At 50.6% G+C, this 576716-nt stretch overlaps 2 protein-coding genes across 13 annotated transcripts in view; one reads left to right on the top strand and one right to left on the bottom strand.

Annotated features, from left to right (window-relative positions):
• Positions 1-17411: 17411 nt before the first annotated feature.
• On the bottom strand, positions 17412-347380 carry RNF220 (ring finger protein 220). Of its 7 annotated transcripts, none has more exons than XM_043552504.1 (16): positions 347162-347361; positions 340001-340740; positions 211771-211845; positions 138256-138385; positions 114865-114910; positions 99731-99826; positions 89154-89196; positions 79074-79117; positions 77827-77959; positions 57133-57229; positions 55756-55842; positions 53804-53859; positions 51420-51498; positions 34806-34914; positions 33362-33436; positions 17412-20967 (listed from the first exon to the last, which is right to left on the bottom strand). In XM_043552504.1, the coding sequence occupies exons 2-16, from the start codon at positions 340623-340625 to the stop codon at positions 20896-20898; spliced, it is 1767 nt and encodes a 588-aa protein (XP_043408439.1). In that variant the 5' UTR covers positions 340626-340740; positions 347162-347361; the 3' UTR covers positions 17412-20895. The 7 variants fall into 7 exon arrangements, with proteins under 7 accessions (XP_043408439.1, XP_043408436.1, XP_043408438.1 ...); XM_043552501.1 differs by having other exon boundaries at positions 78996-79117; positions 347162-347342; XM_043552503.1 differs by lacking the exon at positions 347162-347361 and adding an exon at positions 347140-347159.
• Positions 347381-388470: 41090 nt separating this feature from the next.
• ERI3 (ERI1 exoribonuclease family member 3) overlaps positions 388471-576716 on the top strand; it is a 232906-nt gene continuing 44660 nt past the window's right edge. Inside the window, exons 1-7 of one of the 6 annotated variants that reach the window (XM_037907025.2) lie at positions 388471-388561; positions 399497-399771; positions 424313-424429; positions 439025-439084; positions 443952-444043; positions 469387-469459; positions 541798-541897. In XM_037907025.2, coding sequence (XP_037762953.1) covers positions 399520-399771; positions 424313-424429; positions 439025-439084; positions 443952-444043; positions 469387-469459; positions 541798-541897 — 694 coding nt within the window. In that variant the 5' untranslated portion in view covers positions 388471-388561; positions 399497-399519. The other 5 variants (XM_037907026.2, XM_043553170.1, XM_043553171.1 and 2 more) reach the window with 5 other exon arrangements.

The raw sequence follows: 576716 nt of genomic DNA on the forward strand, positions 1-576716 counted from the left end.
TTGGCTTTAACTAATCAGGAATAACTTCCCACAGTCGGGCATCCACCCTACTTTGTTTATGCTGGTTTAAGGTATTTCCCTTTTGAATCAGTGCGTCCACACAGTGCTGCACTATTTCAGAATAAACGCACAGTATTCTGAGCAGATAGACCGAAACTGGGGATAGTGGAGACACCAGGATTCTGCACCCAGAGAGAATTTTATCTCCAACAAACAAATCCCAAAACACGCAGCAGCTCAGAGGTTCCTAGGTTCCTAGTGCAATATTAGGCTGGAGTCACCAGAGGGTGCTACAAATCCTAGTTTGACAAGCTCTGGAGCTTGGGGGGCGGGGGGAGGGGTCTGTTCTGTGCCTCAATGAGGTGGCTGTGTTCAGAAGTTGTTGCAGTAAATTTGGCTCCCTTCCTGAGTCTCCCTGGTGAGAATCATTTCACAGGTGCAGAGCTGCTGACCAGAGCAAATCACCACAGTAGTGAGGGTCTCTGCAAAGACACAACAGGTGGGACATGTGAACGTATTTAGGTGCCCAAGTCCCATTGAGATCCCTGGGAGTTAGGTGCCTAAATACTTTTGTGAATCTCCCAAGGAGAGATGGGAATGACTTAGGATGGCAGAGGGTCTAGATTGGTACACAGGGGTGATTGTATGAAAGGGAACATGTCAATTGCATATCAGGAAGAACTTATTTGCAGGTGTCTCCTGCACTGATCGTGTGCTGTACTGGGCTGGGCGCTATCACTTCAGGGAATGAGTGGGAACCTCATCGCCTAGCCCTGGAGTCTGCGCTATGGGGAGTCCTGCACTAGCCCAGGGGAGGGGCTGGGCTGTAGAGACCCTCACCCTGGCACATAACAGGTGGTCTCCTTCTCTGTATGTGTCAGTAAGGATTTGTCACTGCGTGGGTGCTTGTGTCCGTGTGTGTGTGTCCGTGACGCTGTATGTGTGCCGGCCTGCTTGCAGCGATGCAAGTGAGTGTGTGTGTGTGGCTGTGCAGGTCTGGATGTGTGCAGGCTTTTGTGGGCGTGTGTGTGTGTGGAAGGCACACAGGAGTTCCAAGCTCATGTGGGGGCCCAGAAAACACATAGCTGCAGACCCCTCCCTGGTGATGTTTTGAGATTCTCTAATGATCAAAGGTATTTTCAGTTTCATTTAAATAAACAGTAAATGTCTAGCCCAGGCCTGGAATAGCAGAGGAGCCCTGACCTGTGGGGACAGAGCTGTGTGTATGGGGGAGGGCCCAGGCAGGGCTGGGGGTGGGCCTGCGGGTGGGGATTGAGCCCTGGGAAGGCCAGGCCTGGAATAGCAGGGAGGCTGCAGGCTAGGACAAGACGCATCTAAACAGTAAACATTGGCCATACACCTCAGCGGACCATAGCAAACCGGAAGGGCTGAGGTTCCCCATGTCCCCAAAGTCCTGCCATGTGCTGGGACGGGGAGAGGAGATGCCATCATGCCTCAGCACCTCCACAGCCTCTGACCTCCTCCTTTGATTAACGAGCTGACAATAGCGTATTGATAAGGAATTAACCTTGAGCCCTGGCTGCCTGAGTGTCAATAGACCAGGAGCCAAGTACATGCATTGGATTGGAAATCTGTGTTTAGCCTCTCGGTGCCTCTGTGCACGTTGATGCGTGAACCCATGAGGCCAGGGTCTGGGGGCCAAGGGTTGGGGGACGGGACGAATTCCAGTCTGGCGTGATGTGAATGGGAATGAAGTCCTTCTCTCCTGTCCACCCAGCCGCCAGGGAGCTCCACAGACCCTGCCCAGGTACCCCCCCCCACCCCCCCAAGGGGCTGGCTTGAGACATAGGGCTCCTTACCCGCCGGAGGGTAGCCATGTTCTGTGATTATAAAGCAGCTTCTGCCCCGGCAAATCCCCACGTGGATACAAGCAAATACAACAGGGCCTGGCTTCACCCACCACTGAAGTGCAGCCACCTCTGAGGGTGAGACGCAGCAGCAGGTTAACAGTTGTGCAGAGACGCTGCCTGACATTTCAGAGCAGGCGGTGGTGACTCCTGTTCTCAGCTAGACGTGCAGAGGGATTTAGGAAGGCTGAAGGCAGTGCCTGGGGCATGGGGGATCTCTCGCCTGGGCTGAGCTTCGGGGTCTGCAGTGAGCAGGCTCCTCGGGGCTGCCTCACTCTGCAGGGTGTCAGAGGCTGGCTGGGGGTCAGACTTTTGGGTACGTCATGTACACTTTGTAGCTGGTTTCACCCCTCCCCACTCAGGGATCAGCAGTATTCCTTATGAAGCGCGAAGACTCTCCCCCATTTTAACCCCACATTCAAAACCTCAGCCCATCAGCCAATAAGAGCGACATGGGGCGCCCTTTGGAGCCAGGCTGTGCTGTCCCTGAATCAGCCAGAGGGGTCGCTGTGGAGTACACTGGACTGAGCTCACCCTGCAGAGCACCAAGGGTGGGCCAGGGAGCTGGTCCCTTTGTCCCATCAGCTCCAGCACAAGCCCTCAGAGGTTCCCCCACAGAAGCCTCCTTCCGGTCCACGGGTGGCGGCGTTGTGTGTGCGTGGGCCGTGTGTCTGCATGGGTGGGTGCTGTGGGGGGGTGCACGGGGTGGGTTTATACGTGGTGTGTAGATGTGTGGGTGTGGGGTTGTGTGCATGCTGGCTGGGGGATGTATGTGTGTGCTGTGCGGGTATCTGAGTGCTGAGCTCTGATGGTTGGTTATTGTTTATAGTATGGTAGGGCCTCCAGGCCCCCACGGGGGGTGGGTCTCTGTCTGCTGGGCACTGTATGAAGGTACAACCTCACACAAGCCTCGCCGTTTGCTCCAGTGCTTGTTCTGCGAGACGGGCGCTGGGCCCCATCCAGCCTGTGACTCCACTTGGAGGCTGGTTTGTTTAATTAAGTGTTTTGCCTAATGGGACTGCCTTATTTCCATAACAAACTGGCGGGCTGTCGGCTGCCCAGCTCCCTCATTCATTACTGTTAATTAGATATGGATCCCCCAGAAGGCGGCGCGGGGTGATGGACGAGCCCCCTGACACACACTACTACACATTAGCATTTTCTCAATACATTCAATACATCACTGCCCTCCACTTTTTAAAGATATTTTAAATAAAATATCAGCAGCCCATTGGGGAGAGTCCTGCCCGCAGACGGGCCCCACGGCCCTCCCTTGCCCTGGAAGCAGTTGGCCCCTCAGATTGCCTCCCTTTGCAGCCCTTCCCCTGCCTGCTCTTTTCAGACCTCTCCCCATGCTCCCTTTCTTTCTGATCTCTCCTTCCTGCTTTGGAGTAACTCCCAGCGGGTAAAGCGGCGCCGCACTGGGTTCCTCTGGCCACAAGACTCAGGGCCTCACCCCTGCGCCTCACGCCTGCCTTGGAAGGATCTACCTCTGTGGGGCAGAGGAGAGCTCAGGCTTGAGACCCCCCTTGATTCTTGCTCTCTGCTGAGGGGCCTCCAAGGGGGACCTTCCTCCCATCAGGAGCTGGACTGAGAACCCATCAACTCGTTTCAGGTGGCAGCACCTTCCAGTGACTGCCGACCCGTGCCAGATGCCAGCAGATGGCCTGGAGGTTTCCCTTGCTCCCTCTGTAATTTCCTCAGGTCACACTGGCCCCTGCCAATTCCCGCACCCCACGGGGAAGTGGGGCCTGCTCTCTCCAGATAAAAACACAGAGCCATTTATAAGCCCAGACCAGAGGCAAGAAGGAAGGTTGCACCCACAAGCCCAGTGCTACCAGCGAACCCCAGCTGATGCCCAGAGCAGCTGACAGGTCAGCCAAGGCAGACAAGTCACTTGATGAACCACTGGAAGAAAGATGGGCAGACACCACAGTGATGGGGCTATTTAGTGTTTCTTAAAGCCCCAGCTCCTAGAGTCCTGTGATGATGTGAGAATCTCAGCTTGCGTTTTTTTGAAAAGTGAGTTTCTAACCCTCCTAGTTGTGGGGAAAAGCTTGAAAACATGACACAAATGACACCTCTGCCAACAGCCCAGAAATCAGGCAATAAAGAAAATGACCCAGCGTTTATTATTTTATGTGTGTCTCAAACCAATCTCATCAATTTGAGTGGGCCTGGCTCCTGATTTCTGTGTGCTTGGGGGGATGGCAATTCTGCAGGAGAACAACTTGAAAAGAATGGACTGGACTCCAGCAGACTGGCTGGAAGGGCAGGGGAACCTTTCACAATCACGTGAAGCAAAATGCTACTGACAGAGACCAGCAGAGGAGCTAAGGGGGAACAACTCAGAGCCATGATGGCCTTAGCTCTCCTTTGTTGAGTCCCTTCCCCAGTATCCCTTCAAGCCCCCTTGGTTAGCAAAATGGAAAGGATTCGAACTGCCCTAGTCTGCTCCTCAGCTCTCTGGCCATTTGCTTTTTGCCCAGAGGCCTGGTTTCCCTTCCTGTTTCTAGCCTGCTGCACTGTCTAGTTTGTGCGTGCCAGCCGCATGCTGCTGCAAACACCACAGAGGAAAGTTTGAACAGGAACAAACAATAAAATTAATAAAACCAGTCTATTTTAAATTAAATAAAAAGATCCTGAAAATGTGTCTATTCATATTGCACTGGGTGTGTGTCTGCCCTCTACTGGATAGAGTCAGACCAATCATTTGTGTGTCATAAGCCCTGTACTGCAAAGAGCAACTGAAGATTCTCCTTGCCCCCAGGGCCTGTGTTTTTGGAACAGGCCGATCAGCATTCTTGTCCCTGCTGTCTGGGAAGTTCTGAGTGGGCACAGACTTCAACATAGCCACAGCTGAGACATCCCAGTTGGCTATGGGTTTGTGACAATACTGCTCATTCACACTGCAAGTGACAGAAAGCAGCGCCCTTCACATGGCTGGTCAGTGGCCCCTTGTGTGACATGAGTTGAAGGTCTCAGCCCAGTTCCCAGGTGTCCTCCTCATGCTGCGGCTCCTGTCCCTGCTCCGTGGAGAATGACAGAGCAATCTGGCTAAGGTATTTCATGACCCCCAGTACCATGGCCACTGAGCACATTTACCCTCACACCCCCCGGAGAGGCAGGCCAGGGCTGCTAGCCCCTTTGGACAGATGGGGACCTGAGGCACCGAGAGGCTAAGTGACCACCCCAAGGTCACACAGAGAGTCTGTGACTGAGCAGGGAATTGACCCCAGAGCCCCTGAGTCCCAGGTTGGTGCCCTACCCCCTGGGCTACCCTGGGCATTTCCAGGCTCTCAGTCCATCTCCTCTGAACACTCCCCACACTCAGTTACGGAGCACCGCGTTCTCTGCTCCCAGGTCTGGGCCTGCCCAGCCAGCTTGTTCTGCCACTGCCTCTTCTTCCCAAGGACACAGCCCGGCGACCACACCCTCACCTGCGCAATCACGGCTCCCCTCTGCCTCTCCATTACGCCTGCCAGACAGGGCTGGGCAGATGCTTGGCAAACAGCGAGGCAATGCCCAGGCTCCCCTCTGCCCCTCCATTACGCCTGCCAGACAGGGCTGGGCAGGTGCTTGGCAAACAGCGAGGCAATGCCCCGGCTCCCCTCTGCCCCTCCATTACACCTGCCAGACAGGGCTGCGCAGGTGCTTGGCAAACAGCGAGGCAATGCCACGGCTCCCCTCTGCCCCTCCATTACGCCTGCCAGACAGGGCTGGGCAGGTGCTTGGCAAACAGCGAGGCAATGCCCCGGCTCCCCTCTGCCCCTCCATTACACCTGCCAGACAGGGCTGGGCAGGTGCTTGGCAAACAGCGAGGCAATGCCCCGGCTCCCCTCTGCCCCTCCATTACACCTGCCAGACAGGGCTGGGCAGGTGCTTGGCAAACAGTGAGTCAATGCCACGGCTCCCCTCCGAGGTGGGTTTCGCAGCAGGGGAAGTCGAGGCACAGAGTGGTTAAAGTGACTTGCTCAAGGGCACCCAGCAAGTCAGCGTCAGGGCTGGGAATAGAACCCAGGAGTCCCAGCTTCCACTCCCTCTTGCCCTCCTGGAGCCGGGAACAGGACCCAGGAGTCCTGCTTCCCAATCCCACCCTACACTTACCACTGGATCTCACAGAGAGCCCCCACCTGTCAGGTAAGGAACAGGCACATTCAGGGCTTGACTCCTGGTGTGAACAGAGCCTCCAGCCAGCAGCCAACTCCCCCACTAGGCCAGGGAGCCAGGGACGGGGAGGTGAAGCCGGATCCCAGCGTGGGGGGCAGTGCTGTGCCTACTGGCTGGCATAGGCTAGGCCAGGGCAGAGCTCGGCCTCTGGCTTTCCCCCAGCTGCCGTGGCCCAGACAGGGGCTGCTTCAGCGGCAGCAGAGAACAGGGCGAGTGTTGGGGGGGGGACGGGGGGGGGGCTCGATCGACCCGTCTGCCCAATGTTTGTAAACTAGCAACTCTGGCGCCACCTGCATCCGCCCAAGTCAGCAGAGCCGGTGACCTCCAGCCCCTGCGGCCCAGCCTGCTCCCCACGGCCCTGGCACTTAGCCCCGGGGCGGGGGGTAACTCTACACCAGGGCCTGTGGGCTCCTAATGCAGGCGTATAGATCTGTTTGGGCTGCACCCTGCCCCCCCGTCCCCCCGCCGGGCAAGGGGAAAAATGACAAAATAATGCAGCTGCTCTGACTTCATTACCAGGGCGTTTAACGAACCTGACACCCCATCCTTTGCCCTCCCCGGGCCGTATCGACGGGGTCAAAGGGCAGCCGGGACACGCACATGCTGGTCAATGATAATTGCGTTCTGGGCTCTCGGCTGGGAGCGGGACTCGCGAGGGAGCCAACGCAGCGCCGTTGCTGTGGTGTGCAGCCAGTGACGGCGAGGCTGGCCAGGCCCGGGCGCCCACGCCTGGGGGGTGGATGGTGCCGGCTGGGCCGTGGTCAGGACAGGGACTCGCCCACGCCACGGGACAAAGGCTACTGGCTGGAGCAAGGGCCAGCGGCGATGCTGCATTAGCAGCTGGATTCCTCCAGGCTGGGAGGTGCCACCCCACGTCCATCATCCCCCTGGGGGATCCCTGGTGCTTCCACCTGCATGGCCAGCCTTGCTGACCCCCTCACAGTGCCCCGTGCCCATGGCGCGAGGGACGAGCCGGCTCAGAGGCAGGAACGAGGCGTCAGGCTGAGAAGCAAGGGGGAGCCGATTGGCCTGCTGGGGCTCACGCTGCCTGGGGACCCCACTCCTCAGGGCCGCGGGGACGCCTGCAAACTGAACGCTGCCGTGCTGCTGGGGATTGAGCACATGGGTTGTGGCTGCCATCTTCAGGTGCCCAGCTACCCCTCCCACTGGGACCTGGGGTGCTCACCTCCCTCTGATCCCACCCTGTGGGGTGCCTACCTCCCCCCACTGGGACTTATGGGTTCACCTCCCTCTGATCCCGCCCCCCCCCTGGGGTGCCCCCCCCCACTGGGACATGGGGTGCTCACCTCTCTCCAATCCCACCTGTGGGGTGCCCCCCACTGGCACTTGGGGTGCCCCACCAACTGGGACTTGGGGTGGCCACCTCCCTCCAATCCCTCCCTCGGGGTGCCCACCTCTCCTGTCCTGGATGCTCCTGAAGACTCAGCCGGTTGGCTCAGTAGCACTTAGGTCTGCCTTCGCTGCTGGTGTCACCCTAGATCCAGCCCCACCCGCTCCTGGGAACAGGTTCCTGTGTGTGGGTGCACTGTGACCCCCCCAACACACATACACACTTGGTGGTGCAGGCTGGCATGGCTCCAGCAGGGGGTGCCCCCCAGCGCAGGCTGACTCTGGCCAGGTCACGCAATGCCACAGGTCAGAGGTTCAAGTACAAGTGAGAGAGGTTCCCTCAGCAGCTGGTTTACTAGCTCCAGTGCCCAGCGGATTGGGGGTGCCCCCCGGGCGTCTCGGAGCTAGTGGGCCCGAGGGAGAGCACAGCACCCCCGTGGGGCGTCTCAGAGCTTTGAGCGTCTTCCCTGGAGTCGGAGTGAGAATGTTTTCAGCCAGACGTGTCGCTCAGAGCAGGGCTCAGTTGCAGGGCTGGGACCCCAGGAACCATGACAGAGCAGAGGTCACGCCGAGCCCTTTCCTGCCCAGCCCCAGTTAGCAGTTCCTGGCCCTTTGTCTGGTTGGAGGCCTCGCCGGCGTGGCTCCTGGTCATCGACTGGAAAATCCGGCCTCCAGGCATCTGCACCAGTGACCATGCTCAGCCTCACCACAACCCTCCCCTGCTTCAGTGCAACGCCAGGCTTGCCCCCCAGCTAGCGGCTTGCTGCTCACCGTCGCCCTCTGGAGGCCAGTCCTGCCTGGGGCAGAAACGCCTCCCTGCAGACACGTCTTGCTCCTTTCGCTGCATGTCAGTGGCACGCGTGGGTCTGTGGCCCAGGGCCGCGTGGAGCGCCGAGGAGGGCTGCCAGCGACGCCTAGAGCCAGGGCTCATTGTCTAGTGACAAGTCTGGCTGAGAACATTAGCAGGCCTGAGAGCCACGTCCAGCCACCCTGAGCTAGTGAGATGGTCGCTATAATGGGGTGGGGGGGAGCTGCAGAGGCGTGCCGGGGACCTCCTGGCATTGGCACAGTGGGAGGGGAAGGGATAGGGATAGGGATAGGGATAGGGATAGGGATAGGGATTTATTTTCTAGGCTTCAGGTTATGCTGCTCTTCCTGCAGCTGTGCAGTATGTCCCAAGCGGCCTATGAGCTGGCATTGCTACTCCCCTGTCCCGCCCTTCTCCCCCTGGCAACTTCCCTTGCCCCCCAACCCTGGCCATCCCTCCTCCGCCCCCCCACCCCCACGTCCTGGGGTGTTGTGTCATATCAGCAACTGCTCCAGGGACAGCAGCTGAAGCCACCATCACGCTGTCCTTAGTAACTCAGCGTGGTGATTGCAGGGGACTGGGAGGCAGGACTCCTGGGTTCTTTCCCATGCTTGGCGGGACGGGGGCGGGGAGGGCTGCTGTCTGCAATCAGTGCAGGGACTCAGAGCTCTAATCCTGACTCTGACACAGACACCCCCTCCCTCTCTGTGCCTCAGTTTCTCTGCCAGTAAAGGACACAGACAGGGCAGATGGATTCTGTGCAGTTTCTACCGGAGACGGGACTGGCTCAGTCTTGCTGGGCTCCGAGCAGTTACTGAGCGAGATGTGCCAAATTCTGGGGCGGACGCCCCTCTCCCCGAGCCACTGAAAGGCGACATGAGAGCGCCGTACATGCCTCAGACAAATAACAACACAACAGCCGGTCCCCCATCCCCCCCCTCCCCCGCTTGCTTCTGTGCCATTGTCAGTAACCCGCTCCCACCAGCAGGGGTCAGCAACCCCCCACCCAGAACCCCCTGCCCCCGGCATTCACCCTGCGGCCTCCCTCCCCCCGCCGTGCAGCCCGCGCCCGTGCACATCGAGGGGCACCCAGGCGCCTCCTCCCGCCCCAGCATGCTCTGGTCCCCGAGCGCACGTGGGCGAAAGTGGGGTCCCGCTGCTCAGGGAGGAGTCCGGACTCCTGGGTTCCGTTCCCCAGCCGGCCACTTGCCTGTCCCGCTTCGCGCGTAAGCTCTTTGGGGGCGAGGCTCGGCTTCGTGTTCTGTTTGTACAGCGCCGAGGCGCCGGGGGCTCCGAGCCCCTGCCCTGCTGCGGGCAGCCAGCGCTGTGCTGGCCACGCACCGGACCCACCCAGGGACTTGTGGCTCCCTGCCCGCAGCTGTGAAATGGGGACAATGAGCCCCACACATCTCTCGGCAGCGGGCTGTGAAGAGCCTTCCCGGTTCACACGGCGCTGTGGGACCCCGCCACGGCCCGCGAGTGCGAATTCTCCAAGCGGGCGCCGGCCCAGGGCAATGCCGTCTCCGCTCGCCCGGCGGCCGGCTCTCCAGCCCGCTGGGACGGGGAGGAAAAGAACCGCAGGGCTCCCGCTCGGCGCGGCGCGGCGCAGGGGGGCCACGGCCCGCCAGCCAGAGGGACCTGCGATCGCCCTTGAGCCTGCGAAGGTGAACGAGCCCCAGGGGCTCTTGTTATGGCTCGAGACAGGTGTTAGGACACGGCACTAGGTCTTCGAGATACCACTGTCCCCCCCCGGGTCTCGGGCACCGCGGGGGCTCGGCTTATCCCCTCCTGGCCGGCGAGGGGTCGGGCCAGGAATGAGCCTGGCCCCGCTGGGCTGCGGGGCGCAGCGCTGCCGCCTCCCCGCGCCGCCGTGCGCTCCGCCTGCCCCGGAGCTCTACCGCCCCCCGGGCTCTATCGCCCCCCCCGCCGGGCTCTATCGCCCCCCCCCCCCCGGCCTCTATCGCCCCCCCCCCCCCCGGCTCTATCGCCCCCGCGTGCGAACGGCTGGTCCTGAGGCCTGAGCAGCGGCCCGGGGCGCGTGTCCAGCCCAGCCCCGCCCGCGCCCCGCTCAGGCTCCTCTCTCCGCACGCCGCCGCCCCAGGCCCCGTCTCAGCGCTCCCTCGGGCCGGGCACAGGCCTCAGCCGCTCTGCGGGTCCGGCCCGCCGCGCCCCGGTCGTTACGGCACCTGCCGCGCCCCGAGCCGCAGGGCGAGCGCGGGCTGCCCTGCGTGGGACGCGGCGGGAAGGGGGCAGCCCTTTGGGTGCCCTCCAGGCCGCTCCTCAGCACAGGAAATCGGAGCCGGCTCAGCGGCCCCCTCGCTTGGGAGCAGCCGGGCCGGGCCGGGCCGGGCCAAGCGTCAGCGCCCAGGTGCTGAGACGCAGCTGCCTGGATGTGGGGTCGGGAGCCGGGGGGGCTCCAGCTCCTTGGGGGAACTGTAGGGAGGGGGCTGCTGTTCCCAGGGGAGAGACCCGGCCCTCGCCTCCCTTTGAGTCGAATGGGAGCCTCCGATGGAGGCAGCCTGGTCCAGCTTAGCGGGGAGGGATAGCTCGGGGGTTTGAGCTAAACCCAGGGCTGTGAGTTCAATCCCCGAGGGGGCCGTTTAGGGATCTGGGGCAAGAATTGGGGTTTGGCCCTGCTTTGAGCAGGGGGTGGGACTAGATACCTCCTGAGGTCCCTTCCAGCCCTGAGATTCTAGCGCGAGTCAGGACAGCTGGGTTCCATGCCCTAGGCTCTCCTGCAGCGTGACCTGGGGCAAATCCCCTCCCTTTGCCACTTCGTGTCTGTCTAGAGTGAAGCTCTTTGGGGCAGGGACTGTCTCCTGGGGCCCTGATCTGAGCTGGGGCGGCAACTGCCATGTTCCTAAAGGCACAGAGCACACCACGAGGCGGCTGAGCCAGCTCCGGGACTTGCCTTTGCTTAGGACCGGGCCAGTGTACTGCGGCTGGAAGCTCAGGTCTGCGGTGTCTCCGGACGAGCCGAAAGCCAGAGTGGCCTCTCGCTGCACCGAGCGCCCCTTGTGTGGTGACGTCCCAGCACAGGGCACGGTATCAAAGGGAAACCCTGTTACCCTGCCTGGGAAATGCTGGGCCCACCTAACAGGAGTCACGTTAACCTGCGTTAGGCCAAGCACCCCCTCCCCCGGCTCGCCCTCTGTATTGATCAGGCTCGCAAAGGTGCTCCGGCCACGCAGCATGGCACTAGGATCCGTGCCGCCGCTTGGCTCGTTCACCTCCCTCGTAGCAACAAATAAATAAATAAAGGAGCAGCTTGGAAGGCTGAGGCAATTAGGAGTTTTAAAATCTTGTTTACTTGCAAAATAAAGTGCCCAGTTCATTGCTTGCCACGGGAGACGCGGTCGCCCCTTCGATACTTATGTCTGGGGTGGGAGCGCCGGGCGCGCTGCATATTTACGATCTGGCTAGTCAGCGGCTGGGTTTTAGATCAGTGTGCGAGGATCCTGGTAGCAGCTGCCTGCCTGCATGAGGCGGGAATGAGAACGCTGGCGGTTGTGCGATAGGCCACTGCAGGTTCCTGCACGGAGCAGGGCCCGGGCAGACGCAGGTACGGCTCTACGGTCTCCTGCCGACACCAGCCTGGGCACAGTGGCTGACAGGCCCTGCTAGGGTGCATGTCCCTGCCACCGGAGGGCAGGGCACCTGCCAACTGTGCCAAGCACGTCTCTTCTTGCAGGACGTTGCAGTGTACGCTCTCCTGGAGAATGGGCTCCAAAGGGGAAGCAGTTCAGCTCCCACTTCACCTGGTCTTGTATGTCGTAACAGGTGCCCAGAGGCTATGGTGATGGGCACCCTGGAAATGCAAATAGATAGCCAGCTCGTCTGCGTGTCAGCAAAGGTGGCTGCCCCGTGTCACCTGGGGCTCTGGTCCCTGCACTGACTCCTCACCAAATGTAGAGTTCCAGCCCATGGTCCCGGTTATTCCACTGCCACGGCATTCTAGCAGAGCAGTGTTCCACCAGGATGGTGACACTGGCAACCAGGATTGGGGCGACAGGAGCGTCAAGCTGGGGGGTTGACTTTGGAACTCACTGCCACAAGAGAGAAGTGACCACAGGCCTCACTGCATGCAGAACAAGCCGTAAAACTCAGCTCTGAGACCTAGCTTCCCCTTGTGTGAACAAGATCTGTGTACACACAGCATGGATACTAATCTGTCAGAGCGCTGTGACCCCACGAGCATCCCAGTGCCAGAAGGCAAGGGGCTCCCTGGTACCTAGCAATGCAGCTGGCCTCACCAGCTCAGTGTAACCCAGCTCCCTGGTGTATGTAAAAGGTTCCATGTAAGGTATCATATGTGAACTGGTAACACTGGGCATTAATATTACATGGCATATGTACAGATGACATATAAAATTATAAAGATGTATGTCGGGTACTAGCCCATAGGGGAAACCGGGGGGTGGGAGGGCCCTCACCTTCTGGCCAGTGGGCCCCAGTGGCTACAGTCCATAAAGCTGGGCCATGGAGCCCAGTATCTATAGCCTTGGGCAGCATTGCCCAATATTCCCAGTATGGGACAGTTGAACCTAATCTCGTGGGTGGTCACCCCACACTGTAATAGGTGTGGGAAGGGGTAGGGGGACCCGGGCCTCCCTACTCCATCAGGTCCCGACCCAGGGCCCTGTAAACCTGATTTCAGGTTCCAGTTCCGATCTCATTAAACACGTTCCCTGGGCTGCTTCTGACCGCGCACTCCAGGTCTGGCAGTTCCTCTTGGGGTGGCGACTGCCAGCCTCCCTCTGTCCCCATGGGCTCCCGGTCTGCTCAGCCTCTGCAGCTGGGGGCTCTGGCAGTTTCCTGGCAGGGGCTGGTACTGTGTGTCTGCTCTCCTCCCCAGTCAGCCCAGACTCACCTGACCTGCATCCTTTTATACCCTGCTTCCAGCTGGAGCATGGCTAGCAGGGGTGGGGGGCATGGCCTCCTGAGCCCACAGCCAGGGCGTAACCCTTGCTGACCCAGTGCGGGGTTGATACACCCTGTCACAATGTGCCAGAAATATGTTCTTAAACAATGTGTTTGGCAGGTAGGGCTTAAAGCAACCCCTAGACAAAGGAATGTGGTTCCACCTGCTTGAATGTGTCTCCAGTGTAAACGGAGCAAGGAGAGACAATGGAAGTACATGTACATAAAACGTGAAACAAAGCCACCGAACTAGCATGTGGAGGGAGACAGATACCTAACCAACACAAACCAGGGCGGAGCCTGCCAAAATTAACATGGTGGCACCTCCCTGATGGACACAGCAAGCTGAGCCCACCCCGGCTGCCTGACTCTGAAAACAAAAAGAAACATTGAGGCTATCAGCAGCCAGCAAAAGCAACTTTGGCAGCCTTCAGCTGTGGTGCCAATGAAGCCCAGGGCTTCGGGCTCTGTGCTGGAGCCTGGCGAAGGCCTGACCTTTCTCTTTGAGGGCCGACACCGTCAACGACACCGTCAACGCTCGCTCGCATCCAGTGAAACATACACAGCCGCAAACCGGTTCTCTCTCCCTCTCAGGTATCTTGGAAATCCGCTGCCATGCAGTGGCCAGGCAGCATGGCCGGCACCAGCCCCAAAGCCCACGACAGCAGTGGCCGTATTTAGGAACCGGACCACGCTTACCTGCTCACATGCTACGGACCTGATCCTGTGAGGTGCTGAGGTGGCTCTTGAGGGCACCCAGCATTTAACACGCTCCCCAGGTGTTTGCAAAGTTAACTCAGTCAGCCTCCCGTCAGCACAGCCATGTTGAAAACACGTGTTTCTCTCCCCCTTATTCTTTCCAGCATGTAGTTTAATAGCAATAATGAGTAGTCTAGCCTGGCTGTGTCACCACTGCCCTCTACTGCCTGGAATCAGACCTGATTGATTCTGTGTGTCCTATGCCCCATACTGCTACCAGTTCACAGTGCCGTGTCTTCAGTCTGCCTGCGAGGCGGGGCTTCTGCTGCTGGCTCTGACATGCTGTCACCACTATTGCTGTGATGTTGCCGGTGACCATAAGGTGCTGCGGGGTGACTGGTGCAGTCTAGGTTACACTTCATGTTGTTACTACACAAGCCATGCAAGGGGCTGAGCGAATGTTATGCCAAGACTCCCCACCATTGGGTTTCTAAGCATTTGCATCCCTAACCCTAACAGTCAACTTGGTTTTCTAATATGCCAGTTTTTGATCATGTTCTCTGTACTCTGTCCTGTTGCCCCAGCCCAGTGGCTTCAAGCAACCCTACAACAACCAACCAGCATGTGCTGCTCTGTGTTGGTGAACGATCAGCCACTCAAACCAGGGGCAGGGTGGGAGCGATCTTCGGCATGGCAAAATCCCAGCTTCGGGGGGGGTATTATTAACAGTGTGAAATTTACCAATGTGATTTAATTCCCTCGCTAACAGCCTTTCAGCATGCGGAGAAACGACAGGGTTCAGGCCTGCATGTTCTCTCTTTGGCAGGCTGAGTTCTTCCTACTCGTGTCCCCCCCGTCCCCAATCGCTCCAAACTAACCAACAAGGCAGCTTTATTTTCTCTCTCCTTTTGTTCCTTGCATAGTGACATAAGTCTCCCCATGACATGGGGCCATTCTTCATCCCCACAGGACATGATTGATCTCGGCCGATTACCATTTTCCATTTATCTGTGCAGGAGTTAACCTCGTTTTCTTGGTAACCGCATTAGACATTTCATGAATCCTGACTTCTCGGGGAGTTTCTGGGAACGGGTGGGGAGCACAGGGAGGGATTAGATTCCAGGGGAAGGGGGCGGGGAGGAAGAGAGCTAATTGGCAGGAATTGACAACAGGATGAAAGGATCAGATTGGTGCCATGGCAGCTCTTCCCAGAAACCACCCTGCTGAGAAATCCCATGTTCACATTAGCTGCCTCCCAGCACCGCCCCTGCAGTTCTGGGCTAGGGGGACCACATGCCCACCCTGCCTCTGCCAGCCTTTCACTCCCAGGTTAGAAGGTGGGCGACAGCCCAGAATGCAGGGTTCTGTTTTCCTGATGAGTGGTAACAATCCTGCGACGTTTTAAACCACATTCCATTGGCAACCTAAGTTTAGTCCCTGCGGTTTGGTGTCGCGGCCCCAGAGTGGGCGTGGACCCCCAGCACCGTTGGCACCAAAACCAGAGAGCCGGGCGCTAGCCTGGTACTCCTGAGACCTGGGTGCGGCACCCTATTGGGCCACAGGCGCTGGGTATGTCGCTTAGGCCCACAAACGCCTGCTGATTTCAATGGAACGGGGAAGCTGGCCTTGGCCTCCCTGTGCCTCATTCCCCAGCTATACCCCAGGGAGAAGAGCTGTGTTCTTACCCCAGGAATGTGCTGAGGATAAATGTGTTAGAGCACGCAAGGCACTCAGATATTACAGTAACGAGGCTACATAAATACCTTAGGTAGCCCTCTATAGCATGAGCTAAAAGGAGCACGCTATCTGCTAGCACTAGTAGACCATCACCCCTGCATGAGGTATCTACTGGAAAGGGGACAGTGCACGTTACAAGCGTGATCTATTTGCGACCCACCCAAAAAATGACAGCTGGTTTGTGGTTAAAGTGCAATTCTGTCTCAAGCCAGCCTGGCCACCTGGGGATCAGGTCATTCATATGCATACAGAACTCCGAGCCCCTCCAGGGCCATGATCCAGGTTTATCACAAAACGTCGTGGCCTCAGGCTGGCGCATGAGCGCCGGAAAATGAGGCCGACTCGTCCACGTTTCAGTGTTCGCTTTTTGGCACCTCACTCAAAGGTCATATCTGAAACTTTTCAGTGGTGATAATAAAAGCGTTGAGAAAAGTCTGAGATGGCTCAGGAGAAAGGGGCAGGTCTCCCGGGAGATGCTGTCTAATCTCAGGTAGGTCAGGGATTGTATTTTCTCATGGGCGCCCAGCACCTAGCAGAACAGGGTCAGATCCGGTCGCCTAGTCACTCCTCCCGTACTAGAAATAAAAGGTCAGTGCTTGGGCTGGGCAAAACCTGGACCTTAACTTTCACAATGACACGGATTTTCTTACATACCGCCAAAGCTCTCCCTACGCCTGCTCCAGTTCTTCATTACTGGGTCTGGAGGGTCTGGGCATCTGCACACAGTAGATTTTGCTGTGGGAAGTTCCATTAGCACAAGCTAGGTAAGTTACCTGGAGCACAGAACATTGTTAAGGAAAAGATCACAACTGGACTAAATATGCGTCTCTTCTGCATGGGGGGCATTGTTTGGAGTGAGAATTTATTACAGTCCCCTTTGACAAGCTGGGAAATCTTAACCATTAAAAAGCAATTTTTCCAATCTGAAACTTGCACATGGGAGCACACACACGCACGCACGGCAAATCAGGGAATCTGGACTCAAGAACTAAAGAAGTAGTTTAAAAAAAAGATCAATGAAGTAGTCAAGCAAAGAGCAACTGCCAACTCCACTCGCAGGATATGAATATATAATGTGGATTTTGCGCTGTTTGCAAATCTAAGGGGAACCGGTGCGTTGTGCGCTGGGATGAGCTCAGAAGGAAAAATGCCCACTTCGTAGTATGTGCAGATACATCCAGGCCCTCTGCATCAAGGAACGGATGTATGTGGGGAACAGATATTTAACAACAGGCTCTTCCATCTAGCAGAGACAGGTCTCACATGATCCAGTGGCACGAAGCTGAAACCAGACAAATTCAGACTGGAAATCAGGCGTACGGTTTTGATGGAGAAAACGACTGGAGCAATTCACCAGGGCTGGGGTGGATTCTCCATCACTGACAACTTTTAAATCAAGGTTGGATCTGCTCTGGGAATTATTTTGAGGCTGGTCTGCGCTCTACAAGAGGTCAGACGAGCTCATCACAATGGTTCCTCCTGGCCTGGGAATCTATCAGTGTCTGACAGGTTTGGATGGGAAGCTGTCTGCTTATGATCATCTCCGTTCTGATTAGTCCAGAAAAGAGACAGGACGTGGCTGGAGAAGTGTCTATCTCCCATTGTACTGCTGACACCCATTGTCTCCCACCAAGGTCACCTCCCATTCCAATTGAGGAATGGCCACCTCGAGACTCTGCAGTATATTGCTAACATCCCACAACTTGCGCGTGCCTGGGCCTAGGCGCAACAGCTGTCTCAGTGCTCAAAGCCCTCGGCCACAGGCCAATACCGGGTGCAGGAGCAAAGGTGCATCACAGTCACATCCCCACCCGCTCCAGAGAGCCAAGACGGAGAGAGGGAAGGAAGGCGAGACCGGGAAGATTTATACTCGTTTAATTAATGTCAAATGTAGTTTACAAACGGGAATGACAAGTACCTTTTTATATAATATACATTGACACACAATCATTGACACAACTGGAATATCACCTTGTGCAATTGGGATTCTTTGGGCAAAGAGAGTTAATTTCTTTTTTTGTTTTTTTTTTTGTTTAAGCTCATTGTGGAAGAGGAGAAAGCGATTGTTGGTTACAAAACGCGGCTGGCTCCTGAGAAGGCCAGAATGAGACTCTTCTCTCTCCATTCTCCCCTCAGATCCCCACCCTTCTTAAAAACAGGGACGGCTTTACATTAAAAAAAAACATTACTGGTTACATATGGTTTTACAGATACGTACACAGCACATTGCTGCTCCACAACACACGAGAGAGAGCCTGGCTCTCAGTGCCTCCTTGCAAGGCAGAGCTCGGGCACTGGGGAACCTGCCCTCCCCACTTCCCCATTCCCAACTGCCTTTAAAAAAAAAATCACTGCGCATTCTCCAGTTCCATTCACAGAGAGATCCCAGCTCTAGTACCAAGGGCACCCGCAGCTAGTGCTGGGCAAGGCGGCCCCCCCTTGCAGAGTTTATTATTCCAATTTAAAAACCAACCCTGCCGACTGCCTTTCCCAGGGCTTAAGTGCTCCAGGCAGGGCTACGTCCCAGCAGAAGGAACGGCGTTCCAAGGCTTAACTGCACGTGCAGCCCCTCCCGCTGCTCTCACGGGCCTGTCTCTGCAGGGGAGAAACTTCCAAACTTGGAACCTTAGAAGAGTTTTCTCTCGCAGTCACAGATTCTTCCCCATCTCCCAAAGACCGCCCAAGAAGGTACATGTGTGCAGCATGTTAGCTACCAGGGAATGGCCACGGACGCCCGGGATAGACTCACAGGGGCAACAACTGTACCATAGGTAAAGGTTGCTGCCTTGAGAGCGTAAGGACCCAGGAAGCTCAAAGTTAAGGGATATCATCTTTGTTGGAGGGCGGGGGGAGGGGAAGAGATATAATTCCATCAGGAGACAGATTTATTTTGTGCAACAGGGTCCTTTAGAAATCAAACAGCAAGACGCTGACCAAAATGGCAGCTCCCAGGAGAAGACATCAGACACTCAGGCAGGGAAGTTGCGATAGAAATATCACCACTGAGAAAAGCTGCCTCCTCAAATATTCTGTTACTGCAAAACACAAACCATCTCTGCAGTGCTGGGGAGGAGTCCGGAGACCCTCTTGATGTCAGCACACCCTATAGTGGCCAGGTGGCCAACACCAAGAAATCCAGCAAGTAGGAGTTACCTTGGCTTCCAAAAGGCCTTCAAATGACCCCTGAGGTGCAATATTCCTGTGCCTAGCTTATTCTGGTCTCTCACCTGGGTTCATGAAGCGAGACAGCTAGTGAGGGGGGCTGCCTGGTGAACAACAACACAAGGTTAACTTCACCAACTTCCCTCCTCCCACATTTCAACACTGGGCTACTGTCCTGCAAGGTCACCACCCTGGCAACAACAGCCACCAGTGAGAACCTTTAAACAACGTTCACGCAGCCTTGCAAAATTCAAGTGGCTCGAGAGGCGTACGTTGCTTTTTGGTAGGTAAAATCGTATTCATTTCTTTGTTCCCAAGGTAATAGGGGAGCAGATGGCAACCCTCAGCTGGTGACAGCTGTGTGCGGCTGTGGACCTGGAAGCTAAGGACAATTGAGAGCTGCTATAGGTGCTGCTGTGGAAGAAGCTAGGAGAAATCTCCTGGGATAAGGTCACTGGGGATCTCTGGCACTGACTGGAAGTATCTGAATCTTTGCTCATCTTAGTCAGTTCGGTGAGGCTGGGCTCTCCTTGCCAACTCAGTGGCCTGAGAGAGGGGCCCTAGCAACACCCTTTACTTAGATGCGGAAGTTACTTTGCATTGTTTTAAGAGGAATGTGCACCATGTCCTAGGAACCCCGGCCCAGGCAGGCTCTGGAAGAGATCGGCGATCTACAGCAACCTTCCACTGTAGCAAAGAGCTCATACCAGAAAGTCAGTGCAATTCTGAGGCCTCTCCCAGCCAGTACTGGCAAAGCGGTAGAACAAGACAGCAGGATGGACGGAGATGGTAAAAAAAGGCAGCACAGCAGCCTCCCCAGAGAACACCTCTAGCAAGAGTCTTCCTTCCCTGCACTGTAGTCACCCCCTACTACTCAGCCTGCAACGGTCTCAGCCAGAAGGGAGAGAACCTTGGACCCGAGCCTGTGCCATGGCCCCACCTCTCCTGTGGGCATAGGAGGTGCTCTGGAGCAGAGAGAACACCCTGGGCCATTGGGCAGTGAATTCCTTTCCAGTGGGAACAAAACAAGTCAGTGGCACGTTTTTGCTTGGACAGGGGCATGGCCTTTGGTTTTCGTGGGCAATGGTTGGGTTAACTGAAGCTTTGGGGTGCAGATTCCCAGCCACTGGAGACAGCTGCACTTGGCCAGGTTCATTCCTGTCTCCCAGCTAATCTCAACTCCTGCCCGTGCCCCAGATGGAAAAGAGGTGAAAGCACCTGAGCCAGACCTTTCCAGCTGCCCCCCGATGAGAAACGAAACGCCGCTGGCTTTCTGTGGGATAATGATTCTATGCGAAACAGCCCCATCAGCTACGACTAATGACAAAACCCATCTCCCCTACTCCCCATAAGTCTTGTAAGTTATGGGTGCTGCAACAGCCATTACTAAAAAGCTGTTAACTTCATATCTGACTGAGGAAATATACACCACAGAACATTAAACCATTTACATTATAGATATGTAGATATATACTTTTTTTAAACTAATGACTTTAATGCCAAAGCTTTGCAGAACCAAGAAAAATATGGATTTAATGTTCTCTGCTCATTTTTTTCTTCTTTAAAAAAAATACAACCAAAAAAAAGGGCAACTTATTAGTATGTAATGTTTGTGTCTATCCCATTTATACACAACATTGTAAACATATATAATCTATATTACATGTGCTTCATTTTCTGCCTGTGTGTTTTTTCTTTAAACCTTTTTTAATCACTAGAACACCACCAAAAAAAACCAACCAACCAACCAAAAAACAAACCCAAAAAACAAACAAAAACAAACAAAAAAAAAAAACAACCCAACCAACCAAACTGAACAAAGAACACAAGTTACAGGTTATTTAACATCTTTCTGTCAAGGGTCCCTTCCCAGTCGTCTGGGGTTGGAGGCGTGAACAGCACAGTCCAAAGGAAGGGCTCACAAGCCATCCGCAATGCAAAGCCAGCTCTGGGGAGAGGGGAACACTGGTTTTAAAAAAGGGTTTGGTTTTGCCCACAGTAGAGTGGCCAAAGGAGGTCCCAAAACGAGAGACACGGAAGCCGAGGCTTCCCCGCGGCTCCTTTATCCTCGAGTCCATGTCTGGAGTCTATTGGTTTTAAACGTCTTTTTTTATCATCGTTTTCCCCCCTCGGTGTGATGAGCTGATCCGGTAGCTGTGTCCCGCCCTCCAGCTGTGTCCTTCATAAGTAGATGCGCCTGAGGTCTCCGGGAGACGTGATGGTGTTACACTGGGGGCAGAGCTTCTTAGCACCCTGCAGCCAGCGGAGGAACAGAAAGAGAAATGTCAGCTAGGCGGACGCAGGACAACGGCGCGAGTTTCCCCTCGGCTGTGATGCTGGGGATGACAATATGGAAGCAGGAAAGGCCAAGGCCTCCCAATACCCAGGACCCCTGCCATGAAGGAAACAGGACAGAGGGGGGATGCCCTCTGAGCAGCAGGTATGAGCCCTCTGAGGGGAATCAGGCACCCCCTTCCCCAACACAATCCCTGCTAACACGGTATGCACCTAGGAGGCCCCCAGCCACAGGCTCAAGGGAGAGGAGAATCCAGCCCGAGTGCATCTCATTCATGCTTTGACTCATCAGGGGCATTCATTCTGCATCCTTCTAACCCCCTGCCCACATGCCAGCTCTTCTCGAGAGTTCCCATCCACAAATGCTGCTTGGGCAGCACCAGCTCCGAGGAAACAGCCAGGAGGCTTGGAGCTGGATTAGCGCTCGGCAGAAAACTGAAATTCAGTGCAACAGTTAGCCGATTCTCCTCCATCCCCTTCTTTACAGCACCAACTTTGGCTCCAACTGTCCCTCTCCATCCTTCCCACTCGACCGAGCTGTGCGCTGGCCCCTGGGTGTCAGATGTAGCCCACCCTGGGTGTGGCTCTGTCTTCACTGACCGCTGGCCCAGTGAGGGGAATATCAATTGCTTAGAGCCTTTGTGCCGATGGAGCAGTAGAGGTGCATGCTTTTAGCACCAGAGGTCCTGGGTCTGACCCCCACGTCTGCCAACCCAGCACGGGGTGTTGTGTTACACAGAATGACGCTCTCACGGCCGCTGTGGCATTCACTGAACAGGACGACAGGGAGTGTGGGGAAAGACACTGTTCCTAAGGCTTCAGTGCTGCTCCTCTAAGCAGCAGGAGCAGCATGGGGAGTGCCAGCCCCAGGGAGCGTTCTTACTTTTCCCCTGACCCTTTAGAAGCCCCTTCATGGGATAGGGAGGGGATGGAGTGGCTGTCTGCAGCTTGCAACCTCCCTTGGGCTGCAGATAGCGTCCCTAGGTCAGGGCTGCTCCAAGAAGAGTTAATGCAGCCTCCACCATCGCTCCCCACCTGCTGTGCAATGCTCCTGTGGATGCTGTTACACCTGGGCGGTGGGGGGCCAGCTCAGCATCATGGAGCCCCCAATGCCCTGCGGGGCTGGAAGTTCTCTCCCTGACACGGTGGCTCGGGGGCCTTTGGAGGCTGCACTCTTGCTTCCTAGGAGCCACCCAGCAAGGAAGATCGAGGCAATGTGGGGGTTCAGCTAGCTGCATTCCAGGGCCTCTCAAACCCCATGTTCAGAGCACAACACAATCCAAGTCTCGGAGCCCCAGAACTATACAGATCGAGGTCCTGTTCAAACGCCTCAGCCTGCCTCGGGCAGCCGATGGGAACAGGAATTCCAAGCCCTCTGCCCCACGCTACAGAGGTGTCTGTATCTGCTGCCACGGTGAACTGAAACAAGCAAACTCCAAACCCCGGCGAGGTAACAGAAGGATGACACCAGCACTGCATGAAATGAAACAATGGCTGGTGCGCCATCTGTCATGGATCCTGACAGGTAGAGGGTGTTAATAAGCCTCAGAATCGGGGTCAACCTAAGCTGCTCATCATTAGATTGGCAGGTGTGACAGACAGCTGACGAGAAAAACGACAAAGATGGCTCTGCGGCTACTGATCCTCCGCTCCACGCAAGCAGGGCGGAAGTGCCGCCGCAGGCCTGGAAATCAGCCGTGCTGGCTTGGAACCCTAACAGATGGCCTCAGAACACAACCTCCTGACTCCTGCGTCAAAGCAGCAAGCACAGGCTCCGTCTGAGCGCCCCGACTCTTCTGCTTGCTGCTGTCAACCTGCTTCCCAGCCGTTCCTTTCCAGCCCAACTCCCCAGACAGCATGCCCGGCCACAGGCCCTGTGGAATCCGACAGGCACCCAGGGCTGTACAAAGCGGGGAATGCCAGCCGGCTGCTACGGCTCGCCCAGACTGACCCAGAGGAGGCAGATTCTCTCGGGAGGAAGAGCAGTGCTCCCAAGAGGGGCTTGTTTTGACCTCTGCAGCCAAGGCAGAAAGTGGGCGTTAGAGCAGTGTGCTCAGCAGGTTTGCAGGATCTGGGCTCAGTGGAAGGGCAGGTTCGGATCTGGCCATGCAGCTCTGATGACAAGAGAAGAGCTGGATGCTCTCTCTGACGCTACAATTAGCATCAGCTCTGCTCTGCGCAACGAGCACCCACGGGGCAGGGAAACCTCAAACCCAAGTAGGAGACTCCTCTGACTTCCAGGACAAATTCAGGCTATGTCTACACTGGGTTGGTAGCCACTAGTGCAACCCGCTTAGTGAGGACAAATTACATCAGCGCAGAGGAATTTGGATCCTCGCAGCTTACCCCAGCGTTGAACAGGTGTGAGGTGTGTCTGCCCTAGGGGCTTGTACCTGTGCCACTAAGAACTCAGTGCAGACAAGGCCAAGTCAATTCTCCTCGCCCTCCTGGTGCAAGCTGCCGCTGAGAGGCCTCCGACCACTGAGTCGCCTTGGTTTCTGCAGCGTAGGGGTAGCCGCGCTGGCCCCAGTACACTAGAGAGACACGAGGGGGGGAGGGGGGGGATACCGATCTCTCTCCCCAGCAGAAGTTGGTCCAATAAAAGATATTACCTCACCCGCTTGCCTCCTCGTTTTCTGCCATTTGTGACCTTCGGAAGGATCGGGTGTCAAGGGGTCATTTCAGAGGGGCTGAACTCTCACCGGGCCTCACGTGGGAGATGGAAATGCTTGGTGCCTCGAAGTCAGATCTAAAGCGTCACCAAAGCCCCGCCCCCCCAACCTGCCTTGGAGGCAAATAAAGCCACTAAAAACCCTCAAATCACTTGGAGCACAGGATACACTGTGCCCTTGTGGCTGGGCCGTAGACTGGGAGTCAGGAGACCTGGGTTCTAGTCCTAGGTCTGCAGCGATCTCAGGCAAGTCATTTCCCCTCTCTCAGCCTCTGCTTCCCACCCTTTGTCTTGTCTCTGTAGATTTTAAGCGCTTCAGGGCAGGGCCTGTCTCTCATTATGCCTGTGGAGTGCCTGGCACAAGGGGGTCCACAGTGCAAGTACCTTTACAGAGCCAATCTGCTCTCTAGGCACTGCGACCAACACCACACTCTGGCGGGTAGGCTTAAAAATCAGTACATGCACTCTAAGATGCCCAGGTTACAATCCAGCCATTTGCGTCTCTCTCAGGACCTGCGCTCTGGATCCCAGAGCTGCCAAGAAGAGCCCACTCTTGGGCTGAATGCTCGCCTACAAAGCAGGTCCCTGTTCTTGGGGGTCATGGCAGGTTGATATGAAGAGGAAGAGTGACCAATTTTTAAAGCTATTCTCTGTCATTTCAGGCTGGGGCCTGTCGCACTGCTGCTGAGATTCAGACATCTGGGGGCCCACACTGTGTGCATCAATACAATGTATTTCAATTCACATCTGACAGAACCACTGGCATGGCCGTGCAGATTCTCTGCTCATGCAGGGGCTTCCTGCAGCCTCATGGCTGCCGGGCTCCCCACTGTCACAGGAGGGCAGGGTGTATGGTCTCTGGAGGTGCCAGAGGAGCAGAGAGGTTTGCGCACAGCAATCAGCGTTACACGGGGTGGTGGTTGGCAAGTTCTCAACTCCTGCCTGCAATGTGCCCCAGCAAGCAAAAGTGAGCATGCTAAGGACTCCAGATGTGGCTAGCTCCTGCACATCTGTCTCGACCCTTTCCTTCCCAGGAGCAGCTCATTAAGGAAGAGGCAATGAAATATTTGTCCAATCGCACCCCACCGCTGATTACACAAGGGAAGCGGATTCTTTCTGCAGCTCCCACCCCCTGGAATGGCCTGGTGCTGTCACTCTGAGGGGCGGGGGGAGAAAGCAGGGGAGAGAGGACAGTGCTCCACAGACACTAGGTGTTCTCATGCAGTGCTGAAGAGAGCCTCCACCGACACGCCCTGCAGCCTCACCGCAGCCAATGGGGCTGCCTGGCTGTAGCCAAATGCAGCCAGGGGAAGAACTTTAATGGACCTTCTCCTGCTCAGTTCGCCCCATTAGAGAGAGACCCCATTGCCTCTCTGCATGTGTCCCGAGAGATGGGGACCAGCACACCCTCCTGGAATACAGAGACAGGCCCCAGCGAGAGGCGGATTTCAAACTGGCAGGCTTCTCTGGAGTGACAGAGCATTGTCTGAGCAACACGTACACATAAAACTCCTAGGAAAGGGGATGAACAGCTGGGGGCCCCACCTGAGAAAGGCAAGGGAAATCCTTTCCATCAAGTGCACCTCGAATAACGGAGAAATTCCCACCACGCAGCCATACCCAGCCCTCACGGGGTCAACCCGGTTCACTGAACTCCAGAGCTCGTTGAGAATAAAGACAAGGAGGGAAAAAGCAATTAAAACCCAAGATCACTTTGCTGCTCCAGCCTGAGCACAGAGAAGTCTCCCAGCTCCCCGCTCTTCTCTGGGATAACTGCACTAACTAGAGATCAGACAACTGAATGCTGGGAGCTTGAGAGTGACAGGGAAAATATTCCCGTCTGAAATCACTCTGTGTATCGCGTGCGTGCATTTCAGCTCTCTCCACACACTGGACCCAGTATGCAGAGGGCCCAAAGTGCCTGGAAGTAGAACTCATCCTTCAGGCAGTGCCATTGCACTACTTGATGCCCACCAGAACACGGGACAGGGCAAGGGCTAGGAGTCTCTAAGAATTATCTGGGGACAGTTCTCTGGCCAGAATGGATCACAGTGGCCCCTCCTGGGGTTGGAATCTATGAATCTGTCCTTTCTCTATTTAGAAAAAGTATCTCAAACTCAATACCCTGCAAACTTAGGGGGGTTGATTTGAATCGCTGGCTCCACACAGGCCCCTCGGTTCTATTTCCTTGGGGGTTCGTGCCTTCTGCTTCCAGTGCAGATGGGATCTTGTGGGAACTGCCCTCCACGCACGAAATTTCAAGAATTTCATGAAGACAACTCTCAGCCACATAAGATGGCAGAAATCCAACCACAGGTGGTGTCTACCATTTTGACAGTCTCTTATTCAAAGATCTAGCCCTGATTAGCCCTTGATCTGAAACTTACTCTGGATCGGAACAGAGCCTCAAAGTGACGCAAACCAGAGAAATGGGAATAGCTGTTCCAGCGGCCCAAGGAAGGCTCAGACCACAGACATGAGAATCCAGCCCTTCCAGGCAGGGTTAGTATTTCTCTTGTTCTCTCTTCAGGAACGTTCCTGCGTCAAGGCACATAGGTACAGACTACGTTGCTCCAGAGTCCAAACCAGCAAGCTGGGTCCCACCAAGAGAAACACCCTGGTGTGGATAATTTTATGGTGGGGGAGAATGTTGTTTCGCTGAGCTTGGATAGGACAGCGTGCTCTGGCTCACAGGGTGGGGCGTGCCGGAGCATGAACAATGCCATCTTAACTACCTTCTGCAGCTTAGACTTTAAGCAGGCTGGCTGCACACACCCAGCTGGAAGGCCCAGGGTCTCTGGGTCCCCCTAGTATCTATGTTTAGTGTTGAACAGTCCAGGGAAAAATAATGACTTTAGTCTCCTGGGAAGAGCTTATTTTTTTTTAAGCTGATGTCCCTGCACACATCAGCATGTGCGCTACATTCACAACCCCATGTTCTAAGCATGGAGTTGTATTTTAAGCACTAAAATCACTTACAACCTTGTTCCTTGCATTTGACCACATTTTTGGTGGTGTATAGTATTTATTACTATAGGCAATTAAGCTATTCTCACACACACATGCCCTGGCACAGGGACAATGAAAAAGTATTTGTTCCCCCCTTCTCACCTGCCAGCTGGGGTTACTAAACTTTTCCCTTGAAATAAAAATGGTGTGGAATAATAAGTCACACCTGTCGGCTGTTCCCCCCACCCCGTCCTTCTGCTCCTTTCATCATTGCTCCATGGAAAAGCCTTGATGTGTTATAGCAGCGTGTGCTGCAGAAAAGCATCTCAGCTTTTCCCTTATAAACCTCAGTTTTCAGTGGTTTATAAAACTCTGCTGCAAGAAGTTTGCTCCGGGGCTGAAACACGGTAGAGAAAAGGGGTTGGGATTAGGACGGGATTTATTTTTTCCCTCCCGTCTTAATTAAAATTTGGCAAGTGATTGATCCACAATATGGGCTAATCACTTCGGGTAGTCTGAAAAATAAATTAACAAGAGCTGCGATGTTGAGAAGTTGTTAAGGCTCACTTGGTGCCAGGAAGGACTGGAGCTTTTTGTCTTAAAGCTACCTCTTAAAAAAAGAATTACACTACATTTGTTTTCAACCAGATAAGGCAGGAAACTTGAAGTTAGGGCTTAAGCTGTTCCTGCTATCCTGTTAGTCTGTGAACAGTGATCAGTTTCCAAACAGAATGCACTACCCAGACACAAAGGAGATGAAGGCAAATACGACTTACATAGCCACCCACAGCATTCAAAGCACCTCACCAAAGCTCAGAGAGAGAGCTGCAGGGAGACACCCAATGTTATGAAGAGAGCCACTGCCAGAGGTGGGAACAGAACCCAGGTTCCCCTGCTTCTGAACTAGAGTGAGTGAGTGAGTGAGTGAGTGAGTGAGTGAGTGAGTGGCAGTAGGGTATGCATGGTGCTTTGCAGACAAATATAAAGCTAGGTCCATGCCCCGAAGAGGATGGAAGAGGGGAGAGTTGCTACCCCATGAGGCTTCAGGAAAAATCCACAAAGGACGTGGCACAAGCCAGTGAAAGGCAGGAATGAGTTATAGTTTTCTGACTGTTACACCAGCTTTGCAAATAGCCACCCGCAATACATGTATTTTGGGACACACACTAGTTACCTGAGGAAGGTTACAAGGCTCAGTATTAACTAGTACCATCTACAAGAAAAATATGTATTAAATCTGAGAACATGGTTCTTCTGACAGATCTGTTCAGAAGGCACTGTTAAGGCGAGTTCCAGGAATCTAAAGATTTTTTAAAAGCTCATTTTTGGTCTTGCAGTGCCATCATTTACTTACATTCAAATATGCCTTAGTCTGAGAATTGCTAACCAGATGAGTGAATGAACATGCAAAGGAGCTGCTGGGTCTAGATGCACAGAACCCAGGATAAAAACGCTCTCCCATTCTGAATTACAACACAGCTACACCTCACACAGGGCTCATGTGCTGAGAGACAGAGAGTGGTCTTGGAGCTGTAACTCATGTGAATGATAACTGGTAATCATTTAACACCACCTAATTAGATGCTGAAAAGCCACAACCGAGGAAGGAGGGGATGGTTAAAGGGGGGAAGCGAAGGCAGCACTAAAGAAAGAAAGAGGAAGTTGATAGTAATGAATATAAATCAGATGTTAGAAATTGTAGAAAATTGATAAGGGAAGCAAAGAGACACTAAGAGAAATCTATGGCCAGCAGAATTAAGGACAATAAGGAGTTTTAAAAATATATTAGGAACAATAAGAACAAAAGAAACATTAAGAACAAAAAGAATCCTGACAATGGGACTGGTCCATCAATAGATGGAAATATTAGAATTATCAATAATAATGCAGAAAAGGCAGAAGTATTTAATAAATATTTCAGACCTATATTTGGGGAAAAAACAGATGATATAGTCTCATCTTATGGTGATGATAACACTCTTTCCATTCCACTAGTATCTCTGGAGGTGTTAAACAGAAGCTACTAAAGTTAAACATTTTATTATCAGCAGCTCCAAGTAATTTACAGCCAAGAGTTTTAGAAGAGCTGGCTGAGGAGCTCACTAGACTGTTAATGCTGATTTTCAGTAAGTGTTGGAGCACTCAGGAAGTTCCAGAAAGCTAATGTTGTTCCAATTTTTAAAAAGGGTAAATGGGCTGACCCAGGTAATTAATCCTGGGCAAGAAAATGGAGCAGCTTATATGGAACTCAATTAATACAGAACTAAAGGAGAGTACCGTCATTAATGCAAATCAACATGGGTTTATGGAAAATAGATCCTGTCGAATTAACTTGATTTTTTTTTGATGAGATTACAAGTTTGGCTGATAAAGGTAATAATATTGATGTAATATACTTAGACTTCTGTAAGGCGTTTGACTTGATGCTGCATGACATTTTGATTAAAAAACTAGAATGACATAAAATTAACATGGCACACATTGCATGGATTAAAAGCAAACTGATAGCTCTCAAAAATGAAACTCTGAAAAAGATTTGAGGGTCATGGTGGATAATCAGCTGAACATGAACTCTCAGTGTGACGCTGTGGCCAAAAGGTCTGATGCAATTGTGAGATGCATAAAAAGGGGAATCTCGAGTAGGAGCAGAGAGGTTATTTTATCTCTTTATTGGGCACTGGTGTGACCGCTGCCGGAACGCTGTGTCTAGTGCTGGTACCCACAATTCAAGAAGGATGTTGATAAATTGGAGAGGGTTCAGAGAAGAGCCTTGAGAATGATTAATAGATTAGACAACCTGCCTTCTAGTGATAGACTCCAGGAGCTCAGTCTAGTTAGCTTAACAAAGAGAAGGTTAAGGGATGACATGATCACCGTTTATAAGTACCTACATGTGGAACAAATATTTAATACTGGGCTCTTCAATCTAGCAGAGGAAGGTCTAACATGATCCAATGGCTGGAAGTTGAAGCCAGACAAATTCAGACTGGAAATCAGGTGTAAAATTTTTACCAGCGAGGGTAATTAACCACTGGAACAATTTACCAAGGGTCATGGTGGATTCTCGATCACTGACAATTTTTAACTCAAGTTTGAATGTCTTTCTAAAAGATCTGCTTGAGGAATTCTTTTGTGAAGTTCTCTGGCCTGTGCTACACAGGAGGTCTCATCTGGCTTTAGAATATAGGAATACTTTACTTGGAAATTCTCGGGCTAGGATTTGCAAGATCCTGGACAGGCTTCCAGTGTGACTTTGGGAAAAATCACTTAATGTTTGTACCTTGGTTTTCCTGTCTGTAAACTGGGGACAACGATACCTCTTCCTTCCCTGACTTGTGAGTGTTGCAGTTCAAACACTGCAGTGATGAGCCCCAGAGAAAAGCCTATAAGTAAAAACTAGCCCACAAATATGGTCTGAAAAAACAAAACAAAAACTGCAGACAAATTAAGCCTGTAAAGGTTAGTCTGATTACACCGGAAACCCAAGCAGGACCACACTGGCCCTAGGATATGGACATGTGCTTCCCACATCACTGTCCCTCTCCCATGTACTCAAAACCATACAGTGGCCTGACAGCCGAGAAAACTCAGACCCAGGCGCATGCCAATTGCTGACTCTTGGGCCCCGGTTGATTGGTTATGTGCAGGCAGTGGGGTGAACAGTTAAGATGGTCACTTGTTTAAAGTGCTCTGACCGTTCATGTATGCACAGATGGTTTCTCCCCAACTCAGAGAGGCCTCTGCAAAGCAGCATCTAGCCTGGCATCTCCCATTAGCGTTAAGAGGCACTGACCAAATCCTTCAGTTTCTCACACTCAGGATGCACCCGTAAAGTACAGCTCTATTCTGGTGAGTAAGTAGGAAGGGCCCTTCTTACTCACCAGGCCTGCATCCTGTGTGTATGCAATCAGATCTGCTGGCTTGAATCACTAATGCAAGCTAACACAGCAATGGGACGGAGAGGGGGAGTTTGCGCTGGCTCAGGTCTCATTCACAGAACTGTTAGCTACGTTCCAAATGCAGAACATTTGTGTCCATGACGACTCTCCAACCCCGGGAGAGTCTGTGGGATCAGCTGGTAGAAAGCCATACCCAGGTTTTCACTTATAAACTCAGCAGATCTGATCTGGAGTCAGGCACACACACAGCATGAAGCCCCATGATGCCATTTTCAAAGTGCCTCTTTTTCAGAGCAGCACCTATTAAGGGCCCAATCCTGAGGGCTGCCCTGGACACAAATGGAAGTCAATGGGTGCTCAGCCCTAGGACAGTCTGGCTCTAGAAAATCTTCAGACCCTATAAGTTTTTAAAATTATTTCACCCTCCCTGCTCCATGGGGACCGATGTGGCCAGCAAGTGCCCTCCTGCGAGACGTTTGAAGCTTTGTCTCCCACTTTGATCCCTTGTTTCTAAGGCCTTAATATATATAACATAAGAAAATGTAATCTAACATTAGGTCTCAGCTGTGCATATAAAAACACAGGCATAGAAAATCTGGACTTTTCACTAAGGGGGATGGCAGATCTCCAGACAGTTCAGAAGCGGCCGGAAGCCCAACACAACTCACCCCCCCATAACTCCTATTAACTCCAACAAATTGTTTATTGCACAACAGAAGAAAAATGTTGCCCCTCTCCCCCCATCAAATCTTTCCATGTGTGCTGCACGCGTAGGCTATTTCTGCTTTCCCTGCCACCCCCACGGGGAGCTGGCTTTATACCCAGGGAAAGGTAACAGCCGCAATTATTACACACACTATCCCACAGCTCCTCGCTTGTTAAAGAAAACAAGAGTCTCTTTTGTGCCCGAAATAAAAGGAGATACCTTAATTAGAACAGTGCAGGTTGGTGAGTATTAAACACTGAGCCCAGCTGCTGTATGCCATTAAATTCATAAAAAAAAAGGGGGTGGGGGAGGGCAGTCTTAACGAGATTACACACATTGACTTTGATCAAGACACAAAAGCACCAAGGCGTTCCAGGGTTTTTATTGCTGTCTTCGGGCTACATTTTAATGGTTACATTAGAAACATGAGAATGCAGGCTGGGAGATTTGGGAGAAGGGAGAGAGCCCGAGCTTGCCTCGTGAAAGGACCAGGCTTAATCAACTGCGGGCTGCAGGAAGAGGGTAGGGCTGGGGAACAGATGAGCAGCCACTTATTAATTGCTTCCCCCACACAAGTGCCAGCACCTAACCCTACGTCCTGCTGGAATATTCCCTTCCCTCCTGCCTGGTGAGAGCCAGGCTCTGGGCGTGGCCAATACACAGCAAACCCAGTCCCCATTTACCCCACCACACAGCAGTGTGGGGAGGGAGGGGTGAGATCAAATTTAAACACTCCTCTCCTTGGAAAAGTGAACGTTAACCCCTTAATTCCAGGAGCACAATCTTCTAGGGATTCAGTCTTATTGCAGGCCGCAGGATGCTGTGAAGCTGTCAGTGGAACAAAGGGGCTTGACAGAAATTGAAGAGTGCCTGAGCCTCTGAAGGGCTCACAATAGGAGCTGCTGGCCTAAAAGACCATCTTGGGATGGCGGGGAGCAGAGGGGTGAAGGAAACGGAGGAACAAAATCCAACATGGAATAGAAATGCTCTATTCTCCGTTTGCAGCCAGCACTGAAGAATTGGATTATACCTAGGATCAGCGGTGCATACCCTCATCTGAGCACCTTACTGCTACGTAGCTGTGCACGAGTCTTTTGCAATGTGCTGCTAAATGCCTAAAAAAGCCTGTGTAATCTAAGTAGTGACGGGGTGTAGCTGAATAGCTAGAAAATACAGCCCCGGGACAGTCGAGTTACTGAGGTTACTATTGATACCCAGTGCTGCAGGCATTTCACCATCCCAGTAACTTTTCTCAGCCAAAATATTTAACAGGCAGTATCTAAAGGCCCATCGCCAGGTTAGCTGGAGCTCCAAATTTACAGTGTGTTCTGTAAAAATAAGACGTCACAGGACCTAACGGCAGCAGCTTTTAGAAGAGTGCTAGTCCCCGTACATCATTTGCCACCCAACCCTGTAGCATCCTGCTAATGCCGGAGCATCACAAAGTGAAAGTGACTAGCTCAAATCTCCATTGCCCAGGCTGAGTGAAATGAGAGTTACGGTCAACATCAGCAGGGGATAATAAAAGTCAGGGTTAGGAAAGGAAAGGGCATCACTTTAACAAAATATTAATTTCAACGCAACCGTGTCCCTTTGAAACTAACAAAAATGCAAATTCTGGGGGCACTGGGCCACCTCTTCTACACTTCCAATAGTGCCCAATTTTCCAGACAATCAACCACACTAGTTAAAAACTGCATGATGCTGTTTCAATTAGTCAGAAGAGGAGAAGGAAACAGCACCGATGGGTGCTGCACAGGCCAATGGATCCCAGCTAAGTGGCTCTAAACTGGGGTCCAAGCTGCAGCTACACAGTGCATGAAACTCCTTTGGAAGTCAATAGGAATTCCACACGCGGCACTGTTCCAGCACTCAGCCCTCCCATCAGTGAGTAAAGAGCGAGCAGGACCACTCTTCAGGGAGGGTAACTCAAGCCCAGCTCCGCCCAATGAAATCAAACCGGAAGGACCTAAATCTGACCGGTGTGTTTAATAAAAGTTTGGGCACCCCACATACGCAGAACCCCACTGAGCCCATTTCCTATTAAGCAAGAACCTGCAATGTAAGTACATGTCTGGGGAGAGGGAGAAGTCTACGAGTCAATGAGAAAGCAGCCGAGTGCCTCACCAGAGTCCGCAGCCAGCATTCTTCACAGTGCACATGCCAGCACTGAATGGAAGTCAGGGGCATTGTGTAAGAGTCCTGAAGAGAAAAAGCGAAGACATTCTCGTCACATAAAAGGCTGGCCGATTCCCAGCCTACAACTATGTCACCAGGGTATTCGCTTTGGGGAGGGGGCAGGAGAAGAGGGCAGTTACCCAGAGTAAACGCTTCCCATTCCTCCCATCTTAATAAGAACACAGCTCAGGAGTTGCTCCATATAGAGTGAGCCAGATGTGATGCATCAGACAGAAACAAAGCACAGAAATCAGGCAAACTCTCACTGACTTCAGGACTGAGTGAAAACTAAGCAGGGATCTAAACTTTAGCTCAAGAGTAACAGAGGTGGAAAGTCTCCTGTAGGCTATTTCTTTGCCTGACAGAAGTCCATAACCCACCTGGTGGTGACATGGCTCAGCCTGGTTAGCTAGAGCGGTACGTCTACACTGCAAGTTTATAGCCCCGTGAGTCTGAGTCAGTAGACCTGGGCCAGCCACGGTTATTCCATGGGTCTTTTATAGTAGGGAAGTTGTGCCCACGTACCATTATTCCAATGGAAAGGTCACCAGATTGTGCAAGAGCAGAGATAAGGGATAAGATTAACTCTCATCACAGCTGCCCACTCTGCTGGAATAGCTTAACTAGCTACCAAGAATACTGTAGTCATTTCAGCAGCACCTATTCGTGCACTAGTCTTTTCAAGTGATTTATTAATGAGGGCAGGAATCAACAACAGACCGCACGTCAGGCCTAGAATCAGAGATGGGAGTCTGCCTGATCCATCTTGCACCAGCCGTTTCACTGGCAACTCCATCCAAGCAACATTTTCTTCTTCTATTGACCCATGGGACAAACAGAGCTCGGAAATAAAACCAGACGAGAGAGGCAAAAAGCTGCAGGCTCTGAGCCATTAGAGGGAGCTGCAGCCCTTCTTTAGGGAAGCCAAAGCGACAACACACACAAAACTAACAGGACACAGGCAACTTTTAAATGCATAGGCAAAATTCTTGCCTTCAAGCCACATGGAGGGTCTCAAATCAGGCATTCTCCTCTCCTTAGGCATGTGCAACTCTGCACATACAGGAAGAGGAGAACGCAGGCACTTGGGAGTCTGCATGGTCAATTTGAAAGGCGAATGCTGTCCCATGAAGTTAGAAATTTCTGCTCCTAACACAGACTGCTACAAACACCAATGAAATGATATAACTGATACACACACACACAAACACCTGGAAAGAAACTTGCAACGCATTTAGCCAGAAAAAGGAAGAGATTTTTTCCTTGTGTAGGGACAGGGATGGATTCACCTTACCAAACTAGTAGGATTCACCCCTTTCCCCACCTCAGCAAAGACAAGTCAAAGGTACCGAGACGTTTTCTGATTCATTGCCACAACTGGAGTGCTACTCACCATGCAAATGAGACATTTATAGCGGTCTCCACGGGAAAGCTGCCTTTCTAACTCCCGGACACGAGCCTTTAACGCTTCAAATGTTGTCACTGCAGAGTCTTCTGTAATTCTGCAAGAGATGATGAAAGTCAGGGCTACTTGGTAATGCTTTACAAAAGTTAAATTCACGGTCCTTTTGGTAGGTGCAGAAGATGCAATGACAAGGTCCAAAGAAACAAATTCAGCATATGCAAAGGACTATTTGAAATGGAGGGTTTTTAAGAAGCCCATGGTTTGCATTCTTTATGCCAGAAGCTCTGGCAAACACACTGGCATGTAAAGCCTCTGCAGAGATCTGAAAAAGAGAAGGATTTTGGGTAGGTAACATTATACAGAACGTGTTTAAGCAGAAACTAAATGGTGGAAACAGGAGTCATGCCCCTTTACTCCCTTCTTTCCCTATCACTGCAAGAGGCCCCAGGTCAATGCCATCCCAGCAAAGCTCAAAGTGCTGCTCTAGAGCTGGGAAGGTGTGTTTCTCTCAAGAGCAAAAAGTAGTCATATCACATGGTGGTGACAGCACTCTTTCCTTTCCACTAGTACCTAAGGAGGATGTTAAATAGAAGCTATTAACATAGACATTTTGAAATAAGCAGTCCAGATAACTTGCATCCAAGAGTTTTAAAAGAGCTGGCTCAGAAGACAGCTAATGCTGATTTTCAATATATCTTGGAATACTGGAGAAGTTCCAGAAGACTGGAAGAAAGCTAATGATGTGCCAATATTTAAAAAGGGTAAACGGACTGACCTGGGTAATTATAGGCCTGTCAGTCTGACATCGATCCTGAGCAAGATAATGGAGCGGGTCATAAAGAACTTGATTAATAAAAAATTAAAGGACTTGACTAGAGGTGATAATTAATTCCAATCAATGTGGATTTATGGAAAAGAGGTCCTGCCAAATTAACTGGATACCTTTTTTTGATGAGATTACAAGTTTGGTTGGTAAAGGTAATAGTGTTGATGTAATATATTTAGACTTCTGTACAGCATTTGACCTGGTGCTACATGACATTTTGATTAAAAAACTATAGAGATATTTAACAGGGCACATGTTAAATGGATTAAAAGCTGGCTAACTGATAGATCTCAAAATGTAATTGTAAATGGGGAATCATCATCCAGCAGGTGTGTTTCCAGTGAAGTCCTGCAGGGATCAGTTCTTGGCCCTACACTATTTAACATTTTTATCAATGATCTGGAAGAAAACATAGAATCATCCCTGATAAAGTTTGCAGATGACACAACAATTGGGGGAAATGGTAAATAACGAAGAGGACAGTTTACTAATACAGAGCAATCTGAATACCTTGGTAAACTGGGCACAAGCAAACTGTAAATTTTAATATGGCTAAATGTAAATATATACTTCTAGGAACAAAGACTGTAGGCCATGCTTACAAGATGGGGGACTCTATTCCAGGAAGCAGTGACTCTGAAAAAAGATTTGGGGGTCATGGTGGATAATCAGCTGAACATGAGCTCCCAGTGTGACGTTGTGTCCGAAAGGGATAATGCGATCCTGGGATGCATAAACAGGGGAATCTCGAGGAGGAGGAGTAGAGAGATTATTTTACCTCTGTATTTGGCACTGGTGGAATAGTGTGTCCAGTTCTGGTACCACAATTGAAAAAGGAGGTTGATAAATTGGAGAGGGTTCACAGAAGAGCCCAGAGGATGATTAAAGGATTAGAAAAACCTGACTTCCAACGATAGAACCAAGGAGCTCAGTCTATTTAGCTTAACAAGGAGAAGGTTAAGGGGTGACTTGATTACAGTCTCTAAGTACCTATATGGGGAACATATTTGATAATGGGCTCTTCTACCTAGCAGAGAAATGCATGACCCGATGCTACAGCAGCAAGTTGAAGCGAGACAAATTCAGACCGGAAATAAGGAATAAATGTTTAACCATGACAGCAAGTAACCACTAGAACAATGTCCCAGCTGTCGGGGCGGATTCTCCATCACTGTCAATGTTTAAAATCAAGTTTGGGTGTTTTTCTAGGAGTTATTCGGGGAAGTTCTATGGCCTGTCTTATGCAGGACGTCAGATTAGATTCTCAGGGGTTCTCAAACTTCTGACAACAAAAATTATTACATGACCCCAGGAGGGGGGGAGTAAAGCCTGAGCCCACCCGAGCCCTGCCACCCCAGGTGGCGGGGCCGGGGCCAAAGCCTGAGCCCCCCTGCCCCTAGCAGGGAGCCTGTAACCTGAGCCCTGTCAATCAGGGCTGAAGGGGCTCAGGCTTTGACTTTGGCCCTGGGCCGAGCAAGTCTTAAACCAGCCCTGGAGACCCCATTAAAACGGGATTTGTGACCCACTCTGGGGTTCCGACCCACAGTTTGAGAACCCCTGGGCTAGGTGATCATAATGGTCTCTTCTGGCCTTGGAATGTATGAATCTAAAAACAGGCGCACTGCCGCTGCTGGGATACTGGCCCTGGTAGCTCGGGACATGAATGCCACACGTTGCACCAGGACAGACAGGATGCAACAGGTTTCTGATAAATGAAGTCTCTCTTTTCAGATTACTGTCACTGAAAAGGAGAGGGGACGGAGCGGAAAGCCAAAGCTGCAGACACCATATCAAGGAGCTAGATCTAAAAGCAGCTTTGCAAGCCCTGCTTGCCCATTTGCCTGGGGTCATTTTTGACAGGCAGCAATATATTGTCACACAGGCTCTGTCATGAGGACAGGCAAGGACGTGTTCATGATTCCGCCAGGCGGACAGAAAGAGTTAGTTGGCAACTGAGAAACAGGCAGACGGCAACAGCAACACTGAGAAAATGGGATGGAAGATGAGAGCTTCTGAGAAGGGTGGAGAGGAAGAGGAGAAACACAGGCCTTTCCACTGTTAGACATAACTAAGCTCCTTTTACTTTCCTCTTAAAACCTTTTACAAGATATTGCAGTGGGGCTGTGGATAGAAAAGGAGCTCACTGCTGAGGAACAGTGGAGCAGTTTATAATTCATTCTAAGTTAATTTCAGGTCAAATCTATGCAGCTTCCACGTCAGAAGAATGGCAAGAAAAACCGACAATCTGAGAACGTAGAATTTATTCTATGTAGTCTAGTAACACCGGTATCAGAAGCTAGTCCCTGTCCCAAAGCACTTATTTAGCAAATTGTGAGCTAACAGGTGGACACAGCAAGTGGTTTGGGGCAGGGGCCATCGAAACCACCATGACTGGGATAGTAAGCAGCAGTCCCAGAACACCCATGTACTTGTTGCTTTGTGTATTAGTAATCACCATCTCTAGTCAAGGCTCTGGAAACATAACTTAGATGGCCATCTTTCTGTTGACTCTTTATAAGCAGAATGGAATCTAGCTAGTTTCTCCCACTGCCACGTTGGCTGGGCAGAGCCAACACGATGAAAAACCCTGGGTGTGGCAGGAAAGCAAGCAGCTAGGAATTACAGTGGAAATGGATCTGGGCAGTAAAGGAGCTTCAGAGTCACTTTTCTGAGCAAAACCAGAGCTCAAGAGTGTGCAGATGGAAGGGGTACTGCAGGCCTATGTGGGGTTAGGAACAATCAGTACAGAGCATTCTTTGGACACAATCCGTGCAGAGCTCTCACAGCTCCAATTCTAGCCTGCAATGCAGGACGGGCCACCAATGTTAAGGCTGCCAAGAGCCTTCTCACTTGCCCACCTGACCTGGGCACTGCTGCACTTGAATGCTGAAGGATACGGCGAGACGACGTTGGAGGTGAATTCTCCCCTCTATCTCATGGAAGGCATGAGGAGATTTCTGATGGCATTTGAGCTCTGCCAGAAACCAGATCCTCTCCAGGTAACCAAGCAGAGGTGGGTGACAGGGAAAACTTCAGTGCTAATCGAACTCTTCCACGTTCACATTAAAAGAGAGAGTGTTTCTCTCTCAGTCCCAGCCCAACCAGAGTCAGAGTTTGAAAGGGAAATTTACCAGTGCAACAACTGGAGGGGATAGCAAATGGCTTGTTTAAAGAAGTTGAAAAGGCTGATCCCATCAGCCAATTTTGGAAAGTCGCTGAGATAATTGCGCCTGTCCAGTAATAAATGAATGAAAGCAGAAAAGGACGCTGAATAGAGAGAGAAGCAATAGCACTCAGAACCCGCCTGATACAATGGCCAATCAATAGGAGGGCTGCAGATCAGGGCGCTAGTTAGGTGGAAAATTACCGCACGGCTGTGTGCGTCACGCTGGAAGGATCCTGGACAATCAATGTGGGAGCTATCGATTTAGTTATTATCACTTCATATGCTCCAGACATTGTTAAATATACATTTATTAACAAGGCTGGGGTGCATTTGGTAGAGAGGGAGTTTTAACAAGTGCAACCTCTCCTAGCTCTGATCAAAGCTCAGCCACTAGAGCCTTTAACCTCCCGATTCCTCCCCGTCAAGCTCTACATCAGAACAAACCCTAAGGATCTAGTCAGTGGATAAGACCCCGCCCCATCTCGTGACTCGAGAGAGAGTATTTGGCCATAAGTGCCCATCTCGCGGTTGCGATTTTGGGAAAGCCTCCTGGAGCAGCAGAAACAAAGGACCCGAGGCTCAGAGTCCAAACAAAATGAGAGCTACTCACACTGCTGCTTCCAGAGAAAGGGAGGAAATGAGGTCCACGGGAGAACCTTAATACATAGGAAACTGAAGCTTCTTCCAAGGAGGGTAAAGAGAGGAGTCACTTCCCATGTGCCTGGCTCCAGCAGTGGCCACGCCCCTCAGAACACCGGCTGTTCAACTGACGTATTTTACCATCAACCAGCTGCATGTATCCTAAAGCTAAGCATCACTCAACAGCAATTCTTCCTGCAACAGGCAAGCTGGGAACTCCATCAGACACCTCCCACCCCTTACACTTGTTTGTCTGGAGCAGGCTGGGAGTGGCTTGTGCAGTGCTTAAGAAGCAAGTAATACCAGGGATAGGGAGTCAGGCACTGAAGAGGCACTGCTGGGTGAAAGCAGGTCATGTACAATTGTCCTGCTGGCCACCGAAAGCAGAATAACGAGCAGACAGTGCACGGCACGGGAGGTCAGGACTCCTAGGCTCCAGCCACAGCTCTATTGCTGTGTGACACTGGGAGAGTCATCAGACCCTTCGGCGTGCCAGTTCTAAAATTTCACCCACATGGACAACCAGGCTCCCCAACTTTGGTAAACTACTTAGAGATCTAGGACGTACTATTGCAACTGAGGCTGTGAGGGCATGCTGTCTAGGTACGGCCTCTGGCACCAGCATTTCACCTCGTCATCACTACATCACTGCCCGCTGCTTTGCTGCCACGTCTCCCTTTGCCTCTCCCAGTGGTAGGGATTCAGCACACGCTTGTCTCTTGCATCCTGTAGCCAATAAAGGCCAGGAGCACCATACAGCTGGCTCACTCAGTTTCAAGATAGAGGGTCCTATGCTCACAATGTTTACAGGTGCACAGTATCTGCCCTTTGGCTGGAGAACCACAGCAGTGTGACCTGTAGCAGGGGAAAGAGGCACCTAAAGCTTCGTTGAAGATGAAGCTTTGACCAAAGCCATTCATGGTCTAGTCACTGGATTTTGTGGTCAACCAGACAGCCATGCAGCCATCCACGGCCGAGGCAGCTGTGTCTGTTGCAAGACAGGAAGGAGTTTTACGAAACTGGGGATACAGAATTTGGGAGAGTACCTAAAAATAGCATCAGAAGTATATTTCTGGAGCTTGTTCACAGAAGTTTTCTTTCTACACTGAAAAAGACACACTCCTCCCCACTACTATTTAGCAAACCCCAACTGAACACCTGCTCTGTTCAGGTACTGGATAGCAGAAGGACATGGATGCACTACGCAAGAGAAAATGATCCGTATGTAAGTCAATTAGCACCATTACTCAGTTATCATGGGTTAGGAGAGTCAAGTCGTCCCCCCCGCCCCGGACCCCCAACCCGCCCTCCACATCCCGTGGTCATTTGTAAAACGTTTGCATGCATGCGATCTTTGTTTCTTCAAATTAAACCAAGCAATTCCCACCTGACGTCCCAGTGGGCAATCACAAGCAATTCCGTTAATTAAATTATCTCTGATTCTGCAGCCCTGGAATCTCTCAATATACCGAGGATTGAGTTCTCGACAAAATACTTGACCAAAAGAAAAAATAATGCTGATGTCAGCGTGACTCACTTCTGTTAACCCTTCGCAACAGGTTACGACAGACTGCCCTTTGGGAAAAGCGGCAAGAGATGTCAGATCAAGATGAGCTCAGAAATCAGAGCTGTGTGTAGGGGGAAAAGTCTTCATCCCTGCAGGATGCCTACTGCAGCCGTTCTGCAGGGATTCACTGCACAGGACAGTTACACATAACAGGCAGAGAAGAATGCCATTGCATGCAATTCCCTGTGTATTCAGAAGCCAGGGTGTGATGCAAACCACAACAACATGAGGGACAGGGAAGCCTTCGGCATGGCAGGCTCTGAAAGGGCTCCACCTCCCTTGGATTTCACTGAAGGAACTCTGTCATCAAGCACTCTCCATAAAACATCCCTCTGGTTTGTTTATTTCAGCTGGGTATAAATTTTCCCTTCTTCATAAATAGTCACACTGTACAGAACATTCCATAAATTTTTACAGCTCCGGTTTGTATGTACCTTGTACAAACATTTAGCGCTGATTAAATGCACCACCAATAAAATTTCATGAGCTACTTTTGACACTTGATATTCTGACCTTCCTTCTCTTCCTTACACATTTATTTGTGTTTTCATTGAGGGCAGGTGGGAGAATTTACCGTACTTCAAACAAACTCATGGGCAATTGTTTTTAAATAGACTATTCATTCTTCTCCTCAAGAAGCTGATAGGGACAGAAAACACGCTCCATTTTCTCTCGCTAAGGGCAGGGGTCTCGTCACTAGCCTACAATGGAATAATTTTTGGGGAAGGGAATGGATTTGATTGAATAGAATCATGATGCAACCAACAAAACAATGCAAATCCACAAGCACATAGTTGTGACCGACCTTCCTTGCCGCAACCCCTTCTTTCCTACCGCTCAATTTACATCTGAACTAGCCTGCAAGTTCTGCGGAGCATAGACGGTGTTTTATTAGTCCATAAAGCCCCTGCATCGCTCTGGTGCTGTGTAAATAGTAAGGGAGGGACTTATTCAGAATCCAGGAATGGCACAGTGTGATGAGGTAGCTTTGCCTCTCGCTCCCATCCCATGTCAGTCTCAATACCAGCCACAGTCCTGCACCATCTAAAGGTCACAGCCTACTTCATCTTCTGAACCGTGAAGTTCGGTTCTTGGGGACCAAAGAGTAAAAAACATTTTAGCTGACAGGCTAGCCTGTCACCTGCATTCACCTTTGTCTGCGCTCTCACCAGTAAAGGCCCTGATCCTGCAATCCAATCCATTTGGGCAGACCCATGCGGAGTCCTGCTGAAGTCTCTGGCGCTCTGCACAGGCACTCTTGTGGACAGGACTGCGGGATTGGAGCCAAAGGTAAAACAGCGTGTGACCAACAGCCAGGCAAAAAGGAACCTTCTACATTCATAAATACTTTTTTATCCAGAGGGCTTTAAAAGGGGGCAAATGTGATACAACCACACAGTTTAAGAGCCTCAGGACTTTGCAGGAATTCCAGTGTCAGACATCTGTGGCAGACTGACTACTTGCAACCCAGAAGGTGTGGGCTACCAGTGGGGCAGATAAACTGGGCTTTTATTTCACTGGATGAGCAGCCGAGACAGAAAGGGCCAGATCCTTAGCAGGTATAAATCTGCCTGTCACTGAGAATGCCAGTGTGCAAGTGACTCTTCTGGCAAGATGTCAATATTTTAGAAGCTAGCTTCCCCATTACCAAACTAAAAATCTCATTTATTGGGTTTGTTTATAAACTAGCCTCCCTTAAAAAGGCTGATTTATAATCCCGTAAAGGACTGTCACATATATTGGCACAGAGGCTAATTTATTGTCCTCTAGGGAAAAGAAAAAAAAAAAGAAAAAAAAGAAGCCCTCTTGCCTTGATTAATGTATGTTTTTGTATTGTAAGATATTAAAGAATGCTGCTTCACCTGTAATTATAGAGGAAAGTTTATTTTGGCGAAGTGCCCTGGCTCCTGGTTGCCAAGTTATGAATAATACAATGTTCCATCTTCTAATTTCCGTGTTCTAAGTTGTGGATTCGGAGTGGGGTGCATGCAAGGGCACACACATGTTGGGCCAAGGCTCTAGGAGTCACGAGTGCCTCTATTTTATACTTGCTTGCACAACTTGTTAATACCAGCAGCTGCTTGCCAAGCTTGGAGTTCGCTTCCGACTAATTTCATCTTGATGCAAACCAAAAACATGGTCTCTTTTCTCCCCGCAGAGGAATTATTTCTCTTACACTTGCATGCACCATCGCAATATCACTGAGGGGGGCTTACCATCGCGGGGAGGCATTCTAAGCTGCATTTAGTTGGGACCTGGGTATAGATTCCCCAAACAATTAAACTTCGGAAGAATTAATTATGCTTTCACACTCCCCCTGCACACAGAGCCCAACAACATCTTTACAGAAGCAGGGAGTAAATTCAGGCGCTGGCTGATTTCTTTGGCCTGCATTTCATCAGGACACGTGCCCAGCCCCAGTCGAAACGGAACCAGATGGCACTACTGAACATTCAGAATGCAAGGAGCCTCTGAGTCGGCATGTTTAGAGGTGTCTGTAGGGCTACATAGTATCCACTGGCCACCGAGAGTGATTTAAACAGGAGGTTAGAGAAACGCTGAGCCTACGCCAAAATTCTAAGTACGCCATTTGAGTGATTACGGTTCTACATGAAATCTGGGAGATAGACTCCAGGGGTCATCCTTATTCAGATTTACAGACTACGTCCCCTGTTCCAAAGAGAAAATAAATGCAATCGCATTGCTTTACCGAAGAAGCTGCGGCGATCAAAGAAAGGTCTTACCCCAGAAGACTATTTTGATGCAGCAAGATTCTCTATCGAAGCAGCAGTGGCCATTTTAGGAAGTGATTTTCTAGGCAAAATTCCCAAATATGGATAATTTTATATCTGAGACTTTAATATGTCAGGTCGCCTTTCAAATGCATTACCCATACTGGTGCTGCTAAAAGTATTTCTAGCAGGGTTCACGCACGGGCTCCCTGTTGCAACACAGGGGAAGCCTCCAAGGACAGCCTGTGCCGTTTGAAAATGCAGCTCTCCTCTTTAACGCGGCACCGTGGCACACGGAGACAACAGGTTGCCGCAGACAGTATTCCATCTTGTTCTAAGGGGATATCTAACACCGGAGCTGGAGCAGGAACTTCCAGCCTGGGTAGACAGATGCGCGCTAGCTCGGATTGAGCTAAAATACCTTACAAATAGCAGTGTTGCTGCGATGGTGTGAGCCGTGGGATGAGCCAGCTGCCCTGAGCACGCAGCTAGTGTTTCTGACAGGATTGCGCTTGGCATAGCTGCCCTGTCGCACTGTCCAGACATGCCTATTTCTAGTGCACTAACATGTGGGTATATCTGCCAGAGCTGGAAATTGCACCACCAGCTCCAGTGTAGACACACCCTAAGGATGAACCTATCTGGATTACAACGGGGCACGTCATGCAGAGATCTGTAGTCTAAACAGGCCGCGCTTCTATATTAGAGAACGAAGGTGGCCGTAATCTACAATCTTCCAGGCTGCTACAGTAGCATCGTGAATTCAAAGAGCTCTGCAGCTTTCTCAGGGCTTTAGCCTCTAGTTGATACATTTTGCAGAACTGCCAATTAATGATAATTGATTGGGAGTTACCAGGGCATCACGATAACATCTCCCCAAGGTAGTTTCCTGGAATCACACAGCCTGCCCTGGAACGTTTACACTTAGGCTATTGAATGTCTCCTTGTGTGCTGAATGAATGGACCAGAATTGGTGGCATTTCAGCTAGCCAGCCAGCTCCCTTGCTGTGACAGAAGCCTGCATAAAGCCACTGAAGGGGCCAATTGTATTTACATTAGGTTTCCTTATATTGCATTTTAACCAAGTGTTAGGCAAAAAGAAACCAGAAACCATCAGAAAGAGACAAAGCTGAAGAGCAATAATGGTCCACCCATAGGGCCATTTCCCCCTCTGCTCCAACCACTCACTTCCCATTTGGGTTAATCTAGATTGTACCAGTCATAAATGTACTAGATGGTAAACTCCCTGGCTCAGGGACTCTCTTTATGAGTCTGTCCAGTGCCCAGCATAATGGAGAGCATGACCGTGACCTCTGAATGCTACCATGGTAGCCGTTAAACAGCTTAGAGGGCCAGAAATCCATATTCTAAGCCCCTTATTTTCTGGAGTTAGTACACACAAAACTAAAGCACTATTTTATATAGTGGCCACATAAAAAATTGTTACATAACAGGTAAGCACAGCCAGGTCTGCTAATGAAGCAGAGCCTAGCTGACAATGTACTGCCCAGGACAGGGTGTTTGGTCACACCCTGCTGAAGCCTCCATCCTCCAGTGAGCTGAATGAATATGGGCACATTCTGATCAAACTCAGAATTCAGCCTATGATTAATAATAATTCTTATTTATTATTTGTATTACTGCGGCGCCTAGGCCCTACTGTGTGTGAGGCACCACACAAACCCTCACTAAGAAGGCAGTCCTGCCCCATCAAGCTTACAGTCTAGGAGAAAACATTCAATCAAATCCTTGAAATACTGCAAACAATGCAATGGGGTCAAGAGGCCCTCATCAGAGGCATCATTAAGTGCAAAAGGCTGATTTTAGGGCCAACTCTCTCTGACAAGCTGCTCACACATCCAAGGGCAGAATTAAACTGCAAGAAGGCAGCTGTTTGTGTTTTATAAGCTAAAGTTTCTCTTACCTATGGAATAACCCCAATATTTCACAGGGAATCATCATCCATCTAACTGAAATACCCTCTAACGGCCCATCAGCCTCATATCCCTTTTGAAATAGCACAGCTGAGCACTTGCTGGGCCACGATTTATTTTTTACCTTCTCAGACATCTTGCTAACTCTATAGCTCAACAGTGACAGTCGAATTTCACACTGTGATAGCCCCCCATCGATTTCTCACTCTCGAGAAGCAACTCCGCAAATTAAAGTTAACAGCATTTCTGAAACTTTAAAAAAAAAGAGGAGAGAGACGTGAAGGGCAAAGATGCCTGAACTGCACCTCTGACACAAAACATCCTTCCTTGATTAGTTGTGGCAGGAGGCATACAAGTGTCCCAGAGCCAGGCACTGGACTCAGTGGAAAATGCATCTCTGGCCCCGGACTTACAGCCTGAGGCCTTTAGGATCTAAAGCATTATATAGTTCCTCCACTATGGGCAGCTGCAGAACATGTGTATACAGAGGAGGTGTAACCAGGGACGCAGATTCCCCATGTTCCTGGGTGCATCTAGAGTAAAGGGAGATACCAGGCTCACTGACAGCTCTGAGTTCCCTTGGTTAGCTTGCCTTGCTGAGTTTTATACCCCACCAGGCTGCAGACGAATTGCTAACTGAGACTAACCAGGATTTAGATAGAGCTAGGTTGGCATGGTGATGATTTTGTTTTAAACTATTACCTGTACAGGCAATTTCTCTTCATAGCTCGAAGACAAGGGGCTACGTTAAGAATCTCAGCCCGGCTCTCTCCTCCCTGGCAAAATCATTCTGAACTTCAGCCCCACGGGATACGCTAACACAGATTAACGACCCTACATGAACCCTGAAACCTATTCACCAGCCTTTCTGAAGAGCAACGTTACACAGTGGCAGACGTTCTGTGCACTTATTACGTACTGGCGATGGCATTTCAAGGGAGAACCAGAACCTTTAAAAAATCCACACGTAACCCCCCTCTGCCCAGTGACTGCAGGATTCAGCCGCAGCCCATCCCCACGCTGGTCACTGCTCTTGTTTTTGTCTTAACTTGGGTTTCAATCCTGCATTTGGCTCAGTGCAGGCAAATCCCTGGGGAACCAACCGCAGCACCAGGCCCTCTGAAGGTACATTCTTCCAGGCAGGGACCTTTTCTGTAGAGCCCCATGTGCACTATAGCACCAGCTCAGTATTACTGTTACTTTTCTCTATCTGCTTTTTTGCATTGGCATCCAAAACCCATTAATGGTTCGACATCTACGGAGCTGGGGCTGGGAGAGATTATCCTGATGTGTGAATTCATGGCATCTTCTCTCCAGTCCCCTTCAACATGCTGATTTAAGCGTAGATCTGTCTTTTTAGGCCAGCGATAATCTTCCGACTTCACACCCTCCCTGCTCCCATCTCCAGTGCCATGCCTGAGCAGGAGAGAAGCCCCCTGAAGAGGGCCATTGCTATTTCACATGCTGCTCTCAGCGATTAGACTCTTCAGGCCACACCAAGCCAACCCGGCACCTTCGTTTGCTTCAATTCCACTAGTTTTGCCAGGGCCGCCGAGCTCCCCCTGGAATCGGTGTTTTTTTAAAGCTGCTTCAGAAAGGTCGGGGGGGGGGGCGGGGAAGAGCAATGAAAAGAAAACAAACGCCATGGCTTTTCTTCTCTAAACCCCTCTCCTAAACACAACAAGCAGCTCGTCCAGCGAAGCATGATGAGCATGAAGTGTTATATAAAGAAGATAATTATAAAGGGATTTAATGCTTGGTGGGCTTAAATCGCAAGGTTTATAGCAAAGGTAGCGCACTTGCTTAAACAGCCTGGTGCTCTGGTTTGCTATTATGCGAGCAGCACTGATGGTGCTAACTGGAATCCAAAACAAGATTTGTTTTATGAAAAAAAGAGCACAGCCCCTTCCCAGCATGGATGGCAGCTCGAGTCCCACCTCCTTCCAGTTCTGTTCCATCCCTGATTAATGATGTTGTCTGCCTGATTTATGACCCACCCCAACAGATTAGAGTTTCCCCCTTCAACCTCCCCTCCGCTTCCCCCCCGCAAAAGGCACAGCCACACTCCGCTGGAAATATTAGAGAATTATTAAATAAACATTCATACGTCATGTCTCTTCCCATACTGAGCTCATCGCAGTCAACACTCGGCAGCCTGGGCCTGTTTGCTTTCATGCTGACACCAAACAGCTGGAGTGATTCATGGAGAGGCTGGCTACAATGTTTCATGTCATATATCATGCTAGCAGCGCTCCCTGCCCTGACTGAGATAAACTGATCAACCACAACGGACTGGAATGAATTTATGACAACACAAAATTGAGGAAAACAAATGGGAGGTGACCCAGTGGGCCACTAACCCAGACTCTTTCGCTGGCCTGCAATCTAGTTTGGTGGCAGAAAGCAAAATTGAACATTGGCACTCTGAATTAAGATGTTGGCTTTTAACCCCTGGGAACCTTGATTTCAAAATGGCGCCAGGTTACTTGGGTAACGTCTTGGGAGGGAGGGGGAAGGGAGAAAAGAGGTCACAGCTTCTGCAGCTCACAGCTAGTCCTGACACACAACTACGAGTCCCAGCAGAGCATCTCCACTAGTGGAGGAGACCGGGCATATGTCTGAACGGTTACAGGAATCGATTACTCTCTCCAAGCCCAATGCAAAGCCCTGTCTCCAGTCCAACCAGAGGTGCGTTTCATTTGCTGAGGACTTAAGCCACCCTTCTCCCTGCCCTATCCCCCTTTACTAATCCTTTAGAACTAAACAGCCTTGCTTCAGAAAGTTAATGGAGTCAAGATTGGAAAGTTCCACTAGATCCCGATGCTCCGAGCGTATTAGTCCCCAGACCAACCCTAGTTCCATCTTGTCAACCAGTGGCTACCATCTGCCGTTCAAACACAGATGATGCAAGGGGCTAGGTCACTGGTAAGGGAAACAATGGAGACCTGTCATGGTACATGGAGGTGGGGAAATCAGTGTGGACTTTCCTTGCATCTCTAGGCTTGTCAATTTGCTTGCAAGAGTGTCTTCTAAGGAAGCCTGAAGTGCAAATTCCATTAACTTTCAACCAAAGTACATCAGCGGCACGCCAAAACAAGGACAGTGTACTGTATCGTATTAGCTAATTAAAAAAATACTCTCCATGCCTAGACTTATTTTTGGAATGGGGGGAAGGAATGTCATTCTTATAACAGTAGGATCAATACATGGAATCACTACTAACTCTATTACCCATTGTTCGAAATGGAGAGCACAGCTGACACAGGTGATAAACCATGTGCTTCTAAACTTTTTAAAATGCTAATCAGATGCTACATGGAGCTTAACACACCAATCAATAACACCCAGATTTAAAAGCAAAAATTAAAGTTATGAACAACGGAGCAAAGTGCTTCGGCCTAGAACTTGCTGCAAGCGCCATCCCAAACAAGAAAAATGAAACCAATTTAGCTCCAGATTAAGAAACAGGAACTGGAGATGAATCAATTTAGCCTGTTGGGCTGGGTCACCATATATCATGGCTCCTCAGCGGAGTGGGAAGCAGCCAGACAGTATGAAACACCTCCTCCCCCGCTTTCTGTAGGATTCTAGGTCTGATCGCTGTTATCAATTAATTTAACTCAAACCCCCCCTACACAGGCAAACATGCAGAGCATCCAGGCTCCTTAAACAGCAGGACAGAAACTATATCACACACACACATCTCACAGGGGAAAAAAGGGAAGGTGGGAATCCATCTCCAACACCATCTTACTGTCTGATCCTGACGGAAATAAAGGCCTTTAAATAAAAGCACCTCAGCTCTCCTCGTTCCTTTAAACGAGGAATTTCTTGGGAAGAGTTAATAAGCCAGTAAAGCTTTACCTGTAATTTCTAAGGAGTTTTGCCTGCCTTCCAGCAGCTCCAGCAGGACTGAGAGTTGAACTGGGGCAGGGTTATGACGGAACAGGACAGATGCACATATTTCACAATGTAGTTATTCTACGTGTTGTCTGGAAAGTGCTTGGGGATCCTTCAAAAAACTCTAGACCAAGCTTTAATAACCTGATCAAGGAGGTAAGGTCAATTTGTCACTTGAGCTCAAGTGTTCTGGAAAGGGTCAAATCCTTTTAGCTTTTCAGCAGGAGTGGATTTGGGAGGGTAGAGTCGCTGACTCTAAGGAGAGCTTAGGAGGCCCTATGGAAGGATGGGCAACAAACCAAACGAGGGGGAGACAGAGGCCAATGGATTATTGCTAAGGGATTCAACACCTCTGACACAAAACACAAGAGTAGCTACTTTGAAGCTAGGTCTCCTGTTGCAGTGTTGTCAAATCCCAAAATTCTATGGTCTTGGTTTCAACCCACTGATTGAGAAGCATGAAAAGATCAGATCTACATAGAGTATGAGCAGTGTGGACCACCCATGTCTGGGACCCATGGGTAGAGAGGTTTTAAAACAGAAAAAAAAAAGGTCCCAAGACCAGAGGTCGGGGCAGCAGAGAATTACCTCAGCTAACACCTAACCATGCACTAATGCTTCTTAAAGCTTTAGCTGTTAGAAGTCTCCAGTCTGTAGGGGACACAGAACCTGAAGTCAGGCCTGGGCAGGTCGATGAGGAGAAGGAACTGGATTTCAAACGAATCTGAGATAAAGTTATTTGGAATCTGCAAGCACAGAGATTTTCCCCACTGCTTCGGTCTCATTCAGAGCCGTTTTATTCCTTGCCTGATCAGTGTTGATTTTGGGCAATAATTGACTTTCTCTTTAAAAAGGGAATTAAAATGATCCACAGCAGCAGTGGAGGATCTTGAGAGTACTAAGCTGGGATTTCCAGAGGCCCTCACACGGCCAGGTGCCCAACAGCCAGGGTTTCCCCACAAGCCTTTAGGAAGAGGGTGGGAAGGGGCAAGCCACTCTGAGGTGGGGGGGGAGAAGGCATCCCCAAAAGAGAGAAATCTGAAACAAACAGTGCCAAGGGCATGACATGGCTCCGTCCTAGGCCACGCGTACGTGCATCCTGTGGCTGGAAGTAGCTGGAGAAGGAGACGATCATCACACAGCTTAAATGCTGGGTTGCAGGCTCCTGAATCAGGGGCAGAAGGCTGCAGATGAAACATGCTCAGATCCTGGGAAATGGAGGCTCAGGGTGTCTCCTAGTAGTGACCCTCTCTGGCTCACACAAGGACCAATGCTGACTGGCTCCATGGCGAAGAGTATTCAGCCTTTGTCCTCAAATGGCAGCCTTTGGGCTGGTGCGAGTCCTTCCCATGGATAGAAGGAGGATGGAATAAGTAGGTACCAAGGCAGGGTCTGAGCGGGCAAGGAGAGAGAGCATAGGGGCTTCCTTTAGGAGAGGGATTCTGAAGAACACAGGGAGCTTACCAATAAAGCACACAGCCATCCCCGCTCCATACCACATGCCTGCTGGAGATCACTGCACTGAGCGCCAAGACACAGAGGTGGGGTGTTTCCTTTGTGGACGAGGAATTGCTACGGAGCATGAAAAACAGAAGGCCTCACCCCATGATGGTGGAATCCCCAGTTATCAGCCACTTCAGACAGTGGGAGCTAAGAGCGGAGATAATGCAATGCTGATGTTTGGGACGGAAGTAGCTTATTTCAGGGATAACTGCTTTAGTGGTCAAGGGTCCAAAATATGCCAGTGCGTGCCTCTTTGAGTTACCCTGACGCTCAGAGAGCTGGGGGCAGTTGCTTCACTTCCACAGAATGGGCAGGACTGTACGCTTTATACTCACTTTTCGATGTCGCTGTTCTTACAGGTCTTTTGCAGAGCCTCCTGTTTACTGCTCTCCCCGTTACTCGTCGAGGGCATTTCTGTGGAGGGAAGGTACAGGGCATTAATAAAAGGAAAGAGTCTAAATGTGTAACAGGTGCAGGAGCAAAGGACCCAGGAGTCACTTTCCCAGAACCAACACTGCCTGACTGTTCCTGGCTGTCTGAAAGGCCTAAGATCCAAGAGGGAAAATGAAAATTCCACCCTTGCCTCGCTTCCAACGGATGGCCCCATGGCGTTTGCTGGTTGTACCAGCTAAGATTTATTTCAGAAAAGGTTTGCTACATGTAGACCGGGTTTCTAGCAAGGCAGGACTGGATGAAATTCCCCCCACAAGAGGAAAAAAAAATAAAAAGCCAAGATTTTCCAGTGACTGAGGGATTTTGGGCACAGAGCCAGAGATGCCTTAAAGAGTCCTGACTGAAATTGCTGAGCACCTGCCCTCTGCAAATCTGGCTCCTACAAGGTATCTTAAACGGGACACTCAAAGTCAGTAGCCACTTCTGAAAATCTTGGCCAAAGAGTCTACACAGAGCAGCTTGTGATGTGTTTGGGTGACAAGTACTATAGAAACGCAAGCGAATACCAAGCACTAGTGCTGTTGCTTCTTCACCAACCCTCCGATACAGCTACTGAAGGAGAGCTGATTTATTTAATTCACTGTCTGTGGTAAGTACTCCAATTTCCCTTATCTAAGGCAGTTTATTCTCTCTTCTCTTAGGAAGCTATGTGGGTGCTGTGTCACATACAGGGAAGTGATTAAGAACGGAGAATATTTAATACACTTATTTATCATGCCCTTGGTGAGACCATATTTCCTCACCCTTCTCTTCCCCTTCCCAGGTCCAAGCCCCACACTGGTTTGGTACCGTGCAGTTGCCCAAGCCCCTGGTTGTGGACTCTTATGAACAGAGGCCTGGGCGTCAGGTGCCCAGCATTCTATTCCCAGTTCTGCTACTGCGCTCCCTGGGCGACCGAGGGCAAGTCTCCTAATACCCCTCTCCCTCAATTCCCTCTTCCGGAAAGCAGGGATGACAGCACTTACCCAGTGTTGTGATGTGCTTGGGGCTCTACAGCGGGAACGTGTCCAGTTTTATTACTGGGGGGCTGCTCACACTTCCCACTAGTTTGTTATTGTAGGGCTGGGTATGTGCCAGGGGGCCACTGGCATTTAAAAATAAAACCACCCCCGATGGGTTTAAAAAACCCCCAAAGATACCCAAATGAGTATCAACGTAAATCACAGCTCAAACCATTTTCTTTGTCGCAGATCATTCTTGTGGGCAGCCTCCACCACGTATCCTCAGCTGGGACAGAAGCCAGGACCTTCCATGCTAAAAGCACAGGCCTCTGCTACTTGGGCTAACGGAAGAATTCCCCGGTAACAGCAAGAGGAGGCACTATTCTCTTACGCTGCCACCAGAGGTGACATTATTAATCTCCTTTGTCCTTTTAAAAATGGGAAGGCAACAAAAAAGGGCAGCATTAACATGTGTCTGGGTCAAGCCACCAGCAACCGAACAGCGGCACAGGGGAGTGAAGCTCTGACAGCTGCTTAAGTGAATGGAGGAGGATGACCCAAGGCAGTGTGGTTTCTGCTGGGGAGGGAGAACTTCCATTACCATGTCCATTATTGCACAGACACTTCCTGACCAGCTGGGCAGGCTCCTCAGATACCATGCTACTAGACACTCCTACCACAGAGGCCAGTGCCCCCAGGACACCACCCTCACTATTGGACTGCTGGCCAGAAAACTCCCTATTCTCTACAGATGTGATTCCAGTCTGACCCTCAGTGCCAAGAGACAAGATATGGCTCCCAACACAAGAGACCCACTAGTTACCAACTGGCATCCTGTGTCACCAGGCCAAGCAGTCACCAGCTGGTTTGTTCCTTTAATTCAGACGCTATTTTATGGCATCATTCAGCTCAACAGGAAGTTGGTGCGGCCTAATGGTCAGAACCCAGGAGTGGGAGCCCAAAATGCCAGAGTTCTAATCCTGTCTCTGACTGACTCTCTTCAAGGCTTTGGGCACGTCTCCACCTTGGGGTCAGCCCCTCAAAGGCCCATGATGAGGAATATGTGTGGGGACCTCTGAGATCCTCAGAATAAAGGTGTTCTGCAAGTACCGAGTATTGTTAATGATACTGTTTGGGATCAAAGAACTATGTATACACAAGATCACTGTATGCTTCTATTGACATGCAGTTACAATGACCACTACAGAGGCAAGTGGCTGCAACTCGAAAAAAGTGTAAGATAAAACCCCCCTCCCCCATCCAAACCGGCAAGAGAAGATCTTCATGTTCAGGATGGAACAGTAATTTATGGATCTAACACTCACCATCGCTGGCCCATTTGGAAAACTCTGGCGTTATTCGGGTACTGGGCGTGCCACCACTAAAAACAGAGAAGAGACACAATGCTGAAAGCAAGTCACGGAGAGTCCGTGGCTCCTACAACACTCACAAGCCTCACTGGTTTTTGTAGGTTTCAACAGCTTAAATACAAACATTCCCTCCCACTTAAATCTGGGCATCCAAGCGAGGGACTAGCCTTCTCTAGAATTGGGCTTTGTGCTGGCAACTCCCGCTGGTCTAGTCCTAGCCCTTGCCCACATAGTCTGTGTTGAACCACTCAGTGGTTGTGATGTTGACTGAAGGCTTTGGATCCAAATTCCTTCCCTTGTAACCTAAAGCTGAGTTTTGCACCCCAGATTGCAGAAGCAAAAGGCTTAATGGCTAAAGGCTTCTCTCTATGTTACAACAGACTCTCCCTCTAAGAATAACTGCACCTTCTCACAGGCATGGCCTTATAATGCTTCAAATTTGGGACAACCATTGCACTAAAGCATGTAGAACTGGCAATCATGACCAGTCACTTGTGAGCCAACAGAATAAAGGAGGCAACAGCACAAGAGAATCTTTAAAGGAGCCTTGGTAATTATGAGCACTATGTGACATTTTCAGCTCTGTGAGCTAAGAGGGTTACATTAAAAGGGTAATCTAGCCTCCCGCTTCAAGGCATGAGCTAATAATTACACCCTGCATTTCTCCGGAGCCTTTGGCCAGAATTTCAAAGCACTTTGCAAATATTAAGTATAATCACCCCCATTTTACAGATGGGGCAAATGAGTTGGAGAGGGATTCAAGGACCACAAGGCAATACAGCGTCTGAGTGCCAGAGCCACATATGGGAATGTGACCTCGGAGGTTCCAGGCTCCTGCTATAATCCCTAAACCACATCTCCCCACTACTGTGTGCGGGCACTGGCAAGGGATTCCCCCTCACCCCCCCAAATCACAATGTGCTCATCTGGTGAGGGGGAATGATTCTACTTCACTCTGAAGCATAGCGATTGGCCACTGCTGAAGGCCCAAGGGTCTGATCCAGCATGGCGAACCCTATGTTTCTACAGAATGGAACCTAATTTCAAGCCACTGTCTGTGACAGGCTAAGCAGTAAGAAAGCTTCATTCCACTGCTTTATCAATCACTTCAACCTTGACCTCACTGAGGATCACTCAGTCTAAGAGACAGAGGGGAAATTTAAGCCCTATCTCCATGCAGGGCAGAGGGCTAGAAAAACAACCCTACGTCCCTGTTAACAGTCATTTTGTTATTTGCCTGAAGCACTTCCCCAAGCGCCTGGCTCACATCGCGCTCTGGCTGCCTGCATTTCCCAGCCTGGAGCAAGCCAGGCAGTGCTCTCGGCTCCAAGCACAAAGGCCTGCCACACGAGGGAGCGGCGCAGACCTGTCCCAACTCCGTGCTGCATGCAGAGGGGTCCACTGGCCTGTTCTACACCACCCCGGGCAATCCCATACACGGTGCTAGCTGACACGTACTGCACAGAGCGCTATGGCATGCAAGCGGCAGCCGCATTGACACAGATCTACTCAACTCTAGTCCGCTCCGGGGAGTGGCAGAGCTCAGGGCCCCCGGCCGTAAAAGGTCTGCCCAGAAAGGGATTACAGCACCACAGTGTCTTCTCCACCAGAAGTTAGCAGCTGGCCAACGTTGCTCTCAGAGTAGGCAGCTATTGCAGGGGAGTGGGTGTGGCCAGAGTAGCTGGGGAATGTGCTTTGCAGGGACTTCTATGAACCCCTAACCATATCTTTATTTGCCCCTTCCTACAGCACGGGTGGGGAATTCAGCCCAAGCCACATGACTGTTTCCTTGGGTGGCTTTGCCTCTCCCTTGCCATGTCACACACACACTTAGCTGAACAGGGATTTCCCCTTCAACTCACACCCAGCCAGTTTGGTGAAAACCATTACAAAGCCCACGCGCTTACTTTAAGACGGCACCGCGGAGTGCCTCACGCTCTTTGGCTTCGCCTGGCTCTTCCCCGGTGCAAGGGATGATATCTGCCTCTGTGTACCTGAGCACAGAGGGTTAAGGAGCAATACAGCCTTGTCAAGGGTGAGGAGTGGGTGCTCTGCATTACGCCTGTTTCTCGGCACTGGGGCACTCAGCCAGCTAACTTTGGCTACAAAGGATACAGAGCGAGTTCATTCGGACAATCTACCTCAACAGCTAGCTTCCCGAAGCTTTGATTTCAAAGGCAACATGGTAACAAACTTAGACAGGAAGGTAACGCCCTGGGCCATGTGGAGAGATTCCTTTGATAGTAACATGTGGGAAGAGCTGTTATGAGAGAGAGAAATTCTCAATCTCTCTCTCTCTTTTTTTTTTTTTTTTTTGAAGAATACCAACCTTGGCTTACAGACACTTTAGGGCTGGATCCTCTGCAGGCATCAGTCAGCACAGTGCCACTGCCTCTATTAGAGAGATGCTGACTCACAGCAGCTGGTGCAGGTTTAATTAAATTCCAGAATAGAGACAATAAGTCTCACCACCCCCAAATGTCAGAGCGTAAACACTGCCTTCAGGGGATTCAGATCGCGTGGCTGCTCCCGCTCCTGCTAGATGCCTGCATTGAACAACTACTGGAGATGCAAGGTACAGTCCAGTTGCTCTGGCCCCAATTTCTGGATGGAGGAGCTCCAGTCCTAACCAAATAGTTGGAGCAGAGCAAGTGCGCCGGAAGAGGGGTGGGGGTGGGCAGACCATGGCCCCATTACCTTTTAGTGGCCTTAAGGGTGAGCAATGGGAGGGTAGGGGCGGAGAGGAGTGAGCAGGTGGTGGGATCTTGGGGGGGGGGGGGGGGGGGGGAAGGTGGCCTGGGAGCAGGGACGAGGCAGTGCAGGGGCGGGGCTTGGGGGAAGGGGAAGGACCACAGTTCAGGTCCTGGTAGCCCCCTGCTTTTAGGGAGCTTCTGACACTCCTGGAGCAGAATGCATCTTGGGAAAATCTGAGAGCAGGAAAAAAGGAGATGGAAGTGTTGTGTCAGAGACATTAGGGAAAATAACCCAAAGGATCAAGTGTGTGATATTTTTCCTATGTGCTTCACCCGCTGGGTCTGGGGTGAGAAATGATGACCGGGGAGACTCTTTAGTGGGAGTGAAAGGGAACTGCAAAGCAGATATGCGTACTGGGGACTGCTCCTGGACCAAGGAACATCTGAGCTGCGGTGTGGGGAGCTGCTGGCATTTCTCACAGGGGCTGAGCCTGGCTCACTCAACGTTACACAGAGCAATGCTGTATCACGGTCTCAGAAACAGACACATGGCTATGGTTCCACTGAGTAAGAACCTCTCAAAAACGATACTGTGGTTTCCCGTATTCCAGCGTGTCATCTCCATCCACGTCGAGATCAGCATCGCTATCCGGATTCTCCTTGCCACTGCACATAATGAATCCAGAACCTGGAGGGAATAAAATGGGTGGACTATATCACGAATCACTGCGCCGTAGCAAAACATCTCACAGAGCAACAGCAGGAGATCCCTTGAAAGAAATCCTAGGACAGAGGCTAGGCTGTGTGGGCTATCCTTCAGAGCTCAGTCACGTGTTTTGAACAGATTAGCCACAGGAACCAGTGCCACCGACTCCTCTGGATCTCTCTCATGGGACCTCTCTAGGAACAGGACAGTACATAAACATATCGGCAGGAAATGCTTTGACATTTCCTGGGTTTATGCTGTCCATCAGAAAGAAGGAGACAGTTTAATTTTCCATTATGAAGGGAATTTGAGAGATTTCCATCACCCTCATCATAACTTTACTTTTGTAGCAAGGAAAAAGAGGAGCTTGAGGGTTATCGGGGGTGTATCTCACTCATGGCCGAAAGCTCAAGTACCAAAATAAGTTACTGGGTGTGGCTAAGTTTGTTCATCACGTGGTATTTCAGCCAAACACGAGGAGATAAGGCCAGTGGAAAACAGTGAATTGCATCTTCATCATGAGGACTATCTGTGGGGCCAAACAGACCAGGATAATAAAACACCCATTTCTGTAACGAGTGTTGTTTTGAGTGAGTTTTGTCCAATATTAAATGCTCATGAATGAGAATAAAACTACTTCTGGGAAGCAGATAAGGAACACACGAATGTTAAGGGCGCTAACGAGCGCTTCTTATGCAGGCAAAATCCCTGTTGAAGTATGAAGTGCTGCATAGGCCCAGATCCTGTGAAGTGTTAAGTGCCCCTGACTAACTCCCAGGGGAGCTGAGGATGCCCAGGCTCTCGCAGGATTGAGCCCCCTCACATACTTAGTAGAAAGTACTTCGGAAGCCACATAAGAAGTGCTAATCTTTAGGAGAGAGCCAACACAGGCAAGAAGCATCTTCGAGCGTTGTTGTTAATGGCTTTATGGGCATGCCAGGCAGGATCAGGTTCTCTTGAGCTAAATGTTGTACAAACACAGCAAGAGTGTTTACACCAAACAGTTACAATTCAACATCTCTGTTGACCAGTGGGGAAACCGAGGCACGGAATAATTAAGTGACTTGCCCAGGGTCACACAGGGAGTCTGTTGCAGAGCTGGGAAACGAACCCAGATGTCCTGAGTCCCAACCCAATGCATAACCACAAGGCCATCCTCCCTCTGTGTTGAAGGGCTGTACCAGAGTCAAAACATTTTGGTACCAGATCACTAACTCTGGCTCATGTCAGCGAGTTCCTTAAGCCAGTTTTAATTGGGCTTTGAGAGCAAAGGCCTCTTGTGCAGTGTGAATGCGCCCAGGAAGAAAAGAGGTGGTGAGTTTCAGTTAGGGATGCTGAATTTGGGGAGGATTATTAATTGCACCCCATAAAAACAGAAGTCCCTCCATCCCCCGAGTCACCCTCTTGACAATACAAGGGCCTGACTCTTCTCCCAGTCCAGCATGCTCTCAACCCAGTTTATGCTGTCAATACCGGATCTGTGTCCCCCTCCCTGAACCCCCCCATGGTGGTGGAGCAGTATTTCTAGCTGGCTATATCCCCAGTGGGAGCTAGACAGGATACAGATCTCTTTCCAAGGACACCACTCAAATGCAGTATGTCACTGTCAGTCTCTGAGAATGTACAAGGTATCAGTTAAGCTGCTAATAAAATTTGTTTATAAAGACTTGATATTTCTCTTCCCCTGTATAAAACGAGGGCCTTTAAAAAGTGGCACTTTTAGCACTCCATCAGTTTTCAGGATCACCTCTCCAGATTAACTCAACCAGCCCCTGCCCCCAAAGCAACGACCAGCTTTAAATTTTCACGAGAGCTGCCAAACTGCCATTATTGACACCTGGATAAATGCAGCACCCAACACCTGCTTCTGAAAGCAAGGCACGGCTTTGTGATAAGTGGCACAGCCTTCAGAAGCATACGGGCCAGCCCTGCAGCCTGGCTGGGGCAGTGCCTTTGCCAGCCAAGCCCATCCGATGCGTTTCAAGTACAGACTGAGTCGTGCTGTATGCTGGCGGCCAAAGTACATCCTAAGCTTCCTTCTCTCACAGCAATGCCTCAGCCACTAAATCTCGACTCTTTCAGTTCATCAGAATGTTTGGGAGAAGATTTAAAGTAATACGAGAGACCTGTCAGATGAGCTGGATGTTCTTTCAACGCTGCCTGAGAACTCACAGTGAGAGATGTAGTGGTAATTTACAAGCATGACATTAAACCTCCAGTAACACCATCTTCTGCACCTGGCATTACTGTAGCCCATCACTTCTCAAAGGCCATAAGCTTTGGACGTACAGGTCTTCATTTTTCTTTCAAAGAGGTGGGAAACACAAATCATGCAAAGCTGGAGCAGTGACTGGTCAGTCCCAGAAGTGATTTGAATGTTAGCCAGATAATGAATACTTGGAACAAGTACCTGAGGGCGGTGGTGGTGGTGTCAGGGGTCAATTGAGTGTAAAAGGGATTTCTCCTTTGTTTCCTCTATCTGCCCGTCCCTCTGCAAGGATGCCACGCACAGGAAACAAGCAGGTTCTCATCTATTTGGTTTCTAAATCGTCCAAGCCAAATACTCCAGTGGCTCATGGTCAGAGTTTAAGAGTACACAGCCTGGCTTCGGGGGTGTAGCTTACCAACATTAAGGCATCTGATTTCAGGACCCGAACCCCATCCTCAACGAACTCTCATTTGTGCATGGGGAAATCCTTTTCAAGGCTAATAATGACGGCACTAACAACCCCTTTGCTAGCTCCCGACTCTGCCCAGCTTTGGAAAACACTAGCTCAGAAATGTTCTCTATCACATTCACAGTAAAGGTATTATCCCTCCCACGAAGCCTGCCCTGAAACACAGCCAGAGCTCATTCCCAGCTTCTGACGGTCAGAGTCTAGGGACACCAACCCTGTCCAACCCTAAGAGCCACTGATGGACCTATCCTCCATGAACTACTCTAGTTCTCTTTTGAACCCTGTTATAGTCTTGGCTTTCAAAACATCCTCTGGCAGCGAGTTCCACAGGTTGACTGTGTGTTGTGTGAAGAAATACTTCCCTTTGTTTTAAATCTGCGGCCTATTAATTTCATTGGGTGACACCTAGTTCTTGTGTTATGAGGAGTAAAAAACACTTCCTTATTTACCTTCTCCACACCAGTCATGATTGTACAGACCTCTATCATATCCCCCCTTAGTCGTCTCTTTAGTGCTGGTTGAGTTCAGACTAACCCCAAGAGACTAGTGATTTTGGATGCCTCAGTTTAGGGGCAGGTACTCAGCGCTTCCTGCAAGTCAGGCCCTTTAAGCCACATCAACTTGGGTACCCAAAATTGCTACCCACTTTTGAAAACCTTGGTTTAATGGTATTAATGGGAGCAGTGCTGTCCAGATGCAGTGACGGGTAGCAGGGGCCGGCCAGCACCTCGTGGGGAGGGGAGGAGGAGGACGGGTGTGGGAAGCCATGAAGGGGTGTTACGAAAGAAGATACTTTATTAAGATCGGACGTAGCTAGAAAGACACGCCAAGCAGGGCAGCCTCCTCAAACCAGGAGCCCGCTGTAAACATTCAGATGTGTAGCAGCACAGGGGCATTCAGCGAAGAGGCTGGAGGGCACGTTTTCCACGCTGATCAGCTGAGGGCTCCCAGTGCTGGGCCTGGAGCGGCACTCAGAGGTTAATCCCAGGTAACCCTGCCCTAGGCATTTTTCAAACACACAATCCTGACTTCACCTAATTTTACCAAACAAGAGACAGGATTCTTGTAACAAGAATGTGAGTGGTTATAGATTATGCATTGTCAACAAAATTGAGTCAGGAACTGTATTTCACGGTCTGTGGAACAAAAGCAAACCCCATACCTAGTGGGCAAGTCAAAATATAAGCAATGCTATTGATCAGTTTTAGAAATTCACAGGTTCCTGTTCTCCGAGGGAAAAACATGTTTCTGAGAGGTGTCAAGATTGAACAACAAGACCATTGATCCTGGAATTGCCACTACATATAGGAGAATGCTAGAGAATAGGAGGCAACGCACAACCTGACCCGAGATCAACTTGTGAAACCGATGGCCCATCACACATACTTTCAAACATGTTTCACCCAAGGGAAGGTTAGTTTTAAGGCCAGTTCTGATAGGTCAGGGTTTGAAGCCAGAGTTTTAACTTCTCCCTCCTGATGTAACTTTTCTGGTGTTGCCTCCCTGCACAAAGCCAGCGAAAACACCCAAGCAGCTGTTCAAATATTTGACGTCTGAACCGCTTGATATTAATTATTCATCTCAGGTTCATTCAAACCAGATTTCTGGACAAGTGCTGTTATAAATGGATCAAGAGGACCACTAAATGCAAGGAAGGCCTGATAGAAGCAGGTGTGATCCTAACTCACTCAGTGTAAAAAGGGCTCAGAACTCCCACCTCCTGCTTACCCTTTGCCATGGGCATGCTGCCATCCAGAAACAGGGAAAATACGCAACGGAGTGTGGGGATGGCTGCAGAGCGTAGGGTGTACTTGGTGGCACTTTTAAAATCGAGACTGTTGTACTAGAACAAAATGTGAACCTCCAGGAGACACCACATCACGTCGTTACACCCAGCTGATTTATGGCTCATTACAGTGCGATGGAACATGAGAGGGGTTATTCTGGGCTGGCTTAGTTGTCTGTAGGCGACACAGTAATTCACGGTTATCGGCAAAGCCACCTACAGAGGTTTAACACCAATGCCTCTCTCCTCTTCACAGAGAGGACAGTTCTGAGGACTGAACTTTATGCCAACATGCTAATAAAGTCACGGCGGTCACCTGAAAGTTAAGGTGTAAGTTTGATTTGCGAATTCGTAAGAGGCCAGATCCTGCAGCCACTACTCACATGAGAAGCCATGGATTATACAAGAAAGGAGAGTAGGATAAGGCCCAAAGTGCATTGTAATTACACTGCTTTCGGATTAAAAATGAACCCTGCCACATCATACCATTTTCTAGCTGAAGCATTCTTCTGCTTATGTTGTGTGTTCTGTCTGCAGCAGACACTCATATGCTGCCCTCTGTGATAACACTAACCCTCCAGGTGCTAAAGCAGTGCAATTCTCTGACAGTCTTAATCCCAGCTGCCTCTTTAAGGGTCAGACAAACAAGAGTGAGCAGGTAGGTCAGACACTGGGGCCATTAAGCCAAGAAAAAACAAAGTTACAGCTCTGTCTCCTATCCCCATTGCTCTTGTAGCCAGGTGCACTGACAAGCAATTCCAGCACTGCTGTTGAGTGGCACCTTTATAAACCATGTGACAGTTTGGGAGACAAACTCTCCCATCAATCAGAATGTACCTATCAAGATCACTTACCTAGAGTGTCTGCAGCCCTCCGGAATGGTGTATATAGCGTTACTTTGGCTGGCCTCAGAGTAATCGCCCTTAGCACAAGATCCAGTTATTTCTGAATATTCTAGGAGCTCAGAATAAGTAACACTGCCACTGAAATACGGATGTGAAGCTTTGCAATATGAAACCAAGGAGGCCTATTTCGTACACATCTTGGCTACCATGCAGGCCGCAGGCTCGAAGGAAAATGGAAGTGCTTCCCAGAGCCTCCTATACATGGAGATGGATACCTGGCAGAAAGTGCTCGTTTCTTCTCACACAAGTTTCCACAGCACCCCTGTGCCTTCTCCCAAGCCTGGGGGCTGCCCCTTGTATCTGGAATGACTTTTCCAACATTGTATGTCACACGGTCTTCCTCAAATCCCACCTCCCTCTACATGCCCTTAGAGTACAGCTCATCCTAGCATTTTCAGGGTATACAACTCAAGCTGTCTAAGATCACAAGTCATTAACTGAATATCTGATTTAGATTACAGATTTAGAGAATAAAGAGATTTTACAAGGGACCTGAATTCAAGCTTGTGTGTTTCTCCTAGAGGAGCTGACAACAGATGCTCAAAGGGACAGCGTACGCTGCTTCACTTGTTTGAAGTATCAGCAGCAGCTCTTGCAGGGAGGAACCCTGAATCTACTTGGAGGCTGGCAAAGCTGGAAACGGAACGAAGCAAAGTTGTGCAGACGGAGATGACCACAACCCAGCACGGTAGGCAAAGCCCTCCTTGGCCCAGGCTCCACTGCTCAACTCAGTCCCGGCGGGTGAGCTCGTTTGTTCAGTTTTAAGTATATTTGTTTGGTGTGCGCTACAAATGCCAACCCAACAGGAGACACTAACCCTTCAGTTCTGTGCTCCCTGCCATGTTGCAGTTATTTGTATTCCTGTAGCGCCTAGCTGCCCTACTAGGGACCACGACCTCACTCTGCTAGGCACTGTACGCAAAGAGAACAGAGACTGGACTCTAAAGGATCAAATCCCTCCTGGCATTCCTGAAGGGTCCCACTTTTCATCTCCATTGCTCAGACCCTCAGCAAGCTGAGCTGATAGGGACTGCACCACCCAATTCTTAACTGACCAGAGGGACGGGAAAGGCAACAGCCCAAAGCATGAAACCCGGGTTGTAGGCTGGGATCGAGCTGGTGAGTGCTTGGGACACCCTCGTGAAGGAGATCTGCGTTCTAGCTGCTGGGCTCCAAGGAGGGAGGGCTTGAACGCTTGTCAGGAACATTATACAATTCTCAATTCCTCCTTCAAAAATAAAACATTTAACAAGCGGGTCTGAATCCAAACACAACTCTGTAGCGCTCAGGCCTGATGGGTGCTGAGTTGGCTGGAAGAGAAGCTTTTGTGCTGCTCACAGGTAATTTCCACAAGTTCAGGAAGAAAAAGCCTCCCGTAAGTTTCCAAGACTGTAGGTTTTGCTAATTACCCCCAACCAACAACACCCACTGCAATAACTCGCCTCAGCAAAGCCTCCCCTTCTAGCACACGCACTATATTTTCTTAAAGAAATGTCACTCACCGGCTCCTTGGAGAGCAAAAACAAAGAAGGCAATAAAAGCATTTTATGCAGAGACACCGCCAGGCCCTCACAGGCTTCCTAAGAACAGCTCTACCCTGGGTTTATTTCCTCAGCTGCTGAAATAGCCCAAACTAGTGCTAAGAGAACAAGATGGCACAGACGTGGCTTTATTTTTAAACAGTGCATTGGAAGGAAACAGAACGCTTTTTCTCTCTCTTTTTACAGAGGGGAGCAGAAGAGGAGGCCATCCTAATCAGCCATCTTTCTCCAGATCAATAATGTTTCACCGGATCCAATTATCAGACAGTCAAATGGTTCCTCTACTCCCCTGTACCATAGGATTTAATATACAGGTATTCTGCTAGCAACTTTCACTAGGGGAAATGTACATATCAAGATCATGGAAAGCCGTTTACAGGACAGAACTGTATTTCCAAGTGATGTCAGGAACCCAAATCCAGTTCACATGAAATTGCAATTTATGAGGGAAATGGACACAGAAGAGCACATCAGCACAGACCCGTCCAGTAGATGTGTCCCTCCCAGGTTACCCCCGAGCTGGTAGGTAAGAGTGTGCAGTTTGGACACTAGACTGAAAATCAGTATCTTAGAGACCTGTAGTGATCTTTACTAACAACCAGAAGAACAGATGGCTTTTATGAAAGCGCTGCATAGCATTATGGCCACTAACAACATTTGGTAGCAATACATGCCAATATAAGGGAAATAAAACACATGGGTCAGGACATGAGCTGATCACTGCAGGGGTTGGGAAGGAATTGTTTTCTCCCGCACACCACATTGTGGCATTGGCTAGGAATATCGCAGGGATTTCTTTCATGTCTTCCTGTGAAGCATCAGCTGGAGGCTGCGGCTGGAGGCAGTGAAGTGGACACTCAGCCCAGTGGTCTGATCCAATATGGCAATTCCTACCTAGCTTCCTGGAGCTTTGTGCCTGTGTAACACACTGAGGGACGAGCCTGCAGCTTCGCATCTATTTGGAAAGCTGCAATTCAAACTCCACTGCTGCAATACAAAAGAAGAATCAGAACCATGGTCTTAGCAGCCATTGGCTTGATTTCCATGATCGAAGAAGGGTGGCTCTGAAAGCTTTAGTTCCCGTAGCGAGAGGGTGGAAACAAAAAAGGGACGAGGGGAATTAAAGTAATCTTGAATCACTAAGCAGATTCACATCACTGGATCAATAAGCACCGCTGACAGGGATCACAGGAATGTCGCAACTTTGCCAATAATAAAGCAGCACAGAGGAGCCAAGAGAATGCCTTTTCTAAAGCAGCCGAGCATGAAGCAGCGAGGCTGGTGAACAGCTGAAAGTGACACCCCAGCTTACCAAGGCCATCGCCAGCCGCAGGCCCCATTGTCATTTGCTTTAAGTAATGATAGGCAGAGAGATTTTATTTGTGGGTGGAGGAGGGTGGGTGGAAACAGTCACGGGCTGAAATAACAAGGCCTAAATTTCATAAGCCAAACCCGCATGCTCTACTCCAAACTAATTCTTTTCTAGGCCAGGAAGAAGAAAGAAAATCAGTGTTAATTTAATCAATTGATCAGCCTATTGATTGCGAAACTGGAGATGCTAGTTAGCCATGTGCAGTAATGCCCTCAAATCTGAAACCACAAAACACGCCATTGATTTCTTCACTTGCTGCTCCAAAAGAAAAAAAACAAACAACAACAACAAAAAAACCAAGATGCACTTTCAAAGGAAAAAGCAACTTCCCGGCCCAGGGAGAGGATGCAAGTGAATCAGACTACAAGCCAGGTAACAGGGATAGCGGTGTCTTGTGAGTTTCAAACTGAAATTAGTTACAGATGCAGTCACGGTGTCTTGTGTAAACTCTATCGATTGGGTAGCTGACAGCCTTAGAAGCCTCGATGCTAGGACAATCAATCGGGCTGCAGTGTCACCTGCCACTTTGCTGAACAGTTGACAATGCAATTATCCAGTGTGGAGGCAGGGAGTTGGCGTGTGTCAAACGCAGTTAGCCACTTTCCGGGCACTACTCGATAATGCGTTTCACCGCCTAGCATAAGAGACGACATGCAGAGACAGGAGCTGTTTAGAGCCATTGAGACCCGCACGCGCTTTTCCTTTAGAAAAATCTCACTGCCCCAGACTTAACAACTGTATTCTAAAATGCTATTAAAATCATGTCAGTCAGCTACTTGGTGGTTAAGGCTGAAGTTTGACCCGAGAGTCCAAGGGGTAGGCTGCAGTTCTAGCAAAACTGCAGACGGTTTGAAAAATTATCAAATGACTATCTTAAAGCCTGGGAATTTCAAAGCAGGACTGGACAAAGCACTAGAAAAATGGATTGGAGTGAGCAACTCTGTGTGTGCAGCAGATGGGACCGGATGATCTTATACTGTATGTCTAACATCTAGGAAAATAGAAGTTTAAAGGGATGCTGTCAACTTGAAATCTAGTCAATTTCAACAATCGAGTAGTTTCAGGTGCTAGGCCTGCCCCTTGACTCTCCCTGCCAATTTTGGTAGTTTTACAACCACTTTTCCTTTTTATTTTTAATTAATTTTTCTCCCTCCCTTGTTGCTGTGTGACAGACCCACTCACACACAACAGGGGAACTGACTGCACTCAAAACACTGTCAAATGAGCCGAGCAAGTTGAAGGAGAGAATATTCCCCCTCCAAATCTCTTCCCAGCTACGGTGATCTTAGGTGTTACACACGACAGATAAATCATTAGACATTAGTGTTTAATTGATCATCTCCCTTTAAACAAACAGCAGTTTGAGCACAAAATTTAAGTTCTCTTAAATTTCCATAAAGACTAATATTAAACTGAAACTTGTAATTAAAAAAAACAAAAAACAAACAAACACCATCACAGTATAAACAGTCTGTTGAGATGTAAACCCTCCCTATGCATTGGGTCATTGACTGAGAACCCCAAAATGAAGCTGACTAGTCTAGTTTCATTATAAAAATTGATGTAAACATACTGCATCAAATGCTGAAGAGTACACTGGATTTTAATGTATTAGGATATGCTTCACCTTGGTTAGAAGAATTGGAAAAAAGATTTTTAACTTTGCAGTGTCCCATTAAAAAAATGCATCTAAGTACAGTCAGAGCACTGATCTCACACATTTTGCATAGTGTGTTCCATAATGAGTGTTATTAATGTTTGTGAAGTGCTATGTGAGAGCTAAAAGTTATCGATATGATGATATATCAATTATTTTCCACTGCATGCATCCGATGAAGTGAGCTGTAGCTCACGAAAGCTTACGCTCAAATAAATTGGTTAGTCTCTAAGGTGCCACAAGTACTCCTTTTCTTTTTGTCAAGAATTATAACATTCAAAAACCAGTCGGAGAACATTTCAATCTCTCTGGTCACTCGATTATGGACCTAAAAGTCACAATTCTGAACAAAAAAACTTCAAAAACAGACTCCAACGAGAGACTGCTGAATTGGAATTAATTTGCAAACCGGACACCATTAAATTAGGCTTGAATAAAGACTGGGAGTGGATGTGTCATTACACAAAGTAAAACTAATTTCCCCATGTTTATTCCCCCCCCCACCAACTGTTCCTCACACGTTCTTGTCAACTGCTGGAAATGGCCCACCTTGATTATCACTACAAAAGGGTTTTTTTCCCCTCTCCTGTTGGTAATAGCTCACCTTACCTGATCACTCTCATTACAGTGTGTATGGTAACACCCACTGTTTCATGTTCTCTGTGTATATAAAATCGCCCCACTGTATTTTCCACTGAATGCATCTGATGAAGTGAGCTGTAGCTCACGAAAGCTTATGCTCAAATAAATTTGTTAGTCTCTAAGGTGCCACAAGTCCTCCTTTTCTTTTTGTGGGTTATACAACGCTCTTTGTGTGTAAGCTAGGGCTTTGGACAATTTCTAAGCACATCCTCCCCTTATCTCTCTGCCCTCCTCATTAAAACCAACCCTTTTAATACTACTGCCTGGCTACTTTATGGCAGAAATGGCCACTGAACAGACCTCTCCCTCAGTTCCTACACACTAAGAAAATCCTTCCGGGAAAGCTTTACTCTTGCTTGTTAATTTCACTTCTTTAACAAGGGTCCACAACAAACTGGTCCTTTTCTGCATTCTGAGATCAAGAACCACCTCATGGACAAAGTTCTGCCTCTCCCACTCAAGAGCAAGTGTCAATGCAAGCAAGACTCAGACTTTTCCATCACTTGGAGCAGCGCAAAGACAAACGTCATTTTACACAGCAGAGCTGGAGATGCGGTGTGAAGCTGTGTTAAGAACTGTGTCCCTGGAAAGAGCGCTCACTGGGGATGGGCACACATAAAGCACCAGTGCAGCACACAGAACTAGACAGGTCCTTACCCACACAGATCCTTACCCAGAAGAACTTCAAGTCTTAGACAAAAGCAGTTTGGGAGGGCAAGGGTTGTAACAGTGCAAGATTGTGAGAGTTGATTACATGTACATACCGTGATAAGACATTTTAATTGAGGGGCAAAGCCAAAAGGGAGGCTGGCAATGGAAAAAAGTGACACAGAGAAGGACATTTCAAGCCGGGATCAGGAGGGAGGGGGAGATTAAAGACTTCATACCCCTCCCTGCACTCTTCTGCTGGAGACTCTTGCATCCGACTTCAGGTTCACTCTACTCTCTCAGTGGGTACCCTGTCTAGTCAATGCAGAAACAGGGCTAACGATATTGGTTACTAATTCATTCATCCAGAGGGCTCTGAAGACACTACAGACACCTTCCATTTCCTGGCCAGTCTCCTGGGAAATTTCACTCTCTTGCCACTCACGCACGAGCAACGTCACTGCCAAGTCTCTCTAAATGTATTGCCCTGCTTCCTCTCTCTTTGGCTTGACCTTAACTGCAACTTTAACTCGTTGGGACAGATGGAGGGAGGCAGGGTTTTATCATCTTTGCAGGCTCTCCTGTATGCCGGGTTTGGTTTTGGTTGAGATAGAAGAAGCTGTTGATTGCTAGATGGGGTGTAGGTCAGGAATTGGAGGTGCTAACCCTGGGGCTCTGCCAGATCTCTGCATGCATGACACAGGGGAAGTCACTGCTGTGTGCCTCAGTTTACTAATCTGTAAAACAGGAATGATAAGCACTTCAGTGAGATGTTGTGAAACTGAATGTTTTGAGATCTTGGGGGTAAAAAATGCTTTGGAAGGGCAAGAGATCCATATTTTCTCCTCGATTTTGGAGCCTGCCTTCAGATTCCATTCTAATTTAAAACCATCAGTATGGAGCTACCAGACAGGCGCTGAGTGTTGTTCCATCATCTGCTTTATGGTTCACCTCAGCCCCCACATGCGTTCGTTTGGGGTGCAAGATGATTTGGGCGGAGATCTCATCTTCATGTTTGTTTGCACTCTTCTAGTACAACGCACATTTAAATAAAGCGCAGGCCGTGGAGGAGTCCACAGCTACTGTCGCCGCGCTTCCCCTCGTTTCCAGACGAGCAGATCGGCATTTGTTGCAGAAAGGCTGTCCTAACGACATTTGCCAAAGCACGTCTTGGTACTGCAAGGATTCACCAAGAGCTGACAGTGGGACTGCAGAAATCTGCTGGAAACTTTCAGGCATTTGTATTTTAATAAGTTCCACTTTTTAAGCAGCTGCACTGATTGCATGCGACACAAGAGCCAAAGCAAATGAGCACCCCGGAGTGACTTTGGTTTGTCACAGTATATCAGGCTTCATCAAGCCCCCTGCATACACTAACTGATGCTGTACTCAGGGAGGAGACCTGGACCGCCTGTGGGGGCGGGCTCTTCTCTTCTTAAGGACATTACTGGAGCTGGCTATAAATCCCGTGCCATCTCAGAAGGGGGGAAACAAAGAGAAACTCAAGAATTAAATATGCCCTATGGGTTTCCCCTCAGAGTCTTGCAATCCGTCTTAGTCAGGTTCCTGTCTGGTTGATCTTCGTTAGAAAGTATCCTGTCCTGAAAATGCCTTGCTTACTGTTTTAATGAATTCAAAGGCTTCCCCTCTACGTTATTTTCTAGGCAACTGATCTGTTTGAGGAAAAGAAACCCATAAAAGCACTGGGTGAGCGGCTCACTACTGTGCCCGTGGGAAGGGTGGGGGGAAATGGGCAGGTTGAGAGAACTTAGCTACAATTCTTCAATTCTTTCATATCTAAAGAGGACAGCAATCTCTGTTCTATCAGACAGGGCGGTTCGTAGTTTAAATGGTACTTGCTGCTAGCTTGCTTTTCCTGTCTCTGTCTCTCTCTCTTTGAAGTTGACTGGACAGCTTCCTCAAGCTGGCGTTATCACTCCCTCTAACCACTCTTGGCAGGCAATCTAATTCCCCCTGAAAAGGTCACCGCCATTTTAACTGCCTTTCAATCACATTAAGCACGCTGCCGCTCCTGCTCAGAGCACTGCGCCTGCAGCTCTCCTGGCTGAGGTGCGATCGATAAACTGACATACCGTCCCCCCTCCCTGGCCTGCATCCCCAATCGCTCCCCACCTTCCACCCTGATCCTTCCCCTCTCAGACAACCCCCTTGTGCTGAAGGAATGACAAGAGATGCCAACTGACCAAAATCCCCCCATAAATGTGATGCAGAGAGGAGCTGCTAACCCATCGCTCCCTGATCTACTTGCCCCATCTGCTACGAAAAGGGCGGGGGTACATCCATCTCCCACAGAGTTACAGGAACGGTGACTTCCTGAGGACAGTTTGCTCAGGCATCAGTCCAAGCACCTTTGAAGCTGCTACAAAGAACCAGCCTCCCTCAAGCTTCCCTTCATGCAATCATTACTGTTATCTCTCGCTCTCTCTCTTTTTTCCCCAGTTACCAGTTGTGTGTTCCACCCATCGATCCTTGTGTAAGACACTGTTTTAAGTCTGCTTGCCTTTTGACTGCGTTAAGCCGTTTAAGAGACGACAGCGGCTTCTATCAGTGCGAAGCTGATGCGATTCTTTTTAGATAAAGCACTTTTTTCCTCTCCCCCCCTCCTCCTTTCAAGTAACAGACACATACACACAAAAAGAGACACTGAATGTTTCAAAGAAAAAACCCCTTTTGAACTTCCCTTAGGAATTCTTTAAAGGGATAACTTTGCAGTGTAAACACTTGGGATAATGTGCATCCATTCTGGAGAGGAACAGAAGAACTGGTACAAATATGTTGAGCATTAAAAATCAGAGAGGGAAACACTCAATGCTTTCACTCGCTGAGCTTTGGCTGCTGCCTAAATACAGACTGGCTCGAAGCTTATTAGACACAGATTGCGTGAAATAATCCCTTGTAACAAAGAGCAACAGAAATGGAAGATGTAAATGACTAATGCAAGAACCTTTCCCCATTGATCAGAGTTATGTAAATGGATGGGTAGTCAATGCTAGGATATTTCAAAACAAGTTTTCGTCCCACGACACTCCTGATATCGGGCAAAATCTCTAACCACGGTATCCCACATTGCACTTCAGGAACATGTGTTCAGATACCATTACTGCTAGGGGGAGGCGGTGTTATACCTCTTCCACAGTTTCACTAAGATGACTTCTATTTAATCTCTCACTTACAACAAGGACCTGATTAAAAGCAGCATCTGGCAGATGTTGCACATTTGTGGATTTCCCCCCCATTACTCTGAGGCTGCAGAGGGAGGGGACAAAAGGAGAAAGAAGATTGCCCTCCCTGTTCAAGGCAGATTCCTAGTTTAAACAAAGATCTCTCCCTGAAAGCACCACACAACCTATACCATGTCCCATTACTGCAATATCTGACCCGGCCCCTGGGAGAAGAAAAAGAACTAGAATCCTATTTAATTGTTAGCACACAAGATGACAGTACCAGGTTTTAGCGAACAGATTTAGTGATGACAATTGCCAGTGTTTTACAAAACGTGAAGGCAGCTACAAATACCAACCAATCCCGATATGAAATGCCTACCCCACTCTCCGAGGCCAGGAAGCCAGCATGCTGATTGTAACACCTAACAATCATGTCACTGTTACCTTCTCCTGGGCTTCGGCTTGTTTCTTCCACCTGTTGTTTCTGGACACATGCTCAGCTCTTTGGGGGTGGGGACAGTCTTTATTCCATGTGTGCCCAGTGTCTAGTGCAACGGCACCGGATTGGGATCCCCAGGCATTACAATACTAGTAATGTACAACCTACGGAGGAGTCCGATTCTCAAGGACAGCCTCTCCAATCACAGAGGAGACGATTCCCAGTCAGGTTTTGGAGAGTGCAAGAGCTCTGGGCCAGGCAACGGCACAGACAATATGAATACCCAAAGACGCTAAGAGCTAAGTATTCAGCTCCTAAACAGAAGAGCCGTGCAGACCGGCACTGGGGGTGGGGGGAGAGAGGGGTGTTCAGTCACACTTGCTTTCTGGTACTTTCTGCAAAAAGCAGAAAAATCTGGACTAGGAACGTAAGATCGGCCATTCTGGGTCAGACCAATGGTTCCTCCAGCCCAGTCTCCTGTCTACTGACAGTGGCCAGTGCCAGGGGCCCCAGAAGGAATGAACAGAACAGGGCAGTTATCAAGTGATCCAGCCCCACTCGTCCAGTCCCAGCTTCTGGCAGGCAGAGGTTTAGGGACACCCGGGGCATGGTTTTGCATCCCTGACCTTCTTGGCTAATAGCCATTGATGGATCTGTCCTCCATGAATTTATCAAACACCTTTTTTGAACCCCATTATAGTTTTGCCCTTCACAGCATCCCCTGGCAACGAGCTCCAGAGGCTGGCTGGCTGCACTGTGTCAAGTAGTACCGCCTTTGTGTAAAATCTGCTGCCTATTAATTCCGTTGGGTGACCCGTCTTGGGTTATGTGAAGGGGTAAATAACAATTCCTAGTCACTGTCTCCACCCCAGTCATGATTTTATAAGACCTCTGTCCTATCCTCTCTTCGTCTCTCTCTGTCCAAAGCGGAATAGTCCCAGTTTTTTTAAAAACTCTCCTCATATGAGAGTTCCAGGCCCTTCTCTGCACCTTCCCCAATTCTAATCTCTCTCTTTGGAGATGGGGCGAGCAGTATTCAAGGTGTGGGTCTACCACGGATTACGATATATTCCGTCTTGTCTCTCCCTTTCCTCAGGGTTCCTAACGCTAGTTAGCTTTTTTGTCTGCCACTGCCCATTGCGCTGATCTTTTCAGAGAACCCTCCACAGTGACTCCAACATCTTTCTTGAGAGGCAACGGCTAATTGAGACCCCATCATTTGTACGTCTAGTTGGGATTATGTTTTCCACTGCACATTACTTTACATTTATCAACATTGAATTTCATCTGCCATTTTGTTGCCCAGTCACCCAGTTTTGTCAGAATCATTTGTATCTTTCTGCAGTCAGTTTTGGACTTAACTATCTTGAGTAATTTTATCCCATGTGCAAATTTTGCCACCTCACCGTTCGCCCCATTTTCCAGATAATTTATGAATACGTTGAACAGCACAGGTCCCAGTACAGATCCCTGGGGGACCCCACTATTTACCTCTCTCCATTGTGAAAACATTGTCCTACCCTTTGTTTCTCATCTTTTAATCGGTTACTGTTCTATAAAAGGACCTTCCCTCTTATCCCATGGCTCCTACTTTGCGTAAGAGCCTTTGATGAAAGACCTTGTCAAAGGCTTGCTGAAAGTCCAAGTACTCTGTATCCACTGGATCACCATTGTCCACGTGCTTGTTGACCCCCCTCAAAGAATTCTAATAGATTTGTAAAGGGAAATCATGCCTCACCAAAGCAGTGTTGACTCTTCCACAACATATTGTGTTCATCTGTGTGTCTGATCATTTTGTTCTTTGCTATAGTTTCAACCAATTTGCCTGGGAATGAAGTTAGGCTTACCGGGTTCTAATTGTCAGGATTGTCTCTGGAGTCTTTTTTAAAAATACACGTTACATCAGCTACCCTCCAGTCAGCTGGTACACAGGCTGATTTCAGTGATAGTAGTTCTGCAATTTCATATTTGAGTTTCTTCAGAACTCTTGGGGGAATCCCATCTGGTCCTGGTGATTTATTACTTTTTAATTTATCAGTTTGTTCCAAACCCTCCTCTACTGACACCTCAATCTGGGACAGTTCCTCAGATGTGTTACCTAAAAAGAATGGCTCAGATGTGGGGATCTCCCTCCTATCCTCTGCAGTGAAGGCTGATGCAAAGAATTCCTTTAGCTTCTCCGCAATGGCCTGGTCTTCCATAAGTGCTCTGTCAGCACCTCGATCAGCCAGTGGCCCCACTGACAGTTTAGCAGGATTCCTGCTTCTGATGTACTCAAACAATTTTTTTGCTGTTATATTTTTGTCCTTAGATAGTTGCTCTTCAAATTCTTTCCTGGCCTGCCTTATTATACTTTTACACTTGACTTGCCAGAGTTTATACTCTTGTACATCTGAAGAGCGTGATCACTGATGTGATTTTTGTACATTCTGACCAAAAAAATAAAAGGCTACCGATTGTTCCCCGTTTGGGGACGGTATCTCCACCCTGCCTGCTAGATCTGAGCTGGAACCGTGCAATAACTATGGATTGTTCCCGGTTTGGGGATGGTATCGCCACCCTGCCTGCTAGATCTGAGCTGGAACTGCGCAATAAACATTGGCCACAGTCTCCTACCCCCCCGGGCTGTGACATCTCCTCAGAGCAACACATGCTATTAAAAGGGAAATTGATGAGACACAGGGACAGCTATTCTCCCTCCAGTTTTATGCATTTCTCCATGTCATCTCTCTAGACACTAGCGACATCCATGTAGCCTAAAAAGGCCTTTGATTTCCACATCACTGCTCCTTCTCAGCCAAGGGAATTGGGCCAAATATGGGGTCTGGAGTGGGAAGGGTTAATAATGGTACCACCAATTCTGCATGAAGCAGTTTTTATCATTGCAGGGCATCTCCAAAATGCTGCACCACACTGCTGGGATACAAATTAAGAGCCCTTTGTTCCAGAAAGAAGTTGTCGACATTAACACAGAGAGAGAAAAAGGCGAGTTACATTTAGTTCCCCTGAAACCAGACAGAGCAGGTCTATCAAAGGAAGCCTCAGCACACTGGCAGTCAGAGGACAGGCATGCAAGGGGAGCTTGGAGCCCAGACAGGAGGGAAAGGCTTACATCACTTGTAACTTGTTTCCGGCTAAGAAAAACACCCCCCCCCCCCCCCCCCGTCCACATTCAGGGACTGGTCCAAGCCAGGAGTTCCCATTGCCTAGAACAGGGATAACCAGCTGGCAGGCATGTTCTGGGGAAGTCTAGGCAGAGTTCTAGGCATTCTAGGCAGAAAACTGGTGGTAAAACATTCCCCTGCTGAATGGAGAACACATTTCCCCAGGGGAATGACCCACTGGTGCTTGGCTTGCCCTGTCTAGTACATGTAGAGAGAGCTGAGTACTTTTCATGAGAGATGCACAAAGACAGACCGACCCTAGGGGGGCACTGCTGAGTCTGATGAGAGAGGGAGCATGCTGCGTTGTAGGGATCCCCGCCCCTCTTTGACTGGGGAATTCTTTCAGCCACGGAAGATCAGAGGTTTCTCCTTCTCAAAGGGCAGAGAGAGGAAACATCAGATTGGAAAGTCTCTTGTACTCAGCCTGGCCTTTTGGTAAGAACTAGGTCAGTCTGGATAGTTGGCTGGACTATCAGGGAAATGGAGTCCACAATCGATGGGTCCACTGGTGACTACTGTGATCCTATGAAGTATTCCCAGCTTGATTCCCCCCACATCATCTAGTGACAATTCCCCAGCCACCTTCTGTGCACTTTTACCATCTAGGATTCCCCCACTCCCCCCTACAAGATAGGTGGCAAGGTTCTCCAGACAGCAGAAGGAAACCCTGCATTCACTCAGAGGATGAACTGCAACATGGGACGTGACGATTATATCTGTGTTTGGAAGCGTCCCATGCACGCTAGGAGCAGCCCTCTACAGGGGTAAGGGCATGGCCCTCGTTGCCGCTATGGGTTGGCTAACCTCTAACCAAGTCATACAATGGAGCTATTGCATTCTCAAGAATCCTGTGCAGCTGACCCATTTAAAAAGACAACAATGAGCAAGGACCCTGCACATTCATGAAGTTTAATCATATGGGCTGTAGAGCTCTCTCGCAACCTGCAGCATCATTTGAAATACCCGTCCCCGCGACTGGGCTGGGACTGAAAGGTTAATACGACACTCCAGTTAATTAGCTAGAAGGACTGTGAATATTATCGGAGTGAGGTGACCCAGCGATAGCGTCAGGGGCTGAGCGACGGATTCTACCCTGCTCCCCAGAAGAGCCCACAGGAGCCAAGGCGGTTGAAGAGGAGAGGTCACGCAAGCACAGAGGGGCAGGAAATAGGGCAGACTGGTCATTGTTCATTTGAAGTAAGAGGATAATCAATACTGTAGCACTGATTAGACCACAGGAAGAGGCCAGCATCCCGTGCCCTGTACTACCGATGCCAACAGTTATGTTAATGAACAAAATCTAACGGTCTGCACCGCATTTCTAGTGCGCCATGGGTAGGCCTGTGAGTAAGCAAACGAAGCTGCGTTTGCAACAATTATTTCCAGGAGCGTGGAGCATTGTCTTCGCTAGAAACACCGAGAAGCTGCCCCATGCTGCTACTTAACCTCTGTGCTCCGGAGCACCTGCTCCTCTATTCCCGAGCTACAGCTGAATTCCAGAGGAAGGCAAGAGTAGCTCAGGAGTGCCAGGGCATCACTTAACAGCTTGGGCATGTACGTCTGACTCGTTCCCTTGGGAGTCTCTCCCCTTGAGACATTTTAAATTAAAATCCAAGCTGATGCATGGAGAGCTGGCATCCCCTCCTCTTCATCGGATGGACAGGGCCAGCAGTTTTGCTCTCGTTAGGGCTGTGTGCGTGAGACTCTCTCTCCTTAGCGCCAGCAGTTCACGCCAGAGAAGAGTTTAGTAAATCCTGCTGTTGGAGGCCAGAGGGCTGAGTGGAAGAAAGAGGCCAGGTTCCCAGCTACAATTACATTCACCAGTAAAGCTCACATGAGGTCAAATTTTGCTATAATTCTCTCTCTCCTCTGTAACTGGTTTCCCTGTCACTGGGGAAGGAACAGAAGAAGGAGGGAAAATAAAATGTGTTTGTCTGGGAGCCCTGAGGGCCTGCAGCGCTGGAGGTACACAGCAGGTTGCTGGATTCTCATTTATCAGCCTTAAAAGGGATGGAGTGATAAATGCATAACCGGCCCTTTAATATTTTATGCAGGTGCTAAAGCGACTTCGCTGTCACCTTCAATACATCACCAGCGGCTGATAAACCAGCTTTCGTCATTCCAGGCTGGGAATTTTTACAATTTCATTTCTTTCTCTCCCCCACCCTTCAAATATATCCATGTATTTTTTAATGTGTGCAAACAAGGAATTGATTCCTTCCCAAATGATCTCCCCCTCTACCTGCTCCCAATCTCTCCTCCTATGCGGCTACATTTCCTGAATACGAAGTAAAGCAATTCTTCCGTACTTAAGATCAGTATAAAATGTTACCCTTACTTTCCCAGGTGTGGTAAGATCTGAAATCAATCCTGTGTAGTGCTGGCAAAACTTGAAGTTCCCACCCATCTTGAAAGGTAACACTGTGGATGTTTATGCAGCTTGAACCCCTCCCTCTAAAGAGAAGTGACTGATTCAATGCTCTTTTTTAAAGCACAGCACAACTGTCCTCTATGCATCTCAGATGTGCCTCGAGTCAGGGAGCCCCGAAACGCCACCCGTACCTCGGAATCCCCCCTCCAGGAGGGTGGTGGCACGTATCCTCTTCTGCCCGCACCACTCGTATTCCTCGAAGCGATTGCCGTTCTCATTCTCGATGTCCACAGAGTCATCCTCAGTCATGCACGAGCCTTCTCTCTGTGCCGGGCAGAGGGTGCAGAGACTAAGACACCCTAAATTCCCATGGGGGTCAGGACCTCTCCCACTGGGAGCTAGATCAGCAGTGGGTAGCAGCATCTGCTTCCCCACAACAAGCCTGATCCCGAAAGGCAATGGGAGCTGAGAGTGCTCAGGACCTCTTAGGATCAGGAAAATGAGCAGCAGGGTTCCCATTTTACATAGGGACACTTAAGCTCTAGTTCCCAGGACAATCCTGGCCTGTGTCCAAATGCAACCTGTCTGGCACATCACAGCTCGTAAGCTGCCGCCCCTGAACTGAAACTAGCACCCTCCCCTGGTCCAGGAGCACAGGGTGGATCCCTCAGCAGGGCCAGAAGCGGAAGGATTTCTCAGGACACCTGGCTCAGAAAACAGTTCTTTTAAAACACGCTTCACTTGGGACGTTCTTGTGGGGTGTTTGTAAAGCGCCCATGACTGGCAGAAACAGGAAACTACAGAAAGCCAAAAGCGCCCGCTCTCCCCCTTGCAGCACATCTATGGAGTTTACTCCTCTCTCCTCCTCAGTCTTTGGGAAGGCTAATGAAGAGACAGGGCTTACCGTCCCACGGGAAGGTGGCAGAGGAGTTTTTAGAGACCCTAACTCCTGGTGTGCAATGCTCAAGTGGCATTTTTAACAAATCTGTTTTAAAAGGGCAACATCAAAATGGCTGTAAAGGCAGAGAACAGAAAAGAAGAACTCTTCCTGTGTTAGGCAGGAATCTTAACACATTACACAAGGCTTCAGGCAGCCAAATACCTGCAGAGTTTGGTCTATTAAGCTGGAGTTCATTAACACGGCTTGGGGGACATGAAAAAACAAAGTTTCTAGCATGAGGCACACAGGAACCTATATGGAGCAGTCTTCCAGGCATGAGGTGACTGCAGCTCCCAGACAGTGCACCCTGTGCCCTGGTCTTTAACCCAGCAGGGTTGGTTTCTGCCCTGAGTGGGAAGGGCAACTGCAGAGAGAGTAGGGAGAAGGGAATGGCAGCAGAAGGTCCTGCTGCGCCTCTACCTTTGCAAGGCATTGTTCCACATGTCTACTCATCTCCTCCTCGGATCCTGACAGAGGCCGGCTGCAGAGGGGACATACCTGCCCTTCGTCTTGCTTCCTCCGTTTCATTTTCCCAATCCGAGCTGCATGGAGAAACCGGGGAGAGAAGAAAAACACATCACCTTTATAATCGCTAGAGCGAGCCTCTCTCACCTGCCTTCTCCCCCAGCAATAAACGCCTTAGCAGAGGCTGTGTGGACACAGGAACACTGATTCACTGACTTTAGGACGACCAGGAGGGACAATTATGATCACGCAGTCTGACTTCCTGAATAGCACAGACCAGAGAATTTCCCCCCACACTTCCTGCATCATGCCCATATCCAGGAGCTCAGCTGGAGCATGTTTTTTAGAAAGACATCCAGACTTGATGTAACGACTATGTGATGGAGATTCTACCATGCCCCTAGTTCTTCCAGTGGCAATCACCCTGACTTATGTTAGAGAACTAAAGCACTAGAGGGTCACATCAGAAACCAGGTATACATAAGTCGTGTGAGTAGCCTGCTATGGATAGATAACAGTATGGAAAAAACAAGGGTGTGAGGGTGATAGGTAAAATGGACAATGCTGCAAAGACAGATAAAACTGAGAAAAAACCAACAGGGGAATACCTAGGCCGAAGTAGTAAGCCACATAGATAACAATATAAGTGAAGAAATGCGTGATCAAGATGTGCCAAGGAAACGTAACCCATTCAGGAGAAGGAGTGTGGGGTGACAATGCAGCATGCATACGGCACGGAATGTACCAGGTATGGATAAGGGTGATAAGTTAGGTAACCTGAGGATGGCGTATGTGTGATGGTAAGTAAGCATGGAAGGGTATAAAAGAATGTGGACTCTTGAGGACAGATGGAGCAACACAGGACCTCCACACGATTGAACCAGTGTGCCTCGGAGGAGGACAGCAACGTTCTACCAATGTCCCAAGGTGGGGTAACTGATCACTGCCTCGTCCTGCTCTGTTTTACTTATGCTTGACTGAAGTGGTGATAGTATCCCCAAATTCCTTTAATAAAGCTTTAAAACTGATTAATTTAATAACTGGGTGTGGACTGTGCTTTTTGCCCAACAGTTATAAATTCACACCTTGTTTTCTAGCCTGGACTATCCGGTGGTTGGACCTCGTTGGGCCTTTTTCCTGATAGATCAAAGAGCCCCCTGCTATCAGATATTTCCTCTTCATGCAGGTACCTGCTCAGAACCCTACAAGACTTGAGGTTTAGTTGCCGGAGACGTCCTGCTTAAGTTACACAACTGTCACTTTCAACATCTCAAGCTCCCATGCATGCCTGAATATTCCCTTCCTAGAACGTCAGACACAGGTAGGAACAACATGCGCAGGGCAGGCAGGCTGGTTTTGGATCAAAGAAAGGAATTCTGCAGTCCAGGAGAGGGCCTTTAGTCTCCCTGGTTCTTAATCTGATTTGAATTTGTGTTATTTTTATTGAAAGTACATCCAAGCCATGTAGTGAAAAATTGGAAGCTACACTCTCCGCACAAGAGAGCAATCTCGAGGAAAGACACAGAGTCATGCTGATTAGGAAAAGCAGCCGAGAGAGCCTGTTACTTAATCCAATCTCTGGTTAATCTGAGCCATCGTTAAACGTGATCAAAACATCTGGAACCAAATCATTTGCATTAAAAAGAACTTCTGTCCTTTATTATGATGGCTTTAGGCAGGTATTACTAGATAACTCAATCACTGGCTGGAGAAAAGTCTCTGTTTAATTAACAAGGAAGGTCAAAATTCTGAACACGAGACAAGTAAGAGCCTAAGGAAAGCCCATGTGGTAATGAGAGATGACACCACTGAAAAGTTGTGTTATTCAGAGATTGGTATTGACATTGTAAGCACTACCACGTGCTCCAAAAGCGGCAATGTTCATGCCAGCGTCTGGATGGACAGCAATATCAAGAGTTTACTACAATCAAAGCGAGAAGGGGAAGGTGCTGCAGATCTAGCTAGGTGATGGACAACAAAGCAGGGAGACAACAGACCTAGAATTGTCACCTGTCCAGCTCATCCATCTCACAGAATGAGCTAAACCAAGATTTACTTCCCCAGTGTGGCTGATTCCTGATCTTTCTAGCAGGGCTTTCTTCATTTGCCTGGACAAACTTACTGCTATATCAGGGTGCCCCACTTACAGAGCTCTGGACCAGAAATACTCACTGCACTCCACATGTTAGGACAGAATCAGAGTCCCTCAAACCTATTCCCTGGGAAAAACTTCCCAAAGATACTCTCCTTGCTCCTGGCATTGCTAGAGGAGATTGTGCCAAGGCAGCTGCCGCTCCTAGAGTACCATATAGCAGCCTGGAAATGAAAATGGAAGGCCTCCAGGGACCTGATCCTGTTTACAACAAGGATGTTCCCTAACCTAATACACACTGGTTTCAGCAAACATCTAAAATCCATCCACCCCTGCCTGCTCCAGAATCCTTTCCATCTGCTACAGTGGGGTGTATCTCATGTTGGCTAAGGGGTATTGACAGGCTAACAACATGCCTGCCTCCCAATATAAGCTTCAGAGGCTTCAACGTTTCTGGGGTGGGCAGGGGGGAACACTCCTCGAGTTTCAGCGTCTGTTTTGTCTGCCCTAAACCAGATGTTTCACTCAATGGTTACCACCTCCTTCCTCTCAAGAGAAACTAGTATTTTAAAGTCAGCTTTGCCCAGAGAAGTGACTCTAATAAGGCACCACAGGGCCTTATTTATGATCTCAATAAGTCCAGATCAACTCTGCTCCATCCCTAAATAAATCAGTGTTTTTTCTAACTGCCTGCTTTGCAAACTCCACCTGGGGTCTGAGAGTCAAGCGGGGCATGCTCTAGCTCACACTTCATCACCCGTAAGAGAGATTTTTGCAATCCTGGTTAGATTTTTTGGGACGATATTCCACGCAGATTAGAATCCAGCTCCCTCTCCCATAGCTCTGCAGAGGCAAAACAGTTAACAGGGATAGAAAGAAATAGCATGAACTTAGCATAGTCAGAAGATGTGACTACACATGCAGATTAGTTAAGGGAAAAAGATAATCAGCAGTCACATATAAAGAAATTCACTCCAAATGAGATCCCCAAATCACAAAGCACTGCGTACATACTGGTGTCATTCCTCCGTCCCATCCACCTTCACTTTTAAAAAAACAGTAGGGAAACTGAGGCAGGGAAGAGTTAAAAGCAGCCTTGCAAGTTTCCCGTGGCCCAATCACCCGAGGGAAACAAATCTGTTTGCTGGGCAAGTTAAAAGTTATTAAATATCACTCTTTTTTTCATTGCCACCACAATCCAACCGGGGCACTAACAGGCAGGCAGGCAGTTTGTGTGTCTGGGCTGTTAAATTAACCCAGTCTTGTCAAGCAGTCATGAGAGAGTGACTTGGGGCAGGTGGAGTCAGTAACAAGACTGGGAACCGAACCTAGGTCTCTCCCAGCTCCCAACAGACTGCACCCGCCCCAGTCTGCCTCACTCCCTAGCAGAGACACGCGCTCTTTTCCTTTACATTATAATGCCATGAGTGAAACAGCCACTGGAGGAAAGAGGTGTTGAAACCAAATTCCTCTGCCATTTCCGTTCTGTGGTCATTAGCAGCGGCGTGGTGCTTTTGGAAGCGAATGGTGCCCCTGGTGAGGGCTGAGAGCAAAAGGGAATGCTGCATCCTAGAAAGCACATACCAGGCAGCATTTCCTATACACGCCACGGAGCTCAGCTATCACTTCCAATCAGCGCAGAAGGGACAGAGCGGCCCCAAAGGCAGGGGGTGATTGTGGAGCTGTCCCGAAGGGGAACGGCTCAAAAGAACACGCAAGTGAGACCACAGTATTGTTAATTAGTGCTGATAGATGCAATCATTTCTAATTAGCTCACTAATCCCTCTCCCCTGTGCTCCTGTCGCAAGAGCAAAGAGGGGGGGCCAGGGTTTTTTCCTGTCCCTAAGCCAGTAAGATAAAAGCACCAAAATCCTGCGGGAAGCAAGAGGAGAATGGAGGATTTAACTCGAGAGCGCCTGAGTGCTATTGAGGTGGTGTGTTCTAGACAAGAAGTGGCCTCATTTCAATCTCTCATTGAACAAAGGCTCTCCGGTTATTATTCAAGACTTCTGCCAAGAAGTGAGGAGTTCACAAATTTTTATTAGTATTAATAATTATTATTAGGCTGTCAGAGGGCTTGTCAGCACCATCGTGGCCTCACTTTTAACGGATGTGCTTGATCAGCGTTACCCCAGACTAGACCACTCGCGCTGCTGCTGCACGTGCTCTCGCCTGTCCGGCGCTAAAGACCCGCTCGGCTTGCCCTTTCACGGCGGGCGTAAGCGGCACCTCACTACCGCCACGCTCGCAAGGGAGCCAGCGGACACATCCAGGAGCAGAGACAATGGCCCATCTGCCATTCGTTCTCCGGTGGACTAGGATTGCCCAGCTGCTGGGCTGGGAGCCTGTCCCAAGAAGACAATTCCTGCCATGTAGGTCCCAGAAGTGATGGAGCTTTAGCAGTTTGGGGGTTAGCAGGCCACAGCACATGGGCAAGCAAGTGGAATAGCGAAGGAACTGAAGCCTCAGCCCCTGCTAGAGAGGGGGAAAGGTCAGGCCTTTGGATCAGCCCGCAGAGGCAACACAAGCAGCTGAAGTTGCTTTTCTCTTCTGCTCCCGGTCGCTCTGGACTGGACCAGCGGAGATGCTGCTGCCAGTGTGGAAAGGGGAACCAAAGACCACTGCTTGCTAGTATCAGCGCTGGGCACAGACAAAGGCCCCTGGCAGAGTGCTGGATTCCAAACTACTGTTGCTATCATTGCTCAGTTCATGCCCCTCCCACGCGTACATCAGACCCCCACTCACTTCACACTACTGGGGCATGCCCCCCAGCACCTCCTTCAAACCTGCTTTCACCTTGGCGATCAATGATAGTGAGGGAGGCCGGGCAGGTGAATTTCCATCTTTCTGTAACAGGGTCTCCCAGATCAGTGGCTGCTCCTTTCCTGGCCTAAACATTCCTAGTCACTTCTGATCACATCTCCCAGAAAGCATCTCAGCTGGAGGGTGAAGCGAATGACCTGGTTTTAATTTTCACTGCTACCTTTGTAAGAGCCTCAGTATCAGAGAACATTCTGTAACCAGGGCCGTGTGTGTGTATGTGTATATATTATATTACATCATCAATATATACTTATTACACACAATATCAATATAACATTATATCGTATATGTATTTCTACCAGGTACATGGCCTGAACTGGCCTATGTCTTTCTATATCCTGTTCACTTCTGCTAAGTATCCCATAACACTTTACAAAGCTGATGTCAGCTTTGGCATTAGAAAAGTTGTCCAAGGCAAAATATATTAACCTTCTGCACCAATACAAGCTGGGGAGGGGCTTTCACAGACCAGCACCTGGAATGCTAGTATCCAAAATAAAGATAAGGAAGGTACAGAACAACAAGTTAAGTAACACAGATGAACTGGTGGGTTGGATTTTAGCGATGTGTAAAGCGTTTTGTAACTTGTAGAATTATCCTATAAATATTACCAGCTGAAACGTGTAACTTTGGGAGCATACCTGTATAAGGTGAATTTAACAATGCTGCATGAGATAGCTTCTCAGAAGCTGGTACTGTATTGAACCTTTCTTCCTGTACTATACGATTATTGACTTTTAGCAATAAACCGGAGGATACTAGTTATTTGGTTTCTTGTATATATTCCATAACAAATCAACGTGCAGTCAAGCAACTGAGTACAGAATTTATCAACCACCAGGGGAAGTTCTAGCTTATCTGAGAAGCCAAAGTGATGAGCACTACGTAAAACACTAAAATACAAAGTGCCAAAAAAGATCAGTGGTACTTTGGGTGGGCTGGTGGTTCACTGAGTGCAGACCTAATAAGCAGCAGCTACTTAGGACACACTACTACAGCCCAAACAAACTAAGTACAGATATTGTCATTTTAAAGGAAATCCTATATTCTCTCCCTTAGTTTCACGGAGCTGTCATTTTTTGCCCTATGGAAGCGAGAACTGCTAACGGCAGCTTCAGTCCTGCAACACTGTTCAGTGGCCCTCCATGCAGGCGCAGAAGACCATGCACACAAAGCCCAACTGGCTTCAACAGGCATCCATCAGCACAGAGTCAATAACAGGTTTTGGGTCAGTGTCAGCATAGGACTCAGCCAGACTCTGACTTACCTGGAGAGGGAGCTGTAAATGAGACACAAATATGAGCCTATCCATCTTTTACAGCTCTCCTGAGGTTTTTACAAAGATCCTAGAATAATAGGGCTGGAAAGGACCCCAAGAGGTCATCTAGCCCAGCACCCTGAACGGAGGCAAGACCAAGTAAACCTAGACCAGTCCTGACAGGTGTTTGTCCAACCTTAAACACCTCAAATGATAGGGATTCCATAACCTCCTTTGGAAGCCTATATCTATCCTTATAATTAGGAAAGTGTCCCTAATATCGAATCTTAATCTTCTTTATTGAAGATTAAACCCATTATTTCTTGTCCTACCTTCATGTTCAATAGCAGTAAAAAAACAAAAACACATTTAAAATATTTTGGTGTATTAGCTGGCAATGGGGCTGGAAACACTTTGGTGAGACTCACACAAAACCTTCTGGGGCCCAGAGCAGCCATCGGGAAGAATGCTTGATCCAGGAGAACATGGACAGCAGTGGTAGCGGTAAAGCCAGCTCAGGAACAGGAGAGAGCAAGAGAATGGAGAGTTCTCCAGATGGTCAGAATTTAAACTGTTTGGGATCTTGTATGCATTCTGAAGGACACATAATCTCATCTACAAAAAGTGTGCACGAGACCCTCCCAAACAACACAACATGAGTTTAGCACAGGTGGAAGATGAGGGACTGATGCTCAAAAATCAATCGGAAACTTTAGTACAGAATGTAGATTTCCACTTGGTGTCTCCCACATGAAGCATATTAAACTTGGGTTCCAGAACCTGCATCAGCTTCCATCCTGCTTGCAATTCAAAGGGTTTGACCTATAGAACTAAACTTCTGGACTATCAGGAGTTTTAGGTTAGGCCCCAATCTACTCTAACTGTAAACTCTATCATAATTTCATCAGGGATCAACTATGTTGCTACCAGGTCTACAGCTGCAGTCTAGATTTACCCTTAGAAGCCATATTTCTCTCCTGTTACTCTTCTTTGATAGCTGATATTGATAACAGACTGATTAAAGAGCAATAAGTCACCAGAACCGGATATGTATCTAAGAGTTCTGAAGGGATGTAGGAATAAGATGTCTGAGCCGTTAACAGAAATAAACGCTCATTAAAATCAGCTACTGTGCTGGAAGACAGCAAATCTTTTATCCCTCTCTGTAAGAGAAAGTCACTATAGATGATCCTGGAATTAGATCAGTGAGCCTTACCTCAGCACCAAGGTACAAATTGGTTGCAATAACAATTAAAAATAATTTAAAAACATCTAGATGAATACAGTACAATAGGGACACATTAGTACGGTCTCTGCACAGGAAACATCGGATTTTCTAATCTATTAGAATTCTTTGAAGTGTCAGCAAAATGATGGAGAAAGGAAAACCAGATGACAATATATTTGGATTTTCAAAAAGCTTCTGACCAAGTCCCACATAAGAAGCTAATAAGGAAACTAACTTGGAGTTTGGATGCTAAATTGTCGTATGGTGAGAAGTCAAGTTCTCTTATGGATTAGAAATTGGCCAAGAGATGGAAAACAGATTAATAAATGGTAAACATTCAACATGTTTAAAAGTTCTCTATTAGAACTAGTGTTTAGATATGTATTTATCAATTATCTGGAAAAGGGAATGAATTGTAAGGTGGTAAAATATCACAAAAACATTTGTTAATGCAAGAGAAGACTGAGCAACTCTAGAGGGAAATATGATAGCAAGTGACATTCAGTGTTGACAAATGCAAGGTAATGCACAGTGGAAGGAATAAACTGAACTACTCATGTACACAGCTGGGTTCTAAGCTAACCAACTACTTGGGAAAAGGACCTGGGCATCACTGTAACCTTTGCTCAATCCCCAGCAATGGTTAAAGCAAACAATATTAGGATGTATAAAGAATGACCAAAATTATAATACCATTATATAAATCAATGAGACACCCTCACGTGGAATACTGTGTTCAATTCTTGTCATGATGCCCCAAAAAGGATAGAGCAGTAATAAAGGCGATTCAGAGAAAAAGTGACAAAAATAATCTACAAGTCTAACCACCCCGTTTTAAATGATCAGCCCAAGTTCATATAAACCAGCCAGTAGCAGAGCGCACTACAATTTAAGAGCTCCCGGCTCCTTATCCTATACTTAGACTATACTGCAGCCCTACCTTGGGGCAAACCCCTGGCTCTACTGAAGACAACAGCATAATTCTCGTTTTGTCAGTAGTCTTGTGCTAGAGATGTCATCATAACCACACAGCTTGGCTCAAAAATTTTGAGTACTTATAAGATGCAAAATTTAGGGGTGCTAAAATATATCTCTTAGCAAAAACTTCCAATGCTTATTCTCAGTTCAAAGGTGATTTGTGTGGCAAGAACGGTTGATGGAATTCCATCTGAGACTCCCATGCATGGGAAAGAGGCATTTTCCATCACTGAACACTTATCGGATTTATTTTTTGTGTTGAAAAAATTTGAAAATGTTCATGCTTGCCCTGGATTCAGTTGACAATGAGAGCAAGTGCAGAGGACTCTTAAAAAAAATGACTCTGGGTTTCGAAATAAAGTTTAAAGATTTTGCTTAACATGCTTTTCGTTTCTTTAGCGCAATGCTAAGGTCCAATATTACAGATTATACGTATCTACTAGTACCAAAATAGAGTTTCAGTTAGGATCTTCTGTTATTTTGTTGAAATCCTCTATTTGCTTAGAAGCAGCACAAGGTAATTCAATGTAAAAAACTACATCAATGAAGCTTTGTGGGTGTATTTTTAACCATCAAAAGTCAAGAAATTCCAAGTTAAAAATCTCCCAGGAACTGTAAATTGGCTACATCATCTATATTTAAGCAAGTTTAATAGTAAACATCAATATAAAATTACACATTCAAATATTACTATTGCTATGTGAATAGTAACTTTTGAATTTTCTGACCTTAGTGAATTCAAGGTTTCACCGTGAGGTTGTACTGAATTGGCTTTAGTTGAATTAAACGAAACAAAGAATGTTCTACTGACTTATTTTCATGCACTGAGATGGAAATCCGATGAAGTGAGCTGTAGCTCACGAAAGCTTATGCTCAAATAAATTGGTTAGTCTCTAAGGTGCCACAAGTCCTCCTTTTCTTTTTGTGAATACAGACTAACACAGCTGCTACTCTGAAACCTGTCATTTAAAGAAAATAAATGATGGCAATATTTGATTTTTAAATGTAAAATGTTTTTCACAAAATAAAAATATTTATTATTTTCCAAAACACACTCAGAAGTACAATGAAACAGGTGGATCAACATCTCTAGGGGGCTGAGGGGAGGAAATCAGAGGATCTGGATAGACACCATAGACGCAAGTACACTGAAAATTGTTAGTATAAACATTTACTGTTAAGGCCTTGACCCTGAAACTTGGTCCATACAGCTACAGCAGCCCATCTGCATTAATCATAATGCAGGACTGGGACCTAAGTGACATGTCATAGCTAAGATCCTAAACCTGGAAGATGTTCCATGCATGCAGACTATAGAAGAACTTGCAGGAGTGCAGCCTAAGTGATACACCCCGGTATGAAATGCTACTTTCAATTATTTACCAAGCAAATACATAAAAATATACAAAAACAACTCAGTGCTCAGCAAAAGTTAGATTACTGTTCATACCTGCATTTCTTCATTGTAAGTTTGATAATGGGGTTAAAGGAATCAGAAATTGTTCTGTATGCTCTGTTTTTTGGGGAGAGGAGTGGGAGGAAAGTAACAGGCCTGTAAAGCTGGCACAATTTGACTGGGGGAGATGATAAAAACAGGGCTTTTAAACAGCAAGGTGAAAGGAACCAAGTAATGCTTCAAAGTAACACCCAGGGAGAGAGGAAAAAAAAGGAAAGGCTGAAACTTCCTGACTGTGCCAGCGAAAGACACAGGTGCACCGTCCCCGCTGCACTCACCATTCAGCCTGGTCTGCCTGTTCGCTCTCACTCTCAGGAAGGTCTGCAAAGGGAACAAGAGCAGAGCAGTGTCAGCGCCCGGCTGGGGAGGAAGCTGGGCAGTGCCCCCACCCCGGGGCGACCCGCAGCCTTAGCCCTCCTCAGTGACCGCGGAGGAGAGAGAAGGCCGAGGACAGCCCCCCCCGCCCACCCCAACACCCCCCCGACCCACAGGGAGAACGAGACGCCCTCTTTGGGTCACTCCCCCCCCATGTAAACACCCCGCTCGCTCCCCGCCCCCGCAGCCCCGATGTAAACAAACCCGCCTCCCCGCCCGCAGGCCCCGCACCCACCTCCTCCCGGCCCCCGCCGCAGGGCCCCCTCCTCCCGCTCTGCATAGCCGCAGGCGCCGCGGCCGGCACGCGGTGGGGCGGGGATCCGGGCCCCGGAGCGGAGCCCCCCGGGCGGCCGGGGATGCCGGTGGATGGAGAGCGGCCCCGCCGGCGCCTCCGATCAGCTCCCAGCGGCCGCCGCCATGTTGGGCCCGGTCATGTGACCCGCCGCCGAGCGGGGTGAAAGTTCACGAGGCAGCGGGGAAGGAGCGGGCGGTCCCCATAGCAACCGGCAGGCGGCGGCAGGCCGGCCGGCGGGGACCCCCCACCCCCACCCCGGGCCAGGCTCAGCTGCACCCTAGCACCCCCCCTCCCCCCCAGCACGCACATGGGGCCCGGACCCACACCCCCGCCATGCAAAGTCCTGTGCCCCTCCCTGCCCAGGTCATGGGCCTGGGCACCCACCAGGAGAGCTGGACACAAGGGAGCGCAGTTTGCTCCCCCGGGGGCACGTCTTCAAGCCTTCCTCAGTGCCACGGGGGCCAGCAACTTGCCTTGTTAAAAGTGAAAGCTCCAGTTCCCATGGAAGGACCTGAGGGGGAGCTGGGGCGGAAGGAAAACCGCCAAGTTCTGGTGAAGCTGACGATAAAATGGCAGGCGCCCCGCACGCCCTGACAGTGGTGATACATCTCCCAGGCTGGCCCGGCCCAGAGACCCGCCGCCTGCATATTATTAAATATCCTCAGACTGCCCAGAACTTGTATGCTACAGAAACCCGCCTACAGCAACGCGGCTGTAGCCCTATTCCAGCACAACACGAGCACAGAACGCGCGTTTCAGTCGGTGGCGCTTAGGCTCTGCTCCGCCAGAAAAATCTGAGGGTGTGACAAAGGATCTTACCAACTAAGTCGTTTGCAATTAATAAAGAGGTTGTTATTCTGTGCCCTTGCTTTGAAGTCACAACTAATGGTTGCAAAAATGACTAATGCAAACAGGTGTTCTCTCTTCTGCTGTGTAAGGCCCTGATCCTCAAAACACTTATATGCATAATTAGCTTTACTCACAGGAGTACTCCTGTTCAAGTCAGTAGGAAGACTTGTGTGCTTAAAGTTAAGTAAAGTGAAAGTGTTTGCAGGATCAAGAGCTACGTTGCTGAAGGGATGCTGAAAAAAACAGGTTAACCAATGCAAGAAAACCCTTTTTAAATCTTTAAGACCCTCCAAATGTTCTCCTAAAACCCAGTTTTTTTGAATTGCTGGAATATCATGGAATCTCCAACACAGTGTTCCCAATGCACTCACTGTAACGGCGGGAGAATAGCAACGTTTTGTAGCATTTTTTAAATACACTATAAAGTAAGATGGAGCTGGGATACAGGGTAAGATGGCAGGTCAATACACTGCAGAATATCTAAACAGTCCTGAAATAATTGACCCTTTGTCTATCTTTCCTCCCTTGCTTGAGGTGAGATTACTCACAAATAGGAAGAGGAAAAAATAAAAGGAAGCATTTGGGGTTCAACTGAAGTTTATTTTCATGTTTGTACGTAGAGCAGTTTTATGCCAGTAACCCCAGTACAGACAGGTAAGAGGGGTGGACACATCCTGAATTCCAATTCCATTTGCATTTATGCCCATGCTATTCCACTGAAGTCAACTGGGTTGGGGAGGTGTAACAGAGACATCGAAGTGGGATCAGCCTAGATTTGTATGGGAGGAGTTTTTTCAAACCCCTTTCAGATTTCTACCCTCTAAGCCACCAACCATCCTAAGCAATGACCGCCTTGCCTGCTTTGTTCTGATTAATGAGACAACCAACAAATGACATAAGAATGTCTCTTGAGTATGGCTGCACCCACCACAAGCTGCAGAGTGAATGAAATTCTCTATGGTTCATAGATTGTAAGACACTGGTTTGGTAGGTAAAACAGCTGTAAAATGCATATTATTGGGTTTTTGAAAAAGGGTAATTCTTGCTTCAAGCAAAGCCTCAGCTGCCAGATTCATTCTAGTACAGTAAGCCTCCTGCGGGTGTGTTTTATTGGTGTCTTGTTAGAAGCTTTATCCATATTATCTGATACACACAGGTCGTTGGTGGAATCTCTCTTAGCGACTAACGCCAGAACCCAGAGCACCACAATTAGCTAATATTTGTCCTTCTGTGTATAGAAACCGCTAACACAACTTGGAGTTTAGTGGGCAGCAAAGGGAATTCATTCACACTCTATCATTCAAACACACATCTGCCAGGAGGGTTTATGTGTTATCCTTGAGTAGGAAGAGAGAAGACCGTAGCCTATAAAAACTAGACAGGTTGGACCGAAGGAACTGGGGAGAGGAAAGTGGAAACGAGGCTCTGCAATAACAATACAGGATTCCTTGATCTCTTTGTCAGAGGCCATCAAAGCAATATTAGTAGTTGTGGCTGTTGGAACATCAAGGGGCTGTTAGACTATCCAAGCAGCTCATATGAAGGCAGAGGGAGTTTGGCTTTTTAGAGTTTTTTTATGCAGATGCACCCCACTCAGATGCCGCCCCATTTTGCTCTGTTTGGGGCTTTACTGTCCAAATCCCTGGTTTAGTATATTAGGACCTGAACCTGTGAAGTGCTGAGCATCACATGTGAGGTGTTAAGCATTCTCAAACTATCACTGATCTCAATGGGATCTGGGGTCACTGCGGCCCAGACCCTCAAAGGTACAGTAGTTAGGTTCCTAACATCCATTGAAATCAATGGACGTCAGGAGCCTAATATCTTGGAGGAGTTGGGCCTCAGTGATGAACAGGATCAGGCTCCAAGCTGGTCTGTGTGTGAGAGAGATGCCAACCAAAACACTAACTGGCACATTTCCATCCATCTGTCAAGGCAGAAATACAGACATGTAACTCCCTCCTATTGAAATGCACAGGGTTAGACATAAGGGGCACAGATTAAAAATCCTATTTTAAAGCAATATTTCTTTCCCTGAGTTGCTAACAACACCTCAGATTACTAAAACCCAAATAACGGCAATCATCTGATTTCATTTTCTGCTTTCTTTTCTTTTCTTTTCTTTTCTTTTTTGCATTGTGCTCAACTTGGACACTCAAAATTGACTCCTCAGTTTCCTTCCTCTTTCTAGTCAGTTTCACCTGGAGGCTCTGGTAGACTAGCCAAAGGCTGCAATATGTGGGTTACCAATGAAGCTGTGGAAGGCTTCAACCTAAACAAAATCTGCTTCCTACCCCCAACCCCTTAACGTCACAAAAACAGTCATATTAGCTTTTCTAAAAACAACTGCCCTTTTGTTTGTTTCAACCAAACCGGCATTTTGTGCCTACTTTATGCTACATTTCTGCCTTTCACTTTTTCTAGGCAATTTTTTTATATATTTTTGCCACATAAATGCTTAGGGAGAGTTAGCAACTTAGCTTAAATCTTGCATGGTGCTAACCCCTAAAGCACGCTGCAGTTTTTCTCTGGGATTTGAAATGCAGTGGTCATGTTTTTACAGCATACTCAGTTACCAAATCAGAGTTGCTGATTCTTGTTTCTACATCTTTATTGAATTAAGCTACAGCCTGTTTCTGGGTAGAGGCTCATTCTTGCGGTTCAAATAGCAGAGAGAGGTGAGGCTTTGCTGGACAAGGATTTCAGCCACTCATTTTTACTTACTTCACGTATTATTCAGCCACAAATGTTCCACACTGGCTTACCTAACCCATTTAGGGTGTTCTCTCCCTGCAGAGAAGGCGCCTGAAATGTTATCCTTAAGGCAGGAGGAGTGTTTCACTCTAGAGTTTTTTTTTCTTTTTGTTATTCTCCCTTGGCAATGCTGGTAGATAGATACTAGCAAGGAAACTGACAAGGCCTGATCCCTACTCGCTATGCAGGCAAAACTCCCACTGAATTCAGTGGTAGGGGGATTTGAGTGCAAAAAGAGAACTGGATTGGGCCCAAAGCAAATGAACAGGGCTGAAATGCCTGTGACAATGGAAGAAATGAGACAGCTGGGAAGAGACTTGGAGCCGCGATCATCATCTCAAGTCATGCATGAACCTTCCCTCTCACGGGCGGCAGCAAGAAGCTTCTTCCTTCATCTGCCCACACTTCTCATCTGACCACTCCCTTTATCTCCTTCATTCACTCCCAGCTTTGCACCATCTTTCACACCTTCTCCCTACCCTGCTGTGCTTGGAAAAGCCTCCTGGTTCGTGTTTGCCAAGCACCCTCCCCTCCTCCAGAAAACACCCAGAGAGCCACTTGTTCACAGAAGCTTTCTATCGAGAAAGACCTCACGTCACTGTGCTATACCAGTTTGCAACATCATGGTCAAGCCAAAGGTCCTGCACCAAGCTCTGATGAATGGGCTTGTCACAGGGGGGGTTCTGTGCTGGGCAGTGTTTGGGGCCAAATCCGATCATCAGACCTTGGAGCCACTCTGTAGCCACGACTGCCTTTGCGGCTGCTCTCCCAGGGCACGTCTTCACTAGCAACGTTAAAGCGCGGCCGCGGCACTGCTTTAATGTGGCTGTGTAGTCGCGGCTATAAAATCCCACCCCCACGAGGGGAGTAGCTCCCAGCGCTGGGGCACTGTCTGCACTGGCACTGTACAGCGCTGAAACTTGCAGCGCTCAGGGGGGTGTTTTTTCACACCCCGAGCGAGAAAGTTGCAGTGGTGTAAAGTGGCCCCACTCAACAGAGGAGGGTGCGTGGCAGGCAGGGTGGTGTGCCTGGGAGTGCATGTGTGAGAGGAGCTGAGAGTGAATTTCCTGAGGGCTGTTTATCCTTGGGTTCTCCATGCATAATCTTCCCAAGGTAAAGTCTTTCCCAGATATGTGATCCTGGAATCAACAACTTTCTTTGACTCAAACCTGTTCCCTTTTAGTTCAAGTTCCAATGAACTGCATTCAGAGTTAGTCTATTTTCCTGTCTCGGTTTGGCTGGGATGGGGGGTTCGTTTTGGCAGGGGCCAGGTCTAAAGGCATCAGCTCAGAGGAGGGATATTTTTAATAGTTATGGGCCAAACCTTAATCTTAAATCCAAACCCCTTAGCTTTCCAGGATGATTCAGGTTCGGATTTGGTTTTGGGCCCATTTTCCAGGTCAGACGCTGGTGAAATCTCACAAGAGAATAGCTGATCCCACAAGATTTGCATGGCAGAAATTGTGCGCAACCATCTGATGATTAGGATCGTTTGCTGAGCGCTGACGTGCTTAGCACTGTATAAAACACAAGAGGAGATGGCTCCTGCCCCAACGAGCTTAGAGAAGAGGTGGGCAAATTACGGCCACATCCAGCCCTCCAGACATTTTAATCTGGCCCTCGAGCTCCTGCCGGGGAGCAGGGTTGAGGTCTTGCCCCACTCCGCATGGCTCCCGGAAGCAGCGGCATATCCCCACTCCGGCTCCTACGTGTAGGGGCAGCCCTGGGGCTCCACATGCTGCCCCCACCCCAAGTGCTGTCCCCGCAGCTCCCATTGGCTGGGAACCACAGCCAATGGGAGCTGCAGGGGCAGTGCAAGCGCATAGGGCAGCGTGCAGAGCTGCCTGGCCACACCTCCGCATAGGAGCCGGAAGGGGGACATGCTGCTGTTTCTGGGAGCTGCTTGAGGTAAGTGCCACCCGGAGCCTGCCCCCCTGGTGCCCTCCCATGCCCCAACCCCCTGCCCCAGCCGTGATCCCCCTCCTGCCCTCTGAACCCCTCGGTCCCAGCCCAGAGCACCCTCCTGCAACCCCAATTCCTCATCCCCAACCCCACCCCAGAGCCTGCACCCCCAGCCGGAGCCCTCATGCCCTCCTGCACCCCAACCCCCAATTTCGTGAGCCTTCATGGCCCACCATACAATTTCCATACCCAGATATGGCCCTCAGGCCAAAAAGTTTGCCTACCCCGGCTTAGAGTCTAAAAGATCTCATGAGATTTCCACCATTTGGAGCCAAAACCCTATGAGTTTTCAGTACCATGAACCTGAACCTTCGAACCCAGCCTTCCTAAACCAGCTCCGGATCCAACCACTGCCTCAGTGGCCCATTTCTATTCTATAGGAACGTCTCTCTCCAATCAGAATGAAAGGATACTTATGGTTACTCCTAAGGTAGGCTTCTCATCTGTACGCCAGGTAGGATCCTGACATGTTCTACCTGCCAAAGGCCAGCAGCTCAGTGGCTGTAGGCTGAGGCTATGGTTGTATCAAGGAGCACAACGGAAGGTCTCAAAAGACACCAGGGCCCCAATTCAGTAGTGTCACAAAGATGATGCAGGTTACACACTGGGTATTAATTGCTTGGCAAATGGATGTTCAATATCTTCATAAATGATCTGGAGGATGGTGTGGATTGCACCCTCAGCAAGTTTGCAGGTGACACTAAACTGGGAGGAGAGGTAGATACGCTGGAGGGTAGGGATAGGATACAGAGGGACCTAGACAAATTAGAGGATGGGGCCAAAAGTAATCTGATGAGGTTCAACAAGGACAAGTGCAGAGTCCTGCACTTAGGACGGAAGAACCCCATGCACCTCTACAGACTAGGGACCGAATGGCTCGGCAGCAGTTCTGCAGAACAGGACCTAGGGGTTATAGTGGACGAGAAGCTGGATATGAGCCAACAGGGTGCCCTTGTTGCCAAGAAGGCCAATGGCATTTTGGGATGTATAAGTAGGGGCATTGCCAGCAGATCGAGGGACGTGATCGTTCCCCTCTATTTGACATTGGTGAGGCCTCATCAGGAGTACTGTGTCCAGTTTTGGGCCCCACACTACAAGAAGGATGTGGAAAAATTGGAAAGAGTCCAGCGGAGGGCAACAAAAATGATTAGGGGACTGGAACACATGACTTATGAGGAGAGGCTGAGGGAACTGGGATTGTTTAGTCTGTGGAAGAGAAGAATGAGGGGGGATTTGATAGCTGCTTTCAACTACCTGAAAGGGGGTTCCAAAGAGGATGGATCTAGACTGTTCTCAGTGGTAGCTGATGACAGAACAAGGAGTAATGGTCTCAAGTTGCAATGGGGGAGGTTTAGGTTGGATATTAGGAAAAGCTTTTTCACTAAGAGGGTGGTGAAACACTGGAATGGGTTAGCAAGGGAGGTGGTGGAATCTCCTTCCTTAGAGGTTTTTAAGGTCAGGCTTGACAAAGCCCTGGCTGGGATGATTTAGTTGGGGATTGGTCCTGCTTTGAGCAGGGGGTTGGACTGGATGACCTCCTGAGGTCCCTTCCAACCCTGATATTCTATGATTCTATGATGTATGAAGGAAAGCAAGGCAACCTGCTCAGACAGGGCATTCAGTGGTGACCAAATTCAGCTCTTGGCAAAAGAGGGTGCAACTTACATTCAAATCAACAGATGTGCCTGTTTACGCTAATGCTGAATTTGGCCCTGTGTAGCTGGGGGGTGGGGGACAGTTTGAACAGCTTTATCACTCTCATGTTAGTTGCTTTATCAGCTGCACTCCCGTTCAGTGTGTAAGTCATGCTCATTCTTCACACCCACTGAATGCCAAACTGGTTCAAGTTACACCACCTTGCCACTTACTCCTGTTTTCTGATCTGCTTACACCTGCGGTGGATTGCACCTTATCATTTGTATCCCAGCTGAACTTGATCACAGACTCTCATGGGAATTGCATTTGCTTACTTCAGAGTATATCTGGAAGAACGGGATCCTCCAGGGAAGTAATCAGCTCAACCTTCCCCCCAATATTTCTTTAACCTTCCTATTACCAAATCTCCATCTCCGCTAAATATTGGCTTGTAAAAAGGACCAGAGGGCTATTAAGGCCAAACCTTAGGAATTCACCTCTGAAAATCCATAGAGCGGAAGTCTGTGCTCCAACATTTTACTAATACCTTGTATAGTCTCTATTACATCATAAATAACCCAAGGAACTTGCAATGCAAAATTACTAGCACTGCAGCTCTAAGAAGCAGGTATCATCACAGCACACTTCTGCACATGAAAAGCTCAGTTCTGCAGCCCTTCAAGTCACTGGGAGATTCTTCTGCACAAGGGCCAGTAGATCAGGCTTCACCATTCTTTGACTCCTGAGCAATTCAGAGGGGCCAAATTCTCATTTACACAAAGGATTTACACTGCTCTGGCAGCCACTGGAAGGTCCCTTTATGCTACCGGAGTGGCATGCCGCAGTGCAAATGAAAATCAGACCCCGAGGTCTTTTCTCCCTGCAGCGCAGAGTTATAATTCCCATTATGCATTTGCATTAAGGGGCTGCAACCCCTCATAAAACACACTCACAAACTTCAGATGTGTCAGGCAAGCTAGACTCAGCACATGGAGGAGGGTGCAATGCGAATCCTTGTACTGAGGGACGGGAGAACACAAAATTATGCTGACAAATTTCACAGAGCCTAAAACTCCTGAGAAGCTGAGAGCGCAGGCCACTCCACATCCTCCAGGCCCAGGTTTGTACATCACAAAAAGGACCACTGAGAAAACTTCATCCAAGCTGTTTTTGAAAGTTCACTTTTTGTTTTAATAGAAAGAAGTATTGTGACAGGAGAGAGGGCAGCATATTTTGGTCAAACATTTCTCGTTCATACCTGGGCCTGCTTCTCTGCTGCCCGGCTCCAAGAGCTGTTGCTTTCACCCAGCAAAGGGGGGATAAAGTTCTGCTAAATCAGAATGGAATTGTCCAACACTCCCTTAGCACTGGTGTAAGTGACTCAGGGACATGGGGAGTCAGGCTCACGTTTGATAACAGATATGGAATACATGACTGCATTGGGCGGGATGCACGGTATGTTGGCCTGGGTTTGAGATGGGCCTTCAAGAAGTGAAGGGCAGAATAGTTACCAGTGAAAATTAAACAATATATAATAATAATAATTTGCACAGTCATGATGTATGCATGCCTTGGGCCCTGATCCTAAGACAGATTCCTGCATGATGTTTCATTCAGTGGGGACCTGCCCATGAGGATCCATTTGCAGGAGCAACCTCGCGATCATATTGTCACCACCCCTTGTCCTTCCTCTCCCCTGCCCGCCCCCATCACCCTTGACCTTTACTTGTTGCGTAATATCAAACCAAGGCCATCTACTCCTGTGGGCAGGGAGTATGTCCTTGCATGTCTGTGAAGTGCACGAAGATGTTTCTGGATGCTCAAGAAATAACTATCTTACGACTCAGAAGCCAGAGGTGAGTTCTGCAGACCAGTGTCACTAAGCCGTTCGCACCACTCCATGCTGGCATGTGTTCTGTGTGTGCCAAGTTCCGGATCTCACAGAGAAATCTCTTTAAAATGATTTAGAAAGTTTAAAAAAATGTTATTGGAACTAATTTTTGTATCTCTTCACATACAGGATCCTTGCAAGCCATGAACCCAACTGCATAGAGTTCAGAGGGAGAGGAAAGGTATAACAAATACGATTTTAGAAACCACTACAAATAAGCTAAGCTAGAATTTTCACGTGCAACGTGGTAATGTTAAAGTCAGATTCCTCTGGACCTTCCACAGCGAGAAGCAGGTGCTGTTTATCTCATTAGGGTGCTGGAATTCTCTGCTCCCTAATGAGGTAGAGCTCCCATTTTGATAGCCCTGACCGGGTGTGAGTTACTGGATCATAAACAGACCATTGATACATGACTGAATGTTACTTCTCTTGAGCCTTTGATCAGTGTCATTTTGCAGGGAAATTGTAAATCGGGGAGGCAGCAGGAAACATTTTCCTTGACTGTACCATGCGTATATGGCTATACATTTGAGTCCTATGTGCATGATTCAGGCCTGGCTATATATTAGGCATAGAGGCCACAAATTACCCTCAATCCACATCAATGAAACACACAACTGAGGGTACAATATGTCTCTTAACTTGCATTGTATTGCACTAACCCTGTAGGGTTGTGTTCTGTTGCATTCTGACCTGTATGCCCACACACCATGATGCAATGCAGCCAGAAGTCCCAGACAGTTCTATGGTGCGTAATCGTGCTTTGGGGGCATCCCAGAGGACTGGCTCTTTGCTAATAATACTAAATAATATGACTTGGATGACCTAATTTTTGTAATAATTTGCATGTCTACAGCCCTTTCTAGGATCTCAAAGCGCAGAACCTTAATGTGTTATGCCTCACAGCTCCTCAGTGAGAGATGGAAGTATTAATATCCCCATTTTCCACACAGAGAAACAGGGGCAGGGAGGTTGAGGAGCTAGGCCAAGGTCATGGAGGGACTTGGGAGTAGTTCTTAGGAGTTTCTGGCTCCTAGTCCTGTGCTAAGACCAACGGATTGCACTGCCTGGCTGGTTCCTGGCTGCTGTCTCACCTGGTATCTGTCTGAGTGATGGATATCATCTGAGGAGTGAGGCGATGCTGTCCGAGAGTCTCCTTCCCGCTTGATTGAGGCTGACAACAAAATTGACTGCAAGAGAAAGAGAGGAAAGGAGAAATTTACACTGTGAGCAAGGCAGAGCAATGATACATCAAAGGCAGTGTCAAGGTCTTTCCCATTCCCAGCAGGAATGTATTGTCGCTGGCCAATAAACACTGTAACAGGCCCAGAGGGGGCATGTTAGCACCGGCTGACAGCGTGCTGGTTTGGCCTCTTGGGTGTGGGAGAGCACATGCCATATCACGGGAGGGCTGGGTCTGAGAGAGCAGCAACAGGGGGTCTGCTCCCACAGCCGAATCCCAGGCCCTGTACACAGCCCGTTCACACAGGAGCTGCTCTGCCCTTGGGGAGGGCTGGGATCCTCCTCCCCATCCTGGGGCCAAGGAGCAGAACATCCTCGCAGCCCTTCTGCGACCATCACTGCAGCCTCAGGGCCTGCACGACCGGCATGGAAACCCTACATATTGGCCGAGAACGGTGGTGCAATGTCATTGCAGACTGCTACGCTGTGACCTTCACCCATCCTGCCCTCAGATCCCCTCTTTGTGGGGCTGCTGCAGAGGCTGCTGTGGACATGGGCCCTCTGACCCCTTGCCCGGCCTCTCCACACCCTCCTTTTCATGGAGCTGCGCTGATTCCACTGTGTTCAGGGCCTTCCATGTGGCACGGGCATGTGGCTGGCAGTGCTGCAGAGGTAAAGCTCGAGCTCTCCAGCAGGGGCAGCAATGGGCAGATAGGTGCCCATTGCTTTCCCACTCCCTCCTAGTGAGGGTGCGAAGATGCAAGAAGCACAGCATGGCGCTGTGTGGGAGGAGAGGACAGGAGTCTGGAAAGCGGAAAGGATAGCCTAGAATGAGATGCACCATCCTAGCTTGGGGTCCTGTCTCATAACCTCCCTGTCTGATGATCTGTTTACAGAGAAAACACATCAACATGCATTCATGTAACGTGAAGGTTGCAGAATGGACACGGTCAAATGTGAGAGTTAAGTCAGCAAGTGCAGCCTTAACTCTGCCCCTAGTGCACTGGGAGAAAGTCTTTACTTTTAGGATCAGAATAGATTATCAGGTCGTTTATCTAAGGTTGTAAAAAAGATGTTTGTAGCATTTTGTAGCACTGAATAGACACATAGAATGCATGAAACCCAAAACACACCCCAGAAAACATCCTCAAACAGGATACTACAGGTGAAAGCATAACAATGTACAACAACAATAAAAAGCATTGTGTGCCAGCATACACTTAAATTACACTAAATGTCTCGGTAATGACAACTCACTAACAAAGATGCTTCATTAATACACATTATATTGTAATTTACTATTACTCTTGAATACATTTTAATACAAAGCATCTGGAAAAGCACAAATTTTTGCACAAGGATATGGAAAAAATCAGAAAATTATTTTTATTGTGACTTAAGAAATATATTGATAGCCTTCAAATCAACAGCGGGGAAGTATAAATTCAGTGCACCCAACGCTTATGGGACATCACAGGACTAGTGTGACAATACTTAAAGGACATACATCCAGTAATAATTTAACTTTAGTAGTAGGAGAGTTTGAGGAAAAAGTCTATGAAAAATACAAATTAGCTAAGGGTTGGTCTACACTAGAAAGTTACATTGACCTAACTACGTCGCTCAGGGGTGTGAAAAATTCATCCCTCTGAGAGACATAGATAAGTTGACGTAAGCCCCAGCGTAGACAGTTCTAGGTTGATGGAAGAATTCTTCTGTCAACATAGCTACTGCCTCTCGCAGAGGTGGATTTACTGCAGTTATGGGAGAACCCCTTCTGTCGCTGTAGTCAGTTGTTCCGCTGTAGCATTTCTAGTGTAGACCCAGCCCGAACTTCTGCGTAAGAGACATAGTAAAGCAAGCAATCTTAAAAAATATCCACTGAAAATCCAGCTCGCCAAGTGTTTGTTTCTGAGGAACATCCGGTAGGATGCAACAATAACAAATGATTGCTCAGAGGCAGGTAAGTCCGCAACGGGATAGAAGAATATCATCTGAAATGTCCAGGCCAAAAGTGGGGACAGTACTGTTAAAAGACAGTAGAGGGAGGAGAACTTTCCAAAACATTTGCCTTTGGGCTGACATTAAACATGGAAACAATTGAACCCAAAATGTGACTTTTTTCGGAAAGGTATGAGCAGCTGGAAACAGCATGTAAAATGACTCAGCAGAAAAAAGATGGCCAGTTGGCAAGATGTGATCCTCAGGGGCCCCATGGGACCCTGATCTCAATCGGGGCTTGTCTACACTGCATTGTAAGCCTGGGTCTGGGGGACCTGGGCTTGTGGACTCAGTGTTTCCAAGCCCATGTCTGAGCGTCCACACTGCATTATCAATTGGGTTTATAATTGCTGGACCCAGTTCTCACAGCCATGCTAATGTGTCCACACTGCATGATGCAGAACTTCTGACTTGAGCTGTGTCCACACTGAAAAATGACAGGGCTTGGACTGGGCTCTAACCCACTCCCTTAGAAGGGTCTTTTAGGACGTGGGTCCGGGGTGCTTGCTGACCCGAGTCAGACTAATTTGGGTGTGGATGGAAGGGGGGCTTGGCTCAAACCTGAGTCAGAGCCCGGGTGTAGTGTGTAGTGTAGACACACCCTAAGTGGTCAACCTACGGGATTCTCATATAGCCCTTCCCTGAGCACCTTGCCAGGGGAGAGGGAAGCTGAGCTGGAGTTAACCCCTTGTTCATCAGGGAGCAGGGAATCACCCTGACCCAAGCAGAGTTTAATGGAAAGCCCTGATTGTAACCTTGATTCGATTGGGAGTCTGTGTGGATATGGCTGCCCTGGATGAGGGATGTTTGTTCATTTCAGGTGATCTTGTGACTGGAGAAAGTGGGGCAGGCTTGGCATATGGAGGGTCTCTAGGCTCCTGCCTCTGACTGTGTTTGCCACAATACACTGCCTTGTCCTGGGCTGCCAACATTGCTGTATAAGGCTGGGGCTCCTTTTCTCCTTCTTAGTGCCGAGGTTAATTATTTCTGCAGCAGCTCTTTAATATTTCTCAGGAGCTGCAGGAGGAATTCTGTTGAAAAACACTGAGTTCCTGTTAGAAAAAAAAGGAACCCCACCCCCCCAAAAAAGGGGACAAGGAGGAATTTAAAAGCCCTGAGACTGCAAACGGTGCTTTAAAATGAAGGGCTGGGGTCTCGGCTCTCGGTCTCTGAGAGCGCCGAGTCTGGGTCAGCTCAGCGATTCGGAAGCAAGACAGCCTCCTGTTGCAGTGCAACACCCTGTCCCTCCTGAAATAAGCTGACCATCCCGGTGCTGCGGGGGTTAAACTCGTCATCCTCCAGGCGAGAAAAATACCCCCCTGCCTCCCTCGTCCCAGCAGACCAATCCCTTCCACCCCCCACTCCGCCCACAGCCGCTGGTAGCTCTAATCCAATATGATTATGTGAAAAATGGTCGGGCTAGCTCTGGAGACAGTAAATTAAACGTTATGTATTAGTTTTTAGCGTGCGGTCCCGGGAAGCACGCTGGCCCCATTTATTCCACAGCCTTCCTGAGCACCATGGCGATGACCTCTGGAAAAACGCAGGGCTAAACTAATCCCAAAGATGTCAATCTCGAGGCCTCTTCTACATACACTTGCCGTTTAGATTAATAAACTGTCTATTTTTAAATTGTGTGCAAGCACTTCAATTCTAAACCCCTCGCTGGCATGTTAAACACAGCGCTCGTGATGCCAAGTCACACTTCCCCTTTGCTGGTAGCAAACTTGACTTCATTTGGTTTTCTCATTTCCCTGAGACGTGGCGAATGCTTTGCCTTCCTGGCCGCATAGGCAGGACTGTCACCGCTGCAGATGGGGGAAAGCAGGCGCAGGGCCTAAGGATTAGAAACCCGCGCGGTCTGAGGCCAACCTTATTTCTGCATTAGGCCGACCTCGCTGCCATCCCAGTTTTGGCCTCTCTTTCCTAATCAGTCATTTCAGGGCTGTCTCCTGGCATTTGGGGGCCGGGGGGGGGGGGGGGGGGGAACTGTCATGGCACCGGTCCCCAGGGGCATCCGCCCTCTGCAGGCAGAGCTCTTGCCTGCCCCTCTAGCCCAGCTAGTATGGAGGGGGCAGAATTGTAACCTGCCCCCCTCCCCTTGCAGTGGCTAGTGGTGCTAACGCTGCCCTAGACTTTGTGCTCAGGGCGCAGGACTGTGGCTGCTCCATGGGGGAAAAGGCTCCTTGGTGCTCTCTCTCCCCAGCCCTCGGACATCCCCATCATCTGGCCTCTGGGAATTTCATTCCAGAATGACCAGCCTCAGGACGACCCAAGACAGCCATTTAGGGAAGGTGAAGCAATTGCTTGTCCTCCATGTCTTGGGCCAAACCACTGGACTGTGATGCAAATTCTGGTTCGGGCTTTCCATGGAGAATACAACCAGCACTCTGAAGTTGAATCTCCTCATGTTAAAAGCCTGTCAGCACCCAGGCCGGAGGTACCAGAATCACTGGATCCACCAAGGGGCCCAGAGACAATGGGTCGGATTCATTGCAATGAGTCTGAGGGCAGGGGATGCGATCATAATTCGTTAGGAGATCAGTAACAAAGAGAGAAAGGCCCAATCCAGAATGCTGAATCTAGACCCCTTTGAATGTCTGGGATCGGGGCAGGAGGGAGGGGAAACAGGACGCTAAGGAATCAAATCCTTGGGTCCATCCTTACAGGTTTGGTTCTAGGTCAGATCAAGAGCTGGAAGGGGCCTGTTGCCTTGTTTAGATGTGGCTAAAATCTCACACAAATTTCTTGTGAGTTTTTCACTATTCAAGATGGTAGGAAACGGATCTAGTAAAAATGATACTTCACATCTGAGGCCTGACAAAGCACTAACAATCATTAGAAAAGTCCCAGCACCACCTACCCAGATCGGAGCTTGTGCCCCGGAACTGTCTCTAGAAACACCCAGGTTTTGCCAGTCATCGAGTCACTATGTTTGTGCATAAGTAGCACCCACAGTATGCAGCCAATTGCACAAACTATGTTTTCCTGTAACTACTGAAATCCTGCCGTTATTGCTAGAACCATTCATTACTTTATCTGCCTCCCCCGAGCAATGCTTGCATTTTACAGTGCTGGGGAGGACCTGGCTACAACTGAGTTCAAACACAGTTCTGTCCTGCAGTGCCACCTGGGTCAAGTCACATTTCATCTGTCTCCCCGAATCGTACTACAGCCATGGACTTTTGCATGGCAGGCGCGCTGCTTTGGTAACATGGATGAACTGTGTTTTAATCCTGTCAGTGGCTGATCTGTGTTGTAACTGCATTCCCTCGCTACAGCGTAGATGGAACTATCATTTGTGAGAGAAATCTGCCTTTTTGGGGGGGCATAAATCTAGCTCAATCCCCTCATCCCTGAACTAATCCCTCACGCATGACTCCTCTATGCCTGACTTAGTTCTCCGGCTCTGTGGCAGGCATGACCATGGTGTGTTTGTACACGTGAAACAGGCAAAGGAGACGCAGACATGGCCCAGAGAGCCTGGATGTTTCCAGCGGGGACAGTAACACATTGCATTTCACCCGCATCACTCTCTGCCCATCACCCTGGCTACAATGATTCCTTGCCTCTGAGGCACTCTGTACTAGCGGTAGAGACTGGAGCTGCTCCCCTTCCCGTACGTGAGAGCAGGTATATATGCCCATGCACTTCCCAGCGGGATTCCTTGCTGCTTGGACAATGCACCTATTCACTGAATTGTTCCCTTTCTTCCTGGGGAAACGGGTACTGGAGAGCTCAGCCCTGCCCCCAGGCCCCAGGTACTGGCCTGTAATTCAGATCCAGAGCCTGATTGGATCGTGTGTGACCAGGCTTCATCTCCCTGTGCCAAGGCCTCAGGCAAGCTCCCCCCACCGTCCCACGGCAAGCCAAGCCACCGCTGGGGCGTTGAAAGACACAGAAAGGGCCTTGTGCAAGCACCAGCACCACCTCACGTTTCTCCCTCCCCTTTAAATCATCTCTCCGTTGGGCAACGGCGCTCTCTGTAGAGGTCATAAACCCTAAGAGGATCAGCCGCAGCATTACACCTGGGGCAAGCTAAATAAAAAAAGGTCACCGGCGCTTTTTAAACATGGACAAAAAAGCAGTAAAATGTGTTTGGGAAAAAAAAAATCTGGCATTAAATCATGACTTTTTGCCTGTCTTGCCTCATTAAAAGTGGCCTTTTGGAAGGTAAAATTATCATTGTAAGCGATAAGATCTTTAAGAAAATAATTCACGGCTTCTTCACCCTTTAATATGATAGCCGCCATCGGCTAATTTTTTGCTTAATGGCAACGAGGCCATCAATCTTGTCCAAGCCGTGTGCTCACCCTCTCCTCCCTCCCCTCCCGCCGCTCTGGGCAGCCATGTCTCCGGCGTGGCTCCCAGGAGCCATCTTTTACTTTCTTCTGCCTTCCCCGCAGTGGGCAGTGAGTGGGTAAGACAGGCCAGGGGAGGCTGAGCCTCCCCCAAAGCCCGGCGTGGTCCCACTCGTGCTCCACCCCCAGGCCCTCTCCCGTCTCCTTCCAGGTCCCACTCTTCCCCTGTGGCCCAGGCTGGGGCTGGCCGGCCTACGGCTGGGACTCGGGGTGTCTGGAGCCAGCGCTTGCGCTGCCAGAGCTCGGGTGCTGGGGCGGGGGGGCTGGAGGACGCAATGAGGGTGCTCTGGGCTCTGGCAGGAGAGGGGGGTGGAATGGGTGGGGGGCCTCGGGCGGAAGGGGAGGGGCTGGGGCCTAGCCTCCTCCAACGGTCTGGTCACGCGCCGCCCATGCGGAGTGGGAAGAGGGTTTGCTGTGTGTTTGGGGGAGCGGGCGCGGGCAGGACTTCATGGGTGCGATTGTGGGCATACATGAATGTGTGCGTGTGCATGGAGATGGCAGCTGTATCTGTTCGTGTTCATCAGGTGGAATTCAGTCCCTGGGCAGAGGGCTGAGCACAAGGCCTAGGTACCACATAAGTCCCAGAGGGTGTCTTGACCATGTGCTGGCCCTCTGCCCTGGGGTGAATTTCACCTTCTGTGTGTGTGGACCTGACCTCTCCAGGGATTGTGCAATTCTGCAGAGCTCTGGGGCAGTGACTGGAAAGGTTGCAGCAGCTTTGTTTCAATTAAAAAATGCATGGTCTCAATTAATTAAAAATGATACTGCCATCAGCACAGAAGCCCTCGTGTTTAAAACTCAATGCTCTCCCGATCCTGTGGCAAGGGTGGGCACAGCAGCTCCCCCATGCCAAATTAGAGCAGCCTGAGGGGAGCTCTAATTTACACTGCCTGAGGGCCCAAAATATAGCCAATCATCAGTGTGTTCTGGCCATGCCCCTGCTACACCAGCAGTGGGGAGGAGGGGAAAGAGAGTGGCGTGTAACAGCCCTAATTTCAGCACTACGCCGTGAACAGATCACTCTTGCAGTGCTCTCCCTGGGCTGGCGTTAGGCCCACATTGCGGGAGCTGTGCAAAGCAGCCATGTTACATGAGAGGGTCAGGCCCTTCGTTTGTGTAAGTGAAAGCTGAATTCCCAGAGTTCCAGGAGGGGTGACTTCTTCCATGGGTGACCATGGGTGTATCTGCGTGTGAAAGGACTGGTGTGCATGTGTCTGCCACCTGTGGGAGGATGGGTGTACCTGCACGTGTGTGAGTGACTGTGCATGTGTGTTTACACAAATATGTGTTCCTATGTACGGGCATACCTGGGTGTGCAACCACGCAGAACTGTGAGAGGGGCATGTGAGCAGTGCATGGTGCCTGCAGGTGGACACACGCCCATGTGCAAACAGATCTCTGGGGCCCCGCTGCGTGTGTATACGTGCCTCGGTTGGCATGCATGTGACTCTTGGCCCTGAGCGAGGGCGGGAGGGGTGTATGTATGGGAGAGAGCGGGAGCTGGTTCCTGTCAGGATGCAGCCCTCGCACCAAGGAAATGGACTGAAATTGCCAGCACACACTAACCGTCGCCTCCCCCTCCCTTAACTACCTTCTCCCTGTGCCGCAGACGGGTCAGGTGTCAGCACAGGGAGAGGCGAGCGGATGCCGTTGACATTCTGTTTCCTTTCAAGGCCAGCCATTTGAGACTATTAAGAGCTGGACTCTGGCTTTCTGATAGCCCCAGAAAAACACAGGGAGTCTATTTTTCTTAAACAATCTATCAGAGCTGCTGTCAGCAGAACAAATACCCTAGCCCTTCTTTTTCTATATCTCGATGGCCTTTTTCTTATTTTGGCACAAAGTGTTTCCTGCTTGATGCGTTCAGCCTTAACTCTGCCGTCTAAATAGGTACTTATCACTTAACATGGAGGTGATAGCTTGACATGTTTGCTGTCTCCTGCCCTCCCCGCCGTGGCAGGGAAGCAGTGGAAGTGTTGCTAATAGCTGTTATCACTTGGGAACTGTAACCCGAAAGCAACGACTGATACCGGGCCTCCACTCCACTTCCTCCCCCCGCCCCCACTCTGCAGGCTGCTTTGGATGCTGGTGCTGGAGAATCTTGGACACAAAGATGCGAATAGTCCGAGAAGTAGGGTGACCGTACGCCCATCCTGGCCGGGACAGTCCTGTTTCTAAGCTCTGTCCCGGCCGTCCCGCCTTCTTTTTACAAAAAGGGGCGTTTGTCCCGTTTGCTCTTCCCAGCTGATTAGCTGGCAAGAGAAAACAAACAAATGCCCAATTTACCAAAAGAGTCGGGTGCGGGCATGGAGGAACGTGGCAGGGGCAGCAATGCGAGGTGCCGGGCAGTGGGGCTCAGGGACAGCCCCAGCTGCAGCCCCAGCTGGCGTGGATCTCCAGGGGGTCAGCCCCAGCGGCAGGAAGTGTGGAGGTTGGGCGGGGGGGGGGTTCAGCCCCAGCCCCAGCCGTGGGCAGCACAGGGCTTGAGTGCTCGGCCCCAGCCCCATCCACAGGCATGTGTGTGGCTCTGGTGAGCCCCAGCCACGCCATTTCTACTTTAGGAAATATGGTCACAATATCTAGAATCTTTCTTACAGGCCGGATCCTGCTGCCAGGAAAGCCAAGGGGAAAAACTCCTACTGGCTTCAGCCGAGGGGCAAGGCTGGTGTCTTGGCTGTGCGGAGGCGCTGGGAGTGAAATGTGCAACGCAGTGACGGTACAGGAGCCACCACCCCTGAGCCAGGGCGTAGTCATGACATACAGATTTCGCTTGGAAGCGTTCTTCATACACCAGTGCCGCAGCTGGGGAAGACGTGGCCCAGCTCTGCTAAATGACTTCCCCCAGTGAGTCAGTGACATGGCAGAGTTCAGACTAAGAACACAGGAGTCCTGACCCCAGTCACGTGTTCCTACCACTAGACCGTGCTCCAGAGGAGATCTTTGGCTGTGCTTGCCATTCCATTTAGAGGGAGGCAGCTGGGAAGGGTTTAAAACAGAGATTTTTGTCAAGGTTTAAGGCTTCACATCTTGCCTGCCTTCAAAGCTCTTTTTCCTTGGAGGGCTTTAGCGGTCAGATTTCCCAATAGGTGCAGTAACTCTTTTTCAATCTGCTGTAGAAGGCTGTAAAAAAACGGGGGGCGGGGGGGAAATCAAAGAAATCTGGCATTGTAGATGAGTTCCCAGCGCAGCCAGGGGTCTCTGTGCTGGACCCTCACTGAAGCTGGGCACAGACCTAAACAAATCAGCCACAAACATTCTTTGGAATAAGAAATGGAAGTTGCTTCTAGTCCTTCTTCTTTGCCGTCAGGTTGCAATGACAGCCAGTTTACAGGTGGAACATTCATGTAAAGAGTAACTTTAAAGTGAATATTAGAAAATGCTGCCAGGAAATAAATTGCGAACTCACAGAACAGATCAGCCCAGCTTAGCCCAGTCTCCTTCAGTGGTCAGGACCAGCTGCTCCAGAGGAAGGTGCAAGAAAATCCTAGGGAGCAACTATGGAATGATGAGCCTATAGGGAATGTTTCTTCCTAGCCCCCATCATTTAGACATTTGTTAATACCCTGAATCCAGAAAGGTTAGATAATTTCTATTTACCTGTCCCTGCTGATGGTCTCATTATCCATATAAATATCTAATCCCTTTTTGAATCCTATTAAAAGCTCTTGACCTACATGATATCCTGTCGCAGTGAGTTCCATAGGTGAAATATGCATTGTGTAAAAAGCAGTTCTTTCATCGGGACTCACATCAGCAACCTGGTCCACAGAGTTACGCTCATCCAAACAAGGAACAGCAGTAATACCGTGTGACTTATGTTCCCAATAAAAACTAACAAACACAGACTTGAGTTTTGGATATCAGATACTCAGAGCGAACTGCCCACGGACAATCCCTTCCCCAGGAAGGAACTAGTCACAGAGAGGATTCAGTGGAGAATTACAAATGGGGGAAAAGGTCAAAAATCAGGAATACAAATCCAGAGAATCGTAACCTATTTGCAGGCAATTTGTGATCAAAAGGAGCAACTAGTCGATTATTGGCTGAAAACCAGCCCATCCACAGCTCACATGCATGTGGACTTCGGGGGCTCAGTATCTCCTTTCTCGTTGCCCAAGGCAGCACTTTGAAAAGGGGGCAGTACCGAATCCGGGGGGCACAGGTGAGGAAGAGCTAATGGGGCACACATGCGGGCGGACCCAGAGTATATTTTGCCTGTTATTAGCCCAATTACCATTTCTATTAGGGTAGTGCTAGGAAGCTCCATCGGTGCCCCATTGGGATGGGTGCTAAGCAACCAAGCTGCACAGAAGCTAGTCCCCATAGGGACTATGAAGGGCCTTCCTCCTCCTGCTCCTTCTCTGTGTCACCTTCCCCCCCCGCCCCCGGCTCACTCCTCCCTCGTGAAGGATGCTGCGCTCCTCATGGTCAGGAGGGTCAGCTGCTTCCTCTGAGGCCGGCAGTGTTGCCCCAGGACTGGTGGGAGGAAAGGGCCACCAGTCGCCTCCAGCAAAGGGATGGGGCTAAGAGCACAAATTCCTAGGCCTGTGGACCCGGAGCAGCACCATGAAACGTTCTGGCCTCTAACCCGGGGCCAGTGAGAACCACCTCCCTCCCTTCCTCTGGGTCCAATGGGTCCGTTCCCCCACCGCTGCAATATCCCCTCTTCAAAGGCGTTTCCTCCAGCCAAACTCTCCTCCCTTTTCTCGGGACAACTCACCCAGAAAAACTGCCCCTCGGGAGGAGAAACCTGGTAAGAACCTATGACCGTGTGCTGCTGTGTCACCAGGGAGTGAGGGTGTGGGGCGCTGGGGGACACCTCAAAGCCCCCTGCTCCTGAGGAAGATCTGTCCTCAGATGCAGAGCAGATGAGGGGCGGAGGGGGCTTCATATCTGCCTGCAGAGGAGACTTACAAGGCAGCCCAGCATCAGCAAGTCCTTTTCCTGGCCCAGACAGACTCAGCAGGTGGCTCCATCTGAGAGCGCTGAGAGCTCTGGGAACAAGACATCAAGGGACATCACGGGCAGGGTGGGCTTGAGGGAGAGCAGCAGAACCAAGGCCAGCAGGGGCCGAAACGGCATCGATTCAGGACCAGGAACAGCGCCTGGGAGCAGAAAGGAGGAGACCAGGACAGCGAAGAGCTCCTATAGGCTTGGAGCCTGTAGGCATGTGTCAGGGAAGATCCGCTCTGAAACAGAAACAGCTGTTTGGGGCTCTGCTGAAGGAGCCGCCACTGCCAGAGGCTAAGCAGCAGCAGCTGCTACTGTCAAGCCCCCCCACCCCCCCAGCCCTCACCTGCTGGTCTAGTCTGAGCAGCAGCCACAGGCTTGGTAGAAAACTGCCCCCCAGTCGCTTGTCCAGGCGGTTACCTACAGGGCAGCGCTCGCTGATAGACCAGCCTGGTCTCTCATAGAAGGAAAATAGGGAATCTGAGCTGCGAAGAACAATCTGGTTCTCAACACCGCCCTTTGCTGCAGCTGAATGGTGGGGAGGGAGAGTGAATTTGCTGCCTGCAGCCCTGCTCTCGGAGCCCTAGCCCGGCCGTCACTGTCTCTGCCAGCTCCAATAATAGAAGAATCCGATATAATAATCTTGGATTCATCACATACCATGTTGAGTGATTGGATTTTCTTTGACATGTTGCCATGAAAATTGACCCAGTGCGGTGAGTGACAGCTCTTAAGGGGCAGGGAGCCAGTGAATGAAAACACGTGTTTACATCAGGGATTTTATTTCCAGGCGACGTCTTTGCCGGGGGAGTGGGGCAATTCTGGGGGAGTGCAGGGTGAGAAGGAAGCACACAGAAGAGTTCTGAATAAACAACAGACTCTTGGAGAAGGTCTGGAGTTAAAACAACCCACCCCCGCCAGTCATGACAGGTCAGTCCCTGCCCCACCTGCCTCAGGACAGGAGAGAATCGACTCTGGTTTTTGACGGTCTACTCAGAGATCCCACAGCACTTTCCGAAGCTGCAGGTCTGATGCCAATCACTGTGTAAGTAACGCACATCCAGCCCATGTCCACCAATAGCTCATACGGCCTTGGGTGAGACCCTCTTTTATGGAGAAAGTGACCGGCAGCCAGGACACCGGGGTTATATTTCCTACACATTATCAAATGTGCACAGCAGAGGGGACCCTGGTTTACCATCTCATTGCAAGCCTGGCCCCTCCATTGCTGTAACAGCCCCCTGGCCAGGCCCCAGCACAGCGTAGGAGCCCACGGCAGGACAGACATCCAAGATTTCTGGCCGAGGGGGAAGATTGTTGCTATCCCTCATCTCTGTGTTACTGGATCATCACACGCCTGAGAGTGGACACTTGGAAAAGGCCTGGCACTGCCCCCCCGGGCTGTGATCCTGTTACGTCGCACAGTGCTCTCACAGCTTGGACCTGGCCCGCTGACCTTATTCCCTGCAACACAGGTGTGTCAGACTGCGCTTCTGCGGCTTGCACGTCGTGGTCTGACAGGGTGCACCGGGCCAGGAAAGCAATAACTCAGCCAGCCACAAAGAGACGGAGCAGCTTCATCCCCGAACCGCCTCCTGCTCCACTCCAGCACCATTACAAAGGGGCCTTTAATACCAAGCTAACATGAAGCCGAGAGCGCTGTGCCTTTCCACCCCACACAAGCCTTGTCTCCCAGCAAAAGCCACCTAGAAATAATGAATCCTCCAGGGCCAAGGAGCTTTCAGGCTTTCTGAGAGAGGAATGAAAGATTTCCGGATTTCACCCTCTCTCCCCCCACTCCCAAGGCTTCTTGAAGTTAATGTTCTTAGGCCTGGACGTGAGGGGCAAAGGGAAAAGATCCATGTGGTGACAGGAGGCGACTGATCTCTTTTACATAGAATGACTCTCCAGTCCCAGTTTAATCCCCTCTCTCAAGGCAAATGGGATTCTTTGTCAACAGAAACTTCAAAAGCCCAGCCCTGCCGAGAGATGGACCCTTCTTCTTTATCTGGTGTCTGTCACTGACTCGGTGTATTTACCTCCAAACAGCTAATCTGTCTCTCTAGCCCTCCCTCTCCACCTTGGACTCTGCAGTGGGGACAGCCGAGTTATCAGCATTCAGACTTGACGACCTGTGAGAGGGGACCTGCAACGCACAGGTCCTTTTATTTCACCTGCTCCTTTGTGATGTCAAAAGACAGCCTCAAAGATTCTTGGTTTTCAAACACACCTTGGGGATTTTTCAATGCTTGTTTTTCACATCAGAAATATCAGGCCCTGACTTAGCTGAGAGATGCTGCGACAGCCATGTCTCACTCTCAACACGCAAGTTGGGAACTCCTGAGTTCTAGTCCTGGCTGTGTCACTGACTTACTTTTGACCTCCCTGTCCATCAATTGCCCCACGTGTAAAATGCGGGCTGTGACACAGGCCTGTGAGATTCAGTAACTTCTACAGGAGGAATGCGTTTTGAAGATGCGAAGTGCTATCAAGCTACTAAGTAGTATTATGATCTCTTTTCCTGGAGGTCTTGGGAAATTGTTGGAGGATCTGGAAGGTAACATCCCCGCTGGAAGTGGGACTGCAGCTCTCCCACCCCCATCTCATGTGGGTGTGTGATGGGTAAACTGAATTGGCAGAGAAGAGAAACGACTCCTTAATGTCACAGTGCTGGTTAATGACAAAGTCGGGCCCAGGAGCTCTGACACCCTGTTCAATGTGATTGTCTTCCCCGATTACACAGAAACAAGTGTATTTAAATGTTGAACAGTGCACAGGGCACGGCTAAAACCCAACAAAGACCTTTTCAGCTCTGGGTTCCAATCTTGCTGAATTGTCCAACTGCACAACGGAGCCTCTGCTGCCTAGTGGATTGAGCTTGGCAGCCTGGCAGTCGGATCTGCCCCTGCCCCTCCCCTTAATCTCTGTGACCTTGGGCAAGTCACTAGACTTCCCTTTGCCTCTGCTTCCTAATCTATTAAAGGGGGAAGAGCACTGCTCAGTGGCTCCTGCAGATTTCCTGGAGATGTAGCTATCTGTCTAGGGACTTGTTGGGCCCTCTTCACTGGAGCAATAATAGTAACAGAGATGCTGCTGCGGCGTTTCGTGGGTGATAGACGCGGCTCTCAGAACTCTGTGCTGGGCCGGGGGGGGGGGCAGGTCACTGCCAAGGGAGGGAAGGAGGAAGGAGTCTATAGTATCTTGGCACCATTTCAACATGGAGCAGTGGCTCTTCTTCCTGGTCTGTTTCATTTCCCCAGGATGTTCTGACTCCCAGCTTTACAGCCACTACCTCCAGCGCATGGCTCTGTGTTTTGAGCTCCGGGAGCACAACCATGCTGTCATGAGACAGAACGTGGGGTCCTGGTGACCTGCCCGCTCTTCGGCTGCATGGTCCCACAGGTGCAAAGAGGAGTGGCCCAGCTTGTGCTGGGAACCAGCCGCTCTGGAGCAGCTGGCAATCTCCGGGCAGCTGGCCAAGTAGGAGCAGCTGCTCCCCTGCTCCCCCGGTCAGACTGGTGCTTGAAAATGAGCCCAGAAACGAAACAGCATTTCACCTCTGGGGGAGCGTCACAACAGACGACCCCACTCAAGAGACACCCAGTATCCCGGGGACTGGCGTGCGAACCTCACCACGTGGGATGGGGAGTGACGTGTGTATGTGAGGGGGGAGCAGGTGTAAATCAGGTCACTTTCAGGGAGCTTGACAACAGATGTCGCTTTTCCTCACTTACCTTGGGGGTGCCAGGTGCCATGGAATCCTTCAGTATGGAGTTCTTACTGCCAAGAGAGAAAAGAAGAGAGTGAGCGTCCTGGCCACCGCATGACAGCAAGGGACAGGGGTAGGGAGTGGGGTTGTGCAGGGGAAATAAAGGAGGTTAAATACCAGGGGACAGGGATCCTGGTTCTGATCCGAGATGGGGCAGTTTAACCAAACGCTCCCAAACTGGAAGGGTTTGGATCAAATGGGGCCTAGAGTGGAGCCAGTCCTGGCTTCACAAAACTCAAATCCAGCTGATGAGATTTTGCAAAGTGAAATCCATTCCTTCCCCCTGCTGCTGCTGCTGCCCACCTCTCCCTGTGACCGCTGCCACCCCGCCGAGGGGCCCGATCCTGCGAGGTGCCCATTGCCTTCTGAAAGGAACTGAGGGTGCTCAGCGCTGCGGGGGAGTGGGCTCGAGGGAGAGCAGACCAAGAGAAAGCGAGCGAGATTAACCCCTAAAAAGGAGATGAAGAAAACTCTCCCTCTTCCAACCAGTGCCGAGGAGGCGGCAATTCTGCCACTGGCTGGAGTCGTTTGTTAATTCCGCTTGTTTCCCATTTAGCGGCTCCCTCTCAGCGGGGAACGAGATCGCTGTCAGGGCCCTCCTCCCCGCCTGCCCCTCCCTGGTGTGAGCTGCCGCAGATTTAATAATGCCTTCCCCCCTCCAGACAGGTTAAACTTGAAACAATTACATATCAAAGCCGACATGGTGGGGAGGCCCGCACTGTAATTTTTTGGTTATTAAAGTAATCTCTCTCATGTAAATTCTCCCGCTAACACGCTGCAAACAGCATTAGGAAATAAATTATTTCCCCATGATTCGATTTGTCAATGCAAAGCACCTGCAGCAGGCAAAAGGATCTTGAAATATGTTGCCAACCCGATGCCTGCACTTGTAAGTACATTGTGGCGGGGCGGCTGGCTCCCACCTCTCCATAGCCCCGGGGAGATGATGGATGGATGGATGGGTGGGTGGAGGGGGGAGGTTAGCGGGTGGAGGCGGAGGTTGGGGCGGGGGAATGGAATTGTGTTTAATAACAAAATTTGTATGCAAGCCTGCATTCCAGGCTAAGGATGAGTGATCGGCAGCCAGAAAGTATTAAAAAGCCTCGCTAAACAGCTGCTGACAATAGAACAAGACATATCAAATCAGATCTACTTCAGAAACATTAATATACACGCGCATACAGACACACGCGCGCGCATACGCAGGCCCGCACACACACTCTCCTTTCTTCCCAATCACAGCAATATGGGAGACATCAATACGTTTTTATGAGACTTTCAGAAGATCAACATGGTACTAGATGTGACAAAAAAGCAATGTGGCTGTCATGTTCGCTTTGTCGGGGACACTTTAGCCCCAGATGCTGCGCTGCAGTGGCAGTGGGGAGAAATTGAATTTGGCCGGCTTTAATCTGCCTTGATTTGGCAGATGGCTGGGTGTTATGAAATGAGAAGGGATGGAGGAAGGTGTTTTCTCCTCAGGCTACAAACCTCCGCAACCCCACCACACCCGCCCGTACCCCTCTGTGGGCCTCAGAAGGGGTGAGATAAGGAATTATCTGTCATGATCGGGTCACCAAACTGCAAGAGATCAAGGCTTTGCTGCCTCTCCATTTCCCATCCCCAATGCGCAGAAGTTAACGAGGCACTTTTCAAACATGATTCTTAGCCAAACAGCTGCAGTTACTTGGACTCTTTGATGGACGTGAACATGGATGAGCATCTCAGTCATTGTCTCCCTCCCATCTATCCCTCTCCAGGATTCTGGATTGTGGCAGCTCTGGTCATGGGGATGCTTTGCCTTCCAGAACCACTTTCACAGCACAGCCCTGACCGTGCCAGCTCTGACTGCAGCGGCACCAGGCAGCTGAACAGGGGGACATGTTGGAAGCTGTTTCTCGCCGTTCTCTCATGCAGAGATTTCAGCAGCAGAGGGTCTGGACCATCCAGCTCCACTGGGACATATTCTACCCACACCCTGGGCAGAACAGATGCAGTTTTGCTGCACAGGGTGACAGGTAGGGGGAGCCCACACAAGGGTTCTGCAACCCATGCACGTCCTGGAGCACAGCTCTGTGGGTCGTCAAAGGGTTGGTTTAGGGGGAAGGCTGGCGCTGACAGATTTGCAACCACACGGTAGCTACTGCAGGCACCGCTGTCACTCCACAATCTGGTGTGTGTGTGGGGGTCCCTTCCCAATCAGACCCAGCAGATTTCCCCTTGGCACAAGCCAGTTACTGGGGATGAAGCTCAGAACATTGCTTACCGAGGCATACTTTGCCTCCAGCAAAAACATGGTGTGTGTATTCCCTACCGCAGGCACACTCTGTGTGTACTGGGGGAAATAGGGAAGGGGTGTGTGTAGGGGACAGAGGCAGGACAGTGTGGGGTACAGTCTGTGCTGTAACCATCCTGCCTATGGGGTAGGCAGGGGACATCAATCTCCAGGGCTGTGAATATGGCACCTTGGAGCAACGCAGGATTCACAGAGGAGTTGTGAAGTTGATTTCACCTTTTTTTCTCTGTTCATTGATTCCTTTTGCTTTGCATTCTCTAATGTGTAGGAGACGGTCCTGTGAGTCCACCTGTGTGAGTCAGAGAAGGAAAGGGGTGGGGAGTGGAGGGGAGGGATAAAAGAAAAGTGGCAGCACCCCAGCCGTGAGCCTCTCCAGCACAGTCCTGTCCACCTACGTACCCCAAGCCCACTAGTCCTCCTAGGAACACCTGTTTCCGCTCTACTGGTAGCCAGATCCATTCAGCGCACAGGGGATGTATGTGACCTTCTGGTACCAGCAAAGGAAAAGAGAGCTGTTATAAACTACGGCTATCAGAGAAGGTTTGGAATTTGGCTCTGATGCCGGGGGGAGGCATAGCTCAGTGGTTTGAGCATTGGCCTGCTAAACCCAGGGTTGTGAGTTCAATCCCTGAGGGGGCCATTTTGGGGGATCTGGGGCAAAAATTGGAGATTGGCCCTGCTTTGAGCAGGGGGTTGGACTAGATGACCTTCTGAGGTCCCTTCCAACCCTGATATTCTATGATTGAGGGCAAATTCCAATCCAGTGCAAGCAGATACAATTGCACTGGTTTTAGTGGAGTCACACCCATTCACCACAGCTCTGAATCTGGCCCTACATATTATGCAATCGGCTTGATTCCTGCTTTTCAGTGTTATCTTTTTATTTAAATCATTCTGCCAGGTGTGAACAACTTCTTCCCCTTTTAGGCAAAATATTATATTTAAAAAAAACAAGTTTCATTCCCTCTGTTGTTAATGGTGCTTGAAATGATTCAACTTAAAAGCAACACTGAGAATCTCATTTATTTTTCACCAATGATACCCTTGTTTGGCTCTTTCAAAGCCTTCCACCTTTCACAAGGAAAGAAGATTAGTTAGTTTCACACTTTTTCTAGCCAGTTTCATTTGCTGGTTCCCCTGCTCCAAGGCTGCAGCTTTGAGTTGCAAACACTACTGAATGGGGGTGCGGAAGAAGGAATAAATCTTTGTTTTAAACAGTTGTTTCTGTAACCGCTGGCTCAGTGTGTTGCATGTGCCCCTCTCGTAGACAGTCCACAAAGGATAACAGCCTACGGCTGATAATTGCTCAGCCCTCGACACAGTTGACCCAGAAGCCACTGAAGTCACTGGACAGTCTTTCATGGACTTCACCGGGCTTTGGCTCAAACCCATGCAAGCTGCAAATCCAACATTCAAACCCTAAAGATAACTGGGGGCTTGTTATCTTTATTTTTGCTGGATTGTTATTTTTGCTGGATTTGGCTTTAAATTTCATGGAAAGGTTTCTATTATTCTTAGTTTTTGTAATTTTTCAAAGTGAAACCCTTCGTTTTGGGCCACATTTAGTCCTGTTGCATTACTCCTTTTAATATTAAAAATTAAAAAGAAAAAATAAAGGGAGGGAGCGAGAGAGAGATTTGGAATGGACATAAACTCTCATGCTTCAGGGCGTAAGCCAATCTCCAACCCTTGGGGTTTAGGAAAAAACTTTTTCTGGAACAGATTGTTGCAAATGTGCCTGCTGTGGGGTTTCTTGTACTCTCTCCTGAAGCACCCTGTGCTGGCCTCTGTTGGAGGCCGCCTACCAGAGCAGATGGACCTTGGGTTTGATTTAGTTTGGCAGTTCCTTTGCTCCTCTAAATAATAATCTACCATAAAGGCTTTGCAGCACTCTGTGCTGCCGTCCTCCTTTGCGGGAGGCTGGGCGCTTCCAGGCAGTGAACTGTTAAGAGAAGCTGGCAATGGACTGAGAATCGAAAGGCCATCAGCAAAGAGAAACCTTCCATTCCATAAACACCGCAGACAAATTAAAAATGGTAAAAGGGAAATCAAGACCTTTAAAGTTCAAACACTTTTCGGTGCCTTTTAAAGTTTTTCGCTCTAGGCTCTTGTGGAGAGCACAATCTTTGGAGACCTCGGAATTCTCTTTAATCACTAAGCAAGTCTGCAGTGGTCTGAAATGATTACACATTTACATAGTAATAACCCCGACACTCCCCACATTATTTCATGGCTAGCTTATTTCCACTCGGCGAGTGATCCATGTGTTTTAAATTATAACCTGTACATAGGAAATTAGTTACTAAGTACGATATTCACAGGCTCCTCTGACACTTCTAATTAAGGTGATTTACACAGAATTATCCTTTGAAATAAAAAAATGGTGTTTTGCTAGCTAATAAAATATAATTACTACCCGTTTTTATAAGTTACAGTTAGTTTTAATCTATTTGGGGAATTGTTTATCTAGTTCATTACAACAAAACAACTTATTTCTCTTTTACACACAAAAATTATGAAGGAGGAGAGAAAGGGCATATGGGGGCGGGGACACCCCACTGCTGCCCAGGGATTCAGGGGAGACCCTAATTTTTCATTTTGATCAGATAAATGGATGCTTCTATGTTAATCCATTTTTAGGGGATATGCACCTGTACACACAGCGTGGTACAGAGACAGTGTGTGTGTGTGTTTGTGTGTGTGTATGTACGTGTTGGGTTACGATGGTCTCAGACTCCAGGATGGAAAGTCACTGACTCAGATGGCTGTTATCCCTGGAGCTAAGACCCCATCAGGGTGACTATGCCCTGAGATCACTGTGAAGGCATTCAGCTGCATCACCCATATTAGTGTTAATGGGAGTCAGGTGGCCGGATACCCACGTGCTGCCAGGAACCCATATCAGCTCTCTGGAGATTTCTACCCCCTCCATTTATTACTTCACACCAGCTGTTAAGAGGCGCATTCCCTTTCAGCAAAAGTTAAAGAAACAGGCGATAAGGCATGGATGGGCAGGAGCCTTTTCAAACCAGGCTCTGACTTCCTGAGAAAAATCCACAGTTAATATTAAACAATGCCCTGAAGTCCCCAGGGCTGCTGCTCTATTACCCAGAAGACCATGGGGCTACGTGCAGCCCCGGCACCACGTTCTAAACTGCCCAGAAGTCCAAGGGGTGGTTATCCACATCCAACACTGCATTCCCTGCAGTGAGTCCCAGGGGCGTCGGTCCAGAGCCAGCGCCACATTCGCCGTCACGTATAGTAACCTTTGCAATTTTTCCTTCCAAGGAACACTCTGCCTACAAAAAACAGGGCATGTCATCTCAGGGAGCTGCTGTCCTCCAGCTGCCAACAGACAATGCGACACCTCCTGATTCCCCAAGATGACAATTCTAGTGCAATGGAAATGAAGAAGATGCAGCTCTAGGAATCTGGCAGGATGAAAACGTGTATGCTGATGTGGCATGTGTTTCTGACAAAGCATCTCTGGGGCACATTGTGGTGACCCAAGTGCAGGGGAAAGCTATGGCCAGGCTGCCTGCAATAGCAGGAGATTGGATTCCATGACCCAGAGGGCCCCTTTGAGTCCCATGACCTATGTTCCTATGATTCCAGCCCATGGAAGATGAGCATGGGGACAGTGGGCATAGGACAAAATTGTTCACACCTGGATCCCTAAAATTAGACATACCTATAGTTAGGCACCTAGATAAATGTGGCATCATTTTCAAAAGTGCTGATCCCCTCAAGCTTCCATGGACTTCAAGATGGTCAGGGATGCAGCCCCATGCTCTGGGTTTCCCTAGCCATTGACTGCCAGAAGCTGGAACTGGATGACAAGGGATGGATCACTGGGTGATTCCCTGTTCTGTTCTTTCCCTCTGAAGCATCTGACACTGGCCACTCTTGGAAAACAGGATACTGGGCTAGATGGACCATTGGTCTGACCCAGTGTGGCCGGATACTATCAATGTTTATTTTTAAACATTTTTTAATGTTTATTTATTTAAATTTTCATAGTTGCAGGAAACGATATGGGAGGAGGTCAGACAATTATTAAATGATAGTAGATGTTGAGATTCGAAAAGTTAGAGCTTTATAGCCATTAAAGCACAAATTGTCAATACCATATGGCAAAATATACAAAGTAAACAACTTTCAATCAAACTGTAATAAGTTCTCAAGCAGCATTTGTCTTACTTTGCCTAGCTGTAAATTTCTATTATTATCAATGGAAATATTTTTAGTCAGTTTGTGTGTATGGTGAAACCAACATTTCCTGACATTTACCCATAAAAATTCCAAGCCTTCCAATAACTGACAAAATAGAGAGAGATCTGCTTTTGCTCACTTTTTTCAGCCTAAGTCCCTTTTTCTGGTGCAACTTGTCACGTTAGCAGGTACCATGTTTCCAGACAGAAGGGGGTGGGGGGAAGAGGGTCAAGTTCACAGTGTCCCTTTGAGAGACCCAAGTTTGAGCATTGTGGGCAGCTTTCCTTGGGAAGCAGCGTGGAAGTGCCAAGCTGCAGGGCTCCACCCGTAGCTGACTCAGAGAGCACCACTTAAGGACCTTTATGGAGAGAACTGTTTGCTCAGCACTTTGGCTTCAGCTCGGGAGGATGGACTGGCAGTTTGGTTATGGGCCTTAAAAACAGATATGGGTTGATAATTAAATCGAATCAACGGGCTTAAGAAGGTTGGGGGCTTGTGGCTAAGATACTAGGCTAGGACTTGGGGTGGGGGGTTCAATTCTCATCTTTCTGTGTGAGCTTGGGCAAATCATCTAATCTCTGTCTCCCTCAGTCCTCCATCTGTAAAATGGGGACAATGTTCCTTTCTCTGTCTATTTAGAGTGTCAGTTCTTTGGGACAGGGATGTCTCTCATTATACAGTGCCTAGCACAATGGAACCCTGATCTTGGTTGGCTTCTAGTGTAATACAAAGTGTTCTGCTCTAACCACTAGCCCATGCTGCCATCTAAAAACCTTTAAATGCTTCGCAAACATCAATTGACCCTCAGTAAAGTGTATTCAAGTGAGATCATGAAGTACACCCAAAAAGCAGGTTAAACATAGATGGTCGTGAAGAACGCTAGTCATGGCAAGGTTTGAGATCATTAGTGCTTAGTACAATGGGTCTGGAGCCCTGGGGCACTACCACTGTGCAAATAATTATAAATAATCACTTTGATGGAAGAAGTTCCTTGCGCTTGGGCAGTTAAGATTGTTTGTGTTTATCTCTTAATATAAAACTTCAATGAGAAGGTATTTAAGGAGATGAGTGAGGATGCGGCTGACAACTGCTGATTGCCACATACCTGTTATTCTTCTCCTATGAAACCATTCCGTAAAATAATTCTCATCAGGGCTTTGGCTGGAAAGAGACCCTGCCAGCTCGCATTTGGCTCCCAAATTAGATTTTGTAAAAATAAACTTTAACTATAAATGTGAACTATTTCCTTTAAAAAAAGTTCCAATGCAAACAATTGATTTTTAAAGCAAATGAACAGTCCCCGGCAGCAGGATTTGCAACACAAACACCTCAGCCCTGGGGCAGAAGCACCCAAATATGAAATTTGTCAGAACCCAAAACAAAATGGGCCACTCAGTTTGCATTGCCCAAGGTGGGAGAAATGCAAAGTGAACTGAATTTTTTTAATGTCAGTTTAAATACATGGAGGTGTCATTTAAAACCTAAATAGAGAAATTAGGGTTTTTTAAAAACTTCATAGGGCCAGATCTTCAGCTGGGGTCAGTTGTCATAGCTCCAAAAGACTTTAAAGGAGCTACAGTACATCAGCTGAGTGACTGGCCCATGACTGTCAACATCACCCGCTCCAAACTCCAGTGAAAAGCTTGCCTAACACCTGATATGCGGGGCCAGATTCCCAAAGGCTCAGTGCCCACAGTCAGGTCTGGAAAGTCCGAAGTCCTCACCACTCAGCAGTGACCACTGTGCCCCTTATGGCTAGATTTTCACACGCACTCAGCCCCGGCGTGTGCCCCTGGCTTGCGTCACGCTTGAAAACCTGGCCTGTGGGGACTGAAATCCTTCTCCCTGCTCCCCAAAATAAATGACACCCTGGCAGGATTATGGCATCATCCGGACTGCATGAAACCCTGCCCACGAGTCACCTGACCCCACTCAAATCCCGCCGTCTCTCCGTAACCTCACACCCGCGGCCCTGGGACTGCGACACCCACCAAGAACTTGCAAGCCAAGTGTTCATGGCTGCCTGTGTGCATCGGCTGGTCAGCCCAGCGTAAAAGGTAACCTGTGTTGTCTCCCTAGCTCTGGGTGTCTCGCGAGCTCAGTTAAACAGGGCAGCGGCTCTGCATGGAACCTCCTCCCTGAACGCGCCCTGGTTTTAATAGGGGCTGAACGGTGGAGTGGAGCTTTGGGACAGGGGTTCTCTCCACTACAGGGCTTTATTTTCCTCTCAGTCCTAGCTTTGTGTTTGTCACACATGCTGCTTAAAACCTAGGCAAAAAAGGAGGCTACAGAAAAAAACCCCATAAAGGGAAGATAAAAGTCGGAGGGAAAAGTAGGATGTGAGATTGATCTTGGGGGCTCTTTGTTACTGCTGGGGTAAGGAGTGGATAATTCTCCCCAGTTGGTGGTACTAATGCAGAAAAAGGCTCCAATATCAGCTATACACTGCTTAGGGGGACAAACGGATCCAAGATTTATTCCCCGGCTCTGTTTTTTCTAGGTGTTCCTTCCATTTCCCCCTCTCACACACAGAACCAGACTATCTGAATGCATGATAGGATCGTCTATCTAGCACGTACATGGTCCCCTGTCACCAGCGTATCGGAGCCCCCCACCCCATTAATGGCTTTATCTTGTGAGGTAGGGAAGTACTAGCCCCATTTTGCAGGTGCAGAACCAAGGCACTGAAACATTAAGGGACTTGCCCAGGGTCACACAGGGAAACTGTGGCAGAGCCAGGCATCAATCCCAGTTCTCTGAAGGCCCAGACCAGGGCCTGAACAACAAGACCATCCCAAGAATTTGGGAGACTTACTTTAGGCACCAAAAGTTTTGAACACTGTGGCTAATTTAACGAGGAAATGGATTTCAGGAGAGAGCCACTACCGCAAAAATTCCCCACTGACCCCCAACAAGGTGTTTGCAGGTCAGTGGGAGCAGCTTCATCCTTAGCAAGAGTAAAGCTGGGAGCCAGCCTGCCTCCCCTGGGGTCCTGGAGTTTGTCAGGGGCAGAGAGGAATTGGGCGTCTTTCTCTGGGCCAGAGAGCTGCATTTCTCATCCTCCTCTCTGCACTGGAGAAAACGTGGATCAAGTGTCCAGACCCGTTACGGCTGCCACCCTCTGACAGCGTGGGGACGTCTCTCTTCTCTTTCTCTCGTTCCAGGGTTAATCGGCTGCGGCGAGGGGCAGGGGCACAAATCAGAGGGGGATGGAGGAGGATAAATCCACAGCATCAGCAGCACCACAAACAGCCTCCTCTCCTGCCCTGAGCCTTTCCCCGGGGTGGCAGAAAACAAGCCCGGGGCGCAATGTGGGCGTCTGTCTCGCTGGCCCGGGGGGGCGAGGGCAGTGATGTCAGTCTGGGCAGCGGCTCTCAGCTTCCGAGGGCTCAGACCCTGGGAAGACGCACGCCCGTGCTCAGCTGTAAGTACACAAGCCGCCCCGCGGGGCTCAACGGGATCACTCCCATGCATAAGTCTTTGCAGGATTGGGGCCCTTGGTGCAGCCGGCCAGCACAAAAGCCCACACATCATCCTTGCTTTTCCTGCTCTCCAGAAACATGGGCCCCAGATCTCCCTGCACCCTGGTCTGGCATCACTGAGAAGTTCTCACTTCCTGGCTGGCCCCTAGTTCACACACTGTGGGTCTAGATTAAATCCAGTCTGAACCAAGCTGTTAAGGAAAAGGCTGGCTAACGCAAATGGCAGGTTCCCCAGGCAACTGGAGATCTAGACATGGGCCTGAGCCAAAGTCCCGAATCCAGACACCTTTGAATTCTGGAGGCTGAAATCCAGAGCTGAATCTGGATTTTGCAGCTGGAGACTTTCTTTCTCTCTGATGAATCACAGCAAGAGCTGGGATTGGCAAAGGCCAGATCAGTCAACCTCAACCCCCCCATTCTGATCCAGCAGGAGCAAGTCTCTGAAGTTCAGCCCCATCAGAGCGAGAGCTGACGTGGGGATACTGCTGGCGAGGGGCTCTTGGAGCCAGCTTGTGGCTGCTGCTGTGACAACGGGCCCAGACAAATAAACCCAACCTGTGAGCGCAACTGCAGAAAGGACATAAAAGTTCACAGGACGTCACAGTGACTTCTCATAACAAACTGCCATAAATACAACGGGAAGGGTAACCACCTCTCCGTACACAGTGCTATAAAATCCCTCCTGGCCAGAGGCAACATCCTGTTACCTGGAAAGGGTTAAGAAGCTCAGCTAACCTGGCTGGCACCTGACCCAAAGGACCAATGAGGGGACAAGATACTTTCAAATCTTGGGGGGGAAGGAAGGCTTTTGTTTGTGCTCTTTGTTTACGGGATTGTTCTCTCTTGGGACTGAGAGAGGCCAGACAGAATCCATCTTCTCCAACCCATCCCAATCCAAGTCTCCAATACTGCAACCAGTCTAGGTAAGCCAGGCAAGGCGGGTTAGTTTATCTCTTGTTTTATGTGAATTTTCCCTGTGTTAAGAGGGAGGTTTATTCCTATTTTCTGAAACTTTAAGGTTTTGCCCAGAGGGGGATCCTCTGTGTTTTGAATCTGAACACCCCATAAAGTATTTTCCATCCTGATTTTACAGAGGTGATTTTTACCTTTCTTTTTTTCTAATGAAATCTTTCTTTTAAGAACCTGACTGATTTTCCCATTGTTCCAAGATCCAGGGGTTTGGGTCTTTGATGATTTTGTAACCAATTAGTTAGGATATTATTCTCAAGCCTCCCCAGGAAAGGGGGTGTGTAGGGCTTGGGGGGATATTTTGGCGGAAGACGTCTCCAAGTGGGCTCTTTCCCTGTTCTTTGTTTAACACGCTTGGTGGTGGCAGCATACGGTTCAAGGACAAGGCAATGTTTATACCTTGGGGACGTTTTTAACCTAAACTGGTAAGAATAAGCTTAGGGGGTCTTTCATGCGGGTCCCCACATCTGTACCCTAGAGTTCAGAGTGGGGAAGGAACCCTGACACAAACGCTGATGAGAAACGGTGCAGAAGGGAGACGGAAACATTGTGTTGGTCTACAGGGAAAAGGCCTCCTGGGATGATCCAAGGACTGTGTTGAAATTACGCTTGTTAAAAACAGGGGATGTGGAGCCAGAAGTTAATGAGCCAAAATGAGTATGTTGGCTATGAGAAAGAGATCTTGTGGCGAAAGAAAGACCAAAACCAGGAACAGGCAGGAAGAACAGCCAGAAGCCACTGGAGAGAGGCAGCCCACCGTCTCCTGGGAACCCGGGCCTTTGTCACCCTCGTCCATAAGGTATCCTGACCAGAACGGGCTGGAGAGAGAGAGACCCAGATGACGTCACCGCGCCCGCTGGCTTCAGCTGACTCCCAAGCCCCAGCTGGGATGACGGTTATTACCAGTTTTGATACCAACTAAGCAACGGCCAAACAAGAGGGGGGTTTGCCTTCTAAACACCAGATAAAAGGAAAGGGAACAAGGGATGGTGTTAAAATGAAATGCTTATTTAATGCTTTACCTTTCAAAGGCTTTAACTGATTTTCCTTCTTTTCTGTGTTTTAATACAAGGTTAAAAGGATTTTTAATGATGTGTTTGCCATGGTGCTAGGCAGGTTCAGGTCTCTGTATACCTTATTCAACATGGTTTAATATTGGACAGTGACTGGGTTATGTTAACACCTTTGGCCCATTTATTCCATCTAAATTAATACATCACCACCTACTGGGAGGACACCACAGTTATCACTAGGCTGCATGCCAGGGTCGCTTGGAGTTTCTCTAAGGCAGCAGGGAAAGAACTCAGATTCTACTGCTCCAAAAGCTCAGGCCCCTGCCATTTGATTTAAAAGGGGATGAGGATCCCCACTAGTGTTTTGCAGAGTAGGGTATATGACACCCAGTCAAGCAATTCTGATTCCATACACTAGAGGGTGGTGGTGCCCATAGACGCCAACCAGTTCCTCACAACTTTTTGCAGAGGTTTCCGTTCACTGCCTTGCAAACAGCACAGAATCGCTTCATGCAAACATAACTGGGCTTTGAGGGTATCGGTGTGCTCCCATGCCTGGGCTGATTCCTCACAGGGCAGATCCCAACAAACAGGCAGATAATCCACTGCAGGGCTTGGGAACTAGCCACCAGACAAAGTCGGGTCTCAGCAAAGATCCTGCCCTCTGGCTCACTAAGGTCAGCGCTGTAAAGCCGCAGGGCAAAGCAAGCAGCATGGATGTGGCCCTCCCTCCACAATGCAGCAAGAGGACAGCAAATAGCCTCACTGGGGACCTGTCCTGTTCTATGGGAGCTGAGCAGAGGCGGGGACAGAGAACTCATGCGTGTGCCCAGGACTGAGCGAGCAGGAGAGACAGCGAGCACGGGCGGACGTGTGAGCCCGTCTCAGCGTAGGACAGCATGTGAACACGTGAAAGGGGACGCAGGAGCGCGCAGGCGGGTATGTGGGATGTGCACGTGTAGGTGTAAGGGCGAGCACGAGTGACTGTGAGGCCACATCTACGCTTGGGGGCCACAACAGCATCGCTACAGTGCCGCAGTGATGCTGCTGTTGCCCACAGTCCAGACACAGCCCACAGCGATGGAGGGGCTTTTCCGTTACCGTAGGAACACGGAGCGATGGTAGCTGTGTCAACGGTAGCCTTCATTCGTCGATTTGGCTGCATCTACCCCCAGGGTTAGGTCAGTGTAGCTACATCAGTGTGGATTTGTTGACCTCCATTTAACGTGTAGGCCAGGCTTGCGTGGATGTGTGTGTGTGTGTGTGTCTGTGTGTGAGAGAGAGAGAGAGAGAGCCCTTGGGTGACAGCTTGAGTGCATGTGTCAGGGGGTGGACATGTGTGTTTCCATGTGCACGTGACTCCATGTGAGCACGTATGTGGGAGCGTGTGACCACAGGACCAACTGGGGGTCCATCTGAGTGTGGATGTGTGTGGCGGTCCCAGGGGGTGTGTCTGTGTATGGATGTATGAGGGGTTGTGAGCACGCCAGAAAATGTGCGTGTGACGGGGATGGAGTGAGGCTGTTGGTGTCTTTCCTTTGGCACAGGGACGGCGCCAGCCCTTCCACAACACCTCAGCAGCTACATGCCGAGCTCACGCTGGAAACCTGTCTCTTTGAGGTCTGTTCCACTGACGACCGGGCAGGAGGGAAGCACGGACAGCAGATCAACTCAGATGCCTCTGACGGTGAAGCCTGCTGCTCCGCAAACACACAGGGCTCTTCTGGCTCCGGGGAGCTCCTAGGTGCTGTCTAAGGGAACCAAGGGGTGAGACCGCCGATGGGCGAAGTTCAAGGCGTCCCTCCCTCGTCCCTTGGTTGTGAGTCTGGACTTGTAGGGACTCTCTGGGACCCAGAAACAGCAGCAGCCCAGGGCTGACACATTTACAGCTAGACTGGATGTAGGCCTTGGGAACTGCCTGTGGGGAACAGCCCTGCCTTGCCTGCAGCAACGGCCCAGGGGGGCGCTAAGAGATCTCTCCCCACCCCACCTCCATTTTGAACTCTAGGGTTCTGACGTGGAAGCCAAGGAGGTGCCAGTCACAGTCCACGAGAGCCCTGAGTGAGGGCCAGATCCTGAGCCAGCAGCCTCCACTCCCACCGACTCCACTGAGAGCTGAGCACCCGGCAGGATATGGCCCTAAATTTCAAGCCCTTTTGCTAGGGGAAGTTTCAGCAAGTTCCCCCGGCCCGGCTGGCGGCGTCAGCTGCTTGGCTCCAAACTCTGCACCTGGCTGACCATGGTCTTAGCCGAGCTGCCTTACACAGGCTGTGGGGCAAGCTTCTGCGAAGATCAATCAGGAGATGGGGAGGGTGTCCTCCGCTGCCTGGCAGAAAGTACCGTGAGGCACTTAATAGTACCTGTCCCCAGGATCTCCCAGGCATGGATTTATGCCTTGCGAGGTCACTGCTGTTGAGACTCTAATAACATGACTTTATTAGCTTTCTTGTTCCTTCTTTAAGATACAGTAGCAGGGGACGGGGGGAGGGAGCTGCCATACCTGGGAGGGGGGATTGGATAGGAAGCATCTGCCCTCGCGAATCCCCTTCTCGCTGACAAGAGGGAGAGGGAGAAAAATGATGCTCCTTCGAAATTTATCATGCACCCAATTACAATGTTAATTGGCAAGTCCCAGAAATCAATTAATTCGCAAATTTTTTTCAATTAAAAATTAAGATAAATCATAAAAACGTTATTAAGCAAAGGCCAAACTCCATGAACTTTTTTTTTTTTGTCGGCATCTGGATTTTTTTTTAATTTAAATAAAAAAAAAAAGAGCTGTGTTGCCAAAGCCTGATGCCCTTGAGTGTCTTTGCTGAAGCGCCGGGGGCTGTCATCAGCAGGACTGGGCTGAAGACAGATAAAAAAATATCGACCGGTCGGACACACTGCTTCTGTTTTATTGATCAGGCGGGAATTTAACTTGCTGTGCATATCCACCGTGTCAGCAAGGGCCACAGGCGAAATGAAAAATACTTGGCTTGGAGATGTCGCCTTGATATGGCGGAAGGGAGGGGCAGGGGGAAGAAGGGGAGAAAGGGAAGAAGCGATGAAAGAAACAAGCCAATGGGGGAAAAATAAGATGAAAAAAGAAAGAAAGAAAGAAAGAAAGAAAGAAAGAAAGAGAAAAGTTAGCACACAAGGGAGAGATAAGGAAAGGTTTCAATGTCTAGTTCTCTCTCTGTGACACTCATTCAGTTTCGTGCCCCCCCCCCGCCCCCGGAGCTATGTTCACATGTCTCACTGCTTTTAAGGGGACAGATTTACTATGTATTTCAATGGAGCTTTGTAAAAAAAAAATCTCACTCATAAATGTCTCTAATCTCACTCATTCAAAGCCTGGTAAGTCTGAGGCACTGGCTGCTCGGGGAGTGCAGAAGCAGCGCCTGCGTGCTGGCTGATGTGTTTATGTTCCTGGGCATAAATCTGGGAGACCGGAGGTGAGCGCCATGACCCCGACATGACATGTGCCAACAGAACTAATTTGGGTTTTACACACTCTATTTATCCTGTTGGGGCTTGGGAGTGCGCCGCGCTTGCCCCTTGGAGACCAGCGGCTTGGTTTGATTCTTTTGGGCGGCTGAAAGGAGGGGCAGGGCGGCCAGTCAATTTTTGCATCACGCAGGTCTCTCCCTGGTCCATGCTAGAAGCCTTCTTTGGTGACATAAAGTCCAGGAACTCCCTCTGGAATTAAACCAGGCCTGTGCACGTGGGGATCAGAGCTGTGCACGCAGCAGCCCGGTGTAAATGCTGTTGTAGGAGCAGGATTCCCCTAACCAGGGTGGATGGGGTGTGAGAGCCGTGCAGTCACACCGCGCTGTAGGCCCCATCTGCACTACATGTTCATACCAGCGGCAGGCCCCAGTTACAACACGGCAGCCCCCCAAGACAACTGAGGCTGGCAGTGAGGATGGGACTGAGTCATATTTGAAGCATGTTCCCAGGCTCCAGTGTTCTGGTCCCACTGGAGACAGGGCCCCATCCAGCTTCCTGGAGAGCGTGGAGATGGGGAGCTATCTCCTTCTTTCACAGCAGCCCTGGGAGACAGCCCTCTCGGCATCAGCGAGGGCAGAGGAACCGCTGCCAGGGCTGAGGCAGCAGTTTCTGCTCCCAGCTTGCCTGCCAAAGGAGGGAAGATAAAAAAGAGAGAGAGCGGGAAAGGGAAAAGATTGCCCATCCTAAGGGGAATGAGGAGGGAAGATTTAAATCCTGGCAGGATTCACTGAAAGCCTCTGTAGGCGCTGAAGCCACTGAAGTCCTTGGGTCTGGCTTTCCCTCCCTCACCATGAATCAAAGCTGGCACAATGGGATGAGCTGCTCTTCCCCCGTGAGCACCTACCCTGCTTTGAAAGGGACCTTCCTGCCGCCCCACTGCATCCCGCTCTGCTTCCCTCTCCCCAGCAGCGTTGGGTCTCCGCTTCCTGCCAACCGGAAAACCATTGGGAGCATTTTTCCTTTGCACCTAGCTTGAAGGAGCCAGCCTCAGCTGTATTTTGGGAAATGCCTTGCAATCAGCTGGGACGTAGGAGAGCGTGTGTGCTGGGCTGGCTCTCAGCACACTGGGAACTCCGCAAGGCAGCTTTGTCTCCGTGGGGCCCCTCGTTAACCCCTAGAATGCTGTGCACACCGAGACCTCACCCCCACTCTCTTCATGTGGGCCACAAAGCAGCCAAATAACAAGAGCCTGTTAACCAGGGAAGGTAGCAGCTAATGGAGGCTGCCCGGTGGGATTTTAAAATACGTATTTATTCAAATAGCTTGAACAAAGATCAACTGTGTTTGCTCCATAGTTGTTATTGTTTCCTGTGCACACAAATACTACAATGATGAGTGCAAGAAAGAAAGAAAGAAAGAAAGAAAGAAAGAAAGAAAGAAAGAAAGAAGCACTGTAGCTTCTTTAAGTAACTTTGTATCCTTGTTCATAACCTTTTATCCCAGGCAAATATCCCTGTGCCTCATGCAGCAAACGGTGCTTTAGGAAAGCTAAGTTTCCTTCTTTGTCCAGCGTTCCACGCGCATCCCTGTAACTAAGGCACCTGTTGAGCACCCCTACAAGGTGTTAAGAGCTGCTTATGATCAGCTGTTTCATGGTAAATCTAAAGAGTCATACGTCCTCTGAGCCTACAGTCTAGCTCTTTGAATAAGAAATCTAGAGAGTCTCCTGTTGACTGAGGCCACTCACACAGAAATAATATGACTAAAGCACAATTAGCAAGATTAAACCAAACCAAACTACATGAGACATAATACCGCCCTTAGACCAGGGCAATGCCTGAGTGCTTGAAATTACCTGGATCCAGGTAACAGAGAGACCCGATGGACACGGCTGGTTACAGTGCTGCACCAGAGACGTCAAAAGCTAATGCTGAGCCGGGCACTATGCACACATAGTGAGAGAGTCTCTACCCCCAAGAGCTACATACAAATAAAACAAAGGATGGGACGGGAGAAGTGACTTGCCCAAGGTCAGCCAGGTGATCAGTGGCAGAACAAGGAACAGAACCTAGGGGTACAGACTCAATGTGCATTGCCCCATTCCCCAGACTATGCTGCCTCCCAAATTTTAGTAATGACAGTTCACATCCATTTACAGCTATAAACTCACAGCACTGAAGTATAAGATTGAACAAGAGCATTAAGGTGGCAAAGTCAATCATCAGGTCACTAAAGACTATCATAATGCAGATGCACAAGGGGGCCAAATTAAGGTGACATGGGCATCCTTAGTTCTGGCATTTCCTCGCTTGTGTGTGCTTCACTTTGCAATCTTAATGTTCTTTTAACATAGGTGGTTTTTTTTCCGGTGCGTGTGCGTGGAGATAGTGTACATTCCTACAATTTTTAAAAAGCAAACAGGAAAACCAGAAATTCCATCATGTGGAACCACACTGACCCCTCTCCCCAACCTGAGTCAGCAAAAGGGCACAGTGCAGTCCTCTACTACTTGAGCTAACTTGGTAGCAGTAGAAGGCTCTTATCTTCTATATGAACCTGCCACTAGCGGGCCATGAGACACTGCTTTGCCAGTGGGTTTCCCAGCTATTTGTGACAGCAGAGGAATGCTGAGACTCGGGAATCCTAGGTTTCACTCCAGTGTTCTAGGGGCTACAGACCCTTCTGCCCCATCACTCCAGGTTCTCCCCGATCCACTTCTGCTCCTATACTCGCCTGCCTACCTCTTACACTCTCCTTCCCAGCTCCTGACATTGTTTCCCCTATTCACTTCTAGCTGCCCTGGCTCCTGCCCATCCCGCAGTCTCCTGGTTCTCAGACCCAGTATCACAGTTGTTTGGGAAGAACAACTGCAGTGAACGTCTTACTCAGTGCCTGTAGTCCTGGGCTGGAGCATGCTCAGTGCAGATAAAATCTCTGGAGAATTAAGAAGCCGAACTCTAACAAGTCTTTACTGAGCATGTGCAAACTGAGAATTTTATAGAGGCTCATAACTTGGCCAGATTTGGGCATATTTTCAAGCAGACAGCAAAAGCCACACCTCTGGCACCACCCACCCTCGACCAACTTCAAGTGCTTGCTCCAAATCATGGAGGCACCAGAGCATCTCAGTTTTTATTTGTATTTTATCTCGGACACAACAATGTATTTTTCCTTTATGTCATTCTCTGAAACAGCTGACCCGTTTTAGCTTAACTTTCCCCCCAAAATTCAGTTTGAGACAGACACCCAGCATTGGAAATTTCAGCCCATGTGATTTAAGTTTAAGTTATAAGCAACTAAAAAGAAGGGTCTAATAATGGAAAGTGTTAGGCAACGTTAATTATAGGCGTGTCATGACCAGCTCCACCAATAATATTCACCCAGACACACATTCTATGGCATATCCATTCATATATGTATATTGGGGCAAGTTTATGTATAAGGGGCCACCACATCAGTGGGCTGGCTGCACACAGAACAAACTGATCGTCATTCTGAGGGCACATTGCCCAGTTAGCTCCATCAGGAGCCATGTGGACGGGAGCGTGGTGGAGGCTGGGAAATTTAGCAAATAGCACCTGGTGAGGGGGTGCCGTAATGTGCCCTGCACTGTCTGGTGACCCCAGATTCACACAGGGCAGTCAAAGAGTGGGCTGCCGTTCACCCCTTTCCCTACACCACTTCCTTCCCCACCTTCCTGGGGCCACACGTTCCCGGTCAATCACACCAGGAGTGCCCTCTTCATGTGGCGGGATGGGGAGCGTGGTGCTTCCCTTGGGTGTGTGCTCGCAGCTCCCATTGGCATCAGCAGGAGCACGAGGCTGCATGCAGGGGATGGGATTGTGGGAATCTGGACGTTACGGAGATGCTTTTGATTCCTCAAACGACCCCCACCTCCTGGACAGGAGATGGAGATGCAACCCACGCTGCACTGAGAGACACTCAGACCGGCTTCGGGATATTACTGCCGGCCGAATTCCACAATAGACCTGATTGCTGCTTCCTGGCTACCCTGGAGCTGGTGTCAATAAATACATAACTATGGGCAAGACAGACAGGTGCAGGGCCTGATCCATGTATCTGTACAGGCTCAGTGGGACCTGGGGCACAAATACGTGCCATGCATATAGGTCTGATGTGGCACTGTTATTATTTATTATTTCTATTGTGCGAATGCCGAGAGGCCTAATCAAGGATCGGGTCCCCATGGGGCTGGGTGCGGCACACAGATAAAATGAACAGAGGGACCCTCCCCTAAAGAGTTTCTGGGACCGGTTCTACACCCAAACCCTATTCTTCACAACTGGCCTTTGGCTCCTTGGAACGGGTGCTTCCCAAAGGTAAGCTCCTACTTCATTTCTCTGCAGAGGGAGAGCATGAATTTTCCGGCACTGAAGGAGTTAATCCCATAACGCTGAGGCTTGTAGTTTTGTTTACTTTCAATTTATACCCTTCGCTTAAAGAGGGGAAAAAAAAGAAAAAAAGGGGGGGGGAAGAAAGCCAGGTGACATATTCTAAGAGGGAGCACCGAAAACGTGTTAAGCACTTCAAAATCTCATATATTCAATCGGCCTCTGGCAAGACATCTGCCTAATGTTAGCGCTTAAATATCCTTTTCCATTTTACATGCATTCAAGTCTCATTTGAGCGAAATGAAACGGTATTATTAAAGGGAGATTTTGCACAAATGGCCTGAATTTGACATGTCAAGTTCAATGAGGCTGTTACATATGTAACGCCGAGAAGGGCTCCGAGGCTGCTGGCTCTTGAAACAGCGCCAGTGGCTCCGAAATGAAATTTGCATGCAGCCCTCTCCCTTCCCTCCCTCCCTCGAAACGCTGAGCTGGGACTCGCGGGGCAGTTCTCAGGCCCCAGCCACTTTAAGGAGGGGTTTGGACCCAGATCCAAGGCTGAACCCTTCAGGTTGGGCCCATCTCAGCTCAAACCCACGCAACGTTTGAAGAGGCTTCTGGTAAATTCCACTTCACTACGTGCCGTGTTTCAATGACTGGCCTCAAAGCTGCTTCTCCCACCCCTGGTCTCGTCTCTTCTCTAGGCACAGCCCCTCAACGCAGGTGACTGCGCTCAGAGCTGGTTGCCAGCCCCTTGGGATGGCATCTAACCACACCAGCTCAGTCGCGCCCCTCCTTGCCTGAGAGTGGCTTTCCAACGGTCCCAAAGGGTGGGGCTCCCGCCCCTCCCTGTGGAGATGGTTCCACAGCCCCATAGATCTCGCCTGCAAGGAGCCTTTTCCTGCAGTTCAGCCCATCCTCCATCCCATCCCTCCTGTGAATACCCTGGGAATGCTTCCTCTTTCCACTGCTCCCCTTCCTTTGCCCCCACCCTCCCTCCGTATGTCACTACCTTCCTGCTGAGGAGCTGCCTAACCTCAAACCCAGCGTGTCAGGCAAGGTCGCCCCAGACCCAAAGGTCTGCTCCACCGGACCGGACCACTGCTCCTTCCAGCCCAGTATCCCACCTCTGGAAGCAGGCTGGCCTGGACGCTTTTAAGGCTGTGATGATGCCTGCAGAGTGGGTCTGAGGGGATCCACCTTGCCTCACTGTAAGTGCTGGCCATTTATTTTTGTTGCTGTAAATGATTCAGGTTTATTAAAACATCACCACACAAACCATGACTGGCTGTGTCCTCTGTTAAAAACTGAGCCCCGCTGGAAAGCAACCCCTCGGCATGTTTGTCCCCATCAGATTGATAAGTAACAGCTGCTCTGTCATTTTCATAATGACTCGGCATTGGCAGGGAGTGGGCTGGGCTCCTGCCCCGATCCCCATCACGTTTATAGCCCTTCCTTTATTTGTATGTTGATTGGATTATTTGAGATCATCATGAGTTTCTCTCTCCTCTCGGTGATGTGTTGCTCTCTTGCTCCCAGCTCTTCCTGTGGCCAGGCCTCCAGGGCAGGGAGCGGAAGAGCGGCCACTCGGATTGTTACAGCCAACCGGCCCTGCCTGGCTGGGAGAGCAAGGGGTTCGTTCCAGGTAAGGAGCCACATTTGTGTCCCGTTCCCCGGCGCTCCTGCTCACCGCCCCGGCAGGAGTTTCGGGGGCTCCCTCCCCGGCTAGGGCGGCCGCGGCCAGGAGGCGGGGAGAGAGCGGCAGGGCGATGAGCTGCTTTGTTGGAGATTAGCCTCTCTTGCCTGAATCCATAGAACAGATTGACTGTTATCTGTCATGGCACGGTGGGAGTCGTTATTTAATAATTAATAAAGACCTCTGATTCTTCTTCGCCGCACACGGGGCCGACCAGAGCCGGCCGGGGAAGAGAGGGCGAGCCAGAGAGAGCCGTCTGCTCTTTATCTGCCGCTGTTATTTAAAGGAATAATGCCATTCCTTTTCATTTGTCAGCTGGCCCACAATGGCCCTTGTCATGCTTTATGATTTAGGGTTTCCTTTCCTTTCCCATTAAACGCCACCTTCCCATCACCGCCTCGCACCAACCAGAGGCTGCTCTGCAGTTTCAGTTTCACTCTGATATTGGCCCAACTTCCTTGATGGGCTGCTCTGACCGCTAATTGCTTCTGTTCATTTAAACCTGTTCACTAATTTGCAGTGGCCCTTTATTAAGTTGGATGCAGCCCAAATTACACCATAAATTACGCACACAAGGGGACTGGGTGTCGCGTGGGATGAATGGATTGGCTGTTCCCTTTTTTTTTTCCTCCTCTCTCTCACTGTCTCTCTTTTAAAGAGCCATGGATCTGCACTCCAGCTGAGTGCCACCTGGGTGATGAATCTGGGAGGTCTCAATCCAGCCCCAGTTCAGGAGGTCTCTGCTGAGGTTCCCTCCATTCTCCCTTCATCTGCAGCTGATCGCAGTCATTGCTTGGCTGGAAAAATATCCCAGACTCAGCTGAGTCTGAAGTGGGCTCTCTCTCTTTCTCTCTCCAAACCTCAGCGGTGGTCTGACCAGGTGCTATGGGGCAATTAATCTGAGCCACTCCCCCACCCCCAACTCCCTTCCCTATCCCCCGGTGATGTAACTTAGCTTCCAGTCGGCAGTTTGATTCTTTTTCTCACCTTTTAATGACCGGGGAATTCATTAATAATTGAAATAAACACGCTCTTTTCCAAGGCTGCTGAGTTTTATTAAGGCAGGGGCAGGGATCTGCCAACCCTTGGCTGCAGTCATTCCCTAAATAACTGCTAGCAGTTAAACTGCAATTAATTTTTTTTTAAATAGGGGAACTTTGCCGTGCTGGGGAAAGCAGCAGGCAGTGAGAGCTGAAAGGCAGCCTGGGGCAGCAGGCTCTCTGCTAAATGCCTGCTGCCTTGGGGGGTTTGGTTTTGCCCCCTTGAGCCTGATACCTGCTGAAGCAAAGTACCAGGGATGCCTCGAGCTGACAGCCGTAAGTACCTGCTCGCCCGAAAGCTTGCAGCGCAGTGGGAAGCCGCATGTCCCTGGGTTTTAGCGGGGCCGGAGGAACATAAGAACGGCCACACTGGGTCAGACTAAAGGTCCATCTAGCCCAGCGTCCTGTCTGCCGACAGTGGCCAGTGCCAGGTGCCCCAGAGGGAATGAACAGAACAGGGAATCGCCCAGTGATCCATCCCCCGTCGCCCATTCCCAGCTCCTGGCAAACAGAGGCTAGGGACACCATCCCTGCCCATCCTGGCTACTAGCCATTGATGGACCTATTCATTAGTTTATGTCTAAGGAGTGCTTCCAAATCTCTGTCATCCTGCTGAGTTTGATGGGGGCTGGATCAGGGCCTGGGCTCCCAGGTGAAAACGAGTTTGTCGGATTTAGCTTCATGCCTACAACCCCTCCCCCCCACCACACACACCTCGCTCGCTATACTGGCAGGGCCTGCTTGGCAATTGCCCATGGCCCGCTGGCCCCGGAGAGACGCCTGCTCCCACGCCTGGATTTTAAGCTTTGGCGAGCTGGCCGCTCTGGCGGAGAGAGGATGGAAAAAAGGGCAGCCCCTTACCTGACGTTCAGCTGAGTGAGTTTCTCCAGCTCCTGCTCCATGTGCTCCTGCAGCTCGCCGGGGCGCAGAAGGACCTGGCAGATGGGGCAGATCGGGGCCTGGCTGTCGAACAAGGTTGCTTTCTTTTTGCCTGTGGGGAGAGGAGCGGAGAAAGCATTAACCCTCGTGCCTGCGTAAGCCCAGTCTTGGTTGAAGCTGACATTACCCCGGCCACGTTTCTCTGCTGGCCTAATGGTAGCGCGTGGACCTGAGAGAGACCCCATGACACACAGATGCTAACAGGGAGGTGGCGGGCGCCCTACCCAGCTCCACGGCACAGCAGCCCCAAAGGGAGCGAAAAGGGAAGGTGAGGCTTTGCCATTTGGTCTCTATCGAGGCAGCTCCAAGCTTTTCCCGTGAACCCTCGCAGCCGGGTCAGACACAGCCTCCAGGTCCTATTCCCTTGTTCGACTGAGACAGGGTGTCTGGGGACAGGGCTGGGTGGGAAATTGCGAGTGTGAGTGACACGCTCCCACTTCAGGCTGGCTGCATTTCAGCGTGACGATCTGAACAGGACTAATAGAATACAGGCTAATGGAACAAACTATTCCATAGCGTATTTTCTAATGAATTTCACTCCCTGGCAGCCGGCACAGTGAGAGTACGAACGCCCCTCCAGATTAAAGGATCTTCGGCCAGGCACGTTGTACACGTCATCACCAGCGGGAGGCAGTGGGGTCCAGTGAACCGAGCCGAGGTTCGATTCCTTGTGCTCCCCGATTTGTCTCTCTCTCTGTATCCAGCTCGTCTTATGCAGGGCCCGGCTTTGTTCTCTCTGCACAGCACCTCACACGACGGCCTCCTAGGCACTCTGGGAATATAAATAATATTCCTGGCTCTGCCATTGCGTCCCTGTGTGGTCTAGGGCAGGACCTTATCCCCGCTCTCTGCCTCGGTCTCCCCATCTATAAAATGTGGAATGACGCCATTGCTCTGCCACTTGGAGATGGACGGACGATAAAGTGCTAATTACTATTGTTAAGCCCGACAGCCCCTGTGTGAGGTGGGCCAGGATCATTAACCCCAATGTACGGAGAGGGGAATTCCCCCAGCCCATGCAGTGAGGCAGTGACAGAGCGGCTTAAAACCCAGGGCACTGTTCTCTTTCTCCCCAACCCCTCAGAGATGAGTAAGTCCCACTGAAGGCCGTGGGAATTTCTCATTTCCTGTGGTGAGAGGAGAAGAACCCCCGGAGCTCCTGGCTTGCTCCAGCTCCGGACTCAGAGCACACGCCTCTCCCTCCCGCCCACCCCACATGTCCAGTAACAACGTATAAAAGGAGAGCTCAGTGCCATGTGGGAGCCTGGCGGGGGCTCCCTTCTGCTCTGCAGCAGCTCCCCGTTACCGAATCCCACCCTGCGCTCCCTGGAGTGCTGCACCGCGGCCATGGCCACACGCCTCGCCTGGCTTCCTGACAGCAGCTCCGCTCAGGCCGCTCCCCAGCGCTCCAGGAGGAAGGCTGGCATTCCACTGGAAAGGTCATGGGCCAGATCCTGGCTTCGCCGCGCTGAAGTTCACTGAGTCACACCAGGAATCGATTCGATCTCCCCATAGGTTCGTTCGTCTCCCCATAGGTTGATGTTATCGGGGCCCGATAACGGGAGGAGCTGAGTGTCTCTGACTTCCCTGGGAGTTGGGGGCGCTCAGAACCCTGCAGGATCAGACTGGGGAGAGCTCAGAAAAACTCTTGCGGCTCGCCCCAGGCCTGAGAATGCTGCCTTTCTATTTTCACTGCACAACCAGATTTCTCTGTTTAAGTCCCTGTTCCTAAGCCAATTTCCTCCAGCTCAGAAACTTTATTGCCCCCTCTGTTAGGAATATACAGCGCCTATTTAACATAAAATAAAACTCTAAAGCAAACAATGAAGCTACAATAAAGGAGAAAACCCCAACGGCCTCCAAATCCCGGTTTCCCAGCTGTATTAGCGACTGCGCTCATAAGGGGGCGTGCCGAGTCCAGGTCTGAGCACTCCTGCAAGGGGAAGCGTGCTTTATGGCTGCCTGTTGTCATCTAATGTGAACCCTCCTGCTGGATTATTTATTTATGTATTAGACACGGATCAAATTGGTGAAATCCAGGCGAGAGGCAGTAATGCACAATAAAGCAGTCTGCGCTGGATACAAGGGGCTGCATGCAACGTGGCCTTCCAATCACCAGCCAAAAGGTGCCATTTTATGGCTCCTGAGAACAGCGGAGCCCAGCTCAATGAATGCCCGTTAAAGGAAGAGACCTTCTCAAAAGATGAAATGTGGGCGCAGGCAGCTTTACTGGGTTCCTGCTGCTCACCGTATAAACAGCCTGTGCACAGATTTAAGGAGAGGCAAGGTCTGAAATAAGTTTGTGACTAACCTTGGCTCCTCCTTGCCTTCGAAAGGCACAAATAGCCAGTGACGGTGCTTCCGTGGGGCTTGCAAAGCACTTTAGGCAAAGCCGTTAATTAGATCCCAGCCCCCTGTGGGGCAGGTATATAGTATCTCACTTTTCCCATGAGGAAATGGAGACAGCGAGAGGGACTTGCCCAAGGTCAGAGCCAGAGATCGGAACAACACCATGAATCCATTGTCTCTTTACAGCCCCTCCTGCTCTAACCACTGGCTCATACTCCCATCCCAAAGCCAGGCAGGGAACTCAGGAGTCCTGACTCGCAGCCCCTCTCTAGCCACGAGACACAATTTCTGCCTCCAGCCCAGAACAGACTCCGAGGGCTCTGACCCCTCTCCCACGCTTCCCTGCTCCACCCAGCGGACCCCACTCCCCTCCCGGCAGATTTGCAGACATGCAGCTTTGCTATCCTGGGATGTCTCCCCCTCTCTCAGACAGAAGCTCTCTCCTCAGTCTGTCATGTTTAAATAATGCCCAAAAACCAAACCGGAGCCAAACAACCAGCGCACGCTGACCCCTGCGGGAAAGGCCGGCATTTGAGCAATTCCAGCTTCCTGTTGGAGCCTTTCCACTTTTGTGTAGTGGGGGCTTGAAATAGCCCGGGAGGGACCCCCACCGCCTGCTATTTATAACGTTAGCCCCAGCAACAAAACAATGGCGTTGTCTGACTCTCCCTCCCAAAATAAACAGGCCGTCTTCGAGCGGACGGGAAATCCTGCTGGGTCCCCGCTGGGTAAACACGCTGCCCTCCTGGATCCCCTCCCCATCCGCCTGCGCTGGGCGCGCGCCCTCCGAGACCTAGGCCGTCTGGGACGCAGAACGGTAGCAGCTGCGCTGGGATGGGGCGGGCACCCTTTCCTGCCATCGCCACTAGGGGCACCCTTGAGCCACCGTCTCCAGCCGTGCTCTCAGGGCCGAGCCCGGGGGGCCTTAGGACGAAGGAGGGAAACTCACCCGGGCCATGGGGCAGCAGCCCTGCTACGGCGGGCAACGGGGCAGCAGCCTGAAGAAGCCAAAGCAAAAGGAGCCCATCAAGTGCCAGGGGCGGCTTTGCTACCCTCAAGCGACCAGCCTGTTTCACCCGCTCTGTGTCGGCAGCACGCTGGCTGCACGCGGGGGACATGCGGGCGGCTGCCCTGCAATTAGCTTCCATGGGCTGCGCGTCCTGAAGGCAGCTGCGGGTTAAATTGGCTCCACTTCCCTAGCACAGACCAGAGCTGCGGGCTGCAGGATCCTTACTCGAAGGCTGGGAGCTATGAAATGGAACCTGCCTGGCCTCCAAGGGGCCCCGTGGCTTCCCCTCTGCCGGGAGACCGCCCTCCTCTTCCAGGGCCTGAGCCACGCGCCACTGCCATTGATGGAAAGACTCTCACCGACTGTACCGGGCGCTGGATCGGGCCCTGCGCTCCCAAGCCCAGCCTCCCTGTCCCGGGCCCAGCAGCCCCCTCAGGCCAGGCCGGCAGGAGGATGAGCAGTGCTCCCCTAAGCTGCCAGCTACACTGACTGTACTGTAACAGATCTGTGCCAACCAAGCACGGGGCAGCTGTCCCTGCGCTGCACGCTGCCCCCCTCGGACCAGGGTGGGGACAGCGGGGCGAGAGCTCCCACCCTCCTGCTCCGGTGAGCACAGGCGCCTGCCACTGGCACTGGCGGGGGGGGTCCTCCCTCAGGGTTCAGCAGCGCGGGGCCTATGACACACAGCTGCGCAGGAGTGTGATTGATTGCTGCGCTGGGGCTTCATGGCAGAGAGGGAAAGACTCGGCCACTGCTCAGAGGAGCTGCCAGTCTCACTATGAGCAGCAGGGAGGGGACCCACTCTGACTCCTACACACGGCGCCCAGGCCTGCAGGACTCACGGTAAATAGGGAGCGCTCCTGAGGCCAAAGATGTGTTGTCTGTGCACAAGGCCAACTGAGAACACACCCCGGACCATATTCCCTGGCCTCAGGGCCAGCCGGACTCCCACCCTCTGGTCTGGGGATGACGCCTGGGCATCGTGCAATGCTAGAGCAGGGTGCAGTGAATCCTGAGTGCAGCAGCTTTCACTTTTGGAGGGGCAAAGGAGGGCAGAGACATCCTTAGCTTGGCATCCGCCCACTCCATAGGTAGGGGCTGGCAGGGCACTCACCACCACGAAGGAGTGAGTCCGGCTCTGGGATCTCAAGCCGGTAACTGACCCAGCCCACACCACTGAAACTCAGAAGCCACCTCCGAACTGAGCTAGGGTGGTAAATCTATTCCACTGGGGGGCAGGGGAGAGGGCATCGACCTGTGACAGGCGCTGCCCAGAGTTCCCATCCTGGGTCAGACCTGCCTCCCCATGCGGACCTGCCCGGTGCCCCAGCTCCGCTCTCTGTGCCAAGCCTGCTCCTGGGAGACCCTGAACGGCTCTTTTCAGGGTTTGTTTTTGGCAGCTGTGTTTTTGTTTTCCTTGCCTCTCTCTCCCCCCTTCGGTCCCTTGTCAAGCTGTAGGGCTCTGCTCCAGTGTTTACCTTCCTCGACTCCGCTGCGTCCCCGTCGCTGGCTAGTGCCAGAGAGATGAAAAGGCAGACCCTGGGCTCTCCTGCTGTTTGCATGGTCTCTCAGGCTCCGAGGAAATGTTTAACTGTAAGTGTTGAAACTGAATATTTCCTGCCCTGGAAGCAGAGAGTTCTTGATACACAAATGAACCCCTGCGCTGTGGAATTTTTCCAAAGGCCCCTTCAGAGGGAGCTTGCAAATGGATCACAACCCAGGTGGCTACTGAATTAATAGTAACGCGCCCTCCTCTCCCTTCTGGAGACTGGGAGCTAGATCCTTGTCTTGGTTAGAGCAATTCCACTGATTTCCATGGTCTGACACCCCCATGACTGAAAGCAGGATTGGGTCCCTGGGCTCTGAACATAGCTTAGATATCTGTGAAATGAGTCTGACAATCGCAGCTCAGTCCCTGACGAGCTCCGTTGCTATAAAACAGACACAAATGCAGCCCGTGCCCAACAATTAAATCTGAAATAGCAGAGAGGGTTGTGGGTCAGGACTGAGGGGCATTGGCAGAGCTGTTGCGGGGGGAGGTTCAGGGCTGGGGTACCAGGGGGCTGCGGGTCGGGACTTAGGGGCATTGTCAGAGCTGTTGTGGGGGGAGGTTCAGGGCTGGGATACCAGGGGGCTGCGGGTTGGGATTGAGGGGCACCAGCAGAGCTGTGTAAGTATGTTGCTGAAGTGACTCTAAAAAGAACAACCGAAGGAAACTCCTTCAGTGCAAACAGCAAGAGAAATGCAAAGGAGGCGACTCCTCCTCTCGGAGACTTTGGACAGTGAAGTTCTCAGTCTCCTTCAGCTCCATCTGAGCTGTAAATCGCCCCCGAACACCAAGTAAAAGTTCCTCCACTTAGCTTTGAAAAAAAGGGTAACGCAATGGAAGCTACTGGTGGGGGTCAGATGACTCACCAATAGCTCATATAAGGCAGCTGAGACCTACGGCTGAATTCCCACCTGTCCTTTCCCGGGGTGAAGGATGAGCTGGGTTCCTACGCAGCATTCTTACCAGATCCCAAATAGCAGGAGTAACAACTGGGATTGCACCAGACCGGGGAGCTCAGAGCTAGGCCGGATCAGCACCCAGGTCGAGCAGCCAGCTAAAAACACGATGCAGTCACCATCCCTAGCGCGTCATGATGGGAGCCATGCAACCTCCAGGAGGTTCTGTAGCACCTCCCTGGGTCACAGAGCGCTTTGCAAGGGTGGGTCGGTGTCACTATCCCCACTGCACAGATGGAGAAACAGAGGCATACCGCGGTGAAATGAATCTCACAATGAGGCAATGACTGGCCTACAACTGACTCTCAGCCTCCTGCTCCAAGCACCAGATCTCACTCTCTCCTGGATCTGGAAATAGAACCCAGGAGTGCTGACTCCCAGCCCTTCCCCACACCACTCTAGCCACTAAACCATCCCTCCCCGCTCCCCAGGGCCAGGAATCCTAAATATGATAAATATCCATGTCATATAAATGGACAACTAAAGCCCCTCAGCTCCCGGAGCCGCAGGCAGATCAGATCTACCTGAGCTAGAGACGGACGGGAGAAGAGATGGGGCCACTATGGCACTACGGAAAACCCTAGACTAATTTAGACACACAGAAAAGAGCCACAGACCCCACAAAGGCCTCAGGAACTCTGCTATTTCTATGGTACTTTAGGTGGGAGCGGCTCAGATCCCGCCGTGATGGCCAGCAGCACAAAACCCGAGACTAGAAAGATCAGCAAAAGGAGAGCTGGGAACAGCCCCGCTAGGAAGCGTTGGGAGAACACTGCAGACGATGTCCTAGAAACATTGGCTAGATCCTCACATACATTTGCTGTGGCGGACTCTGACCCTTTTTGTGTCTGCGAATGTTGGTGGGTCACGTGTTATTAGCACTGGCACCAAGGAAAGTCAACTTCAAACTCCCCCCTCCCACAGTGCACGCAGAAAGCAAAACCGGGAATTCGTTTTCGGTGGGTGTTAGACCAGAATGACCGTCGTCCAGTCAGCAAACAAAAACAATTCCATGTGACTTACGGCATGAGGCAGCCACTGGGTAAGAGAAATTCACACGCAACTTTGAATAAACAAACTTGAGAAGAATCACACATCGGTTCATTCCGGGAACACAATAAGATGCAAAATTAGTTGAATAAATTGTTTGCAATTGGATTATTTGTTTGGAACTACCACCCCTTCATCTAGCCCCTGCCCCAGCCAATGCGTCTCTCCGGGTCTCCCTGTCTAGGTGTGTAAATTGGGGCCCATATGGTATGTTCAGGTGGGCAGGGGCAGCCAGGAGGAAAAGCAGGGCTGTTCGCTCCAGGCTATTTGCTTGTGTTTTGCCCATTCTACTTTGAAGTGCCCCAGCAATAAGGCTCCGACCCCCTCCCTAGAGATCGCATCACCAGTTGTGCCCAGTTGCTTTTCTCCCACTGACACGTCTTAATGATCAGAAAACTCCTTCCCCGCATTTAATTGTCGGCAGCCCAAGCCATGTTCCAGGCACGTGAGTGCAACGGAGACCACTCCTCCATTTCCTTTTCTTATTTCTGCCTTCCTTTTTTCTAAAGATGCCTCTGTCGCTTAAAATCAATCAAAATCATCTGACCTGAAACGCCTCTGAATAAAAACAACCCCACGCTGGGACCTGAGGTGCAACAGTTTATGCTGCGCCTCTCGGGCTGCACCGAAACCAGGCGGGTGGGAAGGGTCACAGTGACACAGCCTCCCTGGGGGTGTCACCGCGGCAAGCGCCTCTCCTGCACCCCCCACGCACGCCTACACATAGCTCCGCAGCAATTCGTTTCTGCTCTGTGATGGGCCTGGTGTTATCTGTGTCCTGATAGCAGGTATCTTGCGTGACAGGCCTCCTTTCCTTCCAGCTCACAAAACAATCATTCAAAGCAAGCCCCATATTAGCTCCGAAGCAGGCAAACGCTCGCCCTCCTCCCCGTGAACTGGGCAACGCCGTCCATTGCAAACAGCTCGGCAGTGACAGTAAGTGGTGGTGACGGGGCTGCGGTGGGCTGATGGGCGGCGGATAAGAACACGGCGATTAAAGAGGAGATGGTTTATGTGTCAGCGCAGAGTATCTGCGACCAGGCAGAAAGACGTGGGGAAGCAGAAACTATTTGGTAATCAAGTGACAGAACATGAATAATGTTGATCTTTGCCTTCCGTATTTATTCTCTAATCAGCATATCCCTGTCGGTGGATTTGGATCATACCAGGCTATTTACTGTCCTGCTTTAGGGACGGAGCACTGTCTCTGTGGGGTTTCCAGTGCCTTCCTTTGGGCCCGATTCTGGGTGGTGGTGAATGTTCGCGGCTTCCGCTGGCTTCAGCACATCGCGGGATCAGGACGCTCAGCTCTGAGTCAGTTTCAGAGCAAGGCCTGATGAATCAGGGGCCAGAGGCAGTGCTGCCACAGGGGCAATGCCCCAGACTCAACCCCTGCCCCGCCTCTTCCCCTGGCCCCACCCCCTGCCCCGCCTCTTCCCCAGACCCCACCCCCTTCCCCGCCTCTTCCCCCGGCCCCACCCCCTGCTCCGCCTCTTCCCCCGGCCCCACCCCCTGCTCCGCCTCTTCCCCAGACCCCACCCCCTGCTCCGCCTCTTCCCCCAGCCCCACCCCCTGCTCTGCCTCTTCCCCAGCCCCACCCCCTGCTCCACCTCTTCCCCAGACCCCACCCCCTGCTCCGCCTCTTCCCCAGACCCCACCCCCTGCTCCACCTCTTTCCCCAGCCCCACCCCCTGCTCCACCTCTTCCCCAGACCCCACCCCCTGCTCCGCCTCTTTCCCCAGACCCCACCCCCTGCTCCACCTCTTCCCCAGACCCCACCCCCTGCTCCGCCTCTTTCCCCAGACCCCACCCCCTGCTCCGCCTCTTCCCCAGACCCCACCCCCTGCTCCACCTCTTGCCCAGACCCCACCCCCTGCCCCGCCTCTTCCCCCGGCCCCACCCCCTGCTCCGCCTCTTCCCCAGACCCCACCCCCTGCCCCGCCTCTTCCCCAGACCCCACCCCCTGCTCCGCCTCTTTCCCCAGCCCCACCCCCTGCTCCGCCTCTTCCCCCGGCCCCACCCCCTGCTCCGCCTCTTCCCCAGACCCCACCCCCTGCTCCGCCTCTTCCCCCAGACCCCACCCCCTGCTCCGCCTCTTTCCCCGGCCCCACCCCCTGCTCCGCCTCTTTCCCCGGCCCCACCCCCTGCCCCGCCTCTTCCCCAGACCCCACCCCCTGCTCCGCCTCTTCCCCCAGACCCCACCCCCTGCTCCGCCTCTTCCCCAGCCCCACCCCCTGCTCCGCCTCTTCCCCCAGCCCCACCGCCTGCTCCGCCTCTTCCCCAGACCCCACCCCCTGCTCCGCCTCTTTCCCCGGACCCCACCCCCTGCTCCGCCTCTTCCCCAGCCCCCACCCCCTGCCCCGCCTCTTCCCCAGACCCCACCCCCTGCTCCGCCTCTTTCCCCAGCCCCACCCCTGCTCCGCCTCTTCCCCCGGCCCCACCCCTGCTCCGCCTCTTCCCCCGGCCCCACCCCCTGCTCCGCCTCTTCCCCAGACCCCACCCCCTGCTCCGCCTCTTCCCCCGGCCCCACCCCCTGCTCCGCCTCTTCCCCCGGCCCCACCCCCTTCCCCGCCTCTTCCCCCGGCCCCACCCCCTTCCCCGCCTCTTCCTCAGACCCCACCCCCTGCTCCGCCTCTTCCCCCAGACCCCACCCCCTGCTCCGCCTCTTCCCCAGCCCCACCCCCTGCTCCACCTCTTCCCCAGACCCCACCCCCTGCTCCGCCTCTTCCCCCAGACCCCACCCCCTTCCCCGCCTCTTCCTCAGACCCCACCCCCTGCTCCGCCTCTTCCCCCAGACCCCACCCCCTGCTCCGCCTCTTCCCCAGCCCCACCCCCTGCTCCGCCTCTTCCCCAGACCCCACCCCCTGCTCCGCCTCTTCCCCCAGACCCCACCCCCTGCTCCGCCTCTTCCCCCGGCCCCACCTCCTGCTCCGCCTCTTTCCCCAGCCCCACCCCCTGCTCCGCCTCTTTCCCCAGCCCCACCCCCTGCTCCGCCTCTTCCCCCGGCCCCACCCCCTGCTCCGCCTCTTTCCCCGGCCCCACCCCCTGCTCCGCCTCTTCCCCAGACCCCACCCCCTGCTCCGCCTCTTCCCCAGACCCCACCCCCTGCTCCGCCTCTTCCCCAGCCCCACCCCCTGCCCCGCCTCTTCCCCCGGCCCCACCCCCTTCCCCGCCTCTTCCTCAGACCCCACCCCCTGCTCCGCCTCTTCCTCAGACCCCACCCCCTGCTCCACCTCTTCCCCAGACCCCACCCCCTGCTCCACCTCTTCCCCAGACCCCACCCCCTGCTCCGCCTCTTCCTCAGACCCCACCCCCTGCTCCGCCTCTTTCCCCGGCCCCACCCCCTTCCCCGCCTCTTCCCCAGACCCCACCCCCTGCTCCGCCTCTTCCCCAGACCCCACCCCCTGCTCCGCCTCTTTCCCCAGCCCCACCCCCTGCTCCGCCTCTTCCCCCAGACCCCACCCCCTGCTCCGCCTCTTCCCCCGGACCCCACCCCCTGCTCCGCCTCTTCCCCAGACCCCACCCCCTTCCTCGCCTCTTCCCCAGACCCCACCCCCTGCTCCGCCTCTTCCCCCGGCCCCACCCCCTGCTCCGCCTCTTCCCCAGCCCCACCCCCTGCCCCGCCTCTTCCCCCGGCCCCACCCCCTGCTCCGCCTCTTCCTCAGACCCCACCCCCTGCTCCGCCTCTTCCCCCGGCCCCACCCCCTTCCCCGCCTCTTCCCCCGGCCCCACCCCCTGCTCCGCCTCTTTCCCCAGCCCCACCCCCTGCTCCGCCTCTTCCCCCGGCCCCACCCCCTTCCCCGCCTCTTTCCCCAGCCCCACCCCCTGCCCCGCCTCTTCCCCCGGCCCCACCCCCTGCTCCGCCTCTTCCCCAGACCCCACCCCCTGCTCCGCCTCTTTCCCCAGCCCCACCCCCTGCTCCGCCTCTTTCCCCAGCCCCACCCCCTGCTCTGCCTCTTCCCCCAGACCCCACCCCCTGCTCCGCCTCTTCCCCCAGACCCCACCCCCTGCTCCGCCTCTTCCTCAGACCCCACCCCCTGCTCCGCCTCTTCCCCCGGCCCCACCCCCTGCTCCGCCTCTTCCCCAGCCCCACCCCCTGCTCCGCCTCTTCCCCAGACCCCACCCCCTGCTCCGCCTCTTTCCCCAGCCCCACCCCCTGCTCCACCTCTTCCCCAGACCCCACCCCCTGCTCCGCCTCTTCCCCAGACCCCACCCTCTGCTCCGCCTCTTCCCCAGACCCCACCCCCTGCTCCGCCTCTTCCCCAGACCCCACCCCCTGCTCCGCCTCTTCCCCCAGACCCCACCCCCTGCTCCGCCTCTTTCCCCAGACCCCACCCCCTGCTCCGCCTCTTCCCCAGACCCCACTCCCTGCTCCGTCTCTTCCCCAGCCCCACCCCCTGCCCCGCCTCTTCCCCCGGCCCCACCCCCTGCCCCGCCTCTTCCCCCGGCCCCACCCCCTGCTCCGCCTCTTCCCCAGACCCCACCCCCTGCCCCGCCTCTTCCCCAGACCCCACCCCCTGCTCCGCCTCTTCCCCCAGACCCCACCCCCTGCTCCGCCTCTTCCCCAGACCCCACCCCCTGCTCCGCCTCTTCCCCAGACCCCACCCCCTGCTCCGCCTCTTCCCCCAGACCCCACCCCCTGCTCCGCCTCTTCCCCAGACCCCACCCCCTGCTCCGCCTCTTCCCCAGCCCCACCCCCTGCCCCGCCTCTTCCCCCGGCCCCACCCCCTTCCCCGCCTCTTCCTCAGACCCCACCCCCTGCCCCGCCTCTTCCCCCGGCCCCACCCCCTGCTCCGCCTCTTCCCCAGACCCCACCCCCTGCTCTGCCCCTTCCCCAGATCCCACCCCCTGCTCCGCCTCTTTCCCCAGCCCCACCCCCTGCTCCGCCTCTTCCCCCGGCCCCACCCCCTGCTCCGCCTCTTTCCCCAGCCCCACCCCCTGCTCCGCCTCTTCCCCAGACCCCACCCCCTGCTCCGCCTCTTTCCCCGGACCCCACCCCCTGCTCCGCCTCTTCCCCAGCCCCCACCCCCTGCCCCGCCTCTTCCCCAGACCCCACCCCCTGCTCCGCCTCTTTCCCCGGCCCCACCCCCTGCCCCGCCTCTTCCCCAGACCCCACCCCCTGCTCCGCCTCTTTCCCCGGCCCCACCCCCTGCCCCGCCTCTTCCCCAGCCCCCACCCCCTGCCCCGCCTCTTCCCCCGGCCCCACCCCCTGCTCCGCCTCTTCCCCCGGCCCCACCCCCTTCCCCGCCTCTTCCCCAGACCCCACCCCCTGCTCCGCCTCTTCCCCAGACCCCACCCCCTGCTCTGCCTCTTCCCCAGACCCCACCCCCTGCTCCGCCTCTTCCCCAGCCCCACCCCCTGCTCCGCCTCTTCCCCAGACCCCACCCCCTGCTCCGCCTTTTCCCCGCCCTGCCCCTGCTCACTCCTCTCCTGGTCCTCAGGCAGTCTGTGTGCTGAGCTCTGTCGGGTTCAGAGCCCTCTGAGGTTCATCCCAGCCGACGGGCATGGCCTGGCAAGGCAGCAGCACCAAAGGGGCTGTTTCAATGACCATCAACATCAGCAGGTGCTGGGTCAGGAGCAGAAAGACCAAGGGCCTGATGCTCCACAGCCTTGCACCTTGTGCCATCACCAACACACAGGCAAAGTGCCACCCGCTTTGCGCTGGGGGAAGTGAACGCACCAGGTGCAAGTCGAAGGAGAACTAGCCCCCAATGGCCAGACCTGATCTCAGCTAGATTGGTGTAAACCTGCAGTCACTTCGCAGAGGGCAGCAAGGTGACTCCAGATTAACACAGCCCCATCCAACAGCTCAGAATCTAGCCCTGCGAGCACGCACACTCCGACCTCAACTATCCAAACGCCAGGCACTCAGCAAGTACGTTCAGATCCTCCTCCAGGGGGTTCTCCATGCGACCAACAGACCCTGCCGTGGATAACTGAGCCTGAACTGCACACGAATTCTGGGGAGGTGGGAGAGCTGGTTTTGATTTAAAAAATCTTTACAGGAGTCACTTGTTAGTATTAATCATTTCATTACCGGAGCAGTGAGAAGGCCCCAGCAGAAACTGTCTTGAATAGGAAGGCAGAAGACAGAAAGGGTGGGTGAAAGGAGGCATTCTCCCCATTTTACAGATGGGGGAACTGAAGCCCAGAGAAATTAAATGACTTGCCTAAGGTCACACAGAGCTGACAATGTAATCCAGGTCTCCTGAGGCCCAGTGCAGTGCCGCAACCCTAACCCGATCCTCCCTTTGTAGCTTATCTAGCTAAGGCTCTGATTTATTGAGACAACATCTGGGCTCCTCTTGGGATAGGAGGGCTATGGAGGGCTCCAATGGGGAAAAGATTGCTAAAATACTGATTTTATTACTGCACTTGTTTGTTTCCATCTTCCTACACTGCACAGGTGGGCTACCAGTGCAGCTGCTGCTCTGGATAAATGGGGTCATTTAACTGGAAGGCCCCGATGCTCAGCTGGGATAAACCCAATTAGCACCCGATGAGGAGCTGGTCCAAAGTGACTATATGTGACGGCTATAAATTATAATAATGCTTGGTACTTCTACAGCGCTTCCACATCTGGTGATCTGAGGAACACAGGAACTGCCCAAGCGGATCAGACCCCAGGTCCAGCTAGGTGGCCAGTACCAGAAGGCGCAAGAAACCCCTGGGTGGGGAAGAGAACCCAAAGCCCCTGCGCTCAATCTGCAGAGAGCACAGCTGCCCATCGCAGGAGAGAGGAAGATGGATTACACTGGGCAATAATTTAAGAAACGGAGTGAGTCTGTACATCCAATCACTTTACAAATCAGGGAAAAGGGAGAGGGGAGGGGTGGGGGGGAAGAAGTGAAAAGGCCGCGCAGGGAAATGCATCACAATTACTGTCTGAGCTCTAATGAGGAGCCTGTCATGAGGCTGTCATCCTGCGGAAAGCCACCTACTCAGAAAGATTCAATAAAAAAGTAGCAGAGAGATAAAAAAGAGATATATTTCAGCCCTTGCTAATATTCTTTTCATTTGTCCCAGCACAAAATAAGATACTGCACTTAACCGGCTCGGTTAAAATGAAAAGCGGGGGGGCCCGCGTTGATCAATACCACTAAAAGCCGGGCGACACGGTGATGGAGTGCAATCTTTTTGTCTGTGCTGAAGCAGAGCAGAAAGGCCCGGGCGGTGTAATTTATGATTCGCACGCACGCCAGCTAACTAGAGGCTGACAAGACAATGAATTCTCGATGAGAGGAACGCAAGCCGCGGAAAGAAAAGAGAGGAGGAAAGGGAGAGTGTGGCAGGGCTGGGAAGGAGAAGAGAGGGAAAGGCCACCGGAGCTGGGACCGACTGCCGCCCCATCGCACCAGTGCTACTTTTGTACTTGGCACAAGGAGCGGCTTAGCACCAGAGCGAATCAGCAACGCATCCCCTAGATTTACAGGCAAGAAAGAGAAATGTTAAGAAGAAACTTGGAGCCTGTCCTAGTTTCCCCTGGTTATTGGCTTGTCCAGCTTTTCCCCTGCCTGGCCTACATCTCTCAGACCCCCAAGGCCAGAATGCGTTGTGTGGGTGGCACCAGGGCTGCCGTGTTCTGTCAATGGCCGGCAGTGAATTCCCCGTGGGCCGGTGAACTCTCCCCTGGGGTAAATCTGGAGGCGGGGCCTCTTGTCCAGATAGGGGCGATTTCAGGAGTGGAGCAGAGCTAAACTGATCCTGTGCTGGCTTCTCTGGCTGAGACTGGGGGTTCAGTCAGGCTGGCACTGGATCAGGGAGCTGTAGCTGACTTCTCCCCTCCTCTGCACTGAGCAGAGCTCAGACGCTAGGGAAAAGTCCCTCCTGTGAGGCCAAGGATGAATGCCACTGTCCTCCTTCACACTCCGGCTGGGGCAGGGAGAGGCAGCTGCCACTAGTGCGTGGAGGGAGGAATTTTCATCTCCAGGGATGTCGGCCGGGCAACTGTCCCCGGCCAGCTTGTTTTTTGATCATGAAGAGCCACAGGCCACGGAAGAACCTCCACTCATCACCAGGGTTACTTTCACGACCTCGTCCGCCACACCACCGAGCAACGGCACCTGCCGACCCAGCTGGGGGTTGGGTGGGTCTGCTCAGCTGCACTGCCCAGGCGGGAGGACCCAGTTTAATTTTCTGGGTTTGGTCTCTTGTTCTTGGGCCAAGGTTAGATGGATCTGGTCCAAAATTCCTCCGTCCGTTCCACAGAGGCAATGGCAGTAGGAGCTAGAGGCAGGAGGTGGACGTTTAATGTACAGGCCTCCGCGCCTGGCCAGGAAGCACTCTCAGAGGCTGGAATGAAGGACAAGAAGGCACCCTGCAGAGTAGGAGAGCAGTTCTAAGGTCACAGATGTAGGGAGCCTCTGAGCAAACAGCATCTCAGACTCTTGGTTCAGGGCTGGCATCTTTCTGGGAATCCGTTTTCTGACTGGTGCTGGCACTTCCCCATGCACATGCTATCTGCCACTTGGGTCCTCGGCTGGCCCTCATTACCTCAGTATGGATATCCCGTCCCTTTCTCAGGGGTAGCTTGTGAGACTGTCGTTCTCAGAGCTGGCTGAATGACGCAAAAGTGTGTTTGTGGCCACTCCTTCCAGTCCTGGACAGTTTTGGGTTCTCCTGGGCTCACACCCCTTACTATTCAGGGTGTGCTGATCCGGGGAGGCCTGGGGAAAGCCCAGATCTGGGAGCCAGGAGCTCCTGCTCTGATACTGACTCTGTGGCCTTGAGCAATTCACATAGGCCCTCATTTTCCAAAGTTCCCACTAGCTCTGAGTCCTTCCATTTTGGGGAGTCCCACTGGAGACCCCTGGGGCTGCAGGAGGTGTTGAGCACCCACAATTCCAGCCAAAGTCAGGGCTTAGCGCCTCTGAAAACCAGGCTCAAGGGGACTCAAGACACCCAGAATGAGCAGCCACTTTTGAAAATGTTGGCCATCCCTTCTGATTCCCCATCTATCCAAAGGAGCTAATGAGACTTTGCAGGGGGCTCAGTGAGGCCAAAACTATGAAGGGGCCAAAGTGTCGCTTTGCCATGGAAACAGCAGCACAGGTACCCCTTCAAATGACAGCGACACTGGTCCAGGAGCCAGCAGATGGTAGCCACAGGCTAAGGGAATTGAGGCAAATTAACCAGCGCCTAGATGGGTGCTGGTCTCCATGTCAATTGCTTGATATAAGGAGGAAACCCCATTTTAAAAACTACCCTGGATGCAGCCACTAGCAAAATGTCCTGCAGGGGAATGACCCTGCATCGGCTCCAGGGAGGGACTAGACGGGAACTTGTCCATCTCGTTATTTCCAGGGCTCTCACTGAGGCGCTATCTGAGCTCTTCTCTAGAGCCCACGGGGCAGATTTAAAAGGAATCATGAGGTGCCCAGCTGTCGAGGCGCTGAGCGCCATGTAGCCGAGTCCTGGTCTCCCCGCGTCTCTGGATTGCCCGCTAAAGGAATTGAGCGCACCCGCAGAGACAGAAGCAGCCTGCAAATGGGGACTCTCCATTCTTCCTTTGATTTCAAATGAGAACCCAGGAAAAGTCCTGCCCCTCTTTGGGAAGGGGTGATTAGCACCCGCTCTCCTTCCCTGTGCCTGCCTGCAGCCTGGAGCCGTGCAAGCTGTGCCAAAGCTCCAGCCCCTTTTCCCACAACCCCATCCCTCTCCCACAGCGCATCCTTGCAGGCAGGCTTGCAGCGCTGTGTCCTTGACTTGGAGGGCAGCCTGTTAGGTTGGTGATAAACTGATATGCCTATAATTTGAAGGGTGACGGGGCAGAGTCTTTTCCTGCCTCCTGTCCCCTCCTACCCCCTTTCCTGCTTCGTGCCCTCCTCCCTCGGGCGCGTGCGGGGGGGGGTGGCACATATCGAAAACACAGATATTGAACTGTCAAAACTGTTTCCTACAAGAAAATAGATTCATCAGCTTGCAGCAGGCAGGGTCATTGCCACATTCTCCCCCCGCGCCAGCCCCCGCACATGCCGGCGCATACCCAATGCCTCTTCGCCGCACCGGCACTTTAGCTTGTAGCTCAGGGCCCTTAAGTGACTTTGAGAAATGGATAATCGATTATAATTCCATGGGCCTCTCTGCAGATTTATCCGGAGAATGTATAAAAGCCGGGGCTTGGGAGAAGCAGGTCCTTCTGGCCAGCACGTCAATTGCCTGCACTCTCTCTCGCTGGCTCGGAAAATCGCATCCCAAGCACGACTCTGTTTAATCCATCAGTACACAATCAATGCACTCTGTAATCAACTCTTGATCACTTAATTTTACACATGTTGGCTGAATCCCTTTGTTTAATCACTAGATCAGGCTGCATTGTTGCGCGGCACCCTCCCTGCTGTCCCCTCCCTAGCCCCTCCACCAAGGCACCAAATACAACCCAGCGCCTTCATTTCACCTTGAGGAAGAGCTACTGTGAATTCAGAAAAAAGAAAAGGAGGACTTGTGGCACCTTAGAGACTAACCAATTTATTTGAGCATAAGCTTTCGTGAGCTACAGCTGTAGCTCACGAAAGCTTATGCTCAAATAAATTGGTTAGTCTCTAAGGTGCCACAAGTCCTCCTTTTCTTTTCGCGAATACAGACTAACACGGCTGCTACTCTGAAACCTGTAACTGCAGAGAGCCTTGAGATCAGCTGGAAGGGGAAAGAAAGAAAGAAAGAAAGAAAGAAAGAAAGAAAGAAAGAAAGAAAGAAAGAAAGAAAGAAAGAAAGAAAGAAAGAAAAAGATTTTTTTCCAATGTCATATTCTTCCTAGAACTTGTCCAAACATTTTTACTTAGATACAAAAATATCCACTGAGATTTAAGACTATAAAAATACCCCAGTTGTTGGGCCTGAAAAACAAAGGACCAAAGGCTCCAAGAGACAAAAGGGCAGCTGCTCCCTGTGTGGATCTGGGCACGACACGCAAACAACAGGTGACAGCTAATATCGTGTGGACTTCCATGGCTTAGCACTGGCACGGTGCTTTTCCACTCATTATTTACATTGTGTTCATAGCCAAGCTCTGGCAGATGCTCTGCAAACCCAGTTCCTGCCCCATGGAGTTTACTATCAAAGCCAACATACTGAAGGCATGGTTCTCAATCCATCCCCTACTGGGGCAGCCTCAGAACACCTCTGGTCCCGCTGCCATTTAGCAATAAGGGACGAGCGGGAGGTCCCGACTCCCAGGTTGAGAACCAAGGTAATGCAGCTAAGCAGCATTTTTGCATTAGTTGTACCTCCAGGCTGACCCCTAAACGCACCTGACAAACGCACACAAGAGTCAGTCTCCAGGAGGACGCTAATGGCCTGAGATGCCTGATTACTGTCACTGAAATGTGTTGGGTTTATTTCTTTAACATCCTGGGGGTCACATAATCATTGTCAGGGGGTGTCTGTGACAAAAATTTTTAAACACGATTTAATGAGCACCTGAAATCTTAGCAGAAGGCAGACCAAGTATTTGGTATTCAAAATTTGAGGTGTTCTGATTGGATACGTAGATCACATGGCAAGTTTCTGATGCCTGTTTGGATGAGTGATGACGCTTACAAGCTTATTGCCAGTGCAAAATCCACCTTTTTAAAATGACCTCAACTCTGCCTCTAGGTTTTGCACGTGGAATTGCTGCTCACACTCATATGCAATCACCAACGATAGACTCTACATGAGCGAACAGGATCTGTGAGCACAAATGCCAAGTGCATGTGCAAATGTTAGCTTTGCGTGGGAAACTCACACACAACACAACAGCATGTTTACAAGGAGAGGCCCTGGCTTGAAAATGCAGGCCCACATGTTTAAAGAGAATTCCAGTTCCTCTTCTACAGCAAAAGGCCTTCAAAGAGCCCCTGCAGTTACTCATTCTCAGCATGGAAAGTTCGCACAAGATGGAACACAAATAAAGAACGGACAGCACAGAAGACCACGAGATGCCAAGAGTTAGATGCAAAACTGAAATCTCACAGTAGCCAGCTCTGCTGTGACCGGCCCCTAAGTATAAACTGTAAATAAAATAAGCCCACCCTTTTACCGTCAGACTGCATGTAAAAAGCATTAAGGGGAGTCAGCACACCAAGGGGAAACCTGGGCCGGGTACATTTCCCCTCAGCCCAGTGGTCAGCTAGCAGACTATCAAGCGGATTGCTGGGCAGGTGGAGTTTTACCTTGGGATTCTGCTGACAGGTACAAACTACTCACACTTTGCTTTTGTGGCTTATATCCTCACCAGAACCTCTGAACAAAGAAATCAGCCATAGATCAAACAGGGCACTCTGGGATGCTCACATGTGAAAAGAGGAAGGATGGTGTACTGGTTAGCAACTTTGGAGAGAGAGGTTCAATTCCCTCATGCACCACAGACTCTCTCTATGTGCCCTATCTCGGAATGACGGGGGGTGGGGGGGGGTTACAAGTACTGCCCTAAATCACAGGAGTGTTGTGTGCAATGGAGACTGTGGTGAGGTGCTCAGATACAACACTGACGGGGGAGGTAGCTTAGAATGAAAGGCAAAATCTCCATTTTCTTAAATGGGAGCCGAGTCAGGCATGCTGATCTTCTCTGCTTCATTGTCCAACCCCTTTCCATTATCTTGGATTATTTCGTTATCTCTACTGATAGTTTCTAGGTTCTGTATCTACACCGTCACACCCAGCGGAAGGGTTTGCAGTGCTGCTCTCACCTGAGAATCCACACTGGCATTTCAGCTCGGTTCGCCACGGTAACTTCTGCCCACCACACTGGGGTTGTCACGTACCCACAAGGACTCCAGCCCTTAGATTTTTAACAGTACATTGACTTTGTTGTTTCCCAACCCCAGCCTCTGCTTCCTGGTAGGAGACAGGGACGAGCTCTGACGATGCCCATGTCAGGGCACAAAGACCACAGGGGCTGGTAGGATCCCAGGCTTGGGATCCTTGTCCACCAAACCCTGTTTGCAGGGCTCAGGACCAATGACCTGTTTGGGGTCCATGTTAAATGCAAAGTGAAACTCCATCCAGCTGGCCTGGTTTCCACCCGGAATCAGGCACTGGCCCGGGCTGGTTCCACATGGGTGCACCTGGCCGGTGTTTGGGCAACTTTCACCTGCTTTGGGTTCAGGGGCAAATTATGGCTGACCCATGGCAACTGAGGCCCCTTCCCCATCCCTCACCCCATCCCGCTTCCTGAGTGGACACCACCCGGATTGAGTGTCTCTGCTCCTAGAGCGTCGGTGTGTGGCTGGCAGTGCCTCACGGCACCGAGGCGGTGTGGCCAAGCAGGATGGGGTGAGGGACTGTCTCCACTCCTGCAGGGACGGCACTGGCTACATACACCTTCCTGACGAGCGCAGCCCAGGCTGCGGGGGCCTGTACTCACGCACTGCCCACGAGGGGTCACGTCTGCTCCCTGGCATGTCTCTCTCCAGCACCACTCCGCCCACCGGGGCCTTGAATGGCCAAATAGGTGACTTTGGGAGGTGCCTGGCATGGAACAGAAACACCAGACAGTGAGAGGCGACTACCCAGCACAGCCCGTGTTTATGTTTCAGTAGCAGTGCCTGGAGACCCCAGCCAAGGTCAGGGCCCCACCATGCCGGGCACTGCACAGACACATAGCGAGAGAGTCCCTGCCCTTGAGAACTTACCGTCTCAACAGACAAAGCGTGAGTGGGGAAACTGAGGCACAGAGTGGGGTGGGGACACAGCAGGTCAGTGGCAGAGCTGTAAATAGAACCCAGGTCTTGTGAATCTCAGTCCCTGGGCCTCCATTGACCCCACTCCCGAGAAGGACAGAAATGATCAGGGCCAGCAACAAACAATGGCCACGGGGCAGAGAATCCACTGCCTCTGAGGGGCAAGTCCTTCTTGTGACCCACCTGCCAGCACAGCCCAGCCTCATTCCCATCGTAGCCTTCCACTGTTTTCTAGCGCGGGGGGGAGGGGAGGAAAAAAACAACCTGGCAAGGGCTAATTAATATTTAATTTACTGCAAAATGTACTTATTATTCCCAAGTAATTGGCCGACTGCAGAGCTGTGACCACGACTGAATACAGAGAGAGGGAGGCCAGAATGCAGGGGGCGGGGCGGGGAGGAAGGGCAGGTGGGGAAGCACAGGGGTGTCGCTGTCGTTGACCAGACCACACTGCACAGCTTCAATGTGCATAATGAGAAAACTTACATGGGCTTTGACTGGGGTTTTTAGCTCTAAGATGGCTGCACTCCCGCTAATAGCTTGCGTTTAGCTTATTGCACTGTAATCGCCCTATTACCGCGGCAACTCTAACGAGGGGAAATCGGGGGGGAAAAAGGACTTTGGAAATAGGTGTCATTTGCAAATAGGTTGTTGAATAACACTGCAAGGCGGCCAAACGCAGAGAAAACAGGCAATGTCTGCTTGTGATTCCCGCATAGATTCCCAATAACTAAGGCGCTCGGTGGCCCTGTCTCTAATTCTGCGCCTCATTCCATGATCGAGCTATTGGCTCATTTAACTCTGAGGATGGGAAATATTGTTTTAGTTGCTAACAGAGGAGCGGCTCGCTTGTGACACCGTGTGGGTTGTAGATCGGTTCTTCTTGACGGCTTACTCTGCAGAGAGGGTCCCTTCCCCCTCCCGTGCTGAGTGTCTCAGCGGGATGTAGGTGCTGCACCAGCCTTTTGCTGCCTCGCTCCACGAGGGAGAGTTTCAGAGCCCCGATCCTGCCAATCCTCTGAGCTGTGATGCACACACGAGGGCCGTGCCCTGGTGTCGGCGCCTGCCAGTTGCCTGGTGAGTTTCGTTCCCTTTGGATGCCGTCATTTAACACGCAGCCCAGTCCTGTGCATATGTGACTGGGCTTTTGGGGACAGAAGGCTGCTCTCACCAGATGCGTGCTGGGCTCCAGGGAGCTCGGCCCAGCGCACAATGGAGGGGATGGAGAAATGCACCTTCCCTGCTGGAAGGACCTGTGGAGATGCTTGGAGAGGGGAGTGGAAGTTTGGTTAGGTTCTCATTCCCTGCAGCAGCCCACATTGCACGTCCCTGATCTGCCTGTCCCTGTCTGCTGCTGGGTCACACAGGCACAGTGAGGATAGCCCTAGCGTGCAGGAGGAAGAGAACAGGACTGGGGCTATTTTCCTGTCTCTCGCTGCCCCAAGTGTGAAGCCAGCTCTCTTTCCTAACATGTGTCACCACGACTCCAATCCAAAGCCTGGCTTTGCGTCCTAAGGCTCCTGCAGGTTTACAATGCACAGAAACCTCAGGGCAAATTCCCAACTCGGGGTAAATCTGGAGAAACTCCACTGACCCCAATGAAGTGACGCCCAGTGTGAGCAAGTCCAGCACTTGGCACCTTCGTGCTTCGCAGCATCCAAGCTTGCTGAGTGTTCCTGTTTGGAGACATCCCGTCACGGCGGCCCCTGCCTCACACGGATCGTGCCCTCTCAGGGGGACTTTGTTTCTTTGGCTAAAATAAATAACTAATCAGACACTGTCCCGGGAAGATCTACGTGGTGGCAAGGGTCCATGGCACTCACCAAAGGAGGCTAAAAACACGGTGGGGGGGAGTTATTCAGTGCTAATCATAAAAGTAAAGACCCCCTACACTGCATTCATCCCCGAAAGCGAGCGACAGACTGGAGGGAGTTCAAAGAAACACAAAACAAAATGATCTTGGGAATGGAGGGTGAAAAGAGCTAAATCTAGCTGGCTACGTGACAACTTCGGTCCCAAACCTGTAACGTCTGTCTGCATGGATCTTATTGAAGACTGAGGTTTAACAGGTCTTTGGGGGAGGGACCATGTCTTTGGTCTGTGTTTGTATGGCGTCTAGTACAGTGGGGCCCTGAGCCGTGACTGGGGCCTCTCCCTGGTAGCAGAGCACAAAGAATAACGAAGAGGAGGAGGAGACAAGACTGTCGTCTACAACTTGCTCAAGTGACTAAGGAAGGAGAGGAGTTGTACAGGGTGGCTCTAGGGCAGAGAGCTTGGAGCAGTGGGATAAAATAAAGAAAAGCAAAATGTTGTGTGAACACTGGGAAACTTTTCCCAATGGTGAATCCTATTCGGCCACTCTGAGAGAGGGGAGGAGCAGGAGCCCCACTGCTGGGAGCTTTTCAAAAGCAGACTGAGATATGTGGCCGGTAAGGCAACTCTGTGCTGATCCTCAGTGAGACTACAGCTGGGCACAAGGCTGCCTTTGTACGTGTTTGCAGGATCATGGCCCTTGCGTGAAACTCCCCTTGGATATGCGTTGCAGCTCGTGTGGACCATGCGTTCACAACCTGGTGGGGGCTCCCAGCTACATCCTGGCTAGGTCTGAGGGGGATCCAGGTACGGAAAAGGTCGAGAACCACTGGTGTAGGCCAGCGGGATACATTTTAAATGCCAGTCCTCGTCAGTCTCTGAAATGGCTGCATTTAGTTTGGAAAGCAACTCCTCCTCTCCTTTTTGACTACACGTTGTGTATTATACCCGAAGTAAAACTGTAACTGCAGCAGAAAACTACACACGAACTCCATAAATAGTAACAGGCCCCCCTGGAGGCATTACAGGAGAATGTGTCAGCACAGAGTGGTGTTAACACTGAGGAAAATACACAACGCTGCACAGTCAAAAGACACATTTCTCAGCTTATTTCTTTTATGTACAAATTAACTGAAACCTCCCTTCCTGCAGAACTGAGGGGGGGCAGGGGAGAATGAGCTGAATGTGGAGCAAAGGAGCTGGTAGAAATCAGTGGTTTGGGACAAGGACACTTCCTTGCCTTTTGCAAGGTCAAACTGATTCACTCTGTTACCCTCCCAGGGTGAAATTCCCCCCGTGGTGGGCCTGGGCACCACCATATTCTGCTTATGCCCTGACTGTAACAATGGGAGCTGAGCATTTTGGGAACTCTGGCCCCAGTTGCTGAGCCCTTGAACATGTGGCCCGTAGGGTTTATGACATGAAGTTGAGCGGCTCTTAACAGATCCGGAGGCAGGTGGATAGACAGACAGACAGACAGACCTTATCCTCACACACCCAGACAATCTACTGCCAACACAACAGCTAAAATGCAGAAGGATTTGTGAGCACCATCGCTCCCCAGCTGAGACATGTGTTAGCCACCCGCTCTGCAGATGGAAAGAAAGACCATGATTAATAGCCACAGGTACCCCCTAGATGGATTTGGGAACGAAGAATGACGCACAAGGCAGCTACACAATTTGTCAACGACAACCGCTACAAACGGAAAAGCGGGTCAGGTGGGACCGCAGCAGCCCCCAATTGCTGTGAGTGCCCTTCCCAGCGTGTATGCTCTCTTCTCCCAGGCAAAGAACTTCTTCCTTCCTTTCTTTTCCCCCTCTACTTTTTTTGCTGGCTGGCCCAGAACAGCAGGCACTACCAAAGATTTCCCCCTCAAACCACATTTCTAAGTTGTTACCAAAGAGGAGATCTTGCAAAGGAGAAATCTTCCTCTGATGTGGAAGGGGAAAATAATTTAGGTTTGGCTCCTGGAGGACTGAGCTGGCATTTTGCTATCTCAATTAGATTTTCTTTGCTGTCTATTGCTCCCTCCCCCTTCAACCTGAGTTTTATTTTATTTTTTATTAACACCAATCAGAGAGAGACTCCTTCTTTTTGTTCTACCTCAAGGCAGCAGCGAGCCAAAATAATAATGACTTTGCACTTGATTAGCACTTTACGTGTGGGGAGCCCAATGTGCTTTGCAATCAGGAATCAAACCTGACAGCATCCCTGGGAGCTAGGTCAATACTGTCTCCATTTTACAGATGGGGAAACTGAGGCACAGGGAGGGGCATGATGGCTTCATATTGAAGGCACTGGCCTGGGGATTCAGGAGAGCCGGGTTAAATTACTGGCTCCATCAAAGACCCCCTGTGTGATCTTGGGCATGTCTGTTAAGCTCTTTGTGCTTTGGTTCCCCACCTGGAAAATGGGGAGCATAATCCTTCTTTTCTGCCACTCTTTTTTTGTCTTGTCCATTTGGACTGGAGGCTCTTTGAGGCAGGAGCTAGCTCTTACTATGTGTGTGTACAGTACCCTAGCACAAGGGAGCCTTGGATCGCAACTGGGGCTTCTGTATGCTCTTGTCATGCAAATAACAAGGGCAAGAGACTTTTCTCAAGGCCACACAGTCAGCTGGGAATAGAACCCAGGAGTCCTGACTCCAGTACCCTGATCTCTTGATCAGACTGTCTCCCTTCAGAGTTACCCAAGTCACTCTTTACCGCTGACAGGGATAGAGGCAAGACACAGCTGGGTAGTCCAACTCAAACAAGCCACGCACTGGACTAGCGTAGCAGCCGGGAGATGGGGAGGGGAGATACTGGTTTCTCATTCACACCCCCTGCACCTCCTTCTCTCAACCACCTTCCCTCCCCTTCCAAAAATAAACAAAACCCTAACACAGACCCCCAAAAAAATCCCCCCCCCCAGCGACATTAAACATCTGATGAGACAGGCACTATTGATGTAGAAATATAACTGTTTCTATCTAGGTGGCGGCTTCCAGGGCCCTAAACCTGAACTGATTGTTGGGTTCGATTTGTCAAAATCAAAGGCTGGCAAGTTTGGGCAGCTTCATAGACTGTGTTTTATAGAACCTTTCAGCAACCCTCAATAAAAAATGTATTAGATTAGTAATTTGAGTCCCAAATGACCAATTTGAAACGATTGCTTTCTTATGATTTTTCTGAAAGTGCCTGTTTCATGAGAAATGGCTGGAAAACTCAGACAGTTTTAAAGAGACAATTCTAGCAGTGCACGTTAGGGGTTGGGGACAATGGGTTATGTGATTGTGTTTGTTTAATTGTAAGAAAAAAATCCACACTTCTTTGACTCCCCCCAATCTCCCCCCATGATAACATTTTCATTATGATAATGCCTAGCTCGTAGATAGGACCATTCATGCACAGATCTCAAAGTGCTTTCATAGGACAGTAAGAACCATTATCCCAACTCTACAGAAAGCGAAACTCCGGCTCAGAGGGGGGAAGAGACTTGCCCAAGGTCATGCGTAGTGCCGCTGGTTTGGAGTGACTGCCATCTGGCACCCAGAGGTGACTGCATTTGCCGCAAGGGGTGTATGAATTAGCTCTGTATAGGTTTATATTCCATAAATATAAGATAAGATATTATAATATATATATGGAAAAGCCAGCCCCAAGCATTTAAAAATCATAATATTGGCATGAGATGGTTTGATAATTATATATACACGTGTTGGAAGCTTTTTCTTTGCCTTCTGGTTTCCAAGCCATTAGGGTGCATTCAGGGCAGGTTTCCAAACATTCCTCCCCCGAAGCTAGATGGAAGATGAGATTCTCACTTAATCTCAGGACTCCAGGGTCTGGGGCTTTCAGAAAAATACCAAATACTGTGAGACTGGTGATAAAATTGCGAAAGTTGGCAACACTGATTAAATCGCCTGGAGAGCCTGTGGAATGGAAGTTGCTACAGAGATACTTCATGGGCCCTAATCATTGTTATTAGATAGGGGACAGGTCTGGTCTGGATGGGAAAAGACAGACAGAATAAGAACTGAGCAACCCAACTTTAATACCTCTGCTTTCCAAGCACCTGTACTGTTTCCACCTGAAATCTTTCCCGTCCTAACCCCTGTTATTTTTTTGTCTTCCAACCTCGTGCTCCAATTAAGCTACCCTCCGCAACAGCCCCTCATTCACCTCACCCTGCCCCCCATGGACTATATAAATGAATACATTTTACGCCACGTAGCTACAGGACCTTCGCCACCCATCACCCCGATCACTCTGCTTGTATGTTGCTCCACCCTTTGTCTGGCTTGCCCACTTAGATTGTAAACGCATCAGGACAGGGGCCGTGTCTTCTTATGTGTTCACATAGCACCGTGGGTCCCCGGTTCCGATCGGGCCCGGCTGCAGCATGCAGTAAAGTCGCAAAGTCGTTATTATTGCAAAACATTCAACCCGTTGGCATTTCCACCGCAGGCTCCAATTCTGCAGCCGTCTATGCACATGCTCCCCTTTCAGCACATGACCAGGCCCCTTCCTACGCGCGTGTTTAAGGTGAAGCATCAGCACACTTATTCGCAGGATCCGAGGCCACGGTAGGCAGCTCCTGCGTGGGGAAGGCGAAGGGACAAAACCCTGAATATTTTTATTTTTCAGGTTAGCATCTTCATGAGCAGTAACGACGTAGAAACCGACTAGTCACATATAATTACCGCTCCCACTAATTGCTCCGACTGAACCACTATAAAGGAGCTATTTTTTGTAAAGCTAGAAAAAACACGTCCGTAGGTTTTGCATAAATGGCAATTTGCAAACCTTAAAAGGCGACATTTTGACATCAACATTTAACAAAAAATTAATATTTTGTCCCTTTAATAAATGGTTATTTGCAAGAGAGAATCCATTATAAAAAAGAGAGCTAGCGGGAGGTTCTTTTAGCCATTTCCATCAGTTGCTATAAGATTTATATGTAAATATGTTAATGGTACTATTAATAATTTAATGGGGGCATGGCAAGCTGTGTTTACATAATAAATATGATTAAGTGTTTCCCTCGAATGAAGTTGCTGAACTGTCATGCTACCCCAGGTTATTATCAACATGGCTTTAAAATGTTAATCAGACAATCAGAAGGAAATATTTCCACATCCCTGCTGGACTGGACGAGTTCTTTTAAAACACTGCTCACAGTTACTGTGACAGAAAGCTGCCTGTAGAAAAACCCGGCAGATTATCAGAGTGTAACTGCAGGGGATTGGAAATTTGCTGTAGAATATGGGTGGATTTATTAAGGGTGGAGCAACACCATTGATTTGGATGGTCTGAGTCCAGATTTCCACCAGTATTGTTGAGAGTAAAATCTGGCCCAAGGTAATTAAATCACTGACTATCCCCCCTGCTTCTTAGGTACACTCTGAAGGACAGACACTGCACAGAACAGCACAACTGCAAAGAGAGAATTAAACCACCATTGCACTGTGTGAACCCAGAGGTGTATGCAACAAACAGGAAGGTCACTCAAGGTTAAATGCTAAAGCCCTGATCCTGCAAACTCTTACACACTTGCTTAACTTTCCCGACCTGGATTTCAATGGGATACTCACATGCTGAAAGTTAACACGTAATTATGTGTTTGCAGGACTGGAGTTTTAAGATACTGAAGAGATGGGTGCTACGGAAAACCCTACGTTAAAAGAAGCAGGAGTTAGACCAGCAGGGATTTATTCCTGGCTCTGCCACTGATTCGTTGAGTGACCTTGGGCAAGTCATTGCTCCGCTCAGTGCCTCAGTTTCCCCAGCTGTAAAAAGGGTTAATCAGACTTGAGCTTTTACAGCACAGGGTAGATCTGCTGTACTTGTAACAGCCTTCGAGAACCTCCGCTGAAAAGAGGATAGTGGAGGGGACATTGTTATGATGACTGAGACTATATCCTCCCCAAATCCCCAGGCAGGGAGGGTGTACTATAAGCTTACCACATACACATATAAACAAAATCAAAGAGCAGCCAACTGGTTCACCCATCCTGGGGCTTCAGTTTATAGTAGTCCGTTTGTAGCTGTCTCTCACGAGATACCCCACTCTGACCAGCCAATTGCAGCAGGGGGGAGTCGACTGCACACTCACTCACAGACAGGTCGCTGCTGCTTTGCAACGGCTCACACGATGGAGAAGGCAGGATTCCAGTCAGCCCTGTGGCCGGCTGGACAGAGCTCCCTCCAGAGAGATGTCCAACAGCTCAGGTTGGCACCTCCAGCAGAGGCCTTTATCTCAGGCAGGCAAGGGAGAGAAAGGGTTAATTTAAACCCAAGGCAAGGCCAATCGTGTGGAGGAGTCAAGCCATAATTTTATATTCGGCCCTGTAATAGTTACTAGAGTTTTACTACAATAACTACATGTCCAAGCAGAGTTTAATGAGAAAATCTATAGTTTTCCTCTGGTATTTTCTCTTAGTTTGCATAATTCCCTGAATGCAACTCAGTAAAGCTTTTGACCCCAGGTAATAAAAAGGTGATAAAAATGGGCTGTAAAAAATGGCTTATGTACATATATGGTAACAGCCACTACAGAATTATGGACCCTTTCCACAAGATAAAAGAAAACAAAAAAGCCTCTCCAGGCAGGAATAATGCTGAGGGGAATAGAGAGATATATACACATTTATTCAAGAGAAAAGAAAAGTAGAGACCGGAGGTCTAAGGACCCGATCCTGCCCCACAGAAATCACGGAGAGTTTTGCCACTGATGTCAATAGGAACAGGATCAGGCCTTCACAGAGGGGAAGGTTTTGCTTGTGGATGGGCTTTGATAGGTTTTATTGGTGAGAGTAATTAACCATTGGAACAATTTACCAAGGGTCCCAGTGGATTCGTCATCACTGTTTTTCCAAAAGCTCTGCGCTAGGAATTATTTTGGGGGCAGGTCGCTGGCCTGTGTTATACAGGGGCTCAGACTAGAGGAGCACAATGGTCCCTGCTGGCTTTGGGATCTATGGATCCATGAATCGGCCGGAATGGGAAGCTGGAAGGGTCTGAAGCTGAGGATTAGGTGGCAGACAGGCAGAGATCTGTAACCCAGAATCTTCGAGAAAGCAGAAACAACCGCCTAGGAGCGCAGATGAGCACGGCCACAGGTCGAGAATTTTATGCGTTAGGCTCGTGGGAGAGTGACAAACTGTTAGGAGAGTGACAAACTGTTAGGAGAGTGTGTGTGAGGCAGAGTAGGTGTGTGTGTATCTGACAATGAGCATGGTCTGTATGTCAGGGCTCTGTATGGAGAAGCAGAGCATGTGTGGGGCGGGACAGGTACAATACATTCCCCTACCTTGTGCATGGGTGTGCGAGGACTATTATTTGTGAGGGGCAGGGCTGTTGCAGGTGTGGGAGGAAAGAGGAGGGCTGCCCTCTGTGTGTAGGTGTGTAGGGAGGACTGTTGTCAGAGGGAGGGGACTGTTGTGAGTATACATGTGGGTGGGCCATTGTAGGAGTGTGTGTGACCAACCGGCTGCAGTCCGGAAGTCACAAAGAAATCCTCCTCCCTTTTGTTTTGCTGCCTGGCATGCCGTGTATCCCAGACGGGAATGATCTAGGAGGTCAGACCGAGTCCCTCCCCTAAGGCTGTAGGGCATGGTTGCTCCTTGTTAGCCAGGGTGAAAAACGCTGACAATTTTGAAGGTTTTCAAACAATTTCAGTTCTCCAGGGTTTGAAAAGTAAACAGTGTTTGAGGGGTTTTTTGCCAAGCGGGTTTACTGAAAATGTTTGGGTTTTTAAAAATTTTCAAAACCCTTTGTTTGTTTCCCCTTCCTCTTTCATTCCTTTTTACCCCGTTTCCAGTTTTCCCCCTTTCTCCATCTTTTCTCCTTTTGCCACTGAAAAATGGGGAAAGGGAGGGGCAAAACCAACAAAATATCAGCCCCCACCCCCAATTTTCCATTAATTGAAAAATGGGAAAATTTAGAAAAAACAACTAAAAAATTGCAAAAATGGGTTTTGAAAACAGGCTATTTTTTCTTTTTTTAAAGAATGTGTTGAACAATTTGCCCAGTTCTCTGTATGTTTCCTGGTGCTCCATCCAGCCTTTTCCCAAAGCTTCCCAAGCAATAGGGCTTCACCGTCCCCTTGGGCAATGAACCCCTACAGCCACACAGCTCGGGGTAGGAAGCCTTGCCTGATATTCAGCCGAGACTGCTTTGCTCAAATCCATTCCAATCCCGATTATACCCTCTCAACACAATTCCCCTGCCTCTTTGGTGTCTGCACCTCTCAGACACTTACAGACAGGTACAACATACCTTCTCCGTAACCATCCATTAACCAACCATTGCACCCAGTTATTGTACATACTAAGCTCCTTCGGACAGGGACTGTTTCTTCCCTGAGATGCGTACAGCTCCGAGTGCTCTGTCAGCGCTCAATAAATAATCAACATAAATTTAATCCTTCTTCAGGAGTCAGACCCTGTGAACACAATGATGGATGTGGGCAAACGTACGTCCGCCAAACTCCTTCCATTTGTGAACCCAGGCAACATTTGAACTCACATCTGCATTGACCCACTTCACCAGGACCTGCCAGTCCTCGAGCGTTACTTTGACAGTTTTTGTTTTAGAGACGAACAGCGAAGTGAGGCGAGGCCTAAATGCAATACACAAATAATAGCCGGTGACGCCGCCCATGGAGCTGGAAGGGAAGCCACGCGTACTGCATGTAAGAACCATTTCCCTTACTATAGCACCTTATCCTCTGAACCCCAGAAGCCCCATGCAAAGTCAGGTTGAGATCATTATACCCATTTTACAAGCCGGGAAATGAAGGCACAGCAAGGGGAAGTGACTCGCTCAATGCCACACGGAGAGTCAGCAGCAGTGCTAGCAACAGAACCCAGGAATCCTGGGATCCAGGATCTATCTACTTGATCATGTGTCCTCCAGGGCTGTGATCCGTATGGGGAGCCGTGAATGTCATGGAGCATCATGGAGAACCACAGCTGCGTGGACGGTGGCAAGCGGATCCTTCTTGATCTTTAGTGATACCTGTAGTGACAGACAGTCGTTCACCAAGGCGACAGCATCAGCTCTGCCAAGGAGTGAATGCCATTGTCAGTTTCCTAGGCGAGTACCTCTGATCTCTCTGGCTTGGGGCTGGCTCTGCACATTTGCTTTATTGATTTTTTCCCCCCAAAAAAAGTTTTATTGAAAAGAAAAGAAAGGATTGCCAGGAGAGCTGAGATGCCAGTGTGGATTATGACCCTGCAGTCATTTCAAGTGACCACTGCAGTGAAAGCTACTTGTAATCACCTTTCACAAAACCCAAGTGGGACAGGTGGGTAACGGGGAGGGGCAGCCCACGGGAAGGTGTGGAGACATAAATCCTGGCGGTGGCTGCTGCAGGGCAAATTGGAAGCAGACTTGGCTGTGTCCAAGACAGCGTATGTCCATGGGCACTTCGTGTGCTACGTGGGGAGAGCCGTTCTGCTCTCAGCGGGTGTGCATGGGTGTTGGAGGGATCCATCCAGCACAGACAGATTTATTCCATCATTACTCCCAGGAGTACTAGTCCTTCTGCATATAACTTACATTTCGTAAGGGGTTCAAATACTACAGCGACAGATAGATGCAGGAACCCACAGAGCAGTAGACAGATAGAATTTGGCACTTCTGTAGGACGTTTCCTCTCCCTTTAACACACACCAAGTGAGTAATTTACACTAGCAGTTCAGATTCTCACCTTGAGCCTGTCACACCGCAGTATCTGAGAGCCTCGTTTAAGACAGAGATGTCAGTCTTGTGTATTTCTGACTGCAACCCCTGTGGCACCATATGAATGATATAAATTACAATGAACCCTCATAGTCCCCTGTGCTATCATCACCACTGGTAAGGATGGGGAAACTGAGGCATGGCGAGGGGCTGTGACTTGCCCAAGGCCTCATTACACCATGGCCTCTTTATAAGGTCCACAGACTGAACGTCACCCTGCACAAGGCCTAAGATCTACTTAAGTCAAAAGTATATTACACCGAAAGCCTCATCAAGGGAAGAAACAGGATCTGGGACCCAGGACTTCTGGATTCTATTCTCACCTCGGCCCCTGACTTCTTGTGTGATCTTGAGTAAGTCACATACCCGTGCTGTGCCTCAGTTTCCCCTTCTGTAAAATGGGGGTGATATTATTGATCTCCATCACCTGAGGGATGGCAGCCTGACTTGGTTAATGTTTGTGAAGTGGGAGGAGCTCCTCAGACGGAAGATGCTAGAGAAGGACCCACTATGATCAAATCACCACACAGTCTTCTCTGCATTTCCTTCCTATCCTGCTGCTGGTTATGAGGCTGTTTGGACTGTAAATATAGCAGCAACTTGCTCCATAACATCCACCTCCTCTTTCTGCCAGAGCCACCAAGGGATACCACAGTCCAGCGCTTATCATCTAGTCATACCAGTTATCTTTCAATTCGATAGCAACTCCCATGCCGAAGTCTTCCAACATCCTTTCCAAACATACCCTGTGCAGTTGGATCTCATCACCTGCCACTGAAATGCAACCACCTCTAGGATGGAGAGCAGCAGCTGTTTAATAGCCAACAGCAACACTGTATGATGGTTGGGGGAAATATTTATCCAAAACAAACTGCAAGGGGAATTCAAGGAAGCAGAATGGAATTACCGGGAGTGGAATTTGTTCAGGATTAACATCAAAAGCGCCTTCGGATTTTTAATAAGAAGAAGTGGGGATGCCCTTGGGTTTTGGTGTCATTTTTAAGATGAAACCGCTGGCAGCCCACTGCCCCCGAGCCTCACTCCGACAGCAGGAGTGAAAAGTGCCCCCGTTGAACCATCACTTCCTGCCACAGCAGCACTTTCCTTGGAGTGCTCCATCCAACCCAGGGTCACGGCCGATTGACATGGCCCCGACACCACCATCCTGGGCCAGACTGTGGCCGCCGAAGGAGCAGGCTGAGCAGAACGGAGAGCTCTTGGGTTGACACTTGGCAAGCAGGCGGCACGAGTGCACTGCAGTTAAATGGTACCAGGAGAGATAAGCAAGGCAGGCTGAGTTTGCCAATCTCCATGTGCCCTAAGCAGTGGCCCCTGGGGTCTGTCTCTGTTGGGTCTGTCTCTCTGGCAGGCTCCTGGCTCTCTGTCACCCTGCCAGCACTGGGCTGTCCCTCTCCCGTTGCCCCATCAATCAGCCACAACGGGGATGATGTGTTAATGTTTTTCCTATAGACAGACACATTATGTTTCCACACTGCTTCTGCACACACCGTGTTTACGCCCCTTCTCCCTCCGGGGAGTAAATCAACCAAATTGATGCGAGCCATGATTAATTGTGTATCTCGGACCAATCTTTTACCGAGTCCCTCACACGGGCAGGATTCCCCCCCTCTCCCTCCCCGACCGACAGGGGAGAGGAGCCCTGCTCCGTTTGCTCCCTCTCACGCAGTTTGACGGATAGAGCCTGCCCGGGACACGGCGAGATAAATTTGGAAGACCTGCGCTGGGCTGTCAGCGTTAAAGATGATGAATGGGGGAGGTGAGGCGGGAGGGACCCGGAGAGCTCGGCGTAATGGATAAGGTTCCTCGGGAATGGATGTTCGCCCGGTGATTCGGCGTTAATCTCCGGGCGCTGGCGAGGTGCCGCCGACTGATAACAAGGAAATAGGAATGACAACAATTTTTAGCTGAGAGATTCCTCACAAGAATGCTGGGCTGCCGGAGGTCTGACAGGCCCTGATTGAATGGGAGCGGGGACGAGGGAGCCCTCGGACGCCTCCTGCCTAACATGCAAAAGATGGATCATTTCATTCCCCTGCCTGACCATCTACATTTATTATCATTCCCCCTAATTCCGCCTCGCTTAGCTACTTGTCACCACCGTTTCTCTTCTGCTGGCCGGCTGATGGGACCTGAGCTGGGCGCCAGCCCCCACGCCACCTCCCCTTACCAAGAAGCAGAACCGTGAGCGGGGCTGGGTGGCGGGGTGGGGGGTGGTCTCTCCCACCGGGAGTCACAGAGCAGCATCTCAGCTGTGCGGGTCCCACCCCTAGAGGTGAAGAGAGCCAGCATGTAGCCTGCACTTATAAGGTTTAAGTGGGACGTAAGTGGTCCAGGCCTTGTGCTGGCCCCCTGCCCGGGATGGATTTCGCACTAACAGCTCGGAGATGGCCTCCTCTCCCGCCACGGGCCTGCTGACCCCTGCTGCTGTCTCTCGTGGAGTTACACCTGCTCACCCCGGGTCCGAACGAGGCCCTTTCGCCTTCCGGGGGGCGGAGCAGGAGGCATAGCTAGGGCCGGAGCTCGCTCCTTCTGCACAGAGCCGGCCATCGGAGGCCTTCCCAGTTACCCGGGGAGACCGGGTTACGATCAGTCACACTGGGAGCTTTCACAGAGAGGCAGTAACCACGAGAGTCCTTTTCTGGGGTCTGCTTAGTGGCTCTTGTGCTCAGACTGCGCAGTCCGATGGGTGCTCTGAGCGCCGGGGGGCCGTTCTTCAGGACACCCCAAACTGGGGAAAGCTGCCTGACCCTGGCGGACCGGGCACGTGGCCCATGTTAGTCTAGGGTTGCCACCTTCCTAATTGCTGGCCCCGCCCCCTGCACCCCCCGCCCTGCCTCTTCCCCCAAGACCCCATCTCTGCCCTGCCTGCCCCACTTCTTCATCTCAGGGCCCTACCCCCTGCCCTGCCCCTTCCCCCAAGGTCCCTCCGCCCCACCCCTTTCCCCAAGGCCCCGCCCCTGCCCCACCCCTTCCCCCAAGGTCCCTCCGCCCCACCCCTTTCCCCAAGGTACCCCCACCCCACCCCTTTCCCCAAGGCCCCGCCCCTGCCCCACCCCTTTCCCCAAGGCCCCGCCCCTACCCCGCCTCTTCCCCCAAGGCCCCGCCCCTACCCCGCCTCTTTCCCCAAGGCCCCGCCCCTGCCCCGCCTCTTCCCCCAAGGTCCCTCCGCCCCACCCCTTCCCCCAAGGTACCCCCACCCCACCCCTTTCCCCAAGGTACCCCCACCCCACCCCTTTCCCCAAGGCCCCGCCCCTGCCCCACCCCTTTCCCCAAGGCCCCGCCCCTGCCCCGCCTCTTTCCCCAAGGCCCGGCCCCTGCCCCGCCTCTTCCCCCAAGGCCCCGCCCCTGCCCCGCCTCTTCCCCCAAGGCCCCGCCCCCTGCCCCGCCTCTTCCCCCAAGGCCCCGCCCCTGCCCCGCCTCTTCCCCCAAGGCCCCCCCATCGCTCGCTGGATCATCTCAAGGAGCTTGCCTGCAGGTAGGAGGCAGCCCTGGCTGAGCAGGGGATGCATGGGTTAATGACCCGGCAACTCCCCCCACCCCGCGGTAACCGGGCTTTTGGTTCGGGTGCCATTTAGAGGTGCCAGGTCCCCGGGCACCTGGCACCCCTAAAAGGCTCCTGGACACAGAAGCCAAAAACCGGACTGTCCAGGTAAAATGCGGAGGGCTGGTGACCGATGGTTAGTCAGAATTGCTTGCCGAGGTTCAAGGAACCTGTGCGGGGGTTCAAGCAGCCCCCTCCCAGCCCACAAGTCCTGAGCAGGCGTTTCTGGCTCCCACCCCAAATCATGGGTGGTTGCAGCTAAGCTTCCATGCTGCAAATCCATCCCCTGCTCCCCGCTCTGCGCTGTCTGGCCCAGGGCTCCTCAGTCCCTCCCCGAGGGGTCAGCAGCGCCGGGCACGTGCTCCAGTCCCACCTCCACCCAGTGTTCAGACGACGGGGCGAGACAGATCATCTCCAGAAGGGAAGCACGCCACAGTCGTTACAGCTATGGCACCAGCCCGCTGCTCGCTCAGAGAAGGCCAGCCCCAGAAGACACTACAGCGTCTCCAGGTACAGAGAGCTCCTTAAATCAAAGCCTTGGACCTCAGCACTCCCCCGTAATGACTGTGTGAGGGGTACTGCTCCGCTCTGCGCCGCAGGGGCCTGGCACCCAGACATCAGTGCACTGCCAGAGTCCTCTCCCCGCGCACACTGGGGACAAATCTGAGGCGGGAGGGCTGGGATCTTCTTCGGTTGCTCCCAGGCCCAGGCTGGGATCTGCCGGGACCGTCTCACGCGAAGTTTGGTTCCCATCGCTCGGGAGGAGTTCCTCAGGAAGACCTGACCCGGAAGAGGACCATCTGAACATTTATTTTGATCAGATTACGACAGGCTGGAACATCAGAGATGAGAAACTTTGGCTGAAACCACCTGTGGAAGTCCTGACCTGCAAGTCCTGATCGAGGCCTTTGCGTGCCCATGGGAGACTCCAGACCTGCCACTCTCTATCTCGCTTTGCTAAATTTCCCCCCGGAGCCTGTGCCAGCCACGGAGACGCACACCTCTCCGCAGGGTCTGCACCCAGCACGTCACCACATGGAGCCCGACATACAGCTGGCCCTGCCCCACGTGGTGTCAATGTAGGACACTGGCGACGCTGACGAGTGGTCTGCCAGCCTCTGGTCTGGGAAGCAAGGCACAGCATGCAGGGGGGAGGGAATGGAACTGGAAACCCCCTCAACCTCCCCTGGGCCTCTGGGCTCAGCAAAGAGCAAAGTCCGGACTAGCTCAGGTGTCTTAGAGGAAAACAAGGAATAAGTGGGGAGGGTAAATGGAGACGGGCCGGAGCAGACTAGCAGTGCAGAAAAGGCCCAGCAAGGCAGAAATAACCTGCAGACAGCTCGAGAAGCTCTTGATAACAACGTCACCCTCATCTCCCCATGGTGCTAACGATTCCAGTCACCGCAGCTCCGTCAGGGACCCTGCCTGCTGGAAGGAGGGACTGCCAGGCAGCTCAGAGGGCTGTAGTGGCCACTCTGGGGCTGCTGCACAGGGGCGCCCTGGTCCATTGCAGACACTGACAGGCTGTGTTTGGGGGGAGGAGCAGCAAGATACCCCTGTGTCAAGCCCCCCTTTGTGCACTGCCAGGGCCCTCCACCCCCGTTTGAGAGGCCCCCCCGCAAAATGAGTGGTGTTGCAAGCGGGCACACGGGCTCGCAGGCCATGCAGTTTGGCAGCATGGCTCCAGAGTGGGGAGCTGGGCCCAGCCCCATGGGACAGGACCTGACGCCGTGGGGTGAGTGTGGGGCAGGCTCCCTTCCCTCCCGGGGCCTCCCCTCAGTGTTTTTGCACCCTTTGTAGTTTTGGAAGGATGGGGAGCCATGAGTTTCAGATTTCGCCGTGCCCCCAAAAGCCCCTGTGTGTCCCTGCCCTGGTAGCCAACCTGTGGAGCTCCAGGCTCTGCAAGGGGGCTCCTGGGAGGAGTGGGGTCAGCACAGCCTCTCCCTCTGAAGCCAGTCGCCTTTAGCTCACTGACGAATTGACGTGCCTCCCCTTTAGCAAACAGTCCGAGCGGGGTGTCAAAGCCACTGAGGGTGCCTAAACACAGCCCCGAGCCGAGACCCCCCATCCCATCTGCCCTGCGTTTCCAGTGGGGCAGTGTGCTTTCCGATGCATTCTGGGGCTCCCTGTCTGTGTCTGTGGGGTTCCCAGGAGAGGGCCTGAGCTAACTGGAGAGGCTCTGCAGCTCTCCACCCAGGGCAAGGCTCAGTGATCAGGCCAAAGTCAATGGGAGTTTGGCCTGGGGAAGGCCCTTCGGATTAGGCCCATGCTTGTTAATATAGCCCATCCTCACGCCTCTTTGGCCTGCCACCCTCCTCTCTGCCTGGAGCCAGTCCCCTTCTTGTGTCTCTTCTTGCGGCCAGGAAGGAAGAGGAGCCAGGAGGGATTGATTCCTGGGCAGGGTGGCAGGCTCTGATGCACATGGCTGTCTTACTCCTTCTCTTGATAGCCCGGGCCAGAGGCAATGTCAAAGAACTGCAGATGGTTAGCATGCCAGCCAAGCAGGCTCAGGGCGCTGCTGCTCTGCCCAGAGGAATGGGCAAGGGGCCCTCAGAATCCAGCTGAATGTTGAGGAGGAGAATTAATTATCGGGGAAGAGGGATCCAGAGCCCTGGGTTTAAACTCGTTCCTGATTGTAAACAAAATGCATGTGACTATCTCCACAGAGACCCCAGCGGTGGGTTCAGACTGAGGGACATCAGCAGAGCTGCATGGAGGGACAATACCAGGGGGGCGTATTACAGACCAGGCCTGGGGCAGCTTTTGCAGAGCTGTGATTGCAAGACGCTTCGGCAGCATGTGTCTAGCTCTAGCGGGTGCTATCTGGTGGCTGTGAGCATTGAAATTCAGCACCCCTCTATATAGACTGTATGTTGCTAGCCATTCCTGACGGCAGCCTGCCTTTGTCAGGGCCAGCTTATCAGGAAGGATTCCCGTTCTACATTGAAACAAGATCCACGGATAAAACACCTACGTGGAAATCAACAGACTTCCTAGGGAATGTTGGTTAAGACCAAATTCCGGATCTGAACATTGTGATGCTGGAAAATTGGAGTAGAAACTTCTCCCAGGTTTAGGGGGGGACTGGATCCAAGCCCTGTACTACACCCTATTCTTTCCCCGAGCCCTCCCCCATTAATTATCCCCTTTTCTACTGGGCTCGACTCACACCATCTCCTGCCTTTGCCAGCTTTCCAACGTTTCAAGTCAATTTCCCATCACTAGCACTTGGGCAAGTGTTGGGTCAGGCTCACGTTGGCTCCTGGACTTGTCCACATCCCCCCTCACCTGCATGCACCTTCCCTCTCCACTCCTTGGGCCTCTCCCCCTCCACAAACAGCAGCGTTTCCTTAATCACCCTGATCATGCAACTGGTTTCTGGCCACACATAGCCACTTTTATCCATCCCCCTGCCCCCCTCCTGCCGTCGCTGTATTAAAAAGCAACCCGCTGCTGGGAATACATTAGTGACTTGCAGCCGATCCTTCTCCACAAGGATAATTACAAAAAATAGAGGGACAATAACTATTAATATTTTATTGCAGCATTTAATGAGCTAAAGCAAATCGCCTTGCACGCCGCCGGAACGATGTGCTTTGCCATTTTTACATTCTCTCCACCTCTTTCCCCAGCGCCCCATCTGAGAAGCCCTCCCTACTTCCCACTCTGCTCACGCCCTGCAATTTATATTTCCCTTCAGCTGCCTTCCCCCACCTTGAAAAAACGACCTGGCTGCTTTCCGAGGCCTGTTCACTTCCCCCACCCTGCCCCCAGTTCCTCAGGCAGTTTGGCCTCCTTGCCGAAATGAGCTCTGGGTAAGGAGCGATCACCTTGATCTTGAACAGAGGATAATGCCCTTTCGTCCCAAGTGGTTATTGTCTCCCTTTCACATGTGGGGAGACTGAGGCTCAGGGAGGTACTGGATGCGATTTGCAGAAGTGCATTGAAAGTCACCAGGACTGGTGTTCCGAAATTCCTCTGAAGATCGCACTTGACAGACTCACCCAAAGCCAGACAGTGAGCCAGAGACAGAAACCCCGCTCTAACTCCCGCTCCAGTGCCATAAGACCGGGCAGCCTCTAAACAACGATCAGCTCTGGAGTTTATGTCTGGTGACAGGTTCTTCGAGACAGCAAAGGCCAAATCCTGCTCTGCGCACTCAGGCAAGGAGATACATTAAAGTCAGTGCGATCACTCACTAGCGAGAGCAGGGCCAGCCCCCAAATCAGCTCTTCATGCATGCTCCACATGACTTTAGAGGAGCTGCATACAGAGGTGGTTCTGGGACAGTGATGTCAGGCCCAAAGAGAATGTGTGAGGCCACCTGCCTAAACAAGGGATCTGAGTTCTAGTCCCTGCTCTTCTACATCATTTAGATCCAAATCAACAAGAGGGGTCCCCTCTAATTTTGGGTGCCTCCATTTTTCGATACCCAACTCGAGACAGTTGAGGCCAGTTTTCGGTAGCGTTGAACACCTGTCGATCCCACTGATTTCAGCTGGAGTTCTGGGCAATCAGGCCCTAGTACTTAAATTAGGCACCCAAACATGGAGGAGCCCGAAATTGGTGGACACTTTTGCACATGTTAGCCTTACCTATCATGCCTCAGTTTCCCCCTCTGTAAAATGCAGACAAGGATACAGACACAGGTTTCCAGGTCCTTTTTTGGGGGGGTGGGGCTGAATAGTATCAGTCTCTTATTATTACTGTTATGTTTTTCTAGCTTTTCATCTCCTCTGGCTCCTACTCTCTCTACTGAAATGTAAAATATATATATAGATATATAGCTATATGTATTTCCTCCACAGACGCCTGCATTTATTAACATAGGGTCCCCGTGAGTTCATGCTGAGCAGCACTGGGCCCTGAGTGGGCCCATCATTCCATGCGAGCAAGGCCCCCACAGCCACCTCGAGCCTCGCTGACATTGGCTTTGTTATTTTTAAAGTCTGCTACATCGCTTTGTGCTGGTTCCATTCTCCTCTGTGCACCCAGTGCCCTGTGTCTGAACTGTCTAGACTCGAGCGTGTCTCTTTATACTGGTAAGACAAGCTCCACGTATCCTCCAACTCTCTGCAGCGCTGAGAATGCTGCCGGCTCTCAGGATGGAATTCACCCCAGCACAAGGCTTAGGCATCACTAAAGTGTCACTTAAACCCCCTACCTATCCATACAGGGCTGAATTTTACCCACCGAGATCAGGAGCTGACAGAGCGAATTGGATTGTTTCAACAGAAGAGGCCCATGTGGAGATGATTGATTCATCTATTTTGCTATCACTCACTGTGTATGTAACAGATATTTATTACTGTACATACAACACAGAGTAACATGGAGAACAAATTAAAGGGCAGTTGGTGTAAGAATACAAGCAGCCTTTTTTAACACCCATAAATAAAGATATTTAATTTAAAAGGACATTGTCAGCTCAAAATGAGCCTGAATTTAAGTCTGTGTTAAAACCATGACCTCTGACAATAAATAAATCAATACGAAGACTAACGGAAAAACTCTATGAGAGTATTTTTATTTTGTTAAAATAAAATAAAAAATAATTATTCTAAAAAATGTCCCTGGAAACAAGTCCCTTTTAAGCTACAGTTCTGTGGTGTTTACCCAAAGCCATCAATGTGGGGGTACGCATCAGAAAGCAAAACTGACAGGAAACATAACAAAAAAAGTCCAACTGACCAACCTGGTTTCATTGTTCAGAGTGACGTGCAAAAAAGCCAAGAGCCAGCATCAGTGGAGAAAAGTCCAGGAGCTTGTTACAACGCTTTCAGCTGTCATTGTTTGTGATGCCCTTATTAACTGCGGGTCAGATATATGGGACCAGATTCTCAGCTGGTGTGCAGCTTCCATGGAGTTGTGCCCATTCGCCCTCGCTGAGGATCTGGTCCTTGAGTTTTAATCTGATGGGACCCCTTTAAAATTTATTCCTGCTAGTTTTTATTGTTGCTCAGTGACCAAGTAAGCAAGAGAGTTAAAACCACTTTTGCCAACTCCCCCCACCACACGTGCAGTCAGGTGGCTGAACTAACAGGAATTAGGGGGCAGTTTGCTCACACCACAGAAATAAATAATCACTCCCCCAGCCTCTGAGAGTGGAGGAGAGATTTAATGTGCTGACAGGCTGCATTTTTTACCTTTAGTCAATATGAGAAAGGCCCCAAGACTATGATTCGAAACATCTGGATTCCATCAATATGTGATCTGTCATCATGTATCGGCATTCCCCCATTCCCCCGATTGAGCAATGCGGCTGGTTTTATTAATACGTCAAATACATTATCCGTGTAATACACTTGTCTGGCTCTCCCCCCTGCTGCTCCTGCGCAGCGGATTTGAATGTATGATGAATCAGTTTGTATTACACGTCTGTACATCGTAATTTGTCAGGATTAATAGAACTGCGTGTATTGGGGAGGGGAACGCGGACGAGGGAGCTGCATCATGTGTGTTTAGCACGGGGATGTCTGTTTCACTTATTTATCTCTACCCAGCCCTCTGAGTTCCCGGAAACCAGCAAGTGCAACGCATCTCGGAATCGCTGAATGACCCAGGCTGGTTTCACACGCGCCTCCCCGGCCCTCCGTAACTCTCCATGAACAGACTCAGGCTACAGGAGAGGCTGCTATTTTTCGCATGCTTGTGACACCCCATGTTTACATCCCATTGGCTGACAATGTAAAGTCACTAAACAAGGCATTAGACACAAGAGGACAGCCAGCATGGGGTGCTGGGGGGTTAGACTGCACCTGTTGTGAGATCTGCAGGCGTATGAGGGGATACAAGGGAAGAGCCGGTAATTTCTTCCCTATTTCAAGACACAGGGTGAAATTTATCACTATGCAGAGGGCCGTATTTTAAGCTCTTAAGTGAAACTAAGTCGTAACTAGGTCTCATGCAGTCCCACAGTACAGGTGGTACTTCGCCCACTCGGACTATTCCACTGTCACTTGTTCTTTACACGTCAGAGTCCCATGCAGAGACCACACATGATGAGCGAGGTGTCTCTTATACAGGCTCCCAGACTGCCTGCTCTTTGGGAGTCAGGTCTGTAACGGTGAGTCAGGACTCCTGGGCACTACTGCAGGTTCAGCGGATGTGTGACCTGGGGGCAGAGCCATTTCACCTTTCAGGTTGTTCCACCCTAGTGTCTATTCCTGCCTCTACCACTGATTTCCTATGTGACCGTGGGCACATCACTGATGCTCAGTGCCTCAGTTTCCCTGTGTGTAAAACAAAGACAAACAAACTTCCCTGCCTCGCGGGGGCTGTGCGGTTTAATCCAGCCCGGTGTGATGAGATAGACAGGAGGTGCCAGAGAAAGGGTTAGGGTTCTCGTTACTCTTCTTTGTAAGACATTTCTACTGAGTGGAAGTTGCATGAGACATTGACTGGGCTCTCGATTCCCAGCGTTGGTAGGGACCAGATTTAGTGTACAGTGTGTTCGTTTGCAGCTGGACTTTGCCTTGCCCCAGCAGAGCACTGGTTTCAGCTATAACCCTTATCTACAGTATTGTACAGGGGACGGAATGGGAACCATAAAGACCACAGGATAGAACTAATTGTGCTGTCATTTCCCTGCAGTTACCTAAACTCACGCTTCAGCCAGCCACCAGCAGGGCTCCTGGTAGGATGTTCCCCCCAACCCCCATCCCAATGTATTCTGGGAGGCTTTTTTATCTCCTTCCAGGGATAGCCATGGCTGGAGATGGGACACTGGCCAGGGAGGGCCAGGCCTCTGAGGTGGCATGGAGCGTTCTCTCTTTCTTTCTCTCTCGGGTGCTTGGCTGGCTGGTTCATGCTCACAGGCTGAGGGTCTAACCAGTTGCCATGTGTGGGGTCGGGAAGGAATTTCCCCCAGGTCAGATTGGCAGGGACTTTGGGGGTTTTCCGCCCTCCTCTGCAGGGTGTGGGTGTGGGTCACTGGCCAGGATTATCTGGGTGTCTCGTAATCATTTCCTTGGGCCCTGGGGCCCTCCCGTTCTCTGCCTGCGGCATGCAGCAGTCTAGTCTCCTATGGGCTGTGACACTTGGGTCTATTTTCGGTGATGAGGTTTAGTGTTCGGGTGCTGGGTGATACTGGTGGCCGGTGCTACACAGGACGACTGGATGGTCTGGGGGCCCCTTCTAGCTGTAACCTCTGTGACTGCTCTGCTGTTCCACTCCTCACCCTGCCCACGACACGGGCACGCCCCTTACGGCTGCGCTGTCGCCGAAGAGTCCTGCGGGAACTCTGATACCCGCCCGCGGGCTCAGACAGTGTCTCCGGTGCAGGGCGCTTGCACACGGGCTCTTTGCAGGATACCTGAGAATACCAAGGCCCCACGGTCACTTGGGCAAAGGCCCACACGTGGGGCTAGAGAAAGGCTGCTGAATGCTTTGGTGCTAGGAGAGCTGAATAGCTGTTGTCATGCAAGCTTCCCTCTCACGCAGCCCTGCTGATGCGTCTCACTCCTGACCTGATGCATCTCTACCTAGATTCTTATATGACCCTTATCACTAGGCATTGAGTACCCCCACTTCCCCCACTTTCCCAGCTCCCCACACGCAGCTCTGGGGATGGCCCTCCACCCTGACCCCTCCCCCAATATACACTGCCAGTCCCAAACCTTATCTGGGGGAGCAGAGAGGCTGCTAATCACAACAAATGAAGAGCAGTGATTTCAGGATGTGGGAATACACCCATTAGGCTAAAAGAAAAGGAGTACTTGTGGCACCTTAGAGACTAACCAATTTATTTGAGCATGAGCTTTCGTGAGCTACAGCTCACTTCATCGGATGTAGCTCACGAAAGCTCATGCTCAAATAAATTGGTTAGTCTCTAAGGTGCCACAAGTCCTCCTTTTCTTTTTGCGAATACAGACTAACACGGCTGTTACTCTGAAACCTGCCATTAGGCTAAAGCCACTCGGCTCATCTTCCTTATCATTTCAGCATAGGTCTCAAAGGGAAAGGCTAGAGAGCTAATCCCACTGTAACAAGAAGACCCTCCCACGTCTTCCCTTAGGGCTGGCAATCCCCGCCCCTTCTGTGAGAAGCCCCGCCCCTTCTGCTTCTTGAATTAGAAGGTGGCAAACCTGAGCCCTGAAGACTTTTAAAAAATCAGCATCATGATTGTTAGTTTGCTTGGAGGGAGCAACAGGAAAGCAGAGACCGGAGTTCAACACACTCATCACACTGGTGACCTTTGTCATCTCTGAAGAGAAGCCACATGGGCGAACAGTCAAGTCACCGATACAATGTGGATCTCTATTTCCCTGTCACTTAGGAGACCACAGCTCCCGCAGAAAAAGGAGAGCAGGGGAGTCGTCATGATACTGGCCACGAGTGCCATCTTATCGTTTATTATACGTCTTATGGCAGCATCTAGAGGTCCCACCCCCTTTTCCAGTGGGAGAGAAAGGGGAAAACCCCCTGAAAGAACTAGATCTTTCTGATGTTCAAAAACGGAACCATTTTGTCAAAAGAACTGAAAGTTCCAGGAATTTTTTTTTAAACCCTATATCTTCTGGGTGGGTGGAATCCCGCCACATCCCCCTTTTTGTTTGACCAGCCTTACTCAGAATCTTCCTAGGAGATGGGTGAGAACCATTATCCCCATTTCACAGAGGGGGAAACTGAGGCAAGGTGGGGAGAAGTGACTTGCCTCAGCTGCCCAGGGAACAAGGCTGGAGGAGAACTGGGAACAGATCCCAGGTCTCCCAGCTCCCTGCCTGAAGGTCCTGTTCACAGCAGCTGGGAAGGTGTTTCCCAGTGTGGAGGCTGACATGCTAAAACCAGCAGCATGGCTGTGGCAGTCCAGGAGGTGGTGTGTGCTGGCCACCCACGTACCTTCCCAGGGGGTCAGACTGGCTTGTGCTCACACCGCAAGCCTGAGCTGCTGTCTGTGCTGTCACGGCCACGCCGCTGTTTTAGCATGTTAGCTCAAGCAGAGCTAACGAATCTGTGTACCCACACTGGGAAGCACCCTCCCAAACCACTGTGCGGACATCCCCGTAGCCGCTAGACCAGCCTCCCTCCCTGCCTTCAAGCAGGTTAATGCACAGGGCTATTATTTATTATCTGTATTACCAGATCCCTCAGGGACCCCATTGTGCTAGGCGCTGTCCGAACACACTGCCTGCCACAATATAACTGCAGCTTGTAACGGATTCCCCTCCCTCCTATTCCAGTTTTACAACACTGCCACGCCACTGGCTCGAGTGGCGTTATCCCCGATGCACCACGGCGGAAGAGGACCTCAGTGCAATCGAACGCGTTCCACACCAGATGGGCCAGTGCTTTGCTGGTTCACCCACCTGGCCCTTACTTCTCAAGGCCTGTGTCACTTCTGAGCCCGAAGTGGATGCCCAATTCAGCCCCCTGTCCACACCCTGGGGGTCCTGCACACCGGACAGCCCAGCTACCTGCATCCCTCTCCACTCCATGCTATTTCGAGAGTGGGGCTGGAGGAAGTGACGTCATCTTCCCTTAATGGGCAACAGTCATGTCGCCTTAATAACGGCTCCCAGAAACAATTGTACATTTACAACCAAGCGAGCGAGCTTGGCACGCTCAGCCCATTCCCGTTCCAAGGCTTAATTTGATTTTGACATATTGGCTCGAGATTAAAGGGCTCTCGTAAAAAAAAAAAAGAAAAAAAAAATCCAAACACACACACACACATCCAGCCCCCCCACTGCCCCCTCTTCAAGTCTCAAGCAAAAGTGCTAACATTGTAATATTTTAAGTAGAGAAAATCCAAGTGTGCTTTACCCCCTGCTGGGTCTTACGCTGGGCTTATAAAAATTAAGTGGAAACCTACACAGCTGTAGGCTATAAATCCTTTGTCGCTAACTCAGCCAGGCCTGGTACCGGCTTTCAAAAAAACAACCCAGAACTCAGAGCTAGAGAGACACACATGGTTGGTCGGGGATGGAAGGGCCTGTTCTGAGGGGGAAATCACAGCCCGTGGGGACGTCAGATGCTCCTCGTGCGGTGTGCCCGCCGTGCGGCCGGTTACCAACACGTATGAGGGGTTGGACGTGAAGTGAGCACGGCTGCCAGGGAAATCTCACGCTGCACAGGAAGGAGGGGAGAGAGCAGGGGGGAAAGTGCTGAAAAGATGGGTCGTGTGCGGCGACGCAGTAAGAACCCTCTCGGCTGAAGATCAATTAGCATCAATTACCGACTTCATTTAATTGTCGTAGAAGATGAATTTGTCATTTTTAGTCTTGAATTAATGGGAGACCTTCAACTTTCCCTTGGCAGCACCAGCCGGTCATTGGCTTTTTTTTTCTTCTTGCATGGGGGGAAAGCTTTTGGCGTGGGAACGAAGAAAACTGAAAGCAGCCCCGGTGCCATATTGACAACCCAGCCACGAGCACAGGAGAGGGGGCAGGCGGGGATGGTGGAGACTGGGCTGAGGGAAACATGACACCAAATCTCATCCCTTCTCTCCCAGCAGGAGGCAGGAGCACTGGCTGTGAAGCGAGCTGATGGCTACTCCAGTCCTGGCCTCTCCCAGCAGGAGGTGCTATAAGGAACGGTTTCAGGTCGCGGACTGGGGGGGAAGCTCAGAGGCGCTGCAGTCCCGTTCTCCCCCAGCAGGGAGTGCTGCAGGAGAGCGGGCTGAGAGGAGCTCACGGTTCCGGCAGCCCCAGCCTGTCTCAGCAGGAGACACTACAGCGGATGATTTCATCATGCAAGCTCCGGGGAAGCTCCCAGCTACACCAGCCCCGGTTCCCAGCTGGAAGGAGAGAGGCAGGGGCCCTGGCTGCAGGGACAGCTTCCAGCTACTCCAGTCCCGGCCCACCCCAGCAGTGTCATTATTCCATTGTCTACAAACACCTACCTAGGTGCTTCTACAGCCTTCAGCATAACAGCATCTGCTTCCTCTAGCCAAAGCCAGAATTACACGGGAGCCCATCAACTTTACTACACCACCCTGTGTCCTATGGCAGCAGCAAACCTAGTTACAGTTACAGGCCAGGTGACAGTGTAGTAACTGAACCAAACTTCAGGGCCCAGGTCCCTGCCAAACACGAGTCACTTTGCGTTCTTTGTTTTCACCTTCTTTCCATCTTACACCTTTCTGCTCCGTTCCTGTTTTCAGCCAGAAATTAATTTCTCAGCCAAGGGCTGCAAAGTGTTTACATTTTCCAGGCAAACAGGCGACAGTAAACAATGAATGCTCGCAGAAGAAATTGAATTTATAACTGCATTACGGCGTCAGATAACGCCCTAAAATAATACAATGATAAGGAAATTCGATTTGATTGCTGCTGCGAATCAGCTTGGGCCCATCTGCGGCTGGGCCTCCTGTAATAATTTTAAATTGGGTTTGTAAACCTTATTTGTCCTTAAATATTTCTGTCATTTTTCATTGCCGGCGACAGATACTTGGGCACGTGGCTGAGGACCGGCCCTCTTTACGGTCCGCTCTTTATGTCTGTGAGTGTGTGCGTACACACAGGAGGGTGAGGGTGCATCTCAGTGAGTGTGTGTGTGTGTGGGGTGGAATTCAGAGCGGGCGGTGACAGCTGTTCTTCCAATCAATCACAGTGTCGACAGTTAGGGAGGAATGGTGCGCAGAAATTGAGTTTGCCTCACAGGGGACAATTGAACAAATTAATAGACCATTAGCCAAGCAGTGACCTGAGAAATGAGGGTGCTCTGGCTCACTCTAGGTTGGGGGGAGGGAGATTGGGACAGGAGGTTTAAAATGCACAGCCCCTCAAATAGAGTTGGATTCGTATATACTCCAATGGTTCCCGCCCCCGCCAGCCCATTCATGTTCCTGAGCTGGGTTGATACAGCCCCTACCCAATTCACGCCACCACAGAACGTGCTGGGCTTGGGGGAGCCGAGAGCCTGTTACACTGAACACCCATCTCGGCTTGCAAGCCACACAGCACAGCCTCCTCCAAACCCGGCTCTAATGACTTCCTGGAATGCAGATTTTACAGCAGTCGGGAGCGAGCTGGGACACAGAGCTCATGAGGTTTGGGAAACCCACCACATGGCAACAGTAATTACAGAGATGATTCATAATAATAGAAAGGGTCATTCAGATTGCAGTAAAAAAACAGAGTTAAAAAAATTATGAGCTCTTGTTTCGGAGAATTCCCACAGAGCAACAGACAGTGTGAAAAAGTCCCGGACACCCTGGGTGTGTTTTAGTGTCAATATGGTAGTCCAGGGCCATTAATAAGGGAACTCTATTAAAAGGAAGGGAAAGATGATGGTTATAGCACCACACAGGGAGCCAGGAGACCTGGGGTTTAGTCCCAGCTCTCAGAGGGAATGTGATTTAATGGTTAGAACAGGCGGCCAGGAGTCAGAACTCTTGGATTCTATTTCCACGGCTGCCACCAGCTTGATGTGTGACCTCACGCAAGTCATGCTGCCTCAGTTTCCTCACCTCTAGCGAGGGCACAGGAAGACGATCTACTTCAAAGGGGAGTTGGGAAGTTTAACCCATCTTCATTGGCCAGGGTTTATAAAGTGCTTCAACCGCTGCACAAGGAAGGGGCTACGAAAAGAAAAAATCAGATCCTTTTTGAATATGAAATAATAAGCCAGTGCCCTTGACTGGCACCTCTTCTTGGAGACTTGGCATGATTTGCTCCCATTGTTTCCCAGCTGCGCACCCCTGTGAAGGAAGTACATTATTATCTGAATAGTTGTGTTTATAACATGACCTCTACTAAGGCATTATCCAGGGATCTGTAACAAATACTAAAAACACAATAAAAATCACTATGTGATTTAACCCCCCCCCCCAATATAATCAGTCTAACCTTTCGCTATTGAAACAAACAGGCTGCAGGAGTCAGTGACGAATTCACAATTACTGTTTCTCTGATGAATTTCTAATATATTCGTTATTTCAAGTGATTCAGTATTGCTTTAAATCAGGCTTGACTCCTGAAGACATTTACACTCATACTTAATTTTACTCACTCAAGCAATCTGTTGTCTTGAGAGAGTCTGATCATGTCTGTAAAGTTAAGCCTGTGTAAATGTTTTCAGGATTGGGGGTTTAGACCGTAAGTTCTATGGGGCCTGGATAATATCTTCCTAGATATTTGTACAGCTCCGAACACAAACAGTCCCCAATCTCAGTTGGGGGCACTACATCCTACAGTGAACCTTTCTTTCCACGTTTATTGTTAACGAGGGATTGATCGTGAATCGTTCTCTGCGCGTGCCGATATGCACGAGCCGAGCTGCTGTTCACCTGAGCTTGGCCAGGTAAGTGACACAGCATCTTTCTGTCCCCTGATTGGCTGAGCACACAAGCAGAGTTAAAAATCTGTTCACATTCATGCCAGTACAACAGGACCAGGTGAAAAGCGAACACCAGAGGGCGATGGAGAGTGGCTGGAGCAAAGAGAATATTAGCAGAAAAACTCCTTGAAGTATTTGCCCAACTCTAAAGGTAACAAGGCTGCAGGAGCGTTATTTCTCTTCTCGACATTTATGGGGCACAGACTGCACTCGGCACCAAAGCAACTGCATCCCAAGGGGCCGCTGCAAACCCCAGTCGCAGGGTGCTCCCCGTGTCACACGACTGCTCACTTGTCATTTTAAAGATATTATTTTAATTGTATGAAATGTGGTATTTTCATTTGAGGAACTGGGATCCCGTTGGCTCCACCAGAGATACTCAGGTCCAGATATCATGTGTGTTATATAAAAATACACACACACACACACACACACACACACACACACACGCACGTTACCTTTTTTTCTGAGAGCTGTAAGGGTTTCAATTACCGGATTCTGGGATTCAGTGCCCAGGGCTTTGTGGTGTGTGTTAGATTTATTAGAAGGTTTAGTATCAGTGGAGAATTCACGCATTTACTCCCAGGAGCCCAGCTTCCGTTCAGAGACCCTAAATCAAGACCTAAGATGGGCTATTGTCACTTACAGCATTAGCATCGTTAGCGCACTCGGGGGATGATTAATCACAACGCACATGCAGAAGCCCAGCCTCACCCACCCCCAACGCACGCACACTTCTGCCACCCCTGCCCGGATCCTGATCTGCCAGAGCCACAGCGGGAGACACAATTAAGGGCCTGATCCTGTGCGGTGCTCAGCTCCCACAGCTCTCACCGACTTCAGTGGGCACTACAGGTGCGCAGCGCTTCCCAGGATCAGCCCGGAGGGGTTGGAACAGCTCTGACACCTTTTTAATCGGCAGACTTTTATAAAATGAGCTGTTTCACACACTGGATGCTGGGAGGGGCTGAAGGTCTTTCTCCCCAGGCCGAGTGCTGATGGGAGCCTTCCCCCACTCGCTGCCTTGAGCCAGGGCAAAGAATTATTGTTCTAGGAGTAACCCTAACCTCCCCTAGCAGGACAAAGCTGTCCACAGGAATCCCTTGGCAATCTCCTCCTTCCCAAAGGGAACGTCAGGTCAGATTTGCCAGCAGACGAAAGAGCACAGGAAAGAGCCTTTATCAAACAGGGAGTCGGCTACACCAGGGAGCCCCAGAGAAGAACGCTCCCCTGGAAGAAACACTGAGCTTAGAAAAGCCCTGTTAGGTCATCCAGTCCCCTGCTGGCCTGGCGGGATTGATCCAAGCCCTTCTGGAGGTAGGTGAGTGCAGATACGCCGCACTCCCCAAACAGCTGGGAGATGCATCTTGCAATCACATCCTTCCCCTCTTATAACCAACTTCCTCTCGAGGATGCAATTGAGGCTGCAACCTCATCACAGGCGTGATTTGCACTGGCCTCTGGAATGCGACTGGCTGGCTACTACCCTTGTGTGGCTCTGTACCTCGCGATTTCTGGGAGCCTGAGTAGCTGAGGCTTGGGGGCAAAGCTTTTCCTTTGAAGCATTCCAGAGGAGACAGAATCACGCTCCTAATGAGAGAGATCCCAATGGCTTTTGTCTTTTTTCCAATACACTGTTACTTCCATTCTTTCTTTTTTAATTAAAACATCCCCAGCTGATTTTACAAGCTTGCCACTGCTTCTCTCCCGGTCTCCATGTCTCTCATATGCTTGAGTGCTAGTATTAATTATTAGAGCCAATTTACTGTTTATACTCTGATGTTTTAACTAATTACCACTAATGGCAGACACCAGTGGGCAATCAACTTCATTTAGTTCCCACTGCAAACCACTCATTACCATCTGAGAGAGCAGGAGAGAGAGTGCGAGGGAGGCTTGGAGGGATAAATAAAGACACAGTGAGATGGGCTGGTGCCTAAGACTTGTTATGAGCTATAGCAGCAGGAGATATTGTTGCTTCACACTGAATTTCCTGCTGGCAACATCCTTCTGGGAAGAGCCCAACATTCAGGAGGTGCAGATGGAGGGAAAGGAAGAGAAATCTGCAAGTGAGATCTGAATTCGGGTTCCTTATCAACACTATCTATCATTTGTATGAGAGCAGCAACAGAGGGCTCGATCAGAACTGTGGCCCCACTATCCTCAGTGCTGAGTGAGGGACAGTTCCCCCCGACCCCGAGTTTACAACTGAAGGGCCAGATTGTGCTGCTTGCTCACAATGGGGAGCAGTCACTCATGTGAGTAATGGGCTCACAATCCATCCCTATGTCTTTTGCATCCCCCCGAACCGGGGTCTCATCCTGGGGAGGAGGGATAGCTCAGTGGTTTGAGCATTAGCCTGCTAAACCCAGGGTTGTGAGTTCAATCCTTGAGGGGGCCATTTGGGGCAAAATTGGGGATTGGTCCTGCTTTGAGCAGGGGGTTGGACTAGATGACCTCCCGAGGTCCCTTCCAACCCTGATAGTCTAGGATTCTCCCCCTCTGCACATGATGCCGGCGTTAGCATTCCCAGCCCGTGCTCCGCACAGAGTCGCTGGGACCATGCAAGTCACACACCACATACCCTGAGGGCCTCCACGATCAAAGCTGCTGTCTGGGAGGAGGAAGGTACAGTCGGTACTGCAAGCAAAGACTAACTGGGATTGGAAGGCCCAGAGCAGGCCTCCATCACATCTAGAGCAGAAATCCCGTTTTGTTTTAACCACCCCTGGGGCTCGGAGTCAATGCTATCCTTTCCTTCACACAGAGCCAGCATCGAACCTGAGCCTAACCCACATCTAGATCTTCTAATGCTGTCTGGAAACCCAGGAAACCCATTAAGGAGCCTGCAGTCAACACACCCCAGACAGGATGATCCAACATCAACACAGGAGCCTACGATGCACTTGCCCTGGAGATGATACAATGGCCTTGGCCGGGGTCCTGCATTCTTTGCCGTTTTGGCCAAAGAAACCAATGCAGCATGCAGAGAAAGCCTGAGAGGAGGAATGCTGGCAGCAGAAGACAGGACACTGTCTCAGAGAGCATGAACAGGTGCTGCAGGGTGACTGTCTGCTTGGGAGAGGAGTTAGGAATTGCCTGGCCAGCTCTGCCAGGATCAAGCCCGCTACTGGCCAGCCCAGGGCTAGGCTGGGATGAAAAGCTCTACCCGAGGTGGTCACTTCGTCTGCTCTGTGATGCCGACAGGAGAGAACTTTGTGGGGTCAGCTCAGTATGGAGCATGTGGGACTCTGCTTTCCTGTCCCCGCCTTGCAATGGGATAGCGCTGCCCTGCTTGGGTCCTAGGAATGGTGCAGTCAGACCAAACCTCCACGCTGAACTCACAGCCTTCGGCAGCCCAAGTCTCTCGCAATCTGTACTAATCCGGTGCCTGGGAATGCACTGCTGGTGGGCGGATGTCCTGGCTAGGGGCAGCTATGGCTCTAATGACCTGCCTGCTCATTACCAGTAATCAGAGTCCTGTGCTAACAAAAGGGACTGCAATGTCTTAGAAGTTAATATTGCTCTGACGTGTGATCTTAGCATGGTTCCACCATAATACCTCAGCTGGGGATCTTAAAGGAGGGCAAGAACCCAGCTGGTGGGACTGAGCTAGCCACTGCATTTCCAAGGGGAACGGAGAGCTCCCTCTCTCACTCCCCCCGCCCCTCTGATTTGCTTGGTTGAAGCCATAAAACTTGCATTGCTTTGGAAAGAAGGGGGGAACCCCTCTGCCGTGGTGGGGATGCGGCTGGCCGTCTCCCGGGGTGTGTGTTATAATTGTGCACACATCTGAAATGTAATTGCTGTCAGCTCGCTCCAGTCTCGCGGTGCGAGGCCTTTAATCTCTCCCACCAGACCCATCGGCCCTGATATTGCAGCTCCAGAAAGGCTGGTTTTATGTACTTTAACCCCGCGACCTTTACAAATCCCATCATTCCAATCAATACGTCTCATTAGCGTTAGGTAAATGTATGGGACGGATGGGGAGCCGGGCTGGGAGGAGACCCCAGAGGGTGGGGTGGAGAGAAATCCAGTGTGCCCATCCTGTTGGCTAATAGGGCTGACTACTGCCACGTTCCCAGGTTGGGATCCTGATCCCCAATACCCACACGGCCTGAACCCCGGTCCGATCCAGCGAAGGGGGGCAGCTAATGCAGAGCACGAAACAAGCTCCCTGCCAAGCGAACAGCAGAGTCGAGAGCCCAAGTTGTTAACCGGACCAAGCTGTTAAAGTCATTTTTTTCCTCTCCTTGGGAAGCAGACATATGTTTTACAGTTTTCCACTATGTCAACTAAATGAAAACATACCGGGTCCTGTAGCAGGTGATGGGAATACAAGGCCGGCTGCATCGCAGCCCCCGAGCCCTGGGCAGCCTGCACCCCCTTCCCCTTGGGGAGGGAGGGGGGAAGGTGGCCTTGGAATGGAAGGTGCTGGCTAAGATGGCTCCTGGAAATGGCAAGACAAAGCAGTGGAGTTAAAAAATGACCGGGGGCGGCGGGGGGGGCGCTGTCCAGTGGGAACAAAGATCTCAGTCCCTGGCTGGTGTAAATCAGCAGCATGTCAATGGAGCAATACTGGTTTCCACCAGCCGAGGATCTGGCCCAGAGATTCCCATGGGGTGAGGGACACCTTAGACCAATATGGCACCTTAGACCAAACATCAACAAAGCCAGCACATGCCACTGCTACACGGCGCAGCGAGAGCCTGGGACGCCCATACACATCTGAGCCCTGAGAACGCTGGATCTGCCAGGCTGGATCGAACCACTGGTCCATGGGGCACTGGTCAATATTTGATGCTTCACAGAAAGGAACGAGCCCATAATGCAGCTGGGCAGATGCGCATCCTGGTGACAGGCAGTGGGAATTGCGACCCCTGCAGGCAATCAGTTCACACCCCGAAGCAGGGGGTTCACTGGCTCTTGCGTAATTGACTCAGCCTGGACAGCTTCAAATGTTATCACTGCTCATAAAACCACCCAGCCCTCCTCCGACTCCTGCTTGAGCACTTGACTCCGCGACCCTCCTGCAGCAGTGAATTCCACAGAGGCGAAGGAGCAAATGGTCTCAAGGGTGCATCCCACATGTGGCTACCACCTTCCGTGCTACTCAGGGCACGGCACTGGCTGCTGAGAGAGGCCAGTGCCAGAGGAACTGGGTTCCCCTTTCCCACCTCCACCAGGCGCAACACCGATCCAAAGGCAAGGACACTGTCCGCCCTGAGCCCGCTTATTACATGACATCTCTTGGGCGCTGGCAGAAAGCACTCTGCCCTCGGGAGTTCCCGCGGGCGCTGGCGGGCGGAACAGCAGCTGCTGTCGAGCAGCGTGGCACCCCTTCCCTCCCCCACGCTGGCATTAAGCACCTGGCACTCCTTCACCCCGCCAGCCTGCTCCCCTGCCCCTCAGGAGCACACACAGCTCAAACACCCACCCCTTCCCAACTCCGCCCTTCCTGCCCATCAGCGTCCGGAAGCTGCACTGGCATCACCGCAACGGATGATTCTCGAGCCGGGTACCAGAGGGTTGCGTGAACAGCCGGACACTCAATGCAAAACCCTCCGCAACAAATTCAGCACCCGATGAGGACACAAACCAGGAGCAAGTGTTCCTCCTCCCTACCCTCAGTGGATTGAGTGACTGGCCTGGCTGGTCTAGCGGTGTGGGCTTTGCTCGGAGATCAGCAGGCAGATCATCCCCCAAACCTACTCCAGGAAATCCCACCCCAGCCTCAGCACAAAACAGGGGCACTCTTTCAAATGGGGATCGGGACCCAGGAGACACTCTGGCCTCCTTCCCCCCAGCAGCGCTGGCCCCAGGTGCAGAGCCAGTGCAGGGTGCGTTACCTTAGAGGTTAGCTAGGTGGTGCGAGCACACCCCTGTGGGTGCAGCACGTTCCCGATTGTGGGTTAGAAATTCCTGGCATCAAAACACTACGCAACGTGGCCCAGGTGCTCCGGCCTTATCGGTTATTGTTACACACCGCCAGCGTGCTCCGCACTGGGCAAGGCCCAGAAGTAAAGGCGGCCCTTGCCCTCGAGCGTTTGCAGTGTAGCAGCTGTCTAATTATCACAGCATATAACATTCACTGGAGGTGTGGGGGAGCACAGAAGTAGTTCTGTAGGGTCTGCAAAAACAATGGCTTCAAACATACAGGAGAGCTACGGTCCTTAAAACAAAGATCAGTGCTTCCGAGAGACATTTCTCAGGGCTTGTCTACCTGGCAACTTTTCTCGGTATAATGTTGCTCAGGGGTGTGAAAAAACACCCCTCCAGAGCGACAACAGGTTACACCGACAGAAGTGCCAGGAGAGCTTCTCCCACCAACACCGCTCCTGCCCCGCCTGGAGGTGGTTTTATGATGTCGAGGGGAGATCTCCCTCCCGTCGGCACAGAGCAGCTCCATGAGCGATCTCGCAGCAGGGCAGCCGCATCAGTACAGCTGTGTAGACGAGCCCTCAGACTCAAACAGGTTTAAACTATCTCAGATTTGGGGCTAAATCACCCTTTAAACCCCGAGGGCAGCAGCTGAATCTGGTCTACCCTTGCCCCATATGGATCAGTTCTGACACCTCCTTCTGCCCACAACCCCGTCTGATGCTGGCAACTCTCCTCTCCCCGCTGCTCTGTTTGTCTCGGCGCTTCGGTGAGATCTCAGACTGTTGACAAGCACTAAACTCCAGAGCGGCCAGAAAACCATTTAAGCCTTAATCCCCCTCGGCTTTAGCGAGATGACTGTGCAGCGCGGGCTCTTAGCACAACACCTGTCGGGCGGCAGAGGGAAGGAAAAATTAATAAATCCACTGGCCGGCCAATTTCATTTGACCTGACGCTGCTCCTCCTGGAACTAGATGAACAGTTCCCGAGGCGCCTCTCCAGAGGGGGAGGCTACTCAGACATGCTGCACCAAGATGCCATCCCACCGCCGCCACTAACACCAAGCTGAGAGCAAGCAGCAAGCCTCTGCTGGGACTGGGCTCTGCCCTGGGCCTGCAGGGAGGAAAAGTTAAGCCCCAGCTTCAGAATCATCCCCCTCCAGCGACATAACGAAAGCTACAAAGCTTCACAAAGTTCCGAGCAGCCTGCCTCTGCTCCCCCTAGACCAATCTGCTGTGTAGTGCCATTTGGTCCTGATCTGGTGTCTCAACTGTAATGTGCCCGTCTCACCACGCTGTACGTGCCTTGGGCCAGGGGCCTTGTCCCGCCCCTGGGGAGCACCCTGCTGGAGTGGGGTGAGCTGGGTTCCTTCTGGCTGGTGTCTCACCCCCAGCAGTAAAGGCGCTTCAGGAAGGATTTGGGTCTGCAACTGGCATGTGGATGATCATTCTGATGCTGGGGCATCAATCCCCATCCCATTGCCGTGCTGGCTGCACGTGGCTAACAGGAGCAAGGTGGAGTCGATACTTGTTTTCGACACTCAAGTCAGCAGTGACACCAGGTGCAAATTATTGACTAAATCACTCTTCAGAGCAGCACGGCTCTGATTAGCGTAACTGGTCCCTCGCTGGCAGGCTCTGCACAGAGCCCAGAACTAGGAATCCAAGGGCACCTGCCGGTGGGCTTGTCCTTGCCTTAGCTTCCAGGGAGCTGGTGTGTTGGGGGGAGAAAAGAGGAAATGTGGATCCCCATCCAGATGACTGTCCACCCAGCAGGTCCACTTGGACGGGTGCAGATCTCAAAGGAACAGATCCGTGAGACTCAAGGGCCAGCACGCTGCCTTGTTAGTATTCAGAAGCCAGCTTGGCAGCACAGAGCACAGCTTTGCTCCAGAATGACAGATTTAAGCCCGGCAGGGCTGCAGAGGCTTGGCAACCTCGCTATTAATAAACAGGCCTGTTCTCCCTCTACAGCACCCCTACATCTACGCTCTCAGGGACCAGCTGGGCACACATGGCCTACGTAATATCCAGCCACTCTGTACCAGATGCATGCTTTGTCTACACTAGAATCACTGGAGTCGCTCCATCAGTGACAGCAACACCGGGTGCACTAGTGTAGAGAGAAGAACACTGGCGTTTGCTCACCGTGTCGCGTAGCCCTGCTCTGAGCAGCAGGATCAGAGCGCCAGGGGGTGGTCTGTGCTAGCCCTGGCAATGGTGTGAGGCTTTTAGAGAAAAAGGGTCTCATGTAGCCCCAGTCCCGCGCCCATCGCAGACAGTTGTATCCATTTCACATGTGGAGGGGTGATCATTTACAGCCACGATTTCCCCTGGGGAACAATGCAAGAGTGCAGAGCATTAAGGCCCCCTGCCCGTGTCCCACTGTTATCTTTGATGAGCGATGGGATTGCTACAGTTATCATAGTTAACCTTCCTGGACTCATCCAATTGAAATAAACTTTGCCGAAGGAGAGATACTGTAGACAGGCAGAGATAGACGGACCCAGATAGAGTGGAACAATAACATTGCTAGATATTATCCATGTACCTGTATTGTCAGATGACCTTGGAATCCCAATCAACAGCTGCTAACAAACTATCGGATAGTGAAAATTAGGGTTAAACAACCGCTGTCCAGTGATACAGGAATAGAATTATAGTCTGAAAAGGCCTGATGTGACCCTCTTGTCTGACATCCTGCATAACAAAGGCCAGGGGATCTCAGCCAGCCACTGCTGCAGTGGAGGGAATTGTTTCTCAGGACAGTTACAGGTTTTCTTCTTTTGCCAGGCAAGGAGCTGCACTCAGGAGCTTTCACGGGCCTTCACAGCGGCCTTGAAACTGGGAGCTAGGGTCCTGAGCCAGCCAGACCTGGAAATCACCTCTGGATGCCTGTGGTGGGTGTGATAACTCCGACACCCCCCGACATGTGATTCTAGAAGTGAAAGAGCTGTCTGTCTAGCTGGGTTTGCACACTGTGCCCATCACCATGGTATCTGGGCAGCTGAAGATCCAGTTTTCAGTGCAGGATTGCTCCCTGTGTTTTCCAGTGCCTTGCCCAGGCTAGCTTTAAAAGCCCCCAAGGTATGGGGCTTCCAGCCCTGCCCCAGGGAGAGGACTTGACAGCCTGACATATCTTACTATCAGGAAGCTTTTTCCTCTGCTGAATTTGATCCCACCCACTCCTGGTTCTATCCCCATCCCTACCCTAAATATTGCCTTTGGGGTGACCCTTCAGGGCACGCTCGCCGCCAAGGGCCATGAGGTGGTTACCACCCAAAGGCCTGTAAGACGGATGATTTGCATCTCCCATTTTCTTTTTCTCCAGCCATCCTTCCCACCAGCTAGCTGTTCTACCCCGGAAGGATGCAGTGAAGGGGAGAATGTAACCCCAACGGTCAGCCCCCAGAAGGGAAGGTGATGGGAGAACCAGACATGGTCATTACAGAAGAGAAGCGTCTGATGTGCTGGGAGACTGGTCCCAATCCCAGAGCAATCTCTGTGTGGGTTTGTCCCTGGTGCAGCCCCCCTGCCTCGCCTCAGTGCCCCTTGGTGGAGCTCAGCCCCCAGCCCCTGCCCAGCCCAGCACTTCAATCCCAGCCACTACAATGACAATGGTGATAAGAGATGCTTATCACTCCTGCTGGAGATGGATTTGAAGCTGAGCCCCTCCCCACCCTCGCTCTCCCATTGCTCAGGACTCCTGAATGGGACTTGGATCATGCCACTGGTTCTGATCCATTCAGGGCTATTATCTGCAACCTCCCTAACAAGCAGCTTCAGTTCCACCCCTCTTGGTACAGCTGAATCACAGGGCTAGGAGTCAGGACTCTTGGGTTCTATTCCCAACGCTGCTATTCACTTGCTGGGTGACCTTGGGTAAGGCACATCCCGGCCCTGTGCCTCAGTTTCCCAGGGTGTAAACAAGGGAGAATCCTGACCTCCCTGCTGGGGATGGGGGTGGTGACAGTTAATTCCTTAATGTTTGTCCAGCAGACGGTGGGGCAAAGGATTGTCACCGTCGGAGCATGTTACAAACTCGTTAGCCTCTACGTGAGGCAGGCACCATCCTCCCTGGTGTTTGCCACTGGGGGACCAGAGGCACAGAGAGAGAGGGCAGGAGACATCTCCGAGGTCCCTCCATGAGTGAGTGGAGAGCTGGGACCTCAGGACCTGCAGGGACTTGGGAGCTCTGTGCGCTCTGCACTTCAACATGGCGGGCCTCTGTTTTCAATTCCTCTGAGCTGATTCTGCCTCCTGGACATCCCTGGCTTGACCCCCCTGAGCATGGGCGTAGGGCACATTGATTCAACCTGGCTGCGGGTCCAGCGTGGCGGGCTGCAGCAGACACTTCCAAACAGCAGTGCTGGGTGGCCTTCCTCTAGGAAGTTTATGTCTGTGGTCCCCAACTGTGCCATATTAGATCGGGGGAGAGCATGTCAGAATTCCCTCCCCGCCGTCTCTCCAAATTACCACCCGCCCTTTGAAGCCAAGTCATCGCTCCTCGCAGGGAGCTGTTTGGTTTCTCTTATAAGGAAGCAGATACTGTACAAAAGGTTCACTGAGGTTAGGAGTGAAATTAACAAAGCCTTCCAGTGTCTCAGACTCCCCTCCCTCCCCCCACCCACTGCAGAGATTCACAAGGAGAACTCAGTTCCCCCAGCCACCAGCCTCAAAACATGTCTGATTCCCTGCTCGGCCCAGCCCTCAGAAACCCATGCAAGGCAAGACTTCCATCTTTCACTTCCCTGTTCCCCATCCCCGTGATGGACAGAGGGGTGTTCTGCATGGGAGAAGTGTGTGTGTGTGTGTGTGGGGGGGGTCAGCTGAGGTAGGCGAGTGCATTGTGCCAATCAAAAGGTAGAGAAAATCGCCCACTCAAAGCTGACCTGGCCACCAGGTCATTCCAGCTCACCAGACTCTTGTCTTTAGCCCAGGGGTGGCCAACCTGAGCCTGAAAAGGAGCCAGAGTTTACCAGTGTACATTGCCAAAGAGCCCCAGTGACACGTCAGCAGCCCCCATCAGCACTTCCCCCTCCCTCCCCAGCACCTCCTGCCTGCCGGCAGCCCTGCTGATCAGCACTTCCCGCTCCCTCCCCATGCCTCCTGCCTGCCACAATCGGCTGTTTCGCAGTGTACCCGAGGCTCTGGGATGGAGGGGGGAGGAGCAAGGGTGCAGCAGGCTCGGGGGAGGGGGTGGGAAGGGGCAGGGGCCGTGGGGTAAGGGGTGGAGTAGAGGCAGGGCCTGGGGTTGAGCAGTGGAAAGTTGGTTCCCGTAGCTCCGGCCCCGGAGTCGGTGCCTGTACAAGGAGCCGCATGTTAACTTCTGAAGAGCCGCATGCGACTCCAGGAGCCCCAGGTTGGCCCCCCTGCTCCAGCCGCTTAGCATGAATACTACGCACTCGCGTAAGATTTCCAGCCATAGATCCCAAAGCACTTGGCAAAGGTGGGGGCAGGATCATTAGACCCATTTACAGATGTGGAAGTTGAGGCACCGAGCAATTGCGAGTTGCCCAAGATCACGTGACAGGGCTGGTAAAAGACTCCAAGAGTCAGAGGCGATGTGTGTGTGTGGGGGGGCGGGGGGGCAATGCAGGGTCACCTCCCCACCCCCAGATTTGCTGCTTGGCTTGTACTGAGCATGCTCAGTAACACGGCGTGAAGCCGGCTGCCCTCACTCTGGCCCCCCGCCCCGCAATCAGCAGGCACAGGTGGTCTCTGCCGGGAGTCCTGATGCGCAAGTCACTAGAGCATTGCTGGCTCCTTTAAACTTGTCACCCAAGGCCAGTGAAATCCAAAGGGCTCTTGACACGCTGCCGTCGAAAGTTCTCTCTTTGTTTCGGGTTAATACAAGAAACACAAGGCGGCGGCAGGGAAAGTGTCCGAACAATCAGCACTTGTGTGCTGGCAAAGAAAGGCAGCTTTGTGCTGGCTGGAGCATTCAGGGCGAGCTCAGGGGTGCCTCGGGATGGCACCGCAGGTACCCCAGCTGGGCCAGTCGGGACAGGGTCACGGAGACCGGCCTGTGCCGGGCCCAGCCCCTGGCACCGTGTGTTACCGCCTGCCTTTATTCATGGGAATGCCGCCTCTGTCTTTGTGTTTGTTGGTTTCTGCTCTGCTGCCCCGCCTCACGCCTGCTATCGCACCATCCATCAGCACTGCCAGCCCCAGCGATTCCAGGGCTCTGAGCCTTGACTCCCAGGGGGGTCAGGACTTTTTGTGGGGAGGGATAAGTGCTTTCCCTTCTGGCCAGCGGTTACTCTCTCCAGTCTCCCTGCCTCCCCAAACCCTGCCGCAAACCTCCGCCCTAGGACAACAGGCCCAGTGGGAAGGCACATCCCACGCCGTCTGGGCAGAGCTCCCCGGAGTGTGGCACCACCCCAGGGATTCAGCGTGAGTCCATCTCCGTGGCCTCTGGCAGGGAGGGACGGCCCCATTTGAATTGTATGTAGAGAGGGAGTGAAACTGGGCGAGTAAGCCCAGCTCCCCATCTTCCCCAATTTAGAGGCGTTTGGGTGCAGAGCTCTGATTTGGCCCAGTCTAGAGCTAGAAGTTAATCACAAAACCTGAGCTTTCCCTGAGGCAGGGGGCCGCTGCTGAGGATAACACAGGTCCTGGTTCTGCAGCTAAGGGAGAGATGGCCTGTGTTATTTTTCAGTCTGTCTGATCAACTCGGTGTCCCGTCGGCTGACTCTCTTACCATTCCTACACTCCAGGTTGTCGCCCTGGCCTCCGAGATCCCAGGCGCTGCACGGGGGCTCTGGGACTGGCCCAGAAGGGTCAGGCACCAAGCTGAGATCTGGAGAGGTGAGCAGCTGCAGATCCCCATGCCCAGGCTGCAGACACCCTGCAGTTCTCAGAGCCAGGTGCATTATTACATAATCTCTTGTACAGCACAGCATGTTCACAAGAAGTACAGTAAGCCCAGCTAGTAATAATACTGGGCAGGTATGTTGCACTATTCACCCATTGGCCTGGATGCACTTTACAAAGGTGGGCTCACATTACTGTGCCCATTACACAGATGGGGAAAGTGAGGCCCAGAAAGGGGCCATTGCACTGTGAGTCAGTGGCGGTGCTTGGAATAGGACCCAGTAATCCTCACTCCCAGCTCCTGTGCTAACCACTGGCCTTGCAAGCAGGATAAGGAAGGGAAAGATTGTGCAGGGCGGTGGAGTCGTGATTTTAAACATCTTTTCTAAGAATGCCTCCACCAGGAGGTGGCGCCCTTTGGGGAATTTATGTGAGTGCCTGGTCCCTGAGCACAGGGATGCCCAGAACTGACGCCCTCTGCCCTGGCACCAATGGAAAGGTCCAGGAGCTCTGGTGGATCATCCATCCTGGCTGGAGAGTGAACTGGGGCAAAGTCACACCCAGAGGGTCGGGTGTCCTGGGCAGGAGTCCAGAGAAGGGTGTATGGCAAACAGGATGTTACAGCACTGGAGATACCGATTTACCCTTCCGAGAGTCAGGAGGAGCCTGGGGCTCCCACGGTCGGTCTCCCCCGAACTACCCCCTTGCCAGGTCCAGGTTGCACTGCCAATGCTGATGGTTACCCAAGGTCTCTGCAGAATGGCATGGGCTGCTGCCCTGCAGGCCTAGGCTAAGTTGGTGGGGATAGGTTGGCAATCACAGCCCATCGTCAGACAAGAGGTGTCCTGCTGCCTCCCGACCAGAGCCAACTTCCACTCGCTATCGGATGCTCCACAGCCCTGCTTCCCACACACAGACTCGTACCAGGAGGGAAGGGCGAGGGTGGGGGACTCAGGGGAAGCTGGAGAAGCCCAAAGGAGACACCATGGGGCAGGGACCCTGAGTCCCTCCTGCAAGAGGTCCTTTCCTTGAAGTCTCTTCCTCCTCCTCTCCCCTGGCCCCTGCAATCCCAATCCAATAACAGAGACATCTGCCTCACCTCTTCAATCAATACCCAGCTCTTAATAGTCCTGATGATTCGCAAAAAACCATGGGCATTAAATGTTAATTATATCTATTTGGATTCAAAAAATTTTATTACTCAAGTTAATTATAGCCGGAGTCGTAAAAAGGTGCAGAGCAAAAGGGCCACTGCCTTGCCAGGCCTGAGAGACGCAGCCAGAGAAGACTAGGAAGGGGGCTGCTCAAAGCCCTTCTCGACTGGCTTGGACACGGACTGTCCTGGTATGGGGAGGCCGAGCTTGGAGGGGGGGTGTTTTTTCCAGCACAACATGCCGGGTGCAAAGGAAGCACACACGGCCCAGAGAGACAGCAGGGAAAACCCTTCCGAACAACGCCCTGTGTCCCCTGGGAGAGCCCGCGGGGGCAGCATGGAGTCAGTGGGCGAGGAGAGCTTTTCCCATCCGCAGCAAGGAGGAACCGGGGCTCTCCCAGCAGCACAGAAAAGGCTTCTAGCCCTGTGCCCCTCCTTGGTGCTAGCCCGGGAGCGGGGAAGGGCTGAGCTGCCACAGCTCCACTGACCGCACAGCTGGACAACATGATCAGCGGTACGGGGGCCTGGGCCTGTTTTCTCTTGGGGGCAGCAGGGCAGGTACCCCAGGTAGCCGAGGCTGGGCCTGCACCAAGCCCGGGGGCCTCTAATTTACTGCTTTCCTTTTACCGTAAAACTAAAGGGGAAGGTGCACCCTTTAATCACTGCCTCCAGGGCCCCGCCTGAAACCACCCAGAGACTGAGCGAAGGCTAGGAGTTAATGCGCCTTCCGACACCTCTTTATGATTCACGGGCCTGACCTTGAGCTATAAACTGCTCAACCTCCCTGACACGCCGGCAGTATTTACAGCCTACAGGGGCCGGTACACACACAGCTGTGGAGACGGACGCACGCCGCCATGTACCTGCCTACAAATACCCACGTGCACACACACAGGGATGCATGTCCACACACATACACCCGGGCACATACAAACACCCAGATGTGAACATACAAACACACATGTGCGCACATGCTGCAGTGCCAGCAGAAAAGCAATGGGAGCCATGCTGGAGGCGCTGAGAGAGAAGGGGAAGGTAACACAGAGATCTCCCCCTGCCTGCTGCTCTGGGATGAACCTGGCAGGACAGAGGGGCAGGGGCTCTGGCCACTGGCAAAGCAGTGAGGCTGCCAACTCGGGGAAGGGAACAGCCGCTCTTAACTCCCTAACTAGGGTTTGACACTACAGCCATCAACATGGGATCTGACCCCCTTGCTCGGAGTCTCTCCTGTCCCCAAGCTAACTGGCCCCCTGCCCTCTGAAACCCAGTGCCCTCTCACTTCTCCCTCTGCAAGCCCATTGCGCAGGCGCTGCCCTGATTACCAGGGGGGCCAAAGTCCGTACACCCAATGCCCACAAGTCTGGGCAGGTTTTGTCTCTTTCGTTCAGCCCTCAGCACCATCATGCCAGGTGCCACTGAGTTCATCGGGCTGAGTTCCCAGCAGGGACTCTACCCGCTGGGGGGGAACTGAAACCTCCTCTGCATTCAGATATGCAGAATCAAAGGCTGGTGACACATCGCCAGGCCGGGTACAGCTGGGGAGGGCGTGTTAGCGTGCCTGCCAGGAGCGGAGCTCAGGTAGCCAGAGCTGAAGGGCTAGAACGCTAACTAACCTTGCTGCTCCATCTCGGACACTAAGCACAAGGTCTGTGCTACATTAGAACTGAACAACCTCTGTCCCCTTGGGAGAGATACAGGATTCCCACCGGTGTGTCCGCCTAGGACTTCTCCTGGGCATTCCAGCAGCTGGGACGCTAAACAGGAGTGAGGCCAGCTTTACAGAGCCCTAGGCATACTCAAGGTATCTTCAAAACAGAATAGATGTGCTGTCTAGTGGTTAGAGCAGCCAGGAGACCTAGGCTCTATTCCCAGCTCTGCCCGTGATTCATTACTTGATCTTGGGCAGGTTACAGCCCTTCCTTATGCCTCAGTTTCCCATCAATATAATGGGGAGAATAAAACTGACCCATCTCGTTTTAGGGGCTCAGGAGGCTAGGAATAATAATTGTAATTATTAATATTAGATCTTGTGTTAGTGAGTTAAGGAACGTTGGTGAGGATGGTCAGGTTCAAAAAGTGCCTGGAGTACTTTAATTTCCACCTTCACCTGCGTGGCGCCCTCACAGTGCCCCCGGCGGGGCCCACACCCACTATCTGCACAACTCCGAGTGGGGACCAAACTCAGAACTTTCTCGCAGAGAGGTGATCGATCACCTGGGATCTGTCTGAAAGGTAACAGCCAGCCACCCCACCCAAAAGCCCAGAAAACTAAAAAAATAATCCCTCACGTTTTTGTTAAGTTTACAGGTTGTTGGAGGTGATTTTTGTTTTGTTTTGTTTTCCCCTCCTTACAAAACAAAAGAGGGAAAAACTGCCCTTATCTCGGAAAGCAGAGTTCAGGAAAAAGCTACTGGTCTTTTGGACTCAGTAAGTCCCCTCGGTAGCCTTGCTTGTCATCTAGAATTTATCAGCCCAGCACAGATCTGGTATAATGTGCCATATAACTAGTGCATAAACAAACTTCAGCATGATAAATGCCTGGCTTTGAAGCCATAAAGTTATTAGCTAGTGGCTCTTAGCTACTGCTTAGCATGGGGCATGTTCTTTCCGTTAACCCCTGACTGCCCACACTGCGCTTACCAATCTGCCGGCCCTGAGGAGGTCTCTGAGTCTGGAGCGGGGGCGGGGGACCACTGTGAGACTAAACATGGCGAAAAGACCCTCACCTGGCCTTGCAAACCTGCTCCCAGGTTTGGCTGGGACAGATGCCCTGTGCAGAAACTTATCAGTGCACTTTGTACCTGCCAAGGAAAAGGCTGAAGACTGAAAGGAGGAAAGCACTGCCAGGGAATGAAGCCCTGGAGAAGCTGACATCCTGATGCACCTCTCACCTTTCTCCTGCAGCCCCAAGGAAGCCAGTGGAGAGGGGAGGCCTAGATTGTAAGCGAGCTCTGGTCTGACCCATGCACCAAGAACAGGTGGCTTTTCAGGTGGCTCTGTCCAGGTTTAATCCTCACTACTCCCGACCAAATAACGGTGACTACCCAACACTCAGATGGAAGCGCATCGCAGACATTAACCAGCAGAACCCAGAAAACCACTGTCCGCACTCCTGATCAGACAGAGACACCCTTAAACCAATTCCCCAGCAGCCAACCCTTTGGTGAGCTCGCTGTGTCGGCCAGGCCAGGGAGAGGCGCAGACAGGAAACACAAGGACGAAGGGACAGCCGGGGGCAAGGAGGCCAGGTTCTCTCTCCAGCACTACCACGGATTTCCATTAAGTGAAGCGCTGATGAGGTCTCTTAAGCAGAAGGGCCCTAAATCATGGCTCTTGTTCTTTGGATCAGCCGGAAATGGCCAGGAGACGAAGTCACACTAGACTTTAAAAATCCCCACGGTTAGCAGCACCAGGGCAACGCCCCCAGAGGGGTGCTGACACAGAGGAGCACAGGCCTAGACGCTAGATGACGCAGTGGTTAAAATGCCGATGGCCCCTCGGGGTGTAGTGGAAACAGCTGCATTCGGTGAACCTGCATGCTCAGCCCTCGCAGTCACTCCATGGGCGGGGTGACCCCGGGGCTGGCCAGGAACTGCTCCCCCAGCCTTCCCTTCCTCACTGGAGGCTTAATCAAAGGGCGAATGAATTGCAGAGCGAGGATGTGGGTGGAAGCTCAGTCGGTTTGGGGACCTCCTGTCCCCATTGTGGGGAGCCCTTGTCAAATGGTAAGTCCTCAACTCCCAGGCCACTTCTTGATCCCCGCGGCTGGGCTTGGGGAGGGAGATATGCTCGCGGCTCTTTGGAGCGAGTACTCCGTCGGGCCCAGTAGGGCTCTGCAAAGCACAGAGAGCGGAGGTACTTTTCCGGGCACCCTGCTAGCTCAGCCAAATTCCATGCAAAGCTAGCTGAACGCAGACCTATGCACTCCAGAGCACAGCCCATCGTCTGGATGGAAGTCACCACTGGGCAGTTCCCGACACGCAGCTCGATCCAGTTGCCCGATCCAGGCTCAAGCCACCACTGTAAAGGAATTGGGGAGGCGAGGGGGGGACAGAATCCCATTAAACGAACTTCCTGTCCCATCTCTCACCAGACCCTGCCCCACTACTGAAGAGCATCAGCATCTAGGAGCTAGGGCACTTAACTGGGCATCAGGACACCTGGGTTCTATTCGCTGCTCTACCACCAACCGCTGCATTCCCTTTTCCCTTGTCTATTTAGACTGTAAGTTCTTTGGGGCTGGGACTCTCCCTTACTGTGCACGTATCACACGTAGCCAGTGAGGTCCCAGATCTTGGTTTGGGGCTTGCAGGTGCCACTGTAACACAGAGAGCAGCCATGGAGCTCCGGCAGCAAGGTATTACAAGAACCGGAACTTTTCAGACTCCCTAGGAACTGGCCAACTGCTCCTTGGTTCTTTTTTTTTTTTTCTTTTCTGCTGGAGCAATAAAAAAGGAAAAATCAACATCCAAATGATCTTGTTTATGGTGACTAAATAAGCTGCATGTGCTTAATCCGTTAGAGTTTAATGAATTTACGATTTGCTTTGGAATTTGACAAGGGCCGTAAAAGAGTAATTAACATTTATCAGTGTGTTTTTTACACACATCCCCACCTTCCTCCCCAACTCCAAGCGGCATTGGGTATCGGGGGGGATATAAAAGAGATCAATTAATTTTTAATAATCTCAGGGAAAGATTGTAGAGTTGAGGTATGAACTCAGGGAGTGTCAATAAATGTGCCAAAGGTTGGCCTGGTATCTGGGCTTTCCACCACCCCCCTTCTTCACATGCTGCTCAGAGGGAGGTAGATGGCAGTGGGGGCAGGGAGTGGGGAGACAGACTGCTACTTCTATCACCACCCCTGGGCTTGGCTCCCTGCTCCTTTGCCATTTATCACACTGCGCAGTGGCACATTTATCATCTCACTCAACACATGCTCCCTACCCCAGCTGCTCCGGGGACAAACCTCTGTGCCCCCAGGATGTGATGGGAGAAAGCAAACTGCCAGGAGAGCTGGTCTCACTGCCTTTTCTCATTTAATGCAGGAAGGGGGGGTCAATTTGAAGGGGGAAACACAAACACAAACTCCACCCACAATCCCAAACTCAGCCCAGTCTCAGAGCAGTTGAACATTTCTGCTACAATGATCAGAGTCATAAAAAATGTCACTGCTGCTATAGTCTCCATTATCGTTACCTGTATAAATATTCCACAAGACAAGCATTATTCCATAACCATCATTAGGGTTCAGAGTTAATGAAATTGAGATGACTGGGAGATGCTTACACCCCACTTCTGATCCAATCTTTGGAGGTGCTGAGCATCCTCAGCCCCCCTGGGACTGTTCTGCTACAGCAGAGGAGGGGTACCAGACGAGACAGGCAACTGCTCTTTCCTGTGCAGCCAGGGGCAAGAGAGTGGAGGAGATGGACCATTGGTCTGCTGTGGACAACTCTGACCTTCTGATGCCCAAATACCCCACCTTGCACAGGGCAAGCCCTGCATTACAATCCTCTCTGCCCCGGCCTGTAGCTCTGCTCGGCGCGCCCAGCACAGCCTGGTGAAAGCGGCTGCTCAGAGCAGGGTGGTGATTCAGGAGCAGCTCGAGGGGCCATCAGGGGTCACGCCCGCTTCCTGCACCAACCCCGGGCCAAGCCAGGAATCTGCACTTCTGGAGACCTAAACCCAGGCAGCCCTTTGGAGCAGCTCAGCTTTGAGCCCGAAGCACAAGCCCCTTCCCCGTGCACGTGTGTGTGTGTATGGGCTAGTCCATCCCCCCCTCCTCCGCCCCCCATGTGTGGGAGGAGTGGAAGGGCCCTCTTTGTGTATGCGGGGGAGAGAGAGAGAGAGAACAGGGCCTGTGGCTGGTCTGTGGGGCAGAGGGTCCTGGAGACCCACAAACAAATGCTCGGGATGATGAATTCCCAAGAGGCCTGAGACTGTCCGGGCATCTGCTCTGGACAGAAACAAATTTTCCCTGTCGAATGTAATGACCCAGAAATAAGCAATGAAGAGGGGTCTGGAGCCAGGGGGTCTGGAGCATCTCTCCCCTGGCTGCACCCAGCCCGAGCACAGCGCCTGCGTGAGCAGCTTCACCCCCTTCCCGTGGCTTGGACTCCTCAGTGCCAGGAACCGCACCCACGGGCCGCTCGATGGAGCAGACGAGCACTTGAGACGTGATGCTGGGCAGGTGTGTCTAAATTCAGCTCCCTCCTGTCTAGCTGGATGGGTGTGGGACGGGAGGGCTGGGCGGGAAGGAAGGCCAGGCAAAGTGGAAGATAAAAACCCCACCCCCGGCCTGACCCCTTTCCTCAGGCCAGCTGGGGGACTGCGTGGGCTCGGTGGGATGCTCTGCTCAGCCCCTCTCTGCCTGCGGGTCCCCTGGGGTGCGAGGCTGAGATGACTGAAGCCTGCCCAGGTTCACAGGAGAGATCAGGGGTGGGGTGAGGTGAGGTAAACTCTTTTATTGGACCAATTTCTGTTGGGGAGAGAGACAAGCTTGCGAGCTACACGGAGCTCTTCTCCCGGTCTCTCTTCTCACCAACCAAGGCTGGTCCAGTAAAAGATATCACCTCACCCAGCTTGTCTCTAATATCCTGGGCCCAACACAGCTCCAACAACCCTGCAAACAACGGGTTGACACTGGACAGTCCTGCGACCCCCGGCAGGGTTCCCAGCTCCGGGAAGTGCTGGCAAAGCTCCTGGAAGAAGGGGTGGTCCTAGCGCAGTGACATGACAGCTTGCCGCAGCACCGGCCGCTCGCAGGGAGCAGAGCCGAGACACCACACAGGGAAGAGGGAGCTCAGCTGGGAGAAGGCCCCCTCAAGGCGTCAAAGCTCTTGGGGAGCAGGGAAGAAAGCCCTCACTCCTTGGCTTCCTGATGGGAGAGCACCAGCTCTCAGCAGCCTTTCAGGGCCAGGCTCTCAGCAATGCTGCACCCGGGCCTGCCTCAGAAGGAACTAGCTGAACCGGGCTGGGCCTTGCTCGCCAGGGGAAGTGCCCACCATGGTAGGCAGCTGACCCCACTCATCACGAGTGGAAAGGGAGAATAAAGATGACCGCTCCGACTCCCAGGGTGGAAAGGGAGTCAGGTTCCGGAGGATGGTTTCCTGAGCAGGGCCCAGAGAAGGGGTGAGGCCTGGCTCTGGGGAGGAGACATTAACAGCTCAGCATCATGCTCTCCCCTACTCTAGGGCCTTCCCTGTGCAGAGCTCCAAGAGCTCTAGGGAACTGGATGATCACAATGATATTATCATCCCCATTTCACAGAGGGGGAAACTGAGGCACAGAGGGATGACAGGATTTGCTCAAGGTCATACAGGGAGTCAGTGGCAGAGACAGGAATAGCCCTAGTAGACCTGACTCTGGCTCCCCTGCTCTCATCTCTAGAGACCCCTGCCTCCCAGCATGGGGTTCTCTCTACTGCATTACCCCAGCTTTTATTAGTGAGAGTTGTTGGCCAAGATGTCCCTGACGGCACCCAGAGCCAACCCACCCAGAGCCAACCCACTGAGTACCCAAAGCCCACTTAGTTGAAGGGTCAGCACAGCTTTCGTTCCTGTTCATTGCTCAGTGGCTACTTGAGGATGGGGAGAGTTTGTCTAGTGATTAGCGCACAGCATTGGCTGCAAAGAGCTCGGGACTCATGTGAGCAGGTCACTGCCCTGCTCTGTGCCTCAGTTTCCCCATCTGTAAATGGAGATAACGGTATCTGACCCATCAGAGGCTGTGTGACTGGCTAAATGGGGCATGACAGGGACCCTCGCCACTGCTGCACCCCTGGCTGCAGCTACCTCCCGGCAACGGCTGCTGCTAGCAAGGAGAATCTGCTCACTCCTGCCTGCAAGGGGTCAGCTGTTTCTGTGTCAGTCTGTTTAAACATCGTCTCCTCCCCCGGAGACCCCAGAGACCTTGAGCTGGTGGGTGGGATTCCAGTGTCTCTGGAATTCATCACTGCATCTCCAGAGCTTATCGAAACACAATTTGGACAAGGCACCCAAAGGAGAGGAAGCCTGATGGAGTGGATTAGAGCAGGGAACTGGGAGCCAGGACTCCTACTCTCAGCTTGGGAGGGGAGTGAGTTCCAGGGGTTGGAGCGGGGGAGAGGGCTGGGAGTCAGGACTTCTGAGCTCCATCCCCAGCTCAAGGAAGAGTGTCAGTCTAGTGATTAGAACAGGTGGGGCTAGGAGCCATGACTCCTGGGTTCTAGTCCTGATGTGCAGCCTTGGCCACCTCACTTCACCTTTTGTGCCTCAGTTTCTCCCATCAGGAATATGGAGATAATGATACTGCCCCGCCTAGCCAATGGCCAGTTGAGGCTCCCCACTGTGAGAGCTCCACTCAGGACATGTGAGTTTAAACGGCCACAGACAACCCCGTGAGCACTGGGAAATTGTCGAGTCGTGCTGAGGACTGGCCATGTTCTTAGGGTTTCAATTGGGCCACTAGCAGGTCAGGGAGCCAGGAAGAGGACAGGTGTTTTGCTGCTTGGGTTGGGAGCAGGGTCTGCCCTCCCGCAGACTGCCAAGAGCCACCCTGATCTCTCCTGCCTGATCCCTCCTGCTGCAGGCTCCTGGCTGATACCTCAGGGCGGGGGAGGCGGGGGCGGGTGGACTGCCCCAGGAGTGAGAACCCTAAGGGAGCTGGAAGGGGGGGATCTGGAGGAACCCTTCGTGCTAACTGGAGGGAACAGAAGCGACGAGAAAGGTGGCGTTCCATGGGGAGCGGGCAGGGGTAGGCCAAGGGACTCATCTTTAGTGCTCCAAGGGGAAAGTGCAGAGAAGGGAAATAGAACGAGGAAGCCAGCATTCTGGGCACAAAGGGTGGGTCATGGCTCTGGTGCTAGCTCGGGTCACAGGAGAGCTGGGCTCTGTTCCTGGCGCTGCTTCAGATGCCACGCATGACCTGGGGCAAACCAAGTCATCCCTCTCGCTGTGCTCCACCCATGAAATGGGGCTGCCTTCCTGCCTGGTCTCAAGGCGGGGGCTGGGGGGGGGAAGGGGGTGTCCACGCTCTGTTCCTTGATGGCGCAGGAGTGCTTAGATGCTGCAGGAATTCCCAGGATTCAAGAGGATTTGGATACTATCAAATGGACAGAAGTGCTGTGATGAATCCGTCTGTGTCTGTCCTTGCACTTGGTAACACAGAACACTATTCAGATGCATTTTTAGTTTGGTCTCTTTCTGTTTCCCTTCTCTACCAGTCAACTAAGACAATGTTTAAACTAATAACAAACTCCTGCCCAGCCATTTTGCAGGGTTCTTTGACTCCAGACATGTTAGGATTTTGATCGTGCTTTAACTATGGTTCCCTTTATAAGTAGTTTACAAAGGGTTAATAAAGGATATTACAGGCATGTTACAGATGGGAGTAGCATGTGTTCTACATGGCTATAAGCATATGGAGGTGCCATAGTGAGTGATAAGCTATGATTATAATAAACCTGTGACCTCTTGGACTCTCTAACGATAGATTAACCATTAATTAAAACATCTATTAATCATTATTAACCTCTTGTAAGCTATTTATAAACGGAAGTACGACCAGGAAGTGTCTCTTTGTTTCTTACTGTTTTCAAGTTTGTCTAAATAACAACAACAAGAAGAAGAATAAAATAATGAAAACTTACAGAGGGGAAGAGTTAAAACCATACGGTGGGTGGTGGTCGCAGACGCTTGTGGCCCTCTTTGGCTGTCGCTTCTATCTGGCAATCAATTGACAAGAAATTGAGATTATGAAATATTGCAACTGTGACTGGAGCAGGAGGGTTTAGTTCCCAAGTTCAAGGAGAAATTGCCACTTTCATGTTGGAATAATTAACAGTCCACATCAGCTATTTTGAAAAGGAGTGAAAGGGTTCCCTAGCTATTAACTGTGCTTACCAGGGAGCCAATGACACCTGCACATATGGGACTTCTGGGAAACTACACACGAAGGGGGAGTTTCCCCAATGCACAAATCCCATTGACCTTCACAGGTGCCCACGGCATTTGTGCCTGTGAAAATCTCTGTGCAAATCCTTCCACGATTAAAGAGATGTCCCAGCGACAGGCACTTTAGCAATGTCATCAGAGAGCTGGGTCGGCGGAGAGATGGGTGGTGAGAGACAGGCAGACACAGATCTAATGAAATTCGGAGGAGAGCAGAAGCGTGGGGTTAGGCCGATGTTTCTCTCCCTGTTGGGCTAAGGGACCGCAGACCCCATGGCGTCAGACCCTCAGCACCCTCATCTCCATCCATTTCTGTGTGTGCTGGGCCCTGCTTGAGTGTGTGGCATGGAACTGGAAGCATGGAAGACCATGCGTGGCAGCAGGAGTGCGGCATGTGTGTGACCCTGTGTGTCAAGCCTCTTGCATAACAGCCTCGGGGGGCTCACTTCCTGAGCCCTTGAGCCGTTGAAGCCTCAGAAACCACGAAGTCCCAGTTGGGCTAGGAACTGCCGTGGGGCCTGTGCTTCCTGCAGGTGCCCTGGGCCCATGAATCACACCTTGTCAGGGATCTGGGCCTGGGGCTTTGCAACTGCCAGCTGGAACGAAGAGGAACAGAGCTGGGTGTAGCCGCCGGCGGGCAGCTGCCTGCGCCCATTGCTGCTCTGGGTCTCCGCCGAGGCGGGCTCTCCAGCCAGGCCAGGGAAGGGTTAAGCAGGCATTAATCACGCTCCCTGAGAAATGTTTCAAAGCCTCTTCCAAATATTATAAAAAATGTCTTTAATCATCTAATTGCGCGAACTCTACTGGTGATGGATGGGGAGATATCTCCTCTCTCCTCCTGATCTGAACAGAAGAGGCTGAAGAGCCCCTGCTCGGAGGGGGGTGGGGGGGGAGAAAAGGACGTTTCTCAACCTCCCACCAGAGCAGTTATAAATATGAGGTCATACAGCGAGAGATGATAACGCATTAAGGGCTCTTGAGATATTAGTCTGTCAGCCTCGTTAGACAGAGCTATTTGGGGCTGACTGCATAATTAGAGGCTGGGGTACCCATAACTCACTGGTGTTTATATGGCAGGAAGGGGCTCCGTTTACCATCACCCTTTGCACACTAAGTCATCTTGCAGCAGGCATCAAATTCCTCTCCCCTCCGCAAAAACCATCAGATTCTCTGCTCCCCGGGAACAGCCACTCCTCTGCTCCTTCCCCCCCAGAAAGACACGCTCCTCCATCAGACTTTGCCCTTCCAGTAAACGCCTGGGGCTTTGCATCTTCAATGCACTGCACAAACATTCCTTCTCACAACTCACCCATCTACAGGTGGGGAAACCGAAGCCCAAAGCGGGGCAGGGCCCTTACTCACCCAGGGAGTTTGTATCAGAGCCGGGAGGAGAACCCAGGACTCCTGAGGCCAAGCCCCTGTGGCACACCCACAAGGTGACCTGTCAGGAGGACACACGGTAATGGCGCAGAATCCCCAGCAGTATGTAAGAGAAATTCCCCACCTCAGCTCTGGATGATATGATCCACTACGAAAATGTACCCCCACCCCACCCTCCTCCAGGCCTCAAACAGGTGCCTGAAGTCACCATCTCTAGAGGCCTCACAAAGCAGGCTGATTTGCCTAGCTGCCCCATGTGTGTGACCTGAAGGCAGCTTTAGACTGTGATCCACAGCGATTTCCTGGGAACGGTTTGGGAAGGGCAGTGCAGGGACTAGCTGGAGGGATAGGCACAATGATAGGCATTGTATGGGAACCGGAACAGAACAGAAGGAAAGGCAAGAGCTAGGCAAACAAGCAGGCGCTAGGCACGTATTCCCCCACCCCTCTGCTAGGGAATCTCGATCCTGACCTGCAGCATCCCCCCACTATTCTTGCTTTAGGTTTCCCTGCTCTGCTGATGGCTCTCAGCCCTTACCCAGAGCCCCCTGCTATCCCACCCTGAGTACCACACACACCGCTTTGCCATTGCCTCTCAATCCCGACCTGCACCTTCCCCCCACCCTCAACCTCGCTCATCCGCCCGGGATGCTCACTTGTGTGGACAAATCTCTCTGCGGAGCTCGGCTGAGACTAATCAAACTCACTGCAACCACAGCAAAGTTCAACCGCAGCTCTGCAGAAGTGAAAGCCCGGTGCATTCTGCACTGCACTCTGGGTCTCCCACCCAGAACAGGGATGAGCCCTAGAGGACTCTGAGTGCCCCCCAAGTCGACGGCCCAAGTGCTAAGAGGAGTTCACCGGGCAGGCATGCGAGGGAAGGTAGCCGTGGAGGAGCTGGGCTTCCGGAACTTGCACAGGTTTCTCCTCTCCACCGGAGCTCACCGGAGGATCAGCCCAACGTCATGAGCTGCGAGCTGAAGGGACGCTTCAAAACCAGCGCAGTGAAAAATAAAACAAGTGAAACAGGGAAGAGGTGCATTTTCGTTCTGTGTCCATGCCGAGGCAGAGCACTGCGCGGCGAGGAACAGAGACTGCAAATCACACGGGCAGGGGGAGCTCGGATCAAAGCTCCATCACAGCCTAACCCTAACCCGCCCCGACCCCGGGGATAATGCTCAGACATTTACACAACCACGCTCCCGACATGAGCTGTCCGTACAGAGAAGGAAGCTAAGGCCCAGGGAGGTGAGGAGGACGCCAGAGGCAGGGCTGGGATGAGAGCTCTCGGAACTGCCACCCGGCTCCAGGACCATCTGTCGCTTTGTAGGTACAGCTAAATAGCGCTGACATCACCCACTCGTCTTGGGATCCAGGAAGTGGGCGGGTGAAGCCCGCCCACGGCGAAAGGATCCCCCCCAGCCTAGGAGGGGGGTCCACAGGACCTGGAAAACCAAATAATTGCGGGGGACAACTAACGAACAACAGGGATAGGAGTGCGGTCAAAGGGTCAAACGAAGGGAACCGGATTTGACATCACCCACTGGAGGGCAGTCGGATCTGCCTGTGAACTCAACACGAAGACGAAGTGTTCCCCTGGAACTGCTGACCTGGAGTGGGAAATGGGTCCAGCACTTGTCACCTTTCAATCGGAACACGGCCCAGCCATTACCACCCCATCCCTGCCCGAGGCCCTGGCACTACTGGAGCGGAAATGATAAGCAAGGTGCGTAACATCACCGTCTAGTGGCTGCTCCACAGAGAGGATACAGGACCTGCTACTACGGCCAACAGAGGGAGATCCCTGTTACCTGGAGAAGCAGCAGCCCGTGCTTCTGGAGCTGCAGGGACCCCGCTGACACTGCTCAACTTCCAGCCCTACCCGGGAAGCCTCTTCATCCCCTCTCTCAGCTCTCCAAATGCCTCATGGGAGGGGGCAAGGGGTCTGGGGAGGAGGGGGTAACCCGGTGGCTTCCTGGGCTGAAGCAGGATAATGAATCCTGATGGGAGAAGTGACCTTTTCCAAATGCCACATGCCATTGGATTTTATATCACACCCGGACAATGTGCCATGGGTATTAAAATCGTTTTTCCAATAGAGGTTTGTGTGTGTGTGTGTGAGAGAGAGAGAGAGAGAGAAGAGGGAGAAATGTGGGACAAATAAAATTAAGACATGAAAATTAGGAAGCCTCTAACGTACAGCCTTCAGCGCAGACCAGGGTCCTAGCAAAGCAGAATTTACCCAAACTCTTGATGCATTTTACTCTTGAGACCAAGGATGATCTTGTGGTTAGAGCACAGGGCTGGGAATCAGGATTCCTGGGTTCTTTTCCTAGTTCTGCCACAGACTTTAGGCAACTCGCTTTCCCCTCTCTGTGTGCCCAAAAATGAGCTGGAAAGCCTTGCAAAGCGTTCCAACTCCATAAGGTTTCCCTGTCCTTAAGAGATGCACGTGCAGAGTGCAGAATGTAGGCCCGCATGCAGAAACATGCACTGAGTGTAAACTGTACGCATGCATTCACAAGCACGTGCATTCACGAGCATTATTGTGTGCTGCACACGCTCAGGAAAAGCAGACTCTTCCACAGTAGCAAAATCCAACATATTTTGCCTCACCTGGGTTTTAAGAAAGTAAATATACTCCTCCCCAGTACAAATATATTTATATAGACTATTTTCTGTCTATACACATACACACAGATACTTGCACACATATGCAAGGACAAATTCCCATGAGAAAACACAATACGAAAGGGCGGCACTGGGAGCCAGCTTGTTCCCTCGATCTGCAAAGCAATTGTCCGGCTGAAATAACAACACTGGGACGAAAAAAAGAAGAGAAAAAGGGACAAGCTGTGTTTGTTTATTCAGCTTCTTTCTCCCCTCTCCCCTCGACAATGCCCTGACACCGTGTCCTGCCGCGCCGGGTCTGCAACCCCAACAGGCTAAATTGATCCCAGCTGGAGCGCTGTTTACAAGCCTTGTCCTGTTTACAGTGCGGTCCATCCTGCCCAGAACCAACCACAGGCGTTCTACAGGACACGCCGTCGGTTCAGCCCCCCGTTCTGGCTCTGAGGTCCCAGGACGGGTGGAGGGACAGGCAGAAATGGAATGCTGATGGGCTTTCAAAGGGAGTCCGAGACACAGGGGGAAGTTGGCTGGCTATGTGAATAGCAGATGCTGTCCAAGCAACAGCAGCTAAACTGACCGGCGGAAGGGACCCAGGTGTCCTGTTCTTAAGTGAGGTTGGCGCATTCCAGCCTTAATTTTTCTGTCTTCCTGCTGTTCCTCTTTCCCCTACCCTCCACCTCTCTGCTTTGTCATTTCTAGATTGTAAGGGGCACAGACTTGGCCGCCTTCTCTCTCTGGAAAGCATCTGGCAGATTGTGGGTGCTACGGGGAGACCAACTTGTGCCAACCCTGTGATCTTCTCAGGTACACAGTAAATGGATGCCAGTTACCTATCTGGCAGGCAGAAGGATGAGAGTGCACAAGGACGGTCAATTAACAGGTGTGAAGGTGTAAGATAAAGAGGGGCCCTGCCGCCCTTTGCTGGGAAAGTCCCCGGCCACCTGAGGCTCCTCTCATCTGGGGCAGAAACATGGGTGCAAACCGTTGGTTTGCCAGGAATCCCCTGCCATAAGTCTATGGTCAGCAAGAGGCACCCTGAAGTCGCTGGCCCCTAGGACACACGGCAGAGCCAGTGACGGGCTAAGGATCCAGATGGTCTGTACCTGTCCCCATGACCCTGACATGTCCTGGGGGAAGGGAAATCCCGGCATGTAGCCTTGATCTCCCTGTGCTGGATGAATAGCCACCAGTTTTATGGCTCCATTGGGCCCTTCCTCCGGCAGCCACCTCCCCTGCGATGGACCAGCATCCAGATGCTAACCCCAGGGGGCCAGGGGGCTCCCCAGAGGCCCATACTGCCTGCCTGCCTCCAGCTCCTCCACAGAAAAGGGGGGGGGGCAGACAAGCAGCTAGCTAAGGAGCCAGAAGAAAGAGGGTTGCCGCCCTGCGCGGGCTCTGCCAGAGGCTGCTGGATGTTTACTGGGTCCCGCGTGTCCTGACGCACAAAAGTTACATGGGAGGGGATTAAGCTGCCAAGCTCAGCAACGCTTGCTTGCTTTATTTCCTCCTGAGCACATATCAAAGCGGCGGGAGGCGGGAGGCTTGGAGGGGTGGGTCGAGGGGATTTTAGCCCATTCCCACTTTCTCACTCTCATGCCGGGCCGTTTCCTATCTGAAGCTGGGATGTAGCCAGCCCGGGGCTGTCTGGAGGGGATCAAAGAGAGGTACAAGGTCCCTTGGCTGTCAGCTCCTGTGGCCACCTTGCAGGGCAGGCCAGGCAGGGCAGCCCATTCTGCTGTCGCCTGGCTCTCTCCTGCGCAGATGGGCCTTTCCCGAGGGTCTGACTGGTTGGCTCATGAATTCCAGCTAACGAATTCTGACGTGCAAAAAAAAAAAAAAAAATCTTCTCATTAACCCCTCGGTTCCCTCTGCAGTGGCCTTTGCCACGTGATCCACAACACCTTTTCATCGCTTCTGCAATGCTAGCGAATGGGAGAGCAGGATTCTCCCTGGCTGGACCTCCTGGCAGCTTCTGCTCTCACACACCTGCAATCAGCATCCCGGCGCACTCCGAGCCAGGCTGCCGCTGGCAACAGCTGAGTGCCACTTCCCGGCCTCTGCCCCCGGCTCACCCCCTAGTGGCTGCGAAGAGGATCCAAGTGCTGCCGAGGGCACTCCGAAGGGAGCAGCTCTGATGGCAGCAGCTGGGTCCTGTGCTCTCTCTCAGCCAGGGCAGCTGGCCATTGCTCGGCGATGGTGGACCCTCTGCACCCACGCACGGGCTGCAAACAACCCTCCTCCTGTTCAGATGACGCAGTAGGACCTGGCATCCTCCACTTGGGGTGGGCCAGGAAGTGAAGTCTGTTATAGTCCACAGACAGCCTCCCACTGACTCCTATGAGCTTTGGATCAGTCCCTTGGCCTGATATCCCACACGGAGGGTGTGCATGTAGCTATGGAAAGGAAGGAGGGTCTCGTGGAAAGGGAGGGCTGGAAGACAGGGGCTGTGTTCTACTCTGGCAAGTTACTTAAGTCTCTGTGCCTCAGTTTCCCCATTTGTAAAGGGGCTGCAATGCAGGGCGAGGCAAGGTTCATTGTTTGAGGTTGCTGGCTGGGGCAGGGGAAAGAATTATTACACCGTAGGAGTGGGAAGTGTGTATATGCTACATAGAGACGTGTATACACACAGTTTATATACACACTCTGTGCCTTATGCATTCTATTCACACACATCCCTTTGTTTAACACTCTTGAGAGACGCTGTTCTTGTTACAACTTCTAAGTACAAATTACAGTAGCTTTTGCAATCAGAATCCAAGGCCCAGTGAGTTGTAATGATGAATGTTTTCATTCTGCCTTTCCAAATTCCCATCTCCTGAACCAATCCCACTCCCAAGTAGCTTTCTTTAGCCTTCCCAGGGCTTCCACTTCTTCCCCACCTAAGCTGTCTTGGGGCTCGGCTCCTTTGAGACAAGGAGATAGTCCAGAAGGAGGGTCAACATGGTGTTCCAGGTGCATGCAAATCACATTCAGAAACACCCTCCCGCAAGGAGCTGGTGAATGTGCTATCACGCTCCAGTCATATCTCCCCTGCCTGTTCTCTTTGACCCAACACACATTTCAGATACTCTGGCATCCGGGGCTGGCTGGAAGCTCTTCAGCACTGCAGAGCATGGCCAGCCCTAAATCTCAGACAAAGACACCCAAAGTCGCAAACAACAGCTGATCAGGGAGATCAGAAGAACAGAGAGCACCCCGCCCCGTCCAGCTCCCCACCTGGCATCTCCCAAAAGAGAGGGCAGCAGATCAGCATGTGATGATGGTGATGGTTGTGGTGGTGCTGATGAATCTGAGCTGTAAGAAGAAGAGGTAAGCGAGAGGTGTATCAGCATGTAAACACCCATGTGTGTGTAATTCACTTGGGTGGCTCCGCATCTCCGGAAGCGGATCCTCCAGTCAGGAAGTCATGGCCCTGATTACTTTGTCTTCCACGTTTAAGAACATCCCTAACTGCTCCTTGGATAGCTCAATTAGTAAAGTGAATATATTATATAAAGTCTAAAAGATTAAACTCTCATAGGCAGCCCATAATTTCATGAAGAAGTCAGGGGAGCATATCCCTCTTATTAACTCTATAACAAATGTGATGAAAATGTTCAAATAGAATGTTAATGCAATGTTACGTGTAATTTTCCCAGGCCATTTTCTGCTGAAATATTTCTTTATTAATAGTAATTGAGGGGATAAATTATGAATGAGGCGATTTTCTCCTTTCACTGGGAAAGACATACTCATGGCAATAATTCTTTATAATAATTTTTGGGGGGAGAGTGGGAGGGAGCTGGGGCAAGGGGTTTTAAAGAAAAAAAACCTTTAAAGGGATTACAAAATATATAGACTAGATGTGAGTGTTTTATTGCTGTGCAGAGGATTTTACACCTGTGTAGGCTGAGTGCTGTGTTATGGGCACGCAGCAGGTCTGTGCGTTGTCTGGGTGTGAAGAACAAAATCCACTGCCCCTTCTATTCACTGCACTCCTCACTGTCTCCTGGCACATGGCGAATGGAGGGCTTTTCCTGACATTCACACTTTGCTCCCTGTGGCTCACGCCCCAGGGTCCTTACTCAGGCAAAACTCCCCCTGGCTTTCATGGGCCTGAGTACCTACTGAGTAAAGGACTGGGTCCTATATTTGTATCCTGTGGGTTTAGTTCTTCAGACAAGGCCTGATTCTGCTCACCGTCCACTGTAAGTCTCGTTGAAATCAATGGGAGTACGGTAGCACTCGTGGTGAGTAAGGGAGGGCAGAATCGAGCCCTCAGCGGTTGGAATCGGCTGGGGCTTGGTAAGAGTGAGCTCCCATCACCCCTTTCTCTTTGGAGTAAGTCATTCAAGTCTTTGGAGTCATTCAACTGTTTGCAGCAGGCTGGAGTCTGGCCTCTTGGGTTGGCAGGTCTCTTTGGGGGTACAGGTTCCTGCTTTTGGGGCACGGTCTGCATGACACCTCTCTGTCTTCCCTAGCCCAGCTGGGTAGGGTGGGGAAGCTGTTTCTTTGCTCTTCTGATTCTTTAAAGCCACCAGAAATACAGCCACCCCCTCTGACCTTGGCCATTCAGCACTCTCCAGGTGCAGCTTCAAGCCAGGGGGCCTGGGAAATTCAGCGGGAAAGGCTAGGGCTCTATCCGACCCTAGCCTGGATACTGCACGGCGACACCGAGCAATCTCCCTCTGCTATGGTAACCTGGGGGGAAGAAGGTGGAACGCAGGGGAAAAGGGCCTTGAGCCTTTCCTTACTCTTCCGGGCTCCACTCAGACCGCGCATGAGCTGAGGGATGTGTCTACGCAGCAGCTGGCAGCGTGATTCCTAGAGCAGGCAGGCAGACCCACACTAGCTCTGCGGGAGCCAGGGCACTAAGAACAGCAGCGTGGCCGCGTGGCAGCTCTCAGTGCATACCCAGAGGTCAGGCGGGTTCGCACTTGGTGGCTAGTCCAAGCCACTGCCCATGCCGCGGCCACGCTGAGATTTCTAGCACGCTTCCTCAAGCAGAGCTAGCGTGTCTGTCTACCTGCGTGGGGATGTGCGCTCCCAGCTGTTGTGTGCAGATGTGCCCTGGGAGGCAGAGGCTACAGGAATTCCCTCCCTCTGACACGATGGGGCTATCACTAGGCAGCACCCCAAGGCCATTCAGGACTCGATAGCACAGCTGGTCAAAACAGATTTCTCTCTATATTTTTTCAGTGATAAATACCTGTTAGAGGGAAACAAACATCGCAGGTAAATCAATCAATCAGTTTCTGCTGAGATTTTTCTATTTTTTGACCAAACAAAGTTTTTCAAAATTTTTCATTTCATTTCCATTCAAAATGCTTATTTTGGTTTGATTCTTCAGTTGTCCCTCCCTTTTTTCTTTCGGAAAGGAAGACGAAAGTATGTGCATGGTGGGGGGGCGGGGTGTGTGGAGGGGAGGAAACGACACAACACACAAAGTGGTTCTTTTTCATTTCATTTCAATTTGCTGAAAAATCAAAAAGATCAGTGAAAAATTTTAACCAAAACTAAATGTTTTCATTTTACTTGAAATTTCACAGAAAACACCTGACTCAGAAAGACCGGGAACAGCCCCAGCCCCTCCTGCTCCCAACCCACAAACTCTGGCCACTTGAGCTAAAGGAGAATCCCCATAAATTCTAAGCATCAGAGGGTCTATGACACACAGCTGAGTGGTTCTGACTGCATCCTGTAGGGTCAGGGCTGCCACACCCACTAGCCGGTGTATAACAATATATCACATTAATGGCCAAGACTTTTAAGGGTCAAATGCTCTTGTCCATTTGGAAGACAGCAGCAAAACAGGGCAGCCCAATGAACATGTAACTGGGGAGCACCTACCCCAGGCCCATATGAACGCAGGGGGGCAGGTGGGAGCAGCAGCCAATATCAGAGGGATAAGTGGGAAGAGTATCCACTGCCAGCCCGGTATGGGAGTGGCTGCCGCGAGCCCGGGAGCAGAGGTTTATTTGGAAAGGGATGCTCCTGCTGCATTGCCCCAGGCCCAGTGTTGCCCATGGGGACCCTGTATCCGCTGGGGAGCCATTGCCACCAGACCCTGGCTTTGCTTGGCCCCCTGCCCTCGTGGTTAGCGAGACGGCGGTTCAAACTGAAAACAAATTTGAGCTCATGATCAAAGAAAGAAGTGGGGGGAAAGAAGGGAGGAAACGCACAGGGCAGGTACGTAATCAGCTTCCCCTGACCTCACGTGCTGCTCGGGGCACCCATAAAACAGGCCAGAGGCTGGGGTACGGCGACCCCTTGACCACCGAGCAGCTGCACTGACCCCCTGGAGCTGCTCCACCCGAGGCATTGCCGCAGAATCCGCCCGTGCCCAGAGGCGGAGGCTGCACGATGGCTGACGAGACCAGCAGGATCCGTCACCGACCCTCCTCAAAATTAGGTTAATAATTTATGATGTTAAATGGGACAGTTAACAGCTGGGCCAGACGCTTCTTCAGCTAATACAGAGCACGAGCCGAGTCCTTGGAGAGTTCATTACACGCCGTGGCCTGAGCATTAGGGCTCTGGCTCCAGAGACACCTTGGAGAGGCTTTGGCTGGTGCCGCTGGCAGCCTGCCTTAGACCTGCCCCATATCAATTAAAAAACAAGAAATAAATCATCAGGAAAATTGATTGGAAGAGAGACAATGTCTGTGACACCTTCACGGTGCTCAGAAACCCCTGGGCTTACCCATGAGGCTCGCGGCCTTGGGAAGTGACGGCATTTGGTCTCTTGCTACACAGGCTGAGGCCTGTTTATGGCATAGCTGGGTGATCACTGTTGCAGGAAGGGGTGTGGATGATTGAACAGGGGCACTCTTGCTTCCCAGTGGTTACTGGACCCGCTCCTCGGTAGGGGTGCTGTGCTGGCTTTTGACTGAGATGCAGAACTGATGGCCAGTGCTCACTAAAGATCCTTTTGCAACACCAGCATCCTGGCTAAATTCCAACTCAGCATATCACTGTCCCCCCGCCTACATTTCCCCCACAGGTTTAAAGAGCAACAATATTCTTTGTCACTTCCAGCGTTACGGTGTGCTGTTAAACAGCTTCCATATTCCACCCCAGAGGTAGCTGCACTTCAGGAAAGTGGTCCTGCCTATTTAAAGTTTATAAAGTGATATTGCCATACAAAATCAGGGGACTATTAATAGGGCATAATTCTTCCTCTGAACTGGGTATGGGGAAGATCTTTAAAAGACAACAGCCCTGTGACAGGATAAAGGCATTATTGCTACAGCGGTAAGGAATCCCAGGGCCGGAATAGCAGGGGGGCTGCAGGTCGGGATTGAGGGGCACTGGCAGAGCTGTGTGTCTGAGTAGCTCAATGCTGGATCAGCTGGGAGGGATGTGGGGCAGGACTGAGGGGTAACAGCAGTGTTGGTGGGGGTCCCACAACTGGAAGAGAGGGAGAGTGAGTTGAAGCAGCAGAGTGAGGTCCACTATAAAATCTAGGAAAGAGAAGCAGAAGCAGCAGCTACCATTAAAATTCACGACAATCACCCTCAAATTAAACACACAGCTCCTCAGCTGGGCAAACTACACACCCAGGGAGTCGGGGAGCGTGTTGGAAGGGACAAGGCGGTGAGCGCTCTGAGCTTACCCTGCTACCCAAAGAATGTCCACTGGATGTTCAGCTAGGACATAAATGTGTCTTTTCCATCATGTCCTGTCCCGGAGCCAGAGCAGGATCCATCACCTCCGAGCTTTGACTGGCCAGAGCTTCTCCGGCTCAGTTCCAGTCCAAGAGGAGACCAACCTCCGAGGCTGAGGGAGCAGAGTTTGCAGGAGACGAAAACAGAGCTCCCCTTTGGAATCTGTGCATGATTTCTAGCCATCTCGTCTATCCACCCCGCCCTGGGATCTACCCCCCCTGACTCCTGCATCCCCCTCCAGTATCCAGTTGCCATACACACAATGAGCAGGCAGGGGAACAGAGCAGAAGCAAACGCCTAGAACAAGACAACGAACAAGCGGTCCCAGGCGTTGGTGGTGGTGACTGACTCTTAAAACCCCTCTCACAGTTCCCCACTACGCGCCATGCAGTGATGTGCCCCCCATTCCTAGTGGAGCCCTCCAAGCCCCTCCCTCTTCCTCTGAGCAAGGCATCTGGGTGTCACTTTGGTACTGCAGACAAGCTGGGGTGGCTGGACACACTCTGTGACTTTAGCCTGGGAGAAACCCAGGACGCAAAGCCGGGGTCGGGGCCCTGCCGCAGATGGCCTCTGGGCTCTCTTGGGAGCAGGGCTGTCCCTGCGCAGAGCTCTCCTCTTAGATTTTCCGGTTCATCCTTTTACCCATTTTTAAGGGATTTCTCTGCACTTTGCTTTTTTTAAAAAGTCCCATTAGATTTCCCAGCGCTGGTGAAAGAAGCCAGAGATGCGGATCCACAGATGGCAAGGCCAGAAGGGACCATTGTGCTCTCTAGTCTGAGCCCCTGCGTAACACAGGCTGGAGAACTGCCCCAGTGATTACTGCCCTGAGTCCAGAACTGGCGTCTGGGCTGGAGCAGAGCTTTTAGGAAGAGACAGCCAGTCTTGATTTAAAGCCTGTCAGTGATGGCGCATCCATCACACCCCTGGGTAATTTGTTCCCATGGTTAATGACTCTCACTGGTAAAAAATTGTGCCCTGTTTCTAGTCCGAACTTGTCTAGCTTCCGCTTCCAGCCATGAGATCACGCTCTCCCTTTTTCGGCTAGATTAAAGAACCCTCTGCTACCAGAAATCTCTTCTTCACGTAGGTACTTCTAGACTGTGATCAGGTCACTGCTTAACCTTCCCTAGACCTGCACTAGTCACTGACCCACAGACTGATGTTCAGACAGGTGCAGTGTCCCCCATGCTGTGCCATATGTGAGCTCCTGCCCTGCCCTGGGACGATCCCTGTTTAGGCAGAGAGGGGCGCTCAGTCTTCATGGCCTCTCAGCATCCAAACCTTCTTTGACCTCACCTTTGCCAATATAAACCCAGCACAGCAGCAAGTACATAAATAACACCATTAATCACACTAATTAAAACAACCCTACCAAAACAGAGCACCCCTCTGCACACACAGTTCTCCCCTCAGGGGCAGAATGAGAGAAAGAACGAATCGCAGGTGACAGATATTAGTCATGTCGCTTCGTGCATGATGGAGAGGTGCTCAGATACTCTGGTGAGGAGGGTGGGATAAGTCTAGACGGGGACCCTGTTAATTCCCGCTGTACTGTGGACGCCTGTCCCACTATGAACCGGACTGAGCCTGATCAAACTAATTTCACACGTGGGGTCTCTAAGCAGCCGCCAGATTTAACAGCTTCCACTCGCTACTGAAAGGTCTGAAGCCTGCTGCCAGTCCCCTGAGTCAGCCAGCCTCCCAAACCCATTCTCTCTGCTTCCAGCACGTAAGCACCTTTCAAAGCCCGTCCACCCAGACCCACTTGCTTCCCCATTAGAGGAGGCCAAAGAAAACAAGCAGGAGCAGGTCTCATCTGAATGGATCTTCTCCATCCTTACTGGGATTCCCCCCCCCCCCCCCAGGCTTTATGCAAAGAGGGTTTTGGCCTGGGCCCATGCAGGATTCACCTGCCTCCAGGTTTATCTCGTCTCTCTTTATTCAAGGGCCTGATCCTACCAGGAGCCCAAAGCCCCAGTTTCCCTCGGAGGCCAATGGGACCTGACTGTGCTCAGACTTTGCAGGAAAGCCTCAGAGAAGCGACTGCTGTGAACAGCTCACAGGTCCTGGGATTGCCCCATAGCAGCCACAGAAACTGACTGAAGGACACGCCATGTACACCCTGCTCCCACCTGCACCTGCCGGCAGAGATCAGCCCTCTAGCTCCAGACATACTCTGCGGAGCACCGCATTAGAGAGCTGTGTGGCACGACACCGGTGCTGGACCATATCAGGAGTCTGATCACATCACCCCTCTTGCTGAAAGGGTAATCTCAAAGCATTTTGCACGCGGGGGGATGGCGGGGGGAGGAGCATTATCCACCCCATTTTACAGATGGGGACACTGAGGCACAAAGAAGCCACATGTCTGGCCCAAGGTCACACGGCGCGTCGGCAGCAGAGTTGGGAACAGAACCCAGGACTCCCATCTCCTAACCTCTGGTACCTCTAAGCTCTAGCCCGCACTGCCCCATCACCCTGTGGCTCCGAAAGTGCCATGACGTGATGCTGTCACACTGCTATGCTATCCTGGCGCACTGTGATGCAAACAGGAGGCCTGGCCTCCAAGCAAACCAAGGGCTGCGTTTTTCAGCTCATCTGGGCAGGGTCAGGCCAAAGGAAGAACAAGTGTGGTGTCAGCCCAACGTCCCCTCTAGGGGAAGGGGAGGGGGTGTCTGTGCCTGTCCTTATGGGAGATGGTTACACTTGGGGCGCCAACCGTCTTTTCCATCTCCACTCACTGTGGGAGCTTCCAACACACCAGCGCCGGGCTTCCAATCCCAGCACGGGTGCCAGATGTGCACTCATGACTGATGCAGATGTTGGTCCCTCCGAGGGTCTGGCCAGTATTTCCCCTTCTCCCTTTCACATTCCTGTTGTGCCAAATTCAAACCATGCACAGTGAGAAGGGATTACCCGTAATTATAGCTTTCACGCACCAGGCCTGTTTCACACGACTGGGGTGGGAGGGGACGACTGGCAGTAATGACATCCAGATGGCTGTGTCTCTGTAGCCAGTCCCCTCTGCCCTATTTGGAGCAATCTGGTTTGTCCCTGTCCCCCGTACACACACCCAACTCATGCCGAAACCACCTCCTTGCCTTGATCTTGTACGTCAGGAACACCGGGAGGGCGGGAGCCCCAGCACGAAGCTGATCAGGAGACAAGGTCACTTCCACTTCCAGCCCCTGCCCAAGAGCATGCAGGAGAAATGACAATTAGGGGGACAACAAATGGGCCTCTGGGCCCCAGGGGGAGAGGGAGACGCAGGGAGGGGAGGGGGAATGACACGTGTGTGCAGTAACTGGAGGCTGAAGCGGAAATAGCTCCAGTCGGCCCATTTAGAAAATCATCATTACTGTAAAATTTATGGCCGACGTGAGCTCGCCTGATAGATATGACTATTTAAAGGCAGCCAGAGCCTCCATTTATAACCGCGTGGAAGCCTGGGGGGAGGGGGAGACACACACCGTGGAAGGAGGTGGGGGACTGGAGAGGAGGCAGGGGAGGAGAGAGAGGGGCTGTGGCAGGCATCTGTATGCGTGGGGGCCCAGGTGGATGTGCAAGGTGGGCGAGCAGGGTTTGGGATCAGGGTGTTTGGCACTCGGGGGGCTAGAGGGGTTGTAGGCTGGGGCTGGAAGGGGACTCCCCCAAAGCACGTGGCCTTGTGCAGCTCATTCCTTTGCACGTGCTTAGCCAGGCCTGATCTGAAAAAGGGGTGCGAGACCCCAGGGATGGGAGTGTCGGGGGAAAGGTGCCTGGCCCACTGCGGCACTTCACAAGAGCAACTGTGCCCGTCAGCCCCCCCCGACCATCCCTTTCTCCTGAGCCCAGCAGGGTCACTGGCCTTGGAAAGCCGATGGTGGTGGTGGTATTTTAAACACTTGTGCCAGCCCCCTAAAACAGAGCAGAATCCTGCCATTTCCTCTCCAAATACGGAGCTGCTTCACCATGAGAGGAGAGAGGACACGTAGGAGGGGACACAGCATAGGCATCACAGGCTTGAGTCGGGCCTCCTGGATTCTATTGTAGGCTGCTGATGGCTCACAGAGTAACTTCGGGCAAGTCCCTTCCCCTCTCGGTGCAGACCAGTATCGCTCTGCTGACAAACCTGCAGCCAGCTGGGATTTTAGGGTTCTGATACGGTGTCTGTTACGGTGCACCTGAACATCTCTCTGCTGAACATTTTAAACTTCTTCACAGCAGGGAAAGAACGCCCACCCTCGTGGTCCAAAAGCGAAGGCCCCTTTCCACCTGAACTAAAGGAAACTCCCCGTTAGATGTGAGCAGTATACGGCCCATGACACACATCTGAGTAGCTGTGGGTTCCATCCTGTGGGGAAGCAGCAGTGCACAGACGGCAGCCTCGGTCTTTACATTATTATGTATTAACTAGGAGTTGTGTTTTAACTTGGTTTACAAAATGATGCAATTAAAAATGAGACACCAAAGTAACTTCTGGAGGGTGACATATCACTCCTTGTGTCTTCAGACTTGATTGATTTGTTTGTTTGTATAATGGGTGAGAAAAATGGAAGTCATTTTTGCACTGGCCTAGACAACTGGGAAATGGGCTAGGTAGCACCAGTTGTGTCATCCATGCATGCCACGTCCTTGCTACTCCACGCAGAGATAACAATCATATTCAGATCCTACATCACACTTTCCATTCCCAACGCACTTTACAAAGGAGAGCTGCAGCTGGCCATAATGAGGGACAGGCAGGAGAAGCGATTTGCCGAAGGTCACCCAGCCGGTGAAGCCAGGAATAGAACCCCGCGCCCTGCTCACTAGACTGCATTCCTGGGCCCACCTCTGAAGTACCCTGCTTGGGGGGGTCTGCTTGCCATGGAGGTTCACCATGGCTATCGTTTGGAAAGGGTTTAGTTTCAGGCGTGTCGAGGAGGACACAGAATTACTGTAATAAAAAAGAAACTAATGATAATAACAATAATTCTGGAGACACCAGCTGTATGTTGGAGAGATTTCCTAGGGGTGGGGGTGGCAGGGGAGAAGTGTCTACCCCTGTAAGTAGGAGCTCTCATTAATAACCAGTACTAAGCTATTCATAACCATTAATACCCACTGCTCGCTCAGGTGGAAACACTGGAACTGGAAGGAGACTGGATGGGCGTCAGGGACTCCTGGAGTCTATTCCCAGCTCTAGGAAGGCAGTGATGTCTAGTGGTTTGAGCAAGTGGGCCTTGGCATCAGGACTACTGAGCTCTGAACTGGGAGGAGAGGAGGGTCCTGTGATTAGAGCAGGGGGCATGGTGAGCCAGGACACCCGGGCTACATCCCCAACATTGCTACAGATACAGTGTGTGGCCTTGGGCAAGTCGCTTTCCGTAGCTGTACAGTGTGGGTGATCGCATATCACGGTGACTAATGCGATATAAATATGCAGCCACGCAGGGCAGGCCACTGGTACCAAGCACTCTGAGAGGGGCAGCCGGCAGGTTGGGGGAATGTTATTGGCAGGAGACAGGGAAGGGTTTTTTGTGGCGCTTTAAAGGCCGACCAACACCCTCTGAGCGAGGTGTAACCGAGCGGTGGGCTAACAGTGGGCGCTCTCTCCATTGCGGGAGCAAGAGAAACACTCCCCTCTGGTTCCCATCCTGGCTCCCCCCTCCCCGCCCCCACTGCCAGCACACGGAGCATCGAGCCGATGGGAACATCTGTGTCTTTGGGGACCACGGCAGCCTCCTCACCTGATTGAATTTCCAGGCTATCACTTGCTCTCCCTGCAGCTGCGAGGCACAATCGGCCTCCCGGCAACCCCATGCTCACCCCATTGAAGGAGGGGCTAATTCAGTTAGCCCGGTGGCATTAGCTGCCGTGAAGGATAACCCGCCACTGCGGCCTTGCGAGCCTGACACAATATTAAAGACCCCGCTGCCCTTGCTCGGGGCAGATTAAGCTGTGCTCATCGGTTTAATGCTGCGCTCCTCGCTCGGGCCTCTCCCAGGCTCGGCACCTTAACCCTATTACCCCAGCGCTGAGGTGCTTGACCTGCCAATATTGCTCCCACTGATAATTCACCTCCCAGGAAACTTTGCCTTTTTGACCTCCTCCTGGAGCAGGCTCTGTCCCCACCTAGCAGGTCCGCTCTGTGCATCCCCCAGCACGTGGGGGGCCTCTGCCCTCTGCTTGCCTTCCAAGCAGGGCTTCCCTCACACCCAGGCTCCCTTGCCAGCTTCCCAACTCAGCACCCCAAGCTTCCTGTCTGCTTCCGCCACCAAGGCCTCCCAGAAAAACTCTGGCACTATGGTGATTCTAGTGGCCTGGCTGCCCCACGTGAGACGGGCAGACATTCCCACTGCAGGGAACGGTGCACGGAAATGCACGGTGATCCCGGGACAGGGCAGCAGGGTGGAGGGAAGGGAATGTATTTACACTGCCCAGATACGTGCCCCAGCCCAGCATGGGACGTGTGTGTCAAATAGCCCACTAGTCCCAGTAGAGCAGACTGCTGAGATAACAGACAGAAACATGGTCCTGCTCCTGTTCCCATGGACAGGACTGATGTCTAATCCAGTCCAGGCAGAAAGAGAACACCCACCCCACAGCCCCTGCAGTGGGGCACCACACTACGACAGGAAACAAAAGGAAGAGCAGGGTACTGGGTGGGACGGGGGGCAGACGATCCACCCGGCCCCAGGGCCGAGACCAGCACCGGCACCTCTCTCTGACCTGACATCCCACTCTATCCCAAGCAGCTTTCAGCATCTCCTGCTTGTTCCACTTGCTGCTTCACCCCACGGCTTGGAATGGTCAGAGGATCAGTGACTTGAGACAGGCCTATTCGAGGTGTTAGAAAAAAACAGTTTTCCTTCTATGCAAAATGTCGACATTTCAGAAGTGCTTTCTCCTCTGAATTGGTAGAAAAGGTCACAATAGGGACAATGTCTGCAAAACAAAAATTTCTGAAATATTTCTAATCAGAAATGTCAAAATGGAAAATGTCAACATTTTTGGTCGAAAGGAAACAATTCAACACGACAAAACCAAATTATTCATTTCTCTTCTCCCAATTGGAAAATCAAAATATTTAGTTGAAATTGATGTTTTCCTGCCAAAACTGTCAATTTATGATGAAATCACATTTTTCAGTCAAGAAATGTCCCTCGGCTCTCCTGTGCATCCAGTCCAGTCACTGCAGACTGGGATCTGTGCGTTACATAGAGAGAGAAGCAGAGACCCATAGTCTCAGCACAGATTTGGATGGTAGCGAGTTGTAATTCCGGCTCCCTTCTCAGCTCCCACTGTGACCTTGAGAAAGTCCCAACCTTTCCGTGCATTAGTTTCCACATCTGTAAAATGGAGGCTCTAATACCTGTCTCACAGGCTTAGTGTTTGGACCGTGCGCTGAAGATGAAACGCACTATATGAACCTTAAATAAGATTACTGTTATTGGGGTGGTGAACTGCTCGCAATAAGCTACGAAGCAGACACTCATCAGTCCAGTTTTGCTTTGGTTTTTTCTGCTTTTATTGTTCTAAGGGCTTTTTTTGGGGTGGAGGGAAGGGGAGTTTAAATAAAACTCAACCAAAGAAGGGGAACCGGCACCAACTTCCACTCAAAACTCACACCCAAACTTTACTAAAAGCCTTGGTAAACTTCTCCTGTTTGATTCCACATGCCCTGGGCTGGGACAGGAAACGGAAATACCACCCAAAAGGAGATTGGTAGAGCATTTGGGGCAATGTGGTCCAGTGGCTAGGCCACGGGACCACAGGGGCAGGAAACCTGGTTCCACCGCTGATCTGCTGTGAGACCTTGAGCAAATTACTTCTCCTCCCATCTGTTCCTCGGCTTCTCCTCCCACTTTGTCTATCTAGTGGGGCATGCGCTGTCTGTTGCTACGTTAGTACCGTACCTCACAGACTGGGACTCTGGTCTTTGTTGGGGCCACCACACACTACCATAACAAATAACAACCAGATCTGCTTGAACCGAGGAAGCCAGAGAAATCTCTCCCAAGGGCTTGCGTTCACACAAGCCAGCTCTATTTCCAGCGGTGAGGCTCTGGCTCTGCTCTGGAATTGCACTGGAAGTGTTGTGCTTTTGGGGGATTATCACTGATGTTCAACACAGAAACTGTCTGGATTTGGGTCTTTTCCTAAAGAGTCCAGCTGGGTTAAAATCAAAGGCAGAAGTGTTTTCAAATGCAAATGTTCACAGATGCAGCATTACAGCAGAGCACAGCCCTGGTACAGTGAAGGTTATTCAAATAGGAATGGGGCTTGGATGTGTAATCACAGAGGAAACATGATGGTTTATTCTTTATAACTTATTCCAGCTCCTGAAAGAGGTATTGTAGCTTTCATGCATATTGCTCATCTGGGACTAAATTCTGTTCTCACTTGCGCTCCACTGACACTATCAGAGTCAATGGAGTTCCTCCAGATTCACTCTGCAGTAACCAAGAGCAGAACGTGCCCTCGGTGCAGATCCAGACACGCAGAAAGCCGGGAGGGGATGTAAGATTTTATGGGGTTTTGGTTTTCTGAATTTTTTTTTTAGAGGGAGATCGTGTTGGGGCAAATTCTGGCCCAAAATTTAGGTGTTGGAAAAAGCAAAGGTCCATGGAAATATCCCTGTTTTGCACTGCAATGAAATCCAAGTCAAAAATATATCTTGCAGCCTTTGCAACCCAAAGCCGGCAGTGCGGTGCGAACACACGTCACTTGCGTGACAGCGACTGCTCCCCTGGCACTGCCCACCCGCAGTGAGATACAGAAAGCAGACGAGCAGCAGAGACAGGGCGAGTGCATTAGACGGCAGCAATCTGGGGCATTGCTGGAAACCGAGGGGAGACCGTGTTATCCTCGCCGGGTCCCTTCAGAGCGTGCCATAGACGGGCCAATTGCTTAGGTGCCCCATCTCACCGGATGAGCCACACTAACACACAGGAAGTGCTCTGGCAGGCAGCGGCTCAGGAAGGAGCCAAATCAGTGACTGAACAAACCAACGAGATCAGGGCAAAGAGGAGTAGCCCATCCTGTTGCAAAGGGTATTTCCTCAGCCACCTCTCCGCAGCCCCTGGCCTCCCCACACTCCACTCCCGTGCCTCGGCCCCTCCTGCAAGGGGGAGATGGAAGGCGCTCCTATATCTCCCTGCCGTAAATGGCCTCGTAAAAGTGACAGAAAGACGCTCCTAGGGATGCTTGTTAAAATTTTATTACTAATCACCTCCAAAGTCAGCCACTCTATTTAACCTGGGCGTGGGGGGAGGGGTCACCGCTTGGGCAGGATGGGGAGATCATACCTGGAATGCCAAGGGGAGGGGGGCGGCTGGCCCAGAGCTGCAGCAGCTGATTCATAAAGCCCGGGGCCTGTCGGTATCGAGACAAATAAAACCATCCACCTCTGGGTGACAGTCACAGCCTGGACTCTACAAGCTGCAGTGTGGTCTTGTGGTAAGGTACTGGGCTGAGAACCCAGGTCTCCTGAGTCAATTCCCATCTCTGCCACAGACTCCCTGCATGGTTCTGGACCTCAATTCCTCATGCGTAAAATGGGGATCATAATCCTTCCCTTCCCTCTTGTCTACTTAGACCGTCAGCTCCTCAGAGCGGGGACTGCCTCTCTCTATGCGTACGCACAGAACCGACCACCATGGGGCCCCGTCTCAGCTGGAACCACGAGGTGCTACTGGAATATGAATAACAATAAAACGTAAAAACAAGTTCCTTTCCCATGGAAATTACTAGCCAGATCCTGGCAGGTGGGAGAAGACCGTGGTGAAAGGGAAGGGGAACTCCAGGGGAACCTGTGCAAACTAGAGAAGCAGGCAAGGCAATGGCAGGAGAAATCCAGTAGCAGTGAATGCAAAGCAATGCGCATTGCTGGGTTCTAGATGAACTGTCAGCATCCGGGGGGAAAGACCTGCACACCAGTGAGGAAAGCGCAGTGAAGACCGCTGCTCTTCGTGCAACACTGGTCAAGAACAGTGAGCAAACCGTTAGGCCGCAGTAAGGGATGGGATGGTGAACAATGTGGAGACTGTTCCCATACCATTACACAAGCCAGGGAGTCCACCTTTTCTGGAACTCTGTTCAGTTCTGGTCTCCCCATCTCAGGACAGAGCAGAAAATAGGGGTTCGGATGGGTGATGAGAATGACTCGAAGCACAGAGAGACTGAAAAGACAGGGACTGGTTAGTTCAGAGAGGAGACGAACACAAGAAATACAAAATAATGAATGGGATAGAGAAGGCCCATCAATGGTGATTAGCCAGGATGGGCAGGGATGGTGTCCCTAGCCTCTGTTTGCCAGGAGCTGGGAATGGGCGAGAGGGGATGGATCACTGGGCGATTCCCTGTTCTGTTCATTCCCTCTGGGGCACCTGGCACTGGCCACTGTCGGAAGACAGGATACTGGGCTAGATGGACCTTTGGTCTGACCCAGTGTGGCCGTTCTTATGTTCTTATTTAAGGCCAGTTGGGGGTTCCTCTTTACTCATAATCCAGGAGCAAAGAGCATTCCGGTGTGAGGTTAAGGCACTAGGCTGGGCCTCAGGAGAGTTGCGTTCAGTTCCCAGCCCCACCGCATCCCAAGCACCTGGGCACATCCTTAGAGTTAACTTGTGACTCGGTCTGCGTGAGGCTACCATTCCCATCCCGTAACAAGCTGAATTATCTCTAGGCACCCAGAATTCAGCAGACAACAGGGGCCGGGGTGAAGAGAACAGACCCTCTGAACCTGCAGGGAGATTAACCAAACAACAGGGAGCTTTGATGAGACATTAGCAAAGGGGCCCTTCTGTGCTTTGATAATAGAAAGGCCCGTGACGGCTCGGCCGCTTTGCTGTTTGTCCTGAGCTGTTAGTGGTAGGAAAATATTTGATCGACACAGCGAGGAAGGGAACAGAGGGAGAACAGCTCTGTAGTGAAAATAAACAGATTGGAACCGTCTCTTCTCGCTTGATAATGACATCCAGGTGACTGTGAGTCTCAGCAGCCCAGAGGGACCTTCCAGTGCCCCACACTGGCTGCAGCCCCCCGGCACCCTCATCAGAACCAGGGGCAGATATAATACGGCACTGCCACCCCTTCTGGACAGCAGAGGGGAGAAAGGAAACGAACAGCTGATCTCTCTCTGAGGACATGCTTGGCCTGTCTATAGCACTTCCCAGCTGCGCCTCCTTTCATCCTATTATTTCCCCAGGAGCTTTCCCTCCATCCTGGTTTTTTAAGATGCATCTTCTGCCTTCTCTCACCACGGGGCATGAACCTGACAGCCTTCACCTTCGAGCCACGCTCCTCGGCCCAACCCAAGCTGGAGAGGAGACTAGGCCAAGCTTGCCCCGCCCCGCCTGATTTCTGACAGAGTCTCTCACAGCCACTGCCAGTGGCTGGCTATGCTGGGGGCCGCCCCGCCCCACCCCTCACCCGAGGGCACTTGCTGCTCCCTTAGGACAAAGGTCCCGCACCCAGCCACTCCTTTGCTGGCACCGTCCATGGCAGGGGGCTCTGGCAGCTGCTCGGTCTATCTGTCCATCCATCTTTGAGGCCCCCATATAAATCTGCTAGAAGCCTCTCTGCTCCTGAAGTATCTGTCTAATTAATGTTACTGTAAGGGAAGTGCAGCCTTTTCCCCTTAATAAGCAGAATGCTGCTTTTATTACAGGTTTTCTTTTCACTTATCGCTTCGGCGCTTTAAATCATGCTCAGGAAAGCGCTCACCAAGGCAAACGCTGCCTCCCGGCCCACGCGCTGCGCCGGGCAGCGCCTCCGCCCGCGCTCGGCTGGGGGAGAGGGCAGGTGGAGGAAACGCAACAGGACGTGTCCCAAGCGGCGCAAAGAGCTCCGAGCTGCCAGGCGACCCCGGGTCAGGGGAAAGGCCAAAGGCCACCGATGTGTTGTCTGGCTGAAGTCAGAGCCCAAGCAAAACAAGGTGTTAAATGTCTGCTCATTAGATGTGTCAAAATATGGCAGCCAAAGGAAGACAGCCTGGGGGGAGGGAGGCGTAAACGTGCTAAATCGGGCACTGGCAGAGGCCAGCAGGAATTCCTGGGGTTCCTGGACTGAGCTCCAGGTGCACGCAGGGAAACAGGGGCTGCTGGCACAGGAGTTGCCGGCATGCAGCCAGAACAACTGAACCGAGCTCCTTGTTCTCCAGCAGTCAAGAGACGTGGGGGCAGGTGGGAGAGGAGGGTTGCAAGGACACTGCCATCGAATTCGGGGCTTATCTGGCAGGTTTTGATTGATTGTAAAAAGTCCTGAACGGGAGACAGGAAGAAGATGCCCACAGCACTGCTCTGCGAGGACAGGTACTGGCAGGCTCCCTGCACACATGGCTCTGCCTCCGCCCCTCAGTCCCGACCCACAGCCCCTGCTGCTGTCCCAGCCCAGGGTCCCCCCCACAGCTCTAACCCTCCACCCTGATCTCAGGCCTCTACACAGAGACCAGATGAATTGGCCATGTCTGTGAGGAGGACAAACACCGGCTGGACACCAGGATGAAATTAACAAACTCCCCTCCCTGGTGTCCTGAGCCCTCATTCCATCACCCCCTGATCTGCTTGTCCCTGCCAGGACATTGATCCCCCTCTTTCCAGCTCCCAAAGGAGGCTTCTGTCAAGTGTCTGCTCAACTGTCCCACATCCCCAGGCATGGGGGGCAGGAACGTGGACACTTCCGGTTCCGCCTCCCGGACAAACAACTAAAACTTGAACCATCACCAAACCGTAACTCTCCCGACACTACAGCTCCCTTGTAGCCCTCCAGAGCCACTGCCTTCCCCGGTCACATTCATCAGCAAGGTGAACTTTGCCCAACCCTGCGCAGCTCTGTTCACCCTTTTCCCCTCCCCACCAGCCAAGGGCCACAGGGTTTAGCTGCCCTTTGGCTGGAAGCCTAATTTCTCCAAGGTGATGGGGAGTGTGGCCAAAAAACCCAGAGAAACCTGAGAGAGTAGGTGTGCCACTGTAACTTGGGAAGCCATATCACAGCAGGTGTAAGGCAAAGTTTCACCCAAACACGAATGTTTCCCTGTTAAAAAAAAAAATCACAAACCATTTCCCATCCTTACAGGGACTTCAGCACCCCAGAGCACTTTCCTTCTTTCCTTGCAGAAGTTAAAATGCTGGGACTGAGTGACGTCTGCGCACCACTGGAAGTTCCCATGGCCCCGGGATTGTGGAGGGAAGGAGGACCTCAGCTCTTGATCCTTCATGGACATGATCTTCAGATGAAGTGACTCGCCCGAGGTCATGCAGCACGGGAGTGGCAGAGAATAGAACTCGGGAGTCCCGACTCAGAGACCTCCTCTGAAGGATGACTCAGTTGTCTTGCGACTCCGAATCGCTCCGCTAAACTGGATGGGAGGAGGCAGATGGGGATCCTTTCAGCACCCACTCTCCATCTGCTCTCTGTGAAGGGGATGCTAGCATAGCAAGACCGTGATCTGTCTCGACTTCTTGCACTGACACCCTCTGGAGCCTGCTCAAGCATGTAACCCGGGAGCAAACGCCTTGCCTCCCACATGACAGGGAGGCTTAAAACCAAGGTTGCTCCTGGCTTTGCAAACCTTATCCCAGACCAGCGAGGGCACTGAGATAAATGGTTCCGGTGCTGGGCCGCCACCACCCGCATTGCTGGGGTGGGCCATAATTGTCCTGGTTTTCCACCAGGGCTGGAGTCAGAGGCCTGCCCTGAAAGGGTTAATCTTCCCCGTGCTCTGGGTGTTAAGGTGAAAGGGTTAGCCGTGTTGTGCTCGATCCTTGGGCCGTAATGTGATTTCTTGGCTCTCACGTCTATATTTATTCAGTTTTGTCAACACTCCCATCCACTCCCCTTGGCCTCCCCCCATACGATGGCTATTGATCAGCCTAATGGAAGGGATCCAATTGCACATGCTCTGACGTGCTTCTGCATAGCCTCTCCGATTCTGGCCCAGCCAATCAATGCTGCGGTGCCCCCGAAAATTTGCCATAATCGGATTTGAAAATGTGTTATCACTTAATAAAATCCACGCTCACCCTTCCTCTTCCTCCTCCTCCTGGGCTCTTAAAGGCACCTGCACAGGGACTCAGACCAGCTCCAATCAACCATCTACTGCACTGGCCTCCAAAGGAGGAAGGCAGAAATGCCAGGAGACAAGTGTTAAAAACGCAATATGTGGTGCATGTGGGTAGCTGAGAAAGAGAGACAACACTGGCCTCTCCTGGATAAAATCAGAACTGCCCTGCTGTGTGTCATAGACCCTCTATTGCTAAGAGCTCCTTTAGCTCAAAGGGTGGGGCAGTAGGTTTGGAATGCAACCTGAGTTCTACCCCGACTGTTGCTGTGAAATAGCCATAAAGCTGGTTGTGATTTTTTAATGAATAACATTTTTATCGAAAACGTGATTGGGGTTTCAGTAAACATAACACGTCACTAATCATTTCTGTCACATTTCTGGGGGGAAATCGCAAACGTTTTTGAAAACAATGGCTGTATTTTCTGTGAAAAGATGTTTTCATTTTTTAATCGGCTCTCTCACCAGTGGCAATAGGAAAGCCCGAGCTGGCCACAGACAAGAAGCCAGCAGGGCCTCACAATGGACGCCCCCTTCTCTTAATCGAACAACATCCCCTCTACTGGGGAGACACAAGCTTTGTTTCGCCAGTGGCTAGCGCAAGTCACAGCGTTTCCGCACTGAAGGAATTCAGAATACCTCTTCGTCCATTTCTACCACCTCCCAGCAGAGAATCTTACAGCGCTTTACGTATGTTAATTCACTCAGCCCCACAACTCCCTGGGAGGCCAGGTTCATGACCCCATTTCACAGAAGGGGAAACTGAGGCACGGATAGGGGAAAAGGGACTTGCCCAAGGTCACGGCGAGTCAGTGGCACAGCCAGAAAGGGAATCCCAAACTCCTGACTCCCAGTGCCTTCCTCTAACCACAGCCATCTAATTAACACCTGAGATAGGAGCTAAGACAGTAGCGCAATGAGGCCACACAAGAACATAGACAGATGAGAATTAACTCCTTCCATGTCTTATTCTGACGTTCCCAGGCTTGCCAAAGGCAGCACTGACTATGCAATATGAAGCCACAGCAAGCCCTGCAAGCTGCTAGGGCTGTGTGGGAAGCCTTGGACGCGCTCTTTTTCCTACAATCCTTCTCTCCCCGTTTTTTCCGTAGTGTTTTCTGTATTTACCACTTCTGGGCCATCCTGTCCTCCCCTCCCCCCAGAACTGGGACAATCCACCAGCCTGCCCATCACTTGCTTTCGTGGCGGGGGAGGGGGGGTTTCTCCCCCGCTAAAATATAATGGGCCCCAGCCCTTTCATATGGCATTCGGTCTGAGGTCTGCACAGATGCAGGGACTTTAAGGCCGGATGGGACCATGGGATAATCTCATCTGGCCTCCTGTTTAGCACAGGCCAGAGAACCTCACCCCTGTACTGAGCCCCTGGACCCCCGGCAGAGAACCTCACCCCTGTACTGAGCCCCTGGACCCCCGGCAGAGAACCTCACCCCTGTACTGAGCCCCTGGACCCCAGGCAGAGAACCTCACCCCTGTACTGAGCCCCTGGACCCCAGGCAGAGAACCTCACCCCTGTACTGAGCCCCTGGACCCCAGGCAGAGAACCTCACCCCTGTACTGAGCCCCTGGACCCCCGGCAGAGAACCTCACCCCTGTACTGAGCCCCTGCACCCCAGGCAGAGAACCTCACCTCTGTACTGAGCCTGACGACTTGGGTTCGCCTGTAGTGTAACCTGTGTTTGGCTAAAAAACCACAACAGATCTTGGGGGGCAGGAGTGGAAGGGGGTATCTGTGGAGACCAGCCCCCCACCCACACTTCCACCCGCCTCCAGGTCTCTCTGTCCCCCTTTCCTTCCCCTGTCACTGCCCCTACCAGTCCCTCTCCCCTCAGCTGGGGATTCAGCACATCAAGGAACAACAGCAAGTTATGCCAGGTTTCAGAGTAGCAACCGTGTTAGTCTGTATTCGCAAAAAGAAAAGGAGGACTTGTGGCACTTTAGAGACTAACCAATGTATTTGAGCATAAGCTTTCGTGAGCTACAGATCACTTCATCGGATGCATGCAGTGGAAAATACAGTGGGGCGATTTTATATACACAGAGAACATGAAACAGTGGGTGTTACCATACACACTGTAACGAGAGTGATCAGGTAAGGTGAGCTATTACCAACAGGAGAGGGGAAAAAAAAACCTTTTGTAGTGGTAATCAAGGTGGGCCATTTCCAGCAGTTGACAAGAACGGGTGAGGAACAGTTGGTGGGGGGGGAATAAACATGGGGAAATAGTTTTACTTTGTGTAATGACACATCCACTCCCAGTCTTTATTCAAGCCTAATTTAATGGTGTCCAGTTTGCAAATTAATTCCAATTCAGCAGTCTCTCGTTGGAGTCTGTTTTTGAAGTTTTTTTGTTCAGAATTGTGACTTTTAGGTCTGTAATCGAGTGACCAGAGAGATTGAAATGTTCTCCGACTGGTTTTTGAATGTTATAATTCTTAACAAAAAGAAAAGGAGTACTTGTGGCACCTTAGAGACTAACCAATTTATTTGAGCATAAGCTTTCGTGAGCTACAGCTCACTTCATCGAAGTGAGCTGTAGCTCACGAAAGCTTATGCTCAAATAAATTGGTTAGTCTCTAAGGTGCCACAAGTCCTCCTTTTCTTCTAACAGCAAGTAAGTCCATGGTGACTAGCTCATTCAGAGCTACCACAGAGTAGGTAGGGGGGTGATGATGCAGGGAGGCTCCACCCCCAGCCCGGCCCCACAGGGAGCACCCACGGGGCAGGGGAAAGAGGTGAACAACCCTGTGGAGGCACCAGAGGCAACCCCCCAACCCTTTCCCCGCAAAGAGCCAGGATCTGTGCATTCCTGCGGACCGCAATGCACGTGGGGAGCCACAGCCGGCTGGGGCTGGGATCAAGCCAGCAGCAAGATGAACCTGAGCCCTGTGAATCAATGGTGCTCCTCACAGCCCCGTGAGCGTCAGGGCCGCTCCGCTGGGGCCGAAACCCAATGCTGAGGTTCAATAATTCAGAGGGAGAACTATCAATGGCTTCTCAGCTCTTCAGAGGGGAGAGCAAATTGAAAGGCTTGTCAGGAGTCAAAACAGAGCAGGGCAGAGCTGGGCTGAATGTCAGAGAGGTTAAACAGCCCGCAGCCACAGACACGGGGACGGGGCAGAGGCACAACCGGCCACTGCCCAGTCCATTTCACCCGCGTTTCCTCTGTGGGAAACTGCTCAGAGCACAAGCAAGCAGGCTGGGACTCTGAGCCATGAGCTCCCGTGCAGCCGGAGCTGTGAAACCATCCCCGACGGTGCCTCCTTCTGGGAGAAGCTGTGATCTCCCCCATGGGGCGCCCCGGGAAGCCGCCCCATCCCGTGCTGCGACTGGGAGAGGCTCGGACCAAAGTGGCTGCACACTCCCTACACCTAACACTCCCATGTCATTCGCCTCCTGCCGGAGAAGGCGGGCTCAGGAGTAGCTGGGAATTTGCCTACAGCCAGCGCGATAACATTGCCTCTCGAAAGTGCCCCTGTGGAGAGGGGCTTGCGGGAGCTGCTGGTCCCCACAGCACCTCCTGCTGGGAGAGGCTGAGACGGGATGAGCTGCGACTCATTGTCTACAGCACCTCCTGCTGCGAGGACAGGACTAGGCTAGCCGAGGCCTCTGGCACAAAATAACCCCTCTCGTCCCAGGCGGGACTCCGCGCCAACTGCAGGTGATAGATAATGGTGATATTTCAATAGACACAGGTAGGAGAATGAAGCGCGATCCTTCTTTTGCAAAGATCACTTGTAGAATTAAATATTTATAAATGATATTTAGACTCCCAACCCTGTAAAATGCCTTTTTTACACAGATAATATATGTTGACTCGTGGGAGAACCAAGCTAGTTTGATATGATTAAATACAGAGCCAAGTGACATGATTCATGCCCCTTCTTCCCTACTCCCCAGCCCGTAGCACAAGCAAGACTCTCTCCATATATTTCCACAGATATCCACTGAAAAAACAATAAATCCCCTACCGTCCCCGCTGCGAACTACACTGCAACGTTGCCCATGCTTCCAACGCTGCTAGGACGCGTGCAGGGTCTGGCTTGTGACATGGAATGTTTCACCCTATACCACACTGGGGTTTTTTATGGATGGAGTTTAATTCGGGTGTTAAATGGAACTTCTTGTGGGGCTTTGGAGCTTCCTGTGGGGAACCAGGGACTGAACGGGCAGAGACTGGGGGGAGAAGTAGTGGCACTAGCCCAGACTCCACCCACAACCCAAGCCCTGCCCACTTAGATGCCAAAAAAAAAAAAAAAAAGACACCACTCACAGGAGAATGTGCCACCCCCCCCCCCGTCTCCTTTCTTGGTGCTTTGGCGAAAGGAGTTAAACAGTGTCAACATTTAAATTGTCATTAGGCTTCACAGTAAAGTGAATGGGGCATTTCCCCCTCTCCCGGTGTTACTGTCCCAGGCTGTCTGCAGACTCCACACTTCACTGCACTGGTTACAGGTGGATCCCAACTGGAAGGCATTCTTCACAACCATGCGGGCTAGTAGAGATGTAATAAGAAAGCAAGCAAGCGGCAACTGGTGATCAAGCTGAGATCCTGGGGAACAAGATGGCAGCCACTGAGCTAAACCGGAAGAAGCCCGCACGGCGCAAGCCCGCCTGACTTCAGCGAGCAGCGAGATTGCAGAATCAGGCCCTTATTTCGCAAAGTGTCTTTCATACAAACCAGATCCAGAAAGGGGAGAGGGACGGAGGCGAGGCAGGAAAGCCATTTCAGCTTGGTTTGGGACGGGAACGGAAGGAGGGTCCACGAGGCAGGGAGGGAATGGGATGATGCTGCGGAAAGCTGTTATGCCCGCACAGGGGGCCAGGTCACTTGAAGCGAGTGGATGAGAGCCCAGTGATGGGTTGGTGGAGGGGAGACAGACGAAGCCGGTGAAACCATCCTGAAGCAAGTTTTATCAGCGAGGAGAGAGATTTGAGCTGTCTCCCCTGATGGCGGGAGGGGCCGATCCCGAGGATGGCAATAGGGATGAGTGTTAGGCTGTGCAGACCAAGGTCAAGTCACTAGGAAAAGAGAAAAGGAAGATGGAAGCTTTCATGGCTGCCTGGCCCGAGTGCCGGGGCTGAGAGGGGACTAGGCGTGCTCCCAACCTTGGGAATGGATGGCAGGACTGTGCAGCCAGAAGAGTTAAAAGACGCAAGCGGCACGACTGGGAGAACTTTCCGTTAATTTGCAGGTGTCAGAGGGGAAGCCAGGTGCTTTTTGGAACACCCCCTGCGACCTGCCCCCACCAGCCAGTTTCCATTGTTTTGCAGATGTCCCACACGGTTCTGCCAAGGGGGTTAACAGCCCCAGGAACGCAGTGAGTGACCGCAGACACCTTATAAAACGCCTTGCAGAGCGGGCCTGGGGCCCTGCCAGGAACAGCCGCGGCCAGCCCCCGCGCACAGGTAACCAAGGGGGGAGGCACACATCAAAGGCTCTGGTTTTGCAGGGCACAGCACGCAGGAGGGCGTGAATTATAGACTTTGATGTCTCAGCAGTGGCGGAGGAATCGGCGTGAAGATCGTTTGTAAATCACCATTAAATGCCAGGCAGGCCCTTAGAGTAAGGGATCAGGTTTACCGGGCGGCTGCTGGGGAGAGGCTGCTGCGGCTGCTGGAAAGCCAGCCATGTCTCTGGCTGGGCTGTGGGGAGAGGGACACTTTGCGGGTGCATTCTCTTCCTTGGCAGTGGGCAGCCCACAGATCCTCTTGGGGTCCAGTCTCTTCATCTCACCCACACTCTTCCCTTGCATTGCTCACAGCGTCCCTGGGATCAGAGCTCCTCCAGCTAGCTCCACAAATCTAGCCACGGGAAACTCCAGGGGAGCCTCAGCAACAGAGGCCTGCCCTCTGCAACTTGAGCGGTTCCCCCCCGGGGCTGCTTATGGAGGATGCTGTGGGGTGGGGGGACATCTCCTGACACAGCCTCTGCTCCTAGGGGCTCCTTCTGACAGCCTTTTTCCTATTCAGCTGGATGTTCCCCACTCCCTATTTACTGTATATTCCCCTTTTGCCCCCACCCGGCTCTGACGGCCATGTTCCTCCCAAAGCAGGGGCCGTGCCACAAACAGACCAGCATCGCTGGCCTGCCATGTTCACGGACAGACCACATACCAGAGACATCTCCGGACTATGACATCTCCACGTCACACACCTCCCTCGCCATTCCAGCGAGGAGAGAGGCGCCAGCTGCTAGAGGACCGGTGGGTTATATGCTGCATGTCCGGGATTCACCATCTGCACTGCACAGCTATTGAGGCAAGCCTGCGGTCACCTAGGACTTCACCGATGTCACTGTGCTGCACACCAGAGCCATTTGACACCTAATGACAGCACAAGGGAAAGAACTCGGATCCTCCCGCTCCAACGGCACAAGGACCCGGGTCCTTGAGCTACAGCTGAGTCTCTGCAGGGCTAGCAGTGCATGATGCAGTCGAGCAGTTCCGGTTCCATCTTGTGGAGGGCAGGGCGGTGCACCCATTGCTCCTTTTGGTACATGCCGCGTCCGTGTGCACGGATACTGGAGATGCACCAGAACTGAAGCTTCAAATCTGAACCCCTCAGAATTCTGGGGCCATGAGAGGCTCTGATTCAAACCCCTCGATCCTAACCACCTATCCCACAATGGCCTGGGTCTGAATTGGATCCAAACTCAGAAGGGACCTCTCTCCAGCTCAGACGTAATCTGTGAACAGCTAATTTGGTGAGATGTCCACCCCGCACTATGGCAGAAACTTTGCAGACGATCCATCAGAGCAGCTGCACACGCTACCACGACTGCAGCCTTACATCTCAGAGCATTTCTTGAGTGGGCAGCCTGCTCTACACTAGCCTCAAGGGATCGAACAAATCCACACTAGCTTTGAGGGCAGTAACAGCACAATATCGCCCAAGGAGACGTCCAGTTCATCTTTGTGCTGCTTCTCTTTCAGGTCACAGAGGCGCGTTTTCACCACTAGAGTAAGGGGCATTGCCCTAATATTGACAGTAGTGAAACCATGCGCCTGGGAAGACCATAACCTGGACACCTGGGCTCTTCGGCAACACGCTGTGATGCCCACAGATCCGGTGTGGACTTTTACACTAGGTCCTTAGCACACAACAGAGCCAGGTGTTCAGAAAGCGAAGAACAAAACGCTTCACAAAGGAAGCAGAATGGAAATGCCCCCACACTGCCCAAGAGCCTCTGTCTGATCTAATTGCTCTGGGGTTTCAGTGGCCTCGTATGACACGGCTGACCTTCGAGCGAGCTTCATGCTGCTGAGAGGTGCCTTTATTGACAGCCCTGTAGCCCAGAGCGCTCTGTCTCTCCCCAGAACTGGGACAGCACCAGTGCAACCTTCTGCCTGCCCTGCCCTGCTAATGTGCCTTCAACCCTGCACTCGGGAATTAGGGCTTAGCAGCTGAGGGATCTAACTGAGACTGCCAACAAACCCCGGGATTGGTGCTGGGGGGAGTTGTAATGTGGACACCTGCCCCGATATGAACAGGACAATGCACAGCCAGCTGATGGTAACGATGACCCCTCACTATTAGCCTGGTCCAAACCGGATACAGCACAGACCAGAACACATATTCCAACGTGCAGCGGACGGTTGGGGTGGGGATGGGAGAGAAAGACAGATGGACACCACGCCTCTATGTCTGCAGCCCCACTGCCCTGGTCTGCTTTGCTGCCATATCTTGTTGCAAACCCCCTGTCTAATGTTCTGCCCCCATGCTCCTCTCGATCACTCCTGCTTCCCGGGACCCTGCCTCCCAGAGAGAATCTGACTTTGGGATTAAGTCTCATTTTGCTATTTTCTGCCTATGCCTCCCTCTGTTATATCATCTCTCTGTCCTCACTGGTGCTCGCAGCTCTTCACAATTCCGTAGCGCCAGCAAACTCCAGCCACATGGCCTTCACTCCCTCTTCCAGATCACTAACAAAGATGGTGAATGAGACTGGACTTAATGCTGATCCCTGCCTTCCCCTGAATCCAGACACCTCCTGAATCCACAGGGCACCATTTGCAGCCCTGGGCTGTGAGTGAAGTCTGTCTCCTTGGCACAATATTTATTACCATTTAAACACCATGAAACACAACTACCTTTATCCTGCAACTTCTACAGTGCACAATCACACAATGAACAGTCAACCTGTGGAACTCCTTGCCAGAGGATGTTGTGAAGGCCAAAACTATAACAGGTTTCAAAAAAGAACTAGATAAATTCATGGAGGATAGATCCATCAATGGCTATTAGCCAGTGGTGTCCCTAGCTAGCCTCTCTTTTCCAGAAGCTGGGAATGGGCAACAGGGGATGGATCACTTGATGATGACCTGTTCTGTTCATTCCCTCTGGGGCACCTGGCATTGGCCACTGTCAGAAGACAGGATACTGGGCTAGATGGACCTTTGGTCAGACCCAGTATGGCTGTTCTTATATTCTTATGCCGAACAGCGTTGGCATTTAGGCCACTTTTTTCAAGAGCAGCCACTTCATTTTGGGTTTCCAAAATAAGACACTCAGGGCCAGGTTTGTTGAGAGCTCAGAACTCCAGTTAAAGTCAGTGGGAGCTCCTCTCTCAGAAGCTCTGAAAATCTCTGAAAATCGGGTCCACAGTGTCATCTCAGGATGAGAACAAAATCAGTGGCCACTTCTGAAGATTTGGCCAGGAGATAAGAGTAGAAGAAAGAATTTTCAGTCCCGGTTTCAGTTTTGCCTTGTCCTTGCCTTGTGGCATCTGGCAGTAGCCATCCATGCTGCCTCACACACCCATGCGCAAGCTCCAACTGAGGGGAGCTGCCGGAGCATTTCTCAGGGCTGACCCTGGCCCCACTGATCAGTACATCCCAGCTGCTCGCCAGTGTGCAGCCCATGTCATCCCAACTCAAGACAGGGTGAATGGGGGACAAGGCCCCACGTTACTCAGCATTCGCAGGCCAACTTGCCCATTCCTCAGACACAGTCACTTTTATGTCTGGGAATATTTATATACTTTTCCCAACTGTTGTTTGCAGAATCTCTCTTGGCGGCTTCCACACTTCACTGCAGCCCCAGTTTGAAGTTGGACCAGATGGGAGCCTGGACCAAGGATAAATAAACCAATCAAATCTGAGAAAACAACCCCCCGACCATCCCGCCCCCTGCCCAAGCCCAGTGTGAAGATACAAGCCTGGGGGGGGGGGCAGGGTGCTGCTCCTATGCTAGGACTATTCCCCTCCATCCACTCGTGAAGCCCCTTCCTCTGGGCAGAGTTCAGTATGTGCAGTTTGCAGGGGGCTTGTTTTTCTAACATGGTGAACACATGCTCTCTCCTGAGAACCATTTATTTTACATCAAAGACCCTGGGGCTCTTGACCCAGGGTTTTGCAAGCTGGTTTTGTGCTCTCTCTCTCTTAAGGAAGGAAGAGGCATTCCTTCAGCTACCACAGCACCAAAGGCAGGTCCCGGACATATCCTCCATAACCAGACTGCGCCTCATTTCCCTCCCAATCGGGAGGTTACAAATTATGAGCTGTGCTTTGAGCATCTCCTCCTTTTCTTTTGCTCCTGATTGTCTTCTGCAGCTGTGGGGCCTGAGGATAGGGTCCGGCTGGATCAGGCCGAAGCCATTCGTTTGGAAATGTGGCGTGTGGTAACAAAGGAAGATAGGAATTGCCAGACTGGCTCAGATGTGCAGTCCGTCTACTCCAGTATCCTGTCTCTAGCAGTGGCCAGCAGCACCGGATGCTTCAGAGGAAGGTGCAAGAAACCCATCTGTTGACAGATGAGATAATCTGCCTGCCATGAAGGTCTCTTCCTAGGCCCTAATCATTACAGGCTGTAGCTAGAGCACCCTCAGATCTCAACCAACCAAGCAGGGCTGGGCCAGGCCAGTACTTGGATGAGAGGCCCCCAGGGAACAACACAGGATGTGTGGAAAGTGGCACTGGCGATTCCGAAGACGACGCTCTTCTCCCTGCTCAGTGCAGCACCTGGTGCTGGGGTAGAGGCCACCTAGCTGGAATTGTCCCCTTTTAGAGGAAGGGTCCCAATCACACCTGCGTAGCCCCATGGAACATCCCTTTCCCCTTCGTTCCAACAGCGAAAGCTACCGTGGGCAGGGAGCCGTCTTCTCCCACTGCACGAATTCCGACATCCGCTCTCCTTCCGGGTATGTGTGAAACAATAGTCCAGGAGAGCAATGCATCTTTGAGTAACCCGATCCGTTAACGTGCAGCTCCTCTGATGTGGGCAGCTTGTGCTTTACAGCATTAGGGGAGCAACATTTCATGGAAAATTCAATAAATACCCCTGTACAGCCAGACGTCTGTAAACAAAGGCTTCCAAATTCAATCAGGCTGTGGGCTCAGAGCAGCATTTATGGGCTACAGCATGGAATATTATATAGGAGAGCAAAGGGTACGGGGGAGGGGGTGGATTCCTGGAAAATGAAAGACCTCACAGCCCTCTTCCCTACCTCCCCGATCCTCATGCGATAATAACCCTTTCTGTGCCACATCCGTGCCACATCGCAGTGCCAGGTGTGGCCAGTCTCCCCCTCCAGCACACAACGCTGTTCTCAGACTCACAGCATTCGGGCTGCCATGTGGAACCTGCTTTCAGCACTCACACAGCGACGGGCACTACAGAAAACCCATGGACAGGTGGAGAGGCCATGGGGCAGCTGCTGCCGGCAAGCACCGGACTGGAGCGCGGGGACTCCATCTATCGTGCAGGATCTCTGGCACTGCATGGAGGTTGGCCATGTTAGACGTAAGCCTGAAGCACAAAGCTTAGATCTGGATCCAACTGTTCCCAAAATTGGGAGGTACTTGGAGCTGGGGTTCTACCCAGGCGTCTCTCCTCAAACCTATTTTGGGAGCGTGGAATTGTATTTCCGCTCTGTTCTTTGTGACATTGCTCACCAGTGGTCTCAGGGAAGGGAATCTTCCAACGGTGCCAGCGTCAAGAATGACAGTTTTGTTGATTGTCCAGACTGGCTGCGTACCCCGTTTGTGCGGTCTGCAAAGCGGCTGAGCTAGGGAAGGGGACTTGCTAACAACAGGAGAACGTAACAAACAACTAAGACTATGTTGCACCCTATGACCTATGGAACTTCGTAGCCCTGGTAGGGCCAGAACGCAGCTCCTCCTGCTCCAACAGCCCAGGCTCTTACTGCCTATTCTAAAGGAGACTCTCTGTTAGCTGAGAGGAGTATAAGGCCTATGATACACAGCTGAGCCGTCCTGAGTCCACCCAGTAGAGGGCAGGGGCAACCTAAATCGCTCTCTTTCGATCTGAACTGGACGTGACTAGTTGAGTTTCCTCCCAGGACAGAGAAGACTAACACATGGAAACTCCAGAGAGGTGGATGTTCCAGGGAGACCAAGCATCCTGGAAAAGAGGAGGAACCCAAATGCTCACACCTCTGCGGCTCACTGCAGGGGTCTGGAGGGGGGATGGGGAAGGCGCAAAGGGGCGAGAGCACAGGGCAAGTGTGGATGCTGATCACTGCTACCTTAAAAAGGCACTAAGGAGCCTTTCGTAACCCGTACAACAGGCTGGCGCTGGCAGAAATCTGGTAACTCGTCCTCGCCGCAGTGACCTGTCTGTCCGGCCACTGGGCAGAGTTGAACATGGTTTGGTGTGGACTTGTCAGAACCTCCACTATGGAGGCTTCACCATATTCCCCTACAGCTGCACCATCACAATGGCTCTGAACTCCCTCTCCCTGAACACAGTTGGCGCTGGCCCACCTGCTCCTTACCTGCCCACCTGCTGGCCCACCTGCGATCCCTAAGTTGCTCGAGTTTTGTAACCCTTCCCCCCGCACGCGCACACACTTGCCAGGGGTCTCTGTACTTGTCTAGGCGACCCAGTGTGACTGAGGGGAGAGCCACATGAGGGGCAGGCCAGAGGCTCAGAGGGAGGCCGTAGCTGCACTTCCGCACTCTTGTAGCTCCGACTGAATGTAAACCCATCCCCTTGCTCCACCACTTGAGACCTCTGGGCCAGCCAGAGAGAACGGGCGAGGCAGGAAGAATCTGGGATATCGCGAAAGGTACCTGGGAAAGCCCCACTCCAACCAGCACGGGAGGAGGAAGTTGAGTGGTGGGGAGGATCTGTCTGGTTCTGGTTCCAGTTTGGCTGAATCTCCATGAGCAGCCTGAAACCCCAAGGGTCGGGCCCTCGGCAGCACTGGCAGGGGTTACACCCATGTGCAGGGCAGGCAGAACCCAGCATTCATCTCCTCCTTCCCCTCGAGAGCACTTTCCCCTGCAGCTCAATCAGGCTTTACGAACACACACAGACACACACACAACCAGCCTATGTAATAAATAGTGCCTAGCACCGAGGGCAGCAGCGGTAAGATATTGCCCAGGGGACAGGAAGGTTAGTGGGATTGTGATCTAATACCCGAGGCTGGGAGCTCTGAGCTCCCAGGGGAGAGATTTTCACAGCTATTGCGGGGACAACAATCACCGTTTTGGTTATTACACTTCATTTACTGGCTTGGTGAAAGAACACGGTCAGGGAGGCCCCTAACTCAGGGATCCTTAGAGCAAAAGGGACCACCGGAAACTTTGCTCCACCACTTGGGAGAGACGGGGGTGGGAGAGGGTTGCGAAGTGGGGGTTTGACACCAATGAATGTAAAGCCTGGCACCAAAGGGTGAAGAAATAAACAGCCCAGAGACAGACTGGGGAGTTGTAACAAAGCAGCCGGCCCCGTCACACTGGTGCGAGTGTATTTGCTTCCTGAAGCCTGTTCTAAGAGGCCTTCTTCATGTAACCAAGTACTTGGGCTGCCCAGGAAGGCCTGAGAATGGGACTGGAGGCATCCATGCTGCTGTATGCTGAGAAACTCACCTACTTCCACCATCACAGATGAGCAGAGCACAGTCGGGAAACTCAGGCAGGAGATGCTGCTGAGTTCTCCCATCCTCCCGTTTGAATAACCCGTGCGGTCCTCACCAACACAGATAAGGGAAATGCCGGTTCATCGCTGCCCCTGCTCCACGCAGGGAGGTCTCTGGAGTGGGATGATCGATGCTGCTCTGTGTTTGGTGTCGGAGCATGGGCAGGAGCAGTGAGCCCCATTCCCGAGAGAGTAACGCAAAACTAGAAGTGATCAGCCTGTTTGAGCCAGGCGCACCCCTCAGTCCTAGATCAAAGCAGCCGCTGTCCCTGTAGCCCATGGAGATGAGCGCTGGTTTGCTGATGGGATTCAAGACACAAGGGGGCACGTTCGCCCCTCCCCCATGCCAGCTCTCCTGGAAGTGTTCCCATAAACTCCTATTAATTAGTTGACACTTGGGCTGTCCAAACACCCTGCCCCCTCCCCCGAGGAAGCAGAACTGGAGAAGGGAAGCTTAAGTTGGGGGTTGAATCTTGGGCACATCCTTCCAGTTCACAGCCCCCTGTTAGGAAGGAAATCAAGGCTGGCGTCTCCCCTTTCCTCCGCTCCCCTCCCAAATCACCAATGCTAAGCAGACAGCCAGGTTACTATCTCCCCCTCCCCTTGCACGCACCTGTGTGGGAACCAGGAGAGTAGATCGTCCCTCCCCACACCATCGACCATGGCTTGGGCTCAGCTGTAACCATGCTAGTGGCTGGTCAGTGTGGGTGGGTGTGTGTGTCTCTGTGCCCAATACACAGAAGCTATGGGTCTGCTGCAGCTCTGACCTAGACTAGAGCCGGGCTCTTTACTTCAGCTCCTGCTTTTAGCTCTAGAGATCCCCAGTTCAGCCAGAGGAATGTCAGCCAAGATGGTGCCCATCACATAACTAGGGGCTCATCCAGGATTCAGATGGCTGCAGGCCTCCGGTCCTTGGGTCTGATGGCATCCAAACAATTTCCATCGAGCTCAGTGGAGTTACTCCAGTGTAAACTGGGTCTGGGTGAGATCAGGGCCAGGCTCGATGGAGTCACTCAGGATTTTGATGGGTACCACAGAGCAGTGTCCAGCCTAAAAAGCCAGGAGTCCCGCTGTCTTTGCAAGAAACCGCCACCTGCCTTTTCAAGAGAATGAATCAACCCAAAGCTTCACCAAAGTCATTGTGGTGACCTAAAAGTCTCTCTAGAAACCTGGGCTCAAATCTGTTCAAATAAATGATTAAATAAATTTAGCTGCTGGATGTTTTTCTCTATCACACCAGCACCCAACTTAGCACATTTCAGCATGATTGGCCACTGATGCTCACAAGAGGCCCATGGTTAGAATAACAGGAGTGGATGGAGGTCAGGACTGAGGCGCATTGGGCTGGCTGTTTGGAGGAGCAGGAATACAACAGCGGGGGGCATTTTCAGCTCAGGACGGAGGAGCATGAGAAGAGCTATGTGTTGGGAGTGCGTGCAGGATAGAATAAGCGGGGGTCAGAGTAGGGGGGGTTACAGAGAACAGACTGAGGGGGCAGGGACCCCACGCTGGAATAGGAGGGGAGCTGCAGGTCAGGACTGAGGGGCATTGGCAAAGCTGTGTCGAGAGGGGGACAATCTTTCAAAACACAATAGCCCACACAAAGATGTGTCAGCCTCTAGCCAGCACTGACAGCCCTTCATGTCCACCCACATCACATTTAACCAAACACACCACACACAGAAAGGGAAGGCACTCAAGACTCATTTCTCCTTCTCATTTTAAAAAGGAAACCCTGGAGCTTGGTCCTAGACAACTGTTTCTGATAGCTTCAAAATCAAACCGAGCCCGATCCCCAGAAAAACAAACGAACGCGGGACGCTGGGCCCACGGGCAATACGGGAGCATGTTCTCTTTGTTTAACCTGTTTTCTATTAAGCCCAAGACAAGGAGGGAAGATTCCAGGATGAGCCATAAAGCATCACCCCTTTAGACAAACTGGAGTGATTGTGGAGGGGGAAGTGGGTGGACTGAACATGCAGATTGGAGGTGAGTTCATAATTCTCCGCAGATCCATTATTTGATTAATTCTCTTTCTTTTCCTCCTTGTGAATTCCCAATTTCATTAGCCGTCAAAAATCACCTCGCTGCCTAATTTGGGTGAAGAGCTCCTGGGCCACAGAACAGCCACAAAGTGTTCACTGCCTGGACCCAATGGTCAAATACGGATCGGTGTGGGTTACCTCTGGGGGCCTTCACGGCCACACACCATTTATTCCCATTCCAAGTCGATGAGAATCAGGTTTGTGGGGTGAATGCTCATGCTTACATTTCAGAATTCCTTCTGGAGAATAAGTTGCTTAAGTTCAGTTACTTCTGCAAATGAGCTGGTGGGTGAGCTGGAGCGAGGCGTGGGGTGGATTGGGCTGGAGAACGAGCCGTGCGTGACATGGGGCACAACGAAGTCACTTCAAAAGTTAAACGGGTATTTGCAAAAAATCTCTCCCTCTCTCCCCTCCTTCAGCCGGCTCCCCTTCCCTTCCCCCTCCCTCGCTCTCACACACAGAGCTGTTAGGATCAGCCCCTACAGAAAAATGCCCAATTTGTCATGTCATGTCCAGCTGTTAACCTCCCGTTGCTGAGCCATAGGGAAGATTTGCTTTCTCCTATTTATTTATTTGCCACTTGGACAATGGAAGGCCCCAGGCCTGCTGAGCTCTACATAATAAAGCCACCAACGATCTCTTCTCCCCGTCCTCCGCCCCATCCCTCCCTCCCCACCATGTCAACAGCACCAGCCAAGCTGCAGGTGTCCCTGGGTATTAACCCGTGCTTGGCTACCAGCTCCATTGAAAGGCAATCAGGCCCCGTTGAGGAAGCAGCCGGAGAGGGAGGGGCAGGGCTGGGAGGTCTCCTGGGCTTGGCTCATGTGGAAGGCTCAGGACAAAGAAGAAGCGGAGGAAAAGGCCAGCCGATAACCATCGCTCCGGAAAGCTTATTGCTCTGCTTTGGGGACGCTTAGCAAGGGAGCAACCAGGAAAAGAATGGGACTGTCCAGCCACCCAAAGAGTTTCCTGGGGGAGGACCAGGGCCCGGCGTGCTCACCGCAGCTCTGGGGACACTTAGCAACGGTCTCCAAGAGCTGGGAGCCTGTCAGCAACTAGCAGAACCAGGGTGTGGGTTAGCACCTCGCAGGCCAGCCAGGGCAACCAAACCCACGTGAGAGGAGGTGAAGCAGGTGATGCTATGTGCTAGCCTCTCGGGGTACGTCTACACTGCAGTGAGACACCCGCCGCTGTCCCATGCAAGCTGACCTGGGCCCGTGGGCTAAGGGGCTGTTTCACGGCTGTGCCGACGTTCAGGCTCGGGCTGGAGCCCGGGCTCTAGGGCCTTAGCACAAGGCCAGAGCACCAGTCAGCTGACCCGGGCCAGCCACGGGTGTCTAAATGCAGTGTAGACGTGCCCTAAAATCGGGGGGGGGCAGCATAATGGGGGGATCGGACCCTTACAAAGCCAATCTAGGACTTTATACCACAGCAGAATAAACATTCCCCTCATCTCACCTTCAATTCTCACTCCCCATCACCCTCCATCCCCACTTCCTCCTGCCCCCTTTCTCCCCCTCGTTCTGTCTCAATCACCACAGCCCCACCAAACCCGCTTTCAGCTCCCCACCCCTTTACCGCCGGCTCAAGCACACACTCCGCTCAGGCCTAGGGTGTGACGGACCCAGCCCAGCCCCTGTTCAGACACACGGGGCAACGGAGACTAACCTCTCAGGCAGGCCTCCCCTCTCCAGACAGACAGACAGAGTGACTGTGTTTCATATGGCACCTGGCAGAGCCCAGGGCAGGGAGCGTGGAGGCCCCAGGCCCGGGGATATTTGTTATGTTTGGAGAAAGCTCCTAAACACACGTACGTTCCACCTTTCCTGTATGGGGACTCGGTCATTTTCCCCCCAATATTTACTCAGAGCAGCTACTGGAGCATGAACGCAGAGGCCTCGGAGGGGTCGATGGAGGGAAGGGAAGAGTTTGCGCTGGGTGCACCGCATGGGCCGTTAACCCTTGCGGGAGGTTCAGAGACACTTCACGAGGAGCCAGCTGAACAAGGGCAACCTAGCCAAGCCCCAGCTCATTTCCTGGGCTCACCAGTCGGTCTCCAGGATCCTTCCGCTGCTGCTGACAACTGGGCTTAAACAAGATGCTCTCTCCCATGCAGCTGTCAGATTTCAGAGTGCTCCGCCAAGGTCGTCCAAGGTCTCTCTCTCCATTTTACAGACAGGGAGACTGAGGCAGGGAGTGGGGAGGAGTATAATTTCAAAGGGTCCAGAACACAGACGTTCAATTTGCACTGATGAGAGAGGAGTGCACATGGGCCAGTAACTCCTTCCTGTCTGCCTGGCTGGCTCTCGAGCCTCCCTCCCTCTGTCAATGGCGGTTTATTTGCCGCTGGGGTAGTGGGGAGATTATCTTTAAAGGCACAAGCAGCAGACGTTAAAATGTATTTCAGTTAGGTCAGGATAATAAAGGGGGCGGGGGGTGAATAGAAGGAAGTTTTAAGTCACTAATAAAAATCAAATGCAGGCAGTTTGCAGGGAGTGAGCAGCTCAGAGCTTCACCATTCTCTTGTTAAGGGCCCGCAGCCATAAATAACTTCCCTGAACGAAGCAGAGGAGAGCGGGAGAGCAGAGACGCAACAACACAAAATTTTTCATTTTTCTCCATAAATCATCTCAGCGTGCGATAATATTTGTTTTTTCTAATGAGTCTCCTGTGATCCATTCCAGGAGCTAACATCAGGGCCTGTCAGGGGCTGATGTGTGGTGTACTTCAACGCTTTACAAAAACTGCCGGCTACACGGATTTTTTTCCCCCTCTTCCTTATGCTAAGTATGAATTTAGCCAATTTTTTTTTAGGGGCTCATGGATCTTTCTACTTGGGCACTGAGCACTTCAGTACCCAGGCGTGAAAGAACCCCTCTAAGAGACACAGGTTAGGATCTCTCTCTTTCCAGTCTTGTTTATTTCCACCACTTTGATCCCTTTCTGATCACTCCGGTCTTCCCTTTCCCCTTTGGAAGAGCAGGTGCCCCAGACGGGTCAGCTCAGAACGCCAAAAGCAAGTGAGGACATCAGACACAAAAGGAAATGATCAGAAGAAAACTGAAAAGGCGGGTGCCTCGGTAGGAAGGTGCTGGGAGACTGGAAGTACACTGACCATCCAAGGACCGGTCAATTCCTCCTCAAGGTGACATGCACCCTGCCCCAGCAGCCTTCACAATGCAGAATTCAGCTTCGGTTCGTGTAGATCTCTTCCCACTCTGTACGCCAGCTACCTTCACAATCTTCCCAATACCAGGCTACAGGTTCCCAGGTTCCCCCAGAAACACTAGGAAGACCAGCCGGACATTTATATTTGTGGGACGCCCTGTTTGCAATGTTGATAGAAATGGGCAGTTCTGGGCGAGCTACACTTCTGTGTTGATGGCCCTCAGTCCCAACCAGCAGCCTCCTGCTATTACAGCCCCGGACTCCCCACTTCTACACACAGCTCTGCCAATGACCCTCAATCCCAACCCACAACCCCGCCTGCTTATTCCAGTCTTGTGGCCCCTCCCGGCCACGCAGTGAGTCAGTGGCATAGCCACAGCCTGGCTCTCAGCCACCTGATCCATCTGCCACAGCAGGGTGTTCTGAAACTTCTTCAGAGCTCAGACCGTATCTTCACAAGCGAGAGACTGTACGGTGGTCACGTTCCCTCCCGCGGACACTCACAGAACACCCACATGTCACCTGCAGCCGTGGCCTGCACAGCAAAGGAACATGAGGAGAGGATTTCATGTGTTTGGTGCACGGAGTGTTTTGTCCTTTAAGGATAAAGTTGATCACACTCTGTCCCTTTTGCTCTCCAATGCATCCCCCCCTCCCAAGGGGAGCTGGGGCCCTGAGACCAGACAGCTTTCTGGGGACCAGCAGCAAGTGCTGCAGCCACCCAGTGGTCCCAGGGCCACAGGTTGGGAACCCTAGTGTTAAACCATATAGCCTCTCAGGTTAAATCCCAAAGCTTCTGTGCTGGCATATGTGGATGAGAAGGAGATGAGTTAGTTGTACACAAGCGCACTGGGGAAGAAGGAAGGAGGGGTTGATTCTGAGTTGCCATCTTCATTAAGATGGCATCTCCCTTTGAAACTGACCGCAGCCATCACCTGCAAATCTGCCTCCTTCCCCTTCTGCTGTGTAACAGCCACAACGTCCAACACCCTGAGCGAAACCATTCGAACAACCTAACACGTCCCAGGGGGCAATTTCCGCTAGTGTGTGACACCTCCAAAGGAAAGAGATGGAGAACAGGGAAGGCAGGGTGGACCAAGGGAAAAGAGACCTGGCGCCTTTCAGCCGCTGGACACCAGATTTATTACAGCCTGGCTCATGGTGACTAGACGTCAGCTCTTCGGTGTCCTAGATACCAGGGGCTGATGGTTCAGTCCTTGTGGATATGTAACCTCCCATCATCAAAAAATCGCAGCAACGGTCATCCCAGCAGGCAGTCTGAGCAGGGAGGTCAGCACCCCAGGGAGGCTGAATTCCGCTCTCACCCATAGCTGAGCTGCCTCTGGGACAGCACCTTGCCAGGGCAGTACGGGGGATGCTCCCAGTGCCGTGACTGCCCTGCGGATAAGCCCAGGATTCCAGTCTCCCGGGAGCTCAGGCCAACACCAAACGCACGTTAGAAAAGAGAGGCCATCCTAGTACCCTGGTGTCTGAGAAGGGGAGAAAGGAGATTGCAACACGAAGTATGCAATACAGCAAACGGGAGTAAAGATGGATGGCGTCGGAAGCAACCTGGAGCCGAGTAGCTTGGAAATTTCTAAAGGGCCCAAGAATGCTCTGTGCTCAGCCAAAACCATCTGGATTCCTGACCCTGAAAGAACAGGAAACACATTGCCTCTTGGGCTAGACATCTCCAGGAGAAGGATGCCCCAGCTAGGTCTGGAAACCAGGGCCAAACCTGGGAACAGCCAACGTGCTGCCTATGAGGGGACTAACGGTAGCGGCTTTGCTCTGATCTCTCGCCTTGTTACTCGAATCACTGCCAAGGCTGCTCCCAGCATCATCACCATCAGCGTTATTATTATTATTAACATCATTGTTACAGCGCTGCCAGGCGGAGGCTCTGAACGCCAGTCGCGGGATAAAGGCAAGCTGGGGGGATCTTCAGGGAGCCCGAACATTGCAGGACCCAGCTCTGTGTGTGTTTACTCTTTGCCAACGTATGTGAGAGAGAGAGAAAGAGAGAGGTAGTGAGATAAACACTGTCATGGGCCGTTTCCATCATCTACTCACAAGAGCATAATAAAGCCCTTGTAATATACTAGAACTTGTGTGGTCCCGGGGTCTAATTTGCATACTAATTACTCAGAGCAAATGGGAACGAGGGGTGGGGGGGAGGGCATGCGGGCGAGGGGGACTGGACTATTTGCTCTGCCATTTCATATCATGCTAACAAGCTAATCCGGCGTGCAGTTAGCTCCTGATATATAACTGCTCATTAGTATTATAATAAAGTACATGAAACAACCATAAAACGTTATATACTGCACAAGTGTTGTTTTCTTGCCAATTATCTGCGGGCGGATTTATCACCGCAGTTGTTGCAAATTCCCCTTGGTGAGGTTTGGGTCGAATAAAGAAAGGTGTTGCGGGGGGAGTAGGGGGATTGCTTTCAAGGGGGAGAACATGTGTTTTCTTAAGTAGCACTTACCGATGCGCCATTTCATATGAGAGAGAGAGGGAGACTATTGCATCCTTAGGAAACTGAGAGGGGAAAGGAGCCCAGTGCTCTGAACTCAAAACCAAAAACTTCTGTCCAATAGGGCAACAGGATACAAAATCCCCCAGCAGGGACCAGATCCTGCTTCCATTTCTAGCAGGCAAAAATCTGAAGTATTTCTGTCAATTCCAGTGGAGTTACTCCAGATTGCAGTCCAGGATCCAGAGCAGAATTTGGATCCATGTTATCATATGCTCCATAAAATAATACCTATAATACTTAACCAGTTTTAATTAACCCACTTAGCTCTAACCGTGATGGGTGCTCGACCAAACCCTAACACAGACACAAGGCCTTGTGAGGTAGCGGGGATTCTTACAGACGGAGAACAAAGGTGCAGAAAGGGCAGCAATCTGTTCAAGGTCATAGAATCAGGCAGAATCAGGAACTGAACCCAGGAGTCCAGACTCCTGTGCTCAGACAGCACCTCTCATGCATGGTTGCAGTTCCTCACTGACAGATGTGTATAATATTACTCGCTGAGCACTGATGGCTACAGTCAAATACCAAGGGCATAGTGCCTGTTCCAAGGGGCTTACAGTCTAAGGGATGGATCCATCCCTCACTGAAGTCAATGGACAAATGCCATCAACTTTAATGCAAGGCAGACTGGGTGCTAACATATTCTGCGTTGACAGACACCAGTGCTCAGGGCACAGTGGATTGGCTTTAATCCTTGTAACAGGAGAGGATGACACGCAGTGGGGGGAGTGAGGAGGTGAAGCTGGGGGTTCCCTACCATTCTCTTTAAGGAAAATTACTGTTGATTATTTTTTTACACCATATTTACTGTCACACCCAGCCTGACACACAAACTGCCAGCATTTGGATACGTTACTGCAAAGGTTCCCTAGATCCCCGGAGCTTCGGTTTGGTGTCTCTCTGTTCTCAGTCTCCAAACACCGGGTTGTAACATGAGAACAACACAGCTCCTTTAATCACCACACATACAGCTACACCTCCTCCAGCACACCTTACACCGGGGGAGTGATTTTCCCATTTTCTGATTCACAGAAAGCTGCGCTAAAATCAGAGCCACTGGCTGCTTTGTAGACTCCCGCAGACTCCATCCGTATGCAAAACTGACGTATTTGTTAATAATAATTTTTCATCCTTTGTGTTCAAATTGCTTCATAAAGGTGGGTACGCATTATTATCCCTATGTCACAGAGGGGGAAACTGAGGCAGATAGAGAGGAAATCACTTGCTCAAGGTCACACTGCCAGTCAGCAGCAGAGGTAGATTTGAATCCAGTGCTCGATCCACAAGCCTATCCCTTTCCAAGCTGTCTGCAGCCACGTCCTCAGAGGCTCATATGGTGAAATCTGTAGCAGAGGCCACTCTCCCTTCTGCAGAGGCCAGCCCCAAAGCATCTGCAAACACACCACGCAGGATTCTGCCCCATTGTATTAGGAGCCCCACCTCTGCTCAGCCGCTGACTCCTGTGGGTCACCTGAGCTCCTGTTGAGAAACATTTCTCTTTCTCACGTGGCCTTAGAATTCGTCCACCTCGCCCTGCACTACAGGGCTGGGGAAGTTTGCCTGCCCACTTCATTTTCGTTCGCTGAGATATGCAGACAATGGGGGACAGCTCTTCCCAGCCAGCACATGGCTGCTACCAAGCGTCTGGACTGGTACGGGGAATCAGAGAAAACAGACACTTTCCAGTTTGGCGAGGGAGCAAGGAGTCCCATGCAATCTCATGCCACACGGCATGAAGGATCATGAAGGGCCAAGGGCCTGGAGAAATGTTCCCCCTCACCTGCAGTGTTATCTTCTCACATGACACACTCTCCACCCCTCTGGATGTCCCTGCTGGGTCAAGTCCCTCTACACCTGTCCCAACCAGGGGATGGCCTCCAGGATGGTGGCTGGCCTGTCACATGAGAATAATCAGCTGCTAAATTCAGGGTAGCAACAGGGTGCTTCAGGATTGTTCCCCAAATCCGTTCCTCATTCCGCCCCCCAGCAACATAGGCTCTGATCTGCAAGCTGCTGGGGCTTGATCCTGAGAGGTGCTGAGCGTGTATGCTTCCCCCAGACTGCAGTGAACAGCACCTCTCGGGGTCACGCCATTACTGCCTGCATGCACTCTGCTGATTCTGCCCTGCCAGATGACCCAGTGCTATGTGACTTGCTCTGGGATACCCAGCTGCTGACGAGCTCTGTACCAAAATCCATTTCTACCCCACCTTACCCTGCGGCAGGGTCATAGTCAATAGCCAAGAACCTCCCCTGCCCCAGCCACCAGTGCTACACAGAGAGGTCAGCTGATTGATGTGTACCTAGTGGGTTGCAAAACATACCCAGCTAAGGGAGGGCAGGAGAAGCCAGCAGGCCCCAGAGGGTCAGTGGCACGACAGCCAGCCAGCAGAGACAGGGTGCTGTATGTCAACCCCTGCTTCGCTCTGAAAGGGAATGGTGACAGATCCATCCCACAGCTTCCCCTGCACGGCCCTCTCAGGGCTGGGGCCCTTCGCTCTTACTGACAAGGGCTCCGAAAGACTATGACAGGGTCAAGAACCCTCCCCACCCATTACAACCCACTGGGAAACAGGGAGCCCAGATTCCTGCCAGTGGCTGCTTCAAAAGGATGGACAAGCTGGAGACCTTCACAGGCTCTCAGAAAACTTGCGGACCGTTCACAGACGCACCCCCTGCCTCTGAGATCAGCTCCCCTCTGCGAACCTCCATGCAACACCCAAAGTCACTGCCACTTTCTTGGTATTGCTGCTTTTCCTCCTCAGTCCCCCCACACACACCGGTCAGATCCACAGATATCTCCTGCAGTTATTTCTAAGGCACCCACCGCCTTGCTATATCACCACCTGTTCCCTCTCAAACGTACATGCGCAGAATCCCACACATACCTACCCTCATTTACCACGCTCCCACAGTTCCACACACACACTTATATACACCCCGTCACTGACACAGTCCCATCCATATACCCAGTCTTGCACACGTAACACACACACACAAGGTTACATTTGCACACTCACACAGATTCTCTCTCTCTCTCTCACACACACACACACACGCACCTTTGCTGTGAAGCATTTGCTTATTTATGGCGGGGTTTTTTGTCAGCAAGAAGCCGGACTGACAGCTCTCAGCGATGGGGCTCTGTCTGCCTAACTCTATAATAAGGGGCATGATATCCATTCTGCTGCCAGCAGGGAGCGAATCACAGAGACACAATCGCCCCCTCCCCAGCACTGTGAGAGGAGAGCTTTCGCGTTCACTAACTCCACTGCTCGTTAGCATCACAATATCGGGAGCAAAGGGCGACCCCAGCACCACCACCTCCCTCTCCTCCCCCAGCCTGAAAGGACACATACACACACACAGACACACACACACACGAGGGAGGCCCACTGGGGTTTTATAGGACTTGAAACCATTTTAATAAACTCATTAAGGGGGCAGATTAGAGAGGAACACCCCCCCCCCCAGCCCCGGCTCGCCCTCCCTCTGGGAGATGGCTAGAAAGCTGTCACCACACACCAAATGTCAGCACTTACTGTGTCAGACTCGGTGCCCGGCACGTCGGAGCTGCTCTGAGGGGGGAATGGACCTTGGGAAAGGGGCACCAGCTTCCCTTCTAATCTCTGTCTTGTAGGGCTGGCTCAAGAGGGGACCCTTTTACCACCCTCTCTCTGTTCTTCACTGGGCACGCGGGGGAAATTCCCAGAGTGAACCACAATTCAAGCACCCTTTGGCTGAGCCGGGGGCAAAAAGCAGTATGTTGAAATCAGCATCAAGCCCTGGAAGTCCGAGCAGGACCTGGAGTGCTGGGTCTGCAGCGCTTAGAGACCCTGAAGTCCCAGAACTTCCCAGCAGGAGTCACTGCAGAGAGCGATGCAGGGGCACTGGGTTACTTTACTTCGAACCTTTCCTGCCTGCAGCCCCCGATAGCCGCTGGCCGGCCGGTAGGGGAGCTGCGAGTTACAGTTTCTTCCCCAGGAGATAAATAGAGGGCAATAAAAAGATTGCTACATCCTTTCAATAAAGATTTTTTTCCCCTTTCCCAGACAGCTTGTGAAATGTTTTAAAAGCTTCTCACATTTCCAGTGAAAGCCACAGAGAAGAATTTTGCTTGTTATCAGCCCTGGAAACCCCTGATAGACAGATGACATTTCCCCCCCTCCTTTTTCTCTCTCTCTCTCTCTCTCTCTCTCTTCTTCTTCTTCTTTTTTTTTTTACAAGCTGAAAAGAGAGTCACAGTGTGTTTTATAACCGGCTCTCTGCATTTCAAAAGCTCAACGAGAGCTCTCTGCTAACCCCGATAAGCCCAGGGCTCTTAGAGTCTTAAATACCTTTGACAAGCTATACATTACAGCGCTAATAATTTGCCAAATTTGCGCCCATAATATGATATCTGTAAAACGTCAAGGGCGGTAATGCGATTAGCGGCCTCAAATGAAATATCGAACATTCAGCATTTAGGCCCTGAATAGGGGAGAAAGGAAAGGAAATCAATTTCAAAAGCAGGAGGGAAAGAGGCGATAAGCGTGTAATAAAAAGGAAGAGAGGGGAGAACGGGCGGACAGAGAGAAAGAGCATCTTGTTTTCCATTCTTCCCTGTTTGGCATTCAACGCCTTTAAAAAAAAAAAAAAAACTTTTGCAAATGAGTCAAATGCAAAGCTGCAAAATAACATTTGGTCACCATAACAACCCCAGGATTCGGTTGATGGGGAGGGGTGGCCATTTACTCTTTGACCCCCACCTCCACTCAATTCCCCACCCCAAACAGTTTGGGTCCATAAAACACAGGATGTGAAATTACAAGGAGTCTGAGGGTGGGCTACCCCCTCCCCTCTCCCCCGCACAAGGTGGGGGAATCATAATGTACTAATTATCTGAAACCACTCTGAGTAGAAAAGAAACTGTCACATACCAGGCCGTAGACTAAATAACAACATCCCACACCTGTGGCTTTATGAGCCCTCGCTGAGCAGGAGGGAGGGAGGAACTCCCTGCTTCCCCATGACAAGCCGGACAGTGTCCAGCAATAAAACACGAAAGCATGGTGTGACCCATTGCTGCACAGGAGCCGTGGCCTCCCGAGCATCAATCTGCATATGCAAATCCCACTTCATCTGGGGTGATTTCCTTACATCTGATAGCTGCTTTCAACTACCTGAGAGGTGGTTCCAAAGAGGATGGTTCTAGACTATTCTCAGTGGTAGAAGAGGACAGGACAAGGAGTAATGGTCTCAAGTTGCAGTGGGGGAGGTTTAGGTTGGATATTAGGAAAAACTTTTTCACTAGAAGGGTGGTGAAACACTGGAATGCGTTACCTAGGGAGGTGGTAGAATCTCCTTCCTTAGATGTTTTTAAGGTCAGGCTTGACAAAGCCCTGGCTGGGATGATTTAATTGGGGATTGGTCCTGCTTTGAGCAGGGGGTTGGACTAGATGACCTCCTGAGGTCCCTTCCAACTCTGATATTCTATGATTCTATGATTCTATGATTTGGATCAAGATGGAGATCCAGCTCTCTCCAGGACCAGGATCTCCATGTGACCTATGAGCCTAGAAGAAGGCGGAGTCGAGGGGAGAAGGTACAGGGGGTGTCATTACGGTGCCAGGGAGAACATGGGGATTTCTGACCAACAGAGCCAAATTTGGCCTCTGGAAACATCAGGGTTATCCCAAACCCAACTTCTCCAAGACTGCCCCCTGCTGGCCACGCTCAGCACAGTGATCGCTAGGATGGGCGCTACGGGGCAGGGGCGGCTAGAAGGCTCAAAGAGAACAAACAGACAGGTATCCGCCCACAATCCCGTGACCTCCTCTATATCACAGGGATTTTAATTTCACCCTGCTACCCCTCTGCCGCCCACCCTCACGTGCCCAGCCCTGAGAGCCTGAAGAAAAAACGTGACCTCCCTGTGCTCTACCTGGGACACTAAACCCATCTTGGAAACCCACACAGGGGGGTCTCGTGACTCCCGCGGCGTATGGCTTCATGAGCGCCCAGCGGTGGCACGCTCCTCGGTGACACCAGCGCGGTGTCTACACTCCGACTGGAGGTGTGAGCGCAGCGCGGGGAGACACAGGGCACGAGCACCTACAGCAACGAAGCTCCACCAGCACAGACTTCAGCACAAGCTAGCCGCCTGAGTCGGCACCCAGGGTCCCAGGTGGGCCCGTCCAGCCCACCCCAAAGCCTGTACTCCCACAGCTTCACCGCTACTGGTACTCATGCTCGCTGCCTTGGAGCTAGCTCAGGTGTGTCTACACATGCCGCCATCACCCGCTGCAGCTTAGACAGTAAGTGCAGCGTGACCAGTGGGAGTCAAAATACACCGTGGGAATACAGTGCTAGTGAAGGGGGCAGGTTGCCCGCCTCTGGCCATGGAACGGATAAAGCCCAGGTATCAGCAATGTCAGAACCTGAATCTTGAACCCCGAAGTGTCACTTCTAGGGGTTCGAATTCAGTCTCCATCACCCCCTTGGATCTTTGGCCTCTGTCCAGGCTGCCAGCGAGGGGCAAATTGTGCTGGTGGGTTTTTGCAACATGGACACCCGTCCACTAGGAACAGGGCTGAGACCCAGCAAATTCATTTTGCCCAGGGTTAATTGTGGCACTTTAAAGCTATAAAGGGAAGCACAGTTGTTATTATACCCCACTGAATTGCCATCAGAAGACAGGAACTGCAGGGCTTAATTTGTAATGAAAGAGGTGCCGGGGCTCATGTAGCTTTTTGGCATTCATAACCTGATGAAGCAAGCCCACTGGTGCCGGGGCTCTGACCTGCCAGGCCCAGCGGTGCCGGAGCTCTGACCTGCCAGGCCCAGCGGTGCCGGGGCTCTGACCTGCCAGGCCCAGCGGTGCCGGGGCTCTGACCTGCCAGGCCCAGCGGTGCCGGGGCTCTGAGCTGCCAGGCCCAGCGGTGCCGGGGCTCTGAGCTGCCAGGCCCAGCGGTGCCGGGGCTCTGAGCTGCCAGGCCCAGCAGTGCCGGGGCTCTGAGCTGCCAGGCCCAGCGGTGCCGGAGCTCTGAGCTGCCAGGCCCAGCGGTGCCGGAGCTCTGAGCTGCCAGGCCCAGCGGTGCCGGGGTTCTGACCTGCCAGGCCCAGCAGTGCCGGGGCTCTGAGCTGCCAGGCCCAGCAGTGCCGGAGCTCTGAGCTGCCAGGCCCAGCGGTGCCGGGGTTCTGACCTGCCAGGCCCAGCGGTGCCGGGGCTCTGAGCTGCCAGGCCCAGCAGTGCCGGAGCTCTGACCTGCCAGGCCCAGCGGTGCCGGGACTCTGACCTGCCAGGCCCAGCAGTGCCGGGACTCTGACCTGCCCGGCCCAGCGGTGCCGGGGCTCTGACCTGCCCGGCCCAGCGGTGCCGGGGCTCTGACCTGCCAGGCCCAGCGGTGCCGGGGCTCTGACCTGCCCGGCCCAGCGGTGCCAGGGCTGTGAAGTGCCAGGCCCAGCGGTGCCAGGGCTCTAACCTGCCAGGCCCAGCGGTGCCGGGGCTCTGACCTGCCAGGCCCAGCGGTGCCGGGGCTCTGACCTGCCCGGCCCAGCGGTGCCGGGGCTCTGACCTGCCAGGCCCAGCGGTGCCGGGGCTCTGACCTGCCAGGCCCAGCGGTGCCGGGGTTCTGACCTGCCAGGCCCAGCGGTGCCGGGGCTCTGACCTGCCCAGCCCGGAGGCACAGGTGCCAATGCTGTGGGTGCTCCAGCCCTGGAGCACTCCCGGAAAAAAATTAGTGTGTTCTTCGTGGGTCCTTCCCCCCACAGTGCCTGCCCTCTGCCGGCGGCCCTGCTGATCAACTCCTCCCCATCCCTCCCAGCACCTCCCACCCATTGCGATCAGCTGTTTTGGAGCATGCAGGAGGCTCTGGGAGGGAGGGGAGGAGTGGGGACAGGGCACGGGGGCGTAACTGGGTGGGAAAAGGCAGGGCATGGCCTGAGGTGGAGTGGGGGCGGGAAGAGGTAGAACGGGGGTGGGGGCTTGGGGGAAGGGGTGGGGGGCGGGACCTGGGGTGGAGCACGCCCCGGGCCCAGAGGAAGTCGGCACCTATGAGCCCTGGTACAAATTAAGCACTGAGTAACTTTCAGAAACTGCTGACTTGATTTGAACCTAGGAGGTGAAACCCTCCACAATCCGTTTACCATCAGCTGATAAAACAGCCACATAACATAAGATAACTCCACAGCTACTCGAGAAGCTGACTTTCAAAGAGAAGCTTCAAGGTTTAAGCCAATTTCTAACTATTCTAGATCCGGAGGAGGTCTACACATCTGCCTACAGCAGGGGTTCTTATGCCTTTCTCTGAAGCATTCGGTGCTGATCACTGTCAGAGACATGGACTAGATGGACCACGGGTCTTATCCGGAATGACGATTCTTATGAGGGGATTTTACATTAAAAACAAACTGAATTCCCACCTACAGACCAATCTGTTAGAATAACGTCACCTGTCTGGGTGAAGCAGGGCTGGCCAGGTGACCCACTGGTTAGTCAGGGAGGACCCTGGTCTCTGGGAGCAGAAGTGTGGGGAGATGAAGGGTCCAGGGGACCCATGCAGGGGTAATTGGGAATGGAGATTCACAGCATTCTGGAAGGGACCCAGTCGAAAAACACTCCAAACACCTCTTAGCTCAGCCGAATGTGCCTCGGGTCTCCAGCTCCGATGCACTGTGCTAGGGCCAGGCCTTGCAGCAGCAGGCACAAGGAGGTGAGTTATGAACCTATGGCCAAGTTCAGCCCTGGTGTAAGTGAGCTCAGACCCAGGGAAGTCAAATGAGGTAAGCCCAGCACACGCACACACTGAGCTCTCTGCAGGCTGCACTCCGGTGGGTAAAGTTGTCAGGTCCTTACAAGGTTGTAGCTAGCACTATAAAACCTGTACCCACGTGCACTAGTGGTCCATTGCCTTCCCCATCCATAGTAAACCCCTTCCCCATCGTGATCACTAATGGTGACATTCACCACCAGGTCAGAGGCTCAGCACAAGGCCTTAAGCACTACTTATGTTATCCTAACAAAGCAGGTGTGGGAGAAACCCATCGCTGCATTAATACAAGGCCAAGAACCTGCCAGTGCCTCTAAGAAATATTCCTTCCCCTTCTCAGGGAAATCCAGCATTAGGCCCTGTGTGGTACATAAGCAGCGCTAACCTCCACTACTGCACGTTTGGCTCTGGGGTTTGGAGCTGGAATTCGGGCACCCCAAAATTCAGAGCCATTTATTCACGTTTGGAAACTTCACTCTAAAGAATGTTGTTGGTTTGAGAGAGACAAGGTGGGTGAGGTTAGATCTGTTATTGGACAAAGGTCTGTTGGTGAAAGAGACAAGCTTTTGAGCTACACGGAGCTCTTCTTCGGGTCTCTTTCACCAACAGAAGTTGATCCAGTAAAAGATATTACCTCCCCCTACCCTGTCTCTCCATCATCCTGGGATCCGCACAGCTCCAAGAACAGTGCAAACAACACTGGTTTGAGAGACTGAGGAGCTGGTCCTCTCTCTACAATGGGAAAGGACTTGTTCAACGAAACTCCTTTGACATTATGCGTAATTTCATTCATAGAAGTCAAAGCTTTGTGCAAGAAGGGGACCAGTTTTATTTTATTGCACAGGTGGGAAACCGCAGCCCAGACAAGGAGACGTGACCAGCCTGAGCGCACACCGATAGTTGGCGGCAGAGCAAGGACTGACTCCAGAAACCCTGACTCCTAGTCTGGTATCCTGTTCGCTGGCCCACTCAATCTGCCAGGCATCAGACCCTTATAGAGAAATAAATCCTTTGCAAAGTACAGCTCCAGCTCCAGATGTGAATTTCACAGTGTGAGGGGTTGATTTCCAACAACCCAACTGCAAGAGCACTAACCAGGTGCCCAGCCATTTCATAGCCCCTCTCTCCAGGGTTAATGACTCTTCCCTTCCCCCCTTTCTGAGGACAGGTTCATACTTTGACTTGTCAGCATTTCGTGCTGGCACCCCCAGTCTGTATTCCATTATACTGCTTAGCCAGCACCTAGGAACCGGCGTATTAGGGAGAGCTCACTCTGGCACGGTAATGTTGGTGGGCACAGCAGACAGCCAAACAAACAGGTGACAGTCCCTTAAGTACACCCCCCCACACATACACACTCCCCACACAAGGGGCACCTCACTGTAAACTGTAAATCCCTGGGCCCTCTCAGAGACGGAGCTGAAGTCTCCAGGCTGACTAGCCTAGGGCAATCCGACAGCGGAAAGTGCCGATTCCCCAGTGGGAATGAGAAAACATGCCTGCTGCAGGGCAGAGCCCGCTCTACTCCCTTGGCCAAGCATGGAATGGCCATTACAGGGCCACTTCTTGCGGCACCACGAGTCATTAAAGCCAAGAATGCTTGGGGAGCCATCAGTGCAGGCCAAACGACTTCCCCAGATGTGGCTGGTTCTCAGGATGTGGGAGTCCCCACAGACACCCACCTCCGATCCCAGCTCCTCCAGACAAAACATTCCCAGCGTTCGATCCTCCACCCAGGACCCCACTGGCAGGAGCTTTCTAGCCCATTTAGCAGGAGGCAGTGTTTGGTTTTGAACAGATGTTTCTTCCCCCCAAATCCCTAGTATCCCTGCTGCCTTTGAGCCGAGAAGGCAAACGACTTTCACACACGTTTACAGTCAGGCAGGTGTGCACGCACACACACAGACTGCGCACCAATACACACACAGACACTGGCTCCACAACATGGCTGCATGTGTACTTGCACACCACACAACAAATGCAGATAAGCATGAGTATCACGGATGCATAAACTGTCAACGCTGAGAAGTCTGTCTTTGCCAATCCTTACCACACAGGCTTGTTAGGATGGTCCCACGGTTAGGATACTAGCCTAGGACTTGGGAAACATCTGCCACTTGCTTACTCAACTCACTTAGCTTGGGCAACTCACTTAGCTGCTCTGTGCCTCAGTTTCCCAGGTGTACATTAGGGATAACAGCACTGCCTTGCCTCACAGGAGTGTGTGAGGCTCTCAGTATGGTAATATATTAAACAACACTAATGGGGGCCCTTGAGGTCTCTTAGACCAGTGGTGCACACGCTTTTCCAGTCACTCCCCACCCTTACCATTCATGGAATTTGTCATCCCCCCCCGTCCCCTTTACTTGTAATTTGAAGTAATCCCTTACTTCTGTGCTGCCTTTAGAGCTGGGCGGCCGGAGAGCAGCAGCTGCTGGCTGGGGCGTTAATGTTGTTCGCAGCGTGAGAGAACTGGTTTTTAAATCCTGCTCCTGTTCCACCCTGCAATACCCACTCTAGTTTTATCCTGCTATTATGGCAGCAGGTCCTGTGGGACCCATGAGATCCCAGTTTCTTCGTGCCCCTGCCCCACAGAACCTCTTGCAACCCCCCCCCCGAGCCCAGTTTGTACAGCAGTGGTATGTGAGGTACTGGGACTGGACAACAGGGGCTGGATCACTTGATGATTCCCTGTTCTGGTCATAACCTCTGCAGCACCTGGGCATTGGCCACTGCCTGACCCAGTATCACCATTCTTACCGTCTGTTTTGTCCTGTCCTTAGAATAGGAAACAGCTACATGGGATCTCCCGGCGAGGGCTGAACTTCTAACTGGGTCTAAACAAGAAGAACGTGATTGACTGCGACAGGAGGCACCTTCTGTGCGCTGCAGGCGAAAACGCGCCTCCCCCACCAAGCCACATCGGGGTGGGTTACACCTATTTTGCATGCTCACTGCTTACTGTATCGTGTCCCGCCAGGTTTTGATCAGTTCATGCCATTCTTTGACCACCCACTCAATTTGGCTCCCACAGCTGCTGAGGCACAGCAAGAGAACAAGCGCACTTCCATTAAGAACCCCGTTTTCAGGGGCTCATCACTTTCAACCCACATTGTATCAATTATGAATTTCTTCTGTCTGCTCTTGGCCCAAAGGTGGATTTTTGCAGGTCAGAGACAGAAAGTTTAGGAGAGCTCCATTTGGTCATTCCTGAGAGATCCAGATGAAACATCCTTACGCAGTATGTGTCCGTACCTCCCGGCGGTGAGCTGGAGCCGGTTCACACCGGTTCGCTGGAACCGGTTGTTAAGTTTAGAAGCCCTTTTGGAACCGGTTGTCCCGCGAGCGACAACCGGTTCTAAAAGGGCTTTTAAATTTAACAACCGGCCAAAAGTGGCACTGACTCCGTGAGGGCTGGAGCCCCCTCGGGGAAAATTTGGTCAGCTCCCCGCCCTGCCCCAGCTCCCCTCTGCTCCGCCTCCTCCTCCACCTCCTCCCCTGAATGCACCGCCCCACTCTGCTTCTCTGCCCCTCTCCCCGCCCCCCGGCTTCCCGCTGATCCGCTGTTTGTGTGGGAAGCCTGGGAGGGCGGAGAAGCAGAGCGGGGCGGCACGTTCAGGGGAGGAGGCGGAGACCGAGCGGAGGTGAGCTGGGGCTGGGCGCGGGACGGGGAGCTGCCAGTGGGGACTCTGCACCCATCAAATTCTCCCCGTGCGGGCTCCAGCCCCAGAGCACCCACGGAGTCGGTGCCTAAGGCGCCACTTTTGATGTGATCAGTGGGGGGAGCGGCTGCTCCCCCTGCTCCCCCGCCCCTAGGAGCCAGAGGGACCTGCCAGATGCTTCCTGGGAGCCGCCCCAGGTAAGCACAGCCGGGACTCCCCACGTCATCCCTCGGCAGGTCCCTCTGGCTCTTAGGGGCGGGGTGGGCACCCAATACAGTGGCCCACGAGACCCTCCTGCCCGGTTCTGGGGGCAGTCAGGGGTGGGGGGTGGATGGGGCAGGGGTCCCGGGGGGGGGCATCAAGGAACGCAGGGGGTTGGATGGGGCAGGAGTCCCAGGGGGCGGGGGCAGGCCACAACCCCCTCGTGGGGTGAGGAGGGAACCGGTTGTTAAGATTTTGGCAGCTCATCACTGCATACCTCCCTCTAGGGGCAGCTCCACAGAGGATAGATAACAGCCTACTTCTGCTATTAGCTGATGGGACTGGGGAGTCATGAGCGGCTGATTAGCCAGGCTTAAAGCCCCTTTGCATCAGCAGAATGATGGAGAATCTCACCTTCTTTTTATTTTCTTTTAAAAGGACACTATTAATTCACTTCTCTCTACCCTTACGGCCAGCATCCCTTAGTGCTACGAGTCCAACTGGACGGGGCTCAAAGGGAGAAGGAAGGGAGCATTCGGCACACTTCAGAAACACCTAAATAGTCCCTGGAACAACTTTCCCATCTATTATGATGTCAACAACTTTTCTTTTTTCTTTGAAAGAAATAACTCCACGTAGCCGCTAGTTTGGGGAGCAGGAAGTCATCCTGAGGGTGTCAGATTAGTGGGCAGAGCGCAGGGCAGGTGGCCAAAGGCAAGTAATAAATGTACTTTGTCACTTGGAAGTCCCCATCATGTGTGTCAAACACACACACACAACTATTTATTACATAGCTCCTGAAGGCCCAGTCAGGAACAGAACCTATTCTGCTAAGTGCTTACACATATTAAGAGGCAGTCTCTGTCTCAAGGAGCTCACAATCTAACCTACACACACTCATGGATACATATACAGACTCCTGTCAAAGTGATAGCAACAGGCCCGCCATGACTCCTGGGGGAGAGTAATGTGACCTGCAGGTAACGAGGAAGAAACATACATCGGAACAGCCTGTTAGACATGACCACGCAGCGGGATACGGCGGCACAAGGAGTCAGTGTTACTCCGGGGTGCACGCTCGGGAGCATCGCAGCGCGGAGCACAGAGTGGGTGGACTCTTTCTGTGGGGTGTTGGGGCAGCTGTATGTGGACCAGGGTGTTCTGCACTGGACACCTCAATACTGGAGAGAGGCAGACAAACAAACTGGAGGGGGATGAGGGAAGAGCAAGAAAAATGATCCAGGGTCTGCGTTATGAGGAAAGACTCAAGGAGCTGACTATGTCCAGGGGATCTAAATGACCACCCGGTCCAGGGATGTATAACAGAGAAGAATGAGGGGGGATTTGATAGCTGCTTTCAACTACCTGAAAGGGGGTTCCAAAGAGGATGGATCTAGACTGTTCTCAGTGGTAGCTGATGACAGAACAAGGAGTAATGGTCTCAAGTTGCAGTGGGGGAGGTTTAGGTTGGATATTAGGAAAAACTTTTTCACTAGGAGGGTGGTGAAACACTGAAATGCATTACCTAGGGAGGCGGCGGAATCTCCTTCCTTAGAAGTTTTTAAGGTCAGGCTTGACAAAGCCCTGGCTGGGATGATTTAATAGGGGATCAGTCCTGCTTTGAGCAGGGGGTTGGACTAGATGACCTCCTGAGGCCCCTTCCAACCCTGATATTCTAGGATTCTAGGATTCTATGAACATCAACAGAAGAATACTCTGCACACATTCAGCACCTTTATCCACGTGTCCAACAGACAATAAGGGCTATACTGTGCTTTTAAGACACTGGGGCCTGGTGCAGAATCACTAGGGCCTCTGTGCCACCCTTTACAAGGATGCAGGATCAACTCCCTTCCCTGGCCCCTTTGAAATGCAGGGACTTCCCCTTGCATGGCGACTCAAGGAGAGTGGCCCAGGATGGAGGGAAGCCGGGCTGTCCCCCGCATGGGGACTCAAGGAAGTGGGGATGGGATAGGGTGAGAAGCTATGAATACCAACCTGGAGGTGTGCATGGCGCCCTCTCTCCCAGATGCATCTTGCACACAATTCACCTCCTAGCAGCCTGGCCCAAAGCTGAGCCCCTCTCCACTGCTCTTGGTCCACCTGGAAATAACTTCGCACACTCCCCACACCCATTTCTCTCCCAAAGGGAAGTTCAACAGCACTGGCTTTCAGCACCTGACCCGGCACTTTAATCTCCAGGCAATGAGCTGCAGGTTCTCTTGCTAGGAGAACTTGAGTTTTGGCTTTGATGAAGTGATGGACATGAAAACACACACAGACACAAACATGTTGCCAGGACCCGTCCCTGGAGGAAAGAAGGGGAAAAAAAGAGAGAGAAAACAAACAGCCATTTTCACCCCCTAAACCGTATAATTTTGTGTAAATTTTTACTTAAAAATCTCTTTTTTTTCCCAAGCCGTGATTTAGGCCCTGTCAAAACCAGGGCCAATTACTGCCATTAGGTTCCCATTATGTCACTGCTTCTCCCCCCATTATGAAGGTCTTCAGCACACAGAGCTATAATCTTCACTCACTCTCGCTCCATCACTCCCAGAAGGAACAAAATTGTTTAAAAAAAAATAAAGCCTTTATTTTGCCCCTGTCAACTCTGAAAAGGGGAGGGGGGGGAGAGACAGAAAGAAAGAAACTGGTAAAGTTTTTAACTGTGAGGTTGCCAAAAGGGCCAAGAGAAAGCAGATGATGAGACTAGGGTATGTTAAGAGCGGAGCAGGGCAGGCTAGCAATGGGGTTTCGCTCTTTTTCACTCACTACATAGACATTTGCTTCCCTTCTTCCCAAACTAAGCCGGAGCCCAGTGCTACGGACAGAGAACCCAAGAAGGATCTCCTAGGACACACGCTGGAAGCTACGTGGCTCATGAGAACCTTGCTGAGTTCTACCTGCTACCTGATGCCATGGGTTCCACCTACCCAACGGTATCACACAGCGGCAGATCCACAGCCACACCCGGTGCCAGGACGGAGGCTGCGGGAGGTTTTGAAGGTAGAAGGAACTGCGATCTGCCATATCTCGCTGCCAAGACACTGTCCGTGCGACTCTAGGCTCAGGAAGTGTGAACAGCCACGGAGTGCTGACACAGCTGTGCCTGTACCATAGGCCTTCAGGATGGAGCACGTGTGAGTGTGGGAATGATCCAGGGCCTGACGTGGCAGAAGACGCTGGACGGGGGCAGCAAGCAGGCTGGTCTCCTGTGTAGTGACAACTACAGGCTCACTGTGGCTTGAAAGAGATGCACCACACCCGTCCGCACACCTGGGCAGGGCTGGCCCACGATCACACGGGGCTCTGTACAAACAGCAGAACGGGTGCTTTGCGGGGAGGGATAGCTCAGGGGTTTGAGCATTGGCCTGCTAAACCCAGGGTTGTGAGTTCAATCCTTGAGGGGGCCATTTAGGGAGCTGGGGCAAAAATTGGGGATTGGTCCTGCTTTGATCAGGGGGTTGGACTAGATGACCTCCTGAGGTCCCTTCCAACCTTGTTATTCTATGATTCTATGATTCTCGGACTCTCCTCAAAAGCCATGCCAATGTCACCAGCTTGCAGGCCTATTTCCACGGCAGGACCTTGGGAACTGGGTGCCCTATGCCAGCAGGTCACTGAAGCCAGCCCCGCCTCTGTCTGTTCAGAGCTGAGCTGATTCCAGATACAAGCAGCCAATAGCGCTACTGACAGTGGACCCATCCCCACGGGGTCCAGGTGCTACCTGGCCGCCTCACTGCTGTCTTTGCTGCTTGGACTCTGTGCAAGGCCCAGACAACAGAGGCAGCTCCCCCCGGGCCCAGGGCAGCACAAACCCTAGAGATGGGTGAGCTGGCTCCAGCAGAAGTAAAGGGCAATGCTCAACCCTGATCCCAATTCCCCCAGAGCCTGCGCAGCTCAGATCTAGAGCTATGCTCCAGGCTGGGACCGGAGGCAGAAACCCTGTGAAAAAAACATGTCTCTTGCTGTACCCAATGCTGTCAAAATCAGCGTAGCAGAAAGGGCCTGAGAGAGCCTGGCCTGGGGCTGGATGCCCAGATGCTGGAGTGCTGGGGAGTCACCATTTAGCACCCAGCAATCATACGGGATAAACCTCCCACCTAGTGTTAATAGCTCTTCCTCTTGCACTGCATCTAGATCCACGGCTGTGCATCTCGATCCCAATGAAAATAAAGGCTCACATATCCTGGGCCCAGAACACAGCCAGAGGGTGCAGGGGAGCTCATGGCCGCAATGGGGAAAGGCCACCACAACGAATCCTTGAGCTCCTGTGCTGCTTCTCAACTGGGACCAAAGACCTAGCAGCAGACCTGCCCTCACTCCTCTCCAGTACCCCTGCTCCCTCCCACAAGCACACCCTGTGCAAACGGAGCATGCACCCTCCCTGCCTGGCTCCCCCAAAGCATTAGAGGCGGTGGGCTTGCCGAAGAGGCCCCTAAATAAAGAAACGTCATCTCAGCTAAACATCATCTCCCTCCCTCCCCCCTTGGACCTCCCAGAACCACCCCTGCTTTGAATGCAAAGGTCTCGCCCACTCCTCCGCGAAGAGAGGGAGAGAAAGAAAGAGAAAAGAAAAGAAAAAGTGACAGACACTTTGGCTTCCCCGAGTGATGGGCTGAGCCAGTGGAATGAAAGTGCTTAACAGCAGGCCAGTGAGCTGTCACTTATGTGAGCCTGTGTGTGCCAGACACAGAGCGGGGCCTGGCCTGCCAATCGCCAGCTTTCCACCAACCCCCCTTTTGTTTTTGTTTAAATCAAATCAAGGGTCGCTTTAAGTTGCGCAGCAAAGCAATTTGCTGAGTATTCTTTCTCTCCGTCATGCCAGCAGCAACCCCTGGTAACTGGAGGCGGCCCATGTGAAGCGGTGTGGGGGGAGGAAATCAACCCACTCACTCAAAGGACAACAAGGGATCCCAGAAGGGGAGGGCGGCGGAGGAACTGCTCCAAGAACACCCTGGGGAAAGCCGCTCAGCTGGGCAGGGGGGAAGCTGCTCGGATCCCACCTTAGCTGAACTGCTGGAAGCTCCTGTCCCCGGTTCTTTGCTAACCCCGGGATGCCGAGAATTGAACCTCCACCTGATGTACGAACCACCCTGAGCGGAGGATCAGGGTGGGCAGGAGCGCTCTGCACGTGGTTGGCTTTCTACCCATGCCACACGGATGCTCCTGCGAGGGAGACGGCGCTGATGGACGCAACACAGAGCAGGACTGGGCCGTTGCCTCCCTGGGAGGGCCAGCACCCGGCTCGACCTGGCCACAGCCAGCCTCTGTGGGTTGGGTCAGAAGCAGCCGCGCACGGCCTGTGATGGAGCTGGTTACCCACGTGGGAAACTGCTCCCCTACCCCAGCTGCGGCCAGTGGGGTAGAGAGGTCTGTGTCTGGGGAAAGCCAAGGCCCCTTGCAGGACAGTGAGGCAGAACCCAGGGCTGCTTTACGCTGCCCATTTCTGGCCAGCAGGAAGCTCTTCTGCCAGGGAATCACAAGGCAGGATGGAGGGACTGAGTGCCAGCGGCGCCCTGCAGCAGCAGGACTGTCAGGGTGCCCTGGGGAGCACAGAGCGGAACGGGAGCTGCATGTCCCCTGTGCTGGCCTGGCTCTGCCAGCCAAGTCAGAAGGGAAGGGTCACAATCTCATCTGCAGCCCACGATGCTGCTGGAGATGCTAGTCTGCCCGTTAGGGACAGTGACCCCACAAGTGAAGGGCCCCCTGTGTCCTACCCCCCTTCCCCTTCCCCACTGCCCACTCCCAGTGCGGGGCCAGGCCCAATCTGGTCAGGAGGAGACAGAGATGGGAAAGCCTAATAGTGTATCACATCCATTTCCCTGTGGCCCATGCAGGATCATCATGAAGGCCTGAAGAAGGGAGCTAAATGAGAGTGAAGGATGCGAAGAGTGAATCCGCAGGGATTGGAGAACAACCCAAAGGATGGCTGAATTGCTGGGGAGCAACGGAGAAAGATAAGGACATTGCTGAGAGGCAAAATGATTCCTTTGCCACACAAGACATTACCCTTTGCAGGCAATGGAGATGCGGGACTGCCAGGGGTTGAGATGTAAAAAACAAGGAGGTGCTGGGACAAGCTGGTGAATGAAAGAGCACAAGTCCCCGGGCCCAAATGGGCTGTACCCAGAAGTTCTGGAGGGATGTTAGAATGGAAAGTCTGAGCTGCTGCCAAAAATATCCCCTCTCTCATTAAAATCAGCTACCTCGCCAGAGGACAGGAAGGTAGCAAATACTGGAACTGCATTTTAGTAAGGCCCCACAGGTGATCTTGGGAACTGCAAATCAAGGAGCCATCTCTCAAGGAGCAGGTAAATGGGTTGAAACAATTAAAGAATTAAACATCTAGACACTAGACAGATGATTGTGATACCAAGCAGCATGGCTTCTGCAAAGGAAAATTGTATCTCACGTATCTGTTGGAATTCTTTGAGCAAGACAGCAAAATAGTGGATAAAGGAGAACCAAAGATTACATAATTTATTTGACTTTCAAAAAGCCTTTGAGAAAGTCCCTCACAAGAGGCTATGAAGAAAACTGAGGCCTTGTCTACACTAGACAATTAGGTTAGTTTAACTACGTCACGCAGGGGTGTGAAAAATTCACACCCTTGAGTCGCGTGGTTAAATCAACCTAAATCCTCCCGTAGACAGCGCTAGGTTGATGGAAGAATTCTTCTGTCAATCTAGCTACCGCCCCTCAGGCAGGTGGATTAACTACAGCGGTGACAGAACCCCGCCCGCTGGCATGGATAGTATCTACACTTGAGGACGACAGCAGTGCAGCTGTAATGTTCCAAGTTTAGACAAGCCCTGAGTCACCATGGGGTAAGAGGCGAAGTTCTGCCATGGATTAAAAGTTGGTTAAGAGACAGAAATGGAATAGGAATAAATGTTACGACGTGTTAATGATCTGCCGTGATTGAAGATGAAGTGTTCCCCTAAATGCCACACAAATATTTCAGAGGGACCTAACCAAGCGAGGGGGATGGGCAGCACGATGAGAGATTAAATTAAATGTTAACAAATGCAAGGTAACGCACACTGGAAGGCATAATCTGCATTCCTAATACCCCTGTCCGGGTTCTAAATGAACGGAAGCCACTCAGGGGAAAGACCTGGGAGTCACTCTGGCAGTCGACAGAGAGCTCAGCTCAACACGCAGCAGCAGGCAAAACAAGTAAACAAAATGTTCAGCTGCATAAGAGGAGGGATGGAGAATAATAAGGAAAATATTGTAAAACAATTGTGTAAATCAATAGCATGCCCTTGGCTGGGATATCGTGTTCAGTTCTGGTCACCCCATCTCAAAAAGAAACCTGGGGGTTCAGCGAGAGAAGACAAAAAATGTTAGAGGCCTGGGAGGGATCCCTGTATACAAGGAGGTGGAAAAGACAGACAGTTTAGGAAGAAGAGGAATACAAGTGCCCGTGATGGATATATCAAAATAACGAATGGGAGGGAGAAGGTAGATTGGGCACTCCTATTTCACACATATCCCCTGCAAGAAGAGTAAGAGGACAGTCAATGGAACTGAAAGGTGACAAATTTAAAACCGATCAAAAGGCAATACTTGTAAACACAAGATACAGTTAGCCTGTGGAACTCACTGCCACAAGGTATCATTGAGGCCAAGATCATAGGAGGATTTTTAAAAATGACTAGACAGGTATATGGAGAATGAGATCATCCACTGTTACATTAGTTAGGCTAAAAACTATTTTTGTTTTTTAGACCCTTCTGCTTCAGGGTGTAAGCCAACCACTTATCAATGGGGTGTAGGAAGAAATTCTTCCTAAAACCAGTTTATTCCAGAATCCTATGGCATGGATTTTCTTGAACCCTCCTCTGAAGCATCTGGTGCTGGCCACTGTCACAGCCAGGAGACTGGACTTGATGGACTGCTAATCTGATCCAGTGTGTCAGTTCATACATTCCTATGACCTCCCCGCCCCCCAAGAGGAGCAAAGTCCCCAGGGAGCCCAACCCCGATCCATCCTCCTCCTAACCCAGTGGCTTTAAAAGGGTTAAAATAAAACTTCCACACAACAGCAAAAAAGAGCCCGAGAGAGAAAGTTAATTGAAAATGCTGTTTAATTTTTCAGCTCCACTGGATCACACCCCAGCACAGATGGTTCATCAAGACAGTCTCTGTCTGTCTCGCTGTCCATCCCAGGCTTCCCCCCCCCAGCCCCCCGTGTATAAGGGAGGGGGAAGGGGAAAAGCCACAGCAGGCAGTAGCTCAAAAAAAAAAAAAGGCGACTTAACACAAAAGAGCATTCTGTGCAGCTCTTCTCAAGGCGCTGGGACAATGCTCCCAACTTGATCCTTTCATAAAGAGAACGTTTCGGGGTCAGAAAACAGGACACATTAAGCCTGGAGAGGCAGTGCTGGCCATTTTACTGCTGACTTTGGTGGCCGGTGAACAGTTTGTAGGAGAGTCAGATTGTTTTAGTTATTTTTATAAGGACCCATCTCCTTTATAAGGACACTCTAATTTGGGGGCTCCTAGGGCCTGAGTTCTAACCCCCGCTCCCCCCTCCATACCATGCCCTAAGAACAGCCCACCATCTTTCTCAGCTGGGAAGAGAGCATCTAACCAATATGAAAGGCAACCCCTTTAACTGGATTGTCCCAGCAAGCCACCACACAAGAGACCAGCAAACATCTAATTAAAGCTGTTCAGACACACAGAGCAAATCCTTCCTCCCCCGCCTTTCACTCAGCCCATTTCATTCCTGTTTCCACTCATGGCTTTTTATTAAATATTCTGTCGTTGTTCGGGCAGAGGGTTGGGGAGCGGAGGGGGCGAAAGGGGACCAAACCTGTTCAGGGCTCTGATTTTCAACATCAGTTTGCTCTGTGCCAGGACTGCGACCCATTGATTTGTGAGCTGAAATTGATGATTAGCACTTTCTGATTAAAATAACCCCTTGCAAAAAAACATCACCCTCTGTTGTACAATAATTTTGCTCCACTAATCAAGCCATTTCTCAGAGAGACTCAGGTAAGGCAGAAACCCTCCTTCTTCGGATTTCCAGTAAGTTTTGTGCCTTGAGGGTGAGGTGAAAAGCTGGATTTTTGTGCAAATCCAACTTCTCAGCCTGGTTGTTGTTCGGGTTGGATGGTGCACTTCTGATAAAGGCTGGATCCAAACCTTTCGTCAAAACTCAAACCAAAGCTATTTGAAAACTAACATATGTTTGGGGGGTTATTTTTGTTACTCTGCACTTCCTGGTGTTGGGTGGGAAGAGAGACAGAAGGGTCCAAATAGAAAGGCCAGGTCTAAAACCAGGAAAAATCCTGGAAAACTCAAGAGACTGAGACCAAAGGAGGCTGGAGAAGCTTGCAGATGCCTTTATAAATCGAACCCACCATTGACTCTCCTTTTCCACTAGCAAAGCACTCACGGCCTCAGCCACTGCTCAACAGCAAATCACGCCATGAAAAGATCCTGAATTCAAACAGAGTGGGAACAGGACTTTGTACAGTCACGCAGCATTGGCACTTATTGGACCCAAGAGGTATTCGTTTGTTCTGAAGCAGATAAAGCCCCAGATAAACATGCTGCAAGTACGGGAAGCTGGTGACTTGCCAACCGACACAGATTTTTATCCTAATCTCGAGGACACCTGAACCTTCTGTAGAAATCCATACAGCTGCGGGGGATGAGCAATCCACAGGTAACCACTGACCAGAGATTAGCCCAAACATGGCATTTTCTGTTTTCTATAGCCACTGGGTCATCCGTTTGATTTTAAATAAATCGCTGATCTTCTACAACTTAGCTCTGATTTATTATAAGATTCCATTGCAGGCCTGCATTCCTCTATTAAAGCCATTTACAGATGTTTATTAAATGAACCCTCACAACCCCAGACCTGCCAGGCAGGTAGGTGGTAATATTCCCAAATATTATTCCCATTTACAAAGTGGGCAAAGTGAGAGGCAAAGTGACTTACTCAAGGTCATACAGAGAGTAGACGGCAGAGCTGTGAATGGAACCCAGGAGTCCGGGGCCTGTGCACTTAGACCCCTTTTCTATCAGACCTAAGTTTCACAGAATCCCCTTTGCTGAAAATAAATCTCAGAAGAAAGCAGCCCCAAACTGCTGCAGTGTTGTCCGCTCAGAGTTGCAGGTTCCTGATGGGGAGGCGTGGGCTAGGTGAGGACCTAGGTTAACTAACAGGAACCTGGAATGACTGAGGTACCATTGGGTTTGCTCCTGCTGCAGGGACCATCATTGCAGCTGCCTTTTATGATTAAGGGGGCGGAAAGGGAAGCTTTGCATTAAAAGGACCAGAAATCCACATTTAATTACTCCTAACAAGGCAATTATCGTGCATGTCAGGATGGCACAAACCCTCACAAGGAGTCAGCCCCTTACGATCGTTGCTTCAGAAGACACCTGTCACTGTGACCCACTCGTCGCCGGTCCTCGGTGGCATGGGCTCGGAGTCCAGGCAGCTGCCATGCTGCTGATGGGGGCTGAAGACACGTGGGAGCATCCCTAGCTGTTGTGCACACAAACGTTGCCAGAAATGCAGGAAAAGAATCATCATTCTTGGGTTGGGACAGGCCTTTGGATCTCAGCCTGAAACACACATTTGCTCTAAGATGGCACTTTCCACCTTTATTTTTTCTTTGCTTTAGAGCAGGGCCTGCAGGCTTCTGTCTCCAATCTCACCTGCCCTGAGCAGGATGCAGAGAAGCCAGCAGCAGTGATAACCAGAGAGGCCAAGAGGCAGAAGAGGGTAGTGGGGGGAGGGGGAGCAGAGATGACTGGAGGGAGGTCGAGAGAGGAACGAAGAAAGAGAAAAGAAAAGAAAAACCCAGCAGTGCACCATGTTGCATTGTTCACGCTCAGACCTTCAATTTGCTCTCTGCATTCTCCTGCAGCGGGGAGAATGTTACGCTGGCTTAAGAGACAAATCGGACACAAAATAAAGACCAAGCACTCAGCAGTAAAGCAATTATCGCAACATTTTATGCCGGGCCTGTTCCTTTTGAAGGCAGCCTGGTGCTGCCCGCATGTACCTTAACCCGTTCCTAATAACCATAAAGTCACCATTATTTACGGTACAAGACATTAAATAAATAATGAAAAAGCTGCCGGCGATGGAGCGAGGCAAGTGGGGGTGGCAGGGGAATCTCCTGAGACCAGAGCCGGCACTGGCTGAATCTGCCCTGCAGAAAACAAACAAAAGCAACTTTACTAAACCTGTGGGGGCTTTTTCTTTGGAGGGGTACAAGACATGGGAATCGGGTCAGTCCAGGAGGCACAGAATAAAAAAGAATATTCTTTTTAAAAGGCAAAAGCAAAACAAAGTTGCAGGAGAGCCCCAAAGCTAAACACAAATCAAACAGGCCCTGAGCTTCAAACCCACTGGCAATCACACCAAGCAGATCAAAGGCTGTGGGGCCAGATTCTGATCTCTGTTGTGCTGGTGTAAATCCAGAGTAACTGCACTGAAGCCAATGGAATTTCTGCAGATTGACACCCTGGCATAACACGGACCAGAACTAAGCCCATGACAGGTGGCCATTCACTTACACCTCAGTTAAATTCGGAGAGAAACTAGATCAAAAGTCAACTGTGAATATAAATACAGGTGTCGAGAGGAGTCCCTCCCTCCCCTTCCTAAATAAAACTGACACCCATTTCCAGCTGACAAACAGTGCTTCTTGACTCACCGTCTGGCCTCTGTCCCAGTGAGAAAAAGTTTTGATTAAAGAGGGAAAACACCCCAAAACCCAAAACAAAGCAACAAATCCCAGCCGAGGCTCTCAGTAAATTATCCAGGTTCCTGTTCACTTGATCACACAAGGAAACATCCTGGTACACCCTAATCCTACAACGGGATCCGCGTGGGCTGACCCACACGTCTACACAGCATCCCATTGGAATCAAGTGTTTCTGCAAGCGGGTCTGATTGCAAGTTTGGGACCCTAGTATCCAGGTTTTTATCACTCAGCGATCTCCCCCCTCAGCGCCTGTTGTTTTCTTAAACCTCCCTTATTGTAAAATCTTTTTTCCCCTGGGTGGATTTCACCACCCAAAATCATCAGCAGCTGGGATCTGTGCAGGTGGTTCCTGGTCCCATGGACATACGCTACCTTTGCAGACGGACCGACTGATACAGCAGCAAAGCCATCAGACCAGCTGCAGGGCTACGCCCTTCCGCCCCTGCCCGTGTATTCGGTGACGCCAGATCTCAGTGGCAGGCTTCCCAGCTCAGCCCTGGTGACGCTCCCTAGCGCTCTGCTACTGACCCAGAGGCATAGGACACCCGTCCTTGGTGGCTTCTGGCAGGACAAACCCACCCATATACACTGGATTTTCCCCACCCGTATCGCCCTGGATTTTACACACAGTGAGAGACCTGGGGCTGCAGCACATCACAAAGGTTTTGCCCCAAACAGCGAATGGGCAGGTGTGCGAAGCACGTGCACCACGAGAAAGGTTCGCCTGACCAGAGAGCCGACTGTTTTCCTTTCAACCATGTACCCGGGTCACAGAGAAACGCCTGAAAAGGGACAACAGGTCTTCCCCGCCCAGCCCCCTCATCCCTTCTTTTAATTACTGAGCACTAAACACCGGCTGAGTGGTGGACATGGATACCTGAGTGGCTGCGAGTGGCTGGAAACGTTGGGGTCCCATCCACACCTGGGAACAGGAGAAAAAGAAACTCAATTAAGCGTGTTCCTCTGAGCTTCCTTTGGAAGGGAACCAGTGGGATCTCAATGCTGTTTAAGAACCCCCACATCAGGTGGAACAGGCCTTTGACAAACCCCAGTGTGGTCACCCGCAGACATGGCATACTATGTACATTACCTGTATAGTCAGGTAGAATGGCAGACATTTTTATTCTATTTTTAGCAATGTACAAAGGCAGTCAAGAAGCACATAGCCCGATCCCTCTCCCATGCAGACGGTATACTGTGGCTACAGTTATGGCATAAGTGTATTTTTTGCTCTGCTCCATCGGATGTCTCACTTGCACTCCGCTACTCATCTCTGCTAGGATTACACCAAACCACCCAAATTCCTGAACAGCCTCAGCCTTTTAAAAAAGAAAAATTCAACCCCAAAAATAAGAACTGCCTCCTCCTATCCCTCTAGTGTGGAATCTCCCCCCTGGTCACACTGACACAAGGTCCAGAACGGGTGTCATCAATTCTGTCCCTGGTGCAGGACTGCAGGTGTAATATCGTGAGACCCTTCAGGAGCAGAAATGGAATCTTTGTATTGTGAGCAAGTCAGAGATTTCCATATCGGATGAGTTAAGACTTTTTTTTTGCCGTGGTACGATGAGTGAACTTTAGACGTTTCTAAAATCGAATGATTATTTTTGTTTCTCTCTCTTTCTGAAGTCTGAACACTTGGACCCATGACAGCTAAGAGAATTGATGGGAGGAGGGGTACAGCAAATAGTACTAATTTCTAATACTCTCTAAAACATTTCTAGAGTAGTTCCTTGGTAAAACGTATGTTATATACAGACAACAGGGTGGTGCAGGGGTTTTGTGGGTAATTGCTTGGAATGATCTTCATAACTTGTTCATGCGGGTTTGCCAACTCAATGGACCTCCACTGGCACAGGACTGAATATAGCATCGCCTGGATCTTGGGCCAGTAATTCCTGCTGTGATTCAACACAGTTTAAGAAAAGGCGGATAGAGGAGCCCGTCGGTAACTTCTTTGTATTTGGTTTATTTTAAAAACGGAAGGTGGTTGAAGCTGATCGGGCCCTAGATGGTTGGAAGCATCAGCACGAATAGGCAGAGCGAAGAAGCGGCCAGCAGCAAAGGCAGGTAATGCCGTGGTGCTGCTGTTTATAATGGGGCAGGTGAAATAAAGAAGGGATTCCATCAGTTTCAGCAGCACGTATGGTTATAATACACGTACTGCAGAGACAGACATGGATACTTTATGCACACATAGACCATATAGACAGTTGATGTCTTAGTCAGGAATGTACTGCTCCTTCTATGGTTTACGAACTAGAATGCAGGACCCAGAATTGAGGATTTCGATCAGTTTCTCATCCAGTTTGAATAATACGCACCCTGGGAGACTGTTTTGTTCCTCTTAATCTTCTCCATTAATGCTTCTTCATTTTAAACTCTGTGCTTGTCCCAATACAGTAGAGTAGCGAGTAAATGAGTGGAATTAGGAGAGTGGCTCAGCACATGAGCTTGAGCGAACGGGGTGTGTGTCTGAACACACAGGGTTTGGAGACCTACGAGGATGTCTTTGGTTTTTTCTTTTTGTTTTTTTTTTTAAACAAGTCTACACAAAACAAAAGGAAAATAATGTCTCCTGCAGCTGAATGGAAGAGTCAAACACAGACACATACAAAGGGAGAGAGGGCCATCTGCACTATGCATCTGATACAGCCTTGGCTGGTACGGGCTTCATGGACTCTGAGACAGGCGAACAGGAAATGGAATGTTTACTGCCTTGCGATGTACAGTCAAGTGAATGTTATTAGAAGCGTATGCCTGAGAGCGACCGACAAAAGTTACACATTAAGCTGCACCTCCTTCCTGCACCCCATGCCCCTCCTCAAACCGCCCTACAACAAAGTCTGGATCTGGAGAGAGGGCGCTAGGTGTTTCCACTTTGTCTCTGCCCTGGAATGGGAGCTGGTGGGGCAGGGTGAACTGGCACACGAAGGTCCTCCTCTTGGATCTGAGCTCCCTTGTCACAGAGCTGTGAGACTGGAAATCCCCTGGTGCCCGCCCAGCGGTTTTTGGAGTGTCAGATCAAACAAGCCCTTCTCAAGCATGCTCCATGGTGGTAGCTGTGTCCTCACGGCAGGGGGCTACACACTTCACTACCGTCCACCCCAATGGAAGGGGAGGAACACACGCAGCAGTGCGACCCGCATGCTGGAGAACCAGGCGGCTCCAGGTAGGTGCACCGCAAGTCTGACGTCACCCTACAGCATCGCATGTGTTAATTCTCCAAGCTGTCGGTGGGGTAGAGCGTACCAGACCTGAACTCTGAACCTGCCTGACACCCTATGCCCCCCTTTCACCCAGGGGTTATAAAACAGAGCACCAGGCCAGGCAGCCGCCAAGGAACAGGCAGCTGCTCTCTCTAAGATCTGGTCCATTTCATTGCCCAGTAAAGAGGAGAAGGGGTGGGAGGCAAGGGAGGAGGCGGATTTCTAGGCATGGGTGGGTTCATTCTTCACCAGCTTACGCAAGTCAAAGCTGCCATGGGGGGGAGTGGGAGAGGAAGTCTGGTGCTTTGAGCGGGACTGGCCATTCAGAAAGGCCTGTATTTCATACACGATGCTTTACATCTACACTCCCCCCAGTTAAAGTCACGAAGGAAGCCAATGGGGCACCGCCCAGCCCCCATGTGTACCCAGTAGCAAGGAGCCAGGGCTCTAAAGATGACACTTTTGTTTGGATGACTAGCCATAGAGCCACACTGATTGTCATTAAAGCCACTGCAAAAGAAACCCTCCCCCACCCCGTCCCCAGCACCCGTCCGCCAGGCTCAGCTGAAATGTAACCCCCCCGCCACGCACGCACGCACACACACACACACACACACACACACACACACACACAACAAAAGCCAAACTCTTTCAAAGCCAAATCTGATTGAAATTCAAAAACTTCTCAGCCCCTCTCCCTCCTCCTCACCTTGAAAAGAGAGTGTATAAAAGAGCAGGACAAAGAGCCCTCCCCCGCCAGCCCACCCCCGGCATTGTGTCACACAGCCTGCTTAGGGCCAGCTACAAGGAAAACCCAGCCCTGGGCTCGCCCCATTGTTCTTTCCCCCATGGCCTCTGCGGGCCTGGATGGCGCAGGGGCTTCAAGGAGCCAATACACACCCCACACGCACCGAAAACACAACACTTCGCGCCTTTGTGAGGGGCACAAAGACGGGCCCTGCCATGATAGAGCCGGGCTGTGTGATTTACTCACTTGCCTCTCGAGAGCCAGCGTGGAGTTCTATGGCCAGGGCGGGCAAGCGGCCTTTGGTTTTACACCCAGGGCTATTCTTGCTGTGATCTGCCTCCATCCCGCTCTCTAGGAGTCAGCACCTTCAGGGCGATCCTTTAATGTTTAGCTAACTGACATTCCCCCCTGTGTACCAGCCCCCCAGTGCCATGGAGCACAGCTCCCTTCCCTTCAATCAGAGAGGTTTGAGGATCTTCCTCTTGAATTGTATTCCCCTCTACGCATAGCTTTTCTTTCAGGCAGCACAGTCATCCTTCTCTCTGTGCAAAGGCTCTCCGATGTCTGTGCAGTTAAGGGGTGTCCCTACTTAAGCTTCATGCCTGAGCTTCTGGTTCCCTGGGTGGCTGCTTCAGGTAACCCTTCCCGTCCCATCCCTGCTCGACCTAAGGAGTGCTGCATCTTTTTGGAACGTCACCACCTTCACAAACAAAGACAACCGCCGCACTCCACACTTCTACAGCCCTGCTCCTCTTCAAAGCCCTTTACAAATATGAAATCAATCCTCACAGCCTCCTCCAGCCTTCCCAAGAGGCAAGTCCCCATATGACGGCTGGGAAAACTTAGGTTAGGGATTAACGGATTTGTCCAAGGCCACAGAGGGAGTCCATGTCAGATCCAGCATTAGAATGCAAAAGCTGCTGGCTCCTGGTCCTGAATGCTGACTTCTAACCCATGCCTCCTTGCGCCTGCCTTCTCCGATCTTCTTTCTCCATGCAGCCAGTCTCTGGGCAGCCTGCCAGATATCACCCACAAATCACAGTAGGGAAAGCTAGGTGGTGCAGGACCAACAGTAGCCTACCCATGTCTATGCCTCACTGGTCATGAGATTCCCCCGGCTCTAGTTAAATACTATAAGCAATGTGGTGAAACAGGAAAGCTGTAGCCTCCGGTCTGTCTCCTCCACAGTTCTGGAGACTCGGGCAGTTTTGCCGACACACCGCTCTTGGGGTAATCTTGGAGGTGACTTCATTTTTACCAGCATCTCTCATCTGGACGTGGTGGGAATGGGCTTGAACAACACTGTGGTAAACACCGTGGGGCCAGGCCTCGAAGGAAAAGAGGGTCCTCAAGAACCTGGCAAGAAATGGATGATTCCTACTAACACCCAGCTTGAAAGAAAACGAACAGAATATGCAACAGCCCCCAGGATTTCTCTGCCCTCTTCTAAAGAGTGTATGGAAAAGCTGCGGTGACTTCTGCCTGGGGAGTTTCCATTCTAGTCTGACAGACTGAGAAGGGGCGTCCTCCAAGAAGGGGAGGCCGTATGTGCTAGCGCATGGGACTGGACTGACAACCCAGAGTCCTAGATGCTAGTCTCAGCTCTGCTGCCAGCCTGCCATGCCGCCTTGAGCGAGTCCCTTCACACCTCTCTTTTTCCTCCCACTTTTAGTCGGTCTTTTCGATGGAGACTGTAAACTCTTTGGGACGGGGACTCTCTCTTACTACGTCCCTGTAGAGTCTGCTACACTTGAGCCTTGATCTCAGCTAGCTGCTCTGGTAATTAGAATAATACTTCATCGGCATCTGGAGCCTCGTGGATGCAGTACAGATGCAGGAGTCAGGACTCCCAGCTTCTAGTTCCAGTTCTGACACTCACTTGAGGCAGTTCCTTCCTCTCTGTGTACCCCATTTCTAAAATGGGGATAATGATTCTGACCCACCCTTTAAACCACTTTGAGATCTATGGCAAGATGCACTGTATAAAGTGCAAAGCCATTGTCCTGGAAGCAGAGTTCATACACACTGCAGCTCCCCAAGGTGAACTACTAAATTATGCAAAACCTCCAAGAAACCACACTTAATTGAGTTTTAATTTTAGTCAATTAAAAGTGTGGGAGAGGTGAGGTCTGCAAAGGTTCACTCCCGCCTCTTGGATATTTATTTGAAAACAGGTCACCTCCTTATACAGTGACTCCCAGTAAGCTGATCAACTCAGCAAAGGTGAACGGGGGCAGGGGATCAACAGAGAAGAGGGGTTAGGCCAGCACTAGGAAGGCCTGATTAAGCAATCAACCCTGAACATAAAGAAGGGAGGGCAGTCTCAGTGCTAACCAGACAGCGCCCTACCTCCTCCTCCAGTCCTCCACCCTGGGAATGTTACAGGGGTGCTCTTCAAACTAGACGAGGGTAACAGCATTGATACTTGCAGCTTCAGTTCTCCAAACCTTTGCCGTGGGTTGTGCCTTTGTGGTACACGTAGGGATCTAGGATCTCCTTCATGAAGTGTCCTCCTTCCCGCTTGCAGTCTCCACTCTCAAGGCAGGGAGGTGTAAACAGGATGGACCCCTCTGAAGAGTACCAGCATTGTTCTTTCTCTGCCAGAGGGGATCACTGCAGAGTACTCCAGAAGCAACGTCATCAGCCACAGAGCAGCCTGGGGCTTGGTATGGCTCTGAAGCCAGCGCTCCAGATGACCAAGGAGCTCTCAGATAGAAAGCTGGGGTCCTGAATGCAAGGAGTGCAGCCCTGCTAAACCCTAAAAACAGGATTTCACCCTTCAAAAACAGGCCCCATCCCCAGGGGGATGTAAGCTGAAGATAGACTAATTTCCTGTCAGTGAGAGCACCTTCAGCGGCGATCATTATTATATGCACTGCGTGTACCAGTGTTTCCACTAACTGCGATCTGCAGGTTCCAGACCGTCGAAAAGCTGGATGCCAAACCATCTGTAAATAAATCTGAAATGGCAATCCCCTTCCTAGCACCGGGAAAGGCCTCAGGAAGAGATGGGATTCCAGCCGAACTGCTGAAACAAGGAGGACAGTTTGTGTTTAAAGATCTACACGATGTCTTCCTTCCCTGCTGGAGGGAGCGGGAGACAGGAAGGTCGCCGCCATCATAATGTTGTATAAAAACAGAGGTGACCAGAGTGACTGCAACAACTACAGAGGAATTTCCCTCCTGAGTGCTGCTGGCAAGGCATTCGCACGGGCCATCCTCAAAAGACTGCACGTTACTGCTGACCTTGAACATCCAGAGAGTCAGTGCAGCTTCCTTGCCAGTACATTTACCATCGACACGGTCTTTGCACTAAGGCAACTGTCAAGACCAAGGAAAACCTCTCTACATGGCCTGCATAGATCTTACAAAGGCTTTTTGATCTGGTCAGCAGAAAGGGCTTTTTTTCAATTGCTTGATAGAACTGTTTGCCCCCGACTCAATCATCCTCAATCTAATTCTATCCTTCCATAGCATAGCATGAAGGCTGCAGTCCAGTATGACGGTAAGGAATTCGACAGCTTTCAAATCCACAGTGGCGTGAAACAGGATGTGTTTTGGAACAAGCACTCTTTGGTATATTCTTGTGTCTGCTGTTTCGTCATAACATAAGAACGGCCACTCTGGGTCAGACCAAAGGTCCATCTAGCTCAGTATCCTGCCTTCCAACAGTGGCCAATGCTAGATGCTTCCGAGGGAATGAACAGGGCAGGGTAATAATAAAATGATGCATCCCCGTTGTCCAGTTTCAGCTTCTGGCAGTCAGAGGTTTAGGGCCACCCAGAGCATGGGGCTGTGCCCCTGACTGTCCTGGCTAATAGCCATTGATGGACCTATCCTCCATGAACTTCTCTAATTCTCTTTTGAACTCAGTTATATTTTTGGCCTTCACAACATCCCCTGGCACCGAGTTCCACAGCACGACTGTGTGTTGTGTGAAGAAGTCTTTCCTTTTGTTTGTTTTAAACCAACTGCCTGTTATTTCATTGGGAGACCCCTGGTTCTTGTGTTATATGAAGGGGTAAATAACACTTTCCTATTCACTCTCTCCATACCCTTCATGATTTTATAGACCTTTATCGTATCTTCCCTTAGTCGCTTCTTTTCTAAGATGAACAGTCCCAGTCTGTTTAATCTCACCTTGTGTGGAAGCTGTTCCATCCCCCTAATCGTTTTTGTTGCTCTTCTCTGTATCCTTTCCAATTCTAATATATCTTTTTTGAGATGGAGCGACCAGAACTACATGTGGTATTCCAGGTGTGGGCATACCATGGATTTACATAGTGGCACTATGATATTTACTGTCCTATGATCTATCTATCCATTTTCTAATGGTTCCTAAGGTTCTGTTTGCTTTTTTGACTTTTGCTGCACACTGAGTGGATGTTTTCAGAGAACTCTCCACAATGACTCCAAGAACTCTTTCTTAAGTGGTAACAGCTAATTTTGTATGCATAGTTGGGACTGTTTTCCAATGTGCATTACTTTGTACTTACCAACACTGAATTTCATCTGCCATTTTCTTGCCTAGTCACCCAATTTAGTGAGATCCCTTTGTAACTCTTCACAGTCAGCTTTACCCTTAACTATCTTGAGTAATTCTGTATCATCTCCAATTTTGCCACCTCACTGTTTACCCCTTTTTCCAGATCATTTATGAATATGTTGAATAGGACTGGGCCCAGTACAGACCCCTGGGGGACATCACTGTTTACCTCTCTACATTCTGAGAACTGACCATTTATTCCTACCCTTTCTTTCCTATCTTTTAACCCATTAGTAATCCATGATAGGACTTTCTCTCTTATTCCATGACTGTTTACTTTGCTTAAGAGCCTTCCTGAGGAACCTTGTTAAAGGCTTTCTGAAAATCTAAGTACTGAATATTCCCCTTGTCCACATGTTTATTTGATACCCTCAAAGAATTCTAGTAGATTGGTGAGGCTTGATTCCTTTTACAAAAGCTGTGTTGACTCTTCCCCAGCAAATCATGTTCATCTATGTGTGTCTGACAATTCTGTTCTTTACTATATTTTCAATCGGTTTGTGTAGTACTGAAGTTAGGCTTACCGGCCTGTAATTTCCAGGATCTCCTCTGGAGGCTTTTTTAAAACTCAGCATTACATTACCTACCTTTCAGTCATCTTGTACAGAGGCTGATTTAAGTGATAGGTTACATACTGCAGTCAGCAGTTCTGCAATTTCATATTAGGGTTCCTTCAGAACTCTGGAGTGAATACCATCTGGTCCTGGTGTCTTATTGCTGTTTAATTTATTAGTTTGTTCCAAAACCTTCTTGACATCTCATTCTAGGACAGTTCCTCAGATTTGTCACCTGGAAAGACTGGCGCAGATTTGGGACTCCCCCTCACATCCTCTGCAGTGAAGACCAATGCAAAGAATTTATTTAGCTTCTCTGCAATGGCCTTGTCTTCCTCGAGTGCTTCTTTAGCACCTCACTCCTCCATTGGGTCCACTGACTGTTTGGCAGGCTTCCGGCTTCTGATGTACTTAAAAATTTTTGCTGTTTCTATCCTTTGGTATTTGATCTTCAAATTTTTTTTTGGCCTGCCTAATTATCCTTTTACACTTGACTTGCCAGAGTTTATGCTCCTTTCTGTTTGCCTCAGTAGGATCTGACTTCTGATTTTTAAAGGATGCCTTTTTGCCTCTAATCACTTCTTTTACTCTGTTGTTTAGCTATGGTGGCTTTTTTTTTTCGGTCCTCTTACTGTTTTGTTTTGATTTTTCATTTGGGGTATACAGTGAGTCTGAGCCTCTATTGTGGTGTTTTTAGTTAGTTTCCATGCAGCCTGCAGGCATTGCACTGTTGTGACTGTTCCTTTTTACTTTCCATTTAACTAGCTTCCTAATTTTTGTGTAGTTCTCCTTTTTGAAGTTAAATGCTATTCCAGTGGGTTTCTTTGGTATTTCCCCCCCACAAACATGTTACATTTCATTACATTATGGTCACTATTACCAAGCGGTTCAGCTGTATTCACCTCCTGGACCAGATTCTGTGCTCCCCTTAGGACTAACTCAAGAATTGCCTCTCCCCTTGTGGGTTCCAGGACTAGCTGCTCCAAGAAGCAGTCATGAATGGTGCCTAGAAATTTTATCTGTGCATCACATCATGAGATGGCATGTACCCAGGCAATATGAGTTGAAATCTCCCATTATTATTGGGTTTTCTGTTTTTGTAGCCTCGTTAATCTCCCTGAGCATTTCACAGTCACTGGCACCATCCTGGTCAGGTGGTCGGTAGTATATTCCTGCTGCTAGACTCTTATTATTCAAGTATGAAATTTCTATCCACAGAGATTCCATGGTACAGTTTGATCCATTTAATTTTTACTGTGTTTGACCCTATGCTGTCTTTCACATATAATGCCACTCCCCTCCTCAGCACGACCCACTCTGTCATCCATATATATTTTGTACCCTAGTGTTACTGTGTCCCACTGATTAGCATTGTTCCACCAAGCTTCTGAGAGACCTATTTTATCATCATCCTCATTTAATGCCAGGCACTCACGCTCACCCACTGTAGGATTTAGAATTCAAGCATCTGCATACAAGCACTTCTACAATTTGTCAATATTCAGTTGTCTGTCTTCACGTCATGTAACTGAATGGGACTCTTTTTCATTTGACTGTTTCTCTTTGCTTCTTGCCTGTACTTTATCAACTTTGTCATGCTTTCTCATCTAGCACTGAGGTGTAAGTATCCACACAAGATCAGATGAAAAACTCCTCAGCACTGAATTCTAAGAGCAAAAAGCAAAGTCAAACACCTGCTGATCAGAACTCTTTTCACCGACAACACAGTGCTCGTCACACACAGTTAAGAGGAGCTTCAGCAACTTTGCAATAGCTTTGCACTAGCTTGTGATGAATTTCCACTAACCAATGATTAGGGCACAAGGTGTGTTAACTGCACCGGAGGTTTCAGTAGCTAACACCATTCTAGAAGCTGTGCACAGGTTTTGCTATCTAAGACCAAGTGTATTGGATAACTTATCTCTAGAAGATGAGATTAATTCGTACACTGAAAGGGAGCTACCGCATTCGGCCACCTGACCAAGCGCATTTGGGATAACAGGAAACTAACATTGAACACCAAGATAGGTGTGTACCTGACGTGTGTTTTGAGCACGCTGCTCTATGGTGGCAAGACCTGGACCTCCTACAGAAGGCAGGAGAGAAGGCTAGACACCATCCATACGTGCCGTCTTCATCGTATTCTAAAAATCCAGTAGGAAACCAAAATTATTGACATCAAATTACTTGAGAAAGCAAAACTGACAATTCTAATCGCCACTTTCAAACACAGATGTCTCCTCTGTGTTGCTGGATGGATCTGCAGCAGATGGAGGATGGATGCATTACAAAGCATCGCCTGTATGGAGAACTTGCAGATGCTGCAAGGCGATGGGGCCGACTGAAACTCAGGTTCATGGACATTTGCAAGACAGGTTGAAAACTTTCAGCATCCACATCGCAAGGTGGGAAGATGCAGCTCGCAACAGGCCATGCTGGAGGGCTGCATCCATGGAGACAAAGAGCCAGGAGAGAGGTAACTGAGAGAGAGGAAAGCAAATAGAGCGAAAAAGAAAGCGCACCAGGACTCAAGTGGTAGCAATGCTCCAGTTTCACCCTCCAGCCCTGTGCCCTAGGCCTGAGCTCTTTGTGGCGAGGAGAGTTGCTCAAGAATTGGACTTTTTAGCCACTCACAATGCTGCAGGAGGACACACAGTAACTGAACTGCTTTGGCGTCAACACCAGAGGTTCTCAAACTGTGGTCCATGGGCCCCCAGTGGTCCGCGAGCTCCATTCAGGTGGTCCGCAGAAACTTCCCTCTAAGGTGCGCACCTGGGTGGCCGCACACGAGAGAATGAAGGGCCACCCACCTAATTAGTGGAGCCACACAGGCGGGGCTCCACTAATTAGGTGCCTGGACCCTGGAGAAGATGCACATGTAGGGTGAGGTGGTGGCCTTGGGGGGAATAGGGGGTAGGTGGGAGGGGGCAGTGGGGTGAGAAGAAGGGGTGGGGGGGATTTGGAACATGCAGGGCTGTGGACTTTCCCCAGCTCCAGGGCTGTGGCTGCCGGGGAGAGACAGCCCTCCTTCCCACCCTCAGGTCTGTGGCAGGGGAGAAACCCCCCTCCTTCCCAGGGCCAGCTCGGGGACTGCCGTGGCGTGGGAGAGAGGGCACATCCATCGCATTAGAAAGGTTAAGACTACTGATATTAAAATATGAGTTGTGTGCTTTTATTTGTAGAACAAAAAAAAACGTTAATTATTATTAAGGATTTTTTTATATAGCGCTTTTATCAAAAGTGCTTTACCATAGTTAGCTAACGGTACAAACAACATTTGGAAAGATCATTCAGTGGTCCGCCAAGACCCTCAGCAATTTTCAAGTGGTCCGCAGAAAAAAAGTTTGAGAACCACTGGTCTATACCATTGCCTTTCAAGACGGGTGGTTGCCACCACACATATCGCAGCAGTGCCTAAGAGCCCAAGTCATGGCCCGGACCACATCGCGCAAGGCGCTGTATAAACAGAACAAAGAGAGGATCCACGGCTCAGAGTTCATAAGCTTTGTAACGGCCACTCCTGCCAGATCCCAGGGCAGGAGATTTGTGGCTGAAGCAGAGGCCAAGGAGTCAGACCTCCCTGGTTCTGAGGCCAACATGGCTCCATGCTGAAGAGCAGGCCCGCTACGGAGAGCCGCCACGTGGGAAGAGGAAGGCTAGCAGCCTGCTTGTGTGGGTGTCTGTCGTCATTCCAGTCTGACCCCGTGCGCCTCCTTGCAGGGGGCTTCCATTAGTAACAGACGAGCCAACACAGAACATAAAGAAAACTTTCACCCCCACGTCCCAGTGAGGCGACTAGGCCAATCTTATTCCAACTCCCCCACCTGAGTCCAATGCTCGTCTCTACTCAGGCTCTTCTCCGGGGGACCTCTTCGTTTCAGGCTCTGCCCCTGCGATTAGGCCTCTTTACCAGAGTAACGTCCTTCATTGGAATCAGCTCTTCTCCAGAGACAGCGGCTGAGACCAGGCTCTCTCGGATGCCTGCTGACTGCAGCCCTCCATCTAGCAGGCTCCCCTCTCCAGGAGCAAATCTTACAGGCTCCCCATCCTACTGGGTTCTCCAGAGAGCTGATATTCTAGGCTCCTCCTCAGCCCGCTGTCCTCCTTTGGAGTCCCCCTCGAACTGAGTTTGGGTACCCTTTTACTAGGTCCAAGCGCTCATTTACCAATCAGCCACCTGGGGAAGCCAATTACCCCCAGGTAGGGCCTTCATAAGGCATTCAGGGGCACACTGGGCCCTAGCTCCCCATAAATAGCAGCTGCCCCTGACATATCTCCCCCAAGCTCCCCCTCCCTTTTTTTAACCTTTCTCTTCCCCGTGCAGATTCTGCAGGAAAGAGCAGGATTAGCCAACACCGACATGTTGACACAGAGCTTGGGAAGTTCTAAGCCGCCACTGGCAACTTCCATGTTGCTGTAGGCATGGCAGCGGGACTCTCTGCCCTGCCACGCCGCTGATTTACTTTCAAGTCTGTATTTTGCCACAGCCCACCAGCCTCTGGAGCTGACATACCAATAACTGAACCTGATAGTTCTCAGTCGCTGCTCGGCAAATGTGTCCACTCTGCATTTAACAACAGCATGTATGTTTGTATTCAACCAATCGCTGTCTTTCTTATGGGGCCCCCAGGTGTCACATCAAAGGTCGGCGAGCAGTCTACTCCCTAGGGGCCGGACACCTTCTATTAGGGCCCAGCGCTTTGACCGAACGTGGACTTCCATAATGCAGTCTTGGTCTGCTGTTCCTATGCCTGATTGCTTCTGGGGACTTACACTGGGCTATTCTTCTGCCTGCTCTCATTATCATGCTTCCCATATTTCCCACTTATCGGCCTGAAGGAAGTCTGCTAGACCCCTGGCCATGCCTCTATCTTCCTCAGTGAAGTACTAGGAGGACTGTAAGTTGTGTCCCCTAGGGTCACATGTGGCCACATGCTGACTAAAGTCTCTCATATTCTTCAGCATATTGTAATTCAGGATCATATGTATGCCCTGTAAGTTAAGCCTCTTAGGGGTGACCAACAAGATCAGACTTTCCCCATTGGTGAACCAGTGGAAGGCTGCCCCGCGGAGCCGTCAGGAGCACCCTTCTTGAGTCAAACTCAGAGAGACACCCTGCCGGGTCAAGGTCGTGTTTTACGCAGCCTATCTTCTTGTTAGTATCTCCAGTTACAATGGCTCAGAGCTTACTCCCTGACATCCTCAGTATAGAAGATCTGAGATCCAGTTTCTGATCTTCCTGTACCCACATACATTAGAGACTCTCTTGGACCCTCCAGTCTTTGAGCGCTAGTCTCTTCCATTTGGGCGAGCTTTTCCACCACCCCAGCCCAGTGAGGGTCCTCCGCTGCCGTCTCTGCCTCTCCAACCATGGAGCAGAATCAGCCTCTCACTTTTCCAGTACAGTATCTGGGGGTAGCCGTGTTAGTCTGTATCCACAAAAACAACGAGGAGTCCGGTGGCAACTTAAAGACTAACAGATTTTTCCAGTACAGCTTCACCTTGGTTGGATATTTCTATACCACTAACAAAGGGGGTCTCCCTTTCAGACAGCTGGGGTACTGCCTCTCTAGGATCCTCCACAGTGGTTGGTCTCCCACCCAACAGAACCCAGAATTCTTTACATACAGTCGTCCCCCCCCGGCTCCAAAAATGGTTTCATTCTCAAACATTTGTTTAAACAGTTTTCCTTAGACTCAGTGGGAAATGGCAGCAGGACTGCGATGGTTTTCTGAAAAGTTTATTCCAAAATATCAGACAGGCCTAATTTTACACTTTAAAAAAAAAAAAATCCCTGGTTAGCCAACTAAATTGCTGCAGCATTAAGTAGTTTACAGCTTAAACATTCATGGGGAGAAAAGAAAGATTTTGGTCCTTTTATAAATTAGATCTTAACAGCTGAATTTAAAAATAACTAGCCAATCTATAAATATCTCTCTCTATATATAGCCAATCCTACTAATTCTTAGGTGTATTCTCCACTGTTGTGAAAAAATTAGAAGTCAAGCTCCAAATGCCAAAGGTAAGGATAGGAGATGGGTGGGTGAGACTGAGCTGATCAGATTCTTGTTTTTCCTTTCAAAAAACCAAGTATTTGGATTCACCTAAACCTTCCAGTGTGAACAGCTTTGAAAAGCCACAGTTGCAAACCCCTGGTTTTGCTCCATTTGGCTGCTGACTTCCCCCCTCACTGGTACCCCGGAGGGAAATCCAAGAGATGATACTGTTATTCTTTCAAATCTATTCCATCTCCTCTCAAATTAAAAAAAAAAAAAAAAAGTTGAAATAAAAGTCAACACTGTATCCTTAGGGCTCCAAAATAATAAATAAATAAATAAACCAAGCACTTATAGCCCACAAAGTCTGACAGCTTAAAGTGTGTGTACAAGGGAAAAAAAACAACTAGCGAAAAGTCAAAGCCATCCTTTGAACTTCGGCGCCCGAACGCTCTCAGAGACGACGGATTTATGCATCTGCTCCAGCAAGCCAGTTCACAGAGCCCCTTTCTCAATATCTTGCCCTGATCTGATTCTCAGAAGTTCCTTGCTTTTTTCCCTAGCTTTTTGCTTTTATTGTTTAAACTCGCACTGTTTAGTTCCAGAAGAGGAAGAAGAGAAAAAAGGGGAGGTTGGGGTGGAAAGGGGAACCAACTTAAACTTTTACAGTTATTTACAACAAAAAAAGAAAAATATATTTTTCTTTCCAGAAAGGAACGTTTTCATATTATTTTGGATTTTTTTTTTTTTTAATAACCTGACTTTGAAGGAACTGGGCCCTTTGGCTGCCTCAATGATCTTCAGATTTTTCTCCGTCTGTTGCATTCAGGAAAGGTGAAGAGAAACAACTTCTGTTAGGCGGAGGAGAACAAATCTCTCCGTTTGTTTTCTGGGAAAGGCTTTGCTAATTGCTACTGGCCACACTCTGCAGTTATCTCTTATCACTCCAAGAGCGGGAGGGCAACAGCAGGTTCAAAAAAAAAAAAAAAAGGCAACACATTTTTCTTCTTGCTCCGTGTGGCTGGAGAGATGCAGAAACACTGAGAACGAAGAGAAGACAAGAAAGCCGTGGGTCATTTATTTATTTTTTGGCCGCTCGCGCTCTGCTTTGGAGACCCCCTTTTTCTCCTATCAGCTTTTACAGGGGGCAATACATTTCATTCATTGCCAGGTCTGACTTATCGCAGCCTTGTTTTTAATGAGGTATAATAAGGGGAACATTTTGTAACAACACGGTTCCTCTATTTTATCCGACAAACAGCTGTGTCATGGCCGTCGCTGGGAGAATGAATCATATCTCCCTGCCTGCATATGCTAACTCCCATGTAATTACCCTCGCATCTTAAATAAAGCAGGCCCTAAACCTGTCGCTCAGATTACAAGCAAACGGTGCAGACCTCGTAACTGGGGCCTCTATCATTACAATTAATTTATCACAGGAGCCGCTGAGATTAGAGACTAGAATTAAAACACAGCATGAAGGGTGCTGCAGCTCTGACAGCAAGAGAGAGGGACAGGAGCTTTACTGCTACGGCTAGGCAGGATGAACCCTTAACTGGAGCAATACAAGGGTTTTTTCCCTTTATATTATTCACTCAGATAGTTTACTGAGGCTATATGAGGGCATCTTTCTCCCTGAAATGACAGGACGTAGAAAGTGAAGGGAACTTTGCCACATATGGCGCCTAGTAATGAACAATAACTGTAAAAAGGACCCCATTCAGGGATCTATATTTTCTCATATATATATTTGCGTGTGCACGCGCGTGTACGTGTATTACACACACTGTGTGTAATTATATATACACAGGGAGTATACATACATATATGTGTACACACACCCACACCCACACACACCCCTCAGAAGCTGGAAACTGAACTCTTGTGCCTTTTCTCCACTACACATGCACACAGTCAGACCCGTGGACCATCTAGTCCGGTATCCTGCCTCTGACAGTGGCCAGCATCAGATGCTTCAGAGGAAGGTATAAGAAACCCGCAAAAAGCAGCTATGAGATAATCTGCCCGCAGTGAAGGTCTCATCGTAATCCCTAACAGAGACTGGTTTAAGCCCTGAAGCATGAAGTTTTTATCCCTTCCAGTACTCTTTGTTTGCGTTAACTATAACAACTCTGGATATTCTTGTTATCCATATAAACATCCATATAAACATCAAACATTCTTCTTTGAATCTTGCTAAGTTTCTACCCTCAGCAACACACCATGGCAATGAGTTCCACAGTCTAATCAGCCGCTGAGCAAAAAAATATTTCCTCTTATCTGTTCTGAATTTGCCACTTTACAATTTCATTGAGCCTCTCCTTGTTCTTGTGATCGCCTCTTGGAGATTCATTATTTTACAAACTGCTATCATGCCCCCTCTTGTTTGTCTCCTTTGTAAGGTAACAGCCCCAGTTTTTTCAATCTCTCTTCCTATGAAAGACAGGCTCACCGTACGGTTTCCCGTTATGCTTCCCTGCACTCGCTGGTTTGTTACTGCAGGGTTTCTTCTGAGCACAGGGCTGCCCACACTGGGTTGCATTCACAGGGCTGCTCTTCAGTGCCTGAGTGCACATGCTCATTTGAATGCTGCCCTTCACACATTAGTTTGTTGTTATAGGTTCTTAGGGGTTCTGGCACTGACACTTCACCCCCCTCCCCCTCCCCCAAAAGGAAAAAAAAAGGAGCACTGAAGCAGATTCAAACCTAGGCCTAGTCTGCAAATAGTTTATGTACTGGGATAACTACTTTGGCTAAGAGGGTGATAGGTTACTAAAACAGAAAGGTGCCTGATAGCAGTATGGCTTATTGTTCTTCCCGTACATATGTTAAGCATCTTTATACCAGTATAACTGCCTCCATACTTCAGGGGGAGGGAAAGGGGGCTTTCCGACTTTTGCTATGCCGGTGTAGTTAAAGCAGCACGAGTTTTGTGTGCAGCAAGACTTTATACGATAATAAAGATTTGCAACAACACGGCAAACAGATAGAAAACAAAGAGCAGAAACAACAGTGGGCTTCCTAATCTTAACCATACCCTTTTCACACCTTCAGAATGTCGCAAAAACCCCCAAACCCCAGCCTCAGAGATTTTATTCTAATCAACACCATTGCCTAAGGCGAGCCCAGCTGTTTATTGCTTAACTCAGCCCTAAAGCAGAAAACAAAAATTCCATTAAAGTCAAGGGTTGTTTTACATGAATGTGGAACGCAGAATTTTGTGCCTGGCTTTAAAATATCAGATGTGATGCATATGGATGTCCCAGGGCCCTTCTTGTCAGCATGGCCTGGAGTTGAGACAATAACAATCACTGGCCACCATCTATCATTCGGGTATGTATTGCATCCATTACAAAAAACTGGCAAGAGTCAACCCCCTTCCACACCTGCACAGAGATTGCTCGTAGCAGCAGTCCTCGGGCTCCTCCACCAGCACTAGAATTGCCAGAAAATGTGTAGATCTGTGACTTTTGCTAAGGCAGTTCACAGTATCCCCTCAAAGGGGGAATGGGGGCATCTTTGTGCCTGCATAGACCCCCACTGGGATTCTTCTCATGCAAGGATCTACCTGTATAGATCTGATTTCAGACTCAAAGCATCAGTCGGTAAAATAATAGATTATTGGGCAGGCTTAAAGGGACACAGTCTGGTTAAAAAATAAAATCAATCTCCTCACCTCTGTTCCCAGTAATGTCTGAGTTTACGGCACCGGAAAGATTTTTGAAAATGTATGTTTCTTTACTTTACTAATGCTGGTGAGTTTGGGGTTGGGGGGGGAAGGGTGGGCTGAGAGGGGTGCATGTTTTTGGTTTTTGCATTTTTCTCAGTTTGGACACTGAAAATAATTTAGTTGGTTTCACTTTCTTTCAAGTCACTTTCTAGTCAATTTGACTTTGCAGTGGGTTAAGGCTGTAGTGTTTGAATTCCTTACATTGTAGGGATTCAGGGAAGGGTTCTTAAAAAAAAAAAACACAAGAAAAAACAAGAAAAAGAAAGGTGGATTTCTATTGGACTTATTTATGCATTTATTTTAAATTACAGAATTTTCTCTCTTCTCGGGTTTTGTAAACTTTTTTTTTTTTTTTTACAAAACCAAAATTTGGAAATTAATCTGACCTCGCTGTGTCTTGGAACTTCATAGAAATAGTTACTAACACCTAACTCAGAGCCGGCAACGCTGAGAGAGTCACCACTTTGGAATATAGGAATTGCTGGACTGGGTCAGATCTGAAGTCCATCTAGCCCAGTATCTTCTTTGTGACACTGGCCAATGCCAGAAGCTTCAGAGAAAGATTAAACAAAAGTGAAGCAAAACAAAAAATCATACCAATCCACTATAATGGGAAATTATAGAATAACCTGCCCACTGGGGAAGTTTCATGCTAACCGCTGTCAGTAATTGGTTTATTCTCTACTGCTGAAGAGGGAGTTTGAGGGGAGTATAGGCTTGGAGGGAGCAAACATGCCTTTTTATTTTCTGTCTCACAACTGGCAGAGTTCCCCCCATCCATCCAAACAGACTCCCCAACGGTTTTAAAATGCAGTCAGCAGCTGGAAACTAAGGAGACTTCTGTCTCCTATTGAAAGTCTCCGAGCAAAGCTGCAGCCTTCCCTGGACCACCCTGGGTCATGTAAATTCAGCAGATTATCCATCTAACTCTCCTCATCTATCACCCGCCTCTGCTATTGATCCGTTCCTCGAGTAAGTGGGGCCCGGGCTGTCCATGGCTGAGCCCTGCAAATCCAGCCCGACACATGTGTGACTGCCCAGGAGAGCCAGGAGGACAGGTTCAATAATGCTGGGTTACTGTCATGGCCCACGCTGAGCCAAGCTGATCTGCGGTCTCTGCAATGGGAGGATATGAAACCAGGAACGTGAAGTGGCCCTAATGCCACAAGAGTCACTATAACCCAATACTACCCATACTTCAGGGCAGGTTTGCCAGCCATCAGCTAGGACAGGGAAGTCACTTCCATTTCAGGACACCGCATCACACAACTGGCTGAGAGCATTAGGAGCAGCAGATGCCACTGATCACTGCCAAACACACACCCCCCCACCCCACACAGCCCCACCCCACTAGAGGGAACAAAATTCTGTTCCACCATAGTAATTCTTGGGATTATGGTCATGAAATTCCCTACTCCCAGTGCTATGGGATTTATTATTTATTTGGGATTGACCACAGGCTATCAGCTAACATGCTCACTGGATCTCAGGACTCACACTCCGTGCTGTGAAATTCACCAATTCTCAACTAGACTAAATCCTGCTCTCAGTTGCAGGGCACCCATGCAAACCCAAGGACTTCAATGAAGTTGCACAGGAGAACTCAGCAGAACCTAGCCCCCTGCTTACAGTCAGGCCCCTGAGAACTCCACAGACAGAACTGGCCACAGAGTTCACCCCTTGCCACCGAATTATCCCAGAGGCCCTTAGCTTTCATCAAAAATAAGTTTCTAGCCCATCATTTTACACAGAGAACTTTGAAAATTGAACCAAGTGTAACCAGAGCAATGTCATCTTCTGGAGCCTATGGACAGCCTGAAAAAGCAGTTCAGGGAGGTCTGAACCAGTCCGTTTACCCTAATGGAGTGTTGACACTAAAACCTAAAGATGACATTTGAAATGGCAACATTGTTAACATATTTCACAGGGGTAGTCAATTATTTTTTGTCAAGGTACAAAGTTCTTGGTCAAGGTACAGTCTAGGTCCAGACTCCAGAGTAAATAATAAAAATAACAACAGCAATGATAATAATAAGTAAATAAAAAGATTTCTGGGTCCATTCAAAAGCGTCTGGCGGTCCTGATTTGGCCTGTGGTCCGCCTTCTGACTATTCTAACTCTAAATATTGTATGTAAGCATTTATTATGTGCTCCTCGTAGTTGTACGTGAGCCAAAATTTCTCCTGATTCCATCCCATTGCTATACCCTATGGTGCACACTAATCCCTCTCCCCCTTGGTATTTACAAGAGTCACAGTTGCAAATGCCTAACGGTTCCCCAGTCTCTGGTTTCAAGAGAGAAACAGCCATTGCCAGAGCAGGGTGGGACTCTCCCTCCCATGCATACAACGCCTTGTGCACCATACAAATGCTGCCCTTAAGACCACAACAGCATGCACACACAGAAGAGTTCCCTTCTCCATTGATCTGAGTGAAATCTGAACTTTTGGAAGAAAAGGCCCCAAAACGCAGGAAGGTGCCCACAGCATGGAGCAAAGAAACTGGCAGGGTTGAAGATGTAAAATAAAAATTAAGCCAACATCAAGTTATTGTAACAGCCGACAACATCGGCTCCAAATTTCTGACTGGGAAGGGATGAAAAGAGAAAGCTCTGATGCATCCCCAGCCCTTCTCAAGGAACATGAATAACAAGGGCCAGGAGGAGGAGGAGGAGGAGGAAGGCCTGACTTTAATTACAAAGACACACACTTACCAAATGTCACTGAAACCAAAACAAACCAGGCTGCCCCATATGTCGTATGGATTAAAGGCACGGTTCCCACTTTCTAATGATGCTTTTACAGAAACCGTTCCACTGTAAAACTTTATGATTTGAATCTTTATAGCTGCCAGCAAAGCACATGTTCACTGCCTTAAATTATAACTTAATCTCAATAGAATTTATACTTTCCAGCCCTCTTTAGATAAAGAGAAAGCGAAGTAGAGCTTCCTGCCCCGCTGCCCACCTGTTCCCCTGGCCCACAGCCTCGGGAGGTGCCACATGTTGCTGGGTGGAATTGCAGGCTTTCCAACCAGCACACATCTGGAAATGCTCTCAAGCATGGGCACTTAAACAGCACCTAAAAGCAGAGGGATAGTGGTGCCCACAGGGCACCGTTATGGCTCTCTTTGTCACTGTGATTGCTAAAAACACTGAAACGCTACTAGAACGAGGAGGGTATCAACAAACATGGCAAAAGGGTAAGCAGAGGCAGCTGTGGCAGGGATCCCAGCCAAGCTTCCCAGTGCCATCTCACCCTCCCTGTAACTGCACAAGTGCACCCCAGGTGGGAAGGATTTAGGGATTTGCACACTCAGGAATGGCTGGAAGAGAGAAGGATGATGCCTTCAAGGTAGCAAACCCTGTGCGTGCCACAGGGCGCCAAGGAATTCCCCAGCTAAAGTCACAGAGCTGCTGCTATTGCAGTCTTGGTGTTTAATTGCCCCGACAGCTGCTGGCCTCTTCCAGCTCCTCACGAGGTGGGGTGAAGGCCAGTGGACGTACACACTCATGTGTCCATTAGCTTACCCTCATTCCCTCCTGATGGTGCTCCCTACTGGGCCACAGGCAGCCCCCTGCAGAGCTGTGCTTTGTGCTACCCCAGAGGTACCGATCCTGCAGGGGTCCCCTGACCACCCCCCACCCTGCACGGACTATGCTGCCATTCAAGCCTAGTGTACCCACACCTGGGACGCAAGATTTGACCCAGCATGATTAAAGCACATAAGGCCATTTGATTTGTAAATCAGTATGATTTCTCACCCGAGTAACCCTTGCAATAAAAACTCACGTAGGCAACGAAATATCCTGGGAGAAGTGGACTGAGAGCCAGGCTATCCATTGATGGGGTGCTCACCCTGCTAGGGCATAGTATGAGGGAGTGTGTTTGTATGCCCATCTGGGCCTGTATAACACATGGGGCCTGTTGGCAGAAATGCAAAAGACCATGTAGCCACACAATCCATAGGTGCACAGTATTAGATTTTATTCAGCAAAAAGGACCCTTCCAAAAGTGTTTAAATGGAACTCTAATCCAGGGCTTCACCGTAAAATTGTACCTTTTGGAAGACCAAGTGTGTGATGCATCAAAAGTCTGGCAGCCTTCTCCTCCCTCCAAGTGATGGCCCACTCACACCACAGCTGTTCATTGCTGTGGCAATTTTAAGGTCTCTGGCTGTCCTAGGCTACCTGAAGCCAGAATGCTGGCTTCTCCTGGCCTCCCCAGTGGCTAAAAGGCAAGTGCGGCAGGGATGAAGGACTGCAACATCCCCGGGCACAGAGTACCGGACTGGTGAATGCTGGGATTTAGCTGCTTTGGAAAGAGTGGCACTCTCAGACTCGGTCTGGAAATGCACAGGCCTTGATTATGCAGGCGCATCTGTACAGGCAGTCACAATGAGCCTCCATGCGGCAGACAGGCCCACCTGCACAGCTCGCAGGGCAGGGACAGAGCTGAAGTCATTACTCATGGACATGTACGACCCCAGACCTGTAGTTGTTCGCTTTAACCCCATACCACTTCAACTCTATGCACTCTTCATTCGTGCTCTTCTTTTTTTCTCCTCTTTCCGGTGAGCTGCCTCCCGTCATCTTTGATTTGACCGTATGCCTGTGTACGGACCTAAAACCGAACAAAAACTTCTGGGATACTGACTCTGGTCCTGCCTTGAAATGTCTAAACCCCGGTTTAGAAAAGCAGCACATCATCTGAGTGGGCTGCTGCGCCATTTGGCACTCTCAGATTCCTCCTTGTTATTTCACAGTTCTTAAAGTTAGCCCGGCACTCTAGATCCTGTGTCTGTGAAACAGCAAGAACTTGACACCCAGAGCAATGGAAAGGGAGGTCCAAAGGAGACCACCCAGGCAAGGGAGGGGGGAAAACTAAACCCAGACTCTGAAAGCTGGAGGCCTTTGTTTGAACCTGACCTAAGCCTCTCAGTTTTACTTACGGTTTGGGTGTTCAGGTACCGCTGTAATAGTGCACAGCACAAGAACCTAAACAGTGGGGTAAGGAATGGAGACTGCAATGGGTCCACACTGGCTGATTATTTCCTCTTTGCAGTGGACAAGGATGAAGCATCACGCTCATCGTTTAGATCTGTCAGCCCATGAGGAACTGTTGACTTGACTGCAGACCCTGGAAAGGGTAGACAAGACCACTTGACAGATTAAAACTTTTTCACCCTAAAGAGACCTCAGAATGGCACGGAGCAGTTACTCATTATCCCAGAGGGCTCTCTCTTTTCATGCTCCTGTTCTCTCCTCCCTCCTGGTCAATGGACATGGTGGGACTTCATGAGAGACAGTGAGGCTGTCTGGCAGCCGTACCACCACTCGGCAGGTGGCCTGCGGCTCTGACCCTTTTCAAAGAACCCAGACAGTGCAGTATTTCTCCTTTCCCAGCGCCTGGTCCGGATTGGGGGTTCTTCATGAGAGGGACCTAGCTGAGGCTCAGGCCTGACAAATATAGAGGCGATGCTTCTCAATGGGGCAAAGCATGTAGCGGGACTGGCAGATTCAGGTCTACTCCCTTATGGAGGGGATTTTCCCATCCTTTATTAAAGGGGTTTCACAGTTATGCAAATGCTTTTGGATCCTTGACTGCTCCTGAACTCTCCAATAGGTTCAGTGGCCAAAGCACCTTTTCCCGCCTGAACGTCCACGCTGTAATGTCTGAGACTGTACCCACTGAAGACCAAGATACCACCTTGCAGATTTCCTTAGAGGCAGTGAACGGCTTCCCTGCTCACAAAGTGCCTGTATTCCCAGTCCAATGAGCCTTTGTGCAAGCAGGAGAACCCTGTCCTTCTGCCTTGTGCTCTTGCTTTATACAGATCTTACTAGAGAAGATGGCGGTGCTGTTTTGCCTTTGAGTGTAGACGCTGTGCAAAAGCTTTTCTCAAGGACTTTGCCCTATTTTTTTAGGCTTAGACCCGGACATCCATGTGGGTTTCCAGAAGATACTGCGTGTCCCAATCCATACCAGTCTCTGTATATGTGAGCAAAACGCAAAGTCTTCTGGTGGTGTTCAGCCCAGCAACATCTGCTGCTGGGAGTGAGATGTGTATGCAAAGTGTGTGGTCTTTTAATCAAAAGGCTAATCTGCCTTGGAAAAACTTGGAAACATGACCAAATTTGGCTGACCTGGTCTTTATTTTCTTCTCATTATATGGATACCTGAATCATCTCAACTCCATTGCACTCACAGGTTGAGGATTTTTTCTGAAAGCCAGTAGCAAGCCTATTGCTGGAGAGGAATAGCCTCGTTTCAGTAGCAGTCTCTTCTTAACTTCCAGGCAGTGAGCCAGTCTCCTTAAGTCCAGGAGGCTCAGGGACCCTTGTAGGGTCTTTCACTTTGTTAGGCAGAGAGGAGGTTGGGAGGCCAACAAAGAATTGGGGCTTCTGTGATCAGGATGGGGCGAGTGGGATTCTGAGCATCTTCTCCTGTCTGACTGCCTGAGAGAGCACAGAAAAAAGAAGAAAAAACATATAGAGCTCTGGGTGGGATGGGGAGGAGGAGGTCAGGGTTGAGACAGGAAGCCCTGGGCCAGAGATCCCTGATTTTTGTGTCTGAAGAAAAAACAGTTGACCCCACCATTCCTCTTTGTTACAAAGAAGCCTACCATGGAGGGTCTAAATTCCAGGATCAATGGTCCCACTCCCTCCGCTAGATGCTGATCTTGTCTGCTCAGCCAATCTGAAGTCCAGTCAAGCTCTCCCTTGATATGAAGTACTCAGATGAAGGCCAAGTTCTTTTCCACCCAGCTCAAGAGAGATATGGCCTGTAGCTGAAGTGTCCATCATCAGGAGGAAGCTACCAGAAAGGATGACAGGCTGTCTTCAATTCCAGGAATGCACAGAGCCTGGGAAAAAGTCTGGAGAGCCCTTTAATTACTGAGTCAGGCTTCTCCAGTGACTTTATCACTTTCCCCGGAGTATGATGGGGGTACCAAGCTCTTCTGTGGAGGATGACCTAATACGCTTTTGGAGGATCCTGCTAAGCTTCTGCTCCTGTCTCTCCTCATCTGGTTCAAACTGGACACCTATAATCTGCCAGACCTTACCTTTCACGGTGTCACATCTAACTGTAGGATAAAGCTGCTCCTGAGTTTCTACTTCTGGTTCTTCTAGGCTGGAGTCCAATAACTTTACTTCTTCAGAGGAAGTTCAACATGATCTTTATTTCCTGGTTTTTGCAGCACTTTTCCTGCTCTCTTTTTGAAGTATGTTGAATTGGATGTCTCTGGAGAGCAGAGTGAATGTCTCCCCTTGTCTTTTGGTTCCTGGACTGCCAGGATTTGATTCTTTGATATTATTTTTTGTTCTGTGTAATCAGATAGACAGAATCTAACACAGAATCTAACATGGAACCTTTTTTAGGCCCAGGAAGAGAGGTGTTTCTCTAGGTCTCTGAGGCCATACTGATCTGTGTCCAATTCCATGAGCTACCATTTAAGAGATCAGGGTCCTCCAGAGAATTTCTTGTAGACAGGTGTTTGAACATCCGTGTTTTTCCAGAGAAGGATCCAGTGGAGGGGCTCCAGACAGTTGAGAGGGGCTCCTGGCATCTTGCTGTGGGCCATAGATGGAGGTGGAGAAATCATGGGTATTTGGTCAGAGTGCTGAAGCCCATCTGGAGAGATCTGACAGGCCCTGGGGCAGTAGTCTAGCTATTGATGATCCCTGCTGGCCCCACCCACAGAGGAAAGGCGAAGGAGGATGGGAGACTCACTGGGGCCCCAAGAGAAGGTATCTCCAGGGTCGGGGTTCAGTCTGAGAATTCCCTCGGGTGAGTGGAAGACGGAAGGGCTGGACATGGCTGCTCCCAGGCCTGCGGCCCTGGTTCTTCATGGCAGGCTTCATCACCATGGGGGCCAGTGTGGGGCAGGGAGGTCCACCCACAGACAGCACAGCAAGGAACCCTCTCCTCTCCCAGGCCCCTTGCTGGAGGCCTTGCGTTTTAGACAGAAATGGCCCACTCGGGAATTCAAAAGCACGAGGGGGAAACACACCGTTATTTTGAAACTATGCTCTGAAGAAAAGTGATCCCCAGGTGAGAGGAGCCTGTCTGGTTGACAGGCCTGGCCCGTCTTCCTACGCTGCTGAGAATGGGAGAAAATCCATCGCCAGGCTGATGAGCATGGAGGAGTTGGGATCAGCTGGGGTGCTCACGCTAATGGGCCCTCGGTCTGAATGTCTGGTGCCTCCAGGTCTGATGTTCGGGTCCTGCCAAGTGGATTGACACAGCCCAAGACCCTGGGCACTCAGGACATGGCGACAGGCTGATCTCTGCGCTCAGGCTTTTGCCCGAGTTAAAGGGTGTGGGTTATGTTTACAGCTTAACCCAGGATTTGAACTCTTCCATGTGATTCAATACCTGGTTGCACTGAAGTCAATGACAAAAGAAAGCTTTATTTGGATGTTAGTGAATTGTGTGTATTTTATTATGTTGCTTTATGTGCATCCAGGTATTACGTGACAGGGATCGTTTATAGATGAAGAAACTGAGCCACAGAGAAATTAAGTGACCTTCCAAGGGCCACAAAGAGAGTCCGTGTCAGAGATGGGCTAACAACTCAGGAATCCATCACGCCCAGCTCTGTGCTCAGACAGCACCTCTCTGGGTATTTACTGAAACATGCAGGCATTTATTCTGTCAATGACTCTCAGTGTGTTCTATAGGGCTAACATCGTGCTAACCAATCAGGTGAAAATGAAAAGGTCTCATTTTATATTAAGAATGATCACATGGCAGTTTTATTTAAAATATTGTAACAGGGTTTATATGTCTACTTTAGGGTAGACATGGAAGATTGTTACCCTGATCTGAATCAAACATTATTTTAAGAAAATCAGCAGTGCAGTAGGCATTTTGCAGACAAGGATGAAGACAAAGGACTGGTTCAGAAATTAATCTAAGGAACCGTCTACACTTAAACCACTACAGCCACACAGCTGCGGCTAAACCACTGTAGTGCTTCAGTGTAGACACTCGCCGGTGATGGGAGGGGTTCTCCCATCGCTGTAGCTAATCCACCTCCCAGGAAGGCGGTAGCCAGGTTGACAGAAGAATTCTTCCTTCAACCTAGCTACCACCCGTCAGGCAGGTGGATTATCTACCACGACAGGAGAACCCCTCCTGTCGCTGTAGCAAGTGTCTACACTGAAGAATTACAGCGGTGCAGCTGGGCCACTGCAGCATTTTAAGTGTAGACACCAACCTAGACTCTCTGTAAGTGAGCAAAACATCACTCAAAGACCCTGCCCCAAAGTGCTTTTGCTCTAAACAGACTGGGGCCTAGAGAGAGCCAGAAAGGCCTCACAGAGCCTGCAGGCAGCTAGATGTTGGATGTTTTTGAAGAGTTTCTGCTGAGACTTTGAGTGGAAGAATTGGAGGAATTTTGGCAGATGATATTATTGGTTCCGATAAAAGACTCACTTTCACTCTCCCTGTGCTCCCATAACTCCCTGTACCTGTCAACGACAGCTACATCCACACAGGGAGACAGCTGGCCCCCAAAGAGACACACAGAAAAAGGAGGCTGAAGTTAATCTATGTGCTGGGGCAGGAACAGAACATGTGAGGGGGCTTTGAGACACCTTTGCGTTCCTTATACTCTGGGGCAGTCCCTGCTAGGACCCTAGTTTAACTATGAACAGCCCTGAGACTGCTCTAAACTTGTGCTCTGTTCCCCATAGGAAGCAGAGAATAGTCACTGTGCAGTGCCCTCTCGCCACACTCCTGCAGTGCCCCTGGCATGTCGGGAACAGGGAATGCTACAGCTGGGACCTCCACACTGGCCAGGGAGGGACCTATGCACAGAGGGCACTTTCAATTGGGCTGTTTCAGCCCATTGTAATGCCTATTTACATTGCCAGAGTGGTGCAAAGGGGCCTTAGTTTAAATGAGAATTGGCCCCTAAATGTTTAAACACAGTACTCTGGTCTTTCAGCCTCCAACAATCTTGAATCCTCTCTTTGTGGTTCTGTGTATCTGGAAGTGAATCTAGGCAAGAAAACCTGCCTACAGAACTATGTTCATTTCATTTTTAGGGTATTATCTTTCTTTGTTGTCAGGAGTTTGTATAAATGTGTGACTTGCACCAGTCAGCCTCATCCCTGTCTGCATCCAGGCTGTTTGGAAGGCAAGCTCATTTATTTACAATCCATGGGATTGTCTGGTAACAAATAAAGAGCAGGCAAATTATAAATTACATATAATTAGCTGGTAATACAGATATTGGAGTCAAGGCGCATTATCATCATATCATAGAATCCTAGACTATCAGGGTTGGAAGGGACCTCAAGAAGTCATCTAGTCCAACCCCCTGCTGCAACCCCCTTATCCCACAGCGCAGCCAAGAGGAGGAGGTGGAGGAGTTGTTAAAGCGCAAATATAAATGATTTTAAGTATGTTGAAAACTGTGCTCTCTGACCTCAGACCATAAAGAGAAGAGAAGGGGGAAATTATTGGGTCACGCCCAATCTGCCCACTAGGTAACTGACATGTGCACATTACAGTGATGCTGGGAAACCTAGAAATAGCTAGGACAGATAGATCGATTACTCTGGTAGCAATAACCTTGGGGTAATATTTGTCTGTCACAACCCCACAGCGGACCGACTATGCATTTAGGGCCTAATCCAGGGCTAGTCAATTATTTTCTGTCAAGGTCCAAATTTCTTGGTCGAGGTATAGTCAGTGTCCAGACTCTAGAGAAAATAATTTTTAAAAGTAACAACAATAACGATAATAATAAGTAAATAAAAAGATATCGGGGTCCGTTCAAAAGCCTCTGGCGATCTGGATTTGGCGGTTTGTCTATTGACTACCCCTGGCCTAATCTAATGCCCACTAAAGTCAACGAGAGTCTTAGCATTTGCTTCAAAGGCTGCAGGATCAGATTGTTAGGGACTGCAAAATACCACAGAGCTCTTGATGTCAATGGAAGTTACACACGTGCAAAGAACAGAATGAAGAACTGCCAGGCTGAATTTTGCCCTTAATTTAATAATTAACAAAAACACATCGCCTGGAGTCTAAAAGGGGTTAATAATGTTAAGAAAGGGTTACGGGGACAGGAGTGAGTTTGTGCACACACACAGTACTGGCACGGAGTGAGCATGCACACCATGTGGAGTAAGAGTAGCAGGGAGTCAGAAGTATAGGGGAGCTTTCACCCACAATATATGGCAGCAGGCGTGCGCGTGGCCAAGTTCTGCTCTCATTTCCACGGGTGCAAATCCACAGTAACTTCGCTGGCTTCTCTGGAGTTATTCTGAGTTTACACTGGTGTAAAAGAGCAGAATTTGGTCGGTCACGGAGAGAACGTGCGTGTTTGTGGAAGTATCACAGCAGAACTCCATGAGTCCACTTACTTCTGAATGAAGATGGATATTTACAGGAGGTTCTTCTCACTGGTAAATAATTCAAAACAAACAAATCTAGGTCTGTTTGCATAAGAAACAAAGTACTTTTTTAAAGTGAGGTGGGTAAGCACAGGAGTGGGAGATGCCAGCTGGTGTCTGTAGCTCCTGATGAGTCACCTTCAGCCTGCCAGGGCCCGGTCTCTGGGAAGCACTGCCTTTTTACTTGTCTTTTTTTTTTTTTAACCCTTTGAGATTCCCTGGAATGATCTGTCAGCAGGGTTATTAGCATTTCTCCCTAGATATCGACAGCTTGTCTTGCCTCCTTCCAACCAGTGAGTGATTTCTTCACACGCTCGCCAAATACAGCCAAATCACCATGGGAAACGTATCGACAGAATCATATTAACAGCTGCCGAGCATTTACAGAGCCGTAAATTATAAAAAAAATAAATAAAAAAAGAGGCTGAGGAAAATCCGCATGGAAACAAACCAACTCTGACCAACAGTGACAAGCATTTATTTAGGAGTCACTGGTTGAAACTATGTTTTATGCTTTAATTGCTAATTATAGGCTCCCCCAAAAGGACAGCCTTGGACCAAATTATCTACCATCCTTCCTTAAACCCAGACATGCATGTTTTAAGATACCTGGCTTTGAGTATGACATACCTGGAAGTATCTCAAGGAAGGAAGAAGAGAAGGAATGATCTTTTCAAAATGTTGTAGGGGTGAAAATCCGGCCCAGAGTTCAGAATTCCAACGCAAGGCAGAGATCTCTCTCTGTCTGGGATCCAATTCTAACCTGGAATCACTCATTTTTAAAAGCAGGGTTTTTGTAAACTTAGTCAAGTTATCACATACTCATAAAGGTTAGAGACAAAAGCCAACCTGCTTGTAAATCCATGTTCCACCTAGTGCAGAACTGTTCTCCTCAACACACTTTCCAGTACTTTGTCTGGTCTGGTTTTACGTCTCCAGAGATGACACTTTCCCCACATGGGAGGCCACATCAGTGTTAGACATCTCAGCAGCCAGTGAGATATCCCTCAGATTAAGCCTACATTTTCTTCCTCTTAATTCCAGCCCATTACTCCTAATTATATTCCATTGCCACATCCCTACACTATCTCGCTCCTTTTTAGGGTCTTGCATCTTTCAGGTAAACAATTGTGCCCTGCATTATTGGTAGTTACTTTGCCAAGCTGTTCACATTGAGTTCTTTTAATCTTCCCCGAGCTCCCGGATCACTCTTTTTCTTCTCTAAACTCCCTCCAGTCTGGTAACATCTTCAGGTAGAAAAGACTTGTCTTGTGCAGCATAAGAAGAGTTTGCTCAGTGTTTTACACCCCCTTGCCACAAATGTGAGACACGCTCACCTCAGAATCATGGGGATAGAAGGGACTGCAAGGGTCATCTAGGCTAACCCCTTCATGTTATATGTTCCCACATGAAGCACCATGGATTCACCATCATCAGTCAGTATTTTTCTAGGATTTTGTCTCTTTTATATACACTTAAAATAAAAAAGATAACACCCCTGCTACAAGAAATGTCCATCAACTCCTCAACAGCCAGTGAAGATGCACCAAACAAACTTCCCAGAGTTTTAAGTACTTTTGACTGGCTGATCAGGGAGGGGCAGGAGCAAGGAAGACCAAATGTTTTATGATCCAAAATGAATGGTCAGTTTCTTCATTACACCAATCTGTTTCACTCCACACACTGTACAGCGCATATCCCTGCTTCCTAACCCAGCAAGACCCACAGGGCCTGCCGCAAGGGAATTTTGCCCAGCACCTTCGGGCTTGCTCCACACCGCAGGGAGCCCTGCCCAGTTCTCTGGACAAGCTAGAGACCCCCCAATGTTTCTGAAAGATTCTGTACCAGGCCAAAATCACCAGGAGGGATGTTCCGTATCAGGTAAAGAGGGGGAACCCCGTGGAACACAGCCAACTCAGGGCACTCAGGTGTATATGGAAAGGAAGGTTGCCTCAGAACTGGAGACTTTCAAACAGCACACGTCTGGAGAACCTCAAACTCAGAACTGAGAGACAAATGCAGGGAGAAAGCAGGCAGCATTTCCCACATGTTTCCTCGCCAGTTGTAGAGGACAGCTGACCCTACAATACCACACCTTAGTATAATCAGCAAGGCCCAATCAAGGCCACAACCTCGGGCTCATTCATCAACCCAACCAATCAGAGCTTTATTAAAAGGTGCCACGGACGGCACAATTTTAGCATTTTGTACAGTCGGCCACCAGTACAAGTATGGCCCAGGTAGTACTTTGGGCTTCGGAAATGGGAGGTCTGCAACTCAGTCCAATGAGAGTGCACCGGACTCAGCTCCAAACAGCCAGTGATATATTATGGTTTGCTGGAGTTATTGGATGCTTGTAAAACCAACCACTCGAGTTATGAGTTGTTTAGTAAACCCCAATTGGGCAGGTTCTTACAGCACTGAATTTCATGCTACTTGTATTCAACCCCGTGGCTTTTTCTTAAGGAGAAAAAGGACTGGGGGGGTGGAACGCAGAGAAAGGGAGAGGGTGCATTATTAATCAACAGGGAAATTCGCTGCATCCCAAAATCCAGGTACAGCTGATCAGTCTACTGGCCCTTCAGCAGGAGATCTAGCCCCTTTAGAAGTACAGGTAGCACGCCCTTGCAAGGAGTTTCTCTGACCATCTCCCTCCCAAACTCCACAACAAAGCGGGGGATACACAGGGAGGATCAAGAAGTGATTTGCCAGCATGGAACGGAGAAGACTGCTCCAGCCCGATGGACTAGGGGGTGGAATTGGCTTTATCTGGGCCACTACCAGATGGGTGATTTGAGACCAAAAGAACCAGCCCTGGGGCAAGGTTCTGCTGGTCAGAGCTCTCAGAAGCTGTTCCTATTCCAACACCCAGACATTTCCTTCTGCTGTTTTTTCACGCCAAACGGGACACTGGCACTTCAAAACCTCTGGGTGCTCAATTCACTCTCCTCTCACCCCATTTCCCCTCCCAAAACACAACTTGGAGGGATGAAAAAAAAAATCTTCCAGTATGTTTCTTTTAAAATTGCGTTTTCGACCCCGACGCTTCCTCCCTCCGTCTCTCTGCCCCACTTACCTTCTTATCCTCCCTCACATTCCTTCTCTCCCACATCCCGCTCTTCAGTTTTCAAACTGAAGGAAAAAGCTGCCACAGGAAAATCTCGTCTGCCACTCTCCATCTCTCGCCCACTCCCCTCACTTCCTTTCCCCAGCCTCACCCACCTCGCCCGGTGGAGGCAGCCGAGCTAACAGGGTCACCCAGAAAGCCCTAAGGAGGGGTCAGGGTATCAGGATGAATGAATTCGGTAATTCCACTATAAAAACTTTCCATGGGGGCGCTTTCAGCCTCCGACTTCTTTCTGTTATGGAAACATTGGTCTTTCTGTTTTTCTCATCCTCCCGTCAAACCACCAGTCGATTATTTTTACTTTAGGCCATGATGTTGTGTGTGTTGGGGGGGGGGGGGGGGCGGGGTAATATAGGGGACAGGACAGAAACTTAATTAAGCAAAATCCAGTTGTCCACGCAAGGAGAGAGAAATGAGGAACAAGCCGTATCCAAAGAGCAGGGCCGAAGGGGCAGCAATTCTGATGGCCTCCTTGTCATTCCTCTCCCTGTTCCCTGAGAAGTGCCTGCAGGGAACTCGGTCACTCACAAGGCTTGTGGTCTTAACAAACAACATTGCAAAAGCCAGGGCAAGGGACCACTCCCCCTCCTCTGACTCCTTCGCCACTCCACCCCATGCTCCTCCCAATCAACTGGAATCAGCTTAATAAAATAAACTCCTTATGGCCCAGGGCTGTGTGAGGGAGAGAGAAACCCCCGCAATCTCCCTGACTATTAAGCCTCTTAGAAGTTAGAAAGCTGCTAAAGAAAGTGAGACTGTGCCAAGCGGCTTAGAAAAGACCTAAGGAAGGGCGAGACAGGGAGGGTTAGACATCAGCAGCAGCTTTGGTTTAAACTGTGGTGAAAGTCACTGTAACAGGGTAGCTGGCCCATTCAGTGTGTCAGTCAGTTGGCTGGGGAGAGGGAAAGGCAGAGGGTTGATGGTGGTGGTGGTTCCTGGCAGGAGAGCTGCCGGAGGGGTTTGCTAGAGGCAGGGCTGGAGAGGGCTGAAAGCAGCAGCGGAAGCAGAGGGAGTTGGCTGCAGGGTCTCAGCTGGAGAGTCAGAGCCAAAGGTCGAAGAGGGCTGAAGGAAGGGGGAGCAGGAGAGGGGCCGACCAGCTGATGTCTCCTTGCTGGAGAGCTGGACCGGGAGGAACAGCGAAAGGAAGATACTTCTAGCAAAGGGGCTGTGGGGGTGTATGCAATTTCAAGTACTATTTGCACTGAGGTCAGAGGGACTCTATTTTGGGACTTCTGTTATGGACTAATTGCATAATTGCCGCTACAGACTAGGGACCGAATGGCTCTGGAGCAGTTCTGCAGAAAAGGACGTAGGGGTGACAGTGGACGAGAAGCTGGATATGAGTCAACAGTGTGCCCTTGTTGCCAAGAAGGCCAATGGCATTTTGGGATGTATATGTAGGGGCATTGCCAGCAGATCGAGGGACGTGATCGTTCCCCTCTATTCGACACTGGTGAGGCCTCATCTGGAGTCCTGCGTCCAGTTTTGGGCCCCACACTACAAGAAGGATGTGGAAAAATTGGAAAGAGTCCAGTGGAGGGCAACAAAAATGATTAGGGGACTGGAACACATGACTTATGAGGAGAGGCTGAGGGAACTGGAATTGTTTAGTCTGCAGAAGAGAAGAATGAGGGGGGATTTGATAGCTGCTTTCAACTACCTGAGAGGTGGTTCCAGAGAGGATGGTTCTAGACTATTCTCAGTGGTAGAAGAGGACAGGACAAGGAGTAATGGTCTCAAGTTGCAGTGAGGGAGGTTTAGGTTGGATATTAGGAAAAACTTTTTCACTAGGAGGGTGGTGAAACACTGGAATGCGTTACCTAGGGAGGTGGTAGAATCTCCTTCCTTAGAAGTTTTTAAGGTCAGGCTTGACAAAGCCCTGGCTGGGATGATTTAGTTGGGGATTGGTCCTGCTTTGAGCAGGGGGTTGGACTAGATGACCTCCTGAGGTCCCTTCCAACCCTGATATTCTATGATTCTATGATTCATAATGTTTGTTAATAAACTGTTTGATCCATCTGAAGAAGTGGGTTTTTTACCCACGAAAGCTTATGCCCAAATAAACCTTTTAGTCTTTAAGGCGCCACCGGACTCCTCATTGTTTTTGTGGATAGAGACTAACACGGCTACCCCTCTGCTGTTGGACAAGAGGACAAGATTCCATGGAGTCACTGTGGACCTATGAGGGAAACTGAGGCAAGGGGCCACTTTCAGAGCTGCCGCACGGGGGCACTTGAGAGGAGACCACACGTTTACAGTTACTAGCAAGAGTGTGAGGCCTCAGGCAGGCCTGAGGAAGGCCTGTTCTGATCAGAGGGCTTTCACGATTTGAGATCATGATCAAATCATGGTTGGTCAACGCTGTGCTGCAAAGCCCCTGGTGAAATGGGCTGGCAACGTCCGCGCCCACACACGGCCCAGCAGTATCAAGAATTCCAGGCATTCTGCCATTTCCTAGGAGTAACAGCCAGGCCCTGAACTCTCACTACCCCACTCGGGGCCATCCCCGCTGACACACTATTCAGGGTAGGGCGCTTTATGGGCCTACAGAAATAATTCAGGTCCCTTTAAGGGCAAGGATGTTCTGTTAAATGCCTCCTCTGTCTGCACTTGGGGCGAAGGTGCAGTGCTGAATTCACAGCCTCTGGAGACAGAACTTTAATCCACCCACAGCACAGGTGGCCTCCTCTCATCTCCCACACACCTCCCGCTAATATCTCAAGCAGTTTAGACTCTGTCTTCCCCTGAGGTCAAAGGGGGTAAGGTCTGAGGTTCTGAGTTGGCTCATTAGAGAGACCGGGGCCAACTGTGACTTTCAGATCCAGATCCAGACTTTCTTGAAGAACTCAGTTGAGGGTTTGGATCAGATCCATCTCTGCCTCTGAGGTCTTCCTCATGCCTTCCTGGGATGCCACCCAGCCCCCGGGAAAGGAAGCATCAGTTCTTTTTAACAGACTTAGAACTGGTAGGTGAGGTTCCCATGGGAAGAAAACCTAATGGATAAAGGAGTGAGGAGAGCTGGTAGTTCCTTAAGGAGACAGTGTTAAAGGCACAACTGCTAACTATCCCAAAGAGAAGGAAAGAGAGGAAGAACAGTCAGAGGCCAATTTGGCTCCATCAGGAGCTCTTTAATGACCTGAAAATCAAAAAGGAAGCCTATAAAAAGTGTAAACATGGACCAATTGCTAGAGAAGAGTACAAAAGAATAGCACAAGCATGTAGAGATAAAATTAGAAAGGCTAAGGCACAAAACGCACCTAGCAAAGGGACATAGAAGACAATAAAAAGAGGTTATTCAAATACATTATGAGCAAGAGAAAGATGAAGGAAAGTGTGGGTCGTCTACTCCGTGGGGAAGGAGAGCTAATAGCTGATGACATAAGAAAGCTGAGGTGCTTACTTTGCTTCGGTCTTCACAAAAAAGGTTAATGGCGACCAGATACTCAACACAATATGAACCAGGGGGAAGGAAGGCAAGTCAAAACAGGGAAAGAACAGGTTAAAGAATATTTACGTAAGTTCGATGTATTCAGGTTGGCAGGGCCTGATGAAATTCATCTGAGGGTACCTAAGGAACAAGCTGAAGCAATCGCGGAACCATTAGCAATTATCTCTGAGAGCTCCTGGAGGATGGGTGAGGTCCCAGAGGCCTGGAGAAGGGCAAACACAGCACCTGTCTTTAAAAAGAGGAACAAAGAGGATCCTGGGAATTATAGACCAGTCAGCCTAATTCAATACCTGGAAAAATACTGGAATAAATTATTAAACCATCAGTTTGTACGCACCTGGAGGATAATACGGTTACAAGGAATAGCCAACAGAGATTTGTCAAGAACAGATCATGCCAAACCAATCTAATTTCCTCCTTTGACAAGTTGACTGCCATAATGAATGGGGGAAAGCAACAGACGTGGTATATCTTGATTTTACCAAGGCCATTGACACAATCCAACATGACATTCTCATAAGCAAAGTAGGGAAATATGGCCTAGATGAAATAACTATAAGGTGGGCGCAAAACTGGTTGAAAGACCGTACTCAAAGAGTCGTTAACAATGGTTTGCTGTCCGCTGGGAGGATGTATCTAGTGGGGCCCTGCAGGGGTCAGTCCTGGCTCCAGTATTAGCCATTATTTTCAATAATGACTTGAATAATGGAGTGGAGAGTATGCTTACAAAATTGGCAGATGACACCAGGGTTGGAGGTGTTGCAAGCACTTTGAAGGACAGGATTAGAATTCAAAACAACCTTGGCAACCTGGAGCATTGGTCTGAATTCAGCAACATGAAACTCGATAAAGACATGTTCAAAGTAGCTCGCTTAGGAAGGAAAAAATCAAATGCATAACTACAAAATGGGGAATAACTGGCTAGGAGGAAGTACTGCTGTAAACAATCTGGGGGCTATTGTTGATGCATATTCAATTTGGGATCCACGATGTGATGCAATTGCAAAAGAGGCTGATATAATTCTGGGGTGTATTAAGAGGAGTGTTGTACATAAAACACGGGAGGCATTTGTCCCGCTCTACACGGCACTGGTGAGGCCTCAGCTGGAGTACTGAGTGCCACGCTTTAGGAAAGATGTGGACAAACTGGAGAGAGTCCAGAGGGGAGCAATGAAAATGATAAAAAGTTTGGAAAGCCTGACCTATGAGGAAAGGTTAAAAAAACTGGACACGTTCAGTCTTGAGAAAAGAAGATGGAGGGGGGACCTGACAACAGTCTTCAAATATTTGAAGGGCTGTTCTAAAGAGGACGGTGATCTTTTGTTCTCTGCTGTCCACTGAAGGTAGCACAAGAAGTGATGGGCTTAATCTGCAGCAAGGGAGATTTAGATTAGATACTAGGAAAAACTTTCTAACTCAGGGTAGTTAAGCACTGGAATAGGCTTTCAAGGGAGGTTGCAGAATTCTTGTAAGAACAGGTGGGACAAACACCTGTCAGGGATAGGAAAGGTTTACATGGCCCTGCCTCAGAGCAAGGGGGCTGGACTTGATGATTTCTCAAGGCCCCTTCCAGCCTACACTTCTATGATTTACACCTGAAACATCTTTATTTTGAATTTATGAGGCTGGATCTACCCACCGGCATATGGGGAAATACCAGGGGCACTCAAGAGAAGAAATCCCAAAGGGGACTGCTCCGAGGTACATCTACACTGGAGCTGGAGGTATAATTTCTGACTCATTAACCATCCCTGGGTTAACTCTGAGAGGGCTAGAGCATTAAAAGTAGAAGCGTTATCTGAGCGGCGCAAACGGAGGGTTGGGCTAGCCACCCGTGCACGCACCTAGGGCCTCAGATGGGCGCATGCTTGCGACGGCTCACCCATCCCACCACCTGCACCACCATGGCTATGCTTCCGTTTTTAGCATGCTATCTCAATCAGAGCTAGCGCCGTTATGTCTCCTCAAACTGGAAATTACATCTGCCAGCTCCAACGTAGACATTCCCTGCGTCACAGGAGGACCAGTGCATTAACATCTTCTTAACGAACCAGCATGTTAATGGCTTGGTCAATAACCAACAAGAATGTCTTCCAGAGAGGAGAAACCCTTCCTCCTGCCAGTCCCACACAGACTGAGATTCAGCACCTGCTCTCCAGTCAGGGTTTCCCCAGAACAGAGGAACAGGGAACAGGTGTCTGGCATCTCAACAGATGTGATTCATCTGGGAGGGGTGAAGGCTCTATTGGGCACCCACAAAAAATGTCATAAAAAGATCCACTCCGCCTTCCACCCCAAGAACCTCATGAGGCCAAGCTGCGATCCCTCCCATGACAGGCTGTGGGCATTGCAGAGCCCCGAGGAGAGCAGTGACACACGAGGAAGCGGTTTGCTGAAAGCACACAAAGAATAGGAGGGGATGTAAGGAGTAAAAGCTGTGTTGGCAGGCTGAGCCAACGAGCTCATTCTTCATGTAAGAGAGCTCCCTCTAGGTTAAACACGTGGGTATTTCAGAAGCCGTTGCTCAGTCTAGAGTCCACATTGTGCCCCCTATTTCTATAGCTCCCAGGGATATGTCATTCAGAAAGCTGGGAAGAAACCCTTGAAAATAGTGTTTGTTTTCTGCTTCACAAGTGCCCTGTCTGCTACACACACTGTGCCGTACAGAACTCACTCCTCCGGCTACACACACAGGCCCGCAGGCCCTGTTTGAGAGCTCACTGATACAAGTGCAGTGAGATTTACTCTAGCGTAATAGAGATCATAATCCGGCCCACGATCTACGTGTATGTCTCTCTCCCCTACAGGCCATGCATATGCAGCATTTTACCAGAAGAGCTATTTTGATTCTCTGGCCAAAGCAGTTCTGCCAGGGATGAAAGCTTGGCCCTCTTTGTCCCCAGTCATCAGCTCGGCCCTTTGCCCTGCTTTGACGAGTGCAGCGACATGCACCCCTACACCTCTGACTCCCAGAAGCCGGGAGTGGGACACAGGGGTGGATCATTCCATAACTGCCCTGCTCTGTACACTCGCCCTGAAGCTCTGGCATGGGCCGCTGTCAGAGACGGGACACTGGGCCAGAGAGACTACGGTCTGAGCCAGTCTGGCAGCGCTTACGTTCCAAACCTACAAGGAGCATCACTGCACTGAGGGGTGACGGACAGACCAGCAGAGTCCTGTAAGGTAACAGAATCACAGAAGCCGGAGTAGGGAAAGTCCACCCCTCTAGCCAGGGCAGGACTCTTCCCCACAAGTATCTTCCCAGGAGCTTTGACCAAACCTATTTGCAACACCTCAGCCTTTCGTCATTACTTCCCATTTTATTCGTGTTTTACCGAGACTGGAGTTTACTGATAAATGTCCAGCTCGCTGTATGCAGAGCAGTAGGGAGCTCCCATTTATAGAGGTATATAACTGACTGGGATGCTTAATACCCTGACTCGGCTGTGCAATATAACGCTTACAGTAAAATACGCACCAGATTCACAATTGCGTCCACTGTTACTATTCCCCTACATGACACAGACTAAGGGAATTAATCCAGAACCACAGGAAAAAGAGTTTACCAGTTACACAAAAATATGTATTGTGCTTTTCAACGGAGACCAGTAGTGTTTTCATATCTGATACTTTCTCTTCTCTGGCCTTATGGTCTCACTGATTCACTAGGTCTTTTCCCTCTGTTACAAACAGCCTATACATTGTATACAGATTTCCTTATCCATAATGTGCTGCTTTAGTGTTTTGTTGAAATTTCACCATAGAATCCTAGGACATGCCAGACTGGACCAGGTCCACAGTCCCTCTAGTCTAGTATCCTGTCTCCAACAGCAGCCAGTATTTGGACTTGACATGAATTCAGCAAGGAGTATCATCTACTACAGTCTTCCTTAGGTACAGAACTGTGTCAGCAATCATAATAATAGTGTGTGTTTACACAGTGTCTTTAACAGGAGGTTCCCAAAGGACTGTGCAAAGGTGGGCAAGCATTGTCCATTTTACAGATGGAGAAAACTGAGGCACAGGGAGGGGCGGTGACCTGCCTGAGATTATAAAAGCCAGTCAGTGGCCGAACCAGGAGGTCTAGCTCTGGGGCCCCTGCTCTAAGCACCAGACCTTGCATCCTCCCATGTAGCTCATCCATGGACAGGCCTCCCAGGAATGACAAACCTCACGGAAGCTGCTCTCTGAAGAGCGATGAGGGAGCTCCGCAGGTGTCCGCTATCAGTTCTCTGTTGCTCTTCTCCCAACCCGCGTGAGGGATTTTCACCTCCCCTCCCTCCTTCACAAGTGAGTGTTTAACATAAGAAGGGGGGAGCGGGCAGAGGGGGTGCAGCAGGGAGACACGGCAGGCCCTCTCAGGGAGCAGTGAAAAGGCAGCTGGCTGGAGCCCAGCGAGTGAGCCAGGACCATGGGACAAGCCTTTTCACATCTGGTTAAGTACTGCTAAACCCTCCAACGAGCCACCTAATTATTACAACACTTCTGCTGAAACCTGAACGCACCCCCGTGGCCGTGCTGGGGCAGAAAGGGGAGGAAAGCAGCAGCCAGGACATGGGCAGGGACAGGAGCACCGCGGAAAGGGGCTTGCAACGTAGGCTCTGGAACAAGCAGGGGAGAACGGCAGCAGGCAGAGACCTCGCAGCTCCCCAGCGCCCCCCCGGCATTAGGAGCGGCATCTTGTCAGCGGTGTTATCAGCCTGCCCTAGGCAACGCCAAGAGGAGCCAGCCAGAGACTCCAGGCAGAAGGGGCAGAAGTTGGGACCTTCTGATATTCAGAGTCGTTTGTACAGTTCTGACTGGGTTTTCTCTGCACTGTGCTGACTGGCTGCTTGCGCCCAGCCTCTGCCTCCCAGTCTCCACCTCAGCTTCACACCACAATGCCTGTTACCCTCTTCTCCCCGCCCCATTCACCTCACCCCTCGTCCCTTCCCTCTTCTTGCCAGTTAGCTCAGGAAACCCTCCCACCGGCCCCAATAAACCATGGAGCTAATGTGACATTTGCGGCTATTGCATAGTTCACGCTACTTCTGGGTTACCTCCCTTTCCCATGTGTCTATCTTGTCTATTTAGACTGCAAGCTCTTTGAGACAGAGACCACTTGCTACTCTGTATTAGAAGAGCGCCTAGCACAATGGGGCCCCTCTCTTGGTTGTCCCGTAGGCACTGCCGTAGTAAACATGATTAAATAACCTGCTTCAGCACCTGCAGAGCAGGAGTGCAAACGAGTAGACTGGATTCTGAGGAGCAGTGCCAGTTTCCTGAAGTGAAACTTTACGTGTGAGCTTACCACACAGGCCGCAAGCAGAGTTCAAACAGCTGCAGCAAACCGGACGTCCTCCGACATCCACCTCCTGCGTGAACTCCATGTCTCGCTTATGGATGCAAAGACACCTCTGAGTTGAGACAGAGCTCAGGATCTATCAAACCCCTCTCTTCTGCTTGTATGGTTATACAGGTCTGAAACCCAGAGCCTCCGACGGGCAGACTTGGGTGGGGAGAGGCATTCCACATGTGCTTTCAGCACCGAATCCTGAGCCCAAAGTGGCTCCACGTGTGAAATGCCATGATCTCTCAGAGACCTGGCCTTCCTCCCATCGCTCATTACTTTCAAAAGTGGGGCTGCATTCTCTTCTGCCACAACGCCAGCATGGACAATAACACCCCAGCACATTGTGTTCTCAAACTGACCGGTTCTGACCCTACCTGGCATCACCAATGGTGCCACCCCAGACTTTCACAGATTTGCACCAGATCTTGCAATTTTCACTCTACAATACCTGTTGTTAAACTATCAACCGTGGTCGCTTGGGCGGGTGCAAAGGTCCTCAGCAGACTGCACGTTTGATGATGATCTTGATGGTTACCACACACATTGTAGGGGGCAGGTCTGAGTCCTTCAGGGAATTGTGGTGTTTTGACTTGTTCAGATTCATTTCCAAATATAAATAGCAGCTGTCTGCGTACCTCTCGCTCAGCAGACACAGGCAGAAATTTGTGGAATCTTGAATCAGCGTGGACCAGGGCACGGCAAGACTAAAGGACAGGACAAATAGGACTAGCAACAACTTCAACCTTTGGATTTGTCCCTTTGAAAGTCTCTGGCAAATCTTAAAGTTTCTTGATCTATTCTGCACAGGGATGACTGTCTCACAACTATTTTTTGAGTATTTGTTGGCAGGTCAGAGGAGGGAGAAAGTCATTCCACTGAAGCTGTTAGTGAAAAAGCTTAGCTCCAGCCAGGGCCCCCAACTCCACTTCAAATTATAATATTTTAAGTACCTGAAAATAAATATTTTGTCAGCTGTTGAGAATTAAGAAGTGGCTTCAGACTTGCTGAGAGTGGAACCCTGCAGAGAGTGGCCAGCCTTAGAGAGCCAGCTTCAGAGCGAGCCTTCCGCAAACTTCCCCACCCACTCACCCCATCAAGCACATTTAGGAGATCTGCACTCTTCTCCTCCCAGCAGTGCCTGCCAGTTCACCATCCCCTCCAGAATAATCCTGAATCTAGGGGCAGAAGGGTATATATTACACACCTAGCAGGTCTTTCGCATCTCTAAAGCCTATGCCAAGCAAGGATGCTGGGAAAGCAATTATTAATTGTATGTCACAGCTAAAATGAGCAGCTGCGGAATAGCAATATTTGTATTTCAACACTCGTTATTAGGATTCAGAGTCAATCTACCGATGTGTTTTTCATCCAACACTTACAGCTGTTAGTTCGCACTGCACTGGGCAATGTTCAGGGGGTCTTCTTCACAAACAAAAGAACTCGAAATAGAATTTTGGGTCTTTTTAAATGAAAGCATAAATTCTAACGAAACGGAGAGGCTCCTACATACCATTCTGGAGGCCACAAGTGAAGCACGCAAACTGTGGCCCAGGGATTGGAGAGGTTCTCAAATTCCAAAGTTCCATGTGGGGAGAATAATCCCAATAGCCTATGGAATGGAGTCTGCAGCAAAAACACACACACAAAGGGGGCCTTTCCTCAAAAGCTCAGTGGGAAGAATGTTAAAATGAAGAACTGAACCCAGAGGAGCAGCAGAAAGCTAAGCCACATGGATCTTTACTATCAGGTGCCCAGGTACTACAGTGATGAGGGTATAACAGATAGGGAGATGTTGGTCGCTCACGCTCCAGAAATGGAAGAAAATGCAAATAAAGCAGGAGAGGTCAGTTTTGCAGTAGAGCTTCTACTTGTCCATCAAAGAGTTAAATCCACCCATCTGGCTCCTTTGGCTTGTAAATCAGACCTCCTTGCCGATGAGGACACACCGAAATGCCACGAGGCTGGGCCTGTCAGGAAGGAAACGAGCGCGTCCAGGGTTTTGTTGTTCTAGAGACTTTTTTTTTAATTATTATTATTTTACTTTACAGCTCAGGAAGGAAGCTGGAGCCTGCGCTTCGACTCCAAGAATGTCGATTACTCATCCTTCCCTGCATTATTTCTTTTATCTCTCCCTTTTATTTACCTTACTCAAAATTTTTCTCCTGTTTCTTTCCCTACTGTTCTTTAGCCACCGTTTTCAACTGTTCATCCAGGTTAAAAAAAAATTGTCAACCACTCTTTGAAGTAAATAATAATGACAATATTTGCTAAACAAGCCTCCGTCTCTCTCCCACACATGGCCAATTTCAGTCCTTGCATAATTACTGAGGTACTTCTGTGGCAATCATTACCACAGTACCTGAACACCTCCCAAACACAGAGGAACTTTTCCTCAGCAACCCAGTATGGCAGAAAAGTACTGCAATCCCTACTTACCAACCAGGCACTGAGAAAGTAACTGATTTGCCCCCGGTGTCACAGAGGGGCAATGGCACAGTTAGGAAGTGAACCCAGGTCTTCCAAGAGCATGGCCACTGCCTTACCTGCCAGGAGCGAGTGCGGCTGCTAGCCAAGTTAACAGGAGGCTTGCTCACTTACGCCAAGAATGAATTTGTCCTGCACTATTAATATCACTGCGATGGGCAGGTTAGAAATGTGCAATAAAAATAAAGTTAATAATAATAAATTTCCTTAGACTGTGAGCAATTTGGGGCCGGGCCTGTACCTTCTTGGATATCAGTGACGTGCCTAGCACATGGTGGGAATAGCAAAAACATACAATGATCTTCTCTTAGAAGCCTGTCTGAAAAAAAAAACCCAAACACACCCTTCGACTACCCTGGAATTTCCTTTACCCCTCCCCCAGTGGTGCCAATGCCCCCCCATTGGGGCATGTGAGTGGAATCAGACCCTCCCTTCACGCTGCTTCCTTCATTAACGTTACAATCCAGCAGTTCTGAGACTTCCCAGCCGCAGCCCCAGCACCGAGCTGTCACTGCCTGAACTGGGGCAGGAACATCAGTAAGAGACGCCCACACGCTCCAGGGCAGATTTTGGGCCTTCGAGCGTTTCTAAAGGAGGTGAACAAATAAGGAGAACATATCTTTATTTTATGGCTCCTGTCTTCCCTGTTTATACAGGCGTGCAGTATAAACTCTGGGCCTGATCCTTACTACACTTACATCAGATTTAACGCTACTGACATCCCCTCTGATTTACACAGAGGTGAGGTCACCATCAGGCTCTCTCTGTACTGCTCTGTAGCTTCCACCTTCAAGAGGGGGTGGGACGAGTGTCACGTTTAGAACTCACCCGGAGGGAAGGTTACTATTCATTAATGCAGGCATGAGCTGCACAAACTTCCGTTCGGCAGTTTTGCCTACACACCTCTGTCCTGACCCACCAGCCCTTCGCTGTTCCAATCCTGGGCCCCGTACATAGCTCTGCCAACTTAACTCCCAACTGACCTGCAGCCCCGTTATTCCAGTGCCGTCCCACACAACTTCCAGCCACACAGACAGAACTCTGCTAACACCTCTCAGTCCTGACCTGCAGCCCCACTGCTATGTCCTTCCTACCCCACCCCGCAGTTCTGCCAATACCGGGATCTGCAGGGGCTGACCCAGCTATGCCAGTCTAGGCACCCCACACACACACAGCCCTGTCAACATCCCTATGCCCTGTCTGACCTGCTAGCCCGTCTGCCACTGCCAACCCAAATCCTGAATGAACAGAGACTGCCAGACATGCCACGGTTTTGTAATTGGGACCAGGATGATACTACCAGACTTAATGCACTGCAGGGTCTGAAGTCAAATATCAAGCGAGAAAGGAAAAGCACGGCCCGGTGCTGCCTGGGCTTCTGGTTAATTTCCTCCTGACAGCAGCAGCGCTTAGAGTCCTGCGCGTACAGGCCTAGGGTGGAGACAGTGATGGGAAAAAGGGGCGAGGGGCAGAGCAGCTGTGTGGGTGCCGACCCTCCCTGTCTTCCCCACACTCCTCTCCCCTTCATGGGGCATCCCAGTGTAAGAACTCACCCAGGCTGGCACCATTAACCTGATCGGCCGGCTCCCCTCTCTTCACCCGGAGCTCCCGAGGTCACGGGTGGCTCCTCCATCTCCCCATTAAAGAAGCCCGATGAGCAGACGCTCACAACCCCCGTGGAAGGGTTAAACACAACAGCCTGCCAGCCAGCCTCACAACTCGTCACAGCCCTGGTGGCTGGAAGCGAAACTGGTTCGCAGGCCAGCTCATCACCGGCCTCGGAGCTGTGGCCCCTCGGCGGCATTGCACTGCTGTGGAGCACCCTCCCCTGCACTCTCCATCCGCGGCCGCGGAGAACGTTCAGCACCGTGCAGGATCGGGCCCCTGCACACACCGGACAAGGCTGTCGGGGGCTGGCCTGCACACGCAGTGGTGGCTCAAGCTGCCGCACGGCAGGGCCGCTGCGAAATGTCTGTCACTCAGTCACTCCCTCGCCCCCCCAGCTGTAGCCTCCAGGACGCCTGGGCAGCAGGTGGCTCTTTCATGAGGATTCTCGGTTCCCGAGGAGCCCTCTCCGCAACTCGTGGGCCCACGTGTTGTCTCCTCCCAGGTAGACCAGGGAAGGCACAAGACCTCTGCCCCAGACTCAGCTGCCGGCCTCTGGAATCCCAACCAGGGTCCCAGCAAAAAACATTTACCCTACCAGCACGTGGGGAGAGTCCAGTGGGGAGCACCGACGGGGAGACAGGGCTTCCCTGGGGAAGACGACAGTGTACACAAAGAGAGGACTGTGATTTTAACCCGAGGCAGCTGGAGACAGGGAGCTCTTTGTGAAGGGAGGGCGGGTCTCAGCTCTGGAACTCATCCCCCGCCCCTTCATTTTCTAGAGCCTGGGTTTGCTGAGCTTCAGAACATCTTGCAAAGCCTCTGTGTTTTCCAGTGGATTTTATTATGCTGAGGACTGGGGGCTTGTTCTTTGGAAGGCTTTTATAATACTCAGCTAGTGGAATATTTGTATTGTATACTGTTTGCATAACAGTCCCACCCACCCAGTGAGACAGTCCCTGCCCCAAAGACCTTGCAATGTAAATAGAACAGAGGCAGAGAGAGGAGATGTGACTTGCCAAAGGTGTCACACCCGGCATTACAACCCCACTCTCTTGACTCAGTGTCCCACCCTCTGAGCCACACAGCCACCAACCTAGGACTTCGATAGAGCCTTCTAAAAACACTTTTAAAATGTAAAGGTAAGGACAAAGGAATAGTCTAGTTCCCAGACTCTCCTTACGCCGGTGTTACTGTCCAAACAGGCTCTTTGCTGAAGGACTATCTTGTGGCGCCCTGTAGCAGAGGATTTTGCAGGTCAGACAATTTCACACGCCAAACAGCATTTGAGTTGTGGGTTTCAGAGATGGGTGAAATAAAAAAAAGGTATCAAAATGGAGAGTCATTTTTAAGGAGGATTGGTTTAGGGGAGAGAGAGACACAGAGGAGTTAAATTTTATTGATTAGAATCAAAATGATTCACACTGAAAAGTCCACAAGAGTGAAATGTAACTGCTCATTTCAAGTTTCCTGATCGACTTCTCATTCTATTTACAAGACCTGGTGCAGCTGGGAGTCGATGCTACAATGAGCCTTTATCCCATAAATGCATTGTTTTCCTACTAATTGACGTCCAATCACTTTTTGCTTAATTTTTCAAGAGAGAACTCTGAAGGGCACACTCATTCTGTGGCAGCCCTGCCACCCCTGTGAAACCACAGATTAAAGTAAGGTAGTGCATGTGGCTGAAGCGTATTGCTGGCCTGACCACTTTCCTTTCCAGCAGTGTAAATCAGCAACAACTCAGCAAGCCAGCAGCGTTACACCAGCATGTCTTTGCAAATCTAGAGCTTTGGTTTTGGTCTTCTGACAAGAACAAATTCATAAGGATCTATGATACTACAAACAGACAAACAGACAAACGGATAATGTCTTTTGCATCTGTACAAAACCCTTGTATAAGTTTTTATATTTTCCCTCCAAAAGAAAGGTTTTAGGGTCTTTATTTTCTGTCATGAAAATGAATATATACCATAAAGCGAACACTCACATGCAACCCACAAGAATAAAGTATATTTGTGCAGTGGAGGGAAGAGATGCTGGTAAGAAAGCAGATTTCCGTTTCAAGTTTCCAGAAACAGAGGACAGAGGGTGTTTAAACAAAAGTGATTTTCATAGCGTCCTAAAATGATGAAAAATACCATGATGCTGTCCCCAAACTTGAACTCTAAGAATCGCTTCACCCTAATGAAAGAGACAAGAAAGATGGACAGCAAGAGACTCTCTCCTTGTTCTCGGAGCTACCAGCACTTAGAACATTAAATCTTTCTTTGTCCCACTCTTTCCCAACCCCACTTTTCCCCTTTCCTGTAGCTCAGTGCATTGCCGCAGTACAAAATGACTGCAACCAGTTGAAGGATCTGAGAGCGTTACTCTGATCTTTGGAGAATGACTGGTTTACAAAACCACAATCAATGTTTTAAAGAGGGAAAACAAAAAACCACCACCACACACACAAGATGACAGATGCAGATAGGACTTCAAAGGACGAGACCCTGCAAAGCCTTACACATTTAGTCCTCCCTGACCTGGAAAATCCTACAGAAGCCAATGAGCCAGATTCTCCTCTCAAACCAGTTTTGCACCATTGTAAATCAAATTGACCTTAATGGCATCATTCCTGATTTATACCAGTGTAAGTAAAAGGAGAACACCACCCAGTAGGTCAATTCCTGTGGGTACAGTACTGCAGGATTGAGCCCTAAATAAGGACTGCAAGATTTGACCCATACGGCAGTAAAATACTTTACCACTCGGAAGCGGGTGGCGGGTAATCCAACTCATATCAGTAAATTATTCCTGTTAGTTAACTGGAAGGTCTACAGATCACATGTTTCTATACACAAACATGATATACCATGCTTATCACATGTCAATAGAGTTACATGTACATACAGTGACAGATACACACAGAGAGGGGAGACAGACCAGACATGTAAATCCAGAAAAAAAGATACATGCCCTTTTCAGGGGGGCACTGCATGAGGATATGCTCTCACATTACAGGATTTGATGTCCCAATTAGAAATATATTTTTAGAAAGAATTTCACTTTCTCTGCACAGCAGCAAAATGTCCTCAAAAGTCCCCAAATCTGCTGTTCTCTCTTGAAGAAGAGAGAATGGAAAAATTCATAGACTATCAAACAAATAGACATGGAGGAAGACCGTTAGTGACATGAATTGCTGGATAAAAATTGTTACAGTTCGCCTTCAGTGTCTGTTTTTTGTTCATGCACAAGTATTAAAAGAAAACTTTGCCCTCAGTGTATATTTACATCAGAAATCCTCAATAAAAATAGACTGATCGCACACAGATGGGTGTAATGTATTCTCTATACAGATACTCATAGGCAGTGCTCTTTATGCAGATCAGGGTTAGGCAGATTTTAGATGGCAGTTATTTACCTTAATCAACTATTAGACAAGCATACACAGAACACATTTTATTCCTACAGATATTAACCAAATAAGGAGGGAGGTGAATCCTAAAATCTAGTATAAAACATAATTCTACCATTTTTCAGCTTCCCTGAGAGGGGCATGAAGGAGGAAAAAAATTAATTTTGCTGTTCTGATGTGATGTGTCCAAAAGACATCAACCAACCAAGGGGCACCGATCAGCTCAAAGACGGCCTCAAAAAATTTCTCCCAGGAAGAGTTCCAGAAACTCCCAGATGTTAAATATACCCCATCCCTTGTAGGCTTTCAATCTTAGGGAGCAGGATTGGGCCCTTGGACGTCTGTTAGTTTGCACATCTGAGAATCTCCTTTTCCCTCAAGACAGTTAATGTCCAAGAAATGCCCAGGAAAGTTTCTGAGATCAGTAAAGCTGAGAGAGAAAAAATAATGAAGGCAAAAATACTTATTCTTTCTTTTTTTTTTGGTCTCTCACACTTACACACACACACAGAGCAGAACCCTACTAATTCCTTATACCGTCCATGAAGAACAAGTAGGAAACTCCACTGCTAATTCCTAAATTCTGCAAGTTAGCAAATAAAATAACAGAACAATGTTTTAACTATCAGGGATACTGGCTCATTAAGTGCGCTTTGGCCATTGCTTTAATAACTGAAGTTTAGCTGTAATGGATAATATTAGTACATAATATTCTAACCATACTATATTAATAATAATAACACATAGTGCCTTTTATCAGAGGATCTCAAAGCACTGTACCAGCTGCTGAGAGGTAGGTAGGTATTATCCCCATTTTATAGATGGGGAAACTGAGGTTCAGAGACTTGCCCAAGATCACTGCAAGACTGGGGACTTCTGACACCCAATTCAATGCCTTAACCACAAGGTCAGCCTCCCCTTTCCTTTGTATAATTTTGTGAAAGCAGTTAAATCTGATTAATGAGACTTCAGTCCAACTCAGCCTCTGATATAATCTTTGTTGAGAAGCAGGATTTAGCCATCAGGTTTTGTTTGTTTTTTGTTGTTGTTTTTTAGAAACATTTGCTTTGCCAATTAACCAGTGAGATTCAGAGTTTGTCCTGTAACTCTATAATAAATACATATGCATATACACACACAGAGCAAAAGAGGATAATCAATATTTACTGTATGTGTGCCCATTTCTGCAGTTGTAGACAGATAAATATGTCGTTTACATTTTGCTCAGAGCCCACAGAGCTGCTGTCATAAGCCTTTTGGAGTGCCACATAAGCCAGCTATCAGACGTCCGAAAGGAAGACCAGGGCACAAGAAATTGCTGGCTTTTCTGAGCTCACAGGAAATATGGCGGGGTGGCAGAGGCAGTGAGGGGAAACATTTTGGAGGAGAAAACAGCCCCAGCCCTCCCACCCAAATGATCCATTAAAAGCCATCCTTCTGCCCAGAGCCAGGCGGAGACGGCGAACGATGGCTGCCAGTAAAACGGTCACTTGGATCGGTTCTGCATGACAATTGATGGCAAGGGAAGGGGGGAGGGTTTGGAAGAGGCAGCAGTGTCCGTTTTCTCACCATGGTGATTAGACATTCCAAGTGCGCGAGATAGCCCCGAATAACAGAAAGAGGAATATAAACTGGAGACCGATGGATCCAAGCCAGGCCAGATGGCCCTGCAGCCGGCAGGGGCTGCTCCCATCCAGCCCTTCCCCACTTTAGCTGTTCAAACATTTCTTTATCCCAACAAGACAATTAAACCAAACAGCATGAAAAGGAGTCTCGGCAACAGTTTGCCGAGGGCACAGAAAGGTTGTTGCCAAAAAAACAAAAAGAAGGCGATTGCTGTATACTCCCGCGGCTAACGCAGGGCCAGGGTCTGACCTCCATCATACCCAGTGGAAAATCCAGAGTAACTCCACTGAATTCACTGGTGTAACAGAGATAGAAACGTGGCCTTCTCTATATCGACCCATACACACACACACACAGAGGAAATGTAATTGTTCCACTTGTTTTATTGTATTATTTCATGAGCTGTATTAAGCACTAGATCTCACCTGGTCATGGACGATTATTAACAACATAGCCTCACTTTGTTTTAGGCCCCTATTCTAACCTACCTGGAAAGTGGTGATTAGAGTAGAAACAGCTCTGCTCATTCAGCAGTGAATATTCCCCCTCAAATCCACTGCTGTGCCACAGAATAATTCAAAGAGGAGACACCCCCTCCACCCACACACTCCTACACAAAACTTACCAATTAGTGTAGGTCCTACTACGTAAACCCAAACACAGACAGGCACATGCCCTAAGAGGGTAGATCATATTGTGCACTCCTGGGTTTATGCTTGAGACCTGTTCTAAAGGCCATCTTTGTTCCATTTTGAACAATTATTCAGAAATGAAAACTCTGATAATAGAAGGTTTCAGAGTAACAGCCGTGTTAGTCTGTATTCGCAAAAAGAAAAGGAGTACTTGTGGCACCTTAGAGACTAACCAATTTATTTAAATTTATTTAAATAAATTGGTTAGTCTCTAAGGTGCCACAAGTACTCCTTTTCTTTCTGATAATAGAAGTAATGCTTAGCACCTAAACAGAGATTTACATTTTCACAGCACTTTATAAATATTAAATCATTCGTTTTAAAAGCTAGAACTAACTACACTTCAGAGATTTCAAAAAAATAACCCTAAATTGGAATGAGAAACTCCCTTCCATACTGAGGCATAGCTACAATCGCAGGGAGGAGAAACGGGACCTTGATCAAATTGACAGTGTCCCAATAATCAAAGTTATTTTTTTATTTATTTTAATGTAACAGTAAAAATAATATGAATAAATACCATCGCTACTTTGGATGAAAGTCGCCGGAGAGGAGCAAAGATCTCAAAGTACTGGCAAATTAACTAATTACTTCTTAGAACAACTTCGGCAGTTAGGTGTTATCATGTTACAGATGTCAAAACTGAGGCCAAAAAAGAAATCAGTGGCAGAGTGGGAAGAAAAGATCCCTGGTCTCCTGACTCATGTGCTCGAACACTAGACCAGGCTTCTCCACAGCGTACCGAAGAAAATACATAATAAAGATTAAGTGGACGACCACCAAAAAAAGATCGCTGTGGCGGTCTTGAATTGCGGACTGTGGAGCGTTTGGAAGCATCTCCAGGTGTGGTGGAGACCGTCGTTTCTGGGAAAGCTAAACGGGAAGCTCTGCGCTGCAACACACGGAGAGATCTCTGCCAAGCCAGCCAGGCTCCAGCATGGATGCTGCCGGCCGGCTCGCTCTGCTGGAGGGGGTGATGCCATGGTCATGGCGAGGAGCAATCATGACGGCTTTTTATTAGAAAGCCCAGAATAAAACTGGGGATCATTTCCACAGGGGGGTTATAGATGTCTATCACACAGGGGAACGGCGCATTCACTTCCACTGCTGCTGGAAACCTACGTTAATGAAGATACATTTATTTAAAGAGCCCCATGAAATGTGTTTGTCAGTGTCTGTAACACACACTGTACAAGAAGCGCCTAAACTGTTCTATAAATATAATTATCTTCCCAGTGAGCATCTAAACAGAACGGCCCTGTCCAAAGCATGTGTCTCAACAAACAGTTACATCTCCTCCCAGGATTGAGTATGTCTTTTATACGCGCTTCCTATGGCACGCACGGCCTCTCTCGACATCCCGAGAGCAGCATCCTACAGTCACAGGCAACTTGCCCAAACACAAAAAAACTCTAACAGATTTACAAAATGACCATTAACACAAACACGCTCCATCCATGCCTCGATAATTCATTAGCAGTCTGACTTGGGGCTCCAACAGACACACACAATTTGAAAGCAACAGCCTGACTTAAAAATAAAACGGTGGTTCTCTCTGAGAAATATGTGATCTCTCCTAGCCCGCATACATACATCAAGGGGTCAGATCCTGATCATAGTGATGTAATTAGAATGAGAATGTAGTCGCAAGAGTACGCGTGTGTGTATACACACACACACACACACACACACACACACACACACAGTATCTCTAGCTGCATATGGATCTAGCCCTGCATAGAGTGGGTTCCGTCTGTGCTACTATACATTTACGGCTTGCCATACGGTTATATATTTTTTGGGTTCCTTTTTTGAAAAAAAAAAAAAAAAGAAAATTTCTCAGAAAATCATTTCTAATGTTACAACAGTATAAAAATATTTAAAACCCATTTGAAAATGTTTGTTTGTGATGGTACAAGGGACGTGTGTAATGCAATGAAGTCATTCACCCATCGCATGGTCTAATCCCTTTCAGGATTTTGAAAAATACAAATAAACAATTGAATCCCGCAATTCTGAAGAGCCTCTATTGAACACATAAAGACTTTGCTGATCTGATGGAGTTTCATTATGCCCGTCTGTACACTTTTGCCTAGAAGCTTGTCCACAGAACCATTTCCCTGCAATGGACCCTACACTACGATCCTTCTTTCCCAAAGGGTTATGTATATTGTTCACACAAGGTACCCAAGAAACTTCCTGAGGGTCAATGATGAAAAATTTTAAAGACCCTTAAGTATATTTTTACATACAAGCATAAAGAAACCTGCAAATATGTATGCATGTCTCAGAACATGACAGGTTCCATGATGCAACCAGTCAGCCGTGTCATCCCTCAAGTTTTTCCTTTCTAAAAACTGCCATATAAAGATAATTAAGACACATTTTTAAAATCCCATCCCCCCAGTAAATAAACCCACTGTGTTAACATATTTAAGATTCTGACATACATAGAAAACATGCTCTTTGGTGCAACAGCTAAATACGATGGGAAGGAGGGAAGGTCAAATTTACTTTAAATTGTCCTGGTACTTATTTTATAACTTTAAGATTAATGAAACATGAATGGATGTTGTGCTAATATGCATCTAAAGTGTATGCAGGCAATGTTATAGATGGTTATGCTAGCAATTGTGTCTAAACCTGGGATGATATTAAAACAGATTTTAAAAGCCAGAAGAGTTAAATTAATCCAGGCATTAGAAACAAAAATAAAACCAGTTTGTCTCTAATATTTTAGTCAGCACTCTGTCCGGCTGGTTGCAATGCCTGCATTCATTTTGCTCTAGTGCAAAGGCTAATCACTTTAACCAATTTCTATTTCTCTTTTAAGGAAAGGGGGGGAAAAAACTTTTCACATGTTCACAAGTTTTTGAAGCACCTTGCAAAGTTGTTATTCTGCCTCTCTCGTTATAATCTCCCTGTCTAATCATCCCCAGTGGGCGTGGGGAAGCCGATACACTGGCGTACGTTCCGTTAGCAGCCTTACTCCTCTGTGAAGTACTTATTTATTTTTCAGGAGTGCAGCACCCACACAGAGCACACAGTCTTGGTGAAGACAAGATTTATCCCTTCCACACCGGAGCACGTGCCTGTGTCTGCTGTTCTGTCCACTGCGGTGCTACAAGTGGTCTAATTCATTTAACAGATTTACTCCTTTAAATCAGCTGTCTGACAGGATTTTGCTAGCAAGATACACAGCAACTGATGTGCTTTAAATTCATTTTGCTAGCAGACCTGCTCTTCCGCTGTTATCTCCCAAAGTATTCATTTGAGCAAGCTTCATTTCCACATCCAGGTTATATTGATAAGGGGGAGAGATCCATAAACCACCAACACAGGATATCTGTAGACACTGTGATCCCACCTTCCTTCCCTCGCCCAAAATGAAAGCTCTACCCGCACCTACATGCTTCCACCTACAACAGCTGTGCCTACATATTAACAACACTGATGAGGAGACACGGAACAAGGAAAGCAGCTCTACTGCACAGAAAGTAATAGAGGAGGGAGGTGGGGGGAAAGAGAGACCACATTTGTGCTGTGAGAAGCACAAGGCTTCTGTCTTTAGTGGAAATCGTCCCACACTTGCAAACGCTGACATAAAAGACACACTGGCAGCATATTTCAAAACCAAAGAGCGATGGATTTACAAGGCAGGTTGATTTAATGATGACTTTTATTGAAAAAGTACGCTGGGTTTAGGCAGATACCTTTTAGTGCTGGTAAGTTAACACAGCGCCTAATTCAAGGAGACAGCCTGAGGAAGCAGTGCCGACAGGGAGAGAGAGCCGCAACGTCTCTATTACTCTCCTCGGCATCATAAAGGGGAGAAGAAAAATAGTATCTGAAGGGGAGCGGGGGAGCCGGGCTGCAGTTTTCTTTGCAAAATAATAATAATTTTTTAAAAAGAAAATCGTAAGAATGTACAAAGGGGCCCACGTGAAAACAAAACCACTTTGGCACCTGAACTAAGCGTCTGTGTTTAAAGGAGATCACTCCAGCTAAATGTTGCCACATCTTATTGCTCTGAAGTAGGGGACTGCAGGCCCTTTTCTCCCAAGACAGCTCCCCAGAATGGTGTTCCCACGCTGCATGGTTCAGCTTTTCACGAAAGGAGGAGACTGGGGTCTGCCCTCCTCCAGCAGAGATACTGCGAGGGAAAAGGTGACTGAAGAACAGGGAGTTGTTACAGTAGCATACCTTAGACAGGTTTGCTTCAGTTCAATTGCTGATCCGTGAAGGGACAGATAGCCTGTCAGTGCTCATGCAAAGGGGGGCTCCAGAGAAAGTACACAGCCTATTTTGGGGGTCACTTATTGAGCCATAAGAGCGTAATCAACTTTATGTCTCTAGAAAAGAGCTTGAGTGCCCAAAATACTACTACGTGAAATACCGCAAAAGGGAACTTTGTCCTGTTCTGAGGAGCAAAGCATGAAGGCTGATATCCTAGGTGTAAGAACTGAGCATGTGAGGAACAGGTCAGAGGAAAAATATCAAAGGGAGCAGTGGGTGCAGTTTTAACTGATAAGCTCCCTGAAAAAAGTTCTAGTTGTATACTTACAAATGCACCCTTCTGTGTATATATACACACATACACACACAGGATATCTCCCTGCTTGCACACACACACAGACACACACACACACACAGGATATCTCCCTGCTTTGACACACACACACACACAGAGGATATCTCCCTGCTTTCACACACACACACACACACACACACACACAGAGGATATCTCCCTGCTTTCACACACACACACACACACACAGGATATCTCCCTGCTTTCACACACACACACACACACACACACAGAGGATATCTCCCTGCTTTCACACCCACACACACACACACACACAGGATATCTCCCTGCTTTCACACACACACACACACACACACACACACACACACACACACACACAGAGGATATTTCCCTGCTTACACACACACACACACAGAGGATATCTCCCTGCTTTCACACACACACACACACACACACACAGTATATCTCCCTGCTTTGAGGCATAGACATCTTTCTGTGCTTAGCTGCCCCAGTTTCAAGCAGAGAAAACGGCGTCTCTCCCGAGGTGCATTTGAAAATGGGTTTCCTTCCAATACACCTTACCGTGAAATCCATCAATGTCCATTTAAGAAAAACAAGGCACCATTTTATCATGTAACTCAACACGAAGGAAAGGACATTGCGCCCATTCCTTCAGCAGGAACCGCAGCACGACAGAACGACACACCTGTTGAGCATCTCAACAAGGCACCGCGAAGTAAAGCCGAGAGGGGTAACGGAGGTACTTACATCTGTCATTTCGGTCTTCAGGACTGGACGAGGTCTCCCGGTCAGACATGAGGCCAGAGACCGCAAAGATCTTTTTCCCTGTGTCATCGACTTTGAGTGAGCCAGGGGAGCCGGAAGGGAGCTGGGTTCCAAACTCATACTCCTTGCCATCGGCATCCGAGAAGCGCAGGTGGGGCGAGTCTGTGTCATGGCAGTTTTTCAGGCGTTTGGCCGGCGTAAAGGCCGACTGGTAGCTCTCCCTGTCTTCAGTGGAGGCAAAGGGGCGGAAAGCCCCAACGCCGCTGTGGTTCAACATACTTATTGGCGTGCAGTCCAAGTTGGGGGGTGCAAACTGGGGGTGGAGGTGTAGCAAGGATGGGGGGAAGTCACGGTTCGCGAATGCCCCTGGCACCCCACCTTGCCGGTGATACATGGAGGCAAAAGTATACGAGCCATTGGTAAAGGGGATGTGCACGTCCTTATCCACTGATACCGGGACTCCAAAGGGTCTTGGCTGCTGACAGGGGATGGAAGCGTCCCGACTGGCTTCGGCAGTGGAGGCGAGAACCATCAGGGCCGGAGATGCCAGCGGGTTGGGAAGATAGGATGAGTTTTCCATCTTGAAGGCTGCCCGGTGTAAGTCCATCGGAGTCTCTTTCCTCAGCAGGGTCACAAGGGGAACAATCTTCCCTGGAAGGAAAGTCAAGCGAGGCCTGGTTTTGGAGCAGGGAGATCACTGAGGCATCATCGCCGTCCCGAAGCTGCAGAGAAACAGAAGGGAAGAGAGAACACAAGTGGTGAGGCTTTTGCACTGGCTTCTTCTGTATATTACATGCAGTGGGAAGGCCACATGGATTACAACCAACGGCCCAGCCACGCACCAATGTTCTCATTCACGAAAATCAAGAGACAGCTTCACACACGGGTGGAACCAACCTTGGCCCACTCCACACGACAGAGGGAAAAATCCTACCAAAGACATTAGTATAAAGGATCTATTTGTAATATAAATATCCCCACATGTCAATAATCTAGGCGTGGTCTAAAATTAAGAGACATTCCCCACAACGGATCATCACAATTTAAGATATGTAAAACATACCATAGCTATTGTACATAATTACATGAACAGAAATAAACATTTATACAGTTGTTTATACTGCCTATGATGCATAAGGAATGTGTGTAACGTGTCTATTTTTCTCACACATTATGTATGTGTAGGTACGTACACATATGCAGCTATACATTTTACATAATCATATCACACACACACACACGCACACACACACAGAGCATGCACACACTTTCTTTTTTTTTTAAAGGAGCGGAGACTTCATCAATAAAATGCCTGGCGTCTCTGACAATATTTAAAATCATAATGGGTGCCTCTGCCATGTGATCTCTGCAAATGTCTGCCTTTCGGGTCGGGGACAGCGGAGTACGCATCAGTAATTTTAGTTCCTAATGCACTAGCTCTTAAGTAGATTTGTAAACTGCTCTGTATGTGCCATTAACATTTAGAGGAAAATGTTAACAAAATTTCTGGCTTGCATTTTGCTGAGCCTCCTAGCTCGGCCAGATCCATTCGCCCAGCCACAAACCCCCTCGGAGCGAGAGGCAGAAAAATCCTTCCTTCTGTGTCTCTCTGAGTTTTCTGTTTTAATGGTTTGGTTTGGTATTTTCTTTCCCGATCAACCTAGTGCCTTTTCTTTTAAGGTTCCGCTGCCTACCATTCAGGCCCCAAGACCCTTCTTAAAATACAAGAACTGTAACTTTGAAACAACATACTAGCCTGCCAGAGCTCAAAGAGCTAAGAAAATCATATAATAATAAAAAGCTGTTACAAATTGTCTCTCTTAAATCCAGAGGGTCAAACATCTCAAATAAAACTTACTGAAAGAGTCTCTTCCTAATGGAGTGCCTTTTGTATTCCATGAATGAAGGAACCTAGGTTAACAAACTGTATGAAATCCAGTCTATGGCTTTAATGTAGTCCAATTATAACATTTCCTTTCTCCCATCCTGTACCCAAACGCTTCAGTGACTGTTATTAATTGTAAAGATGAGTGGACATCATCTCTCGGCTTCCTCATTTGGCACTCTTCCTTATAGACATCATTGCTAAATTACCAGATTATGTATCTCACATTAACAGGTTTGCTCTCTTCCAAATTTTAAATAACTTTCCTGTCAAGTTCTAGCCATGGCGAGGGAGAGAGAGATGCCAAGGGCAGCATGTAAAAGCACAGAAAGCCTGGACACGCTTTTTTTGCTGCTTTCAGGAAAGCTGATCAACACACACACACAAAACACGGGCTCAAAACTGCATCCACAAGTGAATTTTGGGTTATTGGGGTTTTTTTCAGGCTGCTATAAAAAAAATTAACACGCACATACAAATAAATAAGCCCTCACGCAGAAATGAACTATCATTAATATGTCAGTGGGGCTAAGAGATCATTGGAAAATACGATTTTCAAAAAAAAAACAACCCAGCACCATTGCTGCCTCTTTGCCTCTTTTTCTATTTTTACTTGTTCCATCACCTCACGACATTAAACGTATTTAATAAATTAGTATTCTGGCTGCAACACTTGACACTCCTGTAGGATATTGTGAATCACTCCGGCCGCCTTATTCGTTTGCAAACTTCATTATGCCGGGAATAAATCAACACATTACAATATCTCACCCAGCCAAATTTAATTTTTTTTTAAACTCCCACTTCCTTTTTCGCTCTCTCTCGCTGTCTCTCTCTCTCCCCCCGCCCCCACCCCATGAGCAACATGTACAGATGAGACTGCGGCGGACCAGTCATTATGAAAATCTATAGTTAATACACTCCCGATGTCAAAATGTCATGGGTTTAAATACAGAACCCAAAATAAGAAAACGAACTGACCTTCTTAATTAAAAAAATATGGATTGCTGGATAATCAGCTTGATGGACCATCGGGGCGACTGTAAGGTAGTGGGCACAAGGCAAAGTAAGTAACTGTTACTTTTCTGCCTCTATGCTGATTTTCTTTAATTTAGCACCCCGTGCAAATCCAGATTAAAATAACTCCAGCTATTGATCTGAGCAGTGGAATTGACATTAATTTTAGTTCACTTCTCACTTTGCAAAGGGATCAATAGGAAGTAATAACAGCTGACATCCCCACTGAAAGGAGGAAAAAAGACGGGCTGGAGACAGAAATCGAAAAGCAACCAAATAAATCAGCAGCTACTTTTCCACGGCATCAGACAAACTCCAAACAGATTGCAAAAAGTCTTTGTTGAATTAACTAAACAAGGAGTGGAGGGAGTAGGGGGTAGAGATCAATCTATGAAGCTACATAAACTGTCTACCAGGCATCGAAGTAAGACCAAAAAATATTGTGATTTTTAATTTTTTTAAATGACTGCTCTGATATACAGAGAATTTTTAAAGACATCTTATTTAAGGTGTCTACAAATTGCCAGCATACTAATTGCAAGGTTAAATATGCCAAAACCAAGACAAATTGAATCAACAGCCTTAAGTTCGATCCATTAAAAAATATCTCACCAAGGAACAACTTCTTATCAGTAATCTCTAGCTCAAGTCTGATTCCTCTGTTTATAACAGATTGTAACACTGGTTTGAATTAGGTAAAGAGAAAGACAGACAAAAATCAGTCTATCTATGACGGGTTGGATTTAGCAGGCATCACAAATATTGTGTGAGTGGAGAAAATAGGGCTGACCACTGTTATGAGCACACAAACCTCTTTGCTAATCAGCCTGGAAGGAAAGAACAAAAAACCGTGCATATCTTAAAGCATTAAGAGTTTCAATCAACGAAGCACTTCTCTGCTATCAATTAAAATAAATAAAACACACTACTTTGTTTATTACAACAGGTTGCATTTTTATGGTCTCTCAACCATTTCCAAACACCAGAAATTAAAATAAAGGGACAAATTAACATTTTTCTCCTTCCAGGAACAAATGTCTTAAAATAATTAATTGGCACACTATTTAAGAAGCTTGGAAGCATTAGCAAAAACAGAGAGGAAATTAGGACAGATATTTTTTTTTAAAAAATCATACCCTACATTTACATTAAAGTTCTCTCCCCCCCCCATAAATGTCAAGTAGGAATTTATAAATATGTCCTGCGTCGAAAAGCCAAAGATTATAAAACAAAATAACAATAATTAAGTGCTCCGATGGATTGTGTATTTGAACTAAACTGGATTTCCTCGTAAAAGAATAAAACGGACGCAAGCTAGACAGCCAGCCCAGAGGAGAGCTCACCGGTGGGTTAGGATGCAAAGGGAAAAGAGCTCATTTTTTAACGTGTGCCCGAGATGCCCGTGGCCGGCACCCGGGGAGCAGCTGCGCGACCCCCGGTTTCGAGCAGACCCTAAGGGCCAGGCCGCCCCGGGTCCGGGTGGCAGACCCGGCGCGCCGTGGAAACGCCTCGGGGCAAGGCTGCGGCGCCCGGGACCGGACCCCAGCCCCGGGGCCCGAGCGGCGGCCTCCCCGCAGGAACCAGATCGCCCCGCTGCTCCTCGCTGGGGAAGAGCCCGTCCCGGATTTGGTTTTGCTACAAAACTTCTTGCAAAAATCTAGCCCCGCTGCCAGCGCGACCCGCGGGCGGCGAAGGAGCGAAGCCAGCAGCGGGGGAGAAGGCAGGTCTTTCCCCCCCGCTCCCCACCCCCCGGCAATTTTTCCCAACGAAACCGAAAAGCCGAGGGAGGAATCGCAAGGGCGCGGGGGCTGGCCGGGGGCACAGTGCGGGGAGACTCCCCTCGGGGGCTTGAGCACGACAGGAATGCACCGGGGCTTTCCCGACCTGCGCTTGTCAGGGACCCGTCCTCCCCGGGCTCCGAAACCGCCGCCGGGCAGGGCCCCGGGCGGGTTTGTGCGGGCCTGGGGGCTCCTTCCCGCAGGAGCCGCTCATTGCGGAGGCTGTAGATGTGAACAGTCGGCCTGGGCTTCCCTCATCGCTGGGACTTTGACGATTTGCTTCACAGTTCACATTTTCATCCCCCGCAAACTCTCCTTCCCCCCCCCCCCAAAAAAAAACCCTCCAAGGGGGTGCGTCAAGGTTTAGATTAGAAACGACACCAAAGAAAAAGCCACCGGACTGTCTCCAGCTGCAAATTAAACAGGTGTTTTCCTTCCCCCGCCTTCCCAAGCCTGGGGCGAGGGTTTTCAGGGAGCATCCTGCTAATTTCGTTTGGTCAGAAACAAAACGTCCCCCCAGAAGAGAACAGGGACATTAATTTGGGGAAATTCGCTTTATTCTCCCCTTTCTCTGCCTCGACCTGCCTTTGCTACACTCGCATTAAATGCCACAGATCAGATCGTGCACAAAATAATGTTGTAAAGTCGGGAAAAGAGAGCTCGGGGAAGAGCAGAGACACGGAGACTGGCTTTTCTTGTCGTCTTCGGAATTATTTCCTCTTTTCATGGTGGCGGGGGGTGGGGGGGGGCTTTCCATCCCAATTCCTACAGTCCATGAAATGGTCAGAAACAAAGCTCATGAAACGGGAGGATGACTAGAATTGTTTGAATGTATTGCAACAATCCCTTGCCATGCACGTTTCCTGTGTGGACGGAGAAGCATTCAACCCCGCTCTCTGAGCAGACAGTTCCTAATGATTTCATTGTGGCAAAACAGATGGTTTTTATGTATTTAGAGCTCAAGGTGAAGAATTAGTTTCCACGCTCCCAACCTAGTTACAGACTTCCCCGCTTTAATTTATTTATTTATTTATTTATTTTTTGCGGGGAGGGGGGAGAGAGGAAGTTTTCTAGAAAGGATTCAGCTCCTGTAAGCTTTTGCTAGCACCGGCGGGTGATGCAGGAAGTTTTCTCTAGGACATCAGTGAAAACACGCTCACTGCATTCTCCGGCCAAATGATTTTCCACCGTGCATGTCACACGCGGAGCGGTTTGAGCCTGTTCCGCTGACTGTTTACACGGACTCCGGCCCTTTATTTTGTTTTCAAGAATAAAGCGAGAACAAGGAGTTGGGGCCCCGCCGAGATTCGTCAATGTGATTCCCAGCTGAGAGCGGTTTGGGGGCGAGTCTTTCGGGGGAGGAGTGGTCGGGGAGTGGGGGGGGGGGAGGGAGTTGTACAAACTTCCACCGTGCCCCAAAATCACGACAAGGGGTAATTTGCAAAGCACGTTTAAAAAACCAAATTCAATCCTCCATGGCGGGGTGTGTATTTTCCGCTCCGGATTAAAATCGAAGTTCACACGGGCACGGCGCGATTGCCCAAAGGGAAACGCTTTGGATTCGAGCTCCTCGGCGTGCCGGGCGTGCTCGCCGAGCCGGCCGGGCTGCAGGCGCTGTGATAACCGCACAGAAATAAGCCTGAGTTTCTTTTAAAAAAAGATAAAAACGATGCGGGTTGGGGGGAGGGGCGCGGGGAGAAGATTTGTTTGTTTCCTCTCGAAAAGTTTTTGGTTTGGTTTGGTTCTGCAGCCCCTGGGAAATGCAGCGCGGGCTGCCCGGAGCACAGGCAGCCCGGGAGCCCGCGGACGGCGGGGGGGAAAGCCAGGCAGTAACTCCCCTGGTTGCAAAAATAAAAAGTCAATAAAATAGGGTTTAAAATAACCGGCTTTGAATTCAATCTGATCCGCACCATTTCCGGCTGCATTTGGAAACCTTCTGCCCCGGCACCTGATTCCCGCTTGTGCCCACTGGTCCTCACCCCCCGCCCCCCACCGCCAGCACCCCCGCAAAACAATCAGGGGGACGGTCCCAGAGACGCGGCCCCTCTCGGGCTGCAGAAGGAGGCGGCGGGGCTGGATCCTCTCCTTTGATCGGACTTGAACCCACTATCATTATGACCCCCCCGCCTCCCCCCGCCACTCGACCCCCCCCCCCGATCCCATCCCGGACCCCACTAACCAGCTGCCTGTGGGGGGGGGGATTCAGGAGCTCGCGGCAACCCTTGCATGGGAAAATAAAACTTGCCACGCAAAGTTTGACTCCGCAGAGAGTCCGGATTTGCAGGGAAACCAAAGGGCACCGGCCTCCGTGACTCGGCTCAGGGTCCCCGCAGCCCGGGGAGAGAGCCGTGGGGGAGCCGCTCCTCCAAAGTTAGCGCCGGCTCCTGCCCCGCACAGGCTCCCCCCGCCCGCCCCGCTCCCACACACACGCGCGCACACACCTCTGCGATCTCCAGTACTCACAGTGGAAATTCCTCTGGAGATGGCTCCACTTTGTCAGGCTCGGGAAAGCAGGCGCAGAGCGCGGTGCATGGGAAGTCCTGGGCGGGTTTGCAGGCTGTCTTGGATTGCATGGAACAGATCAAGAGACTCAATTGGTGTGAGAGAAGGAGCAACGCTGCCTCTCAGCGCTGGCTCTAATCAGTGAATGAACTTCCACTCTCAGAGGGACTGGAGCAACACACACACACACACCCCGAGCCGGGCTGAGCACGGAATACATTAGGCCACTAAGGGAGTATGGGAAATGGAGTCCACCACTGGCCAGCCCAGGCCCGGCCCATCTTGCCCACTGACAGTGGCAAAGGTTTGGCTTCTGGCTAAGGGTTTGTGGCTGGCAGGCAGATTTTTTGCATACAATTTTCAATGTTTTATTATTTCCCTTGGGAGTTTATTTCGTTCTTGTGAAAGAGAAGAATTAATAGGACTGGTCTATGTCCCCCAGATTTCCCTCACTCCCTGCAGCTGCCCCTTGGCCCTTACATGCAGCATAGCTAATCCTACCCTATCCTATATGATAAAATTATACCCTATATTTACAGAACACCTTTTACCCCGAAGCTTCCCAGCGCACCATGCAAATTATGGGCCAGTCCCACCAGCCACCTGTGCCCAGAACAACTTTGCAGCCATTCAAAACTCATAATAACAAAACCCACGCACCACAGGCCATGCTATCATACATTCTTTTCTCGGGTATAAGAAGAGACACACACTTTTTTGGGTCTTTTTGTTTACACACATTTCTATGGCACCCAACGCGGTGCCACCTGACCACGTCAGAACATTAACTAATTTAACCTTGCAATACCAGGGGGAGGCAGGGGAGCGTTAAAAACATTATTCAAGTGGGGAAAGACAGGCAGAGAGACCATAAGTGACTTGCCCAGACTCATACGAGAAATCAGTGGCAGAGCCAAAAAGAAAATGCACGTCTTCTGACTCTCAGACTGTTTCGTATGCACACGCACAACACTGGTATTTTAAGTGTAGCAGTGAGGAACATGATTCCTCTACCCACACTAGCACACTCGTCCCTGTACACAAAGGAATTATTTAATTCCCCTAAATCGGGAACTGATGTCAGAGACATTCATTCAGTGATGGAGGGAATCATTTTTTAACATTAAAAAATGTCAGTTCTTTCCTTTTTAAAAATAAATAATATAGTGACCGGTTTTTTGGCTCCCTCTTCTCTGATTGTGCATGGACACTGTGAAGTATAATGGGGATACATTTGTTATAAATAGGGGAAGGAGGTCAGCTTCTTACTGTAACAACCTGGGTTGTTGTCTCTGTGTGTGCGTGTATGCAGCGTGTGAGCCTGTGCAGGTGTGTATTCCTGGCCTCCTCACTCTTTCATGAAGAATAGCAACAGCTTTTGTTTAAGGTGTGACTCATTACTAAAGTTATCTAGAACTCCAGTTTTGTCTGACTCTCCCAAAATTACATACGAGCCCAAAGCCAATGGGAGTTTTGGGTGGTTAAGAAATGCAGGTTCAGACCCTACCTCACACTTTGTAGAACATAAAGGTTTGCTTCTCTTGTGGATTGAAATCTACCCACCCTTTTTATATCACCTCAGGCAGACCAATGTTTTCTTAGGTAGCCAGCATGGTTGCATGCCCAATGCATGATTAAACCTTAACAGGATAAAAGTAGCCAAACAAAGCCTTCCTCCTTTTTACACTTAATATCTCAAAATAAAAATAACCTTGACATTCCAAGCCTCTGAAATCAGCAAACGCCTGTGTCTAAAGATGCTTCAAGTGCTTGCTCCACTCCCTGTTGGCCATGTCATGGTGGAGCAATACAGATGGTGGTACTCAAGGAAATGTGTATGACACTGTTTGGAGATGCTCACTACACAGTTTGTTATAGTATGTAGTGTGTGTACACCAGAGTAAGAATGCTCCATGGACAGACAGCAAAATGCCTTTTCCATGGCATCGTGGTCCATCCACAGGACACTAGGCTGGAAGTCAGGGATTATTCCTGGCGCTGCTACACATTCCCTGTGTGATTCTGGGTAACTTTCTGCTCCTCTGTTTTTCAGGTACTTCTAAGGCACTTATCTCATTGAGATCTAAGAGCGGATGCTTGGGTCACAGAGAATTTTAATTTGTACCACAGTTCACAGAATTCCCTCCTCTCTTATTCAATATTTTCTTGCCAGGATTCCTTGTGGAACCTGACTGGCAGCTTCCCAAGTGAGTGAGTTAATGCCGCATGCTGTGGCAAAGCTCCCACTGAAGTCAACAGCAGCCAGATTTTCAGAAGTGGCCACTGATTTTTGGGTGCCGCACCCCTAAGGGTGCCCAACTTCAGACACCTGGGTCCAGAGAGCACGCAACGCCCATTCACTTAGTGGGAGCATGGGCGATTGACCTTTCAGAAAATCAGAACCTAGGTTTCTCAAGTTGGACAGCCAAAAAATTAGATCCCCAAATTCAGAGGCCACTTAAAAGAGAATTAGTCCAGGTGTAAGGACTGAGTCGTTAGCAAGGGGGCAGCCTGGGATATTGACAGCTGACAGTCACCGTTCTGTTTGCTTGTGAAAGAGTCAAATACTTGATCTCAAAGAAATGTGTCAAAGTTTTGGTGTCTCAAACTTTGAGGGAAATAACTGAATTTAAGGATATTGGTTTCCTACTCGCTGAGCATATCAAATGATACATACAGTATCATGTAAAGTAGTGTGTAAACAGACATATGAAATCACGTTCCAAACACAGAGGGCAGTGAGAGAATTTTTCAAACTCTCACCCCAGTCCTTCATGTGTTTAGGTACATGGGCAACTTTACACACGTGAGTAGTCCTATGTGAGTAAAAGTACATACTTGATTAAATGTTTGCAGGATCAAGGCCACTGGTTGGTATAATAAAGACAAAAGATCTTTGCAAGTAATTAAACATTGTAATTCTGGACTATCTAATTACTGAAGAGGAAGGACTGGTACCTCCAAAGCCCTGGGATATTGTTCTACTATTATGTAAAAATTGGTCTTTAACCATTCCAGCTGAAGATCTTTTGTCCCCATACCTCATGTGTGAGTTCTCTATACACTGGATCTAGCTATCTCTAATAGGCACCAATTACCCCTGATTATAGTTGAATTTCTCAGACTGAAATATAGATTTAGAACAATGTAGGATTTTTTAACATAAAAGTAGCGCTTTTCATATTGCTCACTTTTAACATCTTTTTTTGCAAACCCAAGTAGCTGCCAAAAAAGCTGCATATGCAAACACACACAAATACAATAGTACGATATATAAGGTACTGATCTCGCAATAAGCCCCATGCTGAGATCATTGAACAATTGGCTCCTTAGATAAATATTCCTCTAAACTCGTATATATTAGCCATATTTTAAAAAAACATTAGGGTTTTGACACACACAAAGGATATCAAGTTAAAAATGAACAGATCTCTTCCAGAAACCTTTAAAAATATTCTGTTTGAGAACAATGTTACTAATCATATTTACATTACAGCTTACAATAGCAATTATCAAATTCTGGTTTAAGAAAGTACTTTGATGATAAGGTCATATTTTCAGGTAGGTATAACGTTCTGAAAAAACGACCCTTTGGATTTAAATTTCTTACACTTTGTTCTCAGCCAAAAAGCAATTAAAACAATTTATTTTTTAAGTTTATAGAAAATCTTTCTGAGTTTCTGAGTATGGAAAAAAGGGGCCAATTCCTCACCTCAGATATAGTTTATACCAGCTGAAGATCTGGCCCTTTGTTTTAGGCTTTAAGAAAATTGCTTTTAAAAAAAGTGCAAGGTTTTGTTTGTTTTGAGGTTGCACTAATTAGTTAAAACACTTAAAGTCAAAAATACAAACTTGGCATTTAGTTGTCTTCTGTGAGAAGTATCTGCAAAGGTAAACTTGAGAAAATGATTGAATTAATATAATCCGTTTTTTTTTTTTAAATTCCTTATCTGTGTTACCAATGGCGGTCCTAATCCTGCAATCAGATCCATGAGCAAGGACCCTGAACCAAGGTGCAGCCCCATTGGCACAAAGGTCCAGTGCTCCAGATGCTCATGCCTTAGCATAGTGTTGCAATGTCTGGATTGCAAACACTGTGCACAGAATGCTAAATCCAAATTAAATTAGCATATGTAGGCCCTGATCCTATAAAGATTTATGCACGTGCTTAACTTTATGCACATTGACTTCAATGGGACTACTCAGGGTGTGCAAGTTAAGCACATGTGTAAGACAGCAGGATCAGGGCCTTTGATGATATAAGCGCTTTGGGGGAGGGACTGTACTTTTGTTATGTCTGTGTACCAATGCCTAGAACAATAGAACCTGGTCCCTGACTGAGATCTCTAGGTGCTACCATACTACAAATAATAACCGTAGCAATAATTAATTGAAAAAATACATGTTATTCTAATGTTATGAAAATACTTATACTCAATCTAGTTTACGAAATTTTAAAAAAGAAACAAAATTTGTTCCTAAACTATTGGATAGCATTCTATAAAGAAACAAAGAAGTTATCAGTGAGTGAAAACAACATACAAGGGATGCCCTATTTTCTGCTTCAATATAAGTGCATGCAGGGTGTGGCTATCTGAACAGACATGCATCTGATCTGTACACAGATTGAGGCCACTACCTGCCTGCCCAAACCCTGCAATGCTCCCCACCTACTTTAGAGTGGAGTTATTGTCAGAAAAGTGACTATGTAAAAATGGCACCTGCTTACTCATCAGGTGTTGTCCCCCGCCCCCCCCCCCCCCCCCCCTTTTTTTTTCTCATCTATTTTGATCACAGATGAGTCCCTGGTTTACGTTTGGGTGAGATTGCAGCTGTATTCCACAGTTAAAGACATGAGCTTTTTGAAGCCACTTTGATTTGTCATGTCGCAGCCTCAGACCAGTTCAGCAAGAACACCGAAGATGAAGATTTACCTCTGAGGTTGGGAACATTATTCTGATCTAAGCAGCTGAGGGGGGCTTACTCTAGTGATTGACGTGTGGGCTGTCCAATAGCTCAGCAGAGGTAATATGGGGTGTTTCTGTTGTAGAATCCTTCTAGCGGTACTGAATCCGTACTGTTCTCTGCCAGTCCATGCCCTCTGGTGTGGCTGGGGCTGTGAGTTACATGCTTAAAATCCCAATTGCATTCCAAACGTTTGGAATTCAGAGCTGGCAAACTGTCACTCCCTGTTTCTTCCAGAATGAGCCATTTACTTTTCGGTGACCTGATGACTTGCGGGACCAGTGAGACGCAAAATTTCTACCAGTCTAGAGCAACAGTCAAAGGGAAGCACGTTGCTTTTCTTCACACAGCTCTGCTGCTGTTCTTTTCCAAGGCCTGTCAGGCAGTGCTGTGCATTCGAGAAATCCTTTGAGGACTGTCTTTCTGGTCATTCTGCAAAACTCACGTGATTCCACCTTCTGGGTAGGTCCTGCCCAGGCTGGGTCTCCACATCAACATTGCAGTTCATGCCCAGCACGATACGAGTGCCATAGGGAATAGGATCAGCAGCTTTGGAGAGTCACCCTGTCCTTGCACAGGAGTTACAGAACAGATGGAAGATCACTGACAGGTAACTGGGCCAACCATAGCTTGGATCCAGCCTGCAACTGCACATCAGCCATAAAGGCTGTCTTAATCAGTTCTAATTTACTGAGGTCAGGTGCATAGAATCATAGAATCATAGAATATCAGGGTTGGAAGGGACCTCAGGAGGTCATCTAGTCCAACCCCCTGCTCAAAGCAGGACCAATCCCCAACTAAATCATCCCAGCCAGGGCTTTGTCAAGCCTGACCTTAAAAACTTCTAAGGAAGGCGATTCCACCACCTCCCTAGGTAACGCATTCCAGTGTTTCACCACCCTCCTAGTGAAAAAGTTTTTCCTAATATCCAACCTAAACCTCCCCCACTGCAACTTGAGACCATTACTCCTTGTTCTGTCATCCGCTACCACTGAGAATAGTCTAGATCCATCCTCTTTGGAACAACCTTTCAGGTAGTTGAAAGCAGCTATCAAATCCCCCCTCATTCTTCTCTTCCGCAGACTAAACAATCCCAGTTCCCTCAGCCTCTCCTCATAAGTCATGTGTTCCAGTCCCCTAATCATTTTTGTTGCCCTCCGCTGGACATTTTCCAATTTTTTCACATCCTTCTTGAAGTGTGGGGCCCAAAACTGGACACAGTACTCCAGATGAGGCCTCACCAATGTCGAATAGAGGGGAACGATCACGTCCCTCGATCTGCTGACAATGCCCCTACTTATACATCCCAAAATGCCATTGGCCTTCTTGGCAACAAGGGCACACTGTTGACTCATATCCAGCTTCTCGTCCACTGTAACCCCTAGGTCCTTTTCTGCAGAACTGCTCCAGAGCCATTCAGTCCCTAGTCTGTAGCGGTGCATGGGATTCTTCCATCCTAAGTGCAGGACTCTGCACTTGTCCTTGTTGAACCTCATCACATTTCTTTTGGCCCAATCCTCTAATTTGTCTAGGGCCCTCTGTATCCTATCCCTATCCTCCAGCGTATCTACCACTCCTCCCAGTTTAGTGTTATCTGCAAACTTGCTGAGGGTTCAATCCACACCATCCTCCAGATCATTTATGAAGATATTGAACAAAACCGGCCCCAGGACCGACCCTTGGGGCACTCCACTTGACACTGGCTGCCAACTAGACATGGAGCCATTGATCACTACCTGTTGAGCCTGACAATCTAGCCAACTTTCTACCCACCTTATAGTCCATTCATCCAGCCCATACTTCTTTAACTTGCTGACAAGAATACTGTGGGAGACCGTGTCAAAAGCTTTGCTAAACTCAAGGAACAACACGTCCACTGCTTTCCCCTCATCCACAGAGCCAGTTATCTCATCATAGAAGGCAATTAGATTAGTCAGGCATGACTTGCCTTAGGTGAATCCATGCTGACTGTTCCTGATCACTTTTCTCTCCTCTAAGTGCTTCAAAATTGATTCCTTGAGGACCTGCTCCATGATTTTTCCAGGGACTGAGGTGAGGCTGACTGGCCTGTAGTTCCCAGGATCCTCCTTCTTCCCTTTTTTAAAGATGGGCACTACATTAGCCTTTTTCCAGTCGTCCGGGACTTCCCCCGATCGCCATGAGTTTTCAAAGATAATGGCAAATGGCTCTGCACTCACATCCGCCAACTCCTTTAGCACTCTCAGATGCAACGCGTCCGGCCCCATGGACTTGTGCTCGTCCAGCTTTTCTAAATAGTCCCGAATCACTTCTTTCTCCACAGAGGGCTGGTCACCTCCTCCCCATGCTGTGCTGCCCAGTGCAGCAGTCTGGGAGCTGACCTTGTTCGTGAAGACAGAGGCAAAAAAAGCATTGAGGACATTAGCTTTTTCCACATCCTCTGTCACTAGGTTGCTTCCCTCATTCAGTAAGGGGCCCACACTTTCCTTGACTTTCTTCTTGTTGTTAACATACCTGAAGAAACCCTTCTTGTTACTCTTAACATCTCTTGCTAGCTGCAAGTCCAAGTGTGACTTGGCCTTCCTGATTTCACTCCTGCATGCCCGAGCAATATTTTTATACTCTTCCCTGGCCATTTGTCCAATCTTCCACTTCTTGTAAGCTTCCTTTTTGTGTTTAAGATCAGCAAGGATTTCACTGTTAAGCCAAGCTGGTCGCCTGCCATATTTACTATTCTTTCTACACATAGGGATGGTTTGTCCCTGTAACCTCAATAAGGATTCTTTAAAATACAGCCAGCTCTCCTGGACTCCTTTCCCCCTCATGTTATTCTCCCAGGGGATCCTGCCTATCAGTTCCCTGGGGGAGTCAAAGTCTGCTTTTCTGAAGTCCAGGGTCCGTATTCTGCTGCTCTCCTTTCTTCCTTGTGTCAGGATCCTGAACTCGACCATCTCATGGTCACTGCCTCCCAGGTTCCCATCCACTTTTGCTTCCCCTACTAATTCTTCCCTGTTTGTGAGCAGCAGGTCAAGAAGAGCTCTGCCCCTAGTTGGTTCCTCCAGCACTTGCACCGGGAAATTGTCCCCTACACTTTCCAAAAACTTCCTGCAGATAGTGTGCAGAACCAGGCACGCTAGGGGCAGATGCAAGAAACCCTGTGGTAGCAACTATAGAATTGTCAGGCTGGAAGGGACCTGGAGAAGTCACCAAGGCCAGGCCCCTGGAATAACCTGTCCTTAGGGAAAGTTCCCTCCTAACTCCCAATAGTTAGATGTGGGCTCAAACCCTGAGGCATAAGAGTTTATATCCCTTCCAAACCATTTGTTTATATTTAAAAATATTTGGTAGTCTAACTCTGGATATTCTTGTTCGCCATGTAAATGTCCAAACCTTTTTAAAAATTCTGCTATACTCTTAACCTCAAAATATCTGTGTGCCAGAAAGTGTTTCCTTTTTCCAGTTCTGAGTTTGCCAGTTTCTGGTTTCATTGGTGGTCTTTTTTTTTGTAAGAAAAAGGATGAACAGAACTGCCCGAGCTACTTTTGCTTTATACCATTCATTCTTGTATGTACTTTCACACGGGAAGGGAGGGAGGCAGATAAGTAGCCTGGGATGAGATCTAGAACTGGAATAGCTATAAATGCAAAGCACTCTGGGCCCGGGGGGAGGGAAGAGGATGGGGGAACAGGAGTAAGGGAAGTGCAGCCCTGAAAAGTTTGAGGACCACTGGCTTAAAGGATACCCTTAAATGGTGCTTCAAGCAGGCCGGACTTATGGGCTCCTGCCGCCTGGGGTCCCTCTTTCTGGGTTTCACAAGGATGGGGCTGGCGTAGGAGAATGGTCTTCTCAGAAGCCTGAATGCCCTGGCACCAGCTTCCTCCAGATGGGACTTCCCATGGTTCTGCCCCTCTCGGCCGGATGGGGTCCACATGGCTCTGTGTCCCCGCAGGAAGCCCCACCCTGGGATATCAGTGGGGAGCCCTTGGGAGCCATGCTGGAGATGTGGCAGCTAGGCCTGGAGGCTCCTTACCACCCTCCCCAGTGCTGGCAATGTCTGGGCGGCGTCCACTGCCCCCATCCACAGCGGGAGGGGAGGGTCAGGAGCGAGGCACGTGGCTGCTGGTTCGGGCTCGAGCGGCGTCGCTCTGACTTTCCCTCCGGCGCCGTTCCCCTCCCCTCCGGTTACGGGGCGGGGAACCGCTTCTGCCTGCCGAGGGCCAGGCTCCCCACCCGTCAGTCGCCGGGGGTCGGAGCGGGCGGCACAGACTGTCCCTCCGGCCTCGGCCTTGCGGGGCCGACCTCATGCTGCAAACGCCTCAGCGGGGCACCGAGCCACAGGGACAGAGGGAAAAGCAGCCCCAGGCCACAGCTGGGACGCAGCGGGACAAACGCTGGGGCCCCGCGCCCAGGCCGAGGCTGGCGCTGAGGGCGGGCGGCGAGCACTGACTGAGCCGCTCTCCTGCCCAGCACGGGGAGGCTCAGCCAATTTGGCGGGAACTCTAGCGGGTGCCCATGTCCTGCCCTGGTGCAGCTCCCCCTAGAGGTACCTAGGAAATAAGGCGCCGGCGGACGGCGGCTGCGGTCCCGCCGCAGTGGATCTGTGGCCCCCAGTGCGCTGAACAGTGGCGAGCGCCTGACTGGAGGCCGGGGGGGAAGGCTAGCCACAGACAGGAGCCCCGGGGGTGGACTGAAATACAGCAACAAGGCATTCTGCCCCCAGCGAGACACTGCCAGCAGCTCCCCAGCTCCCCCGAGCTACAGAGGAGGCAGCCACCTAGAAATGTAGGGCTGGGAGGGACCTGAAGAGTATGTCTGCACTGCGGCTAGACATCCTTCCACCGCGCAGGGTCCGAGAGCCCGGGCTCCCGCCTGACCCCAAACGTCTACAGCCCCCGAGCCTGAGCCCCACAAGCCCGAGTCAGCTGGCCTGGGCCAGTCGCGAGTGTTTAATTGCAGTGTAGACACACCCGGGGAGGTCGTCTAGTCCAGGTCCCCGGTGCGGAGGCAGGACCAAGTAAACGTAGGTCCCTGACAGGTGTCTGTCCAGCTTGGAGTGATGGGTTTTCCACAACCTCCCTTGGAAGCCTGTTCCAGAGCTTCACAACCCTGACAGCTACAAAGTTTTTCCTAATATCTAACCTAAATCTCTCTCGCTGCCCATTACTTCTTGTCCTACCTTCAGTGAACATGGAGAACAATTGATCACCATCCTCTCTATCACAGCCCTTAACATTTTTAAGACTATCAGGTTCCTCCTTAATCTTTCTTTCTCAAGAGTAAGCAGGCCCGGTATTGTTAACCTTTCCTCTGAGGTCAGGTTTTCTAAACCTTTGATCATTTTTGTTGTTCTCGTTCGGACTCTCTCCAATTTGTCCACATCTTTCCTAAAGTGCAGGGCCCAGAGCTGGACACAACACTCCAGCTGAGGCCTAATCAGAACCGCCTAGAGCAGGACAGTTACCTCCTGAGTTAACAACAATCCTGTTAATACACTAAAATAAGTTGGCCTGTTTCTTGCTTTGTCTCTTAACCAAACTAAAATAACTGCACAAAAATCCTCTTTTCCCTTTCACACTTTCACACACCCCACAGTGATATCAGACTTTTTTGCAACTCTGTCCCATTGCTGGTTCATTTCAGTGTGTGATCCACTATAGTCCCCAGATCCTGTTCAGCAGTACTGCTGTCAGGACAGTCACTCCCCATTTTGTAGCTGTGGATTTTATCTTTACTTCCTTTATTTTTTCTTGCATTTAACTTTATTTAATGTCATCTTGCTGAATTCAGACCAATTTTCCAATTTGTCAAGGTCGTTTTGAATTCTAATCCTGTCCACCAAAGTGCTTACAACCCCTCTTATCTTGGTGTAATCCACAAACTGCACTTCATTACACAAGTCATTCATAAAAATGTTGAATAGCACGAGGCCAAGGACTGACTCCACTGGGCAAAGCCTGGATAACTACTCTTTGTAGTTCAATAAAGTGGGATAATTACTAGAACTGGACAGGATTGATGAATAAAAACTTTCATATTTTTTTCTAATTTTTTGCTGACACATTCAGATATTTCTGGTTTTTTTTAAATGTTAATGGATATTTTTAATTAAAAATACCCCTTATTTCTCTATTTCCACCCTCCGCCCCCAATTTGCAGCAAGAGAGAGGAATATTTTATTGCCGATTTTGATTTAGGCAGATGCTGTGATTTCTTTCAAAATTTCAAAATTCATTTTTTTAAAATTCTGATTTTTAAAACATTTTAATTAAATAAAATTATGCTGTGGGGGAAAATTGGAAAATAAAATGGGGCCATTACAAAAAAAACAGAACGAAAACATATTTTTCAATTTGCAAACATTTTTCAATTATTTCCTTCAGTCCTTGAGCCAGCTCCAATCCTGACACGGTGGCAAAGAGCTTTTCACCTGGTTATTATTGTTACTTTAAGACGGTTATCATTGGTATTTTATTTATGGAGAGCTAGAGCATACACAGCATTGCACAGCACATACCAGAGGGCTTGATCCTGTGAAGTCCTGAGTTCCCTCATCCCCCACTGACTTCACTGGGAAAGGAGAGTGCTCAGTTCCTCTCAGGATTGAGACCAGCGTCTCTGCTCTGATGAGCTTATGCTCTAACACAGACAAATTTGATACACAGGACAGCAATTGAGAGAGGAGTAGAGGCTGGAGGTTGAGGAGGTTACCTGGATTTGAAGGAGGAGAGCAGCAGCCAGCCACACAGGGACTGGGGGGCTTTTCCAGGCATAAGGGGTGGCACAGAAGAATTGGAAGAACCAAGAAGAGCAGGAAGCCAAAGGAGCCGCGTGGAGGGAGCATGCTGAGGGACACAGAGAGAGAAGGCCGTGTGTTAGGTATCTTGCAGGATAGCCAGAGAGGTCCTGTGGAGGAGAGGGTACAACCCAGGATAAAGGAACCGAGATTTGGGAGGGCTCAGGCCAGTGCAGGGCCCTGGGAACTGATGTGCTGTTTGAAGGAGAGAGGAAGAGAGCACAGGGGCTTGAGGAGGAAGTGATGGGGCTGGAGCAGCAGGAGAGGAAGCGGATGTGAGCAGTGGTATTTTGGAGGGATGAGCAGTGGGATGCAGAGAGTCCCAGAAAGGAGGAGGCTATCGCAGGCTATCCACAATACATAACACTTTCCACGGGGCCCCCAGAATTGGGACTCACTGTCCTACTCTCAGCAGGTCACTTCACCACCTTGGCCAGCCTGGTCTTCTGACACCGCACTGCCCCACGTGGAGACTGGACGTACCTGGATCCGCGGCGGCCCCCAGCCCCTCGGAACTCCAGTCTCAGTCAGGTAACGTCGGCTATTGCAGCCAGCCATCAGCGCTACCTTGCGGTGCCTGGCAGAACCAGTCAGTGTCCCTCTAATTTTTCCCACCCATGTGTGGAATGAATTTTGTTCTGTGCACCAATATGGAGGTGATGTGTGACACGACCCTGTGTGGCCCATCACCTCCATATTGGTGCACATAACGAAATTCACGGGGCGGGGGTGGGGCCGGGGGCTTTGGCGTGTGGGAGGGGGCTCAGGCCTGGGGCAGAAGATTGGGGTGCGGCGGGGGGGTGAGGACTCTGTCTAGGGGTGTGGGCTCTGGGGTGGGGCCAGGCATGAGGGGTTTGGGATGCAGGATGCGATGGGGCTACGGCGGGGAGAGAGGACACCCCCCCAGCCCTCTCTCGCCGCAGCAGCACCAGGGCTGGGGGGAAGGGGCACCTCCTCTCCAGCCGCAGCAGATCCGGGGCTGGGCTGGACTGGAGCAGGGGTACCTCTCCCCCGGCTGCGGCAGGTCCGGGCCAGGCTGGGTTGGGGCCAGGGCACCTCTCCCCCGGCTGCGGGAGGTCCATGCCAGGCTGGGTTGGGGCTGGGGGCTGGGCATCTCTCCCCTGGCCGCAGCAGGTCTGGGGCTGGGGGAGAGGCATCTCTCCCTGTCATAGCCCTGAGTGCTTGTGTGGTGCTTATTAGGCTGCTGGACAGCAATGTGGCCGCGCAGCTTAGAGGGAACTTAGGAACCAATCATCACTGATCACATTCCAGGTCTCGGACTCACCAGGAAAAGGGGAAGGGCCATTCTGCTGGGAGCTGGAAACTTTTAAAGATTGGTGGCACTGTATTTCTCTGTAGCCCGGCACACCAAACTACAGCCAGGTAGACCTAGCAAGCTTTTATGGTTGCTCTCCCTTGTGGTTAGCTAGGGTATAACATGAGCTCACTCAGCGAGGGTAGAACCGATGGGACAACTAGTGTGAGTTTGGCTAGTCTCCTGAATGAGATTTTGCAGGACCAGGCTCAATGTCATTATTAATAATATTTGTCTGGATCTATCAGATTTGATGTTGCTTTACCACAATGAAAAAGACAGGATGCTTATTCCAAAGAGCTTACAGTCTAAGGACCTAATTCAGGGAGGTGCTAGGTGCCCCCAATCATTACAGTAATAATAAGTGACAGGTGAGGATGTGGAAATGGACCGTGGTTCAGACAGAAATATTCTAACCTTTCGCTACAGGTGTTTTTCATGCTGCAGCGTAATACAAAGGGATTCCATTTGGGGATTCTGACTGCAGAGCGTTCATGGCTTAGGACGTCGGCCAAATTCACCCAGAGTGAAATCAGGTGTAAGTGTGACTTCCATGGTGTAAGCGTAAGTGACTTAAGCAGTGCCCCTGATTTCGCTGGCCCTCTGCCAGGAGGTGAATTTCACCTGACCGGAGTGATGGTCGTGGAAGTCCAGCCTTCCCGATAGTGCTCACCGCTGTAACTGCTCGGGTAAGAGCGCTGCAATGCCAGTGAGACAGCACCAGACACCCCCCCACACCTTCGCCACGTTGGCTGACCAGGGCTCGCATCATGGTCCAATGCACTGGTGCGGTGCTAATGAGCCAGCGTTCATGGTAGCCCACAGTGCTGTTGTCATGCCAACAAAATGGTATTCATCCCTGGGAAAAAAATAACCAACTAACTAAATAAATACTTTCTTTCTCTGGAGGGATGTTTGTTTAATAAGAGTTGGAGGTTAAACCTGGAGGGGGGAAGCAGGGGAGAACCCAGGCTGAAAAAAAACAAACTGATCTCTGGTCCAGTGTGAGCAAAATAAAATGTGTGTTTCACCCTCTCAGAAGCTCCTGGGCCTTTCGGGAATTCCACACAAAGCCCTCTTTCCAAACGCCCGGCTCGGCCAACCTTTCTGTAGCAAAGCTCAGAGGAAGCAGCTGAGGGGAGGAGTTCCTGCCCAATTATTCCCCACGGGGCCCACACTCAAATTCTGTGGATCATCGGAGAGTCACCTGAGGCCTAGGACCTCCATGCTGACGGCTGGGTCTCTACACTGGTGGTAATCTCTGTGACGGGGACAGTAGGCATCTCCTGAGCTCTGCCCCCACCCAACACAGGGCTGCCTCCTCCCCATGCCTGGTACATCCCTACCCCTCACAGATCCCCGGACCATGAGCTATCCTCATAGGGGCTGGGGGAAGGGAAGGGGTCAGCAGCAGAGCCACCGGACCCCTTCCTCCACCATGGAACCTCCTTTCTCCGGGGCAGAGTCTGCCGGGCTTCAACGTCTCAGCTGTTCCTGGTGTTGGAACCTGGAGCTCCAGCTTTGGAGGCCGCTGGCATGATTTATTCTTCAAAAGTTAGAATGGTGCTGTGCTTCGTATAGTGCATCCGACATCTCTGTGATGAAGGCAGGCTCTGAACAGCGGCATCAGCCAGTGAGGGCCTCATCCGGCTCCCGCTAAGATCAGTGGAAAGACATGGGAGCCGATTCAAAGCACTGCAATACAGAGCACTGTGTAAGTGCTAAAGACTATAGCATGAGTCTCAAGATGAGGCATGGATGGGTCAAGCCAGAGTTTATATGAAATTTAGCATGTATCAGTCCATGTAGGTTCTTGTATGTCCTTCATCACCTTAGTATCCGAACACGTTTTCTTAAGAGATACAAATATCATCCCAAGGGCATGTGGCAGAACTGTCATATTGAAATAGATTCCCTTCATTGCTTTATGTGCAGGGACTCTGCCTTTTCCTGACTGCTCGGTATCTGGAGTAGTCACTCTCCTCTAGCTCTGCGGCTCTCAACCTTTCCAGCCTACTGGACCCCTTTCAGGAGTCTGATTGGTCTTGTGTACCCCCAAGTTTCACCTCACTTTAAAACTACTTGCTTATAAAATCAGACAAAAATATAGAAGCATCACAGAATATTACTGAAACATTGCTTACCTTTTCATTTTGTCTGTATGAAATTTCAGTTCGTACTGACTTTGCTAGTGCTTTTGATGTAGCCTGTTGTAAAACTACCTAGATGAGTTGATGTACCGCCGTGAAGACCTCTACGTACCCCCAGGGGTACGCGTACCCCTGGTTCGGAACTGCTGCTCTAGCATACCAGCCAGCCCTGTTATTTTCCTGCTAGCGCCTCCTAGAGACTCACTGCTTATTTTTGTTAGTCTTCTGCTCAGAGCCTCTCCTCTCCCTGCACGCACTCCACTCTCTTGCCTCACCTCAGTCCTTTAATCTAGCTTGCATTACACTCCCAATGAATTATTTGCAACACAAACAAATGTGGAACTAACAAGCTGTATGCCAGACATTAACAATCCAGTCACAATGACCCACATTTCCGTATTGTCCACTATCTTTGGGTGCCTAGTTTGAGTGTCAGAGGAAATACTTTTTCACACACTGCACACTTGGCCTGTGGAACTCATTGCCACAAGATAATACTGAGTCAAAGAACTTAGCAGCATTCAGAAAGGGATTCAACATGTATACGGATAACAAGAATATCCAGCATTATAATAGTAAATACTAAAAAATGAAAATCCACCGAGATTTTTGGAAGGGATATAAACTCTTCTCTGCCAGGGAAATCAGTGGCTCTTTGGGGTGAGGAGGAAACTTACTCTGAGGGCAGGCTATCCCTGTAGTGTAGTTGAATCCTGCAAGATTTCTTGCATCTCCTTTGGACCATCTGGTGCTGGTCACTGTCAGTGACAAGCTATTGGTCTAGATGGACCACAGGTCTGATCCAGTCTAAAAATTCTTATGTTCCTGCCTACAGGTCCATTAGAAATCAATGGGAGGTGCAAGCATGCAGCATTCCTGAGCATTAGGCCTACATTATCCCAGGTTGGGCACCCAAAACGAGTGAACACTTGAAAGTTGAAAGCCGTTACCTTTATATACCGGCCTTACTCCTCTCCTTTGTCTGTACTGAGTTTGTAAACTTATCGAGGGAGGTACCTGTCTTCACACATGCCTATGAAGCACAACTAATGAGGCTACGCACAAATACATCTTAATACTTTAAAAATGTCCAGCCTTGCGTATGCAGGTTTGCTACTGCCACTCTAACCCAAAGGTTGGAGTGCTAGCTTGGAGGGCTCCAGGGGGGACTTGAAGCTTTTTGCAGGTCAAGTCATAGGGGAACCATGTCTCCCATGGAGAGACACCAAAAACAGAAACGGGGAACAAATCCCTTTGTCACATAACTGGAGCTTACCTGCTTTACCTGAAGGGTATTTGGTAAGATGGGTAGTGGCGAAGCCTTCTGTCCTAATGTGTGTGAACTGCTGGATTAAGTCCGTAGTTTGTTAACAGATTTTTTTTTCTTCTTTAGTTTCTCATGGAGACTACTTCCCAATGCACTACTTGACACTGTGCAGCCTATACCTTCTCCTCTCTACGAGATAAGGTAAACTCTTGGCATGAGGTTATGAATGTCTGCTGACTATTTTCCACAGACAAATGGAGACAGTTATTTATTTATTCACTGCTCTTTCCCTTTTTATGAGATCAAGTCATGAGAATTATAAAAGAGAAGCAACAAGGCCCCATTCCTGCCATGGGATCTGCATGGCTGAAGCTCCATTGAAGTCATGGGGCTCCTTTAGGGTGCAAGAGTCTGGCTCCAAGTTGGAGGAATTGGGACCTAAAGGGTTAAATGCATCACGGTTTTATGTACCTGTTATTTTCCATTCAATAATTGTTATTAGATCCTAAATGACTGGCAGTGGCAACGTACAAGTGCCTGGACAGACAGCAAAGATAACAGGTAAGGCAGAATGATTGAAATGGATATGAACATTTTAAAATCAATTAAATATTATTTTTTAAAAACCTCACCAGGTGTCTGTGACGTGTCTTTAGAGTTCCAGGGATGCTTCCCTGGCCTGGCTTAGAGTTCAACCCTTCGGGCCAAATTCTCTGCTGGCGTAGCTCCAGTGAACTGGAAGAGCATCTGACATCTAGTGGCAGTGGAGGTGAATATCAAATGGTCTTGCTACAATACACTGTACCTACAGGAACCAGGTTTTGTGTTTGGCTTGTGAACTCATCAGCAATTGTCCAAGACCCATCATGACTTGTAAAACACCAGGTGATTTATTAGATGTGTATACGGCGAGACAAACTGTTTCCAGGCTTCAAGAGTGTTCCTTCCATCCCCCCATCCAGATACTTACCATACTCACCAGAGTCTATGAGCACCTCCATGGAAGAGATAACATTGCCCTCCCTCTGCACTCCCTGTCACCATGAAGCAGGCTTAGGTTTGGGGTGGGGGCGGGGGGTTAATTAATCTGTGAAAATGAGGGTGCTATTTTAGGAAACCTGAGCTAATGCAGGGTCTAATCCTGCTCCCACTGACATGAAAAGGAGCCAGGTAAGGCTAGTGTTGTCTTGGTGGCAACTGGCGAAAGCTTCCCTGGTTACTCCCTGGTGTTCTTACCCCTGGGGAGAAGATGCTGTTGAAAAGCCGTGAGCCACAGAAGCAGGGTCACTGACACAGGCATGAACTGTGCCCGGTCTGGAGCGATTGGCTGGAAACCAGGTCTCATTTGCTCCTTCTCCTGCACATCCTGTCGGTGCAACCCACTCCGCTGGTGTGCCACACGGACATATTTCAATGGGCTAATTACAAATTCCATCCATCTTGCCTTAACTGGATGCGAGTGCAGCAAGCCCGATGGCATCAGCCTCATCTCCTTCATTCATGCCACGCGCCGTTCTCTCTTGCTGCAGGCAAAAGTAATTTCCCCAGCCTGGAAATGTGATTTAATTTGACCTTGTTCACACAGGTTCGATGCCTTTTTACGGTTCCCACCCCCCGTTTAGCATGGTATTGAAGGAAATGACTTTGATTCACAACAATGTTCTCCCAAACCTCTGCTCTTCCCTCCTCCAGGTGCTTATCCAGTGAGGTTGAAAGCTCTGCCTCTCTCGTGAGGAGAGTCCGGGTAAAGTTGGGGCAGGTGTGAAGGGGGGGATGTGGCATTGCAGGCACATTTCTCACCTGGCAGTGTCAGGTGAGCTAAAGGGCAGGGCTTTTCATACAAGCGGTGTCGGAAGTTGAACGGTCAGAAGTGGAGAACGAGGAGGTGTTAGCAGAAACACGATGAGAGGGTTAGCAGACGCACAGACATCCCGCTTGGGAGAGGGAGGCTGGGGAGAAGGTGATCTTCTCCCCGTGGAGAGGATCAGCACAAGAGCTAGGCACCGCTTAAGTCCGGATTCTGGCACTAGCGGGACTTCAGTGGCGTTTGGCCATGTGGTGTAGGGGGGACTTCAGTGGCAAGGCCCTTTGTCCAGAAGTGAGTTTCATGCAGAGACGGCAAATGGGAACCTGACGGCCTGCTGTTGGGGACTGAGGGAGAGGTTCCCGCTGTCTGAGCTGGGTGAAGGCATTAACACCTGGAGAGGGGGTCTTTAACAGGTGTTTCCCCCAGCACGACCATTGCAGGAGCCCCACACCTGGTTCCATAGCCTCCATGGGGCCGAGTGGTACCGCAGGCCATGATGAGCATGTGTCACAGGTCGCCCCCAGTACCCCATATACGGAGGATTTCAGATATAACAGCCCCCAGCTACAAAGCCTTGGCTCGTTAGCACAAACTGTAGTTAATGAATACTTTTCACTCTGGAGGTCCACGGTTCAGCCCGTGGTGTGTTGGCCAAGAGGATGGCTGTCCCACTAGGCGTCAGCTCCCCTAGTACGCCAGAATACAGGGAGACTCTAATCCTATCTCTCTCCTAGCTGGCTGTGCTGCGAATGGCTCCTTGCAGCCTGCCTGTGCTCCAGTCCACCTGAGCGGGGCACACGTATAATTTTGAAGGGGGGAGTGACAGAATAACCTAGATCCCACTGGAGTCAGTGGGAGCTCGTCACCTTCTTGGAGGGGGTGGAAATTGGGACCCTGGCAAGGACAAGACGGGGAAGGGAGAAATCAGTAAGGAGGGAGGGAAAGAGAGGACATGCAAGTGAAAGCCAGGAATGGAAATAAGAAAGACCGTGCAAGACAGGTAGGTTAAAGAGTGCAGCAGAGCAACAGAGAGAGATGAAAACTCACCTAACACACAGATTAATTGACTTATAATTACACAAAGGATCACGCAGAGGCCTGGCCAGCCCCTGTTCAATCCGTGCATCTGGCTACCTGGAACAGATCTGTAATTTAGTTGTGATTTCATATCACCCCAAAGTGCGTTAGATGCTTTGGAGAGGCACAGGCTGATCGTGTATGTTACCGTCTCCTCAGTGAAACAAGCCCTGGGGGTGGCAAGCCATTTGGCACCCCGCACCCGCAAAGCCGCACGCCCTAACAGGAAACATTGGTGACCTGAAGTAATAAACTGCAGAGATGCACAGAAACACAACTGCAATAGTTTCCAGTAATGGGGATGGTCGCATCTGTCACCAAGCCAGACAATCTGGCAGCACGTGTCACTCTGACTTGTTAACGCTGATGCTTCTCGTCTACTGGTTTTCCCTTCTTCGCTGAATTATTACTAGAGACCTGGAAAATCTGCCAGAAATGTTGCCAAGTTGTGTAGCTTCTTTTCCTCCAAATTCAAAGGGATTTTCAATTCATTTCTTTCTTTTGTTAAGTATGTGTGTGCGCACCTTTTTAAAAGCAGATCTACTCAGAAACATCTGAAGTCCCTAATAAAGAGGTTACTGGGTCTCTGAATAGTTTAAATCTAGATGACAGAACGAAACTTTAATATCTGATTTTTCACACTCTGCTCTGATGATTGAGATAACATGGAACCTGGATCAGAACAGGGGCAAACCCCAAATCAGATTAATAAATTATAAGGCCAGAAGCAGGGGCGGCTCTACCAATTTTGCCGCCCCAAACAGTCGCCACCAAATTGCTGCCACGCCCGGAAGAGCGGCGGAGCTGCTGCCCAAAAGCCGCGGCAGCGGGAAGAGCGGTGGAGCTGCCGCCGAATTGCCGCCACGGGGCACGGACTGCCACCCCATTCTGAATGCCGCCCCAGGCACCTGCTTGGAAAGCTGGTGCCTGGAGCCAGCCCTGGCCAGAAGGGACGCTTATGATCGTCTCATCTGACCACCTGCCTTACAGAGGCTATAGAATTTCACCCAGTGATTCCTGCATCAAACTCATAACCTTCAGTTGAGCTAGCGCATGTATATTAGAAAGATAGCTGATCTCCATTTACAGACTCCATGTGATGGCACATCCATCACGGGCCTAGGCGAGTTGTTCCAATGGTTAATTACCCTCCCTGTTAAAAAGTTGAGCCTCATTTCTAGCCTGAATTTGTCCAGCTTCAGATTCCAGCTATTGAAGCTTAAGATGGGCCTGAACCAAACCCCTACCCCCAAACACCTTCCAGCTCGGAGAAAATTTGGATTTGGGTCCTAGAGTCGCAGCTCAGGCCTATCTCCAAGCAAACCTGCAGCAAAGGCTCCATAGCTCATCAAAAGTCCTAAATAAAACTGATTTATTTCACTCAAGTTGTCTTTCAAAAAATTCTCCCCACACCTCCATAGGAGATTACCTTGTGCATGCTGGTACCAGCTACAACCCACCCAGGTTTCGTGACCTCAGAGGTCAGTGATTACACGCAAGAAGACCCTTTTCTATCCATACAGAATCACCCAACCTAGACCTAGACCTAGCTATGATGGGCCTGATTCTCCACTCAGTTACACCGGTTTTATACTGGGGTAGGCACACTGAAGCCAATGCCAGCTGGTCACCACCTGGGGATTCCCTTGTGCGTGGAAACAATCTCATTCATGGAGGACAGGTCCATCAATGGCTATTAGCCAGGATGGGCAGGGATGGTGTCCCTAGCCTCTGTTTGCCAGAAGCTGGGAATGGGTGACAGGGGATGGATCATCTGAGGATTCCTTGTTCATTTCCTCTGGGGCACCTGGCACTGGCCACTGTCGGAAGACAGGACACTGGGCTAGATGGACCTTTGCTCTGACCCAGTCTGGCTGCTCTTACGTTCTTATGACCAGTCTCTTAAGAAGAGGCCCTAGAGGAGCAGCCGATGGCAGTGGTGTGTGACCCCAGTTCTCCGGGGGTGACTGGAAGCCCATAGCATGTCGTCCCAGTGGCTTACCAGGCACCACCAAACAGAAGGAGAATGTCTGAGGAACAAACAGAGCGTAAGCCACTCCTAGCATCTTCATGTGACTTATCTCCTTGGCTCAGGCGGTTGATGCTTTTCAAGAGCTGGAGCACTTGGCAACCACGGCCAGCATGAGAGTGACCAACAGGGGCAGGATCCAGAAACGCTCTGTCGTGGCATCGCTAGCTAGGGTGACCAAATGTGACTGACAGCTGAGGATGTCCCTTATTGCTGGGGATGATTCAATGCACCAGGGCATAGCACTTGATTACAATTACCAGCGAAGCTGGCTCTTCACTTTGGCGTTATCCGTTTATTCCTAGCAAGCCCTGTTGTTGTTCAGAGCCCGCTGCCAGATGACTCATGTTTCTTCAGCAAGATCGAGGCATGTCCCGCCAAAGAAGGATGGTCCTGGAATATGGCACTAGACTGCAACGGGAGATACCTGGCTTCAATTTCCAGCTTTGTCCCAGACTTCCCGTGTGACCTTGGGTAAATCACTTAATCTTTCTGTGCCTCAGTTCTCCCTTTCTCCCACCCTGTCTGTCTTGTCTGGATTGGAAGCCCTTTGGAGCGGGGACACAGTCTGTTATTATGTTTTTGTACAGCCCCTAGCACAAGCTGTAATCTTGATTGAGGCTGGTGTTATATACAGGAGGTCAGACTAGATGATCACTAAGGGTCCTTACTAGTCTTGGAATCTATGAACAAATACCCCAATTATGTATCTTTTACCCCTATGTTTAACGTCTAACTCTTGCTGGGACTACACGTGGGGGAGATTTTTGGAAGGTGCCCGTGCATGTCTTATAGGAGCTATAGGACAGCCAGTTGGGGACACACAACATCCCAATAGGGCAGAATTAAGAAGGGGAGGTCTTTGCGGGGATCCCCTAAAATGACAAGTCATCTGGAAAGCAGCAACCAAGGAGCTGGCCTCTCTCATGCAAACTTTGTAGGAAGAAAAATCCCTTTATCAGTCTCCCTGTCCCTGTTCTATTGCTGTTTTTTTTAAAGGGAGACCCGCTAAGATTTGCCAGGGCTTTCAGGCGAGAGCACTTATTCACAGATTTATCAGAGGTGACTTTATAACAGCATCTTGTTTTGGCAGATGGCTGTATGTTGTTTTAAATTTAAAGAGAAAGGCATAAATATCAGTAAAGAAAGAGGGTAATAAGAAAAATATTAAACTGCACAGTGCAAATCCCGGGGGACTTTCTATTGCAATAACTGACCTCCCATATAGCACCATTTGTTTCAGACACTGGCAGCTTTATAGGTGCTTGTACGGCTGCAGAAGAACACCAATTTGCCACTGCAGTTTGTTTTGATAACTGAAACTTTCAATAAATCTATATTAAAATCAAAGAGAAAATTAAATAGACCAAAGCCAGTGACACTCGAGATAAGGTAGCACATTACTACACTGGCCTCTTCAGCTGGGGGGACCTGTCTCTTAGTTCAGACTTGGGTCACAAGTGTGATGAATTTTTGTGGACTCAGCTGTGTTCCTGCATAGCAGCCAGCATCTCCACAGAGTGACAGTGTTGAGGGGAGATCTGGCATTTCAAACAGGACTTCTTCAAGAACATAAGCCAGGGTCCTTCACAGGGAGAAGGGCCAGCTTTGCACAGAGCACCACCCAGGCCGGAGAGGATGTCTCTCTCACCTTTGCCCACTTATGCTCTTCTTGGTTTTAGAGGGACACTCAGCTTGACTCAGGCCAGGCTTTTCCAGCCTTTGGGGCAGCCTCTCTGGGGCGGTGGGGAGAACCTGCCTCCCTGAGGTCCCAGCTACACTTGACTGTGGGCACCACTAAACCCGCAAAACGGGTGTTGGGAGCAGTGTGTGTGGGTTTGTTAAAAAAACCAAGGGAGCTTTGGGCAGGCAGAAAAGAGTGTCCCTTCCCCACCTCTGGTTTGTGCCCGAGGGAGAGGAGTGGCCGGAGCACCAAGAGACACCAGCAGAGGTTGGAGGAAAGGAGCAGTGAAGTTGCCGCACGTACGGCCCGATACTACCTCTTGGGGGCTGAAGCTGGAGAGGAGCTGGGAGCTCCTTGTAAGACTCCCACCCCGATTCTTTCCCTGTTGCCTTGAAGCAGCAGCCTCCCTGCCAATAGGTGCTGCAGCTGCTCTTTCACAAGTACAATGAGCCACACAGAGGGACCAACCAGCCTTTCTCATCCCCTCCCAACACAGGTCCTTCTGGTGAGTGCTGGGGGGTGGGCAGTAAAGGGAAGACCCTGAGGTGGAGTGCAGAAGATAAAAAGAGAGAGCAAAATCCAGGGAGAGGGCAGAGGGGGAGATGGGGAGTGTGATGGGGCATGTGCCCCACACTGGCAGAGAAGGGGTTAAAAGCAGCCTAGGGAGGCTGTGCAGGGAGCAGCCAATCTGAGAAAGGCTGTGAGGTGCAACCAATCAGGGCCCAGGAAGCCCCTATAAAAAGAGCTGCAGGGGCAGAGGTGGTCAGCTGCTGCAGGGAGCCTGAGGGAGAGGGCTGGGTTCCTAGAGGGCTCCAGGAAGGTAGCACCTCAGATAGGGCAGGTGGGAGCAAGGACTGGAGAGCAAGCGCCTGGCTGGCTTCTGGGACTTGCAGTCTCGAGGCCTTGAGAAGACGGCGAAGAAGGTGTTGGGGCCAGGGGAAATGGCCCAGGGAATGGAAGCAGCATGGGTGAGAAGTTAAGGAGAGGTAGCAGGAGGCTGATAGCTACAGGACCCAAAAGTAGAGGGTGTGCCCAGGTCTCCCCACCACCACGCACCACTGGGGAAGTGTCTAGACTCTCGAACTGAGATCCTCTCTGCCCTAGAAGGGGGAAAACCCGCACAGTGACACGGCCGTGGGAAGAGGACACTGCAGTAGTTGGACTGAGGTGCATCTGCAGCCGGTGATGATGACGGGTGAGGCACCACCAGAAGAGGATGTACCGGCTAGCAGAGCGAATTCCTGTGACAGCCAGCAGGAGGTGCTGCAGTGGTGGGTGAACCCTGTGGCAGGGAGAAAGAAAAGGGAAAAGAGGGCAGAGAGAGAGAATGGAAGAGGAAATGGGAGAGAGACTGAGGCAGAAAAAGGGAGAATAAAAACAAGGTTGAAAACTGGGAAAGCAAATAAGAATAGATAAGATGGGGGGGAAGCAGAGCAAGGAGGAGATGGAGGCGTGAGGAACTGATTCTCATCTCCTTTGCACCAATATGAATCAGGAGTAACTCCACTGATGTCAGTCTCTCTTGTTCTCCCTCTCTCATCCCAAGGGGACATTCAATTACATGGAGAGGGGCAAATTCAAAACTGATAAAAGGAAACACTTTTTCACACAGTGAGTAATTAGACTGAGGAACTCATTGCCGCAGGATGTCATTGAGACCAATAATTTAGGAAAGATCCAAAAGGAGATTGGGTCTTTATATGGATAAAAAGTATAGCCAGAGTTATAGTAGCTAATGCTAACCAAAATGTTGGAAGGGATATAAACCAACTTAGTCAGCTTCTAAATATTAGAGATGGAGATGAGACCTTCATGGGGAGTAGATTATCCCACATCTACTATTGTAGATTTCTTGCACCTTATGCTGAACCAGGTGGGGTTGTTCGCTGTCAGAGACAGGATACTGGACTACCTGGGATATGGACCTGACCCCAGCCTGGCAATTCATTGCAACACAGGACATTGGCCTTTGTTTGCCCTGCAATTCCTTTGTTCTTATGGTGTAAGTGGAAAGCAGTTCAGATCCTGTGTGTTCTGTGTAGCGCTCAGCATACTGTCTGAGCCCGAACAAATAATGAATCCTAAAGAGTCCGTATTAAAGCCGGTTGAAAATTTTCCAGTGGAACAGTTTTCCCATCAGAAAATGCAGATTCAACAAAATAAAGCATGTCTTGAACATATTGCTTGTCAAAACTTTCAGCAGAAAATAATCAGAACGTGTAATTTTGATAACATCAATACGTTTCATCATGACTTCATTTTGACTTTATAAGACAGTACAATATGTTTAAAGAAAACATTTCAACTTTATGAAAACTAAATATTTCATTTTGCAAAACATTCTTAGATTCTGACTTTTTATTCTGATTCAGGACGAAAGCACATTTAAAAATCTCAGCATTTCCTGTAGGACAGAAGTTCCATTTTTCAGCCTGCTCTGTTCCATATGATTTCACACCAAAGGTATTTTAAGTTAAATCCTACACACAAAACTGACCTTCCACCTTCCAACAGGTGTGGTTGTGCTTGGGGAGACTTGCTGTATCAGAGGTTTGTTCCTCCAGCAGAAACACTTTATTGTCCATGTTTTTTCCATTTAAACTTAGAAGTTCAAGACACGTGTGGAGTTGTTCAGTATTGGGTGGCCCAGCGAGGCATCAGGGCCAGTCCTTTATACGCTGAAAGCCTATTAGTTAAAATACTGGCAAAGAGATTTTGGTGGGGTGGGGTTTTTTTACACTTTAAAAAGTCCCATTTGAGAGCCAATGATACCCTCACTTTGAAATACAGCTTTCCTATGACGACATAGCTGTAAAATGTATTCCGCTTTTTTTTACTTAATAAGCAGTAGAATTTTTGCTATAGCCATTAAAATATAAAGAATAAACTACACCCAATGGTACAATATTTTTTTTACCAGGATTCATGGTGAAAATATAAACCATAAGGGTTAATCTTGATTTTTTTTTTCCTGGATGGTATTAGAATGTCAAGATAAAAACGTAGCCTGGAATGTACAATATGAATAATTTTTTTTTATTATATATACTGCAGATTAAAAAGGGCTTTATTTTTTTAATAAGTGGACATCATGGATTGTCTCCCTTTAGGGCCTGATTCACAGGAGTTAGACTGGGAGAAGACATATCAGAACCGCTAATCTAGCTTGCTTGGACCAATATGGGATTGGCCCTGACAGGACATTTTATTGTGCTTTATTCAGTCTAGATTTAAAAGTATCAAGCAATAGGGCTCTGACCACTTCTCTGGGGAGACAATCCCCCAACCTAAGACATCTCACTGTTAAGAGGGTTCCCCTGATATTAGTCCTAAATTTTCTTTTGCTCAGATTTATCTTATTCCTCTTAGCTATGCCCCAGGGTGCCACTCTAATCTTTCTTCTCCCTCTTCAGTGCTTACACCCTCCAGACATAAGTGGGAAGCTTTTGTGTCCATGCAGAGTCATCACTTACCCAAAGTAGACAGAGGTAGCTCCTTTAATCTTTCCTAATCGCTCCAACTCACCAGCCGCCTGATCGTTTGGCTTGCTCTTCTCTGAACTACTTTCCATTGGTCAGTACCTTGCAGCTAATGTGGGGCCCATCCTTGAACTCAATCTACCAGGTGTGGTCTCTCCATTGCCATGCGACGAGGGACTCTCGGACCTGCTCCACGATGTGATGCTTCTGCGTGTGCAGCCCCCAAATCACATCGGTCTTAAAAAAACGAACCAACAAACAAAAAGAAGCGAAGTGGTAAATACACCCAGCTTTGCTAAGACAGGCGATGGTAACAAGGCAACCGTCTACAGATATGAAAGGTGCAACCCCTGACAAGGGACAGGAATTATGTGGTGGGATCCAGGGAGTGTAAGTAGGAGTAATGGGGTAAAAATTAAGGAAGAGAAAAATCATGTTGACCATCGGAAAACATTTCCTCACAGAGAATGTACGAGGCTGTGCAATGGCTTCTCAACGGGTGTGGGGGAAGCCCTGTTACTTGGGACTCTCTGAAACAAACTAGAGAGGACACTAGAAAATATTAGGTACTGGTCCCTGGGAGATGGAAGAGACACATTGGATTGCCCAGGCCATCAGCCGTCTGTATATTTTCATCACTGGGTTTACCAGGGTAGTGTGTGTGTTGCGCCTCCTAAGTGCTATAGCCCATAAAACCGCCGACCACGCAGGTTTGTTCTGTATTCTTTTGCATTTCATTCTACCCTCTAGTACTGTAGACACAGGGCTTTTTGAAGCAAGGACCTGTTGGTTTGACAGATTTTGTAGCGCACAATGTACATTCAGTAGCTTTTAAGGCTGGGGAGATTACGATCACCTAGTCTGACCCCCTGTATGGCACAGGCTTCCTGCATAGCACAGGAATTTCACCCAGTGATTCCTGCATTGAGCCCCAAAATTTGCAGATGAACTGGAGCAGATATTTTACCAAGACTTCTATTCTTGATTTAAACACTCCATGTCACTTAGCTACATACATTCTCTCCTACTGCAAAGCACCACGGTTATGTCACTGGCCAGAAATCTTCCTGCACATTTTGTGGTCCTCACACAGCCTTGAGAAGTGCACCATCCTGCATCCCAGCCAGGCCGCCACACTGCTGAGCCACACTCACCATGGATGCCCTCCACCCCTGGCACCAGTCCCTGCCAAGCTTGCTTCGGCAATCTTCCTCCACTCATCCAACCCATGTGTCCCACACATTCAAGTTGTCTTTGCCCGATTGTCTTAACAGGTATCACTCCAGCTATGTTGTAAATTTGTGTGAAATATAGCAGACGGGCTGCAATTGCCTGGAGCATTTCAATTCGAAGGCAAAAAGCTTCCTAATGTCCTGTTTCTTTAACATCTGTGTCTCTGAGGCATATCGCAAGATGCTGAAGACAAGAGACTACAGCAATTTCATTTTACACTTGCTGGTAATACCTTTGCTACTCTAAATGTGGCTGGGTGTCACTAGAGCAGCTGTCACGAGTCCATTTCTATGTCTGATCGCTACATGCTATTTAGCATACCTTGCCGTCATACTACCCTGGTATTTGAAGTGTTCCACACACTCCAGTGCTTTTTCAGCTCTGGGTAGGAATACCTTTGCCTTTTCAACAGTCTGAAGCGTGATCATGGTCTGCTTTGTTGTGTGATGCCTTTAGACCTAACTTCTTTGCTTCCACCGCTACTCTCTCTAGACAGTTTTGCACCTCTTCTTGCAATGATCCAGCTGGGTCAATATCATTGGTGAAGCACAGATGAATAATTGTTCTTCCATCGACAGGTACACACCCTCCTGTAGGCTTCCATCGGCATCTCTTCTTAGGATGTCTTCAAGATAACAGTTGAAGAGGGTCAGTGAGAGCAAGCAGCCCTGTCCAAGACCTACCCTCAAGTCAAACCAACTGTGCTCACCCCCCCAAAGCTATCACGCTTCCATAGAGATGTTTTTAGCCTTATTACATTTTCACCATCTACAGCCTGCTGCAGGATTGCCTAATGAGGTTTGTGCCATATGCTGTCAAATGCTTTCACAAAATCCACGTCGACATGGAGCACCTCCCATTGTTCTCCAGCACTTTCGTGCATAGCACCTGCAAACTGAATTATTCCTCCACTGTCCCTCTTGTGGGTCTAAACCCAGTTCTTCAGTCAGAAAATTCTCTATCTTGGGCATAATTCGCTTGAGGGTGATGTGTGACAGTATTTTGCTAGGATGTGTCAACGAGATTGAGTGGTAATTTCCAGAAACAGACTTTTTCTTAGATTCCAAGGCCAGAAGGGACCATTGTGATCATCTAATCTGACCTCCCGTATAACATAGGCCATAGAATTCCCCCAAATAATTCCTAGAGCGTATTTTACTTTTATATTCTATGAATAGGAACCATCAGGGATTATGTCCAAGTCTTGGGCCATCTTCCAGACTGCCAAATCACATTGACAAAGTTTGTGGTATGCCGAGATGAGTGCCTAGCCACCACTTTTAATTAGCTCTGTGTGTGTGTTGCCCACTCTGGGAGGTTTATTGCTCTTCAGTGTCTTCACTGCATCCTCAACTTCTTCAGTCCTAGGAGGAAGTTCATTGGGATAAGCTAAGCTTCTCATGTTGATCTTCTCTGCCTCTTCCACTTCCAACTTAGAATTCATTTCACTAACATTATTCAGTTCCTGACAACACCTACCCCAAGTGTTGGGTGAAATGGTATTTTTCCTGCCAGAGAAACCTTAGTGCCATATAAACCTAGTAATGGTAGCAGTCATTGCTGTCCCCACTCAAGTCTCCCCATACACGGTCTTTCTCATAGTACCGCAAGCTGCCTCCTCACTTCAACTGGAAACATGGTCCTGACTCCGGCTCTCAAGTACCCACTGAAATGATTGTGTTTGAACTGAGTCAGCACATGGGAAGCTAAAACAAACCCCTGCTGAGTCTGCACTTTTCTATTACCGGGCAAGGAGAGCCTAGAAAAACAAAGGGGGTGAGAAAGTTCTCAGACCAGACCACCCTGATGAAGGGGAGGGGGAAAAGATAATGATTGTGCCTGCTAATGTAAGTGAGGTTTATTGGGTTGTGTGACAAAAATCGTTCAATTGGGAATGGGCGACGGGATGGATCACTCAATGATTGTCTGTTCTGTTCATTCCTTCTGAAGCACCTGGCATGGGCCGCTATCAGCAGACAGAATACTGGGCTAGATGGACCTTTTGGTCTGACCCAGTATGGCCGTTCTTACATTATGTTCAATTGCTTTTGGGATTTCTTGTATTTTTTCTGGGATGATTGTACTCACTGGGCCGGAGAAACTCTATACTACTCAAAACCTCTGTGGTTTTTTCACCCACTATCCCCATGGCTATGTGTTGAAGGCAGCCCCCAAACTTCGGGCCAAAGAGAACTGGGTGGGAATCATTAGTGCTGCTCCTGAAGGGGTCACTGTTGAGCAACATGAGGCACTCAGGAGGGCTGAGTGCCTTGCTTTCCCTTCAAAACACCCCTCCACTGACAGCCAGAAGTAGCTTTGCATGATGACAAGCTGTCATTAGCATCACCCTGGCGATGTGCACAGTATAAATCTTGAGAGGGAGAGAAAATCATCTGCCAGCAAATGTTTAAACCAATATATTAACTGAGTCATGGATACAAGAAACAACAACATGAATATAAAAATGTATATTGTGAATATTAGTATTCCCCTAGTATGTGTTCAAGTTGGCTAATGAGTCCCTCCGGTGGTGTTAGTAACTGAAGGATTTGGGTTGGCACATTATTAACTTGTTAAATAGAAAATAGTGATACAAGATTACTGAACATGTGTATTAGAAGACATGTGAAAGTTGTATTCAGCATAAGCAGCTAAACAGACTTAAAGACCTTGCTTTTTAAAATGAGGTCATAGGGTGTTATGCTATGAGCCTGCAAGATCTCAAAGCTTAGTTAGAGTTGGGTAAGTCAATCCCTGGATGGGAAACTGTGACACAGATATGCCCAGGCAGGCATATTACACTTATGTCTGACCAGTTTCTTGATATCTCACCTTAGTGGAGGGTCAAGTGTGGTCTCTGCCAAAAGCTAAGAACTAGCAAATTGTCACGGTTATGGGAAGCCGTTTGCATGGGAAATATTTTACGAGACATGTAGAATATTCTGTTCTAAAGCTGCTGGAGACGAAGCATGTCACGTGAGGTGGATCAGGCCTCAGAGTTAACTTAACGAAGAGTAAGAACAATCCATATCTTTCGACCCAGCCCAACCTTGTGCTTACAGTCTGGACCAGATGCAGACCTGAGCGAGCATCTACACAGCAAAGAAGCCCAAGGAAAGGCTCTGAATAGCCTCATGGCTGAGCCGAAGTTAATGAAATGCCCTGGTGATGAAAAGAGAGACAGCCTGGGACTGCCTGAGAGAAGAGGAGAAGGCACAAGATGTTATCATTTACAGAGGCAATGCCCTGCCAAGGGAAGTGTTTTGCGAAAAGTGGATTCCAGCTTTCTGGACTGGACCTGCATTGTAAGGACCGATCAGTGGGTGAGAAATACATTATTAGGCCAGAATTGAACTTCTCAAGTACAGGCTCTAGATTGCATTTTAGGTTTTTCTTCTACCTACAACATTGTCTCCAAATCCTTTTACTTGCTTTTATTTGAATCTTCAGCTCAAGCTTTGTCAAATAAATGTCCATTTGGTTTTATGGTAGACATGTCCAAGTGCCTTGTGTGAAGGAGAGTGTTGAACAGAGGTGAAGACAGTAAACGGAGGTGCACGGCTTCCACGCAGGCAGCGGATTGGTGCCCAGAAGACAAGGGACGGGGCACTCGAGTGTAAATTGCTAGCCTGCAGTGGGAAAGTGCAGGGCCCGGTGTGGAGCGCGTGTGTTGCCTGCAGCTGGTAGCTTCAGAAGAGTTTTCCCAAAGGGGCACAGACAAGACTCCCTCATGTTGTAAGCAGGTGACTGCGATTCACCTCAGGATACCTTGGTCAACCCCGAAAAGTGCACACAGACCCAGGGAAGAACAGCATGAAGCAGTCCTCAGTAGGCAGCTCCCTTCCTTCCTGGTCAGTACTGAGCCAATTTCCCTGTGCAACTCTGTACTACTGCAGGCTCCATCTTCTGGATGATGAGCTCCCAGCCTCTTCTTGTCATTAAAGATTCCCTGGCACTCTTCACGAGACGGGGTGACTTCTGACCAGTGTGACATACCATACCTCAGGAGAGCGTCTTGTAGCCCCCATATTCCTTATCTGTATATAAGTGTGATATTGCATATACAGCAGGCCATGTGGGGTATCAGGGAAAAGGTTATGAACTGCTGAAACCCACGGTTCTATCTAAATACGTATGTCATAGATACAGATGAAGTTATGAGACCTGTGCTTTAGGGTTGTCACTAAAACATGCTGTAAGTTGGGGAATCAGCCAGATATTAGCTCCCCAGAGGCAACAGCAAGGAAAGTCACCAACGCTCAGGCGGGGTGTCAAACCACCCATCCACAGCCATTGTCCAGCAAGGCGGCTACAATTCAGTGACTCACCGGCATGAGGCCGCACCAGGGGAACTGCTCAACCTTGTCTGGAAACTCAGCAATGCCCAGGAAACATACCTGGACTTGTGTTCTCCAAGCACACGGGACTGAGGGTATAAAACTGAACACAGGGGGCCCAGCCTGGGCCCCCTTTCTCCTTCACCCACCTATGCTGCAAGCAACAAGGACACTCTGAAGACTCCAACTGAGGGGACTGGCCCAGATTTCAAGGGTGAAATCTGTGTACTATGAACTGCAATATCCAGTGGGGTGAGAAACTGCTTAGTCTAGTTGTTTCCCAGTCAAATAGGATTGAGAGTTTAGACTGCGTGCCTGTATTTTATTTCTGTTGGTAACCAATTCTGACTTTTGCCTATTACTTAGATGTAAGTGACTATATCTTTTGTAGTCAATAAATTTGTTTTACTGTTTATCTTTACCAGTGAGTTTGCCTGAAGTGTGTGGCAAATCTGCTCAGGTTTGACAAAGGCCAGTGTATGTCCACTTTCCACTGATGAAGTGGTAAACCAATTAATAATTCTGCACTGCTTGTCTGGAGCAGTGCAAGATGATATATTCCTGGGGTACAGTGCTGAGAGCTGGAGGGGCGCATTGGGCTGGTGCCTTTCTCTATGATTCATGAGTGGCTCTGGGAGCATTCATGCAATCTAGCTGGGTGTGGGTCTCCACATGCGGTGGTGCTGAGTGATAACCTGGAGGGCTTGCTGTTGGTCACTAGCAAGGCATCGTGAGAGACAGCCCAGGCTGGAGAGAGCTCAGGGGGCACAGTGGTCCCACGGTCCCAGGCTGCACCCCGGGGATCCCATCACAACCAGATTCTCTCTGCTTTTGCAACTGAAGACTTTATTCTGTATTTCCTGTCCTAAACTGTGCTGAGTAAAGCGATCCCTGTAATATAAGATCTGAGGATGTTAGGTAAATGCACGGTATTAATAACATGTTAAACTTAAGGTTAACTCCTTCTAACAGATTGTATATCCAATTCACTAATGTGCCTCTTGCAGGTGCAGCACAAGGAGTGGACAAGGGAGAAAGGGGGGCAAGGGAAGCTTTACGTCACCTTTTGCCACTCCTATTTTACACTGCAGGCGGCATCATAAATATAGCAGGTGTAGAAGTCACTCTGATTGATAACCGCTTGCTGTGGGCTGCCTATAAGCTGTGTCATGTCCCAAAATCTCCACTGCCCTGTGAGCGATGGACAAGCCCCACCTGCCCCTGACATGTGCTGGCCGCTGTGGCCCTGCCTCCTGCATCATGCACTGTGAGGGAGCAGCACTGGCCTCTTGTGGTGCCTTTTTAGCCCCTGCACATCTCTGGACTGGCCTATGGAGCAGAGTGGATGGGATGGATAGAGGTGAACAGGGATCTAAAAAAAGGCTCCACATATATTGACCCCGCCCCAAGAACTACCTTTTGTGATATAAAAGCTACAACCATTTCAGCAAATGCCAACAGCTGTGATTAGGGTGGGATGCTACTTCAGTTACTGATTGAAACCTTGTAGCAGGCCGCTCCAGACACCGTTCTGTCTGGGTGTACCTAGTTTGGGTAGCTGAGAGAGAGCTGTTGGGGAGCACATAAGAGTGCGAGAGGTTCACAAGATATTTGTAGGGTCTTGGTAATTTCAAGCATGTAGCAGATCACAAGGCACGGGTAATACAGTGAAGACCCACACAAGGGCCTCCTCAGATGCCAGACAGCTCATGCGTCTGATTACTTAACCCTATTATAGAACATGGACCAGGGACGACCTTACTGGTGGGTGACACCTTGTGGATTACTAGTAATTTGTATTACCAGAGGCCCAGTCAGAGTTAGGGCCCCATTATTCTGGGTGTTGGACAAACAGAATTTGAGACAGTTCCTGCCCCAAAGAGTTTACAATGCAAGAGACGAGGGACACAAAGTTGACTGGACCACTACACTGATCCAAGGGTGCACATACCTTCCAGTGCAACTGTTCTACGGCTGGCGCTTTGAGGGCGCTGGGCTCTGCCTCCCCTAGCTGCTTCCCGGGTGATGGCAGTAAGCACTCAGGTGGCAGCCCTCTGATTGACTTACGAAGTATGAGGGGAAGTTAGTTCAGGGAGACTGTAAAGGGAGAGCTCCCAGGCAGGGACACCTGGGCCCGGACTGAAGAGCTATTAGATGCAATCTTCATGGAGGACTGTAGAGTACCTGACACCAGGGTCTGTGACCTGGCTGCAGGGAACTTGCTTTTGAGAAACTGCTCATTAGGTTAATAAACTGGCTCTAGGAGGGGCAGAGTATCTTGAAGAAGGTACCTGTTGAGTGGCGTCTTGACTGAAGAGGAGGAGGATGCGTTGGGTGAGCCCCTACTCTGCTGAATATACTTGCTAACTACACAATTTGGCAGTTTAGTTGTATTTATTTTTTGTTTACTAATAAGACCTCTGAATAAATCATTAACCAGTGACCTTCCTAGCCATTTTCATAAGGCACTTTACCATGGGCATCACCATAGCAGTGGATCTCGAGGAGTACAGGGTAGGGGCTACAAAGATAGTGTGTGGTATGCCCTCCCTCAATCAAAGGGTAGTTTGGAAGAGTCCTGCTCGTTGCCCAGATTCTCCAGAGATGGGGGATAATATGGAAATACACATGGGTGCCATTTTGAATCGCCTGTAAGACTCACATCAGAAACTAGAACTGAGTAATACTGACCCTAATACTAATCAAAAGAATCCTAGAAGATTAGGATTGGAAGAGACCTCAGGAGGTCATCTAGTCCAGCGGTTCTCAAAGCCAGCCCGCCGCTTGTTCAGGGAAAGCCCCTGGCGCGCCGGACCAGTTTGTTTACCTGCCGTGTCCACAGGTTTGGCCGATCGCGGCTCCCACTGGCCGCGGTTCACCGCTTCAGGCCAATGGGGCTGCGGGAAGCAGCGTGGGCCAAGGGACATGCTGGCTGCCCTTCCCGCAGCCCCCCATTGGCCTGAAGCGGCGAACCGCGGCCAGTGGGAGCCGCGATCGGCCAAACCTGTGGACACGGCAGGTAAACAAACCGGTCCGGCGCGCCAGGGGCTTTCCCTGAACAAGCGGCGGACTGGCTTTGAGAACCACTGATCTAGTCCAACCCCCTGCTCAAAGCAGGACCAACCCCAACTAAATCATTCCAGCGAGGGCTTTGTCAAGCTGGGCCTTAAAAACCTCTAAGGATGGAGATTCCACCACCTCCCTAGGTAACCCATTCCAGTGCTTCATCACCCTCCTAGTGAAATAGTGTTTCCTAATATCCAGCCTAGACCGCCCCCACTGCAACTTGAGACCATGCTCCTTGTTCGGTCATCTGCCACCCCGAGAACAGCCGAGCTCCATCCTCTTTGGAACCCCCCTTCAGGTAGTTGAAGGCTGCTATCAAATCCCGCCCCCCCCACATTATTCTCTTCTGCAGACTAATTACTAGCCCAATTACCTCAGCCTCTCCTCATAAGTCACGTGCTCCAGCCTCCTAATCATTTTCATTGCCCTCTGCTGGACTCTCTCCAATTTGTCCACTTCCTTTCTGTAGTAGGGGGGCCCAAAACTGGACGCAATACTCCAGATGTGGCCTCACCAGTGCTGAATAGAGGGGAATAATCACTTCCCTTGATCTGCTGGCAGTGCTCCTACTAATGCAGCCCAATATGCCATTAGCCTTCTTGACAACAAAGGTACGCTGCTGACTCTCATCCATTTTCTCGTCCACTGTAATCCCCAGGTCCATTTCTGCAGAACTGCCGCTTAGCCAGTTGGTCCCAAGCCTGTAGCAGTGCATGGGATTCTTCCGTCCTAAGTGCAGGACTCTGCACTTGTCCTTCTTGAACATCATCAGATTTCTTTTAGCCCAATCCTCCAGTTTGTCTGGGTCACTCTGGACCCCATCCCTACCCTCCACCGTATCTACCTCTCCCCCCAGCTTAGTGTCATCCGCGAACTTGCCGAGGGTGCAATCCATCCCATCATCTAGATCGTTAATGAAGATGTTGAACAAAACTGGCCCCAGGACAGACCCCTGGGGCACTCCGCTTGATACTGGCTGCCAACTAGACATGGAGACGTTGATCACTACCTGTTGAGCCCGATGATCTAGCCAGCTTTCTATCTACCTTATAGTCCATTTATCCAATCCATACTTTTTTAACTTGCTGGCAAGAATACTGTGGGAGACCGTATCAAAAGCTTTGCTAAAGTCAAGATATATTATGTCCACCGCTTTCCCCTTATCCACAGAGCCAGTTATCTCATCATAGAAGGCAATCAGGTTGGTCAGGCATGACTTGCTGTTGGTGAATCCATGTTGACTGTTCCTGATCACCTTCCTTTCCTCCAAGTGCTTCAAAATGGATTCCTTGAGGACCTGCAAATCATGGATACAGTTTGCAATCGTGTTATTTTTAAGCTTTATAAATAGGGTGACCATATTTCCCAAAGGGAAAATGGGAGACTGCACAGGGCTGGCCTGAGCTCGCTCTCCTCCCTACCCCAGCATGGCGCTGGCCTGAGCTGCTCACCCGAGTCCCCTTTCTGCTCTCCCGCTCCCACCATGAGGCTGGGGTTGCTGGAACCCCGCCCACCCCCGTATGAGCCTTGCCACCCTTGCATCTCTGCTTATCCCCCTGCACGTTCCTCCACACTGCACACTGCTTTTTTTACAGAAGTAGGCATTTGTCTCATTTGCTCTTGCCGGCAGCGAACAGTACAACTTGCTGAGAGAATTGTACAACAAATAGACACCCTCTCAGCTCTGCTGAGCTACTGGACAACTCACTTGTCAGTCACTGGAGCAAGCCCAGCTCAATGGCCTCTGGGCTGACAGACTGGAACAAACAATGCTGCCAACCTCAGAGGTAAATCTTCATTTTAAATCTCTTTGCTTCAATAGATATGAGGCTGAGAGCCTTACATTTGGTATCTATGTCTACGCTAGCCCTTTTGTTGATCAGGGGCGTGGAAAAAACACCGCCTGACGAACATCAGTTTCACTGACAGGAGCACCGGTGTGGACAGTGCTACTTCGGCGGGAGATGCTCTCCTTTCGCCATAGCTATCGCTGCTCACTGGAGGTGGTTTATTAGAGCGGTTACATGGGACCTTACAGTGACTGTGCCAGGGCTGCTGTAAGGGCCGCAGTGCAGACATAGCCAAAGAGGTCTTAAGCTTTTTCGTTCACCATCAAAATGATTGTTTTTTGTAATGTGATAATGCCTAGAAACGACATTCATGGATCAGGCCCCCATTGTGCTAGGTGTGGTACAAACAGAGCAAAAAAAATGGTCCCTCCCCCAAAGAGCTTACAACCTAAGCACAAGACAAGAGGCAACCGGTGTGGACAGACAGACAGAGGAGCACAATGAGACAGTATTGGTCAGCGTGACAGGCAGGGGTGAGAACTCACCAGATTCCCAAGCTTTGTCATGTTTTTGTAGGCATTAGAGCAAAGGAGAGTTTGGAGGACAATGAGGTGCCTTTGCAGATATTTGTGGGGAGCACCTCCCACAAGGAAGCACAAAATGTGTTTGTCCCCCATTTGTAAAACCGACAAACCCTGGTCGTTGGGATTGAACCTGGGACCTCTGTAGGTAAATGCATGAGCCTCTACTGCATGAGCTAAAAGCCACATAGCCCTTAGCTAAGGCTGTAGAGCAGACTCATTAATTTCTCTCTAAGTGGTCTCAGTGCCATTAGATGGGACAGACTACAGAGCACCACACCCCGGAGGTGTGTGGGTTACATTTGAAAAATTTAACAAGTAGGTGGTGAAGGCTGGTATTTTTAGCTGATTAGAGGCAGGAGTTGACATTGCAATAGTGTATGAGAGATGACGGGCAGGGTGAAGGGCCCTGAACGTGAAGACAAGGAGCTTATACTTTATGTGAGCCTGTGGAGGAAGGCAAAGAGCGGAATGAAATGGTCAAAGTGATTAGCTAGGAAAATGGTTTTTGCACCAGCATTTTGAATGGATCTGAACTGGGCAATATTGCATTTGTCAAGGGCAGAGAAGAGGATGTTGTGGTAGTCAAGCTGTGAGATGATGAAGGCTTGGATGAGAGTTTTAGCAGTGTGGATGGATAGCAAAGGCTGGAGGAGTTGTAGGAGTGTGGTTGGGTTGGAAAGGCAGTATCTTAGAAATGTAATACAGAAAGAATTGGCATGATTTAGATCTGCAGAGGGGGCCAGATCAAAAATGATACCACATTATGGGTAGGGCCGCACCAAATTCACGGCCATGGAAAAACGCGTCACGGATCGTGAAATCTGGTCTTTTGTGTGCTTTTACCCTAGAATATACAGATTTCATGGGAGTGACCAGCATTTCTCAAATTGGGGGTCCTGACCCAAAAGGGATTTTCAGGGGAGTCACAAGGTTATTTTAGGGGGGTCACAGTATTGCCACCCTTACTTCTGTGCTGCCTTCAGAGCTGGGCGGCCGGCCAACAGCCACCGCTCTCCAGGCACCTAGCTCTGAAGGCAGCACCCTGCCAGCCACAGTGCAGAAGTAAGGGTGGCAATACCAGACTGTGCCATTCTTACTTCTGCGCTGCTGCTGGCGGCGGTGCTGCCTTCAGAGCTGGGCAGCCGGAGAGCAGCGGCTGCTGGCCAGGAGCCCAGCTCTGAAGACAGAGCTGCCACCAGCAACAGTGCAGAAGTAAGGGTAGCAGTACCGGAACCCCCTCTATAATAACCTTGCAACCTCCCCCAACTCCTTTTTGCGTCAGGACCCCTACAATTACAACACCATGAAATTTCAGATTTAAATATCTGAAATCATGAAATTTATGATTTTTAAAATCCTATGACCATGAAATTGACCAAAATGGATTGTCCAAAAAGAGGGGAGGAGGGAACCCTAAGGTTCATCTAAGCTTAGGTCAACAAATGCAGCTCTGATTTTATATATATATATATATATATATATATATATATATATATTAATAAAGGATACATATTGAACAATCATAGCTGTTGTCATTGGTTCTAGCTGCACTCCAACAGCTGAGTCTGATCAAGGTACTCAGCAGAGAACAGACAGCATCGTCATCTAGTTTGAGAAAGAGCTGAGCTGTAATATGAACATAGCAGCAATGGTGCTCGCACTACAGATGTAGTGAAAGGATAGACTCCTGTTGAGAAGAGTCTGAAATCTCACAAACAGGCACCTGCACCTTTGGGATGTCTTAATCCAAGTGAATCACCTGGACAAAAGGCTCTCCAAAGCCTGCTGATGACCAGATCTGTGGGTGTGGTATGTCGGATGACGTGTGTTTAGATTCATCATTTGCTATAGTTTTGGTTAAAGACTGTACAGAAAAAAAGGAGGGGGGAATATGTGACGGTTTGTGTGCTATTTCTTTAAAACTGTGTCCGGAAGGGGCTTGGGAGGTTCTAGGCAGAAAGAAGACCTGCCGTAAAGCAGAGGGACAGACAGTAGCTTTAGGGACAATACTACTTTCCATGTTCTAATAAAGATGAATAGTCCTAGGTTCCTTAATCCCCAAGGACCTGAGTCAAACCTCCAGCTGCACTGTAGTGTTGCCAACTCTCACAACTTTACGGCGAGTCTCACCATATTTGGTCTTTTTCTCAAACCCCACCTGCTGGAGGACTGGGGCGGGAGGGAGATTTTGTGTAAGTGTCTAGCCCTCCTGGTGAGAGAGAAAAAAGTTTGAAAAATGTAACGGCTCAAGAGAGCGAACCGGACAGTATGTTCAAAGTCTCATGGTGTCCGAACACTTGGAGTTGGCACCACTAATGCCCCCATAGGTGGTGCGAGTGACGCCCAAAGCTGGGGCCCCGGTTCCCGGCCATCGGCCCCACGCCGCCCACGGGACCAGGCCCCACTGACCCCCAGGGCCAGGACCCCGGTTCCAGGCCATCGGCCCCACACCGCCCACGGGACCTGGCCCCACTGCACCCCCAGGGCCGGGCCCCCGGTTCCCGCCCATCAGCCCCACGCCGCCCACGGGACCGGGCCCCACTGCACCCCCAGGGCCAGGACCCCGGTTCCCACCCATCGGCCCCACGCCGCCCACGGGACCGGGCCCCACTGCACCCCCAGGGCCAGGACCCCGGTTCCCGGCCATCGGCCCCACGCCGCCCACGGGACCGGGCCCCACTGCACCCCCAGGGCCGGGACCCCGGTTCCCGCCCATCGGCCCCACGCCGCCCATGGGACCGGGCCCCACTGCACCCCCAGGGCCGGGACCCCGGTTCCCGCCCATCGGCCCCACGCCGCCCACGGGACCGGGCCCCACTGCACCCCCAGGGCCAGGACTCCGGTTCCCGCCCATCGGCCCCACGCCGCCCACGGGACCGGGCCCTGCTGCTCCCCTATAGCCAGGACCCCGGTTCCCGCCCATCGGCCCCACGCCGCCCATGGGACCGGGCCCCACTGCACCCCCAGGGCCGGGACCCCGGTTCCCGCCCATCGGCCCCACGCCGCCCACGGGACCGGGCCCCACTGCACCCCCAGGGCCAGGACTCCGGTTCCCGCCCATCGGCCCCACGCCGCCCACGGGACCGGGCCCTGCTGCTCCCCTATAGCCAGGACCCCGGTTCCCGCCCATCGGCCCCACGCTGCCCACGGGACCGGGCCCCACTGCACCCCCAGGGCCGGGACCCCGGTTCCCGCCCATCGGCCCCACGCTGCCCACGGGACCGGGCCCCACTGCACCCCCAGGGCCAGGACCCTGTTTCCCGCCCATTGGCCCCACGCCGCCCACGGGACCGGGCCCCGCTGCCCCCCTATAGCCAGGACCCCGGTTCCCGCCCATCGGCCCCACGCCGCCCACGGGACCTGGCCCCACGGCACCCCCAAGGCCGGGACCCCGGTTCCCGCCCATCGGCCCCACGCCGCCCACGGGACCGGGCCCCGCTGCCCCCAGGGCCAGGACCCCGGTTCCCGCCCATTGGCCCCACGCCGCTCACGGGACCGGGCCCCACTGCACCCCCAGGGCCGGGGCCACCTGCCCTCCCCGCCAGCGAGGCCCGGGCTGGGCCCCGGCGCCCCTCAGCGGAGGCGTCGAGCCCCGGCCCCCGCCCCGCCGCTGCCCCAGGCGCGCGCGCCCCGCCGGGCCTACAAGCCCCAGGATGCCGCGCGGCGGGGGCCCCGCTGCCGGCCGGCCGCGCGCCTGCGTCCGGGTCGGCGGGGAGGAAGCCCCGCCCCCGGCGGCGGGAGCGGCCGCTCCGGTTGGCCGGCCGGGCTGCCGCTCAGAACGGGGTCGGGGGTCAGAGTGCGCGGAGGTGAGTCGCTGGCTTGGGGACTCGTGGTGCCGAGTGTGGGGGGAAGGGCTGGCGCGGCCCCCGCTGTAAACACCCCGGCGGCCCCCGGGGGAGGGGGGTCCGCCGTGGGCGGGGCTCGGCCGGGGGGGGCGGCGGCCGGCTGGGCCCCAGGGGCCGGCGGGCCTGGCCAGGGGGAGGGGGCTGCCCTGGCGCGGGAGGGGCTGGGGGCCTGGGGGCCGGGGCTGGGCCGCCCCCCGGGGCCTGGCGGGGCCGGGGCCGGGACCCCCACGGCTGGGGGTGGGGGCTGCGCCGGGAACGGGCTCAGAGCCAGGCCGGGGCGGCGCAGGCTGCGGTGGGCAGGGGCTCAGAGCCGGGCCAGGGGGCTGGGCCTGGGCAGCTGCCGGTGGGGGGGGTTGAGCTGGTTACGTGCTGAAGGGAGCCGGGTGCCTGGGGGGCAGGAGGGATGGGAAGCGTTGGGGGGCTTCAGCGGGGGCAGGGTGTCAGGAGAGGGGGTGCTGGGCTGGCTGGGGGGTGCTGGGCTGGCTGGGGGGGGATCTCGGGCTGAGAGGAAAGGGGGGCGGCAAAGGGGAGAGTGGAGCCTGGACCTTCACCCCAGAGGCAAGGGAGTGGTTCGCCGGGTCTCTCCCCTGTGGCTCCGAGAAGTTAGCCTGCAGAACTGGACATTGTGGCTGGGTGTGAAGCACTTCGTCCCCCGGTGTGGCCCCACTTCTAGGAAGCAAGGAAGGAAAGCCACTCTGAAGCTGGTTAAGGAAGAGGGGCCCAGCATTGTGGCCCAGCGGCTCTCTCCTTGTTGCCATTCTGTGTTAAATTGGGTCTCCGCTCCTTGGGCGGTTGCGTGTTCTTCAGCAGAACTATTCAGGGTGTGGCTCTTGGGGTCACTCCCCAAAATCCTGGTCTGATTTTGATAAAGTGCTGTCAAGTCTTTGAGCAGCAGAAGTTGATTGCCCACTGAACTGAGTATTGTGGGAGATGGATTTAAAAGGGGCAAGAAATCTTAATAGGGATTTGAACATTCCCTTTGGTGTTTGAATGAGGGAGTCAATAGTTTGACTTTTATATGTGAGATTACACTGATTGCACATCTTCTGAGTGTGAAAGAGTTGAAACTCAGAAGTGAACTTGAGAGAGTTGATAAATACAATGTGCGTTTACTTGTTGCGTGACCGGCCACAGGAATTTCTCCTCCCTCCCTTTTCTTGCTACTGTAGTGTTACAGGTATTTCTCCTAAACAGCATGAACAGACATTGGGCCTTTTTTCTGATACTCTGTCTGTTGTAAGCCTTATGCCTGGTAGCTTTACATGGCAATGGGGCATTATTAGGAAATAAATCTGATGCAGACTTGGGTTTCTTTTTATTTCATGGACTTCTGGTTTTAGAAGTAGGGTTTTTTGATGGCTTCAGTTTAGTCAGATCTCTGGTATTCTTTAGGCCACAGTGCAAAGGGCTGGTCTGATTGGTTAGATTGTACCATATCTCAGCTCAGAAGAGATAAGGAAGACTTTAATCAAATGCTTAGGGTTGTGGTATTTCTAAAAGGAATTGGTCCTGTCAGACACTAAGCTGCTATTTTGAATGGTAAGGTAAGGTACTTAATAGTTTTGGTGCTCTGTGCAATACTGTGGAGTTTCATAGCACTTTCTCAGTGTAAACCTGGCATATAAGATTTCACACCAAGAATGGTTTCTTCCTAAATAAGCTATATGTTAGAAATCCAAATGGTTACTCTTCAGGGTGGAGGTGGGTGGTGGAAATGACTTCAGATGTACTTTTGTACCTTTAATTGTTGAGTTTGGGATGGGTTCTCTGTAACTGAAATTTTGCAGGCTGTTAATTTATACTGTAGGTGAAATGCTTCTATTGTTCTCGAGAGACCCTTTTCATGGCAGTTGCTTCTCTGAAGCATAGGTTGCTCTGGGTACAATAGCGTGTGTGCACGCGTTCATAAAAAAGCTTCATAAGTGCATGTAGCCAGATTTGATTCTCACCAAAATTCAAAAGACTAAAACTGACTGCATTAAAAAGAAAATGCTAATTAATTTGGACACTAAACAAAGAAGTCCCTGAATAAGTGTACACAGATTGAGATGACCTTTACTTTCATAGGGCATGGCTACACTGGAAACTTCAAAGCGCTGTCGCGGGAGCACTCCCGCAGCAGCGCTTTGAAGTGCGAGTGTGGTTGCGCAGCGAGCGCTGGGAGAGAGCTCTCCCAGCGCTCCTGGTAATCCACCTCCACAAGGGGATTAGCTGCAAGCGCTGGGAGCCTGTCCACACTAGCGCTTTAAAGCACTCTGACTTGCGCTCAGGGGGGTGATTTTTCACACCCCTGAGCCAGTAAGTTAGAGCACTATAAAATGTAAATGTAGCCAAGCCCATAGTTTTGAATGAAAGGTATTTAGCTGGGATTTGATTCCTTTAGGAGGACTGCTAGAGCTGCTACGATGCCTATCTTGTTTTGGCTGTGTTACTTTTAGTAGGTATTGAATTTTTCCTTTATTTAATCTAGGAAATAAAGTTCTGAAAGACATTTGGCATGTAAAGTTCTTGCACTTGCACTTCCTTTGTTTTGATCTAGTAATAACCTTTGTATGAACTTCACTGAACCTGTACAGCATATGGGAATGGTGATCCATGAGCTAAATCTGAATGGAAATGGACACCCTAAACTATATTCATAAGAGGCCATTGGTGACTATTAAACAAATATACATATTTTCAAGCCTGCTCTTGGGTGAGAAGGACGCACAGTTGCTGCAGGTGGTGGTCCTGGAGAAGCGCAATAGGAAATGCTTTCTTTCTGTTGGTTCTGAACCATTTCCCCAGCAGAGTGCTGGGGCTGCTGTGATACTTGGGGGAGTGGGGTGCAGATTTGTAGATGAGAGGTAAAACTGAAGTCTCTGACCATTTTAGTCACTAAATATTCTCTGACAAATTTTCTTTAAACCTAAGAATAGAGTGGTGGTTGATGCTGGCCAAATTCCAACTGGGTAATTGCATTGTGTCTCTGAATCTCTCCTGCATTTTCAGTTGGATAACGATTCTTCACTTCCTGTCCTAAATTTCTTGGCAGTATAACTATGTACTGTTAGCTTTGCTGTTTCTACCCTAACTAACTCTCTGAGCAGTACCTCTGTCCCTTGCCTGTTTTCTAGGATTATTGTGAATTGATGTGGTTTCACAAAATCTGGTTTACGTGCCTCCTTGAAATATCTTCCAGCCCCTATGACCTTCAGATTCTGTAGAATACAATCATAAGGTCTGGACATTTTTAAAGAAACTTTGTAAAGAGAATCACCCAAATGTGAACTAAATAGAAAACAGTGCAGAATTGTCAACACCAAACTGTAGACAGCGTTAAACAGTTGGGGTGTGAACCATCCTGTTTGTCTCAGTTGAGTGTTAACTCTTGAGCCTGACAGTGACAGAACCGGATTTTCAAATAATTTAGGTACACAACTGTGTACCTGATTTGCATCACAGCAATTGCGTGTGCAAATCAGGTAATCACATCTGCCAGGTACCACATAACCAAAGGGCAAAAAGACATAGTTCTAAAAGTGCCTGGTATTTTTACTTTCACTAAGTTAAGGTATGTGTAACAGCAACTCTGCAGACTCCATTGCTGTTAGGGGGGAGCTCAGTTGTGGATTGAGAGTTGCATGTGGCTTTAATTTATAAACTCAGCCCACGGACCACAATTAAAAATATAACTTGGCCCTTTCCACAGAACACACTGAGGTCATCTGATAAGGTACTATACCAAGTACCAAATATATTCTTCCACTGTAGCGTTACAGTCTGACTACTTATACACTTCAGGTTGTTTTCCTCCCTCTACTTTCTCACTGAGGGGCAGTCCTGCTGTCCTTCCATGTGCAGAACTCCTGCAGATTTCAGAATGAGATCCATTTGTGTAGCCACTGCTGCTCTTGGGGAAAATTTAAAAATACACAATAAAATCTGTTTTAAGAGACCACTCCAGGAGCTGACAAAAGTTGGCTGCCTAGCAGAGTTGGCCTAATGAAGTTGGAGCAGAAGTGTATCCTGTATCTTTGGGAAATACTTAGGGGACAGCCCTGAGATAAGTGGTCTGATTAGAGCTGCATCTTGATTAGGTTTCACCGCAATGTCAAGTAAGCTATGATACCTGTTTCATTCCCAGCACACCGATTATCCATGCATTAGCCACAAGAAGTCCTCTTCTTTGTAATTTTGCTCCTCCTCCTCAGTCCCTGTGATCTCACAAGACATTGTCTGTGATGTCACTATGGAAACCATTCTGATGGTCTATGCAGTGGTTTGGCATGGCATATCACTGAAGGAATGTGGGAGGAGCAGGCTGGTTAGATAGGAGAAAGCTTCCCTACTCATGGAATTCCCTCCCTGTTTTAGTCAATCCTCTCCTTCACATCCCTCATTAACTCACTTCTCTCAAAATGCCTACACACAGTGAGTCAACACTGCTATTTTCTTTAAATTGAACTCTCAAGATGTGCACATGCCTGAAATGAGTACCACATGATCTCACTGGACTAACCCTTGTGTCCCATCTAATTGTAGATTGTAAGGTTATTGGAACGGGGGGAGGGCTGAGCGCAGTCTTGAGGATCTATAAAAACAGATAGTTCAATACTCAGCTGTATTGGTGACAAGTAACGAATAGGAACACTACACGGACATTTCAGGGCAGTGCTTTCGGAAAGTTACATTGGAAGTTTCCTGCAATGTGGGTTTGCTACAAACTTACCCAACCAAAAACCAATGGAATTAAACGAGGAAAATAAATTGAACCAATGGTAAAAGGATACTATCAGATGAATTGATTAAACCAGTTTACCTGGTATTTTTTAACACCACTTTAAATCCTTACAACTTTTAGAATACTATTTTAATGTGTTTTTATTTATTTACTCTTTTTTTTTAATAAGTTTGAGCAGTGCCGTTAGACTCACTAGTTTTTGTTTATAGTCTTTCATTTTCTGGCTCTCAGGCCATGCCAAAGTGCTGTGATATTTGGGCTGCAAACACTTGCAAGAAAAGACTTGGTATTTAAAAAAACTTAAAGTTCACTTAAAAAAAAAAGTCATGGACACGTAAGCCTCAATCTGATAGAAACATCGGTACCAAATCTAAACATGGGCCCCTGTTTGGTCTGAAAGTGTCTCTTTAAATGCTGACGAAAGTGGGACCATTCTTGGCTCTAAGTCTGGGCTGCTGTTGCTGCCTTAACCCAAGGGTTTGCTCACTGTTAGATTGTGGCTTCCCCTTCTCCCAAGATGAGGCGACATTATCACTCCAGACTGTCAGCTTGAACAGTGAATGTGTTTGCTCTTGGGTGGAAAGCAGGCTGTTGAAATTATCTGACTGTCTCATTTTGCCCTTGTATGATTTTGATTTGTTTTAATTAGTAAAATTTAAATATTAGTATTATGCACAAAGAACCCGTAAAGCTAAGATTCATAGACTAATTTGTCTCTCTGTGCACAAATTAGTTACAGGCATGAATGCCATTCATCCTACAAACCGCAAGGCGTTCATACATATGCAATGCATTTATTTGTGTGATCAGGTCTCATACTTCTACTACCAGTGGAGAAAGTTGCTTAAAGTTCCCTGATCACTTCATGACTGGCACTGTTTGTTAGTTTCTCATCCCTCTAGCGCAGGGGTTCCCATAATGTGTTATGTGTACCCCTGGGGGTACAGGAGACCTCTCTGGGGGATAAACGGGAAAAATTGTGTAATGGTGGATATTATTTATTAATTGTATTTATTGCAGTTTCATAATAGGCTACTCGGATGAAGCTTTGAAACTCTGTGGGAATTTGTTTTATAAAAGACGGGAGTTAATTTACTTCAAGATGTACCAACGAGAACACAGACACACTGACGTACAGAGCCCTCACCTCCAATCACCATGCAGCGCAGGCTCAGTTGCCCATCAACTGTCCAATCTGAATTCAGAACTTAGGGTTTTTTTCCGGTTGTATACGTCCTGCTATAACTATATCTGTACTTAACAGTGAAATACCTACAGATGGCTAAAGACAGGTGTGTTAAAAAGAACACACACACTATCCATGATGAGAAGGCTGGTGTACGCGGGCAGCTGGTAGATCTGGAAGGGGGTATGCAGTAAGAAAAAGTGGGAACCTCTGCTCAGGGGTTCTCACAACAAATTTTTTGGTCACCTCAGAGTGTGGCCACCAACTCTTCTTGCTGGTGGCTGCTCTGGCAGTTTTTCCTAAAAGACTTCAGGAAAAACAAACAAATATGCACATACATCCAAATCATTGTAATTTATTTACATAGGATTTTTTTTTGCAGACTCAATAATAATAAAAAAAAAGTACAGTTGTCTCTCTTCTTTACTGGACCTAAACAGACTAGAAACACAAATAAGGTGCTCTGCACATTCTTGTCTTTTTTTGTTGTTTCTTTTTCGGTTGCTTTTTTTAGACTTGCTAGCAAGTAAGTCTGCTGCTGTGAAAAGTGATACTTGTATGTTAATATCACTTTTCACAACCTCCCTGCTAGCTACAGTATTAAGTCTGCTGTGAAAAGTGATAATAACAAACATACAAATATCACTTTTCACAGCAGACTTACTCAGCCCAGGGACAAATTAAGCCCTGGATAGGGAGATGGTAGGGAGGCAGGCAATGGGGGTCAGAGGTCATGGGGGAAATTTGATAGGGGGCCAGGGGAGGCAGTGGGGGCCAGCAGTGATGGGGGGGCAACCCCGGGACCCCACTGCTGAAGCATGACCCCACTGCCCCTGGGAAAGTGGGGAACTCACTGGCTGCCTGCTCCAGCGTTTGTGTCTCTGCGGGAGTGTGGGGGGGTAGGTCCCACTCCCAGCTGGCAGCCCCAGGGTGGGGGCCCCTGCTTCCCCCACCCCAATCTCCACCCAGGAGGCTGTGGCCACGAGAAAAGCCCCTGGTGGCCACATGCAAGAATGCTGCTCTAGTGGATGCTTGTGGTTCCCAGTAAGCAGTTCCCTCAGATTCATTCATCTTGAGTCCTGAAGTGAGATAGGTGCTAGTGCAAATTCTTTTCTGTACATTTAGTGGGGCCTCTGGCAGCTAAGCCCGTACAGCTGGTGCTTGCCTGTCTTTTGGCTTTCCTTACTTTCTAGAGCTCAGCTGTGGTGCTTTGCCATCATTTGCATGGCACACTGATGGGGAAGGAACCTGACCGGCCTGGGTTCGCCCCACGCCATTCTGGAGACAGAATAACGGCAGGTCATACTAACTTCCAGCATTTTGTAAGCAATAGTTACTGGTTACAGCAAATGAAGTCACATGTGACATGCAGTAATATACAGCCTATAAAACTAATGTTATCTCCCAGCGGTAGCCCCCCGCAGGAGGATATTTCCCATGTTACTGGGAGTTACGAACATAAATGCTGTAACATTTTCCTATGTCTGTGTACAATCTGTCAAAATACTTCATGAAGTCCAGGCATAGTTTACGGTCCCATTACAGTTAATATATATATAGATATATATCTGTATAAGGAATTGTAGCTGGATAATAAGCATTAAACTGGTTGGATTGAGTGCCAGATGTGGCAGTCGACACTGTCTGAGATTATAATCTATCCCTGTGTGCATAAAGTACATTTATCACACTTCATTTGGGTTTGGAAATTGAATCATTCAACACATGAATTGATCTGGGTAGTGTAGGGTTTGTATTTTCTTTTTAAAGCTGTGTTCTGACTCAGTATCTGTATTGCTGTGTGTTGGAATAAATATTGGATAATTAGTAGTGTCTTGAATCTTCTGTAGTAGCCATAAATGCTTTACACAGATTTTAATAAATAGCATCTGCTCACCAGCTCCCTAATGCTCTGAGACACTCTGAACTTGCCGAGGAAGATGTTACAGTCTCTTCCCAAAATACCTGGAAGTCTAGAGTAGTGACTGACTAAATACTATAGTTAAGACTTCACTTGCCAAAAAAGCAGAGAGCAAAAGTTTGCTATTGGATTGTTCCTAGTCATGTGCTAGCTGTCAAGGGGATTAGCAAAATGTCCCCTCGCATGCTTCTGTTCAGTGCTTAGCTGTATCTACACATTAATATACATTAGAGAAATACTGATCTTACCCAGTATTACCTAGCCATATATATTATGTTGTTGGATGTATTTGATTTAGGGGGCTACTCTCTGACTCCCTCCCCCACTTCAGTTGTATTTTTCCCTTTTCAGAGTAGGTTAAATCATAGAAGCATAAAAATGTAGGACAGGAAGGGCACTCAAAGTCATTAAATCCAGCCCCCTGGGCTGAGGCAGGACCAAGTAAACTTAGTTCATCCCTGACAGGGGTTTGTCCAACCTGTTAAAAACCTCCAGTGATGGAGATGCCACAGCCTCCCCAGGAAACTATTCCAGAGCTTAACTACCCTGAGAGTTAGAAAGTTTTTCCTAATGTCTGACCTAAATCTCCCTTGCTGCAGGCGAAGCCATCATTTCTTGTCCTATCTGCAGTGGACATGGAGAACAATTGGTCACTGTCCTCTTTATAACAGCCCTTAACATATTTGAAGACTATAATCAGGTCCCCCCTCAGTTTTCTTTTCTAAAGACCAGTCTTTACCACAACAAATTATTAGCTGCTTTATTCCAAGATTTTTTATCTGCTCTGGTAGACCTTCAGATCCACAGTTGACAGCTTTGAAGATCTGAAGCATAAATATCTGTTATCCAGGATAGGTTAGATGTGAATGGAAGTGATTTCCATTTGGCTGTAATGAATTTATTAATGGCAATAAAAGTATGAGATGGAAAAGTGATAGGTCTTCCTGAACACCTTTAGGATAAATACAATGTTAGGCTTGCAGGGCAGCTCTTTATTATGGTTTTGTAACTGAGGTTTTTAGTTTTCCAGGCGACTCTTACTTGCAGTGCTGCTTTAATAAAATATACAGCCCCCAAAATGCTAAAGCCAGGACGTACAACCAGTATATGCCACGAAAGTCAGACTGCAGGAAGTGACTCCGTATTAAACCTCTTCAGTCTCTGATTTCCACCTTTTGTGTGCACGTGTGTTTCTTTAACACAAAATCCTTCTGGGGAAGGTTACAAAATGTGTATTTACCTAATGCACATGACCTGCTCAGCTGCAATCATCTCCTAATCGGGTCTTTCTGAGTTTCTTACCTGAGTGTCTCTCAGGTAAATACAGCTTTAGCTGTTCTTCAAGGCATATTACCTCATTAAGTGTGTATTTTGGCAAGTGCATTATTTACCTGATAGACTAACAGATACAAAGGAGCAGTTGCTGTCTGTGCAAATAACCACGGTGGTGTTCGTGAATGATTGTCCTCTGGTTTCTTTGAGGCGGTTTTTATTTTGTTGTGTAAGGCTGGCTACTCTTCATATACACCAAGGGGTGCTTCCTGCCCTCCGTGCAGGTGCTGGCGGCATTGTGCGCACACCCAGGGGAGTCTGCGCTTAGTTCCGCTGCACTAAGAAACTAAACAAAAGCAAGACGTATCCTTGCTTGTATGGAAGGAAGGAAGTCTGTACCGCTCACAGCCACCAGCGTCTAGACACCTGCTGTCCTGTGTCTTCTATCCATTCTAGCTTGTGAGCTCCTTGGAAGCAGGGACTGCGCCTCCCTACGTGTGCTACGCACACTGGTAACTGTATGCTGAGAGCAGCGGTGGTGCAGGCAATGACACCAATAGCTGCCCCACCACTGTGTTGGCCCTGTCTGGAGGGATCAGCTGCCTGCCGGGCTGAGCTGAGTTCACTCTCCAGGCTTGCTCCGTCGCTGGCCTGGGGCTAGTTGTGGTGGGTTTTTGAGCAATTGAGATCCACCTCCTAGGAACCGAATGTCAAATAAACCACTGAAAGGCCCGGTAGCAAATACTGACCTGGGCTGGCTTTGAACTGGCATCCTAGACTTGAAAGACTCTGTTGCTTGTCCCTGATCCATGCATTCCTGGAGAACCCCCCCCTCTTTCTTTTTTTTTTTTTTTTTTTTTTAAGAAGAAACCATTTGAAACTTCTTCCTCCCACTTCCCCCATCAAAAAACCCAGATGCCAGAGGGTCACATTATGGATGTGTGATCTGTAAAACTGCCACAAAGTTTTTAAGTCACAAGAGTATAAATAAAATAGTGGGTGGGATTTTTATAGGGGAGAGGGAGGAATGAATTAAACTTAATCAGTTTGGATTTTGTTGGAAGGAAAATTCACCCCTTGAATGTGAACATTTTAGATCAGTTCCCCCTCATCCCATCTGCCCTTCCCCACCCTGAAACCCTCCCCCCCCCCCCCCCCCCCCCCCCCCGGTGAGCAAGAGATTGTGTGTGGCACCTGTGCCCTGTTGAGAGCGACCAGGCGGAATGGCCTATGGAAGCATGTTATCAAGAGGCTGATGCAGGGGGTGAGAGATGGGAGAAAAGCTGAGTAACACGTGGGGAGTCGAAGGGTCTGGCTTGGCTCTAACTGTGGGGCTTGGGGCCGAGCGGATGGCGTCTGCACGCGTCTCATTGTGCCTAACTCCTGTTATGTGCAACTTCTGTTACCAGTGTACATGTATCAAGAAACTAAGGGTCCTTCCACATACGTCAGTGAGCTTTGCATCAGACCCCTAAGTCCCGAAGCAATCTAGATAGTGTTCTGTAGCGTGCAGACGCCTGATCTGGCCCCTGGAGCAGTGATTGTAGTGTCTCTGCCTCTTAATGTAGAACTATTCACAAAGGTTAATTTCTAGGTTGCTAGTGGGTCTAGACGCTGTCTAGTGTATTTTCAATAGGTCATGGTATTACCTGGGTTTCTTAGTGGAACCTTTCATCTAAAGACCGTGAGAGAGTCTGTTCCAAAATGGCTGGGTTGAAGAGACGGCAATAGAAGTGAGATGTGTGCGCGTTAGTAACACAAGCCCCTCTCTCTCTCTCTCTCTCTCTCTCTAAGTTTCAGATGCCTCTGGATGCTCCATGGTAGCACTCTTCCATATTGGAGCAGCAAAGATTCCTCCAAGCGTACTTCCAAGGGTGAGACAAGCTCTGTGCTTCTACCGCCTACGTTGCTTTCTCCAGGGGTGCGGCTCCACCGTAAACAGGAAACTGGCGTCCCACGGCTTTGGCGCGTCCATGGCAGCCATGTCATCCTTCCCTCCACAGAGATATCACTACTTTTTAGTGTTGGATTTTGAGGCCACTTGTGACAAACCACAGATTCATCCTCAGGTAAATATCCAGCCCCATTTATTCTTCCCTTGCAAACTGCTGGCTCCACCCTGTGAAGTGGGATGCAGTGTCTGTCCCTTCACACCCCCACCAACAGCTCTGAGGTTTACCCCATACCCTCCCAGTGCTGTGCACACTTCCTCAGCAGCTGTTATTGGCCCAAGTGGTTTCTGATGAGCATCATGAGGCATTTCTGCCCCTTAAAATGGATGTCTGCACTACTGCCAACCTATCAGCCCAGAGGGAATGAAACCAGAGACCTTGGCCTCCATCATGACAATGTTGAAAAGACATTTGTTTGAAAAACTTTACCTGTCTTAGGCCTTAAATGCTTCTCAGCTCTCTGGCTTGGGGATGGATTGAGCTGGTATTAGCTGGGAACACTGTATTATTGGCACACTCCAGACGGTTTCATCCGTTTCTGCAGGAAAAACATGTTTCTAGCCTATAAAGTTGTTCTGGGTGTGAATGTATGCTGGACTGCTTGTTGGAGTCTGAAGGTCTTTAGTCATGATAGCTCTGAAAGGTGTGAACTTTCCCAGGCTTATCTTATCTGGGTGTTTAACTCTGAAGTGTAACAATAATCACATAATTTAAATAGAAACCTCCAGCTACTCTGGGATTTTGGGTGCATCTTGAGTGTGCCACTTTCAGCTTCTCACCCCTGAAATTAACACCTCTCCACATGCCTTCTGCAAATGGTTGTTTCCTTGACAGTGGAATGCAAAATGAATTAATAACGATATTTTCAATAGGGCTGTCAAGCGATTACAAAAATTAATCACGTGATTAATCGCACTGTTAAAGAATAATATACCATTTATTTAAATATTTTTGGATGTTTTCTACGTTTTCAAATATATTGATTTCAATTACCACACAGTACAGTGCTCACTTTATATTATTATTTATTACAAATATTTGCACAGCAAAAAACAAAAGAAATAGTATTTTTCAGTTCACCTTATACCAGTACTATAGTGCAATCTCTTTATCATGAAAGTTGAATGTACAAATGTAGAATTATGTATTAAAAAAGTAACTGCACTCAAAAATAAAACAATGTAAAACTTTAGAGCTTACAAGTCCACTCAGTCCTATTTCTTGTTCAGCCAATCGCTCAGACAAACAAGTTTGTTTACATTTGCAGGAAATAATGCTACCCGCTTCTTGTTTACAGTGTCACCTGAAAGGGACAACAGGTATTTGCATGTCACTGTTGTAGCCAGTGTTGCAAGATATTTACGTGCCAGATACAGTTAAAGATTCATATGTCCCCTTCATGCTTCAGCCACCCTTTCAGTAGACATGCGTCCATGCTGATGGAGGGTTCTGCTTGATAAAGAGCCAAAGCAGTGCGGACCGACGCATGTTCGTTTTCATCATCTGAGTCAGATGCCACCAGCAGAAAGTTGATTTTCTTTTTTGGTGGTTCAGTTCTATAATTTCCGCAACAGAGAGTTGCTCTTTTAAGACATCTGAAAGCATGCTCAGCACCTCGTCTCTCAGATTTTGGAATGCACGTCAGATTCTTAAACCTTGGGTCGAGTGTTGTAGCTATCTTTAGAAATTTCACATTGGTACCTTCTTTGCAATTTGTCAAATCTGCAGTGTTCTTAAAACGAACATGTGCTGGGTCATCATCCGAGACTGCTATAACATGAAATATATGGAAGAATGTGGGTAAAACAGAACAGGAGACATACAATTCTCCCCCAAGGAGTTCAGTCACAAATATAATTAATGCATTTTTTTTAATGAGCGTTATCAGCATGGAAGCATGTCCTCTGGAAGGGCAGTTGAAGCATGAAGGGGCATATGAATGTTTAGCACGTAAATACCTTGCAATGCCAGCTACAAAAGTGCCATGTGAACGCCTGTTCTGACTTTCAGGTGACATTGTAAATAAGAAGCAGGCAGCATTATCTCCTGCAAATTTAAACAAACTTGTTTGTCTTACCGTTTGGCTGAAGAGGAAGTAAGACTGAGTGGACTTGTAGGCTCTAAAGTTTGACATTGTTTTGTTTTTGAGTGCAGTTATGTAACAAAAAAACAAACAAAAAATCTACATTGTAAGTTGCACTTTCACAATAAAGAGATTGCACTTCAGTAGTTGTATGAAGTGATTTGAAAAAGACTGTTTCTTTGTTTATAATTTTTACTGTGCAAATATTTTTAATAAAAAATAATATAAAGTGAGCACTGTACACTTTGTATTCTGTGTTGTAACTGAAATCAGTGTATTTGAAAATGTAGAAAAACGTCCAAAAAATTTAATAAATTTAAATTGGTAGTCTATTGTTTAACAGTGCGATTAATCGCAATTAATTTTTTTAATCGCAATTAATATTTTTGAGTTAACTGCAATTAATCAACAGCCCTAATTTTCAATCATTAACATAAGAACGGCCATACTGGGTCAGACTTATGGTCCATCTAGTCCAGTATCCTGCTTTCTGATAATGGAAGGTGCCAGATGCTTCAGAGGGTATGAACAGAACAGCAGTCATGGAGTGATCCATCCCCTGTTGCCCATTTCCAGCTTCTGGCAGTCAGATGTTAGGGACACCCAGAGCATGAGCTTGTACCCTGACCATCTTGGCTAATAGGTCCAACAATGGCTATCTTCTATGAACTTTTCTAGTTCTTTTTTGAACCCTGTTATAGTTTTGGCCTTCACAAAGTCCCCTGGCAATGAGTTCCACAGGTTGACTGTGCATTGTTTGAAAAAGTACTTCCTTTTCTTCGTTTTAAACCTGCTGTCTATTAATTTAATTCAGTTACCCCTAGTTCTTGTGTTATGTGAAGGGGTAAATAACACTTCCTTATTCACTTTCTCCCCCCGAGTCATGATTTTATAGACTTCTATCATTTCCCCCCTTAGGCGTCTCTTTTCCAAGCTGAAAAGTCCTAGTCTTTTTCATGTCTCCTCGTATGGAAGCTGTTCCATACCCCTAATCATTTTGTTGCCCTTCCCAGTACCTTTTCGTTTCTAATATATCTTTTTGATATGGGTTTACCAGAACTGTACGCAGAACTGAACGGTCTTTTTTTGAGTGGTAACAGATAATTTAGACCCCATCATTTTGTTTGTATAGTTGGGATTATGTTTTCCAATGTGCATTACTTTACATTTATCAACATTTAAATTTCGTCTGCCATTTTGTTGCCCAATCACCCAGTTTTGTGAGATCCCTTTATAACTCCTCACAGTCTGCTTTGGACTTATATATCCTGAGTAATTTTGTATCGGCTGCAAATTTTGGCACCTCACTGTTTACCCCTTTTCAAGATCATTTATGAATATGTTGAACAGCACTGGTCCCAGTACAGGTCCCTGGGGGACACCACTATTCACCTTTCCACTCGTGAAAACTGACCATTTATTCCTGCCCTTTCTTTCCTGTCTTTTAACTAGTTACTGATCCATGAGAGGACCTTCCCTCTTATCCCACAACACTTACTTTGTTTCAGAGCCTTTGATGAGGGACCTTGTCAAAGGTTTTCTGAAAGTCCAAATACACTATATATACACTAGATAACCCTTGTCCACATGTTTGTTGATCCTCTCAAAGAATTCTAATCGATTGGAGGCATGATTTCCCCTTATAGAAGCCATGTTGACTTTTCCCCCACAAATCGTGTTCATTTGTTTCTGATCATTCTGTTCTTTACTATAGTTCTATCCAATTTGCCTGGTACTGAAGTTAGGCTTACCAGCCTGTATTTGGCAGCATCACTTCCAGAGACTTTTTAAAAAATTGATGTCACATTAGCCATCCTCCAGTCATCTGGTACAGATGTTGATTTAAGTGATAGGTTACATACCACAGTTAGTAGTTCTGCAATTTCATATTTGAGTTCCTTTAGAACTCTTAGCTGATTACCATCTGGTCCTGGTGACTTATTACTATTTTAGTTTATCAATTTGTTCCAAAACCACCTCTCTTGACACCTCAATCTGGGACAGTTCCTCAGAGTTGACACCTAAAATGAATGGCTCCGGTGTGGGACTCTCCCTCACATCCTCTGCAGTGAAGACTGATGCAAAGAATTTATTTAGCTTCTCCGAAATGTCCGTATCTTACTTGAGTGCTCCTTTAGCACCTCAATCTTCCAGTGGACCCGCTGACTGTTTGGCAGGCTTCCTGCTTCTGATATACTTAAAATATTTTTTTTGCGGTTAGTTTCTGAGTCTTTTGCTACTTGCTCTTCAAGTTTTTTTGGCCTGCCTAATTATACTTTTACATTGGACTTGCCAGAGTTTATCAATGTGGGTCTTGGATTTCCATTTTTATTGGGTAGTTTTATTCACTCAGATATTATCCAGGGCCCAGCGTGGTAATGAACAGCCAGAATTGTAGTGTCTCAAAATAGTCACAAGATTTGGTTCCTGTAAACTACATCTACACTAGGAATTTGACCAGTCGCTGGCATTGGCCAATAGCGGTGGGTGTCTGATGGTATGCTAATGGCTTTGTCTCATTTGTATAAAAAGTTAAACAGTTTTCAACTCTGGGTTAGGGCATCTCAGTACTGAGAACTGTTGTAAGAAACCAGTTCTTTAGTTAATACAGACCTGCCTTAACCTGGATCTTTACTTAGATTTAGACTTTTAAAGAGGGGTTTGCAGGTCTGGACTGAGCAGTCGTAGCATGTCCCCCATGCAGTGTCTTGCTCTGGGCAGGGCTGTCGGTTCCTCATGTCTGTGAAAACAATTCACCTGAAAATTAAAGGACAATTGCCGCCTGTGGGATTGTGTCTTCCTGAGGCGATGCTGTGGCTTTGCATCTCGTTCTGCTGGGAAAACCTTTGCCTCTGCTCAAGGGAGAGGTCGGGATATTTCTTGCACACCCAGCCTCGGGTGCACATGCCTGTCAAACCTGTAAATTGGTTCTACCTTGTCCTTTTTGAGATGGGTTTGGTCTGCGCACATTTTGATGCAAAACCATGAGGCATGTGGAGCTGGTTTACAGCTGGCAGTAAAATGGAGCATGAGTGGAATACGATTACTACTGTTTTAAGGAGCTTTGTCCCCAAGTCCTTGCCGTGAAAGTAATGGTCTGGGCCAGTGCAGATCTGCTCTATATTTTATTGGTGAAATGGAACCTTTAAGGTGGGGATGGTCTTTGATTTTGTTTTTTAATTATCTGTGTTCATCATCTGCCTGCATCATGCCTTGTCTGGCCAGGGCTGACAGTCCCTCTCTTCGGCAAAAACAAATTAGCCTGAAAACTAAAGAAATTATGTTTACTATGGTTCTTACTGCACTGGAATCAGCACAGCTGATAAGGCTTAGAGACAGTGTCCTCAGAAAAGCAACCATGTAAAAATGGGACCTTCCCATTCATTGTATCTGAGTCATCTGTTTACTGACATTCATGTTTTTTGCCACTGTTAACTCTTGGGCTCTTCAGTGCTATTGGTGAGCACGCTGACTTTATGCTGCCGTAGGTATTTCCAGGGACAACGCTGGCTAAGTTCCAGTTACGGAATCTTCTACTGGTAGTGATGTAAGAGGCAGAGGTTTGGTCTGAGCGCAGGATTTGGAGCCAGGAACAGCCAAGTCCTAATCTTACCTGTGCCACTGGTTCCTTCTGTGACCTGGAGCTGCTCATTTAACTTCTCTGCCTCAGTTTCATCACGGGTAAGATGAGATAATGGGGTGCTGTCAGGAGAGCACTTTGAAGATGCTGTATACATGCTAAGTCAGGAGTGGGCAAACTTTTTGGCTTGAGGGCCACATCTGGGTATGAAAATTGTATGGCGGGCCATGAATGCTCATGAAATTGGGGGTTGGGGTGCGGGAGGGGATGAGGGTTCTGGCTAGGGGTGAGGGCTCGGGGGTGCAGCCAGAAATGAGGAGTTCAGGGTGTGGGAGGGGGTTGGGGTGCGGGGTGAGGGCTCCGGCTGGGGGTATGGGCTTGGGGCTGGGGATGAGGGGTTGGGGATGCTCTGGGCTGTGACTGAGGGGTTCGGAGGGCAGGAGGGGGATCAGGGCTGGGGCAGGGGGTTGGGGTGCGGGAGGGGGGTCAGGGGTGCAGGCTCTGGGCGGTGCTTACCCTCAAGCAGCTCCCAGAAGCAGCAGCATGTCCCACTCTGGCTCCTATGCGGAGGCGTGGCCAGGCGGCTCTGTGTGCTGCCTCGTCCGCATGCGCTGCCCCAGCAGCTCCCATTGGCCACAGTTCCCAACCAATGGGAGCTGTGGGGGCGGTGCTTGGGGTGGGGGCAGCGTGCTGAGCCCCCTGGCTGCCCCTACGCGTAGGAGGCAGAGGGGTGCCATGCAGCTGCTTCTGGGAGCTGCACGGAGTGGGGCAAGCCCCTGACCCTGCTCCCTGGCAGGAGCATGAGGGCCGGATTAAAATATTTGGGGGGCTGGATGCGCACCCTGGGCCGTATTTTGCCTACTCCTGTGCTAAGTGGTGTTCAGCTTCCCGTTTTGTAGTGGCAACAGCTAGCCAAGTCCATTTTTTTGGCATGTAAAATGAGCCTAGAAGTCTCTCACATAGTAAACATGCTATCCCACAATATCACTTTACTTTTCTCAGTAACTACCCTTTGCACTGCTCAGACTCCTCCCAGGAAACTTGAAGGAGAGATCGTAGCTATGCTAAGGTGCGTTGGTATAGCATCTGCAGAACTAGCTATATTCGCCCCTGGGAAGTGCTCTGCTGTGACCAGCACATGCTTAACTTTTTTTTTATCCCGAACTGAGTTCTTCACATCCCTTTGGGAGCCCCGAAGATCCCTCATTTTGACCCCTTTTCACACTTCACAAGTCTCCCCTTGGGATCTTATGTCCCGGCCACCATTCTTTTGTTTAAGGACAGTGGGATTGCCTCAGGGCGCTAACAGTATTGCTCCTTAGCTGGCCAGAGGGATCAAGTGACTGTGATACGTGGCGGCTGCTCTGTAACTCCAGTGCCTGTGCCAGATGCTGTGGTTCTTTAACATTCCCAGCTTTGGGAGCAAGAGAGAGGTGGTGGATGTTTTACACGGTAATAGAGCACTGCAGCAAACCAGCCCCTGTTTTGTCAGTTCACTGTAAACGCCCTGAACATTGGATGGCTCCTCATAGATGCACAGATGAATCAAAGTGAGAATATACGCGTGCAAGGAAGAACATACCTGTTTGTGGATTCTCTTGGTATAGTCATGGGTGATCAGAGCAGCCCAGGGTCAATAGAGAGTGTTGGTTATAATTTCGCATGCCCCGGTGCCAACTCCAAGATTTGACAGCACGGTGGGGAAGTCTGAGAGGAGAAGTGCATAGTGTGTCTCCTAACACTTGAAACAGCAATCCAACACCTGGGGTTTAGCAAGGTCGGATTCTGAGGGCTGGGAACAGGAGTGCCCTCAAATCCTTTTAAAAACTAAACTTGTGTCATTAGGGCTTGATCTGGTGGTCAGTCCCATTAGTAGCTGTGTGAGATGCCTACCAGGTTCAAACCCGCATTGCCCTACGTCCTTATTTTATTAATGTACCGAGTGTGCATGCACAGGTTGGTAAGCATGCTGCACTCCTTGCCGTCAATATCAGCCTTAGACTTTCTTCCGCTCCCAGCCCAGGATAAAAGACAAACTCGTTCCTCACTACCATTCCCTCCGGAGAAGGTCTGAGAGAAAGATAGGCCTTGCATAGTGCTGTGAGGGTCAACGGGCACGGGCTGCCAGTCCAGCAGGGAAGCTACTTTGAGAGCCAGTGACAACACCCAGCCCTACTTCAAGCAGAACTGGAGATTGGCCATGGATATGTGGTCTTGCTCATCTCCATTGTTGGGATGGTGCATCGGGAGATAGGCAAGTTTTGTGCTAGCCAGACCAAAATCTCGTCAGGCTTTAGAGGTCAGATGCATCACCTTGGATTGCACACTGGAAGCCAGTGGAGACTACCAAGTGTGACAGGGTCAGGCCAGATGGCTATAGGAGAGTAATAGAAGGCAGATATATTAGCTCCAGGCTAAGTAGGTCCCTTTTCCCTAGGTAAGGTAACAGGGAAGGTTCCAGAACAATCAGGAACCTTCTGGAGACCATTGAGACGGGCTGATTAGAACACCTGCAGCCAATCAAGAAGCTGCTAGAATCAATTAAGGCAGGCTAATCAGGGCCCCTGGGTTTTAAAAAGGAGCTCACTTCAGTTTGTGGTGTGCGTGTGTGAGGAGCTGGGAGCAAGAGGCGTGAGGAGCTGAGAGTGAGAACGCGGACTGTTGGAGGACTGAGGGGTACAAGCATTATCAGATACCAGGAGGGAGGTCCTGTGGTGAGGATAAAGAAGGTGTTGGGAGGAGGCCACGGGGAAGTAGCCCAGGGAGTTGTAGCTGTCGCACAGCTGTTCCAGGAGGCACTCTAGACGGCTGCAATCCACAGGGCCCTGGGCTGGAACCCGGAGTAGAGGGCAGGCCCGGGTTCCCCCCAAACCTCCCAACTCCTGGTCAGACACAGGAGTCGTCGACCTGCACTGTGAATTCAGAAAAACGGCCAAGCTGAGGGCTGCCGTGAAGCTCCAAGGTGAGCAAATCCGCCGATAAGCGCAAGACCCACCAAGGTAGAGCAGGAACTTTGTCACACATGAATACTGTCGGTATAACGTGCTCCCTGCTGCTGGGCCAGGGGCTAGGCAGGCAGCTGAGTGCCGCACTAGCAGTAGCTTCCAGGTGCTTTTCGAGAGGCTCTCCAAGCAGACCGTATTGCAATAGTCCTGTCTGGAGGCCAGAAGGGAATACAGTAGATTATCAACAAGGCCAGCATCAGAGGGAATGGTCACTGTCCTAGCCAAATGCAGACAGGAAGGGCCAGATTAATCCTTTGTGGGCCCTGCTCTGCCCTGAGGCCCCCCCCCCCCCCGCTCTGCCCCCCCCCCCCCGCATGGCCTCTTCTCTGTGAGACCCCGCCACGTGTGGGAGGAGGGGGCGGAGAGGAGCGAATGGCGGGTGGAGCTTCAGGGGAAGAGGCCAGGCAGCGGGTGGGACCTCTGGGACAGAGCGGGGCTGCTTCTGAGTGTGAGCCTGGTGTCATTGTAAACCTGGGACTGCAGACAGGGAGAGGTTCCGCTGGCTGCCGGCTCTGCCTAGGAATCCCCAGGCCAGCGGCAGCTCTCTTTTAGCCCAGGGTTCATACGGCCGTTGGACTTGACTGCGTTGTAAATCCTCTGACAAAACCCACATTAAGGTTGATTTTTAATTGCTCAAAAGTAAAGAAATTCAGACTTGTTTCCCATGGTGACCTTAACTCTGCTCCCTCGTGCATAATCATTCCAATGGGTGTAGTACACGATTACTTATCTATATGCTACTTAGGTTGCACTAATGGTTTAAAAAAATAGTTCCCAATTCAGCTTCTTCCTATGGTGTTACTGGAGGAATGCTATTAAAGATGCATGTGATAAAATGATTCAGAGGGTTTTGCTTTGTTGCTAAAGTTATGCTAAGAGCATATAAACTGCAGAAACACCCCGTGCTATTGATATAAATCTAAAGTAACAGAACAGGTGCAGTTCCTTTGTACCATGTTTCCCATATAGCATGTGTCCCTGTTGCAATGCTGTGGGAACCTTATCTTATGCAGTTCATGCAGTCTTATAGTTCAGATCTTAATGTAACCAATTGCATATAATCTCCCTCCTTTAAAAGAGGAAAAATAAAACAAGGAAAATAAATTGGTAGAGATGGGAGAAGTGCAACCAGAATTTCAGAACAAGTTCTTTAGGGTATGAAATAACAGCTGCAGTCTGGCGCAGAAAAGACATGTTCTTCCTGGCAGTTGTTTTACCTTGGAGGCCTCCCCCATTCTAGTAGTAAGAGGGCACAGTCTTGCTGTGACCCATGTGATCTTACATGGCTGCAGGCTACAGAATTAACTGTACTTATTTCAAGCCCTTGGAGCTGGATAACATGAGCGGGAATCAAACCCAGGTCTCCTGCAGAGCTCAACTACTAAACCACCAGGCAAGACATCTGATGTATGAAAATATTCAAAGCAATTTAATCTTTAAAAAATAAACCACCATTATTATAGCAACAAGCCTAGAATACGAGGCACTCAGGTGGTCACCTGTAGAGTACTGATTGAGAACTAAGCAGGTCTGGACCAATCTGTTGTTGGCAGGCCAATAAAATCATCAGCTTTAAAGCAGTCCCAGTGCTCCTTTGCTTAGCAGCTTACTGAGGCTAATGACAAGTCTACACTGCAAAATTAAGTTGACCTAAAGTACATCGACATACGGCCACTGCAGTAATTACATCGCTTTGCATGTCCACACTGCGCTCCTTGTGTCGGTGATGCGTACCCTCAGTAGGAGTGCTTCAGCCCATTTAACTGCCAGTGTGGGGCATTGTGGGGCGGCTTCTGAAAGGCAGCTACAGTCGATGTAAGCAACGCAGTGTCTGGGCTGGCGCTGTGTCGACCTAACTACATCGACCTAAGTGCTCCGCCTCTCGCAGAGCTGGAGTTATTAAGTCGGTGTGGTGAGCAGGTTACATCGGTGGGAACGACATTTTAGGGTAGACGCTTACAGAGTTAGGTCAGTGTAAACTGCCTTGTGTCGACCTAACTCTGTAATGTAGGCCAGTCCTAAATGATCACAGGGTGCACTAGTGTCCCTGCACTGTTTGAGCACTGTGACATTAGCTATGCAATCATTACCCATGGAGCAGGTAACCAATGGCGTAGTTAAATAGGGCGGTTGTTTCAGAAAAAGGTAGTGAGCAGCACTCACCATGGGGGGTGGGGGAAGATCCATATCCCCTCCAGGTAAAACCCCCTCTGACCACACACCCTTAGTTGTCTTGTACCATCCCATATTGGAACCCTGTGGGGTATCAAACAACTACAACCCATACTCGATGGGGACCCCATCTTGAAATAAATCTTTCCTGAACCCCTTCTTCCAGTCTTCAAACAACCCACCAACCTCTTCAGACTCATCATCAGACACAAGCTATCACCAGTGGGTGAACATTTTTCACAAGCAGTCACTCTATATCTGACCTATCAGTCCTCATCCTGGAAGGACGCCTACCCAACGCTTTCAAAAGATGAGACTGGGAGCTTACATTCCTAACGTTGCTAGACGCTAAAAATCATGGTCTCAATGAAGACACTGGATTTATGGCTTATTACAACAAACTGTAACCCACTCACCCCCCTTTCTGTCCCGTTATTATAGAGGTGTTAACGGGCCACTTCTCCTTGAATGGTCCCTTAGAATATGTGCTAACTATTTATGCTAAAAGAAAAGGAGTACTTGTGGCACCTTAGAGACTTACCAATTTATTTGAGCGTAAGCTTTCGTGAGCTACAGCTCACTTCATCGGATGCATTCAGTGGAAAATACAGAAGATGTTTTTATACACACAGACCATGAAAAAATGGGTGTTTATCACTACAAAAGGTTTTCTCTCCCCCCATCCCACTCTCCTGCTGGTAATAGCTTATCTAAAGTGATCACTCTCCTTACAATGTATATGATAATCAAGGTGGGCCATTACCAACAGGAGAATGGGTTTGGGGGTGGGGTGGGGAGAAAACCTGGATTTGTGCTGGAAATGGCCCACATTGATTATCATATACATTGTAAGGAGAGTGATCACTTTAGATAAGCTGTTACCAGCAGGAGAGTGGGGTGGGGGGAGAGAAAACCTTTTGTAGTGATAAACACCCATTTTTTCATGATTTGTGTGTATAAAAACAAACATCTTCTGTATTTTCCACAGTATGCATCCAATGAAGTGAGCTGTAGCTCACGAAAGCTTATGCTCAAATAAATTGGTTAGTCTCTAAGGTGCCACAAGTACTCCTTTTCTTTTTGCGAATACAGACTAACACGGCTGTTACTCTGAAACCTGTACTTATGCTAAACTATCTGTTGGAACTTGTATTGACCCTCTCAGTATCTTTCCCTGACCTGAAGAAGCGCTCTTTGTGCAGCTCGAAAGCTGGTCTCTCTCCCGAACAGAAGTTGGTCCAGTAAAAGATATTCCCTCCCCCGACTTGTGCAGCTGAACACATTTGCAGCCTGAGGTTAAGGGAACAAGCACAGTAGTTTAGTGCACTTACGATATTGTGGTAGCACTTTGAAACACCAGTCGTTCTTAGCCCCATTGTGCAGCGTGCGGTACAAACGCTGCCTGTAAATATTCATAGTGGAGGTATTTCAAAGCCATATTTGTAAGATTTGAGTCATCAGTGCTTGCTGAGGACATCTTGTGTCCTTTCCAAGTATGATGCTTTAAAGCCAAACAGTATTTTTAAGTTACCTGAGTTCAGAAGAGCATCTGACCAGTCACTAAGGCTTTGTCTACATTAGCACTTTTGTTGGTCAGGGGTGTGAACCCTCCCCCTCCCCCCTGACCGACATGTTTTACCAACAAAAGCGCCGGTGTGGACAGTGCTATGTCGGCAGGAGACGCTCTCCTGCTGACATAGCTACCGCCGCTCATTGGCGGTGGTTTAATTATGCCGACAGGAGAGCTCTCTCCTGTTGGCGTAGAGCGGCTACATGGGAGACCTTACAGCAGTACAGCTGTGGCACTGTAAGACCTGTCATGTAGACATAGCCTAAAGCCTGCCGATTGATCGCAGAAGGGAAGGACGTGTCTGACTCAAACATAACCGAGTGGCTGTTCTTCAGTCCCTCCAGAAAATGAGATCTGGGACCGAGCCCAAGAAGGAAAAACAAAAGTTCAGAGAGTAAAAAGGCATCAAGAACTTTCCAAGAAAGCATCTAACTTCATGGTCACCTTTCTGCCCACCCCATGGAAATCCTTTTGGGCTCTAAGCAGCCAGGGGATGGTGGTTTGAATACAGAATTGGAGCCAGGAGCTCTTGAATTCTAACTCTGGCTCCAACATAGACCCGTGTGTGACCTTAGGCTAGTCAGTAACCTTTCTTTGCCCCAGTTTCGCCAGCTGTGAAATAGGATTGTTATCTCACTTGTTCATTTGTGGGGTCCCCGAGAGGGATTGGGCAGGGCCCCTGTTTTCCTCTTTGCCCTGCTCTGGTCATAGGGTATATGATCTCTAATTTGGATGAAGGGAGTGGGATTTAAGTGCTATTAAGATTTCGTTGCTAATCCCCCAGGGAGTGTGGAATAGCCAGCCTTTCAGTGATGAGATTTTTGTGCTTGTCCCCTCTCTCCTATTTCTTAGGCTGGCTTGCCAGCCATCATTATGTTATCTATGTAGACTTCGGTTTGTTGGTAGAGTTATTCTGATTCTGTTGTTAGGCCTTGTCTATACTAGGCAAAAATCCACTGCAGCCTACTGTTAGCTGGGATGTCTATAGCACCCCAGTGTTCACGCACACGCACACAAACACGACCTTCACACCTATCCCACGTGTTTTACCAGCGCTGGCAATGTCGATCATTTGCGCTGCTTGGAGGGGAGGGAAACATTTCTGGACCTTAATACAAGAAAGTCTGCGTTTGTTTCAGGCTGCAGAGCAGAGAGCCTGTTGTGAATGACTGATTTTCTTTATTTTTTGGTCAGGCAACAAGAAGGTAAAAATGTGAGGGCTCTTGGCTTTTGGGGTAAATGTCTCTCCCACCCGCTGCGTCGTGCATGAGGGAGTGCTTGTTAAAGAAATGGCCAGCTTCATAGAGGAGGTGTCCTCTGCTGAACACTGCCAACTCTGGTGCATGAGGGCTTTGTTTAGTACGTTGATTTTGACAGTGGCTGATGGGAGGAAAAGGGGCATGGCTCGAAGACCTGAGAGTCTGCCTGAGATGAGGGAAGGGAGAACAGCTCCTACAGCCAGCATTTGCCATCTTATTTCATCGCTCGAAAAAGGCTTCAGTGTGAGTTGTTGTCCTTTGCCATAAAAAGGTAATGTCTGGAAGCGCAAGGACCGGCTTAGCCTGGCTTACCCTGCCCCACAGGGTGATACATGCTGCAGGCTCCAGTTTGGTCTGAGCTGCAAATCTTCATCGTGACATCAAGCTTCAGCTTTCGTAGCTCTACAGTCTCGTGCAACAGGCAATCAAAGACGTGTGAGTGGTTTTTGAGGAAACAAATGGATGATGTTGGTATTTCTGTGTTTCTGATTCTGAATGTGGAAGGGAGGAGAGTCTGTACAGCTAATGGTTTGGGGCAAGAAGCAGTAGGAAGGCTCAACGCATGTGTATGAGAGAGATGGGGGGAGCGTGGGAGGCAGACAGGTGTGATGGGCAGAGATCAGCTCAGGAGTAAATGAGAAATGGAGGGTTTAGGCCAGCGAAGAGGGATGAGGAGGGTGAGCTATCTGTCTGTATGTGGGATCTGTCAGTGGTTCTGTCATGTTTCCTAATGGAAACATCCCAGTCTACAAATAGCTAAATTGGAGCCTTTCGTCTGGATTTTCAAACCCACCTAAGCGATTTGACTTTAATAGGATTTGAGCATCCGGGGGTGGGTGGGAGAACGTGAAAAGTTTGGGGACCACTGCCTTAAGTGGCTTTGAAAATCTCCGAGGAAATGGTCTAGAGATGACTCCATATGCAGACTTGGGCCCCAAGCAGGGTTAGATGATGGTGGCTGCTGAAGGCTTGTGAACACTAGTGCTCCCGTCATTGCTCGGTCTGACAGAGCGGCACTGCTGTTAGCAAAGGTGGGAAACTTTTGACCTAACGCTCTGGTGCACAAACAATCACTGTGTGCCCTGGGATGAGGCCTTGGACCTCAATCAGCTTGGTTGGAAAAAATGGTTAAAAAGTAGGATTTAGGCTTTTCATCATCAAGGTTGTGGCTCCAATTCAGTTGTTGGTCCCAGTCTCCTCTTTTTGGGGTGGGAAGTACTTTGGGGATCGTAGACGTTAGAAGTGGATCCTCCACTTACTCCCCTGGGTGCTGGGGCAGGGGTGCTTCCGACAGGACACTTTCTGGTGCATCCAGAGCAATGGGGACCACTCTTCTGCCAGTGGGAGACTGTTCTATGCTCTAACACACGTCACTGTCGAGACATTTTTCCAGCTATTTAGTTGAAAACTTTCCCATTTAGTCATGGATTAAACTTGTTTTACCTCGTGTTGGATTGAATAATTCCCTTCTCCATGGTGTTCAGACACCCTTCTAATGTCCGTACAGATGACACCATGTCGACATGTGCCCCCACCTCTTAGGTACAGTTTAGCTAAATCACATACATCAAACTCTTTTGGTCTCTCCTTTGTTTCAGTCAGTCCCACTGGCCCCTGACCATTTTTGTTGTTTTCTTTGGGCTCCCTCTGGCCGTGAGACAATGTTCTCAGCTGCTGGCGGAAGGAGAGGGAGTGCTGAGTGTCTCTCACCACCAGCTGATGTACTGCATTGGTACGTTCTAGTGGGGAGTCTTGTCCAAGCCTTCTCATCCAGGGACGTGGTTGTGGCTTGGGACAGCAAGCCAGAAAGGGAAGATATAAAATTAACACGGCACACTTTAAGTGGATTGAAAGCTGGCCTAGTGACAGGTCTCAGAATGTAATTGTAGACGGGGAATCATCATCCAGTTGGGTGTGTTTCTAGTCAGATTCTGCAGGGATCCGTTCATGACCCTATGATATTTGATAAATGATCTGTAATAAAATATAAAATGATCCTGGATAAAGTTTGCAGATGACACAAAAATTGGGGGAGTGGTAAATAACGAAGCTGACAGGTCACTTATGCAGATCATAGAATCATAGAATATCAGGGTTGGAAGGGACCTCAGGAGGTCATCTAGTCCAACCCCCTGCTCAAAGCCGGACCGATCCCCGACTAAATCCCAGCCAGGGCTTTGTCAAGCCTGACCTTAAAAACTTCTAAGGAAGGAGATTCCACCACCTCCCTAGGTAACTCCCTAGGTATTCCAGTGTTTCACCACCCTCCTAGTGAAAATTTTTTTCCTAATATCCAACCTAAATCTCCCCCACTGCAACTTGAGACCATTACTCCTTGTTCTGTCATCAGCTACTACTGAGAACAGTCTAGAGCCATCCTCTTTGGAACCCCCTTTCAGGTAGTTGAAAGCAGCTATCAAATCCCCCCTCATTCTTCTCTTCTGAAGACTAAACATCCCCAGTTCCCTCAGCCTCTCCTGATAAGTCATGTGTTCCAGTCCCCTAATCATTTTTGTTGCCCTCCGCTGGACTCTTTCCAATTTTTCCACATCCTTCTTGTAGTGTGGGGCCCAAAACTGGACACAGATGAGGCCTCACCAATGTCGAATAGAGGGGAACGGTCATGTCCCTCGATCTGCTGGTAATGCCCTTAGTTATACATCCCAAAATGCCACTGGCCTTCTTGGCAACAAGGGCACACTGTTGACTCTCATATCCAGCTTCTCGTCCACTGTAACCCCTAGGTCCTTTTCTGCAGAACTGCTGCCGAGCCATTCAGTCCCTAGTCTGTAGCGGTGCATTGGATTCTTCCGTCCTAAGTGCAGGACTCTGCACTTGTCCTTGTTGAACCTCATCAGATTTCTTTTGGCCCAATCCTCTAATTTGTCTAGGGCCCTCTGTATCCTATCCCTACCCTCCAGTGTACCTACTACTCCTCCCAGTTTAGTGTCATCTGCAAACTTGCTGAGGGTGCAATCCACATCATCCTCCAGATCATTTATGAAGATATTGAACAAAACCGGCCCGAGGACCGACCCTTGGGGACTCCACTTGATACCGGCTGCCAACTAGACATGGAGGCATTGATCACTACCCGTTGAGCCCAACAATCTAGCCAGCTTTCTATCCACCTTATAGTCCATTCATCCAGCCCATACTTCTTTAACTTGCTGGCAAGAATACTGTGGGAGACTGTGTCAAAAGCTTTGCTAAAGTCAAGGAACAACATGTCCACTGCTTTCCCCTCATCCAGAGAGCCGGTTATCTCGTCATAGAAGACAATTAGGTTAGTCAGGCATGACTTGCCCTTGGTGAATCCATGCTGACTGTTCCTGATCACTTTCCTCTCCTCTAAGTGCTTCAGAATTGATTCCTTGAGGACCTGCTCCATGATTTTTCCAGGGACTGAGGTGAGGCTGACTGGCCTGTAGTTCCCAGGATCCTCCTTCTTCCCTTTTTTAAAGATCAATATGGATCACTTAGTAAACTGGACACAAGCAAACAATATGCATTTTAGCATGACTAAATGTCCTTAATCTCGGAACAAAGAATGGAGGCCATATTACAGGATGGGGGACTCTATCCTGGGAAGCAGTGACTCTGAAAAAAGATTTGGTGGTCATGGTGAATGATCAGCTGAACACTGGCTCCCAGTGTGACGCTGTGGCCAAAAGGGCTAATGCAGTTATTTGTTGCACAAATGGGAATCCTGAGTAGGAGTGGAGAGGTTATTTTACCTCTATATTTGGCACTGGTGCAATCCTGTGTCCAGTTCTGGTGTCCACAGTTCAAGGAGGTGGTTAAATTGGAGAGGGTTCAGAGAAGAGCCAGGAGAATTATTAAAGGATTAGAAAACCTGCCTAATAGCGATTGACTCAAGTTCAGTCTGTTTAGCTTAATGAAGAGAAGGTTAAGGTGACTTGATCACAGTTTATAATGACCTATATGGGGAACAAATATTTGATAATGGGCTCTTCAGTCTAGCAGAGAAAGGTCTAACATGATCCAATGGCTGGAAGTTGAAGCCAGGCAAAGTAAGATGGTTAATAAGGTGTACAGTTTTAAAGCTGAAAGTCATTAACCAGTGGAACAATTTCCCAAGCGTCCTGGTGGATTCTGAATCACTGGCAATTTTTAACTCAAAATTAGATGTTTTTCTAACAGATCTGTTCTGGGAATTATTTGGGGATGTTCGGTGGCCAGTGTTATACAGGAGGTCAAACTCGATGATCATAATGGTCCCTTTTGGCTTTGGAAAAGTTTCTTGCCATCATGGTTGTGGAGAAAAGTCTGAAAATATGACCCAAATGTGATCTGAAGGCTAAAGAAAAAGAACCTCAGTTGATCATTTAAAAGCAAATGTCATGATTGTCAAGAGAGTCTCATGATTTTGGGGGCCTGACTCCTGATTCTATGATGTCTGAACATTTGGGGCAGGCAGTACATTGATCCTAGAGGCAGGGATGGCGGGAAGAAAACCCTAGTATTCCAAATGCCAGCAGCAGAAGTTGGCATCAAGTCAACTTTTTCTGCAGGATTCATTATCTTGTGGTAGCTTCCCTTGTTCCCTTTTGTTCTTCCTTTGAGTGATGCTGAGTGTGAAAGTCTAGGATTCCCCCCAGCCCGCACTTTCTCTGCTCCTTTCCCAGGATATATTTGTTTAAATTAATCTAACTTCAAATGTGTGTGCCTTCTTCCAGGTCGTTATGGCAGAAGTAATTTGGTGTTTGCTGCTGCCTCAAAGGGTTCTTGAACAGGGTTGACTAATACGCCACGTAACTTGCCTCAAAACGTGTGCTGCAATATTCCACTCTGTGTGTGTGTGTGCACGCACGCGCGTGCGTTAGATGACCATCCTTCAGAAAGTTAGCATGGCCTTTGAATTTTTTTTTTTTTTTTTGGGACCCTTTTTCTCCCCCAGTTACTGACCTCATTGTCTGTATGATGTGTGTTTTGGTCGGTTTAATCAAAATTAGCTATTGGGGATAAGACCTGTGAGCTCATCTCGCCAGTCGCCCCTGGAGGCCAGTGCAGGACTGCTCAACTTGAAAACAGCTTTAGTTAAAATAATTAAGGAAGGGGAGAAAAAAGACAAATCTGTTAGGTTTGCACTGTTCAGGTTCCGTCCCTTTTTCTATTTTAATTGTCCTGGAAAAAAGGGAGAAACAAGCTTTCTAAAAGCTCTGATTCTTCCCTCTCTTACTCCCCCCTGCTCCGGAAACTTGGAGGCATCAACTCTCATCTGTCAAAGTGTAAATCAGCAATTAAAACACAAACAGTGAAATGCCAAAGATGACCCGAAGCACAAAGCAACTGACAAACAAGTCCGGACAAATCGGCGGATAATTTATAAGCATTGCCCTAAAATCTAATTATTTGGCAATTCGAATTTGCAGCCGGCCAGGGCTCTGCAATAAATTTAACCCGCCATAAATTATTTAGGAGCAGCCCGTGGTGTAAATCAAAAACACGAGTGTTTGTTTAAGAAATAAGCTGTTTTTGCATAAAATGACTTTTTTCTTCGAAAGAAAAACAGTTGAACAGACTGCACAGCCATTGAGAGTGTGTCCCTTCCAGGGAGGACCCTCCTGCCTCTGCCCCCTTTGGAAGGTGTAAAAGGGGATCTGTGTCTTAGCAGAAGGTTATGTCCTTTTTCTTACCAGAAAAATCCATTTCCCTCATGGGCGGCACCCACTTGTTTTTATTACATTTTGAACAGTCAGCTCTAATTTTTACTGGCGTCTTTTATCCTTTGTATTTATTAAACTTCTTCGGGGGGGGGGGGGGCGGTGGTGGAATAAGTCATACTCCAGAGTAGTTTTTGAACTCAATGGGCAATAGTCTTTAACCTAAATAAAGAAATAAGGGGCTTTGAGTATGCCCCGCCCACTCCTCACATAGACACTTGGGTGAAAGGGTTTGACGAGCCTGGAAGATCTTGCTGTGTATTTTATTCTTGTAATCTAATAATGTTGAGGTTCCAAGAATCCAAGATTATGGGCAAAGGATTCCTCTGTGAATAGCAGTATAACTCTTGCTGGTTTGTTTCTGTATCCAAGAGATTTCCCCATTGTGGGAAAACGTTTAGTGAGTGTAATTGTTTGTTTAATTTCTTTATTATCAGCAGAATTAAAATTAATAATTTCCCCTTCCCCCTCTTCCTGCATCCTCAGCTTGGTGTTTTAGGCAGGAGGTTTCACGTAGTGAGTGTAAAGCAGGAAAAGGCTGAATTTATAGAGGTGATTTCACAGGCCCTCGTGAATTTTCCTAATCCCTCAGAAAAGGAAGTCCTTGTTAGCTTTGCCGTCAGCTAGTTGTGATGCAGCCTACCAGCTGTTTCAAAGAGAACTGTCATGGGACAGGCAGGTTATTCAGAGTGCTTGCATGTGGTATCTCTCTTTTGGGGTGGCTGGGAAGGAGGGCAAAAATTATCAGTGAGCTGTCATGCAGTTTAGTTTAAAGAACTGCAGACTCATGTATACGAGCAAACAGATTTGGTAACAGGATGTTTTTAATTTTAACTTTTCCCACATTTGTATATTAGCACAGTGGGGAGGAATTATGGTGTCTTTTCAGACCTGCTAAAATTGATTTTAGAATTTTTGTTCCCACAATATAATTGCAAATGCCTGTGCTAGCGATTTGGAGCTGAGCGCCAAAGACTTTCCCCATTCAAAATGTATTCAACTTTTCATGATAATGGAAAGGCAAATAAAGAGTGTATTATTTATCACCAGCAATTTGAATTCCAGGTTTCCTTTCAAGTTAGGCTACCCTACTAAATACAATATATAACTGCAATGGGAATGGGCGTGCACACTGGATTGTTCGTATTCCTGGTAGAATATGGCTATTTGCAATCTCCAGATACCTCCAAAACGGTTCCAACTCATTCAGAACTCCTCCTCGTGTTTGCAGTTACCAGTTCTTACCAGTTCAGCTTGGGCTGTGAGAAATCTATAAGAAAACAGTTAAAAAAGGTTTCAGAGTAACAGCCGTGTTAGTCTGTATTCGTAAAAAGAAAAGGAGTACTTGTGGCACCTTAGAGACTAACCAGTTTATTTGAGCATGAGCTTTCGTGAGCTACAGCTCACTTCATCGGATGCATAGATATGCACGATATGCTATGCATCCGATGAAGTGAGCTGTAGCTCACGAAAGCTCATGCTCAAATAAACTGGTTAGTCTCTAAGGTGCCACAAGTACTCCTTTTCTTTTTAGTTAAAAAAGGGTTAGAGATGGGAGAGACTAATGCTGGTGGAACTAGATCTGGGGAACACTGAAGTTGGCATTAATGCTCCCTAAGGTCAGAATTAGATGCGGATGTGTGGTGGTGCTCTCTGGGCAGTTTTTACATTCAGCCAAAATGGACCAATTTCCGGTGTACCTGTAATTTTAATGTTCCCCCCCCCCCAAAACCAGTTTGACAGTGTAGATGTAACCTAGCACTTCAGAGTTAGCCTGGCCAGTTGTGAGAGTATATGGGTGCCCGGCTGCTTTTCTGAATCGCAGTCTGTTGGGTTGGAGGGAGGGTTGGCTCACCATTTCATAATAATTACGAATGAAATTCTAGATCTGTAATAACATTTTGGGTATCTAAAACAAGCCATATGCTTGGTGGTGGGTTTTTTTTTTTTAAAGTGGAAACAGATCAACTTTAAGCCATGCATTTTTGGTAATAGAGGATTTTTTTCCTATTTATATTTGATAGATATTTTTGTTTCCACAGGAATGTCAACTCCTAATTTCATGATGCATCATGGGCTTAAGAAAATTGAATTTAATAAAGGCAAAAGATGAATGGCACCTTTAAAGGCCCCAACACTTGTCTTTATTAGTAGGACAAACTGCAGGGTCTCCGGACACTGCTTCTCTCCAAATGAAAGTTTAAATGAAAAGTACAGTGGTGTCACAGGTTAAATTTCATTGCAGGACTGGCTAACGTTGTTAGCGAGGAGTGGAGCTGATTTCATGGGGCTGGTATCTGTTGCCTTAGATACCAACGGAGCAAACATTGCCAGAGACTGGAAAAATCTCCACTCTAGGGAGCATTCAGATAAATAGGTTTTTGGGAAGATCCTCACCACTCCCTTGAAAAACTGACCAAATAAGCCAAAAAACCCCTATTAGTGTTTCTCCCAAGACATCCAAGTTGCTAGTCATTTTTTTCTCTGTGACCATAGACCGGTATTAATTCTTGATAGCATTACATTTTTCAGTTAATCTTTTTATTTTCCCAGTCTGTTTTAATCCGACCCTCCTGAAAGTGATTTTTGCCTCTGGTCTGTCATTTGATTCCAGCGGGCAGCGTCACACAAGGCTCTCTTTCAGCCCTTCTTCACCTCTGGGCGCTTGATGGGCTCCACAGGAGCTATCCATTCCCCTAGGACTGCTCTCTGCAGGGCAATGCACATACAGTCTGTGGCTGTGTCTCTATCTGGGAGAGCAATTTCTGTTCCCTTCATCCTGTGATGGAGAGACCCCTTTGGGCAATTGCGCCTCATGTAGAGCCCAACCCTAAAAGGTGCGGAGCTTTCTTGACTCCCATTGAAGTCTGTGGGGTCTGAAGGGGCTCAGCCCTTTGGAGAACGAAAGGGTCTTTGAGCTTGGGAATGGAAGGCTGGCAGGTAGGAGAACACTAGCCGTTAGTTAGCCCTCCCTCTAGCTAAAGCTACAAAATGGTTTCAGTGTAACTCCCTTCTCATATATGCCAAGACTTGCTAAAACGTTCTCCTCCTGAGCTGAAACTCGCAGTGCCGGGCGTCTGCTCCGCGGTTATGGTACGGAGGGAGCAGTCGAGCGAGGGTGTTCGGCCATTTCAGGATTAAGTGAGGGGGAAGAACAAAAGCCCATTTCCTATTCTGACCACCAGTTTTGCTTTCTCGTGGTGATCATTCAATTGGCTGAATTTGGTGAGATCAGATTTAGAATGAGACTAGGTCTGAGTGGTGTGTGGGGCCATTGCAACGTCTGAACAGTGTTACCTGAAGTGTATTTACTAGTGATACGGGGTTTTTGAAACTTTGAGCCTTCGTGCAGTGCTGAGGCAGAGAAATCATGCACTCCAAAATCGGGAAACAAAATTCCTTCTGCCCCACTGCATGTTTGTAGGGTGTGTCATGTGGCAGGGTTAATGTTATGGGGGACCATTCGCTTTGGGATTCCCTGCTGTTTGATTTCTCCACCTTAACCTTGCATTAAGGCTAAATGTTGCGCTTATTTCTTCTTCTGTTCATTTGACGTGCCTTTCCCACATTTCCTACCCCACCCCATAACCCACTCTGTATCTGCCGCCTTTACACCCTCCGCCCCCAAGTCCTTGGATCAGGAGTCATTCATGCTGTAGCAGTGTATTCATGTATACTGTGTGAAATAGAAATCCATGTTGTGTTGTTCCTTTTCTCCCAACCCCTTCTCCCTCTGGCTTTCAGCGTGTGGTGATGTCATCATCTCGTATTTATGACCTCACAATAATTTCCGTGCCTGGGTCACTGGGGTTGCAGCCGGGGCCTGAAACCTACATTAACCACTCTGCAGCGATTGCATTTTCCACATGCTAATTTTACTCGCAAGAGTTGCTTTTTATTTATTTATTTTGTATTATTTCTTATTTGTCTCTTCCAGATGTTTTCAGGCAGTTTTTTGTTGTTAAACTAATTCCATTCATGTTTTAAAAATTTATGAAAGCGCTAATAAAAATGTCAAAGTGGTAAAAATGTTAGCTTTTGCTGTGCTTTGATTAAATTTTGCAAACTGTTTTTGAATATTAAGAAGCAATGTTTTTTTTATTCTCTCTCTCTCTCTGTCTCTCTCTCCTGCTTTTCCCCCTCCCCCCCAAGTGATTTGAGAGGCTTGTTGCATGGTTATCACTCAATGGGCTCATTTGCACTCCAGAATCCTGGTGCCATGCATCTCTATTAAATAACAGAGACAAATTATTCTTTAAAGACACCAAACAAATTGTCACTTCTCTTACATTAAACTTGGGGGGAGAAGAGGAGGGGGACAAACACAAAGGATTTTATCGCCTTTATTCAGGGGTTGGATCTTTTAATTTCATATATATTTTTTAATAATTGAGAAATCCATCGTAACTGGCTTTGTTTAAACTTTTTATTAACAGGTCCATGTAAATTTTTGATTGCTGATTATTTCTATAATTGAACACTCTCCTGATGAAGAACGTTTCTATTTCCCTATCAGCATAAATTCGCTGTAAGGAATAAACCAGTGTTTGCTGCAGTGCTCTATGCCATACAGATAGCATTGGTGAGGGAGCTCCTGGTTCATCACAGCATTCTGTGGATAGCGTGGCCTAGCAGTCCAGGCCGTGGGAGAGCGCATTGCAACTTCAGCCCCAGTCTCGCCCAGCAGGAGGCGCTTTATGCAAGAGCATCCTGGCTGTAATTGTCTAATGTCCCATATCCTTCAGAAGAGCCCCTGGTAAAGTTGATCTCTCTGAGTACAGCTTCTGGATTGCGCTGGCTAAGTGACAATGGATCTGCTGTATGTGTCTGTGTGTTGGCTTTGTGGGTTGTGTTTTGAGTGTGGTGGCAGGCTGACATTCTGCCCGAGGGTGATCAGATCCTGGTGGGAAAGCTTGGGATTGTTGCGACTTAGACAGAGACATGGCAGTAAGTCCTTGCTGCCTAGTTTTGGCAGCTACCGTAATAAACTGCAAACTTGTAACTCTTCCGAATAGCAGTGTTGCGACCCCATTCCTTCCTAGGCACGTGTGCACATTGGGCCTCACTTTTTCCTTTTTAGAGCTGTATGCCTCTCCTTAATATGGGGAGGTGCCATCTTCCTGTAATGTATTGTTTGTATTACCGCGGTGCCTAGGAGGCCCAGTCTGGAGCAGGACCCCACCGTGCTAGGTGGTGTCCAAATACAGAACAAAAAGATGGCCCCTGCCCCGAAGAGCTTGGTTTGGGTCTTCCCAGCGGTCGTCTTTTTGTAACAACTTGTTTTCTTTTGTGCCTTATTCAGGAAATCATTGAGTTCCCCATTCTGAAGCTAAATGGCAGGACGATGGAGATTGAATCCACCTTTCACATGTATGTGCAGCCGGTGGTGCACCCTCAGCTTACTCCCTTCTGTACAGAGGTAAAGCGCGAAGGACGCACAGTGCTCCAAGAGTCTCTCTCTAACCGGGAAACAGGGTTACCTTTTGCATGGGGTCAGGGTTAGCACCTCTGAGTGCATGTTGAACGTAAACCATCACTCCAACTCCTTGCTGTTGATTCTAATAATAATAATAATTTTATTATAGTGTCTTGGAGCCCCAGTCCTGGACCAGGGCTCTTTTGTGCTCGGTGCTGTACAAATGTCGTTAAACTCTTTTATAGCAAATCTTTTGTTTTAACTAATAGACAATCACAGTAGACAACCGCTTTAATTCTGTGGTTCCTTCATGCTACCAGAGGTGCTGGGGCTCTCTCCAGAGAGCAGTGAGACAGACATGTCAGACTGTTGACATTGTTCCAATGCAGCGGTTTGGTGTGGAAGGTTAAACAGAGCATGTTCCGAATGGAAGGAAATAAATAACGCTGTGCTGCCGTGTGATTGAAGGGATCTAATGTCCTAGCCCGTGAGCTTCACTGCTGTGGGTTGCCGTCACCAGAACCCCCTGATCTTGTGATAAGACCATTTTTAAAAACGTAAAAAAAAAATTCTCTTTGCAGGATATGACTGTGTTCTTGTTATCTGATTACTGTCAACACTAAGGGCCATTTTCCCCATGTCCATATTCACCTCTTCCCAAATGTGCGTAATGATAGGATGCAAATTACATGGGGTTCTGAGTCATGAGATCCTTGGTCTATGAAAGGAGGAGATTTCTGTCTCTCGTATTTAACTCAAAGAATTAAGAATTTGCAGATTTTCCCTGATGCATCTATAAAAATGAAATAATATTGCCACTGGCAATATTTACAAACTCATTGATGATAGGAGAAGTCCTGGAAGACTGGAGAAGGGCTAACATGGTGCTCATCTTTAAAAAGGAGGAGCCGGGAACTGTAACCCAGTAAGCCTGACTTTGATATCTTGAAAGCTACTAGAGCAATGTATAAAACATTCAATTTGCGAATACCTGGAGGATGGAGGGGTGATCACTAGCAACCAGCATGGATTTACTAAGAACAAATCATGCCAAACCAGGTTGATTTCGTTCTTTGACAGGGTAACTAATTTGGTGGACGGGGGGGGGAATGCGGTAGACATCATATACCTGGACTTCAGCTAGGCTTTTGACACAGTCCCACATGGCATTCTGATAAGTAAGCTGGAGAAATGTGGGCTCAGCAGAACTCCCATTAAGTGGATATATAACTGGTTAAACAACCGCAAACAAAGAGTAACTATTAATGGAATGATGTCGGAATGGGGGGAGGTCTCAAGTGGGGTTCCACAGGGATCTGTTCTGGGTCCAATGTTTAACATCTTTCTTAATGACCTGGATGTAGGAATAGAGAGCTTACTGATCAAGTTTGCAGATGACACAAAGCTAGGGAGAGTTGCCAAAACTTTGGAGAGATCCTGATAAATTGGAAAACTGGCCTATAGACAACAAAATGAAATTCAGCAAAGACAAATGTAAGCTGCTACACTTAGGGAAGAAAAATCAAATGCACAAATACAGAATGGGAGAGAACTGGCTTGGCAGCAGCACTGCTGAGAAGGATCTGGGAGTTGTGGTAGATCACAACCTCAATATGAGTCAGCAATGCAATGCTGCTGCAAAAAACGCAAATGCAATTTTAGGTTGCATTAAGAGAGGCAGAGCATGCAAGTCATGGGAGGTGATAGTACCACTCTACTCAGCATTGATTTGGACTCAGCTTGAGAGCTGTGTCCAATTTTGGTGACCAATGTATAGAAAGGATGTAGAGAAACTGGAAAGGATCCAGAGATGAGTGACACAGATGATCAAAGGAATGGAATGCAAGCCATACGAGCAGAGGCTGAAGGAACTGGATATGTATTGTTTGGAAAGAGAGGAGTAAGGGGGGTATGATGGCAGTCTTCAGATGCTTGAAAGCTCACCACAAAAAAAGATGGAGAAAAGTTGTTCACTCTTGCCACAGAGAGCAGGACAAGAGGCAACGGGTTCAAACTACAGCAGAGCAGATTTAGATTAAATCTCAGGAAAAACTTCCTCGCTGTCAGAACAGTAGGACAATGGAGCAGATGCCTCGGCAGGTCGTGGAAGCTCCTTCACTGGAGGTTTTCAAAAGGAGGCTGGGTAGCATCTGTCTGGGATGGTTTAGACACACATCCTGCCTCTTGGCAGAGAGTTAGCCTAGATGACCCTTATGGTCCCTTCTAACTCTATGGTTCTAAATTATGTTCCTTTCACATTTGGGCTGTTCTGATGTTACATGGTCCACTGGCTAAAATACTGGACTGTGTCCTATTCCAACTCTTCTGTTAACTCAGTGTGTGATTTGGGCAAGTCACTTTCCTTCTGTGTGCCTCAGTTTCCCCTTTAGAGGGATAAACTTACCCACGCTAGTAAAACACATTGAGATTCATAGATAATAAGGTCAGAAGGGACCATTATGATCATCTAGTCCGACCTGCTGCACAAGGCAGGCCACAAAATCTCACCCACCCACTCTTGTGAAAAACCTCTCACCTATGTCTGAGCTACTGAAGTCCTCAAATCGTGGTTTAAAGACTTCAAGGAGCAGAGAATCCTCCAGCAAGTGACTCTTGCCCCATGCTACAGAGGAAGGCGAAAAGCTTCCAGGGCCTCTTCCAATCTGCCCTGGAGGAAAATTCCTTCCCGACCCCAAATATGGCGATCAGCTAAACCCTGAGCATGTGGGCAAGATTCACCAGCCAGATACCCAGGAAAGAATTTTCTGTAGTAACTCAGATCCCATCCCATCTAACATCCCATCACAGGCCATTGGGCCTATTTACCATGAATATTTAAAGATCAATTAATTACCAAAATCATGTTATCCCATCATACCATCTCCTCCATAAACTTACTGAGTTTAATCTTAAAGCCAGATAGGACTATGGATGATATACACGCTCTGTTGTTACACTCCTCATATCCCCCACCCTCCTTTCCACAGGCAGAAGTTTTGCACTAGGTAAGTGTAGTTCTCATCACCCAGCAAGATCCAGAGCTCGATCCTGCCCCACTGAAGGCAATGGTAATTCAGTGGCGGCAGGATCGGGTACCCATAGTACTTGTCCTGTGCCTCTTAATGTATTGTCTGAATGATTAAAATAACTTGATTCTGCCTGAAGAAGACTCTGTGTAAGCTCGAAAACTTGTCTTTCTCCCCAACAGAAGTTGGTCCAATAAAAGATATCACCTCCCCCACCTTGTGTCTCCATTCTACCCGGCAGAAAACCCTCCTCAGAGACAGCCAATCCATCCTATTTTTCTCCATTGTAAAAACAAATGCTCTTTTATTCACTCTCCTATAACTGAAAACCAGACAAAGGGATTTTGTTCAAACTTTCCAGAAAAACTAAGCATAGAAAACCGAATCCCATGAGGGGGAGTGCTTCCAAAATTAAAAAATGTGTGAAAACGGGGGTGTAGTGGAAACGCATTGCAACTGCAGTAACAGCACTTGGGGAAACTACTCTGGCTCTGTGTGTGTGCATGAGAGAGCGAGATCTATGAACAGGCACGTGCTGTATATTTAGAGGGACGTTGCCTCGTGGATTGGGGCCCAAGCTATAGGTTTGTACAGATTGACCTAAATTTGCTAGAAATAGTCTCATGAAGTTTTAAAAGTTGCAATAAAGACCATTTTGTGGGGATTCAAACATTCCTCCGCTTTTCCCCCCTCCAAACTAAACATTGCAACAGGGTGTTATTGCATGAGTGCCCACACAAGTGAAACTGACTCTTCTTGCTTCCTTGTCCAAGCTGAGCGTAATCAAATGCATTAAGTGAACAGATTCTCCTTTCCTCTTTGGGGCAGGGTCTGTCTGTCCTTGCGTTCGGAAAACACCTCAGGTGTTTGGGTGGCACCACAATTTAATAAATAACATGCTCTAGCTCAGGCTTGATGCAGGGATCCCTGAGGGAGGTTTTCTGGCCTGTGCGATGCAGGAGGCCAGACGAGAGGGTCACAGTAGTCCCTACTGGCCTTGGAATCTACAGCACAGTACACACAAATACATTAGACTTTGAAAAATTATTTCAGTATTAATAATCTGAGGTTTTGTGGAAAGCATGGATAAGGAAAAATGTATTTACAAAATGGCTTTTGTTGTGGTATGGATAAAAGCTAGCTCCTGGAGATGAAGTGTAACCTGAACCCTGTGTTAGGCACAATTCTTTATGCCTTAAGAGATGTCAGGTTCTCAGCCCTTTGCTCTGATCACCGAGGCAAATCCCAAAGGGGGACATAGCCCCCTTGTGGATTGAACGCTACCTGGCTCCATCTTTAGCTAGGTCTTGAATTTGGTGTGGCTGGATATTCAGTTTAGGTCTGTCGCTGGCGATTTCTCTCTCTCCCTCCCCTGCACCCCCCCCTCCAAGTTTTTGGCAATCATGCGATCACCAGCTATGTAATCACATTTCTGGGTGAACACTCTTGGGTTTGAAGTGGGACAAGAAGTTTTGATACAGCAACCTTCCTTCAACCAAGAGGAGTTCCTGCTTGCAGCCAAGCCCTTCCCTCTGCTGTCATTTAAATGTTCTTCACAGGTAGATTCCAAGGCCATCAGGGATCATTGTTATCTAGCCATGGTGTCCCTAGCCTCTGTTTGCCAGAAGCTGGGAATGGGCGACAGGGGATGGATCACTCGATGATTCCCTGTTCTGTTCATTCCTTCTGGGGCGCTGTAGCGAATTGAAGGCTCACCGGTGCGGCACCTCCTGCTGGTTGTCTCGGGAATTAGCTCTCCAGTGTACAGGAGACCCTCCTCCTGACCTGTGTCCCTCCCGGACCCCGGTGCCCCTTTACCTCAGGGTTCTGCCCAGCGGTACCCCCACATTCTGGGTCTCTCCTCCAGGGGACCCCCCAACCCTCTAAACCCACCTTGCCTCAGTGGCTATTACCAGTTGTCATCTCGCCCCGGCTCACTGGGGCAGACTGCAGTGTAATGGCCACTCATCATTGGCAAGGGGTTAGGATCTACTGCCTCTGCCTATCCCTGGGCTATACCTCTTCAGCCCCGGTACCTCTTTAGGCCTTAAACAAGGCCTCAGCCTGGGGAGTTGCCAGGCTGGAGCTCCCCAGCTCCTCTTGCCTTTCCCCGGCCCTGCTCTGTGTCAGGTACCTATTCCCAGGCTGCTAGGTCCTTCTCTCTCCACAGCTAGAGAGAGAGAGATTCTTGCAGCTCCTGGCCCCACAGCCCTTTCATCCAGGCCAGCTGGGCCCTGATTGGGCATGCCCCAGCTGTGGCTACTTCCCCAATCAGCCTAGCTTGGCTGCTTTTAATCCCTGTTCCCCCGGAGTGGGGTAGCTGCCCCACTACAGGCACCTGGCACTGGCCGCTGTCGGAAGACAGGATACTGGGCTAGGTGGACCTTTGGTCTGACCCAGTATGGCTGCTCTTATGTTCTTATCTGACCTGCTGTACAGCACAAGCCGGAGAACTGCCACGCAGTAAGTCCTAGAGCGGATCTGTTAGAAAACTTGACCCCTGGGCACAAGGCCTAGGGTCACCAGATGAGTGGTGAAGGAGGCCTGGCTCTAGCTCCTCTGCAGAGGGGTGAATTTTGCCCAAAGTGAAGATTCTGATGCACGTTCGTTAAAACCAGGGAGACACAGACTCATTATTTTACCAAGCTAACGCATGTTTAGATCCTTTTTGTGGGCAGACGGGGAGCTTGTGAACCTATCCCAGCTCCATTGTACACACCCTTTGCTGAGGCTGTGGTTACAGCATGGAACTTGTGGGTTTTGGGACCTTGTGAAAAGGGCAGAGTTACAGGCCCTGACCTGTTGCTTATGCCATCTGCAGCCACTGCTGGAGACTGCATTAGTGATAAGAAAAGGAGTACTAGTGGCACCTTAGAGACTAACCAATTTATTTGAGCATAAGCTTTCGTGAGCTACAGCTCACTTCATCGGATGCATTCAGTGGAAAATACAGTGAGGAGATTTATATACACACAGAACATGAAAAAATGGGTGTTATCATACACATTGTAAGGAGAGTGATCACTTAAGATGAGCTATTAACAGCAGGAGAGCGTCATCAAAGATCTACAACCTATCCTGAAGGACGACCCATCACTTTCACAGATCTTGGGAGACAGGCCAGTCCTCGCTTACAGACAGCCCCCCAACCTGAAGCAAATACTCACCAGCAACCACAACACAGAACCACTAACCCAGGAACCTATCCTTACAACAAAGCCCGTTGCCAACTGTGTCCACATCTCTATTCAGGGGACACCATCATAGGGCCTAATCACATCAGCCAGACTATCAGAGGCTCGTTCACCTGCACATCTACCAATGTGATCTATGCCAGGTGCCGGCAATGCCCCTCTGCCATGTACATTGGTCAAACTGGACAGTCTCTACGTAAAAGAATAAATGGACACAAATCAGACGTCAAGAATTATAACATTCAAAAACCGATCGGAGAACACTTCAATCTCTTTGGTCACTTGATTACAGACCTAAAAGTGGCAATTCTTCAAGAAAAAAACTTCAAAAACAGACTCCAACGAGAGACTGCTGAATTGGAATTAATTTGCAAACTAGGTACAATTAACTTAGGCTTGAATAGAGACTGGGAGTGGATGGGTCATTACACAAAGTAAAACTCTTTCCCCATGTCTATCCCCCCACCCCCACCCCCACGCACACACACACTGCTTCTTGGACGTTCCTGTTAACTGATAATCAATGGCCCACCTTGATTATCACTACAAAAGGTTTTCTCCCCCCCCATTCCCCCCCGCGCTGTCCTGCTGGTAATAGCTCATCTTAAGTGATCACTCTCGTTACAGTGTGCATGATAAACACCCATTTTTTCATGTTCTGTGTGTATATAAATCTCCTCATTGTATTTTCCACTGAATGCATCCGATGAAGTGAGCTGTAGCTCACGAAAGCTGATGCTCAAATAAATTGGTTAGTCTCTAAGGTGCCACAAGTCCTCCTTTTCTTTTTGCGAATACAGACTAACGCGGCTGCTACTCTGAAACCTGCATTAGTGATGTGGCATGTGGAGATGCCACCATCTATTGTCACGTTCTGTGGTATGTATGTTAACTCTCTCTGTAACCCTTGGCTTTCACTCTGTCCTACCCCATCAGTCTCCTCTTTCCAAGTCTCCAGCACCACACCGAATCCATCCCTCTCCCTCCATCTTTCTCCAATCTTTTGCAGGCTGCGGGGGAACAAGGCCTCTCTCCCCCATAGGGGTGGGCTGGCTTTCTTCCTTTCTTGGCGGGAGAGGGAAGTTCCAGCAAAAGGCTGGGGCTGACTCCACCTGCACCACTTTGATTCGATCCTCTCTCTGCTCTTGAGACACCAATTGCTCCCTGCCCCTGAGGCCTACCTCTGTCGTGGGATCTGGTGGGTAGGGGGCAGAGTCCACTCCGTATTCCGTGGGGCAGCCGGAGCCATGAGGACACACAAGAAGTCTGTAGTGCTCCCCCTCCTGCTGCTGGAGCTACTAGCTCTTATCGAATGTTCGTCTGAAGAAGCTGTGATGCTGAAAGCGATCTTTCGGTGCTGTTTTATGTTGTCCGAAAAATAACCCATTTTGCTAAATGCCAGTAAAGGGCTTTGTCTAGGCACCTCTACTTATAAAGGGTGAGATTTATTGGCCTCTTTGTCTACAAAGAAAGACCAGGCCTGATGATCAGATTGTACACCCGAGACAAGTGCTTATGTAATCAGCAAACTGTCTTGGTGTGGAAATACGATGGTTTCGGAGATAAACGGCGGAGGGAAAGCTGCGGTGTTGAAGTCTGCCATGTGCACAGCTCTCCTGTCTGCCTCCCCTCTACCGCTGCTTTCCCAGGGGAGCAGAGGTGCATGGTGACTGCAGGGCTGCATAGGTAATTGTACATGCACACCTGGGGAGGGGGAAATTAAAATGGACTGGCAATCTGTGGTGCTGATCCAGAGTCAGATGAGCATGCGGGGCAGGGTCTCCATAGACCTTTTCCTGAAAAATCCCCCACCATTGCTAACAAAAGTGGAGCTGGAATAGTGTGAGCCGCACTGGGAGAGGTCAAAAAGCCCCAGTGTAGACAGGGCTTGGTGGTGGCCTTTTCCTTGCCGGCCTTTTCCTTTGCCTACCCCTCCCCAAAGGTGGCTTCACCTCTCAGGTGTGTGAACCTGAGCTGCTTTTAGCCGTGTTGTCGATGAGGAAGAGTCCAGATTGCTCACTTCAAATCCAGCAGAAAGTTATAAAACATTGCTGATATGCTGAAAAACTTGAAACTTTCTCAAAGCCAGGGTGGTTGCCTCCGGAGTGGGCCCAAGGCTCACCTCACCTGCTGGGCCTTTGGGTTGTTTGTCCTTCCAGTGGAGGCCCTGTGTAACACAGCAGCCAACGGTGAAGGTGCAGAGGGAGAATCTTGGTTAAAGGGTGGGGTATTGTAAGGAGCAAGTTGGATTCTGCAGCTTGCGCAGCATTCCAGTTGCCTTCTCGCAGACGGCACTGCCCCTGGAGAAGTCCCCTGTGTATGTAAGTGTGGAATCCATGGACCCTCTGCAGATGAGACTTAGCTCTGCCCTGCTCTGTGCTCGTACCACTTCTATGGGAGAGGATAATCCAGTGAGGACCTCTCTCATCCCCTTGTACCTCTATGTCAACATCGCTGGGTTTTGTTTCCAGCTCTGACACTGGCTCACTGGGTGGCCTTGGTCAATTAACTGCCTCACTCTGTTCCTCAGTGTGCCTGTCTGTAAAATGGAGATATCTGGCACTCACACAGTGACGGGGGCTGTATAAAAATCTAGATTGATAGCATGGAGGTTGACGAGGGATCGTTGTCACGCCTCTATAGATCCGTGAAAGGCATGCTGGCCCCACTGGAGGAGACCAGTGGTACGTCTAGTCCAGGGTTTTGTCTCTGACGATGGCGAATGCCAGGTGCTTCAGCAGGAGGTGTAACTCCCAGCCTCCCTGCACGCACGCTGCCCTCTGACAGGCTGTTCTGTGGCGCTCAGCTCTTCGATGTCCGAGGCCTGGTCTACAGTAGAAAATTGGGTTGGGTTAACTCTATGGGTGAGGGTTGTGTGAAATCCATATGCCTGAGCAGCGTTAAGTGACCTAAGTCCCCCCTGTAGAATTCTTCCCTCTTCCACTGCCTCTTGAGGAGGTAGGTTACCTGTACTGATGGGAGAATCCCTCCCGTTGGCGTAGGTAGTGTCCACACAGAAGTGTTTTGAGGGTGGACAAGCCCTGAGACTACACAAACACTAATGAAGTTATGCTTGTTACGCCCCTGGGTAGGGCAGCATCATTACCCCCCTCTTCCAAATGGAGAACTGAGGTGTGGTCATGTCTCTGCATGAGTTTTTTCATGAAGTTGACAGATTTCCACTCCATATGGCTAAATTCAGTGCCTTGCATAATGACAGGTTTCAGAGTAGCAGCCGTATTAGTCTGTATTTGCAAAAAGAAAAGGAGTACTTGTGGCACCTTAGAGACTAACCAGTTTATTTGAGCATAAGCTCTACACCAACATTCCACACAAAGATGGACTACAAGCCGTCAGGAGCAGTATCCCCGATAATGTCACGGCTAACCTGGTGGCTGAACTTTGTGGCTTTGTCCTCACCCATAACTATTTCACATTTGGGGACAACGTATACCTGGAAATCAGCGGCACTGCTATGGGTACCCGCATGGCCCCACAGTATGCCAACATTTTTATGGCTGACTTAGAACAACGCTTCCTCAGCTCTCGTCCCCTAATGCCCCTACTCTACTTGCACTACATTGATGACATCTTCATCATCTGGACCCATGGAAAAGAAGCCCTTGAGGAATTCCACCATGATTTCAACAATTTCCATCCCACCATCAACCTCAGCCTGGACCAGTCCACACAAGAGATCCACTTCCTGGACACTACGGTGCTAATAAGCGATGGTCACATAAACACCACCCTATACCAGAAACCTACTGACCGCTATTCCTACCTACATGCCTCCAGCTTTCATCCAGACCACACCGCACGATCCATTGTCTACAGCCAAGCTCTACGGTACAACCGCATTTGCTCCAACCCATCAGGCAGAGACAAACACCTACAAGATCTCTGTCAAGCATTCTTACAAGTACAATACCCACCTGCTGAAGTGAAGAAACAGATTGACAGAGCCAGAAGAGTACCCAGAAGTCACCTGCTACAGGATAGGCCCAACAAAGAAAATAAGAGAACGCCACTAGCCATCACCTTCAGCCCCCAACTAAAACCTCTCCAACGCATCATCAAGGATCTACAACCTATCCTGAAGGACGACCCATCACTCTCACAGATCTTGGGAGACAGGCCAGTCCTCGCTTACAGACAGCCCCCCAACCTGAAGCAAATACTCACCAGCAACCACACACCACACAACAGAACCACTAACCCAGGAACCTATCCTTGCAACAAAGCCCGTTGCCAACTGTGTCCACATCTCTATTCAGGGGACACCATCATAGGGCCTAATCACATCAGCCACACTATCAGAGGCTCGTTCACCTGCACATCTACCAATGTGATCTATGCCAGGTGCCGGCAATGCCCCTCTGCCATGTACATTGGTCAAACTGGACAGTCTCTACGTAAAAGAATAAATGGACACAAATCAGACGTCAAGAATTATAACTTTCATAAACCAATCGGAGAACACGTCAATCTCTCTGGTCACTCGATTACAGACCTAAAAGTGGCAATTCTTCAAGAAAAAAACTTCAAAAACAGACTCCGAGAGACTGCTGAATTGGAATTAATTTGCAAACTAGGTACAATTAACTTAGGCTTGAATAGAGACTGGGAGTGGACGGGTCATTACACAAATTAAAACTATTTCCCCATGTTTATCCCCCCCACATCCACCCCCCACTGTTCCTCAGACGTTCTTGTCAACTGCTGGAAATGGCCCACCTTGATTATCACTACAAAAGGTCCCTCCCGCCCCCCAGCTCTCCTGCTGGTAATAGCTCACCTTAAGTGATCGCTCTCGTTACAGTGTGTATAGTCACACCCATTGTTTCATGTTCTGTGTGTATATAAATCTCCCCACTGTATTTTCTACTGAATGCATCCAATGAAGTGAGCTGTAGCTCACGAAAGCTTATGCTCAAATAAATTTGTTAGTCTGTAAGGTGCCACAAGTACTCCTTTTCTTTTTGTCTTCTGATGGTGGCCAATGCCAGGTGCTTCAGAAGGAATGAACAGAGCAGGACAATCATTGAGTGATCCATCCCCTGTTGTCCAGTACCAGCTTCTGGCAAACAGAGGCTAGGGACACTCAGAGCATGGGGTTACATTCCTGACCATCCTGGCTAATAGTCATTGATGGACCTATCAATTTTTTTTTTTTTTTTTTTAGAACCCTGTTATAGTGTTGGCCTTCACAATATCCCCTGGTAAGGAGTTCCACAGGTTGACTGTGCATTGGGTAGAAAAAGTAATTCCTTTTGTTTGTTTTAAACCTGCTGCCTATTCATTTCATTGGGTGACCCCTAGTTCTTGTGTTATGGGAAGGAGTAAATAACAGTTCCTTATTCACTTTCTCAACATCGATCATGATTTTATAGACCTCAATCATATCCCCTCTTAGTCGTCTCTTTGTTGTATCTATGTTTACCTGCGTTAAGCTTGTAAATAACTCTTATTTCCTTTTCCTATATAATCTTTAGATAGTTTACTATAGAATTGGCTACAAAGCATTGTCTTTGGTGTGAGATTTGAGGGGCAATTGACCTTGGGTAGGTGATGGGTCCTTTGAGACTGGGAGTAACCGGAACGTTGTTGTGATCCTTGGTGTAAGGGCCCATCTGTCAGAAAGGGAGGCTCACGTGGGTGGTGAGACCGGTCGGAGCATCCAAGGGGACTGTCTGTGACTCCATGGTTAGGCTGTTACAGCTCCTGAGGAGTTCACATTTTATAATTGGTTGGTGAAATCTAAATGTAGAGCTCACAGCCAATTTGGGGTTTGTGCCCTGCTCCTTAACAGTCTGCCCTGAGGTCAGTACCCATGCTCTGGAGCCCCTGCATGGAGTGTGACGTGGGGCACAGAGCGGGGAGGTGACTTAATCAGGGTCATACAGTGCATCTGTGCCAGAGCTGGGAACAGAACCTGGCTCCCCTGCATTGCAGCCCAGTGTCTGCAATCTCCTTACTCCCTACGGTGCGCCGAACTGTGCATGGTGCAACCTCTTGTTATATCCCACCTTCCTCGCCTTCCTAACAGGGGTATAATCCAGCCATGGCCCCATCCAGCCATGGCCCCATCCAGCCATAGGCATGCCAGGCCTCCCTCCCTCCCTCCCTCCCCTGTACCCTTTAATGTGTTCAGCTACAAATAAATGAGATGCCAGTGAGGTCCAGAAAGCTGCAGGAAGCCATTCGCATGGACGCAGGCCGTGTGATATTTCCGAAAACAGCTCTTCCTCAGCCAATTTCCAGAGCTTCAGCTTGGGCTGCTCACCACAGAGCTGGGGCCAGCACTTCCATTAGAGGGTAATGGTGAGGGATGAGTTACCCAGCTATGCTGGGTGAGTGGTGAGCGAAACTTCTACTAAGAAAGGGACAAAACAAGACAAGGAGGCAAAATGTGAGTTAAACACCAGGCTAAGGAATAGTGCAGTTAATCTCTTAAATTTATTTTCCTTTAGTGCATGGGAAGTCTGTAGGCAGCAGCTGTTACCCAATTAAAATACAGATTAATATAAAACCAGTTTCTGGAATATAACAGTGTCTGTGTTTCTCCACTTCCTTAAAATGCCACCTAATAATGACTTGATAAACTTCAGAAACCCACCTAGAGGAACTCTACATTCTTAAAATGAAAATTTCTTCCCTAAAAGGTATATATTACCATTGTGTGTAAATCGCCACAAGAAAATAATCTTCCCACTTAGAGCCAGCTTATTCAGTGAATCAGGTATTTGGTTTTCATTAAATGTAATTACACTTTAATTGGAGTTTAATTGTGGTTGTTGTTTTTTTTTTTTTTTAAAGTTTCAGTGCTGTAAGCCAAGCAGCCAAAGAAACATAGGGGTTTCTTGCACAGGCTAGCTTGCATAGGCTGCCGTCTGCTTAATAAGGCGCCAAGGCTCTTGGCTTGTCATAAGGCTTCTGTTCTCTGACTGGGCTGAAATCTTCTACAATAGAAGAGTTGCTCCTGGATAGGAAGGAGCCCGTCAAGAATTCTTCCCATCTGCAGCTCGTGGCTAGACTGTCATGGCTTTCTGTGAGTCTGGATGTTGCATGTATTAACAAAATCATAGTCTTCAGCCATGTACAGTCTTCACTTTAATTGGGGCTCAGACATGATCAGAAAACTGTGATACTAAATGAAATAACATGGTTTGTATTTGCTTTTCCACACACCCTGAGCAATGGAGTTATACTGAGGTACGTGGTAGTGTAGACCAAGGCAAGTCTATGCTACCGTGATACACTGCCGCGGCCGCACCACTATAGTGTGGCTGGTGAAGACGTGCTGTGCCGACAGGAGAGCGTTCTCGTCGGCATAATGACACCACCTCAGTGAGAGGCAGAAGCTGTGTCCGCCGACATAGTGCGGAGTGGACGCCACTTTAAGTTGCTGTAACTTACATTGCTGAGAGGGGGGTGGCTTTTTCACACCCCTGAGCGATATAACTTACCTCGCCTTAAGCGATAGTGTAGTCCAGCCCTAAGTGCCCCAAACTATACTAGGCATTTTGCAGACAGACACACCAAGCCTTGACCCTGGAGACACTCATGCATGTGTTGAACTTTAAATATGCAAGTAATCCAGTGGAAGTCAGTGAAACAATTGAGGTGCTTAAATGTTTGCAGGATTGGGCCCAGAGTCAGTCCCTACCCCAAAGTTTTTACTGAAAAACAAAATGTAGTCGTATTTTAAAATGAAATGGATTTTTTTCAGATTTAATTAAAAAAAACTTTTAAAAATATTTATATATTTTACTGCCTCTGGCTTAAAATGTAAAAACAGGGAGTTTTACACTAAACATAAAGCATGGATACACGTTTCTCCAATCACCATGAAGGACAAACTAACACCCTGCATACCTCATTTTATGAGGCAGGTTTATTTTATTTATCTATTCCTAGGCATTTCTGTTGTGTCATCACTCCAGAATGGGAATGCTGGAAGACAGCTTGTGTGTGTAGTTAAATCTGGCCGTGTACCTTAGGGAGCAGCAGAGCTGATACTGAAAAGATCAGCATATTGAAATGGGGAGCATTAAGGTATTCCATTATAGCACTGACTGCAGGGTTAGAAAAAATTCTGTATTGTTCCCCTAAGCAAATCTGTATGACTTCGGGTTCCAGTATTTCATAGCTTATGTGTACGAGCTCTCAGCTTAGCGGTTTCTGGAATTGTGCTGTGTTCTTGCTTGCTGGCGGGGCCGTTCCCAGGGCTGCTGTACTGCAGTTGACAGGACTTGGTATTGCCCAAATGGCTCACAAGAGCACGTTATGGTTTCAGAAAGGCAGGCAGGAGAGGAGACCGAATTATCGATGTAATGCTCCTCTGACTCTTGTTTTCTCTTTCTCTTTTGTTTCAGCTGACTGGAATTATTCAAGGCATGGTGGATGGGCAGCCAAGTCTCCAGCAAGTGCTTGAGGTAAGCAGGATAACCTTTAGTTCCTGAACTTTGACCTCTGCTCCCCCTTCTTCACCCCCTCCCGGGTTATTTGACTATGATTACGGCTTCATTAGAATCACATTTGCTGTCACGTCGGTGACATGCTGTTGAGAGTATTGAACCATTGATCTGTCATTCCCAGCTGTTCATGTCAAGGGTACTGACAAGATGTCCAAGCTCCTGCCCGCAGACAGGAGAGGAGGTGATTCGTACTTGAGCCAAGACATTGCTTTAGTGCATTGCATGGGCGCTGTTCCTCCCTCCCCCCCACCATTAAATTAATGCTTCCACCTATTTAAATGCTCAATAATACACAAAGTATAGGCCTCTAAAACCTAATCTGTGGAATGTGCAAATGCAGATAAAGTCCTAATAATGCCATCTGCTTAATGTTGAATTCCTGCAGCATTTAGGATTAATTAGCTTGAAAGTATTTTGCCATCAATAGCTTTTGTTGTTAGTCAAATACTGAGGGAAACCTCCTCCAGGAGAGCCCACTCTGGCTGCCGGTCACAGTTCAATGCATTGTCTCTGTCAGGATTTGCACTGCCGTATGGCCTAATTGTTCCTAATCAGAATGATTGCAACAATTGCTTATGTAAGGAAATCAAATTAAAGGCTTTAACACCCTCTGTGGAGACGGCTGGCTCATGTCAGGGATTTTAGAAAGGTTACAAGTGCTATTTCTCGCTCTTGGGCCCCTCTGGTGCTGACACAGCTGGGGAGGCGACACTGCAGCCCCAGGGACTCGAAGTGGTGGGTGGGGAAGAAGAGCATCTAGAGCTTCGCACTGAGGAACGATCCTGCTGCTGCTGAGGGAGCTGCTTTGACCAGTCTAGAAAGGTGCCTCGTGTTCCATCCCCAGTGTCAGTGAAATAGGGTCTCGGGGAATTCTGTGCTTGGCCAGCACCTGCCATCCAAACCGAATCCCTAAACACAGTCTGGAGAGAAGTCATAAGGCCTGCGTGGAGCCAATCAGGTTTCCCAGGCCAAGCCAGGCAGAGCTCATGGAGGGAGAAAAAAATGAGGATTTGCGGGATGTGTCGAGGGAGTCCTACCACTCTATCTGGAACGTGGTGGGGCCCCAAGTACCAAAGGTAAGCGGGAAGGATAAACCCTTTGAATAAAATCAAGTTAGAAGCTCGCCTCACCAGACCTGCGGCAACCCAGCTGAGGATATGCCAGTCACCTCGCAGTCCTGAATGTCTGGTTGTCTCCCACTCCACCATACAGTCTCGCCCCAGCACCAGACGCAGTCTCAGCACTTTTCCTGTGGGTGGAAGTGTGGGGAACTCTCCATTAAATGTAGATGCAGTGATGTGTAAAATCACAAAGCTCACTGCATATTCCCTATTGCTCCCAACTGCCATGTGATCCTACTTTAATTAATCGCTTTGGTGCCAAAAACTTCTCTTTAATTAGAGTATTGAGGTTAAATAAATTTGGTCGTGTGGCTGTCTCTTGGTGAGTTGGATTGTTTGGCCATTGCTGAGTGTATAAATGGGTAAGTTCACGCAAACATCCCCATATGGAATAGACTTATTCTAAGAAAACCAGTGGAGTTCCTTAGAAATTACTTGTACAACCTTCAAAATTTCATAGAGAATGAAAACCTTTCTATAGGTTTTATAGGCATCCTATAGAATTCTGTAGCAGGATTCTAATTCTCTATTAAATCCTATGGGATGTTTTAAAAAAAAAAAACACAACCCCATAGAGAGAACCCACAGAAAAGATATTTTCTATTGCATTCTGTAAGATGTTTCCATAACTGTTTGGTCTGCCTAATCTGTAGGTTCTGTCTGCTGGTCAAGCCCTGTCTCACACCCAGGCCTGAGCTCGCTGGGCCAGGGATGGTCTCCTTTGTTCTTTGTCTGTACGGTTCCCAGCGCAGTGGGGCCTTGACAGTGTTTGGGGCTCTTAGGCTTATCTGCAAAGCAAATAATAAATCTGCCTATTTCTAGATTAAAATGGGATTATGCTTTGGCTTCTCTGGGGGTTGTTGGTTTAGGCAGCCTGGCTGCTGCTCCCTGTATTTCAAGTGTGGGTGAATAAGGCAGTTGTCTGCTGCTGTAGGTGGCCACGTTCCTTCCCCTCTTCTCCTCTGGCCGTGGAGAAAGCGGCTGCGAACGGTGAGCTGTCAGGTCGTAGCAGTCATGCTGCAGAGCAGCCTGCGTTGCCGTTGCTGCCCTGTACGTGACTAGAATCTCTTCAAGTGCCAAAGCCGCGTGGCCGCCTCGAGGGGGAACCTTCTGTTTCAGGAGCTGCGCGCGTCATGGGCAGGGAGCGGAGACGCACTTCGCCCATTGAAACGATACTGAGAATATTGGCCGCAGGAGTGCGTAATGCTGACTTGTGCAGTGCCTGCCACCTGGAGATCTCAAAGCACTTCACGAACACAGAATTAATTCCAGCTGGAACAGTAGAACTAGAAGAAGGAAGGAAAAGGTGTCCAACTCTTCAAAACCAGGGTGTGCATGTGTATTGAGTTTGTAATGGTGGCGAGCATGCCTGTGCACCCATAAGCGTCCATCTTATGTGTCATATTCATTGCGACCCAGGTGATGTGCTGTAGGTGAAAAATCCCATCCCGGGATGGTTGTCCCTCGGAAATGAGGGTGAGTTGAATGAGAATCTCTCATTCGTAACTGTTTTGTGGCTTATTTTCCTTCAGTTCTCAGTCTGTGGGGGCTCCTCCATGATCTCTGGGTTAATTTCGAGCTTCTTTAAAAAATCGGCAGAACTTCAAGAAATAAGGGCATGGCTCTCTATTGGAGGAAACTTTGAAATATAATAGGGCTGTCAAGCGATTAAAAAAATTAATCACGATTAATTGCACTGTTAAACAATAATAAATACCATTTATTTAAATATTTTTGGATGTTTTTTACATTTTCAAATATATTGATTTCAATTACAACACAGAATACAAAGTGTACAGTATGAGTTTATATTTATTTTTATTACAAATACTTGCACTGTAAAAAACAAAAGAAACTGTATTTTTCAATTCCCCTATTGCAAGTACTGTAGTGCAATCTCTTTATCATGAAAGTTGAATTTACAAATGTAGAATTATGTAAAAATACCCTGCATTCAAAAATAAAACAATGTAAAACTTTAGAGTCTACAAGTTCACTCAGTCCTACTTCTTGTTCAGCCAATCGCTCAGACAGACAAGTTTGTTTATGTTTGCAGGAGATAATGCTGCCCGCTTCTCGTTTACAATGTCACCTGAAAGTGAGAACAGGCGTTCTCATGGCACTGTTGCAGCCGGCGTCACAAGATATTTATGTGCCAGATGCGCTGAAGATTCATATGTCCCTTCATGCTTCAGCCACGATTCCAGAGGACATGTGTCCATGCTGACGACAGGTTCTGCTCGATAATGATCCAAAGCAATGTGGACTGACGTATGTTCATTTTCATCATCTGAGTTAGATGCCATCAGTAGAAAGTTGATCTTTTTTTGGTGGTGGTGGTGGTTCAGGTCCTATAGATTCCACGGCAGAATGTTGCTCTTTTAAGTCTTCTGAAAGCACGCTCCACACCTCATCCCTCTCAGATTTTGGAAAGCACTTTAGATCCTTAAATCTTGGGTCGAGTGCTTTAGCTATCCTTAGAAATCTCACACTGGTACCTTCTTTGCATTTTGTCAAATCTGCAGTGAAAGTGTTCTTAAAATGAACAACATGTACTGGGTCATCATCTGAGATTGCTATAACATGAAATACATTGCGGAATGTGGGTAACACAGCTGGAGACATACAATTCTCCCCCAAGGAGTTCAGTCAGAAATTTAATTAACACATTATTTTTTTAACGAGCATCATCAGCACCGAAGCATGTCCTCTGGAATGGTGGCCGAAGTATGAAGAGGCATATGAATCTTTAGCGCATCTGGCACGTAAATATCTTGTGATGCTGGCTACAACAGTGCTGTGTGAACGCCTGTTCTTACTTTCAGGTGACATTGTAATTAAGAAGTGGGCAGCTTTATCTCCCACAAATGTAAGCAAACTTGTTTGTCTGAGTGAGTGGCTGAACAAGAAGTAGGACTGAGTGGACTTATAGGCTCTAAAGTTTTACATTGTTTTATTTTTGAGTTCAGCTATGTAACAAAAAAAAATCTACATTTGTAAGTTGCACTTTCAGGATAAAGAGATTGCATTTCAGTACTTGTATCAGGTGAATTGAAAAATACTACTTCTTTTGTTTATCATTTTTACCGTGCAAATATTTGTAATAAAAGATAATATAAAGTGAGCATTTTATACTTCGTATTCTGTGTTGTAATTGAAACCAATATATATGAAAATGTAGAAAAACATCCAAAAATGTTTAATAATTATTAAAAAATATTTAAAAATTTAACTTGGCATTTTATTGCTTAACAGTGAGATTAAAATGGCGATTAATCACGATTAATTTTTTAAATTGCGATTAACTTTTTTGAGTTAATCTCATGAGTTAACTGAAATTAATTGACAGCCCTAAAATATAAATGTTACAGCTTATTTGATGAAGGGAAGGGGAAAATGGGTGGGGGTGGGGGGGGCTAAGTAATATTTTATGATTCCTGTTCTTTTGTGAGCAGAGCTATAGTAGTGTCTGATAAGATCATCTCTGCACTGGTCGCCTGTTGTTTCTTGTTGGAAATCTTCCAAGGTCCAAACGTGCTCTTGTTGAGATGATGTGAGCGAAGAAAGGGAGAGAGGAGTGGGGGCTGCTGCTGGATAAGATCACAATTTTCTTCTTGTCTGATTGCGAGGAGCTTATCTGTGTTTAACTGTTGTGGCTCTTCCCTGTCTACAAAGCTCATCCTCTTTCCCTGCGTTCCTTTCAGAGGGTCGATGAGTGGATGGCGAAGGAAGGCCTCTTAGATCCTAGCGTCAAGTCGATTTTTGTAACCTGCGGAGATTGGGATTTGAAAGTAATGTGAGTATGGAAAGGGAAGCTGCACAGGGCTTTGTTACTGCATGCTTGTGGGAAATGTTTCCTCCTTTCCCATTGCCTGGCTCTTGCTGGTGCAGTGGGATGATTCGTGTAACTTCATGCATGTTCTTGTTTGGTGGGGAGGGAAAGAGCATGTTGATGATTTCCTCTCCCTGTTAATTCTCACATCTTAGTTCTGCTGGGGCCTTGGCTCAGTTCAAACCAACACTCACCTTAACAGTGTGTTTCAGTTGATGCTGAAAAACTCGCATGTTCTCTCCGTACCATCCCGATTCCGGCAGCATTCCCCGTCTGCCTCCAAGCCCCGACTGCTTACAGGTATCGAGCTGCCCGTAGTCTTCGTCCACTGCGTGGTTGTTGAGGGCCATGCATAATCAGAAGTGATAACGGCAGGGGGAATGGGAGGAAGATTGATCAAGGGGAAAGGCTTTGTACGTGGTCACTGGGTAGGGTAGCAAGTGAGTCTGACCCCACACCCATTGAAGGGTTTAAACTGGGGGCTTTGGGATAGCTCCATTTATATCCATTATTTTCTCCGAATTGGCAAGCGCAGTAGGATGTTCCTTCTGTTTCTACCCATTCTGGTCCCTGGCTACTTGATCTCTGCCCCTCTCCTGAGTGCGACCATGTGGCAGGCTTCGAGGATAAATACCTGCCCCTTCCTGAAAATGGTGATCCATTTACCACATTGTGCCGCATGCAGCCAGCACAGCCTCAGGGAATAAAGAGTGGGGTGGAAGGGTGTATGTATGTAGGGTGGTCACTGGTTCTGTATTCCTGAGTCGAGGGATGACCATTGGCTAGCTTTCATAGTCCAGGCCTTCTCTGTCTTCCTGGTGCACCAAATGGACAGTAGCTGCTGGGCCGTCATCTAAAAGAAAAATAAAAACCCGGGGTCCAAGGCTGGCATGCTAGAGTGGTGTGCTCAGTAACTGCAATCACGTTTACAGACTGGCTGGTCAGCGCTGCAAGTGGCCATTTAGGCGTCGATGTCGCCATTTGCATACATGCATATCGGTGTACCATTCTGCACGCATCTTTGCACACTGAGTTGGGCCTGCTATTTAAAAAGTAGCCCTTGCTGTCTAAGAAGGAAATGACGCAAAATGCAGTGCAGGATACATAGTGTCACAGAGCCCTGAATTCACTTGGGCACCCGTCACCTTTCAGTGGCTTTTCGTTGTTTAAGTGCCTGGTAAAGGCTCCTGTTTTTCTCACATCGATCAAGGCGCGGGCTTGACACGTCCAGCACTCAGCTGACATCTACAACTCGCCATTGGTGTTGCTTGGTTTTCAGTTTCACATCCATTTCCCCTGGTGTTAAGGTTAAATAAAATGCACACAACTCTGGAGAAGGCTCCATTTCACAGTCTTGGTGTAGCTGCTGGTCCTTCTCTGCTCGCGCTCTGGTTCGTGAGATCTTGAGAAACAGGGACTGAAGTTGCAGCACAAGCCCTGCAGGGACGACAAATCTGCTCGCATCTAGACAAAATCATTGGTCACTTGCCCTTGTGTCAACAGAGAGGTCTTTATCAGGGCCATGCCTAGGGTTGACGTGGACACCTTTCCCTTATGTGTATTACTGTGGGGTTTAATTTCCATGTAATTTTGTATTTAAACTTTTACAGGAGACCAGCACAAAGAAGGCGTCGGGGGTGTTGGCCGGTCATTTCTGATCTGTTCTCCCCTCTTGGCTCTTCCATGCCTTACTGCTGTATTGAGTCAGGCCTTGATCCTACTGCTTCTGGTGTTACTAGGGAGGGGTGCCCATGTACAAGGCCAGTCATTCTGTCTCTTTCATTGTGCATGTAACTGCTTTTCTAGCGGGGGTGTACAGCCTAGGGTAGCTTGCTACCCAGAAGCTGTATTTTGGGGATGGAGGGCAGGGCTGTGGTCTCTTTATTTTGGGGTTGCTGATTTTTCTCCAAGGCCCCAAACAGCTGTTCAGCGTCCCACACGCTCCCAGCTTCCCGCAACTTCCATTGGCCGGGAATGGCGAACCGCGGCCACTGGGAGCAGCGGTGGGCTGTGCCTGTGGACGGTCAACGGCAGCAAAATGTCTTGTGGCCCGCAATCAGATTACACCAGGGGTCGGCAACCTTTCAGAAGTGGTGTTCCAAGTCTTCGTTTATTCACTGTAATTTGAGGTTTCGCGTGCCAGTAATACATTTTAACGTTTTTAGAGGGTCTCTTTCTATAAGTCTTTAATATATAACTAGACTATTGTTGTATGTAAAGTAAATAAAGTTTTTAAAATGTTTAAGAAGCTTCATTTAAAATTAAATTAAAATGCAGAGCCCCTCGGACCGGTGGCCAGGACCCAGGCAGTGTGAGTGCCACTAAAAATCAGCACATGTGCCATAGGTTGGCTACCCTTGGATTACACTGATGAGCTGCAGGTTGCCCACCAGTGGTTTAGATAATGGCATAGAGAATACACTTATAAAGTTTGTAGATGATACCAACCTGGGAGGGGCTGCAAGTGCTTTGGAGGATAGGATTAAAATTCAAAATGATCTGGACAAACTGGAGAAGTGGTCTGAAGTAAAGAGGATGAAATTCAATAAGGACAAATGCAAAGTACTCCACTTAGGAAGGAACAATCAGTTGCACACACACAAAATGGGAACTGACTGCCCAGGAAGGAGCACTGCGGTAAGGGATCTGGGGGTCATTGTGGACCACAAGCTAAATATGAGTCAACAGTGTAACGCTGTTGCAAAAAAAAGGTGAACATCATTCTGGGATGTATTAGTAGGAGTGTTGTAAGCAAGACATGAGAAGTAATTCTTCCGCTCTACTCCGCGCTGATTAGGCCTCAACTGGAATATTGTGTCCAATTTTGGGTGCCACATTTCAGGAAGGACGTGGACAAATTGGAGAGTGTCCAGAGAAGAGCAACAAAAATGATTAAAGGTCTAGAAAACATGACCTATGAGGGAAGATTGAAAAAATTGGGTTTGCTTAGTCTGGAAAAGAGAAGACTGAGAGGGGACATAACCGTTTTCAAGTGTGTAAAAGGTTGTTACAAGGAGGAGGAAGAAAAATAGGTTTTCTTAACCTCTGAGGATAGGACAAGAAGCAATGGGCTTAAATTTCAGCAAGGGCCGTTTAGGTGGGACATTAGGAAAAACTTCCTAACTGTCAGGGTGGTTAAGCATTGGAATAAATTGTCTAGGGAGGGTGTGAAATCACCATCATTGGAGACTTTGAAGAGCAGATTAGACAAACACCTGCCAGGAATGGTCTAGATAATTAGTCCTGCCTTGAGTGCAGGGGACTGGACTAGATGACCTCTTGAGGTCCCTTCCAGTCCTATGATTCTATCCTTGGCATCTAGGGTTGGGTGAAGTCCCTGTTTATCCTCTTTCTGGCTCGTGTGCATCGTACGTAGGATAGAGTGACTTTTGGACACAGCGGTCTTGATGACATGTGCACCCTACCTCTGGTCTGCCATGGGCCTGCCATCAGCTCATTGACCTGATTCCACGGGGTCGCCCCCTCCTCACATTGAAAAATGCAGTAGTCTTTGGAAGTAGCTCAGCTACAAGTCCCTGAACAGAGCAGGGTGAGTGGTGTCTCCCCCCAGCAGGGGTATGGGAGCTGGCCAGCCAGAGGTGCTGTGTAGCATGCTGGAGCTTGGAAACTTAACTCTCCATTTGTGACCTGTCATTTCCGGCCAGTTGGAAAGGAAGACCCCACAAGGGTGCCGTGAGTGGAACGAGTGGTTCGGTTCTCTCTTCTCTGTTCTTTTTTTTTTTTAACTGTTATGTTAAGAATTTCATCTCTAAGCTTCTCCAAGGCAAAGTGGAAAATGCATTTCATGTTTCCAAGCTCACGGAAACGGAGTCTGCCCTCAACCTGTTAGCGAATAGCACATCACTCTGCTCTGGCGCTGATTGGGCACAGCCAGGTGTCGCGTCACATCTGATTAGCAGCATGCCAGTGAATGGGGCCTGAGTGAGAACTCCCTGCCAGCTCAGGCTTGTCTCACTTCCCATTACTTTTATCCATCACCTCAAATGCCAGATCTCCCTCCTGAACTAATTAAGTTTGCATGTGTGTAGACACATTGCCAAATGGGGTTTAGCAAAGCAGAACTGAGCTACATCTCTTTTTAAACAGGAAAGGCAGAGAACGGCAACAGGGCCATGCGGACAAAAAGATGCAGCTTCTGGGATGCAGCATGTCCAGGAAACATGCCGAAGACTAGCCCGGGGGTGCCGTGCGGGATGCGCAGTGTGCTCCGGGAAGGGCTGCCCAGTGCGCCTGTATAAATAACTGGCACTTCTCCGGGTGGGGAAAAGGTGGTGGCTACTTGTCCAAGTATCAGTGAGGTGAAGGACTTGATGTTTGAGTGTACTACAGAGATAATTTGGCAGCATTAACTGGTACTAAAGTTCTCTTGCATTCCAGAGGAACACCAGTAAAACTAGATGAGATGCGTCTGAAAGAACACGATCAGCACTGCACAGCTAAGGGGCATGTGTTTGAGGCTATGCCTGACATTTTCAGGCCGTCTTCATGTTGGGGGAAATAGTAAAATACCTGCTTTTGGTGCATAGCTTGTCTTCCTCTAGGATCTCTGATCCTCAATAGCCCCAAAGTGGCTTCTCACATCCCCCTGCTTAAGGATCACTTCAACTCTCCGCTGAAACGTACCCCCTCTGGGGTGAAGCATGGCAGCTATTCTGTGCTAGCAGACCTGCGTATGAGGGGGCATGAACTTGAATAACGTGTTATTGAAACTCCAAGGGGGGTTGGCGACATGTGGAACTTGGCCAGGATACCAGGACTAACTCCACTGGCTCTTGTGAAAACCAGGTCTCTAATAACCACGGAGGGTCAGGTCCTCTTCGTCTTCCTTAGCACCTCCGGTAGCCTAGTGCCCCTAGCAATATGCCTGTTTCCTTCAGGAGAAGAACCCCACCTACTGAGTCATTAACTCCATTTCTCGCAGCATCGCTTCCTTGCTTATGAAATCTTCAGAGGTCCTAGCCAGAGGCTGGCCTGGTTTCCAACCCTGCTTCTCCTTTTATCAGCTTCCTGTTTTAATAATAGGTTCCACTTCTATAGCACTTTTCATCTGCGATTCTCAAATGCAAACACCTTGAGACCATCTCTGCCCAACAGGGGCAAGCTCCAGCCTTTTTACCCAGCTTTCTCCTGCTGTGCAGTGTTCTCGTTTTCCGTTGATCCTGGTTCAGTCATGCTCAACGGGAACGGGTAGGCAGCAGGAGTGTTCAGTGCTGCCCCATGGAAGAATCGTTAAGGAGCAAGATTGTGTTCACGCCTCCGTGGGCTGGAGGAGATCTGAGGCGTTACTGGGTTTGGGCTGCCCTGTCTGTCTCGGGTATTTCCGGTGCACCTGTCATTAGGGTCAGAGGATGATGGAGGGGAGGGGGCGCTAAGGAAGATGGACACCCAGAGTCTGTTTCTCTTTGGCTGGGCCCATACTGTAGGACCTGTAACACCAGTTGTGCACTGCGTTCCTCCCTGTCCCAGGGCACAGGTATTGTGGGGTGGTGGGCAAGCAAACAGGCTGAATTGTGGTGACCGTGGGTAGAAATGGGCAAGGCCGATGCCTCAGTGCTGGAGATGGGGACTGGGTGGGTGGGATGGGTAAACAAGTAAGGTAGAAAAAGTCAGAAGTAGGCTGTGGCGAACCTGCCAAACCCAATGGAGGGCCTTGATGCAGGAGGAATTCCTGGGAATGGCTAGAGAAACCCCGGTCTGTGGCAGGGGAGGTGGAAGTCCTGCTCCTTGGGGCTTTGACACCTGTATTTGGCGTGGATCCTCCAGGTGACATGAGATCGTTTGGCTCCAGTGATTGTTTTTCTTGTGGAGTGGAGCTTGTTTGGAATACCCCAGATCTCAAGGGTTTTCTGTTCAATCTGCCTCCTCCAGCCAGGCATGTGAATCACAAGAACCTAGATGGGGGGGAAAGTCCAGCAGCTTCTGTGGTGGGCTGTGGAGGTTTTCCAAAGCTGATAAGGATGCCCAGCCTTGCCACAACCATCTGGGATGGGCTGTAAACCCTCAGAGCGTGTGGCAGAATAGGAGAGGCTTCTTACTTTTCCTAGGTGGATTAAATCTCTAGCAGAGACAGAGTGCCAAGCTCGAAAGGGGGCTGGAAAATGAGAAGCTGATCCTGTCTTTGTATTTGGATCAACTGCTGATGAGCACGAACCAGGCTGGAGAGGGAGAGACGGCTGTTCTCTTCCCACCTCTCCCCTTCCCTCTTGTTAAGATGCAATTTCTTTAATGAGGAAAACCTCCTGAGTGGGAACATCACCTTTCTGAAGGCTTGTCCTGACAAGGCAATTCAAGCCGGCAGTCACATATCAGCTTCAACAAATACAAGTCACTCATTATAAAACCTCTTCCATCCCCCTCCCCAAAAAAAGCCCTCTCTGTCCTCAGACAAGGAAATGAATCATTCTCCTGCTCTCGAATACATCATGACAGTAGTGGTTCTAATGAGAGAGGGCCATTCATTCTGGGTGTAAAGTTCCCTGTGTCGGCACAGAAATGTTATTAATTAAAGAAGCTACCTGAAGCAAAGATGAAAGGGGCACCAGACCTGCCAAGCTAAAACACACGAGTGAGGATAGAGCCTCGTTAGGCACACAGGGTGTGCACTCAACAAGAGAATTCCTTTAGCCTATTGCAAGGATTGACTTTCGGAGTTGAAAAGCTACAGGGCCACGCTCAGACCTGGTATAAGCAGGCTCAGTCCTTGGCCCAGGTTCAGCAGTGTTGCCCCTGAAATGTAACTTTCACCAGTGATTAAGTGATAAAACTTACACTGAGGTAGCATTTGATGACACGTGTAACATACATCTTGAGGGGCCAAAAAGGGGGAGCAGCTTATGGATGTGTTGGGCTTTCAGTGGAAACACAGGATGCTTGACACTTAGCTGAATTGAGCTCTTGTTTTGTAAACTCTTTGGGGCAGGGGATTTGGCTTAGTATGTTTTCCCTCTTTTAAAACGCTGTCTTATCTGTCTGCATATATGGACCCCATCACCTCCCAAGCCTTCATGGATTTATCCTTTAATACCCGTCTGGCCTAGAGAAGTATTATCCCCCTTTCATAACGAGGGAAGTGAGACACAGTGAGATTAAGTGCCATGCCCAAGGTCATTCACACAGTCTGAGGCAGAGCTGGGAATTGAACCCACTCTTCTGAGTCCCAGTCCAGTGCCTTAACCAGAACACCATCCATCTAACCCTCTGCATGGTTACAGGATTACATAAAAATGAGTGCCATCAGAACCATGAACGTACCAGGAATATCAGTGGCAGAGGTGTTGCTAACTGTATGTACTCCAAAGCAAAGATGCTATTGTAATGCTTTCTGTGGCAGATCCAAGGATTTCTTCACAGAAAACGACTTGTGCAGAAGTTTTTTATTTTGTTAAGTCAGTGGTAAAAGGCAAATGCTCTCTTTCTAATATAGCGATAAAACATATTGAAGTGGCTTGAAATGTTTATAGGCCTTGTTGCACTTCTTAGGATGCACATTAGTGAACTCTTAGCAGGGAATTATACCGTTGCTTTATTTATTTTACTGTTTTAATTCTTCTTTTGTGAGTTATGCTGGCAAGTCAGCTGCACGTTAAGAGCAAATCAGGCCTCGTTAGAATGACGGAGGCCTACCCAGCAGGCTCAAGGGAGGAATGCTTTTGCTCTTTCAAATCTGGGACCTTAGTGTTTCAGTGGGTTGGCACTTCCTAGCCTTTCACTTCTAGAGGCTTGGGTTAAAATCCATGTTTGGTCATGAATGAAAGTGAATTGATAGCGTTAGTATACCCCTTGTGGATGCTCTTCTCTATGACAGTACCCAGGATGGGCCAGGCAGTCTTTGCTTGGGGGAGTGGTTTTGTAGGCCACGATTCAGGTGCATTGACAGGACCACGCATGGGAATTTGGCAGAAAACCTTCTTGCTTTCTCTACCTCTAGCCATGTTTCAGTCTGAGTTCAGAAGGGGCCTGGGACTGGGATAGCTTGGGGTGTGGCAGGGCAGAGGTGAGGGGCATCAGAGCTGTGTGTTGGGAACCCAAGACTGGACTAGTAGTGGGGGGAGGGGGGAGAGCCTGCAGGTTGGGAATAGAGCAACATCCGCAGAGATTGAGGTGCATTGGCAGGGCTAAGTAGGAAAAGCTCGTAAAGGCGTCTTCCCACCTGCTCGGTTCTAGCAATTGCGGTGAGTCCCTCACTGTTAATTCACCAGCAGCACTGACTAAACTCACTTAACTGACCACCACAGAGTTGGTGTATTTTAAAAACAAAATTAACTGAAGTCACTTTTGTGAAATAAGTTCTGTATTTTTCCTTTTAAGATCCCCACCCCCCCCCCGGTATTTATTTCAAATGTCTCGCAGTCTTGGCCTTCATTATCCCTTCGCAGGGACTGCCTCTGGTGGCCATCTTCTGTTTCTAGTTCTGTTTGAGATCTGATGGTCCATGAGGAGTCCTGTGAGGTGCCTGGTTTCTCTGAGATGTGTAACTTTTCCTGAATTCCTTTTGGGGGAAAAGCTTGTAATGAAACCGTTTCTGTAGGAGTTACCCTGCCCAGGACTGTAAACGCCAGCGTTGCTAGTCTTCAGCATGCACAGGGTAAGAGCCCTGTTCCTGGTTCTGATGTCGTTGGAGAGGTGCTGGTTGAAAACATTGTGAACTTTGACGCGAATCCAACTCAAGAGGGTGTGGATGCTTCTGTTTGGGAATCAGGAACATAGAGTGAGGAGCCAGAAAAGTGGCGATGATATTGTAGGCAATAGAGAAACGCTGGAGAGATGGGGTAACGTGGGGAGGGGTGAGAGAGAATACCGTTGATATCTGGGAATGAAGCAGAGAACCACCACTGGAATGAGGTGCGGTGGGTTCTGCACCACTGGGTGTCTTTACATAGAGACTGGCGGCCTTGCTGAAAGAGATGCTTTAGTTCAACCACTAGTTATTGGACTCGAAGCCTTCACTTGTGTAAAAAGGAAGAACCATTCCCTCCACTGCAGGAATCCCTGGGTGAAATTCTGTGGCCCTTGCCATGCAGAAAGACTCACTCGATGGTCCCTTCTGGTTTTAAAGTCTATGAATCTGTGTTATGGAGGAACGGTAAAAAGCAGATTAATGTGATAGGGAGAGGAGGACTGGCACGCTCCTGTGCTCCTGGATCCCTGTGCCTAAAGGGGCGCCCTTTCCATCTGCATTTCTTCCGCACAGTGCCCCCTTCTTCCCCCCTCCCAAGCAATCTGAAAGACTGGTATCATGAAGACCACAGGCACTGAATGCCTGTAGGGGCTTGGGCAGTTTTGTCCATTGGCGTGTGTGAGAGCTACTGCAGTGCATGATTGTGAGGCACATGCGACTGTGAGGAATCCGATTGTCTGGCTTTGGACAGCCACATTGCTTCAGGCTGCTTTAATGCGTCAGCTTTGTACTCTGGGGGCCCCAGCTCTCTCTCTCCAAGCCTAAGCAAAGCCGTTGTGTGTCGGCACTGCCTTCCCAATGGCTTGGCTGGACATCGCTTCTCTGGGTGGAGAGCCTCCAGAACGTAAAATGCTTCCAACCGGGCAGCGCTGCGCTCCCATTTCACCGACTCCACTCTTACCATGAGGTGGTTGAGGTCTAATATAACTCGCAACTCGTATGCTTGCTTGGCAGTATTTTCTCCTTGTCGTCACTGCTGTTGGGGGCCATTTCTCCAGACGGGTTCAGCGCTCTCAAGTCTTTTTCCTCTTCAGGCTCCTTGATGGCAAAGACTGATTGAGTCACCTTGAGTCCATCTCAATGTTTTCCTTACCTGGCCTTGCCCTGCAGCGTCCCACCATTTCCTGAGGAGCAGGGGCGTGGGCTCCGGGGTCCCAGCCCTGAGGGAACTGCAACTCAGTGCTAGCCTTCAGAGAAACTAGCATGATCCATTCTGACTGGTAGTCCCTGTTCCATGGGCATGGCCGGGGCACTCGCTTCTTGCGGTGCTGAGCCAAGCTCTCCAAAGCTGGAATTTTATGTTCTGGGATCATCCAGGATAGACTTGAAAAGACAGATTGAGACACCTAGAGCAAACGGAGGAACGAGAAGTGAGATGGGAGAGAATGGAGGAGGGAAGGAAGAGGGATACGGAGCAGCAATAGGGTATGTGGGGGAAAGCTCGCCTAGCTCTAGTTAGCATTATCGGCTTCTCTTTGGACACTAACATTCCTCTGGCCTTTGGCTTTCTCCTCCCTTCTCTTCACAGCTCCCTCGTTCCTAGGTGCGCATTTCCTTCCCTTCTCCAGATTCCCCCAGGCAGTCTCCACCTTTGCTGCATTGACTCCACTGTCTGCACGCCAGGCCGTAGAGTCTGCTGAGGCAGTACTGGGGTTGGTCTGTAAATTTGCCAATAGGAGTTCCTTAGGCAAAGGGTGAACATGACTTCCCCTTCACATGGATGTCCTCTTCAGTCTGCACGCTGCGGGGCTGGGGTGAAGCTGCCATGGTCTCTCCTTTGTGGTAGCGTGCTGCACTCCCAGCTCTGAAGAGAGTGGTTACATTTTATGGACCATTTAGCTTCCCAGTGGTGATCCTAATTCTTCACAGCATATATGTGCCATTTCTTGGTTATTAAAAAGACCCCTGAAAGGGAGCTGCCCTCTGAGCTAGTGCTCTTCCATGCAGTTAATTATGGGAGGGTTTTGCTTATATCATGAGGTTTAATATCTCCAAACTCTCTCTGTGCTAGGAAGATGAATTAACACCCATCTCTCCTTGCTGCTACAGAGAGTGACCCTTGTGCTTTGTCTCTGAGGAGAGCGGGAGGAAGACTGTTCCTCTCCGGTGTAATACAAACCTTGAATTGCTCAAAAGCAAATCCACTAGCATTCTGTGTGGAGATCAAGGGAACTCTAAAGGCTAGCTGGCCAGGTGTCTCTCTTTCATCTAGCTACACTTATATTGTGTGACACATCAGGTGCCAAAATAGCTTCTGTTCCTTAGGGGCCTGAGCAGGCTCCACGGTTACTGGGAAAGGGTGATTACCTTTGACTGACAAGTTAGCCGAAGGAAGGATCACAACTGTTACATAGCAGGTACGAGATGGATGGAGGCGGTTAAGGGAGGTTCTCAGCATGTCCGTGTGATGTGTGCATGGTAGCAGGGGAAACAAATCATTAGGCTGTATATTTCAGGTGTGGGGAAGCTGCCAAGGTCCCCTGGCATTGTAAAATGCCAGGCGGAATGCAGCGGTGTGATCTAGCTGGTGAGGCCAGGCTGAAGAAATGCACAGCACTGGGTTGGTGTGAATGGATCAGTGCGTGCGCATGCACTGAGTTGGTGTGGGATTTCATCGCAGGGTTATCGTGCTTACAGAGAACAGTCTCATGACACGGCCACATTAAAAGAAATTAGAGCTTAAAAGGAGAGTGTGACGTCGTCAATAGCTAAAGTTCTCTTTGGTGGCTGCGGGCCGGAAGCACATGAAGGGTTTAAGGAGATCTAACCCTGTCAGGTTTAGGGTGGGTTTGCGTAAGGGGGAAATTCCCATCTGTGGGGCCAGGGTGTCAGACGACTCTGACTTGCCACTTCCGAGATGTTCCCTTAGAACCCGGTAAGGGCTCTGTTATAGAACCCAGAGGAGCAGAGAGTCTCCGGGTGCCTGACAGTCCCTTTTCGCTGCTGATTCTCTCTCGCAGGCAGCCTCGGGCTGCCTGTCTCTTTGTTAAGAGAGTGACAGCGGTGTGACACTGTGAAAATAATTACTAACAAATCACAGTGCTGACTGCAAACAGCTCGCCGTCTTCAGAGGCCTGTCAGGGAGCATTAGATCAGGAGTGCAAGAGTTGCACAGCGGCTTGGGTGCTTGCACTCAATGCGGGGCTCGGGAGAGAGTTCTCAGACCTTTCCCCCATCGCCCCTTCCCTCTCTCGCTCTTCCCATCCATCTCGTCTCCTTGCCCATGGAGGGGTAAGCCTGCTAATGGCGCAGTCCCCTTGGGAGAGGCCAGGGCGGTACAGCCGGGCTCGCCGGCTCAGTGACCCGGCACAGTGCAATGGGGGGCTGCTGGCGGGAAGCTCAGGCTGAGGTGTGCTGAAACTATTGAGCTTTGCTCCTCGCTCTGCCTGGGGCCCAGAATACAAACGCCCTGTTGTCCTGTATGGAATGGCTGGGTTGGCTCTGCAAGAGCCCCCCGGGCAGCTGGGGCCGTGTCAAGCTATGCTCCAAGGACTGCGTCTCTTCCTGTGTCCCCTCCCCCCGGTGCTCCCAATAACACGGGGCAATGATTCTTATGGCCATGCATGTGTGTGCCCCTTTGATGGTTCGGTAACCAGGCCAGGTCCCTGCCCTGATGAGCTTACAATCTAGGCGAAAAAACATACAGGAGGGAGCGTGTGCACACGCGCCAGCTCTAGTCAGTGCGTGTGACTGACTAGGTATGTTTGGCAATGTGCTGTGGAGACTCCAGGAGTGGACAGGGTGCGTTTGAATTCTACTGTGCTATCCCCTGGTGATGCAAGGCGTATAAAATGAGAGCTGAGAGCAGAGGGGGATGGTTAGCAGGGGAAGAAGAGTGGAAGGAAGAGGGAGAAGGGTGTAGGAGGCCAGGATTTGGGGCTGGTTTCTGGCTTCGTGGCCCAGGAGCACTGCAGAGGCTTTGCATGGTTCCACAGTGATCTGAAAGGTGGGCAACAGAGGAAAAGGCAGGGCCCTGGCAGACCCCTGCAGAAGGAGGGCAGGGGAGCAAGCAGCTTCTCTGAAGGCAGCATTGCGAGTGGTTGGCAGGAGAGGGCAGAAGCTCAGGATGGAGAGTCTCTCAGACACCAAGGTGATGGTGACTCTCACACAGAGTGGCTGAGAGGGATCAGGATGGAGGCCTGTAGGTTTAGCCACCATTGGGTACCTCTAAGGTCCATCTCAGGGGTGGAGTGGATGAAGCTGGGCTGGAGGGGTTCCTGGAGGGCTTTAGAGGAGAGGAAGCTAAGTTGTTCGGTGAAGGGTCCCCTTGCGCTGGGAGGCGACGGACCAGTCTGCACGCCGAGATTTCGCTGGCATAGCTAGGTCTGTGTGGGGCGTGCAGAGGTGCGGTTTGTGAAATATGCCTAGTGTAGACGTGCTCACACCTGTAAAACTGCACTTTTGCCCATGTAACTTTATTTGCTCGGGTGCGGGGGTGGCGGGGAGCGGGAGTGAGCTGTACCATTGAACGCGCAGGGTGCTGGTATGAAGCGGCATCCACATGAGGAGTGCTGGTACAGCACGCTGGTGTGTAATACTCCCAGTGTAGGCCTGCCACCGGGAAGGGCCGGGAGAGCTGCTGCTGAGGCCGTGCAGCGTCTCTCTGTGTCTCACCTGGTAGTACTGGAGATCCAGCAGCATCTGACATGCACGCTTGGGCAGCCTTTGAAGAAGAGGGGAGTCCCACAAAAGCCTTCCTGTTGCCTAAACGGGGAGCTCTCCTCTAGCGCTGGCTGCTCCTCCTCCCCCTTGTCGTCAGTGGCACTTCTGCACTGGTTAAAGAGCTGATTACACCAACAGGTGATTGCGTGCTAATAACGAATGCAGGAGAGGGGTGCATGGTGACGGGGAAAGCAGGGAGTTCTTTCGATCCCTGGTCTCCTGGCTGCAGCAGCCTGCTCCAGCAGGCAGCCCTCACCCCCATTCTATCTCATTTACCCGAGTGATTTTTCTGATTGTTCAAATCTGTAAATAACGTTGCTGGCGTGTCTAGCTAGATGCAGAATGTGATGGTGGAGGGGGAGGGACAGCGCTTGGAAAGGCCTCACTCACCAACTCATACAATATTTATACAGGGCTGGGAGTCAGCTGCGGTGACCTCTGAGGTCACACAGTTAAACAGCTTCTGCACCCCCTTGCATTCTAATTGCTGCACTTGTCCTTTGCTCTGGAGAATTTGCCTGCTCTGTGTCTGGTGAAGCACGTGCTAATGGCAGCCTGTTCCTGAGGTGGAGGAGCATTCTCTCTCTACAATGAAAGCCAAACTTGTTTACGCTCACGCCGATCTAAATTGGGGCTTAGCGCTTCCGTGGAAAATCAGATTCAGACCTTGTTATCTGGGGGGGCCAGGCTGCTCCGAACACAGCAGGCATGAGAGAATGCTGGTGTGGTAACCATGCTAAGAGCTTGCTTAGGTATCATGTTCTGCTTTGCCTCAGGGGTGTGTGAGTCTCTGTTTTTGTGCCTTCACACAGGAGAGAGTTTCCTTCTGCTGGATTTCTTTTCTTTCCCTCATGTTGCTCCAGCTGAAGTCAGGGAGGGGGCACAGATGTTGGTCAGGAGGAGAAAGCTTGGGTTGGCAGTGGAGATGAGCTTGCTGTGCATTTTGGTGCTGGAGGGGCAAGGACACCAGAAAAGGGTCTTTGTCTCTTGGGTTCAGACCACGGGACTGCCCTGCAAATGGATGCAAAAGAAGAAACTCTTCTGTGGTAGGTAAATAACATGTTGCTGTGAGGAGAGGAGGGCAGGTGCGTGCGCCAGGCAGGGGAACTCTGTGTTTAAGGGGCAGAAATTTCCCCATCCCTTCAGTGAGCAGCTGGGAATCTGTTGAGCCGTCCACTGGTGAGTAGTGGTCCCCATTGATGCCCTCCCTAGAGGGGAGATTCTTTCCAATTGACATTGAGATCCACAAGCTGAGCAGCATGAGGAAGCCCAAAGAGACTGTGCAGTCCACCTGCCTTAATTGGAAGAGCTGTCATGAATTTTCTGATGTCACTTTTCCTGTGGGGCTCCTCGTGCGCCTTCGGGACTCAGTGTTAAGTGTCTGCCGAGGGAGAGCTGTAAAATTTCAGTATGAACCATTCAGCCCCAGGCCTGCATGTGGCAGGGCCACAAAGCTCCGGACCCTATCGTCAGAAACGTAAAGCACTGCAGGAAAGTCTGCTGGTCCAGTGATCCAGCTGGCTGCCCACATTCCTTAACCTGCCGTGTTGAGTTTAGAGGCCCGCTTCGTGGCAGAGAACTGGCTGCTCTTAGATTGGGGGGCTAATGGTACTTACATTATATTATTAGAACCACCACCAAAATTGGGCCCAGTTGTTTTAAGCACTCTGACTCCCACTCTGAGTCCCTGCCCCAAAGAGATTACAGGCTACAAGACCGGCAAAAGGTGGGAAGGAAAAGAGAGACAGACAAAGAAGGGAAATGACTTGCTGACAGTCACCCAGAAGGTGATGAAATTTGCAGAGCTGGACTTCAGTACAAACTTCTTCCAAACACCGTGCTTTGGTTCATGCCTCTAGGTCAGATGCTGCCATTGGCGATGCTGTTCTGTCTTCAGTATTAGCAATGGCTCTCCCTATGGGGATGCTGTTCGGGAGTCACCTGAAGTGGGTCACCCATAGGGACACCGCTTGAGGAAGGCGCGGTTACTCACCTTGTGCAGTAACTGGACTTCTTCAAGATGTGTGTCCCTATGGGTGCTCCACTTCCCTCCCTCCTTCCCCTCTGCTCCAGCATTTTCCCTCGTGAGTCTTAGTGGTAGAGAAGGAACTGAGGGCGGTTCACCTATGCAGCTCTCTGTATCCCTGCCACGGGGCATGAGGATTCCTAGAGCGCATGCGTGGGCTGAACGGGCACTTGTACCAAAAATCACTGGGTGCCTGAAGCGGAGCACCCATGGGGACATGCATCTAGAAGAGCTCCAGTTCCTTCTCCTTTGAAACCCCTGCACATTCCTTCATTGATCTGGAAGGGTGCAAAGCCTCTGCTGTCAGTGGAGCAGGAACCTAGACCCATGGGAATGATATTGGTAAATGAAAACAAAAAGCCGCATTCTGATCTTGCTTCCACCAATACCTCATTGACTTCAAGTGGAGTTATTCCTGATTCATCCCTGCGTACCAGGAAGCAGAATTAGGCCCAGCATATAAAGCTGTGACTCTCCTGAAGAGAACCTGCTGAGCGTTAGCACATCGATTTATTGTAGCATCGCGTGAACACAATTGTTGATTAGCGTTCACCTCTCGGAGTCTGAATCCCTGCTGTGTTGCAGCCCTACTTTCAATTTTGAGAGCGCGTCTCAGCTCGACTCTAGACAGGGCGAATACCAACACAGGGCCGGATCCTGCTGAGTGCCTTCAACTCTCATTAGATCGAATGGCAGCTGCGGGCACTCAGAGCTTTTCAGGACTAGGCCAAAAGCTAATGAGTATAATGGTGACTTCTAAAGCTGCCGCCTCGGTGCTGTAGCAGAATTGTTTTTCTTGTGCGTGAATCACATTCGTTCTCTGCCGGAGCTAACCACCTCATTCATTTGCCAGGTGCTCGGAGTGTTTGGCTGTCAGGTGCCTCCCAAACTCCTTTGTCCCGAGCAGAACTTGAGGGGGCAAGGGTATTGCCATAAAGATGAGAGATGGCAACTACCTATGAAACTGTTAGATTCATGCAGGACGGCTCCCTAAGAGGCGTCCTGTCCAGGGCAGTCTTTAAGAGTCCCAAGCATGGGAATTACAGCCTGTCCCTCAGGCCATTCTGGCAGAAATGTATCTTGCATGTGCAGAAAAATTGCTTCCAAAACAAGCTGTGCAGAGGAAAGGATGGTTCTGAACGTGAAGGTACTAGAATAATTGCTTAGGTCTGGGCTTGTTGGCCTCATTACACTAATTCAGTTAAAGATTAAGGGAAAACAATAACACACTCCAGTGAGTGGGGTTGTATGGGAATAGCTTCCCTTCTCAGGCACAAGGCTTATGATCTTGTGCATCACCACACCTCCCAGGGCCGTGCAGATCCACTGGTGTCTCCGCACGCCTTGTTGTGTGCTCTTCCTTGCATGTTGCCTCTTGTCTCTTATTACTAATGGAGCATGGATGCCTTTTAGCTGCTGGTCAGCCCTCATTAATATCTGGAAGTGACAGGTTGACATTTGTAAGGAAGACTTTCAGTGACCTTCGTGTTGTGCATGTAATACCGGGCTCTGACTCCTTTACCATGCTGGTGCCTCAGGAATGAGTCCCATCCCTTTTCAAAGGGGCAAATCACTCTTTAACCCCTTCATGGCTGCCAGAACATACGTGTCTGTCTGTCTCCCTGGCTGTTCCCTACAGAACGTCCAGTCAAGGGAATGGCGTGTCTGTCTGTCCTGGCACGCATCCGTCTGTCTGGTTGAGGGTGTTACTGGTACACCGGTACGGCAGTGTTCTGATCTAGTGCTTGCTCACAAGATGCTGGAAGCAGAATCGAGTGAAGCTTAGTGCTGGGGCTGATAGCAGGGAGAGTGATCGGTGAAGCACCCACTGTGGATGCGAGGCCTAAAGGAAATTCTTTAGGAACTAAGAAGCTGCTGTGATACTGTTAGACTATTAAGCCTGGTATTTCAGAGAGAACCTTACCTTCAGCATATGGCCCCAATCATGCACACCCTCTGTAGGTACCATGGTGATGGACGCTGCCTAAAAGCCCGGATAACTCCTCCCTGCAATCTGACACGATGCTCCCTCTGGCCTGGAGCACTCCAGACTGGCCGGTAGCTGTGCTGCCTCGTTCTCTCTGCGGTCGGCATCGGTGTGGTAAAGCGGAGGAGAGCGTGCTCTCCCGGGACCCTGGATTCTGCCGTCCCAGCCAGTTCAAGGAGCGCAGCTGCCGGCTCAGCAATGACATTTATTAACTGTGGGGCTTTGAAAAGGACCGTGAGCAGCCATGGCGGCAGGAGCATGTAACTCTCCTCCTCGCCTCAGCCCATCCGAGGCAGGGCTGCTGGGGCTGAAATTCATTAGTGTTCCCTGACAGCCGTCGGAGGCTCACACTGCCCATTCCCACTTCCTTCCTCTCGTGTCCCTGCTTCCTGCACACTGGTATTTAAAGCTGACTTGCGGCTTATAGGCGCGTTGCACTGACAGTGGAGAGAGCTGCGATGGTGGGAGGAAGGCCAGGGGCGGGTGAAGGCACTGTCTCTGGGTTGAGAGGAAAACAGAGTGCTTTTTGACACTCACAAGTATATTGTCTTTCTACAGCGGCCGCTTGTGAATTTTAACTGCTGCTGCCTCTTGGGCTGTTTGGCGTGCAGATGGGAAAGGATCTACCGCGTGCTTGGCGGGAGGATGGGAACTTGGCACTGGCGTAGCACGGAGCACCGCTCTCCGGCAGGGACCAGTAAAGCAGGGGAGCTTCCACTCCCCATCCTTGTGATCGCTGTCCCACGCCCATCGCTCTGAGAGGTCTGGTGAGCGGGATGTCCAGCTTCTGTGAATTTAACCAAGCTACACCTCTCTGAGCTCTGGGTTTATTTTGAACTGATTGTGGTTGTGATTGTCAGGGCCTTGCCCCGCTCTTCAAACGAGTCTCAGACGTGGGTAACTGCTTCTGTCGTTACTCGTCGGAGCCTCACGGAAAGGAGCACGAATGGGCCAATTGCCCTGTTCTCCTTCAGCCTCTGTTCTGTTCCCAGGTGGTGCGTGTGTGGGGGGAGCTCCAGCTCTGCCCTTGGTAGTGAGTTTGCGTGTGGCTAATTTGACGACAGGTTTGTACCTGGGTTTGCTAGGCCCTTGCTGGCCCTGGGTGCTCTACCCGTCTGTAGATGGGGCAGAAGAGTACAGGAAGCAGTGGCATCCTAAGGGAATTTAGACTGTGTGCTTTAGACTCTGCCCAGCAAGTGTGCAAATAGCAAAGGGGGGCTCTGCATGCCTGGCGAGTCGTAGCTAGCTGTTTGTTTCATAGGTAGCTGGAAATAAACAAACCAGACTCTAGCCACCTCTGCTCTACAACTGTTAGCAAAATCCCGCTCCCAGTAGAACCTGGCGGAGGTGAAGTGCACTGCACTGCTACCTGTAGAAACACTTGCTACTTGGGTTGGCTTGGGCATGAAGGTAGATCATCCCCCATTGGCAGGGAAGAGTGTCGCTTGAACAGTGCAAGGGCTTCAAGGTTGGGTGAATCAGGAGCCTCTTACCCTGGATTAAAATAATAAATGTTTGGATGAACTTGACACACTGAGCTTTAGACACTGGTGGTCTGAACTATATTCTGTCTGTAGTTTCTGTTGCATACAATGCTTTTCTCCACTTCTTGACCTCCTATGTGCATGGTTATCAACCACAGCAGTGTCCCTCCTGAGAGGAGGGTGCTTTTCAGTGAAGGGTGAGTGTTTTGTACAAAAAATGGAGAAGAATATTGTATCTGTTGAATCCGCAGAGGGAATTTAGTTCAGGATACAATTACGCAAGTGTCACAATCCATCTCCCTTTTATGGAATTATGATGTCATGGATGACAGCCCTGTGAGGTCATGACTTTTGCCTTTACACCTGGGATTGACTTTCACAGCACCTGTTGTCTCATAGGAAAGTATTGTTTCCTGGCTTCTTTGTGGTATGTTGTGTCAAAGGCCTGGGATGCTCCATCTGTGCTGAAAGGCAGCCATGTGTGTTATCCCTGGACAGCTGAGTGTGAAGTCACCAAGACTGTCCTCAGAACTCAGACATGAGGGGAGAACTTTCCAAGTCAGTGTGCCCAAGTTCACTAACTCTCGTCTACAAAGGAAAGTAGTTTATTTAAACTATTTTAATTAAAATCAGTGCAAAGCCCCTTGTGTGGATACTCTTCTAAGAGGGGCTTATTTTGATTTAGTTTAAACCTGTTTCCAGTCACCTTAAGATAAATCAGAACAGGGTGGATAAAAATGGATGAACTTTTTGGAAAAAAATAGGGTTTTTCTTATTTTAAGTTATAATAAGCTTTTCTTTTTAAAAATATACCTTTTTAAAATGAAATCTGAATGTAATGCAAAATATGTTAAGGCCTAAATTTATCTCTTAAAACATTTTAAATAAAAAAATAAATGTCGAGTCCATGAGCTTCCATCAAAAAGTTTGTGAAAGGCTGCTTTGCCATATAAAGAAAGAAAGAATCGGGAAAACATCTGACACCCGAGGTCAAGCTTTATAAATATGGCACAATAGTAGTAAATAAGCAATAGATCATTCACCATTTTCTAACATACTAAAATGTACAGTTAATGAGCATCTGAAAATATTAAGCTATATAATTGCTTAATTTAATGTCTGTCATTATAGTGCACCTTCCTAAGTAGCAAAAAGCTGTAGCAAATCTAGTACACAGTCTCTATTTAGTTGTAAATCAACATGTTTAAATGGCTGTATCGACCAATGAGAGCGCACCCTTTCTTTAGAGAGGCGTCAGGGCAGCAGCCGTGTTAGTCTGTATACGCAAAAGAAAAGGAGGACTTGTGGCACCTTAGAGACTAACCGATGCATTTGGGCATAAGCTTTCGTGAGCTACAGCTCACTTCATCGGATGCATTCCGAAAGCTTATGCTCAAATACATCGGTTAGTCTCTAAGGTGCCACAAGTCCTCCTGTTCTTTCTTTAGAGAGTAACTGAAGTACAGATGGAAAAGTTGAAAAAAATCAATGATTTAAATTGCTTTGAACCAAAATGAAATCACTATTAAATGTGGCGGTACTTCTCTCCCGAGGGTTTTGTTCTGGCCTAAGTAAATTGGTTTAAATTCACTCCTTTAGTTAAACTGGTGCAGCTTTCTAGTGTAGACAAGCTTTTAGCTGTATTTTTATAATCACAGCTCTTGGCACCCATTTCTCAGTCAGACGTAGCACCTTACCTATCCAAATATGTGGCTATTCTACCCCCCCTGCACAATCTGTGTTGGGGGGCACCCAAATTTCCCCCCCTTGCCAGGTTTCTGAAGGGGCGGGTCTTGCGTGGGACCATACAACTGCCCCTTCACCTTTTATACTGAAGAATGTCCACCAGAGATTTGATGTCTCAGCATGCAGCTCTCTATCTTCACCTGAGAAGCCACCTTCTGATCAAGATGGAGCAATGCATCCTGGGAGCTGTAGGCTTAGGCTGCCACTCTGCTAAAACTCAGAGCTCCATGTTCTGCAAGGAGCCTTCAATCCACGTTTTGGTCACCCCTGCTTTAAACCGTGTGGCATTATTGGGAGGCATTTCCAGCCCCCGCTTCTCACGCTGTCACCCTGCTCTGGGTGCCCCCTGTCTTGTGCTGCTGTGCCCCATGTTGCTTAGATCAGCATTGCCAATTTCCCTCTGAGCTGAGAACGTTTGGGAGGGGACGCGGTCAAATGGGGAGTGGATTGCAAGGCTGGAGAAGGATGGTGAGAAGATGCTGCTGCCAACCCCTCCTGTCCCCAGTGCGCTGGGGCTTGGCAAGACTGTCATTAAAGTATTCTGCGTGTGTTACACAACAAGGCCTACAGTGCATGGTGGTTGTTTTTTTAAAGGCTGAGACCAGGTCCATAAAGAGCAAGATTTAATGTCTCTTTATCTTTCCTGAAGAGGGACTTGTTCTTCTAACTGGCTCAATATCAGTACACCCTCTGTGTAGAAACTGGCCCAATTTCTTTGTCTTCTGACATCCTGAACCCAGATGCAGATGGACATGAACCAAGTCCAATTAGTCAGGAGACTCGAGCATTAATTTTTTATACACTAGGACCACCTGAGTGACTGAATTCAATTATCCATTCCCCCCTCTTCCCCCCCGTATTAATGTGGTGGCTCATAGCAGAGACTAAGGAACCTGTTGAAATGAGAAACCCCTATTTCTTGGCTTGACCCCCTGGCTAATTCGGGTTAATTGATATGCTATCGCACTGGTGACACATTTTATCTGCCTCTGTTTGTACAAGAGGATACAATAGTGGAGGAAGGACCAATCTGTGCCCTGCTCTAGCTCCCCAGACCGAGATAAAAGGTGTCACTCCTACGATAACGTCCTCGCCTCACGCGCCTTTATTGTTGCTCAATTTGCTATTATTTAATCCCATCTTTCTTTCTTTCAATACCCTTGGTCATATTTTAACTCCATGCCATCGCATAATGATGCCCTGCTAAATGTGTGCGGAGATAGGCGACTCCAGCTGACAGCCCTCCCTGATAACCAAATTCCTGCCCATCCATCACTCGCCTGTCCTCCTTAACTTAAGGGAAGTGATAACTAAAGCGTGGCTGTTTATCACCGCCGAGCTGTGCGCTTCTTACCGGCTTGGGGAGCTGGCTTCAGAGGGAGAAATAAAGCCATGTGACCTCGCCTGCCATTTGCATACGGCTCCTCTCTCAGCCCCATTTACTTAGCAGTGTACGAAGGAGCAGGGCTGTGGTGGAAAATGGAGCTCTTCTTGTGTGTCCAGGCTGCTTAGAAACGGTACAGAGCTGCTCCCACTGGCCAAAGCAAATCTGCGAGCTTGGCTGACTGAGGGCAATGTGCGCCGCATGTCCTTTCCGTGCATTTAAAATAGCTCTGTCCTGTAACCCTCACAACCCCAGGTACAGACCCCTCTGCCCCAGCCAGACGTGCATTTTGAGAGCCATTGTGGTTTAACTGCAGGCATCTTTGCTGCTGAAAGGACAGCTCCCGTGTACACAGGTGTCCGTGCTAGCGTCGGGCTGGAAGATCCGGTGCAGAGCACAGTGAGTTTGTGCTCTGCACCGGGTATAGGTTGGGAAGGGGAAGCTGAAGGCTGGGGTGGACACTGCAGCAGCCAGCATACTGCTTAAGTGTTTAGTGACTTCACTGTATCAGTCTGCGTGTGTGTAAACGGGGGGGCCAGTTGACAAACCAGAAGGATCACACCAGTGCACGTGGATGCGTGTGTGCAGACTCCCTGGTTCGCAGGGCAGGCTGGGAGAGGCAGACTGCATCCTGCCCGCTCAGTTCAAGCGGGGAAGGTGAGCTGCGCAATCTGCCTGGTTCAGCGAACCTGGGTCGATGTGCTGGTGGAGGGCGCGGAGCTCACTGGGAGAGAATCCTGCTCTTACTGGAGCCGGAATGAGGCCCTAACCCATTTGGAAATAGGGAATCCTTCCCAGCTGTAACAGTAGTGTGTGGGCTCTGGCCAGCGGGTAGAGAACGGATCCGCGGTGTAAGAATTTCAGTCCCTGGTGCTCACACAGCAGGGCTCTCTGCCTCCCTCTCGTGGCTGGACCACTGCTGCTTGTGAGCCAGCAGGCCCAGCCCCTTTTGGATCCAGAGGTCCTGGGTCCGACCCCGCTGCTGATGCGTCTCAGTGCTCCACAAAGACGAGTCGGTGTCGCTGGTGCCAATGTACGGTTGGGCGAGCTGGAGCACGGAGAGGAGAAGAGAGTGTCCCCAGGCCATGTGGCAGATTGATGGGAGGGGCCAGATCTCCTGATTTCCAACCCCTTGGCCCCATTGTGTTGGAAACACTCTGGATACCATGCCATGGGGGGTTAGCCTGCAGGTAAGGCTGGCTAAGGAGAACTAGGCTGTTTCTTTATTATGGGCCAGATCCAAATCCTGGGAAAGTCCGTGGAGTCTTTCCATGTACTTTAACTGGGGATGGATTGGGCCCTCTGTGAGTTAATACCTCTTGGGCTAGAAGAAGGAACCTAGATTTTAGCAAGGTACCTGCTTGTTTACTACTGTAAAGCTCTTTAGTGGTTACATAGCAGCCGTCAGAAAGGTTGACAGGTATAGCTGCTGGACGGGTGCTTTGTTTGAGAGGGCTCCATTTCTTTCTGAAATCGCCTTTGATTTGGGAACAAGTGGAAAACAGCGTCCTTCATGAAACAGATTCTCTGGAACTTGGGCTGCCATTTGCCCTCAGTGATGTCATGCCCGGGTCTGTAAAGCCTAGTGAAATGCATGGCTCAGGCTGTTTTTAATGTGTGAATTCTATTACGTAATAGCAGTAAGTGACCCCGGGGGTATATTTCAGCGTAGCTGGCTCTAGCATCACACAAGCCATGGCCAGAGAGGAAGGGACGGCGTGTCTTACTGCTTAACCAGAAACTCGCCTTTATAATAACCCTTGTGCTGCCTGGCAGTGCCTCCTTTTGACAAGCTCAGTGCTGCTGAGGGGGTTTCGGTTGGGTCTCTGTCTGGAGTAACTTTGGGCCTGGTCCAGAAAGGTGCTGTGTACCCCCCACTCTGCACTTCTCAGGGTCAGGGCAGTGAGAGCGTATTCTGTTCTCGGCCATCGCTGGTGCTGGTGTGGGCAGGATGCTGTCTGGGAGCCCGACTGACCTTGAATGGGTGCAAAGAGTGCACTGTTGGCTGGTGTCCTCCCCAGATGTCTTCCAGCTTCCCTCGTTCATCTTCCCATGGATTTGCTGGCAGACCCCACAACCAAGGGTTTTCCCTGCAGCCCGTGTGCTGCCCTCCTGGCTCTCTTCTGGCTCTGAACCCCTCTACCTGTAATGCAGCTGCGGAATGCCAAGTCTCGTGTTAGCTACACAGGCAGTTTCGGGGATTGTGGTAATTACATGCACACGTGGATCTGATTAGTCTCTGTATTTATCTGGAATGTTTCTACTCTCCAATAAAAGAGCCTCTGTCCAGCGCTGTGGACAACTTCAACAGTAAACGAACAGGCCCACTGATTACCTCACGTCAGATCAAATCGAAAATAAATGTAACTAACTTCCCTTCGTAATCCGCACGGAAGTCCCACGGCACTGCTGTCCAGCCGTACCCAGTGCCTGCCTTCTCCCAGGCGAGGGCAGGCCTTTCTGGTGCCCCGCAGGCGAACAAACCCAGGCTGTTGCAGATTGGAAGCAGCTTCTAAAGCCCTGTGGCCCTAATGCCCTTTGCGTGGCTCCCTCTCTCTTTTACCAGTGGGCTTCAGCTCCGGTGCCTCTGCTGCGGGTGTGTCGGGGGAGAGGTGGTCTCTTAGGGGCCGGGCCGTGATCTAGCTGCACAATTACCTGAGCACATATTGGAACATCTGGGCCTAAAAATCTTGCTGTGTGGAAATCCATAGCACTTCCCTTTCCAGAGCCCTGGGCTGGCATTATTCCAGCTTACACACACGTACGCTGGGCCTGCAGCCCATAAAACAGCGTGGTAGGGGACGCCACGTAGGAAGTGTCTGAAAACTGTCTCCCCTGAGGCTTAGTTGGGTCACCTGTGTCCTGTGGCTTGGCAGTCACATTGTCTGTCAAGTCTCTTTTTGGCATATAAGGTCGCTGGGGCAGGGAGCCGCCTTTCCTACGTTATTGGGGAGTACAATTTGTGACAGCCCAGATGCTCCAGCCATGTTCTCCCCCGGGGGAGGGCTGAGCATAGTGCTGAAGGTACACACAGCTCCCATGTAAAACGCCCACCCTCCTTGTTACAAACAGCCCACGTGAGGATAGTTTGGCAGCCTGCACACGTAACCGGCGCATAGCCAGGACCTAAGATTTCAGCTGAGTTCCAGCTCTCAGGAAGTGCTTGCCAAATGCTTGGGATCCTTCTGAAATGCAGCACATTTAAGTAGACTCAAGGATCTCGCTTTCTCCTCCTCCTCCTCAGCACCGAAGTGCTTAATAAAACTTGGAGTTTGTGTTGTAGTAATTGAATCGAACCTGCTCTCTCTCCTCTCTTACAGGTTACCAGGACAATGCCAATACTTAGGGCTGCCGGTTGCTGATTACTTCAAACAGTGGATTAATCTGAAAAAGGTACTTTTATGCAAACCGCCACTGTCCCGCCCCCCCATCCCCTCCTGCTCTCCCTTCCCCTTCTGCTCTTCAGGGTGGCGTTTAATAACTACTGCTGTTTTGCATTGAAATGAAGGAGTTATTTTCTCAGAGCGGCTGGGGCTGAGCGAGTCCTTCTCCAGCTCCGTATTGTATCTCCGCTAATAGAGTCTTACTGTACTTGATGGAATATGTTCTGCAGCTGTGGAGAATCCCAGTGCGGCAGGCCTAGCGCTGTCCATCTCTGTGCATAACAGCACAGCACTCGGGGGCACCTCTCTAGTGAAGGTTGTGTCAGCTTGTGCGTTGCTCGCCCTGCGTTTTATCTTCCAGGGGTTTCGAGTTCCTAGGATCAAATTCCCTCCAGGCTGAATCCTGGTTGGTAGTTCCTCAGCACAGGGAGCCTCGAAGTGCATATAGGGAAGCATTTAGTTCTACATTTCTTCTTTATGCACATTGTCAAAAAACAATTCCCCCTCTCCACCTCCTCCTCCCTCCGCCAAAAAACCCCTGTGACTAAGAAGGGCCTGCTCCACAGCTAATGCTCTGCACTTCCACACAAGAGACCCAGGTTTGAGTCATTCCCTGTTGTGAGGCTTTCAAAGCGTCAGCAGCATCTTGCCTTCGTCTACGGCGTCCCTTCTGGCTGATGGAGGACTGGCCTGGGTGGGGTCTGAAGGGAGTCCTGTCCCGGCCTCTCTTGCTGCAAGGAAAGGTGCTGTGATGCCAAAGCTGCCAAGTGGTGCAGATTGGAGGGTGATTGCAGGGGCCATGAAAGGGGCACGAGGGCCCTGGGGTGATAATTCCTTTAAAGGCTTTTGCATCACTGGGGCTTGTTGTGCCATTGAATTGAACGGTTTTGGTTACTAGCCCTGTCCTGATAATTAGGGACTTGGTAAACAGAACTTGCATGAAAACAGCTCTGTAGAATTTGGTGTTTTACTTTGGCTTTTTGTTTGTTTTATTGTTTTAAATGACAACAGGAGTGACAGGCCGAGCAGCAGCAAAAGGACAGTTTGCATGATCTACTCCATCAAACAGGGTAGAACATGAACTTAACAAGGGATGCGGGCAGCACGTTCCCCATTGAACTTGTCAAGGGAATCTTGCATTCCCTGCTGTCAGAGCAAATCTTTTGGCTGATTGCTGGGCCTCTGTAAATGAAATCTGAAAGCACGTTGGGGCATTCTGCAGTTCAGTGACCATTAATGATCGCCATTTGAAGTTCACTAAACTTCTGGTGAATGGATAGCAGCTATATAACCAGCAGGTTGATTTGTTTAAAAAAAAAAAAAAGACCAAAACAAAAAAAACCCCAAACCCCACTTGAAACCCTCTGCGCCATGATGTTCGATGTTAACTGGCTGAGCCCCAAGCTGTGCTCTGCCTCTTGTCCCTAAGACAGATAAATTATGGCTGTTTGCAGTAGTCCTAGGCTACCTGGTTTAGCAAGTTAGGAGTCTGGGTTCATCATAATCCAGTTAGACATGCGGGCAAGGGGTTTTCATGGATCTTATTTCAGCTGATAGTCTAAGGCCTCACTGAGCACTATCAGTGAAGCAGCATAGCACAGGGCTACAGTGGGAGAGGGAGGGAAAGAATTGCTTAGCATACCTCTCTCCCGGCTCTGCACTTTGCATCGAGGGGTCATGGGCTGGGGTTGGGAGGCTGACTGCTGCCAGAGCCCCCTATGCAGGAGCTCATCTCTTTCAGGCTGTTTAGCAGAGAGTGCTCACTAGCTGGTCCCTTTCGTCCTCAGCCCAACTGGGAGCTGACCCAGCTTGAGAGGGAAATGGGTTGCTGGTCCCTCTCCACGTGACTAAAAGTTCATCTCCTTGGGATCATTACTTAATAAACAGATGCTTCACCCCTTGGGGTGGCTCCTCTCTCAGCTCCCTGTTCTTGAGGGGTGTTCACATCTGGGGAGTTTAGGGGAGGGGTAACACTGGCCTAGGTAAACATTTTGCCAAGGTGTCGCCTTCTCTAGTACTGCAGGGAGAGTATGGGGTAACCAAGGACCTGGATTTCCTCCCAGCTGCTCAGTTCTCCTGCAGTCCCCTGACACGTTCCTAGCGCCTCACATAGGAAGGCAGTGCATCTGTTGGGTAGGGGAATACCCTGGGCATAGGGAGACCTGGCTGTGATCTCAGGCAAGTCCCGTAATTCGTGAGTCATCTGCCTGCACCTATGACCTGATCCCCCAGAGGAAAATCTTGGTCAAGCTGCTGGGATTTATGTGAAATGGCCAGTTTCTAGGGCGTGGCTCACGCAGAGACTCGGGTTTCAAATGTGAAGAAAACGATGTATTTGAGTTTATACGAAGTATGTAACTAGAGCAGTCTTCCCCCCGCACGGGGAAACCTCTAGAATGGGCCTGCATTTGAGTTCATTGGTAGTAGGAGAACACTACCGAATAAAAGGAATCAGTGCCACAAACTTAAGTAAGCCCAAAGAATGGGAGCATGTGACTTAAAGAATTGCAAGCACATTTCAACGTCTGGGTGTGCGCATGCGCATGGATACACAACTTCCAGCACAAGCAGTTCCACTGGGCTTCAGTGCCGCTATGTGCCTCAACTTGGGCGTGTGCCTTAGTAGCTTGCTGAAATGGGGCCACTGGCGCTTTCTGATCACCTTCCCCCGTCCAGCAACCCTGTGATGCAAGTCCCGAAACCTCCCACTTACCAGCGGTGTCAGCCTGGGGTTACCATCTCGGCTTGGAAAGGCGTGAAGTTGGTTGATGAAAGTGCATGGACCATAGTAGCATAATAATTCTGCCAAAGGTGCCTATATATACTGCTTCAAAATAACCGCGAGTCCGAAGTCCCAAGGTGTGTGTTGGAGCAATTTCCTCCGGCACCAAGTACGTTTTTGGGATGGACTTAGTTTATTAGTGGTCTCTGGAAAAGGGTCTTAAATTGCATTGTGTATTGGGATGAGTTGAGTAAGAGAGACTGCACAGTACAGGACTCAGCAGCTGTGGGTGGAACAAAACACAATGGAAAAGGAGAGGAGCATTGTCTTTCGCGTCAATAAGACCCCAAATTGACACACAATCTGTTAGTGTTGTTCTGTTTGCTTCGCCCAGTGAGCCATGCGTCTCGCTCTGCAGAAGGCCCACGCTGTGTTTGCTTGCTGCCTTTTTAATGCAAACTGGGCCGCTGAGGCTGCTCTTCGGTCTCCAGCGTTTTGCTTAGATATCAAAGTCCCTCTGCTGACTCTGAAAGCAGCCTGGGAATTCGTTCGCACGCTCTGACCTTGTGTGCCCTACTGATGGTGTCGCAAATGAGGTCGCGTGTAGCAAGATGAGTTGTCCACCTGCCCATTCTTATCCCTCTGAACCAGCATATTTGTGATGCTCTCTCTCTGCACTGGTAAGAGACTCAGAGGGGCTAGTTTTAATTGAGAGCTTTAGTTTAACTTTATACATAGCAGGAAATGCTAATGCTTTACGTGTACGTTACAGACCAGCCTGGCAGCGTGTGCTGTCAGAAGACCGAGCCGAGGTTTGGTTCTGAGGCTCGCTTCTCAGGCCAACAGAAGAGGTGGGCTGGGGCCTGGGTCACTGAGGCCCCATGCTTGTTGCTCCGTAGCAAACCCTTGTGTTTGAGGTACCAGCTGCGTTGGGGGACAGCTATCTCCTTTGGCTCTCCTCCACCAGGGAAGGTTGTTGGGATGCTGGGCCTTGGGATGGGCAGAGCTGTCTTGCGCTGAGGACAAAAGCCAAAGGAAAAATCGCTCCATGCATCTGAACGCACTGACAGAAGTTTGACTCCCCTCCTCCCCCCCCGCCTGCTAATGTGTCCCCTCCACCAAGCCTAATCGCTGCTTGCTGACATTTGTAATGTCACTGAGCGATCTTGTATCTTTAGTGAACTGTCAATGCAGAGAGGACTCGGGGCAGGGAGTTTATCGCGCCCTTTGCTGTGATTAGATAAGTATTCAGGGAGGGCTGCCAAGGAGAGGGGCTTTATTAGAATACGTCCGTATATCAGATAGCCCCTAAGCCCCCTCGCCAGAGAGAACCACTGAGCAGCGCTGTACCATCTACCCGCTTCCATTGTGCTTCTGTCTGAATCTTTTCTTCAACAGCAGAGGTTCGGTGGGTCAGGGTTAAGCTGCCGTAACGGAGCTGTGTACTCCCAGCTGGGCGCTCCGGACTGCAGTAGCGGAGGGTGCTTGCAGACCAGGGTTGAGGGGTATTGGGGTAGCTGTGGGTGGCTGGGGCCCAGGAGTGGAATAGGAAGGGGGCCACGGGTTAGGGCTGAAGTACACTGGCAGAGCTGGGTGTAGCAAAGCTTTGCATGTCTCTTTCACCTCAGCGCCAAATTGTACCCAGAATAAATACAGCAAAGTTTATTGACCATAGTCTGCAGTGTGTCTTTTGTCCTTACATAGTGCTTTCCATCTTTAGATCTCAAATCCCGTTATGAAGGCTGTGGATGTATCATGTTACAGCTGAGGCTGAGAGGTGAAGTGACTTGCCCAGGGTCACACAGTGAGTCAGTAGTGAGGCAGAGATGGAACCTAGGCCAGCTGGCTCCCAGCCCTCCGCTCGCTCCATTAGACCAGTGGTTCTCAAAATTATTTGATGGCACCCCCCTTCTCAGTGTGTGTAGTAGTTCACACACACGCACCCCCACCACACTAGAACATACATTAATATATGCAGCAGGGGTGCTTCACTTGAATCAGTTTTCACTTTTGTTTTTCTGAATTGGGTTTTTTTTCTGTTGCACAAATGGGCCAACGATCCATTGTCATAAGAGGAAAAGCAAAACTGCAATTGTGGCGTGCTTACAATTAAATGTGCACCCCGTGTCGTAGCAAACAGATTTTTAACATACAGATGGCAATGACTTTGTATAAGGCTATGCCAGCTTAACAGAAATCCCTCAAAACGCCCAGCGTCATCTAGAGGCAAATGCACAGCGCCAGCTGACGACCTGAGGTGTCTGGAGCAGTGATTCTCAAACTTTCTAGACTACTGCACCCCTTTTAGGAGGCTGATTTGTCTTGCGTACCCCCAAGTTTCAGCTCACTTAAAACCCACTTGCTTTCAAAATCAGACATAAAAATACAATATTGTCACAGCATCCTATTACTGACAAATTGCTGACTTTCTCATTTTTACCATATAATTATAAAATAAATCGTGACACCCCCTCCAGGTTGAGAAACACTGATATAGTACATAGAACAGTAGAAACAAGTCATTGTTAAGACTTTGATTGTGTCATGGAAGTCACGGAATCCGTGGCTTCCAGAGACCTCAGTGACATTTTCTGCACAAGGGCTGGAGCTGTCAGCAGGCAGCCCCGCAGCTCTCAGCTGCAGCTGGTGACGGGCCCCCAGCAGCTCCTCGCCGCAGGGCAGCAGGGGGACCCTGCAGCTCCCAGCCCCGGTGGGTGGTGGGAGCCCCCTTGCAGCTGCCCAGCCCTCGCAGAGGGCGGGAGCTCCCCAGCAGCGGCCCAGGCATGGGGGACCCCAGAGCCCCCAACCACTGTGGGTGCTGGACTCTCCTCCCTCCCCCATTTTGTCAGGGATATTTTTAGTAAAAATCATGGACAGGTCATGGGCTTCCATGAATTTTTGTTTGTTGCCAGTGATCTGTCCGTGATTTTTTACTAAAAATATCTGTGACGACAATCTGAGCCTTAGTCATTGTCTGTATGCAATTTTAGTTTCTGCTGACTTCGATGGTGCTTCTCACGTAGCCTGTTGTAAAACTGGGCAAATCTCTAGATGAGTTGATGTACCCCCCTGGAAGACCTTGGCGTACCCCGGTTGAGAACTACTGGTCTGGAGGAATCAACGTTGCTAGTTATTCATTGCTGTGGGTAAAATGTGTGCAGTAAGTTATTGCCCCTAAGGCTTCTCACGCCCTGCGCCCCCCCAAATACATTCTGCGCCCCCCCAGTGTGAGAACCTCTGCACTAGACCACTGCTGCCCCACCCAGCAAGCTAGAATCAAATTATTTTCCAAAGGGTATCATCAGTTAGCTTAGACTGTAATAAAAATCATTCTGTATGTAGTATTTATTGTAACACGAGGGAAGGCTTTTGCTTAGGCTTGCCCCCTGCTCCTTTCTCAGGCTTTGTGGTTTCTCATGACAACTCCTGTTTAGGTTAGTGATCTGCTAGGGCAGATCGGGCGTCCTGTCCATGGTAAACCTCCATGTTAAGGATTTAGAGCCAGGGGCATGCTAGGCTGCAACTCAGTGTCTCTTGAGATGTAAGGGTAACAAAGGACTTGTTCTAGAAATGGAAAGACAGCATTAATAAAGGGCAGCCAACAGCCTGACACCGCAGTGAGTTAATGCTGCCTGAAGGGGTAAAAGCTTGTACAAATACATCAAAGGAGGGTGTACTCCAAGAGAAAAAGGAGATCCAGCTATTTGTGGGGAGGGTTGAAGTTAATAATGAGTCTGAAATGTGTGATCACTCAGGTGCTCTTTAAAAACCGGCTTGAGCAAGAACAACAGTCGAGAAAGAGGCATGGACAATTCAGAAGGTAATGAAGGCCATAGCAACATAACTGTGGTTTGAGAACAGGTAGGACAGTACTTGGCCCTGCTGGATCTGAGAGTCCCCAGTGAAGGTTGCAGAAGCTATTTCTCTGTGTACTTTGACATATGCTGACTTCTCGTCGCTCTTGTAAAGCGCAAAGACTTATCGGGAAGCGTTTTCTCTTGTGTGGCTAGTGAGTTTTCCTTGGACTGTTTTTATTTTCTCTTCCAAAAATCTCCCTTGTCATGGTGCTAAACCTCCCTGCGGACAAAGCTTTGAGCTTGTTTTGTGAAGAAATATGAACATTCCCAGGTGGTGATGAGGTGTCCCGAGACACTATCGTAGCAGGTGCTTTAGAAATATGCTTGGGGTGAGATCCTGGCCCCATGGAAGCCAATTGGAGTTTTACCTTTGCCTTCGGTGGGGGCAGGATTTTTAACCCCCTTCGCTTTTGAACCCCTTCCTCTGGAGATGCGTCTCAGCTTGTTCTAATGATGATCTCCTACAAGGGTTGTGACGTGTTCAGGCACCTCCCCATTGTAGTATCCGCCAATCTGAGTAGCTGCAGCCTCCTGCTTTGCTGGAGAGGTTTGTGAAGGGGCGCTGATTCCCTCTTTGGGACCTCCGCACCCTAACCCTGTGAGGAAGAAACAAAGAGCAGGTGGCTGTGAGGGGATAACAGTCTGAGGCTTAGCACTGTAGAAACAGAAAATTCCCCTATCAGATTCCGTCAACCTGAACTTCCGTCAGGATGCCCCCTGACCCCACTGCCCCCCGAGATAGGTTCCCTCTTGCACAGGATGAAGGGTACGTGGTGATGTAGTATTTTCCAAGTAGCATGTGCCATGGCCTGTAATTATGTCAGTGCCGAGATAATTCAGTGACAGATGCTATAGAAAAACCTAGGATAATGTGCAGTAATTTCTTTGCTGGAGAATTTTTAGATCCATATTTATATCCACAGATCCAGGTGAAATGCTGTGACCTTTCAGGGGGCAATCCAGACCAGTGAGGAGTTGTGTCACCCCTGCCCTGCCCCCTGGGGTGCCTTACAATGCCTTATTGCTGTAGCTCCCACCTGGGCCACTCACAAGCAGCCTTCTAGCATGTAACTCTAAGCCTGAGTGTCTGTGTGCCCGGCCCTCTCCTGGACAGTTCAGATAACAAAGGTCCATTGACCCTGTAAGGGGACAATATACAACAACTTGCCACCTTAAATGGAGTTACCCACACAGTTCACAACACTGGATTAACTGCAAAGAGAGAGGTTTGACGTGTATACAAGTATTAAGGCATTAAAGTCAGAAATGGGTACAAGAAAAATAAAGATAAAATGCTTCCTAGTACTCAAACTTTACAAACTAGGCTTGGTTCAAGATAAAAGTCTTACCACACGCTTCCAACTGCGTTACTGACCAGCCTGCAGAGCAGGTCCCTCCCAAAGTTAAAGAGCTGGATTCATTTGTCATCTTAGATGCAAAAGAGAGAGAGGGGCAGGGAGCAAGAACTTGGGATGGTTTTGTCCCTTCTCTTGTATAGTTCAGTCCCTCTTTGAAATGCATTTTCTTGAGAGTGACCCCCTAGGTCAGTGATTTTCAACCTATTTATTATTGTGGGCTGCACATGGGGCCCACAACGTGTTATATGGGCCGCATCCAGCACTACCCGTATGGCCCTGAGGATGTCACATGGACTGCAGCTGTGTGCTGATTAGGCCGCAGGTTGAGAACCGCTGCTCTAGACAAAGTTCTTTCCAGCTCAGCGCCAGGAGACATGGAGCCTCGTAAGGGGAAAATTTGCTCAGTTGTTTGGTAAGATGCAGATCTGTTTGTTTGTCCCTGCCCCCCTTTCCTTGCCAAAGAATGGCCACTTGATAGGTGATGGCCCATCAGCTTTGATGGCACCTGGCCAGCGACAGCTTGTACTTTGTCTTTGAGAAACAGGTTTACCCGTTTCCTAGACTTGTCAGTTAAACACATTTCAGTCATGATTCCAGCATATGTTCATACCTTTACTTATATTGGTGCTACGTGCGTTTCACCATGATATCGCTGACCAGCAAGATATTCGTTTTCAAATGATACCTCACAAGGCATATTCTGTACAGAGATCATTTCAGTAGTGTGTGGGGTGCGAACATAGGGGTGCTTTCGCTCACAGGCGCAGCCCAGGGTTTTGAAGGAATTAGCTAGTGATGTTACCAAACCATTGACAGTTGTTATTTTTAAAGTCACGGTGAGCTAGGGAGTTATCAGACGAAAAAAGCAAATATGGTCTCAACCTTCCAGCAGGGGGCACTGTGCTGAAAAGGGGGCAGGGTGTGTGTGTCTCTGAGAAATGGTCCCTTTAAGTCTGTTGTGTGCCGGGGTGCCTGAAAGTTGCTTTCAGGTAGTATAATCCCAGGAGAACCTGTCCAAATTGTGAGCTGTTATTTCACGGGTTTATGCATATCTCGTGATTGGATAGTGTGACATTTATCAAATGCATGGCAAGGCTAGAAACGATCAAAAGAAAAGCAAGGTACAGCACCTGCAAAGCAAACCTCTAAACCCACAATTAGGGGCTAGATCCTGCAAAGCACCTCAGCACATGCTTAGCTTTAAGCATGCGTGTAGAGACTATTGCTTAATGTTCAGTACCTGTTGATGTGCTTTGCTGAATCACAGCTAGAGTGCTCAGCACCTGGCAGGATCGATCCCTGGCGGAGTGCTGCGAGATGCTCTCTTTCCATGCCTGCGGTATGCTCGCTCTGTCCTCCTCTTTGAACTTTCAAGCCCTGGCTGCGAGAAGCTTGGCATTGGTGGGTCCGTCTCAGCCCCTCTGTGTGGTTTCAGCTCTCCGCTTGCTGTATTGTTCCTTATAGTGACAGTTCTCTTGGAGGCTTTTGATTTCCAAGAGTGCCAAAGCTCTGCACACGTGACCAGCTTGGGTGGCATGTGACACACTGCCCGGGGAATGGCAAAAAGGGCTAATCGCTGCCAGGGCATAGGTGTGTGGCTCTGATCCACAGGGCAGGTAAGCCTCTTGCCTTCCGGTGACAGAACACAGCCAGCCTTGCACCACTTCTCCTTTAAATCTGCCGTACAGCTGTCTGAACTCTGAAATTTCTTTCACTCTCTCCCTCGCCTTGTTAACATGTGTTGCCTTTGGGGTAATCAGGGAAAAAATATTATGTCCTTTTACAATTACCGGGTTTTGGAATATTAAAATGTCTCTCTGCATCGGCAGTGTTATTTTGATTGGTATTCTAACCTTTGACTAGCCCATAAAGCGAGCCGCTCTTCAAGCCAATATTGCAGGACTGAAATTTAATTCCGAAATGATTCTAGATAATAGGGAGACAGATAATATATGCATGAAGGATATTATGTTTGGACTAAATGCAGCAGGGCCAGGGCTTGGGAGTTGAATAATAGCCCAGAGTGAGTTATAATCTGTGGGACAGAAATACCTTACTGTCAGGGCCAGGAGACGAACTCTTAAATCAAAGGAAAGGAGAACAGCAGAGAGCCAGAGGATAGTCAGCTGAGATGGAAAGGGCATGCAGGAGAGGCCTTAAAGGAACAGCCCTCTCTGTCCCACTGCAGAGGGACAGTCACTCGGATTGCGGTGTAACTGGCAGTGCTGTGTAAAATTACGCCGAAAGCGGGAGGTGGGTGGGATTCTGGCGTGGACAGGTCCCTCCCCTCACCCACAGAATGTTTCCACAGACTTTGTGCTTCAGTCTCCTAGAGGCTCTGAGCAAACGGCCTTAGGGGAAACACCTCCCTGTGTTTGAGTTTGGAATCTGCGTTTTGGCCAGTTGTTTTTTGTTAGGGCTCCAGCCTGAGTACCTGACCTTCGGGCCTCCTGTTGTCCTCTCTGGGTGTCTGGATCGGCCCCTGGGAAGGACGGTCTCCTGTCGGCCGCTGGCGAGCACTGTCGCTGGTGTGCTGGCTCATCCCAGGGCTGATCCGCCCCGTGGCTGAGGTGAGGTGGAACCGTTCCTGCTCCGGAAGCTTTGTGAAGCCACATTATGTGTGTAGTCCTGTGTGGTTTAGCATGTCCATTGTCCGCCCCTTTGCGGTAAGGGTTTGTGCAGTGCTGTGGGGGCTGTTTTCAAAGCGGGGGTAGCACAATCACAGGAACGGTTTTCACTAAACAGCAGCTCCCCTTAAGCGAATGGCCAGGACGCTGTGCTTACAGGCGACCTTTAACTCTCTGCAGCCTCTGTCTAACGTCCCCTCCGAAGGGGAAGGACACTTCTAGAAACACATCTAGTACCTTATTGCCACACTGTCCTGTCTGGAGTGGGCTTGGGAACTGAACTGATGACCTGCCACCCCAGCGGGGGGAGCATGGTCATCCGAGCTACACTTCCTGAGTATCAGAAAAGTGCAGGTTTAACGGTGGGGGACAGATGAGCCAGTGAGCTTAGATCCCAGAACGCCACTCCCAACAGTGCCATGTAGGACACGTGTTCCCACTTCCTGAAGCTCTTGCTCTATGCAAGGAGATCATGCCGAGGGCTGAGTGTGTCCATCCCCACCGCGCACTGCAGCCAGCCCCTTGATAAACTTCATTCTGTTGTCAGTCCTGGAAAAAACAGCCCTGCAAAGCGATCGTGTTCTTGGCAGGGCGAGACATAAATACCTGTCTTGGAGAAAACCTACCTGAGAGCAAACCACGTGGCAGCCCCCTCACAGCCAGAGCTCGGGATATGGTTCTAGGCATCAATCCAAGGGAGTGTTACCTGGGGCATAACCTGGAGCAATGGGCTAAAGTAAGACAGGGAAATGTCAACTGGACTGTCCAGGGAAGCATTCTTGGCACTGAGGTGGCTTAGGCTATGGCATAGTCTCCCCAGGGAGGTGATTGTCCCCCCATCGCTTGGGATGCTTTAAAGCTAGGCTGGGCAGTGCATTGGGAAACAGAATAAATAAATCCAATGAAGTGAGCTGTAGCTCACGAAAGCTTATGCTCAAATAAATTGGTTAGTCTCTAAGGTGCCACAAGTACTCCTTTTCTTTTTGCGAATACAGACTAACACGGCTGTTACTCTGAAACCAGAATAAAGGGAGCAGCCTGCTTTGGGCTGGAGATTGAGTGGATGATCTGATAGTTCTTTGCCATCCCTGGCAGCTGTGATGATACAAATCGCACCCGTAGACACGAAGGATTTGGCTTAGACTAACAGGAGCCTGGATTGTCAGTTTGGGCTCTCTCACTCACTTAAAACTCCTCTTCCCGCAGTTTAAGAGCCTGACCCTGCAAACACTCGCCCAGGTGAGATGGGGTCTCATGCTGGTTTTGAGGCCTGGTCCAAGGGGGGTGGATTTTATATACCATGTGGATTGCTGGAAGTGCCCATTTCACGGCACGCAGGTTAAGGGCAGTCTCCACTTAAGCACTGGAACTCCTGATCATGTGGGGCTCAAATCAGAACTGCACTGTGGTGTGGGGCGTAGATTTGTTTGTGTTTGCTAGCCTGGGATTTTTATTGAATCTTAAAGAACAAGAAAAATTGCACATCTCAGGGCCCCACAACGCCTGCCTGAACCTCCCAGAGAGTGGGCAAGAGACGTGAGTGATCCAAGAGGGTTGTATGGTGCTGGAGTAGCTGGATGAAATTCTCTGGCTCGTGTTATCCAGGAAGTCAGACTAAATGATCTGCCTGGTCCCTTCTGGCCTTAAACTCTATGAATCTCTTAGAGAGGCCCCCAGTCAAACAAACGCTTGGAGAGCAAATAGCAAAACTCTATTTGAGGAGCAGTTATCAGGCAGGTGGAGTTTCCATTCTGCCCAGTTTACATGTGATTGCTGATTTGACTCTATGACTGTGAGGACAAAGTTCCATTTTTGAGCTAAGTCACTGCAAAAAGGAACACTTTAATCCTATTAAACACAACCCTTTTGTTGCCTGTTTGCTCTTGTCTTTTAGGCCATGTCTACTCTGGGCGAAGGAGTATTTTTTTGACATGTAACGTCCTAGTGTAGACAAGGCAAATTGTAGTCCTTATGTGTTTGCTGGCTGAGGTGAACACTAGTCTCCCTTGAATGTTTATCTTGACCTGCTAACGCTGTGTAGAATTGCAGCTTGCCGTGTCTACACTAGGGTTTTAAAAACCCACCTTTTCTCCAGCTGAAGACAAGCCCTTAGTTGGGGTAAGGGTAGGAAAACCCCTGTAACAGTGATTCACGCTGCAGTGTAGTCTCTTCTAGCCCTTCTAGGAATAACCTGATTCTGTGCTATGAAAATAGCTGAGCCGATACCAAATTTAAATTCTGAAAAATCCAGTCCTGAGTCTCCAAACAGTTCCTTCCGAGCTGGGCTCTGGCCCGTCAAGTCTCCTGCTGCTGAGAATGTTGGTGCCACAGTTTAACTCCCTGGGAGATGAGGGTTCGAATGGAATCCCTGACAGATTTACATTATGTCAGCACTACGTCGTCTATACTGCCATGGCTAGGTTGGCATAACCCAGCACTGTCGATGCAGCCTGCACCCACGGAGTGAAGTTAGCCTTAGCTATTGCAGGTCGGTTTGTTCCAGCGGCAGAGAAGGGATGGGGTTCGCTGGCCTTCAAACTCTGATTTCCTAGAGTTCCCAGCCTGTGTCCCTCATTCTGTCTTTTGCAAGGTGGCCGTTCTTGCAAAGGGCCTCTTGCCCATAGTTATGGTAACTAACCGGTATTGGGAAAGAGATTTTGTTGTGTGTATGTTCTTTGTTGCATTTCTAATGCGAAGTGCCCCAGGTCATGATGTTTATATCAGGTAACATTCCATGTCAGATGGTGGTATTATTTATCATTCGTCTGATGGCAGTGTGCAGAGAACGTAACCAGGATCCGGGTCTCATTGTACTGTGTGCTATGCAGACACCAAGCAAGGGATGGTCCCTGCTTTGAAGATATTACAGTTTAAATAGACAAGGCAGAAAAGTGGTGGGAGGGGAAACCGAGGCATAGAGAGGGGTGAAGTGACTTGCCCCAGGTCACACAGTGGGTCGGTGGCAGGGCCATGAATAGAACTTGGTCTCCTGATTCCCTGTGCAGTGGTCAATCCACTAGGTAGGAATGTAGACAGCAGATAGCTGTATGCACTTGTCAGTTTTATACCCAAAATGCCTTTCGTATTTCAAACGCAGAGGGGCTAGAACATGGGTTATTGTGCACATTTCTAATATACATATGTTCCCACAGCTGGCAGGTGAAAGGCAGAGAAGCAGGTATGCAGATCCATGTGTAGTGCTTCCCACCTAAGAGCCATAGTGCTTAACGGCACCGAGCTCTGTGTACTCTGCATGCCTCACATCTATCGTTGTGCCTAAGAACCACCTGGTTCCCATCTGGCTCCATTTGATGGGCTGTGTTGCTGCTCAGGTTAATTGCATAGCGCAGACCTCTGCATGCTGAATCTGGCTATTGCTGTCTGCACTGCAATCGGTCTGGCGAAGGGAAGAGTCAGAATATTCATCAGGTTTTTGTAATAGCTCTTTGTGTATGTGGCAAAGTGGAGCATTTCCCTGAGATGAATAAAAATCCAAACAGCCTGTGCCAGGAAATCTCCTTCCTCAGGTGGCAGGAAGAACATGCCAACTGATTAGGGCCTGATTCTGCTCCTGCTTACACTGGGTTCAATCAGGAGTAACACTGGGGAACTCTGGCAAAATTGGTGTCAGTGAGTTCAGAATTAGGCCTTTAGCCTGGTGATGAGAGGGACCGGTGCAGCCCTCTGATAGTCTAATGTATGCACAGCCATTGTGTGCCCTGGCTGTTAGCATAGTTGTTACACCCTGCGCTCTGTGTCTTACGGAACCAGCGGGAGCGACCCTACTTCCGGACGACCCGCTGGAACCTGACGTGGGAGTTCTCGCAAACGCTGCCTTAGTCCAGCAGTCCGAAGCCGTACATTTCTCTAGACAGTTTTAGTGGGCCTTGTAAGTCTGGTAAACCACGGAACAGGTATTGAATTGTCACTCCAAAAACAGGAGCCAGCAAACCCCGCTGAACTCTGTATCCCAGGAAATGCTTGTGTCTGCTGCCTCCCCTGCTGGGCTGAGTCCCCAAGCAGTTTGCCTCTAAAACCTGCCTTCAGACCACCACATGCCCCTATTAACACTTCCAGCAGCCCCCGGTGTCCTCTGCCCCGACCTGTGTTGCGGGGAAGCTGTTGTTTTCCTAGCTGCTGCTTTTCTGGGTTTTCCTGTGTACTGCAATCTGCTGAGAGGCTGCAGCGCGGTCTGCATCCTCCTGTTGAAAGAGGCAAGCTTGACCCCACACCTGACACAGCCTCCCCCGCAGTCAATACTAGAGCAAGGCTAGAGGAGAAGGGATTAAAGGCAGGGCATGTTTTACAATAATCCTGCAACGTGTGTTGCATTCTAGGCCAGGCGGCAGTAGGCAATGGCAAAATGCATGAAAGCTGGCCTTTTCCTGAATCCCCTGGGCCTAGAGAAGGGGTGAGGGCACCCCCACAGCTTAGCAGTGCCTGGGGGGCTCTGTGCAAGCACCCGAATTGCTTCCCAGTCGCAGGTGGCTTGATTCTGTTGGAAGAGTGGTGACAATACTGGGAAAGCAGAATGCTTTGTGACCTGCTTATCACACGGGAGCCAGTTTTACCTTCAGGGAAGTGAAGGGGATGGCAAGTCAGTCAGGTGCACGTTTGGAGGAGGGGGGAGGTGGGGAAGGAGGTTTAACAAGAGACCTGGAAATGGGCCCCACTTCCCCTCACTCTGGGGAAATGCTTTAAGTGAGGTTCTCCTCTGAAAAGCGCCAGTGAAAATGGCCTCTTCTTCTGTAGCAGCCCCCTTTCTCCCAGGTGTGTCAGAGTCAGGTCTGCTGGCTTCAGGGACTAAAGTGTTACAAGTGCATATTTCTGCTGGTCCTGCAGCACCAGCATGGCTCTGTGAGAGGGAGCTAGAGCCTGCTGGCTCCCATATGGGCCCCAGAATTGCTCTGGGGTACAGTTACTGGGTCATTGAGTTACACTGGGCCACCCTGTGCACGGCTGTCTCATGTGATACTCATGCATAGGGCAGCCCCTGCCATGCGTCCCCATTGCCCAGCTGAGATGTCACCCATTCACTGGGACTTCAGGGCTGGGCCTGTAGCTGCTGCTCCTGGCCATGCAGGGCCACTGCAACGCTTGCCGTGCTAGCAGCCAGGCAGCCTCTCTCTTGCTGCCCGGTGCTGGATAGCGGCAGGGAAGGCGCAGCCAGCAGCAACAGCCTCGGGGCAAAGGCAGGAGAGAGGGGCCTAGGACTGGCCCCGGGCAGCCTCCAGCATCCACCTGCTATTTGGGGTGGGCGTGTTGACCATAAAGTTTATGGTTACGTGCAGATTCGGTTTGGTAAGCCTCTCAAGTGACTGGTTGGTCACATAATGTCACCTGAGCACCTGTTATTTCACCACGGTCAAATACAGCAGCAAGAATGCCCAGAGGTAGGTGGTGGCAGCCCACCTATTTGTTTGCATCGTGGCTGCTAGCAAACCTGCTTAGGGGTCTTGCTCGCTCACAGTAGCTGGGGAAAAAGGTGAGCTAACTGAAAGCTGAACATCTTGATTGGCTGGACTCTGACAACCAGTATATGGAGGTACATGGTTGTGTACCAGGCCAGATGTGTACATGGCAGTCTACAAAGCACATTAGTCAAGTTAAAGGGCACAGTCCTGCCCCAAGGAGTTTACAATCTAAACTGACTAGACAAACCTATGGAGATTCCCTGGGGAAGGAGAAGAGGGTTCCCAGTCATTCCCCCAACACAAAGAGAAGAGATGCAGTCATTGAGCCGCTCCCTTAACACAATTATCATGCCCTCCCCCACTCTCAGCAAAGAAAATGCCCCAGAAAATAAACTCCCACTCCTCCCCTCAACAAAAATCCCCTTTAAACACCCCCCGCCTCCCACCACGTATTTCCCACCAAACCTTGCTGAGGATAAGAAAAGTTTTATGCTAATGGGAGGGGGGCCTCACTTTGTGCTCCATTCCTCCTCCTCCTGCTGCTTAGGAGTCCATGGTATTTGCTGCAGGGAGGAGGGTCTGCCTGCCCCCTCCCCTCCACATGATCTGGAGGGTCCATCAGGGTCCTGGGAGGGAGGGGACAGCATGCCTGAAAACATTTTGATTGTCTGGAATCTTCTGGAACAGCAGCCATTAGAAATAGAATTGATCGGCTACTGGGGTTGCTTGAAATACAAGAGACACTTCATAATCTAGAGAGCATTCCAGAAGCAGTGAGACGTTCATAACAGTGACATGATAAATTATGCAGAGTCAGGGAAAGGCAAAATAGTTTTTACTAGACATGCACCTGGAACCACCGTTAAAGCTAAGTGCAGTTCAGTTCTTCTGTGTATGCAGCAGATCTAGGCAGACTGGAGAAATACTTCTTCAATTCTTGTGATGTATCCAGCTACTGTCAAAAATAGATTACTGCAGTCCAACAGCAAGAAAGAGAAACCTGGTCTGCATCAAAATTCTACTACTTCTTCGTCTTTGGCAGCAGCATCCCAAAGCATGGAGTTTTTTTTGATGAAGACAGTGACATGAGTGACAATGAAAATGAAGCGAAGTCCATTTCTTCATCTTCTAAGAAGAATTTTGCTACTTCATCTGCTTCAGCATTGAAAACTCCTACTTCTGGAAAGTCTTCAGACATTCATCAGATGGGTATTAAGAGGCTTTTGGATAGACTGTCGTATGACCAGGAAAATGAACTTGACAGTACGTTTGCTCGCAATACACCATTTCATATCGATGAAAATCCTTATATGCTAGAATTTTTTTCATAAGTTGCATCCAGTTTACAAAGTACCAAATAAGGACTGGCTTGCAGGAAGTTCTCTGAATGCTGAAGCGGGTGATGTGAAAAAGAGAGTTGGTGTCCTGGTTGCACAAGCTTCTCGCGTATCTCCGGTGTCGTCTCGATGGAACAATATTCATGATGAGGGTGTCATCAGCTTCCCGGTAACAACTCCAGGATCTTGCTCATTCCAGTGCGCAACTGAGCATCACGACACAGCCCAATATATTGCTGACCAGTTTAAAAATGTAATCGGTGAATTGGGTCCATGGAAGGTTATTTCAGTTGTGACTGACACCGTGACTAATGTGAAAGTAGCTTGAGCTTTGTTGAAAAATGAGTATCTGCACCTTGTGTTATGGATGTGCTGCCCATAGGATGCAGCTTTTCACTGGTGATGGTGAAGACCTGACAACTTTCTCATCACGTGTCAAAAGTTAAAAGCATTGTCAAGTTTGTTAAAAACAAACAAGTACCAGCAGCCACTTTTTCAGCATCATTTAATGCAGCACTCAATTTCATCCACACTGAGTAAGCCTCGTCGTACTTGACAGGCCTCTTCTATTAAATGTCTGAGATCTTCAGATATGCAAGCTTCTCAGCCATCTGCGGTTGAAGAAGGGGTGGTCAGGTGTTTTCCCTGAGTAATCCGCACGGACAGTTTTGTGACTGTCTTTTGAATGCAAAACTCAAAATTAATTTCACTGGTTGAATCTATCGCTCAGTCTTTTCAGAATGTGGAAGATGATAGCTCTGCATTGTGTGATGCCAAGAACAAGTTCCTAAACGTTGTTAAACGTATTTGTGAGAATACGGAACACAGTGTGAAGAGAAAAAGATAATAGACAAAATAATATCACGTAATGCTGCCTGCCTTCTTGATCCACGCTCCCAGGTCCGAGGCCTTTCTGATGATGATTTCAGTTCAGGTTGTGACCTCGTAGTGGCTGTTGCAAACTTTAAAGGCTATACAGGCAAACAAACAATTTAGAGGATGGTAGCAAATTATAACCTGAGGCAGCCTGTTCAGTCTTAGAACAACGTGGAATACAATCCTACCAGTTAAATCTAAACCGCTTGGTCCTTTGTCATGGGGAAACAAGTTGTTTCCTTCTTGCACTCTAGTTACAGTGGCAGAAATTCTTTTAACGCTTCCAGGTACAGTAGAACATGTGCAGAACAAAACTGGTTGGCTTCGGGAATCATCCATTTAAAAACCAGACCTCCACTGCTGGGAAGGTGATGACAGTGTATTGCAATTTAAGATTAGAGAAGAAAATGGCATGTGAAGAGAAAGAAGGAGATACTGATGAGTCTGATGATGACAAAGATATATAGATTGAAACTCTTGACCCTGATAAAGAAAAAATTATAAAGAAAAGCAAGATGCTTGAAGAGTTGGCCTGCTGCCTTCCTTACCAAGTGCATTTAAAAATGAGTTTTTTTCTTGTATAGTTGCTAGCTGTGTTTTATTTCTAATTTCATTTTTCTTTTGTAACTGTTCAGTCTTGAATAACATGTACTTTTAAATGCTAACCTAACATTGCTGAACAGGTAATAATTAGTATTCTTTCATTTTTTAGAACTTCATTTCATTGCATTTCACATTTTTTCTGAGTTAAAATAACTCTTTAGGAACTTGTTTTTTGTAATTAGGCGTAATCAGCTATTTAAGGCTAAACCTCTTGGAGATCATGATGTCTTTCTCTATTTTTTGTTAGTTACTGTTCTGATAAATAGTGCTTTAAAATATTTGACCATTTTAAACTATATTTGATCAATGTTTGACCAGTTAATAGACCAGTAATTTTTGGACTGGTGAAATGCCTGACCCGAAATTATTTGCAGATATGCAAAATAGCTCATAAATTTTGCATAAAATATTGCCCCTGGAGCCACATAAAACTTGGTGGCTGTGTGTTCCACCCCTTGAACTCGATGGAGCTGCGCCACTGTCACAGAGGCCAGGAACCTTATCGCTGCTGCTGCTGTACAGGAAGAAAGTGGCTGTGAGGGGCACTGACCCATGCTCATGTAGCTGACCTGAGCCACTGGCAGACAGGCCTAGCTTCTCTTTGTGTAGGCACGTTAAAATGAGCAAAAGATGCTGCTTTGGGCGCTGGGAAGTGCTCAGTGCCTGGAATGACTGTGTTCCTATATTTATAACTCAGTGTTCTACAGTCATTAATTAAATATCTGAAAAGCCCAAGGGTTACAAAGCAGGTTGGTTTCAAAGCTGGTATGAAAACTCTCCTGCCCCTGCTCCCCATCCCGTGCACATGCCGAGAGGCCCCTCTTAAACGTTCCATAGAGGGTTTTTCTCTTTCCACTTACAAGTTCCCATGTGCATGCTCTCTGTTTGGGTGCAGTTTGTTGGAGATCTGTGGATTGGACGTGGGGAGTAGATCCTGTCGTGAGTGGATTTATTAGAAATAGCCAGACAGCAAAGGTCTGCAGGAGCGCCCAGGGGGTTGTTTTAGGAGCCTGCTGATGTCTCCCGTTGTCACCATGAAATCCTAGGTTTTAGATCCTCTTCCTGTCCCACTGCCCACTGGAGAGGGAGCTCCTGGTTGCTCTAAACAGCAGTGGATGAAGCACTCCCCTTCCCTGCATACCTTGTTATGTCCCGGACACCATCTGGCTCTCGGAAACTCCAGTATGTTCCTGAACATTCCTTGCAGAGGCAGGAGAATGATCCGGAAGGCCGTACAGTCTAGATTGCTGCACTCAAGTCTCCAGGCCCACCACTGCTCCCCCTCAGCAGGAGCTTAGCTCTTGGAGTGGCGTGTTGGGGAGGAAGAGGCTTTGTCCATGGGGGCAGGGAAATGCACCTGTAGCTACTTCCCTTTCTCTCTACCCTCTGCAGGGATCTTACATTGAATGCATTAAAGACGATACAATTTAGTGCATTTTATTGGCATCCCATCCTCCAAATGACTGTGCGAATATTGCTCATAGTTAAATGCCTTGCAAGCTGGCTCAGCACCGTCTCTCTCTAAGCTAGGGTGCCGGAGTTTTTGTGTGGTGCCTCTGACCCTCTGTGGGCTCATTGTGTGCTTTCAGACGCTTCTGTTAAGCAGGGTGTGGATGGGGAGTATCGCTGAGCGTTTCTTCTCCTGCATGGAATGAGCCAGCGTCGACAGCAGGTTCAGATGGCACGGTGGTGAAAAGGCGGGATGCCACGGAGCACTTTTGTACACTAGAGCTCCTCCTGGTGCAACCCGTGCTGCATCTGGGCCAGTGGTGGGAGGAGCGGGAAGTTTGGGGGAAAGTTTCCTGGTGTAGACGAGGCCCGGAGAGAGATCAGGATTCATGTTCTGGAGACGACAAGAATGGAAGTACAGCCAGTGACTGGATATTTGGGTTTTGCTCCCGTCAGTCATGTATGAAGGACTTAAAAGGACTCCACTGTTTTGCACTGATGCTTGAATGCTCCATCTCCCTTGGAAGTCTTCAGGTCTGGAGGAAAATGGTGGTACTCAGGCTCCACCCACAGTTCAGTCCCACAAATCTCAGGGCAGCTGTGTGGTTCTGCTAAAATGGTCAGCAGTGAAACAGTTAACTGGGAGGACACGTGCACTGCCATCATTAGATTTCAGAATTAACACCTCACTGAGTGAAAGGAGGTCATTTCACCCTTCTAGAGCTGTTATTAAAACAAACTAGGGAAATACAACCTAGATGGAGCTACCACAAGGTCGGTGCATAACTGGTTGGAAAATCGTTCCCAGAGAGTAGTTAGTTATCAGTGGTTCTGGAAGGGCATAACGAATGGGGTCCTGCAGGGATTGGTTCTGGGTCCGGTTCTGTTCAATATCTTCATCAGTGATTTAGATGATGGCACAGAGTGTACACTTATGAAGTTTGCACACGACACCAATTGGTTGCAAGTGTTAGCAAAGATAGGATTAAAATTCAAAATGATCCAGGCCAACTGGAGAAATGGTATGAAGTAAATAGGATGAAATTCAATAGGGACAAATGCAAAGTACTTCACTCAGGAAGGAACAATCAGTTGCACACATGCAAAATGGGAACTGACTGCCTAGGAAGGAGCACTATGGAAAGGAATCTGGGGGTCATAGTGGATCACAAGCTAATTATGAGTCAACAGTTTAACTCTGTTGCAAAAAAAAGCAAACATCGTTCTGGGATGTATTAGCAGGAGTGTTGTAAGCAAGACATGAGAAATAATTCTTCCGCTCTACTCCGTGCTGATTAGGCCTCAACCGGAGTATTGTGTCCAATTCTGGGCGCCACATTTCAGGAAAGATGGGGACAAACCGCAGAAAGTCCAGAGAAGAGCAACAAAAATGATTAAACGTCTAGAAAACATGACCTATGAGGGAAGATTGAAAAAATTGGATTTATTTAGTCTGGAGAAGAGAAGACTGAGAGGGGACATCATACCAGTTTTCAAGTACATAAAAGGTTGTAAGGAGGAAGGAGGTAAATTGTTCTTGTTAACCTCTGAGGATAGGACAAGAAGCAATGGGCTTAAATTGCAGCTAGGGCGGTTTAGGTTGGACATTAGGAAAAACTTCCTAACTGTCAGGGTGGTTAAGCACTGGAATAAATTGCCTAGGGAGGCTGTGGAATCTCCATCACTGGAGGGGTTTAAGGACAGGTTAGACAAACACCTGCCAGGGATGGTCTAGATCATACTTAGTCCTGCCTCGGTGCAGGAGACTGGACTAGGGGACTCATTGGGGTCCCTTCCAGGCCTGTGATTCTCTGATCTCCGGCTTCAGGCTCACTCAGCACAGCATCGGTTTGCGTTTGTGGGGAGGGTTGGTCTGCATGTACAATGTTGGTCGATGTAGCTATGGAAGAATCCTCCCCCCGAGCGCTGGAGCTGTGCTGACTGCAGCGAGGTTGGTGGTGGAATGCTACCAGTGCTCAGGGAGCGGAGTTCCTACAGCGACCAAAAAACCCTTCTCTTGCTACGGGCCGTGCCGACACTATAGGGTTATGCTGGCATAGCCACGCCGCCCTAGCTATGCTGCTGTAGTCCCTGTAGTGTAAACCGGGCCTCACTGTCTTCTAAAAAAATGAAAACTTTAATTCTGCAGAGACATCAAGGCCTGCAGAGTGCCCCGCAAAGCACTGCCTCAGCCAGGCCTGGGGTGCCTTGCTCTGGGGCGGGGTGTCAAGATTTCCAAAGAGGTTGTTTCATAGAAGAGACTCTGACTGTTCGTTAACCGAGGAGCCCCTTTCATCTCTTCTTTTTCGCCTCTCAGCTGAGAGTGCCAACAAAGGGGCCAGTCGTGCTGCTGCATTTATCCACGGGGGATCTGCACCGTATCCACAAACGCTGAGGTTGTCCTCCGTCGGCAGGCTCGGGAAAGGGACGCCTGTTTAGTCAAAACTTTGCGACAGGTTTTGGTTTAGAAAAACGTTGCGTTGAAGTCTTTATTTTCCCCAATCTCTGGTTTCCCTCATCTCCCTTTATTTCCTTCCCAGCCCCTCTCCCTGGTTTATTTTTCTGTTTTCCATTTGGCCACTGGAGAAGGGAGAGAAAAGGGAAATGACAACCCAGAAACTCCTCCTCCTTTTCTTTTCCCGTTTTGCCGAAAATGGAAGCTTTTGGAAAGAGAATTTTCGCAAACATTTCTGACTTTGTAAAATGGCTTGGGTTTTGCCCCCAGATGTTTCGTTTGTTCAGGGTTATTATTTAATATTGAAATTGTGGCAGTGCCCAAAGGCCTCAGTCAGGAGAGGGAGTCCCATTGTGTGAGATGCTGTACAAACGCTTCTGTGAGCCCCCCGTGAAGACTGCTAAAGAGGGAGCCCGGCTTGTCATTGGAATCGCCTGCTGATGCCCTTTGATCTACCCTGGTGGCGCCAGTCATCTCTTTACTGTGTGCAGGGCCCAGCGCTGCCCACCGCATTCCGGGTCGAGTCAAAGCGCCCTTCACTCTGGCAGCAGCACCCCTTTGGCTTTTGCCAGAAGCTGGGAATGGGCGACGGGGGATGGATCACTCGATGGTTCCCTACCTGTTCTGTTCATTCCCTCTGGGGCACCTGGCATGGGCCACTGTCGGTAGATGGACCTTTGGTTTGACCCAGTATGGCCATTCCTATGTTTTTATGTCTTCTATTCGACAACCTATGAGTCCTCCCCGCCGCTGCTCCAGTACATTGGGCTGATGGCTTCAGTGGCTTTTCTGCCTGCTGCTCCATATTGGGGGGCAGAATGTTATTCTGGGACGCCGCGGAAGAGCTTCTCTGGTAGAGCTGTGGCATGTGACTGAATTGCGTGTGCAACATGCACCATCGTGGGCTGGCACAAGGGAATGAACGCTGCAGTCTCCTTTCGTTTTAAATGATCTTGTCATTGCTGTAAAACAACACAATGTTATGAACAGACATGACATAAACTACGAGGAGAGGGGTTTTCTGTTTTGAACAATAACATAATACACAAAGAGGGGAGAGAAGATGGGAAAGTAAAAGAATCAGGTAAGAAGTCGTCAGGATAGGGGAAATTAATAAATTAGGTTTTCTTCTAAGCGAGCACCCTGGGTTATCTGGTCCTTTACTAGGTTTTTGTTGTAAGTATTTACAGAAGAATACGATATGGGCACAAGGAGGAGGCTAGCCATGCAGGTTTGTACAGTCATGAGCTTCTAGGCCTGTTGAATCTGTTCCAAAATGGAGGGGGAGTCAGGATTTCCCCATCTCTTAACAAGCTCCTTCCTGAGGAGGGTGAAAACCGAGTTAGCATCCAGGTATCTCAGTCACTTCTGGCAAGGTTCAGGTGTCCTAGGTTCCAAGCTCCTAAGGGCCTGGGCACCAAAAAACCAGGGCTGTTTTCAGTGGGATACTGAACAAGCGACCAGGAAGGAGCTAGTTTTGGACAGGACCAGAGGACCTGAAGTGCAGGCTTCTTTCTGTGAAAATAGCTGAAATCCTCAAATGTGGCTTTTTTGTACTGTCGCAGTTGAAATGCTGGCTGAAAGCTCTCCCCTCTCCAGCCCAGAGGGGGCGCTGTGGCTCGGTCTGACTGAAGAGAGTGGAGTCGCACGCCCCCTGGAGGAGCGCAAGTGCCAGCGGCTGTGTCGGTCCAGTAGCGTTACAGTGCGCCGGCTCCAACTACCAGGGTTAATGCAATGGACTCCCCTCCCCTGGTGCACTTGGAAAACTTGTAGAATGATTTGTTACAAGAAATTACTAGGAACTGGAGTGGGGATTTAGTTTAAACAAACTCTGGGTATTAGGTCTGTGGTCTCCTGCCAACCTCAGGAAACCCTGCGTTCCAGGAACTCTGCGTGTCACCTCTGGCAGGCCGCCTCTGATTGACGTTATTAATATTTTAAAGATCATTTAGGATCTCTACCGCGGCTGTGCTCGCTTGGGGAGGCCGGCGGGCTGTGGTGCCGTAACCTTTGCAGCAGCAGAGTGCTAGCTGGCTCTTGGCACGTTTGACAGGCGATGGGGCTGCAGGGTAGTGGAGCCGTTGGGAGTAATGTAGTAACAGGGGTTTCCAAGAGATTATTATTAATCTCTGACAGATGGGGGCTCACCCCTTCCGAGGGGGCGGGCCTTAGACCCTTCTTGGGCCCTTGGGGACCCTAGTTTGTTTTCAGGCTTCATTTCCCGATTGACCACGCTTCAGGCTGACGGGCTTGTCGTGGCTCTTTCGCGCCCCCGTCGCCACTTTCCTTGGGTCAGCCAGGGCGTTTGCTGTGAAGGGCTCTCCCCTGGCTGCATGTGGTGCCCCCTCCTAGGCATGTGGGTGTGCCTCTGATTTTCTACACCTGTGCAGTGCTGAGATTTGCTGGCCTCTCCATGCATTTGCGGAGTCCCTCTGTAACCCGCTGCTCTGTATGTCTTGGGTGTGCCCTACCCACAAAGCATATGGCTCTGCTCTGGCTCCCGCTTAGGGGACATATCCCTTTAGCTCTGTGCTGGAGACTCACACTCTCTCGGCTTTCAAGGTTCCAGGTTCAATCCCTGCCACTAACCAAGATGGCGGTCTCTAAACTTCCTTATTGGCACACTGCATAGTGCTGGCTGTGATGTTGCTTCTCAAGGGGCAAACAGGTAGTCGTGGTGCGTGTGCTCCCTCTCCAGTGAAGCCTGCTAATATCATCCACCTCACCCGCCCTTGCTCTCTGTTCTGAGCCTGCTCTTATCTATGGAGCCCCAGGGATTTTACCCTGGAGTGTCTCTTGGACACACTCTGCTGGTTAACTGTCCCTGCAGAATCAGCAGCCCTGGCCCTAGAGAGAGGGGCCACTGCAGGGGAGAGGGGGCCTGGTGTGCTGTGGGGATCAGGGCTGAAGCAGATCCAGGTGGCTGAGGGAACCCATGTGCCAGAATCCCAGACTGTGTTTGCTCTGCCTAATTATCAAAAGTGGGAGTTTGTTCTGCTAGCTGCACATTATGCCTTTATTGTGGTGTAATTATGCTAGCTGCCTATGTTCAGTGTCATAAAAAGGAATAAAATGCCCATTACCCGCCGAAAGAATTCTTCTTGTGTTTTTTTTATTTTATTTTTATTGCTCTGGAGTACACAGTGGGGATGTCTTTGATCAGCTATTCTCCCTGTAAAATAGGTAGTGAAATACGGTGCCTTTTGGAGAGCTCCTCTAGCCAGCAGCCTGTGAACCCAGTAGTCCTGTCAGACTCACCTGGCGCTGCTCGCATTCCTTATTGCCAGCCCAGCCTGGTGGTCAAGATGGTGAAATGTCCCTTCTGGCTTCCCTTGCCCCGAAATAATGCCCCTGCTTCGCTGCAGACACCAAACGGGGTGTGGGTGGGGAAATCCAGGCACCTTCCAGCCCATTGGGTCCCACAGCACTGCGTTATCATGAGCCCCAAGGGAGCTAGACACTTTCCAGACGGGGAGGAAGATGTGGCTCCCCTCCCCCGAAGAGCATGCAGGGTAAAAACAGCCAGACAGATGAGTGGGTGTAGGGAAAAGCACACGGCTGATTTGGTTAGCGCTGGGTACGGACTTTGTTTTGAGGGGGTTGAATCTTTTATTTATTTGTACCGCAGTCTTGTCCAGGGGCCCTAATCATTGTGCTAGGCACTGTATGCTCCCAGAATGGCACGACTGTCTCTGCCCCAAAGAGATTTACAGTATAAGTAGAACCTTTAACCCAGACTTCCTTTCTCCGAAGTATTAATTCATTGGTTAAATTAGACTGGGATTGGGGTTAAGAAATTGCAAACTGAACCCCCAGTGAAAGCTTTGACGGCACCTTTGCAAGAGCAGGGATCTTAAGCCCAGTGTCCCAGCTGAATTGCAGCCTCCATAATTGCGTTCTGCAGACTGAGGGTTTCCTGTGGCTTCTTGTTATATCATTACTTATAATCTGCAGAGTAGAACTGGCTGCAATCCTGTGATGGGTTAGGGTTCCCCTGTAAGTAGCATCGGGATCCTCCAAGGCTCCTGGTGCTGTAAAATATCGATTATTAGAGGCTCGCCTTCCCAGCAAAGCTGTGGGGCGGGTTTTTACCTGTCAGGGGGATTTTTGCATTATTCAATAAATAATTGCTTATCTTGGAAAAACAAACCCTGCATGTTGGAGATTATTACCTGATTTCTACTCCCCTACTTTTACTTCCTTTGAGGGTTTTGGTTCCTAATTGGTAACTAACTTTGTTAGCCTCATTGGGAGCTGCTAGTGCTGGTCATGGATAGCTCTTAAATGCATGTTTCTGGTGTACAGTAAATCTGTTGCTTTAGCTGGTTAATTTTTCAGTCAGATGGTTGTCTAAGCTGGTTCCCAGTGCCTACAGTCTGGTTGTGCCACAGATTCCATGCACGACGTTCCTTTTCATTCCTTCTGCTTGTTTCGTATGTCAGGTGTTCCTTGAAGTGGCCTTCACAGTTTTCTACCCTTCCAGCAGGCGAGTGCGTCAGTGGAAGATGGACTTGCATAGGTAGCGCCTCCCCTTAGCTTCATTGCATATGCACATGCTGTCCGCCCTGGCGGCGTGATTACTTGGGTGAGGGATCTGAGGGGCTGCTGATAGCAATCATTGATTAAGAGGGTAATTGTCCTGAAAACTCAGATTGATCAAAAGGCAGAAATGATAACTTGTGTAACTGTGTTTAAACCCACGTCCTGTCAATAGGGGAGACGGAGATGTAGCGTGCAGAAAGCAGGGAGAAATGGATGCGTGAGTATGTGTGGCACAGGGAGGAGGGGGAGCCATTCTTCTTTGGGGTCCGTATCAGGATGTTTCTTGTCACTAACACTAGGCTATTGGAGATTCAATCACTTTTATCTTCCCCTCTCTCAATCCAAATGCCTTTTCATATTAGAAAATTAGAATCAGCTCTGCTCATGCAAGATTTATTAGCTCTGCTGAGCAATAGCACAGAAGAGTAAATGATGTCGCATTTCAGGGGCTTTTTACACATTATGACCAAACTCACAACTTCTTAAGTATTCTTCCACTGAGCCACTGCAGGGCGCGCAGGGGGTGGAGATGCAAACTTCGCTCTGCAAATAGCAGTGCACTGGCTTAGCTGTCCCCTTCTTGGTATGGGAATGAGGAGACTTGGGTGCTAACATGGCTGTTCTCTAGGTTCCGTTTCTGTGCCAAGCTCCCTGAAAACCGTCCCCTGGGAATTTAACACATTCCAGCAGATGATTTTTGTCCCCCCTTTACAAACACTCTCCAGTGCTAAAATGCTTGGGTGCTGCTCTCCTTGTTGGTAACACTCGCTTACAGCCTGGAAAATATTCTCTCTGCACTTGCATTTTGCAGTCACTGATTTTCCCACCTTCTCGCCTTGCGTCTAACAGAGCTTAAATAATGCCTAATGATGGTGACCCTTTGTAAAGACCTCTGAGATCCTTTGATGGGAGGGGCAAGCATTCGTAAATTTAGCCTCACAGGTCTGTGTGCAATAAGTAGTGTTGTAGGGAAACTGAGGCATAGGGCAGTTGTGACTTTTCCAAGGTCGCACAGTGAATTGGTGGAAGTCCCTGCCTCCTGATCCTCTGGTTTAGCCACAAGACCCTGCTGGTAAAATTTATCATTTTCAGAGTGTTTTGCAAACTGTAGCCCTCGCACACCTATGTGAGTGAGGTCAGCTTCCCATTTTTCAGGGGCTGGGCAAGCTGAAACAGACACACAGCTTGACAAGGATCACAGAAGAGGGTCAGAGTGACTGAAGCCCCAGGAGTCCCAGTCTGAGACCCACTAGACCAGGCTTCTTTTTAAAAAATTATTTATCGTACTTCCTTTGTACACCAACCATGATGTTTTGCAGAGCTCCGAGCATCCAACAGAGGGCATATAAGAGGCCAGAGCATTATTTATGTAGACCCTGTCCAAAAATCTGGGCTATTGTAAAGAGGAAAACCAATTTAAATTTTCCCCCAGCCTGTTCTGGAATTTCCCCAAAAGAGGAACGAAGCCTCTCCCGATCCTTGTTTAACAAATAAACAGCAGCACTGTGTATGGATGCAAACGTGACTTTCTGGTCACTCAGCTGGAGCGAGTGACATTGCAAGCATTGTTGAACAATGGGAATGAGAATCAGGATATGGAATGAGGTGGGTTGTTCATAAGAGCAGCCACCCTGAGTCAGACCAAAGGTCCATCTAGCCCAGCATCCTGTCCTTCCGGCAGCGGCCAGTGCCAGGTACCCCAGAGGGAATGAACAGAACAGGGAATCGCCCAGTGATCCATCCCCTCTTGCCCATTCCCAGCTCCTGGCAAAGTTCAGATTTTTGTCTGTGGTCACTGTGATATCCGTTGCTCTGGCATGGAGACGTGGGAGCCTACAACTGAGGTTTTGTGGGCCTATGGCTGTGTCTATGCTCATCTTTTTGGGGGGAATCTCCCCTGTTGCTAAGATTGGTGTAGACGGGGCTCAGGGCAGGTGTAGGCCACAGCGTGGTAAAACATCTGCTTTCTCCCATCATTGCTAACGTAGATGGAGCTGCTCTTTTGCCACTGCAGCTGTGTGAGATTTCAGTGTTGCTAAAGCTGGTGAGGTGCTGAGCAGGATTTCCGCGGCGGCGAGGGTGCTCAGCACCTCTGCAGAATGGGCGTCAAGGGAGGTGATTTTATTAAAACGCAGCACTAATTGCCTTTGAGACAGCCACCAGCTTGTTTCCTTCCTTGGAATTCTCCAAACACAGCTTGAACGTTTATCAAAAACCTTTGCAGTTCATCTTATAAAGAGAATCTTAAGCAGAGTGGTGCTTAAATATGTATCTATATCTGTGGAGGAGGTTCCCTCCCGGAGTACAACAGCTTTTTGAGACAAGACAAATTTTGGGGAGAAGAAAGTACTTGACTTTTTTTTTCACTTCAAGTATAAAAGCTTCAGGTTCTTCGTAAGTCAGTGGTAGGGTATTAATCGCTCACTTCTCTGCATGCTAAATTTGCCTACTCATTTTAAAGAACTGTACGAGGAATACAGGTGGCAAGCTTGCTGGCTTGCATTGAATTTTTCCTCCTTCGAGTCTTTGGTTGCATACAGACATGTTGGCGTGCCTCGGTCTGTCTCTTGCTGTGGTTTACAATACCACTTTGAGGGTGTCATGACATTGTTTGTGTGCTAGCTACCAATAAAAGTAAATGCTAATCTGAGGCATTTAGAGAGAGATTCTCATTGAGCTCCAGCGAATGCTTCTGTTTTCAGATTTAAATACTGGAGAACTTTGAGCCTGAAGTGGACCGGTAGGTTGAGGTCCCTAGCAGGCAGCAGTGAGAGCGATGGGGAATTCTAAGTAGCACACGTAGATGTTATCAAGCCCCTTGCCTTGGTGGGTGGGATTCTTGCCACGCAGAATGCCAATGCAATGCCTGTGCACCGCTTAGGGTGTAGGAGGGTTGATGTGGTGGCTCGGCCGTATGCAGGCTGCCTGCACCGGGATGGATTGATTTCGCCCTGGAAGAAGAACATGGTATTCTCACGTCTTTGGCTCCCGCTTGGTTTTTCAGTCGCTTTGATATGTTCAGAGAAACCTTGTACGTCTCGGAACTCTTCTGCAGGCCCTTCCGTCATCCCGCAAGGCCTCCATCCCCAGTTCTCCTCTCCCCTCGCACGGTGAGGCCTTGGGACTGCAGTAGGCGAGGCAGCTAGGACAACAGCCGGCACGCGTTCCGAGAATCACGTCAGCTGTCATTACTTACATTACCTTGATTGGGAACAGCCAGTTATGTCACCATCCATCATCGTGTCTCTCGCGGGAGACACTGGGGACGGAGGACAGGAAAAGGAATTATAAAGCACTTCTCCGGGTGCTCAGCCAATCCCACTGCTCCATTGGCCAAACATCTGTCATCAGCCAGCTTGACGAGAGGGTGCCTGGGGTGATGGATCGGCCCATTGCAGCTCCACGGGGAGGGAGCCTTCAGCAGCGATAGACTGTTCCACAGTAATTGCCTTTGAGTCAGGAGGAGTGGTGGGACTTCTTGAAATGAATTGTGCGTCGTGGGACGTGTACAGGGGACCGCGAGGAAACGGCTCGGAAGTGCTGGGCTTGCAGAGTGGGCTCAGGGTGCTGCTTTCCATCTCCCTGCTGCAAGGGCAGGGCGCTGTCTGCTGTGGAGAAGGCGGTCTGTCAGCCCACCAGGCCTGCTCGCAAGGCAGCGCGTGGGGCTGGAGGGGTGAATAGGAACAGGACTTATGGGATTGGGCCAGAAGGGGTTGCAAGGCTGCTGAATGCAGGTGATAACCATGTGCGTCAAGGCGAATTAGCCCTTGCGTGCAGAAACACATCAAGAAGTGCAGCTGTCCATGTGCTGTGGGGAGGATGAAGGCACCTGGCCACACGCACATCACCATCAGAAATCAGTACAGACCTGGAGGAATGGGTGGCGGGTGGTTTTAGCTGTAAATCATAAAGATACCATTTTAAATCCTGCTAGCTCATGATCTACCAGGGCTAGCCTGCAGCAGCTGCTCCCCAGGGTTATAAATCACTTGCTTCTAGCCCTGGTGGTTTAGGAGAAAATGGACTTTAACCCTCTCTGGTCTAGGACTGAGGATTGCCTGTCCTGCATTTTAGAGCAGTGTCATTGGAGTGGAGGAATTACAAACGTGAAGGCTCTCCCCCTTCCCCTTTCTGTGCTCTTTCACGATGCTTGATGATGTGAAGTGTTTCGCCTGGCCCCGGAGGGGCTGGATTAGAGGACAGAGCGCAGGTGGGGAGGTGTTCAAAGGCAAACGGCAATGCAGCTTGTCATGGGGGCCCACGCTTTATCACGTGGATACCACCAGCACAAGTCTACCATGGCTACACCCGTTCCCCTGGGGAGGTCAGTCGAGCAAAGCGTTAGTTCGGTGAGACACCAGTAGGTTTATTTATAGGCTGAAGTGTTTGTGGGACTGGGCCCATGTGTTGTCAGACCTGTGAATGCGTCTGCAGCACCTCTCAGGGTTAAAGTCTGGTACTTGGGGTGAACTCCTGGCCCCGCTGAACTCCCACAGGCTTCAGTGAGGCCGTGCCGTCATCCTTTTTAGAGGTTTTAAAATGTGAAATGGCGTCATTTACTAGCACTGGGAGATGTTCTGTGGCTTTGGCTGGCTGAGCATATTTAAAGCATATAGGACCAAACCAAACTGGTCTTACTCATGTCCACAGTCCATTTAGACTCAATGAGCCTGCTCCTGGGAGTAAGGCTAGCAGGATTTGACCTGTAATCCATACTGGCCCTTTAACAGCGCCATGCTAGACTAATGGGGTGCTTTGGATCATGCTGGAAGCTGCCGTCGTCGTTGTTGTTGTTTCAATTACAGCATTTCTTAGGGACCCCAATCAAAATCAAGGCTCCTTTGTGTTGGATGGTCCTTGGCTCACAGAATGTACTAAATAAATACAGGAGCATCATGGGTGGATGTAGCACTGGGCTGGTGGGGAGGAACATTAAGGAGTAAAAAATAAAAAAGTGCATTTCCCTGGTGACAGAATCGTTAGTCTGGTGAGTAAATATGTGCCACAAACATGCTCTAAAGACCTCTCCACAGGCTCCCGCAGGCCCTGAAAAGCCAGCTTGGCCTTTGGAGTAAATAAAAGGAGAGCTGGGGGTTTGGTTAGTGTGTCTGTTTTCTCTGTCTTTTCTTCTTTTCGTCAACTCTGGCTGCAGATAACAGTTTTCTGTTTGAAGTTCTGAAGGGAAGGGAAATCCATTGTTAGAAGAGGAGACTTTCTTTTTACTTGATTTCTATCTCCAACCACACAGAGGAGGAGAAAAAGATTTGCTGTGATAAAAGTAGCATTAAAAAAATTGGTACCTGAGTGTTGCTATTTTCTGTACTTCAAAGGCTGCAGTAATATGGAACAGTTTAAAAACCAGCCAGCCCAACCTGCGCCCGGCTATACAGCACTGTACGTTCCCTGTACAGATCGCCCTTTGCGCCTGTGGGCATCCGGCAGCCAGAGCCCTATGCTGCTGAGGCACACAGCCTGCGCCACCAATCATTCAACACACTCAGAGCATGTATTGTGGAGTCTGCTCAGCGCCACACGGTTCGTGGAGCATCACCCAAAGAGCTTGCAGCCTGTGGACAGCCAGTGCAGTCTAGATACAGGGTGCCAGCAGGTCGCGGTCTCATCTCAGGCCAGCGCAGACCTTATTTCTGGGGGTGCTGGTGGAAGTGCTTTGCAGAAGGTGTGCATCTTCAGGAGGGATTTGAATGCAGAGGGGGCGGTAGACAGGACGAGAAGTAGGCGATTCCGCGAGCGCGGTCGGAGCTGCACGTGAGGAGATACCAAGAGGAGAGTAGCACTTAATAATTAAAGCGACATGTTAGAGCCCCAAGGCAGCGCTGCAAACCAAGCAGAGACATCACTGCAGTGGAGGGGAGGCATTTAGCAGTAGTAATCATACCTGGTGCTTACAGCCCTGGAGTCCAGCAGCAGTTAGCTCTCCATGATGGTAACAGCGTGGGGCTCTCCTCTCCTTCCCCACCATCCCACAACTGCTGGGCTGCTTCCCTCTGGACTGGCCGCTTCTTCCTCATCCGCCAGGAGTCAGCTCCAAGTGGCTGCTGCGGCTGCATTGCTCCCCGTCACGCCCTTGGAGCTGTCACCAGCCTGGCTGACTGGAAACCCCTCCAATGCGCACCCAGCGGCTGGGTGTTGCCATTGGGCTGTGGGGCTGGTCCCTAGCTGCACGTCACCAGGGCTTGGGCAACTTTGGAGATGCAAAAGCCAAGACCTGTTGGGCTGCCCCTGGTGACTGTTCTTGGTATATGTAGGGCCACAGCCTGGGGTCGCAGGACAAGTAAGGCTCTGACTTTCCTTACAGCAGATAAATGTCAGAGGGACCCACAGCAAATGGGAATTAGATATTCACTCTCATTGCAAGTTGGGGGAGTTGGGTGCCTACCGGCCATTGAATGTAAGACCATCGGAACTGTGTCTGCATGCCCCGAACTGCCCCATGCCTGTGGAGAGCTCCCCACATGGCTGCAGGAGGAGGGGGTTAGTGCTGGTGGGGTTTGAGGAGGGGTGGGCCATTGGATGAGGAAGGCTCTTCCCCTCCCCAGTTTGTAAGCTCTGGGCTTTAGACATAAGGCCAGTGTGACTTGCTAGGTTAGAGCCCGTGGCGGAAGGTGGTTGATTGGAGGGATGTTACCTTCCACTGGGTGCTCCCCTGAAGTTTGGCTTGCGGAGCTCTCAGATCCCCCTTCCCTTGCTGCCCTGTTAGTCCTTTAGGCACAACTTAGACCAAAATGGTTCTGATGGCTCAGCCAAGCCTCCTGGAGCTAGCAGCCGGGCTCTGCTGCTTGGCATGGCTCCTTTGGCGGGCAGCTGGGGTCAGGCTGCTCTCCCTGCCAGCGCTGGACCCTGCGTCAAAGGGCAAAGCTGTGAGGGAAGGAGGTGAAAGGCAGTGTCCATGCAACTGATCGGGATTGACTCACTGGATTTGGGAGTTACTGTGCAAGCTTTCCCCAAACATACTGCCGGTCCCGCTCCCTCCCACTGTTCCAGCCCTGGGCTCCTCGCCTCCGGCTCCCCCGGTGCTCCTCCATTCTGACCTGCAGTCCCTCCTGCTGTTACCAACTTGTGCCCACTGAAGCACCTCCGTCCTGAAATCCACCCCCCACCCCTCGCTCGTCCAATCCGACACTCCTCCAGCTCTGCCCCGTCCTGGCCTGCAGCATCCTCTGCTACTGTAGCCCAGGCTGTTCTTGAGCAGAGGCCGCCCGTCAGGCAAAAAGAGCGAGCGAGCGAGCCACAGCGTGTGCCGCAGGCTTTGCCTTTGAGAGGAGCCCGTCTGGAGCAGGGCGAGAAACCAACAAACTCCTTTTCACTCCTGACCCAAACCAAGACGGGCAGTGAAAGGAATTCCAACAAACCACGGGCTGGAAGGAGCCTTTTCTTTGAGAAATGTTTTACATCCTTTAAAGAGCTCTATCGCTCTGCCAGCTCTTGTTGAGATTCTGTTGAGGTAAATGGCAGAGTCAAGTGTGCTCTCGTCTTTTCTTTTTCTTTTTCTTTTCTTCTCTTTTTTTTTTTCCCTTTCCCCTTTCTTGGTTCTCTTTATTATGTGGAGTTGCTCTGGCTCTTTCTCTCACTTCTGTTTCTCCTTTTGTTCTCTCTTTGTCTATTTATCACACTGTGAAGGTTGAAAGAGATGTTATTAATCTGGGAGAATGAAGGCAGGATTAGTGGTATGAATCGGATTTTGAGAGGTGTAATGATAGAAAGACTCGCTCTGCTGGCGGGCTGCGTGAGTTTGATAAATGGGGAGCACTCCAAACTGACTCTCGCATTCCTCCGCACTGCGCGCTTTGCCCGCTGGGGCGTGCCGTGCTCTCAGATCTGCCAGCCATCCCACGCCGCTCCTACCTGAACCAGAGCAAAAAGCCAAGGGTAAATCAGAGACAAATATCTCCCATTGCACTGAAAGAGATAATTTCTTTCAACATCTTTTTCAAACAGAGTCCTGTCAAGTTCTTGGACAGCCTTGTGTGTAGGTAGGGTTTTTCCTGGGCCTGCTGCTCTGCACTGAGCCTGTGTTACTGTACTCTGCCGTCACCCCATCGGAGCGCTCACCTTGCAGGGCACAGATCAACAGGAGCAATCCATTAAAGGCTCCACTTTGGTACGATAGCCCCTTCCCAAGGGTTGGCCTTTCGCTTGGGCTATCTTGCAAAAGCTGGAGGGTTTGAGGATCTTTTGTTGAGTTTACTGGGGTCCTGGCTCTGAAGTTCCTTGAGACAGAAGAACATAAGAACTGCCGACAGTGGCCAATGCCAGGTGCCCCAGAGGGAATGAACAGAACGGGTAATCATCAAGTGATCTATCCCCTGTCGCCCATTCCCAGCTTCTGGCAAACAGAGGTTAGGGACACCATCCCTGCCCATCCTGGCTAATAGTTCCCAGCAGGGTGGAGGGAAAGGGGAGGTGTCCCCTCTCAGGGCCGAATTCCGAGGTAGCTAGTTACATGTGGGCTCGAGGGCTTGCTGGTTGGTGTAAGATGGGGGCAGGGTTGTTGGAGGGGCTGATGTAAAGCAGGCCCGCCCCAGCTACTTTATTTATACCTCCTAGTCACTTCTCTTGCTACAACGCCCACTTGCCCTTCTGTCCCGTGGGTGTGCAACTTACACCAGAGCTCACTCACCCCCCCTCGGGCCCCTGGCGTGTGCATTCACACAGGTTACACGAGGGGTGATGGGTGTGCCCTGGGGCGTTACACAACGTGCAGCTCCCACTGCCACTGCGTTCTCCTTGGAGGGAGTGCTGTGCTGAGGAGACTGCGTCCTGTCCTGGCAGGATCCTGGATGCCTGGCACCTTGCCAGCCTCCGTCTCCCCTGGGTAGGCTGGTGGGTTAAGTGGGTTTGTATCCTGGGCTGAAGGCTCGACTTGTGCCTGGTGGTTGAGCTCAGATTCGGGGGCTCGGCAGCTCTCTTGTACCAAAAGACTCAACAGCCAGAGCCCTTCCAGCAAAGTCACCATGTGACGGGCACAGCAGTGTGTGCGGGTGGGTCTGTGCCCACTGCATGCAGATAGGTGAGGTTCACCTGTCCCGCCCCATGCCCCGTTCCATTCATGTGGGCAGGCAGTATGCTGGGAATGGACATGTATGGGCTCTCTCAGGAGTATGGTCTGTTTGATCATGCCACCCGTTCTCGAGAATGGAGCACATGGGTCCTGTGGGTGGAAACAGCTGCATGGCAGGCTGAATGCAGGGCCCTGCCGCTCCAAGCCTGTGGGTCTCCTTCGGGGTGGGGTGGGATGGCAATGGGAGGCCAGGTGACAGGAAAGGGCACTGCTTGTCGCGGAATCAAGTTGGAGGCAGGCCAGAGTTGTCAGGGTAGCTTTACCCACATGGTGACAGACTGCCCCCACTCAGGCCGAGCGCGCTCCTGCGTTGGGAGGGATGGTGATGATCGGCCAGGCCAGTGAGACGTGCACATCGTCAAAGGTTCTGGCTTCCCAGACGCACTTTTGTTTTTTAAAGCTCCAATGTCTTGGCCAGCGAGGCCTCCATCCTGTTTGGTCTTTCCTGGGATCCCCCCATGTACAGTAGGTCCCCTCTGCCGCTCCCCTTGACCTCTTACTGGCAAGGTGAACACCTGGTCCAGAAACCTGCAGGTGAAGCTCCAAGGGACCCTGGTTGGTAGGGTTCCAGGCTGATTTGCTCACTGCGTTAATCTCAGGATAGCAGCCTCTCTTCTTAAGGCCCCTCCTGGCCGTGGGCCGAGGGAGCGCTTGCTAAGGGACTGCGCCCTCCCTTGGCAGTTACGTTCCTCTGGGACCCAGGGGGACAGTCAGCCTCAAGGTTTGGATGGGTGAGAGCAAGGCAGAGCATCCGCTGTACAGCTCCCCTCTGGAGCAAGCAAGAGCAACCATAGAGCTTGGTGGCTTTGCAGCAAAATGAGCCTAGCCCTCGCACAACCCCCACGACACAAGTGCGGAGAGGGGAAGAAATGCGCACGTATACGCTCATGGGACAAAGAGGGGAGACAAATCAGCAGCAGCTTCCTGCAGAAGAGGGAGGGCCACTAGTTGGGCTGCGGTCGGCTCCTGACGAGTCCAGGGTAGTACACGAGTGCTGTCTGGGCTGTGGGGCTCTCAAATGTGGCAGTGTTGGGCGCCATGTGCTGGGAGCTTTCCAGACGGGGGGGAGGGGGCACTGTCCCTGCCCCGAGGAGCTTACAGAAGTCGTACGAGCGGGTAGGAAAGGGATACCGCATAGAAGCCAAACCTTAGCCACAGAGCCAGCCTCTCCCAGGAGGAGCCTTTGTCGGGAATAATGTGGGAGTGCCTTCCCAGCCGCTGCAGTCCCATCCTAGCCCAGCAGGAGGCGATCTATGGCGGGAGGGAGGAGCCCTGGGTGTGCGGGAGCTCTGTCCTTGCCTGTGGCAGGAGGAGCATGGACCATGTGGAAAGGACGGAACTTGGACTCCTCTCTCCGGTGCGATGGTGAGAGTGGGAGTCGAGGTTCCGGGAGTAGTCGCAGAGAGAATAGATTTCTAAAGTCCTTGGAGGCGACTCGTTTGTAAAATGCTTTGGGACTTATATCCCTTATTCTTCTAATTAAGGTCCCCTTCAGCTGAGTGGGCGCTAGATGAATACGGAAGGACTCAATCCCCCCATCTAGCATGGGGGCCAACAGCCTTCCTGCTCCCACCGAAAAGGTGCCCAAGGAGCCTCAGGTCAGCAACAGTACGTGATGAAATTCACAAGTGCGTGCTTCGGCCCTGACCTGCTGAGTCAGTAGGTGGCCCGCTCCCTTCTGCCTTACTCCTGACCCAGTGCCATCACGAGGTGGTAGGGGCACTGCCCTTTCTGAGGGGGGCGCACAAAACCTGATGAGTTGCGCTGGATAAACAGCCCCCGTCATTTTGTTGCATGTTTGTGTTCGGGGAGACTTGCTGGCATTAGCCCCAGTGGAAAATATATTTTGCCGACGTACGTGCGCCCTGTGGTTTCATGTGCGTAGGGTGTAGTGTTCGCTTCCTGTCCTAAAAAGCTGCTTGGTGTTGCCCTGCGCGGTTAAAGCGGTTGTGTTCCGCAGCCGAGGGGGCTGCATTTCAGTGCAGGCGAGCTGATCCCTGTGTCCAGTTTGTTGGATGAAGTCTGGGAAATGCTGAGCTGAGGGGTTCCTTCTGGGGGGAAGGTGCTCGCTGAAGGTTGGATCCCCAGGGAAACACCCCCCATTCTATAAGAAGACTCTAGCTAGGGGCCGCGAAATGCTGGGATGCAGAGGAGTGGTGGCATGTAAAGGGTAGCAGAGGGCAGGATGAAAAAGCCACTTGGGGACATCATGGGATCGGGAAATCGGGGTTATTTTGGGTGGTGGGGAATTGTGCCCAGTTGAGTTGCAGGTGTCTCTGTGAGTCTGGATCTGGCCCTCTGGGAAGAGCTGGCATGTAGCAGGAAAGCCGTGTGCAATGCGGAATGTGATAGACTGCCTGCAAATACGTTTCCACCCATCCTCACTCTTCAACTTCTCAGGTTGAATTGGTTCAGAGCAGCCAAAATAAATGAGGAGAGAAATGATCAGTCAAATATTTCTTAAATCCCATTTTTAAGAGCTTGGCTGGAACTTCAAGGCAGGTAATGAGGCTCTCTTCAGATCAGCTGGTGATGTGGAAACTGCTAGATTGACCGGGCTGCAACTGGAATACGTGTGAGAGGTCTGCCGCAGCCAAAGCAGGGCGCAGCATTGAACTGCCTCATGCCCCAATACTCCTCATTACGCTCCTCCCTCCATCAGCTCCTCCAGGGACCGCTGGGACCAGAGCTCGCTGCAGCATGCACCGGCCCCTCACTGCCCGCTGCGGGAGAGGCTGGGAGTTCTGTGGAGTCGGATGCCGTTCCCTACACGGCTCTGTCCTGGATGAGCCATGGGGCTGGCTTAGCGGTACATCGGTCCTGCTATTTAAGGCAACTCGTTCCTCTGTAGACTAGAACTGGTGTTGTTTTAGCTACCGCGAAGACTGAAGTGGTGTGAATGTGTTCGGGTAGACTAGATTCCAAGGCGTGTCCGAGTAGAGATTCGAGCACAGGTGAGCCAGGATGTCAGAAGGAGCAATGCCCTGCCTCAGACTGGATGTGCTGGGTGGCTCCTTCTGACTGCGACCTGTGTTCCATTTAGTCTTCAGCCTAAGGCACTCCAGGGAAGAGACAAGTCTAACCGGTCACCTTGCCTGGGGTTCTCGCTTGTGTCTCCTGATCCAGGCGTCCAGCTGCTACATGCCACGCCACCCTGGCAGGCAGAGCCAGGGACCCAGCAACATTCTGCTTTGTAGCTGAGTTTTCGGGCCTTCTGTTGTTAATTATTGAGATGTAATAATGCAATTAGTGCACTATTAAAAAAATTGCTGATATGATTACCATGGATTTAATATCACATGATATATCATTACATCGTTACGTGGTGACAGATGTAATTGAAATACACTTATTGGAGCCGGGGGTCGTGTTTCATTCTATCACCAGGCCACCTCGGGGGAAAGCAGAGATGGCTAAAAATAAGCAGCAAGAGAGGAGATTGTAATGAAAACAAAGAAACTTGCAACCTTGTTCATATCCTGGGCAACTGCTTCTTTGGCTTTCTCCTTTCTCCCCAAGTTGTGGGCACTGGCCTGTGGATCAGCTGGGCTGGTGGAAAACGGGGGTCAGCGGAATTTAGATTATCTTCTGTGTGTGGCAAGAAGGGGAGGTGGTTTTACAGATCAGCGCCCAGGAGGCTTCCAGCAATGTGTGAGGCCAGGCAGTGTGGGTTTTGTGCCGGTGACTGGTTGGCCCCGAGTGCTCCGAGCTCGGCATGTCCTCTGAACACAGGTAGGGCAGAAAGTCACAGCCCTGTGCTATGGTAAGGCCAGACGGCTGAGCCGGCCTGGCTTATTCCTGGATTTTTAGCATTTGGGGGCTAGTGAGCTGCTTTTCCTGTGGATCGTGCCATCTGGTTCTGCCGCTCTTCCCTGCGGCGTTCCGAACAGAACATGGCACGTAGTGTGGGGATGCGGACTTACCTCACCCAAAGGATAATGGTCCTGGCCAAGTTTCTCTCAGTGTCCCTGAGAATGGCAACATCTGTTTATCCTTGTGCAGATCTGTGTGGGTGCTGAGGGAGAGGGGCAACAGAAGGTGCATGAACCATGTGCTTGGGATATATTGTAAACTTGAGCCTAATGCGCCAGCGGATGCTACAGATGAGCACGTAAGTGACTCTGCTGTCACATCGCTGCCGGTGCTGGGAGGGCCAGGCTCAGGCTGAAGACATGTGCTAGCAGGAGAGAGCCCCAGAGAATTCACTTGGGAGGAGTCACAGGGAAAGGGCAACAGACGCTGGTTCCCAGCCCTGGGCTCTGAGCGCTAGACAAGATGGCTTCTTTGTAACAGGCCCAGTCTCCTGCACCAAGTGAAACAACCAACCCTCCCAGCCCCCCATGGGGTGGGTATTAAATCGTTTTGGTTCTGATCTCCTACGAGATGCCCAGATACTCTGGTGCGGGTGTAAGACCTAGAGAAATAGTGTGAGTTGGTTAATATTTGTAAATCACCTTGAAGATGGTAACGTGCTGGTTCCCTGTAATGGGGCACAGAAAGGGGATGGCTGTGCCGGGCAGTGATTAGTACTCAGGAGTTCCTGGTTCCTAGTCCTGCGTGCAGGCCACTTGTGGCTATTTTGGCGTGGCAAGATGCTGTCTAGATGGTTATTAAACAGAGTGTGCTGTATTAATTTCAGACTCCTTCAAAACCCAGAGGGACGTAGTGTGTCAAGAGCAGAAGCGGGTGAATTAAAAGCATGTTTCATACCTAGAAGAGAGTGACAAACAGTGGAGCATTTGCAAACAGCCGAACATGGTCAGATCCCTTGAAAGGGAATAGGCAGATAACTGTTTTAATCACCCCGGTTATGATCTTTTCCTTGCGTTGCCCTGTTGGTTTGGATCATTATCCTACACTGGTTTTCTGGTATATCCATGGTATAAATCCACTGAAGTCATGGCTATTGCTCCGGAGTCACGGGGGTCAGCATCCTGCCTGGCCTGGGGAGGCAATCAGTTCAGGGCTGTGTAGTTCAGAGCAGTGGATATTGGGTGACCTTTAGCCCCATGCACCAATTTGGCCATCCAAATAGCTGAATCCTCACTGACACTCGAGGAGCCATTTCAAGTGGACGTTTCTTGACATGCTTCCCACATTGCTTGTTCCATAATTCTCCGGTATAGCGCCCGCCGCAGAGTCGCTGCACTCATCAGGAGCCTTTCAGAGTTCCCATTTTGAGCCCCTGTTTTTCAGGGGCCTATGGAAATTCACACCCGGCTGACGCAGGAGGGTTCTGGCAGGGAGAGATCCAGCGCTAGGAAGCATCTTTCTTTTGAGGTTGCAAACGTTGTTTCCATCTGATCTCTGAGTTTTGGAGCCTTTGTTGGTTTTCTCCAGCTCTTGGATGGTTTCTGTGTGTGGTTTTTAAACAGCCTTATTTTCTCGTTTCAAAGCTCGTGGATGCGTCCGCTTCTCATTCAAGGATTGTTGTGTTTTATTAATGCTGTTGTTATTCCATTACTGTCATTGTGTTCTTTTATAGCAAATAGACTCATTTTGTTGAGATGTTAAGTGAAATCTTCATCACTTGATATGCTACGCACTGAGCAAATATTCTGTAAGCACACTTGACATAAACCCTTCACATAAAAAGCAAATCAGCTGCCCGGGGGGTGCTATGGGCTGGGGCACTTGCTTTTCGCATAAGGAGGACTTGAGTTCAGATGTCATTTAGGATGTCAGGGGAATAAAGTTTTCAGTGGACTCTTTAACTGCTCAGACTGGAAGCCTCTGTTCCCAAGACACTGTGTACTGACATGGCCGGGATGCTACGGGGCAGGACTGAGATGCCCCTGCAGAGTTGTGTGTAGGCTCCAGGTGCTACGTTGCTCCAGGGTAGTACTCCAAACTGCTCCATCTTCTGAGAGAGAGAGTGTTCTCTTTAAGCCTGTAAGGAAGCCTGTGCCCTGCTTGAACAAACTGATTCTAATTTGACAAAGGTATGACTGTAAACGGCAGAATGAGCGTGTGCAGTAGAAGATGGGTAACATTTTCACAAGTGAATCAGGGTATGTCTACACAGGGTTAGTGGGAGTCCAGTCCGTGGACCCTAGGTTTGCAAGCCCAAGGCTTGAGAGTCCACACTGCATATTGTCCCTAGACTTAGAATGTCTGGACCCGAACCCAGGGCTCCAGAGCTCACGCGACAGTACACAGACCCAACTCAAACCACCATAGCTTAGGCTTCCGACTGCCTTTCCTGGTTGTGGCTGTTCCAGCCGCTGGTTCATGGTGCAGCATAGGCAAAGATGACTGCCCACCCCACCTGTTATAGCAAGTGGTTTCAGCCTGCCAAGTTCCCATCAGATCTGGCTGAGCTGTCTATTAGGTCTGCACATTCCCCACACCCGGAGTCAGCAATGTGGAGGTTTCCCCATTTGAAGAGCTTCTCTTGCTTCTGCTTTCACTCCCATTTCAGCAAACGGGCAGAGCATCCATGAGACACTGGACATTCCAGTGGTGGTTTCTGACCCACCGATGCCACCTGACAGAGAAGAAAGAGGAGGACAATACAGACATGGAAGAACGGAACTGGCTGATGATGCTCATGACTCTGTGTAAGTGCTTCTGGCTCAGGGCCACAAGAACAGACTGGTGGGCTCACATCGTCCAGAAGACCTCAGATGACAGCAGAGGGTCCAGAACTTTCGCATGAAGACAACTACATTTCTGGAGCTTTGTGAGCAGCTTGCCCTGACCCGCCCCCAGCATCTGGACACTCAAATGAGGGCAGCCATACCAGTCCAGAAGTGGGTCATTATAACTATCTGGAAGCTGGCTACCTCAGATTACTACAGGTCCACTGCTAACCAGTCTGGCATTGCTAAGTCAACTGTGGGTAAAGTAGTGGCAGAGATTTCTGAGGGAATCAGGTGTGTGGTTCACCCCAAGGTGGTGGGCATGAGCAATAGCCCAGAAGTCGTTGCTGGTTTTGAGAGAATGGGGTTTCCATACTGCTCCGGGTTCATTGATGGGACTCGTGCCCGTAGTTTGCCCTCTGCGAGAAGCACATGAGTATGTAAGTTGCAAAGGGTATTACTCCATTGTTATGCAGGCCCTTGTGGACCACAGAGGCTGATTTATGGATGACAACGTGGGGTGCATTGGACAAATTTATGATGCTAGGGTTTTCTAATGATCAGGAGTCTACATTCATGGACAGACTGGGACACTTACCACCAAACGAAGAGGAGTTACTGTCCCCACGGTTATCCCGTGTCGCCCCCACGTACCCCCTTTTGCCTTGTCTTATGAAACCATATCCTTATTTCAGAGAACCTGGCAAAAGAAGGTTTAATTTCACTCTCAGCGGTTGTGGTTGAATAGTGCGTTTGGCAGACGGAAATCCTGCTAACGCTGTTTACAGACACGTTTGGGTGCCTGTGTCATCAACGCTGTCCGCATTATTGTGGCTTTCTGTGCTCTGCACAATCTTTGTGAAGCCAGAGTTGAGCCATTTGTCCCTGAATGGACCTATGACAGTAAAGGGTTACTGAACCAGTGCCCTCAACTAGAAAATGCTCCTATTCTAGCTTGGGCGTGATGCACCTGGGCAACACACCTCAGGGATGCTCTGTGCTCCCACATTATGGAGTTGCCTGGGCAAGTGGCAATGGGAGAATAGTCTGTCCATGAATGTGCCGGTATAGTCTGTCCAGTAATGGGCCCTGTCAGTCACACAGTGAAATGTGGGGAAGTGGGGGTGCATTGCCATGCATTGTAGTTTTGAATGACATGGCTGCTTATGGAATGGGGGAGGGGGACGAGTGACCAGAACTGCAGATTTACAGTATGGCCTGATGTAGAGAAGGGTATTGAGAAATAGCCTTTCCGTAGAACTTCCCAGTTGTCCCTTCTCCAGTGTTTACCTTGGTTATTTTCAATACATGTTCTACGGTATGATGCAGTGATGGCAACAGAATTTCTTAATAAAGTACAAACCTTTATTTTTGAAAAGCACAATGTTAAAGCTTTGCCAGGCAGGCCAGCAACCCAGACATCAGGGATGAACCAACACCGACTCTTAACAGAAACACAGTGCATGACCTGGGCCAACAGTAACACTCCCGGCCCCCTGTTCTCCTTTCCTTCCTTCCACATGTAGTGTGTCCTCGGCACTGCTGCAGGAGCCGGGGTCTGCACGGGAGTGGAGGCCTGCACGGGGTAGATTTGCCCCGTCTAGCTGCCAAGTCCCGATTGCCTGGGCAACCGAACCATGGAATTGTCCAAAGTGTCTGGTCTGCAGCACGCAGCACTGTGGAGGGGACTCACGCACTGGTCCGAGGGCAGCAGGAGCCTGTTTGCTGGTGGCCAGAAGTGTTAGCAACCTCTCTAACAGGTCTTTCTGCGGGCTCTATCTTCCTCCCTCAGCCTACGTGCCTGCTTCAGCAACTGCGCTGCAAGCCTCTCCTCACGGGCTGAGTCTCCGGCCTCTTGCTCTGCAGCCGGGCTGGGCCTTTCCATCTGCCTTTCTGCTAGCCATGAATCCTTCCCCCTCTGCTACACACCTGCTTGATGAGTTCATCACGGAAACGCTTCTACTTGGACCAGTCCGTGACAGTTCTGCATCCCAGCGACCAGCTGCAAGGGGCCTGCGGTGCTGAGGTGGAAGGACTGGCATAGCAGGAACGGCCCATGGGCAGACATCAAACGGTGCCTTATCGTGTTACTGCTTCACAACGGGGTCAGTGCGTCCCCAGGCAAAAGTGCCTTGTGGAGCCAGAAGGCCAAAAAATGATACTTTGTAAAACTGAGCTTCATTATATCCTGCAAGGAAGCCCCTTGGACAAAGCCCAGTGACTCGCAACGAGGAGGCTGCCGGGCAGCAATCCCTTACAGTGATCTCTTACAATTTACCATTTCTTTTTGTTTAAAAATTGCAGAGCAGCTTGGCCTTTTGGGGCAGGGTGGGGAGGAGCTGCCGCCTGTCACGTAAGCCTTCTCTCTACTCTCAGATGTTCCACCCACCTGGGGACGTTCGAGTCCTAGAGGTCCCACAATGGAAAGGGAGATTTGATTCCAAGCTGCCGGTGGCAAGCCAGCCGTGTACGCCACAGCGGTTTTCAAAATGTTGGTGACAGAGCAGCACATCTAAGAGTGGAATGGGCTGGGAAATATGCCCTTCCCTGAAACATGACTAGCTGTCTGGAGTTCCTACTACGGGAACCATTTGTGGCAGTCAGCGCCTGGGTCTGGGTAATGGGGGGATCAACGGGATGCATTAGCATCCCCATGGTGACTGCCTCCCTTTGGATCCCGAGGTAGGCTGCTCTCAATGCATCTACCCCGGGGCTACATGCAAACACACACAATAATAGAGATCCTCAAAGAACTACACAGCCATTGCCACCTGCCGGCACGTTTCTGGACTGCATACAAACCTATGGCCGTACTCCAAACATTGGTTTCGTCACCCATGGAAATACATTTGAACTTCCACACACCGCTGGGCAGTGTGGCCGGTTCATATGGCGTGGCATGCTAAAAGGGAGGGCAATATAAGGGTTTGACCCTGACCATCCTGGCACAATCTGGAATAATATGAGCGTTTCTAGGGAAAACGTATTTGTAAATGTTTGATTCACTGTTTGCACTTCCTGTTCTCCATTTTGAATTCCATGTGGTGGTGGTGGGTGGTTAGGGGCAGGGAGTTATGCAGGGCACTGGTGTGCAATCTATTAGTGGATTCCCACTGCTGCCCGCAGCTTCAATACATTTTGCATTGGGTAATAAACCGGAAATCCCTCCCATCCCCATATCAATAACAACCACCAGGGAACCAGAAACTTACCAGGCTCAGAGGCTACTTCTGCCTCTTGTTTTTCTGATGCCGGTTCCGTAGCAGGCAGCTCTGCTAGGGGAGCATCAAAAAGCTCCTCCGAGTAGGGATCCAGAGTGGCCTGCAGCTGCTCTGGCAGTGCTAGCTGGCTCCCCTCTGGTCCTGTAATGGGCTCAGGAGCGAGGGGGTTGCCATCCTGACTGGCCAGGCTGTTGTGAAACGCTGGCGGCTCAGTGCTCGGCGCAGTCCCCAGCCCCTCATGAGACTCCTCGTGCAAGGGGCAGGATGACTGCATGTTCCCAGAGGTGTGGTTCGCATCCCTGGCTTTCCAGTAGTTGGTCTTAATCTGCGTCCTGCACTGGTCACCGGGTCCGGTGAATCCCCCATGCTGCCAGCTTCGCTCTTTGCTGGTACGCGTGAGCGTACTGGGGACTTCTGCTGAAGTCGAATTGTTTGCTTACCTCTCGCCAGAGATTAACCAATATCTGGTGGTGCTCCCGCGGCCAGCTAGCAGAGCGCTTGGCAGAAGACTTCTCCAGGGCGGTGGCCATTACAGACGCAGGAGACGGTTCACTCTGTGTGCAGCTCAGCAGCCAGAACAGAATGGAAGGGCTAAAAGCCACGCAGGGGGGTTGCTTCCATTTCTGGGGAGTTAACTGGTCAGTCTTGGTCCAAGACTGTTCTGTGGGATTGTGGGATAAGGTTGGCAGGCTCTCAGGACCCGGTTGCAAACCGATAGAGTTCGGGTGCGAGCCCCCACGGGACTTGGGCTTGAACTCTCTGCCCGTGTGGAGTAGGAAGAGGGCTTTCGGCTTGAGCTTTAGTTTGAGGCCAGGCTTACATTGCAGTCCAGACACACCCTCAGGCACTTAAGAGCCTAATTCTCATTGAAAGTCAGTGGGATCTGGGCTCCTAAAGCCACTTCTGAAGTTGTATCCCTCAGGATTAAGTTGACAGATGTGCAGTTGAAATGGATGCATCTCAGTTGGAGTTACTAAGCCCTGGGTAATCCGAATACCTTCCCAATGACTCGGTTTTCTCTTGCACCTTTCCCCCTGTCCCTACCCGTAAAACAAATAGGAAATTCCATCCAAAACCCTGTGTTAATGCAATATTGTTCGGACATTAAATCAAGCTTCAAAACTGCTTATTACGTAAACTGGCTTTACTCTGCTCGGTGCTTTTCTACTGTATCTGAGGCCTGCTGCGCTTTGCTCTGCCAGTGGCGAAATTGTGTCCATTTCACTTTACTTCACGTGGGTGGGGGACAGCAGACGGAGACTTTTAACAAAAAGAAATGAATGGGAAACCACACGCAGCACACGGGGGGTGCTGCCAGGTAAGACACGGCGGCATAACAGGTGCTGCAGGGTTCGAGCTGCCAGGGAAGGCAGGATGGCGTCTGCTTTCAGTCTCTGGCTCGCTATCCTGAGGTTTGCGCATCTAGGAGCTGGTGGCAGGGGCCTTGACTCAGGAACTTGCTTGTCCAGCTGGCCAGGGCACTAATGTCCCAGGCTCTTGCCCTACCAGGGAGGTTGGGAGTTCTGGATTGGTACTGGGAGAGATTCAGTTTGACATTGGCCTTTTCTGATTGGGTTTTGCACATGTGCTGACCGGTGCATTTAACATACTGACAAATTAGACTCAAACTCTGGGGGCCTAAACTGAGGCTCCTAAATCCATAGTTAAGTGACCTGCTTCTCAAAGGTGCTGAGCACTTCAAGTGACAATCAGGCGGATCCAGTGACAGGCGAAGACTTCCCAGGTGTTATGTGGAATTGGTGCATTCCTGTGGCAGCCCGTCACTGGCCCTTTCCTGCTTCCTTATTTAATTTCTGCTGTACCTGGTGCTTCCCACAGGCCAGTCTGGTTCCTGGGTTATTCCTCCCTCTGTGACTTCTTGGCTCCCTGTGTACCCCCCTTCCTCCCTTCTGTAGTGTAGGGGGTGATTGGTCTCTTCCAGGAATGCTTTCCCTGCAGCTGTGCGCATTGCCCTGGGTTTAGCAGGCCAATGCTCAAACCACTGAGCTATCCCACCCCCTTCTTTTCAAGTTCTTCCCAAGTCTCTTCTACTGGACTGCACCCGCGCCCCATTCTCTTCCCTTGGGCCGGGGAAGGTGCACATGGACCAGGAAAGATATGGGACGCGAATTAGCCCTCTCCTCCTCCTAGGTGGTTTTGAAATAACAGTGGGAGTTTTAAATAGCAGGGAGGGCTGGGGAGGTTGAGAGGGGCTGACAGCACACATCTGACTCCGGGATGCCCATGTAGTGATTGTAGGGAGGGCCGGAAGCCATCCAGCACTTTGGAGCCAAGCAATTTCAGAAGGCTTCATGGCTTGCTGGCTCTGGCCGTCACTAGGATAACTAACAGCGCGTGCTGGCTGCGAGCCTGGTTTTGCTTGGGGTCTGCTTTATCACTTATGAGAAACAAGTTAACCTCCCTTTGATCTCGGTTCACGGCTAACCCCTTAACAAAGTCTGGGATGTGTAAGGAAATCAATACGCGAGGCATTGAATTTAACACCAGCCACCAGCTCAAGCGTAACACACGCCGACTCCGATTACAGGGAGCAGACTCCTCTCGGTGCACGGGTTTGAAGCTCGTTTGCCAGCTCTCTGGGGTGGCGGGCAGGGGGGGCCACAGTCCAGCAACTGACGAGGCAGGATTGCTGTCACTTGCAGTCACTTGTGTGACGTCCTGGCTGTTTGTCTCCATCTTTTAGTGCCCTGTCTCTCTCTTCAGATGTGTGATTTGCAGCCTCGGCAGCTAGTCCCTGGCACAGGAGCAGAATGCCCAGCCGCTGCGCTCATGGGTGTTGTGTGTGTACGCACGGATCTGGCCTTTGCTGACCAGAACCTGCAGTAAGACTGCATAGGACAGATTCTGCTGAAACATAAAACTTGGCTGCAACGTAAATCTGGCCAGTAAAACCCCACTGGAGGGGGGCTAAGGCGCTGGACTGGGACTCGGGGAGCCTGGGGCCCTGCTCTGTCCCTGACTCCCTGCAGGGCCTTCAGCAAGTCACTTCACCCCTCTGGGCCTGTTCCCCAGCTGTACCATGGGGATAATAGTATTTCCTTTGTCTTGTCTGCGCAGCATGTGCGTTCGCCAGGGCAGGGACTGTCTCGCTCTCTTACCGGAATGTCTTGTTTAGTTCCTCTGCTTTCCTGTCCCCCGGCCCCCTTGCTCTGTCTGAGTGCTAGCTATTTAGAGGAGGCTCTTTGCTGTGATGCCTGTTGGAGGGTCTGGATAACCAACAACCTGCCCTGTAGTTCCTGGTAGCCCCCAGGCACTAGATCTTCTTCCTCTGGAATAGTCTCGAGGGCACCGCGTCAGAGGGTGGCGTAGCGCCCTACGCATTGGGATGGAAATGCCTAGCTTCCCTGGAACCTCCTGTTCAAAGTCTGGTTCGGGTGGCTGAGCCCTTCCTCGGGAAATAGCTGGAGGTCCCTGTGTATGGCTTCTCTGGACGCATTGAGGGCTCCATGGAGCACTTGGCTCCAGGCCCTTCAGTTGTATACAGTGGTGGTTGCAGGGCCGTCTCCCTCTTGCAGCTGTGCTACAGATGTGTGTTACAAGTCTTCCCCTCCCCGAGGGATGTGCTTTGTCTGACTTTGCTTCCCTCTGCTTTTTATACCAAGGCTGGGCTTTTTGAGAATGGCTCAGTGATATGGGAGCCTGGTCCCATGCTGAGCATTGGGGATTGTGCTCCTAAATCCTCTTGGCACAGTCCCATCTGCTGTGTCTCCCCAAAGCCTCCCCAGAACTTGGATTTACTGGCAGCTAATAATTGGGATCAACCCACTAGTCTTGATAGCATTTTACTCCGTTAAAATACAGCTGCACTTCCCTTCCCAGGTGCCCACAGCTGGTGTGACTCCCCCTCTCCTTTCCCCCCAGAGGGTTTTATGCATGACCCATCAGCTCTCTTCCCAGGACCCCAACCCAACTTCCTCGTTCAGAGTCTTGCCTTAACTGTGTTTCTGACCTCCTTCCAGATCAGTTCTTTCTCTGGGGCTGCCCACTCCCTGGCCCCGCACCCTCTGTTTGCTCTTCCAGCTAAATCCTCTTGTCTCAGTTTTGTCTCCCACCTCCTTGACTGACCGTGCTCGCTTGGCCTGGCTGTGCCGTTTGCATCCATCAAAGCTCTTAGTTGCATCTCTGCTTTCACATCCCTGATCTTAACCTTGACCTGAATCAACAAGTGCAAGGAAGCACTGCTGTTTAGATGATCCAGTGTAAACTCCACCTTTGATTAGACAGGTGTCAATCCCACACGCTGTCTCATCAACAGCTTGTTAACTTTTCTTGGTGTTTCCTTGGTGCAGCCATGGGATCCTCAGCCATCGGCCCAGTAGTCTGTCTTGATCTCTCCTCCCATGCCCTGGGCGTTGATTTGCTAACCAGCTCCTTTCTCTCCCTCTGTTCACTTGGTCTTCCAGGCTGCCTCTCCTGGAAGTGGCCGCGGGGCTGGTTCTGGGGTTGATAGACCTGTCGTTATTTAATTCTCCTATAGTAGCTCTCGGAGGCCCTGGTCAGGATGAGATCAGAGCTCCATTGTGCTGGATGCTGCCTAAACCCATGAAATGATGGTCTGTCCCCAAAGAGTTTGCGGTCTAGGAAGACAACTAACATACGAAGGGTTATGGGGGATAGGGTTATGAGCAAACAGATACAACGTAAAGCCAACAATCCTTATCTGCCACTCTGTTAGCTGCTGGGTGGTTTCTTAACAGCAGCACGGCAGTGGATCCATTGCGGGAGGGCGCTCTGTACTTAATGGGCAACATGGAAGAAGAAGCAGTGATGGGAGCACAGGGGGAGACGCAGAGAGCCATGAGCAGATGAAAGTGTGGGGCAGAGCCATGAAAGTGAGAACAAGAAGCAGTGAGACGGCACCAAAGGGTTAATCGCTGTTGTTTCTTTCTAAACTCCATTAAATACACAGGAACTCAGCCCTCTCCGGCCTCCTCACAGGCAGTAGCTGAGTTTTATGTCCGACATCCCCCTGGTACCAGATGCTGAGAGACAGCAGGACACAGGTAGTAGTCGTCCTGTTTGTCCTGATCAGCTGGCAGCAGAGTCACCGTGTCGCCCCGCTGCCCACCCCGTCTCTCGTTCCTTTGTCGGGAAGCAGCTTGAAAGTTCTCCATTGAACAGCTGGAGGATTGGCTGGCTGTGCCTTGGGTATGGCTGATGTGCTTTATAACCTGGTGGAAACTGGAAACTGAAATCTGTCGCATTTCCTAAGTGTTTCCCGTAGAGATGTGGGCGCACCCCGGCTTTCTTATTGTGGGTTCCTCCTGAGCAGTAAGGTGTGCCGCTGGTTTGTGGCTGTTAATTAGTCAGATGACAGAAGCGCCTAGAGGCCCTGGTGATCGGTATGGCTTATTTGGTGCTGGGCCTTCTGGGCCGCAAGCATTTGTGTGTACGTGCCTCTACGTACCGACTAGAGATGGCCACCATTTTCCACATGAAAGGTTTTCCTGTTGGAAGATGTGATCTCGTTGAAATAGAAAACTTCCTCTGGAAAATGTGGGGGAGGGAGGGGAAGTATCTTTCCATTGAAAAATCTGCAATGAGAAGATTCATTTTGGATCTGTATTTCCCAAGGAACCAAAATATTCCTGTTTGGAATGCTGCAGCCTGTGTTTGGCCAGGCCGTGGTGACACTTCCACATGGCACTTCGTGTGCTGTGAAATCGTCTGATGCTTTTTGACGTTTTGTCCCGATTCGGGATGAAAAAAGGTGTCAGAACCTGGGAACTCACTGGAGGGCGGAACCAGCTCTAGTAACACGACATGTGCTAAGGTAGGTGATTTGGACTCACTCCATTTGTGTCCTAGGGGTATGTATCAATGAGCTGTGGTTGGGATCATTCATGGACTTCCCACCTGGGCAAGAGAATATGAGCCAACTAAGCTGCCAGAATGATGTTCAGGGTGTAATATGGGGCAGTGCCAAGAACTGGGGAGCTTGAGTCCATTTCACATCCCATGTTCACTTTAAATATCTTCATAATTTTCCTTCTGAGCATTGGCAGTCCCGACAGCCCTGGGGAATTCGCCCTTTTCAGTAGCCGGGGCTACCTTAGGCAACCAGCATGGACTCTGCTCCTGACAGGGGAGAACGTGGTGCCCCTGTGCAGCTCAGTGGTGGACGATCCCTGGACCAGCCGCAGAGGAGCAGGCTGCTGGCTGGAGAAGGGACCCCCGAGCTCTGGAGAGGGCTATGAAATTGGAGCAGAGGCCAAGTCTGTGTGTGTCTGGTCCGGCCGGGGAAGGACCATGCACATCCTGATTTGCAGAGGCACTTAGCAGACTTTGTCTTAATTTGAGCAGCTGGAAGCGTCCGTGCTGGTCTGCCAAGCCGAGCTCAGCCAGCAGCGCTGTGCTCCAGTGCCCTCTCTCACCTTTTGTCAGGTCTTAGCCTTGCCTTTCAGCCTCATGGAAATGATTTCACGGCCGTCTCTCTCGGCAGCTGCTGGATGTGGCCCAGTGATTAGTTCCTTACTCAGGTTGCTATGATACTTGCTACCTAGTTAGAGTTTCTTCTACCAGTTTGTGTGATGCGGTCTCCCCGGGATTAGTAGACTCACACCCTGCAGGCTGGTGTGTGTGCTGCACGCTTACTCTGCTGCTGGCAAACTACTGATTCCCTCCTCCAGGCGGGGGCACCCAGCCGTGGGACAAACTCTCCCCCACCACGCCCAGGCTTGTGATGGAGAGCAAGAATTCAGAGGGTGCTTTCAGCCCCGGGTCCCCAGTGCTGGGGTTTTAGGATAATGATCCTGACCCCTCTGATCTACAGCGTTCGTCTCTGTCCTCTTGGGGGGCTGCCGGCCAGAGACAAATCAGTGGTTTGTTTTCAAGCCCCTGTGAAGCTGGCACTTGGGTCAGGGGTCCCTCTCTTTACCCTGGGCTTCGTTTCTGTCCTGGGCGTGCTGACCAAGGCTCAGACCTTCCTGGGGAGCTCAGGGCTCCTGTTTTCATGCTCTCTCCCAGCTGCTGCCCCTGAGCACATGGCCAACGCCTAGGCCAGGAAATGTAGCAGCAGCAGCCTGATCCCTCTGCCCATGCTGGCCTTCCTCACACTCGCCCTGTGGCTTGTGGGGGGTTCTCCTTCCACCCCATCTGATCCCTGTGCGCTGTTGGCAGCCAAAACTCACTGCCCCGGCCACCATGACTCTCTCCCCCTTCCCACATCATCCGTCCCCCCACTTCCCTCCTCCTCTGCTCCATGCCCAAGCCTTCCCACCCCAGCAGCCCCCCAAAATGCACAAGGGCTTCACCCTCTTCCCAGAAAACAAACGTGACTCAAAAGTCAAGTCCCATCGAATGCACCTCCAGCTCCCCTGCTGGGCCCCCGCTTGGCTCGTTTCAGATTGTTAGCTGTTTGGGCAGGACCCATTCGTTCTCTGACAATAATGAGCTGGGCATCAATGGAGCTACTTAAGGCTCCACTCCCCCTGCAGCTCTAGAGCTGGGGAGAGGCCTTGGCGGCTGCTGTGTGGTCCCTGGGCCCGGCATTCACGCACTTGACCTGCTGCAGCTGTTGGTGTAATTCCTGGGTCTGGCGTTCACATGCAGGGCATGCCACGGGTGTCGGTACGGTCCCTGGGCCTGGCGTTCACGCACGTGGCCTGCCACAGCTGTCGGTGCAATTCCTGAGCCTGGCGTTCACGTGCACGGCGTGCCATGGGTGTCGGCATGGTCCCTGGGCCTGGCATTCATGTGCCCAGTGTTCCACGGGTGTCAACGCAATCCCTGGGCGTGGCGTTCATGCACCCGGCATGCCACGGCTGTCGGTGCAATTCCTGAGTCTGGCGTTCATGCGCATGGCGTGCCCCGGCTGTCGGCGTGGTCCCTGGGCCTGGTGTTCACGTGCACGGTGTGCCACGGCTGTCTTTTTGTCCAGAAAACATTCCGGGGCAATCACGGAGTGTTGCTGGTACAAAGCAACAGTCCAGCCAGCTGCGAGGCCTGGGAATTGCTGGCTGTTTTAGCAGTCAGAGTACGGTAGCCTTATAAAACCGAGCCTCGTAAAGAGGTCCATGTCATGTTAATGTCTATGTATTAACAGTGTGGAGGCACCTGTAGGAAGATGCCGGGCTTTCCCTCCTCCCCCTCTCAGGAGTAAATCACAGTGTGCTTTATTTAGCTATTTCCTGGTGTCCCGCATCTCCCTGGCTGGCTGTTTAACTATCTTTATCTCCTCCTCCTCATCTGTGCGATATAGTTATAGATAAACAGATAAACCAGAAGTCTGGGTAACTAGTGCAGCAGCTGTTGGTTTGCCTTTCCCTGTCTTTGTTTTGTCTTAAGGAAATGCTGTAAATAAGGGATACTTCATCTAGTTAAAAAAAACAAAACGCTCGTAGCAGCTGCTAAGCCCACCCGTAAGCCTGCTTGTCGCTGTATTTGTGATGGGACTGACAGTGCATGGCACAGCCTGATTATACACAATTCCATTTTAGCAAGCCCGGCGATGTAATTTCACAGGGCGATCAGTGTTTGAATGTAATAGCAGCCTGTGCTAAGGTGTCAGAATATTAAAGGCACTAATGGAAAAGCTCCCTGATACACAAGGGGGACAGCATTACAGGAGACGTCGCAGATGGCTGGGCACTAAACTAATGGGGCAGGATCCAAGAAGGAAAAAAAACCTAGAGAAGGGAGAGCTCACGGGAACACGGGCACCTGCTTCCTCCTCACACGGAAATTAAACAGGGAGCGTGTGTGTGTGCGCGTGTGTTTATTTAAAAATAGAAGTCAGGAAAAAGCTGGTCTGAAGGGCTGGAACATTTTGACAGCGATCCCAGAGCCAGTTTCTACAGTGACCTCTGCATGGGTTAAAATGGGGGGCTGGGGGTGGGGTGTGCGCACACGTGTGCAGGGGCACATCTGGGTGTTAAAGTTACAGCTGCAGGAGGCTGAGGAGAAAGAGCTAGGTTAATAGGGACTATTACCCGGCTTTGTATAATGGGGTAAATTGTGGCTCGCTTCATCTGCTGCTAATCTCCAGCCAGATCTAGTGGGAATCCCTGTCCAGCTTTCTGCAGCCCAGTGTGCTCTAGAAAATCTCTGTTCTTCCCCTTTCATCTGTCCCCCTCCCCTCCCCCAGGCTCAGTCCGGCTAGTTCTCATCTTTTGGGGGCCCAGCTATGCTGTTTTCTGTATTCACACCCTGTGCTCCAGCTCTGGAGAGGGCAGAGCCAAAGGTGTTTGCAAGGAGGGGATGCGTACGGCACGTGCTCAGCTGTCCCTCTGCCCACAGCCCGCAGGAGTAGCTTCCCCTTCAACTTCCACACCAGGGACAGTGGCCCTTGAGTTGCCTGTAGGTTGAGCCATCTGATCTCCCCGCCCACAGGCACGTATTACACACCTCTGATCTCTGCCATCGGCCTGGCTCTAGCTGAGATCACGTATCCCAACAACACGGAGTGCCCGTTGCTCTGGCAAATGGGTGGATCACGGACAAAACCAACCCCCAGCGGATAGCCCCGTTATCAGAGGAGCAAAGCCTGGTGCCGGGTTTGGCCAAGGCTTTGCTAGACCAGACTTTGCCCTGTGCTGTGGAGAGTGCCCTGTGCTAGGTCTGTACCTAGATAGCCTTGGGTTAGGCTCCCTTTGGTGGTCACAAAGTGATCCTGTACGGAACCCTTCTACCTCCCAAGCCTCAGCTCATTAGTCTGTCATTCAGTCAATTAAATTGCAATTAGGTGGCACACTGAGGGACCTGTTTAGCGCGTTCAGCTGGCCCCCTGTGTGCTCCGCGTCCGCCGGGATCCTCAGAGAGCAATGTGGTTCGCTAGGTTTGTTCCCCCCTAGGTTGGAAGAGCCATTATCTCCGCATGTGAGATTTTTTTTCCTGGGGACTGGAAGGATAATCAGCTCCGTGTCGTTACTCCCACTTCCCTGCCATGCTCCTTGTGTGTCTGGCTTTCACGTGCCAGTTGGAGGCTGCTTGTGTATCTTAACACCCAAAGCACTGCTGTGAGGTGAGTCCATAACTCAGTGTAATCTAGCCCCTGTGTAAACAGCCCTACAGTGCAGTCAGACCTGCTGTGACCCCAAGAGAAGACAGCCTTGTGAAGAGATGGGAGCATGTGCTTATACGAGGGAAGAGCTTGGAGCTTTAGGTGTAGGGCTGCTTATGGCATCACACAAGTTTCCTCCATGCGGCCCTGCCAGTGCATCCTTCAGCAGGCCTGGGGCGCCCCATACATAGCTCTGCTGCTGCCCCTCAACCCTGCCCTGCAGCCCCCTTCCTATTCAACTGTGAGCTCCCCTCCATAGCTGTGCCAGTGCCCCTCCCTTCTGGATTGTACTACCCTGGGCTGTCCGCCCCCCTGCCACCCTCTTGTCAGTCCTCTGCTGAGCTGAAGCGGCAGCACTGGGCTCGGACCACCCCACTCATTTTGCATGTGCCCGAAACGAGGACGTGGACCCAGATCTCCAGAGTATTAACCCAGTGTGTTGCTAACCCCAGGTCAGAAAATACGTAACACTCTGTAACCGTGGCCCAGGGTGCAGGTTTCCAGGTGGCGGGGCTTTTTTTGTTCAAACAAAACTAAATGTGAGGCCAAAACTTCTTGAGGTTCTCTCTCTTGAGGCGAAGAGGCTACTTGTTCCACTGTGTGACCCACAGAGTCTGCCCATCCAGCCCAGTCACAGGCCTCTTCCCCTTAGAGCAGCAGAGTTTTTACTTTCTTTGAAGTTAGGACTATGTCCTGTAGCGTGGCTGTTGTCCTGTCCTGGGTCAGGTCCCTGTCTGTCCTGCTGCTGTTGGAGCTAAGAACTCTCAAGTCTCCGTGCATTCCCAGGAGAGGAGGAGTGGGCTTCTGGCTAACGCTCGGGACTGGGTTCAGTTCCCTGCTCAGCGACAGACTCCATGACCGTGTGCATGTCACCTAATCACCTGTGCCTCGGTTTCTCCCATTTGTAAAATGGGGGTGGTAATCTTCCTTTGGCTGTCTTGCCTGTTTAGACGGTGAGCTCTCTGAGGCAGGGAGGGAGCCTGGGCCCCCAGTCTAGGTGCTACAGCAAATCAACTAGGAGGTAATAATGTGTGTGTGTAACTGTCAGGCCATAACCACGCTGATCTCGGTGCGCACATGCCCTGTTTTGGAGGGTTTCTGCCGAGAGAGCGGACTCTGGGGCCTTGTTAAGGGAAAAGGGCGGACAGCGCGTCCAGCACCTTGGTTTCGTACCCAGCATGTTACTTTCCCCCCTCGCCCTGCCAGCGCTGGTGGCTGGGTGTAGTGGGCTGTCTCATCTGAGTCGCTGCACGTGGGGGTGGGTGTCTGCCGGATCAGGCCCAGCGCGCTGTCTGCCTGAAGGCAGCGTGCAGGCCTGACCCGTGGTGTTAAAACAAGGCTGTTAATGGGCTTTGTCTGCATTGCGTGCTGCGGAAAGCCTCGGTTCCCGTGACAAGGCGCTCGCAAACGCAATGAGATGGACATGTGGAACGCTGTCTGTCTGGTGAAGTGCAAAAAGCTGTCCCGTGGGGGCCAAAGCGGACTTGACACTATTCTTTAAGTAGGGAGACCACTCCCCCACCTCCCTTAACCCTTCCCCTAACTCTGTCCAGCCAGACGGACTCTGACCGCCCCTTCCCACAGGCTGAGGCAAAGCCCGGCCAACTTCAGCCCAACGGTAAGGCAAGAAAATGAAACCCTGGCAACGGACAGTGTCCTTCTCCCCTTAACCAGCTGCGTGCTTCCACACAGCACCCCCAGCTCCGTGAGATGGGGGCTGTGGGGAAGCCGCACCAGAGTAGGATGTTTGGATGGGGGAGTTAGCGAGGAAGAGTTCAGTACCCCCACGGGGGGAGACACCTTTCATTTCAACGGATCCCTGTTTACCAAGCCTGGCTCTAGCGCTCTGTGCTAAGCTGTTAAAATCCCAGTCAGTTGGGTCGAAAGCTGGGTGGCTCTGACGAGTCCTCCCGAGTCAGGATAGTGACTTATACTAAAACCGCTTGCCGAGGAGAACACACTAGCCACTGGTCTTGTAGACCCTACAATAAGGCCTTGTGCGTGCACGCACCCTCCATCTCTGGCTCTGGGGGAGGAGTTAACATGCGGCACACTCCTGCATTGACACCGGTGTGACCAGTGTGTCGGGGGCGCTGACGAAGGGTGAAGGGGCCCGGGTTATGTCATGGATTAGAGGTAGTTCCCCTTGAATGACCTCATTTTTGCTCTGGCTCTCTTCAGAACCCAGGGGGAAATACCCACTTTCCAGGCCTTTTCAGTGAGCCCTGGAGCCGTCCCTGCAGTGCATGCATGTCCGAAGAGCAGGTGAGGTACCCTAGCATATCCGTCTTCTCGGCCTAACTGGAGAAGAGACAAACAGGCCTGGTGGGTGACCATTTAACATTGGCCAGCAGTGCCCCTTGGTGTCCCAGAGGCCCTGTCGGAGGTGCCTAGCAAGGAGTGCTCTGCGATGCAGCCATCTGCCCCCACTCCTGTCAGATTCGCCGGGGAGCGCCTCCTATGGTGACCCTCTCTGGGGCTGACAGGGGGATAGAGCTAGCCAGGAATCGCAGGAGATGCCCATGCTGCAGACTTGTGAGGTCGGCCCATGTGCTCTCTGGCCGCTGATGGAAGCCCAGGAGCCTCAGTACCTTCTCTGCTCTCCCCTCACCTCCCCCTAATCCCGACTTGGGGTTTTGCAGTGCAGACAGCCCGCCCGTTTGGCCCCAAGCTCTGCACTCCCACCAGCTGGGGAAAGGGTCCGTTCTCCTTTTGTGGCCTCAGCTCCCTCGCCAGGCTAACGCCAAGCCGGGCGGAACTCAGCCTGCTGGAGAGTGGGTTTATTTGGCAGAGGGCAGGGAATCCTTGTGCTTCCCCGCTCTCCACCTTTAATTAGCACGTACGTTTCATTTGGAGACTCTGGCGCTGTGCTCTGTATTCTGCATGCTGAACGGAACCGACACGCAGTGCCTGGCGTGTGCACCCAGGGCCTGCTGAGCGGCGTCTGTGAGTGCATGCGCGTCGGGGCTCCCTGAGAGAGTGATTAAACATCCACAGTCTTTGTGCTGGTGGGGGGGTTTTCCTGGCGTGTTCGAAGGCCCCACTCCTCGCTGCATTTGTAAAAATTAAATGCCTCTTATTAGTGGCTCGGCGGAGATCTGCAGTACTCACACACCCGGGCGCGTGCACAGAAAGGCAGGGATGGATGGCGCTGATGTCAGGGCAGCAATTGCTTATCATGCCTTATCTGGGAATATGAAACTGTATTGCATGACATCCAGAGGCAGGCTGAATAGATATGCCAATTCATCTCGAGCCCGGGCTTTGACAAGCTAGACTGCCCTTGTTGAAAGGCATCCGTCAAACAAGAGCTGCTGGCTGCTTTTCCCTTTCTTATACTTTCCCTCGCTCCATCTCTCTCTCGCTCTCACTGCCCTCCCCTCCCTCCTCCTTTTTTTCTAAGCTTTTTCCACACAAAATTGAAAAGCTTTGGAAATAATAATAATAAAGCCCCCCAAGCTAATACCATTTTAAGTTCTCATCCTCCCTCCCCAAATGGGATTGATAAGGAACCCCAGTGTATGAAGGCATGTTTAGATAACATTGAGAATATTAGAGTGAGTGAAGGAAAGTAGGGGGAAAAAAACCCTTCTGCCATGTCTAAGCCGGGAAAGGCGACGACACCCTGGCTAATACGAGTGTTTAATATTTGATGTGTTGGGATAAAGCAGGATCACCTTTGAATTGAATTGAGTGTCAGAATGAGAATCTATTACTGAAATTCGTGTGTGATTTGACAGCCAAGCAGACGATGTTATTCTTCACTAGTTACCGCAATCTTCTCCCCTACATCACTTAAATATTTTTTTCTTTGCTTGAGTAAACACACATTATCCTCCCCCCCCCCCCTTCCTTTTTTCCTCCCTCTCTTAGTTATTTATTTATTTGAATCAAGCCTGCCTTTGCAGGGCTGATAGAGTCGATTGTTATTTCTTTATTTGTCCTATTAAATGGGATTTCTGATAGTTTAATCCTGCTTTTGTAAGTGATTTTAAAATACTTGAAAAGCCATGAATGTAGCAGCACTTCTGACTAAACTGCGTAAAAGGGACAGGTGATGCTGGGGTTTGTGTGACGCTGGGGATGGGACCGATTCCTGCCTCCTGCCAGCTAGCCTAGGTCTGCAAGCCCTGAGAATTCTGCATACACAGCAACAGAGCAGAGGCTGCTAAAGCTGCTCGGCCTTGGAGACCTGCGAGCCCTTTTGTCACTGAACCTCCTTTTCAGGTCCAGTCTCCTCTCCTCGCCTGTCTTTTTGCAGTTGCAGCTGGGGTGAGGATTTAGCCCAAGAGTTGTCAGCCCAGATGCTGATAATCTGCTTACTGATTACCTGACTCTTATTTGCACAGGATCAGCCCCCATCTAGCAGCCTTAAATCCGAGGGGTCTGGCTTTGGTGTCAGTACGTCAGCACCTCGGTGCTGTTTGGTGGCTGGCTTGCCCTGATTTGCTCAGTGCAGGGGCCATAGAGTTTGCATGGGGAGAAGTTCATCTTGCTAGCTCCACACCTGGCGTGAGCTTAAAATGATTAGTAGGAGTAACCTCGGTATCCCAAAAAGAACAGGAGGACTTGTGGCACCTTAGAGACTAACCAATTTATTTGAGCATAAGCTTTCATGAGTGACAGCTCACTTTAGCTCACGAAAGCTCATGCTCAAATAAATTGGTTAGTCTCTAAGGTGCCACAAGTACTCCTTTTCTTTTTGCGAATACAGACGAACACGGCTGCTACTCTGAAACCTCTCGGTATCCCAGTAGCTCCCGGAGGCTGTCGCTGAGATCGCGGCTCCGTTGTGCTGGGCGCTGCACAGACCCTTGGCAAAAGGCTGCCCCGGCCCTGCAGAGCTGACTGGGGAAGTAGTTGGGTTTGACTGAAAACCGTTTAAGAAGTATTTTAAAAGCCTATTTAGTTGCAGACGCACAAGCTTTCTCCTGCCAACATCTACGGTCATATAAACCCCTCAGAGGCTAACTGAATAGGTGGCCTGCAGGGGATGCATCTTCTGGTGTATGTTGGGCAAGGCTGACAAGACCAGAAAACTCACACCCTGTGGCTGTCTAGTCACAGAACATAAGAGCGGCCAGACTGGGTCAAACCAAGGGTCCATCCAGCCCAGCGTCCTGTCTGCCCACAGTGGCCAGTGCCAGATGCCCCAGAGGGAATGAACAGAGCAGGGAATCATCGAGTGACCCATCCCCTGTCGCCCGTTCCCAGGAGAAAGCTTGTGCGTCTGAGATACAGCCCTTTTCCACACCTCAGAAATGTGGCAGAGGTGAGTAACAGTTGGCAGCTTGGTGTCAGAGAGCCTGCCTGGGCGAGGCCCTGCTCCTGGGGAACGGCCCCCGCTCACAGGCCAGGCAGGAGCCAGCAGGTAGCATTGATTTGCATTTAAAACGAAACAAAACAAAAAACGGTTTAAATTTTGCTGTTTTTCCCCTAAAATGGAATTTTTTACAAAAACATTGGAATTTTTAAAAATTGTCGTCAAACTTTTAAGGAAGTTGTGGCCTCATGTTCCATCACTTTTCCTCTTTCTGTCTTTGCACTGTCGCCCTCGTTCTGCGGAGGGGTTTTCAGAATCGAAATATTCTTGTTTTCAAAAACTCTGATTTGAAATTAAAAACCAAGTTAAAAAATGATAAACGGTTGGGTGGAAAATTAGGAAAATGAGTGTGACAAACACTATGGGACAAAACAGAAATTTGCCCAAATCTTCTCTCAGTTTCCTGCCTAGCTCTCAGTGGGACCGAACCTGCCTTGCTGAAGGGTGAGGTTTGCTCTACTGCTGGCCGTGTACGGCCCAGAGAGTCTTTAGCTCTGAGGCAGGAGGACCATGCTGCCATGAATGTCGCCCTTGTTCTATTATGGAGCTATATTGGATGAGGCAGGTGTTAGCGGAGGCCCGCGAGGATGGGTTTGGGAGTCACCAGAACATTTAACAGTGGGAATGAGGATTGAGCTAGGGCTGCGAATGGATCCTACTGTTGTTGCAGGGTGTAAGGACAGGGAAAACTTTGTATTCATGCTCTGCACCAAACCCCACAGGTTTGCCATCTCACCTGTCAATAAATAGCAGGGCCACCTCCTGTTATTGTCGGGGGTCTGTTTGGGGCAGGTCAGCCCCAGCTGGCCAGAGTACTTAGACAGTGAGGCTCTGAGCGGGGTGTGCGCGGAGGGTTTGTGAGTCCACGCTGGAAGGGTGCGAGCTGATGTCCTGTTCACATGAAGCAGGAGGAGGCTAATCTTGGCGTACTCTGATGTGTGAGAGAATGTGCTGGGCACTTGCCCATAAATAAATGATAGAGCGCTATGCAGGCCAGCTAAATCAATCCACCAGCCTGACGAGTCCTGTTCTGGGAATTCTCTGACCTCTGGAACGTCAGCTTTACAACTGTGCTGCTTATAAACTGTCGAGGCGCAAACCCCAAAAGCTCGTTCCCTGCAGCCAGGTGGGCAGAAGCCCAGCCAGGGTCCAACCACGCAGCTTTGCGGTGGGGCGTGTGTGTGTTTGGATTCATGCAGTGGCGATATGGCTGGCTGGTACGAGGACCAGTGAGTGAGTGTCGAGGGCGGTGCAGGAGAACAACGTGGTGGTTCTGCTGACATTCCCCCCCAAATCTAGCCACTGGGAATGCTGGAGTAGGGATCCTTCTTGCCCCTCCACCACTGAGGGGAGCCACCAGTGACCCAGCTAGTTCGTAGACTTGGCCAGGGCACTGTAGGACTGTCAGGGAGACTCTGAGATACGTGCCGAGTTGGAGCCCCTTTCTTTCCCTGACTTGGGGTAGTGGTGAATTCCCTGCTGTGCCCTACACGGTTTGCTTTGCTCTGAAATTTTCTTTCTAGTCACTCTTCTCCTCCCAAAATTCCTCTTCCCCCTCCAATCTTTCACTTGCTTTCCCAGAAACAGAAAGCCGTCCCGGACACCTGGGTTCCTTGCCTTAATTCAGAGAACTTTGCTTTTTAATTTTTCTTTCTCTTAATTTTTAAATACCAGTTTAGGCCCTGATCCAGGAGAGCACTTAAGCCCGCGAGTTGCACTGTCTGTGCGGAGAGTCCCACTGTGGTTACAGGGAGGTTTTAAACCCCTGTGGGGCGTATGTATCCATGTTTAGGGCTTACACAGCTCGCGAGAGACTAATCCTCACAACACCTCCCCCTGCCCCCGGACGGTACAGTTGGTGAATTGTCAGCTTGTTTAGAGGGGGAAACTGAGGCACAGAGAGATTGCGTTGTCAGTTTGTGGGGAAGGGGGGAGGGAAGCCCATGTCTGTGACTAGCAGCAGGAGTCGCTGCACTAGAGAGCGGTGTCTGGGACCTTCTCGCATCCCTGCTGCGTCCCAGCTGACTGCCGTGCCTTGGACCGAGCCGTGCGTGCGTTTGGCCTTGTGCAGCAGTGCTTGCGTGAGCGGCCGGACCTGCTGTCAGGCCGCAGCTCGGCGCTCGCTAAGACAGCATTTTCCAAACTGCAGAAAGCTGAGCCCCCTTCAGGAAAACAAAACAATTATGCCTGCAGCCCCACCATGTGTTATTACAGCTCTACTCAGCCTCATTCATACACCATCCACGCCTCTGGTGACTTCCTTGTGCCCTCCCTTCCCCTTAGCCAGAGCTGGGGTAGTTCTTCATAGTATGACATTTCTACTTTCTTCCATGCTTTGTTGAGCATCATTGGGGAACTCGCTGGGATGGATGGCACAGTTCATGCTGTGGAGCTGTTGTTTCAGGCTCTCTGCAAACTCAGGCAGTTGCTTCTGCATCATGTTTTGAATGTTTTCTTTGCATCCATAAAGCTAGAGATTTCATTTTGTAAAATAATAGAAGCTGAGAATTTGGAGAACAATTGAGAGGCCTTTGTATAACTGTAACATTCCCTCCACCCAGCTAGTCTGCTGGGGCATGCACCGTGCTTTGGGATCACAGCATTCGAGGGAGTGTTGAGAATGGCTAGCTCACGTGACACCCAAGGCTGTTGTATCTGCTGAATGCTGGCTGGGAGAACAGGAGCCCTGAAGCCTCCCATGTAGCTGATCACAAAACTTAGTTTCCTGAAGTCTCTTGCTCTTCCTGGCCCCCGTGTCAGATGAGGTAACGAGGAGGATGCCAGTGGGGCTGACCAAAGGGGGCAGGCAGCTTCGAGCCAGCAAACATCCATGTTATCTGGCAAAACTGCAGCTGCAGCCGCGCCCCACAGGGCACAGTGCTCGCTGCCAGGAGTGTCCTAGGGGGCAGTGGGGTAAGTACAATTCTGAGTACTGTCTGCAGACTCAGGCCGCCTGTCTAATCTGCTGCCGTTCTTAGGGCATGCCTGTCACCTGGGCACCTTACACTGTAAACTCCTGCGGGCAAGGGCCTGTGATCATATTTATTTATGAAGTGCCAGAGTTGTGTAATTAAACAATAATACGACTGTAAAGGGACACCGTCAGGGTGTTCAGATCCAAAATGTGGATTTCATTAAATGAAAAATAATGTTAAAGTTTTATATTAATGGAAATGTTTACATGAGAGGAAGTAGATATTTTTTTCCAGATAACTTTTTCTGGGTTTTTATCAGCTCAAAGAGAATGGTTAAAAAACATTTGAAAATTCATGTTAGCAAAAGATTTCAAAATGTTCTTGCTAATTTTTTCTTTGTCTTTTGACAACTAAAATTTATGCGGGGGGAAAAAACCCCAAGGAGACTTGTTCTGTGTTTAGGATTTTCTCCCATGGGGTTGTCAGCCCAAACCCTGTAACAATGACTCAAACCAGAAAGGGAAATTAACTAGTCTGGTTTCCTTGTCCAAGCCAGCATAACAAGTGAAAGAGACACCACTGCAGCCTTCAGTATAAGCGTTTACAGTGGTGTTAGTAACACAGGGGAGGACATTGGGTTGGTTTTTTTAAATGACATTTATTATGTTCCTTTTCAAGCTGGAAATGTGCGTGTCCGCAGGCTGCCTGAAATCTCACTGGTGATGCAGAGAAGGCTAGGCCTAGAACCCTGGGTCATGGAGGAGTGTCATTTACAGCTGTACTTTGTGCCTGGCTGCTGCCAGGAGCTGGCCTCCTGCGTGACCCTGACAGGGTGGGAAGCCCCAGTGTCTGAGACTTTAAAGCACTTTCCATCTTGCGTTAACAGTCAGAAGAAGAGCTTTCCTGTTTAAAGATTAAACGCTGTGTTTAAATATTAAACAGTAAAGCTCCTCTCTCCTGATTGTGTGGCTGCTGCCGGCAGGCGGCTCAGAATTGCCAATTTTAATTAAAAAACTTTATTTTCAAATACAATTCACCGATCCCACATCTTGGCGCACTCTTCCTCCTCCTCCAGGCAGCTGTGCTCCCGGCAGGCTGGGGGCAGCTTGCCTCTTGGAAGTGGCATGTTTTGTTTGCTGTGTCTGTGCGCAGCTCTCCGTTTTGCTCTTTCATTTCCATCTGCCTGTGCCAAAGTGACAGTGTGTGCGAGCCCTGAAGTGTGAGCGGTCTCGTCTGGGGCTGATCAATGCCCCTGGCAGTTCCTTCCAAAACCCCAGGAAAAACAATTAAAACCCAATCGATCCTGCAGACAGCTTTGAATATGCATAAGTGCACACTTGACCTTCAGTGGTCAGGCCACCTTCCACACTGGCTGCTTAGCTAGTTTGCTCAGGTATAGCAGCCGTACCAAATGACCTTGATTAGCAAAGCAAAGTGCTATGCCTGGTGCTGATCCAAAGGGCTGAGGTGCGTGGCGCAGACTTCCTGCCTTGGCTGCTGCTCTTCCGGTTCCGTTCCTTGCCTTGGTGCCCCTCCCACGGCTGACTTCCATGTACCCAGCCGCTGTGCGGAGACTGGGCTTGCAGTGCGTGAAGTTGGTTGAGACAAAATGGTTGTACCAGGTAGAGAACGGTCTCTGGGCTCACCTGTGCCACACCGAGCCTGGCGGCAAAGCGGGGAGCCTCGTGATGAGGCACCCAGGAGATGTTGCAAAGGATGAAGTAGGCAGTGAAAAGCTGAGGTCCTTCCCAAGGTCTGCCAGGGGCCAAAGGGTAGCGGGTGCTATCAGCAGAGAAGGGGGGAGCTAGAGAGGAGTTGTTACCTTTTCTTGCTAGTGAGGGATACATCTTTTGCCTATTCAGGGGTTGGAAGGTTTAATCCTTCTGTGTCATCTGTACTGCGTTGTCCCTCTCCCCTAGTCTGGGCAGGCTTTTGGAGCACAGCCATCCCCGGGCTTTCTGCGTGCCTGTCAGGCTGTGGAGAGGTTGTCAGCATCCTCTTTCCTTCCTGCTCCCCATCCCCAGCCAGGCAGAGCCCCCAAGGGGAGGGCAGCTCTCTCCTGCCCAAGTCAGGGGCTCTGCAGCCAGGCCCAGCTAGAAGGGAAGATACTGCCTGGTTTGGAGAGCTGGGATTGCCTCTCTCCCAGCTCCTCCACCCGGTGACACTGCAACTGATCCAGAGCAGGGTGGGTCTGTGGTGAGCCAGCGATAGAAGAGATGGGGGCAGGCTGGGGCTCCCCAGGGGTCAGCTGGAGAATCAGGTGGGATGTTGGGAGGTACAGGATCATACTGCAGACAGATATCTCCTTCCACCAAGCTCCCTCTGCACCTCTCGGAGCCCCCAGCTCCCCTCCCCCTGCTGGTCACTCCTAAGCCTGCATGGCAGCTCCCACTCTCTCTAGGACTGAAGTCTATCAATGCTGTACCTTAATTGCTCAAAGGAACCCCCCCCCCCGGCATGTCCCGCTGGGGCTGAGAATGCTCCCTCTGCTGCATTCCCAGGTGCTACGGGGGGCTTGGGCAGGATGAGAGCGCGTCCAGGAGCAGGATCTGAGCACAGCCTGCCCGTGCGTGGTCAGGCAGGTTATGGCCACGGGACCGATTACCGCAGCTTGTATAGTACTAGAACAAGACCTGGGCTTGCTCATGCCGCCCGTGGAGCCTGCAGATTCCCAGCATGCAGTGCTCCATCGTAATTCAAGTGCCAAGCCCACGCTGCATGCTGAGACCTGTCGTCTCCGGGGGCTGCACCTCTGTGGCAACGATGGGGGCAACAATTTGCCCTGCTTTACGTAAACAAGATGCCCGAGAGCACCTGGGGAGCTGCAAACACGGCCATCTTGGGCATTGTCCGATTTCCAGACAGCCCAGGAGGGGGAGCCGGTGCGAGGGGCGGGGATGAAGTACGGGCATCAGTCTGACTTGCGAGCGATAGAGCCGGGTCTGGGCCAGGGGGAATCTAATGAACAATAAAGATATCAGTGCATATTTGTCGAAGGCCAAGCAACCCTCCCCGTGTGTACACACAGTGTAATTTCAGTGAATTATGCATAGACTTAATTAGGAGTTTTAATTGCTAATCATCTCCCAGTAGGATTAGCAGTGTTGTCTATTAATTATCTGTGGAGCCCTGTGTTTTGCTAAGGCAGGAGTAACAGAGCAGCATGAATGGTTACATATGCTGGCAATAAATTCACGTCCAAGAACCCGCTAGGCCCCAAGGACCAGCGAAGGCCCTACTTGCGGGGAGGAGCCTGGCGCTCCTGGGGAGAGCGCGGGGCTGGGCAGAGCCGCAGGTGGCAGGGCGGGGGCGGGGGCGGTGGCAGGGCTTGCCTGGCGGGGTTTGTATTTGGCACCTGTATCTTTATCTCTGAATTCTCGCTGGGCCCACTTTTCCCCCACCTCCATTTAGGTCATCACCCACTTGCTTGCTGGGGGACGGGGAATTTATTGTATAAATCCCAGCCCGGTCCCTCGTCTGCTGCTAGGGGCTGGGCACTGCAGGCAGTCAGGGGCAGTGCTTGCTGCCGGGCTGAGCCCTGAGCTGGCCAGCTGCTCTCTGAGCAAAGGCCGTGTGTGGCCATCTGCCCTGCCAGGGTTAGATCTCGTGACCCACCGGCTGGCGATGCCAGGAGTTTACTCTGCGCAGGGTGCTCCGTGCAGCTCAGCATCAGGCCCTGAAGTCTGAGAGAGGGTTTTTTTTCCAGCTCCTGGCACCGTGCCGTTGGGACGCCAGTGAGGTGGGGCGCAAAACACTAGGCAGGGGGACTGAAACTGGAGTAGCATGGGGAAGGGGATATGGAACCCACCGTGCCAAGGGGGATACGTACCACAGCGCACCGTGCCCCTGGGCTGAGGGGACATGGTACCCGCCGTGCCAAGGGGGATATGACACCCACCGGGCCTTTTGAACTAGGATACCCCCTGTGCCACCGGGACCGTGGTGCTGGCTGATGGCGGGTGAGCGCTGGGTCTGATTTGGGCAGCCTGCTATCCAAGACCGTTCTTTCCATTTTGTAAGGGTCCTGAAGCAGCTTCAGCCCCTGGAAAGGGGGATCCTCCTTTCTGCACGTCGCTGCGACACCCCTCACCCCCTCCCCGGGCTGGCTAAAGGCAGTGCCTCTGTGCCCGCCTGGTGCCTGCCGGGTTCACTGCCTTTGGGCTAGTAAGCATGGGGGTGTGGTGCCGGGCTCCTTCCTCTGGGGTCAGAGTGCCACCTTTCCAGGCCCCTCAGTGTCGAGGGCAAGGAGCCAGGCGTGGTCCTGAATGCCCACCCCCTTCCCCCCGACAGGAGCCGCGTCCACACGTTCTCCAGCCCTCTGCTTTCTGTTCCACTCAGTTCCTCCCCGCTGGGGGTAGGTAGGAAGTCAGGGATCACAGCTGAGGTCCGTCCTGGGGTGCGGGGGAGCAGGTGAGAGGCGGGGTGACAGACATGCTGCCGGGGTCACGTGATCTGGACAACGACTCACGAGGCAGCAGATTGGGCCGTGGGAAGTGAAGCTAAGCCCTAGCCTGTTTGCCAGGAGCTGGGAATGGGCGACAGGGGATGGGTCACTGGGTGATTCCCTGTTCTGTTCATTCCCTCTGGGGCCCCTGGCACTGGCCACTGTCGGCAGACAGGATACTGGGCTAGATGGACCTGTGGTCTGACCCAGTCTGGCTGCACCCATGTTCTTAAGCCAGGTGCTGCGGCTAGTGCTCCGAGTGCAGTCCTGGGTCTCGTTGGGTGAGACGAAGGGGCTGCACTGCTGTCAGGAGGTAATTATAGATGTGTGTGACATGGACGCTCAGCCTGGCTGTTTGCAGATTTGCATTGTCCTACCCGTTTAACTTCATTAGCCTCTCCTCCGCCCCTCTCGCTGGGAGCCTTCATTGTTCTCGCCCCCGGGGATGGTAAGGCCCGTGTTGTGCAGTGTGTCTGGGGCAGGTGCAGAGTCCCTTGTGGTGCCAGGGTCCCTCTGGCAGGGGAAGAGAACTGGAACCGGACCCTTCTGCCCCAGGGGAGTTCTGCCCTGTGGTCCGGCATTGCCCCTGGGGAGCAGAACCGCCCGATGGGAAGGTAGGTTGGCAGAGCTCCCGGCCGGTGGGAATGGGGAGCTGGCAGGGGGACAGCCTTTGGGCCAGAGAGCACACATAGGCGGCTGAGGAGGGCACCCCTGGGGCGGGAGCCCCGGGTCCAGTCCCCCGGCTCCGCTGGCTCTTGCATTATTTATCCCTGGTGGAGAGGCTGAGGGCGGCCCGGGTCGGACTCGCCCAGAGCTCCCTGCTGATGGTGGCAGGTCCCCGTTCAAACTGCTTCTGTTCCTTCCCCTCTGCTCTCTCACACCGCAAGTGAGCGCGCTCCCACTGGGCCCAAAGCGCGAGGCTTTGGGGGGCTGCTCTGGTGGGTGTGCTCAGAGCCCACCTTCCGGGCCACCGTGAACAGATGGGTGCAAAGGGGTGTAGGCGCCTGCAGAGCCGGGTGGGAGCCAGGCAGGGTTTGCAGGATCCCAGGGGTGTTAGGTGCCTAAGTCCTTGTGTGGATCTGGCCTTTATACCCCCAGCGCTGTGAGCTGCTTGGGGTTCAGGCCCCTCAGCCTCCCGCATAGCCTGCCAGCGGTGCAAACCCCCGCCCCAGGGCGAGGCAGACCGGCGGCATGGGCCGCCCGGACCGGGGGAGGCTAGTGAGGTGCCAATGGGCAAACCGGGGATCCCGTGCTGGCGAGAGCCGTGGCAAGCCCTGAGGTGCAGCGTGGAGGGTCCCGCGGCGGGGGGGGATCTGGGCTCAGGCCCAGCCAGCTGCAGTTGTGTGTAGCCTTGCACAGCACCCCCTGGTGCCCGGAACACAGCACTGCAGCTTCCCGGTCTCGCTGCCTTTGTTCTCGATTTTTGTCCTTTTTCTATACGCGGGGGTGGCTGGCACTGGGTGTCCCCCTCCCCCGTTGCCTCAGGGGAGCCATGGGGACAAACTGGTTTTAATGGCTAAACACGTGCACAGAGAAGTGTGTGTGTGTGGGGGGGGACCCTGTGTGAAAGGGTGTGGGGAGCATAGGGGGACATTCACTGGAGGTGTATCATGGGCTCTAGGCTTCTTCCTGCCCTCTCGAGCCTAAAGCCCATAATTCCCTGCTGCATCTCTAGTGTGACAGTGCTCCCCAGCTGTTCTCCGTCCATGGCCCCCTACTCCCTTTGCACGGACTGGGAGCCTGTCAGCCAAAGGGACACAAATCTCCTGGGATTCTTGCAGATTCCAGCAGGAGACTCGCTGACGAGCCCACAGGCAGCTGCTGTGCGCAGGGCAGGAGAACGGGACTGGGGCATGGGCTCTCAGCCCGGTAACGTGCCCGAGTGTGCCACCCCCCAAGCTCCCCACTGCCGAGCAAGTCACCTGGCTGGACAGAGACTGGGTGCAGCCCCAGTGGCATCAGAGCCGCAGGCAGTGTGCCCTCGGAGGCTGTGGGGGGAATGAGTGACTGTCAGAGCAGAGACCCTCCCCGCTCCAGCGGCTATTGCAGAACTGTCTGCTCTGGGGGTCTTCCACCCTGCTCTGAGGCAGGATGGCATAGGGCAGGCCCTGGCACTTCTGAGGCTGATGGCTAGAGACCATGCTTCATTGTTGTTATCCCTTTATTTCTGGAGGCCCTGAGCGTTGTGGGGCTGGGCACACGCCATGGCGGGGCTGGGGGGGCTCTGCGGACGCTGGCGGGCGATGGAGATTCCTGAATGTCGACGGTCCTGAGATGGTGGAAAGCGCTGGGTCGGTGCTGGGTGTTCCCATGGCTGGAGCAGGGCAGTGGCTGGGTGGGTGTCTGAAACGTGGAGCGATCTCGCTGGGGTTAGATCAGAGCTCTGGGCTGGCTGTAACAGGGGGGTGTCCACCCTGCGCCTGCTAGAGACTCAGGATAGCTGTTGTGAGAAAACAAAGAACTGGGAGTGCTCCAGTTTTGTTCAATATCTTCATTAATGATCTGGAAGATGGTGTGGATTGCACCCTCAGCAAGTTTGCAGACGACACTAAACTGGGAGGAGAGGTAGATACGCTGGAGAGTAGGGATAGGATACAGAGGGCCCTAGTCAAATTGGAGGATTGGGCCAAAAGAAATCTGATGAGGTTCAACAAGGACAAGTGCAGAGTCCTGCACTTAGGACGGAAGAATCCCATGCACGGCTACAGACTAGGGACCGAATGGCTCGGCAGCAGTTCTGCAGAGAAGGACCTAGGGGTGACAGTGGACGAGAAGCTGGATATGAGTCAACAGTGTGCCCTTGTTGCCAAGAAGGCCAATGGCATTTTGGGATGTATAAGTAGGGGCATTGCCAGCAGATCGAGGGACGTGATCATTCCCCTCTATTCGGCATTGGTGAGGCCTCATCTGGAATACTGTGTCAGTTTTGGGCCCCACACTACTAGAAGGATGTGGAAAAATTGGAAAGAGTCCAGTGGAGGGCAACCAAAATGATTTAGGGGGCTGGAACACATGACTTATGAGGAGAGGCTGAGGGAACTGGGATTGTTTAGTCTGTGGAAGAGAAGAATGAGGGGGGATTTGATAGCTGCTTTCAACTACCTGAAAGGGGGTTCCAAAGAGGATGGAGCTCGGCTGTTCTCAGTGGTAGCAGATGACAGAACAAGGAGTAATGGTCTCAAGTTGCAGTGGGGGAGGTTTAGGAAAAACTTTTTCACTAGGAGGGTGGTGAAACACTGGAATGCGTTACCTAGGAGGGTGGTGGAATCTCCTTCCTTAGAGGTTTTTAAGGTCAGGCTTGACAAAGCCCTGGCTGGGATGATTTAGTTGGGGATCGGTCCTGCTTTGAGCAGAGAGTTGGACTAGATGACCTCCTCGGGCCCCTTCCAACCCTGATAGTCTAGGATTCTAGAGCCCCAACTGCCCACTCCGGAGCCATGGCAAAGGGGCCGGCGGATGCTGCTCCCAGGCAGAAAGCACCTGCCAGCTGCACGGCAAGCTAACCCCCGCTCTCTCTCTTTCAGGCATACAGCTTCGCCATGGGGAGCTGGCCGAAGAACGGGCTCTTAGACATGAACAAAGGACTCAACCTGCAGCACATAGGGAGGCCTCACAGCGGGATAGGTGAGTGACGCGTGCGGGGCTCGCGGGGGCCGCACCAGCCCTGCTGTACTCCAGGGGCTGCAGGAGCCTGCCAGCCGTGTGGGCTGTTTCCTGCAGTGGGTCGGGAGGTTTGGTGCACTCGGGGCTGGGACGCTGCTGTCTCTGAAGCCCTTGTTAAAGGGCTCCGGGGTAACTTTAAACCCAGGCCAGGGAGGATGTGCGCCCTCCACCCCGTTGGGGCTCCTCAACCACTTCAGAACGCGAGCTGCTGTCCATGTGCCAATGTGTGGCCTGTGCCAACTCCCCTCCGTCCACTGGGGGCCCCCCAAGCTGCATCTCTGGCACGGGCACTGACTCGAGGGTGTGGCCCGTCTGTTACCTTCCCCCGGCGAAATCGCTTGGGCTTTGGTCCGCTCCTGATCCCCACAGCGCCCCAGGCTGGGGACTGGATGCTGGAGTCATGCTGGGCCCTGGCTCGGCGCGTCGTCTCAGTGTCTGTGCTCTCCCAGCGAATGGCAGCTCAGCGCCACATCGGGCTGGCGCTGCCGTGCGGCCGGCACTGCGAGACTTGCCGTGGAGTTGGGAAGCAGGAGGCAGCTGCGTTACAGAGCCTGGGGGAACAGCCGCCTGGCTGGGGAATTGAGCTGGTTTGTTCCTGGTTAGCTCGTGTGCGTGATGAGTTTCGTAGTCGGGCACTTGCTTCCTGGTGGACAGAACAGAACCGCAGTTCAGTGGGCCTGGCAGCTCGCACTCGGAAGGGGATCAGGAAGCACGGCAGGGCTGAGGTGCATGGGAAAGCCGTGCATGAGGCCATGCCTGGAATAGCAGGGGGGACAGGTCTGTAGGTCGGGCTGGAGGGGCAGCGGCCTTGCTGTGGGGGGGGATCCCAGAGCTGGGACAGCAAGGGGATGCAGGTTGGGAGTGAGGGGCACCAGCTGGGCTGGGTGGAGGAGACTGTGGGGTCGGGATTAAGGGGTATTGGCAGAGCTGTGTGTGGGGAGAACCTAGTGCTGGGCTAGCAGGGGACTGCAGGAGGGGCCGGCCTGCTAGGGGAGCCCAGGACTGTGGGTCGGGGTTGAGGGGTGGGGGCCCCAGGGCTAGCCCAGCCCATTGGCAGAGCTGTACAGAGGAATTCTGCATGACCAGTGGTAGCAGCGTCTCACTTACCCCAGCAGCCTGTTGCCCGGATCCCCCATCTTTGAAAGATGCAGCAGGTTCCTGGGCCCAGCCCCCATGTCTCCGTTGGCAAGGGTCTGAGATTGAGTTGGAAAAGTCACCCGCTCCTGAAGCCTGGAGGAGGCTGTTTAATATTGTTTCAAGGCTCTAACCACTAAACTCTCCAATCAATCCGAGTTAAGGAGATGAATTATTTAAAGCTCACCAGCTTTTAATTAGCAGGCTCCTTTTGAACTATGGATCTGGTTGCATTATTGACGGAGGGAGCATTAAAATTTGCTTCCTTGCCCGGTAGCACATTCGTGTGACAAGTGCGTGGGGTGGGGACGGACCCGCAGAATATGGGGCTCTGGTGAAAACCCGCTTGAGTTCGGCTCCTCTGAGTGAGGGGTCGCAGCCAACTGTGAGTGCGTGGCTCCTCCTTGTCACATTTCCCGAGAGGGGGCTGTTTGTCTGCTGTCTCCTCTTTCCTGGAGAAAGCTCCGAACACCCCTGGAATATCATCTGTCTTTGCCTTTAATTACCGCCTGCATTTATCAGAGCATCATTAGCTGGCCAAGGTGTTTGTCTGCCCTGATGAATCGTTTAGAAAGACGGTTGTTTATTCTCCTCCTCCCCCTAATGGCTCTGTTCTTTATTTCCCCCGGCCTTCAGGAGCGTTTTGCATCTCGTTTCAGCGAAGCAGCCTCCAGGTGGGAGCACAGGCTGCTGCTGTGGGGTCTGGCGTGACACGCAGGCCCAGTGCCTGGAGACAGCCAGTGTGGGGACGAAACGCGGCCGTGGTGCCTTCTCAGAGCCGGGGCTGCCGTGATGTGTTTGGGGTCCCAGGGCTGCCGTGCCGGGGGTCGGGTCGCAGTCAGAAAGGCAGTTCTCGCAGGACAGTAAGGTGGTGCCCCAGAGAGGACGGCTCTGTGTCCCCATCCAGCCATGGTGTCCTCTCCAAGGCCTTTGTGGAGTTGTCCGTGTCCCTGCTGGGGGAGTTCAGTCCCCACCCTGCTCATGCTGGCGGAGGCCTTGCCCTCGGCAAGGCGAGCTCAGCTGAATAAATTACTCCTTTTCTGAAGAGCTGCTGCTGGAAGGGGGGTGCTGGGGGCGGCCGACAAGCCGCGCATCGCAACACCCAGTGGGGTGCAGTGAGAGAGCAGCTGCTGGCCATGGTGCAGCTGGGAATCTTCCAGCAAGGTCTGTGCCCCCCATATCTTTATGCAGGGTGGTGCGGACTGTGGAGACTACAAGTCCCAGCATGCAACAGGGCCTGGCCCTTCAGCTCACGAGAGACTGCGGTGCTGGGTTGCGTAGTCCCTCTAGGCCGCGGCTGCATGCGATACCGGGGGGCAGCTAGACTCAGTTCTCAGATTTGCAGCTAGGGGTCGCTCGCTCCCTCGAGTTCCCGGCCTCCTGGTGTGGGGCCCTTGTCGCACACAGCCACCCCTTCCCCCGTCGCCCTGGAGGGGGCGGGAGCGCGCGGGCCCCTTCCCCCGTCGCCCTGGAGGGGGCGGGAGCGCGCGGGCCCCTTCCCCCGTCGCCCTGGAGGGGGCGGGAGCGCGCGGGCCCCTTCCCCCGTCGCCCTGGAGGGGGCGGGAGCGCGCGGGGGGCACTTTTGGATTAAGGAAATAGGTTCAGGCCTGAGCTTCCCAACTTATCCCAGGGGTCTGTGGGGGAGCTGGGACAGGGTGGGCTGGTGCCTGCGGTGCTCAGGATGGGTGAGACTCAGAAAGGGGCCCCCCTGGTTTTGTATGTGTTACCACCACAACTGATCGCTGACGAAGCCCCCGTGGGTGTTGGACACTGACGTTTCCTGCCCTCTCTGTAGCGAGAGACCCGGCATGGAGAGCGCACCAGCTCCCCGGGCCAGGGTCTGCAGACGCGGCTCATGATTGCGGGAGCCTCCGTCCTTGGGCACGTAACTGGAGACACCGCGAGGGGGTTTGGGGCTCAGCACTGTAGGGAGTCTCAGCTGCAGCGCATCTCCAGCCAGGCACCCAAATTGACCTGTCCCAGCTGAAAGCTTGGCCTGCAGTACTGCTGTACTCTGCAAAACTTCACCCTGCTGTGTGCGTGGCAGCTGAGATGCTCTGGTGCCCTGCAACCCTGGCGAGATGCTGAGCATGCGGCACCGTCCTTCCCAAGGCCTCTCGGGCGACTCCCCCTGCGCGGTTGGCTCGCCCGTCATCTCACTCCGCAGCGCTCTCTGGTGTGCTCGCAGAGTACGTGGGTCTCAGCATCAGACACTCTCCTAAGACCTGCTCCCTTGGGCACTGGCGTGTGGAATCTCCCCCTGCTGAGATGGCCCGGTGACAGGGGGTCTCCTGCATGTGCTAAAACCTGCCTTTTAGCCCTTGTTGAATTCCCGTCTAGAATAAAAGAGCAGCTCCTGTACGCAGCCCCCTTTCTTGGAGCCGTGTTTCCGGGGGGATCCCGTCAGGGGGCTGGCAGTTCTGCTAAGACCTCAGGCCTAATTTTCCAGAGGTTTGCAACATGGACGATTTGTTTCAGAGCTGACAAGAAAATTGTAGTGAATTGCCACTTTCTTGCACGCAATCAGCAGGGAATTTTGCCCTCTCAGTGGTACCTGTTTCCCAATTAATTCCATGTTGTTTTGTTTTCCAATTATTGGGAGACTTGCTGGGCCAACTGAAACCTGCACAACACAGCAGAGTCCTGTCTATCCTGGGCCAGATCCTGCTCGCTGCAGGGCCTTCTCCACTCTGCCCCACTTGCAGCCGACAGGAGTTAAGGGCACTCAGCACCTTGCCCGGTCTGGCCCTGGAAATCATGAAGAAAGGGTAACTCTGGAAGTGTCTTCTGCAGAGGGGGAGGTGGTTCTGTGTGGGTCGGGGTGAAGCTCTGGGTCTCTGAGCATTGTTACGTGGGAAGTGCGGCTAAACATACACAAAAGGAAGTTGCAAAGCTGGAGTCTCACACACTGAACTGGCAATGGGGCTCCACACCTGGAGGAAGCTAGCTGTCGTCCTACTGCCAAGGACTAGTGAAGCATTTTATGGCCCCAGAGAGTCATGTGGCCATCTTCTGGGTCTGAGCCATGGTGCCCCTTGCAGTTGCTTTGGAGGAGGGGAGTGGGCAGCTGGGTAAAGAAAGGGGGAAATGCCAAGGAGGAAGGTCATGGATAAAATCCTACTCCAGTCTCTTTCCCCCAGAGTCAGCTGGACGGGAGGATCCTGCTCTGGAGAGTGGGGACCAAAGAACCCCTCCTGCAGACCCAGGAAAGGGACCAAAGGGAGGGAACGTCCCTGTCTGGCCCAGGGTTGATGATCTGGCTGTAAAAGCTTGCTACAGGCCACCCCTGGACACAGAGGGCCTCGCCCATCCTCTCTTCCTGTGTGCGCAGTTTTGTGCATGCAGCCACTTGCAAAGGCAATAGCACGGGCATGTATGTGCGGTAGAAAGTACGTGTGCAGAAGCCCCTTGCTTTTGCACCTGGGTCCAGTGTGTGGAAGCTGAGTTTTGCTTTGTAAGCTCTGTGGCGCAGGATGTGTCACTGTGTGTGTGTGTGTGTGTGTGTGTGTGTACGTACGTACAGCGCCAAGCACAACAGAGGGCCCTGATTTGGTTGAGGCAACTACAGTGTAAGCGACTGTAATAATCTTACCTGTGTGTGCAAGTGATCGTGCTTAAACGTGCACATGCGGCGCTGAACTCGCAAACGGGCCACACACTGTAATGTGGTCTAGAACGGCCTGAACTCTAGGGGGAGGTTTGCATTCGAAGAGCGATACAGCGCAGTAGCCTAGGCGTTGCTCACCTTTGAGCTGATGTTTGCTCATCGTGTAACTCAAACAACTTTGTTTACGAAGCCAACCTTGGCAAGCTAGTGTCCCATAGGGAGGGCTGGCTGCGGCGGGGTGGGCGAGCGCCGGTCAGAGGGACCTGTGCGTGGTTCCCCTGGTGGGGTGCAGAGCAGAGTGTTGTCCCCAGGGCTGCTGGAGACCCCCATTCAGGGAGAAGCGGTGGCAAAAGCCGTCATTGTACTCGAGCACTTCGTACAGCTTCGTGCTGTGGGGACACACTGGCAGCGCTGAGCGGGGCACGGTGCCCACAATCCCTGGGGACGTCCAGGGGACGCCAAAGGGGACAAAGAGGGTCTCAGAGAAACAGGAGCCAACCTAAGGACAGAGGAAAAGGAATTAAACTGCTCTGTGTTTTCCTGCGAGCGGTGAAAATGACTCATGGAGAATGGCCGTAAATACAGCTGCCGCGGTGACTGACTTGGTCTCGGTCAAGCGTTAAACAAGCATCCATTCCCGGCAAGGTGGAAAGCACCTTTTGAGAGGGCACATGATAAACCTGGGCATGTCCATGCTGGGATTCTGGATCCCGGGTCGGAGTGACGGAACAGGAGCTTTCCCTTAGGGCAGCGGCGTAACGCTGATGACTACAGCGGTGATTACCAAACGGCCACTGGTCCGCTCACCGGGCACCTTTGCCACTGCACAGAGGCGGCTTCCCGGTGGCTGCAAGCTGCGTCCAGCTCTGCAGAGTCTCATGCTTGGGAGGCCATGAGCTAGAGCCACCAGCTGGCTGGGCGTGATGGCGGAGGATCCCCGCGACGGTCCAGCGCTGTGTGGCCCCAGCGGGTGGCCAGTGGGGGCGGAGAGACAGCCCGTGGCTTTGTCCCAGCTCGTCTCACGGCAGATGCTACTGTTGTGCGAGTCCACGACGCGGGCTGCATTGGCTGATAACATTCCATTGCCCGTGCCTCCGTCTGCCTCTTTCCACCTGTCCGCGGGATCCAGCTCCTGCCTTCCTTCCCCCGGCCCACCCACTCCACTGCGTCCCTTCCTGGAGAGCTTTGTTCATTTCCTGCAGGCCGAGAAGGCGTTTTACCAGCCTCTCTGGCCTGGATCCCTCCCCTCTTCCCACTCCCCCTGCCACCTCCCTTCAGAAGGGTGGGAGCCTGGTCCAGTGTCTCTTCCCAGCGCTGCTGCTGCTGCGTGTCCTTGGGCAAGTCCCCTCCGCTGCCTTGTCTGGCACGTGGGGGCGCGGCTGCTGGCCTCCCTGAGACTGGAGTGGAGAGGCTGAGGTGCTGATACCTGCCGCATGGCGGGGGTCCTGCCAGAGGGAAGGCCTGTGATCTGCACTTTCTGCTCCTGCAGAGGAACTGCAGCAGACACGGGATGTCTGTCTCTGGCTAGCTGAACCTCCAGCCCCAGCCCAGATGGTCCCTTTTGAAGCAGGAGCCCTTGATACCGTTTCAGGGCGCTGTAGAGCAGGGCTTTGTTTCTGTCCTCTGTAACGGTGCAGCCTTTGGCGGGACCCAACGGAGAGGCGCCAATTCAGGACAAATTGCTTAGAGCAGGGCAGTTACAGCCCCAGGCTGGGGTTCCTATGCCCACTAAGGCAAACCAAACCAGCCAGACAGAGGACTTCAGTTTTACCCCACTATCTAACCACAAGTCGCACAAGCAATTCCCTTAGACACCCCAGTTTCCTGGTATCCCCACCAGTGCCACTCGTTATGGGGACAGATGGTTATGAAAACCAATACCCCAGTAAAAGAAAAAGGGTTCTCCTGATCCCAAAGGACCAAGCCCCAGACCCAGGTCAATATACAAGTCAGATCTCACCCACAAATCACGCTGTTGCCGATCCTTTAGAATCTAAAAATCTAAAGGTTTATTCATTAAAGGAAAGAAATATAGACGAGAGCTAGAATGGGTTCAATGGAATCAATGACATCCAGGAATGGAAAAGTTCTTGGTTCGGGCTTGCAGCAGTGATGGAATAAACTGCAGGTTCAAATGAAGTCTCTGGAGAACATCCCCAGCTGGGATGGGTCCTTCAGTCCTTGGTTCAGAGCTTCTGTGTAGCAAAGTTCCTCCAGAGGTAAGAAGCAAGATTCAAGACAAAATGGAGGGGTTTCCAGGGCCTTTTATATTATCTGCCCTGTGGAAGGACACCCCTTTGTTCTTACTGTGGAAAATCACAGCAGCAAGATGGAGTTTGGAATCACATGGGCAAGTCACATGTCCATGCATGACTCAGTTCTTCACAGGGAGAGCAGCCATTGCTCACATGCTACCTTGAATGTCCCCAAGAAGGCTCCTCAGATCATAGAATATCAGGGTTGGAAGGGACCTCAGGAGGTCATCTAGTCCAACCCCCTGCTCAAAGCAGGACCAATCCCCAGCTAAATCATCCCAGCCAGGGCTTTGTCAAGCCTGACCTTAAAAATATCTAAGGAAGGAGATTCCACTACCTCCCTAGGTAATGCATTCCAGTGTTTCACCACCCTTCTAGTGAAAAAGTTTTTCCTAATATCCGACCTAAATCTCCCCCACTGCAACTTGAGACCATTACTCCTTGTTCTGTCATCAGCTACCACTGAGAACAGTCTAGATCCATCCTCTTTGGAACCCCCTTCCAGGTAGTTGAAAGCAGCTATCAAATCCCCCCTCATTCTTCTCTTCCGCAGACTAAACAATCCCAGTTCCCTCAGTCTCTCCTCATAAGTCAAGTGTTCCAGCCCCCTAATCATTTTGATTGCCCTCCACTGGACTCTTTCCAATTTTTCCACATCCTTCTTGTAGTGTGGGGCCCAAAACTGGACACAGTACTCCAGATGAGGCCTCACCAATGTCGAATAGAGGGGAACGATCACGTCCCTCGATCTGCTGGCAATGCCCCTACATATACATCCCAAAATGCCACTGGCCTTCTTGGCAACAAGGGCACACTGTTGACTCCTATCCAGCTTCTTGTCCACTGTAACCCCTAGGTCCTTTTCTGCAGAACTGCTGCCGAGCCATTCGGTCCCTAGTCTGTAGCGGTGCATGGGATTCTTCCATCCTAAGTGCAGGACTCTGCACTTGTCCTTGTTGAACCTCATCAGATTTCTTTTGGCCCAATCCTCCAATTTGTCTAGGTCCCTCTGTATCCTATCCCTACCCTCCAGCGTATCTACCTCTCCTCCCAGTTTAGTGTCATCTGCAAACCTGCTGAGGGTGCAATCCACACAATCCTCCAGATCATTTATGAAGATATTGAACAAAACCGGCCTGAGGACCGACCCTTGGGGACTCCACTTGATACCGGCTGCCAACTAGACATGGAGCCATTGATCACTACCCGTTGAGCCCAACAATCTAGCCAGCTTTCTGTCCACCTTATAGTCCATTCATCCAGCCCATACTTCTTTAACTTGCTGACAAGAATACTTTCCATAGACACCTCACACAACAATCTTTGTACAACATTTGGTGCCACTATATGACCTTGGTTGCAACAGTGATCTATACGGTCACAGTTTGTGTCAATAACATCGCAGCCTTGCTCGTGGCTGATGGGGATGGAGGCTCCAGGGTGACAGGTGTTCTTTGTGTCGTCCTTGGGCTGGGCCTTTCTCATGGGTGGAGAAATGACCTGGGGCTGTGTGCAGACCTGCTGGCTTCTGTGGAATGGCACCTGTGTCCACCGGGGGAATTTGGCCCCTGCCATGTAGTGCAGAGAGCATCGTACCCACACACATGTGGTGGGGGGAGGTGAGCCTCACGATCTGGGTGCTTTAAGGGGCTGAGAGAATTAGCCGTGTCTAAGGCCAGAGGAACCCAAGGGAGTCCTGGCTGCCTTCCCCCGCGGCACAGAGCGCGCCGTGGCCCGAGCGCCGTGTTGAAGTGATGCCTGCACGGTGCATGTGACGGTTAAAGCCTAAAGGAACTCGTTAGCTTCCCGGGACCGACTCCTGTTCTCTGAGCCCCGCGGACTGAGCTCCAGTGCAGATGGACTCGGTCCCTCTTAAGAAACCCGAGCACCTTCAAACAAAAATGGCAGCCAGGCTGCTCTGCTGGCCCTGGGCAGATGCTTCTGCTCGTGCCTCCCCGTGCTCCTGATGTGCTTTCAGCCTCCCGGAAAAGCCCCCCTGTTTTAAAGGGTCAGCGGCCCATATGGCGAGAGACGTGGCGAGCGCGGCTCTGTCTTTCTAGCTCCCTCTCTCTCTTTTCATTCACTGATTGGGAATCTGGGAAGGTTAGGGTGTTAGATTGTTCCTGAGCCAGAGCATTAATTAGGCCTCGCCGAGAAGAAGAGGAATTGCGTGTTTTTAACAGGGAGGTTAATGGGATGCTCACCAAGTAGACAGTTTTAATGAGCTTCAACTCGATGTGCAGTGAGTTTACTCTGTGTGTTAAAAGGGTCACACTGCAGTAGTTTGATGTGGATTGTCTCCTGGCCCCTGGTGTCATAGGGGAGCGTCTGTCAGAGTCCAGTCAGAGCACATTTACTGAGTGACACAATTCTAATGAACTGCCCCGGAGCTGCCACCACGCTGTGGGGAGCGATGCCGGTGGTGCAGCGCTGCCGGGGGTGCAGCCTGGCCGGCTCAGAAACCCCTGGCTCCGCGCTCGGCTCTTGCTGTGGTTCGGAGGCCCCACCGGTGCCCTCAGCGCTGACAGCGAAGGAGAGCGCTTGCTAAGTGCAGTGGCGGGCAACGGGCTGCTTGGCATAATGGGTGACCTGCTCTTTCATCCCTGCCCTCCAAGCTGCAGCCGCGGGACTTCTCGTCCCCTTGGAGGGCCTGATCTGCCTGGCTTTGCTTCATCTGTCTTTTATCCTCCCTGCTTTATTCGTGCGCGCGCCTTCTCTCCTCATGTGCACACTCTCTTCCCCAGCCCCATGGGTGCAATAGCTGTTTTGCTCCCGGGATCTCCCCTGCCCAACGCCGTAGACCCTCCATCTTCCCTTGTGCTCTTTGTCACCGTCAGCATCTCTCTAGCCAGAAAGGAAGGGACATGTCTGTCCGTCCATCTTACGCTGGCACCTGTCGTCCGAATATCTGTGCACCCACTGTTCCCAGCCGTGATTATCCTGATTTGTGCATCACCCCTGGTTCCTGGTGCCAGCACTTATCACAGCTGTCCACTTTCACCAGCCTTGGCGTTGTTCTTGATTTATCTGTGTTCCCGTAGTCATGGACCGGGACCCCCAAAGGGACCTGCCCCAAAGAGCTCCCAGTCAAAGTCTGAGACGAGAGGCGGTTGGTGGACGCAGGCAGGCAGGAGAAAGCGAAGGGAGAATGAGACGTAACCAGTGCTCTCTGCGCCCCAGCAACCCAACCCTTGCCGAGCTGTTTGCAGGCATCACGGCCAAGGTGGGGTTGGCAGGAGGAGGGAGGGGCAGCTTTGCGGATGTGTCCGGGGAGCTCCTCCCACGCGGGAGGGGCAGCAGGGAGAAAGCCCTGGGCAGTGTCAGTGTCCCCAGACTGTGCTCGCCTCCAGCCGCAGTTCCCCCTCGGACCTGTGGTAGCCAAGTCTAGACGTGGGCTTTAATCACCGTCCGGCGGGTATCTCCTGGAGGCTTGGCCTTTAGGTACCTGGTACGCTGGCAGCTGCAGGGGGCCGGATAGTGGGGTTCCTGCCCACCCCTGCACTGCAGGACGGTCCCAGTTTTCGTGCGTCTGTCCCCAGTCCCTGGAGCCCGAGTGTGTTGCGGATGTCCCAGCGCTGCGGGGTTGTGGTGCTGCCGGACAATGGGGAATGCAGGCGCTGTGGGCAGAAGAGGGCTGGGTTGGGAGCCCCTGAGAACTGTCTCGTGCTCTCCTAGGCGGAGCTGCTTCTCCCCTGTGCCCGGTGCCACCCCCACCATCTGAGGCCCTGGTTGGCCCACGTGCTGTGCAGCCCCCAGGTGCAGGAGCCCTTGGGGCGGGATCTCCTGAGCTCCCCTGGACGGCAGGCAGGGCCCGTTGCTCAGCTGCTGGTCTCACCCGTGGCCCCGCACAGACACCAGACCTGGCTAGTGGCCCCTCCCTTGGGGCAGCCTTTGGACACTTCACTTGTGTGCTGGTGTCTTCTCGTCATGCGGAGCTGGGCCCAGCACCTGTCTGAATGGTGCGGGCGTGCGGACCCTGCGTGCACCCCTCCGCGCTGCTCCGGGGCGGGGCTGCGCCGCCATGGGGCATGGTCACGGCTCGTGGCCCGGGTTTGCTCTCCCGTGCCGCGCCGCCCAGGGGCGGGGGGAGGTACTCCCAGTTAAATAATTAGAAGAGACTTAAGTAAAAATCAACAGAAATGTCATCAAATGAGCAGTGTCGTTTTGAATTAGTGCTTGTAAAGGTCAGGCGGCTCCAGGACAGGTGGAGCGGATGCTCCCCGCGTGTTGCAATAAGGCAAGATATCCCGAGCGGGGCGGGTGGAAGGGGTGAGCCGGCCACGTGGCTGGGCTGCCGGGGGAGGGGAGGGGCCGCTGGGAGGCGTTGTGGGAGGGAGGCAGGCCCGGCTGGGGTGGTGGGACACAGGACGAGCGTCTGTCAGAGTCCAGTCAGAGCACATTAACGTGGTGACATGATTCTAATTAACTACTGTGAGAGGTGTCACCGCTGGAAAGGCAGCGAGCGGAGACAAGCTTTTAAAAAAAGAAAAAAGCAATGTGACAGTCCTCTCTTTCTCTTGTACCCTGTGCGCGCTCTCCCCTCCGTGTGGGAGTGGATCTAACAATAATTAGGATGTCTGCCTGCCTGGGAACCTGAGCCAGGGCTCTTTTGCTTTCACTCATTGAAGTTTTCGACGTCTCTCTGAAGGGACTTGGTGGCACAGTGCATTACTGCGCGCCAAAGTGACAGAACACTCTTCTAATCGTAAACCCTTTTGAAACAAAATTCCGCTCTCCCTTTCTCCTGCCAGCGGCAGGGGGTATGTTCTGATCACGGTAGCTCTGTTCCCGCACGAGCTACAATGGGAAACTCAAGGTCTTTCAGCTGTTTCCTACCGTTAACAAAGGAGGCACGAGGAAAGAAAGGAAAGCTGACTGAGTGTTTGTGTTGACTGTGCTTACCCAGCCTGACGCTGAGCGTCACTTGTTCTCTCCGCCAGTGTCAGGCGGGCAGGGCTGGCATGTTATGCCCAGGCCAGGTACCGCCATGGTTGGTGGAGCCCACCCTCACTGCATTCAGCCGTGGTGCCAGGCTGCCTTTTGCCAGTCCTTGTCCACCGTGCGGTGGGCCCTCAGGAAGCTGTTGTGGGGTGATTGACCCGTTGCCTGTGACCACGGAGGTTGAACTGGGATGAGTAAAGTAGTGGCTCTCTCACAGACTCCTCCGGCACATGAAGCTCGGCCCGGAGAGGCCCGAAGTAGCTGGCACTCACAGCAGACGGGACAGAACTTGGATGCAAGCGTCCTCCTTCCTGCTGAGTGCTATGTCCAGGAGTGAAATAGATCATAATGCTGACGCTCACACCGCTATTGATAGGCTTCAGAGTTAATGGTGACGATTATATTGTTTGTATGTCAGTAGCACCTAGGAGTCTCATTCATGGGCTAGGACCCTTTGTCCTAGGCACGGTACAAACACAGACCGGTCCCTAACAGCCATCCCTCGCCACAACATAGCCTTGTCTAACCTAGCCATCACAGAACGCCTCCCAGCATGGATCGGGGCAACCCGGCCTTGTCTCTGAGCTACTGTTTCAGTCTCTCAGCAGAGTCCGGCAGAAAGCCCTGCATTAGTTCTGCTCATATTATAGCTTGATGAGTGTCTCGCTCTGCAAGAGAAGCTTGTCTCTTTTTTTTTTTTTTTTTAAATAAAAGTGAAGATTTCAGAGTACAAGGTAGCAGCCTTCAAACAAAGGACTGGCTTGGAGAGTTCCCGACATCTGGCTCAATTCAACCCCGGCTCTTCCACCCATTGGGGGGCGGGTGGCTACGGGCCCACGGCACAGGTGCACGGCATTCCTGAGGTTAGAAGTATTGGTCTGATTAGTCTGCGTTTTTATGTGGGCAGCACCTAGAGGCCCCAGGCGTGATCAAGGACGGCTGGTGTTGGGTGCTGCAGAAACCCTAGGAAGACACAGTCTCTGCCCCAAAGGCCTACAGCCTGGAACTGACCTGCGCCTACAGAGAACCACATGCGTCCTGGGGCAGAGTTTATCTGGTCCTGTTCCCAGGGAACCGTGCCAAATGCTCCCTGTGCACTGCCCCAGTCCCTCGGGGAGCAGAGTCCCCATCGCGGAGCATGTGCGCTTCTGCATGGGAAATTCTCCAGACTCCGCTCAGCCCCACGGGACCGGGTCCCATCCAGTGCTGGCTGCTCAGCTCCACTGCTTGGTACCAGCGGCGTTCTCCCTTGCACCAAGGAGCCCAGGAGATTACAGGACTGCCAGCAGCATGGTCTGTGAGAGGAGCTAATTAACTGTAATTAACTGCGCCGGAGGATTTCTCTCTGGGGAGGGCAGGGTGCCGCACAGAGACCTGTGAGATCTTCCCAGCAGATTCTCCACTGTTGCATTGTCCTGGGCTACCGCAGAGAGGTGGCGTGTTGTGGGCGGTGCTTGTTTCAGGGTGGGCCTGGGAGTGTAAATGTCTCGTCTGCAATGGGTGACAGGATTTGGAGCTCAGGCATTTACCTGAAGGTTAACTTAACATCATTACACCAATAACAATTCCCACACTTACCCTTCTGCACCTCACGCTCTAGCAAAGCAGGCTCTGGTCTATAATGTTCCAGCATCTCAGCCTCACTGGGTGACCTTGGGCAAGTCTCTCTGCCACTCCATGCCTCGGTTTCCTTCTCTGTAAAATATGGGTAAGGGTTCTTTGTCTAGTAGTGAGGTCTAGTGGATAGAGCACTGGACTGTGAGCCTGGAGACCTGGACTCTATTCACTGCTCTGCCTGCTGGTGACCTTGGGCAAGTCGCTTCCCTGCTCTGTGCCTTAGTTTCCCCTGTATCTGTACATTGGCGCTAATGATACTGACCCCTCCTTTGTAAAGTGTTTTGAGATGGATGGATGGAAAGCACTAGATAAGAGCTGGGCGTTCTTCTGCCAGGATCTCGACGCACTTCCCAGAGTGCTGATGTGCCCGTAGCATGGGGGGAACTAAAGCGTTGCATCGCCCCTTGAGTCAGCGGAAGAGGACTGGAGGACTTGGATAAGGATCTGCCTCTCGGGGGCACTGTGTAACTTTATGTGGGATGCCCCAAAAGAGCTTTCAGCCCTGGGATGGTGCTTGAGAAGACAAGGGCAGCTTCATGCTGTGATCATTTGTTCTCCAGGGCCCGTTCCGCCAGGCCCTGCTCTACCCAGAGCCTGGCAGCAGGCGGATTCTAGAGGCAGGTATCACCCCCCGGGAGGGTGGGATGAGTCCCTGTCCAGCAGCGTGCGCTCGTTCCCCAGCCCACCCTAGCTCATCCCGCTGGCTCAGCGATGAAATGCTCCAGTTCCCTACCCTCCCCATCCATGCTCTGTGCCGCAGGGCTGCCGGAGAGCGTGCCCCGTGGGGGGAACCTTCATCCCCGAGGAGCTGTTCCTGCCTGCCAGCGCCCCGGATGTTTGGGTTTCAACAGTGAAATTGGTTTAAAATGTGCGAGTATGAGAGAGGCTGGCAGGGATAGCGGGAGCCAATCCCCATTCAGCGCTCCCTCCCCTCACGCTGTCTACATGCCTCACCCCCTGCCAGCCCAGCCCTGGGTCCTCCCCAGCTCTGCCGGTGCCCCTCACGCCCGACCCGCAGCCCCCTGCCAGCCCAGCCCGGGGCTCTGCCCCCCCAGCTCTGCCGGTGCCCCTCACGCCCGACCCGTAGCCCCTGCTATCCCGGCCCTGGGCTCCTCCCCAGCTCTGCCGGTGCCCCTCACGCCCGACCCGTAGCCCCTGCTATCCCGGCCCTGGGCTCCTTCCCAGCTCTGCCGGTGCCCCTCACGCCCGACCCGTAGCCCCTGCTATCCCGGCCCTGGGCTCCTCCCCAGCTCTGCCCGTGCCCCTCACGCCCGACCCGCAGCCCCTGCTAGCCCAGCCCTGGGTCCTCCCCAGCTCTGCCGGTGCCCCTCACGCCCGACCTGCAGCCCCTGCTAGCCCAGCCCGGGGCTCTGCCCCCCCAGCTCTGCCGGTGCCCCTCACTCCCGACCCACAGCCCCTGCGAGCCCAGCCCTGGGTCCCCCCCCCAGCTCTGCCCGTGCCCCTCACTCCTGACCCGCAGCCCCTGCTAGCCCAGCCCTGGGCTCCCCCACGGCTCTGCCGGTGCCCCTCGCTCCCGACCCGCAGCCCCTGCGAGCCCAGCCCTGGGTCCCCCCGCAGCTCTGCCTGTGCCCCTCACTCCCGACCCACAGCCCCTGCTAGCCCGGCCCTGGGCTCCCCCACGGCTCTGCCAGTGCCCCTCACTCCCGAACCGCAGCCCCTGCTAGCCCAGCCCGGGGCTCTGCCCCCCCAGCTCTGCCGGTGCCCCTCACTCCCGACCCGCAGCCCCTGCGAGCCCAGCCCTGGGTCCCCCCCAGCTCTGCCGGTGCCCCTCACGCCCGACCCGCAGCCCCTGCTAGCCCGGCCCTGGGCTCCCCCACGGCTCTGCCGGTGCCCCTCACTCCCGACCTGCAGCCCCCTGCTACCCCGGCCCTGGGCTCCTCCCCAGCTTATGCCGGTGCCCCTCACTCCCGACCCGCAGCCCCTGCTAGCCCAGCCCTGGGTCCCCCCCCAGCTCTGTCGGTGCCCCTCACTCCCGACCCGCAGCCCCTGCTAGCCCAGCCCTGGGTCCCCCCCCAGCTCTGCCGGTGCCCCTCACTCCCGACCCGCCGCCCCTGCTAGCCCAGCCCTGGGTCCCCCCCCAGCTCTGCCGGTGCCCCTCACTCCCGACCCGCAGCTCCCTGCCAGCCCAGCCCTGGGTCCCCCCCCAGCTCTGCCGGTGCCCCTCACTCCCGACCCGCAGCCCCTGCTGTTGCAGTCCTTGACCTTGCACAAACTTCCATTGATGCTTCTCTGTTCCGACTTGTAAAACCCCAGCTGCTCTGTTTCCCAGGCTGCTCCTGAGCAGAGGTTTGAAGCGGGCTCGGGTAGGCTGCGCTGGGTGATCGTTTTCAGAGCGGGTAAATGGGGACTATGCTGAGAGTCGCCCAACGTGTCACCAAGTCAGAGCAGACCTGGGTGGCAGAACTTGAATCTGGAGCGGGAGGGAAGGCAAGTGATGGCTCCAGGGTGCCAGGCAGAAATTTAGGCGAGAGGCCTTTAATCCCCCTTCCCCTGCAGTGCAGCAGGCACCAGCCCTCCCACCCAGTCAGCCAGAGTGTGGGGAGAGACCTGCCCCTTGTTCCCTGCCGGGAACCCGCAGTGCAAACAGAGTGGGGCTCGTCGGCTAGGCGGTGCTCCGAGACCGCGGTGCTGAGCACCAGTTCAAGGGCCGGGCAGAGCTGGAGATAAGTGCGACACAAGTGAAAAGCTGCCGTTCCAAGCCCCGTCTGGAGACACCGCTGTGTGTGTGTGTGTGTGGCGTTCACGTGCAACGGGCGGTTCTCGTTACCAAGGCCTGAGACGCGGGGGTCTGTAATTAGTCCCCAGAGACTTCCCTCCCTTTGCGCTGACGTTTCTGTCACTAACGCCCCTGCACGAGGTCCAGAAAGAGCCCCGATTTTAATGTCTCTTCTTCAGGACTGGGGAGCCGCGTCCGGCCCGGGGGTGGGGGGCGTGCAGGGCATGGAGGCTTTGAGCTGGGGCCCTGGAAGCTCGGCCTGGGACGGCAGGGGCAGAGCACGGACGAGAGCCCTGCCCAAGTTTCACAGCAGACCCACTTTCGCCTTTAATGAGGCTTATTTGAGAGGTATGAAGGCAAGGCTGTGTCAGCAAAGGACATGGGCTTCAAAGCTGCCCCCGCTCACCTCATGAGAAACAAGAGAGAGGTGCGGGGAGGGGGCTAGCAACCAACCGGAGAGACTCGGCTGCGATTTAACTAGTTTCCTTTCCTGGGAGCTCTTGACGAGCCCCCCCTCGATGGCCATGCAGGAATTCATAAGAATAAGATCATTAGGATGTCTCAAAGCTGCGACCCTCAGCGGAGTCCTTGGATTAATCTGGTTTTTTGCTTAAAGACATCGGTAACTACAATCTTTGTTTCTCTCCTTTTCTCTCCCCTGCCCTCCCCCCCCTTGTCTGTCTCTGTATCTCCTGTCAAACCGTTGCAGACGTAAATGACAAAGAAATCAGAAAGAGAGATCAATGCAGTCCAAATTAGCACTTGGAGATAGACTGTGCTGGAGATGTCAGAGCCTGACCCCTGTTGATCCACCAGCCTCCACCAGTGATATTATGCAAATTGCATCCATCTGGCAGAGCCCACTGCAAGGAATAATGGTGCAGGGTGGGAAGGGGGTGCGTGTGTGTGTGTTTGGGAAGGGGATATATTGGGGGGCTGATTGACAGGAAAGATAAGGTGATGCACTGAATTCATTGTGCTCCTGGGCGGATTAAGAACCAAAGTCCAGATGAGAGATAACCAAACTTCATTTTTCTTTTATTTTATTCCTTATTTCACACATACACAAACCAGCGTCCCCCACCCCGCCAAAAAACCCCACCCCCAAACCTCTCTATGCTCTTATCCTCAAGTCCTTACTACCGTGGGCAGTTTGCAAGGACAGACAAAGTTGGAGAAGGAAAGCAACCAAAAAAAAGCCAGCGGCTTAAAAGACAGCTGTAATGGGAGCACGGATAATAGAAATCTCAAATTACGGTGATCGCCTTGTTAAGAAGTTTGAAAATACTGCCAGATTGCCCTTAATGAGAGAAATATGGCTGTTAGTTAGTGAAGGAGGAGGGAATGGACCTTGTTTCAAGATCTGTAGCTCACGCATCAAAGAGGTACCGGCTGTTTCATTTCAAAATCCTGCTCCTCTGCCTGATATTAGAAATAGTTGTTAAAGGCTTTCACTTGCAGGATGATTCCTTTGGCTTCATACTCTCCCTCCACCTCCCACAAAAGACTTGGCTAGGAGAGAACTTCTGTTTTTTTAAAAAAAGAAAGTTTCCAGGCTTGTGGTGGGTGCGATGGAATTGTGCTGCAAACAGGTTATTGCACAGGCACAAGGAAGGATCTCTCTCCCAGTGGTCAAACACATGTGCTGTTCCGTTGGGATACAGTCGCCTTCTGGAACGTGCCTGTGACCTTGGAGCCATGGTCTTGCCATTCTGGGACCAACCTTGAGTGCCCAGGCACCCCCCAGCCAGGGGATATTGTACTCACTCACCAGCAGCCCCTGGAGTTCAGCTCCTGGGGATGCATTTGCCAGATGCCAGTGAGGGAGGGTTGCTGGGTATAGATTTATTTACAGCCCTGCGTTTGCTAAAAGGTGGTGGTTACAGATCGGCAGTGGTGGCTCCGTACTTGGGTCAGCTGCCTTGGGGTGGGAATGCCTGGCACTCGGCTACACGCCTTGGAAGGGGCTCTCACATCACTGCAGCGCCTGCGTGTCGTTCCGTGCTGAAATGCGGCATCGTGACTGCGCTGGGGCTCGTGACAGATCCTTCCTCCCCATCCCACAGGGCAGCTGGGGGGCTAGATTCCTTCCCTCTCCGTCGGTGGCAGGACAAGGTTTGCCATTGCCTGCACCTTTCTGCACGGTCACACACAATTCCTGCAGTCAAACCACCTGGGGGCAGGGCGAAGGCGAGAGGTCTGGGTCTGGGGCCCGCACCATCTGAGCAGGTCTGCCCGAGGGTCGCTGCTCTCTGACTGCTGCTGTCGCCGGGCACCGGCCTTTTTCTATCACTTTACCTAGCACCGATCCAAGGGATCGGCCAAAAAGCGCCAGCAGAAATAACGGAGACAGAAAGGAGCCCAGGGACAGCGGCCAGACCCCCCGCCAGTGGGCAGAATCCGACAGGGCGAGCTCCTGGGCAGGGAGGCCAGATGGGGAAAAGGGTTGGGTGAGAACAGCTGCCCCTCGGCTCAGGGAGCAGACAATCCCCTCCCGCCTGCTTCGGGGCACCTAGAAAGCGAGCCTCCATTCTGGAGGGCTTGATACGCAGCCAGCAGAGCCTCGACCCTGGGGGCTCCCTGGCAGCCAGTGCCCAGGGCTGACGTGACTAGTTCGTTTGTCCTGGGCTAGGTTCCCACTGGAGATGTTCCACCTCTCGCACCGTCTCCCTGGAGCTGTTCCCTCTCGGCTGGGCCCCCACCCACAGGGGCATGGGGAGAAGAGTGAGGCCCTGCTGGGCCGTCAGTTGGGGCGCTACAGGGAGGAAAGTCGGGGCAGCTGCAGTCTCATCAGGACTCTGCCCAGTCTCCCTGGGCTTGGTCTAGGAACAGCCGCAGCGTTCTGCGCTAGGCCGGGCGAGGGGGGAGCTGGACAGCTGCAAGGCAGGTGCGTGAAGGAGCCATTCGGCCCCCCAGAGCAGATGAGGCCAAATCCCATCAGATCCATGTTTGTACAGCTCAGTCGTCTCCCAGAGTGGGTGCATGGCCTGGTGCGCTGGGCCAGCTCTGCACAGTAACTGCTCCAGATCTGGACCCTGGCTTGAGCGCAGCTGGGCAGGGAAAGGGAGCTGTGGGAGTGGGGTGGGGGAAACCGCTGTTACGAGCCAGCCAAAGTCCCCATCTTCGCCCACTGAACCCAGCCAAGCCCTGTCTTAAAGCCCTGGAGGTTCTCTGTCCTGTGAGCCTGTCTTTGTTTCTGTTAAGACCTACCACAAACATTTCTGTCCCTAGTCGCTGGGGGACGCACGTGCCATTGTGCTGGAGGAGAGCCCAGCGCAGAAGGGAAACGGCAGCAGCTCAGGGGCGAGCCAGGCGAGAAGGGCTGTGGCTGCAGCACAGCCGCCCCCACCCCTCGTTTGGCGCTAACGGGCACCTCTGTTCTGCTTCCCTGTGACCCGTTGCCAGCCTGCTGCGCTGACGTTCCCCCCGTTCGCTGGACGGACGAGCGGCGGCTCCTCGCGCCCCTGAAATGGGAGGGCTGCGTTAATGGGCTCAAGCATCGCTGCCTGGGGCCTGAATGGCCTGGTTAAGATCATGAACTTTCAGCATGTTAATAGCCAGCGTGATTCAGCAGCGGGAGCGCAGGGCCGGGGCCAGGCTGATGTGCTGGGGAAGACGGGCACAGAGACTGGCGAGCCCCTCAGAAGGGCGATCAGGGTCACATCTCTGCCTCCCGAGTTCTTAAAGCATAAAATCCCAGCAAGAGGCGCCCCTGGCAGCGAAGCGGCTGCCGTCCCCCCGCTGATCCTGCTTGGAAGTGCAGTAGCATCAGGCTGTGTTGGCCGTGGCCCCTTCCGCTCTCCGCCTGTGTGCTGGCAGGACCTCGGCGCCTCCCCAGCCGGTCAGAGCAATTGGAGCCTCTTATACTGGTAAGGGGGGTGTTGACCAGGCCACTGGCTTGTCCCTGACTCTTTTCACCACGTGCCAGGCAAGTCTGGCTCCTGTGAGACAAGCTCAGAGAGGACACCCCCATGCAGCGGAAATCAGGGCTCCTGGGTTCTAGCTTCAGACTCACTGGGTGAGTCATGGTCCAGCTCTGGGCCTCAGTTTCACCACCTGTAGCATGGAAACAAAGGTAGGAGCAAGAGAATGGCCAGACTGGATCAGAGCTGGGGTCCATGTCCCTGCTTCGGAGGAAGGTGGGGGAGCTCCACAGGAGCAGATATGGGATAGCCAATCTCATCCTAATCCCTGGTCAAGCTGGTTTTAAACAAAGAGCTACAAGAATGATCCCAGGTCTGCAAAACCTGCCTTGTGGTGAGAGGCTTCAGAAGCAAAGTCTATGGAGTGTATCCAAGGTAAGGTTAAGACGTGACTTAATCCCACTCTACACGTACGACCTGGCAGTAGAGAGGGCTATTGAATCTAGCACTAAATGGCAGACTGAGACGCAGGGGCTGGAAGCTGAAACTCTGACATCCGGACTAGAAATCAGGCCCCGATGCTCAGCAGTGAGAGAGAATAACCACTGGAGCAACTCCTCCTGTCTTCAGGGCGAGACTGGCTGTCTTTCTAAAACATGAGCTGTAGGGGCTCGGGGGAAGAATCGAGGTTCTTAGCCCCGTGTTATACTCCGGGGGTCAGACTAGACGGTCATAATGGTCCCTTCCGATCTGAACATCTTTGGCTCCACCAAAGCCCTGAAGTGTGAGGTTTCCTTCCCTTCCAATACTCCGCGTCAGCATTAGCTACTGTCACTCTGGGTATCCTTGTTCTCCATAGAAACATCCCTTCCCTCTTTTTGAATCTCGCTGAGTTCTGAGCCTCAGGGCCATCATGTGGGGGTGAGTTCCGCAGGGTAATTACACACTGGGGGGAAAGTATTTCTCTTTATCAGTTCTGAATGTCCCACCTTTCCATTTCTCTGAGACATGCACCTCTCCCAAGGGCCTGTGGGGTCAGTTCATCGACCCCCGTGACGTGCTGTGAGATCTCCAGTGGGACTGGCGAGGTGGGGCAGAGTGTATGACCCACAGCTGTGCCTGTCGGTGCCTCTGCCCAGTCAGTCAGAATGAATGCGGCTAGTTATCTGGATGGCAGTGCTGCGTGGCACTGGGCACTGCACGGACACGCAGGGAGGGACCATCTCTGCCCTAAACAGACCACGGGCGGGCGGGGAAGCCTTGCCCAAGATCAGCGTAAATCAGCATCGCTCCGTGGCCTTCAGTGAAGTGCAGCTGCTCAGGCCCAGCTGAGGATCTGCCCCTCGGTTCGTGGTCTCGGCTCAGGGACTGGTTCTGGGGTTCCTTGGAGCTGGAGGTTCAGGCCAGCCGTGGGCGGCGCCTGCTCTTGGGCTGGCTGTGCAGTTGTGGAGGCTTCCCGAGACCCGAGCAGAGACGCAACGGGTGTTTGGTAAGCCGACGCCCCCCTGCCCTTCGCAGGCGTCCCTACCTGGTCCCTGCCCTCCACGGCATTGCCTGGTGGTGGCCGACGCGTGTCTGGAATGCCCGTCCCCTGCTGCGGGCGTCGACAGGGCTAACCGGACACCAGCTCCATTTCCCCAGCCCGCCCCCGTCGCTGAGTTTGCTGCCGGACACTGCTGCCAGGCTGGTGACGCCTCTCCCCACGTGCACGGCCTCCTCCCTGGGCCATGGGATCATTTGTTGTGGCTGCCATTTAATCCTCCTCTGGCAAGGTGTCTGCTCTGTGGTGCTGGGCCTGGCTCTGGCTCATGCTTCATGGGGCCGGCACTGGGCTGGGGAATGGCTCCGTGCCCCTTCCCAGCATTGCCCCATCTGTGCCCAGAATGGCCGCTCCTGCCAGGCCGCAGCCACACGAGTCCCCAGCTGACGCGTGGGAATTAGCGCAATTTGCAGTGACAGCGCTGGCCCCAAACAAGGCTCCTTTGCGGAGATGCAGTCCCCTGGGGACATTCATTAGTGCCCGTTCCCTGGGCTTGAAGTGGGAACCCGCGGCTTTGCAGGCAGATTAGCACTCTATTAGCACGTCGCGCTGCTCGGCCTTGTGCTGACAGCAGCCTGCGGTGCGCTGGGAAACCCAGGGAGCCAGGACCTGCCCCCACTGGAGACGAAAGCAAAGGGGGAGCGGAAATCATCTTCACAACAGCCCCTTCCCCAGGAGGCCAGGGCTCTTCTGGCACCAGAGATCTCATCAGCTGTCAGGGGAAATCCTCTGTGGGTGCAGTGCAGCCCAGTGGTTCCCAGCACAGGGTCCGGGGTCGCTAGCGATATGGACAGGGTGGTGGGGCCTGTGGAACGGAAAAGCAAAGGCCCCTGCCTCCCTTGCCATGCAGCTGAGTTTCAAAGCTGGGTCAGCCAGACCAGCTTCTACCCCAGCCGGGTACTCAAAACCCTGCGCTGGCCTGGTGCTGCGTCCACACTGGGAGAGGGGTAGCTAAGGCATGGTAACTAGCCTGGCGGGGGACACCAAGTGTGAACAAGGCAGATGCAGTGTGACCGTGTTAGTGATTCGAGGGTCCTAGTGCAGGCCTGGCCTTTGGCGTGACTGTGGAAGAAGGTGTGTGAGCAACCGGCAGGGAAACCCGAGTGTGGCTGAGGTACACTGGAGTTTCACATGAATTAGCAGGTCATGGTGGAGCTTCTGGAGGAACTCAGTCTGTAACCCACGTGAAACTAGGGACGGCCTGGTCTTCACTAGGACTGTGTCTGGCCGTAGCTGCCCAGAGCTGAGAACACCCCTCGGTCCCGAGTGAAGGCAGGTGCAGTCTCTGCCTGCCCGGGGCTGGCTCTTTGGCACGGCTTGATCCATCCCCACGGAAACCCACCTGACAGGGACGGGAAGTGGGTCTGAACCGGAGCAATAGCACTGCCCTTCTCCAGCACCGTTCACCCAGGGCTCTCAGAGCACTGGAAAACCTATCTGCCCCGGAGCCTGGGTCTGGCAGCCCCATTCCGCACCCAGCACGGAGCTGAGGTCCCGCAGCAAGTCGGGGTCAGAACCAGCTGGAGAGTCTCTGGCTAGACTGGCTCCCTGGTGGGCCCCCCAGGAATGACTCATTTCAGAATACGGGGCAGAGGGGAGACACAGAAACCCACGCTCCTGCCTGCTGGTCATAGAGCAGCAAATTAATGACTTGTTTGTACTCCAGGGGACTGAAAGTTTGGCAGCCTAGCTAACTGCAGTCCCCAGGAACCCCTCTCCCAGATACACCTCTCTCCACAAACCAACTTAGAGATAGACATTGCAGATGAGCCTCCATGCTTCTGTACAGAGCCGGCTCCTAATGAGAAGAATCTGGCTGCTAGTTAGCAGAGGGGTGGGTCCTGTGGGCTCAAATGAGATAGTTAAATGGCGCTGATTGAAGGTGGAGGTGAGAGGGCAGCACAATTATGCTCGGTAGCATCAAGGCCCCGTTTGATAGGGGAGTTCTAAGCGCCCAGCCAGTGTCAGTGGTTTAGCTGAGGTTTTTGTGGGCCCGAGACAGGAAGGATAAAAACTCAGGGAATGAGTTGTTACTATTATTATAAAGTGGGGTTTTTAAACCACCACTTCACCCCCCCCCCCCCTTAACTGTTTCCTGATCGTTACAGTTTAAGCTTCTTCAGGGGACAAAGCAAGGCCCTGCCTTCCCCAGGAGAGCCGCTGTGAGTTTTCTCCTGCGCTGGGGACGTGGGTTATGCAGCCACCATCAGCTCACTTCTCTGATTACAGATCAGGAGAGCAATTAGTGGTTCAGATTATGCCAGGGCAAACTCTTTGTCTCAGAAACGTGGCTTAAGAGTTGCAAGAGAACCTAATTGCCTGGTGCTGTCCTTGCTAGAACAGTGTGTTCGCTGCTCCGCCTGTTTACAGGGGGATGCCTCACGCCTTTCCGTAACAGCCGCACCTCTTTGCTGGGCCGCAGGAAGCTTCCTCAAACCCCTGGCACACGCAGCTCTACCGCAGCCTGACCCTGCAGCAAGCCGGGCTGGCTGGCCTGAGGTGACCACAACCTGCTTTCCCTGCCTGTCTCCTCTCCTTCCCTACTGCCCTGTCTTCTCACCTAGCCGGGCCGCTGTGGGCACCCTGGAGCATCCCTCCCTGCCGCCCACTCCTGCGGCGACCGTGTCTGCCACCGTCTCTGGCTCTGCAGCCGCATCAGCACACGGGTTTGCTAGGCCAGTCTAAGCCAAGAGCCCCACCCGGAGCAAAGGCAGAAGGTGCCCTCCCCTTTTCTCCCCTTCTGAACGGCCCATCTTCCTAATCAGATCTGTAGCCAAAGCCCACGGTTTCCCTTGCCTTTGAGCCGAGTGACAGTCTCCGTTATTTACTCTAATGGGTCTCGGTTTGAAATGTTAATTCCTCCCTGAAGAAAATGTCTGTTCGCGATGAGTTGCCCGTCAACATGTTGAGCAGATTGGTCTCTGTCAGAATGGGTGGGGGCCGGTTTTTCTACCTGCCCCACCCCCTGCTTCTCCGGCCTCTGGAGCGCTCATGTCAGAGCCAGAAAGAAGCCCTTGGGAAAAACAAGCCCAGGGGAAGGGCAGCCCAAAGGGGGAGCGAGCCGGCTGCATGGCCCCTTGGGATGGCCGGCTCCCCGAGACCATCCAGATGCATTCTCGCCCGGGCATGGTGCAGAGCTGTCAGCACCGGTGCCTGCTGCCTGGAGTCACTTCCCCTGGGCCGCAAAGTCATGGGATTCGCGTGGGGTGGGACGAGCCACGTGGGGGTCACGGGGCTGACAGATGTGGCACATGGACCTATGTTGGGGTGGCCTTGGGTGCTGCTGCAGAGGACCCGTTCCCGGCCTGCAGAGGGGGACCCCCGGGTCTGGGAAGGGCCTCAGGCATGTCACGTGCCCTGTCCTCTCATGCTCCCTTCTTGGGTCTTTTGTTTCAGAGACGGCTTGGATTTAGTGGTGTCTGGCTGGAGTTCAGGTCTGAGGGCCACTCCACCGTAGTCGTCTGGATGCTAACTGGCCTCCCTGGCAGTTGGGCTGGCCCAGGCTTGGAGCAGCCTGCTCAGACCAGGCCTCTGCCTCTCCGAGAAGAGACCTGCGGGTCTACGCCTGAGCCCTGAGGGGCCCCCCACGCCCCCTTGCGCACTCAGGCCTCCCTTGGAAGCCGCTGCTGCTGGGTCACGGTGCCTCTCCCGTTTGGGTCGGTGGGTCCAACCTGGCGCCATTTGCCTGTGATCTTCCCACGGGATGGCTGCCCCAGGGCCTCGCATGCAGTGTACCTGGGGAGGGGTGTGTCTGAGTGGGACCCGGCCCCAGCCTTCCCCATGCCCAGGTGTGTCCTCCTCAGCGTTCCCTGCATGCAGAGCCCCCCCCCCCCACCAGAGGCAGAGAGCAATGTGTGCCGGGGGGGCCTCTCCCGGGGGCTGAATTCCCTGTGCTGACGGGTGGCCCTGGAAGGGGACAGCAGGGGTGAGGCGCGTGGGCGGAGCTGGGTGCGGGCGCAGGGCTGCAGGGGCGGCATGGCTGCGGGTTTGGGTTTGACGTGTGGGTTGGAATCTCGCCAATCTCCTCCCTGCGTTCTGCCTGCTTCCAGCTGGCGCGCTCAGCCCTGGGCCTAGGCCTGACAACAGCGTATGGTCTAATGGACCCGCTGTCAGCCGCACCCAGCCCTCCCCGGCGGGGGCGGATCAGCTGGAGCCTCTCCCCGAGGAGGACCCACTGCCCTGGAGTATGACATAGAGCTCTTGGATCCAGCCTCTGGGGAGCACGTTCTCCCGGGCTGGCTGCCTGCCAGCTCCAGCTTCGCTCCCTGCACGCTCCCAGCACGGCCCTGGGCCTGTGTGTCAGCACGTGGGGCCGTGGAGCTGGGCTGATGCCTGGAGTCTAACACTGCGCTCTCCTCTGAGTGTCCCGTAGGCGCCTTCCTTGCAGTCACTCGACCGTTCCTCCGGTCCCTAGCCTCCTGGGTTGCATTTGCTCACGGGATCCTGCTCCCGGAGACGCTTCGCGGCGGGGCCCTGGCTGGGGACGCAGAGCGAGGTGCTGGCTGAGCCCTGGGACATGGCGGATCAAAGTGAAGGTGGCCAGGGCAAACCCCCGCCAGCTTCCGGCCACGCGGGCTGGAGAGACGGGTGATGGAAGGAAAGACCCCGGGAGGGCTGGTAGCCCAAAGAGTTGTGGGGGTTACGTACCTGCAGCCTCCTGCCCGGGGGAAATGAGAGGCGCCATTGATTGGACTCGCTGCTTATGCTCGCTGGGGTAGAGCCGGTGCGTGTCCGGGGGGGGCCCAAGGGAAAAGTCAATAGCTAAGAGCAGCGCTGGGCTGGGGCTTTGGTGTCACTGAGCATGTGCCCCCATCCCCAATGCTGTGGGCTGCCATACCGGCTCTGGGCCTGCTGCCCGGGGGAAACCCAGCGCCACGCTTCCTCGGCCAGGGCTCCTGCACTGCCTGGGAGTGAGGGGGACGGGGGCTGTCCCAGCTCTTTGACGCCCCCCAGGGAAGTGGGCTGCAAGCTGCTGTTCTGTGATGCCTTTCCACCCTGCCTGGGCCACACTGGTCTGCTGCCCGCCTGCGGGGCACAGGGGCCTGCTCCGGTCACACAGGGTCGTCTTTCAGCATTGCCGAGTGCCCATCCCGCCAGCCAGAGGCAGCCCCTCGGGCCGGCAGGCCCTGGGCGACTCGGGCGATGCTCCTGCCACCCCTGGGGGCACCCTGCTTTCTGGCTGTTGGTTCTTTTGTTCTGTTCTTGGGGCTCTCGGGGTGTGTTCCCCAGTGACAAGCAAACAGGGTGTCTCAGGTCAGTGCGGTACAGCTCTCCCACCCTGCATCGCCCGGGGACGGGGTCTGTCCTTGCCCGCTTGACTCGCCCGGTTGTGCTCCGTGTGGCTGCCCAGGAAGGCCTGGCCAGAGAAGAGCGCTTTGCATTGTGCCCTGCAGGACGAGTACCTTGGCTTGGGCCGGCCCTGTGCACACCAGCCTGGCCATTGCAGGTAGACAGCTCCATTGCTCCAGGGAGGGGGGGGTCCCATCCCATCCCCTGGGGCTTGGCCATCTGGAGCCAGGACCCTCCCACTGACTGGCATGGTGGGCAAGCAGGGTGCCGGGTGAGGGGCTGTGGGAGATCAGTGCCGGCTGGGGGGTCCGGCACTAGCTGCGGTTGTCTCCGTGCCAGCTCTGCCCACCCCAGGTGCCCAGTGGGGGGGTGGCGACAGCATGTGTGATTAAAGCCTTGCTTAGAACCGTCTGGCTGGGGGCGCTGAGCACCCACCGCTCCCTGGACTTTAGTGGGGCTGGCAGGAAAGCCCAGGTTGCCCCCGGGCTGGGTTTGCAGCTGCGGCGTAGTGCAGAGCCAGGGGTGCAGGAGCTCTGCTGCGGGTACAGGCTGCCAGCCAGGGACTCTGACCTGGGCCCAGGCCCTCCTCATCCCTGTAGCGGGGGCGAGGGTCTCTGCCCAGTGCCGGTGAGGCTGGGAGCTGCTCTGGAGCCCCAGGGAGGATGGCCTGTATCCCGAGGTGGCCCAAGCAGCCAGGCTCTGTCCTCCAGGCTTCCACCCAGCGTGCCCCTCTGCAGCCAGCCCCGCAGCCGTATGCAGATGGCTCTGGTCTGTCACATTCGCGACTGCCGTGGCCCCCTGCCACCCCGGCTGCAATTAGGCCTTGATTGATTGTCCCCGAGCCGGGGTCTCCCGCACGGCCTCGCGAAAGGGACGCTGCCTGCACCGAGGCAGCCGGCGGCCCGCTGTGCGGTGTCGAACAACAATTTCTAATCTCGCTCGGCACGGAGGGCGGTGGGTGGGGGGGAGGAAATGGAGATAAATGTTAGCTCATTTCTTAAGTAATTAGTTACCTCCTCATCCCCGGGTTGTAATTGTGAACAAGCTGTAATGTTTAATTAGTGTGTAAATGAAACCCCAATTTCATAATGGCTGCGGTGACCGCGCGGAGTGAGCCGGGCACAGACGGGCAGCATTGTTCAGCGGGAGATGACGCTGTCGCCCGGCAAGCCGAGTGTCTCTGGGAGAAAATGGAAATGATAAACGAAGTGAGGCTAATTAGCAAAATCCTACAGGCCCCACTGATGGTTCTCATCAAGGGGAGGTAATGACGCGGGCGGGCTGAACGGAGAGGGGATTAACTGGAGCTGATTCCTGCACACTGGGAAATGCAGGGAGAGTGGCCAAGGCACAAATGTCCCACTTTGCTTTTCTCCTCCTTCCCAGCCGTTGCTGGGCCCGGCTCTCGGGGGTGCCCAGCGGGGTGCGGGGGCTGGTGTCTGGGTGCAAAGGGGATGTGCTGCCTCTGAAATGACCCGGATCTAAGTCCGAGCCCCAAGCACGGCCAGAGCTGGCTCTGAAATCGAGACCCGAGGAGCTGCGTAGCAAGGTAGCTTCAGGAGGTCCGTTGTACTGGAGTGGAGGGAGGGGGTTGGGGGGGCTCCAGTGAGCAGGGGCGTTGCTCTCCATGGGGCGGGGGGCCAGGCAGGGATCTCGTGGCCTGGGGCGTCGCTCTCTATGGGCCTGGGGGCCGGGCGGGGTCCTGAGCCCCACAAGCAGCAGATGCCCCCCCATGACTCAGGGTCGGAGCGTGCAGCGGGGGGTGGGGCAGAGCCAGCGCCCGTTGCACCTGGGGGAATCCAGGGCTGCTTGGGAGCTGGACTTCACCCTCGCCCGCCTGCTAAGAAATGCCCTTTCTGCTGAGACTGGCGCGTCCCCCATCATGCTCCGTTACTGCTGACATTTCCGTGAGCGCTCGGACCCGCCAGCTCCCCGTGGCCGGGGTCTAGCTCGAGCGCCAGCTCAGCCCCACCTGCTGCACAGCCCGCTCTGTGCCTCCCCCCTCCCCCAAACGGGGGGGAGGAGAATAAACCTCTGGGGTTTGCTTGGCTTCCTTTGAGGGGGGCAGAGCCTGTCTGCGCTCAGTCCGGCTGGCCGGGGCAGAGTTAGTCTTGCGTTTACAGTCTGGGGGGGCTGGATTCTAGTCCCACCTCTGCCTCCCCGTGACTCAGTTTCCCCCGTACTGTGGCAGCAACCTCTGGGTGGTAAGTGCCAGTGTAACCAGGTTTGCACTGTGTGCGGATAGTCACTTTTAACTCCCACACCCCAACTCCTCTGTGGCCTCCCCCGTCCCCCCGGGCTGGGTAATGAAAGATTTCCCCCGGCTGCCAAGGCCTGTGCAGAGGGGCTGAGGAATATTATTTATTCAGTTGTTTACAGAAGCGTTTGATCAGGAACAGTTCTTCACTGCCAGCCCGTTGTGTATTATTCATTGCAATAATCTCCGCAGATTGTGATAAACTGTAACAGCGCTGGGGCGGCCCACACCCCGCTCTGCTGCTACTGCGCCCGGCTCTAAAATATCGGCAGCTGCAATCATAAATCTCCATTTCCAAGGGTGCCGATTGCGTGGGGAGTTATAGTGGGACTAATGATTACTTCTCTGTCTTATTTTTCACGTTGCAACCGAGTAATAAATTTTTAAGAACAAGCCAGGCAGAGTGGTAGCCCAGCTTGGTGTCTTGCTCTCGGCAGGAGCTGCTCGCTCGCGCGCGCACGCACGCCGCAGAAACCTCGCTGGCGGCGGGACTCAGCCAGCTCGGGGAAGGCACGGCCTGGATTTGAGCGACGGCAGTAGCCTGCCACCAGGACGGGCGTTGTAGAAAACGCCATGAGGGACGCGTGCGTACAGAAGCTGCATCGCCCAGTGGGAGCAGGGCACAGGACAGAGAGCCAGGAGACCTGGGTTCTGTTCCCTGCTCTGCGGCCGTGGGGAAGGAACATCCCTGCTCTGTGCCTCCGTTTCCCCCTGCCCCACTGGGAGCTAACGATCCTGACCCACTGGCCCGGTGACTTAGCTGTTGGCAATAAAGCTCTCGGAGATTCTGTGATGGAAGGTGCCAGAGAAGAGCAGCGGGTGGGGGGGTGTAATTTATTCAGCCTACCGGATGGGTAGCACTGGGGTCCATCCCTCTGGGGAGGAGCTGTTCCCGCATCTCACCCCGCCAGGGCAGAGGCTTTCCCAGCGGGCGTGGGAGTGTGCCTGCTCCACGTGGCTGTAGCCATGTTGCAACTGAAGTGGCCTCGGCCCAGTAACTGGCCCAGCCACTCTCTGGAGTTTGTCAGCCGTGAAGCGTGGCTCCCTGGGGCTGGTGGGGAGCCCAATCTCCGCCATGCGCGGGGTGCACGTCTTCGCGTTTCTCGCCACTCCGAGATCTACGATGGGAGGCGTCTGATGGATGCCTCCGTTCAGAGACTTGACAGTGTAATGTACAGGGAGCCTACAGACATATAGATTTTCAAAGTGGCCACTTTGAGCATAATTATAAATATCCAGCCCCTTTACACCGTGACGGGCTGCCAATAAAAGCCAGGCTCCGGGGGCTGAAATTCTGGCTTCCCAACTTCCTTAACCAAAGAACTTTGCAGAGATAAAGTCTAGTAAATAGTAAAGAATAAAATTGTCAGGCACACAGAAGAACATAAATTGTTGCTCCAAAGTCAACATGGCTTCTGTAAAGGGAGTTCGTGTCTTACTAATCCATTAGAGTTCTTTGAGGGGGTCAACAAACATGTGGACAAGGGGGATCCAGTGGACATAGTGTCCTTAGATTGCCAGAAAGCCTTTGACAAGGTCCCTCCCCAACGGCTCTTACGTAAATTAAGTTGTCATGGGATAAGAGGAAGATCCTTTCGTGGATTGATAACTGGTTAAAAGACAGGGAACAAAGGGTAGGAATAAATGGTAAATTTTCAGAATGGAGAGGGGTAACTAGTGATGTTCCCCAAGGGTCAGTCCTAGGACCAATCCTATTCAACTTATTCATAAATCATCTGGAGAAAGGGGTAAAGAGTGAGGCGGCAAAGTTTGCAGATGATACTAAACTGCTCAAGATAGTTAAGAACTTCAAAAAGTGACTGGGCAACAAAATGGCAAATGAAATTTAATGTGGATAAATGTCAAGTAATGCACATTGGAAAAAATAACCCCACCGATACATACAATATGATGGGGGCTAGTTTAGCTGCAGCTAATCAGGAAAGAGATCTTGGCGTCATCGGTGATGAAGACGTCCACGCAGTGTGCAGCGGCAGTCAAAAAAGCAAACAGGATGTTAGGAATCATTAAAAAAGGGGATAGAGAATAAGACGGAGAATATCTTATTGCCCTTATATAATCCATGGTACGCCCACAGCTTGAATACTGCATACAGATATGGTCCCCTCATCTCAAAAAAGATATGCTGGCATTAGAAAAGGTTCAGAAAAGGGCAACTAAAATGGTTAGGGGTTTGGAACGGGTCCCATATGAGGAGAGATTAAAGAGGCCAGGTCTTTTCAGCTTGGAAAAGAGGAGACTAAGGGGGGGGATATGATCGAGGTCTATAAAATCATGAGTGGTGTGGAGAAAGTGAATAAGGAAAAGTTATTTATTTGTTCCCATAAGAACTAGGGGCCACCAACTGAAATTAACGGGCAGCAGGTTTAAAACAAATCAAAGGAAGTTCTTCTGCACTCAGCGCACAGTCAACCTGTGGAACTCCTTGCCGGAGGAGGTTGTGAAGGCTAGGGCTATAACAGGGTTTAAAAGAGAACTGGATAAATCCATGGAGGTTAAGTCCATTAATGGCTATTAGTCAGGATGGGTAAGGAACGGTGTTCCTAGCCTCTGTCTGTCAGAGGGTGGAGATGGATGGCAGGAGAGAAATCACTGATCATTACCTGTTAGGTTCACTCCCTCTGTGGCACCTGGCAATCGCCACTGTCGGTAGACAGGAGACTGGGCTGGATGGACCTTTGGTCTGACCCACTCTGGCCGTTCTTATGTTAGATCCCTCGCCTTTGTCGGGAGAGGACCAGCACCCTGGGATGGGCGCGTCCCCATGGACCAGTCCCCCACAACGGCTGCCTCTCCACTGATCGTTTTCCCCACTGGGAAGCCTCTCCCAGGGTCTGTTGATGTGGCCCAGTGCTCTCCTGCTCATTTGCATTAGCACATTTCAACCTGATTTTAACTCCTTCCGAATGAGTGACTCCCGTTCCAGATCACAGCACAGGCTGGGGCTGGGCTTTGTCCCAGCAGCATGGCTAGCAGGCATGGGGCACGTGGGGCCCTTGGCGTGGCTGCCACAGAGTTCTGGTTCTTAAGCCCATTCTGGGGACCGGGGGTCTGGCGCAGTGAGTGCTGTGTTGGGTGGGGGACTGCTTGGCAGCTTGGCACATCCCAGCATTCGGGGGGGCCTGAGCAGCCAGCAGGGGCTGGTGCTGGGTGGTGGGGAGCTGCAGCATTGTGCTTTGTGTAGGCGGGAAGTCTCTGCCCTGAAGAGCAAGCCTGCTGCAGCCCTGAGCCATCCCCCTGCCAGCCTCTGGGACCCCCAAGTGGGAGGCAGGCTCTGGGTCTCAGTGCAGTTGTGCCCAGCAGGTGGGTAGCTCAGTCTCGGAGTGTGGCTGGCAGAGGTGGATGCTGGGGGCCAAGCCACGGTTGAGATGCAGGCACGGTCCGGTTAGAGCGTCATGGCCCTAGCAGAGCTTGCCCTCCTCGCTGCTCTCGGGACTTCTGGTGCCTGTGGAGTCTGGGTGTCCTGGGCAGGCTGCCCTGAGCCGGGGGCTGCCGGAGGGCAGGGCTGGCTTCTGGGGCAGTGCAGCTCCTTGCCCTCCCGGTAACACAGCCTGCACCTCAATCGTTTGGGCGCTTCATGCCCACACGCTGCCCTTGCTGCCATGGCCCTCCCAGTGCATTCTGGGAGTCCGGAAGTGATGGGAGGGTCCGGTAGAAAAATAGCATGTGACCATGAAATTAAAGACTGTATCTATGAAATTAAAGACTGTTTCCGGATGACTGGAAAAAGGCTAATGTAGTGCCAATCTTTAAAAAAGGGAAGAAGGAGGATCCTGGGAACTACAGGCCAGTCAGCCTCACCTCAGTCCCTGGAAAAATCATGGAGCAGGTCCTCAAAGAATCAATCCTGAAGCACTTACATGAGAGGAAAGTGATCAGGAACAGTCAGCATGGATTCACCAAGGGAAGGTCATGCCTGACTAATCTAATCGCCTTTTATGATGAGATTACTGGTTCTGTGGATGAAGGGAAAGCAGTGGATGTATTGTTTCTTGACTTTAGCAAAGCTTTTGACACGGTCTCCCACAGTATTCTTGTCAGCAAGTTAAGGAAGTATGGGCTGGATGAATGCACTATAAGGTGGGTAGAAAGCTGGCTAGATTGTCGGGCTCAACGGGTAGTGATCAATGGCTCCATGTCTAGTTGGCAGCCGGTGTCAAGTGGAGTGCCCCAGGGGTCGGTCCTGGGGCCGGTTTTGTTCAATATCTTCATAAATGATCTGGAGGATGGTGTGGATTGCACTCTCAGCAAATTTGCGGATGATACTAAACTGGGAGGAGTGGTAGATACGCTGGAGGGGAGGGATAGGATACAGAAGGACCTAGACAAATTGGAGGTTTGGGCCAAAAGAAATCTGATGAGGTTCAATAAGGATAAGTGCAGGGTCCTGCACTTAGGACGGAAGAACCCAATGCACCGCTACAGACTAGGGACCGAATGGCTAGGCAGCAGTTCTGCGGAAAAGGACCTAGGGGTTACAGTGGACAAGAAGCTGGATAGGAGTCAACAGTGTGCCCTTGTTGCCAAGAAGGCCAATGGCATTTTGGGATGTATAAGTAGGGGCATAGCGAGCAGATCGAGGGACGTGATCGTTCCCCTCTATTCGACACTGGTGAGGCCTCATCTGGAGTACTGTGTCCAGTTTTGGGCCCCACACTACAAGAAGGATGTGGATAAATTGGAGAGAGTCCAGCGAAGGGCAACAAAAATGATTAGGGGTCTAGAGCACATGACTTATGAGGAGAGGCTGAGGGAGCTGGGATTGTTTAGTCTGCAGAAGAGAAGAATGAGGGGGGATTTGATAGCTGCTTTCAACTACCTGAAAGGGGGTTCCAAAGAGGATGGCTCTAGACTGTTCTCAATGGTAGCAGATGACAGAACGAGGAGTAATGGTCTCAAGTTGCAATGGGGGAGGTTTAGATTGGATATTAGGAAAAACTTTTTCACTAAGAGGGTGGTGAAACACTGGAATGCGTTACCTAGGGAGGTGGTAGAATCTCCTTCCTTAGAGGTTTTTAAGGTCAGGCTTGACAAAGCCCTGGCTGGGATGATTTAACTGGGACTTGGTCCTGCTTCGAGCAGGGGGTTGGACTAGATGACCTTCTGGGGTCCCTTCCAACCCTGATATTCTATGATTCTATGATTCTATGATATTCATTTGCATTCATTTCGAGTGCATGGCTTTGCATCCTCTCTCATGTTTGCAGCGTGCTTTGAGTGTAATCTCCCAGGATGAACAGAAATTCCGTCCTGCGGCATCCCCAGGTGTCCCGAGCAGGGCTGGCACCTTTAGATGCACTGCGCAGACTTCTGTCACTGGGGTAGCTGATAGCAGTAGTAGGCTGTCATCCTCTGGGGACCAGCATTAGAGGTGGATGGGACATTTCGCCAGCAGGTTGCAGATAGATGCTGACAGACTCGGGGATCTTGCCTTCCATTCCAGGCTCTGGAGGGGAGTGTGCTCGACTTTTCTGCTCATTCCCCCCAAGCTGGGTTCCTGCTCTGTCACCTCACCCTGT

The sequence above is a fragment of the Chelonia mydas genome, chromosome 8 (assembly GCF_015237465.2).
Source record: "Chelonia mydas isolate rCheMyd1 chromosome 8, rCheMyd1.pri.v2, whole genome shotgun sequence".
NCBI classification, from domain to species: domain Eukaryota; kingdom Metazoa; phylum Chordata; order Testudines; family Cheloniidae; genus Chelonia; species Chelonia mydas.

Bases quoted from the DNA above. Each gene is read 5' to 3' on its own strand.
- RNF220 (XM_043552501.1), bottom strand. From the start codon at position 340,625: ATGGACTTACACCGGGCAGCCTTCAAGATGGAAAACTCATCCTATCTT. The intron at 77,960-78,995 runs GTAGAGGCGCAG...TGCCCGGCACAG, and splicing joins TGGAACAATGCCTTGCAAAG to AGAGAAGGCTCGTGCATGAC. The intron at 57,230-77,826 runs GTACGGGTGGCG...TATTCCCTCCAG, and splicing joins CCTGGAGGGGGGATTCCGAG to GTTCTGGATTCATTATGTGC.